The 518,460-nt window shown below is 42.1% G+C and overlaps 14 protein-coding genes and 2 long non-coding RNA genes across 26 annotated transcripts; 5 read left to right on the plus strand and 11 right to left on the minus strand.

Annotated features, from left to right (window-relative positions):
* Positions 1 to 20,248: 20,248 nt before the first annotated feature.
* tmem18 (transmembrane protein 18) lies at positions 20,249 to 21,346 on the minus strand. Its single transcript, XM_079572339.1, has 5 exons — positions 21,194 to 21,346; positions 20,960 to 21,077; positions 20,825 to 20,879; positions 20,654 to 20,747; positions 20,249 to 20,476 (listed from the first exon to the last, which is right to left on the minus strand). The coding sequence occupies exons 1-5, from the start codon at positions 21,287 to 21,289 to the stop codon at positions 20,378 to 20,380; spliced, it is 462 nt and encodes a 153-aa protein (XP_079428465.1). The 5' UTR covers positions 21,290 to 21,346; the 3' UTR covers positions 20,249 to 20,377.
* Positions 21,347 to 22,889: 1,543 nt separating this feature from the next.
* Positions 22,890 to 32,328, minus strand: LOC306974996 (structural maintenance of chromosomes protein 6). Of its 2 annotated transcripts, XM_079572405.1 has the most exons (27): positions 32,304 to 32,328; positions 31,864 to 32,019; positions 31,649 to 31,788; positions 31,437 to 31,562; positions 31,222 to 31,358; positions 31,081 to 31,142; positions 30,237 to 30,317; positions 30,059 to 30,160; positions 29,793 to 29,912; positions 29,598 to 29,696; positions 29,025 to 29,171; positions 28,844 to 28,932; positions 28,610 to 28,774; positions 28,320 to 28,498; positions 28,035 to 28,236; positions 27,670 to 27,784; positions 27,433 to 27,593; positions 27,226 to 27,361; positions 27,074 to 27,154; positions 26,697 to 26,867; positions 26,483 to 26,620; positions 26,261 to 26,406; positions 24,044 to 24,169; positions 23,863 to 23,968; positions 23,570 to 23,722; positions 23,404 to 23,501; positions 22,890 to 23,174 (listed from the first exon to the last, which is right to left on the minus strand). In XM_079572405.1, the coding sequence occupies exons 2-27, from the start codon at positions 32,002 to 32,004 to the stop codon at positions 23,075 to 23,077; spliced, it is 3,321 nt and encodes a 1,106-aa protein (XP_079428531.1). In that variant the 5' UTR covers positions 32,005 to 32,019; positions 32,304 to 32,328; the 3' UTR covers positions 22,890 to 23,074. The 2 variants fall into 2 exon arrangements, with proteins under 2 accessions (XP_079428531.1, XP_079428530.1); XM_079572404.1 differs by lacking the exons at positions 31,649 to 31,788; positions 31,864 to 32,019; positions 32,304 to 32,328 and having other exon boundaries at positions 28,850 to 28,932; positions 31,437 to 31,589.
* A 318-nt stretch (positions 32,329 to 32,646) lies between these two features.
* Positions 32,647 to 42,781, minus strand: ak9 (adenylate kinase 9; the record flags this gene model as incomplete). The annotated part of the gene is made up of 38 exons (XM_079572556.1): positions 42,741 to 42,781; positions 42,585 to 42,670; positions 42,449 to 42,512; positions 42,317 to 42,369; positions 42,152 to 42,248; positions 41,970 to 42,082; positions 41,702 to 41,848; positions 41,465 to 41,587; positions 41,314 to 41,388; positions 40,908 to 41,006; positions 40,285 to 40,424; positions 39,705 to 40,027; positions 39,603 to 39,617; positions 39,379 to 39,533; positions 39,161 to 39,311; positions 38,982 to 39,078; positions 38,280 to 38,284; positions 38,163 to 38,225; positions 38,035 to 38,088; positions 37,687 to 37,878; positions 37,468 to 37,601; positions 37,009 to 37,212; positions 36,652 to 36,921; positions 36,459 to 36,580; positions 36,005 to 36,224; positions 35,865 to 35,924; positions 35,585 to 35,806; positions 35,284 to 35,502; positions 34,978 to 35,194; positions 34,702 to 34,903; positions 34,452 to 34,598; positions 34,138 to 34,355; positions 33,871 to 34,067; positions 33,612 to 33,781; positions 33,449 to 33,547; positions 33,267 to 33,369; positions 32,931 to 33,045; positions 32,647 to 32,849 (listed from the first exon to the last, which is right to left on the minus strand). Exons 1-38 carry the CDS (start codon positions 42,760 to 42,762, stop codon positions 32,647 to 32,649), a joined length of 5,196 nt encoding a protein of 1,731 aa, XP_079428682.1. The 5' UTR covers positions 42,763 to 42,781.
* On the minus strand, positions 38,426 to 38,895 carry LOC306975022. The gene is made up of 4 exons (XR_013793689.1): positions 38,822 to 38,895; positions 38,667 to 38,729; positions 38,533 to 38,592; positions 38,426 to 38,463 (listed from the first exon to the last, which is right to left on the minus strand). It is a non-coding gene; the product is annotated as an uncharacterized lncRNA (long non-coding RNA).
* A 317-nt stretch (positions 42,782 to 43,098) lies between the features above and the next one.
* fig4a (FIG4 phosphoinositide 5-phosphatase a) lies at positions 43,099 to 79,815 on the plus strand. The gene is made up of 23 exons (XM_079571956.1): positions 43,099 to 43,448; positions 44,314 to 44,412; positions 44,866 to 44,989; positions 45,642 to 45,798; positions 45,929 to 45,979; positions 46,371 to 46,534; positions 47,070 to 47,198; positions 48,444 to 48,544; positions 49,046 to 49,208; positions 54,620 to 54,717; positions 56,545 to 56,678; positions 57,007 to 57,123; positions 58,011 to 58,056; positions 58,432 to 58,580; positions 58,664 to 58,830; positions 61,900 to 62,038; positions 62,423 to 62,481; positions 62,647 to 62,794; positions 62,907 to 62,990; positions 63,416 to 63,614; positions 72,392 to 72,477; positions 78,147 to 78,221; positions 79,051 to 79,815. Exons 1-23 carry the CDS (start codon positions 43,386 to 43,388, stop codon positions 79,226 to 79,228), a joined length of 2,730 nt encoding a protein of 909 aa, XP_079428082.1. The 5' UTR covers positions 43,099 to 43,385; the 3' UTR covers positions 79,229 to 79,815.
* A 2,144-nt stretch (positions 79,816 to 81,959) lies between these two features.
* On the plus strand, positions 81,960 to 84,136 carry gpr6 (G protein-coupled receptor 6). The gene is made up of 2 exons (XM_079571962.1): positions 81,960 to 82,200; positions 82,790 to 84,136. The coding sequence occupies exon 2, from the start codon at positions 82,815 to 82,817 to the stop codon at positions 83,820 to 83,822; it is 1,008 nt and encodes a 335-aa protein (XP_079428088.1). The 5' UTR covers positions 81,960 to 82,200; positions 82,790 to 82,814; the 3' UTR covers positions 83,823 to 84,136.
* A 4,958-nt stretch (positions 84,137 to 89,094) lies between these two features.
* ccdc167 (coiled-coil domain containing 167) lies at positions 89,095 to 90,155 on the minus strand. The gene is made up of 4 exons (XM_079572342.1): positions 90,027 to 90,155; positions 89,760 to 89,854; positions 89,618 to 89,670; positions 89,095 to 89,529 (listed from the first exon to the last, which is right to left on the minus strand). Exons 1-4 carry the CDS (start codon positions 90,075 to 90,077, stop codon positions 89,405 to 89,407), a joined length of 324 nt encoding a protein of 107 aa, XP_079428468.1. The 5' UTR covers positions 90,078 to 90,155; the 3' UTR covers positions 89,095 to 89,404.
* Positions 90,156 to 90,483: 328 nt separating this feature from the next.
* kif25 (kinesin family member 25) lies at positions 90,484 to 94,959 on the plus strand (the record flags this gene model as incomplete). Its single annotated transcript, XM_079572376.1, has 15 exons — positions 90,484 to 90,552; positions 90,666 to 90,731; positions 90,815 to 90,919; positions 90,993 to 91,116; positions 91,455 to 91,558; positions 91,661 to 91,746; positions 91,820 to 91,859; positions 91,938 to 92,005; positions 92,080 to 92,154; positions 92,758 to 92,904; positions 93,143 to 93,319; positions 93,431 to 93,585; positions 93,655 to 93,936; positions 94,114 to 94,269; positions 94,495 to 94,959. The coding sequence occupies 15 exons, from the start codon at positions 90,484 to 90,486 to the stop codon at positions 94,641 to 94,643; spliced, it is 1,803 nt and encodes a 600-aa protein (XP_079428502.1). The 3' UTR covers positions 94,644 to 94,959.
* A 3,124-nt stretch (positions 94,960 to 98,083) lies between these two features.
* On the minus strand, positions 98,084 to 205,002 carry LOC306974624. The gene is made up of 3 exons (XR_013793653.1): positions 204,989 to 205,002; positions 99,019 to 99,818; positions 98,084 to 98,098 (listed from the first exon to the last, which is right to left on the minus strand). It is a non-coding gene; the product is annotated as an uncharacterized lncRNA (long non-coding RNA).
* wasf1 (WASP family member 1) lies at positions 99,952 to 151,027 on the minus strand. 3 transcript variants are annotated; one of them, XM_079571959.1, is made up of 10 exons: positions 150,632 to 151,025; positions 129,176 to 129,330; positions 128,717 to 128,851; positions 118,960 to 119,113; positions 116,402 to 116,519; positions 107,157 to 107,213; positions 106,460 to 106,623; positions 102,797 to 102,973; positions 101,432 to 101,931; positions 99,952 to 101,133 (listed from the first exon to the last, which is right to left on the minus strand). In XM_079571959.1, the coding sequence occupies exons 2-10, from the start codon at positions 129,306 to 129,308 to the stop codon at positions 100,976 to 100,978; spliced, it is 1,596 nt and encodes a 531-aa protein (XP_079428085.1). In that variant the 5' UTR covers positions 129,309 to 129,330; positions 150,632 to 151,025; the 3' UTR covers positions 99,952 to 100,975. The 3 variants fall into 3 exon arrangements, with proteins under 3 accessions (XP_079428085.1, XP_079428087.1, XP_079428086.1); XM_079571961.1 differs by lacking the exon at positions 102,797 to 102,973 and having other exon boundaries at positions 150,632 to 151,027; XM_079571960.1 differs by lacking the exon at positions 107,157 to 107,213.
* On the plus strand, positions 151,528 to 163,863 carry cdc40 (cell division cycle 40 homolog). Its single transcript, XM_079571957.1, has 15 exons — positions 151,528 to 151,718; positions 152,005 to 152,091; positions 152,178 to 152,307; positions 152,397 to 152,483; positions 152,552 to 152,691; positions 152,802 to 152,898; positions 152,972 to 153,111; positions 153,603 to 153,677; positions 153,769 to 153,814; positions 156,561 to 156,662; positions 157,050 to 157,165; positions 157,587 to 157,720; positions 160,773 to 160,849; positions 162,899 to 163,043; positions 163,514 to 163,863. The coding sequence occupies exons 1-15, from the start codon at positions 151,536 to 151,538 to the stop codon at positions 163,689 to 163,691; spliced, it is 1,737 nt and encodes a 578-aa protein (XP_079428083.1). The 5' UTR covers positions 151,528 to 151,535; the 3' UTR covers positions 163,692 to 163,863.
* mettl24 (methyltransferase like 24) lies at positions 164,076 to 203,363 on the minus strand. 2 transcript variants are annotated; one of them, XM_079571966.1, is made up of 5 exons: positions 202,933 to 203,363; positions 178,533 to 178,631; positions 174,981 to 175,114; positions 169,498 to 169,723; positions 164,076 to 165,058 (listed from the first exon to the last, which is right to left on the minus strand). In XM_079571966.1, the coding sequence occupies exons 1-5, from the start codon at positions 203,143 to 203,145 to the stop codon at positions 164,744 to 164,746; spliced, it is 987 nt and encodes a 328-aa protein (XP_079428092.1). In that variant the 5' UTR covers positions 203,146 to 203,363; the 3' UTR covers positions 164,076 to 164,743. The 2 variants fall into 2 exon arrangements, with proteins under 2 accessions (XP_079428092.1, XP_079428091.1); XM_079571965.1 differs by having other exon boundaries at positions 178,533 to 178,634; positions 202,933 to 203,362.
* A 2,278-nt stretch (positions 205,003 to 207,280) lies between the features above and the next one.
* slc22a16 (solute carrier family 22 member 16) lies at positions 207,281 to 214,573 on the plus strand. The gene is made up of 8 exons (XM_079572377.1): positions 207,281 to 207,398; positions 209,770 to 210,240; positions 211,048 to 211,165; positions 212,166 to 212,724; positions 213,061 to 213,188; positions 213,793 to 213,902; positions 214,039 to 214,138; positions 214,235 to 214,573. Exons 1-8 carry the CDS (start codon positions 207,355 to 207,357, stop codon positions 214,418 to 214,420), a joined length of 1,716 nt encoding a protein of 571 aa, XP_079428503.1. The 5' UTR covers positions 207,281 to 207,354; the 3' UTR covers positions 214,421 to 214,573.
* A 3,914-nt stretch (positions 214,574 to 218,487) lies between these two features.
* usta (uronyl 2-sulfotransferase a) lies at positions 218,488 to 260,427 on the minus strand. 2 transcript variants are annotated; one of them, XM_079572167.1, is made up of 9 exons: positions 259,748 to 260,427; positions 246,731 to 246,847; positions 241,473 to 241,516; positions 235,966 to 236,121; positions 226,803 to 226,882; positions 226,569 to 226,722; positions 219,742 to 219,839; positions 219,508 to 219,665; positions 218,488 to 218,977 (listed from the first exon to the last, which is right to left on the minus strand). In XM_079572167.1, exons 1-9 carry the CDS (start codon positions 259,992 to 259,994, stop codon positions 218,685 to 218,687), a joined length of 1,347 nt encoding a protein of 448 aa, XP_079428293.1. In that variant the 5' UTR covers positions 259,995 to 260,427; the 3' UTR covers positions 218,488 to 218,684. The 2 variants fall into 2 exon arrangements, with proteins under 2 accessions (XP_079428293.1, XP_079428294.1); XM_079572168.1 differs by lacking the exon at positions 246,731 to 246,847 and having other exon boundaries at positions 259,748 to 260,422.
* A 4,475-nt stretch (positions 260,428 to 264,902) lies between these two features.
* sash1a (SAM and SH3 domain containing 1a) lies at positions 264,903 to 434,095 on the minus strand (the record flags this gene model as incomplete). 6 transcript variants are annotated; one of them, XM_079571940.1, is made up of 20 exons in its annotated part: positions 433,176 to 434,095; positions 302,677 to 302,805; positions 292,671 to 292,721; positions 291,864 to 291,913; positions 286,550 to 286,590; positions 286,313 to 286,402; positions 286,128 to 286,240; positions 283,879 to 283,977; positions 279,925 to 280,060; positions 278,863 to 279,827; positions 277,324 to 277,401; positions 277,079 to 277,222; positions 275,714 to 275,846; positions 274,299 to 274,468; positions 273,941 to 274,150; positions 270,798 to 270,948; positions 270,323 to 270,445; positions 267,596 to 268,560; positions 266,636 to 266,767; positions 264,903 to 265,157 (listed from the first exon to the last, which is right to left on the minus strand). In XM_079571940.1, exons 1-20 carry the CDS (start codon positions 433,704 to 433,706, stop codon positions 264,903 to 264,905), a joined length of 4,566 nt encoding a protein of 1,521 aa, XP_079428066.1. In that variant the 5' UTR covers positions 433,707 to 434,095. The 6 variants fall into 6 exon arrangements, with proteins under 6 accessions (XP_079428066.1, XP_079428069.1, XP_079428070.1 ...); XM_079571943.1 differs by having other exon boundaries at positions 279,409 to 279,827; positions 433,176 to 434,092; XM_079571944.1 differs by lacking the exon at positions 433,176 to 434,095 and adding an exon at positions 329,299 to 329,454.
* dytn (dystrotelin) lies at positions 314,672 to 316,406 on the minus strand (the record flags this gene model as incomplete). The annotated part of the gene is made up of 1 exon (XM_079571958.1): positions 314,672 to 316,406. The coding sequence occupies one exon, from the start codon at positions 316,404 to 316,406 to the stop codon at positions 314,715 to 314,717; it is 1,692 nt and encodes a 563-aa protein (XP_079428084.1). The 3' UTR covers positions 314,672 to 314,714.
* Positions 434,096 to 518,460: the final 84,365 nt, after the last annotated feature.

A 518,460-nucleotide genomic window follows, 5' to 3' on the forward strand; every position in this document is an offset into this window, starting at 1 on the left:
AAAGAGACTGAGATGGATGCATAGTGTCTCCTTTTGAGGTAACTCTGTCCACTCTACAGCAGGAAAGTTGGTCGTATGGGCCCTGTCCAGATCATTGTTGAGCTAAAATCATCCTTACATTCCGCAAAAAGGAGCGTAGCTCAATATCCAAAGAGCGTACGATGGCCTTCGAGAAGAGACATGCGCTTTGGTGCATTATTACGATGCCATGTTTCCCTGTTGCCCACATATATACAGTATCTAATTAAGTCTGCAGAAGAGCAACTCACCTGTCACTATATCGTGTGTCCCTTTTCCAGCAGTTTAACAGTTCTCTCTGTTGTTGTTTGTCATCTTAGTCAAGCCTATTGTGGCCATAATAACCTGTTAATAACCTGGAAAAGTAAATAACTTTATTGCCAGTGTGGGAAAAAAACAAAAACAAAACCCTGAACTAGAAAATCATGGGTGAGCATTCTAATCTCTGGTGTTTCTGGAACGTTTTGTCCAAAGCTTTGCATAAAACCCCTTGGCCATCGCTGTATAACTAAAATATTGTAAAAATGTGTATGTTTTATTAACACATCATATGTCAACATTAGTAGGTCTGAGACTGCACCACGGCGGTTGGTGGTCCATGCTTGGCCCTGTTCATTCTCCCTCAGGCCTGAGCTATACTGTGCCACATGAAAAACCACAATTTCAAGCTGCTGTATACGTACATGAGTGTCAGTGGACATTAGGGCTCCTCTTGTGAAAACGCCTTTGCTATAAATCTACACAAATAGCTGCAATGGCACATGCCCCCAGTGGAGAGAAGCAGCAACATTGTGGTCTGGTACAGCGTCATCACATTACGTCCTGTCGAGATGTGATGGAGCATATCCTCAAGCATAACATTGTCTTTTCGTGTATAGTTTGCCAGTTGAAGATTATGACTAAATAATTCAGGATCCACATTAAGCGCATGGTAAAGTAACTGCTATTGATCAATCGATTGATAGAGAACATCATAAAACTATTAAGAAGTTCAGTATTAATCGGAAAAGTAAATGATTGTTTGTAAATGTTTCACCTACCCCTGATCAGTGACAATCAGGCCATTATTGCTTATACAGTTGGCTGGTTGCAAGAGAAAACACCAAACAATCTTCTTATTAAACCTGTGACTGGTTTCTTTGGCAAAAACACTTGGATGTTGAATATGAGTCCTTTGGTATGTTTCATAATAGAGATTTTAAAATATCATCGACTGGACTGGGTTCTGTATGAGATTGCAGAGGCTACCGGGACCCTTTGTTTGTTTTTTGCTTTGGTTCCTTCATGTTCATGTCAGTGTTTGATTTACGTGTGAATTATACACAGTCAGTGGTCTGTACGTCATCTCGATAAATTTGACAATAGGAATTTCCTTCAGTCAGCTCCACAGAGACATATTGTAAAGCTTTACTAATGAGGGATGATATAACACTTGTTAGCTTGTTCACTTTGATCTAATGTGAAAATAATTCTTTGTTATATTGTAATTATTAGTTGCAAGGTGATGCATGTCTGTATATTCCACATATGAAATAGTTTAAAGGATGGCAAATCGTTGCAGCTCGAGTTTACTTGAGCTGCAACGACCTGTGACTCTTGATGATTTTGGCTTTGGAATTTTCCCACACACACACAGAGAAAACCTCTGACATTTTGTCTTCATCAATAATAATCTTTCTTGACAGTGGCTTGAAGGCACAATAACTGGAGAACATCAGCATCAATACCAAAGGCATCTTTAGAAAAGATCACTCCAACAATTAATCATTTGTCCAAAGTACAAACAATCGAACAGAGGTCGTCTGACAAGGCAGCTCTCATATACAGTGATAATGAACCACATATGAAGTACAGTGGTCTGTAAACAGTGAGAACAAAAAACATACAAATACTGTAAGCACCAGCAAAAGGCGACATTGATAGCATAATTTCAATAACCAATAATATCAACATAGCGCTCAGGTTAACAGGTTAAGAAATATTAACATAGGGATTTTGGCTCGTTGGCTGTACTAGATTGGACAGCTCAAAGTGAAAGAGTGAGGAGCAGTGAGAGATATTCAGCAAACTGTCAGAGCTGTGACTCTAACCCACGACGTTGAGGTTGGAACAGTGTTTATACGGGAATATTTGTGTGTTTCAGGAGCTGAAACCACGCGACCACAGCTCTGAGGGATTTGGATTTCAGATTTTGTCATTCCACAACGTAATTTGCATTTCTCCTGTTTTACATGGAAACAACAGTATTTGTACACCTGTGGGAAAACTTGAATAGCCGCTCAATACCTGCGGTCCTGGCAAACAGTTACATTTGACCATTAAATCAGGACTTATAATTACATTTACTAGTATAAACAAAAACATTTCAGTTCTTTTCTTTTTTTTCAGTTCTAAATTTTATATTTTTGCAATTTTTTACAAATTATGTAATTTCTAAATGTAAATAATATCAAAATTGACACAAATGCTTGCACTATGCGACCAGTGCAGGCATTTGTGTTTTAGAAATATATAGTTTCATTCAGACCAAACACCTTGATGACATTGCAATGTTTTTTGGTTTGTTGCGATATGTTCATTACGTCAATGTATCTTGTGAACAGTAATTTGGCAAACAGCTCTAATCATCTTGTTGATTTAGTTCAGCGCAGTGTCTTCATCCTGTTCATCTGCGCAGCCTTCAGGCCTTCATCAGGCCTTCATCAGGCCTTCATCAGATATATGTTGTTGTTTCTGACCACGTGTTGAACTTGAAAAGCCCACTTCTTGCCAAACGCCCAGCCTCAGGAGAATGATGGATAGTACGTGGCCCTCACAGCCCTTCCCTGCAGGGCGCCCAACAGTTCACACTCTTGACATGGGACCTCAAAACACTCAATGGACTGGGGCAAGATTGGAGCGGGCGGGAGAGAGAAAAATAAAATTGCGTCAGTGCTCTATTTGTAAATGTTTCAGACAGAGAGAGCTTTGTAATTGGAATTTCCCTTGAGCAAATAAATGTTACCGCTTATTGGATTATGTTAAGAAAGGGTTCTGCCTTTATTAACTGATGCGCTGCAATAAAATATAAATGTGGTGTATGCAGTAGCTATTCGGCCGCTATTACATATCGTATTAAACTAGAACGCTTTAGCAGACTGCTTCTCATAAATGCATGGATACTGTACATGCGAGAATTTCACCCGAACCGTGCTTCTCATTTCTCTGAGGAAACAGCACTCAGGCCAATCATTGTTTCTGGGGAAGGACGTTACATCAACAGCCATTATCTTTTGTTGCAAATGTTACATGGACTGGTTCTCCCAACAGTAGTGGACAAAATGAATAGGAACTTGAATACTTTTTATGTTTGTAGTTTCTAATTGGTTGGTACACAGTATACATACTGTATATACATATGGTTGGGGTTAGGATTGGGATTTGGGTTAGAACTGTGGTTATCCTATGCCTAAAATACTTTTTTCCCCATAAAACAAAAATCGCATCCAGGGAATAGAAGATTTTTTGACCTTTAATTTTACACTTCTATTTGTCTTCAGCACAATTGTACTGATTATTTTCTAATGAGAAATTAGTCTAACCTATGCACTTTAAAGTAAAAAGGGCCACATTACTGACCAGATCGGACTGACTTAATCCTCTGACAGTCTATAGCCGTAGCCATGTGACAAATGGATTGCTAACAGTTAAGATATTTGTGGCCTGGATTCAGAAGCTAAGTATGCACAGTTTCCCAATGCACAGGAAAGGGGATTTGGATTAATGTGTGAGTCCAGGTTCACAGTACGTCTAGAGCAAAAACAGTCACTGCCGTTAACGAAAGCACATACTTTCAGTTGAGATTTGTTCATTAAATTATAAACTTTATCGTAATATTCATAAAGGTTATTTAGTATGTAGAAGTAACCCCCTTATGTATTACTGTATATAACTTGCCTTAGAAAGACTTGCCTTAATTGCCATTAGAGCATTAATCCGCACTAGAGCAGCTATGGCAAATATACAATGTAATAGTCTCTTAATTCTCATATAAGTCTCTTAATTTATTCAAGAAACTTTTTTGTATTGTTCATCTTCCTATGTTCTTGCACTATATGCGCAAAGACAGACAACAACTACTTGCTGGCCCCACAACAGCCGGTTTCTTGCCTCTTAGCAAGAAGATCCAGGTCTGATTTTCTGGCTGGGTGAAGCCTCTCTGTGTGAATTCTTCATGTTCTCATTGTACACTGTACACTACCTCTGCAAACATGGACTCCCCTGAAAAAAACATTCTGAATCCTTGTGGGACTTTCCTGACTGAATAAAGGGAAATAAAACCTTTACGTGTATAAGTCTGTGCTATTTCAGATGACAGTTAACTTTATATTTATTACAGATCCATATTAGTTCACCTAAAGTTATATTTCCGCTGTGATGTGAAGGTGGGCACTGATATCCTTATTGTTTTGGGAACCCTTGTTCTTAGTCACAGGCCTGGGTTCATATTAGATCACACACAGCGCTGATGACGGAGCCAAGAGAAACCCAACCTCACACATGACACACAACATGCTGCCTCCGGTGATACACATTCACATTCACATTAGCACTCCATCCTTGTCCATATATGCAGACAAACTCTCTCTTTGAATGAATTATTTGACAGCACACTGCAATGGCCATTTGTAAGAGGACAAAAATGTAATGAGGGACTAAGAAATAACAACTGGGAGAAGAAAAATATTAAGGAAAACTGAAGATTAGGATCATTGATTTAGCTACACGATAGGAGCATTCCACAAGGAATGTACAAAGGTCAATATGTTCAATTTGCATGCATACACACATATGCTATCAAACATCCAAATGTTCAGGCTTACTTTTCATCTTTCTTTGTATATAAAGTAAGAGAAATGAAAGAGTCAAGTCATTGTTGTTGATAACACAGATTTTTGTGTCACATGTTACAAAAGTTTTTTTTTGTGCCAAACATGAGTTTAATTACATATTGTCACGGGGTATATAGAGCTTAGAGGCAAGAAAAAAACAAAACATCTTGATTTAACCCAAGATCTTGTCAGACTTCAGATTTAGAACAAACAAAAACTTCTTCTTTTTTACTCAATTACCTAAATTAAAGGCAAAATGGGTTGCTTGACATGGGACATTTTAAAGGTTTATTACCAACAGTTTTTGGCCAGTGGGCTTTTGGTCAATGGGCAGTGGGGCCTTAGACCCTAAACAAGTAAACAATCCAAAAGTACAAATAAACAACCCTATACTTGTGTATAGGCGACCAGGAGGCATCCGGAACAGATGCCCTAGCCACCTCAGCTGGTTCATGTTGATGTGAAGGAGCAGCGACTCTACTCCGAGCTCCTCCCGAGTAACTGAGCTCCTCACCCGATCTCGAAGGGTGCACCCAGCCACCCTGCGAAGGAAACTCATTTCGGCTGCTTGTATTCGCGATCTCATCCTTTCTGTCATTACCCAAATCTCATGGCCATAGGTGAGGGTGGGAACGTTGATTTCTCTGTAAATCGAGAGCTTTTCCACCGACTCAGCTCCCTCTTCACCACGACAGACCAATACAGCGACCGCATCACTGCTGACGCCGTACCGATCCGCCTATCAATCTCACGCTCCATCCGTCTCTCACTCGTCAACACGACCCCGAGAACTTCTCCATATGACGCAAGCACTCCCCACCGACCTGAGGAGGGGATGCCACCTTTTTCTCCGGTGGAGAACCATGGTCCTGATTTGATGAAGCCAACAGAACAACATCGTCTGCAAACAGCAGAGATGAGGTCCTCCACTGATTATTATCACTCATAACAATATTGAATAGAACATGTTTTTCTCATCTGGTTGCACAAATAGGTAATGTTTGTGAAATATACCTAAATATACCTTTCCTGTATTATTGCCCTTACTAGTAGTTAGCGCTCGTACTTCACAGCTAGAAGGTCCGGGGTTCGATTCCCGGATGGGGCCTTTTTGGGTTTGCATGCTGCGTTACTCCGGTTTCCTCTCTCACTAAAACATGTACAGTGGGTTAGTTCTCCAGCATTGTGATTCTCGGAGCGCCGGCCTGCGTGGGGGAGAACAGGAGCCCATATGTCTCTCGCCTGACATGCTACACTCATTGGCACATGCGCAGGATAAACAGTTGCCAAAGTGCACACCTCCCTGTTTAAAAGAAGATTGTCACGGTATCACGACTCCTTTGCATGCTTTTGTTTTTGTTTATTAACGAAAGTTAGATCCATATGGCTAATTTGCATACGCTCAGCCATAGAAACAAAAAGAATAGACCTTGCTGTGTGCAACACGGAAATTAATGGAAATGCACATATTGCCGTGTTCCAGTACTTGTTTATTTTTTATCATATAACTACAAACAGAGCTTTTGACATTCTCCTCAATATAGTTCATGTAGCCATTGTGTTTTCTCTCTGGACATTGCTGCCAGGGTTAAAGTGCATATGGCGGGTTTTAATGCTTGTAACATGTCGTATTTAGATGGATAACATCAGTTGCAAGTTCATCAGTTGCATGATTATCATTTTATTTCAGTGAAGCAGCAATTTTAATGAAAGAAAGAAAAGGTTTTTTTTATTTTGAATTTCCAAGCTGCTGACAGGAAGTGACATTGGAGAAGGTACGGTTCCATAGCAGCTTAAACGGCAACAGTTTAAAATGGTTGTCCTTAATCTATGTCACTTCCTGTCAGTCTCCAATAAGGAAGTGAAACTAAACATAAGAACACAACTAAAGAAAGCTGGCTACAATCTCTAGCAAAATCTAAAATCTAATTAGGTAGCACTTAATTTTACACTACTTTGATACATTATACCTAACAAATTTTAGTACAATGTTATCTGCTTTGTAACAATCTGTAATGACTCGTGTCTATGCAGTACATACACAATGGAATAATGTGTACTTTGCAAGTACATAATCTAATTAGGACTTAAGGTTAGTGTTAGAGTATGGCTCTTTTGTCTTATTACATTATGTACCTGCAAAGTACTAATACACATTATTCCATTGTGTATCCAACCCTTAGGTACAAGTTACTACACATTGTTACAAAGCCCATTACATACAAAATTTGGTAAGTACAATGTATCAAGGGTGGTGTAAAATAAAGTGTTAACGTCTGAGTGCTGCAGAAGCAGAACTGAGTGGGGGGTCAAGAGACTTGGGCCCCTGGAGAAAAAGAAAAAAAAAGATGCATAAATGTACAGACTTGAATACAATTGTCAAATTAACAGCTCACTTGACTTGACTTGACTTCCAAAAAGGTTTTAATCATAGAATCTGTAGCCCAAAAAGTACGACTCATTCTGCTTTCTGATTGGATAATTGTCAAGAGCGAACCCGAAACAGAAAAATGTAAATATAATCAACTTTTACCTCACACACATCATGTTTTTTGTCATTGAGAATAAATCAGTTGTTGAGTGAAACCAATATTTAAAGGGGCTAGATGCAAGTTGGTCATTTTATACTCACTACTGCCACCTCAGGTCGTGTGCATAACTGCAGCTTCTATATTAAGCTTGTGTATGGCACATTGGACCCGAATTAACAACATTTTGAGTGACAGTTCAGGATTTTAGAGGCAGTTGTGGTGAATAGCTCTGGGCTCATTCTACACATTAGGGCACGGCTGGAACATGTAGGGGGAGGAAAATACTTTAACATTTTTATACCCTTTAACTTGAATCTTAAATGTTTGTTGAAGTCCCTCAATGTCCTCTATTTTGAGACTACAAAGCGCTATGTTCTGTGAAGAACAGTGCAGGGCGGGGGTGCTCCTCTCTGCAGCAGATTCATGAGCCACACGTCATCTCATAAATTGACACAGCCCTGACGGTCTCAGTGGTTTCACAGGACGGCGCAGTGGCGGAGGTGTTCCATTCACGGCGCTTCAAAAGGCTGCATCGATCACTTAAGACAAAGTAATTATCCGAGGGAGATAACCAAAAGAAACACAATGACATGGAGGAATTTTTGGGGTGGGAGAGTGACTATTTATTTTGGTTGCTGTGGAATTGATGCAAAATGCCTCTCCGTTTTAGATCAACATTAGGAGAACTTTACAACTAGATGTGTTCTTTATTGCTACAACAGATTATCTTAAGTGTACAAATTTCAATCTACCCTTTTATTGTTAATCTCATACAGGTTTAAACACTCATTCTAGGGACGGACATTGCAAATTAGCCTTGGCTATAAATGTTGTAGTGTGGTACATGTTTATTGTTCACACATGTCCCTATCAAATAAATTTAAAAAATGCACTTGAGGCTTATTTTTTGTTGTTGGTGAAAGCACTGAGAATGTCTTGCCAAAGTTCTGCAACAGGATTTCATTAATTGCTATAGGTTTCTGCAGTAATGACAACGATGTCTTATGGCTATTAAAGTATACAATGAGGACGCCCATGTTATCTTTACTAAAACAGCCTGAAGCAGTTGCATTATGGGAATATTTAGTCAATGTCTGCATTATTCACTGAAATGTTGCCGAAGAAAATAGAAAAAAAAAATATACTTAAAGCTTAGAGGTGGGTAAAGTAGCTAGAATACACAATGAAACAATATAAAATAATATTATTTACGTCATAGTACAGTGTGGTCATCAAAAGGATTACTCAAGTAACAATGCATTTGGTGAAATTACTGCTTACTGCTTGAGTACTGAACAACGTGAACGTGTTTGGAGGTAATCTTATAGCTTATAACTAATTTGAAGAAAAGATTTTGTTTCATATGTTGACTTAAAGTGCATTTGACACATTAGACAATTGTTTTGCTTAAACATAGTTAACACACTTATATTTAAGAGTTTGCCAAAGATTGTTCCCAGTTTTCTTTAGTTTAGCCATTTTTGTGATGTTTATAGTTCCACTTCCTTATTGGACACCGACAGGAAGTGGCATAGAGGAAGGTAAACAAACTGTTGCCGTGCCGATCAATGGGAAATGAGTCAGACTGCTGTGGAGCTTTACCTCTATCTATGTCACTTCCTGTCAACAGCTTAAAAATCCCAAATTCCCAAGATTTCTTCATAATAATCGCTGTTTCACTGAAATAATAATGATAATTATGCAACTGATGTTACCCTTCTAAACAAGTCATATTTTCAAAATCATTAAAACCTGTCATATGCACTTTAAAGCTTGAACTTTAAAACTTAAATAGAGTAACCAAAACTTTCATCCAAGTATTGATCATTCCTACTGTAATTCTATTGCTCCGGTAGATGAACAAAGTAATAGTTGATAGACGTTTTAGAAGTATCTGAACAAAAATACTTAAATCTCGCTCTGACAAGTGGAAAGAGCACATTTTTTGAAGAATAGTCCACTCAAATACTCAATTGTCTCTATTACAATACGTTTAGTACCAAGGAAGTCAGGTGGCTAGCTGACTTTTTCCATTCAATCAAGTTCAGACAGATACAGAGAAGAGACGAGCTGCTGGTCTGACAAGCTGTTGCCTAATGCTCTCTATTACAAAGCCAACAGTCACATATTTCAGAATCATAACAATAAACATGTAGAGCTCTCAAAGATCTACACGCACATCCCTCAGTCTGAGCGGAGAGTTACGAGGTGAGAGGAGACGTAAGGCAGGGGTCTAAACCAGTCCAGAGGCTTACAGAGTATGACACAATCAATTAGGTGGTTATGTTTTTGATGCTTTAGAAAGACAGTAACAGAGGATACTAAAATAGGTGTAAGAAAAACAGAACAGAACCTAGCAACAACCAGTTATTTCAGAAATGTGAGAAACCATAAATCATCAGCTCAGATTTAAACAAACAAACAAACAAAAAATCCTCCTATCAAATCTAATGATGTAGTCAACTTATATTTTACGAGGTGACAGTGGTGCTTTGGGATAAGTGTTTGCTTATCCCAACTGGAGATTGGTTGGGTCAAACATTGTCCATCGGGTGCTCGACGTTTCATGGGAGTTCGCCCAACTTGTCCAGATGCTTTGTGGATCTGGACCTTCAGCACGCTCTGCGGCGGTTTGCACCCGAGTGTGAAGCGGGCGGGATGAAAATAAGCACCTCCACATGGCCATGGTTCTCCACCAGTGAAGACCCTCTCCAGGTCTCAGGGTTGTGTTCACGAGTGAGGGGCAGAGGAAGCATGAGATCGGCATATGGATCAGAGCGGAATCAATAGTATTGGACTGTTGAAGATGGAGCTGAGTCAGATTCTGATGAAGATTTGGCAGATTTGGCAGATTTGGGTAATGACAAGATCGCGGAGACAAGCAGTCAAAATAAGTTTCCTTCACAGGGTGGGTGCGAGTTAGATTGCGGAGTTCAGGTACCTAGGAGGAGCTCGGAGTAGAGCCACTGCTCATTTTTGCGGGGAGAGGTGGCTCGGACATATATTTTGGGTCCCTCCTGGTCGCCTCCTTGGAGAGGTGTTCCAGGTGCGGCCCCGGGAAAGACCTATGGACATACTGGAGCTGGCTTGGTGTTGCCTCGGGATTCCCCGCTCAGACTGCTGCCTCCACAACCCGGCCCTGGATAAAGCAGGAATCATAAAATACAAAAATTAGGTGTATGAGTGGCTCTTGGTTAAGGGTTAAGTCAAAGTAAAAAAAGTATTAAAAATAATAAAAATAGTATTAATTTTATCCACCTTAATGGTCTTTTCTTTCCTTGCGTTTATCTTTGGATCACGTTACAGTGATTGCCTCTCATTGCGCGTGAGTCATGTGACATTATAGTTTGACATTCTCTAACTACTCCACAATGTTTTATTTCATTAACAATGGCATTCTCCTGTCCCTGTTATCTATTTAATCAGAACAAATGCTGTTACTGTTAGAATTATATTATCTTTTGACTTTGATTTCCTTTTTAAATTGATGACTAAGAATATCAGGCATATGCTGCGAGTGCCCCAGACAGTCCTGTGTGCGGACCATTTGTCACTGTGTGTGTGTGTGATGAATGGTTATCTTTGGACTTAGACGTTATCTCATCATTGAATAGTGGGTCTTATTTTTCTTATGGGAAAAAACAATGTTGTGGTATTTTCCGTTTGGCCTTTTGGGTCGCAACATCCCTCTCGTTTCTCTCTACGTGACTTTCTGAAGCAGTGAACACCCTGATCCTTGTCTAGAGGTTACATCTCTGTTTGGAGAGTTTTATAGTTGGAAATTACCCTGATTGTTAAAATATCTCGGCAAAGAGAGTCCCTTCACCTCCTCCCGGGCAGAAACCCCCAGCAAACATGGACTGGTGACGGAGAGTTTGTTCATAAAAAATTCAGTAGAGGAGATAAACCTGTGGCTATAAGGATTGAAAGGCTAAACAAAGATCTCCCTTTACCCAGACGTGTGGGTGCGCCATCGTCCGTCTCAGGGCTGTGATGGACTGGCAAAGTGGCAAAGTTTAGACCTGCTTGATTGCAAAGCATGGATGGCTCTCAAAGATAAACTAACAACAAAGCACTTAGAAAAGCTGAGAGATTAGTACAGAGTTTCAGCCGTGAAATAACAAAAACTGTAAAAATCAATTCTACTTTACGTGTGAGTCAACGTGCTACTGTTGTTTGACCTTTATACTTTAACATCACCTCTTTTAATGGAAGCCAATAAAAAATATGCTGGTTTTATTTGTGTGATGATCATGTTACTGCCTCTTGGCCGGGACATTCTCCTTCATTTTATAACTCCAGTGATTTTTATTGACCCCTGTAAAATTAAGTGTGTTAAAAAGCACACAAATTGCTATTTGCTCATCAAGTATTTATGGCAGGCAAAAAATGCTAAAAGAATTTGGTTACAACCTGATTTTCTGATGACAACAATGTGTGTCTACAAGGTGGCCAGGGGAAGCACACGCCACCACTGGAATTTGATGGGCCATTTTTACTTAAATCACTTTAACTTTTATCACCAAACCACAGCAAACGTGACGAAATAGTTATAAATGTGAGGAAACAGTTTGCCCCAGGGTGTACTACAATGGTGAATTTGAAGTGTTAAAACCTCAGTTGAAGCACAGGTGAATCGGTCTTTTTCAGACACCTGATGGCGGCCGCTGCCATATTGATGCCAAGTCATGTAAAACTGATCAGTTGCACGGTAACTGGTGATTGACAGCAGCACCAGGATGGCGTCGCCCAGACGGCCAAGCAGGATTTGTTAATTTATTGGTTTGTTTGTGACGCCATTGGGGGGTTTCAAAAGCTGAAAACTGCTTTTGTATCTACAAATAGACTCAAACAGACAAAAATGCAAACAGTGATTAGGAAGATTTATTGACATGTATATAAGTTTTGGCCCCGGCAGTAGACATCGATGTATGAAAGTCAGTGTGGATGAACAGCTTAGAGTTCCCCCCGGAGCCTGGACACTGGTGGTGGTATAGGAGACCCGTGTAGATGCAGCAGGGAGAAGCCGTGGATGGAAGAGGCAGAGGTGGGGCGGAGGTGGGGCGGAGGTGGGTCGCAGCGCAGCCGGGAAGCGAACGAACCATGATGGCTGGGGTTTAAAAGCGGGACCGAGGGCGATGATTGGCTGCTACGGAGGTGCGGCTCTTGCGCTGATGGCTGAGGTGGAGGTGCGGTCCTCCCGGAAGCGATCATTGTCTGGAGGTAGGTGATGCTGAAATTAGTCTACCAGGTTGAGTTAACGCCTAGGCTTCATATGTTATAATTTAGATTATTATGGCTCAGCTTGTAAAAAAACCCAAATGAAAAATCTCATAAAATGTAAGCCATAATAATGAAAATTATAACAAATAAAGTAATGAGTAATGTATTGAATCTGTATCATACATTCATTGCACATTTTAAGTTGAATAACAGAAATAAATGAACTTTTGAACGATCCTAATTTTTTAAAGTCTTTTGTATCCCCCCCAATGGCATCAGAAATACACCAAAAATAAATAAATCCTGCTTAAATAAATAAATCCTATCATGTGTGAAAACAAAAATGATAAATTATTAAATGAAAAAGCTTGACTTGGGCCAGTGACACAGTGCCAACCCTGGGCCACCCGAGTGACACTTCTGTTGTGATATTGGGCTATACAAAACCATTAAACTTGAAACTTGAAACAAAAGTCTGCCGACGCCCCTGCTGTAGCCTGGACGCTGCCCTCTGTTTCACCAGAGCCCCACTGACAGGCACTCGTCGGTCCCAGCGTGGGTCCTCCTCTGCACCGGAGGCAGCTATAGGGTGCTGGACATCAGTCGGATCTGTGTAAGAGTTGTGTATTTTTTTTTTCATGCGCTGTTGTCCTAAATCTGCAGGACTCAAGGTGGACACTCCCCAGGGTGCCCAGAAAAGCACGCAGGAACTGAGTCTGACGCTATACTCTTCCCAAGGACTTGCGAGTGAACCTGCTCCAAAATATTCAACATGATTTATTTAGGCTGGCTATACATGATAGCGAAGTTTATGCTAATGCGCCGTAGTATTCCCTTTCCCTTTTCAGTTTTTCTTTTGAATATTTATATATAACATACCATGAGACTCCCCCATCTCAGTGTTTAAATTACAAGCCTAAAGCAAACAATATAAACCCCAATTAGGCCAGTCCCATTGGCCACTTATCAACTACCCTTATCAGTAAAGGATTTGTGCTTTAATGAGTTGAATAAGCATTTCTTTGTAAACAAACCTCTTTCAATATGCTATTTTTTCCCCCAAAACCCCCTCAAACATTTCATTTGTGAGTTTGTGTTTCGGGGTCAAGACAATTTAGACACATTTGATCTGTAAATGAAACTCGGCCATAAAGACAAACAACACTTGTGTTTATTTGTTTCCTGGGAAGATAAGTTCCCAAAACACGCTGGTAAAACTTTGAAACGAGGTGATTATTAGCTGTTGCTATCTGGCGATCCATCTAGCGTGACACAGTTCAGACATGATATATTGTACATGTCCATTGCTCACTTATCTCCAAGAGGGTGAGAGGAGGTCTGGAACCCCCCGCCCATGAGTGCCATTTTCCAAACACAGGCACTGCCACTTTTGTTTTCCAAGAAGAACTGACACCATCTGTTGCACAAAACAGGCCAATCATAAAAACTAATTGAAATGTGTTAAACATAAAAAAAAAAAGGGATGGAGTTTGAGCTATGTTTCGAAGTTTCCCGCAAGAAACTCCTAAGCAGTGAGAGTTCATTAATGCAGAATAGGGACTTGCTTTTGTCTATATGTGCCTGCTGGGGTGTGAGAAGTCTTGCAGATCCTTGACGTGACAAATTTGCATTCACGGCATGTCATACTGATGAGGACGGTGAGTCAGAACTTCACAAGAACAAAAAGAAATAGATCCATGTTTAAGGGCACATTTGACCCTCAGCTTCCATCCGTTTGTATCTCCCACTGTCCAGATGTGATCCGTTACAGCATAATCAGCCTCCCCAAACAACCTCTTTTAATCTTTCACAATTTCCACTTTTGTGAGAGTGTGTTCTTTGGCCCGTGCTGCAGATAAAAGCGGTTTAATGTTATTTGAACAATAGAAGATTTTGGATTGCGGCCACACAGCGCTCTCGGAGACACACCAAGTCTGGGAGCTTGTTTGCTTTTGCGCCAATAAACCTAATTATAATCCAATTGACTTGGTGATGAAAGAAATAACATTTTCACGCAAAAATGTCGAGCGAATAAATAATTTAACCAGAGATGGCTAACACTGTTGTTACCAAACAGAAAGTGTTTATTTACATGCCAAAATTGTCTTTCTTTCCCTTTCCTTTTTGGACTTTCCCTTTCAAAGCTGCCACAGAAAATCACCTGCCACAGTGGGATATGATCTGGTCTTGCCCTTCCACTTATCAGGATTTTGTAAATAAGTTCTCAAAGCTATTGCAAGAATCACGTTCACAGATAAGGATTTTTGTTTGTGTGCTAGCAGATGTGAGGATGTGTGAGTCAAATATTCAGCAAATCGGTTGTACTTTTTATCCACAGAGACCTTGTAACATCATCTTTTATCGTTTAGCTGCTATAGAACTTTTTCACAGATGTCCCACCGACTGTGATGCGGTAATTGAGTAGATATGAATTACTTCAAGAATAAATATATCAATAAAAGAATTAAATGTTCTGAACTTTCAACAGTCTTTCAAGATAATGGGAATGGTGCACCGTGAGATTGACATTATACGGGTTGTTAAAGGTGTCAAAGCAAAGTGGTCAGTGTAAGCAGTAGGTCACACTGCTCTAATGAGAGTCCTCACATGAAGCAGAGGGCACGAGTGACATTTCACATTACAGCACATGTCAGGGGCCAATATTGAAACAATACAGTCGACCTGCAGCACATCGTCTCTCTCCATGATCACTAATGAATCCCTGTGGGGACATAAAAGCTGCTCATTAACGTAGATGAACAAAATCCACTCTATATTTAGAAGAAAAAAAAATCCTAATCACACATATTTATTCTTAAAGAGGGATGGACATTTTCTTTTAAGACCCAAAAGAGAATCAAAAGCCTCAGAGTGACAAGGCTCTACCAGGGCTCACATTACTGCTATGATTCATGCCTTTCAGATGGAAGCTCCAAATTGGCATAAGTGACGATGGAGACAGTGTCTCTTGGGTGCGTTGTCCAGACAGGCAGATATGTGAGAGAATGGACATTAACAAGCTTATTTCATTCAGCAGCACCTCCATGCACCCACCATATTTTGAGTGCATCTTAATTCTTCTACTTTTTGGTTTAGCGAAAGTTCTGCCGTTTCCCCCGATGATAAACAACTCTTAATGACCTTAGATATTTTTTGCATGTTTACTCAAGTGTGTGCTTGTATCCACCCCAGTAGATTTATGACATTGCTTTGGGAGTCTTGGCAGCACAACCGTTTCAACAAACCAGCGATCTGCATGCGTGATTAACAGGAGGTGAACGAGGCCCTTTTGCTTGATAACCCTTAAATTCAAACTTTAACAACTTACATTTTTCAGATAACACGGGCTGGACTCAATCATGTTTCAATCGTTGTTTCACCGGGATTTCGACATTTCATTTGTGATGAACTCCCTCTTCTTCTCTCAGGTCGACTTGACTCTCCATCAGCACCACTTCAACACTTCAACTTTTTTCTTCTTGGCTCTGCCATGTTCTTCCTTCCCTCTTGTCAATTTTGGCAAAAGATTGACATGCTTTGGAGTTTCTCATCAAGATGTGAGTTCACTTCACTACCAAATAATAATATTTTGCCAAATTATGTTGGTACAATAAACAACTTGGTGAAGACAGGAAAAGAAAAAATAGAGAAATATGACAAATGACTCCAAAGGCAATATCCCATATCAGTGTGTTGATTGTATTTACAGGGCAACCCTGTTATGCCATCATTCCCCAAAGTAACCAGAGACAAAAGTCAATACAATGACGCTACATTATGCAAAAGTGGGATGGCAAGGTCAGCTTTGTATTAGACAGCCACACTGCATGATCTCACATATACAGACGATAACTGAAAACATTATCTGTATATAAGTCTTGCTTTCATAAACAAATAAAATTGTTGTGGCCAACAATATGTCATTCATAATGTTCTATTTATTGATCCAATATGAAAATTATTCAAGTAAAGGTTATTTTGTTCCAAAATGACTTTTAAGGAACAGGCCACCATTTTTGCATATTGAGATATGTTCTTACTGAGCTTAGACGAGTTGATGCGTACCTGTCTGGTCTTTGAGCATGCCGTGGAAGAGCGTGGTCGCTTCCAACTTCATCCCCGTTTGAAGCCATAGGAATATGCTGGGAGAGGCCAAATGCTAACAACATCTTTGGTCTTTGACAGGTACACATCAACTCATCTAAGCTCAGGCAAGAACATATCTCAGTATCGAAAAATGGTGGCCTGTTCTTTTAACCACTGAAGTGGAGATTCTACAAATGTTGTCATGTTTGTTTCTGTTTTCAGACGTATAGGCTACGGTGCACTGCACAGGCCTCTCACTTGTGTGTTACCAGTCTTACATCTGACCACAAGGACGAAAAGATGCTTCTTACTCTTGTGGTCAGATAGAAGCGAAACGTTCTCCACTCGGTCAACTTAACTCATATATTTGAAAATGCCTATTATGATGGAACATTCCCAGTTGCATGAAAGTCTACAGAAGCAGGTACCTAAACCAAAACCATGGAGTTTGGTATTAAGAACAAGTATAGGCCTATGTAGAAATGTTGGCACCGGATTATTTTTGTTACCTGTCATTCAAAAGATGTAGAAAGGAATTTAGTCCAAGGCAGATAAATCATGAATATATTTGATAAGGGCTTTGATTTTTCTGATTTTACAAATATAGCAGAAATCATGACTGAGTTGTTAAACCTGCAGGAATAGACTTGAATGATGATTCCTGGCCATCCCTTACTTTACCCATTACCTGTATGCTGAATATAACATCTATCCCATCTATATATTATAATAGTGTGCTGCGTGTGACTCATTCATTGCCAGTGACTCATCTGTCAGCTACTCCTGACCCCTCTCACCCCACGTCGCCCTCCTCTTCCTCCTCTTACACCTCATTGCATTACAGAGTCCAGTCATAGCCACTGACTCAAGATGCTACTGCTGTTATCAGACACCAGCGCAAGGTCAAGAGATGTTGCTTCCCAAACTAAATATTATGCCGATAGGATAGCTATAAAAGTGGAGATGATAACAGCAATCAGACGGGTTATCTCGTAGATTATTCATGGGGATTTTATACGATTTTGGGAATAAACTGAGAAGGAAATCTATTTGCATTCGTGGACTGTTGTCGGTACTAGAAAAGCACATCTGAAGCTTCTGAAAGATTTTGGATCTCATTAAATATTTATTATGGAGCAGTCTGATACATATTAAAAACATAAAGTGGTGGTTAGTGACATAAGTATGGCCCCAAAATAGCCTACAGTTCTTGCTCTCAACATTCATAAAACTTTGGATCTATGTTAAATTCCAGTCATTGCCTGTGCTGCATAAAGTTACAGCCTCTATAGAAGTATGAAAATCATTTTTGAACATTTTCAGTATCCGATTTCCACATAATAACATAGTTGGGAAAAAATGCACACATGATCTGAAATTGTCCCAATACAGTACAGGCATTTTTTTTTTTTTCTCTCTAAGTGATTTTACCAACCACAGATGTTTTGGACCTGAGATAAGAGCCAATGTAAACTGTGTAGAGAGTGAGAGTGAACTCGGTCATAGAAAAGCAAATAGACTGCCATATTGAAGATCCCCACTTCCTCCTAGCTGCTGCTGCTGCTGCTGCAGATGTAAACTCCAAGTAGGTCCAGTGACAACCTACACAACATCTGCTTGTTCTCATTCTTTCAAAAGCACATCAAAACACATTTCAGATTGGGCTCATACCGACATGCAACGCCCCAATCACAAACAGCTGCACTACGATATTAGGTTTATTTACATTTGAAGGAATGCTGCATACATAAAAAATTAGCTTGACTCATATTGTTTAGGTTTTTGGAAACAAGAGGCAAAGGTGAAGGTTGTTATTTGTGCAATTTTGGGTGAAATATACATGTTCAGGATGCTGCTAGAAGGATATGTTTAGTACATTTATACTCTCACACAAAACATTAAAAAACAAACAAATAGAAATTTCCCTTGATGAAGACTATAAAGAATAATACTCAGATCATTATAATAGTTTGTGACTTTTCGGACTTGGCCAGTGATGGAGAATCTTTTGAAGCTGTGTTCGGGTATTTGAAGTAATCCCTAAAAAGCGTGATAGTTTCTTGGCCAGTGTCTCTTGTATGTTCCACTTAAATTCATTAATCTTCCTCAAAGTGTTGGAAATCTTCTATGGATTACAACAGGTCAAAGTGGGTGCATTGTGAGAAAAACCTTTGGTGCATTTGGTGCATCGACTGTGCGTAACAATAAAAACGTTGTCCCATCGGCCTCTGTTAGTTTCCACGTGTGATAAATGCTGTTCAAGCTTCTTTGAAGTCACTGCTCTGCGCACGTACACGCTTCCCATCTGCTTCTGGTCCTCTGTAAAACAATATCGTCATCTTCTCAGACCTCTATCAGGTGTTCCTCTGACAAGCCAAAGTATTTCCACAATTTAGACCGCAGCTGTTTTGTCCCAACTTATTCCAAATGAAGAAATCATGATTTAAAAGCGTGATCTTAAGAATTTAGCAGATCTCCTAATTTAGATACATTCAAATTTAAATTCAAGTCAAGTTGTTTAAATAGGCTACTGAAGCATCTTATGTGTGTCTATTCCATATCACAGTACACTGCACATAGTTTACCTTTCTCATCTCGGAGTATAGTAGATATGTAAAAGGTTGCAATACAATGTAAATGGTCTGATTATGATCAGAACCACCGAGTCTATTGTGCCATCTAGTGGAACTAATAAGAAACACCCTATATTTGATAGAAGTTTGAAATTGAAAGATCACAAACAGAGCTCAATGCTTGAAATAATGGGCATATCATCTAATTATATGTTTACCAAATTGGCGTGTCATTTTAATTTCATATTTTACCTATTTTGGAATGTATGAAATTTTGTGGTGTAACTACTAGATATCACAAAATAACTTAACATGTGATTCGGGGTGCTTGAGGCATAATGTAATTTCCCCTTTCAGGCTGTGCACTGCGTGTACCGCAAAGATAGAGGAACGTGTAACACGCATGACAGACAGTGTCGGATCAATGTTCTGGATATTTTCCCACTGGGGGATAAATCTGACAAACTACCGGCCCCATAAGCTTCATAGTGACACACAGTGAGGTCTGAGGGAGTTAAGTGATCGACCAGCTTAAGCTGCTACAGACATTGGTACCTTCTGCAGACTGCCTTGTCCCCCTTAAGCCCTCCCAGCAGGTCTTAGGACTTGTAGGACCTCCGGGCTGTCTAACTGACTGGAAGTGGTCAGACACGTGTGCGAATTTGGGAATGTGAACTATTGCATTTTGTAATTAAACTTTGGCTGGCTCTGGCTGTTTCTAATGGGTTTATTTTCAACAAGAGCACAGTGTCAAACTCATGATCAGACCCACATTTTCATCATTCACTGCTTCCCTTTTACTGTTTGATCTTTTAGGGCTCCATGAGAAAGCCCTTTGGGGAAAAAGTGAAGATCATTAGACTTTATTTTTCAAGATGAGCACTCTAAAAACAGAATTGCAGGCTATAAATAAATTTGCCAAACACAAACAGGACCTTAATGTTTCCGGAATCCTTACTTGAGGCACTCTTATCAGTCTTTTTAAAATCACTGAAAAACACGTGCGCCGTTCCAACATTTGGGATTAGGATTTAGGATTCCTCTTGTTCCAAATCCATTTTAGGAAATAGTTTAGTCAGTCGGTCTTCTGACGATTCTCTTTGCGCATCTTCCTTTTTAGCTGCAGTGCTTTCAGCTCAGTCATTGTGGAAAATGTCCTACACACCCACACCATCTACGAAAACACAAGCAGAGGTCAAACACGTTATAATTTAGGCAACTCAATGTGTCTTACAACAACACCACAGATATATAGCATACAATATTTTAATAAAATGCAGTGAAAAAAAGACATATACAAATATAATAATATGCTGTCTGTACATATATTTCAATTATCAATTCTACTTACAACAATAATAACTGTGTTCATCAAAAGAGGAATGGAGAATACCAAGGAAATGAACATGCCCTTGGAATCGAAGTACTGGAAATTAGAAAAAGACCTGCAACAAGAAAATAATTAGTTTTTGAAGATGTTTTTATTTTTTATTCCCCAAGATGGGCTTAACTTGGACCTTACTTCCAGTTCATTGCAGCAAACTCGTTCAAATACTCAGCACTGTACACTAAGCTCACTAAAAATATACAAAGTAAATGTAAGTTACAATGTAATGAAAAATTAAAAAGAAAGAAGTGGTAGTTTATGAACACTTACCCATAAGCAAGAAGTGACAAATCTGAGCTTTGTAGTATCTGCAGGTCACCAGAGTCACACACAAACACACGACATGAAAACATATAAGCCCGATGAGCCAAGACTCCGACCACTGCACCTGATAACGAAGCCAACAACATGCTCATCTATTGTACAATGAGCATAAATTATAAAAAAGACTGTCGGTCGCATTTGTACATTTTCTCACAGCGACACCAAATTCAATGTACTTACAGACATAAGAAACGTCCATATTGATGTAATTCTTAGATTGCTAAAGCCATCAACTGGAATTGAGCTAATATTTTGCGCTTTTTGAGCAGCCATCATACAAAAGCAAATATAAAATTTTAGCTTGGCTGTGATGCTAAACTGTAAACAAGACGAATGCGGAAGAACCTGCGCGTCGCCCAAAAAATACGTCACTAAAAGCGCCGCCCATTTTCTGCGTCAGAGGATTAAATTACTCATTGGATCGAAACAGTCCAGTTTATTAGTCATTATCAGCCAAAGTTTTCAAATGTACAGCGTACAAACATGTTTTGAAACATTATGACAATTTCTTTATTTCTTTATGATACTGATCCAGGCGGTCATACATTGTCTTTTCTGTCATAAATCCCTGTTTCTATGTTGAAGTCTGAAACCAAGTCTGTCAAATATACACATTTATTTTCATCTTTTTTATGTCACCAGTTACTTTTTGCAGTGCACGTATCCGTAATTAAAGCCTTCAATGGACTCAATAGAAATGTTTCAGGACATTTGTGTGTTTTAATAATAATAGCATTTTTCCTTGTTTCCCAGACAGAGCAGTTGTAGACTCTTCATGGCTTTGGTCTTTGATGAAAATCAGGGGTAAAAGTAGTAGCCACAGACATGGGAGTGCAATATCCCAGAGCAAAATTGTACAAACCAAGCACCAGACACTTCCAGGTGCACTTCAGGGTTTTCCGCACATTCTGGAAAACAAGGGTTTGGCCATTTGTTTATTTTGATCAGTAGTCAATAATTATCTTCTCAAGACAACCTCACCAATTGTAAATTATTAGTACATAACAGATGTTGCATGACTAACATGTAAAAATGTATAATTTCAGCTCAAGCAGCTGCTGTGCTGGTCTCTAAATGATCCCGTTGTAAGGATGTGACAGAGAAAATGATACAATAATAAAACATCTGGCTCCAAATGGTCTAACTTTATATTAAACTTTGTTACTAAGTGTAGCATTTTAATCCACAAATACTTTGTGAAAGACAGGGACTTCTTCAAGGTAATAATTTTGAATAATTTCGTGGTAAGTTGTATCCATGTAGTACCAGAAGCTAACTTGTATTTGGCAGCACCTACATGCTGTTAACACAGAACTCACCTTTCTGACTTTTTTGTACTTTTCCTTCTTTCTTTTCTTCTTCTCAAGCTCATCATCATGCCCCATCAAAGGTTTGTACTTCTCAGGCAAAAGCGCAAAATGCATCTTCCTGTGGCCTTTGGAATCGGGAGTTGCATTTTCCGATATTGGCTGGCTGCCAGTGGAGGAGGAATCATCCATACTTTCAAAGTTCACATGCCGTTCATACTTAGCCCCAGAAATATTCTCGTATACTGCACTTCTTTCAAACATCCGTGAGGCAAGAGAATAGGTCTTCATGTTGCAATATCTAATGGTAAAAGAGATGTATTGCAACAGAGGTCAGGAAGGCTGTCAACAACTGTTTTGTGCTTGAATGGAAGTGCATTCAAGTGGACTGCGTTGTGAGGATTTGGAACAGAGTCTTTAAAGGTACAAATCCTTCCTTCTCACAAGACCACCATTAATGGGTTTTTGGCCTTTAATCTCAGGTCCTTTTAAAAGTCAAAGCAATTCAAAATGACTGTACTCCACTGAGCTAGAAAGAAAACATGATTACAAATACAAAACGCATTCACTAATGAACATGAAAAACTATTTATTATAAATATATTGCAGTTCTTCTTGAACAGAATGAATCGCTTGGTGCTTTTAAACAAATAGCTGAACTTCAGTGTAAACAAAGAACAAAGGAATGCATAACCCTTTCCCGTCGGCTGAAAATAAAGGCACCTGCAGCAGTCTATGCACAGGACAAAAAATGCTACTGGTTTTCATGGTTGGCGGGTCCCAGCGCAGTGTTCTGACCGCGTTCTGGATCCCTGAGGCGTAGAATGCGGATGATTTTACTGACTGGAAGTGATCTGGGGCAAAAAAACAACATAAATGTCACGGTTAATTGTAGATACATGAACTCGTGTCCTTTCCCACAGAATTTAAAGTATACATTTACAGGACCTTTCCTGAACCATAAACAACAGCGTCATTAATCAAAAGACATGTTACACAAGACCTAGAAACAATATAGCATCTATTCGGGTGGTCCATTTGCTTTGATGACAAAATCGAAATAAAGAATTAACTTAGTCTTACCCCATGTTTTGTGGAGTGAGGAAAATGAACTGTCGGTAAAGCTGACTGGCAGAAACCTTCAGCATCATGTCCATTGATATTCTCCTATTCACCATGTCCTAAACAATACATAAAAATGATAGAGGCCCAACAACAATAAATACTGAGATCATATTTCTATATTTACCATATAAACATCGAACTCGTCGAGACAGCGGAAAGGCGCCTCTGTGAAGGCCCAGAGAGAGAGAACAAAGCAGACGGTGGAGAAAGAGCGCTCGCCTCCGGACAGTGAGCGCATGTCACTCAGGTCAGCCTTGTTTCCTGGTCCCGGCTGCACCTACACATACACACAAACAACTGCTATTTCAGACAAGAGGATTATACATCAAAATGGAAACATAAACAGCTCATTTTGAATATTCATAGCTTTGAAAACCCTTTATTTTACCCCATAGTTGTTAAATCTTTAGTCCTTACAGAAATAGAGAGGGTTTCATTCTTGTGGTCGAAGATCATGCTTCCCGTGTAGCCTCTTTGAGCCAGCATGCTGTCAAAGTAGTATTTACAGCGAGCTGAAAGGAATCTGATGATGGGGGTAAAACAAAAAGATTAAAATGATTGAGGAAATTAAATAAGCAATGTCACTTCTTTGGCTTACCTCCTGAGCTCGGCGTAAGCCTGTAGTCGGCGATTCATGACATTATCAAGACTTTTTATGAAGCTGTTGAGGTTCTTCATCTGCTGAGCCATGTTTTTGTAATTCACCTGAGCCTCTAGGTATTGCCTGTACAGAATATTTGGATATTTGTACCAAGGAATAGAGGTCGACTGATATGGGTTTTTCAAAGGCCGATGCCGGTATGCACGGCCAATATTTTTGATCGTTTTTTTTGGCCGATTATTCAAAAATGTCTTGTCTATAATCCTGTATGTGAAGCCTCTAAACTGAAAAATGTGTTAAACTGTGACAACAGGGGGAGTGTCATTAGGGGCATAAGGCTGATTTATTAAAAACACTCCTGTCCAGGCTTTCACCGAGTGAAAAAGTGAAGCATCCTCTTTTCTCCAGTGTGGCATCAATACAGTCTTGTTTTCTTTTTTACATTAAGCAACGAGTACAGGACATTTCTACACCAAATATCCTTGGCTAGTTGACAGGCTTTTAGGTTGCATGAATATTAACAACTCAATGTGATCTGAGTAGTAAAAATATGTTACTATATATTAGGGCTGAAACAACTAATCGATTAATCGACAACTAATCGATTACTAAAATAGTTGTCAACTATTTCAGTAATCGATTAATCGTTTTCTAGTAAACACAGACTAAAATAGAGCAAAAAAGACATGACAATTATGTAATATGGATGAAAACCTACTTTGTTTTTTAAGTTGGGGTCTGCAGTGTTTTGTACATTGTAAATTTCATAAATATCTGTCTTTGTCTCGTCCAATCAGAAAGCAGAATTAGCACAAAGAGCCTCCCACAAACGTTTACTTTAAGTTTACTCCATCAACATGTCCTCAAGCGCCGCCACTTTAGCTCTATGTGATAAAATTTAAAAAAAAATACAATTTCCATGCACCTTTCACAGCCAAGCGATTAATCGATTAATCGTAAAAATAATCGGTAGATTAATCGATTACCGAAATAATCGTTAGTTGCAGCCCTACTATATATACACACTAGAACACATTTCATTACATGATCCAATTATAATTTCTGTCTCAGTCTTGACTAGCTGCCATTAGCATTAGCATGCTGCCGTTAGCATTAGCATGCTGCCGTTAGCATAAGCATGCTGCCGTTAGCATAAGCATGCTGCCGTTAGCATTAGCATGCTGTTGCTAGTCGTGGCATTTTGCGCGGTAATCAAAAACACAATTGCGGGGGTTAAAACCAATTCCCCAGGTTATGTGCTTCAAAATGACATACAGCATGTCCATATTGACTGAGGTTTAGTGAAACTTGTGTTTAACAAACTAGTAACCAATTTTCATTGCGATGTTTCTCAGGTTCCCTAAGGCTTAAGAAGCTCTGACTGGCCGTTTTTCCGTTCTGGAGATATTGGCGTTTATAAGCGTTAGACCGTTACCGAAAAATTTGATATCGGCGAATTCGATATTCGATAGGACGATGCCATGCCATTGATCCGACAACCCATTAGTCCAACATCTCATTATTCCGAAAATGTACCATTGAGCAGAGGTGCCATTAGTACTACATCTCTAACCCAGTTGTGGATTAGAAAGCCATATACAACCAGCGGACCCAAGCTTAAAAGGAACAGGCCACCGTTTTTACATTCTGAAATATGTTCTTACCTGAGCTTAGACGAGTTGATGTCTGGTCTTTGTGTGTGCCCTCAGTCACGTAAAATGACCAAATATGTTGTTAGCATTTGCCCTCTCCCAATGTATTCCTATACAGTAGTTCCAAACGGGGGTGAAGTTGGAAGCGACCACACTCTTCCACAGACAAGCACACAGACCAGACAAGTACGAATCAACTCGTCTAAGCTCAGGGAAGAACTTATCTCAGTATGGAAAAACGGTGGCCTGGTCAGTGGGCTCTTGCCTGAACCCTATTTTATTTTTCAACCCCGACTCAATGGGACATTTTCGGAATGATGAGACGTCGGACTAATGGGCTGACCCCCCAAGGACAGTGGGATGTGACATAAAAATTATCTCTGTGACAACCAGTTTGTGAGTGAGTGACAGGTGGATTTCACTCATCATTTCAATCATAATAAAGTATGGACTCTCTGAAGCAGCAGTTTGCTTCAGTTAAAGTGAGATGGTGTGCATGTGTGTTCATTTTAAATATTGTAAGATATACAATAGTGCTGACGTAAGTGCAGGCGGTCCGTACCTTACAACTTCCTCACGGTCACCTTGTTGCTCTTGTTGAGTGCTGATCTTGACTCTCAGGCGATTGATCTCGCTCTCCAAGCTGCGGGCTGTCCGACGCACCTCCAAACGCTCTGCACTAATCTCCGAGGCTTTGGTAATAGCATCCTGGAAAATGAAAGAAGCCTTGAATATGTAATACTCACGTAACAACCAAAACAATAAATGATAACGTGGCACGCACTTGCAGCTCTTTCTCTTTGCTGTTGAGATTATTTACAAGCGTTTGAATGTTCTGGAGATGGACCGCACGTTTATCATCATAGTGTTTTTTATGATGTCTGCACTTCGTCACTTCTTGGTCAGCTTTACTCAGCTCTTCCTGTAAAATAACGTGATTACATGCCTTCTTTTCAAAGTAGTGTTTGTTCGCTCTGAGCTGAAATACTGTGTTTTACTTTGATGGTTTCGGCTTCCTCTGCAATTGTGTTAATCCGATCTTTGTGCTGGTTGTATTCGCGCTCTGCTTTGTCATAAGACGCCTTCAGGTCAGCCATCTGAAGCTTCGCTTCTTCGTACTCTGTGCGTTTTGAGGCAATTTTGGAAACAATATCCTGATGGTCCTCCTCCTGCACGAGACAGACACAGTAGATATGTGCATTAATATTAACTTTCTATGTACATTATATCAAAACAGTAAGATAAACAATTGACTTGTTTTTATCAAATGCAAAGTCCTGAAATGATATCTTGAAATCTCGTGAAGTGATATATATGAATATCACAATTTCTCAAATCACGTGGACTTGGTTGTAATCAGTTCATCATACGTTACCAAAGGCATGAGATCTTCAGATTGAGGTTCTTCCACATTTTTCAGGTCCGTCAACTCAAGCTGCAATTTAGTGGCCTTGTCCTTAAAACCGGGAAAATACAGTTTAAGTATTTGGAGGGAAAAAAAAGGAAGTTTAAAGTAAAAAGGATTACTTTGGCATGTCTTTGCTCCCCCTGTGCTCTCCTCAGCAACACCTCGTTTTCTTTGATATCATCATCCAACTTCCTCAGCTGTTGGTTAAAGCGAGATTCCTGGCCCCTCTGGTTTTCCAGCTCTCTCTGCAAATGTCTGACAAACACATTTATTTACCAAAAAAGCCCCACATGAACTATATGTTAAAATACTGGCAAAGGACATACCTGATCTCTTCCTCCACATCTCCAGACAAGAAGTTGGCTCTAGTCTGGTCTGCAGAATATGTGCGGTTCGTAAAAACTTGATCTCCGTCTTTAGAAAAGGCCTGGATGCAGTTTTGGGGAGGGTTTCTGCCCTGCATCACTCTCCGCGCTTCTGTGCGATTCTGTAGACATCAGCAGCACAATACTGACCAATCTTCACTTTAAAGTGTGCGTCAGTGTCAACCAATTGCAGATTACCTTTATCAGAAGAATGCTTTCGATGCTCCTTTGGTCAATAAGGCAATTGGCAACAACTGGGTCTTCAATTTCCAGTGCTTGAAGCACAGAGGGATAGTCAGGATGATTCACACCTCTGTAAACAGGAGACATTAGGTCATCATTGTTTGGTTATATTACAGTTACAAGGTTCATTTAGTCAGACACTAGGATTAGAGATGTTAAAATCTTTTACCTTTATATGTTTAAGCTGCCAACTGCAGGCCTGAACCATGTAAAGGTAAAAGATTTCAACATCTCTAACCCTAAATGACCCTTGAATGTTACACTAGTAACACAACTAGACCCAATGAACGTTACTATGCAGTAGAGAAACGTGTCCATACCGCCTCCTGGTGTCGTGGACACGAGGCAGAAAGGAACTGGTAATAATGGTAGGCCTTCGTCCTGTTGGAAAAACTCTATTCATGAGCCCTTGCAGTACTTTTTCATCGTCGTAGTTATCACATGTGAAAGCAGACATGAGGGCCTTGAGACATAGCTCTATAGCTAAAGCTTGCTCTGGGTCCTTCAGACTGATTAGAAAACCTAAAAAAGAATAGGACGACACAATGATTTATAGTAATTTTATATATATTTACCAAAATATTCTAGTCTGTGGTGGATTATACCTAAAGGTCCACGAGGCATGTGTCTGAATTGCCCTCTCCGATGAGCCTCCTCTATGGCATTTCGAAGTGCAGGCATGTGTTCTCCAAAGCGGCGCAGTCGATTGGAACGACTACTCTCCAAAGTTTGTATATTTCTTTGGTTGGCTGCAATTGACTTGTGAAGGATATCAAGTTCTTTTCTGTGGGATACATGTTACTGCTTTTAAATTTATATAAGCTGTCTTTTAAGTTAAAAACAAAACAAAACACTACACATTTAAACACTTCTCGACTCACGCATGTCCAATTACCTCATCCTTGCTTTCTCCTCTCTGGTCCGGTTACAGGCGTGTTGGTACTGATCAATCTGCTGGTTTAGAGTGGAAATATGATGATTCAGATTTTCAATCTCAGATTCAATCTCTTGCACCCGCTCCGTCCTGGCCTGGCTCTCAGCTCCCGTTGTCTGGCTAATGCTACAACAAACAAAAAAGTAAGAACAAATGGACAAGTCTACGGTTATAAAACCAGTGAGCTGATCATACCTCAACCTCAGATCACTTATTCTTGTTGACAGCTGAGTTCTGTCCCTGTCCAGATCTTTAAGGTTTGTCCGACATCTGTGAACAGTGATCTACAGCAGAAACCCCGCCCCCACAGCTTTTAAAAAATGATTATATTCTTGATAATCATGCAGAACAAAACAGGCAAACTTGATTTTCAGACCTCGCTGGATTTCAGAAGAGTATTGCGTCTCTGGGCTTCTTCCTTCAGTGTAGCACATGTCGGCTGAAGTTCTTGGGCTTGCTGGGTAATCTGTTCCAACTGTTCTTGGATTGCTTTGTACTTTTTCTCTGCCTCCTCAGTCTTATTCTGTAAAACATTGAGTTTGAAATTCAATGTCTCATACAAAAACATGTGTTGTTACATTAGCCTGAATGATGTTATTTTGCTGCAGATCAGCTCTTCTTACTGTGGGGTCACAACTGGTAAATAGGGGAACTCCAGTTAGTTGCTCTCCAAGGACTTTTTACATACGCTTAAAGTCTCATTTTAGATGCAAAAATTTAGATAAATATAATAGAATGGAGAGGAAATTCATGGCATTGATTAAATAAATGCCATTGTGTTACATAAAAGTAGTTTACAGGGTAAAAAGCCTGGAGAATAAGAGCACTTTAGTATTAACACTAACTCCAGCTGTTTCATTTTAAAGTCTCCATTGGTTCATGACGATATAATCCTGGGCACAAAATGCCACATAAGATCGTTTACAGTAATGACATTGTACAAGCCCACCATCCACTCTTCCACTTTGTCGTCATATTTCTTTGTTGAATTCTTATCAGTGTTGAGTTTCTCCTGTAGCGGTTCCATCTCTCTCTCCATTTCCAACACCTGCCACATGAACAAACCACATTGTTGCTGTGCTTTGACATGAATGCAGTAGCAAAGATCGAGATTGAACAAGACAACTCCTGTAGTTTTTCTCACCAAAGCCCAAGCCATTTGTTTTTGTAGCTCAACCAGTTTTGTGTGCATTTCATCAACAGATCCCAGGCTTTTGTAGCGGTCCTCTTTTTCAAGGTATTTGCGCTTTAGATCTTTGAGGCACTGTCACAAAACATAAGTTTAACTTCAGATGCATTTTAGGGTGATATTATTCATATATTCATATATCCAAATAATGTAAATGATCTTATAATGAATATCTCTTGTAAAGGGGTGTATTTATACAAGGAAAAGGTTTGGACATTTACCTCACTGTGTTGTCCTACTTTCTCTTCTGTAATATTCTTTGTTTCTTTGATGTAGACATAGTCCTCTCTCATCTGCTCCAGCAGGGTAGCTTTCATGAAAAACTATACATGGTAAAAGAAAAGTTAAAAAGTAAAAAAATAAATAAAAAAATAAAAAAAACAAGTATAAAGAAATTACCCTGTACTTGTCCCCTTCTCCTTTGGAATGAAGGAAGTATTTGCTCATTTCTTGTGTGAGAATAGACACAGGGTTGTTCACCTGTGCAAAAAACACATTTTTACAACTTGCTGATAAATTGTTTTTGTTAAGACACGAATCACATCCACGCCTCAAATTAAACTCTGAAAAAAGTTGACTCTTGTCTTAGGTTTTATTTACTTCAAGAGCAAATATAATGTCATGCTTCTAAAATCAGTGAATGTTTCATTTAATATTTGCACACATTCCACCAAACAGGAATGAAAGGAAATATCAATAGACTGAAGAAAATGGGATACAACAGAGAAGCAACTTTCAAGAAAAAATAAATAAAAAACTGCTGTCCGATGTGTTTTAGGCCATATTTGTTTTGACAAATTTACTCAGTAAAAACTAAAAGTTGAGCAAGATTATTAAAGCTACTCCAAGTCATCCTGTTTCCTGTTACATTCCCATAAAGCGTCGCTAGATGTGCCACACTCGCATACAGCAGTGAACGTTATGCTGCGGAAAAAGACGCAACTTCCACCGCACCATGGAAACACAAACACATGAAAAAAAGATCGCAAATGTTTGAAGCAGCAGACGCGGCTAACAGTTTAGCATTATGGCAGAATTTTACAAAAAGATCCTGAACTGCTTAGCATCTGACCGAGCAGGGTTCACTACTCCACCTGCTGACGAAAAAAATTCAAAAACATCACTTAGGGCAGGTTCAATTAATGAATTCTAATACTTTTTAATGCCCCTTGTAAACTCTGTTTTAACCCAACTCTCCTTGTGTATGCAATGCACTGTGAACACAATTATCCAAATAGCTTACCTGGATATTAAAGTTGTCCAGGATACATAAGAGTTCCTCCTTTTTGGTTGAAACAATTTGACCTTTGAAAAAAAAAAATAATCTCAATGACTGAGTTAGTCAATGTATTACTCAGCTAGAGATGTAATATAATGGACCTACCCATTTTTGTCTTAAGTTTATAGGTTCTCAGCCCTTCACGTGTTATTCTCAGATCTACGGTGATAGATGATCCATATACTTCTGGTTTATAAGCATCTTTTCCTTTATTACGCAGGGTAATAGAAACATCTGCAGAACTAGGAAAAAGCCATGTAAAACTAGACAAAACTACACCCCTTTTAAAATACAGTGTGCAGTGGAAATTCTTGATTTACCTTTCACCTTCCTTGACAAAGCCCTTCAGTGATGAGCCTCTATTTGTTGCCTGTGCATTGCCACCTAAGGCAACAATTAGAGCGGTGAGAATAGCACTCTTCCCACCTGTCACAGAAAAAAATAATCTGATTATTCACTCAGCAAATCAAGAATTGTTTACATTTTTCATCCATAGTCTCTGGCCAAGATAAAAATCAATGATAGGCTATACTTGCTTCCATTGTTTCCAATAACAAAATTAACATTGGGTCCAAAAGCAAAAGGACCAAGGAGGGAGTGACACATGAAGTTCTTCAGTGTGATGCTTTCCACGATCCCTGCATCGCTCACCACATCACCAGCTGAAAGCGGCTGTAAGCGCAGACCATGTTAGTGTCAGTACATTTAAGACATCAAGATAAAACATCAGTGAACATTCCCACACACCTGTATGGTCAGAAGGGGGTCGTCTTGGTCTCTACCGTCAACATTTTCGTCCCCCTCCTCTTCTTCCTCATCCGCAGGTCGGACTCGTTTACCGGGGGTTTCATCAAGTAAGCTGCTTTTTCGTTTAGACATTTTCTGCATAAGGGCAAAACGAAACTGGAATAGTAATGTAAGCAAACACACACATGTAAAGTGAAAACGTAGCGCTATATGGGACGTCTTTCAGGGATAGACAAGAGAAGCAACATGTTGTTTATATTCTGCCTGTTAACCAACGTTAGCTAGCCTCGTATTTACTGGGCTAGCCGCGCGCGCTAAACACCGACGTACGAATAAAACGCTTGTACAAAATAAAAATATTTGACATATGTATATTTTACTCATACGTTGTCTTTGGAATTAATCTTTAAAGTGTGTTATTAAATCACGCAAAGCATTACCTCATTCGCGCCCTGCTTCTTTTTCTTCTTCTAGTGGATTTTTAGGGCAGTTGGCAAACTCCTTTACATTACCGCCACCTACTGGATCGACCAGGCAGGCGCTAAGCTACTCTCCAAAAAAACATTTTTAATTTAAATTAACACATTTATCATAACATATTTCATTTTCTTGCGTATTTATTATTTATATATATATTGTCATATATTATATATTAATTACAGTAGAACTGTTTAATTTGTCCTATATGTGTGGACAAAGGCGCAGTAAGGGTAATAGAATTGCTTTATTTCAGCATACTTGAATTGATTACAAAATTAAAGCAACAAAAAAGATGAAGCCAAGTTAAGTTGGGCAATTTTTCTTGCCCTCCAAAGCCAGAAACATGTTAAGTTTAAATTCAAAGTCCATTGGTTGTGCACTCGGAGGCTTGTAATCGCCCTGCATAGTAGACATCAAATAGGGGATGAGAGCACAGTTCTCTTCAAACACAGCCAACTTCTTCTTGTACTTCTGCCGAATATAGTCTGTGCTCCTGGGATTGAATGCTACAACACACAAAACATATCATAATTGAATTTATCTCAGTGTTGTAGTTGTACAAAAGTTAACTGTTTGATTTTGCTTACCCTTCAGATAGTAGGCAACATACAGAAGAGCAGACTTTTGTACACTGAGAAATGGATACTTTGGCTTGAGGCACCCTACAGCAGTCACAGCCTTGATAACGGATACAGCTACTCCCTGGAGAGGTAACAAAATCGCTTATTTTAAAGCTGAGGTACCTGCCTTTTTGTTGTTGTAGAGTAAATGTATTTTTGCCACCTCAGAGTATGTTTTAAACACAGCAAAAAAAACAGACCTTATTGCATTGTTTCCACCTAACATTTCAAGTTATTCACATAAATGTCCGTCTTGAGTAAAAGTAAGGTAGTTAGCTTCTATATGTTAGGATTGAGGGATACCTGTTCCAAATAGCCCAAGTTTGGAAAGGAGCTGAGAGGTACGGGTTCACAAAGAGGAGGGATTTTATCTGGAAGCTTCTGGTCCCAGTAAAATTCAGGAGTCCTATAGTGAAAATGGAATAGGAAATTATACACTCAAATAAGACATTCAATTTAGGTTAAGGTTAGAGAGATATAGTTACCTCAAAAACTTGTCCTGTTTCACCTTATTCTCAAATATGTATATCCGTTCTCGGTATTCAACAGCAAATTCCATCTTTCCCTGAACTAAAGCCTCATACCTACAAGCATTTTTTTTTATTACACGAGGAACATAAAATAAACAAACAAACAAAAAAGAACTACCTCTGTTTTCCATCAAGGTAGGTGACAGGACAGAACCCCCTCAAGTCTACTTGTTGTGGGAACTTGTTTTTCACTTGTATCCCCGTGAGTTTTTTGGGTCGAAGGTTAGGAGGTGGGAGCGCGTGAGAGCAGTCAGAAGATGCAAACTGCTCTGGAGTTTGCAGAAACAGCTAAAGTGACAAACAAGACAATCAAAACTTAAGTACTTTGCGACAATTTGTAATACATATAATTCAAAAGCTAAATTGGTGACACTGACCTTCAAATGCTTGTCTCCACACATTATGTAGAAGTACCCCCTGTACTCAGCAGCATGAGTCACGTCTGCAGTTTCCGAGCCGTCCACTAGGTAGTTGTCTAGGGCCAGACAGACTGGACAGAAATACCCAAAAGTCCCAATCTGATGTTCCAGTTCCTCTGGAGTGATACACATCCTATGTATACTGGCTGCTTGTCCTGGGAATTCAAAATATAAGAATATCATAATGTGAAAATAGTAAATATAGATAATAAGTGTATAGCCTACCACTGTGTGTCCTCTCAAGGTAGTTGTAAATATGTTTCACACTTTGACTAACTTCCTTTAAAATGTTATTCCAGATCCACCATTTGCTCTTTAATCCATCCAGTTGAATCCAGTTTTTGTGTTGTTTTTGGAAGTACTTTCTTATACATTCTGCTTCTTGCTTGAAACAAGAGGTTCGCATGTGGAAGATCTCAGCGCTGTCGTGCATCATGTATGGCCTGTCACAAAGTTATAATGTAATAATAAAATATAAAGTGATTGAATGTTGTTAAGCCATATATGAGACATTATACTGCATGTGCATGTTTTCTAACTTGTTAAGTTTCATCTTGTCTTCTACGCCTCTTTTTAAGACCTCCAACGTATCAAGCTGAAGCTCTGCAACAACCATAGGAATAATGCTCCGAGATGCCATCAGTTGTGCTTGCTTCAGGGTCACTGGAAACCCATCCAAGACATACCTACAAGTATAAAATCATGAAATGGACAGCTAATGGGGATCCCTAAGTGTTGTTTTGACATTAAGGGTAAAATGCATATAAAGGGATCTTAAAATATTCTTACCCTTGAACATTATAGACCGAGCACATTAACACAGCCTCCAAAGCTTGAACGGCCAGTTCATCAGGCACAACGTGGCCCTGGCTGAGGTGACTTTTTATCTGAACCCCGAGATCCGTGTCTTTGTGCGTTTCCAGGATCATACGAAGAGCACAGCCAATAGAAAGCCGAACAAAACCATATTTTTGGGCAAACATCTCTGCAACTGATGGAAAATGAAATCTAAAAACACGTGTAAGCTCTAAAAAACAGAAAAACAAAAAAAGGTTTAAAACTTACCTGTAGTCTTGCCAGATTTGGGAGGTCCGATGATCGCTAATCTGACAGGAAGAGAGGTGGTGGGCTTGGGCTGGCGAATGTACTTTAAAGGGTTAAGCATAAATATGTTTCGGCTTTCTTTCGATTCGAAGAAGTAGATGAAATGATTGAAGATTATTGGGTATGATTGATCAAAAGGCCATAGGGGAGGATGTATTATGTCTCTTTCTTCATACAGCTGCAGGAGAAAATGACAAAGCATGGTTTGTACAATGCAATTCACTTCTTTTTTTTTTTATTGTAAATTTCATGGGTATACAAACTCACCTGGACTGGATCCCAAAAGCCAAATGCACTATAATACTTGTAAGCAGAGGACAGTAGTTTATGGGCTTGGTGACATGAAATTGGCAGGCATTTTTGAAAGAGCGACTCTCGGTTGGTTAGAAGAGGCTCTACTTTGTTCAATAGCTGATGTTGCACTTTTTTGGGCTTGCCTCCTGCATTGATTGTCACTACTGGTATGTTTTGTTCACCCAGCAATTCCTGTCGAAACATGCAAAAATATTTCAGCTAAAACAACTATAGATTAGACTAACTTAATATATTATTGACTATTGTCTAGCACCATTATAACACTAATGATATTTTCATCTTTTCCAAATCGTCTGGCGATGTCCATCTGCAGCCGTTCAATGGCCATTTCCTCTGTCTCCTCACTATCCAGGTCATCATTGGAGTCCTCTGGGGGAAACTCCTCTTCAAGCATGATCTCAATTTCTTCCTCTGTGTCCTTCTCATCTTGCTCATCTTCCCCATATTCATCGTCATCTTCGATATGTTCTTTCGCCTGCGCACCAATGACAGTCAGCTTTCAAAAGACTGGGCATTAACATTGACAGTCTTACTTTTGTTTTTGCCAGCATATCCGCCATGAGTTCAGCCCTTCTTGCAGCAATGCTCTCTTCCTGTGAATACCAAAACATTGTGATAACTAATGTCTAAAACACAGTAAAAATAAAATAAAATATGAATTTCAAAAGCCTACCCGATTTTTCAGTCGGAGTTCCCGCAGCAGATTGACTTGAGCTTGCCGGTGGTCGCAGTGCTGTCTCCAGTTTTCGAGGTATTTTGGCAACAGACGCTCTTGTACGTCGCCAACATCCACCACCAATGTGACCACAGCATCGGGGAAGAGCTGTTGCTGTGCCAGGTAGTCCACCTCGTCATTATTAGAAGGGAATCCCTCCAAAATAAACCCTGTAGACCTGTGTAACAATATGGCAAGAAAAAGATAAAGAGTGCCACTTGGTAATTATATCTGCCCAGATAAAAGACACCAATGGAAACATTTGAATCCTACTAAAACCACTTCAACAAAGTCAATCGAAATATTATTGCTCAACACAGTTATCATAAGACTGCAGACTACTTCACTTCATATTTCATACTATCACAAGGCCCTAAATAACTTAAATGAATTTTCTTTAAAAGACACCTACTTATATGGGTCGTCTTTCCAAAAGGGGGTGAGGACCAGATCAAGTATATGTGGACTCAGTGGCTCGCTGTCCGACAGGTAGGCTACAATTTCTTTTTCGTCATCTGTCAGTTCTACTTCCTCCTGTTTGAAATCAAAATTAAACGGGGTGTCTAATATGCATCTTTATAGAAAAAAATACAACAAATACTCACTATTGCTTCTTCTACAAGGTCAGTGTCGACTTCAGTGTCCACCTCGCCCCTGGCTTCTTTGATCAGTGCATCCAAGTCTACAGCTGGCTCTTCAGAGGTGTCCTCTTCATCAGAATAGGCCACTGGCTTTTTGGTCTTTTCCATGATAAGCATCTGTAGGCTCTCCCTGAGGTCAATGTAAAACAGTCCAAGCTGACGTGCCAACCACTTCCCAGTGACAGTCTTTCCTGATCCCCGAGTGCCAAGTATAAAGACCCTTAATGCTGGTGGCTTGAAGAAAAAGAAAAAAAAGACAAATTAAAGATTTCTTATTATCATAACAGTTTTGACACAGTGCTAATCCGTCTTGCTGTATACCTTCAGCAGCTCAGTCTGTGCAACATATTGCTCAGGATTTTGGATGAAAAGGTCTCTTGCCTCCGGAGTGGAGCAATAGTAGATTCTCTCTCTGTACTTGGCAGCATTTTCATCATTACAGGGGAAAAGGACATTACTGGTTTTTAAGGCCACAGGGCAGAAGTGATAGGTGTCACCAAATAATCTTGTAACTGAGGTTTTCCCCTGAAACACAAGAATACAACCCCACACATTGCTCCTTCAAAAGAGTTTATATCGGGAAAAACAATCTTTCTACATGAAAATCAAGAGGCACTGAATGGATACAAGGGTAGTACTTGTGTCATCTGTTATACCACAAAATCAACTACAAATTCAGACTGCTGTTTTTTAAGCGTGGGAACCAGATCAGATAGATAGATAGATTCAGTTGTCAGTTCAGATCAAATCACTTTTGAGACAAAACATCTGTCATTTTACCTCTCCCTCCTCCTCTGCCTCGTCCTCCTCTTCATCATTATCACTTCCGTCTTCTGTCTGCAACTTGACCATGTCCTCTTCCTCCTCTTCCAGGTCGGGCCCTGTCAGCTCAGTGGCCACATATTTGAAGGGCTCTGTTATATAGAGAGAGACGGCACATTGTGTTGTTTCCACTGTAACCTTTCATAAATGTAAAGAATATTGATAGACTTCACTGACTTTCCATCTCAGTGACCACCTCTTCCAGGAGCTTCCCAGGCTCCTTTACACTTATCTCCAGGATGAAGTAGTTGACATTTGAAATAACCTGCATCTGATCCCATTCATGCATGAACTGTTTTAGATGCTTTTTGTACACGTTCATCTCCGGGCCATCAGGGTAACCCAGCTCCCAGTGGTCTGGCAACATAACTAGAGAAACACAAATGAATTGCTTTCAGAAATTAAAAAAGAATGTTTACTGGCTTAGACTTCACTGTGTTGATTATGCCATGTTAAAATTGAGCTGAATCATAAAATGTATTAATTTCAATTAAAACTATTGTTGAAATGTGACAACATAATAACCTTCTATTGTGTCAGGTGGGATTGAAGTGTTGGTTTCATTTTGATGAGAACTGTCTGCAAAGCATATCGTCAAAATCATACAATAAACAAGAATTATAGATATAATCATCATAAACAAACTTTCTTACCATGCTCTTGCACTTCCATACCTTCTACATGCACAGAACTGTCAGCACTGGGATGCTGAGAGACTTTGGAAAAAACAAAACAAGAAATCCCAATCAACCAGACAAACACAACTTTACTCATACTAATTTATACATTTATAGAAAAAAAAAAAAAAAAACTGTTCATAACCTTCTAAAATAAATATTTAAAGTGGATGGTTAACCTAAGCACCACAGTACATTAAAAAATATATTATGCATGTCTCACCTTCTGTTAATGCATGTGGTGCAGAATGGTCAGGCCCAGATTGTTCAGGTACATCTATAGAAAAAAAAGGTTTTACACCTAGTTTTGAATGCCAAGAAAATCAACACACAACACACAACACACCTTCCTCTTCAATTATTTCTTGAAGTGCATCTTGGCCTGCTTCAGATTTCTCTGGCATCTCTGCAACAGAAATCACGTGTATTTTCAAAACGGCTTTGATAAGCGCTCGCGACATGAAACACCTGATAGGATACCTTCCTGCTGGTCATTTATTTCTTGTGGTTCAGTGCTGCTGATTTCAGGATTCTCAGAATTTTCTATAAAACATAAAATACCTTATAAGCAAAAAATCTTAGGTATTAAAGAAATTATAAAAAAATAGGTAAAAGTGACAAAAGTGAAAACATACCGTTGGTTTCCACAGTAACACTCGGTGGTACTACCGCAAGTTTGGCTTTTTCCTCTGCTTCTATTTTACGTCTTCAAAGTTAAAAAAGACCAATGGTGAAGAACGACAAAAAGAAATTCCATAAAATCATCTCAAAATTAGTCACAGAAATTGTACTCACAAGGCCTCTTTATTCTTCTCCAGCTGTTCTTTTTGCAGCCTGATCTTCACTGCTTCATCCACACTGTTTTTGTCCTTCTCATATAGTCTTTTCAATACTAAGCAACATAAAAAAAGAACACTTTAAATTACAGAATATTTTAATTAGATACAGCCTAAAAGATAAACAAAGTTTCTTACTACACAGATTTTCTTCACCATCTTCAAGGCAAAACATGACATCTGGTAAGATTCCAGCCTGATGCAGGGCCTCAATCTCTGAAATGTTTCTGGGAAAGTTATCCAGGACCCAGCCCCTTCGGACATCTCCACCTGTCTCCATCTCTTCAATCTGAAAATAAAACTTCACTAGCAACATGTATGCTTTACAAAATGGGTTTTCAATAGTTTGTGCATACCTCTCTTATGCGTTTCTCCAAAACCAGTATATACATGTCAAGCTGAGATAAAGTGACCTGTCTGGCTTCTTCAAGGGCAGCATTCACCAAGGCCTGTACTTCTGGATTACCATCTGTCACTGACAACAGCATAATTGATAGTCTATTATGTGCTACTGTATACCCACATTTTAGGATTTCCTATATCAGACAGCATTATACAAGTATTGCACTTTTTGTGATACCTTGAACACTTCCCTCTGTTGGCAGAAGAAAGACACAATGTTTAATTTCACAACTCTACATTTTTTTTGAGAATAGTTACTCTAGCATTATGTTTTACTTGCCTGTAGTTTCCCCATCCTCTGTCAATGACATGGCCTGTATTTTTTCAATTGCTGCAGCTGTAGCCTCCTTTTTGATTCTCTTAAGCCTCTCCTGTTCAGCTTCTTTGAGCGATGTTTGAACCAATGTGTCCACATCTAACACCTCTGCATTGTAATGTTGGGCCACAAGATTGCACAGAGTGCTTTTTCCTGAGAGAGAGGGACCAATGATGGAAACTCTGCAAGGAGGTCTTGGCATTGGAGGAACTAAATATCTCCTGGGATTTACGGTAAACTTTACGTAGGCCTCTGCAGTGGAAAGGATGTACATTTTGTCCTGAAAGCTGCATAAAAGTTTGAGTTAATTTTAAACATACCATTCTTCTTGTTCAGGTGTATAATTTGGCGCAATTTTCACTTTCCAAAACCAAACTATTATATGATATTATATATATTATACTATGACTACTTACATTTACACTGTATGAATTAACAGTGCATTTTAATGGAAGTTTAGTCTATTCTTTCATAGAAAGGCAATTTCAATATTTTACACATTTTTTTTGATTAAAGCTTCTTACTCTTGCATACAGACCCTTACCCCACGCAAAAATCCGGGCTGCCCGGAACAAACTTTCCCTCTTTGAGAGCTACAGGACAGGCTCTTCCCCAGCGACTCTTTCTCCATCTAAAACCTGGGGCCACCACATTTGAGGATGACATCATTCTCATAAGGTCTTCCTGTGTGTTAAAAAATAAATATTTTTTTCAAAATAAATTATACAACAACTGGTTTACAACAAATTTGGTGTCTTAGTTTTGTGACCTGATTTAGAACTGTTTGATGTGTTTATTCCCAAAACTACATTTTGATCAATCAGGTCAATTGTTTTACTCCTTGGCCAAATTTTGAGTATTGTCTTTATAATGTGTTATGTCCTGGTGCCTGTCAGTCCACAATTAGGGGGAGACTGGGCTGGTTGTAACATCATTTGCATTTGTGCATATTTTGGTTCACAAAGTGTGTGCGTGGGTCACTTTTATGATTTAATACATAAGTTAACTTCTTAGAAAAATCCCCAGGACAAAAACCTGATACAGAAAAATGGATGTCATTTTCAAATTCTGCGTTGCAAAAATGTTCTAAACCAGTTTTAAATTTTTTAGACACCTCAAAATATTACTTATTAATATTAGTGATATATTTAAAGTAGGAAGTCAAACCGTTTCAATATCCTCTGGTAGATTATCATCCTCATTGCTGAGAAGAACAGGAAGTGAAGGATGATGAATTGCCATAGCTCCGAGACGAGACATTATACACTAGAAAACAGTAGACACATTATGGAAAAATGCAATAGTAGCATTAGTAGTAGTTGTAGTAGTAGTAGTAGTAGTAATAATAGTAGTAGTAGTAGTAGTGGTAGTGGTGGTGTTAGTAGTCAAGGGCGTAGATTTGGTGTTACTATTGGTGGGAACACTTTATCCCCATGGTCCCCACGGAAAAACACCCATGGTAGTAGTAGTAGTAGTAGTAGTAGTAGTGGTAGTAGTAAAACCTACGATTTTCATTTGTATGGACTGAGGACTGCGGTCCCCTTCAGGATAGATTATGTGATAAATTGCCTACCATGTGCAAATCCTCAAGTTTGTCATTTCCATCCAGCTCCAGTAGGTGTAGTGGATTGTGCTGTGTGATATAGTCCTGACAGGTACAAGAAACAAGTTATTTGCATACAAAACAAAGTAAGCTGAATAATATGAATTACTCTATTATGTACCTCTAAATGTTTGAGCATAGTATCTCTGTAGATGTTAATTCTATGCTCTACGTTGTCTTTTAGGTATTCTGGTCTCCACACCATCTTTTCAATCATCTCTTTTGTAAGCTCGTCTTCCACAACCTGCATAAAAGATCACATTTCAGCTTCAATTCAATTCGGGTCACGGTATTCTAAAGTGCAGTAAAAACTTAAAAAGTAAATGATAGTAATAATAAGTATTTTTCTCTGATCCACCTCCTCTTCTTCTTCTTCATCTGTGTTTTCCTTTTCCTTCTTTGGGCTGAAAAGATCACGCATCCACTCATCCTTGAGGTAAAAGTGCCCTGTCTCTGGGTACTGCCTCAGACCTGAAAGTCTCTCAGCCAAATCACTGTCTGGACACTAACAAGAACCATTTTTAAAACAATATTAGTAAAGAACAGCCAAGTATAATACAACATAACAATTCTGAAATCACAATATGTAGTACGACGTAACATAATAACTACTACATACAGCTTACCTTAATATTTATGATCAAATCAGGTGTTAACTTCAGGTTTTTGATTAACTCAACTTGTTCCTTAATCTTGAGACGCCGCTCAGACAAAAAGGGCAAACAGCTCAGCACATAACCTGTAACAAAAGTGGCTTTTTTACAATAATAACCACCTTGCATTAGTAAAGTAAGACTGACTGGTTTACCATAGTGTTCAACTTCAGGCGAGTTCAGTTTTTCCAGAATAAGTTGGAAAACAATTTCCTCTGGTATAGTTTTTCCATTATTTAGGATTTCCAAGAGCTGCAAGGAATGTAACAAAACATTATCAACATAATAATAGATTTACTTTCACTGAAGAATATACATACCTCTAAACCAGGCTTTGTTTTACGTGTAATATGATGATTGAGAATATCAGTGTCTAAAATGAAGTAATACATGAAATTAAGCATCACAACTGAGGAGGTTTTAATAGCTGCCTATTATTGATAATAACTTACCATCTACCACAATGCATTTCCAAGATTCTGCGATTTTCTTGGCCAAAGCAGACTTGCCAACACCCTGAAACACAGATTTGAATATAACAATATTAATAGGGTTGTATTTGCTTAATGCTATGTGTAGTTTACTTACCGGTTTCCCTATTATCAGGAAGCAAGTTGGTTTTGCAAGCAGAATCTTTCTTTCTGCCTCATCTTCAATCAAATTATCCGCTAAGTCTAAAATATAACGTTAAGTTAGTACGTACAAATTTCACAAGCATTTGGACACAATTGTCTGCTCACTCACCGTGTTTATTTTTTTGGAGCATGTTAATAGATTTTGGATGTAACTATGCCATCTGTTTTAGTTTTAGGTTGACCAATTAGGCTTTTTTTTGTAACTTCGGAACATATCTCGGAATGCTCGGAACCTATGATGCTCGGGACCTTTAACCGATGTCAACAAACACTGTAACCATGGCAACCAAAAAATTAGGAAATAAGGTGTTAGGAAATAACTAAACAAAAATATCTAAATTCATCATGAAAACGTAACTAATTTGTTTTAAAGTAATCTATAAAAAATACATATATTAAATGTTTTTTTTTTTTTACTCCAGCCACGCTCCCAACAGAGTTTTTGACTAAGTGAGCCACCGTACTAACGCTAGCTAACATGGCTAACAGAAGCTGACAGTCAGCTGACCACCACAACAAACCATATATTTCTGTGCTAGAGATAACCATTTTGTTACATTTCGGTTGAGGGTGTTGGGGATAATACTTGAAGTAAATTTTGCGCAAATGAAGCCGAGTATATTATTTACCTTTGGCGATTGTTAACTTGTCGGAAACTAGCATTTGTCATGTGATGGTGTGGGAGATGTGTTAATCTCTGTTTGTAGCTTTTGATAATTCTGTATCGTGAATCTGTCAATGTAAAAGAAGAAAAATGCCCCATTCAGCGGCTGTCATCAGTGGCATTCAACGAATGGTCCTGTATGAAACCAGAGCAGTGAGTTTGACATTTAACTATGTGACCAGTTTATGTTGCTCATTTTCTAGTTATATGATATTTTCTATTGTAATTTTTCCACTTAATGTAAGCCTTGCGTAATAATAATAATAATGCACGTCGTCTGGAAAAAGTCACAATTTTAGTATATAGCATATTTGCTTTCTGTTTTTATGGCACTAGATGGCACTATTAGAGAGCGCTTACAGTTTGAGCGCTTACAGGTTTTTTTTTGTATGAATCTTTGCTTCTCTTTTTTATTCCAGTTAATTTCATTTCATGTCATTGTTCCCTAAACAGTGATGTTCCAAATAATTGTTAACAGGCATTAATGCGGGGAGAAGAAATGGCAAGTTGGTCATGATGTGATAGAAAAGCACAAGCTGTCCACATGCAAATGTTGAATTAAAAAGTAAATTAGATGTAGTTCAACTACAGTGATTACTCATTCGAACTGCTTTTTGGTAATTGGTTAATTGTTAGTTATATCTCCAGATTTTAAATAGTGTTTCAGGCTTTGAAAACTTAACTTATTATGCATACTGTAAAGTATGTTTTTATCTGCCACTTTAAGCAATAGGAGCACAACACACAAGATAAAACCTCATTGCTTCGTGTAGAACAGGACCACATGCTTTAGTACAGGGCAGAAGAGTCCCATGTTCATCTGTCCGTTTACCTTTCTTGCAGCCTCCTTGGAAGGATTATGATCACTTTGAAACAGCCAAACTTAACTATTTGATCGCTTTTTCCAGGGGTTTGTTTGAGTAGTTTAGTGTTATACATGTTTATACTGTATGTTTGTTTATCTGCGATTGCACTGGTTCTTTAAAATGGTGAAAAATATTGTGTTATTTTATTGCAGAGGTATTTTCTGGTGGGAAGCAATCATGCACAGACGAGGCACAGAGTCTTGAAGATAGACAGAACTGAACCAAAGGACTTGGTCATAATTGATGATAAGGTGAGACCGGAGTTGCCATCAGAGCTGGAACACTGCTAATGCGAATGCAAATGCGTATGTAATACAGTTGAGAAATGTCTGCAGTAAATTGTCAAGTGTATTGTTGATAACAGTCCAACGCCATTTTGCATTGCTGCTTATTTCCAAGATCTATGCGTTATTGCTTTAGTGGTCTTGTTTGTGTTGTAGTTATTATTCACATAACATTGGTTCAGCATTAATCATAATTTCTTCCTCTTTAAGTTAATAGCATCCATTAAAACGGCTTACTAATTTGAAGTATATTATTATTGCATTTGAAAGAGTAGATTATGTACATTACTGCAATATCTTTATTATCACATAAACATTACTTTGATTCTGCAAAAAGAGTTAATGTTTCCAAAATGTGTAGCTCTTTATTGTAAATCAAAATTGCAGCTCTCTAAGGGTGTTGTTCTCTCTGACTTTTAGCATGTTTATAACCAGCAAGAGGTGCGGGAGTTGCTAGGAAGGCTGGACTTGGGGAACCGCACTAAGATTGGTCAGAAGGGTTCTTCTGGCCTGTCCAGGGCTGTCTCTGCATTTGGTATTGTAGGTAAGACAGTACTTTTGTGAAATACAGTAAATTGAGGAATCAGGAGTAATCAATTATTTATTTTTACTCATTGTTTATAGCCACCCCAAGCAAAAATAAACCCAACACTTTTGTCCCTCTAAAATTAGTGATATTTATTCCATTCACTTCACAGCCCTTTTGTGGTATTTACATAGTTGTTTGTGTTTTACATACTAATTTATCTTATGACTGGATACAATTAAACTCACTTGAGACGGTCACAATGACACAGACATTTTTAAAGTTGTCTGCTTAAATAAAGGAAATCAAATTGTCAGATTTTCCATTGCAGTGACGCTTACCTTCACAAACAGTAATTTATGATGTCAATGGGTCTCATGGTCTTGGAGAGTTTTGTCTGCTCTGAGATCACCTTCCTGCCTGACACCTTTTCTACAACCCAGTAATGATTACCATTATCCTAAGAATATTCTTATCCACTTTCATGTGTAAAGGCTCAGACTTTGTCAGGCTGACCCCTTTTTGACAGGGAGAGGTTAAATTAACTTTTTTCTTAATGGCACTGAGGGATGGCGCTCTGAATATAAAAGTCTCTTAAGACTGATTTTCGATTCACATGGATGCATTTCAACACTTCTAATACCTTTTTGTTTACCTGTCTTTTTCACAGGCTTCGTGCGATTCCTTGAGGGCTATTACATTGTCTTGATCACAAAGCGCAGAAAGATGGCTGACATTGGTGGCCACTCCATTTACAAAATTGAAGACACCAGTATGATCTATATCCCCAATGACTCTGTCAGGGTCACCCATCCTGATGAAGCAAGGTGCTGCTAACTCATGTCCACTACAATGCCTGCCTCAACTTAATATTATTCATTGATCTTTGATCAATAAAATCACTGTTAAGAAATGGATCATGTGCCACATAATCATTCATATCATCTTGTTTTGTAGATATGTGCGGATTTTCCAGAATGTGGATCTGTCAAGCAATTTCTACTTTAGGTAATCTCACAATATACAAATGTTGTTATTATAGCAAATAATGACAATTCTGTTAAAACATCTTCTATAATCTTGTTGACTAAGTTAAGTTTAAGAGTAAGGTAGACTTAATTTGTCCTATGAAAACATGCAATCGCCACTCAGAAAGAGCCACACAGTCAGGGAATCAAACTTCAGACCTTCTTGCTGTGAGGCAAGAGTGCCACACTTTTGTAACTTGAACATTTATTACTTCATTCATTCATTCAAACATCTAGGCCTTTAAAAAAGTGGCTTGATTAAAAGCTCATGTTCAGCCACGTGTCAGGCTGAATGAAGTTGCACCATTCCTTACTCCTGCTTTGTGAATCTTCACTGATCTCTGACAGTCACGTGTCCTGTATTCCTGCAGTTATAGTTATGACCTGAGCCACTCTCTACAGTATAATCTGACTTTACTGCAAAGACCCTATGAACTCTGGTCATCCGTGCCCATCTCCTCTAATGATGAGATACACAGAAAGAGCAAACAGGACTGCTTTGATATCTTTGAAGATGAAGGTCTGCCCACACAAGGTGAGTCCGAGTCGCATCCATGTAACTGCTCTGTCACATAGATTATGGATTGTGTGAATGATCTTGTAATCTTTTTTTTTTGGTTGTCATCTGTCTAATGCTCTCCCAGCTAAGCTGTTTATTGTCCACCATTCACAATCATGGCAGAACCTTGTCTTTTGAGACTGTTCTAGATGTTGATGTGTTATTTTGTATTGTATGTCAAACTATCACATGTTCCACACCTTCAGGCAAAGTGGGTAAGATGTTTTGCCTAAGGACATAATTACAGTCAGCACTTGTGGCAACAGGGATTCAAACTGTCAATCTGCTAGCTATAAGACGACTCTACCATCTGAGCCACTGTCTGGTCTCATGTTTAACCCATATTTCACAGACCGTTTCACCCACAATTGCTGGTCACATCTTTGTTTAAAAATTTGATCTTGTTCCACCGCTCACCTCCTCTTTCCATTACCATTACTTGTGACTAACTGAGCATGTTGACAGTTAACTAATCCATTGGTTTTAAGTGTGTCCTGTTCTTCCGCCACAGTGGTTTATGGCGTCCGGAACGAGCCGTACTACAAGTACGTCTGGAACGCCAAGCTTCTGGAGCGCGTCAAGGATATTGTACATCCGGACTGGCTCATGTACATAATTCACGGCTTCTGCGGCCAGTCCAGTATCCTTTTTACCAAAGTTGTTTGACATGCTTGAACATGCGGCATTTGCTCTTCAGGTTTTCTTATTTGCTGAAACATAGCTCAGTACATATCAGCATACTGTAATGCCGTACACTTGGACTAACTGTGTAATTGTTTTAGTTCTTTCAATCCCTACACACTACTGTGCTTACAATATACACACATTTAATATGTAAAGCATCAGAATATGCATTGCATTTTCTGTAGTGATGTATGTAAATTGGAGAACTGTTTCAAACCATGAACAATTTTGAACTGTAGGACCTATAAAATTGGTGTTTGTAGGTGCTACCTTTGTGGAAATAAGATGAGAAAATATTGAAGTTCACATGACGTCTTTGTGTTGCTGCCTGTGAAGCATCGTCAAACTGGAAATCTTTTATTTATCCCATTTTTTTTTTACCAGTATTATAGCAATTAAATTACTTGCAGCTAGAAAATAAACATTTCTAGATGTAAAGAGTATGTTAAACAAGCATCTGCTTCATGGTTTACATCTCTGCACTATGAGGCTGACTGCGATTCTCTGCACTAAAACATGTCATGACTTTTCACATGCACAAACCCTGGCACTTGCCTAGTTTTAGCATCTCTTATGTTGTACAATATATTATTCATTGATTATTTGTTTAGCGGATTGTGGGGTTGTTTTTACTTTGGAATAAAAATTATATAGTAATTTGGCTTTGTGCCAAGCATGCACTGCTGGCTCTATGCCTGATTTGCATGAATAATTAGTTTTTTGTCCTTGAAAAGGTTCATGCTGTTGATGGATGAGCTGCCACTGCATGACGCCTGAGGATTATTTATTAGAAGAGACTTGAATTGCTTACATTAGTTATTGATATTGACATTCACACTGAACAACATAAGCTTTTCTTAAATTCACTAAATTCATATAAATGCTGCACAGAGTTGTTTTATGGTTACTTGTTTTTTCTGTGAACAGCCAAACAACACTTCCAGTCAGCACAGCCCTCAGTGTTGTTGCTGCAGCTGAACCCACTGCGTGGGTGCTTTGATTTCAGAGGATTCCTGGAAACTGAGTTATATTCCTGCATAAAATCAGTGCCCAAGCAAGAAATGGACAGGGGCAAATGTGGCACTTAGTATGCTTTACACTCTTCCAAGTCATATTTAATGCACGTTTGGAAATCATCCAGCATTATGCATTTTCGTGCATCTTTGTATTTTTTGTATTCTTCCTTTACTTGCCACTCCAGAGCTTTTAATCTATGGTCATCCAGTTCACATCACCCTCATTGCCAGGCGTTCAAGTAAATTTGCCGGGACCCGTTTCCTGAAGAGAGGTGCCAATTGTGAGGTATAGTGGTTGTTGCCTCGGTAACAGAGGGACTAAGGGCCAGCTGCAGTAAAACCAGAGAGAGAGAGAGTGATAGAGCACGGTTTATTTTTTACACACAGCATCCTACCTATGTATGCATGGAGCTGGCCAGGTTGCAAGCTTTTTTGTTGCTTCAGCACGTTCCCAGAAATTTTCGTGTACAAATAGGCAACAAAAAATGAATAAATGGTAAATTGTCTTGAGGTTGTCTTGAACTATGAAGATAATAGTTCTTTTGCTCTTATAGAAAAAGTGGAGGCATTATTCAATCGAATCATGCCCCCTCTATCTTCTCTCTACTAATTTTAACTTTTGATTAAACAAAGGGATTTTACCCAAGAGGCCACTCTTGTAACCATTTCCTTTCATGACCCCTTCCGTACAAATTGATTGTGCCAATGTCAAACAAACAAATAAAGAAATCAAAATTGTATTAAATAAAAAAGTATTAATAATTCTGTCCATATTTTCCTCCTGCAGGGGGATGTTGCTAATGAGGTGGAGACGGAGCAGATTGTCCACGATGCCTCGGTCATGTCTTTTACTGCTGGAAGTTACTCCTCTTACGTGCAAGTACGGGGGTCTGTCCCCTTGTACTGGTCACAGGACATCTCCACCATGATGCCCAAGCCTCCTATACGATGTAAGACCACCCACCCATGTACACCATAATTACACTTTATCCACAGGATTTTCTCATTTGCTCTTGGTAATTGAAATTGTGTGGCTATATTCGTTTTGGTGACACACATGCCAAATGAGGTCTGCTGTCCATTGTGCATGATACCATATCACAGTTGGTGTTCAGCATATGCTGTGTACATGTCTGTGATACACAATACGATCATCTCTGTGATGCCCAAAATAACCTGGATGTAGCGATTAGATGTAAAATGGAAGTAGCATCTTTTCAAAACCTTTTAGCTCAATCCTTTGGAGAAAAAAAGAAAGTTGAAGGAAGGACAACCCCCTGCCTCTTCCTATCTCTGCGGCAGGATATCAACAGAAATGTTAGCCCTATGATAAACACAAGGGTTGTCTTTTAAGGTGTCCTCAGGTAGCATTTAGGGGACCTTGCCTCACCTTTTTACCTCTGACATTACTGCTAATTCTGACCTAACTTTTTTTTTTTTGAGAGCGCAGTACACATTTTTAAATATATGAACTGTAGTGGTTTACATACTGTCCATCAATTCTGCAGCAATTTGCACTTCCACAAAACAAATAGAGTTAGAGCCATACCACATAACACTTCACACCAACAACTAGAATAAAAGTCAAGTATTTATTTCTGTATTGATGTTTTTGTTGAGTGAAAGATGGTTCTAAAAGCTCCAAACCTTACTGGAAGGTTTCTTGGAGATGTCAAGAAGCCAAATATGAGATCAAATAGAAGAAAAATATTGAGAAAAATGTCTCTTGAGTAATCGAAAAACTGTAAAAACACAGGTGCTCTCAAGGATTAGGCCGAAAGTATACTAAAGCAGAAAAAAACTTGCTGAAACCATACCATGACTGTGGACGGCAGGAAAGCCAGAGATCCGAGGCACCCTGTATACAAAAAATAGTGGACTAAAAGTCCTTTATCATGATGGACCACGCCAATGTGTTTTGACTAGCTGCTCCCATCAGGGCAGTGAACAAACACCGGCCGACACCAGTTTAAAAAGATTGAGTGAGCCATGTGACACAAGTCACGTGACAAACAAGACTGTACATATTTGCACACTAAGTACAGCAGTATTCAGACAATTAAGGCTGTACAGAGAAATGCATTTACACACCATGTACATCAACAATTGTGACATAGTTGCATTGCAAAGGAATGATGCATCATGTTTACACATAGGTAAAAAACTTGGTCAATAATAATGATGACAGCTCCCACTGCAACAGCACTGCTAAAAGAAGCAACAGTGGCACAAAACAGTAAGTAAGACCATCATCACCAGGAGAAAAATATAAAAGGAGGCCATTGAAACCAAGGCCAATGAGATATTCCAGATGGGCACTGTTGTTAAAAAGGACACGATTATGCAAAGGGGAAAATCTATTTCCTCATTAAGACCAGGAATTAAATAGATTTGGTCCTTTCCCAAATGTTTCATTTTGATAATCCACTGAAAACATGTTTTCTAAATGCATTTCCAATGCAACACGCATAGTTAAGGCCGCTGTACCTCCGTAAATCTCAACACAGTAAACACATGTGTGACTCACATCTATGAACCCTCTCAGGAATAACTGCAGTAATAGCTCAGCTTTTATTTTCATGTTGTATCCAAGGCTAGATGTTTTGAGTGCAGTTCAGATCTTCTTGGAGGGGTTTGTTCAAGCTGTAGCCACAAATGTTATCCATGGCAGGCTTTGCTGCTCTTAACTGCTGTCAGTAAGGCAGTTTATAAGGCTAAAATCTAAAAGAAAATATCAGCTTTGCTCATCTGCATGAAATATGCTATTTTTGGATGTAGCGTTATAGTCAGTGGAGATGCGTAGTTTAACATGATTGTCACTAGCCAGAGGTCTCCAAGATGACGGCCATTGCAACAAAACAACAAAAGTCGCAACTGACATGTATTGGTTGCGTTTACACCATTCTTGAATTTAATGTAATCATTTTAGATGGTGGACCTACATAACTCTCTGGGCAATTCACTGTTTTTGAACAGTTAATATTATCAGTCACTGTTAAGTCCACAAATGTTCATTTGCTTTTAAGATTGAATTTGAATAACTCACTTACATACTTTTTCTATTAGAGCAAAACAGACTTATTTCAGTTTTCATAGCTCATCTTTATGTTAGGTTTTGTTTAATGTGGACAGTAATTACAACGATATTAAAGGGGCTGTACATATTTTTATACTTGTAGTAGAGAAGTTCATTCCCTTCATTGCAGTATATTATATTGGCAGAGAGAGACCATTTAAGTGCTTCTTATCACCATGCTCCCAAAAAGGTATTTAGAAAGTGCCTATATATTTGGTTTCAGGGTCGTTGAGACTCAAACTCAGGATGCTTAACAACCTGGAATAAAGAGGGTTGGGACTAGGACAAGCTAACCCCTCCCAGTGGTCTACATGTAGTCTGCCTGTGAGCTGAAAACCTTAGTGTCGCCAATGAAGCTTTTGGATGAGAGGCAGATGATAGCTCAAGAACCTTCATCAAGGACAACTTTACAAACATCTGCAACTCCAATATTAAACCAACACCTATTGTTGGCCCATTTTTGATGTATACAGAACACCGCTGAGCATGAGCTACAGTTTTGGAAATACTCTGACCTTGTTGGCCAGCAATTTATCTCCTTTCAAACTCATACAGACCTTGACCTGTCTGTAAGTGAATGCTTCTGTTACGACAAACTTGACCCTAATCACTGACTCACACCCAAGTTATGTTTTCTTGTTGTCCATGATCTATTTTCATGGACACGTATTGAAACGGGAGTATTATGGAAGACAGGATAGTTGTTAGAATAGTGAACAAAATAATGGCGGTTATATCATGAACTGACCCACTTTTCCGATTCGACCTCGCCTTCTTGAATTGGTTCAGTGCACCGCTGCAGGCAGGTGTGGGCGGTGCATGAGCGACAAATCAAAAGCCATATAAATTGGCTTGAAGGCATAAGTGTAGGCAGAATTTAAAGGATGAAGTTTTCATTCCATACGCTGGGGGTGGGCAAATTTGAGGAAAAAAAAACAAACAAACAAAAGTTCTCATCAGATTTACCCAGTTCACAATCCAGGCGCTGTCTTCCAAGTGTCCCGAAGTTCTCACATAGTTTGTTGTACAGAAATAGTGTTTGCTCAGTCCACTTCCAAGGCACAGCTGTAGCCTGTTATCGCCACTTCCATCAACTGCTCCAAAACAATCGCCCGCCGAAAACACTTGTAGTGGAATACACTTAGTTTTGTCCTTCATTGTATTGTAAAAGTAGATGTTTGTGGAAAAATAGAGGGATCTGTGTGCTGCCGCATCTAATTATGAAACCTTTTATCAGTCGTGAACCAGCAGGCTCGTTGCTTTTGTTTATATACCGTGACAGTAAAGTAAAGCGCTTATAAACTCAGTCCTGTGTAGAATTGGGAGGTTTGAAATACATTAAGAAAGTCAGGAATGAGTCAGAAGAAACTCTTAAGAAGGTAACATGTCCTTCATTTGTTGTTTTTAAATAAGTACTGAAGTATTTGCTGTAGTATTCACTTACAACTTATGACTACAAATTATTTTAAAGGCACACTGCGCAACATTTTGGTTTTCTGTTGCCAGCAATACAAAACATGCTCCTAATGACCAGCTAGACATAGACAATGTTATTTCTGCAGTGGGTAATCAGAGAATGGATTTGGATGAGGACCTAACTAGGGCTGAAACTATCGATTAATCGACAACTAATCGATTATTGGAATAGTCGACAACTATTTTAGCAATTGATTAATCGTTTGTTGGTTCACACAGACTCAAATAGAGCAAAAATGACATGAAGATTGTGTATTTTTTTTATGAAACCTACCAACTTGGTTTAAAGTTAGGGTCTGCAGTGTTTTGTACATTTAAAATTTCATAAATAGCGGTCTGTGTCTCATCCAATCAGAAGCAGAATTAGTGCCAAGAGCCTCCAACAAACATTCACTTTAAGTTTACTCAACATCAGTGTTGTTTTTGGCAGCCCTTTTAGTTTTAGTCTTAGTCTTAGTCTTTTGGACGAAAATGCTTTTAGGTTTAGTCACATTTTAGTCATTTCAAAATGTGATAGTTTTAGTCACGTTTTAGTCAGACGAAAATTAAAAAGGCTTTTGTCAAGTTTTCGTCTGTTTCATTATAAGAAGTTATAATTAATTTCGATAAGTCTTGGAAATTGGGATAAATAATAACTTCTATTGGCTTTCTATAGCTTTTGACAAACAGATTACACCACGATAGGTACTGGTAGAAGTGGTAGGCTGACTGTGAACAGTACTTTTCCCAAAAGCGCCCGCTCTCCTCGTCCTCTGATCGTCGCTTCAAGATTTTTAAAACATTTTTTTTACCAACAGCGCTGTCTGCACATACGTAGCCTATCTCAACGTGCTCTCTGCGTTCATACGCCACGGTATTGAAACTGTCCTGAGAAAAAAAAAAGTCCCTGTGACATGGATGTCAGACGCTCCGAGGAGGATGTACGCGAGCAGTGACCGCACGCCACGGGGAGAGAGAGAGAGAAAGAGGCGCCGCTGCCGCATCATGAGCAGCACGGCGCTGCTCCGGGTCACGTTTACCGGTGTGTTCTCTCACTCCGAGCACAAACTCTGTTTGTGAAAGATCTGACGAAAAACTTTCTCCCATTTTTGTCTCGTCTCATTGACGTAAGCTCGTAAACGTCTTGTCATGTTCTAGTCCCCAAAGAGCTAATTTTAGCTCGTCATCGTTATGTTATTGCCATTAAAAAAGGGGGCGTCAACGAAAATATTAACAAAAACAACACTGCTCAACATCAACATGTCCTCAAGTCATGCCAACATTTTCATACACCATTCACATCCAAGTGATTAATCAATTAATCATGAAAATAATCTCTAGATTAATCGATTACCAAATAATTGTTAGTTGCAACCCTAGACCAAACCTCTTTAAATCTCATATTTGGCTGTGTTTAGTCGACATCTCCATGGTGACGAGCTGGAGACGTACCCGCTCCCAGTAAAGTTAGTCAGGTCCTAGGAGAGGTGCTGCTCACATCAAACACAGGTTTATTTGTTCATATTTTAAGCATATATTTCAACAATAAAAGGTGTTTAATAAAAATAAATGCTTGTATTTTATTCTAGCTTTAAATATGAGTTGTAAACAATAACTTTGCAATTTCAAGGAGATCACAATCTCTGCTTTTAACAAGTCAGACAAGTAATTAATCTTGAGAAATACCTCCTGTTTATTTTTTTTACTAATAACATACAACTTAGAGTATAAGTACTTTAGTCTTTGCTTGCAAACATATATCCATAATTATTTTGTTGTTACATTTATATTGGCTCTTTATAATAACATTTTTCTTCACATTTCTTTCAGTGGACCAGGCAGACCCGTATGCCCATGTAGCTGGACTCCATTTCGACCAGATGCTGCAACGATTTGGTTCACCTATTATCATTCTCAACCTGGTTAAGGTAAAGCATACATTGCACGCACATGCATTACTGTTGGCAAAAATGTTGTATTTTTCAGCAGTGATTTAAAGTATGAGTAGATTCGCGCATTATTGAAGTGAATCATATTTTTGTGTGAACCTGATCTATATGCATCTTTTAATCTGTTACTTTTTCCCTCGGTTTTCTCGTCAGTGATCTAATTAAATATTGTTTTAGAAAAAAAAGAGAATGCTTGTTTGTTCCCTGACACTTTTATTCTTATCTACAAAATGAAAAGAATTACATTTCTGCAACTGCTCCCGTCCATAAACAGACACTGACGCACTTTGATGCTCAGCCATACACGCCGCAGCCTCGTTTCGACACTCACGTTGTCACTCACACGGCCGGCTCGGAGACTGGTAACCAATCCTGAACCTCAGAGGTCCGCACAAGCCCGGGCCATGTGATGTGGGGCCGACTCTGGGGAGGGGAAGGGAGGAGGGGACCCCCTGCGCAGTGTCGTTCTCAAACATCACATTTTCAACCCAACAGGAAGGGAATTAGCATTTGTGGCGAAATGATGTCTGGTCCATAGAGGTGCCCAGGGATCTATATAACATATTAACACCAGGGAAGTGGTGTGGTTTGGACATGTCAGAGTGTGCTTTTTGTTTTTCTATAGGGATACTAACCTTATGCACATGGGCAAGCACATGAATCTAGTGGCAAGTATCAAATGTAACTAAAACAACCATGAATGCATAGGATCATCTGTGAAAATACAGAGTAATTACTAGAAATTAGGGGCTGACCTCTGACCATCTCTCTTTTGTGCATCTACACCGTCTCCAGCATAATCATAATCATTTGTTCTTTGAATCATTCAGGGACTAAGGGTAGAGAAGCGTGTGTTTTATTTACAGATTTTGCCTTGGTTCTAAATATCGGCACATGTTACAACAAACCACTGTGCTGTTCTGTGGCGTTCGCATCACAGAATCGAAAGCACTCGGTTTATTTTTATTTGTTTCGTGCTTCCCACTTGAGTTGCACATGTGCTATTGTTGCTATATGACGTGCGTGTAACAAGTATCTTTCATGTGCCTCTCTAAAGTGTCCACAAGGCTGTATATATGTCTGTTTATGACCTGGCATTGGTTTGAAAATAGAGGATTACTTGGTCCTTTTCAGGTACCATCAACTAATGCTGTCAAACATCTCATTCAAGGGGAGTTTAATAATAGAAGGAGTGGATGGGAAACAGCATCATTTCAAGAGCACACAAGGTCACAAGAGGAACATCATGTGCTGTATTTTACAATTATTTTGTTATTGTTCAACTTCAGTGCATGTTTTTTTGTGCAATCTGTTTGTTTGCAAGATCTAAAACAGGATATAAAGTTTGTGCCACAAGCATTTATTTTACTACATATATTTTTATTGTTGAAACATACTAAAATCAGCAAACACATGCTTTTGCTTTGAGTTTAACTTTAACAGCATTTTTTGTATTGCTGGCAACGCAGTGTGCCTTTAAATGATCATAACCGCATAAACAAAATGTTGGTCGATTTCTAATGGTGTCAGATTTGCCACTGCAGATGCAAACCAAATGTTAACATTATTAGATTCAATTTACAACTGAGCTGTAAATGGTTTCTTTGACCTTTTCAGGTTGTTAGCAACTGCCCTAATTATTTTCCCAGGTCTGAATCGGACAGTTTGATGCTTCATGTTTGATGCTTATCATCTGTCCGCTGTCCTTTAAATTTCTTGCGGCGGCCTAGTAACCTTTTATTAATTAATGTTGGTGGCCCACATTTCATAATGCGATGACTTACAAACAGAATTGATATGTTCCAGAAACGTGAAAAAAGGAAACATGAGAAGATTCTGAGTGAAGAGCTCTACCCAGCTGTGATCAACCTGAACCAGTTCCTCCCGCCCGAGCACGGCATTGAATACATCGCGTGGGACATGGCACGCTACACCAAAAGGTTGCATGGGAGAAATGTCTTGGCTGTTTTAAATAGAAATAATAGCTTAAGTTACACATTACACTTTGACCATATCAGTCTCACATATCCCTTTATGTTTTACTTATGCTGAAGTCTGATGCTGAAATGTTCCACGTGTTTTATTTTGTAGAAACTGCAACATAGATAATTAGAAATAAGTAATTTTGAACTCTATATGTCTAGATGGTCTTGTCTGTCCCTGGTAAAGGGTGGCAGATCAGGAATGAGGCTGGTAGTAGGACAAAGGGGGAAGGCAGAATTGTGCATTTATCCATGTTACAACAAAGGCCCTCTTGTTCTGTTTCAGTAAGTTGTGCAACGTGTTAGATCGGCTGGGTATGATCGCAGAAAACGTGGTCAAAAGAACTGGTTTCTTCATCAATCGTTCCGAGTTCTACTGTCATACACTACGGCCTGACGACAGGTGAGGATTTACACTCATTCGACCAGTTCCTTTCCCGAAAATTTAATTACAATTACAATAAAGTCACACATGTTATTAATTGCCAAAATCTGTGTTATGGCCCATTATAAATAATCTGGAAAAACTTCAGAAGAATGGTTTTGGGAACAGACCACTGTTGAAGCCTGTTGGTCAATGCTCACAGAAAGACAGTACCAGAAAGTACAGGATTACACAGAAAGGCTGGTAACAGGTAGTATATTTTTGGTGATGGCTCCTATAGCGCCTCGTTTTTACATTCATCCATGACTTGCCAATCTGAAAATCCTCACAGAATGAATTCTTAATGCACATTATGCCGTTGCCGTATTGTGCTAATAGGTCGAGCAGATTGGTGCCCATGTGCCTAATGCCTGGCTCCTGCACTGTCTGCTTTGCTTAATAACATTCAGCCACTGTTTTCTCTCTGTTATGTAATATGACTGCCTCGCTTTGGCAAATATTTATTACTTTAATGTGCATTACCAAAAGCTTTCTGGCTTTATATGTGCAAATACACACACACAAACAAAATACAATCTTCATTTTAATCAATCTGGCCATATTGTTTTCCTCTGGGCTTTCATGTGCTCTTGAACTAAACAGCTGGCAAGACTTTGATAGATGTTTCATTAAAATGTATAATAATTAGCTTTTGTCTTACGTTGCAGTATTAAATGACGTGTCTGTTGGTCACAGAGTTTATATAACCCTGAAACATGTATAGTAGTTGACAACCCATTTGATCTTTTCTGTCTTCACATAACAATTGTGTTTTGCTTTCTCTTATTCTTTTGTTTTATATCCTGTCATGAAAACATTTCGAAGGTTCAGTTATTTTAGCATTTTCATATCATTTTTATGTTCAGGTGGGAAGATGCAGGTGGATATATCACAGCCAGTGGACGACTACAGGTAAGAGCATTGATGCTATTTTAAAAGTCACTCCTGCTGTTAACCTTCAGTGTAAATGTGGCGTATAATGATTCAAGAGTTATTTTTTATTTACTTGATAACCTTTAAGTTTGGACGTTAGGCCTGTACAAATCGTGTTTGTTCTGAAATAGAATTCTTGTATTAGTTTAGCTCTTCATATTTCAGTTTTCTGTCATATGTTAATGTGCTTGGACATGTTGACATGTGCTCTGTGAAATGGGTCTGTCCTTTAAAAGATAAATCAAACCATGTAGCCCTAATAAAAGGTATTGGAAGCAAGCAACACCTTTGGTCCTCCAAAGGTGCTGCTTGCGGCTGCATATTAATCAAGTGGTCACTCTGTTGTGTTTGTAGACAGGGGTGCTGAGGACAAACTGCGTGGACTGCCTGGATCGGACCAACACGGCCCAGTTCATGGTGGGAAAGTGCGCTCTGGCCTATCAGCTTTACGCACTAGGAATGATCGACAAACCCAAACTCCAGTTTGATACTGATTGTGTTCGGTAAAGACTTTTAGTCTTTTAGTATTTTTATTTCACTCTCTAATATTGACCCATTAACTCGTTTTTGTTTTGTGTGCCCCCAGGTTATTTGAGGAGTTGTACGAGGACCATGGAGACACTCTGTCTCTGCAGTACGGTGGGTCTCAGCTGGTTCACAGGGTCAAGACTTACCGCAAGATCGCCCCCTGGACTCAACACTCCAAGGACATCATGCAGACACTGTCGAGATACTACAGCAACGCTTTCTCAGGTAAACAAGAAAGAAAACTAGAAAATTAAAGTAGCCAAAAAAAAAAAAACAGAGGCAGAAAAAGACAAATTGAGGGTTACCTGAGGCATAGTCCTTTGTAAGTTTTCTTTTCTTTTCTTGAATTTATAAAGATTATTAGTCTCCAAGTTTAAAAACTAAAATAAATGCTTTGACATCACTCAGTGGCTTTAGAAGTTAGTGTTTTTTATTGGGTGCAGAGAAGGAAAATCAAACCACTCTCCTTGACCTAGAAACTCCATTACATATCTGTATTGATTTGTTTGTCTGTCCTTTCTTTACCCATAAACATCAAGGTTTTTTTGATTGCTCCAAATTTGAGATGCACAAAATGCAATCAAAAATACATCAAGTGTACTTGGTCCACAAAATCATAGTTCAACAAAGAAACAAGGACCAAACATGAAAACACAATAAAAGCGCACCAAACAATCTTCAAAGCTGCTTGACCTAAAAAGAAAAATCCTCTGTATCCTCTTGTCTCAATAATTTTAACTAGTTTTGTCAACCTGTCCTGAAAAAAGGTGCAGCCATTTTCATGTAATAACTGCTGAATTACATTTGGACAATGCCAGATTATAATCACTCTAAAAATGATGTCTAAATAAGTATCTAAATGTGTCAGCGGTTAAATCTATCTCAAGTCTGTTTTAAGTGCTGCTCTAAAGTGTGCAATTTTCTCAGATTTAATAATCAAGTCCAAAATGAACGCACCACAATGAGGGAATTTTACACATGCACGCACACACACACACGCAATCTTGTACTGCTATCTTAGTGAAGACACTCATAGAAATAATGTATTACCCAGACCCTAACCCTGAAGTCTAAGCCCCTAATCCTAACCCAACTCTAAAACCACATCTTGACCCTCAAACAAAAAAGCGAGGACCACCCTAAATGTCCTCACTTAACAAAAACAGTACAAGGACACACACACACACATAGGACACATTTTCTTATGGAGAAGTTATCTTTTCTTTTTCACCTTGATACACTGTTGTTGTGTAAGCTTTGCAGCCTTTAGAGCCCCTGCTTCTTCTGAGAGTTGACACTTCCCTGTGATTAGTTAAAGAGGGCTATTATGCTTTTTTCAATCACATAGCACCAGTCTATATCACACTACAATGATGACGAAACCTTCCGTTGGTCTGTAAATGCAGTAAATTTGAATAACTGCCTTGTATAAAATTGCTCTCTCAAAATGGCTGTAGCGAATGTCTTGAAATAGGCCTCTGTCTCTTTAAGAAACTCTGACCCTTTCCGACACGCCCCCTCCACACGCTGTCTGTGGCATCAGTGGGGAGGGGGTTCTGCTGAGGAGCAGTGGTTGGTTACTCGGCTGGTGATGAAAGCTCTGAGGCGTCTCCAGGAGGTGGGGGCGTTCCTAGGAGGACTCAGGCAAACCTATCCCTAAAATGGCCGCCATCAGAGTTTTTACAGATTACTCAAAAATACGTGAATGTGCCAAGGCAACACTTCAGGCATGTTTTTAATGAGGGAATGACATAATAACATGATGTAAAGCTTGAAAAAGTCGATTTTGCATAATACTCCCCCTTTAAATCTGTAAGTCAATCACGTGCGACAGAGGCTGACCAAAGTGGGCAGATTTAATAGAAGAGCACAGACAATGCACACTCCAGAGTTGGACATCACGATTCAATAATACATCACAGGCCAGTTTTATATTTTTGTCTCTGAAGATGACTAATTTCACCGCCATTGCTTAAACATTATACATGGCGACACAAGGTTTTTCTCATTCCACGTGCAGAGGCTGTGATTTTCCTGGGTGAAAGCATGTCTCTTCGTATTCAGCGACTCCTCTTAAAATTAGCCTCTATTACAGCGCAATCAGTCTGTAATCATCTAATTGGAGTGGTGGATCACGTGGCTTTACAGGGGCTGGATTAAACAAGGCAACATGAGAAACACGTGCCACTTGCTGATCACACAGAACCAGCTTATCTCCTCACGCTCGCTAAAACAAACAGCACGGCACCAGAGACTTTAGCCTACAACAACTGTGTGTGTGTGTAATGGACTTTGCTTATGCTTACCTACTCATTTAAGAAGAAAAGTTGACTTAAATTAGTAGAATTTACATTTTACTTTCTTTATTTATAATTTTTAAATTGTTAGTTGTGTCCAAACTCATTCCTATTCTTCCTAATCCTTTTCGAGGTTTATAAGCATGTTTCACTACTTTCAGAGTCGCTTCTCAGGGGTACTGTAGCAATAATGTTACATACAGTACATGAATTTATTAGATGCAGTGTCTTTTCACAAATGTCATCTTTTACAATTGACTGAAGGAGGACAAAACCACTTCAATTCCACTACCAGAAAAGGTACAGGACCTTTAAGCAAATGTGTAAAATAGTATTGAGAAGGGCTTACACTTGTGCTGTGCTTTAGTTTCTCAAAGCGTGACACTACTGTTCGACTGACGGAAGCCAGGCTTGTCAATCTGCACCATCAGCCCATCTGACCACCACTCACCCACACACTGCATTCATACACAGGTTCATAACACACAGCGTTATCACAGGAGCAATATCTAGCTGAAGGAAGTTTTAAAAAATGATTCACAGTTGTTTAGAGCGTTTCTAAAGTGCAATGCTTTCCAATGGAGAACTAGCTTGTTTTGCCGCCCCTATATGGAGGTACTACAGCAATGGCGAGCAATGGCGGCCCCTAGTGTCACGGTCATAAAGCAGTGCAACCATCGGCCATAGGCAGGAGCCGGGATTTGAACCACCAACTCCACTCACAAGTCAAACTGCTCGACTTTAAGCAAAAAAGTTAGTTTTCCACAATTGAAAGTTATTTTTTGCAAGGAATTGTCCTGGTTACAGAAGAGGCTGAACTTTACTGCAGAAAAGCAAAAGTACTTTTACTTCAATATTATAGTGGAGAAAATGTAATCAAGTTAAAAATAAAAGGTTTTCATCATAAAAATGTATGTAAAATTATTGCTTGTATGTTTTTTGAGAGCAGAGGGTGCTTTGCAAACGAACGTGACACTGGATCAATTTCTCTCCTCAGACGCAGACAGACAGGACTCCATCAATTTATTCCTTCAGGTGTACCAGCCGTCCGAGTCCAAGCCACACCTGTGGGAGCTGCCCACGGACTTCTACCTGCATCAGAGCAGCACCATGGCCCTGCCGCAGGAAAGACGCAGGTGCTTAAATTGTACTAAAATGAAATTTAAAAAAAACCCACATATTTTTTTCCTATTTTCCTGTCTGTGTTGTACCTTGTAAAATCCTTAAAAAACACATGTAATTTATTGCCATTTACGCTTTTGCATGTTTGAATGTACTTCATGGCATCTGGACCTTATTTTTCTTTCATTTTGAATACATTTACAAGCTGAATGTAGCACTTTTGCCATGTTCAAATCACACCCAAACCACAATAAGTCTGACCACTTGTTGGGACTGAATAAAAGCTGCTCAGGTGCTGCAAAGAAAGTGGCCCAGCAGCAATTTAAAAATGTAGGTCATTGCGAGTTGGTTTTGAATATGAGAGAGGTTACTGTGCATATGCTTGTCCTTTGATTTAGTTACACACTGTGGTGGACACATGGGATCCTGGCCTACCTTCCTGTTCCCTATGATGAAGGTAATGTCTGAAGTTGTCTCTATCCACAACAATTATATTTTCATCTCCTCATAATACAATTACAAGATTTGGATTTGATTGCAAAACATGACAATTAAGTGATTTTTTCCCCTCCAATAAACAATCCTATGGCAGTATTTAACCCTCACATGTGCGTGATTTCAGTGCCCTGTGAAGAAACCATGAAGAAAGTTGAGGCAAAGCGAGTGAACCGCTTTGACGAGAGCATTGACATCTACACGGAGTTCTTCAAACCGTACGAAATTACCTCGTTTGATGACACTTTCTGCATCGCGATGACTAATTCGGCGAGGTACATTAGAAACAAAAATAACACGGTGCCCGAGCGCCAAGCGATTATCCTGGACTCATCTCAAACTCCCTCTGCAGCGAGAGTGATCATTCTGTTTTCTGTGTCCTTAAAGAGAATTTATGCCTAAGACGGTTGGACTGGATCCGAGCCCGTTCACTGTTCGGAAGCCGGAGGAAACTGGGAAATCGGTCCTGCCGTGAGTGCAAAAGCATTTGTAATAAACATTATGAAAATAACACTGTGTCACTGAATCGTAATATCTATCTGACACTGGTTTTGTGACGGGAGAGTCATTGCCTTTTTCTTTTTCCAGTATATTTTGAGTCGGAATCACCTGGGTAACATTGCTCTTTAAAAATGGCTCAAATAAACTAAACAGAAAAGCCACAAAGGATCAAATAATAATTTTGGCCATTTTTTGTGTGAATGGAAATCAAATTCAGTACGTCTCTGTGGTTGTCTCAGCCTTCTGTTGTGCTTTGAATAGATTTTTTTTGAGTTAAGTGCCGTATTTTGAAGTTACAGTCCTATTTTATTATTTTATGTTACTTAAAAATGTAGCTCTTTTGATTTTATTTGATGTGTTGTTTACATGTTGCTGTTCTTTTTTTCCCCTGTTAGGAACAAGAGCAATAAGGAAGAGGCTGTGATCCAGAGGAAGACGGCAGCCAGCGCGCCCCCCGCCCCGAGTGAGGAGGCCATGTCCAGCTCCTCAGAGGATGACTCGGAAGAGGACCGGGACGACGACGCCTCTGTGTCCCAGCGATCTACTCCCATCAAACTGCTGACCGAGTCTGTGGACAGCACCCGCACACAAGAGGTACACAAGCAATTATCTTTGCATCCCCTACTTTTACTATGTGGTTATTGTTGTTTGGCAAATTCATCATTTTTATCTACCCTTTGGCACATCAAGATTCTCAGTTGTGCGCATGAGAAAAGTAGAACAGTATTCTTAGTGTTAAAGTCATTATATTAAGATAGTGTGGAGTGTTGATGTAAAAACGACTTGTTTTCTAAACTATACTGACAGCCTGAAACTGATCCATTTGAGCTCACATCCTCTGGTGTTTTGGTCCAATCCTGTGGCAGTATTGCCATGAGGGCCTCCTGAAGGTGCACACTGTCGCTGTGTCCTTTGGCAAGACACTTCACCCACCTTGCCTCCAGTTTCTGCGTACTCTGGTGTCTGAATCAGAGTGTGAATGGGTGAGTGGATCCTTGCTGCAAAGCGCTTTGAGAGCCTTATGTAGGTGGAAAAGCGCTATATATGTTGAGACCATTTACCATTTAAAGGATTATGGCCAATAGTCAATACACATAGTGGAACATAGCTTTGTCCTCGGAGTTATGGGTTCGAGTCCCGGCTCCGACAATATGCGGAATGTCTCTCCCTGGCCAATGTTTTAGAATAATTTAAAGACTAATTAGGTATCTTAGTATTGACTAAATGCCATGTGCTCTATGGCTGGAGCTGGGGGAAAAATGTAAATGTCTGACTGGGGAGCGTGGGGTCAAATGTTGTGGGGAAGGTTCGACAACACAGAAGACATTCATGTCCCAAGCCGTTTATCCTCGACTCGTAGTGTGCTTTGCTTGAGTGATAGAAGAAGTGGTGGATGGTCTGGTATTCAGAGATTGTTGTTCTCATGCTAGTCCCCCTTTTATCTGTAGGATCTATTAACGTTTCATGTAGAGCTTAGTGGTTATCAAGTTCAGCAATGACAACACTATGGTTTACTGTTAAAAAGGTTTCCTATGTGAAGGATACCCGTTTCATGTTTCAATCTTCTCACTTTGACTTTCGATTATGTTCATTTGGGACGTCTCAGAGGCACCATTGTACTTATTGCTTCCAGCTCTCAGAAGTGCTTTGGATTCCCATTTCAGTTTGTCACTTTTATTATGTTGGCCCTCTTTTCAGCTGTTTGCGTCATATAAAGATGTTGATGTAAATCACTCTCGTTAATGATCCTTTGAAAACGCTGGTTTGCTCAAATTGAAAGTGCTCCGCGAACATTGCTTCACCTACTTTTCCACGACCTGGTTTTCAATACATGCTTTTGATTGTACATTTTTTGTGCGTTTGCTGTTAGAAAATGTTTTTTTTTTAGAGCTGCTTTTATCCTACAAACTTACTTAACCCAAGTAACCCGCATTTCTTCATTATCGTCACATGAAGAGAAGCCTCGTCTTTATAAGCATTTTTCTGATCTTATCTTTCTTTTTGTTGGACTTAATGAGCAGAATTACTGAAGAAACAATTTAAGATTCCATAACAACTTAAAGGTTTTTATGAATTACAGCTCAAAAATTTTCAAGATGTAGATAAAGAACGAACATAAGAAGCTTCACTACTTTCAATACACAGAAATTGACTGTGTCTTTCTAAGGATTTTTGGCCTTAGTGGGTGAAAGGGAGTGAAGGGCAGGGAGAGACATTCCGCAAATTGTTGGAGCTAGGACTCGAAACCATGATGGTGGGATCGGAACAGTGTTCTGTGCACATGAAGTCAGCCCTTGTCTGTTTTTTTGTTTCTTGACTGCGAATTTTTATTCTTTTTAAAGTTATTCTCTTATTGATCAGGGCTTTGTCTCCGGCTCATGACCGTGTCCTCCAGGCTTAGGGCAGAGGACACGGTAAACCTACATATTTATATTAGAGTATTTTCCACACCACAGAATGAGCCGATTTTTTTTCCATTTGTCCCAGATTTCGAGGTGGTGGGTACATACATTTAAAAGAATTATGTCAGTGTGTCAGCTCCTCAAGAAAATGTCAAGAAAAAAGGCGTCTATGGCTAGCCTGGCTAACGCCAGACTAAAATCAGTGATATTTAGTCTGGGGACCACCAATTCATTTTCTCGTAGGAGAGGTGTGGTTTACAATCGTCCATAGCCGTGTATTGGGCGCTACGAATGTGTCATGCGTCTGCACGTAGCCACAGCCAATCGTATCATCGTATGAGATGACGTATGACGTACCCGCTGTAAACTTTCAAGCTAAACTATTTAGAACAAAAAATAGCGTTGCGTCTGTTACTGTCATGTTTGATCCGTAAATGTACTTTTTTTTTTTTATCCGTAAATAAACGACAAGCTTCCTCATATCGAATAGCGCGTCATCGTCTTGCCGTCCCTTCTTGTTCTGTGATTGGTTCCCAAATCCATGCGAACATTTCGGCCATGGTCCCCAGGCTGTTGTGCAGTTCGAAATGATCCGAGCAGCATGGCGTTAGCCAGGTTAGTCTATGGCATCAATTGTGGCAGCTTTTGTCTTCTCTTCATTTGCTGATCATTCTTGACGTGTGTCTTGACAGGCAAGCGAAGTGGGTCACCCATTACTGTATTGATGTTAAATGACCGCATTATATCTGCCTCTAAAGTTCATGTAAGAGGGCATTGAGGCGTTTGAGGAACAATGAGATCGCCAGTGTCAGACCTGCCTCTTGAGCTTTTAGGTTGAGAGGTTGGGAACTTTGAAGAAAACTATTCAGCTTTGGCACAGCCCATTTCTCAATTTCCACAAATTAGCTTTTTCCCCAAAAAGGAAAGCAAAAATACTAAGTACACTGGTTCATGGACCATGCCTTAATGATCATAGCTTCATATTACTGGGTGGACAAGTGCTTTTTTTATATATTATTTTGTTTATTGACAAGTCAGAACAACAAGTTACAACTAAGGTCAACAACAAAGGTCTTGATTTTTTTTTTTTCCCTTCCCCCCAACAAATACCCATAAACAAATGTGTATGTAGTAGTAAATCATCGGCGTACTTTGACAATGGTTCAATTATTAAGGCAAACAGAAGAGGGCTCAATGGGCAGCCTTGGCGTGTCCCTTTGCTCAAGCTGAAATAAGGTGAGTGGATCCCGTTAGTACTGGCTGCAGCCCTTGGTGCCGAGTATTCACCTTATTCCGGAAGTTCGCGTGGGCGCCGCCATGAATTGTGCCCGAGCCTTTTCTCCCATCTGTTAACATGGGGCTGGAGAAGTCCACATAAAATCAGTCACTACACGAAAACAAAGCCGTTTTTCGGCCGCGCAGAGAAACTGTGCAGTGTTGACATGTTGGTGCAAATGAACATTGGACATTTTACACAAATCAATCTACTAAACATCAGATTTGAGCGGAGAATATTTTCCCTCGTTCTCCGTTTAAATGAACGGGCTTTGCGCTCGACCGGAAGTGTCTGTACAACGGAGGGGCAAAGACAAAGCAAAAAGTGGCAAAAGTGGGCGGGGCAGACTAAGGTGAATAGCAGGCTTATCCACTGTCTATGCTTCGGACAAAAGTGGAACCTTTGCAAAACCTCCAGCATATACCTCCACTCCACCCGGTCAAACGCTTTCTCCGCATCCAAAGAGACAACTACTTCGGGTGTCTCTCTATTTGAGAAAAGGTGGCGGTTCTTTATGAAATTAGTTTGGTCAGTAGATATAATGTTTAGGATGACTTTTTCAAGACGTAGGGCTAAGGTTTTGGTTTTGGTAAGAATTTTGTAGTCTGTGTTAAGAAGGGAAATTGGGCGGTAAGAGGAAGATTAAATTCATCTTTGCCAAGTTTTATAATTAAAGTTACCCAGGCTACAGTCAGAGATTGAGGAAGAAATTCTTGGTGCAAACAGTCATTATACATTTTTAATAGAAGGGGAGATGATAAATTTGATTTTTTTTTTTAAATAAAATTCAATAGGATATCCATCAGGACCAGGTGTCTTACTGTTTTGCATCTGGGAAATTGCCTTATTTATTTCCACGATGGTCTGTGGTTGTTCAAGATTAAGACATTCACTATCAGAGATAGCTGGTATCGTTAACGAAGGACCGCATATCTGCATCCTCTTTGGGAGATTCTGATGTATACAGCTCCTTATAAAACTGAGTGAATGTTTCATTAATTACTGATGGAGTGGAGGTCACCACGTGAAGCAGTCTTAATACCTTTGATTTGACATGAAGTAGTTTGATTTTTCAGTTGATGCCATACCATACCATACCATACCATACCAACTTTATTTATAAAGCACTTTAAGAACTGTACAGTTGGCCAAAGTGCCGCACACAGAAACAGATACAAATATTTACAGTAAAAAATATGAGGAAAAAAGTACATGATGCGCCAAATATCGCCCAACCTTTTCATCGTGCTCATACTTTCTCTGTCTCATAAGTAAGCAGTAAATTATATTGTAGCTGCAAGTTTAATCTTTATTTCTCAAGTTCAGAGTTAGATGAATACCTTAATTTATTTTCAACTTTAATATCTCTCATGATTTGTTCTAATTTCTGTTTTCTTAATTTATTTTAATAAATTAAGAAATAATTTCTCCTCGCATTGCAGCTTTTAAGGTTTCCCAAAGGAGACATGAGTCAGAGTAGCTATTTACAAGAAATGTGTTAATAGCTTTGGTGATGGATATGCAAAATTGGTCATAATTGAGCAATAAGCAGTTCAATCTCCAAGGAGGGGTGATCACTGACAGTGTGAAAAAGAAAGGTCCATAAGTACTGGCGCATGGTCAGAGATCACTATACTTGAGTATTCAATATTTCTAACACAAGGCAAAATAGCTTTATCAATAAAAAGATAATCAATTCGGAACGTTTTATGGACTTGAGAGTAAAAAGAGAATTGCTTCTCGTTTGAGTGTTGGTGGTGCCATATCCCTCCCATTTGATCCATACAAGAGATGATGGATTTGGCCATTTTATTTGGAGAATGATATTTATAGGCTGACTTATCTGAACAATTCAAGTCACCTCCCAAAATAAAGTGGTGAGTGGTGAGGTCAGGGAGCAAAGATATTATCTTTTGAAAGAAATCAGCGTCATCCCAGTTCGGGGCATACAAATTAACATGGACTATTGTTACATTGCTAATAGAGCCTGTAATTTTTACAAACCGTCCCTGGGAGTCTGTGGTGATTTCTTGAGGGACAAAGTTTATTTTTTTATGGATCAGGATAGCTGTAGAATTAAATTTGGAGTGAAAGATTTGGCCGACCCAGGACGCCTTTAGTCTGTGATGACTGTCTGAACAGGTGAGTTTTGAGTTTGGATTTGAAGAGTGGCAGAGAGTCTATGGTACGGACGTCAGAGGGGAGAGAGTTCCAGAGCTGGGGAGAGAGTTCCAGAGCTGGGGAACAGAGCGGCTGAATTCTCTGTGCCCCATGGTGATGAGTTTGGCTGGTGGGACAGAGAGTTTGAGAGTGGAGGAGGAGCAGAGAGTGCGGGCAGGAGTTGCGATGTGGAGGAGGTCAGATATGTATGGAGGGGCCAGGTTATGAAGTGCTTTGAATGTGATGAGGAGTATTTTGAAGTTGATTCTTTGTTTTATGGGGAACCAGTGGAGTTGTTGTAGGACAGGGGTGATGAGAGGTAGGGGTCCGTGTGATGATTCGAGCTTTGGAGGAGCTGCAGTTTCTTGAGGGATTTGTTGGGAAAAATGCAATATCTGTTTTAAGGTGTTAAAGATTTGAAAGCATTTTGCCTAATGGTCCAGCCTTTCACTGGACCATTAAGTCCTTTAACATTCCAAGATACAAGTCTGACAGGAGGGGCACTGCTAGTCAAAATTAAAGTATGTTTATGACACATGGGATAGGTATAATAACAGATCTACAACAACAACAACTGGTATATAACCAATAGGCAAATAATTGGTAGGACCACATATCCCCCGGAAAGAAAAACAACAACAAAAAACACACAAAAAAACTAGTCCCCAGGAAAAAGATCAAAATAAAACAAAAAATCATATCCCCAGTCTTGTGCTTGTCCTTTACAAGCAGCAGATCCCTCAAAAAAAATACCTCTGTTAACTGGTGAAGCAAGAGCCTAACTTGAAAAAGGCTGTCAGACAGGAAGATAGAGGAGCTCCTATCTCCAAGTTTAGAGAAAAAGGAAAGAAACCCACTCAAAAAGAGTGGGTTTCTTGATTGTGGCAGACAATCAATCAGATATAGGCAATGAAGAAGGCTTTATTCTCCGTTTCAATAAGTTAATGAAGAGGCCCATTTAGCGACTTAACGATGATAATAATAATGAAAGTCTAGCTGCGCTGGCTTCCAAAGTCTCTCTCATAGTCTTGGCTAAGAGCTTCATCTTAATGGGTGGACAAGTTCTGTTTTGTTCTTAAATTTTGTTAGAAACAGAAAAAGTATTAGTCCGGTTCACTATGTTTAGATTTCCACTGTTGTGGGATTGTCATGGAGAGTATGAAAACTCTTTATTTTTGGAAACCTGGTATAAGCAGTGAGAAAAACAATGTTTCCATTTGCCCTTGTCATTTGGTAAAATTGTGCAATTACAGTATTCGAGTGATCGCGATGTCGTCAAATCCGGGGGCCGTGGTAGGCATTTTATGTTTTAAAAAAATGATAAGAATCCTCTGATCGGCAAAAAACAATGTTCATAAACAGGGCATTGCTTCTCTTGTTGTAACAGATCAATCATTTTATAAAACCGTGTTAGAGGCCTGGATGCATCAGCCTTTGCCTACCATTCACCAAAACATGCGGCGAAAATTGTGGAAGTAAACAATAACAGCGATCGCTCGTATACCATTTTTACATTAGAGTAAATGGGGAGTCCTGGTCATTGCTATGGTACCGCCATGAAACATTATGACAAGGGTTTCATTGATTTTTTGATTGGAACCAAATGGAAATTTCTGCCAAATTTCGTAAATTTCCCATAAACTCCCCATATGAATGTTCGTTCAACCTGTTATGGAACTTTTTTTTTCTTTTTTTTTTTACATATCAGAGTAAATGGAAACATTGTTTTTCTGAATTCTCATGGTCCACTGAACTTTAGGACATCCAGCTGCAGCACAATGTATTTTTTCAATGTTTTTGTTTTGCTTTTTGCTTAATGGTTTCTCAGGATATTTTTTTCAAACATATCTCACCTTGTACAATCAATGTTCAATAAAAACCGGTCTGACCTTTTTTCTTTTCTTTTTGCTGGCGTTACTGCTTGACTTAGATGAAAAGCCTTTTTTTTCTCCTGATGCTCAGTGCCACTCTTTGTGAGTGTAGACAGCAGGCAGGTCACTCCCTCAGCGCCGGGCTGTTATTAGGGGGTGAAAAAAACTCACACATTTTAAAAGCCCATCTCCCTTCACACGTCCACCTATTCTCTGTAATCCCTGTGGAGACTCGGGACACGTGGACGACATGCGGCCTGGACCAACTGTTAGTCAGACCTACAGGCTCGAACTCCCGACAGCTTGTTTGTATTGTGATATTTAATCTTAATCACTGGGAAACTTTTCATTTAAATCAGAAGGGGTTGGGGAAGTGCAATAACTAGAAAATATAATTGAAAGAAAAACAACAACTGATATCAGTAAAATCTGCATCTAATTTCCACATGTTTGATTCATAATACTTGCTTTAGAATCTGCATACTCCATCTTTAAATATTAGCTGTAATGAACACGGTGTACTTTTGTATCAATGTCCAGATCTTCACATATAATCCATATTAACTCCTCGCTGCTTTCTCTCATCCTTCAGCTGGAATCGCTCATGAATATTTGGAAGCGGGCGGTGCGGCCGGAGCTCACGTGTTGAGCACACGCTCCATTGCCTGTGTCTCGTGTCGCTGCCTTCAGCTTGTCCCTGAGAATAAATTGCCACAGCAGCAGCAAAACACAAACCTGTTGAAATATTTAAGCGAGAGATCATTAGCTCGTGCAGCATGTAATCACACACTTGTTTCATGAGCAGCCGAGGCGACGTGTGCGTGTGCAGTATGTATGGGCACATATTGAACACCGCCGACTGTACTGTATGTCTGTGTCAATAAACTGTGTAAAACACTGTAAACAGTTCTGAGACTATCCACACTGCTTAGCTCTGGTTTGTTGGATAATGTCTCTGATTGCAGTGATTAGTTTTGCACTCCCTACAGCGTGAATCAATACTAATGTTTAAAGTGTTGTGTTTATTGCAGCAATGTTAAAAAGCCATTGAAATAAACAATGTCCCTTTCGGAGCATGCTGTTACATAACAAGATGTGAAGCCAGGTCTCGTAAATCTCACAATAATAATACATTAATCATGGATTTCTTTAATACTGACTTGCATGCTGTGTTGCACAGAACTACTACATAATTTAGTGCATTTGACTAATCTCTGTACACCAACAATGGTTTACAGTATTACAATACAAACAATATGGTTCTAAAAAGGACTAGAAATGACAAAAGCGTAGTTGTTATTATGGACAAAAGTAGAAATAGTCGTCAGATTTATTGTTCTTCATCTTTCATAGGATGTGTTGTTCTTGCCAAGAGAGTTTGTTTTGAGATTGCTTTGTATTTATTGGGCCTCTTGGCTCATAATGTGTGAATAACTACAGGAGGGCAGTTTGTTGTAAGTCACAGATCCTTCGGAGGATCCCTCTCGCTCCATTGTGCTCCAAAGTTTGAAAGACATTTAAAAATTCTGTTCCAACAATCTCATCTTTAGTAGTTTTAAAGATGCTTATCTGCACAGAAATACAGTATTTCAGCTGATCGTCTTCATTGCAAGATGGCGATATACTGTATGCCACTTACACTTTCTATTGTTTCATTTTTAGGACATCCAGCAGCAGCACAATAAGGAACCATATGGACTTAACCTGTCTGAGTTTCTCGATGAGAAAGACCTTCTCATTTATGAAAGGTAAGAGGCATCATTATGCAAGATTCATTGTATTTTATTTTAAAGCTTGATTTGACAAATAAAATGTTTGCACTTTTGAACAAAAGTTCTAAGATTCTTCACAATTACATCATTAAAGTCTTTTTACAGTCACAATGAGCACATTAATTTGACATTATTGTTCCTCGCCTTACAGTAGCTATTGCATTTTAACCAATATCCTTCTGTCTGGGATCTAATGTTGATGACATATAACATTTACTGGCATTGTTATAAACAATTTAGGAATTCAAAGGCTGATATTTACTGTACATTTAGTCACTAAACTGACATTGGTTTTTGCTACTCCTTTAATGTCATTACTTTTCCATATCAGTCTTTTATTTTTATTGTCAGAATCATTGAATTAAAGAGCCCTAAAAATTGATGACGAAGATTTTCGTCTGAACCATAATAAACCTGATCAAATTTAATCACATTTCTGCTCTATTTAAAACAATTCATAACATTGCTTCTCCACCTTTGACAAAATTTGTGACAATGAGCTCAGAGAAAATCTCTCGAACCATGCAGTGTTTCAGATGCAGAACCACATTTGGTCAACTGTTGGTCAAATGATCTCTTGTACAAACCATGAATAGATTGTTTCTGAAGTGGGACTGGCTTTAAGTTGTGAGTGCAAAAAGGATTGTTTGTATGTGTTTGAATTTGTATAAAATTTTACATAGATAGTTTAACTATGGGTGGAAATTCGCTTTTTTTTTTTTTTTTGCTTTAACATGGCACATGGCATCTTTTCTCTTTTAGACGAATGTATTTTGTGCATATTCCCAGATTAAATAAATAAAAGATCATTCATTCAGTTCATTCATTCAAAGCTTGCTGTTGCTCACATGCCTTACTTTGTCACGTTGATGTAAACACCAGCAATTTGCAAGAGTTGCAATTTACTTTTCCACCTTTGCTCATCCCTCAGGCAAAATGGTGGTATTTTATTCTTCGTGAAAATGCACCCGGTGAGCCAGGATGTAGCAGCCACTGCCTCAGGCCTTTGTGCATGATTTGCAAACAGGAACATTGTCGACTCCACCCCGCTGCGTGCCAGTTCTGACCTCACAACTCCATGTCCACTTTGACATCTCTTCACCTCACGCAGTCATTTTCAATTTGCTCTTTCCATTTCATCTTGTTCTTTCCTCTATGTCTCCTCACAGCAACAGCAAAACCAGCTCACAACTGGCTGTACTCGTAGTCTGCTGTTGCGATGTGTGTTTGACAGGGGGTTCTTTCGCAAACAGGACAAACTTGGCCAGAATATTTTGTACCCTCATTTGAAAAATCGTGCCCCATAGAGACCGAAGCTGTGGTGATCTCCTCTAAAATCACGACGATAGTGGGGAAGCAGCTCATCGAGGCACATAATGAGCTTGTTTGTTTGTTTATTAAGATCCCCATTAGCCATTGCCCTTGACAATGGCTAGTCTTCCTGGGGTCCAGATTATAAAATCACATTTTCATACAATGACCACAGATCACAACAGCATAAAAATATAAATACACAATTACAACATATTACAATTGTTGCAGTGTGACAATAGAGTCTTTTTAAAAATGTTTATGTCTGCAATGTTAGAAATGTCTTTAGGCAGAGAGTTCCAGGATTTCATTCCTCTGAACATAACAGCCTTCTGTCCAGTCTGGGTTTGACATGATGGAAGAGTAAAATGACCATTTACTGCGTGTCTTGTGTTGAACCTATGTATAGAGCAGCTGAATACAAGTACATCATACAAAACCTTAGGGAGTTTTAACACAAGAATCTTTTTAAAGAAGCAAAGAAGAGCAAAGTGCAGTCTATTCTTCACCAATGTCCAGCCTAATGTTTGGTGCAACCTTTGAATATTTGTATATTTTGAGCACCGTAGCGCGAGACGTGCCGCCTTATTTTGCATTAACTGTAGCTTCTCAATATCTCTTTCGGAGGCACTGGACCAAACCACTGGGCAGTAATGTAAATGGGACAGAACAATGGTCTTGATCACTAGTGAAAGAACATTTTGGCTTAAATAATTTGAGCATCTTCTGATAACTGCCAATTCTCTTCCCATGACAGCAACAGTACGATCAATATGCTTGGACCACTTCAGTCTGCTGTCCATAATAACTCCCAGAAGTTTTGTTTCTTCTACTTGAGTGATCACTGTGCCATCGACTGAAAGTTCTAATTGTGGTTTTTCCTTTAGTTTCCAACTAGATCCCAGTATAATGCTTTTTGTTTTGGATGTATTCAACACTAGTTTGTTTGCATGAGCCCACCTTGCGACAGACTTTAGATCGCTGTCTAAGGAGCTCGACAGAACATCAGCTGATGAAGCAGGCAGGTATATCGTGGTATCATCTGCATACATCACAGCTTTAGCATGATCCAACACCAATGGCAGGTCGTTAGTGAAGATCGAAAAAAGTAAAGGCCCTAAACAGCTGCCCTGAGGTACACCACATTGCAATCGTTTTGAGAAAGAGAAACTACCGTTGTAAAAAACGCATTGTTTACGATGTGAAAGATAGCTGGAAAACCACCCAATAGCATGTAATGAAAATCCATAATACTTTAATTTTTCTAGTAACAACTCATGATCTAATAAATCAAAAGCTGAACTAAAATCTAATAAAACAGCTCCAACCAAATTGTTGTTGTCAATGGAGTGAAAGCAGTCATCTACCATCTGTGTCAGGGCAGTTGCGGTCGAGTGGCCCACACGATATGCATGTTGAAATTGTGTAAATAACTTATTATCCGTAAAGAATTGTTTTACTTGTTCAGTAACAATCTTTTCAAGAATTTTACTTAATATTGATAGCAGACTAATTGGTCTGCAGTTTGACCCATTCAAACTTTGCGTGGTATTTTTCGGAATTGGGATCACTTTAGCAGTTTTCCATGAAACCGGGAAAATGCTTTTATTTATACTTGTATTGAAAATATGGCAAGCAGGTCCAGCTATGTAATTGCCCACTATTTTCAGGAGTTTTCCATCCAAATCATCAATACCTCCCGGCTTGGTTATATCTATAGAGTTTAAATGCATTGTCACTTGCTTCGTGTTAATTTTTTTGAATTCAAAATTTATATCGGTTTTATCTGTAACAATTTGGCTGATCTCATGAGTTTTTCTTACAGAGTTATAAATTGGTATATTTATTCGGAGTTTGTCCACCTTATCAATAAATACATTATTAAAGTAATTTGCTATTTCACTAGGTTTAGTCAAAAATTTATTTTCTGTTTCAACAAAAGCAGGTGTTCGACTAGACTGTTTCCCCAATATATTGTTAATAGTTGCCCACAATTTCTTCCCATCCTTTAAATTTTCCCTTATATTCTGTTGAAAATGTTCCTTTTTCTTTTTCCTGTTCATACTGGTCACTCTATTTCGTAGTTTACAGTATGTTTCCCAGTCCTCTTTCAGACCTGTTCTATTTGCTGTTTGTTTAGCTGTATCTCTGTCTTTCATATGGCTGCGCAGTTCTGCATCTATCCAAGATGCTCTTTTCTTTCTCACTGTACATTTTATTATAGGAGCATGTTTGTTAATTATTGGATATAATAGATTTTCAAAAACTTGTAGTGCCTGGTCTGGGTGATCTTCCTTATACACATCAGCCCAACATATGTTTTCAATATCATTGCAGTATGTTCTCTGACAAAAGTTTTTATAAGATCTTTTATAGACAACAGTGGGTTTACCTTTTGGCACTTTTGTTTTCCTATTTATAGCCACCATATGATGGTCACTGAAACCAACAGAGACAGACAATCCTTTTGTGCACATGTCCTTTACATTAGTAAAAATAAGATCTATACAGGTAGATGTTCTTTTACCACAGCTGTTGTAATGTATTCTAGTTGGTTTGTCTACAACTTGTTCTAGGTTTCCTGCATCAGTGACATTTAAAAGTTGCTTCTTTAGGTGACAATCTGCTGACATCCAGTTTATATTAAAATCACCCAATAGGTAAATTTCATTTCCCAAATCACAGACATAGTCAACCATATGACACAATTCACTGAAGTAAGTAGCACTTGCACTTGGTGGTCTATAGCAGCATCCTACCAGCACTGGTTTAATATGTGGAAGGTGCACTTGCAACCAGAGAGCCTCCACACTGTCACGCATAAGATCTTTTCTCAATTTTACTGGTATATGATTCTGGATGTATATGGCAACCCCACCTCCGTGCTTATTTCGATCTTTCCGAAAGATATTATAGCCCTGAACCAAGACTGCATTATCAGAGAAAGATGAATCAAGATGTGTTTCTGTCAATGCTAAGATATGAAAATTATTGTTTTCTAAAATCTCAGATAATTCGGCAAGTTTATTTCTCACACTGCAAACGTTTAAGTGTGCAAGTTTTAACCCTTTTTTGGGCATTTGTACATGCATCACTTTTACCCAAAAACATCTGGGTAAAAGTGTTATTATGGGGGGGTGTTATTATCAGGTGTTGGAAAGTCTCCAAATGTGTTAGTTAGGGGAAGCCGGGGCTAATCAATGCATTCATATTAAAATCCTAAGCAACAGCCAGAGGGAACTCTTAACTCTTGATTATTATTGTCTTTGCGCCACAGAAATAACATTTGGGAAAGTTTCAGATTGGATGCCAAACACTGGGGAGACCTGAGGAAACCCAAATACCTCATGTAACCCCATTTTGCATTAACAATTAGACATTTACCTTATTGAAATTGATGGATTTTCTATAATGAGTTTTCCTGCTCGTGTGTTAGCACCAATTAATCCTAGTCGATTACTTCCTGTTTCAAATAAACATTTCCATGCATACTGAAAACATATTAAAATTCCTTTTAGTGTCAAAGAAAGCAAAATTAATCTTTCTTCTTTGGTGTGTATTGTTTTTTAGAGGTCGACAAATATATCAATATATCAACCGGCCGATATATTTTACAATATTAGCTATCGGCCGATATAATGCCGCCAAAATCTTCTGTTTTGGAATCTGATGATTTTGAAGTACCCACTGAAGCACCTACTGAACATAATAGGGCTGATTTATCATGCCCCTAATGAAGCGCCCCCTGCTGTCACAGTTCAGCACTGACACATTTTACAGTTTAGAAACTTCATACTCAGGATCGTAGACATTTGGAAAATTGACTGAAAATATCGTCCGTGCATATCGGCATCAACCAATAGCATGAACGAGCACTAACCACTGCGCCACTGGGCCGTTTAAATTCAAAGATTTGAGATCATTTTATTTATGCTTTGGTCATAGATGTAAGATTAGTATATGTAGTTCTATTTCAGACCCTGTTTAGATAACGTTTATACCTTGGACGATCAAATACAGACTGAGAACCACTGTATTATCAAATGAGTGAAAAAGACAGATAGGTAATACACTCATTTTGTATTTGTACATAAGCTACAGTATAGCCTATGTGGTTAATTTCTATCTCCAGTCCCTGCAGCACAGACAATAACAAAACCAACATACTGAAAACATAGACATGAGACAGTAATACACCGGTAACCTCTATTAATGTGCAGGTAAAAAATGATTGATGAAAGCTCAGTTCAACTGATATTTTCTCTCAAGGTCCTGACGCCAAATAAAATAGAAATCCAACAGTGAAAACACCTTTGATTTCCTTTGTTTTGCAGCTTTGCTCATCTGGGTGAGAACCAGCACCGGGTGGAGAAAAATGAAGACTTCAACCATTCAAACATCCTTGGCCTGTGAGTAATTCCATGCTCATCACCAACTAAAAGATTTGCGTCGATGAGAGATGTTTAGTCACGTGAGCTGCATTTAGAAGCACTTAACATCTGCCGAGGCCATGGGAAGGTTGAGTGCTTAAGTGCCCTCTGAGAAGTTTGGCTGTGCGCTGCTGGATCTTCTTTTCTTTTTACTCAACCGCTCTTTTCCTTGTTCTTGCCCTGGCTATTTCAGAGTCTGCTGTGTCCTCCTGCGCTCTGTTCGACTCGCTGGTCGCAGCTACACTCAGAGCCAGAGACACGTGGACCGGCAATGTGCCAATAGCCAATACAAGCATTCGCTGGTCATTTCTTTCTTTTTAGTCTTTTCTCTCTCTATCAGGCATCAAATGCAGCTCACAGTAGTGACTGAAATTAAAAGGTGTTTACAGAGAGATATGTTCAAATAACTGGGTCCCTCCCTCTTCTCAGTCTCTTTTATCACCTTGCCTCATGTTTGGGTCACAGGGGGCTACAGGTGAACCTGGCATTGTGCAACAGTGTTATTCTCAGACCTTGTTATATCATGTGCTTTTATTCCCTGGAGGCCTTGTGTCAATGGCTCCCTCGGTAAAGGTCCTCCTCTGACCAGTCAGGCAAACAAAAAGTCAACTTTAGATTCACAGTCACAAATGAGCACTCAGATATTGGTTTATGAAATCGGACGGTTTGAGCAACTTCTAATTTTTGCTGAGAATACATTTAGCTTTGACCGACAGGTTCTGGGAGACACGACATCCACGAGAACTCAGGCATTGAAATGAAATCAATATTTGTGTCAATCAAATGTTCTTGTGTGTTTGTGGCTCAGAGAGGCAGTGTCCAGTTTCCCAGAGGACAGCGTGTTCGAGGTGTTGGCGCCGCAGGTGGACACAGACAGTCGGGACGTGTTTGAGCGGCATGTGTTGACGGGGCAGGGCCAGCTGAGGGCGCTGTGTCGAGAGGACATGCTGATGTACCGCGAGTACGTCAAGAACAGATACATGTGAGAGAAGAAGAGCTGGTTTGACATGGACAGAACATCTTTCTTTTTATCTGGAATGCTTAAAAGCTAACAATGATATGTTGTGTTTTAACACTTTTACATTTATAGGGTACAAATAAGTTTTAGTAAAATGGTTGTTTTTAGTTTCATATTTATACTTTTTATCTTTTTTATTTATGTGCCTTTACCATTTCTGTTTCTTAGCTGCCAAAACCACTATACGATGATGTTCTGCACATTTAATTAAAGTAATGTGATAATACCTTAATGGCGTGTTGCCTATTGTTGTTCTTTCTGTTCTAATTATTGTAACGGATCTGATCAGCGCTTCTGTAATTGTTCCCCCTCTCTTTGTTCTTTCCATCCTGCGGCCATTATGCCTTTTTTTCCATCCCTTTTTCCTCTTTCCGCTCTCTTTCACTTACATGTTCACACCCTCTGTCTAATGCTCGAATTTCAAACCCCGGTGCTACACAAAACATCTATATCCACACAGTGGGACTGACAAGTGGTCTGGGCTCCAGTGCCTCGTGAGTCTGTTTACTCATGTTGCTTGTGCATGTGAGTAAAATATTGTGTACTGCCATGAGAAAGCTACTGTGTAGCCTGTGTAGCCTTCACAGCCTTAAAATGTTTTAGACCTTGAGTTGCAGATTTTCTTCTTCAAAGGAAAATGGTTTGCAGTGCGACCTCTCCACCTACATTTCTTTACAGTAAGTGCTCCCATTTGTATTGCACTGAACTAGCTGCTCAAAGCACTACACTGTGGCAGGAAGCTGTTGCAGTCACAGCTGCCCTGGGGTGCACAAGGAAGGCTGTAAATCAGCGCCATCTTGCTTAAGAACACGACAACAGTCTGCACCAACGGGAATCAGGATTTGATGCAGCAACTTTCCGATTATGAGACAGCCCACTCTACCATGTATTTCACTGTCGCCCTTTATATGGGGGTTTATATAACACACAGTGCATTAAATTGGCACAATGAGCTCTTGAATATTGTGCTGGACTTCTCTGCAGAGTGTACAGGCTCATGTGTCCAGAACTCACTGGCCGTTTGACAATAGAGTTCATCTCTGCTTATGAGGCAAACTGTTGGCTCTATATTGTTGTCAGCTTCCAACCTTTCACAATTTCCCCATGTAAATATTATCCAGACGATGACATAGAATATATAGGTTTGCTAAAAGAACCAAAGGTTTTATGCAACTTCTCACTTTTATTTTCTTGCCCCATGACCCACTGCCCCATTGGATATGTCAACCTTATGTTTTGTCATCATTTTAAATCTCTCTTGCATTGAAAGGGGCAGAACAACAACAGAGGCATCAGAAATCCAGGTCATGGTGACATTTGCCGCGCTGTGACTTCAGAAGGCCAGACACACTTGATATTATGTGAACTGCCCACTCTCCACCACGTGGGTGTGTTTGTGTGCTGTGAAGCCATATTTTGTGTATAGTTTAGTCCAGAATGTTCACAGCAGCTTGGATTTCTTCCAGGGTAAAAACACATGCTGTCGAGTTCACAAAGGCAACATCATAAAAGCTTGTATCATGTGTACATTAATAAAAAGCAAAATGCTGCTGTTCTGAAGTGTGTTTTTCTTCCTAAGAGCTGGTGTCTTGTTACTCAGAGCTCTCAGCAGCACGAGGTGTATGAATAAAGGGATTTTTACCAGGGTTATTTTTGGCCTGTGTTTCTCAGAAACATGCAAAATTTGTCCCACAATGGGGTACTAACTCTGATGAGACTCTGTTTTGAAAGGGAACATTCAGTTAGTCAATATGCATGGTGATAATGTCATGTATTTGATATTTGTTGTGAATGAATGCGACTCCACGGTTCAGCCAATAACAATACACGCTTCAACATACAGCACGCCTACCACGGTGGTCTGCAGGCAACTTGGTCTGAGATTTTTCCTATAGATTCCTAAAACATATGGGAAGATTGAATAACAATTTGAGAGGACGGACACTGATTAGTTGCACTATTGCCCCACAGACCAGATGGAGTCTTACATATTCTCCCTATGGTTTAAGTGAGTGCTATTCATTCCAGTAGCGGATTGTTTCCAGTCAGCTCCCAGCATGTTCTTTATCGAGCAACTTCAAGAGCTGGAGATGGGTTCTTGGGCGCTGCACAGTGTTCGCCTGCTGCCCCTTTCAAGAAAGGCCTATACTTCAGCAGCACAGAAGGAAGGATAAGAGAGAGAGTAAATTAAATATATTAGGGCACTGTTATGTTGAGATAGTTTGGACTTCATGTCCCTCATTCCCACGTGTAAAGCATCATGTTGACCACAATAAACATTTTGAGACCAGTGCATTCTATGTGTGGTTTTATTCACATAGAGAAAAGTGTATTTGAGCTGTTTCAAAGTGGCCTCACATATTGTAGCCATGTCTGAAGTTCTCCTGCAGCAAAACCATCGCACTTTTTAAGTAGGTTTGTACAGGCATGAGTTTTTAAACAAAGAAAGATAAATAAAAACGTTACAGAGCAGCTATGTATCATATCAAACTTTAGCAGCATTTTATTTCTTGCAGGAGAACGTAATAGGGTAGTTTCCCCAAAGCTAATTAGGCCTTCACTTCCATTCCATGCAAACAAAGTCTAACTGAAGACAATCATGTCGCAAACTGGATAATGCGCGTATTATCTCACATTTCATCCGTGCGTCTTGACGTCACCGGGTTTTAAAGCGCCTCGTGGCGTCTCGCTCGCTCTGTCTCTTCTCTCTCCTCCTCACATTCAATATCCTTTCCTCGAGCCGTGCAGCGGTCAATGCCTCTCTCCGTCCCAGCCCAGGCGGCTTGCCCCACGCACGGGGAGCACAGCAACAGCACGGGATTGACTCGAAGCCGTCTAAGAGGAGATACCTGTTGTTTTTCCTGATTCAGCTTCAGGTCCAGCACCGGAGAGCGCATCTCAAGTTTCCGAAAATCTCAGCGCATTAGTTTTGCCACGGAGGTGAGTGAACAAATCTGCAGAGGTGCAAAAGGGTGCACTGCGACCTCATATTCAAATGTTTGCACCCTCAGTTTGACATTTTCCAATACAGTTTAATGATGAGAATCTCGAGTTGCACTCTTTTGATAATCTAACAGTCAGTTTGTTCTGGAGCCGGCGCTTATGATGTGTGGGAGAGTGGCTGTAACAAGTGACTCAGTGTTAGTTCAGCACCATGGACAGCACCAGGCTTTCTACAAACGCACAAGAAAAAGTTCTATCAAACAAGACTCAAAATCACTATTAGAAACTGTGTTTGCTGACAGAGTGCAATTGTACATAAAAAACACAGGACACAGTGAAGGCACAGAATGTGAGGGCACAGTGAACACAAGTCTGCTGCATGATCTAATACACTAATACACACAAACATGTACAAAATTACTTAGATTTCAGTCACATTTTCCCAAAAGAATTTTTTAAAATAAAATAAAGGTTTTTTTCTTTATCGATGTTTGAACAATAAAATGATGTCTGATCTATTTCTGAGTCGACAATATGTCTCGCTGTGCAATCAAAGCTCATCCCATTCTTGATCCTTTCATTACAGGTGAAACCGAGGACCGCGTGGAGCGATGAACGAGTCGCTGATTGTCAACGACTCCTCTGCAGCTCCGGGGGCAGGCGAGGGGCTGTCCTGGCCCGAGGTGGACTCCCCTCAGCAGAACAGCAGCCTAGAGTTCTCCACCGCCCCCCTGGACTTCCCCATTAACCCATGGGACATCATGCTGTGCTTGTCCGGCACCGTCATCGCCTGTGAAAATGCCATAGTCGTCGCCATTATCTTTTACACCCCCACTCTGCGGACGCCCATGTTTGTGCTCATCGGTTCCCTGGCCACAGCCGATCTGCTCGCCGGCATGGGATTAATCCTGAACTTTGTCTTTCAGTACGTCGTCTCATCCGAAACCATAAGCCTGATCACTGTCGGCTTTCTGGTGGCTTCGTTCACTGCATCTATTAGCAGCCTTTTGGCCATCACTGTGGACCGGTATTTCTCCCTGTACAATGCCCTGACTTACTTCTCTGAAAAGACACTGCAGTACGTCCATCTAATGCTGGTGGGGACATGGGGGGTGTCTCTCTTTTTGGGCTTGCTTCCCGTTTTAGGTTGGAACTGCTTAGAAGAACCCACGACGTGCAGCATCGTCCGCCCCCTAACTAGGAGTAACCTTACACTTCTGGCAGTGTCATTCTTCTGCATTTTTATCCTCATGCTCACCCTGTACTTTAAAATCTGCAAGATCGTGTGCCACCACGCCCACCAGATAGCCCTCCAGCAGCACTTTTTCGCCACATCTCACTACGTTGCCACCAAAAAGGGGGTCTCCACGCTGGCCATTATACTCGGGACGTTTGGTGCCAGCTGGCTTCCCTTTGCCATCTACTGTCTGGTCGGGGAGCGGCACTACCCGGCCATCTACACCTATGCCACGTTACTGCCCGCCACGTACAACTCCATGATCAATCCCATCATATACGCCTACCGGAACGCAGAGATCCAACGCTCCATATACATGCTTCTCTGCGGCTGCTTTCAAGCCAACGGCGTGTACCGCTCCAGGTCGCCAAGTGAAGTCTGAGGTGCTGTTGCTTTTGTAAAATGTTGCACCGACAGAAAAACAAAACAAAAAACAAATGGACCATGAGGGTGCGATGCTACTTCTGTATCTCAGCACTTTATGTCAATGAGATTGTGAACACGCTGTGAACAATGAAACTATGTGAATGTTGAAATGGACAGTTTTGCACTTTATTTATTGTTTTGTTTATGGAAGGGCCAAAGCAGTATTGTATAGCCAATGTAGTGTTCAAAGTGTGCGAGTGCCATTTTCTATCCAGTACTGTATTGTCTTCTTTGCTGTACATTTTCTACAACAAAATAAAGACATGCACCCAAGCCTTAAGTTGATCACACGTTTTTTTTTCCTGTCCGCCCTTTCCCTGAGTGCTGCACCTGTGATTTGTTTGATGAGACTAATGGCTGTGAAAGCAACTGCCAGGTCTTGAAAATAGCTCCATTTAACACCAGACACACGTTCAGCTGCGAACACTGTGTGCGTGAGTCAGTCACCAGTGAGAAGCCTCGCGGCATGTGCCTGCCTTTCCTCTTTCCTCACTTTCAGAATTGTAGAACTGTACTGTAGAAAACAGCTATACACGTGCATCACCTGAAGGGAGGATGCAACGTGTAAAGACATCATTATAGTTCTGACTAAAGAACCGTGAAACAATGACAAAACACAACAACAAGACGTCAGCTGGATTGGGCTGTTGGAGGTGAAGTGAGGCAAAAATGTCCTTAACTCTTACAGCCAAGTCCGGTTGACGACTTAGAAAATCTCTACAACAATGGACAACTCCTATGGGCATGCACAAACAGTTGCTCTACGGAGACTATATAAGTGAAAAGAGCCTCATGAGAAATTTGAAACAGCAGAGGAATACATTGAGAAACTTACAAGAGGTTGATCTTTTAGCCAAAACAACTGTTGAGGAGGAGTAACCTTGCAAAATAATATTACTAGTACAAGTACAAGGTAAAAGTATTGACCTGAATAATGAGTAGAAAGACATTTGGTGAAAAACGTAAGTACTTACAGCCCAAAGGAACAAAGTAAACTTCCAATTTCCAAGGTTCTTACCAAATAATATACTTTGTGGGATAGAAAGATGACAAACACAATTTGCAAAAGCAGATATCTCCGTTTATTCCACGCAACAGATGCCACTTATGAAGCTAAAGTTGTGTGAATTTAATTAAGAACAAGTGACTTCATATTTTTATGGGACTGAATCAAATCTGGTAATGAAAAACACTGCTATGTAAAGAGAAATGTTGAAGCATACGTTGAGTTTTTTCAATGGCACATCTGTTTTTGCAAATGAACTCTATGTATTCTCTATGTGTTGTATGTGACAAAACTGTCCCCATTTCTTAACCAAGTGGATGGAACAGCCAAAGGTGGAAGCCAAGTGAAAACATTCAATTTTCCCTCAAGCTGCAGTAAGAGCAGCTTAAACTTACTTTCCTTCTCAGTCTCCAGAGATTGCATGTTTTTTTTTTATCAGATATCATTTCAGATGCTGCTGACAAGTGGAGGAAATGAAGCCCTACCGCCGCCTCGGTTCCCTTTTGGATGATTTTGGAGAGTGTGTGCAGATGGCGCTCGGCACGTGGAGGTGTGTGTGAGTTTGGTGAGAAGATAAGTCTGTCTGCAAACCTCAGCGCGCCGTGCCGACCGTGATGACTAAATGAATCTGGCAGCAGAAACGCGGCGCTTTATCAGGCAGCGCTGTTTGCACAGGTAGAGCTTCGCAGGAGGCCACAGAGGAGCAGAACCGCAGCTGGTGGGGCACATCAAAGTGCGGCGTCCACGCGAAACAGCAGTTATTACAGGAGTCAACATTTATGTTCATTTCACACACACAGGCCAATCCCAGCATGACATCATTTCAATTCAAATGAACTAAAGAGACACAGACAGATGAGGGAGGGGCAATGAAGAGACTACTGGATAGACATGCCTGCATCTCTGGACACTGAGGAGGCTTTTGGTTGTGCTGCTGCGGTGAAAAAGAGCATCATAAAGTCCTGTGTTTTAAAGGGCTTTGACACTATTTTCACTATTAGCGTGTCTCTCACTCTCCTGCACAAACACCACAGGGGCCTCCTCCCTGTAGTGGTCTGTGTGTCGAGCACTCACTGAGGTAAAAGGTGGCTCACTAATGGACTGCACACTGGCCTGTTTGTTCTCTGAGTATTTTTCTCCATGCGACAGATGTTGTCTGTGGTCACCGGCCCGAGACTTGTTTGTCCACGAGACCAATAAAACTGTCACAACTCTCCGGTGCCGTGCATTTTCACATCGGGGACTTTGAGGAACACTCCCTGTCCCGTTTTTAGAATTTCCTGGGATAATCAGTGCCGTTTCACGATATGATTATGTAACAAGTCTTTTGTAATTACTTGGAAACAGTTATATAAAACCACTAATCATTCTGCACTTTAGTGAACGTCATCATTATTCCACCTTATTGTAGGAGTTTGGCCAGTAAGTGTAACATTTTGTAGTAGTAGCCAAGAGACCACAAGGTGAGCTGGAACCAATGTATACTCGTAAAATAAAGATGACTTTATGTGTTGTGTTGGCAGTGCTGCTGAAGAATTACAAAAGTCCTGCTTATTTCATGTCCATTAGAGTATTCTTCAGAAATACATTGAGTTATGCAATTCTTGATAATGGGCGAGCTCTGCAGCTAAGTAAGCAATTACCAAAGTATGCAGCCATTCATTTATAATAATGACAGTGCATGGAGTCGCACACGCTGACTAGAGCGTTTGGTGTTGCTCAGCACAGATGGTATGTGTTGTCATTGTCAAAGACGTAATAAGTTGAGTAATAAGTTTAGTTTCTCATTTCAAGTCAAATGTCTAGAGCTAGAAATGTCCAGCTGTCTCTAAAAGTGAGGCAAAATGTTTTGGCACTAAAATAACCCAGTACTGATTATGGATTGAAAACATTTGTCTTAGAGCAGAATTACTTAAAAAATACTGGTTAAATGAAATGCTTAGACAATAAAATAAAGTGATTGTTTACTTGTACTTCGTCATCAGGTGCCTCTGACTTGGATTCTCCACAGACCAGGTTGATCAGACTGAGAAACAGGACTTTGGAAATGGGGGACTTGGCCAAAGCAAATCTAAAGCATACTGTAATTATTGACATATTATGCACATTATTTTGTTAAACTGCCAGTACATGATTTGTTTACGGTGTAAATCACCTCAGTCTGTTGCTGCCACTGTTTACCCATTTTAAACCTTTCAATCAAATGGCTCATTTAGAAAATGCATTTATTTAAATAAAACCACAACAGAAGCCAATGATAATGTCATGCCATCATATTTTTAGTGCTGGTCACCATGACCAAACATTTATTTTTACCTGCTTCATTGGAGATGCTGTTCCCAAAAAGACATTAAAAGTCTTAATACTTCCCAGAGTAAAATGGGGTTGCTTTGACCTTCAAGATAGTGAGTAGATTATGAGGACAAACTGCTCAAGCCGAGCATGTATGACTATTCATTCATGCTGCTGGAGACCTCTTCATGCGTTGTATTAGTTACTTTCTTTAGTTTAGACCCTTATTTCTGTTCATAAGAGGACGCACTTCATCAATTTTTCTATCACAAACCCAGAACTTATCATTCCGTGGCTATTATTGAGTTCTTTTTCATCCTGGGCTGCTGCCATTAAAAGCAGCAGCCCTCAGTCTTCCAACTCATTTTTCTAATTGTCCTGTTCATTTGTAAGAACACCTCCTACTTTATCCATTAGAAATGTGCCCCTTCAGTGACTCACGACAGCATCACGTGGAGTCCACCAACTTAAGATCTCTACAAAATGAGTACCCATGATGGTGACTCAACCCACTGTGTCGGATTAACAACATGAGACTATTCAGCCGTCATGCAGAACAGTAATTCCATTTAAATATACTCTTATTAATATAGTTTTTACATTCTTATGCAAATAGTCTTGGCTCTCATCAGGCTAGACTAGAAATCCAACTTGATGGGGTCTCACCCTCCAGTTCAAAAATATCAAATTGCAGCTCAATGCAATGTGACGTCTGGCATTTTGTTGTTCCCTCCCAAAATGTTTTCTGCAATTCTTCAAGGTCAGATGCTTTTAACACTAGGCTAATATTATGTTTCCTGCAAAATTTGTTATTGTGTTAAATATGACAGCAGCTTCGCACTAGATTTGCTCGAATTCAGTAGCAATACTTATGATCAAATAATTGCTCACATTTTCTGACCATAATCTTCTTCAGAGCTGTTGCATAATAAGCTTGGTTACATTTGTTTTACCAGAGTATTGTGCGGGCGGAACATGGCCTGTGTTTATGATAATGCTGAGTGGGAGGGATCACACACCAACAATTAGTGGGTGAGCTGTCCTGCCACGCGTCTCACTGAAAGGCCGCCAAAACAAAGGATCTCCCTGGTGACTCCACGGCAGAAAATAGTGGTATAATTGCAATGGGGGGGTTTAAATATGTGCAATATTCGTTCAACATAAGAACTGCAGTTACACAACACAGTAGTACAGTGTTTTTTTTTTTATTAAGGTCCATGCATTCAGATAAACTGGGTCAAGCACTGGTTACATCCACGCCTGAATGTCATAACCAGAGTAAGCAAAGTATACAAAATTAGCAGCATTTATTGATGTAAGTTATGTAAGCGTTACAAGTTCAGTCTGTGCGTTTCGGTGTGACAATGAAGCAACTATTGACAACACAAACACTAACACGATGGCTCTCCATGGACAAAATGTCAATTTGGTTATTCGTTACACATGAGTGGAGCCTGTCTCATGCAGTTACATTCTTGAGAGTGTAAACAAAACAAAATGAGCATGAAACGAATGACTTAAAGGCCCTATACCTGATATTTTTCTTCACTTTGCTTGCCTTCGTTGTTCGTATTTTCTCCAGCTGAGCGTTACCCAAATCTAAAAGGTTACAGCCTATAGGCCAGAGTAACGTTTCATTTGAAAGCTAAGACCTACAGAACTAATCTAGAAGGATCCTTTTCCTCGCGTTGTTGCTGCGTTGTCGTCACTTTGACATTTTGTTCTTTGTTGTGTTTTCGTCGTCACTTTTTCAATCACTTTTTTGTTGCACTTTTGTTCCATTTTCCGCTTCCGTTTTTGGTTTTTAGATTTGGGTAAAGTCAAACCGGAGAAAATGTGCTCGGTTCGGGTTGGGTTAAAAGATTAAATTGTCGCGTGTGTCCAAACTCGTTGCTTACTTTCTCCCATCACATCCCAATTCTTAACAAAACGAGGAACAACAACAAGCACAGGGCCTTCAATTATTCTAAGTGTTACCCATTAGTTTCATATCAGCACTTTTGGATTTTGTAAAGTAGAAAAACATGCATTGCATTTGCGTAATAAGTCTAAGTAATATTTCCCTTTGGCTGGTTCCCTCTTTTGGAGCAGGACAACTTCCATACGGTTTATGAAAGTTCAATGGTTAGCCAAAGACGCCCCCTGGAGGCAGAATGACGCATCACCCTTGCATACTCCCAAGAGAATCTGACACGGAGCTGTCCCCTTCAGTCCACGGAGGGTGTCCGCAGTTGGATACATCAGGATTGGTCTGACTCTTCACAGTAGACGAAAACATAATAGAAGAGAGCGCTCACGGCCAACAGAGCGACAGACAGCACCATGTTCCTCCGGTTCTCTCCTCTCAACACCTGCAGCTCCTGGTCTAGAAGAAAAGAAGTTCATTCAATCAAACCACAGGAGAAAACGTTGTTATATTTCCCCTTGTTTCATTTGGAGCACAGGCACACTACCTAATTTCTGCACTCTGTCGTTCATAATGGACATTTCTTCCTCCAGGTCCTGCCTAAGAAAGAAGCAAGAAGGGGAAGATTGTTACGTGGCGCAGTATTGCAGTTTAGATGGAAAGTACATAGCGAGTAAAGTCTCACAGACCTTTCCTTTTCGGACAGCGTCACCCGTCTGTGTCTGAACTCTGCCTGGTCCAGGTTATCTCGACACCGCGCGCGCCGCTCCTCCAGCCGGTCGATCTGAGCACGTTTTAAAGCAAATCTCTTACTATTCACTGGACATCGCTAATGCACCATAAAGCCAGCAACACAGTTCTCTCTTTTGTAGCATCATCAGGCAGTCAGATGTAAATGCAAAAAAAATAATAAAAAAAATAATAAAAGATAATATGGGAGGGTTTTGACATCTTACCTCAGAAGCGACACTGTAATTTTCTCGCTTTTTGTCTTTAAATTTGGGCATTTTGTTGCCAATTTTCCCTGTTCACTGAACAGTGCAGACAACAAGGAAGTGCTTTTCTTCTTCTGCTTTGTTTACTGGACACGTGACTCACGCGATGCTTTGCTGCCCCCTACGGGTAAAGTTCTATTACCGCAGAGTTTACCCAATTTAATATTCCAAACAAAACATGGATGTTGCTTTAATTATGCATCGAATTGCTGAGCTACTTTCAAGGGTGTGGTTGATAAAAAAAACAGATCTTAAAGACGTTTATGAGGCACATTTCGTGGTTTGCTGTAAGGATTGGCAGGGGAGAGTTGTCTTCTTAATCGGATTAAGCTACTTTAAAACGCACTTCTTGTTATCTGAGGAGGAAGCTGACAGTGCTATAGATAGGTCTCACAACGAGCCGCTTGAAAAGAAAAAAATGCCGCTTTTTGTGAACAGGGACCGAGTGTATGCGCATCAAGTGCATTTGCTGGAGCACAAACTGCGGGTAAGTCTCAAAAGAGATGTAGAGTATTACGCCGAAGGCCTCTTGTTGTGCACCTGTCAATTTATAGTTGCTGTGATATATTTAGCTTTTCTTTTTTTTCTCGTTCATCACAGAGTAAAGAGGAACGGATATTAGAATTGGAGACTAAGAATGCGATTCTTCATTTAAGGCTTGCAGAGGTAAGAAAGTCGTTGCACTAAACAGCAAATAAGAGTCAACATAAGAAAAAATATATAATCTGCCCCCCCCCAATTTATTTTAGTGCACTGGCAAACTTCAGAGTCAAGTGAAAGACGATACTGCTCTGAAGTATCCTGCACAAAATATAAACAAATCCAGCCTTACTAAGCTCCTTTGTGAAGTCCAGGTATAGTTTCACTAATGAATTATGTTTTCTAATAAGGTGTCACCAAAAAAAGAAGCTTTTTTCTTCTTTTCAGGATTTGAAACATGAATTAAGTGAGATTTTTGGAGTTTATGTCAGCTTTGCCTCTGATCTGGAGGAGCAGAGCAAGCAGCTTTTGGACAAAGTATCACAAGCCGGTGGAGGAGATGGAGTTCAAAGTAAGTGCTTCACATTACATCTTAGTGACAAGAGGAGACATAGGCCTCTTTGTTTTATTGAAACAAAGAATATATACTCATATATTTTGGCAGTGTTTCCATATCCCAAGGTTTGGTTCACTTACGTACATATATTCTCACTCCCTTTAAGGTGTGATTGTTTTTTGAGCTACTGCATAAATTTCCCCTAATCCTTTCCCTTGAGTTTAAAGTTGCCCAAAGCACTTTACTGGACCACAGCATTAAAACAAAAAACTCATATAAGCTAAAATATACTGCATGTTTTATTGGCTTGTGTTAATAAACATTGACTAACCTTACCTTGCTGCCTTGGTTAGTTTTGCAAGACAGAGTTTCAGCCCTAGAGCGCTCTCTAGAGGAGGAAAGGGAACGGTGCAAAACTGAAAGGCAAAGGAGAAAGGAGCTCCATAATACTCTTGTGGTAAGGTGTTATGCATGCTTTCAGTAAAGAGGCCTTTTTACATTATATTGTTGGTTCAGGTTCAAGTCTGGAAACGTTCTGACCCCCTTGTATTTGCTATAGGAGCTCAGAGGGAACATTCGAGTGCATTGTAGAGTGCGCCCTGTTCTACCCTTCGACCATCACCAGCCCTCCACATCTGGATCAGGGTGAGTCTTGCAGCTGTGATTCTGCAGCCTGGCACCCATCATGGAGTAATTATCTGTTTAACATTATCTCCAGGCACGCGCCAGTGGAGGAAGTCATCCATGCAGTTAGTGATGTGAGTGAAATACTAATAACTTCATGTGTCAAATCTCCTGTGATGTCTTTGGGCTTATGCCTGTGTTGATGGTTTAAGGACACCGTGATGGTAAACGGCATAAAAACAGGGATGACAGTGCAAAACAAGCTTTTTGAGTTTGAAAGGTAACAGGGAATAAAACATATAAATAAAAATGTATTACTCAGCATTTATCTGATAATTTTTTTTTCCTCCATAGAGTGCATGGGCCAGAAGATTCTCAAAATGCAATATTTGATGAACTCAAACCACTTCTTACATCTTTGTTGGATGGGTAAGTTTGGTCTTTGTAGATCAAAAAAACTCTTGGCAAAGAGAATTTCAGTTTAAAATGCACAGGCACAGCTAGAAAGTCCTGGGTTCGATTCCCACCTGGGCCTTTCTGTGTGGAGTTTGCATGTTCTCCCCGTGACTGCAAAGGTTTCCTCCGGGGGAACCTGGTTTCCCTTATCACTGAAAACATGTACAATGGGCCAGGATGAATGACGTGTGTGCGTGAATGCATGATGGCGGTTAGATGTGTGCAGTCGCGACAGCACTTCTGTCTCGCCCAGAGGAAACTGAACACCACCGAGTATGGAGTAAATGTAAAATTGTCTCATGTGAAGTGCTTTGTGACTATGTCTGTGAAAGGAGCTATATAATTAGAGTTTTTCTTGCTGTCTGGGGCTGGAAAAAGTCCTCAAAAATCTCAAGAATTGAACAAGTGTTCCACAATGTATACTAAAAATTGCCCTGCTACGCTACTCCGATGTTTTTCTTGTGACTAAAATTAGTAAACTTAACAAAAAGAGATTTTATATAATACCAAAAACGTTTACTATACTTGACAACTGTAGCTGATTATACCACTGTACCTTGCTGTTTTGGCCTGCAGATATAACGTGTGCATCATGGCGTACGGACAGACTGGCAGTGGAAAAACTCACACAATGCTGGGCTCAGAGCCTCTGGAGCTGCTCTCTGGGACACAGCAGGAGGCGCAGCAGGGAGTCATCCCCAAAGCAGCTGCAGAGCTGTTCCGGTGAGACCCGATCTAGCACTACACAAATATTAGGAGAGATTATGCTCACTTTTTATTTTTTACTGTAAGACTTTTGTTTGACGGAACAGGCAAAAAATATCGCCAGTCATTGCCTCCTTAATGTTCTTATACTGTCTTATTATGAAACACTCAAAGTAATAATGATTACCTTAATATATAATATGTTTAGTCGTTTGGGTGAAAATATTATGTACATGTCACTCACTTCTGTGTCCAGGTTGATTTCTGAAAAGCCATCAGAGAACCACACAGTGGAGGTGTCAGTGATGGAGGTCTACAACAATGAGGTATTTGACCTGCTGTCCCAGGACGAGCAAGGAAATAGAGTGGGACAGAGGCGCGAAGTTGTCACCAGTTCGACGGGAGAGAGTCATGTCCCTGGCCTCACAAATGAGTCAGTACAGCGCAGCAATAACACTTATTAGTGTAAATACTATTTTAGTAATTAGTCCGGGTAGTTTAAGCTCATTTATTGAAATTTCGCCCCATGTCTATTCTTTAACAGGCCTGTGAATAGTACTGCAGAGGTGATGCATTTTGTCAACAAAGTGTTGAAGCTCAGAGCCCACTGTTCCACTCTTATCCACGCAGACTCCTCTCGCTCTCACCTCATCGTCTCTCTCACCATTTCATCTAAAAGCCCCAATGCACTGGCTCTAGGTGAGGATAACCACTTCATGTTCTGTATTTCTGTTTTGTAGCACAAATATAATTTCTCCGATCTTTTAGCTCGTCGATTACAGAGTGCTAAAAAGGACAGGCTCAGCTCCAGCAAAAAGCAGTTATGGAGTCCTCAATGTCGTCGAGCTAACCCTGGTGCTCGTTATTCCCCTGATGAGCTTCTTTTGAGCCCAGCTTCCTCCCCTTGTCCCTCCCCTTGCCTCTCCCCCTGTCCTTCCCCCTGTCCCTCTCCGTCCCGCTCACCCCGTCTCTCCCCACATCACAGAATCACACAGGACACCTTCAGGACTAAACTGCAGCTGGTGGACCTGGCTGGGAGCGAGTGTGCTGGTAAGTTGGTGATTTCAAATGACTCAACTTGGCATAAGACATTGGATGGTAGAGCCTTTAAAATATTTTTTTAAGGGCGGTTAAATCATTTCAAATTACAAACAGATAATCTGTACTTTTCCCATTTTACAGTGGGCGTAAAGAGTATTTCAGTATAGCTTTTTCTTTATTCTGCAGGGATGTCTGGAGTGTCGGGCCCTGGCCTGTGGGAGGTGTCCTGTATAAACCGCTCCCTCTGTGCCCTGTCGGACGTCCTGGGAGCTCTGGCTGAACACAGGCCACACATACCCTACAGGAACAGCAAACTCACCCACCTCCTTCAGGATTCCATTGGTAATGCACTCTGTTAAGTTTGACAATAGGATAAAAACCTTCTTTGTAGCGTTAGGCGTAAACATGTCATGCACACTTTTTTTCTCTATAATACAGCCAAAGGTGTTACAGATAATATTACTCCAACTCCAGTCCCTAAAGTCCTGTTTTTTTCTAGTCTTGTTTTAATTTATTCAATTTAGTTTTTGATATTGTTCTCTTTGTTTGTCTCGTTCTAACCACCAGGAGGCGACGCTAAGATGCTCCTGATGCTGTGCGTGTCTCCAACTCCGGATTACCTCACGGAGTCCCTGCAGTCTCTGGGACTGGGGTCTCGCGCTCGTCAGATCCAGAAGTCTGTACCACGGAGGAAGAATGACACACTCCAGGTTTAGCAGATGTGTCTTTTCATGAGATACTGTCATTGAATAAGTTTAGCATTCCGACAGACTGTGAAATCTCTACCTAAATGAATAGAACTTAAGAGTAATGCCTGTCCTTTATTGAGTCATGTATGTCATAAATAGTGTAATAACAGGACGCACATACACACACACAGGCAGCCAAACATAAGGTTTAATATGTTTGGTCCGCTTCCAAATACTTTACATTGAAAACTCACTGTATTAGGTGCAGATAGACTGTGTTACGATCATGTTTGTTTACGTTTTGACTTTTATTGTGATGTTGCGACATAAACTGGGATGTTCCATTGTGTAGCTTTAATCATTAACAGTGCATTTAGCCTTTTTGTGTTGAGAAAAATTAAACAATTAAAACTTGCGTAAATTACTTCTTGAATAAACACACTCATTTACAGGCACCTTTTCTCTGCAGAACAGGCTCTGCTGGGTTAATGCCTTAAAAATATAAGAATAAAGTATTTAAACAAACTACATTTATTTAATGTGTCAACATGAAGCGTTTGCCACTTCAAGATTTACTGTGGAACCGGTAACTATCGTTTTTACTCATGTAAAAGTACAGATACTTCATATAATATTACTCAAGTAGAAAGAAAAAAGTACCATATTTTAAAACTACTCAAAGTGCAATAACTACAATTACTTCCAAAAGTAGCTGAGTACTACTCGCCTCTGCTGGCCAACATCATGTGAGCAACCGGCCAATCTGAAGTAGATGGACAGTGACTTTTGAGAATCTTTGCTGCTATGATTAAATATAGTGTACAGATTATCGTGTACCCTGATTGGTTACAATAAAGTATTTTATTACATTGAAGATTTTAGCAATGCATCAACAAATCAGCAATTACTTGATGTGCCTGTATATCCAAATTAGAGGGGTTAGGGTTATTATTGATAATAATAATATTAAAACATGAATAGGTGGATCCTCCAGCCAGGTGATTCTGACCATCAGCCTGGCTCCACATCTGGAGATGGCCCCCGGCGCTGCACTGCGGCTGCCCACTGCTCCTTACAGGTCGTTCCAGCGGCGTCGGAAGGATGGGTCAAATGCAGAGGACAAATTCCGTTGAACCGTTGTTGTATAACCACAAATGAAGCACCTTAACAAATGTAAAAAAATAGTTGCGCGTTTTTAGCTGCTTAAGAGCAACAAATCTTGTGCTGTGGTTTACCTGATCTGACAAATCCAAATAGGGCTTATTCAAAATCATTCAATTTAATTTAATTGTTGAAATTCACACGCAACACAGTAAGATATTGGTTAAAGTTGGTTGCGCCACAAAATGAAATAATAAATCCAAAGATTTATTTTGGTAGGAAATCATTTTGTCCAAGGGGGGGTGGCATTGCCCAACACTTATCTCTCGCTCTGTGGTGCACGTTTGACAAAGTAGAGCAGGTTCCCATGGAAAGATTCAAACTGGCTAAAATCAGCCCTTGGACGGCTGAGAAGATCCTGTTATAGTCTTCCATCTGAAATAGGCTTTTACGGAATACAATAATGATTGATCAGCAGGATCGCACACAAAGTTTTCCTTGAAATTTGACTAGAAAAGGAGGTATTTAGTCTTTTTCCCAACGTTTGTGCCTGGAGAGCAGGGCCAGGAGACCAGGAGCTCCAGGCTGACAGAGGAGAGAGCATTTCTTTTTGCACTTTTCTGAATATTCTGCAACATACTGATAATTATTATTTTGACTTCAAGCTGAATAGGTTTCATTTCTGTTGGAAGACACATTTACTAATATAGCCCAGTCAAAATAATACAATTTAGGCCATTGGTGCATCCTCACCAGCCTGGGCTAAAATAATAAGCCAAAAAGAAAACAATCTGGTTATTGTGGCCAACATAGCTGCATCATACAATCAATATTACTGAATTAGTAGGAAAACTGCTCTTTTCATGAGACACATTGTCACATTAGACATTAAGGTCATAACAAAACAGTATGTTGGTGTGCAATGGAAGCACGTGTCTGGGTGCCCCAGAGATGAAAAGGTTGGGAAACACCTATTTTCCGTATCAGATTTATCACATTCAAACTGACAGAGCACTTGTTAAAAGTGCGTGAGTGCTCCCCTCACACACACATTGATTAAAACATTTAATATAACTTAATATAACTTATAAATTATTGGGTTAGTTTTCATACTTGGTCCATTTTAGAGAGGCTGGATATTTTTCTTGGACCTGGCAACACTGCTCCCGTCGGAAAGTCTCCTCCCCACCATAGTTTCATTCAAATCTGCGGGAAACACTGCTGCATTCAGTGCAATATATTTTGGTGTATCTACCATTTGTTGGGCCTTCACTTCACTTTGACCCAGTATGGACTAGATTACAATATATATTTGATATACAGGAAACAAACAAGACCAAAAAAGGCAATAACTAGAACAAAATGTGATATGAACGGATCATGTGGTACTCATTTTTTTTCTCAAGGTTGGCAGGTGTGTGACACTGTTGTCTATGGAGCAGGAAAGGTCATGTAAATGTATGTCTTTAAATTCTGTGGGAAAGGACACGAGTTCATGTACCTACAATAAACTGTTGTTTGTTTTTGCCCCAGATCACTTCCAGTAAGTAAAATCATCCGCATTCTGCACCTCAGGGATCCAGAACACGGTCAGAACACTGCGCTGGGACCCGCCAACCATGAAAACCAGTCGCACACAGTCCTGTGTTTCAGCCAAAAGTTCTTTGTTCTTTGTTTACGTTCTTTGTTTTTGTTGTTGATTTTTTGTCAACTAATTGAAGTTAATAGTTTGTCATGTGCATTCGTGAACGTGTACGTTTGTATAATCATGTCTTTTTAGCTGAGTTGAGGACAGTCATTTTGAATTGCTTTGACTCAAAGGGACTATACAGAGTTTAAAAATGTTAAAATTAATTACATAAAGGTGTGTATTTGGGTCCGTCATGCGTTTAATATAGAACCTGCAGTTACACGCAAGACCTGAGGTGGCAGTAGTGAGCATAAAAATGACCAACTTGCCTCTAGTCTGTGTGTTTTTCATAAACATTTTGATTTATTTAAGTAACTAGCTTGCTTGGTGTTGTGGATGTTTTGCCTCTCACCGAAGAAGCTCCGACTAATGGTCTTCATTTGACAGCGGGACGAATAGCTGCTGACAAAGCTTCATGAGTCGAAACGTCCGCAACACAAGTCTAGATGAACATTTGTCTGCAATGGAAAACTCCTGTATGACTAAGACCTGTTGTAGCTGAAAGAAAATCACACTCTGAGTGTAGCTTTAATAAAGCCACTTGATTGTATAAGAGCTACACAATATATATAGCCCTTGCAAAATTAGGTGACTCAATATTCCTATCACAAGGAGCTACAGTTTATTCTTCCATCTGTCTGAGATTTACACTCACATTTTGCTCACAGCCTAAAACAAAAAGGCATAGTAACTTAAAAATGTGCAGTTGTGATTTTCCTAATTTTGGTCCATTGCCCTGATTTGGTATATAGATACAATTTGATGAAAACTCATCCCCCCAGAACAGCTGGAGGAGGTGTGTGTGGATCGGGAAGTTTGGGCATCTCTGCTGAGACTGCTGCCCCCGCGACCCGGCCCTGCATAAAGCGGAAGAAAATGGATGGATGGCAAACTCATATTGCATAAAAAACAAAATTATATCACAATGTTTAAAGGGGCTAGATGCAACTTAGCCATTTTATACTCACTACTGCCACCTCTGGTCATACATGTAACTGCACCTTCTGTATTAAGCCCGTGTATGACGGCAATTCGGACCCGCAGTAACACCTTTTTGAGTGACAGTGCAGGATTTTAAAGGCAGTTGTGGTGAACAGGTCTGGGCTCATTCTACACTTTAGGACATTGTTGGAACATGTAGGGGGAGGAAAATACATAATTGTAACATTTTTAAACTGTAGTCCCTTTAAGGCTTTAAAGGAGCTATCCTTGATTTTTTAATTTTCTGTTATTGGAATAACATTTGTTTTGTTCTTTAGTATACGGTAAAAGCAGACATTTATCCAAAAAATGCTGGTTTTAAAGCTTTTTAAACAGTCATAAAATGTCAGGCTAGTAGGCATATTTTACAGTGAAGTGACAGTTTTCCCCCTGAAAGTTGTGAAACCTGGTTTAAACTCAGACTCTGTGACAGATTTTTGATGTTGTAAATGCATAAGGAACGTTTGAGATGAGTTTGGACCAGAAAATAGCAATTTGAAATTTGAGTGACCCTGTTTCTTTGCACAATCAGGTATAGCTCCTTTAAGGCCAAAATCTTAAATCACTCAAATTTCATAAGATTTCTCATATTTTGGAGCCCTAAATCGCATTAGAGAAAATCAATGAAACAGGTAGACCGGGAGAGTTGAGAAGACTGGACATTAGTTTTTTTTTAATTCAAGCAAACTGTTACAGTCAACAGTTACATAAGTTACAGGGAATACAGTATTGAACTATTTTGTCTTTTTTGTTTAAACAATGGTTTCCGTCCTATACCAATTTTTCTCCCTCCCCCCCTGAACATAGAAACAGTAAGTCCATACAAGCGCAGGCAAGTAAGTAGTAACAGCACAATTACATTCGTCAACTCAACAATACGGACAATAAGGCAAGTAGAAGAAAGAACGAACAAGGTATGGCAGACATTTTTCTTTTGAAATGAGCCAGAACAAGGCAGGTTTATGTATCCGTTTCTTTTCACAGCCTTAAGGCAGTTTCACGCTGAAAGAACAGTTTATTTTTAGCCCAAACATGTGAAGTTTGGCGTGAGCGGGGGATATGAACGCACTAAAGGGGATCTGGGGAGGAGCTGCCTTTGGTACAGTTATCTTGTCATGGTCAGATTAGTTATGGACAAATTCAAGTCATCCGTTATCTCTGTATCAGACGCTAGTAGGCGGGAAATCAGATCCAGTATCTACAGCATCTTATCACTTCAGCGCTTCCTTCTGTAATAATGGCATTGAAGGATAAGGGCTCGGTAGACTAGAAAAAAAACAAGGCTCAGGATTAGTTTAATGAGAAGATTAGCGTCCCAGAAACCACCATCCCACGCAGACAAATGGACAATCTCTCTGCACATTACACCCGCAAATCTGAATAAGTCGGTAAACACTGTGAAAAGAAAAAGTTATTAAAATACAGGATGACTTGCTGAAATGCATCAACCTACATTTTATGATAATAGAAAGTGGAAAATCAAATATTCCCCAACATTCTAGAAATGGGTCATATCAAAATTAGAAGCACTTTGCAACGAGGTACATAAAATTGTCTTTTTCAAAACTTTGATTTAACGAGATTAAGATTCAGAAAGCATTTTTCTACTCATCAAGTTACAGTGATGTTACCATTTAATACAGCTTTGAATCTTGCAAAAATGATCATCTGTCATATTTGAATCACCTATTATTTTTTTGTGCATGTTCCAGCTCTTATGGTGTCTGTTTCCATAAAAATCAAGTACGTTTAAAGTGAAAAATTAGACAACTTAAATAACTGCACACTACAAGGCAGTTGATGAATACAAAAAAGAAGAGTGTATAATGTTGTTCATCACTTTTACACTGCGCCTCAACTTATTCAGAATCAGGTTTGTATGTTCCCCATGTGAACTGACCAGGGCGAAGGAATATTATGCACATGTATATGGCCACAGCAACCACAAAAATCTCAATTTTCAACCATACAACAGTAACATACCAACACAAGGACACGATCCTCTGCTTGTTTTCTTAGTGGCAAAGTCTGTCCTGATAACAAGCATGAAAACTCGGCCAGGAATACTCTTGGCTGGCCTTCGGATAAAGTGTTCATAAAGTTTGTGTAAATAACTGGCCCATTTCAACCATCGTCTGTAACTAAAAAAAGGGTAAAAACTTAAAACGGCACTCGTAACGCCATCGCGTGCCACAAGAGGGCAATGTGCTGTGAAAGGAAAGTTGCAACATGCTTTCAATTTTCAATATTTCTTTTAAATAAAGACACACAGACATGAAACCAAAACAAAAGGGCCTTCAAAACTAAATCTTCATGTATTTTATAGCCTCGGATAAAGTCGTGTGGTAGTGCAGAGATTATTTTTTGGACACCAAGGAGACAAAGGGCACAGGGAGTCTCCTAAACACAAACCACATCAAGATGAATGACGATAAAACGCTCCACAGAGGAGAACCAGCCGTCAACAGTGTGTCATTCCTGTCTGTACGTCAATGGACCCCAGACACTTAGGGGTCCTGTCAGGGGCGCCGGACTGTCCACAGTCCAGGACTACTGTCCCATCACGTTCACTACGGCTATCCCATCATCATTCCATCCAGTCCCCTTCATCAAACTCAGACTCATCCTCTGAGTCGGAATACTCCACTGCGATACGTCGAGAGAGAATAGTGGCCACATCATTTCCAACACGCTCGTGCTTAGCCTCCTGCTCTCGCTGCTCTTCCACTTTCCGAAGCTGAATACCTGTAAATAAAAACAAACATTTTCATTTCAGACTGGAGAATGTATTATAATGTGAATTACAACAGTCACATACCAACACAAGGACACAATGTGTATGTTACCAACACAAGGTAACATAACAACTGAATGTCAGGGGAACATTCAGGGGGAGATTTCTTGATGCCTACTATACGTATTACGTATACTATAAGTATCCAGCTTTATCCAACTGGATGCCTGAGAATTCCCGTTTAACTAAACAAGAATTTGGCAGTTTTGTTTTACACCTGTGCACTGGAGGCGAGTGTTGGAATCTCACCTTTTCTGATGGCTTCTAGCAGCACACTGCGTGCGTCGCTGATAGGGGGGAGGTTTGTGGGGTAATGCCTCTTGGGAACAACATCGTGGGTTGCCGCGTGGAGCTGTGGAGATGCCATGGCTCCTGGTACAGGACAGGGGGACGAGGTGCGAGCTCCAGGCTGAGGCAGAGGAGGCGGAGGAGGGGGTGGGGGAAGAACATCTGATTGGCCCAAATGTCCCTGCTGCAGACGGGCTGGGGAGGAGTGGAGCGGCGGTGCGACTGGTGGAGGTGCAGGGTGCAGGACCCCCGGGGCGATCTGAAGAGGTGCAGGTGGAGGCGGGATGGCAGGAGGCTGCTGCAGTGGCAGAGGAGGGATGGGGGGAGGAGTGCCCCGCAGACCAGCAGAGGGCAGGGGAGGAGGTGGAGGGGGCAACGGGGGCGGAGGTGGAGGGGTGTTGTTGAGACCCGCTGTCCGAGCTGGAGACTGAGGTCTGCTGTCTGAGAAACCTGAACCAGAACTGAGACAAAGACACAAAGAGCTATTATTCATTATTTATAATTTATAATTAATCATTATTATTAATGAACAGTTGAGCATATCAACATGAAGGACGAGAGTGGTGCTGATATATTTTTCCTTGTAGCTAATCATGCAAAACTGCAAAAAATCAACATGATCAGGTGAAGACCTTGATGATAAATTAATAAACTCCACTCTAACTGTCCATAATCCAAATATGGGTCACAACATTACATGATTTAAAACTATAGGTCACAGAAAGACTTCTTTATCATCACTTCCTGGAGCTTGCATAGGGTATAGCGCTCGTATAGGTTCTCCACAATGTTGCGGGGCCAGGGAAATAGTTTGAATAGAATAAAACAGGGCCAAACTGCACATAGTGTTTATGATAAGATGAAATGTATGTCTTGATTTGCTTGTTCTTTATTTGTCATAATACATTAAAGGAGGATCGCGAGGCAACACTTCTTGAGAACCACTGAGATAAAGCATGAGTCTTGATCTTATCTTATGGTACACAGCATCCACCAACACCAGCCTGTTACACAAGCCATGACTTCAAAGATAATTATACTGGATCACAAGTCCAATGTCAGAAGGGGGACTTCAAAGAGCGGAGGCAGACAAAGCTGTGATGGAAGGTTTGCAAAAAAAGAGGAGGAGGACGGACCAGAGAGGATTCGGCGAAAGTCAATGAAATACAGTATCTCTCTTTTTCTGGAGCGTTAAGGATTCTCTCAGATCTGCGCATGGCTTTAAACAGAATACTTCAGTTAAGTATCCAGTTACTGTGGAGCAATGGGATTAACCTGAATGTGGGCATTGAAATGTTTGCTCATAGCCACAGTTTGTCATCCCACCTGAGGACAGAGGGGGCCTTGATGTCCCCCATGGAGTGCATGGGAGGTGGGGGCGGGGCATCGTGGGGTCGTGACGTGTACATTCGGTCGCCTCTGTTGAGCAGCTCGTTCATCTGACTGTAGGGCAACGCCGCCAATGAGAATGTCCCGTCCATGTGCTCCATGTACACCTGACCCCTGTGGCACACATTAGACACGCAAAAGGTGAGGTGAAAGGGATTCCAACCAGTGCAGCATCCTTATTTTACATTCTGCTACATCTGGGAATAATTACCTTCCCAGTTCAAATGGAGTCATAGGTTTACTGTGAGTTTGTGGTCCATGTGTCAACTCTAAAACTAACCAACTATACCCAACCTACGTCCTGTGGCCTGCAGTGCATTCAGTAATGTCACTGTCCTCTTTACAACTACATTTTAAAATAGAAACAGGCAGCAGAACGAAAATCAATGTGCTGTATGTTGCCTCACCGTATCGAACAGTAGCTAAAAATTGATGTCAAGTTTATATTACAAATTCAAAAGTAAGCATTTGGCCTTTTCATGTAGGTTTATGAAGAGTTATTAGTTTGTTGATGAAAATGTAAGCAAATGCCTTAAATTAATGTGTTGTATGCCAGCCCAGTATTCATAATAATGCCTTACACTTGTATTGTGCTATACAAGCCTGTAATACCAAGTTTCTCAGAGCGCTACACTGTTGTCATTATTCATTCACGCCAGTGGTGGTAAGCTACTGTTGTAGCCACAGCTACCCAAGAGTAGACTGTAGACGGAAGCAAAGCTACCAGTCTATGCCATCGGCCACTCCAACCACCACCACCGCTCACTCACGACATTCACCCAGTTTTCCTCCCTCCCAAACGGTCTCCTATCCAAGTACTGACCAGGCCCTTCCTGCTTAGCTTCAGAGATCTGACGGGATCAGGCAGAGCAAAGGCGGTATGGCCCTAATAATGATGAAAATAATAACTATTAATTAACTGTGAATAATTGTGGTGAATGCAAATTTCCCAAGTGTGATTAATCTGATAAAAAACAGAAACTAGTTAATTGTCAGTTCCACAAGCTGGTATTCAGAGTATACAGTGCCTCTCGTAAGTATTCATACACCTTGAGCTTTTGCACATTTTGTCATGTTTACAACCCTAAACATAACGATTTTATTTTTATTTTTTACTGAACGTTCCCACACAAGTAACAGACAGCTGTGAAGTGAAAGCAAAATGATACATGATTCTGTTATTTTTCAAAAAATAGAAAAGTGAAAAGTGGGGCTTGCATATGTATTCATACAGCATTTTCTGAGTGCATTAAATTGCCTTTAAAACATTCCTAATGACTCCAGAATGTTCACACCTTGGCCTAACGGTTAAATAGAGGCCACCTGTGTGTAATCTACTCTCAGTATAATTTCAGCTGTTCTTTTAGGCCCTCAGAGCTGTGGTTGGAGTGTATCGGTCACTAAACAGCATCATGAAGGTCAAGGAGCACCAGAGAGGTCAGGGATAAAGTTCTGGAGAAGTTTAAAGCAGCATTGTTGTAGAAAGATTTCCCAAGATTTAAACATCTCCCGGAGCACTGTTCAATCCATCATTCGGAAATGGAAAGAGTATAGCACCACTGCCAACTTACCAAGACACGGCTGTTCACGTAAACTAACAAACTGAACAAGGAGAGCACTGGTCAGAAATACAACCTAGTGCCCCAAGATAACTCTGGAGGAGCTGTGAAGTCCTGCCGCTGAGCTGGGGGAATCTGTATATGGGACAACTATAAGTCGTACTCTACACAAATCTGGCCTTCATGAACGAGTGGAAGAAGAAAGCCATTATTGAAAGGAGGCCATAAGAAATCCCGTTTGAAGTTTGCTAGAAGTCATATGGAGGACACAGCTCCATGTGGAAGAAGGTGCTTTGGTCGGATGAGAGAAAAATGTAACTTTTTGGCCCAAATGCAAAACGTTATGTATGGAGCAAACCTGACACTGCTCATGGTCCTGAGTGCACCATCCCCAGTGTCAAATTTACGGGGGGGAGCATCATGCTGTGGGGCTGCTTTTCCTCAGCGGGGACTGGGGAGACTGTAAGAATAGTTGGGAAGATGGATGGAGCCAAATACAGAGACATTTTGGAGGAAAGCCTGCTGGAGTCAGCAAGAGAACTGAGGCTGGGGCGGAGATTCACCTTCCAGCAGGACAATGACCCGGAGCACAAAGCTAAATCTTCAATGGAATGGTTCAATAAAAACATATTAATGTGTTAGAATGGCCCAGTCAAAGTCCTGACCTAAATCCTATTAAAAATCTGTGGAATAATGTGAAAACTGCTGTTCACAAACGCTCTCGTTCTAATGTGACAGAGCTTGAGTTGTTTTTTAAAGATGAATGGGCTAAAATGTCAGTCTCTACAAATCTTGTAGAGTCAGACTCCAAAAGACTTGTGCTGTTATTACAGCAAAAGGGGGTTCCACAAAGTATTCATTCATGCTGTATAAATACTTATGCAAGCCCCACTTTTCACTTTTCTATTTTTTGAAAAATAATAGAATCATGTATCATTTCGCTTTCACTTCACAGTTGTCTGTTACTTGTGTGTGAACGTTCAGTAAAAAAATCAAAATAAAATCTTTATGTTTAGGGTTTTAAACATGACAAGATGTGCAAAAGTTCAAGGTGTATGAATACTTTCGAGAGGCACTGTATATTACAGAGCATAGGCTAATCTTGCGCCTAATTTCCTGTGTGCTTCTGGACATTTCCTGTCCCAATTTTTGGCGTTTAAGTGTCAAAAGTCTAGTGCCTTTGCGGGGGCTGGGGAGTGCCAGAGTTTGTGAATGGAAGTGTAAGCCAAGGGAGAGTGGGGAGGGAAGGGAGAGGGTTCAGCTTATTCAGCAAAGGCAAAACAAAGCAAAAATAATACCTCTAATTTTGGTAATATTGAGTACTATTCATGTTTAGCAAAGGAAAGACAAAATCACACACACACACAAAGAAAAATGTGGTAAAATCGGAGGTGTCCAATTTGAAATAATATTATTTTTAACATAAAAATACAATTAGGCTGCCATGGTCTGAATAAGATCACGCTGACATGCCCTTGTAAGGCTATAATTTGTATGAAATACATTTTTGATGAATGTTGACTGACATGAAAATGGCTGAACATGAGTGGCACTGGAGACTGGCTGCACAATAAATGTAATCATAAGTGTGGGGGATTCTAATCAGCGCCGCCGCGGCTGCATTTTCTCACCGCAAATGAAGTGTAAATTATAAGAAGCAATTGTTGGTGAAGTGGGACCAATTTATTTTCGGAGTGACTGATTACACCCTGCAAGCTAAAAGATATAGTAGCATTTTTTTAGGCTAAAAGTAGTAACAATTTATACAGCGCTTTCCTTGATTTCCATAGCAACCAAAGTTTCAGCTCTTTTGGGAATTCTGTTTTTTAGGAAGTTCGTTTATTATTTATTTATCCTAGGTGGTAGCATCATACACTGACCCAGGCATATCAAAATCCTCTCACTTACCCATTTGCTATCCCTAATATGCAGAAGAAGATGAAGAATGAAACATAAACAATGGAAATGTGTTTTATGTTGACGCTGTGCAGCCTCACAAACGCACCAGCGCCACACGCATTCAAAATGGGACTTTCCTGACCTGTTGTCGTGGTAACCCGCAGACCCGTTGGGTTCACTGTGCTTGTCGTCCGGGACGTCCTGGGCCAGCTCTGGGCCCAGGGCCAGTTTCTGCCACTCCTTCTTGCGGTCGTGTGGGGCTCGCGGCACCTTGTCTGGCTCGTGCGGCCGGTCTATGGCCTTCAGCTGTGGACATGGGGGGGCGATGAGGGACACACACAAGACGGAGACCAGTCAGGACAAACAAGATGGCGGATGAAGACAAGGAGGGAAAGACAATCAAAAGGTTAGGCACACATGACACTACATTACTGGAGTTATATTACGAGTAATAATACAATATTCTTTAAATATATAAATCAGCCCCCAACATTTTGTAAGGGTGGACTGACTAACTTTGAAAAGTAAATATAAGCGCCTTTTTTTTCTTTTTCATGTTGTAAGCAAAAAAAATTCTAGAAGCGAGAACTTTGGAAAAAAGTGGTGAAAATATAGTAAGGAAAGAAAAGAAAAGTTATACAGACAGGGTAAATTCTCCTCTAAGCCCTTACTAGAGCGGATTATAATATAAAAATGTACGGTAAACAAGAAAGGAGTACAAAAGTGAGATCTAATAAGCCAAATGTACTGTACAAACTACTACACAGTAAAAGGACAGACAGAGCAGAAGCAAAAAATCAAACACACTCTTAAAAAGCCATCTGTGTATTTCCACATACCTGCCCTGGAAGGTCTAAGTACCTATAGACCTGATCATACATGCGGGGATCCTGTAACTACAAAAACAAAAAGCACAAGAGAAGCACTGGGGTGAGGGGAGTAAAAAAAAGGTCAAAAACAGCCACAACAACAGCAGAGTGGGCGTTGACAGCGCGGGGGGTACGCCAACGGGAGAGGGGTGAGAAGGGGGGGGAAATAGCTTTAAAAAACAGGATGACAACAGCTGAGGGGAACGTCACAATACAGGTAGGGCCCAGCGCGCACAAAAACCAGAGGGCCAACACAATCCGGTTTAGAACGAGACAGAAGTGCACAGATCCACCTGGAATGAAAGGCCTACAGTAAAACATGCCGACACAAACACATGCACCACCCCCTAAATGTAAAGCAACACTACACACAACATACAAAAGGCAATACATTATAACGAAGCATCAAGATAATAAGATAAAAAGCATTCTGACAAACCTGATAAATATGAAAACAAGTCTCTAATTTGATTTATTGTAATGTCAGGCAAAAATGGGTTAGTGCAATGATGGCAAAGGATAGTACGGTATGTCGTTTTGTTTTTGTAATGTTCGTACTCTGTCTTTTTTGTTATCCGTCTAGAAACTACAGATGAAAACAAGCCTTATTGCTTTAATTTAAGGGTTGCAGATGTTCATCAATATACTCTGTCCCTGATGAGTACAAATAAATTAAGTAATAATAACATAAAACAGAGCAGCACTTCTTTATGTTCATTGACATAAAGAGAGATATTATGGGTAATATCTCAGGTATTACTGGTACTGATCAGATGAAACTAAACTGTTACAAAGCCAAATAACTCCTCTGTCAACACAAGTACACACAACATGTATCTATTTTTCCACAATAGCGTCAAAAAGTGGTGCCAATACTCTTCCACATGGACGAGTTTGGTGTTGGTTGAACAGATTTCATTCATAGGATTGATGTCGTTTGTGGGCCTAATCCCTAACAAATAATCTTCAACATTTGTGTTTGGATATTTCTTTCCAAAACAGTGACTCACACAGTTGGCCCGTCCCCTTCATTTGATGAGATATTACCATCATGAAAGTCTAGGAAGCGATCGCAGTCATTTCCATAATATTAATACACTGAGGCACTGAGAGGGAAAAAGGCTCGACTGCTGATTCAACACTGCTCTGGCTTCATAGCAAACGCCTGTCCTCCCTTGTATTAACCATGACCTGTTTGGCTCGTCCACGGCTTGGCCTCAGCGGAGGAGCAGGGGAATAATTCGGATGCTAATGCCTATTGATTAAGTTCTGATTCATCACGGCCCATTATCTGCGATGAGGCATTGGTCTGCAGACAGCGCCCGCCGCCGCATGCCTCCTCCGCACACTGCTCTCACGTTCATAAATCTAGGCCCACAAAGTCAATAGCGTCTAGTCCGCACACTGAAGATTCTGACATGACGTCTGTTCAAAAACACAGGCGAAAGGTCAAATTCTTTAGGGCACAAGCTTAAAAATCGGACTCAGTGCAAGGCCGGGACTCACCAATGCACCTAAATGAATGGATAGGGAAGTGCTTACATTAGATCTGCACATACAACTAACAACAAGCAAATTTAGGGCTCATAGTAGTTCTCCATTTCTTTCAAAGTAGCTCTGCCTAGACATTATATTGAGTCAAATAATGATCTAGAAAAACAACTCATTTTTATCAGGTTTAATTCCTGAATGGGCACCAGATGATTGAGTTGTGAACACACACAGTACTGTATACGGACATTTAGGTACATAAAACTAGTATTAAGAGCAAAAATCATGTCTTCCTAATCATAACAGCTGTTCAGAGTGTTGCCACTATACCCCATCCCATAGTTACTCAAATCTGTCAATCTAAAACAAAGCTCTACTCCTGTGTGTTTCTCATAAGCCTCATTTTAACAGACCGAAACTAATGCTAAAAATACAACAACAAATGAATCATAACGAGTCTAACAGAGCAAACAATTAGCGACAGGTTTCAGCAGCGTCTTTTCACGGGCAAAGCAGATCCAAGTGAGTGAGAGACGCCGCATCGGTACACATTTGTTGGGACTTTTATAAATGGAGCTAATTTCAGAAGCCATCGAGTTTACGGGGAGATCTCCATCCCTCATCCCTCCAGCCAACTATCCGACTGCGCGTGCCGCTTCAGAGTTATGGCCCGAGCAGAAGCCATTTTACAGCGTGTCAGCATGAGGTATGTGTGGAACCGGGGCTTGACGTTCCCGGTTTTGCTCAAACGTTCCTACTGAGCCACTTAATGTTTTGTTACAAGCCACAGTTTAATTGCTTGTGAAGTTATGAGTGATAATCTTAAAATAAAAGCTGATGGTTATAAAGGGAACGGTGGCTTTGGTTGTATATGCACAGGGGACAAGTCACACCACAGGATAACACTTTTCTTATCTCATTTATTCAGGTGTTGCACAAAACGTTGATAAAAGTGTGTAAATATCAGTTTCAAGTTTCAATTGACCAGTATTTGGATGTTGGTAAATGCAAATGTGTGTGGGTCTTCAGTGGGATAAACTTGGCAGAGAGTGCTTTTATTGGGTGAAAAAAGCCCAAAGGGGGGGGCCAATGGAGTACCCCTCTGCTGACAACAACAACGACATCTGGACTGCATCCCCTACAGCAGCAGAGTCATGCAATATTTACAAGATTTGATTTTACACAGCACAGTTGCCCAGTTGCGATAAATGTTATTCATAAATAAGTATGAGGTGATGTCAAGTGCAATAGGCTCAAACAATGGGTCCAATTGATGGTGAAATAGATGTTGTTTAAATAGAGCCAAACAAAAATAGCCAAACCTGAATTAAGACAAAATACTATCATTTCTGATTACGCAATTAAGTGTGGGAAAAGGACTGAATCAAGTGTATTCATCTAGTATTACTGACAACATAAGTAGGGTTAGGTATTTTATCTTAGTTAAATGCCAGTAAGTTGTGCAGCCCATAGGCTGGTGGTTAAGGCTGCGCATGTGTCGTGGGTTCGAGTCTCAGCTCTGACAGTTTTCCGTGTGCCTCTCTACTTTTACTCTGAACTGTCCTGTCTAATGGACAATGGCAGTAAGTTTAGACATATGTAAAGATCCCACAGGCTGCAGGTGTTCAGGCAAATATACAATGTTCTTTGTTAAGAAAATAATGTTGTCTCCATTTGATCTTATTTTGTATAAGAACCTGCTTTATAAACTACATGTATAGTTTAGACATTTACAAACATCTCAATTGACTCTGTGCATAACTTCAAATCATAACAACGCCGCCCAAGAAGTGACTTCCTGTTTCGATCCAGCATGTCAAAATAAAAGCACACAGCTCGTCTCATTGATTAGTTCAGCAGGTACTTGCCACATTAAAATAATGTAATTAAATACACACACTTGAAGTGTTTTGTCTGTTAATAGTTAGGCAGAAAGAAAGTTGAACTATTGACCTGCTGAACTAATGAATAAGATGGAGCTTTTATTTTGATGCGCTGGATCGAAACAGGAAGCCATTTCTTGGGCAGCATCGTTATGATTTGAAGTTATGCAGTCAATCGTCAATGCCCCTGTGGGTGTTGTAAATGTACACATAAATTAATCCAAATTTAAAATGAGAAAATCTAATCACAATTTCAAAACCGGAAAAAAAATAGCAACGAAAAAACCCAATATTTTAACAATATGAAAAAAAAAAAAAAAAAAGGGTTTTAAAAAATGTCTAACTCATCAAACAAGCTACCAAAACGATTATTAATAATTGTTATGAAGGCGATGCAATTCCAAGACAAAAATGATAAATATATAAGAGGTAAAACCGCATTCCCTCACACAGAAGTGCAGTTAGTACTGTGCTCCTAAATGCACTCTCGTCTCTCATGCCAACTTGAAATGCAAACTTTCTTGCGTGAGGGCAGTTAAAGGTGAAGTCCAGAGGCTGTTAGTGGGCGGTGAACGGGCTTGCTGGCACTACAGGGGGATGTACGGTCTTACCTCCGGGGGGTAGAGGAAAGGGGCAGGAGGGGGGTCATAGAGAAAGTCCTTGGGACACATGAGATAAGGCAGGTCCAGCTGTACGCAGTTGCCACAAAGTGCAGATTTGACATGAGGAGACAGAGCAAAAGGTGAGAATGACAGGGAAGAGTGATTCACTACCAGAGTAATACTGGTCTTGGCTGGAGCTGCTAATGGCTAACAGGAAGTCACCAGTTTCCATTTTAGTTGGTCAAGGATTGATGAAAGGACAGAATAGGAAGACTAAAACGAACTAGGCACTTAAACCCCCACTTGAAACGAGCACATTCTCTCCAGTTTGTCATTAATCAAATCTAAAAGCTTCTTGGAAAAAAGCGTAAAAAATTAGATAATAACAAGGATGAAAACGACAAAAAACTAAGAAGTGGGAAAAGTTACAAAAATGTGACAAAAACTTGATAGAAAAGCCACAAAAGAGAAACAAAAAAGTGATGAAGAAAGTGGTGAAAATGTGACAACAAAAAAATGACAAAAAAACAAATGGAAAAGTGCCAGAAATGTGACAAAATTGCCACAAAAGAACAAGAACTTTAACATTTGGGTAAAGTCTACCGGGAGAAAATGTGCACGGTTCAGGTGGGGGTTTAAGAGGCTAAGAGATAATTCAGTACAATTCCTAGATTTTTGCAACACAAGGAAATGCAGTCAAGCAACATGTTATGAATTCCCCGTAATTTCCCTGACATGGCTTTGATCTCATTGCAAGACTTAGATACAAATTTTATAAACACATTTGCAACAACATTTTTAGCTTTTAATTTTCAAAAGGCACCTGCAGACCGCTGATTTTTTTGTCCATCACATTCTCAAATCCAAACACTTCAGATATTATCCAAATAAATTAACATCTGTCATACGCAAGTCACGGTCATTGCTGCTACTTGGTGGCAACCTTGAACCGGTCTTGCCCTGAAACATCGGCACAAACAGCATCTGCCTCACGCTGCAGTCAAGGGGAAAGTGATCCGTCGCTGAAACAACATGAGGACACACTTATGGAATTGACTTTATTAGGTGTTTTCACAAGCTATAAGAGTTGGAAAAGGCATGTGTAAAAGTGCCTTCAGTTTATACTGTTGCTTTGTTTTTTGCAGCTGCATTAAAGAAGAACTAAGTAACTTGTTTACCTTAATAAATCCTTTTTGTAGTCCCTGGGGGTCTTTCATCTCCCCTGGTGTCTCTGGCCAGAAAACCACAACTGCAACTTCGCTGCCACTGGGTCGGAGGCCCCAATACACACTAATGGAATCACAAAGAAGCTAACAGGCTAACGGGCAAAGCTAACTGTGGGCTAGAGCCACTTAAACAGTATTTACAGCCATGTTTGAGTGAACAAAATAATCTCCATTGTGTAATTGGATGTACAATATCCCTCTCTCCCTTTGTCTTTTCTGTCAGCGTAGTATTTACTCTCACGGACAATTAATAAGTAAAAAAACACAACATGTTACGACACCTGCAGTGCCGCTTATGGCCTCTAGGGGCATGAGTTACTTAGTACTGCTTTAAAGGCCCTGTCATTTTTCACATTTTCAAACTGTGAAAAAAAGGTAGAAATGTATAACAACTCATCGGATTAAGAAAAAAGCTTGAAAGTATAATATTATACATTCACCGTTAGGACTTTTGTTCAATAACCCTTTACTACAGAAATGTGTCACCGAGCAGCAAAGTATAGCTTTACTTGTTTGAAAACCCTGACTAGCATGTGCGCAGGTTTTGACAAACACGGAGTCGAATCGTTATCCAGTTTTTAACCCGTGCCAGCTCTAATATAAATGTCAATGTATTCCATTAGGAGACAGTGAGAGGTGTAATCAAACAGCAGACAGAGAGAGAGGAGCCTGGGGGGAGTCGCTACTAATTCAGTTTGGTGCCGAGTGAGAATGAGACGCTTCCTTTCCTTATAACTGCGCTGCTCCTCTGTAACATCCACAGCACTTGAATAACACAGTCTCCCGGGTGAGGCCCGCTCTTAACTAGATTAGGACTCAGTGAGTTTCCTTTGCAATTCTTTTTTAAAATGTATCTAACTGCAAGTGCAAAGCGGGAAATGCGAGGCAGAGCTGACAATCGGGAGTGAAGATGCTGTTAATAAATATAAGGAAGCGTCTTTTATCCTTCAAACAATAACACTATTTCGTCAGTAAGTACTCGGTGAAGAAGTAAGATTGTAAAACGCAATACAAATCTAAACCATTACAATTTTTTGCTTTAACATCATGAAGTTAAAAATCTGTCTTTTTTATCTCCAGAACTGCTTTGTTATGACATACAGTGGCTCACCTGAAATAACTCTTGGGCCACTGTATACTTATTTTCATCATTGCTATTTACTACAAAGTCTATCATTGTAATGTTCAGAGCCAAAGTCATGATTACTTAGTCACTGTTCAAATATTTCTGGCCTTAAAAGTGCCCCAGTGACTAAAATGGAGGTGTGTTTTCAACCCAGGGTTTACACAAATACCTCCAGTGGTCCAATTTGAGCTGCGGGCTAAATAATATTATTGCTTTCCTGAAAGAAAAAAAAAGGTCCAGGTTTGTGCTTAGTGCAACTGCTTTTCATGGCAGCCATCCAGAGTGTCCTGTTCCGGTGGACTAGATTTATAATGTGGTGTATAAAAGGAAAAACTCAAGAACACGCAGTTCCTCTTTAGGCAGATTTATTCGAACGTCAGAGGATCCTTATCTCGAGAGCCTGCTCATTAATTACCTCGTGCATTAGACGGAAACACCGCACTTTCTCTTATATAAAGACTATAATGGCATTGCTTTATAAATTCACAACGCAAAGAGGCTGTCAACAATTAAAGCTCTGTAATGGTTTGTATCAGGAAAATTATCTTTTCATAGAAGATGCAAGTTTAGCACAGGCGAGTAAAGAAATTGTCTCTCTATATGGTTTGCGAAGCCATGCCGATATCATTTTAATGCTACCATGCGGTTTTGCTGTGATATCGAAGTAGTGCGAACTGCAAGGAGTAGATCAATGACAAGTAAATGATTATTGAGAATAATAGTATATGAGAAACGCTTGTATAAAAACGAGCTTGTAGGCCTTTTCCTCAAAAACAGCAATAACAGGCCCTGCTACAGCCCCTTGTGTGTATGCAATGGTTCATTAAAATCATTTATAAGCTGAAATCTTGTTAAGTCAATACAAAAACAAAATGCAAAGCCTGTTTCTTATGACAATTATCTATATGAATAAGCAGCTTTTTCAGAAGTGGATAGAGTAGCTAACATATCTGCTCAAGTACAAGCAAAAGGTGTGTGATAAAACTACTTGTAAAAGAGTATAACATCTTCTGTTTGATCATTTTATAACACCTCTTCTCAAAGATCCATATTTAGCCGTTTTCCCACTACATTGCGCGCACCGACATTGACATCCTTCCGGAGAGCAGTTCAGTGGGGTCTGTCTGTTTGCAAGCTAAGAAAGGAAATGAAGTGTTTTATACGAGCAAATCTCACCCTGAGGCTTTAATTACAACGAAATCACTCTCCATCCAAAGTCCCAGACACACAGTATAATGCAACAATAATGTCCATCGAAAAAGTTTAAAAGAATGAACTGAAAAACGCTCACATGAGGACACACACTTTTCTAATAATGGTCTTTGTAATTGATTAATCGCAATTAATCACATTTAAACCACGTTTCATTATGATGAGGGAACGTCACATCACAGACACACCTGCAGCAGTATTTCACTACAGTCACGCGGTTTTGAGCCGATACAAACTTATTAAAAAGATAATTTTCCAATGTCTTGGGTCAGGACAAAATAAATCAAACTGCTACACAGGCCTCACATCTCCACTTCAATTAAGTTAAAAAGTAGGAAAATACAAAGAAGCCTCTAAAATATACATCTAAAAAATACACTCAACCCCTAAATAAATCAAGTTTAAAGCCCAACAAAGTGAATTTTTGTCCACTTAAAGTCACGTTTCCAGTTGGATTCACTCCCTGGATTTCCAGCACAGACATGACGGTGCCAGGCTGAGATGGACTGTGAGCGGGCAGCGTATCTCGGCCTGCAAGCTGCTCCTCATTAGAGCCCATGGATCTGAGGGCGGGAAACCCCTCGACTCGACCGGGCCGGGCCTTTCTGAGGTGATTCCATTAATTTGTGTGTTTGTCGAGCCCAAGCAGAACGGCTCGAGAGGGGCCGAGAGGAGCAGATGCTGCCATTAATTAGACGTAATGATCACAGGAGCGCGAGGGTCGACCACAGGAGTGGTTGATTTATTCTGAGCGCCGACTAATTAAAGTGGATGGATTTGTGATGTAAAGCAGAGAAGCCAATGAGATACAATGAGTCAGATTAGGTATTATGTTGCAGCTGATTTCTTTCAATATTTATGATTAGTAATTACAGTGACAACAGAACAGTATTAATATTCACAATTAATATTTTATGCTTTGAATTGACTTTTATTGAAAGAATATTGTGCTTTTTAGATATTTACAATATAATTACAAACATGCCTCGCCCTTTTCACATGACACAAGTCACCCAAAGCGCTTCACACAGTTTAGGGGATTTGTCCTTAATTCACTCCACACACAGTGGTTGTAAACTATGTATGTAGCTACAGTTTCCCCTGCGCCAACAGTCCTTCTGACCAGGACCATTCATTCATGTGGATCATTCATCCTGGCCTATTGTACGTGTTTTTAGTGATGGGGGATCCAGAGTACCCGGAGGAAACCTACACAGACATAGGGAGAACATGGAAGCTCCACACAGAAAAGCCCTGTTTGCTTTGATAGAACCCGGGACCTTCTTGCTGTGACGCACAAGTGCTAACTGCTGTGCCACCATGCAGACACTTGACTTTACTTTCAGTTCAACATGGACCAATTATCCTGTCCCTTTAAGACCCCGCCACAGTTCTTCACCACGGGACATTCAAACATGCGTGAATGACAACTAGAAATGTTATTGATGAGGGAACAATGGTGGCATGGTACAAAACTATTTAAAAGTAGATTTAGCATTATCATACACTTCCCCAAAAACAAGTAATACTTAAGGAACTTGAAGTAGTAGTTGTACTTTTTTTTGTTCATCTAAATCAAAGGATATCAAATAGAACTTCTGTGAGAGTGTGAATAAACAAATGTGTGGGAGACTTGCATGCATTGCATGCATTAAGTCTTTCACGTTTTTTGTACCTTTTGTTTCCGCCGCTCTTTCCTCTTGTCCTCTGTGTCCTGAAGCATCTTCTCCCTCCACAGGTCGAAGAAGTACGAAGGATTGGTGTAGAACTTGAGACCCTCTTTACCATCGTCCCTGCACAACACAATTGGCAAAATGTTCACTTTTCTTTGCAGATGTTTAACCCACTGTGAAAATCAAATGTGAATGTAGAGTAAGTAATATGCATTTCCCTTTAGCAAAGTACCATGCTACCAATGAAAGGTTAATATTTGATTAGGAATTTCCTTCCCTGAGGGTTTCATTCTGGCTTCATCACTCAAAACAAAAAGAATCTTCAAAACATCTTCATATGTTTATTTAGATGCATGTCGTCAATGAAAGGGCTGAACTTCTGACAGCCGCAGGCTACAACATATGGAAGGTTTTTAAAACCATACAACTCGACATGGCGTCCACAAAAAAGGGATTAACAAATGAATAGTGCAACTTTAGGATAGGACCTCTTAGCCTAAATCAGTCCAAAATGAATTAAGTATTTCAGAGCCATCAAGCCTCAATTAAAATCTCTATTTGTGCATATTTGATAATGTATATTTCATCCGAGATATACTATGTATTATAACTGCAAAGACTTATGACTGGTGTGTCTAGTGGACTTAAAAGAGAACCCTAAATTAAACTTGAAACACTCTGTTGCTTTCACATTTTTCCTCTCTACATTTTGGGTGTAATTATTTGACGATGACACTGACAAGTGCGAAGAGAGTGAACATGAAAAGGAAGAGCTTCAAAAAGAAATGAGCACATAGTTTAATGATATGCAACACAACAAAGGCTGGGAGGGAATCAACAATATGATACAGAGCGACGAGTGGAAAGAGCAGTGGAAAGAGGCAAAAATAAATAAATAAATCCCCAAGCCCCACAATGCACCTGGGCTGAGTGAGAGTCAAGAGAAGACGAGGGAAATGTGGAGGAACACGATACAAAAACTTCAAAACAACAAATGTACAAATAAGTATAAAATATGAATCATTGTTTGCCTGGGGCTTTTCTCTTCAGGGGAGGAAAAGTCTATAAGAATTACTTTACAACCACAATTTATGCTTGAAAGTAAAAAAAAAAAAGCCTGCACTAGAACAGGGAAAATACAGAGGGAAAAAAGGAAAATATACTGAAATGCTTTTTTGTAACACTAAGATTTGCTGTCCCCGATGTGGTTTCATGTTGAAAATGACTGAACAGAAAAGTAGCACCCAAGGCAGTGGAAGATATGTGTGCAATTAAATCAAGTAAACCTGAAGATGACAAATGAGCATTTCTAGTCTGAAACCACTGCACGTCCTCACTCTGGTACCGCTCACGCTGACCTTCACTGCTGATTCACCGTCCCGGAACACGCTTAGAGCCAAACAAGCCTCCAAACCCAGGAAGCGCCAGCGTGGGAACTGACCTGGAGGCGGGCGATGGATTTTTAGTTACATTTAATTATCCCCGCGACCCCCTCACTCCTGCGAATAACAAAGTCTGCTCCAGCCTTGAGCGACTCTGAATCAAGACGAGGGGAGAAGAAGTCCTGGTCTTGGCTGCTTTCCCCGGTCGGTTAAGGCCATGTTCGAGCCTCGAGGTTAACCCGGCGCCATCGCTTTGGATTTAAATTACGCTGCATTCACCTGTGTCTCAGTCTAGACTTAGCAGAAAGTGAGAAAATCCCTTTATGGATTCTTCATGGCACGTGAAGAATCTGTAAACACGCCACAGCACTTGTGAGACTGTGGACCCCCAGGATTCATCTTACTGTTATGATCTGGAGCTGCTGCAGTTGGTCAGGTCTAGGTTCAAGCAAAGAATGAGATCAGCTGACTATATGAACACCCTGAATGACCCAGGTTATTTTATCAATGGATTTATTCTTCCCTGATGGCATATTCCAAGATTGTTCAAGATTTTACCACCAAGAGTTCAGATCTCAACCCTATTAACCTCTTACCTCGCATCATTTTCTCCAGTTCGGCTTTACCCAAATCTAAAAACAAAAACCTACCGTTTTTGTTGCTTTCTTCATCACATTTTTCCCCTTGTTTTTTGTTATGTTTTTGGTCACTTATTAGTTGCTTTTTTGCCTTTTTATCACATTCTAAATCGTGTTTGTGTCTCTTTTGTTACTTTTTTGGTCACTTTTGCATTTTCACCCCATTTTCTTCTCGTTCTCGTCGCAATTTTGAGGTGGGGGGTTAAGAGAATGCCTGGGATGTGCTGTAGAAGGCTTGGCGCGGTGATCACACTCTCCCATCGTCAGTACAGGATCTTGGTGAAAAATGAATGCGACACAGGATCGAAATAAATCCTCGCAGAAGATTACGGAATTAGTGTGACTTTTTGTTCAGTGAGCAGGCAGTGTACTTGTTACTACAGACACCTATGTGAAAGAAAGACTTTGCTTGATCACCGCAGACCCCCGGCACAAATAGTCCATTCCATCTTTCATTTCTTGTCCCTCTGTCATACTTCATTGTTCTGGCTGGTTGCTTGCAATAAATGCAGGGACATACAAAGGTGTTGTGATTCAGACCTGTACGAGGAGAGGATGTTGAGGGGCGGGGGCTCCTCACACGTCTCGTAGGTCTCCTGCATCGGGACGGGCAGCGAGGTGCGCTCAAACAGCTGCTGGTCCTGAATGGTGCAACTCCTGAAGGCCTTCCGCATGGTGATGTCCTGAAGTGACACTGTGCGGGAAGACAAAAAAACACACGTCAGTTTGTGTGATCCTACAACACGACTTGAGACCTGTGAAATGACTTTGGATACGCACTAGGAGGACATAGAGTCGAATTTTACAGATGATGAAAATATTTCAATTGTATTACAGCCTGCCACACGTGGAGGAGTGCGAAATGAATCATTTTCGAACCCACTCCGGAGCTGTCACATAGACTTTAATGTAATCATGTCATTTTCCATATCAACAGCCACACTCCACATTACGCTGCACATAAATACCATTACAACACACTCATCATCTTCACCAGCTAATTCCGCCACGCTACGCTAGCCGGCTCATTTCGGTTTTCCCTGAGAGCTAAGCCACGTCTGATCACGGAGATAACCGCGGCTAAGGTCATCTGTCAGAGGCCACACTCCCAAACAGATGACATTTTCTGCAAGGCCCGAGAATTACACGCGAAAATCAATGCTGCTTCAGATGGGGGCAGTAGGAGCGGCAAAAATGCTTGGAGCAGAAACAGAGAATAGAGTAAGCCCTGTTAGTCCGGGCTACAAATGTCTGTAGTGTTTAGGGGCCAGTGTGAATTATACACGAGAGGGTGACAAATGCGTTCACTAAACTGCTGCTCAGAGGGAAACTGACACAAAGTCACTTGTTTGGCTTATGTTTGTTGAGACAGAGCAACCATTTCACTGTTTTCTGTAGCGTTAAGTAGAAGGAAAATAAATAAGACTATTCACCACCACATTTTATTTACCTTTTTCTTTTGGGAAAATAGCATTCTGCAGAAGTCCGTTGTATGTGCACTTCTATCAGTTCTCTTACACAAGTGAATCTACACAAATCTTAAGTAAAGTTTGCCATTTCCTATGCATTATCTTTTATATATATTTCAGCGCTGCACAATGCATCGCGATATTAGGTGCTGCAATATCTGTATCGCAAGAACCCACGATATATCGCATCATCACTAAAGTCTTCATCGGACTGAGATCGACACATTTTTTTTGCAAACTCAGCCAAAAACAAACAATGCTTTGTGTAGTATAAATTTTGTGGTTTTTGTGTGTATAAATGTGTAGTAAAGCAGGGCGAGATAGGATAAAATCTCTATCACGATATAAAAATAAAAATATCACGATAACGGCATATTTGACGATATAATTGACAACGGACAAATTACTTCAACATTCCACCCTTACGCCCAGTGCTTAATTTGTAAATTTGTATTTTCAGGAACACTTTTGGTCTGATGTGATGAATTCGGGGAACAGGCCAAAACATTTGCCGGAACACTCTCATTAAACACCATTTTATCAGAACAAATCCGGATCCTCCTAAATATTTCCTGGATCCTTTCTCCTGAAAAAAACGGAAATTGGGGGAATGTGTTCCCCCAAACGGGGGATCAAATTAAGCACTGCTTACACCTATACGCCTCAGATTAATGCAAAGATATTTAATTCTATTTTTAATCGGCATACTAATTTCCTCACAAATATGATCCACTCAAGCAGTTTACATCTTTCACATAATTCTACTTTTTAAATATCGTGTCCAACACAGTAAGTGTTAATGCTACTCTGATGGAGCTGAGCGCAACAAATTAAATAGTGTCCACAGCGATATAAAAAATGATATCGCGATAACGATATGTGATACGATATGGCCCAACCCTAATGTGTAGATGTTCAGTTTTAGTTAAACATTGACTAACTTAGTTCAATTTTTGTCTTGTTTGGTCCTGATGCAGTGTTTGGCATCTTGTTTTGACACAATTTGCTGAAAAACTAGTTTCCTACATTTTGCGTTTCATTAGAATGGAACAGATGTTAAAATGGTTTAGTGAAATATCACAATAACATCATTATTGTGATATCGCAAGTTACTTCAATATCTAAACATATCCTAATATATTTAAAATCTATTTTCATGATATAATAGAAAACACCTGCATTTGTTTGTCTTCACTAAAACATAAATAATCATTCAAACAGTTAATGCAAGCAGTATTTTAATACATACCCATTTACTTTTACTTTTAGCTGTTTGACTGTCATGACTGTCAACTGATCTGTAATAGTAGTAGAATACTATTAGAAGTAATCTTATTAGTAGTAACTGCCCAATGCGAGCAATAGTAGTAGTAGTTTCATTTATCATATCACTGGGATGTGGTTTAAAGCAACATACTTCTTTTCCCTCTGGTGCACAAGCTCTCTGTTCTTCTTGGTAATGGATTCCACAGACTGTGGTAGAAAGCCATCTGCATTCAGGTCAGAACTCCTACTTTGCAATCATTTGTTTTGGTAAGCAGATATGGTGAAGGACACAAATGACACGTACTGGTAATGAAACTCCGTAGACTCAACTAGGGCACAGTAACGCAGAGAAAAGGCGATTAAACGAGACATCTGTGTTGAATAAAAGTGCGGGAAGGGCAATAAAGTGAACAAAGCGTAATGACCCAGAAGAAACAGTCAAAACATACAAAACACATTAGTCCGAGAGATCCATGTAAATGAGGTTTCCCACAGAGCAGTGGAGAGAGGGGACAGCACGCAACACGGTTAAATGTAGCGAAAATGGCGGATGGCGCATTGAGAAAGAAAAGCGTGGGTCGTAGGCAGGCTGTAAGATGAGATTGCATTTGAATGGCTGCAGTATCCGAATCCTACGGGTCTTATCTGCTAACACTGTAGGTTAGTCCTCTACAAGCGTGTAAATGCATGTGTCTTCTCCGAACGTCCTCTCCGAACGTCAATGCTCCAGGAGGTGTTTAAAACATGCACAGCAAACTGAATCTTGATTATCAAATAAAAAACACACATTAAAAAAACTTCACCCAATGCAACTTTCCCAAACATGAAAGGTAATGTTTGAAGGATGCGCTCTCTCAACTACGGCTGAACTTGGGTTTCCTTACGCATCAAATGAGGACACAAGCACAAGTGTGACTAAATGTGGACGTGTTATTCTTTATTTGAAAGCTAAGAACAGCTTGTATGCAGTAACTGAGCTTTAACCTATTAACCCCCGCCTTAACCGACTGCCTTTTCTCCAGTTCAGCTTTAAGGGTCAAAGGAGAAGAAGATGGTTGTGGAGCGGAGGGAGCTGCGTAGGAGGAGCCGACCAGTGCAGGACACCACGCTCTAAAACCGGGAGGATCAGAGGAGACTGAAGGCAGTCAGCCAGGTTCCCTCCGGGTGCTACAATTTCCCCGACCTCCAAAAACATGCTGGTGCGATTGTACGATGACAAATAAAGCACTTACTTACTGACCCAAATCTAAAAGCTTCTCGAATGGAGCTTACAGCCTATAGGCCTGTGTATTTGAAAGCTAAGACTTACAAAACTCTTCTAAGCTCTTCTAGCTGCTTCACGATCTTGTCCTTTTTGGTGTTGCTTGTTTCTTTTGGTCACATGTTTGTGGCTTGATCACAGTTACATTGCAAAAAACAAACCAAAAGGCTACAAAAAAGCATCAAAAACGTGACGAAAAGTGACAAAAATGCAACAAAAACAACTAAGACGTGATAGCAAATACCAGCAAGAAGCGTAGTTCTGTAGGTCTTAGCTTTCAAATGAGGTGTTACACTGGCCTAAAGGCTGTAAACTCTCTAGTGGAGAAGCTTCTAGATTTGGATAAAACTGGAGAAAATCTGCTCGATGTAGGTGGGGGTTAAGGGGTTAACTAGCAACAGGCCTATTCCATCTATTGCACTAATAGGGCTTTATTGGGGACAGGTGCTGGGGTTATGGAAGCAGAGAGTCCCGCCATGTTCCTTTCAAAACTGGTTTTAGCCACAGGAGCTGGAAACACATAGCTTTCTGTGTGCATATTCTACACACAGTCTCACAAACCCTAGCTTTAATTGGAAAACTCCGGCAATGATTTTTGATTTGTTCAGGAAACCCTTGTGACATTTTTATTGGACTTCACAGAAAAGGCAAACGCTGAAGGTCAACACTTTTCTTCAAGTCTTACCGCTTTTCTCTGGTTACTAATGGACAGAACAAAACCGACAGACTTTTTATTTTTTACAAATGAGGACCTGAAGATTATTAAAAGCCTCTGAATAACTCTGCAGCACATACTTTAACTCAATGCTTAAATGCCGCAGGCTTTTGTTACTTATCCATAGCGTTTTCGGATCACACCATTCAAAGCTATATCGCTTTGTACAGTGTTTCAGTGCGATGAGTGATATGGCGTAGGTGCAAAGCCTTTAATAAGCCAGTGGGAAGCAGTGACAGAGTGCGGTGTCAGAATGTGTTTAACGTAGTGCGTGAAAGTGTGTCGAGACTCTAATCGAGGCAGACAGCAGCACCAGTTGGTTATATATAGTAAAAAAAAAAAGAAAAAAAGGCAGATAAACACCGTAATTACAGCAGTTATCATTTATACGGCCGTAGTGATAGACATTCAGAAATGCTATGTTTATATTGCAAGTATGTCTTCTTTAGAGTTGTACCCTCCAGGGCTCTCCGGGTGAAATATCAAGATAAAATGTTATCTTAAAATCCAACGGGAAAAGCAAGACAAACTCATCAGTTGTTGGTAAAAAATATGAAACACTGAGACTGTATTTTCACATATGTAAGTTCCCGTGTGTTCATCCATCCCCGCTAGAAACGCTGCATATTCCCATAGGTCACGTCTTTTAACATGCAGTCCTCACTTCTTCAATGCAAATATCGTCCCATATTTCTATCTCGGGCCCCCGAAACCACACACGTGTCTCCATTTCCTTGCTCTTGTGGCTGATCCTCAACTATAAGCTTTTTTTTTTTTGCGCTGACAAGAGAATAGACAGACATGCACAGAAAGCCAAACATTGCAAAGGTGAAAAGAGTGTAAAAGCGGGGTTTGAGGTCGGGGGGGTAATCCGCCTAGTTCTGTGGCCTGTGAAAATGCTCTACGGTGCGGGCAACGCTGTAATGGTGCTATTAAAAGTGAGCTACAGGCCATTAGTTTGGCGCGCTACAGTGACAGGAGCAGAGCACGCAAATAGTATCCACACACACACACACACACACACACAAGATGAAGCAGGGCAGCAGATCAATCAAAAGTGGGTTGGGGAGGGGGTCAAGAGACGGTCTGTGCTAAAGGGCAAAGTGGGGGACGGTGGCCTAAGAGGGATAAAAAGGACAGTGTGGACAAGGTGAGATGATTGAAGGTGCTCAAAGCGGCTGTGACCTCAGCGAGCGCGGTGCCTTACATGATGAAGCATACATCATCCCTGTGCCCCGGTTGGACTGGACCATCTTCTTATGCAACGCTGCACAATATATTGCCAAAGTAGAACAAGTCTTTTGTATTTAAAGACGCCTACTGCATTGAAATGGTTGTTGAGTATAATATTGCAGTAATATCATGATTTTTTTCATTTCCTATAGTACAAAAAGTTATTAACTAGATTAGTTTAAATGTCTCAATTTGAGCATAATAATCAAAATTTCAGTTGTTTTGACTAGTTAAAGGGACTATACAGAGTGTTTTCCCCCTACATGTTCCAGCCATGTCCTAATGTGCATAATGAGCTCAGACCTGTTCACCACAACTGCCTCTAAAATCCTGCACTGTCATTCAAAACGTGAAAAAAAAATTGGGTCCTAAGTGCTGTCATGAATAATATAGAACCTGCAGTTACGCGTAAGACCTGAGGTGGCAGTAGTGAGTATAAAATGACCAACTTGCATCTAGTCTCGTTAAAGAAGATCTATACAAGTAATACAAGTGCTAATGGGATGATTGGGGGGTCTTTCATCTCCCTCGATGTCTCTGGCCAAAAAAACACAACTGCAACTTTCCCTGCCTCCGGGGCGCACACTAATGGATTCACAAAGGAAAAGCTAGCAAAGCTAACTGCGGTCTAGCACCACATAAACGGTATTCACAGCCAAGTTTGAGTGAAAAAATTATCGCCATTGTGTAATTGGATTTACAATATCCCTCTCTCCTTTTGTCTTTTCTGTCAGCGTAGAATTTACACTCACGGACAATTAATGAGCACAAAAAAAAAAACTTGCTACGACACCTGCAGTGGCGCTTATGGCCTCTAGGGGCATGAGCTACTTAGTTCTGCTTCAAGATGTAGTTGGGCCTTTGACCTAGACTATCTCACTTGTTTCTGACTCGTTTCAATACATTTCGTGTTTATTTCAGGTAATTTTTCACTTTCCTATTTCACTTTTTTCATTTTCTTACCTCAGAACTAGTCTGAAATGTCACCAAACTACAAAAGTAAACTTTGTCACATCAGAAAAAAAGTGAAAACCGTTCAAAACAAGATACCTTTCCTCAATTCAAGTAGAAAATTCCTATTCCTATCTCTTCATTAGACAAGTGTGCAGATTTTAAACGCACATCTGATTGATTCAACAATTTAGCTTAATTTATGTCTCAAAACAACATCGTTATTCCCTTAAATTGCAGCACAATCTGTCACTTTGTTGTAAATGGCTACATCGAGGTTCCGTGGTGAAGCCTGGAGACACTTTGGGCGGACAGTATCAGCTCGGCTCAGACCAACCCCCGTCCTCCCCCATCTTCCTCCCGTCTCCGTCCGTCCACAGTCCCTGATTTATGGGCCAACTCTGGATGCACTCACTCCCCTCTCCTCCTCAACGACCCAAAGACACCGCAATGGAAATTACAAAGCGAGTCGAGCGCCTGTGCTAAAAGGATATAGAGCGTGTTTTGTATACATTAAGTTTAAACATAATGGGACACGGGAATGTAAGGCAGAAACAAAGACTTGAAAATCTCTTACGTCTTGAAACTTAAAAGCTAATGCGTGTTTATGGTTTACGACAGGGGTCTTTAATGATTTTTATAAAGTGTCGCCACTTACGGAAAAAAAAAAAAGTTATGGAAACGTACAGTGATACACATTTTCCAATTATTTATTGACAATCCCCTTGTATAAATGTTGACGCAGACATTTTGCTGTGAAATTGTCGTATAAACATTTTTCGGGGTAATGTCTGGCTGCTTGAATGAAAGTTAATTCCTCCCACTGCTGGGGGTGGCCACGGGTGAAGAGCTCAAAGTTTCGACAATACATTCATAACGGCAGCCAAATGTTGACAAAATAGTTGAAATGATTGAAAAGGCTGCATTGAGGGCCATTCAAGGCTGGCCCAGAATACGCTGCGGTACAATCCCTTTCCAGTCCAGTGCGTTTGCTGCAGTGCCCCGTTAGACGCACTCATCCCTCTATCCTTCCTCCCTCTCCTCCTGCTCCTGCACCGAGCTGATCCTTATCAACCGTCTTTCCAGCCACGACTCGGGGCTATAAGGCGAAACTGGAATACATTATGAAGACTGATAACAAATGAGAACCACAGACACACATTCAATTGTCTACCTTAATAAAATACTCATTTTCAAGACTCCACCAAGGCATATTTAGTGATTTGTACACTGATGGATAAGAAATTGAACAGGCTGAGGACCTTTTAAAGATTCATGTTTGGCTCAGCTTAGTCCACATCGAGATGGAGACGTCCTACTAAAGCTACAAGTCAGGTCGCAGGAGATTTGAACCACTCCCAGCAAAGACACAGGTATTTTTCTATGACAACAACATTTTTATTTTTTTATTTTATTCTATTTATTGGGTGAAATGTTAAAGCAGAATTAAGTAACCCACGCTTCTAGAAGCCATAAGCGCCACTGCAGGTGTCGTAGCATGTTACAGTTTTTAACTCATTAATTGTCCGTGAGAGTAAATACTACACTGACAGAAAAGACAAAGGGAGAGAGGGATATTGCACATCCAATTACACAATGGAGATACATTTTTTCACTCGAACTTGGCTGTAAATACTGTTTAAGTGGCGCTAGCCCGCAGTTAACTTTGCCTGTTAGCCTGTTAGCTTCTTCTTCGTGATTCCACATTTGTGTATTGCGCCGCCAACCCGGTGTAGGGAAAGCTGCAAGTGTGGTTTTTTGGCCAGAGACACCGGGGGAGATGAAAGACCCCCCCAATCATCCCTTTTAGCACTTGTATTACCCCCAGAGGGACTACGGAAAGGATTTACTAAACAAGTTACATAGTACTGCTTTAAGTGGTGCGCTTTTAAGCATTTTATGTCCTGGCCGCTCTGTGCTCAAAACCTCTTCTACCGACAGCACCACAATGAGATGTAATCACTGTATAATTCTGAGCCTTTTCCCCTCCATTGAGCTGGTATTTGATCTGCACATTTTAAGATTCATGCCATGTGTTGATGCAATGATGACACTGTTAGAACTGTGCACTAGTTATCTACAGTGACTTAAAAATATTTTCTTATTCTCAAAGCATTTCTGCATTGGGAAAGAAACCCCCAAAACTTGTTATGGGATATTTTGGCCGAGCTGACTTTAGAAAATGTGCAAAACACACAGTTGCATTGCAAGCTCCAATTATAGACCTTGCCTTTGTGTGCGTTTGCCCTTCCACCTCAGCGGGACTGAGCAGCTGAGATGCGCACATGCTGCAAAACAGACTGCCACAATTCGATTAGACTCAATTATTTTGCCATTAGCGCAACATACGCAGGGTGTGGAGAAGCAGGGAAGCTACATAATCCGGTGTTACAAATGCGACGTCAGGTCAGGATAAAGATGGATTCAGTTTGTAAAATTATGCAAAAGTATGCAATGTTTGTGTGGCAATTATTTAGTAGCAAACTGTTAAACTGAAACTGAAAAATGTGATGTTGCTATAAAAATACAGTCCGTACTATTGCCGTACTATGTAGTGATGTAGCCTTCTCTTATTTATTATTTTTTATTTATTTATTTAGATCCCCATTAGCTACTAAATAAAGCAGCTACATATCTTATAAAGATATGTTCAACACAATTTGCACTACACTGTATATTGTGTAGAGTGTGAATCTTTTCTGGCCATTACACAACTCTAGAATGTAAAACACCACCTATTCATAATACCATTTACGTGCTGTATAGTATGTCCAAATCAACTCATTCTGGTGGTCAAGACACAGATGTGTGATTCTCCCAAAGCTAGTAAAGCCTCAGTGGCTTATAAAAAAGACACCCATCGACAGGCTGCTTGCTTGTATCCAGAGGCATTGTCAGGAGGGGTAGTGAATGTTTTAGTGTGTCTCCATGACAGGGAAGCCGTAAGACTCGCAGAGCCGTAAACACCCCAGTGGCTCATGGGAAATCGATACAGCGCCCGGGAGCGTGGCATTTCACCGCTGTGATTCCCTTCTACTTTGACTTTGCACACAGTTACCCTTCCCTCAGTCCGCACGCCCCCCGCGGGATTACCTGGGCTATACCTGACAGTACAGAGCATCACTCCTTTCTTCAATGTATCACTATGGATACGCTCTAACCCAAGATCCAATTTCCTCCAACAAAAAGAATAAAGCTAAAGTGAAACTCGGGCGAAATGTTTCTAATAGAGGCTGTGGTTTGTACTACGGGGATGAAAAATGACACCATCTCATAGCTGCCTGTTCCTCTAATAACAACCATTAACTCTGGAGGAGGGAGGCTAGCTGAGCCTCATCGCACACACTCACACACACACACTCACACACACACACACGGACAGTGCACGCATGAATCGCTTACGTTCTTCTTCTTTGGGGTCCAGCTGTGTGACGCTGATGGAGAGGCGGTCCACTCGCTCCTGCAGAGAGTTGACCCGGAATGAGAAGGAGTGGGCCTCGTTAAAGAGCTCTCCAAACAGGTCCTCTGCATATTTACCTGAGCAAACACAAGAGACAGAGTGTTGCTGGGTGAGGATTACGAGCACAATGAGAGAAGACTACAGCGTGGAAAGAAAAGAAAGAAGGCTTAAAAAAACATCAAATCAGAAACATCCGCAAAGAGTCAACACGTTGACTTATAAACAATAACAGCACATATCTGATCTTGAATAACTGAATTAGCAAATTAGCTTTTGCGACATAAAGCCTGCTTGTGTGCAATGATGTCAAGACGTATGTAATCGATCCAGATTCGATTGCCTGTATGTGCACTGTGCATTATGCAGAAAGCTGGTGTATAAAGAGCTTGTGTGTTACTGACTGAGACTGCTGAGCTGGCGGATGACGTTGGCCAGAGAGATGTTAGTCACACACTCCAGCTCATTCTTGATGTTTCTGGGCAGCACCGTGTGGCACAGGTGCCGGGGCTCAATGGTGCGCTTCACCAGCGGCATCCTTCTCCTGCCACACGACTACCTGGGAAAACAGAGATGGAAGAGAAATGGTTGATACACTTGTTTTAGCCGATAGGTTTGGAATGGTCTTTGTCAAGAAATAGAGCATACCTCCTTTCCGATATATTGTAACTTACATGACCTTATAGTTTACAAGAAGACTCCATAGGGGGACACTGTAGCTGGTTGTAGGTTAGCTGCCCACTCTATGTTGACTAATAAACACCTTTAAGAATTTGACACACCGTTGTCAGCTTGTGTGATTATGCCATCTACTCCCCAGACAGTACCTAATATGCCTTCACAAAACGACCCTGTTCAAATGATCACATCAAAAGCTACATACTCTCACTTTTCCCACTGAGGAAGCAGGGTACTTGGTAAAACAGTCATATGAAAATGTAGCTCAAATCAGCAGAAGTGAACATGAAACTCCCTCGGATGGCAGGAGATGCGCGACCATTTGACGTTGCAAACAAAACACATGCGGCCAAATAGCCACATGTGTTTTGCTGAGTTAGCGATGCCTTGTCTTTTTGCTCATGCACAGCCCTGGCTATCGTTCCTGCACACTTTGTCTGCCCACTCAGCCATGCTAATGCCATTAGGTCTGCAATGTGCACGTGTGATTTCACCACCACACACCAAACCAACGCTGACGATTGCAAACACGGCGCATTTATTCACAAAAAATAAAAACATTGTAAAGTTGTTTTTCAAATCGATCACATTTTATGTTACCAGTTGAACGATTTGTGCTGTTTTTCGATCATTTAGTACACAACTCTATATCCATTTGTACTTTGTTTAATCAACCAGAATCAATTATATTTACTATGTTTATAATCATCCAGTCTTGCAATATCACAATGCAATGGCGTTCCAGTCTACAACTGAATAAATGAAGAACGGCAGCTGAACCTGCCTCTGTGACAGTGAGGTTTTCATATTTGCGCCCGAGACAAGATCACATCTGGCAGTTAAGCTCCAGAGAGTAGTAGCGTCTTTTCTCTACGGTCCCATAAAACTGCTCACAACTAAAGCCGTGTTCAGAAGAAACGGAGATGATGGAATAGAAACAAGATGTCACATTAGAAAAAGTAGAGGCACATTGGAATGACTTGGGCACAAAGGAGAAATCAATGCATACTTAAGAAGGGGATGTAGGGGAATCTTTCTATTAGACACAGGCCACTCAAAGGGCTGAACAATTTCATTTACCGCATGCTTTATGGTGGTACGGCTTATCGGAGAAAGACAGCGCACACCAAACCACTCACACAGGCTGCCTGGTCATCCCTCACAGTCTCCCATGTCCCATCCAGTACTAACAACGCCCAACCTTACTTAGCCCCCCGAGATCTGACAAGATTGGCATTCAGAGAAGCGGCGTGGTGGTATTTGTCATAAGACCTCCTCGGTGCCCCGCTGATCCAAACAAAGGCTTTTCTGAGCTGGAAACAGAGAGAGCTGTTTAGGGACGCCAACGTGAGGAAAAGGGCAGAGCTGAAAAGTGGCATCTATTCTGCATGGTTTAAAGAAGTCTAGTTAAAATAGCCACTCAAATGAAGGCCCCATTGTCCATAGAAGGGCATAATAAGGACGTTCCCCTCTGAGCGGTTGTTATATGCAAGGTGTGGGCGACGTTGCTGCGACACGAACCTAAACACAAGTCTCACCTTTCAAATGACAGGGCTCTTTGCAGACTCCTTTTATTTATTTACCCCCCCCCCCTTCCAAACCACCCACACGCAAGTCAGTCAGGCCCTTCCTGATCGAGACCACCTCCTGACCCGATCCGTTCCGACAATCTCGACAGCTCACGGTAAAAGCGATAATGTAAGAATAAAAGGGAAAAAAAAAATGTACGGGGGCGGAACAACGGTACAAAGACATCAAGGGCGGCATAACAGAAATGTGCAAGAGGAGGGGAAAAAAAAAAAAGCATTGCTAGTCGAGAATGACATTTACAGAGAAGAGTTGAATGTATGAATTAACGAGGAAACGAATTGCATAAAAGTGTATACTAATATCCTTACTGGCCGAGTTAGCATACAGTGATAATATGTAATTGATCTACTGGGACAGACCCCTCCTCTCTCTTCAGGGGTCCCGCACTCTCTCGACTTTCAGGAATGTGCCGTCCTCCCTACAGCAGGCCGTAAAGAGGCGGCTCAAAACAGGAGCGGGACAGGGGCGTCTCCAGGGAGGGATAAAAACTTATGAAGAATTAACATTGATGGCAGATGGGGGAGGTGAAGCAGTATTATAGATTATAGCGACTTTAGATAGCAAGCAGCAGCATCGTTAATACTAGCATTTAGCGCTTGATATTTTATGTTCATGCTCTAACTGCTCTCAACTAAAACCACGTTCAAGAGATAAAATAGTTCAGGTAGACTACGCACTGTTTAAAGGAACTTGGTACAAAAGTTTGGTAGAGACATCAATTCTTATTTTGAATAATTGTCATATTTGTCAAAGACCTTCTTGGCGCCCCGCTGATCTGCACAAAGGCTTTTTTTTTTCTGAGCTGGAAGCGTAGGGGGCTGTTTAAGGACGCCCAAGTGATTTACCCCGACAACAATTCCCGGCGATTCAGCACAAAGGCCTGCTCTATAAAACGAAAAGGTTTCAGTGACACAATTGACAGGAGAAATGGATGGAAAATTACACTTTTCCATTTGCCGCTTTGTGAATAAAACCTGTCAGCTGTGAATAAGGAAGCCGTCTGCTCGTGCCTTTTTCTACCATTATGTTTCGAACAGCGCCGCAGAAACGCAAGAACAATCACGGACTGTGGCGTACTCCGAAACCACCAGGGCGCGAAAAAAGCCGTCGTACCTGCAGAGTCCACTTCTGATTTCTGAATTGGTCTCCATCCAATCTTCACAAAAGGCCCGGCCACTCTTCCCCTCTCTCTCCCTCTCTCTCCCTCTTGTCCTTGTTTGCAAAACCTTTCCTACTTTATAGCCCATTCATCTTGGGTGGTGCTTCCCACTGTCATCTATTGCCATGGCAACGGCTGCGCTGCGACGCCATTGGTCACTGTGCGACATCCCGAGAGAGACGGGCATAGGTGGAGGTTGGGGTGTTGAGTCAGGACAAGCGGTGGGAATTGAGTGGTGGTTACAATACGAAGGTGTGTTTTTCATGATTGTGTGTTACACGAAAAGGGGAGCGGCGCGTGCCGGTGCGGGGCAGGGGCTAAAGGGGGGGCCTCCACTGGTGCGGCTCGCTGCACTCAGGACAATATGCCCCAACTGCTGGCTTTAATGAATCCTAATGGAGCATTTACTCGCTTGTACTGATGCACAATGAAGTAACTAAGCCCCTACTACAGAGCGGGTCAAGGGCCCATTATGCCGGGGGCCAAATCGCTTGATACAGCATCTTCTGGCGCACAGTCACAAGACTAGGGCTGGGTACCCTTATATGTTTTCGATACCAGTAGATTAACGATACTTGGCTTTCGATACTGATAACTCAACGATACTTTTTCAGCACCAAATGCCAAATTATTTGTCATATAGAACCATAAAACAGATTCAAAATGTTGATTTATTCCTTTTCCTTCAATTGAATTTATTTTGCATTTGTATCATTTGTTTGAGGTGAAACGACCAAGAAACTTCCTTAAAGTTGCACTATGGAACTTTTCAAGTGAAAAAAAAAAATTCTTAAAGGGGGGTATTATGCAAAATCGACTTTTTCAAGCTTTACATCATGTTATTATGTCATTCCCTCATTAAAAACATGCCTGAAGTGTTGCCTTGGCACATTCACGTATTTTTGAGTAATCTGTAAAAACTCTGACGGCGGCCATTTTAGGGATAGGTTTGCCTGAGTCCTCCTAGGAACGCCCCCACCTCCTGGAGACGCCTCCGAGCTTTCGTCACCAGCCGAGGAACCAACCACTGCTCCTCAGCAGAACCCCCTCCCCACTGATGCCACAGACAGCGTGTGGAGGGGGCGTGTCGGAAAGGGTCAGAGGTTCTTAAAGAGACAGAGGCCTATTTCAAGACATTCGCTACAGCCATTTTGAGAGAGCAATTTTATACAAGGCAGTTATTTTAATTTATTGCATTTACAGACCAACAGAAGGTTTCGTCATCATTGTAGTGTGCTATAGACTGGTGCTATGTGATTGAAAAAAGCATAATACCCCCTCTTTAATATTTGTGCATGTTTGACCTTTTACTGGCTCAGGGACTTTACGTATGCAGCGTGGCACCTTTGCTTTCCCTCACAGTGGACTTTATGATGCTCCAGGATCAATTGTTTTTAGGGGTTCGTACAAGAAACTTGCCAGAAACCCCAAAACAATTGATTCTGGAGCATCATAGAGGCCACAGTGAGGGAAAGCAATGGCATCATGCAGCACCCATAAAGCAACTGAGGCACACACAAAAAACAAGTTTTATTTTTTCACATAAAAAGTTACATAGCGCACCTTTAAACTATAACAGAGCAGAAACACTTTCCACATTTTTCATATTTTCCCCCAAATTTTGTTTCCTAAATTTCTCGCATTTTTTCTGTTTTTTATTTTTATTTCCCCCCATTTTTTTTTTTTTTTTTACTTTTTCCCAAATTTTTTATTCTTTTTTTTCAAATTGCGTTTCACTTTTTTATTTGATGACCAACAGCGTCTAAACTTGAATATCCAGATTTTATATTTCTTTTCGGTACCTCCTTTCAATACTTCAATTTTTTTGTTACCAGTAGCACCTAAACCCGTTTTCTCGATCCCAGACTGGCATCGTTTAACGGTTCCCAGCACTACACAAGACAGGCCCAGGTGTGTTTGTATAAAAGACAAAACATATACAAATCTAGGTCAGAAGAATCATTATCCTAATGCATCTAGTTGTGATATTAGTTTTGCTAATTATGTTTTAACGCTCAGATTTCAGTTTTCAGTAAACATTTAAGAGAAGACTGCATTATGAGCTGCAAGAGCTGCATTATGAGCTGCTAAACTACAAGAAACTGATAAAGTTCAGACAATAACTTGTAAAGGCCTTAAGTTATAGCAGGACTATCAGACCTCAAGGACATTATGATTTGTAGCTTGCAAAGGACATGTACGGCTCAAATAGTTGCTGTATTATAATCTGCTAATTGCCGCCATTTAAAAAGCTACTTTGATTTGGCTGCGATTACTTGTGCTGCCCCATTTCACGCTCTCTTTAGGTTTTCTCTGTTCTTTTATGTAATTTGGAACAACGATACGCTTCACTTTGTCCATTGGCTAAGCATGTCGGATAACAAGATAACAAGGCAGGACACATCCAACCGAGCCATGTAAAGTCTCTGGCTTATCGTGAGGTCTGGAAAACAATAGCAGACAGTGAACGCAACAGGAGTAAAGCGGAATGAAATGTTTTTCTACAACAGGGCAGACCTCGTCATTCGGCAATGTAAAATTCAACACCCTACGGACACCTGAAGGTAAAAATGTAAAAGTCAGGAATAATGAAGTCAATCCGGCGGTGGAGAAAATCCCATTACATTTTACGTGTTCTTTTTGAAGCAACGAACAAACAAACAGAAACGGGAAGAAGACATCAGAGCTGCACAGCCCTCCAGCAGCTGCTCCAAATCTCAAGAGTTATCCGTGATGTGCAGGACAGTGGAGCTAATGGGGCCTCGTTCTCTACGGACAAGAGAAAAACAAGAGAAAAGCACACTCTGACCTCGCCAAGATGGCTGCCGCTTTTGGTGGCAAGTGCCTTTTTTTTGTCTCTCAGTTTGCGGAGAATAGGACGGAGAATGTTTTGCATCGGAAGATGAAATAAAGCTACGGGGGCAGATGCTTTCACTGTGACAGAAATTTACTGCGGGAATTTATAAGTCATCAGTGGCAGGGTTGATATGTTATTATACTGTTTTCTTCAAATTAAATTAGTGTCGCTCTTTGCCTCCAGTGCATTACTCAATATATTTCAATCTACCTTGAAAAATAGCATTTCATGTTGCAATTTAAGAATAATAGCAACATCTATTACAGGGGCTAGATGCAAGTTAGCCATTTTATACTCACTACTGCCACCTCAGGCCAAATGTGTAATTCGGACCCGAAGTAACACCGTTTTTAGTGACAGTGCAGGATTTTAGAGGCAGTTGTGGTGAACAGGTCTGGGCTCATTCTACACATTAGGACATGGCTGGAACATGTAGGGGGAGGAAAATACATTATTTTAACATTTTTGAACTCCCTATAGTCCCTTTAAAGCCAGTCCCTTGTAAATAAATAAAAGAATAAAAAAAGAGGACACTAGGCATAAGGTGAAAAGAGGCAACGGACAACTATAATTAGCATTCAGGCCTCAACTGCACTACAGTAAAAAATTTAAAACCAAAACATCTAGTGCTTTCTGACAGCAAAAGACAAAAGAGTTGATGATCAAAGTCTTATGCAAAACGAGGACGATTCCAGCAAAAAAATACAAACTCCAAGCAGCGATCCCCAGTCCACATCCTCGCTCATCATAACAATGTACCAGGGCTTGTGTGTCTTTGTGCCAATTAAAATTCAGCCGGCTCCCCCTTCTGCAGCGAGATGACACCTTTAGGGTCCAACTGGCAGCACTTAGACGCATACCTCCTGTTGTGAAATAAAAATACACCTCAAGTACAGGGCAAGGCAGTCGGAAAAAGCTATTGGGACTTCACGCTTGATTTGTTTGGTTAAGGAAACATCCTGCTTTTTGTATTTTCCCCGCTCACGACGGCGCACATGTGACCCGATGTATTCGTATTTCTGCTGCCGTTTAGCTCCACCAGTCAATAGTCAACACCAAAAAAAGAGAAATTCACAAAACAAACAAAAGTAACATTACATAAATGGAAATGAAAACGATGAAATGGCTAAAATCAAAAAAGACATGAAATCTCCATATCCATATTCTCATACTTTGAATAGTTTATATATTATTGTTTGTTTTCCATTGCCCTGACCGTTTTCTTGGTTTTCATGTCTTATCTCCTTAAGTTGCACATGCTAGAGTGCACTCTTCTCATCACGACTGTTATGCCTGACTGTTAAAAAATCCTGTGATATAGCAGCTAAGCTCTAATCATGCCAGTTTAAAAAGCCTGTGTGAAATGAATGCAGGCAGCCATTTAGCAGCGTGGTGTCCTGGCTCTCTTTGGACAGCCAGTGTTGGTCACGGTCCACCTGGCACAGCGAGCTCAGGTGGTGGAAACAGGTAACATCAAACTGGTGCAATATTTGGCTCCCTCTGGAGAATCCTGCGCCATCTATAAGCGTAGGAGTTCTTTCGAAGTCCAGTGTGTCACGTGCTGAGAGCTCACTCAAGGTGTGAAAGGATCAGACCACTGTTTTTTTATTTATTTTTTACTTAAGTTTATTTGAATAGGGACAAGCATGTCACATAAACTCATGTTACATACTGAGATATGTTCTTACCTGAGCTTAGACGAGTTGATGTGTACCTGTGTGGTCTTTACGTGTGCGCTCAGTCACGCAAAAAGACCAAAGATGTTGCTAGCATTTAGCCTCTCCTCCTCTCCTCTATGGGGCCAAACGGGGGTGAAGTTAGAAGTGACCAAGCTCTTCCATGTTTTCCCTATTTAAATACGGTTACGTGAGTAGTTACACGATCCAAGTCAATTTTCTAAGCAGACAAACAGTGGCCTGTTCCTTTAAAGTGAAAATACATTCGCAAAACCTACTGAAGTCCATTTACAGATAAACTTGATCCATGTATGGCAAGTAGTTCGAGCAGTTCCAGACCAGTCGTCACAGAACTGCTTGACAGAGCTGAGAACTATTTGTTTCTTTGTGCAAAACATCATGTCACACCAGATTGTAGCAAAGGGCAACTTTCCATCCTTTGTCCCACAAACACAAACACACTCTCACTCATCTTGGACTATACTTGTTTTCTGGGGTAGGAGAAACCAGAGCACGTGGAGAAAACCTACGCACAGGCATGGGGAGAACATGCAAGCTCCACACAGAAAGGCCCTATAGGTCAAGGATCAAACCTGGGTACTTATACTGTAGCTGTGAAGCACGAGCACAGCTGGCTGCGCCCCCGTTCTGCTTATGTCAAGCACTTCTATGATCCCAGCACATCTTCTCTAATAAATTCATAGAGGAAATGAGTGGGTGTTAAAAAATACAACACTGAAAAATACATAATGGCCTATCTCCGACTAAACTCTGGAGATTGTCTTTAATGATTTTATTTTTGTCTTGTAGGCTTTACAATACCTGGTCAGGGTGAAAAGAGGGTGAAGAGAGTGTTCCATGTACAGTATATGAGCACATCAACTATCAATTCTTATACATATCTATTGTAGCAATCTGCTGACACCACCAAAAAGATGAAAGACTGAGATGTTTATGCCCTGCTCAAATGTTCTCTTTTTCCATTTCAGTATTTTGTAGCAGAACATTTTCATTTGCTTTTGCAGTACTCCATATAATTAATTAAGATGCTAATTTTCTTTCAAAGCCATGAATGACGCACATTTTCTCCCACAAAAATAAGACCTCAACACAACAGCGCAGTGTTTACTATACAAGCAGCGACTGATCAATGATGAGCTTTATCCTCGGCCTGTGGCTACACACGCCACACATTGTATTCCTTTACTCAGATTAGATTATGTTAGACATCTGCTCAAAAGGAACACGCTTCATGTGCTTGCTCAATCCCTCGTCAAAGTCAATGGACGTCTGTGCGTTGCCATGAATGAGCCGAATGTGTGATGAACAAACAGAATTGGAAAACTTTATCTGCTGAGTGCACACAAACGCGCCGATATAAATAATGAAAGGCACAATGCTCAATAATACATGTCAGCATGGTAGCTCTGTGCAGCTGGGTTTATTTGGCCCGTGAGGGAAATTTCACAATAGGAGCTCCCAGTCATGGAGATGTAAAAGACTCTGTCCCAAATGGACCTCCACTGCAACCTACCCAACCCACAAGTAAAGCAACAGCGCTCTCGGCAAGATTACCAAATAGTCCATTCAACTTTTCACTGTGCATGGCTGCTTGTGGCACCTCTGAGGTTCTTCCTCATCATCCTCCCATCAACTTTTCTGCGAGATTCTATTTCTTAAAAAAACGTCTACTTCAATTGTGGTGTTTTCAAATCCTTATTCGTTTGTGAAGCTCCTTGATGCCTGAATCGTCTGGAATCAAATTATAGGGTAAAGTTAATCCAATGGCGAATTTAAAGATGCATTATGCAACTTTTTTGGGGGAAAACGTTGATATTCGCGTGTATTTGACCCAGGGCCTGTATGAGTGGTCAGAACGGCGTCTTCATTTTCTATCACAGTGGTCTCTAGGACTCTCCAGGGTCAACTGTTTTGTAGGTTTTCTGGTGAGAGGATCCATCAGCAGAGAAAACCTTCAAAACAATGGATCCTGGTGCGTCCAAGAGAACATTATGGTGAAGTAAGTTCTTCTTCTAGACACTTAAGAGGCACCAAAAGCCCCCCCACACCTGCAGCACAGTGGAGGCGTCACCAGAGGCAATACAGGAAATAAAAAACTTGAAGATGCTGAAAGACCGCGCAGGAGGAAGAGGAGGAACTGACCAGTGCAGGACACCACGCTCTGAAACACGGATAAACCCAGGAGGCGGTTTGGGCGCTTCAGGTTCCCCTACCTCCATAAACAACAGCGGCTCAGTCAACACCTGAACGCAGTCTCGCTGAACAATTGTACAATGACAAATGGGTCACTACAAGGTCAAATACACACAAATATCAACTTTTTTTCCCCACATAAAAAGTTGCATAATGCACCTTTAAAATGTAAAATAGTTATTACTTTATGGACATTTTTGTCCTTTACCAACAAAATGGCATAATGTCGAGTTATATAATGGATCACAAACTCTATTCATGAGCTTCCATCATGTTCCTTTTTCTTTTTCATTTGTTGTTATTTGTTTTCATAAAGATTCAGATTGTTTTTATCACTTGAGACCCATGGATAATGAAGAATCCCTGATGGTCGCCTTAGCTGGAGAAGTTGCAGGTTTTTGGCCAGCAAGGGTGTCTCTTGCTTTAGGGAAAGTGCACAAGAAAAATGAGGGAGAAAAATAGGGACGGCGGGAGCTTGGGGCATATTCAAAAATCTTGGTGTGGGTGGCACCGCACGAGACAAAGGAACAAGACCAGAGGCTCTGTTGATGTCAGGAAGACGGGAGCCAGAGTGAGGAAAAATATCACAGGGGAGGCGAAAAGGATTAAGGCACCTTGATAGAGGGAGAGTGTGAGAGTGCACTGTACACAGATTTGTAGTTTCACTTTGATCAGATGGTGTTAAATGTCCCAGAAGTGAACATGTCAAAAGCAATTACATTTTACAAGATGTGTCAGGAATGAGTCATCAAGTGCCCTCGCTCAGGTCACGTTTTACAGAGCCCACTTTAGACGAGAAAAACACACAATGTGACAACTTACTTGAATTCAACTGTTAGCAAATTAAAAAACAGGATATGAATTCCCCAAAGTCCTAAATACCAACAGGAATTCCAAACAATTTTAGGAAATGAATGAAGCAAATGACTAGTTTTACGGTTCAAAGAGGATTTCACAGTCGCTTCAAATCAGAATAAAATTTTAAAAACCTCATTATCGACTTTGGAAATGCGCAAATGCGAGTCGAAACCTGCCATGATGAGCCGCGCTAAGCTTCCCCACAGCAGTTCACAGCGTTGGGTTGGTGGCAGTTGGCACGGGCTGAGGGATGGATGTGCGGAGAACAGAGGCGGATTTGTGGGATAAATTGAAACGATCAGACAGAGCCCAGGGCAGCTGTGCAAACCTCTCATCGCCCGTCTCCTGAGAGCCAGAGCAGTGTCAACGAGTGCGGGAGAGAAGAGCGAGGCGGCGGCAACAGACCAGGAGGGGGCGCTCTCTGAAGGTGCCCTTGCTGCGAGTGGGGCCCAAGGCGCTGCCCCGCGGAGCAGAGCAGCAGGGGCGCTCCGACGGGGACACGCCACGTGATTTGATCAGGTCTTTGATTGCTTCAATTATCCTCCGTGATAACAAGCTCTGCAGATGGGGACTCGTGAGCCGGCAGATGTGGCTTTTTACGCAGTCACTCGCTGGAGTCCCAGAGATGGAGTGGTTGGCTTTGTCAGCTCACAGCAGGCGCGCCATTCCTTGACTTCAAGTATGGGCTTCAAGTAGGGGCTGCATAACACGAGAAAAAATGTGTGAAGCCTTACCAAACTCTGTTGAAATCCAAATTTGACACATTTATGGCTAAAGGAAGGCTTTACTGGAACTAAATTCACAAGATTATGTATGACTTGTTTGTTTGACTCTCAAAGGGACAAAAATGAGTAGATCTCAGCCAGATGGAAGACCTCTGTGCCCAAAGTTTCAGTGTTGTAAAATCTGGACAGTTCCCGTAGAAATAAGAATCTTCCGAATGGCCAAACTCAGAATATACGAAGCCCAAGCTCATAAACCTCTGCACAGAAATATGGCTCACATTTCTGGCGCGCATATACCAGGGCTGCAGATCATCTTGAGTTTGAGTTGCGTCTTGGATAATGTGTTAACGTTTCCATTAAAATTCGCTGGAAATTGCATTTGCTTTGAATTGCAAATGCCTTTTCGATCTTTGTGAGCACAGCTGTGTCCTACATATCCCAGCCTTTATTTAATTCTCAGCTTTTGTCAAGTTTTCCCATGTCTCTCCACACTTGGTCTCACACTTGCCATTCTCACATTAGCGAAATGAGCAGCAGTGTCTCCACGACCAGTAAAACCAGCGGTCGGTCAATCGCCTTGGGGACAAACTCCCATCTACAGGGAAAAAAAAAAAAACACGCTCTTCAGAGGTCACGAGGTCAGCTGCAGGCATCGTGTGACCTCTGTTGTATGACGTCATCCCCCCCACAATGTTATTCATCGCATGTAGTCGGTTTAATCGCGAGAGCTCTGCTATATTGTAGCCTGGCCAAGAAAAAATGAGTCGCAGCTTGCCTAATCCTCTCTGAGACACAATGGCTGTTAGTGACAGTGCAATTAACCCGTTAGAGGAATGCATAGTCCGTCCATGTCAAAAACAAACATGGCGGCTCATGCAAGTATGAAGAAAACGTTGAAGACTCGAGAAACGTCGCAGACTTTGGCAGAATCAACAGGTGAAGCTGGTAGAAGCTGGTAAACAGATGTGACGGAGTTATAAAGTTCACTCTGATGATTTGAGAGGAAACGTCTTCTGCATTTGTGATTGGACCTTCGCAAAATCTGACAGTGGAAACCATTCGTAACTGTGACTATAGTTCTTGAACTAAAACGTTTTTAACAACCCAAACTAATCCCTGTCTTTCTTATAAACATATTCCAACAAAGTAAAGGTACTCTTATAAAAATAGCAGTTGCACAACACTTGTGTGGCAGGCTTAGGTGTCACAGAGGTGAGATTGTTACACTTGCTTGTTATATAAAAGGTGCCAGCATGAACAGTACATTCCCAATTACAGCCTATCTCTTGGACTAAGAAGAATGTGGGTCAGACATTACACTACGGCTACTCGCGGGTAAAGAACGATTTTGATCATCGCCAAATTTTGTCGACTGCGTCACCTGTAAAAGGTTTGCTCCAGTCTGGATTTATGAAGTTGTAGCACAAGAAAAGAGCAGTGGAAGTCGAGGGTCACCAAAATCCAGCAGGTTGTCAAATCGGTTATGCTCTAAGCGCACAAATCTGAAACAATGCTTCAGCCTGTGTAGGTGATAAGGCCAACAAGGGGAAGAAAAGGTAGTGGACCCTTTCCTACTTTCTTCCAGACATCACCTGACATCTCGAGGCCTCTGTTCCTGTCTCAAATCGACACATCTCACAAAGAGAGCCATTTCAAAGCATCCTGCCGCGACAAAGCCTTTTCAGTGCCCCATTCTCTTTCCTCTCTTTTGGCTGCCTCTTATCAGTGGGCATATTTCAAGCCCCGGGCCTTGACTCCTCTTCAATATTGAGGGCTAGTGTGTGTGTGTTTCATTGTGTTTGCCTACACTCGTGGGCACAACGGTGCACCGAGAATCAAAGTGTTATCGTGGCTTGCTGGTTATCTCTCCGAGTCAGTCAGCGTTTGGCTTGTGCCTGGCAGGTTGCAGTTAGAGCAGCCGAGGTGTGTGCGAGAGAGTCTTCATGCCCTTGTCAATCACAGTCACCCCGCCGCCTATCTCCAAAGGGCTTTACCTGTTCCCCATTCGATAAAGTCAAGCCCTATCTCTGCCCTGCACAGTAAAGCTCTTCACCTCAGACTCATTTAAGTCACTCAGTTGGAACTGACTGAGATGGGCATGGTTTTAAAGGTAAATAGTAAAGCCTGGTTGGTACGGCTATCGGGCGCACACGTTTTGGACTTGCTAAGAGACAAACAAACACTGTGGCTGATGTAATAGTTACTCTATCAAAAAGCACACTGGAACACCATTAATTCAGTAGGAAAGATCCATCCTATTCATTTACCATCTTCTTATCTTACCTTTGTTTGAACTGTGAGGAAGATTTACATAAAGGCGTTACAGCAAAGATGTTAATTACTTTTCACAGCAAACATGGCAGCTGATGAAAAGCTTTTCACAACGCCGAAACAGCACACATGTATCTGCTGAGAAATGTATAAAGTTATTATCTAAAGATGGCACTTTGTTCATATGAAAGAATCCCGTGGTTTAACAAGCTTGTACTGTACCAAGGGAGACTCAAGTCAAGGTCTGCGAGGTTGGCCGACTTCACCACTCGACTGAATAATGCTAAGCCATCTCAGTGGAGTTTCCAAAGAACTGTATGTGACATTGTTGGAATATGATTTCGACTGAAGTTTAACTGTGGTGGAACACGCTCTTGCGACCAAATTAAAAATGGCTGTGTGGATCATGTGCCTTACCCTGATGAGGCATGTCTAAAAGTAACGATTTGTTAATCTGTAAACAAGGCACTCGCGAGGCCACGCTGAGCTCTTGATGCAAAGTTCACAAACAAAGAAGATAATGGGATAGGAACGAAGATCTTTCCCATATGAGTGAGCTGCTCTGCGTGTTCTCCAAGTCTGACTCACCCTATTCATTCGCTCCTTTACGCTGCAGCCTTCATGGAAAACAATGAGGAAGAGTAAAATCAGCTTCTGCAGCAGGAGTCCCATCTGTGTGTGCACTTCCGTCTGTCAGCAGCGCCCATCGCTCTCCCTATCCCGCTCCATGCAAACAAGCTCCAGCCTCGAGTCACTGGGAGAACCTCTACAGTATTATTTATGACTTCTGACCTTTTTCCCCGTACTGTTGCTTTTTGACGTTGTGGCACGATGGTTTTATCTTCCGGCGCTTCACAACAAGCACACACTTGACACTAGGCTGGCATTTAGCTGCGTCAACAACAGCACGACAAGCAGGATGTTGTAAATGACATGGGTTTATCCACGCAACGCCTGACCTATCGACATCCAACGGGTCAAAGCACTTGACAGAAGAAATTGATGTGTAAATATAATGGATATTCTTTGAAGTATATGTTTGGAAAGCAGCATAAAACACAAAAAAACACTTGAATATTTGGAGTTTGCTTCACTGCTTGCTCTGAGATGAAGGTGATTTGCCACGCTGCGTCTTAAAGGACAAGCTGGACGGACAGAGGAAGCAATAATTACGTTGAGTATGCTGTAACATGATTATTAAAGTTTTCTGACCGTCACGCTGACTGACAAACTTCTATTTGATTTAAAGGCCTGTTCATTATTTCCAAAATCGATGCATGTCAGTCACCTTTCCGATCATTCAGTTCTTGTGATGAACACCATGTCAATGAAAACAGTTTGATGATTTGCGAGTCGGGCTGGGTTACATTTGTTTCAATGCTTCAGCGATACTTGGTTTCCGATGCCAATACCTGGACGGCACGTTTTTTGATACCTATTCACCTTATTCCGCCCCGTCCACTTTTGCCTCTTTTTGCCACGGATCGTCACTTCCTTCGTATTGACACTTCTGGTCGAGCGCAAAGTCCGTTCATTAAGCAGAGAACGAGGGAAAATATTCTTCTCTGAAATTTAGTAGATCGATTTGTATAAAATGTCCAATGTTCATTTGCACCAACAAGTCAACACTGCACCGTGTTTCTCTGCATATTCGTGTAGTAACTGATTTTATCTGGACTTCTCCAGTCCTATGGAAACTAATAGGAGTGAAGGGGGCGGGAACAATTCATGGCGCCGCCCACGGGAACTTCCGGAATAAGGATGGTACTAAAATATGTCTTAAAATCTGAAAACAGAACAATAATCATTGTTTCTGCAGGGCATTAAGGGTCATTAAATAAATTATGTCATAATTAAAGGGCTTAAAAGGCAATAGATTGGATTCAGCTTCAGTTTTGATGAATTTGGCTTCGCAATTTGGCTTTGAACATCAACACTTCCCCTCATTCCTCTGTTTGATCACATTTTTACAAATTATACAAAATGAAAAGATTATTGGGATTTGTGGAATCAAAATACTGGCATTAAAAAGCATTAGATTTAAAAATAGATAAAAGACTATTTCTTTCAAATTGTATTCAAATTGTATCATTAATTTGAGCTGGAACCAAAACTTGGTCCCTAAAGATATGAAATTTTTTCTTTCGATACTTTTGATACTTTTGATACTTTTGATACCAGTAGTACCTAAACTTTTCGTTCAATACCATACTGGTATAATTGAACGGGGCCCAGGCCTTGATGCAATAACAAAAATGATAACATAAAATCCATTTGTCGGTAGGCCTGTCACGATAACACATTTGAAGTTCGATATATTGAGGCAGGAAAGTATCGCGATAAACGATATTATTGGCTCTAACGATACTAGATACTGTCAACTCTCAGGCATAAAAATGACAGTAAACCTTTGCTCTAAAAGTGCATCATCACATGTTAAAATACCACACAAGCTGCAATAAACCTGAAATATAATGAAACTCAATTTGCTTCAGTTAGAAATCAGAAAAAGTTTTACAAAAGGAAAAATGGGGGGGAAATGCTAATGAATGTACAGACGATAAATATCGAGCCCATAAATGTATCTTTTATCTGTTATTTATTGAGGTGATACAGTAATTGTCGTGACAGCCCTATTTGTCAGCAAAGTAGTTTATTTTTTCTCTGTGAATAATGTAGGTATAATAAACAGGAAATTGTCCCGAATAAAAAACTAAGAGCTTGGCGAATATAGACTTCTTCATATTCACGGTCACAGTGTGAACGTGAGGTTGCGGTTACTGATTGCAGGTTTGCTATATGGCTCATTGGTTTGGACCCTCCAGGCAACATCTTAAAGCAAACTCCACATCGTATGAAAGGGTTAAGTATCTTTATTGTGCCCTATACTTTGATGCATAGAATGCGATTGTCATCATCCTCTTATGCAGCAGCTGTGTGACCCTTTTAAGCTCCAGGCGTATTACTATAAAAGAAATACAGCTATCCCAGTCAGGGTTATGCTCAAACTGCTGCCCATTACTTCATCCAGTCGCCAATACTGCTCAGCTTTATTAGTAGACTGTGGACTGTGGTGTGTAAAGAGATTTCTGGGGAGCCTTCACTGAAAATCCATTACTCCTCTAGCCTGTGAGAAATTTGTAGCTTCACCAATGATTTTTCAAACACACCGGCTATGCTCATTTATGATAATCAGAGATGAAGAGGCTTTTATTTGGACACTGTTAGGACTCTAATCTCCCTTGTTGAAACTTGAAGTGAGTTTGTCATTTCCTGCCAGCTATCAGCCGCGACAACAGCAAACTTCAATGTGGGATGGCGAAGATGCAGAATATCAAGGGCTGGGGGAAAGCTGGGAAAGCAGCCAGCCAACGCGAATAAAGACAGGTTGTTTTTTTTTTTTTATGTTGGGGACTGGTGCGGATCGGCGGTGCGCAGCAGGACTCTCTCGCTGCGGGCCTTCAGTGAACACAGCAAATATTGGCTCTTAATTGAGGGCCGTACTTGTCTGTCAGCATGAGGGGCATGCTGAGATGTAAAGAACAAGCACACCAGGAGGTTAAAAGGCTAATTTCCCCATCACCCTACTTTTAAAGGTATTGAGATAATAACAAATGAACCACCATTTTTGAATGTCTAGTCTCTAATGAATAACTTGTTTTCCAAACTTCCATCTTTCAACTCATTTTCTCCAAGCTTTTAGCAAATCGCCCACAGCCGCTTTGCCCCTGTATTCATATTACTGTCCTTTTCTGCAGCTGCAAAAGAAAAAAATGATCATTTAGAAAATTCCTAATGAAAGCTGTAATAGAACAATTAAGCCAGAATCCAGCTGCAGGACTGGAAAAATAGCCGTCAACACGGATTACAGCAGAAACCTCCATCAATCAAAGCACTGGGGGCGAGGGGGGCATGTGGCGTTCCAGCCCAATGAAAGCCCATCAGAGAGGTAGAGGCGACGGGAAGTGAGGAGAGAGGAAGATGGAGAGCAGGACATGCACAGGGAGGGAAAACTCAATTCAGTCAGAATCTAGGAAGAGCGCTAGATTTGCTTAGCTTTGCATATTCAAAACTCAACGCACCTGTGGAGATATTTTTATTCCGCAGAGGATGCTGACACACTAAAGTAACTTTGTGGGCTTATTTTAATAATACATCTTAATATCAGAAATTATTGTAACTTAAAGGTGCACTATGCAGCTTTTTAAGTGAAAAAAGATCTTAATATTTGTGCATGTTTAAGTGACTCAGTGGCGTTATGGGTGCAGCCTGGCACCTTTGCTTTCCCTCACAGTGGCTTTCATAACAATCTATTATCAATTGTTTTAAAGGGGTTTGTACCAGGAAGTGGCCAGAAACCCCAAAAACAATTGATTCTGGAGCATCACGGAGGCCGAGGTGAGGGAAGGCAAAGGTGCCATGCTGCACCTATAACGCCACTGAGTCACTATATGGTCAAATATGCACAAATTGGTTACACAGGTTACATAGTGCACCTTTAAAAGAAAAGATCACTAGTCAGACAAAACAAATTGGACTTATTAAAAAAAAAAATCAACAACCATTTCACACCTGGCCTCATACAGGTCAAAAGTCAGAAATGCATGAAACAAAATTTTGTGTTAACTCAGCGTTATCCAGAACCCTGTAAACAACTTTTCAAAATCTATACCCGTGAATACCTGACCTTATAGTCTTCAAGTTAAACGCTATTGTATAATCCATATACCGTTCAATATCTGGCAGGCAAAGCTGTTGTTCTGAAATACAGTATCGCACTACATTGGCCATCCGAGCGTACACACGACACCAGGGAGTGGTGGTGCAAACAGCCCACAGCTGACTCCGGCTTTGAGATGAATGGGATAGAGCCAGATCGGACACGGGATACTCCAGTGTTGTGATCTCGGGAAAAAAAAGGGAAAGTCCTTTAAATAATACAGTGCATTTAAAGGGAAAAGGTTATTTTAATCTTATTGGCAACGCAAAAACAACATCCTCTGCACGTGACAGACCAGAGGGCAGGAGTCAGTCAAGTAGCCACATCTTCCTTCTATTCTTTGCAAATACATTGTCTGATCATTTGCCTGTCGGATTATGTCACAAAACGCTTGTTTGAGTAAATATTTTTGCTACTCTCCACGCCTCTGTCTAGCTGTAGCACACGGCTATAGCTCAAGAGAAACAAAACACATCTTTATGGATCAGAGGCTAGAATTATGTGGTGAGTGACAGGACGCCATGACGGCAGCTGCAGTGGGAGCGATTGGCAGGAGAGCGGTGGAATTACAGTGAATACGACCTGCTGTTTTTAAGATGATTCAAACCGATAGAGACAGATTGGGAGAGAAGTGTTGCAGTCGATAAGAATTTGTAAAAGTCTCCACTCATAACTTTATCGTTAGGGATTATAAAACAAATAGCACGCAATGTTAGAGAAAAGAAAGTCTATTTTGTTTTCCACGCTGACCGATACATGGAGCACTGTTATATTTGTTGGTACTGGTGAGATACAAGAAGCTCCAGTCAGGCACGCTATAAGCCGTGGTGCCCCCTTGTCAGCCCTGTGCAGCCCGGACAGAGGCAGTATTATGAAGCCATGAGCCCGGCCAAGACTCGAACAATGGTCCCAGTGTGCCAGAGCCAGTGGAGCATCCAAACAGCTGGGAGATATGCGCACTGTCATGGGCTCCCCTAAACACATTTCCCACAATCCTTTGCCCACCTTCTTGTCATGCCAGGCTCGCGCAAGCATCACTGACTTTTACTCTCGTATTTATAATGTCACTTCCCCTCGCTCTACCTCCGCTGAGACCAAGGGGGAGAGAAGAGAAACTTCCCCGCGATTGTGCAGAAAGAGCGAAAAAGATCAAGAGTAAAAGTCAATATGTAATAAGAGGTCCAAAAAGCCAGCGCAGTGGGAGGTTGCGTGAAAGCGCTTGATTTAAAAGGGTCCCTCTGAAAGACGAGACAAAACACAGTGCAAACAAGGGAGGCCGTGCAATGTCACTATACTTAAAACAAAGTAAAGCAGCAACTTCCAATTTGAGGTGGGCTATAATCTGTACACGAAGCGGTGGCGCGATCTAAAAGCATAGAGAACGGCTATCAAATCTCATTTAACTACATTTGATTAACAGAGGAAGGATGATACAGTTTGCTAGTTTATTTTGAATGTTACAACGGCATGACTGGTGGCTGAAAGAATGAAGCACTTTAGGTATTTTGCATCTGGGTCAATAACTAATTGGCATTACTGGCACGTCGTCAGGATGACTGCATGCAAAAAAGATGCATTTAATACAACATAACATGTATTGTCATGTATTGATGAGCTTCTGGTTCTGTTGAAACCAACTCGCCTTACCTGATTGAACCAGGAACTCCTCTAAAGTCTGTGTAAATGTAAACAGTGCAGCACTTCTTCATGTGGTAGTAAGCAGTTCCTCTGTGCAGTTATGAACCCCGGTTTCCACTCAACCATGTGATAGTTGGATGCCACTGCTGCAGAATGATAAATCTAACAGCTGCAAGAGGTCTCCGCATATTTTGCTCTAATAAACTCTGCTGCCTTTGCACACTGTGGGCGACAACAACTCTCAGCGTTGGCATTCAACAAAAAAAACACAGTCTTTTGCTGAGGAGTAATACGTACTTTCATGCCTGTAAGTTGATTCTCTAACTACTGTACGCAGTAAAGGTATGCTGCTAACCTGGGTTCTTTTTGAGTTCACCCCCTCCAGCCAAACGGAAACATGTGTATTGAATTTGAAAAGTGTTTTAATAAGCTGGAGTACAGTTCACCAAGAACAGGCAGGCAGCAAATCTAATGTATCATGTAATGTATCTGTTAAGCAACTATAGAGAGCGCGTTTCTAGGACTGTCATCAAGAAGGCAAGAAGCGTGAGAAGGAATTTTATAGCATCCTCTGAGGTCTCGGGTCTAACGGGATTTCAAGAATGAGTGTATAGTCCATTAGAGGAATATGCATCCATAACCCACTGCACTGAAATGCCCATCTTGTCACCAGATGTCAAGAGCACATCACCACCATCCAAACCACTTTTTAATGGTCGCACAGTATACTTTCAGGAGTAGTACAAAGACGGTTTCAAATTTCACAAAGCATGATTTTCACTGGGCTTCAAGGCTACCATCCCCCATGACTGCTGCAAAACCATAGCTTGCTGCTGGAGGAATAGACCCTATATATCCCCCTTTTCCTGAGAGGCAAAGTCAGTGCATTCTTAATGGGGGAAATTAAATCACGTCGGCGGCAATGCCCGGGGTTTGGCTAATCACACCAGAGCACACTCGGAATCGCAAGACAACAGCAAGAAGCATCTTTTTTTTTTTTTTACACCAAAACATCACTATTTGTGTGCAGATTTTTCAGCAGCACGATGACTCCTTCCTGTCAAGATGCAGCAGCAGCAGCAGCAGCAGCAGCAGAGGGAAGAAGCACATGTCTTTTTGCACTCTGGCACATTTTGGGCAGATTTCAAAATGAAGCTTTAGTTGGGAATAAAACAAAAGGGGGTTTCTTTGATTGACTAACGTGTTCATTTAATTGCCAGCGTTTCTACGTGAGTTCACCTGTGCCCTGAGTGAGAGCGGTAAGGTTACACTCAGTGATGGCCAGACAGTGTAGAATTACATGGCCATTATTAGTCATCCCCAGTCAGCTCTAGTTTAAGTTACGACACGGTGGCTCCATACTGACAGAGGAGGACCTTTAAAGATGCCCCACATAACGCTGTAGTGAGAAGAAAATGATGCGTTTGAGTTTTTTGATCAAACTCAAACACTGAAATTGCCCCAAGAATGTTACCTGATATGCGTCTTGTCTTTTATATCCTCTCCATCGCTACAGAGCCGCAGAGCAGTCCACTGTGTCAAAGCGCGTATTTTCCTTGGTCGAGTCCATACTGTCTCCTGTAGATCACTGTTGAATAAACGCACTCCTGCTGAAGAGGCGGCGGCGGTGGGGAAGAACCTGGCACTTTTCAGAAGGGATATTCCCGGGGAAAAATCCTCAAATGTGGATAGAACTTGATGCGATCAGGTTAAAGACCAATTTCGGAACCAAATATTGCCAGCTAGCATTGCCTGCGCGAAAGAAACGGGCTTTTTGCGCATAAAAGACCGGCAACCGAGTCTGTTTTCAACGCACTGTCCCCAGTACAGTCAATGATAGTGGTACGTACCGCTCTATTGTTGGAGCGAGCGTCCCATGCTACTGCACTCCCCTCCTCTCTCCGGTAGGTAGGCTACAGGCAGCCTGTCCACAGCTAAACACAAAAACGTGCTGCTATGAGTGCAATGGACAATTCACGAATATATATATAGCATTTTTTTTAATGTTATATATTAGCATCAGAATCTAATTGATTTCAAATACTAAAGTTATGTATTATTTTATTCGCTTACCTAATGATTGTTTTTGTTTTACACAGGTTGCAGTGATAATAAATGCTCTATTTTCTAAGAGTGCATCTGTTGTGTTATATTTAAGCAGCGTGTGTTGCTGAGAAAATAATTCTGTATAAATAAGTTAATTAATTCAAAATCGTATTCCTTTACATTAATTATTATTTTTGATGTAGAAAAAAAAATTAAGATTGAATAAATATTTTTTTAAGATAATGAGAGACAATGTAGAAAACACAAAAATACATTTCGTTTTAATACGGAAGTCCCGCCCTTCTGCTTCCGCTGTATTCACAACATTCAAGATGTCTGCCGCCATCACTTCCCTCGCTTCTTACGGCAGCGATTCCGATTCTGAAAATGAGTCAGAATCTAACGCTGCTGCTGAAACAAACGACCCGGACGCCACGGCCCATCTTAAACCATTACAAGCCGCACAAGTGACGGCTTTATCGGTCCTCAACTCTGCTCCTGAGGTCGCTGTGAAGGTACGACAGCCAAATGTAGCCTAGCAAGCTAACGTAATTGCTAACGCTAATGCGCACTAACTATTCTGTCTTTAAGCCATATGCATATTATACTTTTAGTCCTTGTACATTAAATCTTGGTCTATTTTGATGAGTGTTATGTGACTTATTAGGTGGTAGATTGTATTTTTTGAGAGATATTTTACCGGGCTCATAATAATATAATGCGGTTACGTATAATACTAAAATTGAGTACTACTTGAAAATCGTATGATATTTATGCTATTCTCTCTTGTAATTCATACAGGAGTCTGTTGAAACTGGCATCCATCTAGACCCTACCTTGAAAGAAGTTACTTTTAACCCCTCCTTTGAAACCATGTTCGCTCCTGAGGTAAGATTTTATAGGTTACACACTGACTGCAAAACTGCAACCGTTCTTTCCATGCTGTTGTTCACATATGTTTGTCTCCACCGTAGTTCGGCCCAGATAACCCGTTCAGAACACAGCAGATGGCTGCCCCAAGAAACACGCTATCGGGTTATGCAGAACCTGCTCATGTCAACGACTTCATGTTTGAACAGCAGCGAAGGACATTTTCTACATTTGGTATGTTCTGTACTGTACTGTTTTTTTTTTTTTTTTACTTCACCAGATCCTTATTGTCGTTTTTAAATTCACCAATCACATTTTTTCAGGCTATGCTTTGGATCCATCTGTTGACATAAGTCAGGTTTCCTCTGCCAGCTATATTGGAGCTGTTGAAGAAGCTGAAAAAAGTAAAGGTAAGTGTACTGAGTGAAGGCTTTAGGTCAGAATACCTTTATGAATATTAATCATCTATTATGTACAGGTGTTACTGTGTTTGAGAGTGGGCACAAGAAACCAGATAAGAGAAAAAAGGTTAAAGGTGGTGATGCCGGTGAGATAGATAACTTCCTTGGACCTTGGGCTAAATATATTGATGAGAAAAATGTGGCAAAACCATCGGAGGTAAGAATTCTGAGGCTCATCTATCTATATAAAGTTTCTATGAACATAAATAATGTTGACCAAATCCTTTGAAAGCAATGTTTTCAGTGCGTTTATTTTTTGTTTCGAAGGATGAGAAGAAATACCTTGAAGAATATCTTGCAAAGAGGCAAAAGAGGGGGAGAGTTGAGGAAGAAGCTCCAGCTGAAGAGAAGACTATTCTCCATGGTATGAATGAGGATACCAATTCTTTACATACTTTTCTTTACCAATTTAATACTAACAAAAAGTTTCTCCACAGTTAAAGACATGTTTGACTACCAGGGCAGGTCTTACCTCCATGTTCCCCAAGATGTGGGCGTTAACTTGCGCTCCACAGAGCCACCTGAGAAGTGTTACCTTCCCAAGAAACAGATTCATGTCTGGTCCGGACACACCAAGGTCAGTGTGGGAAAAGAGATTTGTCATTGTAGTTGCTAATTAGGGCTTACAAACAACATAAAGAAGTGACTTGCTCTCGGGAAAAGTTTACTGTATTTCAAGACGGATGGCTTTCGTGCTGTCTGCATTAGTGCCAGTCCGCTTCTACTTAGTATGAAAGTGGTAAGGTTTAAATTGGGCTTTGTAACGAAAGTTACAGCCTTCAGAATCTAATTTGAAATACAAAGAGGTTTTGAAGAGATAATAAGCATGGGAAGTGCTTATCCCGAGATAATAGATGGCCTCTCCTGTCTCACACAAAAGCTTGTGTGAATATTTTAATATCTTATTTGAGAGAAAGTTTGAAGGAACTCCCCTGACTCTGCTAAAGAAGCAATTCTTTAATGCAATAGTTCAGTTCAAAGTGAAAAGTTTAAGCCAATTACAAGTGTCTGTGTGATAAGAAGCATATGGATTATAAAGCTATTAACTTGGGTCTTTATGTATTCTAGGGAGTCAGTGCTATACGGCTGTTTCCTGCCTCGGGTCATTTGCTTTTATCCTCTTCAATGGACTGTAAGATTAAGGTAATATTCAATTTCTTGGTGCCATACTTGTAGATTATTTACTCTTTATTAATTTTTGTGTATGATTTTTTATTCATTATGCATTTTTCAGTTATGGGAAGTGTATGGTGACAGAAGATGTATACGAACCTTTATTGGTAAGTAGGCCAACTAGCATGTCATTTATTTTCATCAACATCGATAAGATTTCCCATCACATACTGTAAGGTGGCAAGACAATGAACCATGTTTTGACATGTCAAGGCAAAAATGCTTTGAGCCCTGTGGGAAATGAGCAGCCATGACAGCCCACTCTGCATTATTGAACACTGAATAACATGCCTGCTGACCAATGAAGACGCGTACGCTCTTTAAAATGGAGAAAGGTCCAAGGAGGCTAGACTAAATGCATGCAGGTCACTCTCATAGCTCAGCTCACTGTCAGAATAGAGATTGTTTGCAGCCTGCGTTCTGCTTGTCAGCTCCTTCACAGATTATGCATAATTCAGCAGCGCTGGCGGGCTGTGGGAAAAGGGGGGCAAGGGGAGGCACCCGCCGGCACACACAGGCAAACGGGGCAGAGGCACAGCTGAGCAGCACAAATAAACAGGAGAAGAGAAAGTGACTCGGGGGGGGCTTGTGAGTTTCAAACTGTAGGTGGTTATTTGCTTGCATGCGCTGACACTTTTTGTCATTTTTAAGTTAACTTTTTTAAAGGTAGTGAATATAAGGCTGCAGAATGGTAAATGCCATGGAAATGGTAAATGTCAAAATATCTCGTTTCCAAAGAGCCTGTACAAAACCTCATAACATCTTCAAACATGCTCTATAACGTACGTGACTTCTGTGTTGGTTTAGTAGTTCATATGCCCAAATTTAAAACATAAATAACAAATCTATTTGCAACCACAATGCGAATGGAACATACTGCTTTGTTTTTTAGGTAGAGATTGAAGCTGTGCCCAGAATGCCAGCCACGTCTCTGCCAGTCTGTCTCAGGGCAGCCGTATCCAGAGCTTGTCACGAGTTAACTAATTTAGCGCCCTTTAAAGTTTTGTTTAGTTTAGTTTATTGGTTTATTTGGTAGGGACAGTGCATGTTAATGAACAAGCCACACTGGATTGTAGCCTGAGGATAATTTGCATCCGTTGTCCCACACTCGCAAGTAATAGAAGGGCTCTAAAATATTTACACGGATTTCTATCTTTTTTTTTATTTCATTGAAGATGTTTGAGTGTCAAGACCGTCAGGGACATACGCACTCCCTGTTATTGGAAGTTTGTGTAGTTTCTGTGCTGCTGTAGTCGTCTCCTGAGTTTGGAGTGAGATGGCATATGCTCAGCCTCAATAGTCACTCTTATCAGTGCTGAAACAGTCTTCTCCTGAGCCTGAAGAGACAAACGGTCTGGGGGAGCCTCGCTTCACCTTAATGTTACAAGAAAAACCCTAAGGCAGGGGTGCCCAAACTTCTTTACTCTTTGGGCCAAAATGGAACATTTTTAATGGGCTGAGGGCAGAATGCAACAACGGTTTGCATGTAATGAGGATATGCAAAGAGAATTCATGTCTTTGTTTATTGTCTATTAAGAGAGGGCAGCAGTGGTGTTTTCATCAACAAAGATGTCGGAATCATTTCGTTGACCACCTGTTTTTTACGACGATGAGGAAAAAATAGCTCTTTGGGGACTAAAACATGACATTTATGAGTTCACGTCAATGATATGAGACAAAAGTGGTTTGTCAGACCGTTTGGGAAACAGAGCTTGTGCGTGGAGCGAGACAACACACCCGCTACACGTGACACGGAGCGGCACCGTCAGCGCACGTGGAATCGCATGCGGCAGCTTGCGCCTCTCTCTCCCCTCTCTCTCCCCTCTCTCCCCGTACGTCCTCCATGGAGAGCCTCTGACAGCGATGTCACCAGGACTTTCTTTTCTCAGGACAGTTTTAAAGTTTTATCTCGAAGCAATGATCAGAGGACCAGGAAGGCGGGCGCTTTTGGGAATGTTCACAATAACACTTCTGTCAGTGCCTATTGTGGTGTTATATGTTTGTCAAAAGCAATTATTTAAAGCCAAGAGATTCTTATTATTTATAATAATAATGCATCGGTTTTATATAGCGCTTTTCTGGACACTCAAAGACGCTTTACATTGCACTATTCATTCACTCCATACTCGGTTGTGGTAAGCTACTATTGTAGCCACAGCTGCCCTGGGGTAGACTGACAGAAGCGAGGCAACCAGTCTGCGCCATCAGCCCTTCCGACCACCACCAACCACTCACTCACTCACTACATTCGCTAGGCTTCCTGGTGTTACCAAACGGTCTCCCATCCAAGTACCGACCAGGCCCTTCCCTGCTTAGCTTCCAAGGTCTGACGGGATTGGGCAGAGCAAAGGCGGTATTTATCCCAATTTCCTATATTTAATCAAAATTAATTATTAGTTTTATTAATGAAACTTTACTTAAAGGGCTAGTTTTCGTCTGACTTAATCATGACTAAAACATCATATTTAGAAATTACTAAAATGGGACTAAAACTAAAAGCCTTTTTTATCCAAAAGACTAAAACTAAAAGAGCTGCCAAAAACAACATTGGAGGACAGAATGGTTTGGTCTCCTGACGAATTATTGACAGTCTACTCAGCGCAGAACTGAATCAAAGTTGATACTCTCTGCACCGCCATGTTTGCCCGAAGCCCCATTTTGGCCACCTTTGACCTCAGGGGTAACATGGTTTGGGACAAGACCGTCATAACCAAGAATGTTCTTCTTTGCATATTTGTTCCTACTAAAATCATGCCTCCTATTTTAACACTATTTTTTTAGACTGTGTGAAAGGCGTTTCCAATCAATCTAAAATCTTGATATAAAATTGATTGGATCTTTTCATTTCCATAGGTCACAGTAAAGCAGTGCGAGACATCTGCTTTAATAACGTTGGGACACAGTTTCTTAGTGCCGGATACGACCGGTACCTGAAACTCTGGGATACTGAAACAGGTAAAACATCGCAGCTTCTTTTTTGTGTGTCTCTCACCCTGACTCCTGACTGCCAACTATAGTTTTGTTTTATGAAGATCAGCACAAACTAAAAACTAATATTGGATTGAGCATTTTACTATTTTAACTGGTATTTTTTGTAGTGATTAATAAATGCCCCCGCTGCACTTTTTTGCCAGTCCAGCAGAGGGCAGACAAGAGTTAAAACCTCTGTCCAAAACATACAACAGCATAATGTTATCTGAAGATGCCAAGAAAAAAAAAAACTTTCAATTTGAATAGTTGGATGATGAGCATTTTCTTACCGCACAAATACTACTCACTTTTATGGAAAGCTGCAGCGGATTATTCTGGGGCTCTGACTTTTCCATGTCCTTTCTTTCACAGGCCAATGTATCTCTCGCTTCACCAACAGAAAGGTCCCTTACTGTGTCAAATTCAATCCCGACGAGGACAAGCAGAACCTTTTCGTTGCTGGCATGTCTGACAAGAAAATTGTCCAGGTGAGGTTTGCGTGTGCTGCGTTTCAAAGCAGCTCTGACATGGCGGGTATTTCACATCTTTGTTTGCACTCTATAGTTGTACAGCTTTTTAAAAATAGTCTTATCCTTCAGCGGTATGCTGCTGTGTATCACAAGAGGTAAAGGGGCTGACAGGAATAGAGCAAGCCATTAATCACTGGCTGCATTAGTGCTAAGGAGAGGCAAAGGTGAGGACAAAGTGTGAACAAAATCACAAGTGCTAAATCTGACACCATAGCTTTAAATAAGGATGAATTACAGAAGACATGACCACAGAATTATCATTGCTTTAACTGACAAAGGCTTATGTTTTAATTGACCTCTACTCTGACCTACTCCCGTTGGCTGTTTACCTTTCATGCCTTGTTATAATTAGCTTTCCCCCTGTTGTTCTTTCGGGCAGTGGGACGTCCGGACAGGGGAGGTGGTCCAGGAGTACGACCGTCACTTAGGCGCTGTCAACACCATCACTTTTGTGGACGAGAACCGGCGCTTCGTCAGCACGTCCGATGACAAGAGTCTCAGAGTGTGGGAGTGGTAAGTGAACGCTAAAGAAAATCGTGAAAACGCACTGAGCCACTAAAGATGCTCTTCCACTGGCAGACACTACTCAGCCCACAACTCAGTGCCTCGACTGCCGAGGCTAGGGCCAAACCGGTCTGACCAGGTATACGTTTTGGCACCGGCCTCTGGCTAAACCATGACTAATGTGATGTGAACAGACTCTGATTGGCAAATGGATTTAATATTTCACAACATCATACCGCTGTTCTAAAATGGCATTTTGCTGATATTAGCATTTAGCCGCCTCGGGGTCCCCCCAGAACAGCTGGAGGAGGTGTGCATGGATTGGGAAGTTTGTTTAGTTTAGTTTATTTATTTATTTATTTGAGCAGGGACAGTGTACAATATACATTAACCTCAAAGGGAGAGATGCATTGTACCAGGTTATAGCACTGTAGTCTGGGCATCTCTGCTGAGACTGCTGCCCCCGCGACCCAGCCCCGGATAAAGCGGCAGAAAATGGATGGATGAAAGGATGGATGGATAGCATTTAGCCGCTATTAGCACAACTTTAGCTGGGGTTAGCATAACATTTGCAAGTTGCTTACCTTCATAGTTGTCTTTTAGCTGCTTATTTCCTTGAGTATTAGCCTTGGCACCTCTGAATGATTCCATTACCCCCACCAGAAGACAGCATTTGTCTACATTTCTTCTCATCGCGGCTCAAAAAACTGTTAATGACGTTCTGTACAGCGTGCTCCTGTGTGAGGGCACCTCCCACAATAACTATAGTTATGTTGTGTAGCGGAAACACAAGCGTGTACTGGGTAGAGTCGGCGTGATAATGCGAGTACATAGATTGTGGCGTGCGCGGTAGAGCCGTGTTCGGTGGAAAGACAACTTAAGTCGTCGGGCTGTTTTCTTCATTAGTGCTCGGGCTGCAGGTGACCTCCGGTTGACCCTCCTTTGGCTCCTCCAGCGGTGCTGCTCAAATGCCTCACAGCTTACTGATTTTGGATTCAGCGGTTGCTTTATGTTTTTTTTTCACTCTGTGCAACCACAAGTCTGTCCAAACCATGTGCCAATTGCATATTTTAAATACATTTGCATTTTAGAAAGGACATTTAAAGGGGGGTGTTATGCAAAATTGTCTTTTTTTGAGCTTTTTACCATGTTACAGTGTCTGTCCCTCAAATCAAAGACAGCTCTGTTTCGACTCACTCGTGCATCTTTGTGTAATCTTTGAATTTTTTCAAGTGGCTATTCTTGGCACCGTGGTAGCAGCTCCCCAAAAGCTCCTACTGTTCCCGAAAAGAGATTGAGATTATTCCCAAATACCTGCAAAAAGCATAATCCCCCACATTACAATTTGAGCACATTAAACTGTATCTTTTTTAAATAGTAAGTATTATTGCTGCTCATATTAAATAAAAAACACATCGTAGCATAAGTTCTGTTTGGTAAAAGTCGGTACAATACAGTAAAACAGCACGGAGTCAACTTGAATTTGTTTTTGCTCTTGAAGTCTGAGTTCAAGCAAAGCGCTACACACTTATGTCAACAGAAACAAAAAACCCTACACAGTCCCTTGAGAGGGTTGAGTGCTCAGAGCGTGAGAGCAAAGAGAAAGCAATTCCTCGCAGTGTGTTCTTTTTGTTTAGGCGCTGTAGCAAGCTAACTGTGGCTCACGTCTGCGACACTTTTTTTACTCATTTACGCAGACTTTTGAGAATAGAAACGTAGAAGCAGCTGGAGGGAATTGCGAAATGATGACGCAGCAGAATAGTCATTGTCTAAACATGCTCAGCTAAATACAGCCTTAATTGCAATTTCGCATATGGCTCGGGAACACGGTGTTAATCGAGTTTCGCTGTCAGGTTTGCTGCTCATTTTGCAGATGGTGGAAATTTGACACATTTATATGAATATTCTCAGATGTGGATATGTAAAACAAGAAAATGCAGACTTTGAACTGTTTTATCATGATGCAAAAGTGGTGCGCAGTTTTATTTATCAAGTTGTGCGTGGAATAAGACTAAAATAAAGTAAATTAGGAAAACCATGATTAAACCATGTCATATTTAAGACCTCAATGTGATATACAGAATCTTGGCTTCTGGGTTTGCTCAATATCGTGTTGTAATTTAGCAATAAATAATGCAGCCCCTGTAAAAAGCCTTAGGGTCATGATTTTGTTTGTTTGTTTGTAAATGTACCAACATTTAAATGCAGCAAATCCATGGTAGAAACAGTGCTTTCGAAAGTTCTCATAAAATATAGAGTTTGTTGTGTTTTTGCCATTTCTCTTGCTTTAACTGCGGCACATGGCAGAGAAACGGCCGTCCATTTCTTATGCACAAGTCCCTCTTGTGCGCTGAATAATGTGTTATGCGTTCTCTTCCCTATCGCACTCAAAAACACAGGTGGAAACATTTATTTCTGGAGTGCGACACATACTTTCTTACACGGCTATGGTTCAGTCTGGCTCAGAAACCCAGCGGCCCTTAATATTTTACTGTCTCTGCTGCTCCCCTGTATCTGTTTCCAAGGGTTTGCATTTTTCATTAAGCCAAATCTGCTTCTTTAAGTTGAACAAGTTCACTCCAGCTGCTGGGCATCACTGTGGGAAAGCTTGACACTCTTAGTTAATGCGGGTTGTGAGGGAAAACCTACTGCCCAGGGAGTTCCCGTTATATTACAAAGAGAATAGCAAATAGCTTTTTTGTATATCGTTATGTTGCAATGAAAAATACATAATGGTAATAATACTTCAGGTCATGGTTTTCTCCACAAACTCGTAATAGAAACGTGTAGAGAGTTCACTGTTCGGTTTGTCATCTTTTATGCTGGCATGGGACTGGCTGAAAGGCAGGTGGCCGCTTCGTAATTTGTGTATTTCTCGCCGTATCAAAAATAAAGTTGAGCGTTTCCCAGCCAGGTTAATTAAGCTGCATTGCTTAATTACGCCAACCACGACTACGAGATTTTCTTCATTTTCTGCCTGTATTACATGCTGTAGTAATTTCTTCTCTGTTGTGTCTCGTTTTCATAAAAGCTGACAGTTGAATTTCCTTTTTCGCCTCAGGGACATCCCGGTGGACTTCAAATACATCGCAGAGCCTAGTATGCACTCCATGCCAGCTGTTACGCTCTCTCCCAACGGTGAGTTGTCCAAAACGCTGCGGGGACACTGGCCGCCTCCAGGGAAATCATCTCAACTTTACCACATACTGTTGCCGCCTTTCAAAACGCCAAAAGCCTTAACTTTAGTGAATTGTCATGATGAGGAAGTTGACAAGCGTCTCCGACATCGCTATGAGCCGATGATACATTTCTAATCATTTGGGATGCTCACCAGCTGTCACTTCACCTCAGTGTTCTCCATTAAAACAAGCAGAATGTGTCTTAATGCGCGACGCGCTGCGGCGCTCACAGCAGACAGCACTTTGGAGTAATGACATGTCGCTGTGCATCGGGAGGAAACAAGAGCAGCTACTCAGAGATAAATATTTGTCCAGGGACTACCCACTTGATTGAGAAAAAAAGCGTGACTGCTTTCTAACAGGAAGTCTATGTTGCCTTGTCAACGCAGTAGTTACATCGAAAACAAACCTACATCTAGCTACCTTTATATACTGTATCACAACTGTGCATTTTCATGAATAGTAGAACCAGACAGCGCTCACCTTCACTTACTCGTGCCAAACCCAAGCCTGGATTTATTGAATAAATTGCACGATTTTGGAAAATTGAGATTATTCTGATTTAGATTTTAAAATCAAGATTATGTTTTTGTGTGCGTTTTAAACATGTTCAGAACAGCCTTAACCTTTGAGAGAAGACTGAAAATTAAGCCATATTATAGTTAATATGAGATGTAGAGATCTAAACTACAGGGTTAGCAAGTTTTATACCTGATTAATCCCGAAAGAGAGTGAGCACATTCCAGAACCACAATAATTGCAGCCTTTGCGATTTGCTAACTCCGACTATTGACATTGCAATAGCGATTAATACTCTACACCATACCGTATAGCAAGTCATGAAGCTGTATATTGTGTTATTGTATCATTAGTCAAGTAATTATTGCACACGTTGCTTTCCAAACATTTAAATTGACGGCGCAAAAATCCCTAAAACATTGGGATAATGTTACATTTGCAACATGATGTCCAGAGCTGTGAGATTCTTGTCATATTTTGTCTCTGTGGCGTGTATTTAAGAATCCATTCTCTGTGGGAAAGCATTGTCAGCTAAATGGCACACAGTCCCTTCTGGCACTACATCCCCAGCATCTGTTTCCATCATTGTCCCGCCTTTTAATACTGAGCAAGTCTGCCAATGTCCCGCTTTTCTCCAGTCAGTGTTTCGACATCTGTGCACCGTGTTGTTTTCTTTTCTCTATTGTCTGTCTGTTTTGTTTTTTACTACAAGCCACGTTTGATGAAACCAGACTGAACTGTGTCAAATTTATATTGGCACATTTTTATGATGTTTCCTTCGAGATTAGCCGTGAATCGTGTTATGGCTTGACACGAAGGGCTTTCTATTTTTTCTGACCATGATGCTTTTTTACTGAGTACTTTTCAAGTGAGCAGCCTTGGATAGAAATCATCTTATTTGGCTAATCTCGTCTATTCAATAAGTGGAAATGAAAAGACAAATTTGCTCCCAATTTTTGCCGGGGGCAGATGGGCCTTGCGGCTCTTCCGTTAATTATCTCAAATCTCTTGTTAAAATACTTGGCTCCCGCGATGAAGGCCCGCCCCGCACTACACCGGAGCGTCTACCGTGCCAGGCTGGCTGCTTGTTAATGGCAGAACAAATATTTCAGGGGCAGGTGGGACTGCGCAAAGAAGATGAGACACCAGTGGCGGCGTGTTCAGCAAAAAGGGGCTAATGATAACTGCTGATTTAATGATACCTCTTACTTGTTTTGATAACAGCTACAGCATGTAAAAATGGTGCCAGTTTGGATAGCTGTTTAAGAGAGCTGCATTTTTCTAAGTTTATTAGTAGAACTCCATGCAGGGCTTCACGCTGAGTTCAATCAGAAAGGAAAAACAGCTTGTACACACATAGACATTCACCATAGAGAACATGAACGGTCTTGTCAAATTACAGACAAATACACCAGTTTATAAATGCTTGTACAGGAATATTAAATCATGAGCTGTATTTAAAGATGTGGATTGTCATTTCTCTGCGTAGGTAAGTGGCTGGCGTGTCAGTCCATGGACAACCAGATCCTTATCTTCGGCGCGCAGAACCGCTTCAGGCTGAACAAGAAGAAGATCTTCAAAGGGCACATGGTGGCCGGTTATGCCTGCCAAGTGGGCTTCTCTCCAGATATGAGGTACGTTTGAGGTCCTGGCTATGTACACAGCAATCAATAAAACATGGACAAGTGGGATTAGTTCAATTCAAAAAAGGGAAGCACTGATTCAGTTTGTCGCATATGCTGGACCTTAAGGCATGTTTGCCCTTCTATGTACATGTGCCACTTCTCAGCGCGTAGGATGATGGTATTTGTCAGACAGCAAATATTCATTACTGTTCTAAGGGATCTTATTTGTAATGAGAAAATAGAGAAAGATAAAATAAAACCGTAAAAACATAATGTGGTGAATGTATTTTCACAGTTGATTATTTTTAGAGGCATGAATTGAACTGTCTGCTCATGTTGATTTCTGCAAATACACCCATTAAGATCCGTCTCACCTCACTCCCTTTTCTCGGAGCAGGTGGCTCTGTAACCATGGCAGCGTAGAAGCCTCAGAAGTTATTGCAAAAACAAACTTCAGCATCTTTTCCTGTCTTCTACAGCTACGTTGTGTCAGGGGACGCAGATGGGAAACTCAACGTTTGGGATTGGAAGACCACCAAGCTGTACCACCGGTTCAAAGCGCATGACAAAGTGTGCATCAGCGCCCTGTGGCACCCTCACGAGACCTCCAAAGTCATCACCTGCGGCTGGGACGGTCAGATCAAACTCTGGGACTAAAACGAGGGCGGGTTCTGTGCTCTCAAGCAGGACTGAAAGAAATGTATTTTGTGAAAGCCACACGGCTGGTATCCAGTCTGTCGCAATGTATTTTTATTATTCTCGCAGGAAGTGTTGTCTTTAAAAGTTGCTTCTGTTGAAAAGGCGTCCTTAATAATGGAGTGGCTTCGCTCACATCTTTTTAATACTTTAATTTTTTAATGTTGATGTTGCAAGAAAACATTTGTGAACCTTGCGAACGCTTCCAACTTTCAGTTATTACCAACTATTTGTGGAAATAAACATTGTGTACATTTTACTTCCTGTTTCTTTCATCCGTCAACTACAGAGTTTAAACAAGAACACACAAGACAAAAGTCACTCAGAATAAATGTTCCATTTATTGGACTTAGTGGTTCACGTTATTCAAGTTTATAGATACCGGCACTGATTCATATCCACAGATGAAAAATAAATTTACTTTTCAATTGGCAACACAAACGTATTTTTTCTTCAATGGCTTTTTTCTTGGTCCAGAAGCAGCTTATTGTCTTCTACTCCACCTTCCGAGTCTCATATTACTGTTTTAAACATGAGTAATAGATCCACTTTGACTTTACCAGAGACACGATCATCTTTGTGTCCATACATGTATTTACAAGGCATTTCAACATCGTACCTTTTTAAACAGCACTGCATTTACACTGATTGCTTCAGATGTTCCCACAGATATCCGCTTTCTTACTTGGTCTCTCATTACGCACCTTTTAACAGAATGTATCTGGTTCCTACGGCGTGATTCATCCCTGTTTGATGCGGTGCCAAGCCCACACAGCAGTAATGTGTGCAGGAACAGACGGCAGAATGAGGCTGGGGGGGCTATAGGCGACGGTGACTCAAGCTGACCCGCAGCCTAACACCTTCGCGCTGTGGTCGTGAACTATCTGCTACGGCAATTACTCCGTCGGGCCGCAACAAGACTGGGGTCACTGCGAGGGCAAGAGAGGAAGATAACAGTTTTTAGCATTGCACGAAAAGGTCAGTAAGAGGGGAGAGGAGAAGTGCGGTCTAATTCAGAGCCACTGCGTGTTCACCCAGCTCAAGGTATAGGCGCTGCTGGCGTTAAACACATCCCTGTGCAAAAAGACCCGCGGTTTGCTCGGGTCACTGTACACGTGGAAGAGGAGGAAGCCCGCCCGCTGCAGTTCCCGGAGCAGACTGAACCAATAGCGCACCACGGAGGGCTCGTCTCCCGGGACCTCGAAGCCGGCCCAGTGCAGGTGGACCTCCAAAAGCAGCTGTCCCACGGAGGCCAGAACTCCCTCCAAGATCAAGTTCTCCAGAATCTTCCACTCCGCGCTCTCCATGTCGGCCTTCAGCACGTCCACCTGGAACAGACGTTAAAACAGCTTTTATTTTTCCAAGGTAATCATCAGCGTGGGCCATTGGTCGTGTGCCAATTTGGAGAGGACATGAAAGCCTGTTTAAATACTTTGAGAAGCTTTGCAGCCGGTGGAGTGAGTTGATGGATGGTGCGGGGGGGAAGGTGTGACAAGGCATGGCACAAGAAGCAAAACTCATAATATGAACCGTTAAGTCGGCTACAGGTTGCATAGGGGTGGGCAATGTGTCTAAAAATTGTCGCATTTTCTTCTAGATCTCAATTTTATGATGATTTAGGTGGTGCTCGTACTTAAATTCACACTTCAATGTGGTTGGTTCAATCCACTGGGAAACGAAACGGCATAAAACAGAAAACCGCTGAACATAACAATCTCTTTAAATTGAGAAATCACAATCCAATATGTCACAATCTCAGTCTTCATTTTAGCATCAGAATGCGTGGGGCTCAAAGCTTACAAGCCAACATACAGTGATTCAGTGATATTTACTGTGTGGGGTGAGATGGACACAGATTGTTGTGTCCATCTCAGCCAACATACAGTGATTCAGTGATATTTACCGTGTGGGGTGAGATGGACACAGATTGTTGTGTCTGTGGTGAGAGATAAAGCAGGTCACGGTGCCCCATAATCAGTTTTAGCCGCTGAGCGAGGTCATGGTTGTTCAGAGAGTACACGCACTTAAACGTGAGAGATACAATCATTTTTAGCGGTATACTTTAAGCAGGTCGGCCTTTATCAGAGGTCAGTGTTTGACTATTGCATCAAATTTGTCATGCACCATCATTGTTCCTTTGGTGCAGGGGTCGGCAAGTTTGCTCGGTGGAGGGCCGGTTTTCTTCGTCGTCAAAAGACAAAGGGCCAGACCCGCCAATTGAAGTAATTGAGGTAAAGCATCACTTTCTACATATGCCAGTGTTGTACATCATATATGTCCATCTTAAATTTGTAAAATTAAATAGAAAATCAAATAGAAATCCCACTGGAAATCAGACAAATTGATTTTTACTGTAAAAAACATTTCTTTTTCACTTGAAATTATACAAAATAATCTGAATTAAGAAAAAACTTGAAAAAAACGTGCTTGTTCCATTGGCCAGAATAGGTTTTATCTGCTCTAAGGCCAGACCAAATCTACTCAAACTTTAGATTTAATCTCTTAATTCAAGTAGATTTAAGTCATTTCTTCCTTTAGATGATAATTCTTTTAGGATTAGGGCCTTAAAGGGTGCTCTGCTAAGACATTTTAAGGAATTGACAGTATTTTTCACATTTCTAGAGTACTTTAACAGGCATTCGATCTCTGATTTGTGTCATAATATTTCTCAAAATCATCTTGAGGGCCAGAGTTTGATGATGGAGGGCCGGTTTTGGCCCCCGGGCCTGACGTTGCCTACCCTGCTTTAGTGGTTTGACAAAGGATATACATTTTGTATACCTGAAATGCCTATGGGACACATAGCACATTGTCAGCCCTATGACCAGCCCCTGCATTCATTTGAATATATTTTCCCTTCCTATTTGTTTCTTATTTTTTGCCATTTACTGCCGAGCATTTAATTGTTTGTTTACCTTATTGTCTGAATGTTATTCTTCCCGCGCAAGGCAATCTGAGGATTTGGTTATCGCATCCGCAGACTTTAATTAAAAGAGCTTTTGTTTGCATTTCCGATTGTTTCCCACAGCCGCCTTCTTCAAATGAATAGGCAGCCTCTCTCAGCGCGCACCTTGCCATTATAAAAGACACGCTACATAGAATATGCCACAGAAATCTTCACCGTATTTTCCCCATATGTGAAGTCCCACTCCAAACACGCAAGCATTAAATTGCACTTTCTCAATCTCTGTCTCGCTGATCAATTACCATCTCAATCAATGCACTGTTAAATCTATATGTTCTCTCTTCAGCGGTGAGACAGCAGCACAGGCCTCCCTCATGAGCGCACTTACTTATCACCACGATGTGTTTTCGCAAATTCATATTTCAACCTTTACTGGTGATTCACTTTCTGCTGCGGAGCCTGGACGGAAAACCTTTGAGGAGCGTCTTGCTGCTGCTGCTGCTGCTGCTCCCCCGGCACAGTGTGTACTCACATTAAAATCTCATTACAAAGACGTGGCATTTAAAGCAGGTCGGTTTGTTATCTACCGTAACAGTACGAATCCACCCACGTCAGTGTCTTTCACTCCTATAAGTGTTGTCCTCCTATTTGTCGGGCGGTGTTTTGAATTTTTCAAACGGGAGTTGGGGAAGCATTTGGTTTTTCTGCCCCTTGTCTGAATTAAACATTGTTAAAACCTCAAGGGTTACACAATCTCGATGATGAAAAAATTGCAAAAATTGTGCAGCGAGGAAAGCTAATCTGAAGTCTCATGTTGGTTAGGCTCAGTAATTGATAGCAAATGGTGTGTGTGAATAGTTTCATAATCTATTCATATGCTGGCCCTGATTCTGTAACAGCGTAATAGAAATGCCTCACATCTAGTGCACCCAGTTAAAGTGAAATGATTTGCTCGAGGACACGGTCAGGCATCATTCAAGTATTCAGTTACCCATAGTGGTAACACTTTACATTACGGCCGGTACTTACTAGTAACAAGATAAGATAAGATAAACCTTTATTGATCTCACAAAGGAGAAATTCACTTGTTACAGTCGGCGTTACTTCACAGTAACAATGTAATGACAGTGGTACTTATTGTGACACTAAAAGTGGTAATTACTTGTAATGACAGTGGTACTTATTGTGGCACTAAAAGTGGTAATTACTAGTAATTGGGGTTAGGGTTAGAGAGTCACAGCGTTACCACTGTATCTCATTACTAAGAGATACAGGGGTAACTCTTAGTCGTAATGAACTCGTAATGAAGATTGTACTTCTATCTACTATGTTACTTACTGGTAATTCAAGGATACTACAGCAGCAATTCATAGGTAGTAAATGAGGTACTTCTACAAACAGAAGTAATTTCTAGGATTGTGTAACTATAAAACAACATAAAACAGCATTAGGGAAAACAAGAAGTACATCCTTCATTACTAAGAGTTACCACTGTTTCTAGAAGTACATACTTTGTAATTCTCACTATAGTATCCTTTAAGTACCACAATAAGTACCTAGAATTACCACTGTAAGTACCACAATAAGCACCACTGTAAGTACCACTATAATTACTAGTATTTACCACTGTAAGTACCACCATAAGCACCACTGTAAGTACCACAATAAGTACCTAGAAGTACCCCTGTTATATCTAGTATTTAGCACTGTAAGTACCACCATAAGTATCTAGAATTACCACTGTAAGTACCAAGGAGTTACCGGCCCGTAATGTAAAGTGTTACCCAAATGGTGGATAGTAATGACAACAAGGAAGTGGCAAGATGGCAGAATATAAAGTCCAATATGACTATAATATGAAATCGGACATTCATCCACTGATGATGACAAGAATGACAATTGTTATGATAACTAACAATAATAATAATAATAATAATAATAATAATAATACTAATTACATTTATTACTATTTTTTATTAGCATGCTGTGTTAATGATATGAAATGGTAAAACCTCCTTGTTTGCCAGGGCTGTAAAAGTCTGTTGATTGTATGTTGACAGTTGTAACAACAGTAGGATAAAACTTAACTCACAAATACATATAGGTATACATTTGTGCTCTGAAACTGATATAGAATACTCCGAAAGGATTGTATTTTGTTTATTTAGTGTAAATGTAAAAGTAATGTATAACTGTAGCATCATGAATTGCAAAAGTAATGTACATGAACAAGGGGTCGGCACTTATAAGCTTTTGCTTCGGTCGACTCCCTTTGAGCTTCCATTAACTGTATGATTGTGAAACTCTGGAGAAAGAGAAAATGTTAATTGCTCAAATAAACTACACAAACAAACAAAACAGTGTAGCCTATTTGTTGACTGGTTTCTTCCAATTCTGTAATATTGCCTATTGATGATGCCTTTTTTCCAGTCTCACCTCCACTGTATAACGGCACACAGTGTGTATACCTCCTCGCCTTTCAATTAGGCAAACAATCCATGCGCTCATTGCAATTGCCAATTCAATAGAAGGGAGCAGAATGATGCCTGCTGCGATTCGATTATGAGAGCATCCCTGACCTTTGTTTCCCAATCATTGTGCTTCCCGAACGAGCAGCTCTCCGTGTACTGAATGCGCAGGTGTATCCGCCTTGGCCTGTGTGTATATACGTGTAGGTGAAATTGATCACGCACAATGCTATCTGATAATTGCAAACCTTATGGGAGCTTTGGAGGTAATGTACTGCATCCTTTTTGTTAAGAAGAAGAAAAAAGATGCTTCAGGGGATGCGAGGGGCGGCTGCTGTTAATGCTGCAACTTCTTTTCATGCATAACGTTATGTATAATCGAACGCAACTCTACCTGTCTGTGGCCAAAGTCGTTGAGAATAGTGGCGAGTTTCTTGGTGTTGGCGTGCTGCTGCTGGGCCACTATGGCGGGGTTGGGATCTCTCCAGTCCACAGATAAACGGTGGAGCCACATTTGGGCTTTCTGCTGATGGGCCTGTTTCAGACTCGGGTCGAAGCAGTGCACGTCACACCCTGATGAGGCCAGAGACTGTTCCAGGGACCGGTCGTCTGCGCCGAGACTGCAATACAGAATTTATGCTGATGAAGTGCCACATTGACAGTACCACCATGAAGCTTCTTTTCTTAAAATGCAGACTGAATTAGCCTCGTCTACAGCGCCTCTAGATAATATATGTTTGTCATATATCGTTATCAAATAGGCAGCAACAACAAGCGAGTATAGACGGCACTTTTGTCAAGTGGTTTGAAAGCTGTCTGTTTCTTTGTTTATGTGTGAACCAGTGGTGATGAAACTCAAATGATAGGTTTGTGCCAAATAACATCCACTGTCTGGTCAAAAAGAAAAGTCACCACGTATATTTAAGTAACTGTTATGATCTGGGGCGTCTACAACTGGTTCAGCAACACTATGTGCCCAAAGAATGAGATCAGCTGAACATCGTGAATGACCAGGTTATTCTATCAATGGATTTCTTCTTCCCTGATGGCACAGGCTTAGTCCAAGATGACAATACCAGGATTCATCGCGCTCACATTGTGAAAGACTGGTTCAGGGAGCATGGGACTGGATTGGCCGCCACAGAGTCCAGATCGTAACCCCTTTGAGAATTTTTGGGATGTGCCGGACAAGGCTTTGCACAGTGGTCGCACTTTCCCATCATCAATGCAAGATCTTGGTGGAGAATGAATGCGACACTGCGTCTTTTGACATTGCAGAAGCTTATGGAAACAATGTCACAGCGAGTGTGTGAACCGACTTTTTTTCAGTGTTTATTTTTTGTGGCAACTTTTTAGGGGAGTCAGGCTTTGTATGTTTGTGATTTTAACTTGGGACTCCACAAAGAAGCAAGAAACGTTTTCAAAAAGTAGTATTCTGGACCTGGTTGATTTCTAAAACAACCCAATACATATGAATACTTTAAATCAGCCACATTAAGTTACAAAATACACAAAATCACAGACTTCACTTATTTTCTAAAGGGAGTAAAAAGACTTGTTGAATTCATCAGTTATCCTACAAGCAATCAATTAGTAGCCTCTCATATTGCCTAACTTATATTTTCTTAACTGTAGCAGCAAAACTAACAACCTCTTGGCCTCATAGTTCACAGTAAGCTACAGTAATAACACTGTACATACCATAGAGCTTAAATCAAGTTGCTCTGTTTTTTCATCACCCCACAGTCCCTTAGCCTATTAATTTCAAATGTAATGTTTCCACCCCTCTTTTCTCCACTGCTGTCTCTGCATCCCCCTGTGTCTTGTTAACGCTGTATTGTTCTCTCAGGAGCACATTTCTCACTGCACATTTCCACGGATGAGACGCCGTTTATACTGCGCCAATGAAGAATGATCATAATTGAGCCGCAAGCCGACGTCTCTTTCTTACGCCTTTATCTTGAATAGTGAACTTGGGTTTTAGTTGGGGTTCTCTCACTTTCTTTTTGACCCTGAATCTCTGCTGTGAAGCTCAGAGAGACAAAGAAGCCAGCGGTACTAGAGCTTGAAGTTTTTATAGTTGTCAGCGGTAATATTCTTTCCTCAAGAGACCGCAAAGTGCAAAGATGAGGAGGATAAATTACCTGCTTGAATGCATGCGTGTGAGGTAATCCTATCTCAAACATGTGGGTAATGGAGAGCTTACGGGGAGATCCCTGCTGACCAGAGCCATGGCAACCAGATGTGGAAAAGCTTTGGAAATCTGACGAGCAATTCCTCTTTAGTATCAGGATGTCTGAAATCTATAAAAGTAGTTAATTGTTTTGTAGTATAATTACTCAGACTCCGCTCAAATACTCATGTTTGTTTATGCAGTCTTTTTCATCGTAAACAAAGATTCTCAAGCTGCTATCTGCATTATACCTGTATTGTTTTAAGTTTTGTCAGCAACTAAGGCAGCAGACTGAATTCATAGACAGGTAACAAGTGAATCCATACCTATCTACCGTATGTTCTGCACGATAAGTTGATCTGGAGCATAAGTCGCACCAGCCTTGGCAACTACCAGGGCATGGAGGCGTAACTGCTCTGTTTTACAAGCCTCTCCCGGCATCACGTTGTTCACGTTCTCATTTGCGAACTCGTTCCTCTAGTTTTTAGCACTCGATTAGCTTTTTTTGTTTTCTTCATTGCAGTAAGAGTAACCTCTGCTTTTCGCCAGTCCCTCACAAGTTTCTTGTTCACTCCAAACTTTCTCTCTGGTGCTCGATTACTGTTTTTTAAATCTTCAGTGGTTCTGGAGTAGCAGATACTGGTACACAAGCCTAGAGCGCCCTCTAGCGGCTGTCAGTGTGAAAACAACAAACATGTGAAATTTTATATGTTGATGTATTAGTCGCACCTGAGTATAAGTCGCACCCCGAGTCAAACTATGAAAAAAAATATGGTACTATATCGGTGTAAATCCACCATGAATGACGTTTCTGACAAAGCCTCAAGAAGTGAGAGGAAATTTGAATTTAATTTGGTGTTTAAACAAAAATCGCAAATCTAATCATTGAATGCGTCCAAGAAATTGCAGTTACATACTTTCCAGACGCCCTGCAATGCTCTCGAGCCGCTCACGAACAGCAAATGGTTAACATCAACATGGCTGCCGTTCCTCACGCACTCTTGCACACCATAATGCAGTGTGACTTACAGATATTCTTGTTCACAGCTGTGTTATAATTTAATAGGTTTACAGTCAGGTCCGATGATCTCGTCACAAGACTGAGGTCAGAGATCTGGGTGGATGAAACCGCCCTCCTACGCCGTTTTTGGATATTTGTAACGAGCTGGTTTTGACAACACTGAAGACGTCTCTAAAGGGACATTCTGACATAGGACAATAAGGGAATTTAGACAGGGGGCGCTTAAGTAAATGTGGTGAACGAAGCGCACTTCTCACTCCAGTCACAAGGGGTCAGTAAAAACACTTAACAGCTCATTAAAAGTCGCCATTTGGCATGTTATCATTGGTAGCTTGTGTTTTGGTAGTGTTTCTTTTAAACTGCACTTATAGAACGGGGAAAAGCTACATGACCTTTCAAATTTAATTACAATAACGTCTCTGCTTAAATGAGGTCAAGAACTTGTGGGTTTTTTGTTGTTGTGGTAAAGGCCAATGTTCTTGCAGTCAGAATAACTAGAAAAATATTAATATCCAATCCCTCAGTCCATCATTCCAGTATTGTTTATGAAAGCACTGTACATATGGCAATAGTGTGATAATGTTTCACTATACAAAATTAAAGGCTAATTAGGTTGCAGACATTTTTCTTTTCCCGGCTTTACTGTATAATCACCTCCGAAACGCTTGCTCCTACTGACAAGACCTCGCCTTTTGTGAAAGCATGTGACTCATCCATTTGTCCCTGATCTGGCAATAAGAGTACACATGGCAGAGAGCTTGTCTTTGATCTCAGGATGAATACAAGGAAACATGAGACTGAGTGGGAGAGTGTTGGGGCGGGTGATTGGTCTTTCATATGTAAAACCCACGCCATGCGGTCCGCCCACCATGTGATGAACCATGCAGAGAATATAATCCTGTTCTGTTCACATTTAGATGAACATCATAAACCAAATACAGTTTCTCCATTAATCTACCCCATACCGTATCATTGTATCATAATGACACTCTGTAAACATGCTAAGAGTGTGCCATTATCTGAGCCTCTGAGTGCAAGTTAATGCTTTTAAGAGTCTTTTTTACAGTGAATCTCCAGAGAATCAATACTCTGCATACCTGTCAGTTAAGTCAACATGACCAGGAGGAAGTGGGCCTCATAAAAGAACCAATGGCAACTGGCTGCTCTGCTTTGACACTAGGGGCCGCCATTGCTGTAGTACCTCCATATAGCCGCTAGTGCCCCATTGCACTTTAGACATATTAAAAACAACTTTAAAGCCTAGTTTCAAATTTCTTAAACGTCTACTGCTAGATATTCCTCCTGTAATAATGCTGGGTTAGTTACAATTAAAGAAATCAGGCTGGTTTTAGTAAGAACATTTTTAGAAATCTCATATTAATGAGGGCCGGACTGTTAGCATTCGAGCTGCGCGAACTACACGTCATGCAAGGGCCGAGTCTACAGTGAAGATCTCGCCCTTATGCCCTTCTAGGAACATGCTTCGTCAGAGCTGGGGAGTCTGTAAATCTGCCATGATTTCCTCCTTGAACGTGGCCCTTGTGGTAAACGGGGAGGAGTGAGGAATGACGGTCAATTAATAATATGTCTATGGTAAGAACACCGCTATATACATTTATAATACTTTATATTGTCTAATTTTTTATAGGCCAACTAATTTTCATTTCCATAAAAATTGATGATGCCTTCTTGAAGTTGGTTTTGTAAAACCCTTAGAGGCCATAAGCTCCACTGCAGATCTCGTAGCATGTTGCGTTTTTTTACTCATTAATTGTCCGTGAGAGTAAATACTACACTGACAGAAAAGACAAAGGGAGAGAGGGATATTGCACATCCAATTACACAATGGAGATCATATTTGTCACTCAAACTTGGCTGTAAATACTGTTTAAGTGGTGCTAGCCCGCAGTTAGCTTTTCCCGTTAGCCTGTTAGCTTCTTCTTCGTGATTCCATTAGCGTGAATTGCGGCCGGAAAGTTTGTGTGGTTTTCTGGCCAGAGGAAAATGTTGTAACTGGGTTGGTGATATGCGCGACTACCCTATCTTTCATCAGTTTGTTATGAAGCCACTTTGCCTCGCCGAATAACAGCATCAAAAGCCCTGCATCGTGGTCTGGCTGAACAGGATAAGTCAAAAATACTCAGCAGCAGATGCAGTGTGTAGTTGTAAAATATCAAAGGCAACCAGAGCTGTGGAGACGTTTCACTTCAGTTCTTCCTTAAATGCAGTCATGTCGACGAATAAAACAGATTGAGAGTCTTCAGAATTACCATGAGCGCGGCGACACAACAGTTCTGCTATGATTGGTAATGTCACACAAGCCGCCACAGAACAGCTGCTGTGAATAGGATTATCACATTTGCAAACACCTCAATGCTCCAGAAATGACACAACCATAAATCTGATGCTTTTGGAGTTACGCCGTGACAAACATTAGAAAAATAAATAATCGCTTTTGCAATGGTTCTAAGGTTTGCATAAAAGTTAAAAAAAATCTATAAGCAAAAGAGAAATCCTCCTCATCCAAGTTCATCCATAGTTTAACAGAATACAGATGGTGTTTGGCGTGCGGCATTTCGTTCTCTGCAGAGGATGTTGCATAAAGCACTGCAGCCCTTGGAATTTTGTGATCGGTTTGATTGCGATGAATTGTGCACTTTGTCTAAATGCGATAGTTACCCACCCAAACGAGTAGACCCTGCAGTGTTTCTCCTGCATCCTGTGAGCCAGGCTGTACTGTGGGTCCAAGCACGCCGCCCAGGCTCCTTTAGCGTCTGTCAGCATCGCTCCATCTCTCCCCTCTGAGAGACAGGACACCTACACCGCACAAGAGGCCAAAATTAATGCTTTTACCATGATTATTGCAAACACTGTGCAGCTCAGTCCAGGAATCAAACCCGAGACTGTCTTTCTGTGAGGCCCCTGATTGTCGTCATTGGTGCATTTATAGCTCTGTGCACACTGTGAGGCTGTGAATAGGCGTAATCAACACACAGGCAAAGAATGAGCAGACGTGTCCAGTGTAACGTTACTGTGCCACCCTCTTCAATCTGACTATAGCCATATATCTGCGTCAGTATTTCTCTCATTAAGTCTTAATAAATATAGTGTCAGATGTTAACAAACAACCGCACACTCCGCCTTCAGCTTAAAGGGACGATGCGGAGTTTAAAAATGCCTCATGCACAAGCTTAATATAGAAGGTGCACTTACACGCATGACCTGAGGTGGCAGTAGTGAGTATAAAATGGCCAACTTGCATCTAGCCCATTTAAAAGCACGTTTAAGTTGAACCTATTTCCCTCCACCTTAACCGAGTGCATTTTCTCCAGTTCGGCTTCACCCAAATCCGAACGCTTCTCGACTGGCGCTTACAGCCTACAGCCCAGTGCAGAGCCTCATTTGAAAGCAAACACCGACAAAAGTCATCTAAGCCTCATCCTTGTTGTGATTGTCACGTTTTTGTAGCTTTTTTGGGACATATTTTGGTCACATTTTTATGGCTTGATCGCAGTTATATTACTAGTAAAACAACGAAATTCGGCCAAAACGCTACAAAAAAAGAAAAGAAAATCTGAAAAAAACACAACAATAATGCCACAAAATGCCCCCAAAACGAAATGTGACAAAAAAGTGTCAAAAAAAGCAATGCAAAGGTGATTAATATGACTAAAGTGTGATAAGAAAAACAAGGAAGAAGCTTAGAAGAGTTTTTAGGCGTTATAGATGTTATACTGGCCTAGAGAAGCTTTTAGATTTGGGTACAACCGGAGAAAATGTGCCTGGTTGAGGGGTTTAATGATTCCTGTCATATACACTGTATGAGCGAATAGATCGAATAAATGCTGTGAGATCAGATCAGGAAAAAGAAGACCAGCCATGTCAAGTACTATGCCACACCTTTAGAAAGTAACCGTGATGAATTACTGGGATACATTACATTTTCTTACTGAGACCATGAAAGACAAGGTTGGTAGCTATATTTATAAAACTTTTAAATGATGGTCCTAAAACATGGCCAAGTCAAATTAATATTAAACAGTAAACTACACCTTTCCGCATATCAATGGCTGTCTTATATGTGTGCCATCATGGTGTAAAACAGAAGCCTACATTGATTTAAGAATGTTGTCGTGGTTACGTCTCCCAGACTAACAGCTCCACCAGGGCCTGTCTAACTGAGCGTTAAAGCTTCCTCGTCCGCCCCTGCTCCTGCCCCTGACAGACACCGCTATAATCGTTCTCTCCCTGTCTGCCTTTGTGAGAGACAAAGTATGCGCACAACGCAGAGCTAATTCCTCATAAGTTCAAAGACCGCCCTGTCAGACTGTTCAAAGTTTTCACCACTTGAAGTGACATGTCGAATGAGATTACACTGTTGCTCTGTCAGCAGAGGTTTCGTTGCAATACAATACGTATCACGATGCACAGGGTCATTTAGGATTAAAGCAATATTTATTCTTATTATTTATATTACAGAAAGTAATCAGTAAGGATCCACACATTGCTAATATGCATGAAAAGAAAGCACAAGTTGAATTTCCTGAAGTTATAAAACATGTGTTCCTGTTTGTTTCAGAATAAAAGAAAACGGAGTAGTTCCTCGGCTCAGTTTTCTATGTTTTGTTTCTCTTTTTTTTTTAAATAAGACCATGTTTGCTAGTACCCTCTAAAATGGCAGCTTACTTGGTTGCATTACATTCAGAACAATCGATCCCAAGAGTTATTTGACAGCAGCTTCAGAGTCCCAAACAGACGAACCAAAAGATGACCCTGACCCTCCTGAGGTAGAGTTGAAGTAACTGATTAAGAGGAGTCTTCTGCGGAGTTCAAAGCCACCACTGATGATGTTCAAGTTGTGGAGGATAACACTGCCCTGCTCCAGAATGACAGCCAGAGTGACTACAGCAACACAGCAGCTACAGAACAGAAACAGAAACAGAAGATCCAAAACACTTTACGCCAACACTGAGGGCCAAGTCTTTTAATTATGGAGGACCAGAGTACACACCAGCACCAGATGTACAGGGGAATGAGGACCAGTCCATGAAATTACAACAGAGGCTGAGGCGGCCGGCACTGCTAATTGGCAGATTGACCAGAAAGATGGATCATGTAGCTCATTCACAAATGCTGCTTTGGAGTGCCTGTAGACACTAAGGTGTTTTTTAAACATGGAGGATGTGATGAATGAGGTTCAGGACTGTAATGAGGCTTCAGGGGACGCCATAACAACACCTGCAAATGGAAGAAAAAAGCAGGCAAACAAGCACGCTTCTGAAGTAACAGATACACAGGAGTCTACTGCGGAGCCCCAAGACACAGATAAAGATGCTCAAACCAGGAGAATCACACTGCAATGCTCCAGTCTGAGGACCAGGGTAACTGCAGCACCTCTGCTGCTTCAGAGTCCCAAAACGATGCTCCAAAAGATGAAGACACCATTGATGAGGACCATGGTGTTTTAAACATGGAGGACCAGACAACAGAGATCCTGCCAGAGACACTGCCTACCAACAGCACAAAGAAGGACAAGAAAAAGAAGCGACAAAACAAGCAGGGAGACTTAAAACGGCTAGATGCTAGTTAGCCATTTTATACTCACTACTGCCACCTCAGGTCATACATGTAACTGCACCTTCTATATTAAGTTTGTGCATGACGGCACCTCGGACCCGAATTAACACCTTTCTAAATGACAGAGCAGGATTTTAGAGGCAGTTGTGGTGAATAGGTCTGAGCTCATTCTACACATTAGGACATGGCTGGAACATATAGGGGGAGGAAAATGCTTATAATTTAACATTGTTAAACTCCATATAGTCCCTTTAATGTTCAGGCCCAGGAACGATTATTCCTCCAGCCTCTCAGCAGAGAAGAAAGTGTCTACAAAGACCAATGCCGAAGCTCAGAAACACAACAAACAAAGCACCAAACCCGAGAGGAGGAAAGGTAGGAGACAAAACGATTTTGAGTTTGGCCAGGATTCAGAGGATGACGACTATTTTAACTACCAGATCACGAACAAGACCAAGACGAGAAGGAGAAACAAGCATTAAAAGGCCAGCATTTCCAAGGGCGCGACACTCAAAGTGCCTTGCCTTCTGACGAGCCTCCTGCATTTTCAAAATTGCAAATAAAGAAATAAGCATCATATTATTATTATTCTTTTTTTTAATTGTTATATGTTGCTCAGATTTGTATTTTACAAAGCAGTGGTGCAGGAGCGACTCACTTGAGGCGTTGTGATGTATTTAAGGAACCTCCTGGCTTCATCCTCCAGAGAGCGACTCTCACTGGCCCAGGGCTCCATGTCGATGTGCCACCGAGGGGCCTGCTGACACAAAAACAAAACACGTATTCAAAAGAAAGTTGTGGGTTCCCAAACATCAAAGTGAGCTGCTTGCTGTTAACCCACTGCGAGGACTAGACCTCTTTAGTTTTTCACTTGTCGTGTACCATTTGTTTCGAAGCATACGGTGGAAGTAGGTCACTGTGTTCCCAGGTTTTTCTTCATCCCTCTTTGTGTTCGTAACAAGTGTGCTAAAGATCATTTTCGTCCTCATTTCATTCTAATGTGCCTACAGTCAAACCATTCTAGCCTGTCTGAACACTCGGCTCCTCCTTTAGACGGCTGCATTGAGTGCAGTTTTGTAAATGCATTCCTTGAGACTGGCAGAGCAATGCTTTCAGTCTGCTTCATCTCAACTGGAATGTCTGTTTATGATTACAGAGGCCTCGACTCACACAGAGGAGGGGAGAAGAGGCTGTGGTTTAGTTAGAGCTCCAATCCAATACATCCCCTACCATTCTCTCTTTTTTGCTGTTTTCTTAGACCTTGTTTTTTGTCCTAAGCAGGTCTTCTAGAATATAATGTGAAGCCAAATCGTTATTTTTATGTAGACAAAACTATATAATAAGAAGTGAATGGTGAAATTTCATATTCCAGACAGGCCGTGGCAATGGCATTACCGCGGCAGCGTGAGCCCATATTGCCTGATTCGTCCCACTTCTCCTCTGTGTACTGTGTGTTAATACAATACATTATGTGTGACTGTGGGCTGGCCTCGTGATTCCCTCCTCCACTGATCCAGGACCGTTCCCACAGACTAGAAGACAATCCGCCGTCTTCTTTTAATCGATGCCAGGCTGAGCCCACACTCTGCTGTCGCTCAGCGTTCGGCATCCGACCCGTCATCGATTTGTGTGTGTCAAAATATCCGAATTCCGTAAGAGCGTCTCCGAGCCGCATGTCGTCTTCTCGCATCGCTCAGGCAGCGTTTCTCCATCATTGTATTTCTTCAGAATCGTATCTTGAGTTTCAAATCGTTCTCGACTGTTAAAACAAAATATCCTTCACACATAAGGTCCGGTTTAATATGTGGTGATGTGTTTCCACTGTTGTGCAGCTTAATAAGAGGCTAAACCTTCAAGATGTAAAATGTTAGCCTTAGTGGTCAGCACTGCACTGGAGGTTTGGTCCTAATGTTATCACTTTCTGCATCTTTGTCCTAACAACAATTTGCCTAATCTGTAGATGCACTCACAGCACAATCCACCTGCTTAAATCTCCCAATTTCCTTCTTCTAACAAGCAATTGGAAGACCTCATGTGTCACGATGAAGAGAACACAGATAGAGGACCCCAAATAGTCGATATTACCGATCAATACCTGTGTGGTCCGAGGCACATAGTAATCACGAGTAAACAAAGTGTCTGAAATAACGAGCAGGAGAGAGCCACAGGTGAACTGAACGCCTTTTCTTTCCAAAAAAAACCCCCACCAAGATAACCAACCAAGATTAGTTTTGTAGGTCTTAGCTTTCAAATGAGGCGCTACGTTTAGATTTGGGTTAAGCTGAACTGGAGAAAATGCACTCGGTTAAGAGGTGAAAACAGGACTAAGGCTCAAACCCAGAGGCACATTATGATGCTGTGTTTGGTCTGTACCATTTCACAAAAGATGTTTCATTGCTGTAATCACTACATAAGCATTAAAGGGACTATATGGAGTTTAAAAATGTTAAAATTATGTATTTTCCTCCCCCTACAGGTTCCAACAATGTCCTAATGTGTAGAATGAGCCCAGATCTATTCACCACAACTGCCTCTAAAATCCTGCACCGTCACTCAAACTGGTTGTTGACTTTCTGGCCCCTTGTTTGTCATTCTTTAGTCACTTGTATGTTGTTGTTTTCATCGGTTTTGAACACACACTTTAAAGGTGCATTATGCAACTTTTTATGTGGAGAAAAAAGTTGATATTTGTGTGTGTTTGACCTCGCAGTGACCCCGTGGTTGTATCAGTGGTCAGCATGACGTCTTTACTTTCCATCACAGTGGTCTCTAGAACGCTCCAGGATCAACTGTTTGGAGGGTTTTCACCGCTCTCACCAGAGAAACCTACAAAACGATTGATCCCGGAGTGTTGTAGAGACCACCGTCATCGAAAGTAAAGGGGTCATGCTGACCAGTACCACGGGGTCACTGCGAGGTCAAACACACACAAATATCAACTTTTTTCTCCACATAAAAAGTTGCATAATGCACCTTTAAGTTTCTAAAAACATTAATCATTGTTCTAAAAGTCAGCCTGTGCACGTGATATATACTTCTAGGCTCAGTTTTCAAAGTTTCTTTTTATTCTCTCCCCGTGCCCTGCATGCCTTCAGCAGCAGAAGGTGTCAGTGAATCTGAGCCCCCTTGGCGTGGGTGCGAGAGAGGTGTGAGCCGCCCGGTCAAACGTGAACACTCCACAGAGGAGAGAGGGATGCACGGATGAACACCAGATAAAAAAAGAGTCAAAAACAAAAGGAAGTCGGTGTAAAACTATTGTCAGTGTAGCCCAGTGGGTAAACAAATAATGCTTGCAGCGTTATCAAGAGAAAGTGAATCAATGGGACAGTTTTGGTGATACATTTTCCCCCCAAAATTGAAATTAAGTTGCAAATTTGTCCAGAGTAGGATTGCGCCACAGGCTGACTCAAGACTCAAAACGCTACATTAGGTTGCTATATGAAAGGCTGTGTATAGATTACATGTAACAGAAGGTGTTGGCCTTATACAGAGATATAAATCAGAACTGTCTACATTATGATCACTTAATTTAAAAAAAAAAAAGAAAAGAGAAGCAACACTGATTTATATAGCTGCTACTTTTATTATTTATAGTTTTTCATGTACTGTCAAAATCCTGTGTAAGTGTATCCCTTCTGGCGCATTGAGTTGCCTTTTGTGCGAAATGCGCGGCATAAATAAAGTTGCCTTGCCTTGCCTCTGCTGTGGGGCCCCCCCTCCTCGCACTGAGGAGACAGGCTCCAGACAACTCTTCAGACTAAACTTTCGGGAGTTTGGGTTGCTTTTAAACCGGGCAGATTCAGAGGACCAGATCAGAGGAAATACTTTGTGAAAAAGCATTTGGTCCAACAGTCCACTGAATACTTTTAGGCAGAAATGTGAGAAATTCCAAAGCGTTCACATACTCCCACTGTATAATATATCGTAGCTAATCTCCATTGGTGATGATCAATTTTACATTTTTTTTACATTTTTGTTAAATTTTCTGGGAGACCTACAGTATCTATCACACTCAAAGAAAGTCAAGACAAAATTGGATCTGTATGGATGCTTTGATGCAGAAATTGTCCCGTAGAAGTGGAAAAATCAGCACTCGGAGCAAGTGTTAGCATGAAGCATGAAGCTAACATTACAAATATGGTTGGTAGGTTATTCTCCATTATTATTGTTATTATTTATGTATTTTTTGTTGAACCACTTTGCTCCTCTCTTAGTCTTTGTATCATTGTTCAGTACAAGTATTCATAATTCGGCATTTGTTATGTAGTTTGGAGTAGGCTAATGGATGAAAGAGTAGCTTTGACTGATAAGTTTTTACCGATGTCAATGACATTGATAATCGCTGAATGAGACTATGGGTGGGCTCTGTCAGAAGAATCAGTGACGTGTTGAAAGATAAAACAGACATGTAGGGAGGGAGGTCAACAGTTTCAGACAAATATTATGGGCTATAGGGCTTGGCTGGTTCAAATAAGACATCCGGGTAATAAGATGCCTGAGGCGAAGGCAGGAGAGGTTGGAGCGGCCTGAAGACTCATCTCCAGATGTGGAGCAAGGCTGATGGTCAGAATCACCTGGCTGGAGGATTAACCTATTGTTCATGTTTTTAGTTGATGGGGGAACTGAAGTACCTGGAGGAAACCCATCCAGCCACGGGGAGAGAAACATGCAAACTCCATACAGAAAGGCCCAAATGATCCGGAAATCAAACCTTGGACCTTCTTGCAGTGAGGCGAGAGCGCTAACCCTTCAGCCACCATACCGCCGCTATTAATGTGATCTATGAAGCAAGGGGAAGATGAAATTATCTCCAAAAGGCATGAAGTTACAGATAAGACATTTCCAATAACATTAAAGGTGATATTTGCATCCTTTACATTTTTTCAATAACTTATAATGAAAAAAGGCCACAGAAAAAGCCTGGGCCCTGCAGAGTTCATAGTAGTCTACCAATATGGCAAGCATCACTGCTTTTAACACTTTTCTAGGCAGCCAAGAGTATTTCAGTTCTAGAAGGGAATGAGAGGGCACTTGCCAATTTGCTAATACAATTTTTTTTGGTATTGTTGTAAAAGAAAACCTACCGATGAATTATATTTGCAAATTCAGCACCTTCTCGTTGTCTGCTAGAACTGAAAGATTCTTGGTTGTCGAGAAAAGGGTGTAAAGCTGTGATACTTCATACTATATTGGTGGACTATTAGGTATTAACTCTGTAGTGTGCCCAAGCATTAGGTGTGGGCTTTTTTTCCTTAATGTTAAAAGATGAAATTACAATCTGGTGGGTTTTGTGATGTTATGGGACAGTCTCATCTGTGACGTCATGCCTTTTGGAGATAATTTCATCTTCATAATTGCTGAGCAAGGACCTTCGACCTAACTTGTCGTTGTTCCAAAGGGATTTTGGAAAAGTGCTCATGCATAGTGGTGACCTCAACATCTCAAAGTTGAACTTGTCTGATATCTTACTAACTGAATTTGGTGACAGGCTAATGGACTCTTTTACAAGTTAGCCTTCTTCTTATTCCAAAAGGATGTTGCTGGGCTGCTGTCGTGACTTTGCAACCAGGAAAGGGGCGCACGCAGTGTGGTGACCTCAACATCCGAACTGTTTGTCTGAAGTATTTCCGTTCTCAGTTGTATCCTTGTGCTTGTCTGAGATGCACCTAATCAATGTTGGTTCTTGTACCAGCCGTATACAAGTGGTCCTTCTCCTCACTCCAGAGGGATTTTGCCAGGCTGTAGTTGTGCCTTCACAACCTGGAAAGGGCTTGAGCAATGTGGTTACAGCAACATTGGAAGATTGTTGGTTTGCTGTCTTTCCGTTCTTTGATGTGTCGCCCTCTGAGATCCCATTAATTGATGTTGGCACGCTAATACTTGCATTACTGGAATCCTGGGCCAGTTTTATACACTGGATATGCTTTCTGCTTTCTACTGACTCCTCCTCTGTTAATCTGACAGACATTTGGGGACTTTTACCCTGAGATGGAGAATTACTTATGCATGTTTCAGACTCCTCATTTGTTGTTAACAAATTGCTTTTGGGTGATATCTTCAATGATTGTAAGGCCTGGCTTTTACTATGATGACCAGCTGGTTTGAGGCTTTCTGCTGCTTGGTTATCCACTTTTAATCTGAATGGGTCTTCTGAATTTCTGCTCAGTGTTGGAGAATGCCTGACGACTCCTTCAGACTCCCCAGACCCTGTCTCTGGCGTCCCGTTGATTGTTGTCATATTTAAGCCTGTTGTTGTTTCCTCTGGAGATTCTACGACTTGACAATCATGCTGGGCATTGGCAGGTTGTACTGTGACTGGGCTGTTTGGTCTTTGATGCTCCTCTATTGATCTGATGGACAAAGCTGCTTGTCCATCACTCCGTTTAGACCGGCTGCTTGCAAAATCAGACTCTTCACTAGCATCTTCTGGTGTCTCTTCAGTCCCTTGGGTGCTTGTAGATGGCACATCTGTTCTTGAGCTCATTGTGATAAATGGATGAGCTAGAGCTTCCGCTGGGGTAATCCTTTTGTGAGGGTCCAAATGAAACATTTTCTGGAGCAAATCTAGAAAAATCCTGTCTTCACTGTCTGGTCCCGACTGGTGGCCTTTTAGAAAGACGTCCTCAAGATCCTTGAATACCTCGAGAGGAGACCAGTTCCTTTCAGGAGTCACGCCTGTTGTCTGCTCGTATTCAGTCTCCTCTTTGAGTCTCCACTCGGTTCCCTCTTGGATAAAGTAATCATTTCCATACATAGCTTGTTTTATAAGCTCACCATCAGGCACTCCCATTAAATGAGTGATCATCTCAATGTGGTTATAGGGGGACAAGCAGGGAAAAGGAGGCATTGAGAGATGCCATTCTGAGAGGCAGCAGGCCAGACTCCACATGTCAACTGACTCTGTCAGTGGGAGCCCCAAGGTTACTTCTGGTGCACGATATATTAACGGCTGCACAATCGTTCCAACCTGTGCTCGGGCTGTTGGCATAGCCACCCCAAAGTCAATTAACTTGACCCGGAAGGGCTTGTTTTCGTGGTCTACGTACATGATATTGTCATGCTTGACATCTGTATGCATGACTCCAATATTTTTCAGCGCCTTCAAGGAAATTAGAAGGTCCTTGGCCATTGGTCTGATTTCGTTTAAGGTAAATTTAGCCCGTCGCCTTTTCATGAGATTGGCAACACTGAAATCGAGCAGTTCAAACTCCATAAAGTGTTGTTTGTATGTAGATTTGAAATATCTATTGAATCGGATAATGTTGTCAGAGTCTGGGTCCAAAGCACTCACTTTATCCAGCATGTATAGCTCCGTGGCCACCACATAATCTACATTTGAATGCATCTTGATAACTTTCACAGCCACAATTTCATCTGTTTCCTTATTAAAGCATTTCATGACGTGACCAAAGCACCCTTCACCCATAAACTCCAGCTGATCGTATATATCATCTGGATCATCGATATCGACTGGATATTGAGACATGAATGACATAATCTCCTCAACTGAGTTGTAGTTTGAGGGCTCACTGATGGGCTTAACTGAGTCTATCGTTTCTGAGCCCTCCTCAGTAGATCTTTCTAAATTTTCTGGACCTCTCATTTGTGAGGACTGTTTGATGGAACTTTCAGACTCCTCATTAGCCTTCTCTGGTGTTTCTTCAGTCCCTTGGGTGCTTGTAGATGGTACATCTGCTCTTGAGTTCATTGTGATAAATGGATGAGCTAGAGCTTCAGCTGGGGTAATCCTTTTGTGAGGGTCCAAATGAAACATTTTCTGGAGCAAATCTAGAAAAATCCTGTCTTCGCTGTCTGGTCCCGACTGGTGGCCTTTTAGAAAGACGTCCTCAAGATCCTTGAATACCTCGAGAGGAGACCAGTTCCTTTCAGGAGTCACGCCTGTTGTCTGCTCGTATTCAGTCTCCTCTTTGAGTCTCCACTCGGTTCCCTCTTGGATAAAGTAATCATTTCCATACATAGCTTGTTTTATAAGCTCACCATCAGGCACTCCCATTAAATGAGTGATCATCTCAATGTGGTTATAGGGGGACAAGCAGGGAAAAGGAGGCATTGAGAGATGCCATTCTGAGAGGCAGCAGGCCAGACTCCACATGTCAACTGACTCTGTCAGTGGGAGCCCCAAGGTTACTTCTGGTGCACGATATATTAACGGCTGCACAATCGTTCCAACCTGTGCTCGGGCTGTTGGCATAGCCACCCCAAAGTCAATTAACTTGACCCGAAAAGGCTTGTTTTCGTGGTCTACGTACATGATATTGTCATGCTTGACGTCTGTATGCATGACTCCAATATTTTTCAGCGCCTTCAAGGAAATTAGAAGGTCCTTGGCCATTGGTCTGATCTCGTTTAAGGTAAATTTCGCCTGTCGCCTTTTCATGAGATTGGCAACACTGCAATCGAGCAGTTCAAACTCCATAAAGTGTTGTTTGTATGTAGATTTGAAATATCTATTGAACCGGATAATGTTGTCAGAGTCTGGGTCCAAAGCACTCACTTTATCCAGCATGTATAGCTCTCTGGCCACAACATAATCTACATTTGAATGCATCTTGATAACTTTCACAGCCACAATTTCATCTGTTTCCTTATTAAGGCATTTCATGACGTGACCGAAGCACCCTTCACCCATAAACTCCAGCTGATCGTATATATCATCTGGATCATCGATATCGACCGGATATTCAGACATGAATGACATAATCTCCTCAACTGAGTCGTAGTTTGAGGGCTCACTGATGGGCTTAACTGAGTTTAGCGTTTCTGAGCCCTCCTCAGTAGATCTTTCTACATTTTCTGGACCTCTCATTTGTGAGGACTGTTTGATGGAACTTTCAGACTCCTCATTAGCCTTCTCTGGTGTTTCTTCTGTCCCTTGGGTGCTTGTAGATGGTACATCTGCTCTTGAGTTCATTGTGATAAATGGATGAGCTAGAGCTTCAGCTGGAGTAATCCTTTTGTGAGGGTCCAAATGAAACATTTTCTGGAGCAAATCTAGAAAAATCCTGTCTTCGCTGTCTGGTCCCGACTGGTGGCCTTTTAGAATGACATCCTCAAGATCCTTGAATACCTCGAGAGGAGACCAGTTCCTTTCAGGAGTCACGCCTGTTGTCTGCTCGTATTCATTCTCCTCTTTGAGTCTCCACTCGGTTCCCTCTTGGATAAAGTAATCATTTCCATACATAGCTTGTTTTATAAGCTCACCATCAGGCACTCCCATTAAATGAGTGATCATCTCAATGTGGTTATAGGGGGACAAGCAGGGAAAAGGAGGCATTGAGAGATGCCATTCTGAGAGGCAGCAGGCCAGACTCCACATGTCAACTGACTCTGTCAGTGGGAGCCCCAAGGTTACTTCTGGTGCACGATATATTAACGGCTGCACAATCGTTCCAACCTGTGCTCGCGCTGTTGGCATAGCCACCCCAAAGTCAATTAACTTGACCCGGAAGGGCTTGTTTTCGTGGTCTACGTACATGATATTGTCATGCTTGACATCTGTATGCATGACTCCAATATTTTTCAGCGCCTTCAAAGAAATTAGAAGGTCCTTGGCCATTGGTCTGATCTCATTTAAGGTAAATTTAGCCCGTCGCCTTTTCATGAGATTGGCAACGCTGAAATCGAGCAGTTCAAACTCCATAAAGTGTTGTTGGTATGTAGATTTGAAATATCTATTGAACCGGATAATGTTGTCAGAGTCTGGGTCCAAAGCACTCACTTTATCCAGCATGTATAGCTCTCTAGCCACAACATAATCTACATTTGAATGGATCTTGATAACTTTCACAGCCACAATTTCATCTGTTTCCTTATTAAGGCATTTCATGACGTGCCCAAAGCAGCCTTCACCCATAAACTCCAGCTGATCGTATATATCATCTGGATCATCGATATCGACCGGATATTCAGACATGAATGACATAATCTCCTTAACTGAGTTGTAGTTTGAGGGCTTATTGACTGAACTTGAAACAGTACTTAAGCTTTGAGTTGGAGAAGCAAAGTTGGGATTAGCCGCTGAATTTTCCTTGAAGACTGGTTCAACCATCCTGTTTACTTCATTAACCTCCTCCATTTGGCGCTGAGCTGTGGCTGTGTCCTGTGCCCTGAGAAGCGAATGCAGATGTGTTATCACTGCTTCCAAACTCTGTATTTTGATTTTGGCTTCTTCAAAAGCCCTACTTTTTTCAAAGAGAGCTGATCTTAGCATCGTCACTTCAAGCTTAAGTGACATTGGGCTCATTGATTCGACCATGGGCGTCTCAACACGGCTTGGAGCAGGCTTCGTGACATGTGGTTCACAGACAGATGTATTTGCTCTGTTTTCTTTCTGCTGCGTCTGCGCTGACGGTTCGTTTTCAACTGAATCCATCGCACTCCAGTTAGGTTTGGTGAACTGGTCTGGATCTGTCTTTTCGTTCATCTTGCCTGCGTGTTAAGTCAGGAGCTAAGTCAATATGGCTTTGCGAAGTTGTTGAGTCGTTCTCACGTCGTTCGCACGTCACTGGAAATACTGTCTTGTGAGTTCTGTCTCTTAGCAACACCTCAGACGGCCTGTATGACATCACTGAACAGAACCGTCAGGTAACATATAGGTTCTGTTGCTATGGCGATATGTAGGTTCTGGAATGTGATGATGGAATCGCCCATATATGGTCATGTTTGAAAACAGTTAAGGGGGAAAACAATTTTGAAAAAAAATCTAAACTTTCTCTAATTATCCAAAAACTACTTTAACAAATGCTGAATTATGAATCTAGTTTCTACTAAATAAAGATACAAAGACATGGAGAGGAGCAAAGTGGTTCAACAGCCCATAAATACATTAAAAAAAACTGAGAATGCTAACATGATGCTACATGTTAGCATCGGGCTAATGCTAACGGTTAGCTAGTGCTAGCTACAACTGCCTTTTTTTTCACTTCTACAGAACAATCTGCTGTGAGAAAATATCCATATGGACCCGATTGACACTTGACTTTGTATGTGATAAATAAGTTCATATTCCACCAGAAAATTGCTAAAAAGAGTGAAAAATTGTGTTTCCCAAAAGATTGCATTTTCCCTCTCGGCGAAGCCACGCCCCCTTCAATGACGAGATACCGTCTGTATCTATAATCACCTATTTGAGATTTTTGCATTAAAACTCTCTGACATTACGGAGTCTCATAGATGTAACTTCCCAGTAGTGACTCAGCAAACCAAGTTGTTTCGCAGCTTTTTATTGGGATGGGCCGAGGTCTCGCGAGATCAAATTGCCACGAGATCTCTCGTCACAGTGTGAAGTGATCTCGTAATACAATTACAATTTAATCTGTACTGCAAATCTTTAAAAGTTATGACATTTAAAAAAGCAATGGAGCTTCTAAGTCAAATATAACATTAGAAATTAACTGACCCTTAAACCCTTAAGATGTATATATATATAACTTTATTTATTATTTTATTATTATTTCTTTGAGTTGATGTTGTTGATTTTTTTATGTAGATTTTTTACACTTGCCTTAATTATGCAATTTTCTACTCATCCGAATATGCCTTGACATGCTGTGAACTGTTATGTGCCTTATAGTTTGTAATTGTTGAATAAAAATAAATAAATACATTGTTTTTTCTTCTTTTATTTTTATTATAGGCTGATATTTAGATATAGACTTTCTTCCTGTACACTACAGCACTCAAGGGAATATTTAAGCAATAGTTTCCTAATAATGTGCACTATATTGATAGGCACTTTAAAAAGTTTTTAAAGGGGGGGTGTTATGCAAAATCGACTTTTTCAAGCTTTACATCATGTTATTATGTCATTCCCTCATTAAAAAACATGCCTGAAGTGTTGCCTTGGCACATTCACGTATTTTTGAGTAATCTGTAAAAACTCTGATGGCGGCCATTAGGTTTGCCTGAGTCCTCCTAGGAACGCCCCCAGCTCCCGGAGACGCCTCCGAGCTTTCGTCACCAGCCAAGTAACCAACCACTGCTCCTCAGAAGAACCCCCTCCCCACTGATGCCACAGACAGCGTGTGGAGGGGGCGTGTTGGAAAGGGTCAGAGGTTCTTAAAGAGACAGTGGCCTATTTCAATACCTGCCTGTTTAAATACTAATATCTAGCCTAGTCTAGTGTTGAAAAAATTGAAACCAGGCGTTAAAGTTGTTTTTAAGGCGTCTAAACTCCAATGCTTTTCAATGGGGCACTAGCGGCGATATGGAGGTACTACAGCAATGGCGGCCCCAGTGTCGTTGTCAAAAAGCAGGGCAGCCAGCGGCCATTGATCTAAACCCGTATCCTCCTCCTGAAATCAACTTTTAAGTTTCAAATTATATTTAATGACAAAAGAGCCAAATGTATTGTTCTAATATTAAACTGTATGCCCACAGCCTGATGATATTGGTAAAAATATGTTCCCATCCTTACTAGTTTGTTCATTTTGTTACAAACAATACAATACAATACAATACAATGGCTCCATACAAAGGAAACATTATTTCAAAATATTATTTATTAGGCTACATGGAAATTATGTCAAATCTCATCTCGTCTCGTTCTCGTGGGATTTGTATCTCGGCCCACCACTACTTTTTTCTAATGTTAGTCTATGGAAAATATATGCCATCAGCCACACACATGGGGGATATCCATGATAACAGTTTCCCAACTCTATTAACTGCATTGCACTTTCACAAGCAGTATCTAAAAAGAAAATGTATGAATTACAAAATGTATCATTAATATCATTGACTGGGTTCATGATCTTTCTGTACAACAACAAAAAACAATCAAAGTTATAGGCCTTTAGAACGCTGTGATTTATAATGAACAAGTTTATGATTAACTCAAGTTTGGAAACAAAATATCTATAAAGTACATCGAAGACCAAAATAACAAAAGAATTTGAAGCTACACTGCTGCATAACATTTCACTTAAAAAACAGAAATATTCTGCGATCATTTAATACTTTTGTCAGGTTTTATTGGGAGCGGGACGTCCCCCGCTCGTCTCCATGGAGATGATGCTCCTTTGGTTAAAATGCATTTTCTGTGTCTGGCAGTCTCATTTGAAAGCTAAGACTTAAAAGTGATTGTAACTTTTTTGTCACGTTGTCGCCATGTTTTGTCACATTTTTGAAACTTTTTGTTGTGCTTCCTGATTTTTTTCTTCACTTTTTCAATGTTTTTGTTGTTTTATGTTGCATTTTTGTTTTGTTTTTGCCACGTCATTTTTTTGTCCTGTTTTTGTCACGCCTCTGTTGTCCTTTTTTGGTCACATTTTTGTTGCACTTTCATCTTTGTTTTTGTTGCTATTTTGACGCTTTTTTAAGCATTTAGATTTGGGTAAAGCCACACTGGAGAAAATATGCTCAATTCAGGTGGGGTCTAAGAGATTAAGTTAAAGCTGGGGTACATGTTTTTTTCTGTTCAAAATGTTTTCATTTCTACCTCTGCACACTCCCTTCTGCACATCCATATTGTTCAAGAAATGTCTTACATGCATGTTTCACACCGTGTACAGCATCGCTCAATAAAGGTTTGGGTGAAGACAATGCAACAAGGTCTGTTTTTTGCTGCGTTTAGAACACAGAATAAATGTACTCTTCAACAACAAAAAGTCAGGTTTGTATTTTTCTGCTTGATACTAAGAAGTCATACTCATAATGCTAATTAGTCCACAAAAAGCCATTGTCTAAGCTTATTCTAATCTCATATTGTATATTTTAGCAATGGCTTTAGGTTTGTGTACACATAAGATCTGGGATAAACCTATCCTTTCTAGGGCCTTTCTAAGCTCCAAGTCTCTCTCTTATCTGGGAGATTTGCAGAGTGGCAGCCAGTGTAAAGCCAGCTGTCTTCAAGTCCTGCTGCGCCATATATCACGCTGGCTTTAGGGCCAATCCCAGCTCAGTGCCTCGGTACAGTGAAAATAAGTGAATTTAAGCGAGGATTACACTGATCTTTTTTAATAAAGACAGTAATCTCACTTGAGTTTAGCCCCCTGGTCTCAAAGGAAGGTGACATGAAGGAGGATGCCGCTGGTGGAGGAGGAGGAGGCAGTGGGTTGTTAAAATGCGTGGCTTATAAACTATGATGTTGCGAAGAGCTGCAGTATTTTTCACGTTGCCTGCTCCAGTTTTTGTTGCAATATAATTCATAAACCACGACAAGGCTTCTGCGGAATGACACTTAAAATGCAATTTGCTACCATGGAAGTCTTGTCTGCCCCGACCTCTGTGTCTATGCCTTTGAAAATGTCTGGATTTCACAAGAACACAACCTATTGTTTGGGGGAAGACACTCCAATCACAGCCTGTCAGAACTGGAATATCTCAGACTCCTTCACCATTGTGGTTTTGGGGAGAGCATTGAGCCCTTTTCCAATGTTTTTAATGGACAGTGCATTCCTCAGACAGGGCCTATGCTATAACTCTTCTTGTCTTTTGGTTTTTTTCGTGCATTATAAAACTTCCTTATTCAGATTCTACATTCGCCTCAGCATCAGTTCCACCTGCCCACGTGCTGTACATCAGAGCCCATCACACTCAACACTTTCTGTCGTCGCCGGAGGTGCAAAACAGCTACATTTCCTGTCCCTCTTACTTGTCTGCTTGAATATAAATAGGCTGGTACATGCTTTCTGTTGTATAAGGCCTATAATTTACCTGTTCTCAAGAAGACCGTCAATTACTGTATTTACCTCAGTCTTCACTATATAATAGACAGGAGGTACTTTTTGAAAAGCAGTTATCATTGGTGGGTTAAGATGGTGAGAGCAAATGTTATTTATCATTTCAAAATGTTATTTGTTTCACACTATTGATAATGTTTTTTGTTTTAAATCCAGTGAAGGTACCCACAAAGATGTCATTTTCATTTTACGTCTTAACCATGTTATTTTTGTCTCATTGCTCTTCAATCACAGAGCGACAGGTAAAGAAGGAAGTCATGGAGCTTCTGCTTTAGACTAGTAAACTCCGGTCAATTATAATTTCCCTACATGTACGTCTGGGCTTGATCTCAGTGGCTGCGTTTACATCGGTTGACTTCCTACCTACCATTCAGCGAGCAGGGGAGGCGGGTGTATAGGTGACGTCAAGCGCCGATTTGCGAAAGTAATGGAAACTCTTCAATCCGTCCTGGCTCGGCTCCAAATATCCAGAAATTAAAATTGAAGCCTTGAAGTGTGCAAGGAATGCCCCCAAGAGCAGAGTTGATAGCTGCTTCACTCACTCGGGCGCATTACATACGTCACGACCATAGATACAGACGGCATCTCGTCATAGAAGGGGGCGTGGCCTCGCCAAGGGGGAAAACAGAATATTTTGGGAAACACCGTTTTTCACTCTTTTTAGCCATTTTCTAAGATAAGATAAACCTTTCTGGTGAAATAAAAACATATTTATCACATACAAATAAAGTTAAGTCTAAATCGGGTCTATATGGATGTTTCTTCACAGCAGATTGTTGAGTAGAAGCGAAATTATAGAGGATTATAGAGGCAGTTGTGGTGAACAGGTCTGGGCTCATTCTACACCTTAGGAACATGTAGTGGGAGGAAAATACTTAATTTTAACATTTTTAATCTGTTTAGTCCCTCTAAAAACAAACTAAAATATGTAATGTATATATTTTAAATCACACAATTGATGCTTGTAAAAGGTTGAAAAAATGTCCATACATATTATCTGAAGCAGCGTCATGTGTGTCCCAGTTCCTCTGAGTCGTGGTGGGTCATGGTGGACCATGACAGATGTGGACAGGACTGTGGTAGATCTATTTTTACTTTGGAGAAAATATTTACTATAGTAACTGTTGAAGAAGTGAAACTCATGAGCTTCTTCTGTAACATCTGTCCACATCAGTCCTGCTGCACCACGACTCAGAGGAACTGGGACAAACATGTTTTTTTTTTGTGTGTGTGTGTATGTAGAATGAGAGTAGTTGATTATTATCTGACATTTTAATCACATAAATTCAGAATTTTTACACCTATTATTAAGGAATACTTTAATCTTTTATTGTTACATTCAGCAGAAGTGTAATGTTCTAACTCAGAATCTCCATGACTTCCTTCTTCACTTCTCAGTCTGTGAAAGACAGAAGAGCAATAAGGCCTCACCCTGTTTATAAAGAGCACACTGTATTTAATGTCATGTTACTGTCACTCATGGTGTCTGACCTAAAGTCTAACTCTGAAGAAAGTCAATTCACATTTACACTGAGAAGGTTGGACGGGTCACCTTACATACAAATGCCCGGACCATAACAGCGGGTCCTTTACGGGCTCAGGTATTCTAAGGAGTTAAAGGCCCTGCTGTACAATAATATTACTTTTGCTCCTCTGACAGTTTACTCCCTGAAAGCCAAGCAATTACAGAGACATCTTCAATAAGGCAGTTGAGAAGCAGATTTAGAGTTCCATATTCCTTGGCTGCCTCACTGTGAGCGCTTTATGGCGTTCCGTATTGATGTGGTTCAAAGGTGGTTTGAGCTACTGTATCTGCGCTTACGGCAAATATAAGCAACTAGGACTAAGCAACTGCAACAACTAAATTGGTCATTAGTTGTGAAAAAAAAAGCATCTTCAAAGTCATATTGATATCGCCGTTCCTTTTGGGCCCATGTGTGTCTCTAGGACCAGCGGTTGTATAAAGGCTTTGTGTTTACCCGTCTTTCATATAAACCTTTGCACTTCCATCTGTGATAACCCTGAGCTGCTCTTACCATTCACACACGGACACACGCGCGTAAAGGAATCCACGTGCATTACGTAGATTCTTTGGGGGGCCTTTGATTTGTTGTGGCACGAGCCGTCAACGTAAATCTCGGTGGAATTGGCCGTTGCCTTGGAAACAGACCTCATAGCTGTAACTTCACTCATGCTGGCGTTCATGAATACGAGATGTTCACACGAGATCTGACACGTGAAGGGAGAAAGGGGCTGTTGCGCGAGTCTGGATTTGGACATGCGGTTGGATTAGCAGCTTTTCATGGGAACGTGAATGTTCTGGATCTGATCCTTTCGAAAAGCGGCTCAAGAGACGGATTCATTTATATGGTAAACGGTAAATGGTCTCAACTTACATAGCGCTTTTCTACCTTCATCAGGTGCAAAAAGTGCTTTACATCAAGGAACCAGTCACCCATTGACACTCTCATTCATACACCAGTGTACGCAGACTCTGGAGGCAAGGTGGGTGAAGTGTCTTGCCCAAGGACACAACGGCAGTGGGCATCTTCAGGAGCTGGGATTCAGACCCCCCGACCTTCTGATCATGAGACGACCCATATCCTGATTTCCCCTACAAACATACCTTTGCTTCATTCCAGCAGGATTGAGTGATGCTGTAATTTTACATATATTTCCTGCAAGTCCATAAAACATCTTATTATGTTACCTATTCTGAGCCATTCAGCACTCAAACTGTGCCATTGATTTGTTAGCATGCAGTTAGCCAAAATTGCGGCTTGCTGTTTTTATCATTGTTATTCTCCCTGCTGCCAGAGGAGGGTGCTCCATGCACCATCTGAGATCACAACAAGAGCCCCTTTACTTGTTAAAACTTGTATTTCCACTTGAAGAAGCCAGACTTATATATATATATATGCTCTCATAATGAACTGGATTCAGAGACATGACCTTTTTGTCTGTTATGGCGGCCATTTTGAAAAGCTTTTGCCTTTGAAAAGATACAATATTTCAAATGCATTTATGAAAACACGCCTTGTCTTTTCTCACTTTGAATAACCAAGAGGCTGATGCTCAAAACTTACTGGATTTTACCATTTGTAAAGTAAAAAAAGCTGCCAACATTATTAAAGAGGGGGTATTATGCTTTTTTCAATCACATAGCACCAGTCTATAGCACACTACAATGATGACGAAACCTTCTGTTGGTCTGTAAATGCAGTAAATTAGAATAACTGCCTTGTTTAAAACTGCTCCTCAAAATGGCTGTAGCGAATGTCTTGAAATAGGCCTCTGTCTCTTTAAGAACCTCTGACCCTTTCCGACACGCCCCCTCCACACGCTGTCTGTGGCATCAGTGGGGAGGGGGTTCTGCTGAGGAGCAGTGGTTGGTTACTCGGCTGGTGACGAAAGCTCGGAGGCGTTTCCAGGAGGTGGGGGCGTTCCTAGGAGGACTCAGGCAAACCTATCCCTAAAATGGCTGCCATCAGAGTTTTGACAGATTACTCAAAAATACGTGAATGTGCCAAGGCAACACTTCTGGCATGTTTTTAATGAGGGAATGACATAATAACATGATGTAAAGCTTGAAAAAGTCGATTTGGCATAACACCCCCCCTTTAAGTCTTTCATTGGTGGCCTGCTTCTGTTTCTGATCCGTCTCTTTTCACAAATGAGATAAACTGTTCGAAGCGGCCGTTGCAAGATCCCATTTGGTTCTGAACGCCGAGTCACGACTTCAGTCTGTGTTGACTGTAGCATCTCTGCGAGGCTGATGGGGGACCTGGTGTTCGTGTGTGAGAGCCCCTGGACACGATCCCAGATTCAGGATTTGTGTCTGAAGTCTTTGGGGGGCAGTTGGAGCACACTGAACACAAAACTGAATATGACTCTTATTTCGAGAGACAGAGCTGTGACAACACACACAATGTGAACTTCGGGAGAACAAGGCAGGCAATTTGTTTGTTGGGGCCTAACTCTTCCGCCTCTAACGTCGAATGTATCTTTTTCAGCTCAAAGTAATACCTTTAAGTCATACAGGAAGCATTAAACCTCATATGATGGTGGCAAAGCTGCTTCATTTACAGCAAACATTGTGCTCTCAAAGCTGTGCGGAGGTTTTGTGGTGGAGAAAGGGTGCGCCGCGCTCCCATCTCAGAGGTCAATGCTTTCATTCACGTCGGTGGCAGAACGGAGGCCGAGATCTCTGTGGAATGTTCCGGACAAGGCCTCTGCGTCTGAGGGGAGCATTGTCCGATCAAGAGACATTTTGACACTGACTTTTTACCCTCCATTGAGTGGCTTTGAGCAGTCATATTGAACACACAGAGCCAGTGTAAAGGAGGCTACACTTTCCTCAAGTTTGTTTTGTATTCGTGATTGAACAAGATTTGTCAGAAGGGGAATTTGTAGGTCAGCGTGGCGACAGAGTTTACAGCGGTGGTGGTTCATTATGTTCATTATGATTGAATGGATTCTTTGTGCATGGACTTAAACTTGGTACATATTTTGGGATTTATTGAATTTCTTGGACTGAATGCTAATCAAGAACTCTTCAAGAAGGTCATCATGTGCATAAGGAATGAAGACAAAGATTCTTAATCCGTTTTCTCTACTTTGTTTTAGTGATATGGACTCAACAGGCTTCGTCAGCAACAACTTTCAGCAGCAGATTTGTTATGGCTTGGCAGTTTTAGATACAATTAACATCTTGTGGCAAGGAGAGCCAATAACAAGGAAAACTCTGTGTACATACAGGTATATTCAGCCTGCTGCTAAACACCCTTAGTAGTTGACGAAGCCTCGTGAGTTCCTCAGCATTTAAGCAACCCAGTACAGATGATGGATTAAGAACCTTTTGTTTCTGATCAGTAGAATCAGTAGTAAAACAGGTTGTCAGCAGAGGGCGTATACAGAGAAGACCTTTAAATGAGGCTAAAAACAACCTGCCAGCTGAGCAGTGAGGGCAATATGAGTGTTGAAATGAGCAAGTGAAAGTGGCTGAACTTTCAAGAGAAAAAGAGATGGGTTTCATGAAGTTTACCTACACCTCTAACAAAAATCCAAGCTTCTGCACTTTTGCTACTTGTCACCGTACGCCTAAGGCCAGTTACAAATGAATCTAATATAATCTATTACATTGGATCTGTGTCAGACAGAGCAGCATCGTAAATCCCATCCTTTAATGTTGTAACTTGCATGTTCCTTGGGGCCTGTACTGTATGTTAGATCAAGCATTCACTGTAAGTCCCTGTAGCCGGGTGAGTCGGTTCATCAAGTTGACACTGGAGTCAAGGGAAATGTCGGGTGTTTTTTTTTTTTTGGGTCAGGGCCAGGGAGGACAGCGTGACCCAGGGAGCGCGTCACCTTGTGTGCGGCTGATTTCATGTGACTTATCCCCACTTGTCTCGGCTGGGGGTTAAAGAAGTCAGGCCACTCTCTCCACGCAGTCACACCTTTGGGATTACACAAGTACACCCAGCAGCGCTTTTATTCTTTCGACATGGTTTCTCTCTTTGGTGAGGTGCTTTTGTCCCCCGAGACATACTACGGTCAGTAGGTATTCTGGACTAAAATATACTGCTGGATACATTGGTGCGCACCTGTCTGGTCTTTGTGCCTGCTTATGGAAGAGCGTGGTAGCTTCCAACTTCACCTCGTTTGGAGCTATAGGAATATGCTGAGAGAGGCCAAATGCTAACAACATCTTTGGTCGTTTTGCGTGACTGAGGGCACACAGTTCTTCCATACTATGATATGTTCTTACCTGAGCTTAGACGAGTTGATGCGTACCTTTCTGGTCTTTGTGGGTGCCCGTGGATGAGTGTGGTAGCTTCCAACTTCACCCTCATTTGGAGCTATAGGAATATGCTGAGAGAGGCCAAATGCTAACAACATCTTTGGCCAGATGAGTACGCATCAACTCGTCTAAGTTCAGGTAAGAACATGTCTCAGTATGTTAAAACGGTGTTCCTTTAACACATGAGAACACAGAATAAGATCTGCTAAGGTACTTTTTTAGTTGTCTTAGGTACAGTATTAGCAGGTTTTATACAAGATAAAAACCCACATGGATAAGACATGTTGGTAATGTCAAAACCAGTAAAGAATGTGTGTCTGCCTTATGTTTTAGAGGCTCAAAAGTCCCCATTCATCTTTTACAGGAAAAAGAAAGTCACCTCCTCGAATACTATCACCACTAAAGTCTGCTTAAGATAATAAATGTTGTTCATGTGAAACGCCCTTTAGCAGTTTTCATATTGTATTTGTGGAGTCCCACTTTGTGTCCTGAAACATGTTCATAAACTTATCTCCAGGACGTAGCAGGATGTTTAACATGCCAGGAATGTTAGGAATCAGTCACAATTAATAACAATATCTGAAAGTTGCACCCCGATTGCACTGGTAAATAATGTGATAGACAGAAAAAGAGTCTGAGAGTGTTATGCTAAAGGGGTATGAGTCTTTAAAACACAACATGAAAACAACATTCACAATTTCAAGCCCAAGCGTCTGAGTGCTCCATCTTTGTCTGCTCAGGACAGGAGGAAATGAAAGCCTTGGAGGTCATTGCTGGGTACATTTTTCATTTAACAGAGGGTGCACACATTATATATATTTAAAAAGACGGTTCAAGTGAAACCATTCGGCTCGCAGCTAGCCTAAATATTTCACTTGTACAAGACTGCTTTGATATCCACAACACAAGCGCCTAGGGTCTAGAGTCTGGTAATAGTACAAGAGTTGTCAACATTGATTCAAGTAATATCAAAACAACTCAAGTAAAGGTTTCTAATCACTTCTGTTGAAAATGACAAATATGATTACACTGCTCACTGATGCTGATAAAGACAAGTTGATTTGGATCTGCGTATATTGAGTTGTGTTTTTTCCCCCCTGTGTGTTAAACATTACCCACAGTTCGATTTGTCACAGATTGAGAAAGCAGCAGATGCATAATGAGAAAAATGAATCTTCCTCAGTGCAGCGACACGCCATGCCTCACACAAATATTTGTTAACTGGAGCCGATGAAGGAAACGCTCCGTGTTTTCACATCCGCAGCTGCTCAGAAACAGATTATAGTTTCTGTCTGAAGCGTCTCCACCATGTGCTGGCACTGAACACGTCCAGACATCCGCTAAGTTCTATCGCGCCAATACGCCTGCTGGCCCAGATGCCTGCACCAACAAACCCAGTGAATTAACTTCAATCAGGTTAATCACTATGGATGACATAGATCTGTCTGCTACGATTTACAACAACTAACGGTATTTGCTAACATGTCCGGCACTTCCACAACATCCTAGCAACAGCTGTGCATTCAACTTTTAAGTCTGAACCCCGGGAACTGTATGAGAAGCATTGTTCAATGTGGCCATCAGGCTTTAACATGACGTCTGCACAGTGCATTTTCTGATACCAACGGTTTAGAAATAATAAAAATAATAATTTGCTTGTGTCTGTCATTGCTCGTAAATGGTTGGTTGCACATCCCTGCAATTGTGGCGGCGTGATGAGTGGTTAGTGCTCTCGTCTCACAACAAAGTCCAGTGTGGCCCAGGTTTTTTCTGTGAGAGTTTACACGGACTCTGTGGGTTTCCTCCACGTGCTCTGTAGTTTTCAAAACACGCACGAAAACTGGTTGAACCTCGAAATAGCTAATCCTGATCCAGACCCTGACTGAAGGGAGATGATAAGGACAGGTTGACTATTTACATAGCAAAGCTGATAAATTAATAAATAATTTTGCCATTTTAATTCAGTGCTATTAATATTGTTTGAATAATTGTAATCCAGCCTTAGATATTAAGTATATTGAGAGGATGAAAAGGCTTTGAGATCCGCACTATAGCCTCTTGAGGTCCGGATCTGGACCCAGGTCCACCAGTTGGGGACCCCTGTATTATAGGCTGTCTTTGATGGCGATTTCATGTCAGATAGTGAAGGATTGAACCATCAGTAACCACTCTTTCACTCTGCACCTTTCAGAAATTAGTGTTTTGTGAGGAATAGTTCTGGTGCTTTGTTAGGATTGTAATTTTGCCACAAAAAGCCAAACACATCCTATTCACTTCTAACCCCCACAGTTGTAAATGTCCATACATTTTACACAAAGGTCACTGTAGACGCCCTTGTCATGTTCATTTCTTTGCACAGCAGCACAACAGCAGCAGCAGCAGCAGCAGCACTGCCCATTATTGCCTCTCCTCTGCAGTCCATGAATATGTTAAGAGTGCTGCCAGAGAGCAGCTCCTCAGAGAGACCCTCAAAAGCAAAAGGGAAATGAGAAAGATAGTTTAAAATGAAGAAAGACTACACTAAAACAGTTGGATGACTTTACAAGAGAACGTCCAGTGCAAGAGGGAAACAAGAGGAGGGTTTAGCCACATTGAGGAAGAGCTAAGTGGCACCAGCGCATGACACACAGTCTCTGTCAGGGCCTCCCCTCAGGGCAATGCATGTGACAAATGTTGTGTTGAGAAGCACAGAAAGAGAGGAGCATATGGCGGCGTGTAATATTAATGGTGAGCAAAGTGGCCAATCTCTCGGTGTGGCACAGTGGCCCCGCAGTTTCAGAGCATTTAAAAATCACTGCTGTTGCTGCGGCTCAGTCTCATCCATTAAAGATTCATACCCCAATGAGCTGAAGAGGCATAACAATGAATAAAAAGAGCGATATGATACGACATAGAGAACAGGGAAGACAAAACACATGTACTCGGATTTTGTCACAAAGTACATTAACCTTAGCTAGAGTGGAAGTGAAAACAGTGACACAACTGCACTCAAAAAAGATATTGACTTTATATTGTCATGTTTCTCCACTTACTTGTTGCATGTTACATGGAAGCAAGGGTTAAAAAAAAAGGTCACATATGATATGTGAGCCAGCTCACAGTAAAGACTCTTGTTTTCTGAAGGCTTTTTCACCAATTAAAGCATCTGTTATGAAATTACTAACAGATGCTTTAGTCTTTAGTCTGCTCCGTTTAGTCTTTTTTGGTTGACATGACATAATATATTGCCTCCCCCCTTTTCTTCTTCTGAAGCACTTAAGAGGCACCAAGAGCCCCCCACACCTCTAGCACCATGGAGGCGTAACAAGAGGTGCTCCAGGAAACAAAAAAAGGGACAAACGAGGAGGCATCCGGGCAAGCCGCACAGCTAAGCCACCTTCCATTGTTCTGGCTAATGGACGTTTACTGGAGAATAAAACAGATTAACTGCCAAGCTCTTCCCAGATGACGGCGAAAGACTGTTGTGGAGCGGAGGGAGCTGCGCAGGAGGAAGAGGAAGGAGGAGGAGCTGACCAGCGCAGGACACCACGCTCTGAAACAGGGACAAACCCAGGAGGCGCTGCCTCGTTTCAGAGGAGGCTGAAGGCGGCCAGCGAGGTTTCCTCTGGGTGTTTCCCCGACCTCCAAAAACATGCTGGTCAACGTGGCCCACAAGTCAGTCGCAGCGGCTCAGGACTAACACCTGAAGACAGTTTTGCACTTACTGAGATTACAGCGGCTGGATAACATTTAGTAGGAGTAGTTATTACTATAGACACCCAGTCAAATCATATTATTATTACTATTACTTATTCTATCCCACTATGAGTCTATAGTGAATGCATATCTGAGGGTAAGAAGCATTCTGATGTGGGCCTGTTTTGAGGACGTGGCTGCCAAGAGAACAATAACACATAGCTGGATGGCAGATCATGTGTCTTGAAATGAAAGCAGGGCACCCGCATAGTCAATAGGTGCACCGAAAAAAAAGCGCTCACCGGGGGAGTGGGAGTTTTGTTAAGCTGCTTCTTAAACACACCCTCCATGGGCCAAAGGTCAAGTCTCCCGGATTGTGCGCGCGTTAGCCCCTGGATGAATGGCCGTGTTTGCTCTCATAGACACACTGAACACCCCTTGTTTGCCGCTGGAGCTGCGAGGCCGATGTTTCAGCTTGCATTTCCGCAAAATAGAAACAACTGCTTTGTATTACTCAAAACTCTCAGTGACAGATCGTCCTTTTTAACTTCAAAGTGTTCATTGAATGTGCATCGATTGTGCTGTCTGTTCCCTCCTTCATCACTGTCCAGGGATTACACAGCTTAAGCTAGTGACTCAGAGGGATGCGGGGGGAATGCTTCATGTTCAACTGGCCCTGCTGCACTGAAGTGGGATCTGACAACTCTGCCAAGAGCTGCAAGCCCACCCACCCCTCCCCTCCTCTCAAAACAGAAGAAATTTGGGCTGCACATAATGTTATTTAGGTCATATTGTTTTTTTTAAATCTGCAGACAACAAAATGCCAACCCTGGATCTGATCACATTTGCAGTGCTCTCCAGAAAAAAAGCTCAAGTCATACCTTTCTGTTGTGAATGGGATGTGTCTTGCTGTCCTCTGTGCCCCCCTCCGCAGACTTCTGTTGGGTTTGGCTCCTGTTGGATGGACCGGTCAGGGATGCAGCCTGATTCCTCCAGCTCTTCTCCAGGTAGACGTGCACGCACAGCCCCACAGCACAGAGCACAAAGCCCAGACGCAGCAGCAGTGGTCCCCGGCACTGTCTCTGCAGGCCCATGTCCACTCCCGGCTCGGTCTGGCTTCTTACAAACTCACCCCGTCCCTCTGGATCCAGTCACGGACACATCTCCAGGCACAGTCCTCTGACCCATTTCTCGTTCCCGGAGTCTTCCTATTGCACCTTCAGTGATAAACCCAACCACGTGTCAGCATGCATCCCAGACTGTGTGCAAACAGCTCAGCCAGTACAATGTTGTGCCACCCTCTCTTTGAAAACTTTGGCAACTCCCACCCTCATGCTCTCAAGTTGCCCTCAAACACACACACGCCCCTTTCACTCCTTGCTCTTTTTTGTCGGCTCTCATTGCATCCGAAATCCTATCCTGGGGCGGGACACTGCTCCACCAGAAGTCTGCAGGTCTCTATCAGCCTCTACTTGTTGAGCATGGACAGCATCATGTGGACAATCGCCTTTGGGGGACTCGAACTCACTGATTATGCAGTCATTTCATTTTTTTTTTTGGTCGAAAGATTTGAAACTTTCTTTCACGCTGCACTTTTCTATCAAATAAAGCCTGTATAAGCACAAAAAGTTAAAAAGAAAAGTTTCTTCTCAGCTTTAGAAGGCCTATTAAGTGTTTCAATATTAAGGCATCATCAACATTATTCTACCTATTTACACACTGATAGATCTAAGCTAAATGTCAGAAAACAACAGGCTCAAGCTTATGCTCAGACAGCAGCTGGAGAACATCTGCAAAGCATTAGGCTTCCACACAGCCCTTTACTGCCCTCTTTAGTTGATTTTGACTATTGTTTTGCCTTAGATTGATAAAGATCACACACAAGCACATTCAAGCATATGCTCTAAAGGTATTTGTGAACATATGTAAATGTTCTATTGGTAATGTCAAAGGTCTACTTTATACAACCGGTTAGTGGTTTCAGAGAAATTATCAGCAGAGATGAATATTCTGTACTGCCATCTAGTGGAAGATCGTGGCCATCTGCATATGGACTGAATTAATGTGGTCCTTAGTTTCTGTTATTAATTAAATGGACTGTTTATTCATCTGGTGATGGAAACAATGAGGCAATTACTGAAGAATGTGTATTTTCTTCTACAGCACTCATCCCACAATCCACATTGTCAGTACAAAGATTTTAGAGCATGTTTTGTCCCTCTTTTGGTTGTGCTGCAAAGCCATTCAGGCTTGGATTGAGATGAAGTCCCACTTTTTTATCGGTGTCCTGAGTAATTTGTGTCAAATATATGTGTAGTCTTGCCTCTTGCTCTCACTCTCAGTAGTGCATTTTGATTCAAAATGTGTTGGTGACAGAGAGCAAATGAAATGAGGTAGAAGTGGTAATGGCAGTGGAGATTATCGAGAATACTTTAGAGATGAGTCTGGAAACAGATTTTATTTACCTTTTTTCAATGTTTGCAGCTCCCAGGGGCGACTGAAGACAGTGCAGTGTTCCTCTCCATAATCTGGGAGGTCACACCCTGCGTCTGCTGAAAGACTTTTAACATGAATGCATTTAAAGCCAAACTATGTAACATTTCACCAGCAAAAAAACCTGCGTCTTTTCTGTGAGCAGACTCTCCTCAAACCTGACCCGTAACTTCGCTGGGAGTGGGACGCTCGTCTCCATGGAGATGTTGCTGTTTTGGTTTATTGGTCCTCCTCCAAATGGTCGATAAAGATAAGCCACTGCAAAGCATCGTCGATGTCTACCTGAGCCTTTGGAGCATGTTGGGGAAACAAAGGCGTCTTTTTTAATGTTTGAGTTGTCCGACAGTTTAGGTGCTCTGATATAGCAACATATAACCTGGAAAGCTCTGCAGTGTGGCTTTAAAATTTAGCCTAACCCACTTCTGCTTCTGTGATGGGGCTAACAAGTGAAATACAGGAGTGGTGTCTTCAAATGTTTGTTTTTTTAACGCATTTCATTGTATTTTTTATTGTGTTGTGGTGTTGCTGAGTGACACATTGACTTGTCATGGACATAACAATGTGCCATACAAATAAACTTGCCTAAAGCAAACTGTCTTTTGAGCGCACCGTTTGTTGCACATGGATGGAATGGATACGTAGTTTACTTTTGTAGAATGCATTTAAAGATACAAATAGTTCAGTCCTTGCTAGTGCAAATTGTACTCTGGTGTGTACAAGAAATGATAGTACACTTGGTACATTTGACATTACTCTTTATACATCGTACCTGCCAAATTAAGTACAATGTAATGTGCTTTGTAACAATGTGTAATAACTTATACTCATGGGTTACTTAAACGATGGAGTAATATGTATTTGTAGTTTGGAGGTACATAATGTAATAAGATGTAATAAGAGAATGTAATGTACTGCATAGGTACAAGTTATTATTGTTACAAAGCACATAACATTGCACTAAATATATTTAGGGACAATGTAGGTAGTGTAAAATCTCATTTGTCAAAATCAGACTAAACCAGGATCAAAAGAAGATTCTTAAACATGATAACAGAGAATATTCATAAATAACTTCCGGGAGCTTTTATCAGGACAACAATATGACATTGTATTGATAGTAATTTGAACGTGAAAGCACTTCAAGATAAGGCATTTTATCCTGTAATAAGCTATGTGTAATAATTAATGCGGTGCTCTTTGTGTGGTGGCCAGAACAGCTGATACAAACAGGACTGAACTGGACTGCAGGGTCAGTCCACAGTTTTATTGAACTCTGTGTTATCAATGTCTCGTCCAGTGGGAATGTAACAGTTGTGACAAAAGCAGGTGAAGGTCGAGTGTGTGTTGAATGCTGCCCAATAATACTACACAATGTAATGAGCAATAACAGACACAGGCTACAGGGACTATTAATGACATTCTCAAAAGTAAAAGTTGAAGCTGGCGAAGGGGCAGAGTATTCATTTGCCGGTGCAGCTATAAGCTACCCACTGAGCATAGTTGAAATGCCAGTGGTCACTAGAGCCCTGCTAAATACAGCATGTTTTAGAAATACCTTCTGAAAACATCGAAACAGTCAACAAACACGGAAAGGTACTTCATTAGATTCCTGAAAATACACATTTCATGACCGGCAATCTTACAAGGGTGTTTGTACAGAGTGGCAGAATCCCAAATAGGCATGAGTGCAGCCTCACTTTGCTACTTTTATGAGTTATTTTTAAACTTCCTGATGGAGTTTACAGCCTTCTTTTTAATACTTAAGGCAAGTGTTTAGCCAATAGCATATGGTGTGTAAACAAAGTACGCCTGCTGCTTGTTTGCTCAATAATACCTCATTCCAGCCCCATAAATAATCCATCCACAACAATAAATGGACAATAAATCCATCACCAGATTACATGAGGGTTTTGGAAAACATGGGGGGGGGGGTCAGGATTTTGCGCTTCACTTGCCCCCCCCAATCCACACCAAACCCCATATAGGTGTAGTGTTTTAATAGTTTCCCATTGAAAGGCCGGCAGATGGTGGCCCAACGAGAGCGCAAAGCAAACAGAGCGCAGTTTGTAGAGACCTGCTGGGTCCAGCTGAGGCGAGATGCAGAAAAGTAAACACTGCCACAAGTTCTGCATACACCTCTTCCTCCGAGTGGACTTCGCTCGGGAAGCATAGCATAAGGAGGTTTTTGTCCAGCTTTGGAGGGAACGTTTTTTTTTTTATTAGCTGCACTAATCTAACCCAGGTCCACCCGCAGAATGCATGGAAACATGAGATGCTTTGATGCATTTTAGCCCATGTGAAGTCACTTAAATGTGTGTTTATGTTGTGTGTTTATAACCCAATGGAATTAATTAAGGTGTTGTTGATTTACCAATGGGAAAATCCATAGGCTGCTCTCTTTTATTGCAGAGGTTATGCGTGTGATGTCATGACATAAGCAAAAGAGAACTGAGTGGTGTCTGCAATGTCATTCTTACATGCCATCCTTTGATATTCCCATTTATTTGATAGTAAACAACAAACCCCGTGGTTGTTTCACCCGCAGGACGCCGTCGCTACGGGTTGAACCAGGTTACGGGGCCGCTCACGCCTCTGAGCCGCAGAGCCATAGGCAGAGCGCACTCTAAAAAAAAAATAGTGAGTCCAGAGAAACTACTGTTGCTGCTGATCCTGCGCGCGCGTCTCTGATAGAGCAGCAGCAGCCCACGTGAGCGCGCCTCGGTGTGAGATCCCGTTACCTCGTCCGCGTGTGCGCCTATACCCGCGGGTTCACAGTCACCGGGAACCTCGTCCAACCCCGTCGTCCGAAAATGACCGTGGAGAAGATCTTTGACGAGCTTGGGCATTTTAAAAGGTAACGATAGTTTATTCACTTTTTTTTTTTTTTTTTTTTTTTTTTTTTTTCGTCTTCTTGAGTTGCGCGCCGGGCTCGCTTCCATGTGTATTTTGGGCAACTTTTTATTGCACATAAGCCTCGTTGTAGCGCATTGGAGAGCATATATGCACACTCTATTTCTATTTAAATCTGCATAGAAAATCTAAATCTCAAATGCACATGGGCAAGTTAAGCCTATGGGACCACAAATGGAGGGAAACACATCAGAGAATAGCATTGCAGGAACAGCCACTAAATTTCCTTTTGCCATGTCATGACGTCACACGCTTAAACTGTTGCATTTGTCTGAAGATAAAACAGGCTAAGCTCACTTGTAGTGACCTCCTGCGCTCCCACTTCCTTTCTGCATTTGAGTCAGACTCGCAGAGGGGACACTGCTATCTTCAGGTTATGCGTTTATAATGAACTGCAACAAAGTTATAGGCTGCTATAAGGCCATGGTGCAAGCGTTATTTATTTATTTATTTTTGATGAATTGAAGCAATGTATTCATTTCATTTAATTTATTTTTCATTTATTTATTCATTTGAGCAGAAAAAAGTATGTCAACATTTTACAGAAAGAAAAAAAAATACAAAACAAGACTTTGTGCTCAAAAGGAGTAAGAAGAAGTTCAAGAACTTATAGTAAACCTACCCCTTATCTCTCATTCAAGTAATCTTCACATAAACTTTCCGCTAGACTCATGCAAGAAACCGATGCATGAGTCTGTGCTTACATATTGATATAAATCGTTTATGATCGTACAAAATGTCAAAGAATTTCATCATTTACAGTCAAAAATGAAAATAAAGGAAATAAATCAATAAATAAATACACCATATGGTACATAAGAGTTATACCAAGGCACAACTCTCTTTCGTTCTGATCACACAAAAATATATATAATATCGCTCAGCCCTGCTATACCATCTATACCCAAATGTACAAGCTCCGTATAACCATGTAGAAATAGAAACTATCTGTCCATAGTCATTCACTTAAGATTGACAGGGAAAGGGAAAGAAAAAAGACCTGTATACATCACATTGGTATGTAATCCATGAACATATTGAAAACATGTGTTTTGTGCTGACCTCACTTTGAGTTCACACAAAATGATTTCCAAACGCACAAAAACTTACTGTTGTCAATGCAAAATAATGCTTTAGGGTCTTAACTTTCTTTTTATTTTGACCACACACAAAAACGCAAGTGTCTGCCTGTCTAAGAATGTAATAGTAATTATGATACTTCGCTAGCATACTTTTTAAAGATAATGTCTTTACATGTTCTTTTAAAGTGTCCGAGTGTTTTTCTCCGTTTAGCCTCTTTGTCGAACTCATTCCACAGTGTTATTCCTGCATGGGAGATACACATACTTTTAAAGGTGGTGTGAACACAACATTTTCTCATCACAAATTCTCCTCTTAAATTATAATGCCCTTCTCTACTGTTGAACAATTTTTGGATGTTTCTAGGGAGAAGATTTCGGCTTGCTTTATACATTGCAACGAGAGTTTTAAATGTAATTAAGTCTTCAATTTTCATTACATGAGACGTTGAAAACAGCACATTTGTATGGTCCCTATTACAAGGTTAAGTGTTTACCCAGAACCCACTAATCCAAAAGTTGATGGGATCGATCCCAGTCACTGCCTAGTACTGGCATTGTGTCCTTGTGCAAGACACTTCACCTGTCGCCTACTACTTCCAGTGTCCACTCAGGCCTATGTGTGTGTGAATGAGCGTTTGTGAAAGTTGACTGCAGTGAAACAAGGGAATAAAGTTGGCCCACTAACAATACAACGTAAACCAGCTGTATCTCACCCAGCTGTTTTTTTCTATTCGGCCAGTGGATCTTTCATGTATGTGAGGATATCTAGAACAATTCAACTGGAGTTATGAGGCATGAAATAGAAACTGCTCCACCGTTTTTCCATACTGAGATATGTTCTTACCTGAGCTTAGACGAGTTGATGCGTACCTGTCGGGTCTCTGTGCGTGCCTGTGGAAGAGCGTGGTAGCTTCTGACTTCACCCCCGTTTGGAGCTATAGAAATACATTGGGAGAGGCCAAATGCTAGCAACATCTTTGGTTGTTTTGACTGAGGGCACATACAAAGACCAGACAGGTACACATCAACTCGTCTAAGGTCAGGTAAGAACATATCTCAGTATGTAAAAAACAGTGGTCTGTTCCTTTAAGTTAATGATCAGTGGGACCCAGAGACTACAGCTCTCTTGACATTGAGGTTTTACCGTTCAATTCAGGCCACACTTTCATTATCGGTCTTTATTATTATCATTATTGACCTTTTCTGATGATTACTAACAGCCTGTATTTCTAGATTTCAGGCATGTCTCTATTTCGCCGCTGTGTTCCAAGCTGTGGCCTGTGGAATCCACTACCTGGCCTCTGTCTTCCTGGTGGAGACTCCAAACTTTGTCTGCAGCATACCTGACAACATCACAGAGATTCTCTTCGGCAACCTCACGGTCTCTAGCTTTGCAGACATCTTGCCGGAGTATAATGGGAAGACGCCGCTGGTGGTGAAGACCGACTGGGGAGAGCAGTGGGAGCTGGGCCGATGCCAGCGTTCTCTTCGCGACAACCCGGTTGACTTTACCTATGAATTCTCTGGAAATAAGACCGTTGTAGCCTGTGACCGCTTCATCTATGACCACAGTGAAATCCGTAGTAGCATAGTGACTGAATGGGACCTGGTGTGTCAGAGAGGATGGCTGGCCAAACTGTGCCAGCCCACCTTCATGCTGGGAGTGCTGATTGGAGCGCTGGTGTTTGGAGACCTCGCTGACAGGTAAACAAGCCCTGAGCAATGGGGGGGAGGGCGGGATAGTGTTTCTCACAGTGGGATTCAACAGACAGGGGCTTGGACACATGTTCTGGAGGCTCCATAAGGAAGCTCTTGTCTCCACAGAGAAGCACTGACTCTGAAATGAGATTACCTTCTGTGTGGCACATGGTGCAGAGGAGTGGCTGTAACCTTGTTTATGGTCAAATAGAGGAGAGTTTCTTAAACCTGTTACTGTAGGGTTAGGGTCAGGGGTCAGGGGTTATGACTAGGGTCAGGGACGGTAAATGTCATGTGCTTCACTCACACTTACACATATTTTTAGGAACTAAAAATAATATTTAACTAAAAATAATATTTTTAGGAACTAAAAATATGTGCTACCTCATTAGCTTTCAAACAAGGTAGCACACTGGCATAATAGCTGTCAGCACTCTTGTCCAGTTGGAAATTTGGATATGCATGATTGGCAGAAATAACTCTAAACCTGACCTAAATTAGTGACTCAAATAATTACAACATAAAATAATGTAAAAAATCTTGATGTTAGCAAAGAATAATCCCTAAAATTTGATCAAACAATTCATTCTTAAGAAGAGATACATCTGTCAACAGTAACCAACTGTTTTACTGAGGTAAGTGTACAAATACTTCAAAATAAAGTGAGAAGTAAGTAGCAAGTAGAAGTAAAACGTACATTAAGTTAAAAAAGTACATGCACTTAAGTAAATGTAGCGTAATGAGTACTACTTGTCTTTGTTAGTTGTAAATATTTGTCCAAGATACTTATACTTTCTCTGCTTGTTTTTTTAGGATTGGACGAGTAAAGGTTATGATGTTCGCCAGCCTCTGCCAGTTTGGGTTCGGAGTGGCTGTGGCTTTTTCTCCAAACTACTACGTCTTTGTGGTGCTCCGTTTCATCCTGGCCATGGTGAATATTCACTGTAGTTAAAGAAAACTAGAGTGAATTAATGAGTGAATGAATAAATGTTTATTCGGACCATGAACATAACATAAAAACACAAACTTATGTGAACTCAAAATACAACCTGCCATGATTGAGGCAGTTGTGAGCTCAACATCAAATGTGCAGCTCAATACATTTACAGCTTAGGACAAGCAATTGTGTTTTATCTTTTGCACATTTTGGATTAGGCTGCCCAAAATGGAGTGGAGGGGATGTAAACACTTATTTAGTCCCACCTCTATTAAGTACTCTCAGTATCTTGTTCCGTTTTCCTTATTAGGCTTCCTTATGACAATCATTTAAGCACTGGGATCTAAATCCAAGTTTTGCATGTTTTACTCTGAAATGTTTTCCTTCCATTTAAAAATATCCACAGAGCTCTCGTTTGTAAATGCTAATAGAACGGACTTACCGATTGGGCTTTTTTTGCCCATTGCTCAACACTCTTTTTCCGTCCTCCCCTCCCCCAGCCCTGTACTACAGCTGTTCACAAAGAACCAGACTCGGAGATTCCATACTCTGGTCTGCTCTCTGCGCTGACTCGACCCTTAGCTGACTTGGAGTGTCTGGTTACTGCCAGATGTTTACCTCTTTGATTTAGCTCTCACTATTGCCTCTTTTCCACTGACACGTCCTGCCCAGCGGTTACTGTACCCGTGTAGTCTAGTGTTTTCATGGGAAAGACCAGGGTCAAGGAGTGTCAGCCAGGTACATGTTGTGGTTCTGTGTTCGACCCCTGGCCAAAGCGCGCTGAACTGATACTAATGTGACGCAGCAGACTGCTGGCCTCTGATTTGCCAGCACACACACCCCCACACACACCCACACACACCCACGCACACACACACCCACACCACAACTCTACATCATTATCAATCACTTTAAATGTACTAATACAATAAACATGATTGTTATTAGATAAGTTGTATGACCTGCCCTATCTGCCTGCTCTGTTGTCGTGCAGGTGTCCAGTGGCTACTTGGTGGTGGTGTTTGTGTATGTGACTGAGTTCACTGGCATTAAGTGGCGCACATGGACCTCCATGCACGTGCACGCTGCCTTCGCTGTGGGCATCATGATGGTGGCTCTGGTTGGGTACCTAGTGCGAGAGTGGTGGATCTATCAGATCATCCTGTCTACGTGCACAGCACCCTTCCTCCTCTTCTGCTGGAAGTTTCCTGAGACCCTCTTCTATTTGCTGGCAAAAGGTCGATACAAAGAGGCCCAGAAGCTGCTGGAGACTATGGCTCGGGTGAATGGGATGGAGTGCAGGCTGAGAGCAGAGAACATCCTGGAGGAGCCAGAGATGAAGAACGGCTCAGCCCAGCTGTCAAAAGATGCAGAGTCAGCACCAAAAGCCCAAAAGAAGCTCTCCATTCTGGACCTGTTTGGCAGCTGGAGGATGGCAGCACGGACATGCACTGTGTGGGCCATCTGGTTTATCGGCAGTCTGGGCTACTACGTCTTCTCTCTGGGCTCAGTTTCCTTGGGAGGCAACCAGTATGTGAACCTGTGTCTCGTTGGTAAGTAATCAAGCAACAAAACCTAGAAATGTTTTTCTGTGTCGTTGCACTTTGTTTTATTTAGTTGGGTTTTATTTAGTTGTCATGTAAACAGTTAACAGCATAAAGTACCACACGTGTGTCATTTAATACAAGAACATTACTGGAGAGCACAGAACACATGAGAAATGAAGTGTCATGTCTTCTAGGTATTGCTTGTCAACAGATGATAGACTGTGACACACAGAGCCATGTGAAGTGCAGTTTAGAAATGTCTGAGCTATTTAAAACTTGGTCCAGTATTGGCCAGTGAGCCTGGGCGGACGCTCACCAGAATCCTCTGCTGTGATGTTGTAGGTGTAGTGGAGCTTCCCGCGTATGTGATTGGCTGTTTTGCGATGGACCGGATTGGGAGGAAGAAGACTTGTGGCCCAGCTCTGCTCCTGGCTTCTGTTGCCTGCATACTTATCATCGTAGTGCCTGATGTATGTAAACTATCCCTGAGGGGCTTATGTGTAATGTAGATAAAACACTGGGAAAGTCCTGAACTCTGACCTCAAAGAGCCTCCTAATCAATGGATCAGGGGTCATGAACATGGACACAGCATGTGCTCTCACAGGTTTGATCTGTTTGGTGCTTTAGCAGCCTCTTCAGGGCTGCAAAGGAACTCTCTAAGGATCTTCCTACTTAAACATTCCCACTTTTATGACTTTACACTTATACATTTGTATTTCATTATTTAGATGATCTTGAATATATTGTTTATATACAGTGTAAAATGCAGTATATTTTTCTTATATTAATGTTGAGCTAAAGAAGTTACTGTATAAAAAGCACACCAATGCTGAACAAGATCTAGATAGAAGACAGACGGTCATGGGTTCAATTCAAGGCAGGCTTTTGAAAAAGATGAGTTTGGGACTTTCCTGGTTAACTTTTTTTTTTTTATCCTGGTGTTCACATTTTGCATAAAAAGCTATTTTCTCTTCCAAAAGCTCTCATGTCCACAGCATGGTTATTTTTCAGTGTCTATTGGGGTGGCTTGTTTTTGTATTGAAATGTTTGATTTCTTTATCTGCTGTTTACAGAATATCCAAAGCCTGACCATCGCTTTGAGCATGATCGGGAAATTCTCCGTATCAATTGCCTTTGGCCTTATCTACCTGTACAGCTGTGAGCTTTACCCCACAGTCATCAGGTACAGAAGATCAGAATCAGATCAAGTACCGCTATACTGAATGTTAGAGTGTTTTTATCTTAATCTAAGACAAATGTAACCGTATGCTCTGATATCGATTTACTTATTAAGGTGTCGTTGATGTGAATATTTGCAGATCTCTGGCTGTAGGCAGTGGCAGTATGATGTGTCGCGCGGGGAGTGTAGTGGCTCCATTCTGTGTGTATCTGGCCGACATATGGCAGTATTTACCACAGGTGCTCACATGAATTTGTTTGCATGTTCAGCACATTTGTAATCACACCACTTCCTTTTAAAATTCTGAAAATGACTCACCTTTTTCTCTGGAGCAGTTAATCGTCGGAATCCTGGCCTTTGTCATTGGAGTGCTGACGTTTCTGCTGCCGGAGACACTCGGAGAGCCCCTGACATCCACTATAGAGGAGGCGGAGGCCCTGGGACGTAAGCCCAGAAGGATATTAGCGCGGGACAGTAATCACCCTGAGGAGACGATGGAGATGTACCAACAGGATGCCTGAGCTTGGCACCTGTGGACTTTGGACTCAAAACTCCATCCATCATTGTTCTGCGGCTGATCCGAGGCCTTTTACATTTATTACAGTGTGACCAACAGCCTGCACGGCCTTTACAGTATTGTTATCAGTGTCTTAACACATGATGTATGCAGTAGAGTGAGAGATGCCTTGTTTTTGTCATTTATGAAATTTGTATTTACCTTCAAAAGCACCTACCAAGATTGTTACAGACGTACAGTAGTCGCCTAAAGGCAAACAATACAAATATTCAGTAATGTACAGCTCAGGGCATGTTTTCAATGTACTGTGAAGATGTCTTGAGAATAAGCTCGACATAACTAGTTGGATTTTGTTTACCACATCTCGGCGGGACTTTTGCGCTTTTAAAAATGTTCTTGTGCCTTACTAGTTGTATGTTGTAAGTACTGCTATGTTTGAAGTAAGTGTGATTCATAGGCTTTAGGACCAAAGGCAATGAGTGAAGATTGTGGACTGGTTTGCTAGGTTCAACCTTTTGGTATAATCAGACTCTATGACTTTATGAGGAGCAATAACTCAGGGACGCGGACACCAACAACCTCTGAATATAATGCTTTTATAAAAGCGCTTTCAACATTTTAAAGATAGTTACTTTCTATCTGAATCCATTGAGTCGATCTGACTTGGAAAAGCTCTTCTTAAATGGGACACACAGACTTGTTCTCATCGTGACAATCGTGACTTGACCTCAACTCTAGGCATAGCAAAGTCATCCAATCATGACCATTGTGCTGAAGTCGGTGACAGTGTATTCTTCTGTGCCATGTTTTTTCTTTTTTTTTAATGAATATCTTTATTGATAGTAATGAAATAAATTGGTTGGCATTACTATTTACATTTCAATCATAGTCTGTTTTGACACTCAGCATGAAAACTGTTTGTTCCGTGTTTTTAGGCAGCTCTGACTGAATGAATGACTCCTTTTGCTTGGATTTATTTTCCATTTTCTGTGATTTGTGGGAGTAGTCGTATAAATGAAGTCTGACCTGCAGATCCTTAGAGCTTTCCATTTGCTGTTGGAGAGGAGGTGACCCACTGCACGCCCACATCACCGCCCAGCACCAGAACAAGCCCTCTTTGTTCAAATTTGGCGGTAAAAATGCCATGTGTTGCAACATCAGGGTGTCACCGGGCACCAATTACTCTAATGTAGTGTCCGTGTTGTTCCATCGATAGTTTTCTGATTATGTTTATTTCTTATGCCAGAAAGTGCAGACTGATGTCACTTAATGATTCAGTTACTGCCTGGTGCTGTTCCAGAAAGTTCAGTGTTTCTTAAGTGTCTTATTCATAATTCATTCATAGCACATTATGTCAGTATAACTCATAAGAGTAAGGTAAACATCTCCCAGAGAGGTCGCTTATTTGCAAAAGCAACGGTTAATATTTTTGTCAGGGAATAAAATATTCAGTTTTTAGATCATGATCATCAAAAGGCCTCGTCATGCTGTTACATGCACCTCAACACACTTAAAAAAATGCTACATAACATTTTTTTTTAAAGAAAATAATGAATAAATTAATCAGTGTCTCCAGATATGATGCAGACATGTTCTCTCTTCCACAATCAGTAAAACATATTCATGATTTTTATGTGTTCATGTTGTGGTTCTCAAGACGATTATCCAATCAGAAGGGTTGCCAGATACAGAACATGAAGGAACTCTCTCTTCCTATAACAATCCCAGAACCTCCTGGCCCCAAACGAGTTCTACTGAGTGCTAGTGCAGACCTCCAGTAGTTAAAGCTCAAGGACTGAACTATGGAGGTTCTTGGCTTTTCAAAGAGGAATTATAGCGATTCATATATAGTTAAACTTGTCCCCGTGTGCAGATTTAGGCAGCTTAAGTTCAAATGTAGTGTGCCTTTTTTACATGTCACATTACCTAAAGTGTGATCGATCACTGAAAATGGACGACGTATTTATGCAAGCACAAAATGTATTGGGGATTGAAAGAAACAAGCATGTGCAATTGTTTCAATAATCATTACTTCGCTATCTGCTTGGACATTATATTTGCCTGGATTCACCTGAACTTTAAATTGTCATATTTATTGTTCTGTTTTATTGCCTTAAAGATTGGTGCAGCCCTGTGAGGCAACTTCTGTTGTGATATTGGGCTATACAAAACCATTAAACTTAAACTTAAACTTACTCGGGGAACAAGTGCAGACTCAAAAATGTAGGACGTGTTTTATCCAGAACGTTTAAATATGTTTGTATCTTAGAGCTCACTTTTAGTGGCTCAAAGGTGTGTTGTATTTTCTCAAATGTGAACAAATTAGACTCTAGTGGCAACACATTTGCAGGTATTTGGAATCCCTTCAGAATGTTTCTGTTAAAGATTTTATTATTTCTCCTCGGCTTTATGATTGGGACCTCTTTGCAACCTCAGTTTTTCCTTTTACGTTTCCTAATTGGGTACTTACAGGGGCAGAGTGTGTTTTGTTAAAAGTAATATTTTGTCTATTCATGGCCTTATTTAATCACAAATTGTAAAATTCATAAATGAAGTTTGAAAAAAAAATATCAATTGGCCTACTCACTGATAATAGCCTCAACTACTTTCCCTCTGATGCAAAAGGAGCACTGTATTACTTAAAAAAAATAAAATAAAATCTGATATAAGATGAGAAAACTTCACCTAACGTGAATCTTCCATTTGATTCACCTCCAATACAAATGAGCTGAATAGGACAGTGACAAGGGACTCCAAATCCAAGACCGCCAGGGCATTCACAACCACGAGGTCTCCCAGAGCTCAATGTTATACCTGTGCATCTGTCATAATAGGTTTTATCTCAATGATTTTCTTTTGGCAAGGCTCAAAGACTCAAACCATGTGGCTGGTATTTTTATTTTTACTGTTCTGTTTCCCCCCCATGCCTACTATACTGTTAAACTGTCAGAGCATAATTTTACAGTAGAGATACTAAATTCTAAGTTCAGGCAACATGGACTTAAGTTAAAGCCGAGAAAAAACAATAATAAAAAGCTACAGACAGGTCCTGGTAGAAAAGTCACTAAACTTTGAGTAAATTACTGCTCTCTCCACTGGAGGGCAGTGTTGCACAGTGGGTCACTAGATCTTTACATTGACTTAATTATGATGCTATTATTGAAGCATGATTATAGTTCGACAATATCGTCATCAACTATTTAAATGATTAAAAGGGCATTCATTTCCTTAAAATATCGAAGTTTGTCAGTTTGAAAGCGGGCGTTGGGATTGCCCATGTGTCGACTGGGAGGAAAAGTTTGGAAACCACTGCTGTTACTATAAACATGGCACTGTGAGAAAAATGGAAACAAGTGTAAAGCAGAAAAATAGATGACATTTATTTTAAAATTGCTGAGAGGAGATTTGCATTTATCTGTTGTTCAGATTCTTTACAACAGGTCACGAATATGTCAATGATCATCTTTCTTACTGTAGCCATCGAAGAACAAACTTATTTTTATTCAAATATTATAGTATTTTTTTTCCTGAGAATCTTCTGTGGAATGTGAATACAAAATAATAAATTAAAATGGCATAAAACACGTAGCAAAACAGTAAATGTACAGGTAAAAGTTGTGAAGTCACTTAGCTTATGGTTTTACATGAAAAGCTGATGGAATAATTGTGTTACTCCAGTCCCTAGCTTTGTCCTGCATTTCTATAATAAAAAGTAGCAACGGTTTTGGGTGTTGTATGTTTTATGAGGCTAGGAGCCACTTTCAAAAGCGTGGCCAGTTCACGTGTGTTTGTATTTGGCAAACTTCAAATTTAAAACATCCGGTTGACATTTTCATATGCCAATAATAAAAACAAATAAACAGCTAATTTACAAACCAGTCATGTACCACACACACATATACACATAGTTTGAATTCTCTGAATTCATAAGTGAGTGCTGTTGATAACCCTCATTTGTACCTAATATTATTTAAAGATACCAAAATAATGGAGCAGATGTTTGGGAATTTAGACTTCTTGGAACAACCGATATCCTCTCATCCACGGCAGGTATTTCAGTTATACGTCCATCAGTCCGTCAGTCCGTCAGTCCTCTCCTGTCCACACCCAATCTGATCTCTCCTGGAGATTTACGGACTTCACACCAACAACCTTGAGCTTGACCGTTTTGCGCCCTTTGCGAGGTGTCAATGTCTTGTTAAAGAGTCACAAGTGCTCATAAAAACACAATCCTTTCAGTGAGATGGGCATTTTCCCCACAACAGTTCTCACATCTGGATGGGCCAGCTGTTGGCGTCCTCTAAGGCAGTGTCCACCTCCTCGTCTTCCTCCAGGGGCTCTGGCGTGCGAATGGCCAGCTCATGTAGGAACTCCGGGGTGAAGGCCGGAGGTCTGGCCTGTGACTTTAGGCCAATTTTCCTCTTCGTAAGGTGGAACTGGTCCCGGATGAAGTTGTAGAACTCATACTCATAGCTCATGCGGTGATACAGCACCTGCAGGGCCTCCAGAGTGGGGGTGTATTTACGCACCGTGCTGGTCAGTTTCCCCATCTTCATATAGTCTGCGCAGAGAGAAGAGACGACACTGACACCACTGGTCAACTACAGAGGGAGTGGTATTCAGTTACTTTTACTGTACATGCAGTTACTACAACAAGTAAGTCACACTCTAACAACAACACTATAAAAACAGTTAGTTAAATCCAGATGGCACCCTTTTTGTTTGGTCCGGAAGTGTTGAAATAACACTTACTTCAGTAAAACATTTGGTTGCTCTTCCCACTATTTGCAAATAACAAAAGCTTGTCATATAAAAAAGTTGAATCATTTAAATTATACATATATATTAACACTACAATGTAAACCAGACTTAAGGAATCAGCTGAGGGCTTACTACTTTTTATCTCTATATGAGAAAAATAATTATAAAGTAACCGTACTCTTGTTGGAGCAAATATTTTAACCACATGGAACAAAAACTGTTTTCAATCCCACAAAACTAATCTCTCTTAATCAGTCTGTTCCGAGGGCAAAGAGGCTAAAAGTACCAGGACTGTTGTTATTGCTACGAGATGTAGAATTGAATTGCTACCTGGACCCTTGTAGATATCGAGAGCCCCTGAGAAATACTGTGGTAAGAGCCGTTCTAAAAGAAGCAGGACGTCTTCCAGTTCCTCCAGTATCCCTACGAGAAGGTAGTTTTCTATGACGTTCTGCTTGGCCCTCTCCAAAGCCCACACTCCCGGCTCCCTGAATCACAAAGGCACAAGTTGATCACGCATTACTTTGCAACGAAAAATAGTTTCAGCAACAGGTGTTAGGTTACCTGCACTTTGGGTGCTGTCCGCAGAAATACGGAATGATGTAGAAGATCCGGGGGTTGGAGCACTCGGGGTAATTCTCCAGGATGCACACGTTGATGTCCTACGAACAGAAAAGGGACACACAGGCATTTGTAGTGGTGTGTTCTGCCACTAGAGGGAGGGCTTTGCAAACATTTCCCTGCTTGTATTGACTGGCACAGTTTCAAACAGGTATTTTATTATACAAGAGTTTAACTAATACTATTTTTAAGTACCCCTAAATTCATTCAAGAATTTCATCCATTCGATCCATATGACAAAATAGTAATAATAGTAATACTCCTTTGTCTTTACTAGTCTTCTTGTAATAATGAAATGATTAGAAACACACACACGAGTGGAGCGGGCCAAACGCTGAGAACTGTGGAACCTGCATCCAAATCCACGTCAGCTGATGTAATCCCTAAATACAGCAACGGGCCCGGAGCAACCAAAACAACACTCATACAGTAGCCTATGCATACACACGCAGACAACACGTAAAGGGGACTAAAAAACAACAACCTGCTATAGGAGCTTTAGCATGAGATGTATGCTCTGATAATGTCCGAATTGAACAGAATCATTTATCACCATCAGAAGGGCCCTCATGGACTGTTCCACTGTGACAGAGATGAAGTGCTTCCCTAAACCTTGGGACACAGCAGCGGTGGCTGAACAAAAGAGCAGGCCGGCAGTATGCCACACTATTTGGAAATAATGTATTGGTAGGGCTGTTATATTAGGGTGATTTATCGAGCAATTTTTTAATGAAAGAGTGGAAAACTGTCTTCTTACTGTTTACATACATACAAAGTCTTCAAATATGCTTCCAAAAGAAAAACAAGAACATGAAAATAGATACAAATAACAAATAAGAGTCTAAAAGAAGCGGTATATGGGCAGTGAAAGTTGATGGGAATTCTACCTCTACTAATTCTACTAACCCAGAGCAGCTTTGAGGTTTGCTGAGCCCCATATGTTTATTGGTTTTACTCTAGCTTTGTCGTTCGAGAAAATAAATGATCTCATGTCCTTTCATGTGCTGCACAGGTTAGCATAAATGTAGCAACAAGTCGGCACGATTACATCCAAAAACAATGACCTTTGAAACCAGGGTCTACACTAAAACATGACCTAATCCTGGTCCCATTAAAGTTAAGCGCAATATCCGCAGACAGGATATTGAACTGTGGGCACCTCTCGCACTCATTCATGTTTTTTATCACCGTCACATCATTGTAAGGAACTCCCCATTCACAAAAACACATTCACCAGACTACCGGTAACACGAAATTGCCTAACACTGCGTTACTCACGATAGTTTTTGTCCAACAGTAACCTCTTTAGTTTTGCTTAGACATAAATAAAAAATGACACAAATGATCAGTCTGCTGTTCCTGCCCGAGGCAGAATTCTGCGGCACAATTATGCACAATTAAATTTTATATCTTTTTCTTGTGTTGTAAAGTGCGTCTGTCTGCTACTGCTGCGGCTGGAGGAGGCCTTTTTGGAGATCAGTGAAGCAAGCGGACCAGTGGGAGCTTTTCAAAGACGCACAGCTAAACCCGGAGGTACCTTTGGTCTCAAACAAGGGACCTTTGTACCGCTTTGTTGTGCAGTGCTGAACGGTCTGGGAAAGTGTTTGATACACTAACTTTGTCTTTTGTCAGATGCAACAGGATGTGCTTTATTTCATATAGCAGAATATAAATAAATATAAAGTCTCCTCAGACAAAAAGCAAGAGCAGCCGCCACAATTGTGAATCTGCACATGGACACACATTATCCATTTCAGCTATGTTCATTTTGTCATCCATCTTGATGCACAATGCTCTTCCAGTCTGACAATAAGATTTGAGATGTTTGGCTGCGGGTAAGGATGGGACGATAAACAATAATATCAATCATCGCAATTAAAAAATAAGATAAGATAAGATAATCCTTTATTGATCTCACAAAGGAGAAATTCACTTGTTACAGTCGGCGTTCAAGAAGATCACTCAGAGTTAATAAAGTGCAGCTGATACAGAGATTATTGCACATGTTACTTTACATTGGGCAATGAATCATTCATCAATCAATCATCATCAATGAATCAATCGCCACATTTTTTGATTATCGCTAAATCCATCAGACAACCAGTGCCGTAGCTTGGGTACATCTCCATGGAGATGTGACTAAAGTCAGCAGTGCTTAAGTATCCGTGGGTTAGTTCCTCATCCAAATCCATTCTTTCATTACCCACTGCAGAAGTAGCATTTTCTGTGTTGAGCTGCTCATTAGTTACATGTTTTGTATTGATGACAACAGTATAGTCCAAAATGTTACACAGTGTGCCTTTAAATTCTTACTTTAGGACAATGAAGAGAAATATTTAATAATTGCCCATCATTTCTGCAGTGACAGTGATTTTTTTAAACAAATATTGTGATAATATCGTTAATCGCAATTATTTTGGCCAAGCTGATCGTGACCCCAAATTTTATTATCGTCCCATCCCTAGCTACGGGTGCAACTTATACTCAGGTGTGACGTATATATATATCAAAATATATACTTTCACATCTTTGTTATTTTCACACTGTCAGCCGCTAGAGGGCGCTCAAGGCTTATGGACCAGTATCTGCTACTCCTGTACCACTGAAAATTTTAAAAACGGTAAAAAAGAAAGAATGTTTGGAGTGAGCGGGAAACTTGTGAGGGACTGGAGAACAGTGGTGGTTACTCTTATTGCAATGAAGAAAACTAAATAGGTAAATGCGGGTTAAAAGCTAAATGGCCACAGCTCGAGGAATGAATTTGCAAATAGGTGCTTGAACAACGTGCTGCCGGGAGAGGCTTGTCAACGGTGCAGCTACACCCAGGTAGTTGCCCAGGCTGGTGCGACTTATACTCTGGAGCGACTTATTGTCTGGAAAATACGGTATGTAAGGCAAAGTCTAATTGAACCTAGTGACTTATTCTGTCACTGTATACACTTTAAGGAGGGCACGCATGCGATATAATGTTCTGCAGTAAGTGGATGCTAAGCCGTGCCATCTTTTTCCTTTTTGATGACAACATATTCACCTTGGTGCTACCTTGAGCTATGGGCCCTTGACACTGTTTTGATATCTGTGTGAACACATTCAATTGAAATAGGAAGTACCCGCTCGATTCCCTCGCAAACATGGCTTCCCTCCAAAAGTCCCCCCTTCGGGACAATGCGGAGTGCCCTTGTGTACCAACATTTAGGGCACTCCCGGGAACACTGCCACCGCACAATCAACCGGTTCACAAAACACACTCTTTAGCCCCCGAAATTTGCATTTTAGTGAGAGCCCCAGCGTGCGCACTCGCTCGCATTGTCCCCACACCCAGGGTGGATTACGCCAACGGAGCAGCCAAAGAAAAGCGCCAGAAAAAAAAGGGTCTTAAATCAAACTGAATGGACTCCACTGAGAATTGAATTAGCGCTAACTGATGATTTAAAGGTTTCCCATAGGATGATTGTAACATTCGCACAGGGAGAGCGTGGGAGAGCTGCACCTGGGTCAAATCCTTGTTACAATTAGATCAGCCTTCAAACAGGTTGGTGCACTGCTCATAAGCCGTTCACACCAGAACACATCTCTGAAATATTTGAAATTGAAACTGTATTGCAAATATACTGAGGATTATCACTTAAATCTCAACCTGTGGGAGGCCCCGGTGCTGATCCCAGTGCTGCAAGCTAAGCCAGAACTAAACAAGGACTGAAACCTCTTGATTTTTAATACAAGAGGCTAAAATGTAGCTCTAAATCCGAGAGACACGGAAGAAAATTAGACAAAAAAAGACAATGCAAGGAGTAAATGAGATTGAGAGAAAGCTTGGGTTGAACCAGGACCCTAACATCAACATTTCATGGTTGGATTTCGAACCAGATACAAACAACTACCTGAGAACCGCTGTCTTGGAGCTTGAAAAAGGGACACGTAAACTGCTAAAATTGCATCTGCTGCGCTGTTACCTGAGGGCAATCCTTCAGTATGGATAATGTTAAAAATGAGAGGACACGTTTCAACTCGCCCGGTGCCGACAAACTCCTCCCATACGATGTTAACCGTCAGAAGGTGTTTGTGTCAGACAGGTCTAACTCTAAATAGTTTAACTCACCTGTTGACAGAAACACTATAAAGCTGAGAATAAAGGATACTTCCAGTGCAGTTTATTGAAAGTAACATGTACTTGCCTTGCATGTGACGTCAGGAGATCTGCACGAGCACATAGTTCAAGAGGGGTTTTCCTGTTATGGGATAGCCCGTTCGTGTGCCTGAGGAGACCAGTCTAGCCAAACCAACTTTATTACAGGTCATACTAACATTTCAAAAGATGATTTATGTCTGTGTGTTCTTCTTCATGTATGTTTCATCTGTGTGTGTGGCACCATGTACACTCACTCACGCTGAATTATTAACTTATGTGTAAAATGACAAAAAAAAGACAGTTTTTCACGTTAAGCCTTGTGAAAATGCAATTGAATGAAAATGAAAGTGGGTCTATATATAGTTACAGTATGATTGCAGGTTTTGTTCCTAGGCCTATGTTTACAGTGGGCTGGAGTGCTTAAGAAGCAGAATGAGCTCTGGCGGAAACTCGGAAACTGTAATATGTATGTCCCCCATTGATCAGGGTCAAGAACTCTCCTCACTGTTCTTTCACTCACACCTCACATACATACAGAGTGCCTACAGTCCAGTAGACTGGCACCGGGGCAGCCGGGCTAATGCACTCCAGGCGTTTAGGATTTATTTAGCTCATAGCAACTCCCCAGGGCGCAGAACTGTGAAACTGATCCTCTGTGGATACAAAGCCAAACATGTGACCCCCATTAGGACCGACTTCAGGAAGTAACACTAACTGACTTTACTTTGAAATCGAATTACTCTAATTACAATCTGTGTTGGTCTGTCTGCAGGTAGCTGGGCGATGACTGTGCCCTGTCGTCCTTCTCACGCTGATATGTGTCTCTTTGGAAGGTGTGAGCCAACATTTGAAGTAACCAACAAAGTGCTGCTCTAGAATATTAATACGTGATGTAAGACGACTTATAGAGGGTCTTATTACTTTATAGCTACTACTGCTACTGTTACAATGCAAAGACCCGTAGCTCATGCCTTACTAAAAATAGAAAAAGACAGATGCTGCTACTACAACTAATTTTCATATTAGAAGCTTAATCCAGTTGACCATGCTGACTTTATGTATTTGAAGCCGGATTGTAGCTCATTTAATTTGTACCTCATGTTCACAAACACACTCTAGGAAACCAGACTTGGGGAGAACGTGCAAAATCCACACAGAAATGCCCCATCGGCCCTAGGAATCAAACCAGGGATCTATTGTCTATCAGGCAAGAGTCGCTGTGTCACCGTGTCGTCCATCTAGCGGCAACTGGCTTCCACTTTACACCACTCACTGTAAATATGTGGAGGTGAGTCAGCCAGTTTGCATGAACACAGTCATGCCCTGTGAGTGCATGAGGGGGCCTCTGTGGTCTGCATACTTTATTAACTCAACTCACATGCTCTAAACTCCAGGGAAAACAGTGCAATACTTAATTACAGCCAGTCAAACTCAAAGCAGAGTGACACCGGCTCCTCCTGCTGGCCTCCTGCTACGGCCCGGTTTAAAGTGCACTATAGGCCAGGTCTGTGCACTAATTGGATCAAAATACAGTAGATTTGATCAAAGGTATGGAAAAGGAATGACTCTAATCTCCAATTAAAGCCATTAGGATCAGGTTAGACACTTAAGGGATCCCCCATGGCTCAGGCTTAGGGCCTCTTAGCTTTGTAACATAAGAGATGGAATATTTACACAGAATCGGTAATTATCCAAGTTTACAGTCAGCTATGGCGCCCACTGAACACATTTTAATGTTTCTGCATTTTAATTTCAATTCAAAGCAACACTGGAATCTTTCTGTTTCCAAAAAATCTGTACTCCAGACAATTATCTTCTGCCGACTTCAATTTCATACAGCAATGGAAACAAAACTTGTGCAACTCCTGTAAATGTATTGGATTGATCATCATATTTGTTGGCAGATATTAGATAATAGAACAAAAATAACTACAAAAATATGGATGTGCTAATACGAGTTTCCATCCGTATTGAACATGATTTCCATATTATAATAGGTTTTCCCCCAAATGTCCTTCCTCTCACGGTCATTTGCATGTACCCTGGCTTTGGACAATTAAAAAGACACCATATATGATTTCCGTTTCATGACTGCATTCTGAAACCACTCTTACAACAATTTGGATACCATGAAGTGTCCACTGTCATGATTAAAAGGCGAGGAAATGAACCCGGTCCATTTGAAGAGGAAAAAAAAGTCGAGAATGAATGAATAAATAGACTTCTTGGCATTGTCATTGTGGAAATACTGACTCTATGGGAACTTTCCTCCTCTCAGTAGCATCATCTTTAAGTCTTAATGAGGAGTGAAGTGGCCGTAAACATGAAGCTTCAACTGAGTGGTGACAAGTATGATTCTAGTAAGAATCCAGCTTGAATCTTATGCTCTAGTTTTCTATTTATGTAATGTGTTTATGTGAAGTGAACTTTACAAGCCCAGTCCATGTGCTTTTGTGTTTTATTTGTTGCCAATGGGTGGAGAGAAGCTTTTATGTGTTAATGTTAATAAAGAGTAATTCATCTAACAGTTATGTCACATCATTATGGCGCAAATAAAAACAACCACGTCAGATTTTGAGTTGTGATTTATAGTGCCGCGTTTCACTGTCAGATTGTCTTGACGACTGTTTGTTTTTCTTACCAAGTATCGTTCCTCATCCTTCATGTTGGGCGTTCGTAAGAGGTGGAACTGCTCTCCTCTGAAGTCTCCGAACCGCCTGAAGAAGTAGTTCGACAGAAAGCGGTTGATCGGGTCTCGGATTATGTTGAAGTAAACTGGTTGCTCTATTTTGAAACTGTGAAAGAAAACACAGACAGATCTTTGAAAAAAAACAGTCCGCGGTTTCTTTTAAATGCTGCGTGTGTCTTGCTGTACCTTGTGAAGTTGAGAAAGTGCACGTGTCGTGTGTAGAGGAATGGCTCTGGGATAGAAGTGATGTTCTTCATGAGTGCTATCTGTGAACACACACATACACAAACGTTAGGTTCAAAGGAATACTGTGCTCATTGTCTATATGCAACGGGGTGCAAAATGACTCCGTGGTTCGCATATTATATTAGTTTCTTGCTTATAAACCCTGCTAGACCTCCAAAGATGCTCTGAAACTACTTTTTTTTTTTTAGTTTGCATTTCAGTCTGTCTTTCAAAGGTTAATATTTTTAGACAAGCTAAAAGTGTGCACAGTGAACTTCATCTTGACAGTCGCAAATCTAACATTTCGCTCCCGGCAGGTTGAGATGTTACAGCTGTAATGAAGGGAGTGAGGGGAGTGTGATTTATAAGGCACAATATTATATTCACCTTAAACGATAAAGCCACCGTCCAAGATCTTTCCCCCACTAATATTCCATTTTATTATCATTCATCTCCATTAATCCATTTTTCCAGCAGTCAAGTCGAACACAGGAAATCCAACACATTTAAAGAAGGTTTTCCACATTCCTTCCTCATCAGAGAGAGAGAGAGAATGATCAGCCAAAGAGGTTCATTGAGAGAAACTGACGGTCGCCAAAACAAACCTGTCGGATCACAGAAATATTACGTCTATGGACTCCATCACTTCTTGTTATTTCAAACCATTCTGTTCCATATGACGAGGCAACAGCCGGTCAAATATTAGTAACTCCTTGTTTGAAAGACACAGCCAGCAATTTTTCAGCACATTAGTGATTAATTTGTTATGTCTTCTTGTATTAGTAAGAGTGAAAGCAAATATTAAGAATTTTTTCATACTGGCCCACAAACGCATAAGGCAGTGTAAGTGGTGTAATAGGAAAATATGATTATGATCAACTGCAACTGTATATGCTCTATGAATAAGACTTGAACATTGTTTATGCATTTTAATGTTGTAACAAATAGGGCTGGGTATTGTTAAACGATATCAGTTTGGTATAGAGAAAAAAACAGTACCCACACAGCCCTAGTAACAACAACAGAAATGAGAAAGAAGATAGATTGGGTAAGGGTTCTCATAAAATCACAAAATTCAAGCCTGAAAGTGAAGATCCTGCTGCCAACTGAGGATCAACATAAATCAGTCATAGAAATGAGCCATTTTAGGAAGAATCTGCAACATAGTCCTTAGACTTGTTTAACATGAGCAAAAGCAAAAGTAGAGAAAAAAACGAGCAGCTGAGTGACGACTGGACTGTAAAACACTGTAGTGTCCTTTTGTGTGAACCATAATTACAGTATTTTACATTGTAAAATCATCTTTGATATATTGTTATGGTTTTATGGTTTATATCTTTGTAACTACAGCCAACACAACCAAGTCTGTGGCTCCTGCTGCCGCCGCTGCCCCTACACTGCCTGAACAAAGACAAAGCTGACACGAAAAAGGCCACAACTGATCGATTGATTGTTTATTCCGAGTTCAATGTACCTGACATATACACATGATATATATTTTTTCTGCATTACCATGTGCAGCTTTTACAACACATACCTTCAGACATATATACATAATACTGTAAATAAACTCGAAAAGGAGTGAGAGGAACTATAACATATAAGTTCCCACCCCAGTATCAAAATTTCATGATCACCTTATCCTTATCCTTGTCCTTATTAATGTTGTTGGAGCCAATAACAGGGCAATGTTCAACAATAAAGCTCCAATAGCCTTGATTTCAGCACACATTTGCTGTGGCATTGTTTCAATAAGCTTCTGCGATGTCAAAAGATCCAGTGTTGCGTAGATTTTTCACCAAGAATTCTATAGACGATGGGAGAGTGTGACCACTGTGCAAAGCCCTCTCCAGCACATCACAAAGATTCTCAACGGGGTTAAGCTCTGGACTCTGTGGCTGATCCATCTGTCTCTGAACCACTCTTAGAATAAGCCCCTGCCATCAGGGAAGAAAAATTGATGGAATAACCTGGTCATTCAGGATGTTCACCTGATCTCATTCTTTGGGCTCACAGTTGGTGAACCTAGACCTGACCAACAGCAGGTGGCCACCTTTAATGGTCAGAAAGTGGATTATACTTGTGAGCCATTCTTAAACGTGTTTTTATAAACAAAATCAAGGCTGTTCTGAAGCAAATCCTTTTTATGTATAACTACTGCATCAATGAAAAAGCCATGTACGTCACTCTACTTCATTTCACATAAACTCAGTGGTTGTTGAAAACTCATTTTACTTGCCTTGTAGTCATTTTCCTTTCACTCTCCTTTATCCCCATAATATTATAGAAGATAAAAATCCCCCCGTATCCCCACATTAGCCTACAGAATATGAGTTGGAAAAAAAAACCCAACACAATTTTCCCAAACAGCCCGCGGGTGTGTATAGAAGTAATGTTTTTGTGCGTCAGAGTGCAGGAGCGAATGCCTGTGACTTTACACAGCCCCTGGTGCAGCGTTAGCCTTTGAAATGTGTCAGAACTTTTTCTTTTCCATCGCTTTCCACGCTGCACGGCATAGCGAGAGGTCTGCACACAGGGCCTATAACGCGGGCTTATGAACACTGAGCATATGGCTATACAAGTAAAAACAATAACAGCCAAAGCACTTTATGGCCGTAACAACCCCACTCCCTCTCGACATAATCATTTCTGGCCTCGCGGAGTTTAAGCTAAGAGTCAGGCTGCCTAAACATAGAGGGAATAACACTTAAGTTCCTTCGAGAATAAGCCTGGAAATGAGAAAATGATACAACTGCTACATTTTCATCGCGATCAGTTGTAATTTATTTATTTTTAGGTCAAAACTCAGTGCACACAACCTGTTAACACCTGCTAAAGCGAAAACCACATGCATTTTCACACCGATAAGAGATCAACTTCCTGTTTCCATAGCATATGTCCATTCTGGAAGAGCACAGAAGGGCCACTGGCTCTTGGGCCACCGGTCTGGCCTTTCCATTTTCTCCTGTTATCCCCCGCCTTAACCGAGCTTTACCTAAATCTAAAAGCTTAAAAGAAAATAATCAAAATAGCGACGAAAATGAGGACGAAAACGGAACGAAAATGTGCCAGAAGCAAAGCAACATAAACCCACAAAAACATGACAAAAAAGAGACGAGAACACAACAAAGCAATGGAAAAAAGCAACAAAAAAGCGACAGAAACACAATACGAAAGTGACACAAACGTGACGAAAACACAACGAATGCGCGACAAAAAAGTGATGAAAAAGCGACAAAAACATGACAAAAATGTGGCGACAACGTGAGAAAAAGTTTCAATCACTTTTGTAAGTCTTAGCTTTCAAATCAGGCATTACACTGTTGCCGCACTGGAGAAAATGCACTCGGTTAAGGGTTAAATATGTATTTGTGGAAGTGTTGCATTTACGCTAGTTTGGGCCAGGCTGGTCCAGAGTCCAGGGCCCGTCTTTCAGTCCCAGTCCGCCCCTGACAGCAAGTGTGCCGTCAATGTCTATTCATGGGACTTATACAAAAAGAGAGAGAGGAAAAAGAAACTTGTGACATAAAACAACCCGGTGGAGCAAATCCTATGGACTAAACGTATTGATCTTCGGAGCTGAACAGCCCACACATATCATCTGACCAAACAGAGAGGCGCTCCGACAGCACCATCTTTATTACTGCAGCTGGTCACAGTAATGCGTTTCATCGCCGATACCTCATCTGTGAAGCCGGGCCAGCTCGATGAAACTAATCCGTCTGTGTTTGGATACAGTGACAGAGCGCAAATAGACAAAATAGCGTCTGTCCCCCCGCTGCTCATTTTATTTCATAGATTTTTTTTTCTTTTTTTTCTTTTTTTTACGGATCTTAACAAGCTTGAATGTCCCGCACTCATAGAAGGCGCGCGTGTTACGTCACATAGCTGGATGTGACAGTTAATATGTGTACTTGTTTATGTACACACGGCGAGCCTAAATCTGAGGCCCCAGTCACGCCGCCATCTCTCCGCAAACTCAGTACATTTCCACTCTGCGCCTTTTCTTTTTTATATACGTGCCCCATAAAAGCCCCAAACGTGATTAGCGCCGCAGGTTGCTATTGACTGCTCCGACTTTATAAATCATTCACGACGGCAAGTTTATTCTCCAGACCAATTATTCAAGAACTGTAGTTTTACAGCCCATCTCAGCGCACTGGCAACAGGACGGATAAACCCGAGCAGATGTTTGGGCTCTGCAAAAAAATATTGTTTGCAAAATGTTTTATTTTAAACCAGACCAGAGCCTGACAAGACACGTCACTGTAACATCGTGCGATCAACTCTGAGGAAGATCAGAGCAACTGTCAGGTATAAAAACAACAACAACACACTGGTCTGATTTAAAGCCACACCGCGCAAGATTTCAGACAGTACATACATTAAAATACAAGCATCTTTTTGTTATTGAAAAATCCCTAAAAAAAAAGAACAAACATATGCCTGACTGTAACTTTACTGGGGGCGGGACGTCTCCAGCTCGTCGCCATGGAGATGTTGACTGAAGGCAGCAAAAAATGATATCTAAAGAGATTAGGTCCTTAATCCATTCATTGATAAAACTCTGCAAAATGTGCCTTTTCAACAGTATAATCCATAATGTGCCTTTAACCCCTTAACCCTCACCAAGCACATTTTCTCCAGTTTTACCCAAATCTAAAAGCTACTCGATTGGAGAGTTTACAGTCCATAGGCCAGTGTAACGCCTCTTGCTTTATTGTCACGTTTTCATTGCCTTTTTTGTGTGTTTTGGCTACATTTTTTTCTTTTTTGTGTGTGTAATGCAGCTGTGATCAAGCCACAAAAATGTGACCTAAACATTTTTTTTTTTTTAAAGCAAGAAAAACGTGATGAAACACAACGTGACAATCATAAGTAGAAAGAAGCTTCATGTGTTTTGTGGGTCTTAGCTTTCAAATGAGGCACTACCCTGGCCTATAGGCGTAAGAGAAGAGATTTGGGTAAAGCACGAGCTTAATATAGAAGGTGCAGTTACACGTATGGCCTGAGGTGGCAGTAGTGAGTATAAAAATGAAAACTTGAATCTAGTCCCTTTAAATATGCCCAGGGAAGACATAAGAATCACATGCATATCAGAGCATCCTTGTAGAGATCTAAGCTGTTTTCCACGCAAGATGTCCTGCCTACATTTTTTTCAAAAAGTAAAACATTCACGAGTTAAAAACATTAAAAACAAAAACAACCGCTTGTTTTGCCCAGACAGTGTTGATTGAGATCTTTGCTTTCACATTTAATGCACAACCTAAACGTCTGGACAATGTATAAAACTAATCCATCCCTGAGTACTGAGCAGCTTGTATCGCTATTGGCAACGTGTTTTGTAGTGAACGCAATTTGAGCACTGAAATGAGAGTGACTGAAATGCTGGATCGTGCTCAAAAACAAGTATAAGTAGTCAAATACGAGACAGATGGCTAACAATTGTTTGCGGAAAAGAACGACTCCCACTGCTTTCTTGGGGGGGCCCCTTAAACGCTCGCCTCGCCCCCCCCCGCGCACGCCGGACACATTCTGGCCCGTGTGAGCGCACGGTGGCCCGTCTCTGGCCACATCCCTCTCATTACGTGAAGAGAGCTGGAGGCAGAGTGAGTGAAAGTGTAGGACAGTCAGAGATTCCTGACATACCTGTCCCACTACCCCCCCCTCCCCCCCCCCCCCCCCCCCCCCTTAAACCAAACCACCACCAGCTCTTTCCCTATAGCCCTCTGCGTGCCCTCATATACCGCCCCGGACCGCGGAAAGCTACTGTTGACCTGCCTCAATTCATCCACACTGCCTCACAGTTTGTCGAAGAAATGGAAGTCATTAGCGCTTACCACAGGCTTTTTTTTTTTCTGACGTAAAAGCTATGGGGGAAAAAAATCCCCAAAACGGGCCAACCTTTTTCTTAATTTAGTCTGTAAACTACATATTTTGGGTTGCCATAACACAAACCCATGGCACAGAAATGTTTTCAAAATCAACTAAAGGCAACTCATGCAAAGTAGTCACAGTGTCCACAGGTTAATGAAAATATTCACAGCATTATGACGCTCTTATGTAACGCTTTTAGACTTGCAAAACGAACATAACAAAATGCATTTAGTCAGAGGTGGAAATGGACTTCACAAGGCTGCACCATGACTTATGTTTTAGAGAGAATTTGGAAAATGAACAGCTAAACTGACACTAGCATCACTTCGTTTCATTATAACATATTTAGCACTGCCTTAAATAATACAGGCCTTTGTGTTGTGCCAAATGACTTTGATTAAAGGTTTTTTTTGAAGAGCACAAAATCAGCCGCCTCGCTCACTCCGATGGCAAAATGAAAGTGTTGAGAGAGGAGCTTGGCGTGACTGGGGGATAAGTATTCACAGTCTTTGCTTGTTCCAGGGCCAGATACTTTTCCCTGTTTGTATCTTTGGCTCAGGAGATGCAGAAACGCAGGTCAGGCCAGTGCAGTGGCCGTCTGCTGCGAAACCTGTAAAAAGACAGAGATCGACTGGAAAAGATGTCGCTGATCTTTTCCTGGATGTTCAAAGGGGGAAATTTCTATAACTTTCCATGAGTGTTGTTCCTACCTTTTGGACAGATGAACTTGTACATGTCGACAGTGCAGCGGCCTTCCAGAGTTCAATTAGAAATGGTGATGAAAATGCGACAGTGGCAGTGTGACCAATAGTAGGGGTCACAGAATCCATATTACTTGAAGGTATTCCATTTGACAGACATTTACACATTTTTTGCTATTCAATCAATCAATTATTTAAGTGGGGAATTTTTTTTTGTATCACGGTGGGAGAAAAAAGATTCATCCTGATCGTTGAGCACGTTTAATCTGCAACTACAGGAAACATCTGGATGAACCAGCTATTGAGTCTAAAGGTGTACTCACTTATTCCTCACTGTCCTGTGAATGTTTATATGTTAGTGTAATGGTTCTCAGTGGAACCGCTGATTAATGAGTGAGTAAACAAGGCACTGTTTCAATAATATCATTATTTGCATTAAATCTTCCAGTCATGGTGTTTTGTAATTAGCTCAGGCATGTTTCGACTGATGCTTTGGAGCCTCCCGAAAATGTATAGGGAAATGAAGCCTTTGGCATATGACAATATGAGGCGTTGTAAAGTTATTGCTGCCAAAGGAGGGTCAACCAGCTATTGATTCTAAAGGTGTACTCACTTATTCCTCGCTGTCCTGTGGATGATTGCATGTTTTGGCCAATAAAAATATGATAAGATGTAATTGTTTGGGTGGTATTAGTTTAAGCAGACACTGTTTATCATTCTTGTGATCTACTTAAAGATCAGACCACATTTTATGAGCAATCTAGGCAGAAATGTAAGAAATTCCAAAGGGTTCATACACTTTTTCCTCCCACTGTATACAGTTTTGGGGGCAACGTATTACAAAAGTAACGAGTTACAAAAAATATTAGTTTCTTCAGTAACTAAGGAATATATTAGTCATTACATTTCAAGTAACTTGAGTTACAAGTGCATTTAAATGTATGAAGGGAAAAAAACTCCCCCCAAATAACAGACACTGGTGTATAAGATGTGCAGATGCGTTTAGCTAACGTTGTCAAAAGAAAACAGAGAGAATGGGGGAAAGAGACGGAAAAGGAAATCTTTGACTGCAGTTTTGCTTAACGTAGTGTAACTCAGCTACATTTTTGAAACAGTAATGTGTAATACAAACATTTTTATAGGTGTACCTACTAATATAGAATATATTACAGTTTTAAAGTAACTTGCTCAACACTGACACTGAAAGTGTAATGTTAACTAGTACTTTTTTAAATTCCTTACATTGTCGCCTTCTCTCGCTCTTTGGGCAACTATCATGAAATGTTGTGGGAAAGTGCACAGAACAGCAACACCAAGTCACTACCACGACTGGCGTCTAAATTTAGCTCTTTTTAATCTGCATAAGTCAACAGACACAAGTTCACGTGTTGCCTGGACTCCGCTGGTTCACATAGACACTGCATTTATTCGGACAGCAACATAATGAGTGTAATGGTTCTCAGTGGAACCGCAGCTTGATGAATGAGTAAACAAGGCACTGCTTCAATATTGGCACGTAATTTGCATGAAATCTTCCAGTCAAGGTGTTTTGTATTTAGCTCGGGCATGTGTCGACTGGTGCTATGGTGCCTCCCGAAAATGTATAGGGAAATGAAGCCACTGCCTTTGACATATACAATATGACGCATTGTAAAAGCATTACCGCAAACGTTACTCATGAGAGTGGCATATGAGCAAATACTGACAATGCGGATGCAGCGGTTTGGCAACTCATACGTACACTAGTGTCCTCTTTTCTTCATTATTGGGTAACGTCTTTCACACGAGAAATGAAGGAGTTACTTAAATCAGTAGCAATAACTATCACGTTAATCTCTTAAACCTTTCCCATTGTACAGTATTAATGGATCGCCAAAAACAAAACATAGCCTCCTAGCATTTATTTTAAACCCTATCAGTGACAACCTGTTGGCGGCCTTGCTGTGAAGAATTCAATAAAAAGAAATCAATACATGTACTGTATCTAGACTTGAGCGTAAACACAGTAGACACAAAGGCCCGGAGTCACCTGGTCACAGGGACAGAGAGCTGCCAAAAATGTGGCTTGTGTTGGAAGCCATTTCGGAGCAAAGTGCACAGTGGCCCATTATTCCCAACTCCTAAACTGCTGGAAAAAAACAACATATTTACATTTTTGTTTTGTTTGATTTTAGGTAAACACATTATTAAAGATGGAACAAGTTCAAATGCTCATCATCGAGCTCAAAATTCCGAACCTTTTCTCTTACAGACGTGGTTTCAAAACTAACACGACTTTTCCTGTGCGATGCCAGCTTCTGTCCTCAAGTTATTCCAGGAAATAATAAAATGATTCTCATTTTCCCCTTGTCCTTGTTCCATGAATGCAACCCAGACGCACATGGCAGCCTTTGAAGCCACACAGCGGAGGGCACAAAACCACACATGTCCTCGGATAATTCAATCGATTTTTGTTGTTGTTGTTGTTGTCTTTTTAGAATATTTTTGGCAAAATCAATTGCAGTTAATTCTAATGTGGAACTGCCCTGTATGAGCGAATGACTCACCTGTTCGTGCTTCGAGAGGCGCGTCTTGTTGTGGATCTCGGAGGAAACCAGGTTGAAGTGATGCCTTTCTGCCAGTAACTTCAGCAGCATGACCACCGTCCGACTGCCGCACTTCCCCACGCGGTTATACACCACCTGAGAGGGGAACGTGAGCACCTGCACACACAGACACGCACAGACCATTAGCTGAGGAAAAACGTTACATATCTTACATATACGTTTCATTTGATACCATTTAACATTAGTCCTTTAGTCCCACAGAGAGTCAGAGTTTCTGTTTCAGGTGAGGTGTGCTGTGAAAATGCCTTTGTTTCTTAGACAGACGGTGCCCTCCATTATTCTGCTACACAGCCGTGTCATTTTCATCCTATTTTAGCATAATTCTCCCGTCAGATCTTGTTATCAGTGAGTCGGACCTGGCCTAACCTTGTGCAAAGTGAAACATGAATAATCGCACACAGTCGGCTCATGAGTCACTGTCGGGAGAGGAAGCGGTTCCCTCTTTTTTTCTTGATTTAACCATTTTCTTTGGTAAAATACAGGCTTGTTACGATGAATCACGTAATGTGTCTTTCGAAAGAAAAAGGCCCATAGAGGTATCCCTTTTCTTTCAAAAGACATGTTTCTGAAGAAGTCACAGAAGCTAATGTTTAGTTGACCACTGGCAGGTGTTTTTTTCTCAGATGAGTCAATGCTTACCTGAACATAACACATAAATCAATTAAAGGTGCATTATGCAACTTTCTAAGCGGAAAAAAGGGTTGATATTTGTGCGTTGCAGTGAAGCAGCGTCTGCATGAGTTGTCAGCACGGCGCCTTTACTTTCCATCACAGTGGTCTCTGGGATGCTCCAAGATTAATTGTTTGGAAGGTTTTCCACCAGAAAACCTTCTGTGACTTCTTAAGAACCATGTCTTTCGAAAGACACATTTTCCCAAAACCGTGATTCATCATAATCAAATATGCACAAATATAAACTTTTTTTTCACGTAAAAAGTTGCATAATTCACCTTTAATATCCAACTTATTTTCATAGCATAGTCATTGCATGGAAAGTATTTACATTCATCTAGACTGAGTGCAATGTTAAGAAAGTAATTGTAATTGGGATATGTGTGACAAAGATAGTGAGTTATAGTAGAGCAACAGAGCCCCGATATTTCTTAATAATGTGCAAAAACAGCCCATGATAAAGCGATAATGGTAAACTTTGCACATTTCGCCTTTACTTCACTTCACTGGTGTGTGTTTTGGTGTTTTCCTGGCGAAGTGCAGGAGACATCAGGAAATCAGATCATGTGTGTTTTGCCATGAACAACACAAGTCTGACAAAGCCTTTCCTCTAAATCACGGCTACATTCTTGTGCCCGTTCCCAGTCTCAGGATGTGTTCTGCTGCTACAACAGGACGTCTGCTAGCTCGGTTCTCCTCCGCCGTGTCATACAATATCACTCAAAAATATTGTTACAACTCCGTGCAGCAGTTACACAATACACACTGCGTGATGTAGGCGAAGAGCAACAGTCCCGCCCAGGCTCTAAAAACAATCAGACGTCTCGTGATTTGATGTCTCTCCAATAAATCTAACAACATAACGCTCGCATCTAATCCAGCTAACTGTTTTTGACAAGAAACAAATTACACTGATTTATGCTATGCACTAAAAATGAACACAAAATTGCGTTTGGAGACAGAGGTAGACATAGTTTTCAAATAATTACGCAAAGAGCAGTTGGATTTGGATCAGAAAGAAGAACATAGGGTTTGATCTAGGGCGATGGTCCAACATTCCTCCAGACTCCAGCCTCCCGAGCTTATCTCAATAATGAGGCTGACAGACTTGCGCCATCCAGGAGTTTCTATTCCCACGGCGACGACAAGACGGCCGTGCGACTGAGCAGTAAAAATGTTTAGTGCGGAGGGCTGTGAACCACATTGTCAATAAGGAAACACTAAACAATATTTAAAGCAGTACTAAGTGACTCATGCCCCTAGAGGCCATAAGCGCCACTGCAGGTGTCGTAGCATTTTGCGTTTTTTTACTCATTAATTGTCCGTGAGAGTAAATACTACGCTGACAAAAAAGTCAAAGGGAGAGAGGGATATTGTACATTCAATTATACAATGGAGATAGTTTTTTTTCCACACAAACATGGCTGTAAATACTGTTAAAGTGGTGCTAGCCCCCAGTTAGCTTTGCCTGTTAGCCTGTTAGCTTCTTTTCCGTGATTCTATTAGTGTGCATTGGGGCCTCCAACCCGGTGCAGCGAAGTTGCAATTAAGGTTTTCTGGCTAGAGACACCAGAGGGAGATGAAAGACCCCCCAATCATCCCAGTAACACTGGTATTACCCCCAGAGGGACTGTGAAACTGATTTATTAAGGTAAACAAGTTACTTAAAACTGTCTTTAGTCATCACCTAATAGCTAATTTTCCGTTCTTGCACCTTGAAAACTCTTAAATATCTATATATTTTTGGACAGTCTAGAGATAAAATCTGTCAGTCAGGAGCTGTAACATCTGGAACAGAATCCTGCTCCCCAAGTCCCACGTTTACCAACTTCAAGAATACACTGGAAAACTGGCTCAAATCAACATTGCTCTCATTAAAACCTACAGGTTTCCTGATGTGTCGGGATCATCTTAACTGCTGCACTTCAGTGACAAGAGGTGATAACTTGAGTGTAGTAACTGTATGTGTTTATCTTCATTCACTCAAGGTCTCTCCATTTTGAGCTGGACAAGTCAAAACGCCAATGTGTTTTTTGCATTATGTTGTGAACTAATGCTTTGCTATGTGTGTGTATATGAAGCCTTGACTTTTATACTTTTCTAAATGTAGGCAATTTTGTAATTGTTGTTGGCATTATACAACAGTTGAAGACTAGCTCTACAGCTAATACTGACAGAGTTACAGAAATGTTCATTAATGTGTATTGTCTGTCAAATAAAGTAATAAATAAAACAATAAAATGAATGGAGATTGTACTTTGGGAATTGGGGCTTGAGTTTGGCTGAACTGTTGACCTCCAAATCTTTTACAAATCAACAACAACAAGGCTTCAAAACAAAGCTTTAAAAAATATTCATATATGAACTGCTCTTTTGCACCATTGGAGCATAGAATTAACTTATGTTGGCTCGCTGAGTGTCTGAATGTTAGGAAAACTCACTGAAACAGAGGACTTTTTTCACTTCACTTTTCTTCACATTCCAATACTTTATGCAGTACATACAGTTATAGGCACAGCTGGCTTGATACATGTTCCTCTTTTGCTGTCATCTTGCCAATACCGTCTCATAAAAGCTTCCAACACTTCTGTCAGCTCCTACGCACTCTTCCACTTCCGTGACCTGACTCTAACCCTCTGCTTTCTCCTCTTTCTCCTCCATCCTTCAAGCTGCCACTCTCAATCACACTACTGCAACTTCCACCGTGGCCCCTTCTCATCCATCTCACCCTTGCACATTATTTCCAGGAAACTAGGGAACAAAGCACAGGCCTGCTCACCTGCAAGTGCACCATATAGCTCTGCGCTGTCATCCAATCAGGACGTCCCACAGAGAAGAGAGCAGAGAGTAACTATAGAGTTTCTAAAACTACTTTCTATTACTGATCCCTCTATTCATTAACGCTCCATCACAGAGCGAGGGAGGTCGACAGCTTCAAGTGTGTTTAAAAGAGAATTTATGTGAAGTAGATCAGGAGCCAGAAAGACATGAGGATCGATAGATTATCTAGAACTTCAATCAAAATGTCTCAAGTAGATGTAAAAGTAGCCATGCGATAGATGACACTTTGTTTGAGGAACATGGTGGTAGGATTGAGGAACTTGGTGGTCGGGCTGTCTCTTGGTGGTCGAGCTGGTAATATGGTCATGTTTATATGACAGTTTTCTGCCTCTATTGAGTCCTCAAAAAGATTTACATCTAGGAACCATTCGCAGACACCGGAGCCCCGATGAGTGAAGTCTCTTGCCCAGACACAATGTCATCACAACAAGAAGCCGGGATAGATCCACCTTTGACCTTTGGAGTGGTACCAACTGAGCTAATGCCGCCCAACACCCATTACAGACAATGGATGTAATGACAATTATAAAATGAAAACAAAATAGCTGTGCACCAACCTCCAGTCTGTCCCTACCTGCTGCCACACAGGCTCTCAAGGAGTAAATTGTAACTTCTGAGCTAAATATCTAGTGCTGTCACTGCTACTCTGAATATGATAGCTGCTGCTACTATAATAACCACTGGAGTCAAACCAAACCTCATTCAGAGTTTGGAAAAGAGCGATGGAGAAGCAAACGCCTTGTGCTGTTCTCTATACTCCTACAGTAAGTTGTATTAGTTAGACGCTCGTGCCTGCCTGCACTCGAGTCACTTTCACTGTTCGGATCAGCGGGGTCGTAATGAGAGAGGAGGAGGAGGAGGAGGAGGATGTAGGCCAGATCACAGAGCTGTATTTAGTCCCGTCTGCAGATGAGATGACAGACGACACGGATCAGTCAAAGTAACCAGCCTCTGTATAATTACTGCCATCTGCGGGTTCCCCTGACTGCCTTAGAGTGCATGCCCAGAGCAAGGGGGGGGGGAAGCGGCAGGCAAATGGTGGGGTGAAGATGCCAAGGCTTCGGGGACAGACTGATTCTAATAGTCACTTGGTTGTCTTGTCTTTGCAATTTATTATAATATACAGTTAGGTTAATTGTGGCCAACATGCAATTATAGATTACTTTTGCTTTGTATGGTCTACAATGGGTTTTAGGTGGGGTATACCCTTAGCAATTGTTAGTACGAGGGCTGACACCGAGGCATTGAATCAACTAAATGGGATCCAGGGAACCACAATTAGAAGCCGGGCGCTGAATATCCTGACTATGTTCAGTTTTCACATGGCGCACTTACGGGCCCTGAACGGTTGGAAATCACTTCTTTATTTTATCAGCTCCATTTGGGATTAGCCAGGATCGCCTGCTAAGTAAACACTCTCATGAAAACATCACATTGTACCACAGTGGTCGTTGGTATTGTGGTTTCATGCACAACTTGCTCACAAGCCACCAATAGCTTCTCATTATAAACAATGTGGTTTTGGGTTTTTTTACACGCGATTCGTCCGACTGACAGAACCGAGGGATCGTAACAGTGTGAAATAAGGTGAAAATTGGGTGACGAGAGCTTTAAGATCTGCTCTGACCGTGGACGCAGAGAGATGCAGCTCGGGGGGGAGAGATAGTCTGCAGCTGCTGGAACACAAGGCCCTAGTGTGTGTGTGTTTGTGAGCATTACTGTAGCCACCATCTAGTTGGTATGTTGAGTGGGGTTTGCACGAAAAACTGCCTCCGCACAGACCAAAGCCTTATTCGCGCCGGTGCAGGATGGGCTCAGGACTCCAGCCGAGACGTGGGGGGAAAGTTCGACCGCGTATAGGAGAGGGGTGGAGGGTACAGTAGAGGAGCGAATGAGAAAAGTGATGCTAAAATGAGAGGAGAGAGGAGACTTACTCTGGGAGCAAATGACTGGTGGTCATCCTGAAATGTCGAGTCACCTGCAAAGGCATAAGCATAACATCAGGTGGTTGGTCGGGGTTGATCATAATAATAAAGCTCAGGCGCAACGAACACTTTACTTCACAAAAAGATCATTCTGAAAACAATTCTTTGTGTCCACAATCCGCCTAACATGTTTAAAATGACGTATGAATAACTGAAACACAGTAGAGACATTGACTCATTAAGTGATGGCATTGCGCAAGTGGAAATGTTTTTTTTTGTAAGCAATCGTGTGTCATATGTCATCAAAAGCTCCGAGTACATGCAAATCGTTGCATAACTTAATGAATCATAACACACTCATAATGAATGTTTCAAAGCCCTCCGGAGTTCCTCACGGCTCTGTTTTAGCTCCTGCCCCATTTTCAAGTTTCCCCTTTAATGCGGAGTCAGCACTGTAAGACCGCCACCCGTTTTATATTCTCGTTTTGTGTGGGAATGCTATTATACGCGACAGAAATCAATGTGAACTATAGTCACTTGGTTAAGTCCTATACAAAAGTGCATGTAGGGGTATAGTGAATGGAGAGTGACCATTTTAGTCATTCCCTGGTAATCTGTGCCCTGAATGTTGACTGTCCATCATAAACTATTCTCAAGCATTCAGAAAGGAAGCAAGAAAGTGACAAAATGCAGAGTAGGCGACAAATGCAGACAAAAGAGGAAATACTGTATTACGTAATAGAGCAATCTGTCTTTCTTGGCTCCGAAAATGCAATCTGAGGCAACACCGTGAGGAAAATGTATAAATTTAGTCGACAAAAACTTCTCCACAAAGTGTTGTGTCATTGCTTCACATGTCGGAAACGGTGCTATACTTGTGACTGTCGTGGGAAAAGCGTCATTGCAGCGGAAAAGCGCAAAGTTACAATTACTATTATTCATAACCACCGTAGCGCTATTTTAGGGAAGAAGTGATTTCCGCCAGTTTAACACAAAACATTTCCATTATGATTCCTCCAACACTGTCTCGGGTGCTGTCACTGCCCCACGTTTGCCGGTAATGCTGATACACATTGCTCACAGACTGAACATGTAGAGAGAATCTTCCCATAAAAAAAGCATCATGTGTATTTTTCTGCATCTTTCCAATGTTTTTTGGTGGAATTCGCAGAGCAAAAGTTCAAATCTTCACCATGTTGTCGCAGTGGACATCTCTGACCCTCTTCCCGCCGTATGTACTTCTCATTAGCCTTTTGGATGGGGGATTGGAACTAATTTCTTCCAGGGCAATAGGCTCATAAAAAAACCTCAACTTTTGCCCTCCATCCACACACCACCTACTGAGTCAGGAGAACCACTGTACCCATCAACCCCGCTGTCCCATGATGCCAAACAATTGTGTTCTGACGCTAATAATCCTTCACAGTGCCTTGATTCCATTACAAGTTGTCGTTTGTATAAGTAGGCTCTGTAGCACAAACAAATGGGCACCGTTTCGAAACGCGTCTCACTCTAAATGGCAAATGGGATTACGGCGTCACAAGATCCACAATCCAGTTACAGGCTAAAAAAGCTGCAGCAACTTCCTCTCCGAGTGGCAATTACCCAAATGAATATCGCGTGGATCACATCAATTGGCAGCAACGTCCTTTCAAGTTGTATTAAGTGCAAGAGTAAAGCCGGGGCTGTAGCTGAGGAAGAACAAACAATAGCAGAAAAGAAGTTGGATGTGTTCAATCGGAAAAAGTCAGGGAAATGCTCTTCCTTTAATGAGGCAAACAAAACTGAAGCTTGCAGATGTAGTTTAAGTACAAAAAAATAATGGACAGCTAAGCACAAGGATAAGATTATTTAATCAATGTGATGAGTATCCTCTGTCTGAATGAAAGTGTCGTAAGTGCACATACTCTATATTAACAAATGATGTTTTAAAAAGCTGATGGAAATATTAATGGCCTTTCTAGCTAATCTATCTATTTGATATTTAATGTTCACAGAGTAGGGTCGAGATTCACTCTGATCACGCAAGGTATGCTGAAATCCATCATGAAATATAGCTCAAAATGAATGAAATATAACAATCTCACAATAGCAAACAAAAGCACAAAACAACAACTCCCTCTTTCTCTGGAATGTTCCTCCCAGTGTCGGACGGCTGCAGGAATGCTACCGGCCACTACAGGGGAATTTCATAAACATGTATTTAGAGCAAAGACCATTTCATTTACTCTGTCGAACTGGCGAGCAGAGGACAGAGCAGGTCCCAGAATAGTCTGAGGAAACCACACAGGAACATGCTGGAAAGATGAAGGCCGCCGGGGCGAAAAGGTTGGAGAATGTTCACATTACAAATTCAAAAAACGCAACCACTTTTTCGGCAAAATGGGAGAAAATAGGATTCATGGGAAATATTGCTGCATTTATTGGAGGACGTGGCTTCAGTATCGAACAGTGCAACCCTGGGTCTACTGTACAAACCATGTCAAGCTTTAGTGCCAGCGCCAAGCCTGGAGAAAAGTACAAATGCCAGCCTGTTGTTGATGTTCTTTTCTCTCTATTTTATTTGTCGTGTCTCCTTGTATACAAGTACAGTCCTCTACAATCAACATCGAAAGCGCGATACTTTGTAGCTACTGTAATTCATCTGGTTCTGTACTGTGCAACTAGGGCTGTCACAAAAAATACTATATCGACTTATCGCTCAATAAAGAACAGATAAACGATACATTTTTGGGCTCGATATCTATCGTCTGTACATTTATTAGCATTTACCCTCATTCTTTTTTGTAAAACTTTGATTTTTAACAGAAGCAAATTGAGTTTCATTATGAAAAACAGAAAAAAGTGAGTCCAAAAAAGTAGGCGCAGGTGCTCTTCAGAGATCAGGTATAAAACTTGATGAGCAGAGGAGAAAAATGATCTGAGGCACTCAGTTAAAAGTCCTTTATTAAATGGACATGAAAATCATGAATCATGTCCATTTAATAAAGGACTTTTTACTGAGTCAGAGTGCCACAGATCATTTTTCTGAGTATTATATTTCATGTTTTTCACAGCTTGTGTGGTATTCTAGGATATGATGATGCACTTTTAAAAAAAAGGATTACTCTTATTTTCTGCCTGAGAGTTGACAGTATCGTATCGCTAGAGTCAATAATATCGTTTATCGCGATACTTTTCCTAGTATATCGATATATCGAACTTCAAATGTGTTCGTGCCAGGCCTATACTGAACCAACACCCAAGTATGTGCGTCTTTACACATTGATTTACTCCTTGCTTTCACTAGAGTAGGATACTTTGATCATTGCAGCAGGTACTGTATGACGCAAATACTTGCAGTCCTACTTGGGACTAGTACACATGCAATTTCGATTCCAGTTGTAATGAATTGCCCAGCCATTGCTTGCACACAGGCCAATGTGCTCTTGCATAACCCTATAGCTATCAAAATGCATGTCCTCACTGAACCTTTGATTGAATCCATGTGTAGATTGAATGGTTACAAGCGTGTTTCTAGGAATGGGCAGAGGCGTGTGGTGAGGCCCGGTCTTTGAACGCGCAGTGGGAGTGGCTCCACATTAGGAGTCATTGGCCATAATGACAGAGCAGGGAAACAGGCAGGGTCAGGGTCTCCTCCTACTCCACCTCACTCTCCCCGCAGCCGACAATCGCACAGCCCTCAGATATAAATATGTAGCACTAGCCGGGCCTGTGTTATTGCAGGTGTCCAGAGGCTAAGGCGAGCTCGCGGAGAGGAGCGGAGGACCCTGAAATTTTGGGTGACTGAAATGGGCGACATGAAATGCACGGGTAAACAGATACAATGGAAGATAGCATTAGTGGCATTAGCGGGCGGCGCACTGTTTTAACAGATGTAAAAGTGTGATACAGGAGCGCTATAACATTAAAGTAAATATGTGTATTTCTTCTATGCATATAAGCCAACATTCATTCAGTCAGTGGGTGGCTGAAACCTTGCCTCGCAGCTTTGAATGTGAAGTTCATTTTGAATGGATGCCTTATATACTGATTACATAAGGTCACTATGTTACTATACTATTAACTATAAATTTAGTGTACACGGTAAAATATTAATGTGCAGGCCTGTAAGAAGTCAATTGTAGCATTAGCATCTAGTTTAGCAATAGCAATGTTCTCTCCTCTGTCTAGCAACCATTCACGAAAGACTCAACTATGCTTGCAATGTTTTGACATTAAAATTGTAATGTAAAACACAGTCATGATGCCAGACAAACAAGCTTTCACTGCAGCTTCAAATTCACAATTTAAAAGGGACTATAGAGCGGAGAACAGAGCGTTGTCGAATTCTGGAGATATGTATGTTTTTTAATTCATGCAGTCCTTATATTTGAAGAGTTTTGTGGTGCTAGGCTAGTGCTAGGCTAGTGCATGTCTATGGTAACTAGTAGCTTGCATTAAAAACCTCCATATCTGATTTGCAGAAAGCTCCTTTGTGAATTCCACGTGTAGTAATGCCGGCCGCAGGTAAACAAACTACTGTAGATCCGGTAAGCTAGCAGATCACTCCGGCGCTGCGTAGCTTACAACCAGAAAGCTGATGCTGCTCAAATATAAGTTCTTTTAAATGCAAAATGGTTATATTAAAAAAAAAAAATCCGTTCACAGTCATTCATATTGGTAGTCTGGTGTTATAAGTGATTTGCCTCAGGTGCACAGTGCTTGGGTCAGACTGTTTTTAATGCAGGCTACTAGTTACCATAGACGTGCACTAGCCTAGCATCACTAAACTCTTCAAATATAAGGACTGCGTGAATAAAAAAATAAATTAAAATCCAGAAAGAAACACTCTGGATAACGAGGAAATGAGGCCCTATGCCAAAAATCCTGCATTATCCCTTTGAACATGTCCAAGGAAACAAAAGAAAACAATTTTGTAAAGCTTCACTGATCCAAGTAACACTTTAGACAAACAATTGCTCATTTACTCCATTCTTGATGTGGTCGCCTAGCACTAGCTCACACACCACTCTCTCAAGCTACCTGGTATTCCAACAGTTCATCCTCTTACTATCCAGGCACAACCCGGCCTCTTATCAAGTCTGGTCTTGTGACGCTTGATCCAATCCATCGAGACACTAGTCCATAAAAGCAGATCCCCTCAAATCACTTAGAAATGAGCAAATGAGGCGTGAGGGAGTCCAAATCCCCTGAGGCGCCTTGAACAAGTGCAGGAAGTCATGTGTGATTAGACTCAATGGGACAGAACAACATTGGGTACGTACCTTTGTTTGCCTTGTGGGTATGTGGACATGAACCCAGGTGTCTCTCTAGCCTGTCCTTACGGCTATAGGGCCTGCTGCCGCCCATTGTGACTGACCAGAGATACTTTCCACTCATCCCTACAAAAGAAGTGGATGGGGAGCTTTTAAGTGTCTACAATACAGAAAAGAGTGTCCAGTGGGGGGCAGGTGAGGGTGGGGGGGGGGGGGGAAATCAAATCACAAGATACAGCAGAAGAAGGCAGGTTATGATGTCAATGAAAGCCAAGTCTAAAACACATTCCGGAAACTACACGTGTTCAAAACTAAATCTCAATCTTCTAATATGAAAATAAAAAAAATGGGAATCTGCTATATCAATGTGGAACGACTGCTTGCGTTGAAGAATGTTTCTCATGTACATATTGATGAGCAAGCAGATCTGTTGAGCATTATGCTATAAGGACTAGACGTAAAGTATGTCATTTCTACTTTCTATAAAACAGCACAGGAAGAGAGCTTTCTTGTTTGGTCCTGTAGTCTGCGAGACTAAATGTATTCTGACTGGAGCATTCAAGACACGGACTTACAGCTGCACTGGACCCAGGCCTAAAACTGGTTCACTGCTTTTATTGTTCATGCTCTGATAAAGGACAGTAACAGTGACCTATTGAACGGAGGCGTTTGACAGGACACAATCTCAGTCACAATCCTAAAGCGTTCCCAAACACTGAATGGCAAACACAGTCGTGATCAACTGGACAATTAATCACAGTCAAATCAAATTTGAATGAATAAAAGCTTGCCCTGTTCTGTTGTTTAAACTTCTGCGTGATCTGAAATGCATGTGATTCTTGTATTTGTTAAGGCGTAAGTTCGTCCAGATGTTCATCATCCAAGTAGCAGCTACTACATCCTGGACATGTTTGAAAAAAATGTCAAATACTGTTATATTAGACAAAAATAATAACAAAACTGTTCATCTATGTTGTTCTGTATATCTCTGAATCCCCTTAATACACGAGGATCAAAGCAAGTTACGCAAAACACAGATGAAAAAGATTCGCATCCCGTGGCAAAGCACTTTATCTTCCACTCAAGGCGCCGTGACGCAACAAACCGTTAAACTAGTTCACCTAAAATCATTTCTAAAAAGGTTCTCGAGCAAGTTCTGTGACGTCAAACCAAAAAAAAAAAAAAAAATGAGAACATCTAGTTTCAGTGTTTTGCATTTTTCCACCGCAGACGTTCAGAAAAAGCCTCATTCCCCCGCGCTCGCATGTTTTATTGATGCCAAAAGAGCCATGCTAAATAGTGCAAAGGGATCGCCCAACGCGGCCTGTGAAAAAAACTACAGTCGGCTTAAGTAGTGCGGAGAATTCCTCAGAGGTGATCATGTGACGCAAGTATCCGGGGGAGAAAGCGGGATAGAAACAGAGACCGAAAGTTGGGAGAAGAAAAGCCAGGAGATGGATCGGTCCCTGTGACAGCTCTGAAATGTCTTCGGCAGATGTGAATGTGATGATTTGACCACAGATTTATGCTTAAGGGGGTGGGACTGCGCCTTGTGCCTATGGTGGTGTCGCTTTCTTTTTTCTTTTTTTTTGAAACGTGGTGTCAATTAAAACAAAATGACGCCTCTGGCTGTCACAACGAGGCATATGCAATTCATACGACCTTCTGGCAAATGTCAAACGCTTAATAACTCAAATATGCTTCCACGTGTGATTAGTCAGCAGTGATTGTCTAATATATTCACAAACAGCGGGCTGGGGAAGTGAACTGCGAACGTGGCAAGCTCAGAGCATATTTAGTAGTCGCTGTATTTTATTTATACTTAAGTACTTCGTGACCCCATTCCAACTAACTTAAAGCGTTGAATCGTGAAACATTTGGTCCTAAAATAGCTTTAGAGACCTTTTATAGGCAATATAAAGCGTCCACGTGTGCATGTTTTGAGATTAAATACTGTAGAAAGGGTGACTAAGAAGGTGAAGTCATTGTGATAAGGAATTTTTGACTTATCGCCACCCCTATTTTGGGCCAAAGGAAACATCCATCATTACTCTTAGCCGCTTTCTCTTTTCATATTCATCATAAACCATTGGCACATTTTCGTAGGACGTTGCAGCATTATCAATCTCTACCTCCAATCACTCCCAAAAGAACATACCCCTTCTCTTGGCTTAACCTGTGTCTGTCCCAAACCATGTAAAAACCACAAAAGTGCGAAAGCCACGCCCTGGTCTTTCTCAGTTACTCCAGCATATGTTCATAATGTGTGCAGAAGAACACGCAACCTATCGGTGAATGTTTAAAAAGTGCAAGGACATTTGTCCGCGGCCCAGACCACAGGAAGTCTGTCTGCAAAGGACCACCTTGTACCCAATGACATCACAGGAGCGAAAAAAAAAAAAAAAAAATCCATATATGAAATGCACACCACACAATAGCCTTTTTTATCCTGGACCTATGTGGTAAATGAGGTTCGGACCATGTGCTGAGCATATGAGAGAGCGAATGAAGTCGTATAAACTGGAGGTGGGAAAGTTCTCCTCTGTAAAAGAATTGTTGAATTATAATACAAATTGTTGATTTTATTCTATGTTCTCTTACTGAACCCGTGTCTCAGTCTGCCCATTTAGCCAAAGGTCATGCACTTACTTACTAAACTACAAACTTATTCAAGTATTATAAGCAATAAGAAAAAAACGACACCGCAGTCCTGAAAAGCAAACAAATCATCTCCTTATGGTTTCTATTCCTGCGACATAAAATGTGTCCAGTCCGAGGAAGTGAGTTGGGCAGGCTGGCCACACCAGATCCTGGCAAAGAGGCATGGAACACAGAAGTGGCATGTTTAATCCACAGCAGTACACAGGGTTTACGGAAATATAGGCAAAACCTGGAAATAGAGTATGGCTGAAAAACAGTCAGATATTCGGATGTGCCACCCCAAAGAACTGCAAGTTTCTGAAGCCACTGAAGCACATAAACTTAGTGACTTCTTTCAATTTGTGCGGAGGAAAAGCTGGGACTGTTTTGTGGCATAACAAGACACATGGGTCGGGTTTGTGTAAATCCTTTATTTAGAGCAAACCGCTGAGATCCACTACTTTTATTTATTTATAGACCTGTGTTCCAGAGGCATTAGCGGATTTGGGGTTTTGCCGTTCTTTGATATTTAGAGGTGGGGACCTCCTGCGCATACAACACTTTACATGTACCGCAAATGTTGGACCATGCAACATGATTTTCACTACAGCGTGAGCTAAAGTGCAAGACTTCTAAATCTAGCTGTTTTTATGTTTGAATCGAAAAAAACAAAACAAAACCATCTCTCTATCTATCTACATCTGAGGAACCCCAAGATCTCAAATATAGCACTTAAAGCTCATATTTTCTTGTAGTAGAGTACACTTCATTTGGCACCATAGATCTACATTGTAAACGCGACATTTGTGAAAGAAAAGCCCGAATCTAGCACATTTTCCTCCAGCGCCAACCATTAAGTCAGAGGCATTGTTCACATCTAAACTCTGTGTCGCTATGAACTCCGACTGAGACGAGCTTCTAATCAACCCGAGTGAACAATCGGGATGTGAGGGAGTGTCTGTGAGAGCTAGAAACACATTTAGGCAACAGCTGACAGATTTTACTTTACTACGACTCCCATGTTTGATAACGGAGTAATTCAAGTGCGAGACACTGCAGGTTAATAGGGAACATTTTTCTATTTAATGATATCAATTCGAAGCTTTTACTGTAGATTACTGACATAAATATGAGAAAGAAATGAATTGCAAGTTTTCAGTCATTTTATGTTTTCATATAAAAGTAAAGTGTTTTATGCCTAAAAATGGCCACAATTTCCCATCTTTCCGGATTGAATAACATATTGAGCCAGATTCCAGTTCATGGTTTCATTTTGTTGACATACAAGTTACAAAGACTTTTTTTTTTGTTTAGTTTTAAAATAAGCTGTTATTTTAGTTAAATCAGGCAAGGAATTAGATATGAAAAAATTCCTCTGAGAAAATATTGTTCAGTTCAAGGCTGTAAAGTTTGAAGTCTGTAGGAGCTCCTGACGTGGAGATATTGTCGCACCGATGTGAGAAAAAGGCATTTAGAGAGAATGGCCCTTGAAATTACAATTTTCTATATAAATCTATAGAGAAACATTGAATCAGTGCAATAGTTAAACATGTTATTGTGTTCAGTAGGTGTAGTTTTTGTTTCCAGGTACTTAAAATAAAAAAATAGAAATCTCTGCTGGCATTTTACTAATTAACAGGGTCAGCAAAAAAAAAAAAAATGACAACACTTAATCAAGACGCTGTATTTCCCGCTACAAATGTGTCCAATTTCAGATTTCCCTTCCCTTTTTTTTTCTTTTGACGAAACAGCTGATTGCGCAAAGATGAAATCACAGACACAGTCACAACACGGAGCAAGTGGCCCATGGGTGGATCCAGGAGACATGCTTTTGAAATCCTGTGGTTGCGTTGGGATACATGCAGTGATTATAGACCGGGAGCTTCCAGCTGGCATCGCTCTGCGCCCAGTGGCACAAACGCGCACGCCAAAAAAACCCATTCACATCTGGAGCTGCTCGGTCTATCTGCCTGACTGTTGATTTAGTTTGAGTACTTCAAGTAATTCCACGATGAGCACGCACTTCGAAGTGTCTTGCCCGAGGACACGACGACAACCATGGTTTGTCACCATTGGATGCATTAAGCTAGTAGGCTCTAATGTATCCTTATGGAGACAGATGTTTTTCCATCACTAACAAATAATGAATGGACAGTGTGTTTTACTGTATGTCAAAAAGTGCAAAACGCCAAACTCTCAATTACCTCAGTTTGAGCAAATCAGGCCATTAATGATTTATGGGAACTGGCTCAAACTCAGAACGGTTCTGCGAAGAAGTGGTGCCCAGGCCCTGGCCCTGGCTCCGATGGAAATACTTTACGCAGGCGGGACAGGAGCCAAAGCACCGGCACCTTTCTGATGGCTTTTCAAGGACACAACCACAACGGTGTGTTAAAAAATATCTGTCTGGGGTCGTCCGGGGTCCCATTTTGACCTCCGACCCCATCCTGAAGGTTCATACCAGGCCATCGTGGAAGCTTACATTCCCGAGCCGTGATTTAATTGGTAACACAAACAACGGGTTTTTGACTGTAGCACTGCTGACCATGAATGGAAACAAGTTGGTTGGGGCTGAATAATGTCAGATTGATATTTTAGCAGTACCTTTGAGAAGATTAAGAAGTGGTCCAAATGGAGATGAATCAAAAATGTCAAGAAGTTAGTCAGACAGTAGGGTTCCAGGACAAGCACTTCGTCTACACTGTAAATTTAAATCTCATAAGTGGTTTGTTTGATGTGTCATACTCCTCCGGCATCACTTCTTCTGACTTCTTCATTAAATGGTGGCAGTTTGGAGCGATTATTCCTCTTTTGCATCACTTTTCACGCAGGCCCTGAGAGAAAGTCCGAGCACAGCGCAGCGAGATGGTAAGAAAGAGTTACTTCTGAAACACAGGTGTCAAAAGTGCCCTGTTTACTTTCCCCAGAGAACAACCACATTCCATCTGAGCATTAAAAAATGTCGGCACCTTACGACTTTTACCATGAACACATGAAGCCGAGAGGAGATGAACAGCTGAGCAAAAGAGGAAAGTTCCACGACAATATTTAACTTGGTATATTCCATTTCAAAAACATAAACATTCGTATTGTGTCTTCTTCGAGTTTGGCTGGGACTTCCTAATCACAACAGCCGACAGCATAAAAATCATTAGCAGTGCTTTAATTTAAGAAAAAAACAACAAAAAGAAAATTCAAATGCACTGAGCGTTCAATTTGTGGTGTGTTCAGGCGCCCTCAGACAACTACTACCAAACAGAAACATGAACACATTAAACACGACAACAGAAAGCATTCGTTATGCTTATGTTAAGTCAGGTTTAGATATTGTATGGCAGGCGTATTTAATTCAAGCTTAGTTTATTTTTATAATGTTTTTCACTGGGATTACTTGGTATTATAATTATCCATTTATTTAGACTTGGGATCACAATAGAAAGTATTGTGATCCCAAGTCAGTAAGTGCTTCATTTGTCAATGAAATACTGTTTAGCTGTTAGTCCTGAGCCGCTGCCACTGAGCCACACCGTCATTGTGGGCCAACCTGACCTGTATGTTTTTGGAGGTAGGAGAAACCGGAACACCTGGAGGAAACCTGGCTGGCTGCCTTCAGTCTCCTCTGATCCTCTGAAACGGTGCAGCGCCTCCTGGGTTGTCCCTGTTTCAGAGCGTGGTGTCCTGCACTGGTCAGCTCCACCTCCTCCTTCCTCCTGCGCAGCTCCCTCCGCTCCACAACAGTCTTTCACCATCTTAGCTAGCATGTTTTATTCTCCAGTGAACATCCATTAGCCAGAACAATCGAAGGCATGTGTGGCTTAGCTGCGAGTCTTGCCCGGATACCTCCTCGTTTGTCCCTTTTTGTTTCCTGTGTTCCTCTTGTGACGCCTCCACTGTGCTGCAGGTGTGGGAGGGCTCTTGGATCCTCCTCAGTGTTTCAGAAGAAGAAATGTAAAGGTCTCAAATGTCTTTAGCTCGTAAGCTAGCTGTTTGTTTACTTTTAAAAAGCTGCTTTCTTCAGGACCATTACGGACTTAGTGAAGTAAAAAAAATCCACTGACGGCAAAGACGCACAAAAGTATCCAGTGAAACAGTGTGGAGCAAAGAAACCACAAAAGCAAAAAAACGCAGCTGCACCAAGGGAGAGGGAGGCTGCTGCTTCTTTATGCGTCGCCACTGGCTTGTGTACAATTTAGCTCCACGTTGATTTGCATGTAGTTCAGTGGTGGTAACGGAGAGCCCGCAGTAACACGGTAAGTGAACAGTGTAATTGTCGATGCAACATTCCTGTAGTGCTGACCTGATAGAAAATCACCAGCTATCTTGGATAAATTGCTTGTTTCCAGAAAACTGTTGGTCTCAGCTGAAGCCAAAGAGGGCATCTGTCTAAATAAAACTTAAAGTGCATGGCTCTGCATGGGCCAAACCAGCGCTCGGGTTTTAACAACATGGGCCGGGCACGGCACACTATCTGACCCGCTGTATATTTAAGGGTGCTATTTCAGACGGCTATATATTTTTTCAATGCTGTGAAATGAGAAAAACACGCAGAGTTGTGACCACATGCCTCAGAGTGTCTTGAACAAGGTAAGTCATCGACCGCAACAGTTTTTCTCTAACAAACCCTGTAACGACCAATGACATGCTCTGGGGATACGCTCTCGCCCCCCCATGGGCTCTGGGGAAGGTCCTCTTGTATTAAATTGGAGAATAATTGGACGACTCTGGTGACCACGCTGACCTGCTGTTTGATGACAAGTGTCTCAGTGGCCGGCGAACGGAAACGAGCGCTTTACATGTTGGGTGTTCTGTGGCTATAAACGCAGGAATGCGGAGTACTTTCGGCTCTCCAGTCTGAGTAAACAAAGAAACACCCCAAACGGGCAAACACCACAGGGCTAAGATATGAAGACCACGCACCAAAGCAAGAATACAGCCACCAAGGACATCAAGCAATAAGTTTTATAGCTAAGGTGCAATGGGTAAAAATGTCAAGAATGTACCTAAAAGTTTGCATGTTCTCCTCATGTCTGCGTAGGTGTCTGTACAAATCTAAGTCTAAAGAAGGCACTAAATTGGCAGAACGAAGTCACAGCCAATAACCTAATTCTAATATAGGCTTTTCCCAATATACTGCAAACCCACCCTTGCAATGCAATTAGACAGCTCTGTCATATCGCGCTGATGTGGATTAGAGGTCCCATACCTTCAAAGCAGCTGATTAAGGCAAGAGCAGCCCATTTGTTTTACATAAGTGGAGGTCTTCTCTTCTTTTTTTTTCACGGGGACCTCTATTTATCCTGGCTCAGACTTTTTAAATTATGGGATACACAAAGCAACATGAGCCCGAGTCCCACCCAGCAACTGTGGGCATTCATCCGCCCCCCTCCCCACCGCCACCGCCACAAAAATAAGAATACTCCACAAACAAACAGCATTCAAATATGTGCGTGGGCATACTTTCACTTCACAGCAAAGATTTTTTTGTTTTAAAAGGAGGTTTTAAGGTTTCTATATGAAGATGTGTGACCAGCAACAATCTGCTCTTATGCGCCACAACTCCAACTGAAGAATACTGCACAGCTCAGCTAATAGGCTACATATTCAAAGATCCATTTCGTGCATTTAGAAATATGTTGGGCAGCATTTTAATCTTATGATGGCTAGCATATATAGAGGCTAATGATGACTAACTGCTCCCACTAATACGTGGCCTACTGAAGCACATATATAGCAACAAGCAGGCCATTACTCTTATCTGGAGGTTACGGCTGCAATTATTCTGCATTAGCAGTGTTGGCATGCTCTTGCTTTTCCATTGGTTCTATTTAATGCAGTAATAGAACATAATTAGCCTGTTGTTTAGTGTTGTTTACGTCACTGGAAAAGGCCAGGAAAGCACATTGCTAATAACTGCTACAGCTAGTCTGGACTATTATGTAAGAACAAGGTCAAGCTATCATTAAAATAACTGTCAACATGAATTAGCCTATTCTTTTAAACCACCATTCAAGTGCATAAACAAATGTTCCTGTTCCTGTACTTTGGCTACTTACTCATGGTATTGTCTGAATATTATAGGCCCAATAAATCGAACACAGTCTGAAATGAAAGTCCCATGAGCTGCAGAGCCCAGAGTTCACTATGAGGTGGATGCACCAGTGCCAGTGGAGCGGCGAGTAGACTCTAAAAGTCACACCTGCACGTCGGGAAGTCAACAAGGCCTTTAGCTCAAGGATGAAGATGGGCATTGTCGCCCGATTGAACGAAACACAGTAAAAATGTCGACCGATGCTACATATTTCAATGGGAAGAATGCAGGATAAATACCCTGACCCTGGGTTCTTCTAATCCTGGCCTGGGAAAGTTGATCATCGAGAGAATTATATCATTTTGTATGTATGGTTCACTCCACATTGTCGCCAATAGAAGACATGATATGGCTTACTCAAGAGATTATTTCTGGTTTATTATTTACTTGAATATTGTGGCCATGTTTGGAGAATCATTGTGCAGGTTTTTGAAAGTTGATGAGTTGAGATTGTTTTGCGTTTCATCTGAAAGGCTTCTTCTCACTCATCAATCTGAGTAATCAAGCTGGTTGTTATGAGCCATACTCCTTGAATACATTAATTGTAAATTCAGTTTGAACAGATGAGCGTTAAGAAGCCTCTGAGAAGATAACTTAAACGTGCACCAGTCCAGTCAGCCACTTTTAAAAACCTCTGTAATGGAAAGCTCCTTGATAACTCGAAGCCCGCACAATACATACATACATATTTGGAGAACATTCTTTAAACCAAATTTCATCTAACGACCAAAACAATCCTAATTTGAATTGCTCATCACAGCTTTGACATTGACACTCAGTCATACAGATCCATTTGGCTTTGTTGAAACCCCACACTTGAACAGGTGACCCCAGGCGGGGAGCGCACCGTGGAGAGGTGGAAGCACAAGCTGTAAATCCAGGTCTAAAGGTCTGCACGGCGCTTTAGCTGCAGCGCTACTTGTTGAGTGACACCCTCCACCTCGAGGCTCAGGCGCCCGGGACAGAACAAAACCCCTTCTGTTCCCCCTCAGCTTAGAGGGCCCGGGAGTGCAGGAATCGGGCCTTTATTCTGTGTGGTGCATGCCCTCTCCTGCTCTGACCGCATCACGGATCAGCACCTTCATCTGAGCACTACGCAGCCAAAAGCAACACACTTTAGCTCTGGGCAATAAATCTGACAGGCACAAACTGGACGGTTATGGGAGAAGTCATAGCGTTCAGCCACAACCGGACACAACAACGCACTGTGCTCTTCAGTGACAAGTGACACTGGGGACGGCTCTTTTTTGTCCCTTGCATGACAATACACAACATACATGACAATACACAACATACATGACAATACACAACATACATGACAATACACAACATACATGACATAACAAAACAAACATGACACTGGAAAGCATTCTGCTGAGGTGTGGTGTATGTGCAGTGTGCGTGCGACGCGTGCACACATTTGGGAGTATAAGATGATACACGTGATACAGTACAGGCCTCTTGATGGATTGTGAATGGTACATTAGAGCGGTCGGGTAGTTGAGACAAAATAACATTTATAACATAAATGAATGAATAAATAATCAAAACAAAAAGACAGATACAAAAAGATAAGCAGACCTTTAAAGTAATTATTTAAATTACAATATCTGCCTTGTTGAAACAGTTTAATCATTTATTTTCATTCATGCAGTGTATTACGAAAAGCGTCCAACTTGAAAAGGTATATTTTATCATTTTAAATATTTAAGTGTTTTTTATAGAATCATAGTATAATCAGATTACTTAAAAAAAAAGTTTTTAAACTAAATATAAGTGTGATAAAGTCTAACATAAGTTAGGAGCCAAAGTAAGCACAGTAACTTACAGGTACAACAATACTTACTACAGTTCCACTTTATTTTACACTACCCTGACACATTACACCTAACCAAATTTGCTTGGTAACAATCTGTAATAACTGTACCTCTGTACTACATACACAATGGAATAACGTGTATTAGTAATATGGAGGTACAAGACATAAGGTCTTAGGGTTAGTGTTAAGGTGAGGGTTAGAGTTAGGATTCTATATTACATTATGTACCTCCAAACTACACACACACAATATTCCACTGTGTAGGTAACCCATATGTACAAGTTTTTACACATTGTTGCAGCACATCACAAAATAAAGAGTTACCCCCCAACCAGGGGTACAGGGGGTACTTGGAATGAACTCAGATTAAAATGAAGAAGGTGAATTTCAATATAACTTTAAAAAATCATATTTTTCAATAAAATGTTTGAGAATATTTTAGCTAAATTTTGACCATAAGACTCTACTAAATACTGGATAATCTATGTTAAGTTGCTCACTTTGTTAAAGTTTTGGCAGGATCCTCGAGTCAGAGGATAGAGTCGGAGTATAAATGAATGACTCAAGGGGTACGTGGGACAAAGAAGGAAGAAAACCACTGACCCTTACTACTACTCAATGGTTATTCTGTCCTTGTTGCCAATAATACTATTCTTATTTTACAACTACGACAATCGACTTTTCTCCTAATATAACGCTTGTTAACTTGCAATGTCATGGAGGTCCTAATGAATTCTCCATAAATGTAGATGTATAAGTGTGGGAACATCTAGAGGACTCAGTCAGGAAGAGCTGACTTGAACAAAATAGCCTGCGCTGTCCGCTCACTTAAGCAACTCTACAGAGATAAGTGTTTCTGTTACGTGTCATTAATGTCTTTGTGGAGCGGAGCCTCTCAGTGCGTGCCCTGATGACTTGATGAATGGAGAGGATTACTCATGCGTGGCCCTGTGTTTCTGTGTCACTCTTACATAAGCAGCAGACCCCCCCCCCTCTCAGCCCCCTGTGCTGAAGTCAAACCTGTGCCTTTACACATTTCATGAAGAAAAAAAAAAACATCACCCAAGACTCCTCCGGTACCGCGATCCCTCTCCTTTCCTTTGAATGTTTAATGCATTCACCCAAATGTGTACAATGGCTTTGAAAGTGACATGTTAGACTGCGCTCCATGTTTAAAGTGCACTTTATCTCGTCCAACAAGGGCCAGTGACGTCCCACAAGTGTATTACATGAATGTATGAGACTGAAAATAACCAAGCTCACTGCACCAAAGAGCATTTCATTCATGTTTGCCACACTGTGCACACAGACTATTGAGTATCAAGTCAATTACACAAATATGGTGTTTGGATAGAAGTACAAGTGTCTGCCGGCTGGAAGAGTCGTCTTTTATAATACGGGTTACTCAAGAAATGAAAGTTGCACTGAAAGTACTTGGAAAATATAAATCGGGGAAAGGTTGTGGGGTAAAACTGATCCTAGTGTGTTAGACCGTAGGTGTGCGGGAAAGCATTGTGACTTTCGGGTCTATGGCAGTAACTTTGTAACTTTGGTGAGTGAGTCTCCTGCTGTTCCAGATGTTTATCGGGTCACAGGGGCCTCAGCTAACACACAAGAGCACAGAGCAGAGAGATTATCTGTCCCTCCCTCTAAGGTGACAACTACAACACAGAGCTGCCAGATTTCCTTTCAGAACAAATTTGAACGAGATTTTCCTCCCCTTTCCTTTTGGTCTTTTTAATATTTAGCGTATTATGAACTGGGAAGAATGTCTTAGATGTCTCATGAAACTGCTTCCTTTTTAAGCCAATTTCTTCTTTCTTGACTGTGTTCAGATAATGAGCAAAGATGTAGGTCTAATGAGGTGCCCAAACTTGACACAAACTTTTCTTTTTCAGAAAATCAAAACTTTGCGCATAGTTTACGCGCTGTGCCGCTTAATGAACACAATAAAACCATTGGTGCCATTTGGAAAGTCACGGCCGCGCGTCACTTTGGTCGAGCAGGCTGTGCGTATGGCGCGCGGTGCTTTTGGCCCGAGCTCAGCAGCTTGCAGCGTGAGACAGGCTTTTAGTCATCATCAAACATGCGCGATCAAATGGGCCCATATCACTGCTGACAGGCCGTGGTAACCATAACACAACAGGAACGTGCACAGACAAGTGAAAGGCCAGGAATGCTTTGGAGTGGTTTAATGTCATATTTAGCTCAATGATGTTTTATGTTTCCGAGTCCATCAGGGTTATGAATGAACAGAGGGACCCCGTTAAAACTCTTTTCCATGCAGTGAATTTGCTGTTGGAAAAAAAAAAAAGAAGGGGCTTCTGGCCAGACCTGAGCCACATGCAAAGTTCATCAGAGCTTGTTTTGGTCAACACATGTCTTTATAGGTGACGTGTGACTGTGGCAGATGTGTGTGTGTGTGTGAGGGGGGGAAAAAAAGGAGAAGAAAGAGAAACCAATATGGAAAAGTTCTTACCGAGATACTGCCGGATGTCTAGCAGGATCTGCGGGGGTCCTCCGTTGAGCTGGTAAAAAAGCGATCCGAGGCAGAAGACGAACAGCGCGCCCATGCAGAAACCATACCCTCGCAGGGAGACCCGGAGGAGCCCGCCGCCGCCGCCGCCGCCGCCGCCGCTGGGGCACTTTCTCCCGTTTCGCTCTCGGATGTGGTTCGGAGTCTGCCCGTTGTTGAGGAGGCTGCTGCCGCTGTGATTCTTCATCATCTCCTCCTCACAAAGCGCCCCCAAAAGTCACCCATTCGCCTTTGAGAAGTAACACGCGTCCTTTTAGGTTCATTTGAGGCACACAGGCTCCCCTTTCCTGCGCTCCTCCGCTATTTTTGCCTCTTTCTCTTTTTTTTTTCTTTCTTTTTTTTTTTTTTTTTTACGCACACACCATACGTCCAACTTCTGCTTTCGTCTGCCGCTCACTGCTCCTTCCGTCCGTCCTACCAGCGCAGTTAAAAGTCCATCCTTCTTCAGACTTTCGGGTGTCAGATTACTCCGAAACGTGGAAAGCCGGGAGAAAACTTCCACTTATTCGCTCAGGATGTTCGTTTGAAGCGATGCGTAAAACAGCGACGTCAAGTGGCCGCTCGTGTAACGCCGCGCGCGCAGTGGAGAGAGTCTGATATGTGACAGGCCGCGGGGGAACAGCGACTCGGGCTTAGTCAAGTGTTTGAAGGGGCATCAGAATTTCAATGTGGGAGTCCCAGTGAAGCATGCATTGATTATTCTGTGAAGGAGTTGGCGTTTAATTTAATCAACGTAAGCGGCGGCAGACAGGGCCGATACTTTCATACCCTTCACTGTAGTAAACTTTATTTTACCCCAAGGCCAGCTGTAACACTAACAACATATCAATCACGATCCTCACTGCAGTGTATTCTCTGACGTGCTTAAACCCATCCCTCAGAGAAATCTAAGGATATTATAAATGCATAGGGCCTTTAGGGAACAAAACGTAAACATAGACAACATTCTGTGTACAGCATGCATCATTTTGTAATTGTGAATACATTAACATGACATTACAATCTTCAATGAAGGTTCTTGAGTCATCTTCTGTACTCTGTAGTAGTGTAGAAAGTTTCACCTCTCAAGGGCGTAACGTTTGGTAAAATATTGGGGGGGTCGAAAGGCCATCCCTTTCAGGGGGTCTCATGAGTTAGTTAGGTTTGAATATTGGGGGGCCCCAACGCCCATGCCTCTCATCCAAAAGGCTCAACCCGCAGACTAGACATAGACCACTGGGCTAAGCTGGGCTAAAACCCTCCCCTCTATTGATGGCTACTCTCACCTGGGGTAAACGTCTTTGAAGTTCTAAGTCTTTGTAGTTCTAAGTCCTAACAACCTAACTCACACCTGAGTTTCAGTCTGAACGGCTCTACTCTCAGCTGATCACTGCTGATCACCGGCCTATTGATCTGTCCTGGGCTGAGTTCTCTAGGCTGCTGTACAGCGGGGACAGGTGGAATCGAAGACCACCATTCCTGTTTACGGAGGGATTTTGTTTCTTCACAAACATTTTGTGAAACAAAACAAAAGGACTTAGAACTACAAAGATGTTTACCCACAGGTGAGAGTACTTTTGATAAAGGGGAGGGACTAAGCCAAGCTAAACTCCTCCCAGTGGTCTATATATAGTCTGCTGGCTGAGCCAAAACTTTAGTGTTACTGACAAAGCCTTTTGGATGAGGTGAAATGTTCTATACTTCAACAGAGTACAGAAGACGACTCAAGAACCTTCACTGAAGATGAACAACTCCTGTATGACTGAGAGCCTACACAGACATGACATTACAATCATTATTACAATCATTTAATGTGAACTTTATAAAAGGACATCCATGGCCAGAGCAGCTGACTGATCCTAAACCAGGTCCTCTGTGACTGAATGAATGAGACATAAAAGGTTTGTTAACATCATCAACCACCTGTAACAGGCCATATAGAAAATATTGCTCTTTATTATTGTATATCTTTATTTAACCAGGAAAGTTTCACTGAGATTAAGAATTAAGATCACTCACGGAGTATTCTGGAGGAAACGTACGCAGACACAAGAACATGCAAACTCTGCACAGAAAGGCTCCAGCTGACACGGGATTCGTACTCGGGACCTTCTTGCTGTGAGGCCACCGTGCTTCTCGATTCATTCTACTCTGAAGACACTGCTGAATCTTTGGGTACAGTTGACTCTGTCCTCAGCCAAAGCCTTGGTATTACTAAAGAAAAAATTCTTTTAGGGTATTCAGCATTGCTGTTTTTTTTTTTTTTTCATTTTCATCCAGAAAAACAGGATAAATCGAGCCACTGGGTAAAACAATTCATCTTCTTTTTATTGTTTTGGTCATATAAAATAGTTATTATTCCTGTATAGTTTCACTGCTGTTTTTGTAAATTGAAATTAATCATTGTACAATGTTTTAAAATGTTTTAATATATTCAGGAATTTTTCTGATCAAAATGATGACCACCACCGTGTGTGGAGAGAATGTTAATGGTTGTGTACACACAGAGTCCTTCCTTCCTGTATTTGTATAACGGAAGCATCACAGAGATAAACTGTGCAGCGATTAAAGATTAGACAGTATGTAGATAATACAAATGTGAGGGAAACATCTTATGGCAAGAAACATTTTATTATATTTTAGAATGACAAATAGTTATGGACATTACCTTTAGTCGGTTTTCAATACACACGCTAATCTGTATGGACAATCATTAGGTAAATGGAAAACCAAATAAAATAGTAGTTTGTACATATATCTTACAATACTGTAGAGTTCCTTACTGGCTAAAGCAATATGCATTATGCAGAAAGGTATTGCTATCCATATAATACAGCTACTTACAGTCGATATGGAAAACAAAAAGCAACACAAAATAAGTTATTTAAATATTAATTACATATACAGAATGTGCAATGAGCATTTCATATATGTAATTAAGAATGAAGCAACTGAAATGGATTAGCTTGTGAATGTTCATCGAATTCACTGTTGGGAAGGTAATACTAAAACACCAGCATAACCCAGTTTACTTTACCTGATGACACGGGGGCCAATTGTAGCCAAATTCATGAAGAAAACAGCTAGGATTACCTTCTAAAGTGCATTTACAGTGTCAGTATCTCAGTTACTAAACACACATGGTTTAAGACGTGGACCCTCAACTCTCTCTCACTTAGAGCACCGTTTTGATTGAAGCAACAAAAACAGAAAAAAAAAGGCAACAAATATCTATCTAAGTGCCCACTGCAAACAGTCTTGAAATGTTGCAAAAAACACTTACACTTGGTAACTTTTCACGGAGTATACAGTGCTGTGCAGAAGCCTTAGGTTTAGGAAACAGACTGTAACAATGTACAAAAAAACAAAGAATACAGACCTCGAATGAGACACTAGTCATAATCACTGGCAGAAGATAAGTGGTTCTAAACTGGTGATGCCTCAGGACCCACCTACAACCTATCATGACAAGCCATGACCTCCCCCAACCTATGTGAGAGACATAGACATTCATGGTAAAAGTTTTGCCCATTGACAGCACTGCAGTCTATAACAGTTTGTTTATTTTGTTCATTCAAGCATTGATCATAAAGTGAGCTTCTTGCTTCTGCCTGGGGTTTCCATTGCTGTAAAAGCATGAAATGTCATTTTAAAGTGATAGTCTGTAATTTTAAATATTTCTCAAATTGAATAGATTGTGCATAATTGACCGCCTGGGTCTGAAATTTCGGTAACATGAGTAATATTTAATAATAATATTGTTTCTAAAGTCCCCCCCTTTGCTGATTTCAGCAACTAATCAGAATCCGCGGGATACCACTTTGACCAATGAGACGAGCTTTCCCTGTGAACCGGCCTGTCAGGTCCAATCAAGAGAGAGGGGGGAGGAGCTTGTCTGTTTACTTTTGAAAATTCTGTTCCTGCGCTCCTCATTTTGCAGACGAGGGAGGGCTTTTTAGTTAAAGAGGGGAGGAATTTGATTGTTTACTTTCAAATGTTACTCTATCTCTCCCCACTTTGCAAATTTACAGACTATCACTTTAAGCATGGTTATGTGACCCGCTGAATATGGTTATGCAACCCACCAGTTGAGAACCACTGCTCTAAAGGGTGCAAGATCCATTTAAATGCCTCCGTTTCTCACATTTTTGCATTATTTTTCATTTATCCTCTAAACCTTTGCACAGAACTATATTACTGTTTCCATCGGAATGTTTGGTATAGCCCGAATGATAAAAAGGGCTTTAGAATAAGGATTTAAGTGTTATGGCCCATCTCGTCTCCCTGGATAATTAGTGGGTGTGCCAAAGATTACAAGCCGTCCTGATATGGCACATCTTTGACCCTTCAGCCGTCCAAATATGAATCATTTTGTAAAGTCATTAAACAGCCAACCATGCCACGGTCTTTGTGCCTTAGAAACATCCCTGCAACATTATGGTCACTCTAAAACATGTTTCTGACACTTGGAAGAAACGAAAGGACAGGGCATGTACAGGGAATGTCTTTTAAGAGCGTCAAAGCTTAAGATTTAGGAAGCAGGCGAGTGTAAATGTCTAAATGAAGAATACAAAAGTGTAAGTCGTTTTAGCTTAAAAATGACTGGCATCGAAAAACGAGGCGGCAACATTACAAAAGGCAAACAGAAAATCAAAAACACTCATTTAAATTGTGTTATAATATACAGAAGCGTGATACAAGATAAGCCGTTTTCCAATCTCCAAACAAGCAGGGATGTAATTCTTCAATGGCGCGTTGATGCGAAGTCCAGATATTGAGAAGCTATTAAGGAGCCCATTAACTCAAATTCCTTTGGCCGAGCTACATCCGTTGACAGACTAAGATGGTGCCATGCCGCAAGCACTTATGAAATATGCAGGAAATAAAAAAAGTCTTTAAAAAAGTCAAAAAACAGTGTGCTTTCGTCCTCAAAGGCAGATCCAAGTCTATTTTAAGACTTTCTTTAGTTGAAAAGGCATCTGTTATGTTGTCCGTAAACATTTGCAAGAGTCAAAGGTGGCTTGGGGGCAGTACTGGACGTCTCGGTGTCCATTGCAAAATACTGACCTTTCAAGTCCATTACGTGTTTTATAGCACTTGTGGGGACAGTCCCGAATGGTTAGGAACCCCCGTTTGTGCTGACCAGGCGCGCCTCACTGACCAGTCTCCGCACATGCCTCTCGTCCCGGATCCCGGCCTCCCACGCGCTGCTGTCCGTCAGCGAGGAGACGTGGGGCAAAGAGAGGATGCCCGCGGCGGCCAACGGGGAGACGTACATGGGCAGGCCGATGGAGACCAGCCAATCAGAGACGGAGCTGATGTGGCCCACGGGGAGGGGCTTACGGGACATCTCGGTCTGACCCCCGGATGGGATCTGAGGGACAAAACAACATTTAACAAGATAAGTAAATAAAGCATTGTTCTATGAGCATTGTGTATATAATGTTGTATTTTTGAAAGTTAAAGGCACACTGCGTAACATTTTGGACTATACTGTTGTCCCTGCTCCGAGTAAAGTGACATGTCAGGTCTTGGGAGAGGTGAACCGCTCACAGCAAAGACATATGTCATTTTTTAGGTGCTTTTCAACAATAAAAATGGAAAAAATGTACAAATATAAATGTATTCTATTGTATTCTATTCTATCTACTGGCTGAAATGTTACACTGTGAGGCTTTAAAGCAGGGGAGGCCAAACTTTTTTCATCGAAGGCTAACTGTGTGGAGTGCCACTGATTGGTACCATACCATACCAACTTTATTTATAAAGCACTTTAAGAACTGTACAGTTGGCAAAAGTGCCGCACACAGAAACAGATACAAATATTTACAGTAAAAAAAATATGAGGAAAAAGTACAACAACAACCTCAATTTGCATTAAACGCCAGAGAAAAAAGGTGCGTTTTTAGGAGAGATTTAAAAACAGGTCGGGACTGGGCCTGTCTAATCTCTAATGGCAGCTGGTTCCACAGCCGCGGGCCGGCAACAGAGAAGGCCCGATCTCCCCGAAGTTTGCGCTTGGTTTTTGGAACAACCAGTTGCAGCTGATCCGCTGACCTGAGAGCACGAGAGGGGGCGTAAGGCTGGATCAGGTCAGACAGATAGGAGGGGGCGAGGCCATTCAGACTTTTAAAAGTAAAGAGAAGAATTTTGAAATCAACTCTAAATCTGACTGGGAGCCAATGGAGCGAAGCTAAAACCGGTGAGATATGGTCATGTTTCCGTGTCCCTGTTAAAAGCCGAGCTGCAGCGTTTTGAACGAGCTGCAGTTGGGAGAGAGCACCCTGGCTCACACCAGCATAAAGGCCGTTACAGTAATCCAACCTGGTCGTTACAAAGGCATGTATTACAGTCTCAAAATGCTGCCTTGATAAAATGGACTTCAATTTTGACAGTTTTCTTAAGTGGAAAAAACTGGACTTAACGACTGCGTTGATTTGTTTCTCGATTGGTGAACAAAATTTGAACTGAGTTTTAACCTTTGTTTAGGCTTGGAACCTGAGATCTTTCCCACAATGAAATGTTACCTTTTGAGATAAAATTGAGTAGAAATATGAAACTTATCGTAAAATGTTCTATCTCTCACGATCTGTGCCAATTTAACAAGAAGCTTGAGGGCCACCAAAAATTGCTCTGAGGCCTGCCTTCGGCTCCCGGGCCACACTTCGGGGCACCTCTGCTTTAAAGGAACGGCAATAAAAAATGCTTTTCAAACAACGTCTAGTTTTATGAAGCTGATGGATAATAAACCAGCCACAAATGCTAAAAAACGTACTTCTCAGCGCCTGAAAAAACATCGGTAAAGCTGGCTTCCATGCTGTGAGTTGCTGCGTATGGAGATGGTTTACTCACAGCCATGCGGTGCTGTTTGCGCAGCTCTCTGACCCGGAGCTGGTCAAGGGTAGAGGCCACGTCCTTCAGCGTCTGCTCTGCCTCCTCGGAGTAACGCTGCACCAGGAGCGGAGGAATGCCACAGCGGCCGTGCTAAAGCAAAAACAATAATGGAGAAGTGTCAATTTTGCAGACATATTTACATTTTAATCAGCTTTGGTCTCGTTTTAGTTGACGAAAGTCTCATGTAAACCCAGCTACAACTCAAATCTACCACTAAATCTAAAGTATATGTAGTTAAACTTACACATAACAAAGTACAGACTGCTCCAAATTAGTAGCTCTGTGCTTCTTGTAACCTGATCCCATGGTATAGCCTTTGTTATTATCTATTATAAATACAGCCGCAACACTGCAAACAATGCTTCTAATAAGCCCCTCTAGAGCTGGCTGAAGCCTATAACACGGCTCACACCTCACCACTGGTTGCCTGAGTGTGTGTTTTGTGAGTGTGTGTGCCTTGTTTTGTTGCCAGTGTGGGGGGATGCGCTGCTTTGACGGGGCCCAGTCTGGGGTAAGGGTTATAACAAAGTCTAGGATCCAGCCTGTAAACTTAACAGACTCCACCACATCATAAGACCGTTGTTCCCCACCACTCCGGGCAGTTTATTTCATGCACACCCTCACACACACTATATTTATACTCTCACTGCGAATGTACATGTGTCAGCCCAAGCGGCACATAAGCAATTGCATATTCATATCAAATTAGTTCCCGCTCAATAGGGTGTAAGAGGCGCTCATGTGTCCATTAAACGAGGCCAAGTTTATGCGTGTTGAGATGCAGAGCCAAATAAGCTTATAGGAGGGATTATGTGACACGATCCGGGACTGATTTCTAGTTATCATGGGAGAAATGATGAGCTCATGTGTTAAATAGCACTTCTCAATTCATTTCATTATTATACTGCGTACACCCACCTTATCCGAATAGGGCTCCTCAGTCAGATCAATCCCCTCCGCCTGCAGCCGCTGCTCCAGGACGGTCAGCAGATCTGGGCCCATCTTCGAATGGGACGCCTTCCTCGCCACCGCCACCTTACCCCCCAGGTCGGCGAGCCAAGGCGGGTGAACCGAGTTGCCCGGCTCGTCCCCCGCCGAGGACGCCGAGGAGGAGTAGCAGGGGCTGGCCGGGGTGCTGCTGGGCGGGGTCTTGATCGGGAGAGGCGGAGGGGGGGGTCCCGGGCTGCTGTTGGTGCTCCGGATGACTGGGCTGCTCGGGTGGGAGCGGTTTAGCGAGTGGGTGGGGGAGGGCGAGGAGGGGAGGGAGAGGGGAGCGTGGCGGAGGCCGTTGGCGAGGCGCTCCCTGGACCTCTTCGCCGGGACGGGCGGCGGCACTGGGGGCTTTTTGGGATGGATCTTCGGGGTGATCCTTTCTCCGGTGGACTCTGGTGGACTTGTAGGGGGGCTGGATAGAGGCTCTGGAGCGATTGGTGAGTGCGGGGCGGGGCAGGAGGGTCTAAGGTGCAGCTGAGAGGGCACTGGTGGTCTCGACTTTGGACTGACCGCAGTTCCGTTTTGCTTTTTGGGGCTTTCCGATTTCGCCTTCTCCAACGTCGCTTTGAATTCTGCGCTCGATTGCTCGAACTGGATATCCCCTAGTGAATGGGACCTCTTCCATGGGCCAGGGTGTGGGAACGGCCCGTCTAAATCTTCACAGCTGCGACTCGCCGGGAAAGCGGAGCGTCTTTGGGATTTGCGCAGTCCGAGGAGGTTGAACCCTTTCAGGGAGGGCTTCGAGAAGAAGTTCTTGGTGAATTTTGTGCGTTGGTTTTTGCCGTTTTGCTGCAGAGTCTCATTGGAGATGGTCATGGGAAGCGTGGGGTAGTCCGGAGATTGGAGTCCACCTGATGAACGGCTGGAACGGGACGTCTTTCTGCTTTTGCCTATGAGAAAAAAAACAAAGTTGTTGGGGAAATGACTTTCGCAACCATGTGTAACAACGTGTAGTTTTCCATTTTTAGCCAAGGATTGAGGGTCTACTGTTCTCAAAACTGTTAATTAGACTGCTTTAATTTGCATTGAGAAAGGTTACCACAATTACATAGTTTTATAATAGGGTGGGGTGGCACGGAGTTTACTATATCAAAGCGGAGCCATAGTAACGTCTACAAATAAAGAAAATGTTCATATGAAAGACAAAGAGAAAATGCAGAAACTTACCATGGGTCCTCACAGAATAGAGAATGGATGGGTGAAATGTGAGACTCGTTTGAACAGAGTGAGCGGAGGACTAGGCGACTGAGAGACGGAGATGCGGTGACATGTAAATAGGCTGTGTTAAGAAGTGATTAGAACAAAGAAAGTCTGCACATCTCTACATGGGAAAGGAGAGCAGAAATAGACAATGTACTGAGCCAACAAACTATTATCAATCTTGCTTCATGTCCTTTTAACCCCTATTACTTTTGTTTGGAGCCTACACGAGTAACAGTGGTCAATGACATCATAAGAAATGAAATAAGGATGTTAAGGAAAATGTTATTTTAAACAGAAAGCACTTTCAGGGCTCGGTTGTCTTCACACAGAATTGTTTTGGCATTCGTCAATCAGGGAGATCATCGAACTGCAGAGCCCTGAAAGTACCAGAAAAGCCGGGATGCTAAAACTAATGTTATACAGCTAATAGTAATCAGTGTTTAGCAGCGTGAGAAACAGAGGATACAGAGAGGAGGCGGAACATAAAAAAAAAAAATGAAACAGGATGTACCAGAAAGTCCTTTATTTAAAAGGAGTGGGATTTTTTTTTTTTTCTCTCTCTCCACAACGTTAATCTCTAATGTGGCAGATTGCACGCTTACTGAACATCTGAACCAGAACAACACAGACACTGGGCCAACATTAACAGAAAGAGGAGCTTATTGAGCTGTGAATCATAGGCTTTCAAATCAATTTCAGTCGCAAGATGAGGGACATAAAACTTAAAAATAAAACACAACAAATTTCAAGAAAAAAAAAACATAACTTCTTTTCTACACTTAAGTCTAAAAATATCTTCATCCGTTTAGTTTAGGCACATACTGTATGAATGCGTGTGCAACATTGAAATGGTGTGAAAAGCAGTTGTGATCTTACATCAAACAGTCTACTCGATTCACCACTGCAGAGAAGACAATTTGAGCACCATTATGCTAGTCTACTGAGTGAACATATTCAACAGAAGTATTCCCTCAATCCATTTTCATCTTCTGTATATCCTCCTATGGCGCCAAGCACCGGGGCTGCAGGAAAATCGAGTCCACGACTGGGCAGCGACCTGACTCTCATCAGAGCGGCGCTTTGCATTGGGAAGGGTCTATTCCTGTTTGCGTGGGCGCCCGTCATTCTGGGTTGGGCTAGGCTCAAGGGTCTGGGGGCAGGCTGGATCGCCCGTACAAGTGGAGTTTGGCACTTGTGACAGAGAAGGCCTAAAGAATGAAAAGAAGTGAAGAAAGTGTGGAAAAAGCGGACAGTAAAAAAAAAATGTACAGGAGGCTTAAGGAATGGCGGGTGTCGGATTTGGCGGGTCCACAGAGGCGGGATGTTAGAGAGCAGAAGCATGGCGGAGGATTGGGGATGAGCTACAAGAAGTCACTCGGGAGGGTCAGCTACAGCGGGCTACATGGTGCTAGTCCATGGGTGTGCGAGGCTAACTGTAGCTGTCATTACCATTCTCCAGGTTCTCAGTGCTCTCGTAGCAGCCGGAGTCCCGCGGGGAATCTCCCACCAGGCCCTCGGACAGCAGCTTCTCCTGGGACCCGCACATCCCGCCGCGCTCCGGATCGCTGCTGCCTGCCAGCGCACAAACACACACACACACACACACACGACGCGGTTCAGTCAAGTTTATCTGGCGCTTTGTGACCTGCTTTGACATCATCCCGTGTGCGTGCTAAAATTCAGAGGTTCCCGTCAGTACATATTCAGAAAGTGAGGTCGATTCTTGGTATTCGCACAAAAATATGGCAAATACAACATGGTTCAAGATACGAAAAATGTCACATTGCGTCGTATTATTATGTGCTACGCAATACATTTATGCTAGAGTAAGAATCTGGAGCTGCAAAAGCCACATACGGAGCACGGTGTATGTTACAGTAAAGGTCTAGGCTTTGGTATATATTTGATCTCGTCGTGCACTCACTGTCGTACTCCTGCAGCAGCTCCACGGCGGTCAGCAGCACCGCTCTGTGCTGGGGGTCTCTGATGTTCAGCTCGTCCAGGTCCTCCTCCTCCAGCAGCTTGAATGTGTCGAGGTCTTCATACCCGTTAAACAGGAAGGTGGGCATGTGCTCCTGTCACACAGACAATACAAACAAATCAAGGACTTAATCTGGATTTTACGCTCCAGCACTACCAATATATGGACCACACTACAAAAAGTAATCTAGAAAGAAGTACATTTGTTCTTGATTTGAGCAACTAATTCGCTTTACTCAGGATAGTCATCATTATTAATCATTAGTGTCAAGTAAATTAAGATTACTAATTTTGATCAGATATTTTTTCTTAAAGCACTAAGTAACTCATGCCCCTAGAGGCCATAAGCGCCACTGCATGTGTCGTAGCATGTTGCAGTTTTTTACTCATTTATTGTCCGTGAGAGTAAATACTACGCTGACAGAAAAGACAAAGGGAGAGAGGGATATTGTTCATCCAATTACACTTAAACTTTGCTGTAACACTGTTTAAGTGACGTTAGCCCGCAGTTAGCTTTGCCCGTTAGCCTGTTAGCTTCTTGTTGGTGATTCCATTAGTGTGTATTGGTGACGCCTACTCGGTGGCAGTGAAGTTGCAATTGAGGTTTTCTGGCCAGAGACACCGGGGGGGATGAAAGACCCTCCAATCATCCCATTAACACTTGTATTACCCCCAGAGGGACTACGAAAAGGATTTATTAAGGTAAACAAGTTACTTAGTACTGCTTTCATCAAAGTGTAAAAAACTTGCCCCATTGACAGATTTCTTGAAATTAGTTACTCAATGAAATTTTACAGAGGTTTTGATGACTTTTTGCAGTGTTCCTTCTTGCTTCTTCCTTCTTCTTCTTCAGTGCACTGCAAACCTCTATCTTTGTGTAAAAGGCTTTACCGCAGATGCCCCGCTTGAAGAAAACCATTAATCTGAGCCCAGGACTGGCAGAACAATTTTCCTCGCTGCTGACTCCCTGGCCAACCGCAGGTAACTTTGTATGTGTAACTTTTTTCCTGCTGTATCTGCCTTCTCCTTAACCATGTTCTTACAGTCCAGCTTCAGTGAACATTGAGAAAAAAAAAAAAGCTAAAATAATTCAATGACAATGACATTAAAGTGGTGAGAGTTGCGGGATTAGTGTCAGCAACTGCGTACAATAGCTCCAATACAAGCGCTTGTCATCTGCTCGTGATTTCCCTCACACACGGTTTATTTTTAACCAACTGGTGAGCCAAGACCTAAACTGTGACTTCAGCTTCAAACCGGGCATGTAATCACGTTAGACAACAGTCAACACACTGGTGGAGCGCCCTAGACAGGCAGAAGAGGCGCATTAAGTAAATGTTAGCAAGTTCGGAGCCCAGCGCTATCCTAACTGTAACCAAAACGGTGCACCCCGCCAGAGTTAAGTGGAACAAGCAGCCCGGTGGGTGGAGACAAGCAACATCAAAGCCACCCCACCGCCACACCAAAGCCAGTGGCTAAACCGCCGCGCTATCGAGAGACAAGAGGGGAAGGAACGCCCTTTTCGTTTCAAAAAAAAAATAATCAAATCAGCTGACTTCACCGCGCTGGTGTGAGTGCACCGGGCTTGTTTGCGTGTTGTAGACTGTGTGTCACCACCTAGACCGTCAATTACGATGGAAGAGTCGCGCTGAGGAGAGCAGTGTGTTTTTTTTTTTTTTTTTTTTTCATGCTATTTCTGCCGACTGACGGGGGACTAAACAAGAGGACCACCAACGAACTCGGCCAACGCGGTCATCTGGTGCGGCTCTCTCACTGCTGTCTTTGTTCGGGATCATTTCACGAGGCATACAGAGTCAGAATGTGCGAACGAGGGATGAGAGCATAGATACAAAGGCTAACAAGCGCTCATGGATAACTCAAGCACTGACTAATGTAGCAGGAATTGTGGTGCAAACATTACAGATTATGCCTTTAATGTGTCAAAGTGCATTTTAAGTTACGTCCTGTACTTTTGAGTGTCCTTAAGTAAATGACAGTGCATGTTGCTTAATCCGCGAGGCCCGTCAGTCTGTTCAGAGTGACAGGGCTGATGCCTGTGCGCAGACTGGTGGGAGGAGAAGACTCCGCGCTTTGGGGCTGTGTGGGTTTATGATTAAAGATTAGAGGCATTTGTCCGTGAGAAAGTGGGTGTTAGTGTTTGTACACCAATGCCGCTTCAAAGGGCTCACGCTGCGTGCCCCATAATCACATCACTTTACATCGTACATCACTGTCTGAAATGTACAACAATTCAAGTGACAATGCTAACAGAGAATGTAATGTGTTTTAAATACAATGGGACTGATGTGACCATTGCATACCGAGTGACCTCCTGTTTTAATCAAATAAACCGCGTTAAGACATTTGGAACGCTGGGTAAGTGTAACTTTAACGGGATATTTCATGATTTTTGACATAGAGCCTCATTTCCTAGTTATCCAGAATGTTGTTGATGTCTGGACATATTTTTTTTTAATTCATGCAGTCCTTATAGGCCTATTTGAAGAGTTTAGTGGTGCTAGGCTAGTGCTAGGCTAGCGCATGTCTATGGTAACTAGTAGCCTGCATTAAAAACCTGTTCAAAATCATGGGGTAGTCCTCCAAACGTTGCCATATCTGATTTGCAGAAAGCTCCTTTGTGAATTCCACCTGTAGTAATGCCAGTCTCGGGTAAACAAACTACTGTAGATCAGGTAACCGAGCAGATCACTCCGCTGCTGTGTAGCTACAACCAGGAAGCTGATGCTGCTCAAATAAAAGTGATTTTAAATGCAAAATGGTTATATTTTTTAAATTCTTCAGTCGACACAGACGTTTATATCAGTAGTCTGGTGTTATAAGTGATTTGCCTCAGGTGCACTGTGCCTGGGTCAGACTGTTTTTAATGCAGGCTACGAGTTACCATAGACATGCACTAGCCTAGCACTAGCCTAGCACCACTAAACTCTTCAAATATAAGGACTGCATGAATAAAAAATAGAAAAAAACTCCAGAAATCAACAACACTCTGGATAACTAGGAAACGAGGCCCTGTGTCAAAAATCCTGAAATATCTCTTTAACACTGTCGTGAGTAGTGAGCTGGTACCTTGAGATTGATCCTCTCCAGCAGCTCCTCCACTGATGTGGGTTTAGGCGCTCTGCCCTTCCTCCTCCTCCGCACGGGCCGTTTGGGCTTCTCCTCTTCCTCGGTCAGGACGTCCACGTAGATGAACTTGAAGGTGCCCACTTTGTTGTTGAGCAGGCCCATCCACGTCCCCATCGGCGGCTTACTGATGATGTCAATCACATCACCGCGCTGCAGGACACAGGCGACAGGTGAGGGAAAGTGAATACATTTCTTTTCTTTTTTTACTTTAGTTTTCAGTTTATTCTGTGTGTGTACAACAGGTAAAAAAAACAGCAATATAGTGTTCACACTGTTTAAAATGAGGAGTATTGTGTACCTTGAGTTTGAGTGAGTCGGAGTCGTAGGGGCTGGGGGTGAAGTCCGTGTGAACCCGGGCTCTGCCACAGAACGGCCCTCTGTACGGCGGCTCCTCGTCGTCTCCGTCCTCAGACTTTACACTCTCCCTGTTACTGGCCGAGGAGTCTGTGGTGCTCACTGTCTGACCACCTGCAAAATGATACAAGTTAAAGGCATCTGTGTTGATCAATGTTAAAGGCAATAGTGTATTTATGAGGTACTCGTGTGTCATGTGCGACTGTATCTGACCCAGCAAGCAACTCACAATGTCAAATAGCTTTGGCTACAACCCAGATGTTTTGTGGATAAAAACACTAACTTCTTATATGCATCATCTCTTTTTAAAATTCAATATAACACAAAGCAAAACGAAGCAGGCACAAATCTTTCATTGGGGGCTGTAGGTGGAGCATTTACTGGCCCCTACATCAGAATACCTGAGGTCAGAGGTCAGTTAGTATCAGGGGTGACCCTTGGCTGACATGAGTCATTAGGGACAAATCAGAATCACCAGTTTTCCAAATAATTACGAGCACCTTCCTTTTTATCAGAGGTTGCATTGCAAACCATTTAGCCATAATGCAATCCAAGCCGTAAACACGCGCCACTTCTTTCCAAAAGCCCCTGGGTTATCTCACTTTGTTTTACTGTATTTTCAAATCAACTGAAAGCACAACTTCCAACTAAAGTTTCACAATCCCCCACGGTACTATGACTGAGACTTTAAGCCATACATTTGCTTTCCAGTGCGTGTATCAGAGGTGAAGGCTGTTGAAATCATCCCAAGCAGGCAGGGCTTCCTCAGCTAATGGTTCCCGCATGTTTGTCTGTCTGCCAGCGTGTTTTCATGTCCCGGTGACTCTAACACACTGCAGTGTACACTCGCCTGGTCTTTAATTCACCTTTGCTTAGCGCTGCAGACGGTAATTTAAACTCACGCACACGTAATAGAAACAGCAGGTTTGGCAGATCCGGGATAGCAATTAGATGAGCAGAACAGGGAACTTGAAAAACTATGGTGCATGACGCAGCTGGCTGTTGTTACCACTTTCCCTACGAGATCCGAGGATTACAGACAGACTGACGGTAAACATGCAAGAGAGGGGACGACAAATACAAGCCGGGAGCGCCATCTAGTGTTATGTGATTTCAAACACAACTTTTGCAATGTTGAGGTTCTGAATGACAAGGTCTGAGCGCGTGACAAAAGGTTAAAATATACAAACTGAAACCACTACTAGTAAATAATAGGCACGACTAATTCAGAACTAAATGAATGCTACCTTGGGGACCTATCATGGACCTGTCTTAGATCTGGTCACACACAGGGACACAGTCTTCTTTGCCTTAGGTGGCACCTCAGAACTACAGCCTTAAAGAATATACTGTTCTTACTCATTGAGCTCTGTCCGCTGAGTGAACTGCGTAGGCTTTCCACCGATCCTCCCGCCTTCAGCTTGGGCTTCTCCAGAGAGTCCGTGTCCGGCTGAGGAGACTGCGGGGAGCTGGGCGTACCATCCGGACTGGACTGAGGAGGCGCAGAGGCAGAGGGTAAAACGGATAATTAAATCACAAGGGGAATGAATACGAATATGAAGAAGAAGGAAGATTATATGAATGGAAAATACCTTCCTTTTGGCTAGTAGATAAAAGAATGGAAACCAATTACATGAAAATGTTGTATTTTTGATGAAAACCTAGTTTGTTTTTATAGTTAGGGTCTGTGATGTTTTGTACATTGTAAATTTCATGACTATCTGTCAGAAGAATCCAGTCAGAAGCAGAATTAGCGCCTCCAGCAAACGTTCACTTTAAGTTTACTCCATCAACATGTCCTCAAGAGGTGCCACTTTAGGTTTATGTATAAAAAAAATTGAAAAAGCCAAATGTTCCTACACCACTCAAAGCCAAGCGATTAATCGATTACAAAATAATCGTTAGTTGCAGCCCTGAGCTCAAGCAATGTGGAGTAAAATGGCAGTATTTACATAATCGTACTCTAAATCACTAAAGGCGATTGGAGCAGGAAAGAGCAATCTATAACATTGACAAAGTGACTGAAAAAAGTCACAAAAAAAAGCCTATAACCTACTTTAAATGCAGTCCAGAGGAAATAAGGAGTTTTCATAAAGTGTTTAGATGTTGGGCACTAGGGGGCAGTGTTGTGTTAAAAATAACCAGCTTCTCAAGCAAGAAAAAGCAGGCATGCCAAGGCTCACATCGGGCAGAGTGAGTGATAATACATTCACAGTCACAACCAAATTAGCTTAAGTATTATTACCGCAGTCATGGTCCGGTACAACCGTAATCAATGAAGCTACACGTGACCCGTCGTTACAAAGTCTCCCGGGTTTTTAATGACCCGACCTGGGGGAGACTTGCATCAGCGCATGATCTCAGCACGAAACGGACCCCACCCAGCGCTTAAGCCCCAGAGCCAGCAGTCCAGCAGATGAAATATAAAGTCAATGTGTGTTTATCCTGTAACTAACACAAACACCACCCACCCACCCACTCACAGCCGCCGGACGCAACATGTGGCTTTACACGGCTCAACATCCCCCCCGAAAACATGTGGAGAACAGGGAAAAGATCAGCGGGAATGGAGTAAGCTTCTACTAAAATAAACTTGACTCAATATACAATGTTAAAACAGTCGCAAAACCATTCAGTCAATAATAACAATATACAGTACTGAGTTTCAGACCGCCACATGGAAATTAAAATTAAAATAAGTCTAAAAACTTTCTGAGTTATTACCTGCTCAGACAGTGAACTGCTATACTTCTTCGACATGCGCTTCCTCATCGTCTCCTTGACCGACTTGACCTTCTTGCCCAGCGAAATGCGAGACGTCGTGGGGGACTTCACCACTTCCCTGTAAATGGCCTCCTGGTCCTTATTCTGCAGGGGCGAGACATTTTGGTTTAAGTTAGCAGGGACAGACGCGACGGCGGACGAGCTGAACCGCTTGCCCTCTTTCTCATTGGCCGAGCTTCACTCACGTTGCCATCTGAGCCTCCGTTGTTGACCACATGGAGCGAGCGGTTGGACAGGTCGAAGCCTCCGAAGCTGCATGTTCTCTGCGGGTGAGGAGCCGGGACACAATAGAAAACATCTGTCAGTCGCTGTAAGGTCGCGTTAGCATAAACCACCCCTCGTTCGCACCCGTTGAGGTTCAACGCACAATGATCCATGCTTGACACAACACGACAACACTTGTTATACACAAAACTAATGTACATGGGTAAATGATTGTGGGCAGGAGAGTGGACAGAGAGGGAGTGTGTTGTCACAAACAGGGCCAGAAACGACTGACTAATGCCACATCGATGAAAGAAAGAGCTTCTTTTCAAACTGATGTATCTGTATGTATGTAGTATTAACAATGTGACTATAGCTGTAGCATAAGTTATGGATGGCTCTGAATCTTTGCTAATAGAAACACTAAAATATCATTGAATATTATTTGGCCTTCATCTAAAATGGCCAAATAACACATGGGTTACGGACATAAGGATGTACAGTTTTTAATGAGACAAAGGAGCTAGACCAGCAGCATTAAGCCACACAGACAGGATTACACAGACATGCATTCACACATCTGGCATAAAGCATAAAGAATACAGAGCATTAGGCTGCAGTGCCAGAGCGCGGACAACCACAGTTTCTGGACCCGACAGCAGTACACCATCAGCCATTATTTCCAAGTGGAAAGCATTGCACACAGAGGCTGCGTCCTTCATACAGTAAAAGATGTCCACAGCTGCTCCCCACATGTCGGCTTCCCAGGACGAGACATGTTTTCAAATCATAGAGGTGTTTCGGGTGTTGTAAGAAGTCAATGGAATGGGCATGCAAAAATGTATTTCAAAAAGTGCTTATAAACTAAAAATCATAGCGGCGTGGGCCAAAAATAACCAAAAGTGAGAACAGAAAAAGTGGCTTTGAGGATCTTTTTGATGACACTCCGGTGACGGCACTACTACACGATGGGCTCAGGTGCACTCAAAGCTGCCGGATAGCTCCCTCACTACCAACACTCCTCTGTATTTTCAACACAATACAGGAGGAGGGCCCACCCTGTCCTCTTCAAGCTACGAGGGTGTTGAAGTTGACAAGGTCACTGTTCTGTGGATCTTAAAGGATGAGCTTGTCGTTAACAGCCAGCAGAGCATATGCTCTTAGGGATGTGACATTTATTAAAGCCGTTAAATCTATGCCGTTACTTTCAAAATTGCACCCCAGTGGCTCACAAGCATTTAATAATCCTTTTATATTCAGAGGAAGTAGAAAAGTTTGAAAGCTTAAGGCATTCACTTAAAGGTCAAACATGATGAAATTCCACCAAGGGTTCTTAAGTCTTTAAGACTATTACTACTTCACAGCAGTCTGAGAGTTTATATATAAGAGTAACAGTATTTCATACTAATATCATCATTGGCATATCTCTATAGGATATTTAGATATGTGAGCTATTCTGCAGCATTGAAGCACTCCCTCCCACACGAGGCGGTCGACTTGAACTTGATCGTCTGACTCACAGACTTCTGCTGGATGCGTAAGAGCACGCGCTTGGTGCAGCGGTCCACGCTGGCCGCCCACTTCCTGTCGGCCTCGCGGTCCTCGTCTAGCAGGCAGCGGCGCTCGGCGCGACTCAGGGTGACGGGTCGCACCAGCTGGGCCCAGTTTAGGTGTCCGTACAGACTTCGCTCCACTACATAGGTGATGTTGAGCTCACTGACCGCTGTACGGCCACGCAGCCTGCGAGAGGGGAACACCCAGCCCCCTGTCCCGCAGCTAAAGCCTTTGGACTTGGTGACTTCACAGCGGGCAGGCGAGGATGGGGTCACTGGCAGGGGTGAGATGGGGTTCTTGTTGTTGCGTGAGCGTTGGTACAGAAGGTGCTTGGTAGAGTAGGCATAATTTGGGTCTGGTTTCCGATGTGTCCAGCTGCCATGTTTAGGTTGGTGTTTGGGACTGCTCTGAGGGCTGTTGTCCAGGGAGATGAGGAGGCGGGATTGGGGGTGGGGTTTGGGGCGGGGCTTGGTCAGGCCATAGTAGGCGTACAGGGCCTCATTGGTACTTACCCCATGGGAGATGGAGCTGATCGCTTTCCTCATCTCGCCGTCTGTGGTAGAGCGCGACAGCTTCCCCTCGTCGTCCAGTCCACAGCCATCCAGCTCCGAGACGGACGAACCACTGCCCCCCACACCCGAGATGGAGCCCAGGCCCCCAGAGCCCAGCGGCGTCCTCCTGGGGGGCCGGATGAGCCCGTGGGTGCTGGAAGACTTACTAAAGGTCTTAACTAGCCTATGTCCTGACCAGGTGTCCAGGCTGCTGGACGACGGGGAAGTTGTCAAACTGTCTGTGTCCCCATCTAAGGACAGCTGGTCATGTAGGAGCGAGGGCAGCGAGGCCTCTTGGGGCAGCGGGGGCTTCTTTAGGACCCCTGTGTAAAGGGCTGTGTTGTCCTCACAAGTGGGCGTCGGCTCGAGACTCAGGAAATCTGAAAAGCAGCACAGGGAAGAAAACAATGTGTCAGAAGAGAACAACCAGCAACTGCACATCCGGAATATTAACACTTGTTTTAAGAATGCACCGACCGTCAGAACCATGTTTCTTGCCGTCTTCCACTTTGATGAGCTTTTTCCTGACTCGGCGCGTGGAATTAACGAGCTTGTGAAGCCGTTTGAACTTCACCGAGTCCTCTGACTGCTCATCATCGGACTGCTCTCGAGACTGGAGGGAGAGAGGGAGTGTAGAAAGACGTGTGAAGTAAAAAAAAAAAAAAAAGGGCCTGACCATACACTTACAGGAACTTACAAGTGTGACCAAACGATCAAAGCAAAACACACACTGTGGAGACATGGGGCATGGTTTAGGACGGGGCTGAAGTTAGTGAGGTGAGAAGTGAATGATGGGGATAGTGAATGCAAAACCAGGCGGGGGGAAAAGAAAACATTCATTGGTTTTCTGCAATCCTAACTTGAAATTGCTCTTCAACTCATCAAGTGGAAAATAGACGGAATAATTAAGTTGCCATTTTTTCTTCTTCTTCTCTCTCACAATGCTATCACACACAGCAGAAAGTCCCAGAGCACAGCAGTTCATGTGGCGTCTCCATGGCCGATGACAATGTCTGGCCCCGGAGCGCGTCTGGAACACACTACTGTCATTATCACGAAAAGCCTGAATAACTCGGGAGTTTGTTTCTCCCCCCCCCCGTTGCCCCGGCGACCCGGCCTTCCTCCGCCGCACATTGGCAGCGCCGTCTTGTTTGCGGCTGATGGAGTATATTTTTCCAGTTAATACGCCGCGCTCCTTTCCCTAGGTCAAGTTCAGAGTGCAGTTTCAAGCTGAGGTGAGGCCGCGGCGCTGGCACGAGAGCCGCTGACACTACAGTGCGGGCGATGTCAACTGCGGCCCGGGCTAATACGTGTGGACTCGCCACCTTACGGCACAGGCGCAGCTCTCGCCAACTTGGTGCTCGTCTAGATGAGGAAAGAAGACGTTCATCAAACCGGGACCTCGTGGGATCACTCCATCACGTATCTCATTTGTCAACTTAAATTACTGTGCACGCAGATTTTTCCCCTTTTCCACTGACGAAACATGACCATATATTAAGGTCACTGTTACAGACACGGACAAGTATGTAGCTTTGTTTGGGTACGTAGCAGCAAATGTGTCTGTCAAGGCAACCATTACTTTCTAGGTCTCCAAAAAATGAAAGAGGTAGTGGGTGAGTTACATAGTTAGCTGTGGTTAGTGGTGGACACAATTCTAACATCTCAGTTCTTCAGAAAGATGAGTTCAAAAGCACTTTCACAACTATAAGGGAGCAAAGTGTCAAAAAAAAAAGAGAAAAGAAATTAGATTCTTCTAACCCAGGGGTCTCCAAATCAATATATCAAAAATATATCGGGAGTACTGTATATTGCCGGGGTCCATAGTCTAAAGCTCCAGTAGAATATGTTTCAAGTGTGAATATTCTATTGAAGAAACTTTTTCAATAGGTGAATAATAATGATCTGGATTGTAGCTTCATAAAAAAATGGCTTACACTTAACAAGCCTGTGTCACACGTTTCTGCGAGTCATTAGTTATTCTCTTCACACTCGGTGGGGGAAACTAATGTGGCCACAGCCGCCCTGGGGCAGATTTACCATATGGTTATAATGTGTTGTTTATATCCTGATTGTTTATCAGCGCCCTCTGCTGGACACGTGTGGAATTCTTTACTTTCTTTATTCAAGCTGCCCCCTAGTGGCTGGTGTGAGCATTCTGGTTATTTCTTTAACAATTCATAACTCTGCACAGGAATGGGCTAGAGACCGATTCTTTTTATGGACATACTCCGGAACTTGTGCTCTATAAATCAGGGGCCAGATTGAATCATCTCATGGGCCGGGTTTGGCACGTGGACCGCCTGTTGGAGACCCTTGCTCTAACCTAACTACAGACGCACTTTCTTCAATTTGGCATTACCTAAATCTAAAAGCTTCTTCAACAAAAGACGCAAGTGAGGATAAAAACACAACAAAAAAGGCATTAAAAGTGATGAAAAAGCAACAAAAAATACGCAAACAAAAATACAACAAAAAAGTTACTAAAACGCAGTCAAAATATGAAAAAAGCGGTAAAAAAGTATCAAATTATGACAAAAGAGTGACCACAGAGCAGTGACAACGCGAGGAAAAATCTTAGATGAGTTTTGTAGGTCTTAGCTTTCAAATGAGGCGTTACACTGGCCTATAACTCCGGTCAAAAAGCTTTAAGATTTGGGTAAAGCTGAACTGGAGATATATTTCTACTTCTATTATAACATCAACTTTAATATTACACTTTACTTTCAAAGCCAGGTTTTTATGTTGATATTTGTATGAAGTTCACATGGTCATGTCGCTCCCAAGATGTCCAAATATTTCAATGAGCCAATGTATATGCCTTGACATTTCATCAAGTTAGCACAGTCAAAGTACTTGTATGGGACAGGAAAACAACTATAGTACATCAATCTCCATAAAAAATGCATCTAACACAGGGGACTTTGTTTTGTTTTGACTTAGCTCCTCCCCCTGAGACACAGACTGAAGTAGTGGGTGGGAAGGTAAAGGGAAAGTGATTTATCAGCCGTGTCAAGGGCCAGAGCGAAGCGTCCATGCAAACGTCCGCATTACTGCAGCGCTCACGCACACACAAAACAGCAAAAACGCCATCCATCAAACCGAGCTAAAACCACAGAAAATCATTTACCGTCACAATCAGGCTCCTTTCACAAACCGACATCTATTGACAAGAAGCTACTTACATTTTTGAACTGACCGGGCTCATCAACATCCAAAAGAACCCCCCCCCTCCGTCAAAACTCAGCTAACCCATACAATGTGATAATCCACCGCCGACTTATGCATGCCTGCTGCCGAGTCAGATGCCCTTGTCCCGATGCGAGATGCCTGCAGCCCGTCGTGCGCTTTCAGTTCTGAGGAATGAGAGGCAGAGTGTGGAGGTGCCGTGCCGCCGGGCCAGCGGAGAATAGGCGTGTTGTGCCTGATGAACAATCCCCACATTTGAGCCCCGTGACCCCTTCGTGGCCCCAACAACGCTAATAGCCGATGGAGGAATGCACAGAGAGAGAGAGAGGGACGCAGAGCAGACACAGCGACAGGCCTGTATACTGTACGTCTGCTTATAGGATGCATACAATGACGGACGAACCCTATTCGAACAAAGCGAGGCAGTATGGAGGAGCACCATGAAGGCATATTTTTAGGGCTTGTCCTGAGGCTAAGGATGGGGTCTCAGTCTCCCTTGTATCCTCTTTTGCATGCGCGGCGGTCTCCGAAGGCCAAACTATGCGCTTCCCTTCAACAATACGGCTACAGTAGCTTTCCCGACGAGGGGGGGGGGGGAGCCTCAAGTGATCAATCGTTCATCGCCAACAACAGGAAGTGGGAGAAACCGGCTGAATCAAACGCCTCCGCGATAACGCAACGTGAAAAGGAGGACGTTGGATTGAAGTTTTTGCATGAGATAATGAATGTAATTTCCACATCAATAAAAACCAGCGTAGAGAAAGATTGATTCGGTAACACTGTGAAGTAAAGAGTTAGTGGTTTACGACTTTACGTATCTCAAATTAGCAGCATGTATTTGCGGCACGCTTGGAATCTCTGTGTTTGGATAAAGTCGCTTCCTGTGAAGAAAGAAGTGGGTCAGTCCATGGGATAGTGTGTTATTATTGCAAGCGTTTCCCACGTGATGCCATACAGTGTAGCGCCGGGTCAATGACAAATGTAAGTGAATGCGGCTCGACCTACATTAAAGCACGGGGGGAGAAAAAAAACACATATTGAAAGAGATCCGGTGTAAAAACTTTCTGAAACCTATAGAGAATTATACAAGTTCTCTGATGTTTTCCCTTTTACACACATCCATCCACACAACACTCTTGAGTCGTGCCTCCTCGTACACTGCAGGTGAGAGTGGTTGGTGACAGGCATGAGGTAGCGCTTGGCGGGTTGGGTGGGTGGTGGGGGTGGGCGGGCTGTACTTACGTCACACGTGGAGGAGTGGTTTAGAGCAGGTGCGGGTCCGTCAGTCCCCTCGGCAGTGTCAGTGCCGCCGGACTGTTTGTTGCGCTCATACTCCTTCAGCTACAGGAGAAGAAGAGTTTAGACTGAGGTAGAGGAACGCCGCCGGACCACCACTCTCACCAAAAAAAGCAAACCGCGGGAAACGAGCAGGATCGGCGTGTGCCTAGTTTCGACACAAAAGAGGCGCCGGAGCCATGGATGTGGTGGCGCTGTGTTCTCAAATGGACTTTGTAATGGCGTTCGTCATTAGTTTTCAATGTTTGATGGTAGTCGTTTGTGTGAATGATCGGTGTTGATTCTGTTGCACTGTGATGATATGAATACACATAAAGCATATCTGGCATCTACGAGCAAACTTATGAAGTCTATTTACTAAGTGCTATTTGATGAATGACATGACGTTAGCTCAGACCTACTCGTTTGAAATGTTATGACGATGGGGAAAAAAAGCCAAATTTGCTTGTCTTTAACCTCTTGCACTTGGTTAAGATGGGGGTTCCATCTTAACCAAGTGCATTTTCTCCAGTCTAAATCATAGGCTGGAGTGCAATAATCTCTGTCTCTGCGCCACTTTATTCCCTGTACCAGCGCCACTTATTGACAAACTGCAACAGGGCTGTAAACTTTGCACCTCGATATTGTACTTTTTATAGTCTGTTCTAATTTTTATTCTATTTTTATTTATACTTATTATTTCCCAGGATTTTTTGTTTTACTTATTGTACATAAGATACCTCTTTTTTTCTACTATTTACCTGTTTGCACACTTCCTGTCTAATTTGCAGACCCTGAGTGATCTTATTGAATGCCCAATGTAACAAGTGAATTTCTCCGTTGTGAGATCAATAAAGGATTATCTTATCTTATCTTGAGTAATCCCTTATTTGAAAGTTAAGACCTACAAAATCTTTTTCCTCATGTTGTTGCCGCCTTGTCCCTTTTTTGACTTTTTTCATTGTCTCACTTTTTGGTCCCTGTTTTATGTCTTTTTTGTTGCGTTTTCATATTCGTTTATATTTTCATGGCTTTTTTTTGCCACTTTTTCATCACTTTTTCATCACTTTTTTGTCATGTTTTTACCACTTTTTGGTCATATTTATTTAATAATATTTATTTATTTTATACATTTATATTTATTTATTTATTATTTATTTATTATTTATTTATTATTTTTTTATTATTTATTTATTTGGTCATATATATTTGACATTTTTTTCATTGTTTTTTTTCCTCATGTTTTTGTCGCTCTATTGTTGCATTTTCATCCTTTTGACTTAATTCCAGCCAAACTGGAGACAATGTACTGGGTTCAGGTGGTAGCTAAGAGGTTTAGTCACTTCATTGTATTATCTATTTATCTATTTATTTTTTTCGACACAGTACAGTATAATGTGACATCAAAATGATTGACAAACTCTCTTTTTAAGACCTTAATATCCCAGCAGACAAACACCAATAAAATAAAAAACTGTGACAACACACATAGCTATCCACAAGAGCTGATCTTTGATTGTATAGTTTGAGCCAAAGAATAGAGCCAATAGGAGACTGACTTCTACGTAAAAACAAAGAGGAATAAATAGATCGGCATTGTGGAGAGCAAAAAAACCCAGCGCTGCGAACACCCAGCACAAAGATACGACGACTCACAGAAAGCCAAAAGAAAGAAAAAAACAAAACCTCATTCATTCTACATCAAATGAATGACAGACAGAAATTAAAAGTGCACAAAAGCCAAATAAGATCCATTCCATCGTCTATGAAGAAAAGACCAGTTACGCCCAGGAACACATGTGTCTCACCACATGGAGATTTTTTTTCTTTTCTTTTTTTCTCAACAAATCAAAGACAAATGACTTGAAGCAACACACCCACACACAGACTCGCAAATCCCCCAAATCCTCTAAACCTACAAGCTCTATTCAGCCGGAGATGTTTGCATTTAGGAAGACAATGCATGTGAAACGGAATGACCTTGTTGTTAGTGAGAGTCAGTCGTTTTAGTAAGCAGGAAAAAATGGGAAAGTATGATTGGGATACAGTATATAGTAGTTGTTAAAGGGCCCATATGATGCTCACATGTTTGTTTTCCATTCATATGTCATTATAGCGGGTGAAAAAACTGAATGAAGCATCACATGGGTCCTTTAAATTAGCGGTAAGGTAGAACATGGCTATTACATCAGTGCGAAAAAGCAGGAAACACTTACCCGAGCGAGCGCTTCCTCTACAGTGATCATCTTCTCCTTCACCATCATCATGAGCTGGATGCGCTCCTCGTCGCTCATGGTGATCTCGCTCGCCACGTAGCCAATGTCCTCCCCTGCAAGGCGACAGTGAGGTCAGAAGATCGGCGGGGCAGGCGCGAATCGAAACGCGCCGTGTAAAGGTTTACCTTTAGACGTCTGACGGGCGACCGGTTTGTGCTGCGACTTGCGGAAGTTCTGCCAAAAAGATTTGTTCTTCTTCTTGTTGTCCCATTTGCCTGGAGAAAATTCGCAGAACAGATGATTATTTCAGGGCTCTCAGATTCGAAAGACACCATAGCCTTATTGTTTTGTTTATAAGTCATCAGCATATCAATAGTTGCTGATGTTTCGAGTCCTACAATTAGGTTATATAACATGATTACCTCCAGATCCATCTTCTGAACTGGACTTGTGCAGTGGCATCCTAAAAAAACAGAAAAAGAGAAAGACATGATTCATTTCCCCCATTGTTTTTGATGTATAAAAAGTGCACTTCCTTGCTTCCACCACTTGGGGTCAGTGGTGGCACTTTAATCACATCTGTGCAGGCTCCAGAGGCTTGAGAGGGAGAAGGTGAAGAAGTGAGAGATGGGCCAGACAGTGACCTCTTCTTGCTACAATTTAAGACTAAAGACAAGCAATCGGTAATATTAAGTAAATATTGCAAAAGTTTAACGAGTTGGGGGGCGAGGGAGTGGGCCGGTGTTATGTGCGAAAAGAGATGAGATGAGCAGAATTTGTCGGGTATAAGTGGGCGGAGGAACCACTGTGCGGACTCAGCCAATTTGAGTTTCCACTTGAGCTGACAGAAAGACAGTAACGGAGGGGGAGAAATTATGGCCCAGTTGAAAATAGGACTGTTGAAACATGTGAATTCTATAACAAGAATGGCACGGCGTTCAATCACAAAGTAATGCACGAACAAGCCCGGTCTATATTCTTTCAGAGCTTGGATGAGACCAGAATAACTTCAATAGCTGTCTGGCCACATATAAAAAAAAAATACAGAGATGGAGTAAGCTTCAGTGGTTTCATCTTCAAAGAAAGATTTATTGTGAAGAACTTTGGAAATTGGAAGAAAAATATAACCCAGAGCTTTTTTTTTCTTTTTGAGAGAGAGACTATTTGAAAGACTTTCTTTGATTAAGACAGATCAGTACACATGTATATCTTCATTCACTCGTGTTAACTATTAGGGGGGAACTCACAGTAGCAAAGCAAGAAAGTCCCAGGTTCGATTCTGGGCAGTCCAAACATCTGTAATCGTTGGCAAAGCGATCTATTGTGAGTAACTTTCATGGCTTGTGTGGGTCACCGTGACATGTACAGGAATCCACGCATGGGCTTCTTAAAGATCACAGTCCACTGGGGAAATGTTGGTGCGCTTGAAGCCCCGCTGCCATGGCAACATAATGAGATGCTAATTGAATGTAGGCCTGTATATGGTTCGCCCCTGCGCTCCTCTTTTTTCCCCTCCCTCCCCGATAGGCTAGGGGGACAAGCTAAGGCTCAATGAAACTCAATGGAGGCAGATGAAATGCCTCCCCCCCCCCCCCCCCCCCTTTACATCTATCTTCCCTTCCCTCCATGCCCTATAAATTACACTCACGCACGGACTCTCGCATAGACACAGTGTAAATGTCGTTCAAAGAGAGTGTCAGTCTGGGCATTGTGCAGCAGCCCGGCAACTTAATTGGTTTAACCTTAAAATCTGCAGCTTCTTTCTCACTTCCCCCTGTCTGAGGACCGTTAAACCATTAAAAAAAAAATCTCATCTGCATAAGAGGCTGACTGTTAATGTTAGGGATAATGTGGAAAGTTACATTTTACCTTTGGTTGAACTCATGTACGGGAGTTGAAAGTATATTGGAACTCTGGCAGCGTTCTGGAGTCAGTACTCCTACGAGATTTTCAAACTCGATTATGTTTACAATAAGAGTACATGATATCCCAGTGCACTGACAATGTAGAAAATAAAGTATATATCACATCAAATAATAAGGTACCCTGTGATTGTTAGCTCTAATACTTAAAGCAGAACTAAGTAACTTTAAGTAAACTTTAGTTAACCTTAGCAAATCCTTTTTGTAGTCCTTCTTGAGATAATACAAGTGTTAATGGGATGATTGGGGGCTCTTTCATCTCCCCCTGGTGTCTCTGTCCAGAAAACCACCCTTGCAACGTCCCTGCCTTCGGGTCGGAGGTGCAATACACACAAACAGAATCACAAAGAAGAAGATAGCAGGCTAACAGGCAAAGCTAACTGCGGGCTAGCGCCACTTAAACAGTATTTACAGCCAAGCTTGAGTGACAAAAATGATCTCCATTGTGTAATTGGGTTGTGGCACCATGTACAATATCCCTCTCTCCCTTTGACTTTTGTGTCAGAGTAGTATTTACTCTCACGGACATTTAGTAAAAAGACTAAAAAGAAAAAAAAACCACGACACCTGCAGTGGCGCGTATGGCCTCTAGGGGAATGAGTTACTTACTTCTGCGTTAAGTCGCTGGCATCAAAGCATGCAAGTACAAAATGTGTCTTTCTATTAGAAATGGTTTTATATTGTAAAAATAGCTTAAATATCCCATGCTGTCATCATTTTTAAAAGCTGATGCTGTTAAAATACTAAAACATGAATCACCAGCAGATCATCTTCATGTGACAAAATGACTGTCCAGGAAACCTGACGAACCACGTGTGGACAAATATATATCTGGGCTATGACAGCTGTTTCTGGTCTATCGTAGACAGAAGAGAGAAGTTTAGTGGGAGGTTAAGTCTGTGATTCTAGTTCATGCTGAACAGCTGGACTGAGGTGACGTCCTGTACGTGAACAGACAATATGAGCCAGTGACCTTGCGACAATGTAGTGCTCACAGGAACGGCGGAGGGACGACCTGTTCTGAGGTTAGGGAGCTGTCACATGAGCGGGAAGACACTCATCACGACACAGGGGGAGGAAACTTCATACAGTAAACTTGGTTAAGATAAGAATTCACACAACACATCATCTTAGTTTACGAGAAGATGCTTGACCTATAATACTTGCTCTGTTCCTGACACAGGCCAAAAAGCTTCTTCACTCTAAATAACAACACACTAACTATCTATCTAGGTCACTGAAACAAATCATTTCCCATTAAACGAACCTCGACCCACTGTGTTGCCTCTCCGAGCTGTTGGAAGCTTCCTAGACCGAACAGGCTCCGCTCTCTCAAGCGCCCGCAATCAACCTCTTCTATTATCCTTTCATCAAGACCCATTTACTTGTGTTGGTAACTACACTGATAAGCCCGGCAACAATACCCCACCAATCAATCATTCTCCAAAACAGGAAGCCCCCCCAGTTTGAACCCTAAGTGCACTCCGTCGGCACCGAGCACGTAGCAACACAGCTATGCCCACTTTCTGCCAATGAGCGAACAAAGACTGGCTGGCAGTACCAAGATGGAGGGTTCTATAGGTCCTCCGGGTGCTGTTGTCCACGGGCGAGGTGGTGATGGGGGGGGGGGGGGGATCCCGTGCGTAGGAGGCATACTGAGGGATGTTTCAGGGGACTTGTCTATCAGTCTGGTTGCACATGATAAATCACTATACCTGCAGCTCTTTCACGGAGCAGACAATAGCAGTGAATACGGCGGACGAGAAAAGGAGGTAGTGAAAGATGAACTGAAAAAGGGGGGGGGGGATGGGAGATGTAGTCCTCGGGCATTAAATCGGAGCACATAAATTTTAAAAGAAGTGTCACATAAAAATGGCCTTTGAGAAGAGGCTCGTAAAAAAAAAAAAAAAAAAAAGAAGTGGGAGAAGGACGACAGGGGTGCGGTTCCATTACAGAAAGAGGGGATTCATTTTAGGATAGATATATAGAGGCCTTTTTTTTTTTATACTTGTTTCAGTTAAAGACAACGCTGACTTAGCTTAATTTAATTAGAAATATGACAGTAAATTCCGCAGTGTCCGTGATGTGCGGTGCTTTTAAACATATAACGCCTACACTTGCTGGCAGAATCTCTGCGATTTAAAGCTACACCGCGTAGAATTTTACCCAAAAAGTAAAACTGAAATACAAGCTTTTATTTGATGACAGATATTTTCAGCATTGAAGAACATCTCAAACAAACATGTGATTTTGCTGTGAGCGGTTCAGCTCTCCTAAGATATGACATAACTTTTACCGGGAGTGGGTACGTCTCCAGCTCGTTTCCATGGAGATGTCGACTAAAGTCAGCAGAATTTGAGATCTAAACAGGTTAGGTTCCCATCCAAATCCACTCTTTGATTTCTCACTGCAGAAATAGCATTTTCCATCAAGCTGGTCATTAGGAGCAAGTTTTGTACGGATGGCAACAGTATAGTCCAAAAATGTTACGCAGTGTACCTTTAAAACAAGAGAAATCAGAAGCTCCCATCTCCAGATTCTGCACTAGGGCATTGGTGAGAAAAACCAGGAGCAAGATTAATCTGGCCTATTGCCCATGTGTGTTCCCTGTTGCAATACTTGGAAAATAGTTTAATTTCATTTTATAGTCATATGTCTGAAGTATCTTCTAGCACTCAGAGGCTGGTGTTATCATAAGGCATCTTCCATCCTGCAGCGCCAAGAATAGAGCATGAAAGGCATGTGCATAGTTTTTGAGGCGAGCCCATAACAGGGAATCATACTGTTGTTGGATTTTCTTTCTTTCCTTCTTCTCTCTGGGCCCCTCTCCTCTCCTCTTCTCTTTCTCAAGCAGCAGACGTCATCCCAAATGTGGCATCTGTTTCGCATCACCCTCAGCGTTTGTCTGTGCAGCACACGCGCAGCCATGGGAGAAGAGTTCACTTCTGAGGTATGCGCTTCCTCCCCTGCACGTGACCATCGCTCTCTCCGGAGGTGGCGAGCGGTGCGACGATCGGGGAAAGGGGGCAAGGATATCATCGTTTTTTGCATAAAACTTTGTGGGATTCGACATTTAATTCTCCTCGACGGCGGGTCATTTTCAAAAGCAACGGCGACGAGTTGAGAAGCCGAGGGATTTTTGAGCCATGACCTCACTGCGGGGAATTACATCCACATAAAACAAAAGGCAGCAAAGAAAAAAAAAAAGCGTGTGAGAAGGACCTCCACCCAACCATCTCGCATTCGCTTCTTGGCTCTAATCATTGGGACATCAGAACCCCCACCCCCCCCTCCTTCTCTCTCTCGCCTGGACTGGACAAAGGCAGGAAGGAAGCCCAGAGAACGGGCTGACGGCTGAGCAGGTCGGCCCAAGGAAGTGGCCGGCGGTTTTCCTTTATAGGAGTGGGAGCATGGGAGACCACCTACTGCATGAGTCAGAGTGAATAAAGTCCCGAAACTAAAAAGAATAAGATACTTTTTGGATTCAAACAGGTAGCAGGAGACTCTACCGGTGACCTTTCAGTAACACGGCAGTAAAAAAGAGTAACCCGTCTCTCAACCCAGTGCCACATAAACCTGCACACACTGACACGCTCCTCTCTCGATCCTCAACGGCAGACCTGTAAAATTAGAATTATGAATCACATGCCCCGACCTCTATGGATGTCCGGACTTTCCAGACACTCCTGCTCTAACTCTGCGTGATGCTTGGACTCGCTACGGACACGCACGTAAATCCATCCCTGTATTTCACTGTCCCGGGTCGGTCACAGTCACATGACGCAGTAGAGGAGAGAGTGAAGGAGGTACGTACTTTCGGTCGGTTTCTGGAGTGGAGACTTGACTGCTGAAGCCCAAAGATTCCTGCAGAAAGAGGAGAAAAAATGTAATTATTATGGCATGTGTTTTAGGCTGGACTAAATATCCAGGCTTGGGACTGCCACAAATACTGACATGCAGTCGATTCAAAAGCTTGATCTTTAAGGCTTTAAGACTGTCTGGTGTCGGGAGGTGCGTTAAAACCTCTTGCCACCCCGCTTTAACCGAGTGCATGTTTTCCTGTTCGGTTTTACCCAAATCTAAAAGCTTACAGCCTATAGGCCAGTGTCGCGCCTCATTTGAAAGCTAAGACCCACAAAACTGATCTAAACTGATCTTTTTCTTTGTGATGTTTGGTTGCGTTTTCGTCACTTTTTTCACGTTCCTTTTCATCAAATTGTTGCCACTTTTTTGTTGAGTTTTGTCACATTTCTGCAGATTTTTAAATTATTTTTTGTAGATTTTTCTTTGTCACTTTTTTGCCACATTTTTGCCACCTTTCTTGCAGAGTTTTCGTCACATTGTGGCTTTTTTGGTCACTTTTTGATACTTTTCGTTATCCTCATTTTCTTCTTGCTCTTGTCGCTATTTTGATGCTTTTTTTTCAAGAAGCATTTTAGATTTGGGTAAAGCCTGGAGATATTGTGCTCAATCAGCCATGCATAGATGACTCGAAAGACAACTTGAGGCATCATCTCATCTAACTAGTTTGACACATACTAAGTCATCATTATGATGGATGGATAGATATTTGCTCAAACATGGTGGCCTTCTCGAGGATAACAAAAGGGGCTTTGCTTACTTGGATCTCAGAGCGTAGCTGCAGGGAAGTGGTGCTTGAATCCTGCTTCTCCTAAAATACAAGAAGGTAGGTGTTAGTGTTTAACGTTGAGCAACAATGGGATACATTCACAGCAAACTGCGGCGGCCAATGATAACAATAACGGAGGAGGGCTGTAAAACAAGAATAGTGCGCGGATGAGTTTAGAAACAGTATATGGCGCCTCCAACAATGGGCTGATGTGGGAAAAGACCTCAGGTGAGGTTGGAGCCGACACGCCTGCTCGAGTGAAAACAAACTTTAACACGTGCGAAAGGACATCGCTCAACAAGCCTGTGCCTGTATCTAAACCGGCCGTACCTGTCCCGGCTGCTAATGAAGCCACTGTGCAGTAGCATTGCATAAAAATACAGCTTTTCTCTTGCCAGACAAAAGAGATAGTTCTGAAAGTAATTGACGGATCGGATTTCAACTTTCATGTTCGTCTTCTCACAGCAGCAACACCTGTCTTTCTTTGTGTCTAGGATTACAGCCTTGTGGTGGCATGGCTTCAAGTCAGGGTTTTGCGTTACTTTCAGATCTACAAAGAGTTTTTTTAGGAAGATATCAGTTTAATTGTTCAATGTGTTATTATGTTCCTTCCGCTCTTTGGTGTCTTTGCTTAGGGAAGTAAGACTGGCCAAGCAACAAACTTGAAAGCTACCGAGACAGACTTGAATTGGAGCAAAACGCCGCTGAGGAAAGTGGGAAAATTTACAACTCTGTGTGACCTCTCCCGTCTCAACCCTTTGCAAATGTCCGTGGCGTTCGCTCAAGCATTGGCGGGACAGATGGGGTCAGCGTGCTCCCGAGGGCCACGGGCAAAAATACTAAGCAGACGCTGACGGACAGGGAGCTCTGACCTCAGGGTGCCCCGAAGTCACTGGGGGCTAATTTGTCAACGGGCATTTTCACATACTTCAACAGTGAGACGTATTTCACACTCCTTTATCTGTTTGAAAACCTACAACAAGGTTCAGCTGTTTGGATATTTGAAAATGTTGTATGTGCAAATGCGGAGAGGAAACGACTAAATAAGAAAACCCATTGAAATAAGATACACCTTTACATACACACTGTTTTAGAACCAAAAATGTGCATGGGTTTTCAGATGTTTGGGAAATTGCAATGTGTTCATTTATTGTAAAGTCAAAAAGTCTGATCATAAATTTGTGAAACACCATAATATCCTTGAGGAATTCCCCATGTGATTATCAAATAGAAAGAAGAAAGTCATTCACACAGACATGACCCCGGATCTTGTGAGGAAGTGAGATTTGTTTTGTGGAAATACCCACTGATAGGTTCCCAATTCCACTTTCTATCTTAGTATTCAAACAAAATCAAATCATTTTTTCCAGAAAGGTTCAGACACAATAGGAGACGTTAAACAGCATTGGCTCAACTATAGTCACTTGTACCAGCACAATTAATCACAATCTAATCGAACTGGCAAAACTTGAAGTTTAGATCTTATCAAACGTGTTCTGAAATGCACATCATTCTTGTATTGGTGCAGCACTTCAGTTTTCTCTCAAATGTTATTGGCCAAGCCTGTTAGATGGGATTAAAATGAGCACTGCAAACTGAATCAAACATAAATTACAACTATAATTGCAACACGTATCAGGAAAATTATTCTTTTATTATAATTTTTTACAAAAGATTGGGCAGCCTTACGTGTGGTCTTCTATGTGCTAATGCCATTTAGTAGGAATTTATTACCTGTCACTTTTCCCAAACCAGCTGACGTGATGAAGGAAATGACTTACGCTGCAGTACATTTCTGTATAACACGATAACAGTCATCACAATGTGACCTATGCTTTAACCTTTCATTACCCAGACAATGCCACCACACCCAAAGAAATGACCACTAATAGTTAAGACTTAGTCAGAGGTGACACAACATCCTTCAGGCGCCCTTTTAGACCTGGAGGGTCACATGATCAGAGGAGGTGGAGTGCTGAGGCGGCTAACCACCCCCAAATGAACACTAGCCCCTATACTTATCCCTGCCGTAATCAGGCCTACTGGAAACACAGGAGAGACGCTCTGGCTGGTTTTATCTTTAGGTTTAACTAGGACAGTGGGAGGCCTGTACCTGGCTTGTTTATCTATTTGTCTGTTATGGTCATTACGGCAGAGATCCGGCGTTTAAAGCGGGAATGCTGCTGGAAAAGATCTAAATCTCTTCGTCCGTTGCTGGGAATACGGTGATTCCCATAAGTCGGACAGCAGGAACCAGTCAGCAGTATTTTTAATTTTGCATGTGACCAGGATGTGAGGGACGTGACAGCCAGGAGGTCTGAGCTTGTAAAATATACTATATGTTTCATTTGTTTTAATCTTGTATTTGACCTAATGTACTCTCTAAAACAAATCTGACATTTTATTGTATCACAGAGGGATTGATTCAAGTCTAGAAACTGCATCTAAAGTAATGAATCGTGTAATATTATGGCTTATTTCCCTATTAATTCTTGTGATACATACCACATGTAAACCATTGCTCCCTGATTTTATTCACTTCACACATTTATCTCAGCTTTTCTGAAATTGTGTGAAAAAGCCACCCGCCCAGAGACCCGTCGTGGGCAGGATATAAATCTGCATTTTCCTGCCAGATCTGAAATAGACAGAGAGAAGAAAAAGAAAAAAAACGCTTTGTGCACTGGCATCAGCTGTGTTTACAAAGGGTGGGTGGAAGGGAAAACCGCACATAAAAGAAGTCCCAAGTCGGCCCCGTCGTCGGAGTGCATAAAACGCATACTTGCGCGGAGGTAGTGGCAAATTGGCTTCACAATCTGATCCTCTTTGATCGCACCCCGACAGTGACAGCGGAGATATCACTGGGCACGCTGCCGACTGCCAGTAAGGGTGACTTAGAACGAGCGCACACACTCGCCATAGACAAAGTACTTACTTGCAGCAGCACTACAACTATGGCAATGTAACCATATCCAGGTATCACAAGGAATTAAGACATAGACCTAAAGATATTCCAACTAAGGGGTCAATATGAACAAATAGGGCATTAAAGAGGGGGTATTAATCTAAAACAGTCCAGTAGTTTCACTCCTTGATTTTCACACAATCTCCCCGTAAGCACCTCCCACTCCTCTTTCCCTTTGCTGTGCAGCTGTTTCGATAAAGAAACGTGTGGCTGGAGTGAAGCTATCGCAGCCGATACTGGAAACAATACAATATCGGGAAATAGGTACAATTATCCTATACTGAACTGATGCCTGTTTTGGCTCTCACTGCTTTGAAAACACAACTTTCACCAACTAAATCTAAGTGAACATGGGCATGCTGTGTGTCATTTTGAAGCTAAGAACCTGGAGAATCAGTGGCCTAATAAAATAAAATCAACTGGAGTGGTCAAGTGTTTGCATTTTAGTTCATGAAATGCTGTTAAAGAATAACTGATATAAGATATTTACAATACACAAGTGGTGATGATCAGATCAATTTCTGTGAGCTGTTTATATATTAATAAAGCCCAAGGATAGTGTTGAGAATCCAGTGATCCTTGTTAAATGTTTTTTCCATTAGTCTAGTTTATTAATAAATATAATTGACAAGAAAACATAAAACTTTATTGATCTCACAATGGAGATAAGAGAAATATTCACTTTTTCACTAAGAGAAAGACAAAGTCTCTTGGTATCGGTTAATATCAGAAACTCAAACCCCCAGTATCGGTATCGGTAGCAAAAAAGCAGGATCGGTGCATCTCTAAAAAGGTAAGCTAAGCAAGAGCTCGAGAGGTGAGGAAGGTATTTACTGGATATGTAGGACTTCAGGAGGAGCTTTTTAGGAGCCGCCACCGATCTGCTCAGAATAGCCAGAAGATAAGATTCAGAGATTACTCAAAGATGTGTGAATTGGTCGAAACACGGTTCCAGGTATGTTTTTGTAGTAGTTTGTTTCCCTTTAAACAAAATCACATCTGAATCAAACTCGTTATTGAATGGTTAATTTAGTTCATCACTTATGAATAAACTTCTGGATGTGTCTAGGATGTGAAGTGAACAGAACAAAAAAAAAAAAGACTCAATTAGGTTCATGCAGAATTGTGCAGCTCAACTTTCAAAGACATAGCGCACAAAGCAGCTCTGTGCACGGCCCCGTCTCCGTCTGTGGGTGCCATTTCTCACAAGGAGGATCAGTGTGAAACAAACACAACCTACGTGCCGGTCCAATTTGTCACAGCGCGGATATTTAGCAGAGATGGAATTTAGACTTTTACTCACTTTGATTGGAGAATATGCACTTTCTGATAAACATTTACATACTTTTTCACCCCGCACAAACAAAAGTACTTGTAGAGGAACGAACAGCAAAGCAGCATCAGACACACAAAAAAATGCAGTAATCATCAAAATTCCTCCTAAGATACATTTATGAACCGAAATGTGCGAAACTGCTGGTGCATCTGACACAATTTTTATTTTTTTTGTTGAAAGAGAATTTCAAATCAATGGCTTCCAAGCGTCTGGATTAGGGCTTAGATCTCACTGCACACTCCCAGAGGGGCCCGCTATCCTTTGCATGAACCCGGCCTGAGATACCGAGAGATACTGAGGGATACTGAGGGGATACTGAGGGGATACTGGGGGATACTGGCCTACTTTCCAGCCCCTCGATGAAGTCAATATCTAGAGGGCTGTTTGGGAGATGGGTGCCGGCAAAGCAGACCCTGATTGCTTAAGCGTGACTGGATCGAGTTAGATATGAGAGCGACCGGGTTAATGAGGAGCACAATGTCAGCTATGTGAAAACGCGGAGGAGCATCAAACGCCTTGTGAGAGCTGTTTATGACATAGGAATGCTGCTGCGTATTAAGTCTTAACAGAGAAGTAGGATTTTGAATAGGAGATATGGAAGTGTTGTTCATATTATCATCAGAATGTATATAAGGAAACCCCGTGCGTCATGTAGGGAAAAGGCGGATATGTGGCCAATGCAGCCAAACCAGCGGAGCCAGGTAGCTATGGGATGGATTGCCAACTGGCGTGACTTGGGGCGAGCCTGGGTGGGCGCGCCGCAGGAAGGGCAGACACCAACTGGAAATCCTGGTGCGGATCCAAGAACGACACACGCCACTACCGGCAAGACCTGAGCGCAGGGCCTGCAAAACTCGCTCATCTGGATAACTCATAGCCGCGTACACAAAAACAGACAGAAAAGCATGTTTATCCATTAGCATAGACCGAATCTGTGTTTCCCATTGCAGATTGATTTATAAGGAGGAATGCTGTCTCTACATACAGGTGGCAAAGTGGATTGTGTTACTGTAGTAGTGGTTGCAGACATAGCAGTGGTGGGAGAATTAAAAGTAGCAGTTGTGACAGTAAGCGTGGTATAGATTTAAATGAGCATTTGTAGATCATTTGTCTTTAACACTCACTGAAAACTGACAACTTCAAACTTTAATTTCTGCCATGTTAGTTACAATAACACAATACAGTACCATACCTTTTATAGTTTGCAGTAACAGTAAATGAATGCAACCTAACAGCCTGCATAAAAGCCCAATATACTTAATCTTCGACAGGTTTATAAGTGTCAGAAAGCGACACATCTCAGCCTTCAAGAATGTGTCTCATGCGGCACATTCCTGAGCTTCCTCGGCTCATTTTTGTTTGGGCACTTCCACCATAATACCAAGGTTATTACACATTCCAATGACAGATCTGTCACACCAATAAATCCCACTGAAAACACCACCAATATACATCCAAGATTGTTCAAAAGGGTTACACCAATATCAGGCACCATTTGAAAAACATCTAAGAACAACAACGGGAGAAGTATAGTAAATAAAGAAAGGGCTTGAGCGAGGTTTATCTTGGTTTAACGCTGTAGCTTTAACTTCGGTTGCACTGACCCACTTTGATGAATGCGTTTGACGGAGGCATTAGTCTATCTACCACACTGCTCCTTTAGCTCGTGGCCAAACACAACGCACAAGTCTGAACCGGCGCCCTGACCTTCTACTGTCAAGCCTCTATACTGGGAAACCATTACACTGCATTCCTAAGGCTACGAGATCAATCTAGTGTTGTGTCAAAAATGTCTTCGTTTTGACGGCTACAGATTTCAGATAACATGTCAAAGTGGGCCTTGTCAAGGTTGCCTTGTTTACAACTTTCACAAAGCAGTTGCATTGTGCTCGCTAAGGTGGGATAATTCACTGCAAGGAGAATTGTAAATCGCTATCAAAACAGACTGATTCATGCTTCTCTTTCATGTAGCTATAAATAACTGTGTACAGTAGTTTAATGATATTTTACCTTTGGGCTACACATACAGTAACTTCATTCATCATGATAATGTCCACATTTTAGCAAGTTGTAACAAGAAACCTGAGCTTCAAAGACCCAACATACTTTGATTTAATATAAAACCTTTTGGCCAGGCCAGTGCTGAAAGGCCTTCAGCTATTGTATCAAAAGTCAGCTTTTCTAGTACATAATATCATGAATTAAGTATTTATGTTTTTATCAGTATTAAAGGGGCTAGACGCAAGTACGTCATTTTATACTCACTACTGCCACTCCAGGTCTTATGTGTAACTGCAGATTCTATATTAAAGCAGTACTAAGTAGTGTGTTTACCTTAGTAAATTATTTTTGTAGTCCCTGTGGGGGTAATAACAGTGTTTATGGGATGATTGGAGGGTATTTAATCTCCCCCTGGTGTCTCTGGCCAGAAAACCATGTTTGCAACTTGACTGCCACCGGACTGGAGCAACCAATACACACTAATGGAATCACGAAGAAGAAGCTAACATGCTAACGGGCAAAGCTAACTGCGGGCTAACGTCACTTTAAACAGTATTTACAGCCAAGTTTGAGTGAAAAAAAATATTTCCATAGTATAATTGGATGTACAATATCCCTTCGCCTTTCCTGTCAGTGTAGTATTTACTCTCCAAGACAATTAATAGGTTAAAAAATCGTAACTTGCTACGACACCTGAGGTTGCGCTTATGGCCTCTAGGGGCAAGAGTTACTTAGTACTGCTTTAAACTCGTGCATGACGGCACTTCGGACCCGAATTAACACCTTTTTGAGTGACAGTGCAGGATTTTAGAGGCAGTTGTGGTGAACAGGTCTGAGCTCATTCTACACATTAGGACATTGCTGGAACATGTAGGGGGAGGAAAACACATAATTTAAACATTTTGAAACTCTGTATAGTCCCTTTAAGTTTAGATTAGACTTTCAAATTTGTAGTGATCGCCACTTAAACTTCCACTGACCCATTTTAAAGAATGGTAACTTTCCAATGACTACAGCCACTGGAAGAAAAGAAAACCAATGTTCTTTTGTCCTATTCTATGGTAAAGCTTAGCGCTCACAACTATTTTAGGCACTTTCCGCTGTAACCCCTGTATCATCGAATCATCTACCACCCAAGCGGCCTACTAATGTACACGGTTTAGGAGCGCTGAGAAAGTGCACCGGTCACATATAGGGAAAGAAAGGAAGTTTGTTTAACCCATTTGTCGTGCTTCGCATTGAACAAACACAAAGATGCACAAGAACAACCAGCGCAGAGCCGGACAGGAAGAGGTCCAGCAACAGCCATATCACGGAGAGAGCCTCCATCAGCAGCCCTGTAATGTTGCCACAATGGGGCTGGAGCTACTGCTTTGTTAGCGTTGAGGCAGGGGGAAAATGTCTGCAAAAATAATGAAAACAAAGTCCATCGATGGCCAGGCAGGGAACGCGGTCCGAGCGCCTCGCCTTATTTGGACTGTCGCGGGAAAACGGTGAGTTGTTTTTAGGGTTAAATTCCCTTAGAGGAGTGTAATTTCAAAAAACATGTGGCTTTTCATGCCCCGAAAGTAGTGTTAGCTTTGCAACTATTTTGTGTGAACCCCAGAAGAGGTCAATGAGTCCAACCACCTTTGCTCTAGTGTGCGATATACAGTGGGAGGATAATGTATGTGAGCGCTTTGGAATTTTTCACATTTCTGCCCAAATTGATCAAAAAAATGTGGTCTGATCCTCAACAAAATCATAAGAATGAGTAAACAGGGTTTGCTTAAGCTAATACCACCCAAACATTTACATTTTATGATATTTCTATTGGCCATAACATGCAAACATTCACAGGACAGGGAGGAAAAAGTTATCTTTCTGAACTTCGACCATTCTTCTTTACAAAGCTGTTGCAGTTCGGCGAGATTTAGTGGGTGTACTCACTTTTTCCTCCCTGTCCTGTGAATGTTTACATGCTATGGCCAATAAAAATATGATAAAATGTAAATGTATGGGTGGTATTAGTTTAAGCAGACCCTGTTTACTCATTCTTATGATTTATATGAAGATCGGACCACATGTTATGACCAATATAGGCAGAAATGTGAGAAATTCCAAAGCGTCCACATACGTTTTTCGTCCCACTGTATGCTATAATTGAGTGAAAGTAAATAGTAATTATCATCAGAAAAGGTATTTTGGCGGTCAGTCAATTGAGTCTACTCCAAGACAATAGGCGGACGGAGCGGGCATTGTGAGGTAGTTATTGCATCACTACTGTCCCGTACCCTTTTATAGCACTTAGCCTTTTCGCTAAAGGTCAGATCTCTCCGTTACGCTTGTGGGTAAATGTCGCCCATTCGTATGACCTTCCTTGAGCGTCTGCTAATGACCCCCAGGGCTGAGGACATTACCCACCCAAACCATAGGCCAATTTCACTCAATGCTGCAAGGATTATCGAGATCGGGATTGAAACTCAACTTGGTGCGGTGTGAAAGAACTTTGTCGAAGGTGTTGTCTGACCCACATTCCCTCCCACTAGTTCTGTTGTGCTTTATTCACTGCCAGAGTTTGCTGAGCGACAGGACAGCTGCAGGCTCCCTTCTCCCAGCTCTCATCCGCACATCCTGCTCCTCCGCTCTCCTCTTTTAAACATGAAGCGCACAAAGCCCTCTCTGCCCTGATAGCTTCCTCTTCCTCTGTTTTATCTCTCCGTGGATGAGCCAGCAACAAACTCCCGAAGTAGGATGCATACTTTTTTTTTTTTTTAATACATGCATCATGAGCAGGTATGTGGTACAGCGAGTGAAGTGGCGTTGGGGCGAAAGTTTCAGCGATATGTTAATACTTTTTGTTATAAGAACTGCTTTGAATAATCCTGACGGGAAGGTCTCAACAAAGGTCAGTCAGGATAGGAGAGACGGCGTGTCACTATTTGGGGGGAAAACAATGAGTAAAGTTCCAAACTCCTCTGCCCCAGACTTCTGTAAATCAGCGCTCCATCATAGCCGTACCTGCCAACTCAACCAGAACCACATGGCCACGCTGTTGAGAAGAGGTCATCTTATTAAACCGGGAAATGACAGTCAAAGATTTATAGGCAGACGTCTTTAGACAGGGGCTATAATAGGGAAAGCTTATGGTAATGCCTTACACGTGTAAAGGGATTAGATGCAAAGAATCATTTTTTCAAGTTATCAGGCTGTTTCTGGAGTGACAGCCCGGTGACTGATGTAGTTAATGAGGTGAGCAAGAGAAAAGCCATTTTAGAGATGTCAGTTTTCTCAACACCTGATGCACAATAACACGGAGGAGGAGGAGGAGGTGTGGATTACTCATGCCCTAAAACTGAACCCTCAACCTCCTTGCAACCTCCTTTTACAAAAACACCATTACACAATCACCACGCAGGCGATAGCATAACACTTGTTTATTCGAGGACCTACCGGGTGGCTTCTTCTCTGTTGCAACATTCCTACATAGCTTTCCCCGCAACTTGGCAACAGAAGGGGTACCCCAGTGCCCTACATCCTAGTGAAAAGGGCTCCCGGACTTCCAAGTGGACTTTAGAAAGACCACATGGACAAAGGCTCAAACCTTGGCAACATTTTCACTTCACCGCCTGCTTTATTTCCCGAACACATTTGTGAACCGCGTTATTTCAGAGCTATATTTTTGCTGGGTTATAGGCATGAAGGTTTCGACTCACCATGTCTAGTTCCTGTGAAACCCTCCGCTTCCGTAGCTCTTCCATGCGGTCGCTGACGTCGCTGAAGCAAGTGTTGTAGTACTCGGCGTACTCTTGAGCGAGGTCATCTATGTTGCCCAGTGAACCATCCTATAGAGACACGAGATTAAGAGATATTTAGTCCCAAAATATCAGAAAATACAGCGAGGCAAGGTCACAAAATATGCAAACTATACTCCACACATAGACACATCAGTTCTTTGCAAGTTCTCAACATCGGCCATTGGAAATTACTCCGTGCCAGGGGTCGACAACCCTCTGGAGCGAATGCTTTCCGAAAATACGAGGTTGTCAGTGCCAGAACTATGCAGTGCACCTGTGCCCTCTAAGAGATTCAGTTTTAGAGTTGAACACAGCTGCTTTACTTTCCCTATTTCCAGCTTTACAAAACCCAATATCACAAACACTTACAATTAGTGGCTTCGTGTCAGGAATGTGCTTGGGGTCAAACTGCATAATTGCGCACATATTGCCATTCTGAAATAGCTACTGATCCAATTAAGGGCGTGTGGTAAAATACCAGATGTACAGTGCAGGCAGGATTTGCGAGATATGTGTTAGTCAGCGATTCTGAAGTGGTATTGCGGATGAACTGTGTGACAAAACTGACTGTGCACGCTCGATTCTTAAAGTCGTAAGTGCAGTCCCGGTCTTTGTGCGTGGATGAAGGCCTCAAAAGCAACAAAGATGCAATAACCCAAACAAGTTCTTATCTAAACGAAAGAATGTTCAATGGCATCAGTCTTTCACTTACAGATTATGAATACAGCTACTTAATTACAGTGCAATATCTGTAATAATGATATTGCATTACTAATTCATTGCAACACCTATTCGTATGTGTTTTGTGCAAATCCAGCAGCTGAATATTCAATGGTGTTGACCTAATCTGTGCCAGGCAAACAGGGAGCATTGAGTCAGTGTGAGAGCCCTGAACAGTCTCCCTCAGTCGAAGTCTTTGTGGACGGGACGCTCCTCTTCCTTTAGGTGCCAGGCCTCGGATGAATGGGGCCCTGTGAGCGCAACACCACAGACTATGTAGTAAACAAGCCGCACCGGGCCAAAGGGATGGCCGTCTGGCGTTAAGGAAGACCCATTAGAATGCGCCACCGAAGCACAGGAAATGTCTCCGGCAAAACACCAAAACAAACAAACAGGAAGAAGACGCAGCGTTATGAAATGAAGATTGCAGATAAGCGCGGATAAAGCAGTCCCGATCCTGTTATATTGCTAAACAAATCATCAATACGAGGCTTGTGCAAACGGTTTCCATGTTGCAGAATTTCACAAGATCCCGGAGACCACTATTGCAATTGCTCTGGTAAACACGCTGCTGGAATGCGAGGTTCAAGAAGTGTTTATTGCCAAACCGTTAACCTTGCGTTTAATTTCAGAGACCAAACACTAAGTGGCAAGTTATGACTCGGACCATTTAACTTTTTCGATGTGTAAGATATCTCAAGACTGGTTTGAACAGATTAGCCTTGCGCAAATGCTCCAGTCGTCTCCTTCGTCATTCGCAATCATGTTTCAAGATGTCTGAGATTCCCAGCGGGAGCCTACACAAGGTTTTGCATTTGAATCCAAATCCCTATTGACAACCGCAGGATGTTTTCACCGATGCTGATAGAGATTGGACGTTTTTGCAATGTTCGGTTATGCAACATCCATATCGCAATCTCTGAGATTTACCAAAATTCAGCCTAAAACAAACACAGCTTAGAAATGGCAGCAAGTTCTAGTTTTAGTACTGACTTTTCTTATTAAGTTCCATCGTGGTCTTGTTTCGGTGCCCGGTGGTATACAACATTTTACGGCATCAAAAAGACACCAATGTCCTAAGATTTAGACTGCAAGTCCCCTCAGCTGATAAAGTAGGGCATGCAGAGACAAGCAGCACGTGTTTCGCTGTTTTCGGATCGGGCGCGTGCGGATCGACACATGCGCGCGCACATAGCTGGGATTCCTCCGATTCTCCAGTGGCATGAGCTCACTGGGGTACGAGGCAGCTGACCCCCTTCCACAGTGTAAAGTGAGATCCATGCCGTCTGTTATGCGCGGAGGAATCATGAGAATGCACGGGAAGCCCAGAGTACAGCGCATCAGGGAAAGTGGGAACGAGACACTTTTACCGAAGTACTTTGTGGGTATAGGCAGCAAATGCACTCTCTATACGGGACTTTTAAGTAGTAAATCTCTGAATAAGAAGTGTCTAATTTGTTCAATCCAGAAGCAGGAGATTTCAGGGGAAGGTCATCTAAGCAGGAAAGGGGTCGCTTAGAGCAGGGGTTCTCAAAGTTGTCAGGACGGGCCCCGGAAAATCCTTCAAACAACAACTCGAGACTAAAATCTGGTTTAATTATGTTACTTTGGATACTGTACTTTGATATTTGGCTTAATGTCACCGAAATATGCTGTTTTAAATAAAAAAGACATCAAATTAAATGTACAAAATAATCAAGAAACCACCACTGGCATAGAGGACTTATTTCTAATACTTAAAAGGAATAATCATGCACATTTTACTTTTTTCCATGTACATAGAAATTTAAAACAAAAAATATCAATGTTAGCCTCAGTTATGTGATATGTCCATTTGAACCAAATCCAACATCTCTGAAACAAGATAGTTAATAACAGTAAGGCCACATACTGAGTTCAATCATGGGTGACAAGCAGAGCGTTTTGTGAAACCCCGTAGGAGTATGTATGGTCACAGGAGTTACTAAGAAAATAAATTGCCATTGTGTTCCAACATCTAGAGACTAATAGAACGGACTTATGATGTAAGGGCTTCTCCACCCTGGACCAGACCGCAGCCAACTCCCCACTCTGACTGGAACAATAGCAACAATAGCCACAGAGAAACACCCATGTTCAGATGAGTTTGTATTTACTGTAAAGCTCCTCAAAGCCACTTTACAGCCAGACCTTTCAAGATGGCGCCTCCCCCCCCAAAGCGGAGGACAGAACAAAGTGTCAGTTCTGTCCCGGAGACTTTGCGCAATTGACAAACAGAGGGATGATTGAGGAAACATTATGGGCTCGAAAAACACTTGTGATGAGTGCTCGTCTTTGACCAAATTAAGTGGCTGCTTTATAGTGTGACAATACGGTATTTGGACCACAACAGCTGGGCTATTTACGGAAGGAATCAGGCTACAAAGACTTCCACAACTATTTTTTTATGTTAACACATCAACATCACTCCATTTATTGTTGTATTGCAATAGGAATCAATGCAGCAGAACCAGTTTAACCACACACTTACTGACCAAAAGCCAGATATATATATATAAAGGCTAGCAAATGTCATACTGTTACTCATTTCAATAATCCGAAGTCTAAATGTGATTCTTGTTGTGTTATTGGCGTCCCGGGGCCACCAGGTCGTCTCACTAATCGCACGTTCTCCATGGCCCGAAAAGTAAATATTTCATTTCAAGCTGGAAAAAGCACATTCCGACTGTTTAAAAGGCAATTCGTGGTGGGCGTTTCAGCGCGGGTCCATGGCTGGCCCTCGCACTGGGTTCTTTCGCTCTTGGGATTGTGGTATACATGGCGTTGTCCATTGTTCCCGGGGTCTCGCCTTGTGACTGCGCGTTCTCATGGGGAAAGAACAATGACGGCAGTTTACAATAGCTCCGCGGCATCTGATGTAATGTTAGAGCCGCAGGGGAGGGATACCTTTCACTGGCTGCACAGCGCTGGGACAAAGGAGGCAGGTTGGAGAGCACAGTGTTTTGGCAAAGCATTGAGTCGCAAATGGAGAAGTCATCGTTGGATGGAAAAGAAAGAGTGTCCGAAAGAGTGCACAAATGTTTGTCGTAGTCGCGGTCAGCCTGGAAAAAACAAGCGGCCAATGTATCATTGAACCAGGATTGCCTGTGCCATAACTGTAATGATCTGGAGGATAAGTGGAATATGACGTGATGGGAAAAGCAGGCGTCCCGAAAGCCGAGACAACACCGCTGGCATTTTGGCCGCACTGTCAAATTACGTTTTCGAATACGTGAAGACATGAAACAGTAGAGCATTTCCATTATGCTAAGTCCACCTTTGCTCAAAAGCTGGGGGAGACTATCGAGGAAGTTGAGACCAGGGTTCAGACACCACCCCTTTGTGAGCTCTTCCTCAGGATATCCCGGGGCCGAGAGGGGCAGAGCGGGCTGGCACTGTCCCACATGAGGATGCCTGCCAGATCTCCGAGTGACCTCAATAATGAGAAGAGTCGTGCGGGGCAAGGGAGGTGATCCGCACTCTAAAAAGTGATATTAAGCTCCGACAGATTGACTATACCACCGGCAGAAGAACTTGGCATGAGATAATTGAGGCATGCGGAGCTGAAGTTGTTGTAGGAGGAACGAGGCATATGTTTCCAAGACACGATCGATAATCTCGTCTCACTTGTATATTCTTAGCTCAAAAGATGGGCTATATACCAACGTCCACGGCATAGGCCTAATCGTTGTTGTTTTTCAAAATCCCAGTGGATGAACGCCCACCTGCAGCCGCACTATGAAACAGAGAGGAGGAGGCAGAATATTTCCACAAGGCCTTGGCTCAAGACGACCTCTGAAGAAGAAACGCAAGATGCAAGAGTTGTTTTTTTGGAAGAGAGCGTTCCAAGTAGGAGGTAAGGTCCTTGAGGTAGAGATGAAGCAATGCCAAGATTTTGAATTCTGCCATCTTTGGAGAGCGGTCCAAAGAAACGGATCGATCGGAACACAAAGCAAACCCTCTCAGCTGGTTACACATAGCTTGTCGGCTTTTTGTGTGTGTGACAAAGCCGAGTTGAGATTTCCGACTAAAGTGCACAATCTCAACATGTCCAAAAGCACTGACATGAGGGAAGAACTAAACTGGGACGTCAGCTTGATTGCGATTCATCTTGATCGTTATATTGGTGTAGAAGATCTCAATGTTGAGTAGCAGGGAATTCGATTGTGCTTCAATATCACCCCCTTAAGCGTTGCCACCATTTAATAACTATAAGCCACATCTGAGAAATAGCTTTAGCCTAGAAACGCAGCACCAAATCTCTCTTCAGACGTCAGTAAATCCAGCCACAGCTCGAGCTGAGTAATGTCCCGACTGCCTTTAACTCTTAATTAGCCCAAGAGCTATTTACACAACGCCAACCGCAAATAAATGACTAACTTGTGCAAGCGTTCTTATTAACACATTCCGGGACAGGTCGCGCGGTGCATTGTTTAACCCTCTGGACGTGAACCTGAGCAGGCGGAGAGAAAAGGGCCAGACGGGATTCCTCCTCTGAGATTTACAGTCAAAACAATGGAGGACCTTTATTTTGAAAGTGCACAGTCAAGAGAGGCATGAGGGCTGTCTTTGGTTTGGCAAGTGCAGTTGGAAATGTAGTCAGCAGATCATTACAACACCGTATCAAGATTGATGGCTATCTTACAGGAGTAACTGTCAAAAGCGGTTGAGCTGGAAGAGCAAAGCTGGGAATTGGAAAATGAAATTGTAACGAAAAATAACCGTGACGATAATAGCTGCCGTGGTTAGTTTCATTATTGCAAGTTGAATCAGTTTCAGATTCCTTAGGGATATGAAAGTCTGAAAATCTGTATTTTTGTCTCAGTAAGAGCAATATGTACTGTAAGTCTGAAGTAACTTACAGTCGGTACTCGATGTTTCCCCCCCAAATGTACTCCAAATCATTGTTCATTGTACTACACTTGTATAGCAAACATGACTGCTATTCCACATGTCTCCAAAGTGCTCGAAGTGTGTTGTGTTTTACTGGGATGTTGGTCATTTAAAAACTTGCGGGTGTTTCTTAGTGGGCCGACTAATGAGAGCATGGCACCGTGTTTATTAGCAGAATGGGTAGCTACTTAACTTTACTGTTCCACACTACAAAGCCCGCCGATATCACTAAAAATCTTATAAAGGGACACCGGTCTATTTATAATCTTAATTAACTTTGAATTGCACAATCGACGTATAAAAGACATCAAAGCCCCAAATAAAGTTAAGATAATGATGGACCTAAATCTAGCCTTAAAAACAAACCATTTGAAACAGTTGATGTAGGTGTTTGAGGAAGCGCGACTATCAGCTCGACCAATGGGAGGAGAGCATTGGCACAGTGCCACACTATCCCAGCACTTGCACCTACCTACCATCTCCAGCGCTAGACCAAACCAAATTAACACCTCACTGTCTAAACGCTGGAAGTGTCCCCACTCACGACTGTCCACATCAATGGCCTGCAGAAACCGAGCCCGCCTCGACGCACAAAAGAGCTGTGTGCCGGAGGCAAGTGGCAAAAGCATGAAAGAACAAAGTCAAGGGCACTCTGTAAACAACAACAACACAGTCAGTTAATCTTACATTATTTAAGCATTGGACACTTTCACTACAAGGCAAAACTCAGGATGAAACCGGATGCACTTTGTAAACATACAACCCCACACTTGGATACAGTTAAATGATACCAGTATTGTATGGGGTAAAAAAGGTTTGGTTGGTCCAGAGACTGCATAAGGAGGTGACTGGGTTGTTTCCACTCAAATAAATGATATACATTTAAAAGAAAGAGTCTTGAATATGGAATAAACTAACATTATTGTTCTGTTTTCTGGTGCTACGACCTATTTTTTGGTATAGGTATCGGAAAAAAGTATTGTTCCGGTATCAGTGTCAAAAAACAAGTATCGTTTAAGTTATTGATTAAATGTCATGGTGCCCAGACATACTGAGGTGTAGTCTTTAGTTTGGAAAGTATAACCGTGTGGATATGGAATAAATATGACTTGACATCTGAAAGCAGGGGTGTCCAAAGTGCGGCCCGAGGGCCAAATGCGGCCCTCAGACCAATTTTTGGTGGCCCTCGGCCTTCTTGCTGAATCGGGACACATCATCAGAGATAGTCCTTTTTATTTGAAATGTAATAATTCTACACAATTCTAACCAAACAACTAACCTTTTACTGTGAGACAGAGCTGGCATGAAGGGTTTGAGCATAGATAAAGGTGTGGGGCGCAATTTAAACCTCTGCTAGTCAAAGGTTTTGCGGCACTAACCACCGATCTATGGCCCTTCACCCTGTGTACGCTTCAGTATGCGGCCCCCCATGAAAAAAGTTTGGACACCCCTGTCTTAAAGAGATGGTGGGCCACCATGCCATATTATTATAAACCACAGATTTATATTGAATCTACATAATATCAATATATCAGACATTAGTACTGAATCTGGACGGCTGGATTACGACTCAATCTTTGTTAAAACTGGAAAACTGTGGGGGGGAAAATAACTAAAAAACGAACAATACTCATGCAACGTGTTGAGAATCACTCGGCATAATGGAAGGACAAAAAGTGTCATGCATGGAGGGCCTATACAAGTAGCCTAGTAACGATGGTACTACGCATACAGAGGTGGGCCACGCAACAAACTACTATTTACGCACACGCAGCGCCATATACGTAGCTGAGAATTCCAAGCATCCATACATGCCGTGGTCCAGACCAATCGCGTTTGCATGTAAAATACCTTCACAAGCCCATTGGCATTGACCAGTATCACCAGTAAGGTACGCCTGACCTACAAGTCTGACCCTCACAGCACAATGGCCTACACGCCGCTTGCTTTTAACCGCTTCACGGGCCTGCTCGTGGTTGCATTAGTTGAGGTGCAGGCGATGCGTCGTTCACACGTAATTACAACTTGGGAACACATCACCAAAGCAACCACGAAGAACAAACGGTGACAGTTCTTTTGCAGTTCACCCCGTTCTCCCCCATCCCCCTATATGACAACAAACCACTCACCAGCATCCCCATAACGTCCGTCCAGAGCTGCGAAAAAGTGTCGGGCGCAGCCGCAGAGGTGCCGTCATTTTGGGGTTCCTCTGTTGGAGTCGCGGTCTCCGGCTCACCCTCCATTGTGGCCGCAATCAATAACTTTTTAAAGTACAACCGCTTGTGTGCGTTTAATCCACGCGTTAAGACGCAGAGAAGCGTGACGTCGGTGCCAGCGCTGGTCTCTTAGAGAAAGTTGCCCCTGTCACGCCGGGTTAATTCTCCAAAAAGGTTGCACGAGACTGGTTGAAGCTCAGCGCGTAAAATGAGTTCAGGCATATTTGCGCTGTCCCCAAAAGAGGTCACGCGTAAAGCTTTGAAAATCAGCAACAGGTCTCCACTTTTCTCTGCAAACTTCTTCTGTTCTTTGCGCAGCAGCGAGTGAGCTTTTCCCGGGTCCAAACCAAAAGTGAGACGGGGGGGTCGGGTCTCGTCAGGAGGACACGAGTTTTTGTAAAGCTTCAAAATGCCACAACAACAGCGCGGTTCAAAGTGCTCCGAGCCATAGGCGAGACTTGTTAAAGCCCGTTTTGATAGAGAACAAGCGAAAGAGGTTGTGAAAAGTTGCTGCCCAGCGGCCAAACTGTGCGCCTTCCCCCGCCTCGATCTGTGCTCTCACACACTCCTCCCTCCCAAAAACATGACACCAGCAAACACACGCACATGTCGCCGCCGCACAATGGTCATGCAACCCAGATAAATGCCCTCTGTTGGCCAAAGATTAGCAACAACTGGATTCAGATTAAATAAACATGAGCAAATGCATACAGCCATCACAGGACTCTTACTAACTGTGGAACTGTGATTTTAACTGCACTAAAATAATCTACAATAGATAGAGTATTAACCTTCTATTTTATGTTTGATTAAATGTTTACTGTGGCTGCATCATGTGTTTTTATACTTGGATTTACAGCAACAATACACACAGAAACTACATGTCAAAAACTTATCTTGTGCTGACACTGCCCTCCACCAATGTGTCTCTTGTGCACGACACGGCTTCAATAGAAAGAGTGAACAAAGCACATTCTCCACACAATTGTGTGAGAAACAAAAAAGCACGTGGGAAAAATGTTTTGGAGCGCTGCTTAAATGTACCATAAATCATTCTAAAGTGAAAACAGGCCAATAAAGCAAGACAGCGTTAGATAAATAGTATAATAAGTGCAACAAATTGTCCCCAAAACAAAAAACAAACAACACAGTAGCAAATAGGCCTAAGAACTGCAGATTTGATTTAGTGAAAGTGAAAGGCGTTATGTCTGAGCGTGAAATTGCACGGTTATCCTTTGTTATGCTCCTCCAGTGAGCAGCTGTATTGTAAATATGGAGATGTGAAACTCCTCTCGTTGTTGCATGTGGAATTTTATTTTCTCCGAGCGCAAACAGCTGCTCGGTCTCATGACAGATGCCGTAGATGGAGCGAGAAGGAGAGCGGGGAAAGAGTATAGGCTCAACATTTAGATCAGTATTCCCCTCTCTCCTCCATGGTTAACAAGATGATTAGACTAGCCATCACGAGCAGAAATATAACTAACACAGCCAAGCAGGCCACACACACGCGTGTGCATTCCACACTGGTAACAAACTATGTAAAAGATCATGTGTGACATGGTGAGCCCCCTGGATATTGTTACGCCATCGTCATTTTACATAAAAGGCCATGTGTTACATCAATAAAGATACTGTTTACATGCAGTCATAATGATTTTGTTTGATTAAATATATAAATGCAATTAGACGTAGACTATTTGTCATGAACCCAAGTTTTGCCATAAACTTTTATTACATGGGGGATTGCTCAGGAAAGAATATGAGAAAAACATGAAATATAAATGTAAATGATATGTAGCAGACAGTGCATTTTAGGTTCTTCTTTACTTAAATACCATGATAAGATTATTCTCAGTTCAATCCTATGACACATAAATGAGTGACATTTACAAGGTCCGGCTGAGTGACAGCTGCTCACCAGTCCTCTGCTTACAGTCTAAACACACAGGCCTCTGAAACTACACGGGTGACCTGCCACTGGTGTGTATGCAATTACATCATCACACTGAATCATGAGCTGTTTTTTGTATACTGTCTTTTCTTTTTTCTATTCTTCCCATGATTCTTTAAGCAGTTGCATTTTCCATTTTGCCTTTCAGAAAAGAAAGGAAAACATGAACTAGTTTGTGTTTGACCATCTATCTCTATTTTATGTCAGTCTTCAAATGCTACAACTGTTGCAGTTTCTTTTTAGGTGTGTTGCTCATCTGTAAAAACACGATTGTCACTGTTGCCTTTTATCAACAATTCGAATGCACCACATCAGTTTATTCATACATTTGGTCATCTTGTAGCTCTCAAAAAAGGTTTGTGTATAGGTATATGATCAAAAGCAATATTCAAAGAGATGATTATGAAGAAGGCAAGTTTTGATTTCTATAATGGAAAATTTCATGTAAGGCAATGATATTCAATTGTATAGTTTTATGTGGCCAAGCATCAAGTATCTATAGCATCATGGGTTATACACTTTTCCCCTCACTATATACCATATACCAATACAGTATCTGATCCACGTCAAAGCTTGTTCACTCCATAAATTTGCCATGGAGGACGCCCACTGACTGTTATCACTGATCGGACACTCATCAGCTCTGTTTGCCGTGAATCCTGCCAGACAAAGGGAAACACAAGCTGCTTAACATACCATACATGCTAATCACCCACTTTGTTCATGTTTGGACCGCTGATTGGAATTTTCATGGGAACATTCGGTCTAAAATGATGGTGTCTGATGAGGGAATGCCTGCAGTCGTCTTCAAATCAGTCACTTTTATGTGTGACAATAAATATTATGTAAGATTTATAGTTTTAACAACACGCATCTCATCTGCATTTATGAAATTCAGTCAACGCACCTGATTAGAAAACATTTAAAAATGTTTATTTCTGCTGCACATTTTATTAATCAAAATAAAACAATTAGCATAACATTAGCATAGGATGTAATTGGTATGCTAATAGCCTACTTGTATGCTGCTGAAGAAGTTGCTGCATGAATACATTTTCTTACTAAATCTCAACTAGGACCTCTGATGTATGTAAAACGTCTCCAAAAATAGGGCACAAGGCTTTCCGAAATGTACCCTATAGAAGTCTTTTACGACGAGACGTGCTCTTGGAATGGTGTCAAAAAGCCGCAGGACTAAATCATCTCAGCATGTCAGGTATAAAAATTATTTTGACACTTCCACTTTTATCTTTTTCCTTTCATCTGACTTATAAAATATTCAAGCTTCCATTTGATTGTAATGGTTTTTCTTTCTCTCTGAAGACGATAATGGAATCCATCAGGAGTGAGAGGCTTCAAAGATGTTCTACTTTCTGTCATTGTGTGACATTAAGCTCATCAAATGTACTGTGGGTACATTATCAAAGAGACAGGTGTATAGAGTCACACAGTTAAACTAACTTAAAGTATTCAAGGTCACTGGAAAAGAATGTAGGATATTAAGAATAGGATTTGAATACTGTATGGCTTTGTGTCTTCCTGCCTGTGTTATGTATTATCACCAAGTTTGATTGATAAATTACAATGTATGAATATTCTGAGGTGGAAACATGCCTCTACTGCCCTCACAACCGTAACAGCAGACATAACATTTCGCACATGCCTCAAACTTACAGCTAACCCAGCATGTCATTTGTGACTGGAGATGACTCAGCCTGATAAAAACAAATGCGGTTAAAATGGCAGAGAGATAGAGGAAGAATGCAGATAATGTGAGCGAGGCGACCTGGACACCCCCTGATAGTGAGACTGACCCTTTCTGGAGGGCAGTGACCTGCGCCTTTTAAAAATAGCCCCCGGGGGGAGCCACGGAGCACGCTGGCAGACTGATTAACAACATGGTGGCAAGACATCAAGGGCACCACCAACAAAGAAGAGGAATGCTGCACACGAGAGAAGATCAGATCAACAGGCTCAAAGCAAGCCCCAGGCATTTTTTTAAACATTATTTTGCTAGTGTATTCATTGTTTCATTAACAATTTCACAGATTACAGTATTGCTAGATTTAGTGTTTAGGAAAGCAAACACATTCTTGGCAGTTTTATCGAAGTTTGTTTAATAGTCAGAGCATATCAAAAGCACAGGGAAAATCGTCTTTTCAAACAAGAGCGTCCACCAGCTGATGGATCTCCTCTGCCACCTCATCTGCCGCCTCCAGAAGCTCCTCCCACTTCTTATCACTGCCCTGCTCCGTTTTGTTCCACGTGTCTCTCTCCAAAGCCAACTTCAGTCCCTGTACAGCATCCAACAGCTTCTCCTCTGGCTCTGAACTACATGACCCACAATCCTCTGCTTCCTGCTGCTGCTGTTCCTGTACAGGTGGAGGGGGACTGGAGCACAGCCCTGGCTCCTCCTCCTCCACATACAAGTTATGTGACAACGCTGACCCGCAGAGGACCGTCGGGGGCGGGGTCACGTCGTCTTCGTCGGCTTCTAGAAGTTTTAGCTCCTCCTCCTCTTCTTCCTCCGTTTCCTCATTGTCTTCTTCCTCCTCCAGTTCATCTTCCGTCGTGTCGTTGGTGCGTTGGCTTTCGATCTTCTCCAAGGCTTGCGTCACAAAGCTTTCCAGCATCGAGTGGTGGCGACGGAGCGTTTCCACGGTGACCTCCACCTGGGAGTACTTGTCTTCCAAAACGCTGTGCTCTGATTGGACGGTTTGCCTCAGCGCCTCGAGCTGTTCCTCCAGTATGCATTTGTCTTGCTGTAACGTCCGCAGCTCATCCTTCAGCGCCTCTCTTTCTGACAGGTCAACGGCCCAGTCCGTTTGCTGGGCGGAGTCTGATCTCTCCAGAGCCGGCGACTGGTCGGTTTGCTGGGATGGCGAAACTGGTGCATTGTGGGCTACGTCCAAGCGATCCTCGGTTGAAGATCGAGGGTTTTGCTGTGATTCCATTGCCAGCTGCCTCCGCCTCCTCCTGCTTTGTTTGAATCTGAGCGCATGCCTCGCGTTTTGGACCAGCGAAGACACCGATTCCTTAAACGTGGGCGTGCCGCAGAACTCCATCATCGGGTGGTGCTGCTTGTGCTTCCTGGAACTGCGGTTTGTGAAAAAACACGTCTGGCAAAGCTGCACCCCGACACACTTCTCACAGCGGAACCTCAGTCCCGTAAAGGGGCGGGACTTGCAGCAGTGACAGCGGACGTCGTGAGTGATATTTTGACTGACGTTCAGGCGGTACATCGTGGGCAACCACAGCGTCAGGCGGGGTTCGGCGTGAAGCCATGAGATCACGTGATCGCGGGAAACGGACGGCGACAAAATGCTTTTAAAACAAGACTTGACGGCTGCCTCCACCGAACCGAAAACTCCCTCTTCTTGCACCAGTTTTGGAAGCATACTGAGGTTATGGAGCAAAGTCCGGAGAGACGACCTGTTGACCGAACCTGGGATGGGAGAAGTTCCTGAGGCAGCGAGCGACACCAGCGCCAAGTACTTCTCCGAGAGCGAATCCGCGCACATCGCCACAAGAAACGTCTGTAGCGAGTCGACATCCACGGTGCCGTCTTTGTCGAAGAGCGTAAAGATGGCGCTGCTCATTTCCTCCGGAGCTTCCACACTTACATGCCCGGGCATTTCCTGCGACACGCTGACGAACATCCTGTTTAAGAGCTGGACGACTTCCTGCTTGCCGATGTCTCTGGCTCCGCCTATCGAGCGCAGGGTCGCGGCCACGTGACGCACCGACACCACATGGAGGTGCGTGAGCCTCTGGACAGACTGCAGTTTGAGCGCCGCTCTGTAGACCGACGTCTGCACCTCATTTAAGGCTTCGATGCTGTCGAGATCCATAGCCAAAAGAGGAGAAAAAGCAATCTTGAAAAGTATGCAGTAACCCACAGACAGCAGCGCGTAGACCGAGGCTGCACAATGACGGGACAATAGTGGAGCAGAGAGCGGACCTGAAGTCGATAAATGATGAATGAGCCGTCGTTGCCACTTCTCGCCTGTCACCTGTTCAACCTGCTGTTCCCCAGCCAATCACAGGCCGCGACACTGATCATGTGACACACTCCAGCGAGGGAGGGGACTGTGTGCACCCTATAGATTTCTAATGACTTTCAATAACAATAAAACAATTCTGAATACATTTTATGGATGGATAGTGGATGATTGAGAGCTTACACAAACATATAAAAACCTGTCTTATTTTTCTATCTATAGATATTGGTATTTTTTGACTGTATCACCATTAAAGGAATAGGCCACCGTTTTTACATACTGAGATATTTTCTTACCTTATCTTTGACGAGTTCTTTAGGACCTGTCTGATCTTCACCCGTGCCTTCAGTCACGTAAACACAGCGCAGACGGCGTTAGCATTTAGCCTCTCCCCCTCTCCACTATAGCTCCAAAACAGGTCAAGATAGAAGCTACAAAGCTCTTCCACGTTTTCGCTATTTAAATATGGTTACGTGAAGTGTTCCACTACAAAGTATAATTACACAAAATTAAACAATGTGGATTTTCTAAGCGGATAAAAGGGGGGACTATATTGTAAGGCGTAATAATACCAGGAGTAATTTACTGCGCGGATTTCGAACTACTCCTGGTATTATTATGCCTTACAATATAGTCCCCCCTTTTATCCGCTTAGAAAATCCACATTGTTTAATTTTGTGTAATTATACTTTGTAGTGTAACACTTCACGTAACCATATTTAAATAGGGAAAACGTGGAAGAGCTTGGTAGCTTTTATCTTGACCTGTTTTGGAGCCATAGAGGAGAGAGGGAGAGGCTAAATGCTAACGCCGTCTGCGCTGTGTTTACGTGATAGAAGGCACGGGTGAAGATCAGACAGGTCCTAAAGAACTCGTCAAAGCTAAGGTAAGAACATATCTCAGTATGTAAAAACAGTGGCCTATTCCTTTTTAATGCCAGTGTTTTCTATACACACATTGGGATGTAGAGTTCAGCACTAATTGGCTTCAGTGGATTGGTCAAAGGCCTGGCGTCCCTTGGCGTTTCGTTTGAAAGCATCGGGATTAGAGTGGATTTATGTTTATGCTGTACGTTCTTCCATGCCCGTGTGTGTATACGGTGAGTGGGCAGCTATAGGGCAAACAAGCCGGCGCACTTTCCACGCCGCTCCGATCGCGCGTGGGCGTTTTCACACGAGCCAATTAGCAGCACAACTCATTAATGTTTCATCCCTCAACATGACAAGAAAAAAAGAGCCAAGGTAGATTCGGCGTGTCAAGGGCAGGTCGTCAGTTTCGGTCTCAGACAAATCGAGCAGGAATGCGGCGGAATGCTAAATCAGTAATACAATACAATGTAATATCCTGTAGATGTTTCAAATTTGATGCAAGAATTCGGGAAGTCAAGGGAAAATAAAGAAGCACAAGCAAAGATCAGGTTCAAAAGCCTCCAAGCTTCTTTATCTCATATCAGATGTTGATTTATAATATAAATGTGGAAGTAACAGATGTCAAAGATGTTAGTGTGGTAACAGAGGATTGAAAATTATAAGCATTAGACATTTTTAAATTGATAATAGTGATAATAGTTTAGTAAAATGTGTGTTCCAGTAGCATAATAGTCCAAGTCTTGTGTTGTCTCTTTACATACCTTTAGACATTTCATGCAATTTAAGAATATATTGATAATGTATTGCGATTTCAACACTATTGTGAAGAAAATCTAGTTCTGAGAGATTTTTATTTATTTATTTTTACACTAAACTGGGCCACACATTTTGGGAAGTTGTTTCATTCTTCACATTTGATCAAAGCGGTAATATGTATTTCCCACATACACACAACTCTCCTGCCTTCTTTTATGTCTTGTTAAGAGGCAAAAGCAAACCTAAAACCAAAGCATACTTGTGTTAATCCCTGGCTTCCCAAATTCTTCATGCCCTCCACGCCTCTCCGGCCATGTGCTCCCTGATAATGTTACACCGTTGTGAGTGTGAGAGAGATTCCTGGGTGTTTCCAGAAAACGACAGATGTTGTTTTTGATTAAAGTGAGCCTGCAAAGGTACGAAAAGCAGTGTTTTAAAGGCATGCCAGTCTTTTGGCATGAAGGCGTGTCAAAGAAACATGGGAAATTTGGACAAAAAGGCGTCAGAAATGTGGCTGTGATGAAGATTGTGGGAACGGAGTGTCCTTGCAAAGTCCTTGAACAGATCTTGTCTAGATCACAACCTAGATCATCAAAGGTTGTGATCTAAGTTGTTCAACTTAGATCACAACCTTTACAAAATGTAAAATCTATCATGTTTTAAGGCGTTCAAAGTAAAAAACAAACAAATTGAGCCATTTCATTTGAAACAGTATACATGAAGAGAAGCGGGCTTATGGTGAAATAGTGTTAATGTAAACTTCACATACCCACTGTATAACTGTGTTTACATTTTCAACATGTTTCTGCCATGTTACATGCAGTAAAGTGCACAGCGGTGCCCCCTGCTGTTTGCCATCAAAGGCCTCCGATTATCACAGTAATGTCGCATGGAATCACACGGCAAGTCCAAGTGCATTTACATAATCCCAACCCTAACCTGATAATTAAAACCTATTTTTATTGTACTTTATTATTCATTATGTATTCGTGTCTTTTATGTGCAGTATATGTGCACATTCAAGGTGGAGCTGTTCAACATTTCCAACACTCATGAGCTAACAAGACAGTAGCCGCTGGGCCTGGCATATTTTACAAGGCTCTTTACTCCAAACCACTCTCACCTGTTACAGAGCGCTTAAGGCGACTGCAGTGGGCACCCATCCAATATACTCCACTCTCTTAGATTTTGGCACAGATTTTGTTGGTTGCTTTTAGAAGAATTACCCAATATAAACATGGATTTCGGTTTTTGTATTTATATTTATGTGAGTGCTCGCAGCACTCTGACATGTAGTGATGAATTGGACATTATAATAAGTTGTTCTTGACAGGCTCGAGGCCACTCTGTGGTACAGCCCACAGTAATTACTGTCAGCATACACAGACATCATATATTTACTACACAACCAACATGACATGTGAGCTGTTGCCCAGCGCAAATAAAGTGGATGTGCTTTGACATGCAAGAGCTAAACTCCAGTGCATAAGCAGAATCTTAATTCGTTTTTCCATGTTTATCTTAATACTTTGGAACATTAGCATAATGTTGTTATGCCCCCCGTAAATCTTTATAGCTTAGTTTGACATTAATATTGATGTTTTGCCACCAAACAGGTTCTTCAGGGCTGGGTTGATGACAGTGGTTCTTCTTCAGATGTCACCACTCATCTTTGTGCTAACCACAGTCACCAACAACCCAGCCCTGAACTGTGAGGAGGCAAGAAGTCAGCTTTAAATCAAGAAACCAGATGCTTTTAAATGGCAACTACAAAATATAATATATGGAAACAAGTTATAATTCTCAAAAAAACAAAGTGGTTACAAACTAGAACTTCATACTGCAAGGATTAACCCTTCGTAGGAAAAACTGAAATCAACAAACAACAAAATCCTACAGCCCACAAGTCTTCCCGCCGCCTCCTTCCTCACCGCACAGACCTGCTTATGTGATTAGGAAAATATACAAGTGTTATTTTGGAGGATGCTTTTGCGGCTTATGTTGCCTTGAGTTCATATTTTGCTGGGGTAAGCAGCGCCATGGTCTGGACTGAACTGGGGAAATTCCTCCAAGAGTGGAAGTTCGGCTGCTGCTGCGGAGGGGTGAAGTGAGTTTGCTTGGGTCATGTTCGCAATTTTTTAAAATCTGTGTGTTGTTTTTTGTAGACTTTACTGTCCGCATAGGGCAAAGTGTCATCTGCATTTGACACAGCACTATCTTCTTTCAGACAACCTAGCCAGAGCCCATTGTGCATGTTTTAGATTGATGGAGGCTCAAACAGATTAAAGAAATACAAAAAAATACCCCTTTTTATACACACTGCGCAATAACACTGGTCCCAAAAAGTTTCCAGAGTATATTCCTCATAAGCAGAGGTGAAGGCCGCTCCCGTCCTGTTTGTGGATATGCACCATAGATCATTACGGGGCAGTGGTGCGCTCGGAGCCTGCCCTAAATCTCTGTCCCAGACGCTCGCTCAACAACAAATCAACCCACCTACAAGCAGCGCGTGAGTCACTGCGGTCAACAGCGCACAAACAACAAAGATGGCCACCGACTGAGAGCCTAGGTACAGCATATCTCACACTACTGCGCCGAATCCTCCAAAAAACGTTAGTGGGGGTGAAAAGGGTTTGTATCATTGCCTGGTTGGATAACATTAGCCAATCAGCACAAGCACAAAGGTGAGGTGATTGACATTTCTTTGAACATGGGAACGTGACAGACGGCAAAAAGTACATTAGGAATCACAAAAAACGTATTACAAAAGCTCTGGGGCTGCTCAGAACGTTCTTCCTTTTCCTTTTTTGTCAAATTGAGGAATACATCGCCTGACAGCTGTGGGAAATCTGCACGGGATGATCTCACAGAAGAAAGAAGTCCAGCGCATATGGCTTGTAAAGCACACATTCCGGGGATTAAACAGTTTAAAGCTCCCCATATCTCATGTGAAAGGGAAAACCCAAATTCTGCTTTCTCCCTGTCTGCAGTGCCTGTGTGTGTGTGTGTGTGTGTGTGTGTGTGTGTGTGTGTGTGTGTGTGTGTGTGTGTGTGTGTGTGTGTGTGTGTGTGTGTGTGTGTGCGTGTGTGTGTGTGTGTGTGTGTGTGTGTGTGTGTGTTTTGGTGGAGGGCATTTGGCTAAGATCTGGCGCAGGTCCCGCAGTCTGGAGGAGGTGTGGGATGGAGAAATATGTAACCATGACAACCACCGACACCAACACCTGATGTAGGCTGGGATATGCACGGCGTTGGGTTCGTTTCTGCTTACAAAATATCTCAGGCGACATTTCACACATAGGACGGGAACAAGGTGCAAGCATAAATGTGATGTTAAATGCATGCATGTAAAAAAAAAAAAAAAAAAGGTTTGTGATAGCTAGAAACAAGCTGGGTCCGAAACTAACTGTTTAAAGGTACGCTGTGTAACATTTTGGATTCTACCGTTGCCAGCAATACAAAACATGCTCCTTAACGTCCAGCTCGACACAAGAGAATGCAATGTTGTTTTGCAGTGGTTAATCAAAGAATGGATTTGGTGAAGGACTATTCAATTCTCATATCTGGCTGCCTTTTGTCAACATCTCCATGGAGACGAGCTGGAGACGTCCCGCTCCCAGTAAAGTTACAGTCACGTCTTAGGAGAGGTGAACCGCTTACAGCAAAGACACATGTTTGAAGCATATTTCAACGATATCTGTGCTTAAATAAATGCTTGTATTTTATTCAATTTTTGGGGTGAAATGTTACACGGAGTAGCTTTAAATTGAAGATCCTCCTCCTGCTGCCTTGTAATACACCGGATAATGATGTACAGGCATGCAGCCCAACACGTGGCGCACTGAGTCACCTTTTCTCACTCCGACTTCATCAAGGAATCAAGAACGTGAAGTGGGGCTGCGGTTTTGCCACACACGGCGTCTGCTTCTAAATGAACTCCGCCACGACCTCAGCCAGGCTCAACTCGCTGTCTCTGAACGTGGGCCATGGAGCCGTACATTTGGGATTTCTGTTTCGATGAAAGAAAGTTCGACATGTTGGAGTGGTTACAAAACAGAGCGGCAGGAAGAAAAGGAGGAGTTACGAGAGGTTAGCTGTGTCAGGGGGCAGGACAGGCCGGGCCGGGATGAGGGCGAACAGGCAGCTCAGAGGCAAGGCAACAGCTCCCCCTGGGGCGAGGTACAAAGAATACACATAGCCACAAGCAAGATCTGTTGAATGAAAATGGAGCAATGAGACTATAACATGTTGATTTGATCTAATACTATAGAATTTGACATCATTTGACCTCATTCAAATGGAAACTGTAATTGAAGGGTTGATGGGAAATCACAAGGACTGGTGTTATTTAGGCATGTACTTAAATATATTAAAAAAAAAACTGTTTTCATGGGGTCTTGCTATGAATAAAAATAATAAACTGTTGTTTAGACCTCTACAAATATCTTCTGAAATAGGATTCTTCAGTTAGTTTAGGAGATCAGATTTCATATCTTCTCTCAAACATACTTTCTTGTCCGGAAAAATTAATGAATTAGAACAATTGAGCAGAACCTAATTATAACCGTGAATGTAGATGATGCTTGGTTTTTTCTTGGATCCACATGACAAGCATAAAAACATACCGTAATTATTACAGTGATTTGTAATGAAATACATACATACATGTTTTTTTGTTTTCTCTGTTCGGTGTGTACTGAATCTTTGTTTAACACCATTATAGGTACCAACCTGTGTGCCGTTTGGAATTCAGACCTCCAGAGAAATAACACACAGATGTGACCCCATAACATTATAAAAACATTTTCTCAAACGTTTTTTATCCCTCCAGCGCCTTTATGTGTTTACCAAGCTCCACTTTTACAACACCCATTAACCAGGGACCTTTGGGTGCGGATCGACTCCGGGGCAGAAAAATACTACGCACCGCTGATTCATTACCGTAAGTCTCGGTCCCTTAGCACCTCGTAACCGTTCACAACATACACAGCAGAAGACCAGACGCAATCTTGGGCATAGGCTCGACACAAGAACATTCCTGATCGCTGTTCCGTGGATGTGGTTCCACCTCTGTCATTATTTCTCCATTTGTGGCCAGGGCTGCAGCTGTCCCACGCGCCGCAAGCATTCATTTAAGGCTGCACTGCGGGTCGGATTAAGGAAAAGGTTGATGAGCTTTAAACAGAAGCTACTTTTCCTAAATAAATAGGAAAAGGGAACCCTCTATTGTGCAGATGAAGCTGAAGCGGAGTTGTTTGTAAGCAATGAGAACGAATGTGACAGAAAAATCTTTATGTCATGGATGTGCTGGAGCCAAAACCTCAAGCTGGATCTGAAGAGCACAGACCGCACAGTTACAGGAAATACACCCTTCTGGGAAGACAGTTCACCCAGACCCAAGGACATTTTTGGCTCGTGCTGTCAGTGTCGGTAAAGGTAAAAGACATGGATCTGTAGTTGGAGCTGCAATCTGGTATATCGACAGTAAATGCTTCCCATCTACTGACCAGCATGTTTTTGTAGGTAGGGGAAACCGGAGTACTGACTTCAGCGCTCTTTTGATCCCAGGAAATGGTGCACTGTCTCCTGAGCTCGCCCCTGTTTCCTGCACTGGTCAGCTCCTCCACCTCCTCCTTCCTCCTGCGCAGCTACCTCCGCTCCACAATAGTCTTTCACCACCTTCTCCTCATTTGTCCCTTCCTTGTTTCTTAAAGCACCTCTTGTGACGCCTCTTGTGTGCTGCAGGTGTGGGGGGCTGTTGGTGCCTCTTCAGTGTTTCAGACATTTGCAGGTCTCAAATGTGTTTAATACATTAGCTCAATACATAGCGCATAAGCTAGCTTTTTGTTCACTTTTAAAACGCTGCTTTCTTCAGGACCACCACCCCTGAACCTCCACAAAACGCGGCAGACGTACAAAAGCATCCAGCAAACAGTGTGGGGCACAGAGAGCACTAATGCAGTTCGCAGAGAAAAGGCAAAAACGCAGCTGTACCAAGAGAGAGGAAGTAGCTGCTTCTTTACACGTCGCCATGACATATTTAAACATACAATGACCTAGCATGCATGGTGTGAGAAAACAGTCTTGCCACATTTGGTCAGTAGGTTGCCAGAGCCATCTTGCCCATGCATAATTTGTAATTTCAAGCTAGCTAAGGTCCATTCATCCATACATACTGTTTTGGCAGTCGCAGAAACCTCTGTTGCCAAAATTCACACAATGCGTAAATATTGATGTCTTATTTAGGGCAATTTACAGTTCATTTAGCAGCAAATTCAATTCATGCCAAAGGGGAGGGGGGGTTGATGGGAGGTGGCGTGACAGTGGGGGGTAGAGCAGATAGGGGAGTGTGAGAAAGTGTCTGGCCGCTGCTGATACGACTCCAGTGAGACCTCTCGGGGCTGAGGTCATCCCCTGCTCCTCTGCGCCCCGTGCATCACATGCCTGGCATCGCCTCAACATCACCGGAGCGTCGTCACGGGCGCAGACGCTAAACAGGAAATCCCACTGTGTGAATGAGGGTTGCAGAAAAAGACACCAGGCAGTTTTTCGAGTGACTTTCCAACCCCTCACGCGTCAAAAATGCACATCAAATCCTCCAAACGATGACTTCAGTGCGCTCGCAGCTTAGCGTAATCACGTGGCTCTCTCGCGGCTTTGTAAAAATCAACAAACACAAATAATGGATTGAAACAGAGCCATAGAAATCGAGGCATTAATAATTGTCTGTGATATGTTTGTTTCCGTGTTGCCCGTGTTGGTGGCTGAGTGTTTCCTGACCCCCGCTGTGCCAGTGTGTGCCTCTCCAGAGCTGAAAGGGGCGCCGGTGCCAACAGCAATCACAGCTCTTTGTATCCGCACCAACACCAACACAAAAAGAAGCAGGCCCTCAATCAGGGAGCGCTTATTCTCCACCAATATGAGAGCAAGTCATCTCCAACAAGACATGATACAAACAGGCTAAACCACCGTATGTATATTCAGATAAAGAAAGGAAGTATGTTGCCGTTTGTATAGGGAATAGATCAATGTATTCGGCAAGTGATGTTTCTACTTTATGTCAAGACACTTTGGATGTTTTTTTGTCGAAGCCAAACCACCAAATGCCTCTCTGATCAAAACCAAATGCAGCGTGAATGTTGTGGGCATCCAAGTGCATCCAGTTGTTGACAGCGATGCCATAAACTGAAACTGCACAAACACAAAATAGACGGGAATACATTCTCTGCTCGCTTGCTTTGTCCACTCCATCCTGACCCGCGGCGAACCGACTTTGACTGATGCCGGAGTCAAAGGAGAGGTGTCTGTTTGTCAAGATAAGAGCCGCGACATGAAACGCACAAGATCAAAACGGAAAGAAAAAAGGGCGCATCTGCTTTCACCCAAAAGTGGTACAAAATAAACACAACAGAATAGCGACAGTTTACCGATGTACGTCAATACGTCTGTGGAAATAACTTGGGTCTTTGTGGCCTAGATTAGAATTGAAAATATAACCCTCTACCACTCTATGACATCCTTTCTCGCAGCTGTGGTCACCTCTGTGCTCTCCCTTGTGTGCAGTACAGTATAAGTCATTGTTGGAAACGGAGTGTTGACATCATTGCTGAGTTAATGTTTTCGCCCGAGCCTAAACAGACCACAGCTCTGTCACAAACTGGATCAGAACTATCTCTTCTCTAGTGCCAAGCGTATAGGCATAGTCACAGCTGTAATGCCAACATGAGCGTTGGATCACGGATGAGGTCAGAGGTAGACGCTAACTAGAATGATGTCGAGACTGGACAATGGACTATGGAACCAGAACACATGGGTCAGGAAACAAACAGTACATGCAGTTTCCATGTGGACAAGAAATAACAAATTGGGTTCATGGTTGTAATGCTCACAATAGTGCCAGAAATGACCAACAGAGTATGGCACATTTGGTAATAGCCACTAAAGCCTTTCAGGAACTGAAAGCGTATGAAATAGCAAACTTAATTAACTTTAGCAAAAATGTGGAGCTTGTTTAAAGCAGTACTAAGTGACTTGTTTACCTTAAATCAATCCTTTCCATGGTCCCTCTGGGGGTAAGACAAGTGTTAATGGGATGATTGGGGGGGGGTCTTTCATCTCCCCCTGGTGTCTCTGGCCAGAAAACCACAATTGCAACTTTGCTGCCTATTAGTGCAACACGGACTAATAGAATCACGAAGGAGAAGCTAACAGGCTAACGGACAAAGCTAACTGCGGCCTAGCGCAGTATTTACAGCCAAGTTTGAGTGACAAAAAATATTTCTATTGTGTAATTGGATGTACAATATCTCTCTCTCCCTTTGTCTTTTCTGTCAGAGCAGTATTTACTCTCACAGACAATTAATGAGTAAAAAAACGCAACATGCTACGACACCTGCAGTGGCGCTTATGGCCTCTAGGGGCAAGAGTTACTTAGTACTGCTTTAATGTTGAATGACACAACAGGATTCAGAATAGATAACACTAGCTTAAAACAATAGAGCCACTCTGTTTGCAGCCAGTTCGTACTAAATCTAACATACTGTAGCGTCCAAATGATGAAACACAAAATTGTGTTTTATAAGATTACTTATTAAAATCGCCATTGTTTTATCATCATGGAATGTAAAAAGAATCCCAGAACACTAAGAGGCTTTGACAACACAATTTCTAACGATTACCAGAAAGGCTAAAGGCTAAATAAGCTGTTTCAAAGTTTAGAATGCTAAGGGGAACAAGAGTGTACTAAAATGACAGGAGGAAATGAATTTCTTTTCAGCCAAATTTTAACATCTACGAGATCTATTTTGGTTGTTTCTTTTCCAACATATTACCCACGTTTCTTGCCTCAGCTTTGGCTCTTTAGTCTGTCAATTGTGCCAGTCCACCCGTTGGTCTTGGCCCCCAACTCGATTTGGCCTTTGCAAGTCTTGCCTCAACAGAATTACGCAAACCATTGACATTATTATTAAGTGTCAAAGAACCCATTGCCACATTCATCATCATTGCAGCTCGGCTAGTTAAGCTCATAACAAACACAGACAAACCAAGAAGAGGGGGGGGAAAAAAGCCGTTGCGCATTTAGCAGCTGGACTCCCATTGAAATCGCATATGGCTGAAAACCAAACAACTGTTCTCTCATCTCCGTTCCCATCACAAGGACCTCAGCAGCAGCGGCAGATGTGAGGCGGACTCTGTGATGGTTAGCCTCGACGCTAATGATGTCAACATCCACCTGTTGCTATGGCGCTGGTCCCTGCCCGGCTACACTCGGAGAAGTGGCATCTCAGCTCACAGCGAAGCAAATTAAAAGGTACAGAGTTCACTTGATCCGATCCAGTCCGAGTGGGTCTTCGTAGTGTATCTCAGCTTTTCATTATGGTTTGTGCAAGAGAGGGCCTTGTCAAATAAATGCCACTAATGGGCTGAGAGAGGAGTGAGAGGAGACAGGAGCTCTGACAGCAAGGCAAAGTCGTTTTAGAGAAAGTGGTTTAATCCAGTCTGGCAAAGAAGCTAAATAGTACTAGGACGCATAAATTACTTTGTGATTCAGATGCATGTATTTGCATGTGTTATGTCCAAAGTCAATGGGGCTGTGTCACATTCCATAAATATATCAAATATGTGGAATAATTTGAGCAAAATGCATTTCAAATTTGGGTTACATTAGAAAATGGTCTAACTCATGTAGATTGTTCATACTCTTCTTCAGCCTTTTGAAGTTTCACAGAAAAAAAACAGAAAAAAACAGCATTTTCCATTTTAAATCAACAGAATGAAAAAGCATCAAGTCCGAAAATAGGAATTCGCAGGCAGAATTAACCACAGAATATATATGGCAGTGATTCTTAAACTGTGGTACTTGTGTCACTGGTGGCACAATATGTGGGCAGCTTGATTTAGATTGAATTCATCGTGTTTTTGGCCGATTTCGTCTGAGCTCTTATTAAGTACTTTAGTCATGGTTTAGTCTTGATTGAAACCGGTTTGTTTAATTCGCAACCTGGCATTGTCCTGTCATAGACTTGGTTTGGATCTGATGATACTCCCTGAAATGTGGAAAACATCCCCAGGTACCTCGAGTTTGACAACCACTGAGCAATCACTACATGATTTGCAGATCAGACATCCCAAATTTTGAGTCCCAGCGACTTGGCTACGGACAAGTCCCTTTGAAACATGAAAGAAACCGCTCATGACCTAATCCCACAACACAAGCTGGCAGCTGCGTCGATGTGAATATCGTCCAAGGTTGTACGAGTTTAAATTTGTCCATTCATCTGTACAAAGGACCACTTCCTGCCTGTGCTCCCTACATATCATCCGTTCACAATAACAGTGTTAAGAGCTACCCTTCCTGCCCCTCGGACCCAAGAACCCTCGCCTTACACCCTTTCCTCTCAGTCCTGCCCCTCCTCTCTAGCGCCTTCCGCTCGCTTGTTCCTTGTCAGCTGCTGTGGAGATCCAGATGTGACTTGGACAGGAAAAACCGAGAGGAGATCCGCACCTCCCCAGTGACAGAATTCATTGTGCAAGACCTTTGGACGAGGATTTTAGACGCAAACGCGCAAATAGTTATGCATCACGGACAAAGGGGTCCCTCTAGACAACAAGGCGCAATTGTCCAAGCCCAGTGTGTGTTTGCATATCTGTGCACAAAGCAAATCAATGGACAACATCTTGCAATGTAAGTGTTGATATTTCGCTGGCGTATTTACAAACGGGACTTAGCCAAGCCTATTGTTCGAGACTGGCGACACAAATACGATCAATGTGAAAGATGAACGACACTGCGGCAAGTTTCCAACAAGACTCTTGGCAAAATATCAACAGTTTGCGAACAAGCAGAAGCTCAGCAATTACTTCCGTACAAAAGGTAATCATTGTAAACCATTTTGGACAATGAGAAACAGATGCACAGTCGCACACCCACTTTGCCATGTGGGATACGGCGCAGAAAAAAAGTGAGTCAGCAAAACATGGAAAGTTGGAGTAACGGAGAAAGTTGAAGTGTTGAAGCGCTAAACATTAATACAAGTAACGTACGTATATAATCTTGAGGATTAAGTGACAATCAACAAATCCAATCAATGACATTTTTCTTTTTTCTTTTGAGTACTTACCCGGAGCTGGCACAATGCTTCAGAAAACACCCAATCAAGCTGTTTTACGACAAAAAAGCTTTCGTCTAAGAATGGCAGCAACACGTCGCGTACAGTGGAGAACAATGCATGACCGGTGAAGCACAGCGCACAGTAAGACACACAGAGGTCCAGTCATTGGGCTCGGGCTCACATGGGACGTCCAGAGGAAAAGAGGAGAGAGGGAGGGAGCAGGGGGGGCTGGACTCAGGATAGACTACAGAACTGGGATAGAAGGAGGAGAGTTTGGGTAATCCACTACTCTATATTCTCACTTTGGTGCTCGGCCCACTTTCCACAATAAACCTATTCTGTTATGTCTATTAAAGTAATTACGTATAGAGGACTAAGAATTATATGAAACATGACTTTTCCCATAATTTCTGGTTGGTTACTTAATGCCGGGAATCATAAAGACAGAGAATAAGATTTTCCACAAAGCAGTGTCCAAAACTGTACTATATATTACTTTATACTTTTATGTCTTTGTCCTAACACAAGGAAAAGTGTATGTGTAGTGTTCTTCTGCTAAAGTTTTTTTTTTTTTCTTTAAATACCGATATCCCGAATCTCCCATGACCTCTGGAATTCCTTGGGACCTGGCATGTTCCAAATAGGGACAGTTTTCTCCTCTTCTTCCCCTCTTTGTCCCGACTTAACATTGAAGCTTATACTGCGGAGAGTGACTCATTCAAATAATTGTTGCTTTTAGCCGCATCAGGTTACCCATTCTCCAAATCATCCCTTCGCCCTGGTTCGGTACAGTATCTGGGACACTTGTGAATTAAGGCTTTTGAGAGAGGAGAGAGCAGAGTGAGGGGGGGGGGGGGAGGAGTCTATCCCGAAGTGGAGTAGCCCTGTAATTTTGTGCTCTGATTGCATGTGTGACCTCGCAGACAAATAACCTAAAAGGATATTGTCTATACACTTTATTCAGCCAACATTTATTTGACCAAACGTTTAGTCTCGGCGCACGTTGGCAGGTGCGGCTGAAAATGACAAAGATGTGCTATGGAAATTGGCTTAACTGACGCTAACAGTGGTGAACATCTGGTAACAAGGCAAATAGAGTTTTTACTGGAAGGCTTTCAGTTTAGTCGGCACCTTTGACATTACTCATCTCATCCAACGGGTTCTTAATATTTGATGTTCATTTACTGCAATAAACCATATACACAGTATATTAAAACAGTACAAAGTAACACATGCCCCTAGAGGCCAAAAGCGCCACTTCAGGTGTTGTAGCATGTTGCGATTTTTTACTCATTAATTGTCCGTGAAAATAAATACTACACTGACAAAAAACAAAACAAAGGGAGAGAGGGATATTGTACATCCAATCACACAATAGGGATATTTTTTTTCACTCAAACTTGGCTGTAAATACGGTTCAAGTGGTGCTAGCCTGCAGTTAGCGTTGCCCGTTTGCATGTTAGCTTCTTCTTTGCGATTATATTAGTGTGTATTGGGGCCTCCGACTCATAGGCAGCAAAGTTTTTCTGGCCAGAGACACCAGGAGGAGATGAAAGACCCCCCAATCATCCCATTAACACTTGTATTATCCCCAGAGGGACTACGGAAAGGATGTATTAAGGTAAACAAGTTACTTAGTACTGCTTTAATGCAGTACTATTCTTTGAAGTGGTGCACCGCCTCCTGTGTTTGTTTCAGAGCGTGGTGTCCTGCACTGGTCAGCTCCTCCACCTCCTCCTTCCTCTTCCTCCTGTGCAGTTCCCTTCGCTCCACAACATCTTCTGCGAAGGGTGTAGCAGACGAATATAGCCTATATGGTAATACATCCATCTGATTCTCAAATGAACAAACACTAGCTAGAACAATAGTAGGGATAGAGCGCTTGTGTGGCTTAGCTGCGAGCCTTTCCCGGATACCTCCACGTTTGTCCTTTTTTTTGTTTCCTATAGCGCCTCTTGTTACGCCTAGGTCTCAAATGTCTTCAGCTAGTTTGTTTGCTTTTAAAAACACGGGTCCTTCAAGGGTAGTACAGACTCTCTTGAGTAAAAAAAAGAACACTGAACCTCACAAAAACACAGCAAAGATGTACAAAAGAAGCCAGTAAAACAATGTGGAACACAGAAACTACGAATACAGTTTGCAAAAATAGACCCAAAAAAAAGAACAGCTGTACCAAGACAGAGGGAGGTTGCTGCTTGTTTACACGTCACCATCAATCCCTTTCTCATTGTTTTTGGGCGGGTTCAGTTAATATAAGTTATCGTGCTTTTCTGGACAGTCTGAGGTGCTTTTACATAGCATTATTCATTCACTCCAGTGGTGGTGAGCTCCTATTGTAGCCACAGCTGCCTTAGGATAGACTCACTGGTGGATGAAGTCTGAAGCCCAAGCACATGGCGACAGTCAACCTTCCAGTTTGAAGACATTCTGCTCTTCTGTCTGAGCCCCTGGTTTCGAATAAGCTACTCTGAAGCAAAACATTTTATGAGGCGGGACATGGCCTAAAAAGTCCAGTCTGGAATATATTGGCTTGTACAGTCGCAGAGTGTACAGAAAATGTTCTTAGCATAAATTAGACATTTTAGAGACCATAAGGCGGTCTAAATGTCCAACTAAAACAATTGCAGATGCGCCAGCAAAACAAACTCTTTGATCACTGACTATAATGGACCACTGAGAGCCCAGCTTTCTGCCCGTGGAAATATCAAACTAATTCTCGTGGATTGATGAAGCGCAGAGGTCAGCATCGTAGCATCATTGAACAATGGATTCCTGCCAGGAAATAGACTTAGCATCTTAGTTTATTTATCAGTTGCCAGAACGGATAAAAAGCAGATGCATATACAGTACACACACTAATACATTTCAATTTAAAGTTACCAATGACGGTTGTATTGAAGCCATTTCCAGATTTATAAATCATCTCTCAGTGTCCCTATTGGCAAACAACTGTGACTAGAGATAGACTAAAAGTAGTACAGTAACTATCCTGCTTTACCACTTGTATATTTGTGATTCGTGAACATTAATCTTTGTCACTATGGGTTAAACTGTTGAGATGATGGGATCGACCCGTAGTGACACTGCGATCATCCTGTGTTTCTCCTCCATGAACCAGTTCTGTCGGAGAAAAGCATCCTGTTTAGAGCATCAGTCACAACATTTAGAGAAGGAAACGTGGTGCAGAGGTTAGCGTAAACAGGCCGAGGAGGAATTACAAAGAGGGACTTTCTAAGATGAGCGCTTTGGCCAAAATATATAAACAACAGTGTACAGGCATGTGCTGGAATATAGACGAGGAGAAATGCGGTCAACATTCCTCGCTCAAGTGGTCGGTTTGGACATTTCCTGTGAGCGAGGGAGAAGGGTTTTAGGAGGATTTGTCATGCTAATGATGCCATAACTGCACTTTTCAATAAAGCAGACACAGCATCCAAAAGCAGTTGAAGAATAAAAAACAAATGGCATGCTGTGTAAAAGACACTGCTGCTATTCTTTAGTCTTAACGTACAAACACCTAGGCTACATTGACTGCACAAATCTTTTTACTGAAACTCCCAGAGCATATTAAAAAACACTTGGATTTGTGCAACATTGTGGTTACAGAAACGGACTCAATCAAGTGCCATTTTGTGAAAACCCATCATCAAGACTATATTGTCATTTACAAATATTCCCCGTCGTTTCCCTATCTCATTCCCCTCTTTTATGCTCACGCAGAAAAACTCATCAGAACCCTTGGAATCAATTAGTGGAATGTAAATGGGCCATTCAATTACCGTGGGCCGCCGTGCTGTACTTGTTCCTCCCGAGGCAAACAATCAGGACGCAAATTAACAGTGAACAAGAGCGCTTCGTCTAAACCGGGATCGCCCACCAGCAGCACGGCTACGACGCCGGGGAGGGACGGGAAAGGGCACGGACGGCAGGTACTCCATGTAAATGTATCCATGCACTTTAATCCAAGTCATACTGCAAGAATGAAGAATCAGTCGACAAGAAACACGCGTGACTGCAGTTGGTATTGCGTATGTGTGGTGTTTATCTCATACAGTTGAGTATCAATATTTTGGGATGGAATGAGTATAATGGAGCAAGACCTTTCCACAGAATGGTTACTTTTCTATATATTCTCTGCATAAAGCGTTGACAAATTCACTTTTCCAATCGCGAAGATCTCTCCGATGCTATATTGCATTAGACCTCCAGTCATTTCCAACGATTTAAACGAGGTCCCTTTGTCCTTAAGCAGGGTGACAGGCTAACAAGGGCCCGCTGACTGCACACTGACTCAGAATACTGATCATCTCTGTGCATAAGTGCGCTTCCTATACACACAGCAGAGTACCGAGGCATATGTACAGGGACAAGTCAGCAATCACCATCTGTTAGCCACAAGCCGCTAATGAGCACAAGTGCAACACGGAAATAAACAAGAAAGACAGACACGCTTTAGACAAATGAACGTGAGCTTAGGCAGAAAAACAAACAAAAAACAAAGCAATATTCTGGAGAGTCTGAAGGATTATGTTGATTTACATCATTTTTAACAGCAAAACACTTGAACCTATGGCTGCACAAGCTCTCTGACCCCACTGACTCGTGGCCCCACTAGATGGCAGCACAGTTTTGGTCTCTCAGTGGCACACACGCACAAATACACACACGTGGAGGAGGAGACGTGCCTGAATGGGGAGCGAACGTGATGAAAGACCGCAGTAAAAAGCAGACAAGCAGACTCAACCACAAAGCACGTATGGCTGAGGGCTAGACACAAGCCGGGCCAAGGTCTCTTACACACAAACTATCAATGTCAAACTTCTCTGCTCCAAAAGGAAGAGAGCCAGCGCATTTAGCTCCAAAGAGGTTACCAAGGCCACTAGATCAGGCAGGATTTGTGAGGAAGTGCTCTCGTCCTCTGTGAGTGGCACCGGGCAAGCTCTGGTGAAATAAAAATGAACAAGCTATGATTCAAGGTTTGTTTCGCTACAGCTACATCCCACAATGGTAATTATGTAGCGTACAAGCCCAATTTGGAGTAAATCAGAGCAGGCCAAGGATAAATGTATGATCAAATGAGAAATATAAAATGAACAAAGGCAGAATGGGCAACTTGTACTTGAATATTCATACAACATTCACCTGAAAACACACCCTTGTTGGAAAAATAACATCCAGAATATTGTCAAAAAGTATTTTTCCTGTCATCACCGAACGCATCTAGCTCCAAGAAGTTATTATTCTCATCAAGGTTACTCTATCTGAGCAGATTTGCTGATAAGTCTTCCTGAGTGGCACCGGGCGAGCTTTCGTGAGTGAAATAAAATGAACAAGCGCTGTGTATTCAGTGTTTGTTTTAGCACCGCGGGGCACGTCGATGCTGCTTGAGTGTTGATGAAGGCAGACAAGCGAGCTGGTGGAAGCACAACTATTAGATTTAGCCTTGAGCAGTGTAAAGAAGTACACAATGCTTGGCACATACAGCTTTGTGTGGACATCTAAAGCACAAACAGGGAGAGCTGCCAGCGTCCCGTCCCCACCAGAGTCAAGTCGCACCATAGTTACAGCGGAAAATCGGAGTAATAATCTTGACTTCACTTAATGTTATGAGAGCGCTTTTGACTTTATGGAAATGTATGCAGCATTAGCCCAGTAAATGCAAAGGTGTCTGCTGATGTGCGTGGCATTTATGGAGAAACATGAGACGAAATGCAAAAGCAGAGCATAAAGTGGGATTCTGAAATGGCTAGATAGTTGCGAGTGGTGGGTCACGGCGGTCCATGCGGTTTGGTTCTCTCGATCTACCAATAAAAAGGTTAAGTTACAAGAGAAACATTTGCTTAAAAGTTATGTAGCTTTAATACTGTACTTTGGCGCATGTACTTACAGACTGCAATATGAGTGGATGATATATTTGGAGTTTGTTAGCCATTAAGATCAGTGGGAAAGGTCACGTTTATTGGCTCACCTTACCACAAACACATAGCTCAGTATCTGGAGGTGGGTCCTTGTGTGCTGCACAGTAACTGCCCACCTACAACTGGCAGACTGACCCAACTACACTGAAGGACATGTCGAATGCAGTGGACCAATTTACCAACAGGAACAAAAACTAAAAGCACCTTTTCAATGTCTTTTTTCTTCAGCGTAACGAGATTTACGATGAGCCAAGAAACACCTGAACATCTGAATGGCTAACATCTTACTTTTGATCTAAAATCCCATTCAGTTCCATGGACATAACCAGGATAAATAAAGCATATCTTATATTAGTCTTCTCAAACCTTAAATTACATTTGGTTGGCTGTCTGTATTAATACAGTAGTCAGCATATTATCCAATCCTACCTCATGCATAAAGCTTTCTCTTATTTCTAAAAGTAATGGTGATATAGGACACCCCTGCCTCACACCCTCAGATGGTTTCATACCTAAATCCTGCCCTTGTCACTGTAAATCACACCTTCCACACAGAACAGTCTCCGTGTCTCCAGTGACCCCTAAAGGTAAAAGCGCAAATTGAATGAGTGATATAAAACCGCTATGCATGTTCAATCTTCTCCTTGTATTGTCATTCCCCTCGTGTGTCGTCTTTTGTCTCCATCTACCTCGCAGCTCTAAAAATGGCAGGTTCACGGGTCATGGTGCATTTCGGCGCGCTGTGGTGATTGCCTGTGATTACGCTCGGAATTGTACCCCTCTCTATCCACTGAGCGCCTCCTTCGGGCTCATCTGGCCGGGGCTGGAGGTTTTCCACGCTCGAGTCATTAACTGGAGAGAGCTGAAGAGAGAGATAGAGAGGAAGGGGGGTGGAAAAACTCACTGGGGAACCACTGACACATTTCCTTCAACCTTGACATTGCCCGGAGGTGAGCCCGTTCATTCTGCATGGTTGTGGGATGCTACAGTCGTGTGAATTATAGCTTCTGGGGGCATAAAGGTTATTCGGTGTGTGAGGGATTCTTGTTCCCGGGACGTGCTCTGAAGTGTAAGGTTGCAGCGATGGGAGGTTAAGTGTGGTGGAGCGAGTTATGTGTGAGAATATTAAAAACTTAAAAATAATCACAATAGCTTTGACAGAAGTTTCACTCAATTGTGGATCAAATAATGAATACATGTAAACAAAGACTAAGGCACACGATTGACGTTTTTGTTAATCATTATTTCAAATACTTAATAAAGGCTTTTTATACGCTATCCTGTTTAAAAGCTTATCCCGTATATCCAATGAGGAGCATCCACTTGATATCTTACGGTACATAGATTTTTTTTGTGCATGTATGACAATTTTAGCATATTCACATTATGATTCACATTCACAGCATTTTGACATTTTTCTAAAGAAATGGCAAACATGTGTCTGTATTTGAGCTAAAGCTAAGTTTTTTTTAATTATCACATATATTCTTGCCACTTATCCAAAATTTGTCCTGCTTCAGATATTGTCAAATACAAGTATATCCTTACATGTACCATGATGATATTGTGCATGCTGTTTCCAGACAATGCCTGAACAGTATAAGGGTGGTTTGAGTTTTGAACCAACAGAGTGAGGACATTTTTGGAAAGTGAGGACATTTTGGGTGGTCCTCACTTATTTGAAGGACTGTTTGAGGGTCAAGATGTGGTTTTAGGGTTAGGGTTAGAATTGGGTTAAGATTAGGGTTAGGATTAAGGTTAGGAGGCTTAGGGTTCAGAGTTAGGGTCTGTGTAATACATTATGTCCTCACTAAGATAGCATTACAAACATGTGTGCATGCGTGCGTGTGTGTGCGTGACCACACAGGCCATCTTGACAGAAACTCAAAAGTTTATTCCAGTGTTCTGACACCCAGCGATGTGGGATAAGTCCATCAAAGCAGATATAACCTGACAGAGTATCAGCCTCCGCCTGTCAGTTCTAAACCCTGATGGGGGGTTGGACAAGTTTGACAAGAAAACGCGACGACTGACAGTCAGACAAATTTTTATCTGGGAGGTTGTTTACAGCAGAGTTCATGTTTTTAATTTGGGTAACCTCAACGTCAAGCAAACCCAGGTGCGGCCAAGAATGACAGATAAGAAGAACAGACAATGTTTATGATTTGTGAAGCTTTTTCCAGAAGTTACGACACTGTTAAAGGGGAGTAAGAATGCATTTAATAGTAAATAAATAAAGCTTCTGTAAAATGAGGTAGTAAATAAAGCATTTGGAATAGGCCCTAATATATAAAAGATACGTGTTCTTGAGTTTTTTCACCAGTAGTGGAATAATGCTTGGTAAATTATTAATCTACAGCATCGATTGGGTGAAATATGCAGTATGGCGCTTGTCAACAAGTTCAATACCTCAACAGTTGCTTTCACCGCATACCAGTGTACTGCCGAAGAATCTGACACCCATCTGTAGCTCATGTAACTACAGCTGCCGCGTTACCGCTCCGTCTGCCCCGAGCTTTGCCTGCAGGCTCCTCTCTCTGTGCGTCTCTGGGCTGTTTATATTGGGTATAATAGCCCTGTGCCAGTGGAGTGATGGCTGATCCTGATGTATGCTACCTCTGATCCCCGGGGGAGATTGGAGCGCAGCCAGCCGGAGCGTAATTAAAAAGGCATAAAGACAGATCAAGCCCTCTGCCGCTCGCTTTGTTCAGGGGGGGCGCCTCCGGGCTGGGTCCGCCGCGCGTCCTCCCCTGTCAAGCCACGGGGAGCTCATTTATTAAAGGGCTCAATAGCTTTATTCTTGATGTTGATGAGAAAGTCCAGGATGGAAGAATAAGCGCTCATTGGACTGACACGGAAGGTGATAGAACACTAATTAAATGGCGCTTTGAATTTATGGTTTATGAGAGACATAAAAGATTTTCATGGCTTTCCACGGAAATAGTTAACCAACACTTCGCCAAAACTTACCTAGTTTCTTATGTGCTGGGTGGGAATCCATTCAAAATACTTGATTTGCCTACTGATGTTTTGGTTAAAAGAGGCAAGTAACAAGATTGGTTGGTCACAATCTTTTTAAAGCATTTTCAACATTCATTCAACCTGATCTGTGGTAGATGGATGGAAATATGGCTGACAATCCCTTATTTACTCATACACCATTATCAGAGTCTTGCCCAAGAACACAATGATAGTATGGACTGGTCGGACATGGGATAAAACTACTAAATTCTTTAATATTAAAGGAACAGGCCACCATTTTTACATACTGAGATATATTCTTAATTGAGCTTAGACAAATTGATGCGTACCTGTCTGGTCTTTGTGTGTGCCCTGGGCCACGCAAAACGACCAAAGATGTTGCTAGCATTTGGCCTCTCCCAATGTATTCCTATAGCTCCAAACGGGGGTGAAGTTGGAAGCGACCACACTCTTCCACGGGCACGCCCAAAGACCAGACAGGTACGTATCAACTCGTCTAATCTCAAGAAAGAGCGCATCCCAGTATGTAAAAACGGTGGCCTGTTCCTTTAACCCCTGAACTTAATGAGGAGATCTAACCGTGTGCAGACAGTTAGCAAGTCAGCTACTCCGGGAAACTTTTTAGAGTCTGTTCAATGTCTTTTTTCCTATAGCCATTAGCCATCAAACATCGCGAATAATGAAAGATCCAGATGTTTTCTGTAGTCAACCCATCATCATTACTATTGATAAAAATTAGCGCATACAAGTGGCCACTGAGCTAAATGCTAAATCAAATTCTGTTGAGTTTCTGCTTTATGTGGGGTCCGATACACATCCAATGATAAATAAACCACATACAATATGTAAATGCCATGAAAAGGACATGTCACACCGCGCCATACTGTAATATTGGGCCTGGCTTCAATACTCTCCATACGGTGAAAGAACGCTCAATTCAAACGGGCTCGGGAAGCCAATAGCTAACAGAATGTGTGCATTTGTAGGAGCAGGCTTTGGATAATTAAAGGCATTTCTGCGATTTCAATGCCAGTAACTAACCACAATCTAAATCGAAAAGCAATTTTTAAAAATCCCCAGGCAAGGGTTAAAAAGTCAACCCATTCATCGCGTCCGAGCATCGTACTGTATGTTTAGCGACACAAAGAAGGGATAAGCCTCCCCTGCCAGATGCTTGCCTCTGTTGCAAATAACTAATTCAGTTTCCTTTGGGTGCACTGCAGATACATGCTGCTTATCAGACCTATAATGCGCAAGTTCAAAAATTCAATTCTCACCTCCTCTGACTGGCTGCTTTTCTCATCACAAATCGGATTATTTACACCCACAGCGAGCGCGCGTCAGAATGATCAACACGGTGGAAAATACATCGGTACAACTGCAAAAGCTCCACTACTGCCACGCAAAGTTGAGGGAAAGGTAAAGCAAAGTTCACGCCGCTGACTTTCTACTGTAAAATTGGATTTGAGAGCACAAGGCTCTCCTACAAAGAAGAGTACACCCAAGCCACCAAAGCCAAGACCACTGGCGCACTGTAGGCTTTGCAGTGATTGTTGATTGGTGAAAATTGCGGTTTGGAAGAGCACATAAATAATACAGAAGGAGAAGACGGTGGTTGGGGTCGTTCTGGGTTGACTTACATCTTGTTTTTTGTCAATGAACTGTGGTCGGGCTGATGATACAACAGGGCAGAGTGATTATGGTTTCTGGCTGGGTTTTGCGTGGTTTGATGTCATATAATAAAGACATTGTCCTAATTGGAGTAGTCGAGCTAGCGGAATAATACGTTTTTTTTTCCCGAGGGGTCATCAAGTTCGTAGTCTCTTTAGGGATTCGCTGCATAGATGCACAAATAAAACAATACAGTGCAATTTTTTTGACTTTCCTATCTGTTTCACACTTAAGCTCTCAAAGGTCATGCCCTTGTGAATCAAACATCCCCTTATATGAACTTTAAAAAGGATCTCTCATGCAAAATACAACTTCGGGCTTGGAAACATGCTTTAGGCCACCTCTGCATAGATAGTTCATGTTGATTCTCCAGGATCCGTTGTTTTGAGAGTTTCTGGTAGGTTTTAGCTGATGGACCCTCTCATCAGAAAACCTACAACACAATAGATCCTGCAGCGTTGTAGTGGCCAATGTGAGGGAAAGTGAAAGCACCATGCTAAGCCATGCAGCTGCTGGGTCACAAAAAGGTCAGTTATGCAGTTATTTTTTTTCACATAAAAAGTGACATAATGCATCTTTAAAGGGAAATACAAGCTTTCAGATCACTAACACATTGGTCGGGCCTTAAAGTAATTGTAAGTTTAAAAGTTTCACAAATGTAATAGATTGCATATAAATAACCGCGTGGGCCTGCAATTGGACGTCACACAACATAAATAATTTTAAATAATCCTATATTTTCAAAAGTCCCTCTCTTTGCTGATTTCCGCAACTTGTCAGAAACCCTGGGCTATCACTTTGACCAATGAGATGAGCTTCCCTGTGAACCGGCATGTCAGGTCCAATCAGGGGAGAAGGGGGAGGGAGCATGATTTTTGCTTTAAAAAATCTGTTCCCGCTCTCCTCATTTTACAAACTCGGAGGGGCTTTCTGGTCCAATCAAGGGGAAACATTAAATTCTCACTCTCTCCCCACTTTGCAATCTCACATACTATCACTTAAATGAGAGCATTTTGAGTGCAGAACTGCATAAAAAGGTCTGGTTTTAGAGATGTGAAAACGTAGGGGACACTTATGAGTTGCCATCTATTGTGTGACAAAATCACGACAACTATTACTCAGAGTTCTGCAGATGGCAGTTCTTGCGAAACTATGTGACAGTGTGAGAGAGTTCAGTTCGGAGGTGCAGAAGAATGATTTTTTCTTTCTTTACGGGATAAAACTAATACGGGAAGAGGGCGGAAGAGGGGCAGTATTTTCCCGGCTAAAAGGAGACACTTGACAGCTATGCCTGGATAGAATTTTTGCCCTTCCATAATGCACCCATCTGCATTTCTCATGGGCTTGGCTCCAGCATATACATTGGTCTCTTGTTACCCTTAAGGCTGTATTGATACAGTTGCACACGTGTCCCCTGATAAAGAGCCTTTGGGGGATAAACAAGAATTCATTTTCATTCAGTATGCTTTATTAACCTCTAATGGGGTGGCATTTTTCAAAACTAAATCGAAGGATATCAAGCTAAGGATGTGTAATCAATGTATATTTATGAGTGTAACGCGGCGGCCATTTAAAATAATCAATATTAAGCGCCCGGGCGATTACCAGGGCTGTTTGTTTGTGGCAGCAGAGGTATGCCCTTGAGGCTCCATCGAAAGACCAGTGTCCTCATACATCACCGCACACAACTGGCAAACATGCACTTTTCTCCTCCTACGCCCCCCAGCGCTGATGGACCAAGCAAAAACGTATACAACAGAGTAATGGCAGGTTTCTTTAGTAGTCCCGTTGAAATAGACAGCAGATTATATGTTTTTTTTCTCCTCCGAAATTATATCCTGCCAGACATTTGTCGCATCTTCGCTTATTTTGATAGAATCCTTCAAACGCCGCAAACTAACGCCTCTATGTTTCCAAACAACAACATGCAATTGAGCTGCAACAAGTAGACTTCATGACAGTCAGCCATTTTGACGAGGAAAATACTTCTCATAATTCGATTAGGGATTTAGAATGGGAAAAAAACAACATAAAAGAATGAGGCTGAAGGGGAATATTAAAGCAGAACTAAGTAACTTGTGTTGATTTCATCTACCCCTGGTGTCTCTGGCCAGAAAACCACGCTTGCAACTTTCCCTGCCCCGACCCGGAGGCGCAATACACACTAATGAAATCACGAAGAAGAGGCTAACAGGCAACGCTAACAGTGGGCTAGTGCCACCTTACTAGTATTTACAGCCAAATTTAAGTGTAAAAAAAAAATCTCCATCGTCTTTTCTGTCAGCGTACACTGAAAAAAGTACCATGTTGATTTAACACAATTTAATTGTGGACATTGGTTCCACACGTGTAGTTTGTGTAGATGCTACATGATGCAAATTGTGTTGCATCAACATGAAGTAATTCTGAAGAATTGACACTATAGATTTATGTTCAATATGCAGAACTAAAATGTGTTAAAACTACTCAATTTCAGATGGTTAAATCATGTTACCCTTACATAATTCGAATCATGTTGTTCTTACTTGATATTAATCATGTTGTTCTTACTTGATATTAATCATGTTGTTCTTACTTGATATTAATCATGTGACTTTTACATGATTCTAATCATGTGACTTTAACAAGATACCTCAAATCTATCACACATCCTGTATTCTCATTAACCTTAACTGAAGTAAAATGCAATTTACAATAAATGAAGGATGACAATGCAAATGAGATGCATACAAAATGAGAAACAATTTCAATACTTTTTTCACCTTTATTTGATATAAATGTGAAAGAAACATAGTGCCAACAATTGAGCATAAAACTGCACTTATGTACGCTGTAAAATCAGTGTCAGTGAACACACAAAAACATATTAGCTGTAGGAAGTTGAACAGGAAGCTCTGAAAGTTCCTTGCTGTAGTGACATTTCCATCCCTCAGTTGAAGTTAGATTGAAAACGCGTTTGTCTTACCATATGCTATATTGTCCCATTATTCCCCCTTTTGCTATTTTTACTTCTCTATTCAAAATATAGGAGCGAACAGCAAAAGTCCAGCCAGACTGCATAAACCAGGTTCAGTGAGCCCTGCTGAACACTATGGGGGAGGCCACACAGACTTATTTCATTGCTATAATACATGTATACAATACAATATGTTTGGAGTCAGGCTGAAGCTAAGCCCCACCCCCTCAGTCCAAAAAACACAACTCCCACAAATGCATCAAAAGATACAAATAATTGCCAATATAAAACAATGTCTAACCTATTACTACCGTATTGTAGATAAACATTCTGACCATATCCATGAGTGCTTTAGGAATTTAGATTCAAACTTTTTTTTTTGAATAGATGTACCATAGATTTCTCCCTCATCTCCTTACTGTCAAAAACAAGTCAGTCAAGACTTAGTCAAATGACTGTTTTCAGTTAACAATAATTCAATACACAATTAGTCCCACATGGACAAAGCTCAGACCTGTTGCTTTGAGTGAATTTAAATCATATGAAGTCCACATAATTTTAGTCCCTTTTACTTTTTAGTTTTTGAGTCATTTTTGGTCTTATTTTAGTCAGCAAGAATATTACTGACAAATACAATAGAATTTTAGAAGACAAAACTAACGCTGAAGCATTGGCCAAAGTTTAAATGCTATACAATGTTGACAACAACACAATACTGAATCACAACTAATATCCCTCCAGGAGCCCAAAAAGACAAATGTTCATTTACATTTTCTAGACAGCAGGGTTGGCTCCAACTCCATGACGAGTTTATTCTCACTTCAAGGGCCACATTGTCCGGGTCATGGGGGACGACCTCACCTCAACACATCAGAATACTCCAACTTTGGATCTTGCCTGGTGGATCCTCACAGTGGTGGCCTATTCTGAGCTTCATGTCCATGTTCTAGTGGGAATAAAAATAATAATAATTAAAATGAAACATGTTAATTTACAATGTTAGAAATTCATAATATATCTTGCATAAATATTGGACAATAATCCGTCTTGGGCCATTTTAATCGGTCATTCATTAATCTCTCGTTGATGTGAGCGTGCATCATGTTGGAACCATCAACCATAAAAGACGGTTTAGTTTACATATGAAATGCAAAGTGAAACTGCGTGCTGTTCCACAGTGATGTAGCTTTAGAGCAGTGCTGCTCTAAGTTTATGACATAAAATAATTTTCTGCTAAAATGTCGACAGAACAAAGGAACACGAGCGGGTTTTGAGGTAGCCTTATGACTACGCAATAAAACAGCACAACAGATCACTGAAATCCACTGACTCCACTAAGTACTTACAGGCATTTTAGCAGCTTGGTCTTTGAGCTTTATTCCATGCAGGCTGGAGAGCTTCCTGGACACCTTCAGAAGATTTGGAATCCAATAGTCCAGTAGTGACAGGACTCTTGTTGTACACGTGAACTCTGCATTTATCTGCAAATATACAATATCACACATTTCAACAGCTGAAATTACAATAAGAAGAATAAAAAAGCCTCCAAACATTTACCTGAAATGCACTGCACATGTATCCCATCGCTGAGCGCCTCAGTGGCCGAGCTGCTTCACAGGGAGCAGGTGAGAAGAGGCTGCAGCCCTTCCTCGTTCTCTGTAATGAAGATATTTCACAGCCATGAAGGGGATACAGAACACAGAACTATTTCAAAAGGGGTTTTCGTTGACTGGCTGATGTAGCAGTGATCAACTCCAAATGAATCACTAAATATATATTTTCTAAAATGTAAAGCTTAGAATTGTGGAAACTATTACACAATATTGCATAACTATATTGTTCCAGCACCATGGGCTGACTCTACAAACTACAGCACAATAAATCAAAATGTAAATGATAGCATACAATGGACTAAATATTAAAATATTGTTATTTATACTTACATAAATGAGGGCATGGCCTGACTCCATCTCCAGTCATCACATGTTGTATCAAACTACAATAAAATAAAAACAAACTTGAGGACAAAACATGACAAATGTAGAGGTTATTGCCTATTCCAACTATACTCCTATACCACATTTTATAAACATGAGATTACAAAGTGCAGTGAAAATAATAAAAGCTGGAGGAAGCTGCTTGGATCGTCAGGTTCAGACTGCAGCCTCCAAAAACCAACCCAAGACAAAGCTCAAGACAATTAATGGTAAAACCACAAATATTTCTTACCACAAAACCTGAGGGAGAGCCATGTTGAGTCAACTTGAGTTGAGCCGCGTGTCACAATCTGCAACAACAAAATTGTCATCGTTCACAAAGCAAGTATCAAACTTTAGGTATAGTTTTTAACTTGTGTTGCCTATGGACAGTAGCTACTGCTTTGCACCAGACACATCACAGATTTCCATTCTTTCCCAAACTCAGTTCGATATGTAGGAAAGCTAACAAGCTAACATAACAAAGGACACCAGGAGTAAAGAACTTGACAAAAAAGCGCTTCAAATCCTCTTCGTCCTGATGCATGTCTTTGCGTGGCTGGAGCGAAGCCGCGTCGCGAGCCTCCAGTCGGAGCGGGGATGCAGCACGGGGCTCCGCCCGGAGCGGGGATGCAGCACGGGGCTCCGCCCGGAGCGGGGAGGCAGCACGGGGCTCCACCCGGAGCGGGGAGGCAACGCGGGGCTCCCCCCGGGGCGGGGATGCAGCACGGGGCTCCGCCCGGAGCGTGGAGGCAACGCGGAGCTCCGGGCAGTGCCCCGCTCCAGCTGGGGATGCGACCCCGCGGGGCTGCAGTATGGGGCGGCTAGTGGCGAGCGCGGAGCGGGCAGGGAAAGCGAGAGCCAGCAGGAGAGGGGAAACGCTTCTAAAAACAGTGACAATACGTTCTTGTAAACGCGTGTAAACTCCACAGAGGCGAGGCCAGCGCTCTGTCTAGCTAACATTAGCACTGCTGAAACAGCGGCAGAAAAAGACGTTGCCCCCCCAAAAAAGACGTTGTCCCCCCCCCCCACAAAAAAAAAAACGTTGGTCACTGAGACACGAATGTAACAGGCCATTTCCACAATTATGGATATACTTAAGTACACGTACACACAGAGGTCAGTTTATCTGTAAGGAGTAACTTTTTAAAAAAGGGTAATGACCACAAACGAAGAAAATGTTAATATGAAATTTTCATTTCAAAATTTGGAGTAATGGCGTATGATGAGTATCATTGGCAGAAGCCACTTTTTCCGGCCGAACGCTTCTTTGACATTAATAATAATAATACAAAAAATACAACATTCCTTTATCTACTAAAAACAAAATTATGTAGCTCTCATAAATGTGTACTTACCAACTTTTGATAGTTATTATTCCTATTTTTTGCTGCTGCTGATTGTCAAGACCGCAGTCTCCGGCTGTCTTCTTCCCATGATGCATTGCAAAAGCCCGCCTCTGTAGTCTTCGGCGGGAAAATGAATTGCGTTACTGTAACATGGACTGTTCATGTTGAGCTGACACGTATCTAAGGTGTATGCGCATTTTATCGCCCTTTGTGTCGGTTCAACACAAAACTAACGTGCTGAAACACAGAACATGTTACAATAGAGTAGACGTAGCAAAATAAAATTTGGTCAATTTAACAGACGGCCTTTCCCATTTCTTTCAGTGTAGTATTTACTCTCACGACAATTATCGATTCAAAAAAAAAAAATGCAACATGCTACGACACCTGCAGTGGCGCTTATGGCCTGTAGGGGCATTGGAATTCCATGTGTTCCTCGACAGCTCCAGACTCTGTTACATGGCAGTGGGGACAAAAGGCCTTCAGTCCTTTAATGTGTGGATTTAAACCGTGGACAGGAAATCAGTTCTGCTGTGTAAGCTAACATAACCCGGGCCACCTAAAGCTAACCCGCGCTTACATCCGCACCAGCCTTTACCCTTTCATTCATTCTGCACATAGAAGCGCTATAGCTACCATCTCCCCCACCCTCAGTAAAGGAACTGATCTAAGCTTTTTTCCCAATGCCATTAAATATGCATTAGCCGCACCCTTTCATGTGGGCGCCGCGCCGTGTTTTGTGCAAAAAAAAAAAAAAGTCCGGGGGATATTTTCTGATACTTGCTGCGCACCAATTTTTATCTTCATCTTTTAATTAAGCGGGAGAATGGGGGCCTGTGAAAAGAGAGCTAATCTTTATTAAATGGAGTTTCTGGGCCACTGCGTCGCTTCGGGGCTGGTTAGGAAACAAACCAACGCCAACAAGCATGCCGAATCTCTGCCTCCGTCTCTCTTGATCTGGGATTTTTTTCATCAATTAACCTTGAAAAGTCACATTAGCGGCTCAAAGGAAGCGCGCACATGGGGTAACACAGGCATAACATGAACAACAAAAGAGTAATGGATTCACCTGCTATGTCATGTCTGCTCGGTGTAACGTGGCGGAACGGTCTGGCACACTTTGGAGAATGAAGTAGCTGAAAAATTGGCTATCTCGGGAGATTCTGTTGTGTCGAAGAAATGTGTTATCTTGAAACATGATGTGGGTAAAAATGATGGGAGAATGATGCAGCAAAATAACTTCATATCGTGACTTGACCCTATAATGATCCGTCTAGCTGCAGAGACCATCATATGTTTGGTGCTTTCCCTCTCTATGCTCTTACACCCGCAGTCCTCTCCCTCCATTAAAATTTAAAGCACTGATGTTTCTGACTTATTACACATATTCGAGTTGATTTAATTTGCAGTTGTCATTAAATAAAAATGCTTTACTGTACATGTAACACAGCAGGTGCCTATTACCCTCCTTTGTTCTCAGTAGAGAGCTGTACAAAGCAGTTGTAAGGCTTTTCGCCCCCAGCCTGGTTCCGTCTTGTATTGGGAGCTTGGAATCAATCATTTCTTGACAGTCTGTATAGGAGGTCTGCACGGGGATACCCCACACAGCTATAGCTGCACCTTTCAACACCAGACCATTTCTGTGTTCCCCCTAGTGGCCAGACTGCCCCACTGTCTGTAATTAAAACCAGCCATGGGAAACTGAGATAGATCAAAAGGGGATTGACAGAGCTGAGGTACAGCTCTCCTGACTGCCCAAGAGCTCCCTCTAATGAACACACTGGGAACACGGTTTCTGTATATGGGCAGTGTCCGCTTTATTTATTTTTTTCCTGACATTTTTAGGGCACTGGCTATGAAAACAGTCTCTCAAAGCTTCATACAAATCATGAAGGCACAGATTGGATTGATATGGGAAAAATGGCATATTCTGTCCATTCAGTCATTGGTCTGGACGCAAGATGCAGTCACAACAAAGGCCAAAAGGGGGCAGTCTGCTAATGTTGGACAGAAACATGAAAGTGCAACTTGAAGCAGAAGTAACTCATGCCCCTAGAGGCCATAAGCGCTACTGCAGGTGTCGTAGCATGTTGCTACTGTCAACTCATTGTCCGTGAGAGTAAATACTATGCTGACAGAAAAGAAAAAGGGAGAGAGGGATATTGTACATTGTGTAAAAAAAAAAAAATCACTCAAACTTGGCTGTAAACACTGCTAATGTGGCACTAGCCCGCAATTAGCTTTGCCCGTTATCCTGTTAGCTTGTTAGCCAGAGACACCAGGGGGAGATGAAAAAAACCCTAATCATCTCATTTACAGGGACTACAAAAAGGATTTATTAAGGTACACAAGTTACTTAGTTCTTCTTTAATATTAAAGCGATGCAATGATACTGAAAAGCAACACTTTTGAGACTTATGTGAAATGTGTGTTGAGTTGGTGGAGTTTAAACATTGTTGGCTGTGATGTTAGCAATACCTAGACCGACACATACAGTATTCAATATGCACTTTCTCCACATGTTTGTAGTCTAGACATTTCTCCTATTAGATGTGTGTATGTATTGATGTCTCCTACACCATTTTATGAACAGTTTTAGGCTAGTTTTAGTTTGTTTTAGACTGTATGTTCTCATTGGCTTTTGGTTTGGTTCAGAATTGTTGAGGCGAACCAGCCGAGTCAGAGCTCACCAGCTTCACAGAGGAAGCAGATTTTCCTGGAAGTGAACCAGGATTCGCTTCAAATAAACCAACTGCGAACACAACGGCCTCAAATAAAGTCCAACCATTCAAAATGAAAGCACTGGACACTGGCTAGTACATAACAGTTCCAAAAAAGGCTTTTCCAAATCGTGATGGCGTAGGTCAGGACTGATAGAGGAAAATCAACTAAAGTCTACCCATGATCATTTTCCAAAGACATATTCTTATAAGGCCTTTGCCACAGAGCCTCACTCCCATGATGCCATGTAAACCAGAGCTGTTCATTTGCATGTTCTCACCCTGTCTCCCGGTTTCTCAGGCTTCCACCCACAACACACTATTACCGAGTAACTAGTGGTAATAAATTGCCAGTAGGTGTGAATGGCAGTCAGTGTCCATACGTCAGCGTTATGGTGACCTCTCAACCAGACCATGTACAAGCCGCCCCCAGGCCCCGCCGACCTGCTGCTGATGAGTAATTACATTAAAAAAAAAAGGCCTGTGCAATTCCTGTCATTGTCAATCACTAACAATGAGGGAAATCTACTCCACCCAACTAAATGGGTAAGTGTCAGCAACTCTACTGACTTATGGCTTTGCAGAAATGTTTAAAAGATAATTTAGCCCACATGAACAGGAGAATAAGCAGTGTAAAGAGAGAGAGAACATTTCAGATAACTGTCAGAGCAAGGAACCGTCACTGTGACCAAACCCCTAAGCAAACCTGCACCACGCTAAAGAACTTTCTATCACAGAACTCAACACACAAGGTTTGAACTGCCGACCTCTTCATGCACGTCACTCTGAAGTTGCTTCACATTGGCCTGTCTTGCTAGCCCACATGTGTCAAGGCCAAGGCCCACGGGCCACATTTGGCCCATGAGATGATGTAATGTGGCCCTTTGAGGACCATGAATTCCTGAGCATGTCACACAAAAAAAGGAAGTCTCTATCCACTTTCTGTGCGTTATTATGGATTTTTAACAATATAATCAGTTTGCTCACTCCAGCCACCAGGGGGCGGCTTCAATTAAAAAAAGGAAAGAATTCCACACGTGTCCAGCAGAGGGCACTGACCTACTAAGAGATCGGGATATAAACAGCATATTATACAATTGTAACTTAACTGTCATCGAGTGTGGATTGACTGAATAATGACTGTGTAGCACTCCATGGCGAAAGGACAAAAGTGACTTCATTTTGTTCTGGAGCTCAGGGTGCAAGAACAAGAAGTTCTTGCGTCTTGTGAAGTATGAATGAGCCTTAAGCCGTTATTTATGAGGCCACAGTCCTTTACAATATATGCGGCCCGCGACCCGCTGTAGGGGCTGAATTTCGGCCCTCCACCCAAACAACTTCGACACCCCTCTGCTAGCCAGTCTCACTTTCTTTTTGACTACAGAAGTGTCTGGAATCGTGCTCAGTGATTTCCGTCATCCAATAAAATCACTCAAATGTGGTAGACTGGCTGGCATGGCTAATTCTACTCTACATACTGTACTTTAAGGAGGTTTGTGGTGTGCCTAAATGCCTGACAGTCCACCAAGCAACTTCCCCCTTCCACTGTACTGTTCCATCTACTAACAGCCAAACGCCACAGATCCAAACGTTACAGATCTTATCAGAACGAAACTCAGCAGAAACTCAGCAGAATCTAGCCATATGGAGACTGGGAAGGTCAAAGCCTGGGGACATCCGCACCACAGAGGCCCCTCCAGCAGGTGGCACTCCTCTCTGGGGGCTATAAAAGACCAAAGAACAGCTGTTAAACCTCTGCACAGTCGGATTTGCTGGGTTCTCCCAAAGCCACAGCGGAGCCTCCTCCAGAGAGCCACTAACTTCATTTCCGATGCATCAAGTGGCACGCAGAAAAAAAAAAAAAAAATCAGAGTGAGAGGACTCCACAAGCAGCGTGCCCTTCATGTGATTAAGAGAGAGCAAACAACCAGCGCTGTAAGTATGTTGTGGGGCGTCTGGGTGGGGTTTGGCTTGTCAAAATTTTGGGGGGAAATGCAAACAGTCCTTCCCAGAGCTTTAGATCCCTCTCTGACTTATTAGTCCAAATATCTACCAGTCGACAGTTCACCACCATCTCACGAGACAAAGGATTATATCAAGACCCAGTTCCTTCACATGTCCTTCCCCCTCATGCCAATTATTTCAAAATAGAAAACTCATTAACATGGTACATACAATGACCCCATTTATTCGAGACTGACTTGATATTAAAGATCGTCTATAGGGTTAGACGAAGGACAAAATGATGAGCGCATTGCTATTTCATGCTTTGGAACATGCTTTTGGCTTTGTCTTGTATACTGGTACTAAGGGGAGTTAAGCAGATGGGCTGAATATGTAGAATTACTTACACATGCGCGAGTGAAACAGGTATGTTTTCATGAGAGAGGAACATGATGCATGGTTAAAATCCAAGTCCGACAGGGGTATTGCACTCCAGAGTCTAGACCATACATTATTTTGAACCCCATAAACCTTTCAAGGCTGAGGTGCATAACATACAATAGGACCGTGTTTGTTCTTATGCACAGTGCGGATTAACAAGGATACGTTACTGTATCTAGTTGCGCGTGGACAGTGTAGGTCCATAATGAGAGTGTGGGTAGGAGAGTCGTGCTGGGTGCGCTGTATTGATCCGCTGCACCGCTGGGACGAAAAGAGCTGGATAATGATGGCTATCTGTGATCTTTCAGTCCTGGCCGTGGCCGTCTGCTGCCTGTGCGACAGAGAGATCCAGGAACACATTTAATGGCCAAGATCTGAGCCGTCGGTTGGTGTAACACAACAGATAATGAGCATGTTTGGAGGCTAATGGGTTTATGAACGAGATCACTTTTCGTCATATTGTGGTTGTTAGGTGGCATGTTCGACAACTAATTCTCAAGTCCAATTAAAAGAACAGTAGTAAAGGGATATTTGTTGCACCATTTTGGAAGGTTTTTTAAATTTTCATTTGCCAACTGCCAATCTGTCTGTAAGTCCTTGGCTTTTTTATTCATTTATTTTTATTCATTAAGATAAAGACAGGTGTTAAAACCATTAAAGAGATAAAACCTTGTTAATTAGTTGTGAATGACTTCTAAAATCTGTAAAAAGGCTGGTACAAAATCTATCAAAAATGATATCGCATATCTTTGAATGGCCGCACTTGTGGAAACTGTTAACGTCTCCCTCAGAAATTCTTCTTGCATTTACATCTTTTCTCCACAGTGAAGCAGAGCCCGTCCTGACAAAGTACTGATGGCTGGATCCTTCTCTAAAGCCTTTCTTTTTTTCTTTTTTTCAAAGTGCCAGACAGCTTTTATGTCCCCATCACTCCGGCTACTGGAAGAGCTTTATACTCTCCCAAAGCAGCCAACCAGCCCCTATTTTAAATGTCTCCTCGCTTCTCTTTTCACTCAGACCTACTCATGCACGTCAAAGGATCTCAATCAGAAACAACGCCAAAGCAAACGTGAGGGACTCGGAAGAACTCAATGTCCAAATTTGACCTACTTTGTAAACAATAGAGATGCTCTGGATCTATGTTGCAATCATCTTTTTACAATTGCATCACAGCTTCAAGGCATTTACGGATCCCATACATCTGACACTAATGGATGTAAATCAACATCTAATTGAAATTCTTGTGGACATTTTCTAAGCTAATATTGCGACACATGCACCTCTTAACCCCTTCCTGAACCAAGCACATTTTCTCCAGCTTGGCTTTATCCAAATGTAAAATGACCCGTCAACGAGACAAAAATGAGACAATGATGTGATAAAAATGTGTTGAAAAAACAACAAAAAATTTATTCAAAAAGTGATGGAAACAGTGACAAAAATGTCCCGAAAAATTTGACGAAAAAGTGACAAAAAAGACAAATAAATTGACAAAAATGCACAAAAATGTGTTGAAAAAAACAACAACAAAAAATGTATTTAAAAAAGTGACAAAAACTGGACAAAAATCGACAAAAGTGCGACAAAAAGTGGTCACGAAATATTTGACGAAAAAGTGACAAAAAAAGACAAATAAATTGACAAAAATGTTCGAAAAAACTGAAAAAAGTGACAAGAATGTGGCAAAAAATTGACAAAAATGTGACGAAAAAGCGAAAAGTGATAAAAAATTTGGTTTTGTAGGTCTTAGCTTTCAAATCAGACGTTACACTGGCCTTTAGGTTGTGTGACCTTTTAGATTTGGGTAAAGCTGAACTTGAGAAAATGCACTCCTTTAAAAAAAAAAAAGTGAATTGTCCATCACTATGTCATTTCCACCCAATGATCAGTGTGTAAGTGCGTGTAAATCATTTCCCTCACATTCATGTTACGGGGCGGGGACTTAACAAAGACACATAGACGGGAGCCCTGACCCACATCCACAGATGAAAGGCAATCACGGCCAGAGACAGCTGAAGGTAACCAATCAATCTAAAGACTTATCGACCTGCTGCTTTAATCAATGAAGCTTCAGACAATTCCCACCTAAATCCAAACGCTGCCTTTAAGGGTGCGTTTTCCCATCACACACACAGACAGACGGACGTGTGACTTTTTCCAGTCGTTTATCTTCCAGGTGGTGAAAGCCTGTTGACGACATGCTCACACAGCGCCTGCACCCCAGCCATCCACTGACTGCTGTCGAACATCCACATCATGTCCGCGTCATGCTCGGATGCATCACTTATTAATTGCCGGGCCTTTAAAAAAAAAAAAAAAACGATGGAGAGAATGATGATTGCAGCGAGTCATCAATAAGTGGGAATGACACACGCACAGATGTTGGCATAGGTCATGTGATTTACGCTACGCTTGAATTCCAGCGCCCTTTTCCCAACCACCCCCTTTGTGCCTCGAAGCATAGATAGTAAAAGTTTGTCAAAGCAAAGAAAAGCAGTAGCCCAAGACGATGACTGACAACAACAACCACAAGCAGTGATTTAAAACCGCAAATAGAATAAACTACATGCCTTCAATCACTTTGGATTGAAAACTAAAAAGCCCAGAAGAAATGATGTGTCTTCCGTTCACTTCCTCTTGATGGTTTGATTCACAGATGTAAAGCCCGTGTAAAAACACACAGCAGTGGTCGCAGACTGCGGTGCCCATAAGTGGTCTGGTCGTTATGGCGATAGCAGATGTCCAATAGGAAGTCAGCGCTAAGCTAAAATATCAACATATGTTTAACCTCTTACTGTAAGTACATAATGTAGTGGTGGGTCACATACAGTATAGCAAAGTCTCACTAGATTAGGATTCTACTTTTGAATACATTTTTAATAGTAACTTCCTGGCGTAGGGAATAAGCCTAACATAGTACTATATTGCGCAACACGGCAAGCAAATTAAAATTACAGTGAAAAAAACAAAAAAGGGCAGTAAAAAGTAGTAATAACATTAAAATGGGATGCATAAATCTCACCCAATATTCCAGAGGACACGTTTTTTAATACCATCGCCACAATTAAAAGCTTATTCTCAAACTTAACCATGCAGGACTTTCAGGGCCGGTGTGCACTTGGGCAGAAAATGGCAAATTAAAAGTGAACATTTTCATGCTAATGCATAAATAATCTACCTGGGCGTGCGCGTGTGTCGCCGCGTCTTTAAGCGTATGTGTGAGTGTACATCCTGCTGTACGCCCTTGGGGAGCGGAGGCGTGTTATTGCATGAAATAATCCCATGAGGGGTTGGAATATTCATGAGCAGCGATGGCCTTAAAACAAAGCCCTTCGGAGAGAGCCACATACACAAGAGCCCTCCTCCGAAAGGGTATAGAAATGTAGTCGGCCGCTGGATGAAAAGAAAGAAATAGCATGCATAAACATTAGGGAGCGTGTGAATGTCAAGAGAAGTAATTGATTTTGAATTGAGACTGTCGCCAAATAGAATGAAATGGTTGTCTAGCCTCGGCGTGGAAAGTGGACTGGGTATTGAATATGTAATCTCAGCTAAATGAAATGCAATACAAAAAAAATTAATAAAGTACCGCTTTAGGATGGAAGCTGGAGACGCAGCGAGCAATAAGAAGCAATATGACTTGGGAGATTTCACATAGGCTTGAGTGGCGGGAGCTCAGAAAGCATATATAAACTGGTAAAGGGTTCGTCCATGGATCTAAAAGTGGGCGGTCCAAACCCAGCGACGACAATCCGGCGTGCCGTGCAAACTTTACATGTATGTGTCTCATGTCTGTTCAGTACAATATGCACTGTTCCCGCCAAATAAACCAATAATGCAGGCATTGTGACCCCCTGTTTACGTAGTTTCTGTTACTACGACAACGTACTGCTTTTGTAAATCAATTATGGCCCCTTCCGAAACGAGCAGATTGGTAAGAGGTCTTACGCCATGATAAGAAGCATCCGAATTGGGCTGTCAGTTAGGAAGGAGTTAGGAAAAGAAGCCTCAATGCTAACTATCATAGCCGCTATAGCATAGGGACCTGTGAGGCTAACTAACCGGTGATTAGGAGCGATGTGCCATCCTATAAGCCACCAGACCAAAACAGCTGTTAGTGATGTCACTTCCCCTTCCCCTGGGTAAGGACGGTCGAATGGGCAAACAGCTCTGAAGCTCTAGTTCACTAACTGCATAGAGATCTAACAGTTGACCCCATGAAAGGTTAAGGATTAGTTGCTAGTGTTAGTACTTAGAGGTTATAATTTGTTGGTTTCAGACGCAGCCAAAAATATCTCGGTGACAGGAAGACCTCACGAGAGTTTTGAAGATGTGGAACTTTAAAGCTGTTGGGTATGGGAAGGAAAAGACGAAAAGGGAAATGCATGATGTTGCAGAGATTTGGACTTTTAAATAAAGCCGTGAAGCAGGTACAGCTAAATATACAGTACACATCATTATCCCATACAGGAAGTCGCATCTCGGTCGAAATTGTTCATGTTTTTCTCCCCAAATCTTATCTCCTCTTTTCTTACCATCTCCACCTCAGACAAACACAGCCAACGGACTACGGCAATTACCCCTGAAATAACCTCGCTTGATTGATATCTCAATTACCCACAATGCCACGTTATCTAGTAGTCCCTCGCACGCTCACCATTCTGCACTTTTCAATAGGCGCAATGGGGTGACCTTGTTGTCTGGCATCTTTCCCCGCAGCCCCTTTGTCTATCAGTGTTATCCGATGGAGATCTAATCAAACTCTACTTTCATCTCTGTAATTGCAGGGATTTTTTTCTTTCTTTTTTTGAAGCACATTTTGAGAAATTGTGGGGTTTTTTTGGTCTTACCTGAAGATTCGTCATCGCAGCCGCAGCCGAAGACAAAGCATGGAAGAGAGAGAGAAAGAAAAAAAAGAATTTGTTAGCATACGGCCGCGTTAAGACAATTAAGCAAGCATTACCCAGGCATTAACAATTAAGGCTGTTTTGAATAAGGAATGGTCTCGGCTGGTGGGAAGTATAGGCAGCTAACGATGCAGAGGATCGCTAATTGATTTAAACAAATTGAAGTCATTATTCTCAAGAGTCAAGAGTGTCAATAGTCCTGGCTGAGAGGGGGAGTTCAGCCACAGTTCAGGGTGAGGTGAGCTGGTTCGGTCTATAGGGTGATGGAATAGCATTTTTGAATAGATTATAACAAAGCAACAAAGACAGAGCAGAATGATGAAATGAACACCTACAATTGTGTCAGTTTACATAGATCGCAGACAATTGGAGATGGCAACTGTACTACAGACAGCAGAAACAATGACAATTCAATAGTATATTTATCTTCTAGAAGATTTTTGCAGAACTTAGTGCAAAATTTGGTTTACAAATACATTCTACTACAGACAGGGAAATGAGGGCCTGGGTTAGAGTCTGGAACCCTGTGGGGCTGTGGGGCTTTCTCTCTAGTTTGTCTGGCTGGGTTTCCTCCCAATTCTCCAGATTCCTCATCATCCTGCCATACCGCCTTTTGCTCTGCCCGATCCCGTCAGACCTTGGAGGCGAAGCAGGGAAGGGCCTGGTCGGTACTTGGATGGGAGACCATTTGGGAACCAGGCCAGGGTGGGCCAACCAGCCCGGGTGACTGTGGTGAGTGAGTGAGTGGTTGGTGGTGGTCGGAGGGGGCCGATGGCACAGACTGGTTGCCTCGCTTCTGTCAGTCTACCCCAGGGCAGCTGTGGCTACAACAGTATGGAGTGAATGAACAATGAAATGTAAAGCGTCTTTGAGTGTCCAGAAAAGCGCTATATAAAAACGATTGCATTATTATTTTCATCCCAAGACATGCACAATAACCTAGGTACCCCTGAACATGAATCTGGAACAAGATTTGGAGCAGTGTCCCAGATGCAGTACTGGTGTTGCAAACTGTCATTGAGGGACAGTTCAAAAGAGGAGGAGGATGAAGTAAATCCTAAAACTTAAAAGTGACCACGAATGCCACTTTTTTTCAATGGCTATAAAAATCAGAGAACATATCAAATAAAGGTTCCTAAGTTGTCATCTGTACCGGTTACGACTAGGCAAAAGAGTTTCTCAAAAATGGCAGAAGTGCCCTGGGGAAGACTGGGAGACACATTTACCGTAGATGCAATTTCATGCTATCAAAGCAGCAAAAAACCCTGTCAAATCCACAGTAACACACAACCTCTCATTGCATGGGCTTAATTGCATTCATACGCGCTGTGTGCAACAATTCACCAGTGCCTAATTACATTGAAAACATGCAGCGGGGTGAAAAATGTGACAATCGTTTGGAGAAGATTTAGCATTTTAGCTCCACACACACAGTCAAATGTATTTCTACAGTATCTGCTTCATCTTTAACCCTACCCCCAACACAGACCCAGTGTCCTGCTCTGCCGCTAACTATGTGCTTTTCGCTGACGGCTGCAGAACAAGAAAAATCGCAGCCACTTTTTCCCCCTCCGTCATCTCGCTCCGACACATAAATATCCTCAGTTCCAGTGGCCCCTCAGGCCCGTTCATAAATCCGGTGACATTAACATATCATCAGATCACGGGGTCAACTGTTCATGCCCGTCTCCGCACCAACACACTCTTACCTGAACCCCAACCAAACATTATACTAATATTCCTATTTAAATGCATGGGCTGCTGTTTTGCTAAAGGCATGTGTGGGAGCTGCAGAGTGGACAGACTTGAGGATGTTTGCCCACCTCCATCTTGATTTTCATTACAGACTGAATAATACATCACTGGTAAGAAAACAGTAAGTGCTTATAATAATAGTATTCTGATTTAGTACCACATGTCATGCTCCGAACATGAACATGCTTAATTGCGGCGTATATAAACACTGTTTGGGTACCTCTGCATTTATGTTTCATGATTGAATATGATAGGGGAAAAAACAATGAGGGGTGAGAGACTGGGCTGGTCAGGATTTTTAAATGGCCTGGAGCATCCTTCTCGGCAGCAGTATGAACAAAAATGGTGTTGAAAACAAGCTTTCAGTTTGAGCTAACGGCAATGCTAGCAAATCTATGGCACCACGATGAACACACTTTGAGCTCAGAAACGGCCAGAACGGGTGATGGGGTGCTTCTTTAGTCTGTAAAAAGAGCTCATTTTTTGGGTTTAAATTTGTAAAGCATGTGATGTTCCCAAAGAAATAAAACAATCGAAGGCACACGGTTATATAGACTTTTTCTTTTATTAAACCCTTCATTGCAGCACGGCATGGTAAAGCAGCATTTAAGGTTTGTATTGCACTGATTAGGAGGGACCTTTGGGGTGCCTCCTTTCCTTTTGAGCTACTCCAGGTATGTTTTTGATGAGGGAACAAATAATGTTATAGCTGAACTAAATAGGAAAGGAACTGGCAAGGAAATTTTGCATTATATGTCTCCTTTAAGATAAATTTGCTCAGAAAATAAATCAGTAGCCGAATAACCCAGAGGTTGGCAGTTCAATTATCACTATCACAGCATTGCACCGTCATTGCGCAGTACAGTTTGATAAGGTGCTAAACAAAACACCTTAAATGCCTTGGATTGCGCTATAGAAGCTACACAATACGTCCCCGCCTCCCAGACACTGCATTTCATCACCGAGCCACCAGGAAGCGTTAGGAAAACAGCAGGGAAACTCAAACCAACCGCGGGAGAGGTCAGAGATCACGGGCATCCATCAGCGCAGTTTGTTTACCCCGGCCGCGTTGGAAATAACAGCGCCATAAACTACAGCGGGCGCGGGACAGCCAGTGTTTAACAATAGTGACTGTCCTCAGCTCGGCGGGTCGCCACTGTTGTCTGTCCTATATTCCAGACAGGAAGCCGGGTCGAACCAGCGGGGAGCACGAGCAGCCGAGTCTCCGGGCACACCCTGTCATCCCGTGCCGCGCTGTCATGCTAAGCAGGCGGCGATTTTTACAGTCCGATATTGTGGCTTTTTTGATACTTGGACGAGCCTTGGATCGTCTTTGCCCGTCGGACGATTGCAGTTCCCAAAAAATTATATCTCGCTGCAGGGAGTGCTGGGGCTCGTCGGACGCGGGGAAAGCGAACGCCGGGGATGCCGCGAACTTTGCCCCTGGCTGGATGGATAAACATATGGCGGCGCCGCGATGGGCCAATGGGGTGTAAGCGGGGAAAGGGCAGCGTCAAGCGGAGTGTGACTGGGTTCGCACTGGGTTGTTGATGGTTGGCGGGAGAGAGAGGCGGAGGGGGGGGGTGTGTGCCGTATAATAGGGGAAAGTCTGTCAACGTGACCTTCACACCTTCGCTCAGAGTCGCCACAGCAAAACATGCGACCGCTCCAAACAGGGCCGTTTCAAGGACTGCGGAGGGAAGAGATGCGAGATGTAAGTTTGAACAATTCGTAAAGTTCAATGATGTCTCGATTCCATAACAAAGCAGCCTCCACCCTGACATTTTGAGTTTTATAAGACGTTTAAGTGTGTCCATTAACCTGTAGATCACGCAGCACACCTATATATGTATATTAGCATACACTGATCCACACACAAGCTTGTACTTCCTCTTCTACAGCCACCGTCCTGCAAATGGCACCCTATCCATCATCATCTCCGTCAGACATTGAGCTGTGACAAGTGATGGATGTGCCGGGCGAGGACGCAGCCTCACCGTGAATGTAAATGCAGCCGTATACGCAGTACGTACGCACGGGCTGTCAAACAAAAGAGGATGCTCTATCATGGTTTATCCTTTTATGTTGCTAACAATTTTTTCACTTATTCAAGGTCTACTGTCTGGAGGGTTTAAAAAGGGGAAGAAAAAAAAAAAAAAAGCTAGCCGTGTAAACAAACAATTACGCTCATCCCAAGGTTACCCCTCACAACTGTCACAACACGGGATGTCTTCTGAAAATAAAAGCAAGGCTAATCCCACGGAAAGAGCGGCGCATCTGGGGCGATAGAACGGCCGATTTTGACTTATTAGGCCGATACTTCAATGCTTCTGCAGCGGGGTTGAGATAATTAATCGCGAGCTGGAGATGAACTAAATGCAAGGCTAGTGGTGTCAAGTCGGAAACACTGGCCACACCCAGTAAATGTTGGAATAAAACTGTCACAGACCACATGCTAAGATGACCTCTGCACATGACAGAGTTGTAAAAAAAAAACCAAAGAGCTGGATTCCCCCCCCCCCAAATGGTTACTTTGTCTGATTAAGAGAGGAAATGTCTTAAAATAGCTTTAACCGTTGCACCCGAACAAAGGATCTGAGCAAAAATTACGATCAACAACGACGGCGGCGGCGGAGGAGTGCGGCAGAGCTGTTTCAAACACATTCTGGAGTTTGTACATTCTCCAATATCTTCTCCAAAAGACTAACAAAACTGCAACATTGCATTTAAAAAAAAAGAAATTGCCAAGCTTTGCGATATACACACAAGCAAAAGCAGCACAAGCCAATGGACAGAATTCTGGACGAGTGACAGGCCAATTGGCAGTTTTTGAGCTCCAGCACTTTGTTCAGAGCCTGGATCCAGCCAAGGCCCAAACCGCACCGATCGATACGCTGCGTCTCTGGGGGAAGCTTGTAACCGACCTTTCATCACATTATCAAAGCGGTGAATAATCGGGAAAGGATCGCACCCATGAGGTAAAGACAGCAGCCAGAATCAAGTCGGTGCAGAGGGTGAACCTTTATGCATGTATGGGCAGAGCTTCAAAGACTTGATTTACTGTCAGCGTATAGAGGACTGGTTATTGCAAAGTCAACAACACATTCCGTTAATGCGGCTGGCGATAGACTGGCTTACCACACGGCACCAAGGTGTGAGGAACACAGGGCAAAAGTGCAAGGTAAGATGTGTCTCGTTGAGACAAGTCACTCAAAGCTGAGAAAGTCTATGTTGCCCCAAACCATCAAATGTAATGTATGCTTATTCAAGTTTAGAGGTAGAGGAGGAGGCGTAAGGATGGTGTGGATATTTTCTCTTCCCCCGAGTGGATGAATATGAGAGATATTTTGTGGCCCATATTTGCTGTGGATTGCAGCCACTAAATACAAGATCTATTAATGAGGTTTCTACACAATACTTGTCGACGATTGTAGATGGTTTATAGAAGTGCTACAACCCGGCTCAGCTCGGGAAGTAACAGAAAACAAGATGTAAAATGGATAAATAAAGTCATAACTCAACAAAAGGTGTTAAAGCAGTACTAAGTAACTCTTCCCCCTAAAGGCCATAAGAGCAACTGCAGGTGTAGTAGCAAGTTACGATTTTTTTAACTTATTAATTGTCTTGGAGAGTAAATACTACACTGACAGGAAAGGCGAAGGGAGAGAGGGATATTGTACATCCAATTATACAACGGAATTTATTTTTTTTCACTCAAACTTGGCTGTAAATACTGTTTAAAGTGACGTTAGCCCGCAGTTAGCTTTGCCCGTTAGCATGTTAGCTTCTTCTTCGTGATTCCATTAGTGTGTATTGCTTTCTCCGGACCGGTGGCAGTCAAGTTGCAAACATGGTTTTCTGGCCAGAGACACCAGGGGGAGATGAAAGACCCTCCAATCATCCCATAAACACTTGTACTACCCCCACAGGGACTACGAAAAGGATTTATTAAGGTAAACACGTTACTTAGTACTGCTTTAAACGGTGAACAAAAGGAATATTTACAAATGTACAAGTGCAAAAGAAACCAATAAGCAAAGGTTGCAAACTAAAGCAACAAAATCAAAGTACACAAAAGTAAACAAGTGTACCAAACGGAGGGAAGCTTGAAGGAGTAAAGTGAGCAAATGTTAAAGCAGAACTACGTAACTCATGCCCCTAGAGGCCATAAGCGCCACTGCATGTGTCGTAGCATTGTCTGTGTAAATACTACGCTGACAGAAAAGACAAAGGGAGAGAGGGATATTGTACATTGTGCCACAACCCAATTACACAATGGAGATAATTTTTTTCACTCAAACTTGGCTGTAAATGCTGTTTAAGTGGCGCTAGCCCGCAGTTAGCTTTGCCCGTCAGCCTGTTAGTTTCCTCTTCGTGATTCTATTAGTGTGTATTGGGTCTCCGGGTCGGGGCAGGCATGGTTTTCTGGCCAGAGACACCAGGGGGACATGAATCATCCCATAAACACTTGTATTACCCTGAGAGGGACAAGGATTAATTAAGGTAAACAAGTTACTGAGTTCTGCTTTAATAAGCAGTTCATTTAAGATTTGTCAAGGTTTTAATGAGACATTTAAAATGCATTCAGTTAGCGAACCAAGTATGTTTTGGGATAACTTATTTAAAAACAGCTCACGATGATATACTAACAAAATCTGGACTTGCATTAGCACTGGCTGTAAGAGTGTTATTTCATGCTACAGTGTGTTCTCTCCGGCTCGATATTCACTATTGAGAGGAACACGAGCGGCGACGCACCGGCCCAGTCGTTACTACTCTATTTAGGCCTGCACTCCAAACGCCACGTCCACTTACTTTGGAGAATCGATGCAATCCCGTTCCATTAGTGGGGCAATTACACACAGTTTGATTCATGCGATGCTCCCGATGTTTGTCTGCGAGCCTGTAAAGTTGGAGTTTGCGACAGAAACCAAAAAATGCGGGAGGACGATCGATATTTGCAAGTGCGAGACAGACAGACAGACAGGCGGTGTAATTAATTGGCACGTGTGAGTGGAGAATTTGCCTGCTTGAGCAAGTTTGTTTGCTTTGTTGAGAAGATTGGGTTAATGACAGTGGTTAGTGGCTTGCCAGAGCGCTGGAGGTCTAAATAGCAGTGTGCGCGGTTCTGTGTTATTCTGTAATTGAGTGCAATAAACACAGTGTTGGAACTTTTTAAACAATAGCTCGCCGTAAAAAAAGATGGACTGTGCCTCGGAAAAGCATTTGGTGTAAAGCCTTAAGTCACGGACCACCCAATGTAGTGTGAAACTAGACTGTAACAATGTGTGCTGCAATCAAGACCAGGGTGAAAGAGCACTCTACATGCATCGCATAAGTAAACCATAATATTATTCACAAATGCGCCGCATGAAACACCAGCTCCCTCCTATTTCAGGATGACCCACATAACATGTCAAGGCAGAGTAAATCTTCTGAGGCAACTTGCAAAATTCATTTACATCGCCGCTAAACTGAGGGAAAAAAAGTCTGATTTCCCACACTTCCAATCTCCTCACTCCCGTGTCCCGATAAATATTTCAGCGGCGATTCCTCCTCGCTCTGCAAAGCTCTGATCTTTTGGCACCAGACGATGATGACGACTAAAGATCGGGCTCTGAAGAGGAAAACGAGAACGAAAGAGTCCACAAAGGGAATGGCTGATTACTCAGAATGACAAATCCACATGGAAGACGTGTAAATAATAACATTACCATTAATCTATTTGTCTATATCTGCTCGCTGTTAAAGATTGTCAAACGTCAACGGCAACAGCACAGAAATGGACTTGCTCCTATCATGCAATGCTGAAGATAAAGTGCTGAGCTGTAGCACATGGCAATAGACAAGCTACTAGCCAGTTAACAAGCAGATACCAGATCAGAGTGAACAAGGGAGGAGCGGATGTGCAGCATAAGCCATTAACAGAGTGAAAGTTTAAGTTATCAAGAGGGTGTTGCTGATCCTCCCCCACCTGAGCAGAACGTAGCCTAGTTTGCATACAGTTGAGCCAGTTGAACAAACAGGAACAGATGACAACTTTTGAAAAGGCTTGCCACAATGGAAACCTCTTTTACGAGTTTTGAGAGCTTCCGTTCAAGAATTAATTTTCATTCCAATAATAAAACATGCACTTAAAGCTGGGGTACCTGACTTTTTGTTGTTGTAGATGAAAATTCATTTTTGCCACCCCAGAGTAGGTTGTAAATACACCAAACAACAGATCTTGTTGCATCGTCCTCATCTGAATATTTATTGAGCGATGGAAGATAGAGGTAGAGTCAAAGTGAGGGCAATTTATTGGCTCTCAAAGCTGTACACGGGCGTGAAACATGCATGTAATTAATTTTCTTAAACAATTCTGATGCGCCGTAGGGTTTGTGAGAGCTAGAAACGGGTTTGGGCACAAACAACTATTGAACCTGGATAGACTCAAACAGACAAAAGCAGCGATTGGGAAGATTTGTTGACATGTATATTAGTTTTGGCGATCAGACCCCGGCGGTAACATCGATGTATGTATGAAAGTCAGTGTGGATGAACAGCTTGGAATTAGGGATGTCTCCCCGGAGCCTGGACACTGGTGGTGGTATAGGAGACCCGTGAAGGATGCAGCAGGGAGAAGCCGTGGATGGAAGAGGTGGAGACGGGGCGGAGGTGGGTCGCAGCACAGCAGGGAAGCGAACGAACTGCTACGGAGGTGCGGGAAGCGATCATTGGCTGGTAGTGATGCTGGAATCAGTCTACCAGGTTGAATTAACACCTAGGCTTCATATGTCACAGCTTGAACAGGTAAAATCAAGCACCCCAGCTTTATTATTGCTCTTTTGGTAAGCTAAGTTTGAATACTACAATATCAAACGACCACTGTGGTTCTGAGCATCTAACTCACAGGATTAAAAAAAGTAGTACATGCATTAATATTTTACCTCACTATAAAACTGTGGTCAGTGAACATTTCCATCAATCCATTTACCTACTCAATATAATTAAACAACAGGATGTTCTAAGTAAGAGATCTATGTTTGTTAAGTGGTAAATCACATCAAAGACATTATCGGCGCTGTTTACTTTGATTTCCATCTGGATCAGGACCAAGAGGGAGGCGCATTCCAGAGATCAATCCAGCTTTTCTCCCCGTGCCCCCTGGGTAAGCTACAGACTGAGATTTGTGTTTACTGTGTCAAGGATGAACATATTCATTTATCTGGTGAAATGAATAAGTACATATAGTTAACCAATGGGCTTAAATGTGTTTTGGAGAGCAATTTTAAAAGCAATGCATGGATCAAATCATGCTGATAATCCGTCATCAATATCAAAAGATCAAAGTTTTTCTTTTTTTTTTACAATAGGTCGTGCATAGGTGTGACAAGCTGCAACAGAAAATATGATGAGTTCTTCCTCTTATCCGCACAAATCATTCGAACCTTGGAGCATTCTTCGCATTCTATGTAATGATAGCGAGAGCGCTACAATCAGTGTCACTGCCAGCTTCGTGTCTGCCAAATGGTTGGCAAGTTTGTCATACATTTTTGCCGGATGTCTGGGCATGTCTTTGGCTTATGCAGAGAGGTTTTTTTTTTTTGGAAGACTAACATTTTCCAACACATTTAAGCGTCTGTCCTATTCCTCATTTCTTGTTCAAAGTTGGCTGGTGAAGCCGATCTAAACAAGCGCCGTATAGTGCTATATCATGAACGACGGGTGAAAGGGAGAGGTGAAAGAGAAGCTGAAGTGGCTGTTGGTGCTGCTGCAGGAGAGATGGAGTGGAGGCGGGTTGCTTCACTCTACTGAAATGATCAACTCAAAACAACAGCCCATACTCCGGTGTACGTCACACGGAGATTTTAAGCGTGTCTGCCTGTATCTTTTTGTCAAGCTTCGTTTTCCGTAGTTATACAAACCTGAATAAAGCAGAGGAAAAGGTCTGTGATTGGCTCGCAATAACAGACAGCGTCCCGATTACAACTTGGGACTCAAATCTGCTTGAGTCTATCCATGCATTTGCCCACAGCCAACGCATCTGCTCTGCCATCACAAGCAAATACGCACAAAAAAAGAAAGAAAGCTCTCACTCAATTTCCCCGCTGTTTAAATAAGTGACGGCCAAAATCATGGTCTGTCAAAAGCGTACAGGCGCAGGTGGCCATCTATCATTACACGAGCGCTCCCGGGGACGGCGCCATCTGCCGCTGTGACCTGCCCTCCCCTCGGCCTGTTACATACGCAGATAAGACACTTGAAACAAGTTATTTCTTTAACAACACACTCACCTGCCGCCTTCATTGGACTTTGTAATGCAGAGCCAAAATGTCGAGACAAGATTTTTCTATTTCAAAGACATTTAAAGCAACACACAAAAAAGAGAATGAATATATAAAGAATTGGGTTAGCTTGAACTGTGCCTGGAGCAGTTTCGGGTGGAATTCTGTGGAGGGCACTTTGTCATGGAGTCAAGTGAATGATTTTACAGTGCGACAGACAAGCAACGTGTTCATAACAGCTTTTATTTACTGTTTTACAACATTAGCCGTCCATAGAGTGTGGCCATTATTGCCCTCATGAATAATTAGGGGATCTAGTGACTGTATATTGGTCATGGCTGGTCGCTAAACTCATTAAACCCGAAAAGCATGGGCTCATATGGGGCTAACTTTACAGCCTGGAACACACTATCGGATTATGTGCCATATTTAGGTCCCAATAAGAAGTCATGGAGGCCTGACACAGAGTTTGGCTCCTCCCGATTAGTTTTCATCTCCTGGCGTTCCACGTGTAGAATACAAAGAGTTCAGGTGTGGGTTTCAAGGCATAACTAGCTTCTAATGTGTGGAAACAAAAACCTAATAGAGTATTTTAGCGTTGAGTAGTTGTAAGAGAAAACTAGGCTGAAGCAGTCCTGACGTGAGTGCCCTTTTACGCTGTAACTTTGTTAAATCATTTGCTGTAACTTCTCCGTAAACAAGCCCATCAAACAATTACCCCATCTTATGAGTGCATTTGGACTAACAAATATGGTGCCGCTGTGCTGCAAAATCTGTTTCCAATGTCTTGTTCAGTAGAGATGATGCCAGAAAGGAGAGGTTAGTATATGTTCACCTCTTACCCCTGCCTTAACTGAGCGTATTTTCTCCAGTTCAGTTTTACCCAAATCTAAAAGCTTCTAGACTGGAGGTAACAGCCTATAGGCCAGTGTGACGCCTCATTTGAAAGCTAAGACCTATAAAACTGATCCTAAGTTTTGGTTTTTCATCGCCTTTCTGTCACTTTTTTGTGGTTCTTTTGCAGCATTTTTGTTGCTTTGAACCCTTTTTTCGTTGCTTTTTTAAATGTATTTTCGTCTCTTTTACATCGTATTTGTGTCGCTCTTCTGTGGTTTTACACGACTTCGCAAATGCCGAAAAGCATCCGTTTACAATATGCCAAACAGCACAGAGACAAGACCCAACATTTCTGAAACAATGTCATTTGGAGTGATGAAACCAAAAATTGAACTTTTTTGCTTTTTCATCACTCTTTAGTCCTGTTTTTGACGCTTTTTTTTAAAATTGTGTCATTGTTGCTTTTCAGTTATTTTTTTGTCACTATTTTGACGTTTTTAGATTTGGGCGATGCCAGACGAAGAAAAATGTGCTCGGTTCAGGTGGGGGTTGAACCATGTTTTGTAAAAAGGTTTGAAATACACAATCATACAATGAGAAAAAAAACAATCCAAACAGTTACAGTTCACCAGAGCCCTTCTAATAATACATACACACTTCATCACACAGGCATTTTGAGCGCTCAACCTTGGGGTAAAGGTGGCAAATATGGGCATGTACCTTAACACATTTGACTTCCCAAAGGAGCACCTGACTACGCTTGAATAGAGTTTGTCCACACGAGGGACAAGAGAAACAAACTTCTGAGTAATTGTTGTGACACTGGCCAACCCCAATATTGATCACACAAACAATTCCATACTTTTGTAGCTCACAGCAAACCAGTCACTTGCACCCACTCTATGCGTGTGAACATTAATTGCTTTGGAAGTCTGCGCATCACTTGAAGTGTGAACTCCCACGCACCCACACACTGGAAAAGATGTACTGTGACGTATTGACAATTTCCCATCCTTTTTACACCTGTAATTTTCGGCTCGCAATTTGCGCCATCATCTGCCTCCACTTTCATACAAAAAAGCCTTTTCTAGGTCAAACAGGACATATGAAGCATGGTGCTCTATTACAACTTTTAAGTTATCAACGAAATGCCTATCCCTTTTCTCAATCTACGCCGCGGTTCCACGTCTAAATCCGTGACAATAATGCGGTTTCCTTTACCTCGACTATGTAACGTATGAATATCTCATAAACGTCTCCATATCTGCTGCATAATGAAGCAGGGGAGGGGAACACCGTGGCATCCATAGTTGTCTTTGGTCATATTTAATTCATCTGCTCGAGCTCACTTCCATAATGCGACATTTAGTGGAAGCGTTTCAAAGGGATTTACATACTGAGAGGAACACAGGGGCGGTTTAGCTGTCACACTCACCGAGACCGAGCAGGGCCGTTTATAGCTCTGCTGAGGACCTGGGTAAAGTGCTGCTTGGGGGTCCCCGCATGTGCAGTCATAAACTTAGATAAAATATTGCTATGTGTGTTATCTGTAGAGACTTGTGGTGAACAACTTCATCACTGGCAGGACATGGAAATGAATTAAAAAGGCACATTTTATGGTAAAACCTTGAATTTGAAGAGCCTTTCTCAAAGTTATTTTACTTAAGGGCTGTGGTCAGTTAGCCATGTTAGCGACATACAAGCACGCACTCATTTAATAAAGTCATTTCTAAATAACCACTCACCGCTCAGCTTTTATGATCATTATGTTAGAATTCTACTGACTTTTAGCACGGAATACAAAACACACACATAACCTTGACTTGAGTTTTTTTTTTTTCCAGTTCTAAAATGTTTCTAAATTAAATAAAAAAAATCCTCCTATTCAAACTTGGAATGAAAAATCCCAGTGTGGAGTCTCCATTCAATGTCTTTGTTGTGAAATAAATGGTTTTGACGAGACTCCCCCCCCCCCACCAAACCTTTCATGGCACCGACTGTTGGAAAAGCTCGCATTATGGAGGAGCCGCGATAACCGCCTCTGTCGGCACAATAAGTACAGCTTTTTCTGCAGCAAATAAAAGAAAACAACCTTGGTCTGACTTTTTGTCCAAATGAGAGGTGCTTGTATGGCATCCTGGAAAAGTTGGATTTCCACACCTAAGGGAAATTGAATCTCTGGTAAAAAAAACAAAACAAATGTTTTCAGGGAAGACGCTTAATACAACCATATAGTAACGGTAGCCTGGATTCAGAGGGATGCCCAGTGTCACGTGCCCCGTCTAGACCGCTGTAATGATGTCACGTATTCAGAAAATAACCATGAGCCGTCCATTCGACATCTGGGACATGTTAAAGAGCAGATGCTACTGGAGATCAAGACATTATATCACTATTAAGAGGTTTTTTTCTTTTATCCTAAGGCAATCAAATGCGCATGAGAGTAACTACAGTATTTGTCATTGGATTGTATTAATAACATTTTAATTTGAAGGATGGCGTGGACAGTGAGATGACCTCATGTTTGGCACAGGGAAGTTGTACGATATGACAAACACTGGCTTATTGGTGAGGTGACTTTTCACATTTTCATTCAAAATTGAGTTAAAAGCCTTTTGCCACCCTGTATGAGTTTGCAGACATTTGAGAAAACATCATAAATATCCACCACAAACCAGGAAGTAGCACTGATAAGCTAAGAAATCTTGCTTATAAAGACATCCTCGCAATGTAAGGATTAGAAGGAGTTTAGAAGCAGGAACAGCATCTTTCATCATTCAACAGATGCAGTTTGCGGAACACCACTGGGGGCGCTGTTGTGTTTGTTGTCGTCTGTACACGATGACTTCAGAGCAGTGCGGATCAATGGCGGCCTTTGCTGACGGACGTGTTGTTCCATCAGAGAGACGCCGATGTGTCGATACGGCTCAGCTTTGCTCCGGACAGGGATTAAGCGCTTTACAAGTTCTTTTACTTAAGGTCATCTCCTCTTCTTTCAGCATTCAGCGTGAGATAAAATATGGCTTTAGCTAATCACTTCCACTATATGGACCTTTGACAGGGTAAACAGGCATTGATAAAATTCAGTCCAAATGAGTGTGTTTTCAATCCTCTTAGTCCTCAATCTTGATCTAGGCCTGGTGCTTTATCAAACAGTATCAGTGGACAAGGCCATCAAGAAAGGTCTGCTTTTTCTAAATCCAACTAGAGAAAAAGACACAAACAGAGTACATATTTCAACCAAATGTTAACTAAATCCCATCCCGAGTTATATATCGAGGGCAGAATGCTTCAATACGCCGGACTCTGAACCATTACAGGGTCAAGGCAGAACACGGGAAATGTAGTTTGTCCCCTGCCCTGGGCTTTCACTCCCTTCCACCTCACGCCATTGTTCTTGGGGGCCTGAAAATGGATAGTGGGGAATTGCTTTTCAGATATTTTCTCGCCACAAGTGTCAAAAGATACTGCTACACGGAAGCCCGCCATTTGGCCGTTTTATTGATTGATTTTCACTCACAATGGAAGCAATTTCAGGTAGCGCTGCGGGTCGAGAAGAGGGGTTTAAAGTTTCCATAGAAATGTACTTGACTGGAACATATGCTATAGATTAGACAGTGCGCTCTTGGCGAGGCTTTGTAGAGATATTGTTTGGTAAGATGGAAGAAGCGCCACAGAAATCAGAATTATAGGGGAAAAGGAAAGTCGTCCAAGTCACAACAATCATCTTGTTACATAAACGCCGTCCCTTTAATGGTCAATTCAACTCTGATTTATGACACTTTAGATTTTCAAATGTACTATTTACGAACTAGTGATTGTGAGAAAATGTCCAATTTCTAGTTTTCAACAATTGAAACGGAAAAACAATTTAAAGTTGATTCAACAATAGTGACGCGACAAGTATTTTCAAAAATCATGGAAACAATAGAATCAAGCCCATGAGAAGTAGTTCACGCTTAGATTCTGAAAACTACTCCTTTATAACTTAACCACATTTAAAGCAATACTAAGAAACTTGTTTACCTTAACCCCTTAACTCCCGCCTGAACCGAGCACATTTTCTCCAGTTTGGCTTTGCCCCAGTCAAAAAGCTTCCTGAAAAAAGCTGTGAAAATAGCAGCAAAACTGAGACGAAAACGATGATGGAAATGTGGCAAAAATGTCACAAGAAATTGACAAGAAATTGACGAAAAATTACAAAAATGTGACAAAAAATTACAAAAATGTGACAAAATGTTGCCAAAAAAATACAAAAATATGATAAAAAATTGACCAAAATAATGACAAAAAATGACAAAAAAAATGACAAAAATGTGACAAAAATGTGATAAAAAATGACCAAAAAAATGACAAAAAAGTTACAAAAATGAGTTGACTATCCAACAAAAAAATGATGGCGTGAGGAAAAAGATCCTCTCGGTTCAGGCGGGAGTTAAGCGGTTAATAAATCCTTTTCGTTGTCCCTCGAGGTGGTAATACAAGTGTTAATGGGATGATTGAAGGGTCTTTCATCTCCCCCCGGTGTCTCTGGCCAGAAGCCACAATTGCAACTTGACTGCCACCGGACCGGAGGCCCCAATACGCACTAATGGAATCACGACGAAGAAGCTAACAGGCTAAAGGGCAAAGCTGACAGCGGGCTAGCGCCACTTTAAACACTATTTACAGCCAAGTTTGAGTGTAAAAAATGATCTCCATTGTGTAATTGGATGTACAATATCCCTCTCCCCCTTTGTCTTTCCTGTCAGGGTAGTATTTACTCTCACGGACAATTAATAAGTAAAAAAAAATCGCAACTTGCTACGACACCTGCAGTTGCGCTTATGGCCTCAAGGGGAGAATCTACTGACTTTCCACCACAGCACTTGCAATAAAAACAAAGGTAATGTTTCAGTGGAATGATTGTACAGCATTACTCGAATAACAAGATATTTTTGGAACCACTCTCAATCCAATGAAGGCCTTACTGCATGGATTTATTCAGAATATGATGTGGAACAATAGCATTGTACAAAATGAATAAAAAACAAAGCATGATTCTATGTCATGTTTTTAGAGATGGGCAAAGTTGAACAAAATATTTACTCAAAAGTAGCGTTGCATTTATAATGTAGAGACCGAAAGATATGTTTTAAAGATACCCTTATTCAAAGATACGTCAGATAGAACTACAGTTACTTCATAAAGTTACTTGATTAAACGTAAATACCCACCTCTGCATGGGAGAATGAAGACCTTTGTGTGGCAGAGCAATACCAAATACATTCCCCATGTGCTTTGCAGTAATAGTATAAGTACAATGATCCAGTGATAACCCCCAAATCCCCACAGAGATTTACCAGATGACATTTGATGAAAAACTCGCTTTCATTTAGCAAAGAGCCATTGTCCAATCTTTTAATAAATGCCATATTATCTGCTATTTTAAACCATGCAAAAGCCTTTATTAGGCCAAATACAACCGTAAAAGTGATGAGACTGCACTGAATGAGGTACTAATAACAACTTTTACTGCGTTTCAGGAAATTTAGTGGCGGCTATCTTTCGCACAACCGCATCTCTCCCCTTTCACTCGGCCTGGCAAAGCGAGCACCATATAAAATCGGTTTTGAGGGCCCAGCGCCTCTCTTTTGCTCCTTTATGGCTTCTCCAGCTGCCAGCGTCTGATAACAAAAGCCATTGGACGCTGAAGAGCCCTCTCGGATGTTTTCAGCCAATCACTGTCATGCGACGCGTCACATCATTTGCATCACAAAGGCATGTTTATCAACCAAGATTGTCATTACCGCTCCAATAGCTCATTCTCCGGCGCACCCTTCAACTAAAAACAGGCTTCGGGGCTAGTCGCGGTTTAATATTTACATACCTTAGGGCTTGGAAATGATAGGTATGACAGTTTGGACAGGTGTAAGAAATGCAAATGGCCCCTCTGGTAGCGATGATGGTTTTCACTTAAGTCACATCAAACGATCTCTGAGGATTATGTTCTCCCAGCGCGCGGACGGACAAGAAGTTATTTTTATCGGCGCGTGACAAGTAACCGAATGATATTACATGGTTACTAGGGCGTGAGCGCTATCTGTGCTCAAAGAAATGCAGAAAAGAAGGAAGCGAGAGGGGGGGGGGGGGGGGGGGGCTTTTCCAAGAAGGCAGGCTAGCTTTAACACGTTGGTGGTCGGTAATGTTACATGTTGTGACAGGCGGCCCATATGCAACAGAATGTGATGTATGTGTATTGTGACATATGCGTAAACAGCTTTACCAACTAGGCCTAACGCTACTTCCCTTCTCTGTTCACTGTTTGATGCACAATCGCCAGGGGCAACCCAGAAGAGTTGTTACTGTACAGTTATTTTAACCTCTTAACCCCCCGCCTTAACCGAGCGCATTTTCTCCAGTTCGGCATTACCTGAATCTTAAGGTTTGTCACATTTTGCAGCCCTTTTGTCATTTTTTTTGTTGCTTTTTTATCGCTCTTTTTCCAGCATGTTTTTGTCATGCATTTTTGTCACTTTGTTGTCACATTTTTAACACATTGTAGCACCACAGCGTGTCCTATAGCTATGGACTCATGCTGTGGCTCGTTTGAAAGACAAAACTCTAAGCTCTCCGTAGGTGAAAACAGTTTAATTCTACGTGCCTCGGTTCCTGAGAAATCCGAAGCTAAACAGAGGCTAATTTTGATTTCTAGAATCTGAGATAATTAGTGTTTTATCAAACACTCTCCTTTCTGATGAACTCCTCTCTCCTCCTCTCTCCTCCTCCTCTCTCCTCCTCCTCTCTCCTCCTCTCTCCTCCTCTCTCCTCCTCTCTCCTCCTCCTCTCTCCTCCTCTCTCCTCCTCTCTCCTCCTCTCTCCTCCTCCTCTCTCCTCCTCTCTCCTCCTCCTCTCCTCCTCCTCTCTCCTCCTCTCTCCTCTCTGTACAGGCACTAACGTTATGTGAAGAGGCAAATGCCTAAATGTGTTAGTTTCAAGTAAGTTTTCAAGGACAACATTGTTGACACGATTTGAAACACTGCGTGTTATCGATCACTTTCGCTCATTATCGGTTCTCAGATTGAAGAATCTAACAGGATGTTTCTCAGACGTCCTTGGACCGATTTTAACAATTTAAAAACTCAGAGAAATGTTAAAATCTCAACTGTTTTGATCTATCCATGGGAAGCCGCTCTGCTTTGTCAAGCGCGCTCCAGAGAGCGAGAGGGACGTGTCGGGTTTACAGCTGTTCGCTACGCAACACCACACCCCCCGGACTAAAAAAAAAAAGGAAAAGAAACACAATAATATAAATGAAATGTCCAGATCGTTTTTGATCGTCATTTATTTCACTTCTGTTCATCACAGAGCTACCAAAATCACAAATAAGGTGTGATTAGAGTGGCTAGTATCGCAATTCACTCTTTTTTTGCATGTTCGTCACTTTTTTGTCTCTTTTTTATTGTGTTATTGTTGCTTTTCCGGCATATTTTTGACACTCTTTTGTTGCTTCTTTGCAGCTTTTTTGTTGCTTTTTAGTCATGCTTTTGTCACTTTTTTGTCTCTTTTCGGTCGCGTTTCTATCCTCGCTTTCGTTTCTTCTTTTCTCAAGAAGCTTTTAGATTTGGATAAAGCCAAACAGGAGCGAATGTGCGTGATAAAGACGGGTTTGCTAATCACTTCATTTGACCTATTTTCGAACCACCAACACAAAGGACAAACACTTACTTGCTGTAAAGAATTTCGATGCTGACACTGTATTATGTCACGCCTGATATTTGTGGAGAATGTCTACAATTACCAGCTGTTACTTCAGGCTCTTTTCACCGTCTCTTCCTGCCAATTCAACAATGACGTCAACAGCTACTGCTTACTAGAGAACAGAACAGCGCAAAGGTGCTGCATATGAAGTTATTTCTGTCCATGCAAAGAAACCAAATGACATTACATGGTTACTTGGGCATGAATGGAGCGGTGGGGGATTATTATAAGAACACTTTGACATGTTTTCCAAGCAGACAGCTCACATTTAGCCCAAGTAGGTAAAATGAATCGATCAACCGCACGTCTATAGGGAATCGGCCGTGCCAACCCCGTTTCAACCACGGCTGCTGAGACTTCCCCGCAGTGCCAAACCGAGATGGGCAACGGCTCCGAGCGAACATCCACTCCACAAGCACACGAGTGGTTTTTGTGAGGCTTGTGTGACTGTTTTTGGCGATGGCTAGAGAGAGAGTCCGCACATGCCAGGCCCAATCCAAACCATGTGTGACCAAAGCTGATGGTTATGGTTTTTGGAGATAGGATACAAGATCACATGCTGAGAGGCTCACACACGCACAGAGACGTATAACTGTTACAAACAAGGCGAGATTCATCTATAATAAAGATCGCTATTATGTAGGTTTTTATGTCATATCAAAGGGACTAAAGATCTAATGGGGTCTTGGAATCTAAATAAACCTCCTTACCCTGTAGCTTAGTTGATACATCAGACTTCTCACAAATGTTTATGCTAATGTGCATGTTTACAGAGAATTCTCTAAACCGACTCTTAAAAGATAAGTCAGAAAATGTAATCTTGAATTTCTTAAATGTTTTCCTACCATTGAGCAACGCTGGATTAAAGCAGCAAAAAGTGATATTGACTCATTTGAGCCGTTAGAGAAGAAGTGTTCTTGTCACTCTCTGTTACGTTGCCCCAGGCCAGTAGTGGCTTGGTTCGTAAGTGTACGCTTTTCTTTTTTAGATATAGATACAGACAACATCTTTGAAAATATCCTTATATGGTCATGCTCGACGCAGCCTGAGGGGGAAAACAAAGACAAGAATTTTTCTCCCAACAAATGCTGGCTTATGAATGTATTTTTCTACTAAACAAAGATACAGAGAAATGGAGAGGAGCAAAGTACTTCACCAGCCCATAAATCGGTCAAAAAAAACAACACGTCGCCATTGTGGAGGGAGCCGATATTAGCCTATCGATACACACGATCGATACCTCGCTATAGCAATCGTGTGTGTGTTGATAGGCTAATATCGGCTTCCTTCACAATGTCGTAGTTTTTTTGACCAATACAATGCTAACCAATCAGCTAAAGTTAACTTCATGCTACATGTGCTAATGTTAGCAACAAGTGCAGTTTTTTGCCTCTACTGAACAATTTGCTGTGAAAAAACATCCATCCATTGACCCGATTGGCTTGATTTTACAGTGTGAGATAAATATACAGTATAGTTCACTGGAAAATGAGGGAAAAAATGTTGAGGTTTTCTTCCCCCTCAGTTAGGCCACGCCCCTTGTATGACAGACAAGACTGGGATTATAATTATATAACGCACCTCACGTTTTACCCGTTCCTTCGTCTCCAAAACCTTCCCTGCCTGTGCTTCTTTTTCCATATCTCACTGCAGACTCAATACACACTTGGATGCTTTTTTTTCAGGCAGGTAAACAAAGACTTCACAACGAGCTCTCATTCATAATAGATGACGCTATATGCCCTTCACGTGAAGCCGTCTATATCCCCCATATGGTTATAAGCAAAGCGCTTACACAAAGCAGCAAACGAAGACAATGAAAAAAAATACTGTAAATAATTAACAGCTATAAACCGGGCCTGAGCATTATGCACTGTGATTTTGCACTTTCCAATTACGCCACTGAAAATGTATGCTGGCTGAGCAAATACTGGACCATTCTTTTTGTGGCTACATGTTGTATAAAACGGCATATTTGCAAACCCAATGTGATAAGGTTCAACATTTGAGGATTTCTACTCGTAATTTTGTTCACACACAGTGAATTGCCCGTGGAGTTACTGTATATAGGCCCCTGCCCAGACATCAGATTGTAAAACATCGTGAATGCAAGAAGGACATGCCGGTCACGAATCATATGGTGCTGAGGATCACCGCTTCATTTTCTACCTAAAATGACCTTCACGCCGGCACTAGAGGCATTAGACTGGAGTTCAGGGGTGACGTGTGCATTACCGCTACAGTGTTAATGTGATTGGCTGCCGGATGGAGGGATGCAGATCCCAGGGCCTGCTTCCTGCTACTGATAATGTCAAAACAACACAGTGGTGGCTGAGGGATGGCTTAAGAGGCTTAGCAAACTGTCATGTCAGCTCCCGGCCATAGAGAGGTAATGCAACCACTGCTCATATTCACCACTGCAGGGATTTGCCTTCAGCCAAGTATCCAGGCCAACACCGGACAGGCCCAGCATTCGGGATGTAATATTGCTCTTGACTATTGAAATTGACTGGGAACAAGAGATGCTGCTTGAATGTAATGACTCACATTTCTGTACACGCTTTCTACAAGAACAAGAGTGTACATAGAATTGATAGACATGACCATTACTGTGCCTAGTACTCAGAACCAGAAATCTTCATAGTAATGCTTTAATTACAAAGTCCAATGTGAAAAATGCAGTTCGAGTACAAGACTGGCCTGGCAGATGATTTAGTCTGAGTCTGTGTGGTATTTTCATGCAGTGTTTTCGGTTTGGTAAGCAGGGAGTGCACCGGAGCTAATTTGGGACACATGGACTCTCACTATGTGCAGCAGCGAAGCACGCAACATGTGTGAAAGACTGTGTACATAGCCCAAATCATATTACCCACGGGCGGGATCACTGGCAACTCATTACACATCCACATGGATCGAGAATACAGATGCAAACATAAGACACAAAATCAGTTTCCCCCAATTTCAATCCGCTGTATTTTACTTTTGAATCAATAACGCTAATTGAAATATGCAAATCGATCTCGCGCAGTAAAGGTTAATTGTTTTTGCCTGAACTTGTTGATATTTTCAGCACCTGCACAAATGAAAGGGCCAATCATTCAAATGAACTCTTTTCATCCGCAGAATCAAAGCGGTCGGGTTGAAATCCTGACCTTCATCAGAAACCATTTTTCGAGCTGGTGAAGATAAGCTCTTCTAAAACAGCATTAGCATGATTATGCTGTTTGCTGCAGAAATTCTCTGGGTATTGAATCAAACTAATATTGTTAAGATTCTAGTTGGGGATTTCTGACTGCAATTTGTTTGCAAGACTAAAAATATCTCTGTTAGTTGTCAACAACTTTGGATTTCGTCTAAATTGATTTTCTCGTGGATACAAGCTACAGGATTGGTAACGTTTCAACCTCTCGTCATCGAAAACCATGATAATAATATTCATAAATACCTTCCTTTGACTTAAACCAGACGTTTCAGGAAAAAAAAAAAAAAGCCTGAAATGATGTCGTCCCTGCTGTGCTCCCATTCGCGTTTCAAAATGCCCCACAATCCACATCTACCGTAATACACTTAAAAGGCAGAACCTTGAACAACCCCACCAGCTTTACGTCTCCATCAAATCAGCATCAATCATACAATTACCAAGAAAAAAAACAGAGCAAATCCACTCACGGTCGACCGCAAGTCAGACTTTGAACTCAATCAAAGAGCGTAAAACAAAGTAGTGGAAATGTTCATTCGGCGCGGGCCGCACATAATTGATTCCATGGTTCTGTGGTTCCCCGCTGCCTCTGATCAAATATGTATCGAAGCCTTTTAAACATTTACGCCGTTTGTTGGAGGCTTTGCCGTTGCGTGCGCGCCGCAGGGGGGGCTAACAGATGCAGGGCCACGAACGCGCACCGCTATGTCCACACCGTGACCTTTTCAAATCAACAGGACATGAGTGGTTTTGTGTCGCTCTCTCCCCTTCACCGCTGCTCCGTGTTGTACCTGCTATGGCTTTTGTCGGATTGTCCCCGGAGAGCACTGCGGGGGCATTTCCGTGCAGAGTAAATACTCCCGCAATACACTGGCTCTCTGGCTTTTGCAGACTATTGTTATATATACTGTATTTTTTACATGCAGTTTCAATCTTCCCAATTGTGGTTGTAAGCTTTTGTGTGGGTGGGGGTCAAGATGTCTATATTAAGTGAATGAGAGCCACTGAGCTCCTGGATGTGATCAGTGGAGCTGTAGGGAGGAGCAGCTGTCAGGAACATACCTTTAGCATCACATATGTTGTGTGACAAGGCAAATCCAATCTGACAAAAGCTTATGGCTCTGAGGCCAATCACCGACAGCGGTTTAATGACTGGCCTCAAGGCGCGGCAGGAGCTGCTGCTTGACCCTTAAACGGCATCTCATTGACAGGCAAAACATGAGGTCTAAAATACATACATTTATAATATTATATCAATACAGGCTCCCTCCTACTGTTTTAGCTCTATGCCTCTCTGAAACCAGACACACTCAAAGTAATGACTTGAACGATCGCATAATTAGCTTATGGTTTGGTCTCTTAAAGTCTCTCTTGGTCTTGGCAGGTTGTTCAAATCATTACACAATCTTTATTCATGTAGCCTGATCGCAGAGACACCAGCTGTGCAGTCACTTTGCACGGGCTTTTGGATAAAGGACAATCCCAGGAGAGGAGTTATTAGTGTTTCTGTTGTGTAAGGAAGAAGTAAATACAGCACATTGCTGAGTAAATGTACAGTGTACTGCATGCTCCTGCTTTACTGATAATGAGGTACTGTGTTTGTAGCTGAAAACTGCACATTAAAAGCGCTGAAAACACATACTGCAACAGCACACATGCTTTTTGTCGGAGATAGAAATATCACAATGCGGTACAACAAAAGACAGGCAGTGTTATATGTATGTGGCTGGGCAGCAGACCATTCAGCCAGTCTGCCTATATTAGGGAGAGGCGCAGCAGCAACGTCCTCTTTTTGAAAAATGGCTTTGTGTTTGAAATGATTGCAGACTCACCACCCCACAGCCTCACACCCCTCTGCAGTAGGCTAACACAGCCACTTACCTGCAAGACAGAAGAGACAGAAAAATCAATGAGCACACTCTCAATTATATCACAACTTACAACGCACTCCCTTTGTTTCGGCTGCGCTCTGAACGTAGACAATGTGGAAGTGCACAATGCAGAGCAAGAATGATGGGGAAAGAAAAGTACAGCATATTGCATTGTTTTAAAAAGAAGGAAAATGAAGCTGTACTTATATGGATCCATCATCACCGGGGCGACGGTGGCGCAGATGGTAGAGCAGGTCGTCTCATGATCGGAAGATCAGGGGTTCGATTCCCACCTCCTGAAAGTGCACACTGTCGTTGTGTCCTTGGGCAAGACACTTCACCCACATTGCCCCCAGTGTCTGCGTACATTGGTGTATGAATGGGTGAGTGGATCCTTGCTGTAAAGCGCTTTGAGTGCCTAATGTAGGTGGAAAAGCGCTATATAAGTTGAGACCATTTACCATTTACCATCATATACCATAGTTGTCAGTGTGGCTAATGGTCCAAGACGTTTTGGCCCTGAAGCGACAAAAGCTATTTTTGCTATACTCATAAGTAAAACATCCACAAAGGAAATTTAAAAAAAAAATACTTGTTTGACTAATAAGAATCAACAGTTGTTTAGTGTAATAAACACACATGATACGGCAATTTTCAACTACAATTGTACAGAAGTGGAAGAATTGAGAGTACAAATACCTTCATGCAGCTACTACAATGCAATTACTACGACAACTCCTGTCACTACCACTGTGGCCGACTACAACCTCTACAGTTTGTCTACGATGATGGAAATTTACCTGAAATCTTAGAAATCTTAGTGGTTTTGATGACACAATTCAGACCTCTATAGCATCATGTAAAAAAGCTCATAAAAGGAACTATGTATGTTACAAATAAAGGTCAAAGGTAAAGACTTTAATCAACAGAGACTCCAACATTATTATACCTATGAAAGACTTTTTGCGTGACTGAGCGCACACGTAAAGACCAGAGAGGTACGCATCAACTCATCTAAGCTCAGGCAAAAACATATCTCAGTATGGAAAAACGGTGGCCTGTTCCTTTCACCAGACCGCCGTCCTCGACAACAGCCGTGTTTATTGCGAGTCAATCCATTAGCAGCTACTAAAGGGCGCTAACAACGTGCACGCTGGACTTACAGATCAAACTAAACACATACCCCAGTACCTTTAATACTAGTGTATGTGCAGACGCCCTTCTCTGGGAGTGACTTATCTCCAAACAGCTGATCAATAATTAAAGGTTGATTTCTCAGTAGACGGACGGCGCTAATGCAGAGGAGACGATAAGGCCCCGGCGAGTGGAGACTTCTCTTCATTAGCACCAGGCGATTAGCACGTGTCAACAGGCTGATTACCGCACTCGCTCAACGACACTTAGCCACATGTGTTCTCAAATAAATCTTTTAGCGCTTAATGGTTCCCAACATGTGGCGCCGCGTCTCTCCACTGAGATAATAGGCGCAATAAGCAAGATGGGGAAGATGGCATTGATGTCGTAGCAAGTGAAGGCTAAAAGTGTGTACATTTACAACATGCATAATTCTTTTCACTACTTTTGAAGGATTGCATGTTCCGGTCCAGGCCAGTTTCCCGGATAAGGTTATATACTGTATCTCAAAAGCAAAAATACACAATGAAACATGGCACGTAACTACTGTGACTCGCTCGTTCCTCCAGCTCCGTTATCTCCTTGATGCAACCTGCTGTAAAGAGCCGGTCCGCCCCCTCCATCCCCCCCCTCCCCCCTGGCTCACCATGCAGCCCATCGATACGTCTCCAGATGCGCTATGACATGAGCGGTAAGGAGCATTTCTGAGACCATCCATCAGCGGGACGCCCCTCGCCCGGCCTCCTCGTCTCGCCCCCCCAATCACCGTCCCCAATCCGCGAGACAGGGTGTAATAGGTCCTATTAATCAAGCACGCTCATCGAGACAAAAGCCAGACTGTAATTCTGCACGGGAGATACTTAGCCTATGCGAGGACGTTCTCCCGCAATCGCAGCGTAGCACATTTCAACACGGACAAATCAAGATGTGGACAATTGGATTGGCTTTTGATTAATACTCGGTAGACGCGATGAAGACACAAAATAATGCAACAGTGGCAGGTGATGAATGCTCGGCTAGAGAGATGTTAATGACCCGACACAGAGGAAAAACGCAGATAATTTTTCGTTTCGGCATCCCACAAGGCTCTATATTAGGTCTATTTAATTTGGGCATTTACCAAAATAGCCAGAGCCATTAGAGGACATTTACAGCTTGGCATATTGTTTGTCTTCATTTGTAGGAAGGGTTGAGGTAGCGTCACAGCATAGCGACAGCGCGGCAACGGACGCAAAACGAGTGTCAGTTGTAACAAAAAAGTGAATATACCTCATTGCAAATATCCAAGATGTGCGGAAGCCAGCTTTACTCGTCTGAAGGAATGACTCAATCAATCGATACAAAGATGCTGTGACTTCAGGGTCAGAACAAAATATAACCGGAGTATGCAGTAGCGCACAAAACCCTTGAGTTGATCTTGAGTGAAAATAATCTTCCGTACACTCACTGCGCGGCCAAGAAGCCCTCTGTTTTCTGGAGATACCTCAGGCTTTTCCAGGGCCATCTGCTGCTCCCATACCTTCTCACAATGGAGCTGACTGTGGGCCAGTTGGCAGCGATTCTGACAACCTCCAAACTCGGGAGATGGATGGCAAGAAAAACAAATGCACAAACTTATAGCAGCCAAACAAAGAACAGGTCTCCCCTGAAAGATGGAAAAGATTTCTTCTCTTTTTTCAGGAGATTCAAACCGGTTGGCTATCGATGCAGGTGCGAAAGATCATTTTTCAAAGATTTCTCCCCCTTCAAAAATGTGCACTTTTTCCACTCCGCAGCATCTGCCAATAGAGGTATTTTTTACTGGCCTTCACCTTGGGTTGAACCTGTTTCAGGGCTACGGTAGAAGCAAAATGAGGCGGTGCTGTGCAAAAGTCTTAAACACGTTTCACCATGAAACAGGTATAATGATGCGCAGAAACTTCTATAGTAGATGCACAAAAAGAAAATTGGATCGATGCAAGTCTAATCTATATCCTGTAGCTCAGGAGTATGGGCTCTTTTGAAACAGGTCTTTACAAAACCCAATATGTCCCTTTTTCCCATCAGTCTGTAGACATTCTCTAAATAATAAAATAATAAACAGTAGCAAACACTTGAACACATGGCACAATAAATGCTCCAATAAATCAAAGAGGAAAATTAACCTTTAATTTCCAACTAAAATAGAATTACTGTGCCCACGTGCCGGTGTCATGCATAAACAACAACAGCAGCGGAGTACATCTGTCATGCAGCGAACTCCCAGAGGAAATGCGTATAAAGACAGCCGGTTAGGCCATCAATAATTAAAACAGATGTAATTCCCATTAGCCATCGGACTCGCTCATAAATAGTTAATATGCTCCTTGTGTCCCGACCAACAGTTCCTCTCGCGTCCCTGAGTTACTCTCATCTTTCATGCGCCTCCTTCGCCGTTACTTCAGAGCCCCGCAGACACACGACTGTACTGATTATACTGGTCCCAAAGGCGGGGCTGCAGGGGGGGGTGTGACGGAGAGCAAAGGAGAGGAGAAAGGGGCAACCGGGGGCGGGTGGACGGGGCTACGATTTACGCCCGGCGTCCTGGGACTAGTTAGCCGGAGCGGGGAGGCACTTGAGCCTGCACTTGCACTTTGGACAGACAACGGAGAATAACCGCCAAGGCCAATATTGGGTTACAAAGAGGAGACGCAAACTGTGACGCTTTGAAGCTTTTACAAGTCGGTTCAATGTTCTGCAGCACAACTCTTACAATTTACAGCACGTTTAAATACAGACGAGAGAAAGACAAAAGGTCTGCCACCTCAAAAGGCTTTGTCAGCAACTAATTATCTTTTGGCAGCAGGGTGGCTATATACCAACCCAGTAGGAAGGGTTTACCTTGCTATTGGTGCAATCTTTATTCCAAAAAAATCAGTCAGTCTCATTTTGTTCACATCAAGCGAATCCTAAAAGCAAGCTCCCGCGACTTCAGCGGATAAAAATGCAAACTGGAGCATGGATTGCGCCGGGAGACACTTGTTCCTGATGAATACCAGCGGCATGTAGAGTGGGAGTCTGAAATTGAAACAGCCGTGTTCTGATGTCGGCCCATCAGTCACGGGACGCCCCTCATTAATCCCGGCACTCCTCTCCTGTCCAACGGCCTATCCATCTAGACCCCTCCCTGTGTCCCCCCCAAACACACACACACACACACACACACACACACACACACACACCGTCCTCCCAATACTGGCTGGGACGGTCCTGTTGGAAGCACTGCCTGTGGAACTGTCGAGCCAGTCCTTCTGCCCAGGCACCGTCCATCCATCTACTCGGTGACACCGGGCCTAATGGGCACAACACAGGCCCGGGGCAGTGGAGTCGTACGCCAAAGTGTAAAACACAAAACAACGAGAACGAAACCTGAGTCTTTTCACAGTCAGTACAAACAGAACCCTCAATATTCTGGACGGTGTCAAAATGGACCAGAACAAATTTCAAAACGAATTGTCGGTATTCTTCTGTTTTTAATGTTTTTACTATAACCACATTTTGTTTGTTTGCTTTGTTAAATGTGTTTTATGCTTTGTACTGCTTTCTATTGCACCTTGGCCATGTCATCGTACAAAAATGGACTTGCCTAGTAAAATAAAGAATTCTTTAGGGTTCTGTTATTGTACTCTGCATGTCCTCTGTGTAAAAAATGTACCGTATTTTCCGGACTGTAAGTCGCTCCGGGGCATAAGTCACACCAGCCAAAAAATGCTAAATGAAGAAGAAAAAAACATATATAAGTCGCTCCTGAGTGTAAGTCGCACCAGCTTTGGCACCTAATAGGGCAAAAGGCGAAACTTGACAAGCCGTTGACAAGCCTCTCCCGGCAGCACGCTGTTCAAACACCCATTCGCGAACTTGTTCCTCCACTTCTGGCCATTTCGCTTTTAGCTCGCGATTAGCTTTTTTTTGTTTTCTTCATTGCAGTAAGAGTAACCTCTGCTTTCCGCCAATCCCTCACAAGTGTCTCGCTCACTTTTGTTTTTAATTTTCAGTGGTACAGTAAGTAAGTGCTTTATTTGTCAATGTAGTGGCAGATACTCAGATACTCAGTGTAAAAATAACAAACATGAAATTATACATTATATTATGTTGATATATAAGTCGCATCTGCGCGTAAGTCGCACTCCCAGACAAATTATGAAAAAAGTATGACTTATTGTACGGAAAATACAGTAAAACTGGTCTTGCAAATCTCTTTTAATTCAAATCTGGACATCCAGCAATAATCCAAGCATGAGGTGGCACTTTTTCTTGTTGTGTGAGTGCAACTTGCTAAAATGTTGTAATAATAAGCCATTTGACACAAAGTTGCCATCGTACAAGGTAAAAAGATGAATTCAGAAACCGAAATGTACTCACAAAAATCACTAAGCAGTGTAAACATAATGACAAAATTATAAAGAAAGAAGAGACAAGCAAATACAAAACCACTAAAAATAGTCATAAAAAGAAGAAATAAGTCAATTAGCTGCTTTTGCAAAAGGTAAACATATATGTCATGAATTTTCTTCTGACCTACATCGTCAGCAGCAGGGGCACTTCATCACACCATGTTAATCAAACTCACATCACAGGGAGCCCTGACGTCCGACCGAGACCAGCTCCACTGTATTATAATGCATTCCACTCAAGGGTTTCTTACGTTGCTGCTGTATTAAAAGCTGCTGCGTCAATCGGACCCCCTACCGCAGCAGCTCAGAGGTTATCTAAATGAAGATAGGGGGATAGTTTAGTTACACATCAGGCTTGGATGAATGGACCAGGGTGAGTGGGACCACCAGCAGTTAGGGGGGCGAGGCGCGCGCCGATTCAGACGGGCAACTGTCAAAGTAAATGAACGCAGCAAATCATGCACAGCAGAAGAAAAGCATGGAAGCTTAAATGCTGTATTTTGAATCTTCGTCCAAACGGGGGGTCGGAATAACCATAAAAGGGAAAGATGAGGCGAGTTTGAAAATCCATACAGGAACAGTGGTGGCCTTTGCTGCTGAATGGTTGTCAATAAGTTGCCACAAAAAGGCCACTTGTGAGTTATTACTCGTCAAACGGGGCATTTATCTTCATTGAACTGTCTTTGATGGTTCGATGGCCATACATGCATTGTACTTGGTTTAAAGGAGGTGCACCTGTCCTTGTGCACATTTGTGAATTCATGACAAATGTACATGTTGCAAGCCTGATCAAATCATTCCGAAAGGCTTACCTCTGTTGGCTGCAATGCATTTGAAAAGCTGCTTGACTTCCACTATGCCCTCACTGGGGATCGTGCAACGCATGAGGCTCACTCCCTGGAGGAGGCTTGGCAGCTCTCTAAACAACACACAAACTCATTCATCACGTCTGCTCAGAGCGAGCCCTGCATCTGTCTGTCTGTCAGCGGCCTCCACAGCGCCTCGGATCGGCACATTCCCCGCCAGATTTCAGCCCTTTCTTCTCGCTCATTGTATTGCTAAGAAGGTCTGGAGGAGTGGAGGACCGCGGAGGTTAAGTAAAAGGTAAAAAAATGGGGTGTTTGGAAGCCGGGAGCCTAGGAGCGGCTTCTCGAGGGCTGAGGTTTAGCTAAATATTTGTCATGTCATTCGCTCATGTTATGTCATCGTCATGCAAGGTAGTCAACATCGCTAATGGCGTTACATCAACAACGGCTACACAGCGGCCGGGGCGGCTGAGCTGTTGAGCGCTAACAGTACCGAGGTTCAACTTCCAGACTGTTGGACTTTCTGTTTTTGGAGTTTGCTTGTTTGTCTTATGCCTCCGGGTACACTACGCTTACTCTGAACTACTCAAGACATGCACAACAGACTAAAACATCCAGCCAGATGGCCCCGACCAGCACAAGATCTGGAGATGGGTCCCTGTGAGCCCAGTGGGAGGTTGTGGTACACATTTCATGCTGCATACAGTTCCGTTCAACAAAACTTTTGAACTAAACAATAAAGACAGTAGAAGTCCCAAAACGTACATCAGTGTCTGGCTAACCACTCGTCCCACATGCAGTATTTCAAGTATTTAGTTTCTTCTAATACATAACAACGCAGCTACAGTAAGTGGTTCATTAGATTTGAGCTAACAGACCAGAACGCCGTGGCTCTCCACTCCATCCGTCAAACTGCATCGGACTGATTTGACCTTTTATTTCCCCCACTCCGGTTTTCCTAATAGTGCTCATGGCTGAAGGTTGGTTGGTGTTGCATATTACAGCCCCTCCTGCTTACAGGGCATCAGGTTTTTGCTGACCTGGCATCCCACTGTGAGCATCAATATAATGGGCTCTGGATTTCACTGCCTCGCCTTGTACGTATTTACTGCCACTACGGTTCAGCAAGGCGGGGGCGCAGGGCTGGTTAAGAGGCCGAGACAGACAACAGAGCCTCATCTGTCAGACGGTCTTCAAGCTCAACGCGGATCACACGTCCAGTGGACAGACATGACACAGAGAGACAGCTATTCTATATGATGTGTCAGCAAGAGGGCTCTCTGAGTGATCTGAGGGAGTCTTTGTGAAGAGATGAATGCCGTACGAACTGGCCAATATCGGTCAATATGATGAGCGTTTTTTCATTGTGCTGTATATAGAGTATGGAAAGATAAAATAGACAAATGACTGTGAGTTTAACTTGAAATAGGGTTGTGATGGCTGAGCAACATCACGATGGAGAGCCACCATCGTGATGCCACGCCCCCTCCTGTCAGAAACACGCACTGGTCTTCTGTAGGCCTCGTAAACCTACAAACTTTGCCGGGATTGCACTGTAAATTAAATCACGGATATAACTAATATGCGCGCTAGTTTCTGTAGCCTGCCAGAAGCCATGATGTGTTAGTCGTAATTATTAAAGCAAAGACGCAGCGCTGCTCTATTTCTGAGGCGCGGAGCTCTCTCTCTGCAGCTCAGAGTTTAACAGCGCGTGGTTTTGCTTTGCTTTGCTGCGTACGGAAACTTAAACCGTTTTAAAATGACGAAATAGCTCTCACATCGGAGCTAGCATGGGCACGCATGGGTTTAGATTATTCTCACGAAGAACTGACAGAGGAGAGAGAGAGGAGAGAGAGAGGCGGTGCAGGAGGTACGAAGTTACGAGCTCACGGAGCAGCGCGTGGAGCAGCTTCAAAAACGTAAGCTACGACGCAAACGTGAACATATTGTCCCGTTCACCCACTGTTTCTTAAACATTACGTTAAAATTGAGCAAATGCAAATAATAAGCTACAATTTACATTTGTATTAGTGTGATAAGAGTCTTGGTATTGAGGAGCCGATGACGTTCTCCTCTCAGACTTTACGCACGAGTTTGAACACATTTCTGTTGCAAAAGTCGTGTTCCATGACTGTGTTCAAATGCAATCTCACATTTTCCTAACATAAATAGTCATATGCAGCATATATATAGGCTATGTAAATGTCTTATGCTTATAATGAGAAATGGACGATATCATCGTCCATCACGATGGTTCACTGTAAACATCGTCAACGGCCAATTAAGGGAACATCGCCCAACCCTAACTTGAAACTTATATTGAATAATTATTCTGAGAGAAACAGTAAAAATGAATGCTTCACCTGGTAGAGAAGTTTCAGAAAGGCAAGAAGAGAGGATTTTCAGTTGTCATTATGCACAGAACTGTTTTTGAACTACAGATTTAAAGGAATAGGCCACCGTTTTTACATACTGAGATATGTTCTTACCTCACTTTAGTCGAGTTAATATATCCCCGTCTGGTCTTTGTCCGTGCGCTCTGCCAGGCAAACGGAGCACATACGCAGCCTCTCCCATATGTGACATAGCTCCAAAAAAGCTCACGATAGAAGCTACCAAGCTCTTCCACGTGTTCCCTATTTAAATAAAGTTACGTGAAGTGTTTTCAAGCGAAGTATATTTACACAGAAATGTAGCATGTCGATTTTATAAGCAGATAAAAAGGGGGACTATATTGTGAGGCGTAATGATACGAGGAGCAAAACGTCCGCGCAGTAACTCCTAAAGGTTAATGACGGAAGTGAGCGGGGGAAGTCTTTAGGAGTTACTGCGCGGACGTTTTGCTCCTCGTATCAGGCTGCGTATGTGCTCCGTTTGCGTGACAGAGCGCACGGACAAAGACCAGACGGGGATATATTAACTCGACTAAAGTGAGGTAAGAACATATCTCAGTATGTAAAAACGGTGGCCTATTCCTTTAAATCTGTATCAAGGTTGAGGCCTCATATCATCAGGAAGATCATTCCAGATTTTAGCAGCACACAACTCAAACAAAACCTCACTGTGATTAATCCTGATTCTGGGAACCAGCATGACGGTGCAGAGACCCGAGCACTGGACTAATAGAGCTGTATTTCCCGGTTATAGACAAGACTTTTGGATACGTTTTGGATGTGCTGTCCTAAGCTTCTGGAAAGCTATGGCTGTATAGAATGATGAATGAATAACGGACAATGAAACAACTATTGCAAAGAGAAATGCAGGGCTACTCCCCAATAGAAAGCACAGCGGGTAAATGTAAATTGCATTGCACCTTGTGGTTCCTCCAGACACATCCAACAACAGCGTGGATCGTAAGTGTAACACAGCTCGCGGCCAAATGTGTAGCACCTCTGCTCTCAGACGTCCCCAGCGCACTTCCCTCTTGTCTGCCTGTCAGACGGAGCCACTGATTCACACTCCCTGAAGGAGCGCACACCAATCATATCTGTGACACCGCTGAATCCGAATGGCAGAATTAAGGCCGGGGCACGCTTCACACCCTGCGCCTCTCACTCTCCCACTCGCTCTCCCCCGCTGCTGGCCAGGTTGATGGAGGACCCCGTGGTGACGTGTGATTTGTGTGGGCCACAGCTCCCTTCTGTCTGAAAGCCTCTGACAGTGCAAAGAGAGGGGGGAGGAGATAAGCAGACAAGGCCAGGTTGAGGTTTGTATAATGGGACTTTTATGGATTTGTACTTCTAATGATTTCTGCTTTCTATGACCGTTGCCAAAGCTATTGATGAAATGGTCTATCATTTGAATGGTTGTCAAAAGTCAAATATGACCACACCCCAAAGATTAAAGGAATAGGCCACCGTTTTTACATACTGAGATATGTTCTTACCTCACTTTAGCCGAGTTAATATATCCCCGTCTGGTCTTTGTCCGTGCGCTCTGTCACTCAAACGGAGCACATACACAGCCTCTCCCACATGTCACATAGCTCCAAAAAAGCTCACGATAGAAGCTACCAAGCTCTTCCACGTGTTCCCTATTTAAATAAAGTTACGTGAAGTGTTTTCATGCGAAGTATATTTACACAGAAATGTAGCATGTCGATTTTATAAGCAAATAAAAAGGGGGACTATATTGTGAGGCGTAATTATACGAGGAGCAAAACGTCCGCACAGTAACTCCTAAAGACTTCCCCCGCTCACTTCCGTCAATAACCTTTAGGCTAGGAATTAGATATTAAGAAATCCCTCTGAAAAAAACTCCAAAATATTGTTAGGTCTCAGACTGGAAAGTATGGAGTCTGTGGGAGCTTCTATAAGGGCTCAGGCTCTGCCCGAGTGCGGCTTCTCTCATTCAGAGAAAACCAGCCCTGAAGTTTTGTAGCGACTGCGCATGCGCGGCCCGTACTTTTCCGCCCCAGGCCTGACCAGGCCTCTCGTTGGAGGAATAATACCATATTTGGGTGATAGCGTCATCACGGGGACCCTTCGCAGCACACGTGGATGTAAAATCTGTCAATATTTATGAATGGATACCCGCGTGAAAGACGGACTTTCTACGCGGCGCAGCAGCTACTTCCGAGTTGCCCCCACCTCGCAGGCGGACTAAACATCATAAAATAAACATCATGCGGGGTGAGTTTTGTCATTTTTATACTCTGACATGAAAACTAAGATGTAAAGGGAGGAAAATAGATAAAAATCTCCACTTCGACCACTACGTGAAAAATCAATACTTTCACCTGCCGTGTCTCGCCTTAATAGGAGAAAAGTCTATACTAGCTCCATAATGTTCCAGCAAATCAATGACATACAGAAATAACAACAAGCAAACTCCTCAAAGCCTTCAGTCAAACAAGCTATTTTATAATATGGTATACACTCTATTTCACCAAAGGTATTTTAATTCACCTTAATATAAGCAGAAGTGATGTGTTTAAGTCATAGTATGTAGTATACCTACTGTGAACAGGCAGGGCTATACTAACAGAAAGAATCAGACCGGGACTTTTGGCTCAGTAGCTGCGTGTTGTTTCTGTTGAATTCAATCACTCATGGCACTCACGACTTTAATTTGTCGCTTACAACTTGTTGCAACATTTGTGAAATGACAAAATAATGTGCGTTGCGTTAATGGGGTTCCTCTCGCGACTGCAACACAAATAAACTTCACAAAACCAACCAAATGTTGCACGCAGTAGATTTAGGTAATGAAATGGTAAAACTCACTGCGGAGTTTGGGAGGTGTGGAGTGAAAACAGAAGTCCCAAAAAAAGGCAAAAACATCGTAAATCATTTCAGTGGTATCGGATCGTGGCAAATGTGGCCCTAATAAAAACAGAGGTCTGAGTTTCTGTGGGTCCTGGAGGGTGTTGCTATAAACTCTTTTCAATTATGTTGGCAAATATGATGAGGGGCAGGAGTAATGAAATATCAGAGAGGCCCATTGCTCATTATATATCAGATTATCTGGGAACCATAAGGTCTCAGTGTGAGTAGTCTGTTTCTATTGTGGGCCGGTGTAGTGCAATATGGGCTTGTTCTGTCATCTGGCCAGTCCAGTCCTTTGCACCAGTGACATTATGACTAAGGAATGTTGACATTTTCTATTTGGTGCTTGCTTTTCTTGTTGTTTTTTTTATTTTTGTCAGACTGTACTTATACTTTTGGTCAGTTTTTGAGCACGTCTTCCACCTCTGCAGCCGAACCCCGACTCAGCAAGACGACGCTCCAGTAAAACGCCGGCCTATTTTCTCCATGTTGACTGAAGAGTAACAGGCTATTAAAATAATGGCTTCCCAGCGCCGCCTTTGATTCCACAGGACAAATAAAAGAGGATACAGCGGGGAGGATGTAGCAGGAAGCAAATCCACTGGGATACAGCGAACAATAAAAATACCTTCCTGGCAGTGCCCGCTGGAGTGGCCCATTTTTAATTGTGCCTGCGCTAATCTCACCCATTGTAAAAAAAAAAAAAAAAAAGAAAAAGATGCGCAGCGAAAGCAGGCAGTTCCTCTGTGGATGTGGGCTCATTGTGTGGGAGTGGGAGGTCCGGAGCATCAGCAGTAATATTGTTTTTAGTGGCACTCAAAAAGAGCTTAGAGAGACATGCACGTTCCCAGACAGACATCAAACCAAACCAGGGACGGAGCTGACGTGAACTGGATGAAACTAGTTTATTAAGACAGAAGGTAAACAGAATCTTTTATAGTTTTAAACTGAGATGGTGGAAAACAAAATAAAAGGATGAGCGACTGAATAGTGAGCCAAGTGATCTTTGTGTAATTTCTTTTGTTCCCCCCAGAGATTTCATCATGCTAATAGCTAACCCAACGATTCAGACTTAGCCATGCCGCTGTGATTAAACAACACACCACACTTACTGGGTTTCCCCACTAAATCCAGGGCACAAAGGCCTGATTCCATAATACACGTCCCACCTCTGACCTCACAGAAATATAGCACCCGATACACAACGACGCCGCAGGTTGGCACTGACATTTGGCACCTCGCATTTATCCGAGCAAAGGTCACGCAACGAAGCGGGTCCTGCAATGATTCATGCGCACACGGGCCGGATCAAAGAACGCACCGATGGTTCAGAGTTCAAACGCCAGGGCACGGACGGCCCCGGGGCAGGCTCTTACTCATCAATGCAGCCGGGCCGGGAAAGAGAATGAAATGTGTGGCGTTATTGAGCATGTTTGAATTAATCATATGCGAAAGTGTGTCAGCACCTTGTCGTTTAGAATATAGTGGTACTTCAGAAAACTGTGCTTGTTTAGTGTAGATTGTGTGTGTGTGTGTATAAAAAAACAAAGTTTGAAACTTAGATCTGGTTTCGATCTCTGACTAACAGCACAAATGCCAGCACAACTTCAACAACACTCCTTCAACTAATTTTCCTAATCAAACATGTGTAAAGAGTTGCATAACTTTGCGATTTGAAAGGAAATCCTGTGAGGTGAGTGACCCCCTGACAACCTACGCCCCGATCTTTCTCCTCACATTCTGACATCTCGGTTTTCTCCCACCTTTAAAGCTGTTGCTTAAGCTCACGTGTTGACATATTGCTCGAATATACCTTAAAGCTACACTGTACAAGAAGCATCTCATCACTTAGCCCAGTGAAAGTTACCTGAAGCCGTGCCAGAAATCTGTAGTAATTGTTCACACACTCTGACTTGCCCCGTGTTCTAAGCCAAGACATAAATCCCTGCCGCTAATCTTCGACAAAAAAACAGCGGAGCGTGTTCGGACACAGAAACAAGTGTAACGCAGTTCATAATCTGGGCTGTTTTTTTTAACAGTGAGGCCACTTGGCTGGTGTCCCGCTCGCCCCGCTGCTCCACGTCTTGGGAAATAGATAAGAGATAAAGAGAGGTCTAGGCTACAAGCTCCTACAAGGCTGATAAGGTCCAGGCTTGTGTGAGTCTCGGTGTGGACAAAGATGAACCGGCTGCAGAACAACAGGTCCTGGTGGAAAGATAAGCGAACTCACATCCTTGGAAAGAGCGAGCAGCGGATGGGGGGCAGATAAGGGGAGCTAAAAGCTAAGTTGAGCTTTGGAAATGGGACAGGATAAGTCTGGGAGTAGAGGGTTCTGATTGATTATGCCTTGCGCCTGTCTAAAACCTGGGTGATGCATTTGGATGTAAAAAATGTGCTGCATGGTTCCAGTGTGATTGATTTGGAATATTGTATGCTGTTAATCTTCTTAATCTGTAGCTTTTATCATCATTGGGGCATGTGATATAAATACATGAAGCTTCAGCGCAAATTCAACCTAGAAGACCTTCCTGCACCTTCATTATCCAATCATCCAATCACAGCCCATCTGGAGCCGCACCTTCAAGTCAGCCAATCACCGCAGCCACTCATCCTGCTTCAGCCATTCATCGCCCAGGATCCCCTTCTTAAGCTCCCCGGTCAATCACTCAGCCGTTTCCCAGCCGTGCTGCGACCCTCCTCTGCCCCTCCTCCTCCGCCGGGCCTCTCCTCGGCTCTGCTCGTCGTGCTGACTGGCCACCCCAGGTCCTCTTCCTACCACCACTAGTGTCCGGGCTCCGGGGGAAGATTCTGGCTATCATCCATCATCACCATGTATTCAATATCATTCAATCAAATCTTTCGCCGGAGTCTGAGCCCCAGTCATGATTCAGGTTCAATAAAACCTCCTAACACATTCTGTCTCTGTGAGTCTTTTCAGCTTAGATTGTGTTCACCAGAGCTCCTGATTGAATACAGTACAGGCCAAAAGTTTGGAAACGTGTTTTTTATGTGTTCGTTTTTCCTTTCAGTTTAAAACTCACCGAAGAATCTCACCAAGAATGGAGAAAATGCCAAAAATAAAGGGCGTCATTTTTTAAGAATTTAGAATATAAAACATATTTGGAGTAATTTCACCTGTTTGTGTTTCCTTCATAATCCCATGTGTTCATTCATAGTTAAACGCCTTCAAGTTAAAGTGTTAATAATGTTGAAAATAAAGAAAAGACATAAAAAGTGTGTCCAAACTTTTGGCCTGTATTGTATACATATGTTGTATATACATAAAACTCTACCACAAAGCCACGTTTTTGGGGGGAACCAGAAAACATCGTCCATTGACCAACAATAGCTAAAAACAATATCTAAAACTCGAGAAAAGACCTGGGAAAAACAGCTTGGTCACTCCTGGTTCGTGCATCTAACCCGCTGTAGTGTCCAAATACATTTATGTGAACAATAACTCCACTGAACACTGATTTTTCTCCACTGGTATTTAATTTTTATATGTTGGGTTGGAAAAACAGACTTAAGATTATTTTTTTGTGATCAATGCCACATGGATTGAAGGTAAGACAGTGAATAGTCAAATGTTGTTACAATATCTTAAAAACTAAAATATGTATTCAATTGATTTCGTTCCTCATTCATTTTTAACAGAACAACCTTGGAACATAATCAATTTGGTAAAACCAAATATTGTTTTTGAGCTTTCGTTCGCACACAGACTCCAGAGTGTCTGAAATGGTCTTTGCTGCAGTGGACTGAAGCCTTACGCGAGAATCCCCCCCGGTGAAGGCGATCTGATCTCATGAAGGGTTGTTGCAGCGCTGTTCTTTACCTCGCCAAACAAGCAGCGCCTGTGATTTCTGCCGTGTGTGTATTTATAGAGGAGTCTGGTGGGACCGCGTTCAGAAACATCTCATCTGAGGAGACCAAATCTGTCAGCCAGACTGTGAGCCGTCCTGCTGAGATCCAGTATGTCTCTGCTACAGACAACGGCGTTTGTATTTAAAGAAGAAGAACTGCAACTGTATTTTAGCTGTACGAAGGCAGCAAAGTCTTGAAACGAAACTCAAAACAGGACGTGCTTCTATAACCTGTGTCCGTTTTCCCCCAGTCATAATCCCAGCAGTAGCAGCAGCTGTCCAGGGCAAACCAATACGCTTAACAATCATCAAGTGCGTCTCATTGGAAAAGCTAAATTGGCTCATTCAGATATAGCAGCAGGTCACCCACCACTCGAGGTGTTGAAATGCAAAGGTATGTCGAGGTCAGGGTTGATTTTTCTACGGCACAGCGTCAAGGCCATGAAGCAGATGGTGTGAAACACAATTCAGTTTCTTTTTTTTTCCTTTTTTTCCTTACATACATGAGGAAACATGGCATCATATAATTGGAATTCTATTCAAATGTAGCGTATATAATTGCAGCCCCTCTTGACAAAGAACAATTCATGGCCTATTACGGATCGCTTACTGAAATCAGGTTGGCAAAGCATGAAGAGGTGCCAAGAGTGCACACTAAAGCTTTGTAATTAGTGGGTGTGATATTTTCATGCTTATCCGCAATGTGGGAACGCTTTAATGTGTCATTAGTATACGATCAGATGTGCGTTATAAGATTCCTTCCACCATATTTGAGAAAGAGCATATTCAGTTTTAGAATTAGATTTATTTTATCAACCCCTTAACTCCCACCTGAACCGAGCACATTTTCTCCAGTTTGGCTTTACCCCAGTCCAAAAGCTTCTGAAAAAAAGCTGTGAAAAAGCAACAAAACTGAGACGAAAACAATGATGGAAATGTGACATAAAAGTGAGAAAACATTGACAAAGAAGTGACGAAAAATGGATGAAAAAGTGGCAAAAATGTCACAAAAATGTCACAAGAAATTGACAAAAAATGGACGACAAAAAATGACCAAAAAATGACCAAAAAATGACCAAAAAATGACAAAAATGTGACAAAAAATGACCAAAAAAATGACAAAAATTTGATTTAAAAATGGAAAAAAAAAAGAAAAAAGATTTGACCAAAAAAATGCACACAAAAAAAGAAAAAAATGTGAGAAAAAAATGACAAAAAAGTTACAAAAATGAGTTGAATACCCAACAAAAAAATGATGGAAAAAAATCTGATAACGTGAGGAAAAAGATCCTCTCGGTTCAGGCGGGAGATAAGAGGTTAACTGCTAAATCACTATAAAACCATTGATTTCATCTGATGTGGGATCTTATGCCACTCATACAGTACATCTGTATGTGTTTACAATAGTTTTCATGACAGCAGAAGCTTGTTTTTACTTTCTGTGTGCACGTTCTCCTGCTGAGTCTGAACTTCCTGTGGCTGTTCCAGTTCCCTACCAACCAAAAATATGCAAAATAGGCCAAAACCTCCTGCTAGGTACTCTTGACTAAAATGCTGGCTCAAAATCTGTGCTGTGCTGTGCTGCTGTCTCCAACCACTAGTTTTTGGTCCACGAATATAAATAATTGCAAGGTGCATTTATTCAAACAGATTAAGACCAATTTTAGAGCAAACGCTGAACATCAAATCTTGGAATCCACGCGCTGATTCTTTGTGCACAAAGCTGGCACCCCTCCGCTCTGCTCCCACCAGCGTCAGCCGCTCTGTGCCTGTGCATCTGTGGAGTCCCGCGGGCAGATGTTTGAGCGCAGAGAGGCAGCAGGCAGACAGACCCCCCTCCGGTCACCCCTCTCTCTCTCTACCCCTCTCTCTCTCTCTCCACCAATCCCACCGCCGATGCCCCGGCGCACAGTGCTGCTCACCACAGCGCGACCTCTCCTCTCCGCTGCCCAGTGTGCCAGCTCCACTGACCCTCAGCTCCAAACAATTAAGAGAGGATAACAAGAGGCATGGGGCACAGGAGCCGAGGCGCGTGCATAAAACTGGCTGCGAGGCAGGCGAGAAGAAGTGATGCGCTGTGCAAATTTGGGATAAAGATAATGGAGTTGTAAAATCTCCTGAATTGTAACCATGGGTGTAGGAAAATACAGTAGGAACACTTCGCAATCTTTTATAGAGATACTAAAAGCTAACTATGCAGAAATATTGTTGGCATATTGCAGAGTGTCCTGGTAACGCAGTGTCATTCAGCTGTGCCGGTTCTGACGATAAAGATATTCTTCACAGGATTGTATGTGGTGACGGAATATGAAACAATGAAGATAAATACATGCATGAATCATATTTTTAATGGTAAGCTGATGATATGCTACATACAAATAACAGAGCTCGTGCTAACACACTGCCCAAATAGCACTTCCGCTCATTAAGCCATTTCTAATATGAACAGAACGAGCTTTCAGGTGCGCTGGGACCCGCGCCAGACCGGGGCTAAGCAGAGAGAAACCTCTTAGTGGGCTTCTGGGGGGCGGAGCTCTGGACGGCGGCCATATTTGGCGGCTGTTAGGAGGAGGAATAATGATGAATGCGGAAGGTGCCATTAATCTTGCTCAGGTGATGTGCGTGAGGGCCGGCTGTGTGCGTCTGATTTCACGGAGCGAACTCCCCCCCCCCATGCAGCAGGTGGTGACCAGACAGTGCAAGGTCAGGGGGAAAGGGCAGAGGTCAGCGAGAGGCGGAGAGCGACAATAGGATGCACACGCATACAGTCACGTCGGATCACACGGTGCATTAATCAGAAATGACGGGATTCCTGGAGTATTGGATTTACAAAGGATCATGTGGGGGCACCCAATAGTCAATATCATATACAAAATGCTAAGTGTGATTTTTGTTGAGGAAGTAATAAAGTATAAACTGAGAATACACTGAAAAATGAAAATATGAAACGTTTTTGAGGAGGTTACAGCAACATGATAAGACGGGTTAATGCACAAGACCCAGGAAATGTGGTATCTTTAAACGAAATAGATGCAGCCAGTTTACAAATGAATTGCTAACCGCAGCCATTGAAATTATGATTTCAAATAGACAGCATTTAATCTTGTGGCCGTACTTTGGCTGGTCACAAACAGGACACTAATGATCTTTTGTATTGAAGCCTAGGCGTAAATTCGACCCTGGAGACTCATTTTAGCATCACCTAACTCCAGCCAATGATCATTTCCATGAGGGTCAAACCTCCACCTCAGCCCATCAGAGCCGCACCTTGATAGCAGCCAATCGGTCCTGCTTTTAAGCCTCCGGCCATCATGTTTTGTTTGCTTGCTTGTTGTGCTGCGACCCACCTCCACCCCTTCACCGCCTCTTCTATCCACAGCTTCACCCTGTTTCATCCTTCGGTGGTCTCCCATACCACCACCAGTGTCCAGTCTCCGGGGGAAGACATCCCTAACTCCAACCTGCCCATCCACACTGACTTTAATTCATATATCAATGTCTACTGCCGGGTCCGATCGCCAAAAATAATATACACAGTACATGTCAATAAATATTCCTAATCCCTGCTGCTTAGTCTATCCAGGTTGAATCCCCCTAGGTCTTTAAAACCCAACATAGCAGCAACACAACTTGTTTTATTTGGCAAGTTCGGTGTATCTACCGATTGGAGAAAAATGCACTCAAAACCAAACAGAATGTATAGGCCTTTTCATATTAGCCACTGCAACATACTTCCAAATGAAAATCAAGCCCTGGAAAGCCAAACAGAAGCAGGTCTAGTGTGGTACGAGAACTGTTAAACTGTCTTTATCCTGACAAGTGTATTCTTCAGCTGCACAGCATGACAGCACAGGCGTCCTGCAGCGCTCCCGATCTTCTGCTAATAATTGAGTTGTTAAAGGCTGGCGCCAGTTGGCCAGTGCTGACAGAAATGACTCAGAAAGGCACACTTTTCCTTTGCAGTCATGTTTGCCAGGCATTTAGGCTAACCGGCTAAGGCTCTAATCCCGCAAAATGTCCGACGCACAACGTGACAACATGAGTCAAACACGATTTGACATTTGTGTATTGATCTCCGGGGCGACAGAAAGGACACACTTCGCAGTTAAGTGGAGTATAAATTGCGGTATTGACGCTAAACCCGCAGCTGGACGTGTCAAGTATCGGGTGTCGCTGTGAAAAGCTTTTCGTTCCGACCCATCTGCTGCAAACCTGCGGGCACGGTTTGTCAGAATGTACACCCACTCGCGGAACAGCAACGCACTCGGGTGCTTTGGCAAATCGGCACGGACACCGATGCAGCTAAAAAAAAAAAAAGAAGAAAAATCAATGCGCCGACAGCACCAGCGATTCCACTCGCTTTTTGCATGGCATTACCGTGATCCTCTTCCTCACTACTCGTTCCTATCCTGTCTCAATTTCAAAAAAGACTCATAATTCTCAGAGCTCAAGCTATAAGCCTCGCAGCTAAATCTTGAAATGAACTCCAGATCACCTCCAAACACGGCCGAAAGGGAACAAAGTAGCGCTTTAAAAGGGGGGGAAGAAGCTATGGAGGCATGCCAAGTGCCCACCCAGCCAATCGCCGGTGAGGTTTTTTTTGCGGTGAGGGCTGTCTTCGGGACTGAGATGAAGAAGGGCCCATAGGGGGATGATGCCCTGGTTTGAAATACATGGCTATCAGCGATAAAGATGGCGACAATATATGCGGCAGGCTTGGGAATGTAAGATTGGCACAGGATTTGAATTATGCATTTATTCATGCTGCCCCCATTTACTGTCAAGTGTTGTGGGTGGTAAAGTCTAACCCAACAGCTACTGGCCTTAAGTAGCTTAGTCATGGGGATGACACAGAGACATAGATTCAGGGTTATAGTACAGTTGTTGTCCCCATGGAGAAAATTGTCCTCTGACTTTGACTCATTCTTCAAAGCCAGGACTTGAACCACCGATCATTTCAACTCACTCATTTGACCAAACGTGTCTTTTGCAGGAACAGGCAAAATCAAATTCCATAAAAAGGCAAACTGTGACGTACAGCAGTTTAAACTCCAGTGCCAAGCAGCTACTGTACGGCACACCGCGAAACCCCACTGCCGCACGCGCGCCAACATTGCATTACACGCGGCCCACTTTGCACTTCACGACTATATCTCTGAACGCTATAACTTGAAATCCAATTTAATGCTCAAGTTCGATTTCTATTCGAGCATCTGCCGCGAGATGGCTGATGAAACCCAAGGCAATCACCATCACCGATATAATAATGGACAAAAGTTGGAGAGCGGTAGTCCGTGATGAAACAGTCTTCGCCCGTTGGAACTCTTTTTGATTCCAGGCACACTCTTCTTTCTCTCTTTTTTTTTTTTTTCAAACTTTGCCCCCAGTGAGAAAAATTAAAACTCGGCGTCCCAGCACCACCTGCTTCCGTGTGCTCCGAATGCAAATCAGCCACGTACACAAACGGAATAACAAATGTAACAGAGCTAAGCGAGTCTTTTTTTTTAAGGAAGGCAATCTGGACAAAGTAGCGTCGTCAGTTTACGAAGAAAGATAGACCGTACTTCAGAAACGAACACAAGTGCAGTCGAGTTCAGTCTTTACAATTCATCGTGCACTGACGAACAAATCCGTTCTCCAGAAATGTCCATGACCAAAAGTATGACCCAAGTCTTTACAAAACAGACCAACTTCTCTCCGGTATCTGCCAATCCAGTTTCTTTCCAATACACCGTCCTTCCTGTGGCTTCATCAACAGAATCGCCGTTACCTTGGCGCATATTCCAGCTCATTTGGCTTCCTGCTCCCTCTCAAGGCCGAAATCTCCAAAACTAGCTTCTACGGCCTTCACGGAGACAACACCGATGCGTTGATGAGTGGTCGGCCTCGCTGCCTCTTCCACCAAGGTGTTCTTGACCACAGCGGGGGCCCGCATTTGCCCAAAACACAGTCCATTACGCCCAAATGGACCCCTATCAAAAAGCATCTAAGAGCTTATTAAGGGAGTGATTTAAGCTTCGGCCTCGCGCACGTACTGTTATTTTCCTTATGTTGATCTCATTTCGGGGCTAACATGCGAGACGTGCGCTGTGTACAGAAACACCCAGGCTCAATTTATTTTTTACGGTCGGCTTGGCGGCAGCTGGCGGTACGGCGCGGCAATCAAACCTGCATCTGGAGGAAACTGGAAGATGCAAATCAAGCCTTGTTCTTTTCAATAACGCTGTTCTTCTATGGTCCACGAGCCAATTCCAGAATGAAACAGAACGCGGCGCATAGGAATTCAGAGCAATGGCTTTAAGAATGTGGTTGACATGTTGCCTCGGCATCACTGTACGGTTCTCTGCGCCCGATGTCAATTCAAAATGAGTGTAAGGGCAGGGAAATATGGCAAACGACAACATCATAGCGATACATCTCAAATAAAGGAAAAGGGTGAAGGTTATGAGCATGATTGTAGAAATGATGGTTTCAGTTTTAACAAAAAGGGTGCATCTCTGTTTCAACTTATCCGTGTGAGTCACTTCCATTTGCTTCCCTTCCCCTTCCATTTGCTTTAGCTTGCTCATGTGTTTAAATAAACCCGAGCTTTGCCTTGTTTCCCAGCCTACTCTCACTTTCCACTATCGGCTGCGTTTTGACAGGTATTTCTGGGTAAAATGTGTCAGCACGTCCAGTAGGTCAGAGCTGTGGTGGACCACTCTCGGGGAGACTGTCAGAGGTGTAAGTCTGGGCTGATGGGTGTGAACAAAATGCTCTAATGCTGAAAGGGAGAGCAGAGAGAGGCACTGGCATTTGTACGGGGCATTTATACGTGAGCATTTTTAGTATCTGAGATGAATATTGATCCGAAACAAAAGCCAAAGTGGTGCGAATTGAAGATGATTGGTTCTCCGTCCGCAACCCGTGCATGAAATTACTCCCTAGAGCAGAAGGAAGATTTTTTTTTTAATACAGCTTTCTGTTACTGACTTTAGTTTCTCCATGATGACAGCAGTAACAGAACAAAAATTGTGTGTTCAAAATTGTGTTTCACTCCTAAAACGAAAGCCTCCATTAAGAATTGATCACATAATGGTAACAACATAGAGCTGGGAACTTGACTTGGATCAGGATTTGTCTAGATGAGAGTAAATGCTCTGTGTGAACCACATACTACAATGACAAAGAATCAGTTTACGATATAATGTTCACACTAACCCCTGAATCTGTAATTAATTATTGGACCAATACATTGCAACAACAAATCTGTCTATGGGTGCTACTTGCACGCGCAGCACACAAATTAAAAATCCTTTGCATACAACACAATATCTTATCTCTGTTGGGACTAAAGAATAAATGTACTGTTAAAAAAATTTGAACTGGATGTGACACTTGCTTCTCTAAAATAAAATATTCACTGTGAACTGAATCTTGCTTTTAAAATATGAAAAGTAACTCATTGTTAATGCAGACAATGGCCAGAAAATGAAAATTACAGTTTTACAAAACCATGCAGCCCTAAAAATCCACACATCATCTTGAAAGGCCAATAGGAACACCATGCAATAGCTACAAATAAGTCATGAACAACTGCTTTATTCATACAGTGTTAGTGAGACCATTTCTATAGCTTATTGTCCACTACGCGGGGAATAAGTAATGAGACCGAAATGAATAGCTCTGAAAGTCCCCGGAGCAGGTTGATGTACTGCAGCCTGTGAGCACAGACAGTGGGTTCAAAGGTACAAGTTAAACGGCTCATTAATGAATATCTATGGCCTCATCTGTCATGTTTGGCTGGTGTTCAGCGCAGTTTGTGTGTGTGATCAGCATGTTACATACACAGCCACGCCAGGCCGACGCAAAAGCGGACATCAACAGGGTTTTTCCTATTCATTTTGACCAGATAAAAATACGTCTAACACAGTATGTTTGTCAAAATGTCAATTATAATAATAACAAGTTCACTTTTAAGGCAAACTGTTTGTCTTTCTTTGCAAGCCAACTGGGCTGTTTGCTAATAGCTATACTAGCAATCAATACACTTTCTAACGTTTCTTCCCAGTCTTCTTGGTTGATTGATTATTGATTATTTTCCTTTATAGAAAATGGATTGCAGTCTACTCATTTAGCATAGACGCTCGTTCAAAACAGCTTACCTTTACACCTGACTTTGTGCTTTGACGCTACAAATATGCACAGTAGTAGAACCTCATCGATCGGCATCATCGTGTTAGCATTGCAGATAGCCGCCGCGTGAAAGCTATACAGCGGAAATCAATTAGGGCCCGTGCACGGCTATCTCTGGAGATTCCAGAGGGATCAGTCGGCTCAAAGACGGCGTTACGACCTGGGATTCGGGGACTCCAGAGCTTTCCATGTCACTATATTGATTTAGAAATAATTACCCAGGCTGCTTTGTAATTCCTGACATGTTTGCCTGTGTTCTGCAGCGATTTCTCCTTGCATTTCACGGCAATCTTAGCAGCTCTTATTAGGTGTAGCCAAAATAATCTTTCTGTTTGGGCTACAGCTGCGCACGCGGTCGCCCTCCCGCTGCGAAGACTTTAACGGAGACGCTGGTGAGTAATTAGCTTCAAAGCTGCTAGGTTAGCATGTAAAGTATGAGTGACAGCCACGAGCCATTTCGCCGCTGATTAAATACAAATCAAGGAGATGCGAGATTAACAAGCTGGTGAGCGTTTCAACTTAAATGTTTTCCGAGCCACGCTGTCACATCAAATGAGTGACACACATAATATACAAATGGTGCACACACATATGCACACACACACACGCAGTCACACAGACATCGGACGCTAGCTACTGCACAAATCATACATTGCTGTTTAAAGGTCAGCAAAACATCAGAAAAGGACACAGTGTAGCGTTTTGTTAAAAAATTATATACTGTAACTAGGGTCTCCCATCAATTTTCCACAATTTTTTGCAATTTTCTCCCATTTTTACCTAAATTATTCACAAATTATTCACAAATTTGCCACAATTTGTCCCAATTTTTTCCAAATTCTCTCCAATTTTTCCACACATTTCTTGACATGGCGACAGGTAAACAACCAGCAGCCTCCCTCTCTCTTGGTACAGCTGAGTTTTTTGTCTTATTCCGCAAACTGCATTTGTGGTGTCTGTATTCTGCATTGTTTTACTGGATGCTTTTGTACGTCTGCCGTGTTTTTGGGTTCAGTGGATTTTTTTTTTACTGCAGAGAGTCCATAATGATCCTCAAGAAAGCAGCTTTTCAAAAGTAAACAAACAGCTAGCTTACGAGCTAAAGACGTTTCAGACCTACACATTTCTTCTTCTGAAACACTGAAGAGGCACCAAGAACACAAGTGGAGGCTTCACAAGAGACGCTGCAGGAAACAAAAAAGGGACAAATGAGGAGGTATCCGGGCAAGACTCACAGCTAAGCCACACATGCCTTCTATCCCTATTATTGTTCTGGCTAATGTACGTTCTCTAGAAAATAAAACAGATTAACTGCAAAGCTTTTCCCAGAAGATGGTGAATGACTGTTGTGGAGCGGAGGGAGCTGCACAGGAGGAAGAGGAAGGAGGCGGTGGAGATGACCAGTGCAGGACACCATGCTCTGAAACAGGGACAAACCCAGGAGGTGCTAAAGCTAAAGTACTGATATTGAAACAAATGTAACGGTACCCAGCCCAACTCGGAACTGAAAAGTGGCATCGAGGAGCCTCTAAATACATGCCTTTTGTTTGCAATGGGCCACGTGTTCAGGCACACATCTGCGCCAAAGAGACCCAAATCCATGATCGGGGACACATGCAGACTTTAAGTGCTCTAAATGGCCCTAGATCATACAGCCCATTGATACAGGTCGGCCTGTAATAGGCTAATTATGAGCCGAAGCTGCTTCTCCCTTTGCAGCCCCCAATCCATTTCTCATGCTATGTGCTGCGTTAGCGGCCAAATTACATATTGAACACTGTGTAATGTGCAAAACGAAGTGGAGACATACCGGCAAAAGATGATGTTCGCATTTGTTTTCGAATGCTTTGCCATGATTCAAGCAGAAAGCACAGTGAGCTGGTAACACTTGCCTCACACCTACACTCGGTAATGGAGCACAATGTAACAAGCAGAATAAAGGGTCGCTCTTCTCCCCCGGCTAAAACATTATGATACAAGTGGGCCCCGGATACCACTTTGAAAACCCACAAGGGCTCCTCTCTTTTATGCAATTTCCAAAATGTTTTCACCCACCATCAAAAAATATACAAAGTAAGACAGAAAGGAAAGGGGAATTTCACAGCACACAGTAGTTGCACAGTAGTAGTTGTAAATGTAGCAATAATTGTTGGGACGCTGAAATAGCAAAATTAGGGTGTCTGTTTGTGTAGACTTTATTGTCCTCTTTAAACCAGTAGCAAAGGGTACAATGTTCGGAAAAATAGGCAATTGTTGTGCTGTGCTTGGAAACCCATCTCGTGGTCTATAGTACTTAGGATTAGCTTCCTGAGCATGTTTTGGGATAATGGGTGAAACCGGAATGGCCTAATGAAAACCCACCCATCAGGTGCCACACAGAAAGGTCCCACAACGTCTGGAAGTCAGTGGTGTTACTTTAAGAGCAATCTTGACTAGAAAGGCCAATAATTCTAAACTAGTATAAAGATAACATAGCTCAGCAACAGATCCCTGGGGCTGGCATTGTATTCTCACGGAGGTCTATGGTTCAACTTTCATTTAGCATATTCTGCATTTAAAGTAATCTAACACAAAGCTGTTCTCTCAGACCGAGAGGAATTGTCCGGAAATTTCAAAACAAGGCCCTTTATTGACACTGAACCTCTTGTTATGTGTAATTATGCTGCATTTACCATAACTATCCCATTAAACCGCTGTGAAACTCAATTTGGTGAGAACAACATTGTGGTTATTCAGCCTCTGCCAACCGCTCTGGCACGGCTAAGGAACTACTTTTCTCCACTGTCTGATACTGAATCTGTGTGTTTTTTTTCTGGAATGAGCTTCCTGTTGCTACGTCGGTTCTACCCACCGATAAGTTTGCCCTAATCTTGAACTTTAAACTTACTCAGAACTTAACTCAGGGACTCCGGATCTGGAGAACACATCAATGTTTCTTCTCGCGTTGCTTCCCCTTTTCAATTCTGCTGGTTCCTTGGGACTTGCTACCTAATGGAAACTATTTTCAAACTTTTTTTTATACGCCATGAACTTCCTGGAAATCTACAGACTCACTGGCTTGACAGATTTGACTTTTCTTGAACCCTTGGAGGAGGTTAAGCAGTTTGGACAGATATCTTCCTTCACCTTTGATCATGATTGACTTTGCAGGAAACGGTCGGTGGGAATCCAACCATTAACTATACAAACATGTAATTAAACTCGCCCCTACACCTTGCTTTTTTTTTTTTTTTTTTTTTTAGGCCCAATCAATGTTCAATTATTGGCAATGAAAAAGCATTTTATCACACTTTGGCCTTCCAGTGACCTGTAGGGTGAATATATTAACCCGCTTGCAGACACTGACCTGACCTGGTTATAGGAGTTACATGGGAGGTCGATGCGTGCCACAAACAATCAACATGATGGTCATCCGAGTGCATTTTCCCCAGTTCAGCTGTACCCAAATCTAAAAGCTTCTCGACTGGAGTGTACAGCCTATGCCAGAGTAACGCCTCATTTGAAAGCTAAGACTGACAAAACTGATCTTTTATTGGGTTTTCCAGCAATTGTTGACATGAGGCCACACACTGACTGCACAATCTTTCAACATATTCAGACATTCGGGTGTTATTATGTCTTTAGCTCATTATAAAGTTTCTGCAGCACTGTACATTGACCACTTCCTGCTTCCATCCGAGCATTACTTCAGCCGACTCCGCTAATTACCAGCTTAATTATTTCAACAGAGTAACTGCTGGTCGTAAAAACACACTAAGTACGTGATTGTGGTTGATACTATCTTTAAGTCCGGGTTTCAGAGTGGGCCCAGTTCCTAATAAAAAGTCAGCAAACCAACTTTCATGTAATGTTAATAGTGTTTTAGTGCATTGGATATCATTAGTTCTCGATCGAGAGGACCCTGGCTGCATTAAGTCAACGAGCCGGAGGTGCATATCATGTTTCTTTAAAAAGTTTTACTCTTGGAATAATGATTAGGTGTGCTCAATGATACTGAATATTGTTAAAAGGCCTATTATTTTTGCATACAGTTCTAATCCACCCACGGCGCTGAATTAAAACGCCATCTAATATCCATATTTTTTTTTCCATCCTGCAAATGTTTAAACGTCTACCACTACTTTGAAAAAAAGAAAAAGAAAGAAAGAAAGTGTCTTTCCGTGCACAAAGAGAAAGAGAGAGAGAGAGAGAGGGGAGGGGGAGAGCCGTCAGGTGAATTTAGGATTATGGGAGTCTGGTCTGTGCGATCAGGAAGCAGAGACAAGAAGCAGGCAGGAAGCAGGCTCCGCGCTGTAGACCCCTGTAGCATTTGGAGGTCTGTTGTCACATTGTAATTCATTTATTCTCCGCAGGGATTTCAATTACAGCTGATTAAAAGCAAAACGAAAAAAACTCTTTGCTATTCCTTTTTAGAAGGTGCGGGGGCTGGATTTGCAAATGTAGATGGGAAGCAGGTCTAACAGGTTTCATGTAAGTAAACGGTATCAGCAAATCCTGTACAGCTACATGCAGGGGATTGGTTGACTATGCCTTTGGATTGTTAGTAAAGAATGTGTATATACAGAGTCATGACTATAAGCCCTACACTCTGCCGCTGCCTCTCAGAATTGCTCTTTTCTCTCTGGTAGCGACTTCTCTAAAAGGCGTTGCAATAGAAATGAGCGCACTGCGACGATCTGAACCTTGTAAATCTGACTCACACAGGAAAAGTATTTTTGAATCAATGTCACGTTATGTGAAACAGCTAGCCTTGGCCTAACCCTGATGAAAGAGACATGCAGCAAACGATGTACACTTTCAACAAGTCCATTGTATTACAGGAGACACATCACACAAAATCAACTTCATTTTTGGAACTTTTAACCTTGTATATAACATTGTTCTCTTGTCAGAAACATAACTGGAGTAGTATTCTTCTCAGTTTATGCTGTTTTAGGTAATCCTGTTTACTTTTCTTGGATTTTGTTCAGTCATACAAAGAACCTGAAAGTGTTCTCTGTGTGTCTAAAGCCCCAACATCTGATCTACGCAGTTTTGCTGTACAATTGTATAATGACAAATAAAGTTCTTCATTCATAAACCATCACCAGATCCGGTCTGAACTGCTCCACTCTCAAATTAAGTTTAACATGGAGCCATCCGTTTGTCAGCATGCCATTAGTTAAAACTGATGGCTTGTATGTTGTTTTTAGTCATGTGTAATTCCTCTTACTGCCTGCAGAGGGGTCTCCAGCGATATAGGAAAGCCTTAAAAGACCACTTTTACAAATCTGGTGTATTTTTCAGGCACACACATTCATCTAAATTATAAACCGTGAAATATCAATGCTGAGGTGCCCAAATATGTGCGATACAACCACTTTAAAATCCCCGCACCAGTGATAATCTCCTGTTTTCTCCACCGATATTACATGTATTTAAATAAGCATCCGAGTCAGAGTAAGCTCCTCGGACAGGTCCAGCCAGCCCTGCGTTCAGTTTGTCGTGACCTCTCATGCCCTCGGAGGTGTGCGCTGTCACCTCCTTTAGCATCACTGGCTTCTTCAGCTCCTCTGTGCATAGATTTGCATTAAACATCCCCGCGCATGGCCTTTTGCAAATCAATACTGACGCCTGTGGTGCTTCGCTACAAGAATCCTACCTGTAATTCCACAATCCGCTAAGCAAACATGGACCATAACCGCAGTAATAGCATTTCAATTCACTGCGGGGCAACGGAACTAAACTGGGCACTATAGGCGGCAGTGAGGGGTGGGGGGGCTTTGTTTTCCTTTTACAAATGCAACCGTGATGGATTTGAAATAGAGAGGCGCTGTCAGACTGTGATAGGGACATGCCAGGTACGGCTGCTTTGTTTTTCTTTGACCCCGCCGCTGCAACAAGAGATTCCTCCAGAGAAACAGGAAATCCAATCAGATTATGGTTTGTCATCTGAAGGCGGGGAAAAGGACACGCCGAAAGCTCACGACGACGCCACAGCAGCAAGTTTGTTTGAATCAGCAGGGACGGGTAAAGTATCCACAATATTTACTCAGTGTCTGGATAATTACTCAGGTAAAAGTGATGAAAAATGTATGATTTGGTGGAGCAGCATTTTGTTTCCCTGTCTGAACTTACTTTGAGAGATGCCACCATGTATTTACGCAATGAATTAATGAAGTACCAATATTTGTCATTGCAAATCCGTCCTTTTGGATTCCTACCAGAGGACACGCGCTCAACACCTGTGAATAAACCAAAATAAACAGAAAGTGTTTGGCCGATGTGACGCGAGCAGCAACATCTGCAGCCTCTTCAATGACAATGGTCTCAATGGCTGAGCTGAAAAGCCACACTCAAGTTCTGGGTTTTCCGTCCATTGCGGAAATGCTATCCATTACGGCAAAGGTTAAAGATTTTAGCATGCAACTATGAGCCTTTGACAGGGCACGGACAGAACAATGATCATTTAGCTACAGGGATAATGAAGAGGCTTTCATTGGCATAAGATTTGCCACATTTGTTCACAGAAGGAAGGGCTGCTCGATTATTGAAAAAATAATAATCACGATTATTTTTGTCATAATTGAAATCACGATTATTCAAACGATTATTTGTTCCCTATAAAAAAGGTATATTTATTTTATTTATATATTTATTAATAAAAAAAACTATGCTGAATATTTTCTGTTTTCTGAGCAGTCATAAAAGTACAAATGATTTCAAGTTTGCCTCCATTAAGGAGAGGTCTCTGTTTCACACCTGCCCCCTGCTGGCCAGCCCTCACACCTGCCCCCTGCTGGCCAGCCCTCACACCTGCACAAGTAAACTGAGCAGTGCGGCCTGATGACATCATCACACAGCGCTGTTTGTTTTTATGTCAGACAAAAGCATGAGCCGTGGCACGTGAAAAGCGAAGGGAAAATAATCCCAGCGCCAGGAAATAACGCAAGTCTGCTTTGCAAAAAAAAATTATAATCATTTTTTTATCTTTTTTTTTTTTCCGATTATGCTATTTTTGTAATCGTTTAGTGGAATAATCGAAATTGTAATCGAATTTCGAGTAATTGCACAGCCCTAACAGAAGGGACAATTATGTTCTCCAATTTCAATGGTTAAGACTGCTTACCACTCTGCCAATGTCTACTTTCTAACCATGAATAAAGTTGGGCAGTATAGGAGCTGTAAAAAAAGGTCTTCAGAAAAATGTGTGGGAATGTTCCTCCTGAGTCCAGAGATGGGCGGGCGTTGGTTGAGCTCACTTCCCTCTCACATCCCATTTAACCCAGATTTTCTCTCACAAAGACATCAATTTGTCAAAAGAGGCTCGGAGATAGTAGTTTAGGAGATTCCTGACTGCATCCCGAGCCATCTAAATGCCAGCCAGACAGTGGGCATTCATGGAGAAAAATGTGCCAAGGTCGGCCGAAAGCTTTCGAAAACAAACATTGCAGTATGGAGCCAAAGTAGTGGCTCATTCACAAGATACCGCGCTCAAAAACGGTCATCACAGACATCTCTTGTATTGCATTCATTTCCCACAAGCCACCACGCACAGACACGCCGGGGGGTTGCCAGGGTCAGAGGTGGGTTCACCGGCGAGGTCGTAGGTGGATTTAAGCGGCAGTATGTAAATGACCTTCCTTATAGGATTTCAATGAGCACTAATCTGCCCTCTGTGACCCAGTCGGTGCAACATCACACCCATGTTAACAAAGAGGCTCTTTCACTCCTACGGCCAGACAGACACCGAAAGCACAATGGGAGGACACGGAAGAGATGAAAAGCAGTGCCCGGCATAAAGAGAATAAAGGGAGGGGCAAAAGTCAGGTTTCAAAAGATGTGAATGAAAATTTTGAGACATGCTGTGAACAGATTTTCTGCTATATCCAAAATGCGTATATTTTCACACCAGTCTAAAACCTGACCCAGATGTTTCCTGATTTCTTTGATAAAGTGTCCATGAACAAGCTACTACATAAAGTATGCACAAAGAGACACAATGATAGAACATCTCCTCACACATCTCCTCGTAACGCTCTAGAAACAGGCCTGTGGCTGGTTCGTGTCACAGTGACCCACATTGGATTTGGCAGCTCATCATATGCTTCTGGGTGTCCGTATTTACAGTATGGGGATAAACAGAGAGAGGGGAACAGGAGGGGGGAGGTGGAATATCAGATCTGGCAACCCGCCACAGAATTAAGGTCATGAGAGTCTGGCACCCTCATTAACACCATGGTCCGCGGTTACAACGAGCACTTATCAGCCAATAGTCAGTATGTAACCGATTAAGCATCTGGGTACAATGTGTTAGGTTCTGTTTATGGCAGCACAATATGAGAAAAAGATGTGATATTCCAAAACTGGAGATAATGTGGTTCATTCATTTTAAACCAAAAACAAACTCTTTTCCTCATATTACGTCACTTTAAAAATACAAAATCAGTAGACTGGAGTAATCTGACCATACAGTACTTTTTAGTTTTAGGCTGGGTTTGCAAAGAAATTAAAGAGAATATTGAATTAACAATAATGTGGTCATACACAGTGGGAGTGAAAATGTTTGTGAACGCTTTGGAACTTCTCACATTTCTGCCTAAATTGGTCATAACATGTGGTTTTAATCAGAATCATAGGAGTGAATAAAAGTGTCTTAAAATAATACCACCCAAACATTTACATGTTGGGGGAGCTGGACGATATGGACTAAAAGTCATATCCCAGTCATATATTCCGGTTGATTTTGGTTGATATACAATATACATCCCGATGTTTTTTTCTGCAAAGTGAGAGCTGTGAAATGAAATGTTAAATCAAAGTCAAAGCCAAATACGAGTAATTTTATTGAAAACCCACTATTCACCTTATTCCGGACGTTCGCGGGGGCGCCGCCATGAATTGTGCCCGCCCCTTTTCTCCTATGTGTTAACATGGGACTGGAGAAGTCCACATAAAATCAGTCACTCCATGAAAACAAAGCCGTTTTCAGGCCACACAGAGAAACGGTGCAGTGGAAAACGAGGTGCCGAGACAACGCAAAAAGTGGCAAAAGTGGGCGGGGCGGAATAAGGTGAATAAAATGTAAACATAAACACTGTATAACAAAGCTCCATAAGGCGCATGTAAATAAAAAAATATCTTAAATAAAAATACGCAAGAAAATAAAATAGGTCAGTCTTTTTCTGAGGGCAGCGTTTATATTTAAAGAGATAACAAAATAAAGTGCTCAGTTTAAGATAAACCTTTTAAAAATAGGCTTGATTACCTGTTTCTTTTTGGTAACTTAACAGCTTAACAGCTGTGAAAGGCGCTATATAAATAAAGATCTTGTTCTTCTTCTTCTTATCGGAATTTGAAATATCCCAATATATGCCAGATAATTCCATATCTGATTTAAATATATATATATCGATATATCTTAAATATTGATATATCACCCAGCCCTACATGTTGTCATGTTGTTGTTGTTGTTGTTATTGGCCATAACATGTAAACATTCACAGGACAGGGAGAAAAAAGTAAGTGAACCCAGGAATCTCGCTGAGCTGCAACAGTTTTGTTAAGAGAAATGGTTGAAGATTGATCCTGATCATTGTGCAAAGCGTTCACAAACCTGTATTGTGCAGCCCTTAGAGACTGAAGAATTGAGCATTACAAACAGTAATTTTATTAATTCATTTGATTTGACAGCATTTCAATTTGACGCAAACCATTTCAGGATTTTAAAAAGTGCAGTGGACCAGAACAGCTATTTCCGTTTGTCATAGTTGTTAAGGGATTTAGCCCCTGGCCATTCCTACAGACTACTTTTTGCCGAGCATTTTACACAATGTGAAATTGGTGCTTTATGCCTCCGTGACGCCGGTGCACCATTTCTCGATCCAGAAAATAAATCCCTCCAAAACTGTGGCACTTCCCCTCTCCCTCTCGCTCCCTGCTTTAGCGCTTCGATGTAAGACAAGCTTGTTCCACCTCATCCTCCTGTCACCACATGAAAGTGGAGTAACGACCCCTTGCTTTATAACCGGAGCCACCCACCTGCCCCGCTCCCAAACCCTCGAGGGCTGCCAACACCGCCAAAACGCACACGCCACGCTTCCCCCCTTTTTCTGGATACCGGATGAGCGATCCTACTTGACCTTTGACCCTGAGCGAGGGGTGTTTGGATACGGCAGCCCATTAGCAGCTGAGCGCCGGAGGGCATGGCCCGTGTTGGCTGCTGCGTCAGGACCTTTTCTGCGGGACACGCCTGCTGTCAAGAGCCTCAGGGATTGAATGACCAAGGGATGTATCTATAGAGAGGCATTCCGATGAGGGCAAGGGCTTATGGGAGCGAGCGCAGCGCTGTTAGTCAGCCACTTCAGGCTTTTTCAATGCACACTGACCTACTTCTCGGAAACTGGCTCCGGCACCACCTTTCCACTGCCGAGGTGCGAGACTAGAAAGCAAGCAGCAAGAAACGTTTATATATGTGTTAAGAAGCTAATTTTTGCTAATTTATAAAGCTGTCTTGTCATTAAATGGTCCCTAAAGCTGGGATCCTTTTTTCAAAGAGACAGACTCGAAACTGTTTTGCAATGTTCCCAGCTCTCACAATACCCTCGCACTTCCTTATCCTTCCTTATCTTATTTTGGGTGTGTCTGCAGCATTATTTTAATGCAATGCAGGGCAAACTATTTCAACCATCACATACAGAGGTCGACCGATACAGGGCCGATAAAAGCCGATATCTCCTGAACCGACATCACGTTTTTTGCATTGGAAAGAGCGAAGTCAGGGCTAACAACTTCCTAAGCCACAGGGGAACAGAGAAACTTTGCATCAAATATTGGTTAGCTACAAGTTTGTTAAATAGTTCAAGTTTCACTAAACCTCAGTCAATGGACCTGCTGTGTCATTTTGAAGCACAGAACCTGGAGACTCAACCGCTGAGTTAGCTTTAAGCTCCAATCCAAGTGTATTTTTGATTGCCGCACAATGCCGCAGCTTGCAACTGTATGCTAGTGCTAACGGCAGTATGCTCAATGCTAACGGCAGTATGCTAATGCTAGTGGAGCTATGCTAGTGCTAATGGAAGTATGCTAATGCTAGTGGCGGTATGTTAATAGCAGCTAATCAAAGCTGGGACAGAAACTATGATTGAATCACATAAAGTAATAAAATAAAATCAGCCACTGCTAGAGTGGTCAAGTATTTATGTTTGTACAGGATTAAAGACCAGACTTTTAGAAAAATCGGTCAAAAACAGTGGCATATCGACATCGGCCAATAAAACTCCCCTAAAAATCGGTATTGGCATCGGCCTTGTAAAAACCCATGTTGATCGACCTCTAATCACAAAGCACAGCAAACTGTAAAGCAACTTTGTCTACACAGTTATAAAAGTGACAATGATCAATAAATAAAGTGAGAATTATATTTATGATTAGCCTTTTCTTTTCTTTTCATCAAATGTCCGGCAAAACTAGCTTACTATCCGTTACAATCCAGAAATGCCACACAGCGCTCTGTTTCAATCTTACGTAATCCTCTTATATCTACAAAAGAGTGAGCGTGGGTGGCTTTGCTTTGACTAAAATTTAGCGTGTTTTAAATTGTGCCTAATCACAATGTGGATCATTCTCGCCACTGTAAAGCGACGCACAAATCATACTGTATCATTACACTAGCTGATGATATGACTCCAAAAGGAAGTAATGTCAGGGTTCACGATGCTTCCTTCGAGTGCATTTCCTTCCCGGTTCGACACGATCCAATACTATTCATGTCCTGCATCTCAAACTGCCACCTCCGAAAAGCCCTGTGTTTGTTTACAGGCCACGGGGACACAAGCCGGGCACATCTCCGCCAGTCAGCATCCTGCCTGAGGGGTAAACGCCATGTAAAACTCAACCAGCAGTGTGACAAAGCACTTTTCCCTGGGGGGGGGGGCAGTTTGTATCCTGCCATGCTCCGGTCCTTCCCATATACAGTCCACACAGACGCCCACACATTAACACCCCTCCAGTGCCATAAACAAGTGCTCGATTTTGTAACTGTTAAGTCTTTTCAATATCGCTGACAGCTTCTCTTTTGGCTATTCTATTGGCTGGTGAAAAGCAACCCCACAGCCCCCCCCCGCTGAACCCCCATTATGGCCCTCCCATTACGGGGTATCAAGTCTAGCACCCCCCCACACTTTCCCGCAATGGCCATTTTTTCTTTCTTTTTTTAGGAAATGGGTTACCATGACAACCTGTAACAGCACGGAACAGGTTTTCCTTTTTTTTTTTCTTCTCCCCCTCGGATTGGCCTCTGATTCATCTTTGAACAAAAACCTGGTGCGTCTGTTTGCTGAGGATGTTATAACACAGCAGCGGGATCCGGATTCGCGCTTGGAACGTCATCCGTGATTTCAAAGGTGCACGGGGAAAAAAAAAGAGTCAAAGGTTAGGTACAGTGAAGCGCAAGTGATTCAACGCTGAACAGCCTCATGTCGAAAAATGAGCAATAACTCTTATGCTGGAATAATAACAAACTGCTCTTCAAGTATATTCTCCAAATTGAAGACTTTCTCTGTCCTATAACTGTGTAACAACCTTACAAACAATAACCAGCAAAGGTGTAACAGTGTATACAAGGACATAAAGGCATTCGACAACAAAAGCCTGCTCGTCCTGGTCCCGGTGAAGAGGGCTGATCCTGATTAGGATTACTGCAGAAGCCTCCGACTAATCAACAGCGAGGACCCTTCAGACCAGCGCGCTCTGTTGTGATTCACACAGTAATGATCGGTGGAAGGAGAGAGGCTTTGATTTCAAGACAAACATATTTAAAGGAATCAGACGCCGCCAGCGCCCTACATTTAGAGGCTGAGGAGGGCAGGAGTGCACTCGCTGTTGTCTCTTCGATTACACACACAATAAACGTTATAAACTCTCCACAAGCAGGGCCGTTGTGTAATCAAATGTAAATTAATAACACCAAGCCTCACACACACTTTTCCCCTCATAATTGATGTTTTTGATTATGCACATACAATCAGATCATGGACAGTTTTGAGTCAAAGGTGAGAGAAGTTGTAGATTTCACTCGGAAAGGTAAACAGTGCGTTTGAGTGATGCGTCACAAATAAACGCTTGTGAGTGGATCGATGTATAACTGAGAAATGATTTGGTGTCTGCAAGTCCCAAACGCTCATCTTCAGAATAGAAAGTAGAGGCTGGCTCCCGAGCTAATGGATGAGATACTTTCCTCTCTGTATTATGGTTTTGGGATGAGCACAAAACACACAGTGGTAAATGGCCTCATCTTATAGTGCGGTTTTCCACCTTGCATTATAAGCACTCTGCAGCTTGTGTTTTTTATGTTCGTGCTTGACTTTTTGCCAAAAGGTTTCCAACTAATTAGTTATTATTGCACACTCTTCCAGCCTCGCATCGTCACATTCACTAAATTGTTGCGACCTTTGGATTCAGTTGAAAAAATATTTAATATGTTCTATATATATATGTATATGTATTTCACTCCCATTTACATTTCAGTATAAAAGTCTGTCAGGCCTTGTGCACTTGGACAAACCCACTTCTCAACACAGACAATAAAATATGAGTGGGTGCTTTACATAACAATGGCTAGGGGAATCTTGCATGACAATGGAAATAGCCATTACAGTCTACTTCCCATACAACTATGTCTGCCGCTAATACCTCTGTCCATCTTTAGCTTAAGTAGTCCTGACAATAAACTTAGCTTGAGGACTGTGGGACTGAAGGATGCCAGCTGGCTCACATTCCTGGATTCAAAGTTAAGGATTGTGACTGTGCATCGGCACATCTACAGCTACAACAGTCATACTTTCCTTTTGCTTTGAATGTGATGCTTTCTTAAGCCCGTGCATTTTGAGAAAACTAGAGCCGGGTTAAGCAAGTTCCATAAACGGTCAGGAGCCGAGGCTGCTGGGAGGCAAAAAAGCCGCGGGCCCCATTGTCCTGTTCGTCCCGGGACAGCGCCATATAGGAGGGGAGGAGGGGTTGGGGCGAAAATAATTTTCTCTTCGGGGCTATGGTCAGAGCTAAGTGGCCATGACAAAGGCACATACCACGATACAGTGTGTCTGTGGGGGCACGCGAGGCTAAGCTTTCCCAAGCCAACGCAGCTGCTGTGTGAGAGAAGGCGGGAGGGGGCGACGCACAGGTCGGTCAAGAGATATGCACTGACTATATTGGATTATACACTAGGCACGGTGGAATTCAACACTGATAAGTTGTCCCTGTGTGTCCCAATTATTTTACAAGTGCTCGCCGGTTGCCGTTAGAAAATTTGCCTTAAATAGTTCTGTGATTGAAGTGTTTATTTCTTTGTCATCTCTCTAAACTGCCTCCACACTGACTTGCCCACCAGGCATTATGTAATAGCTTTTGTTTCCCCAGAATGTTCTCTCTGACAAGTCTCTCTCCATCCTCTCCTCCGCGGGCTTGTCCTGTCTGTCCAACTGTCCTCCCTCATCTCCCCTGACAGCTCACGGTCCTGTACGTCTCCGTGTGTTTGGCTCAGTGTCTGCAGGAAGTGAGACGAAGGTGACGCGGGGTGATTCGGAGTCGGGACGCACGAGCCGGGGATGGAGAGAGGCCGTCAGACCGGACACCACAGTGTGAAGCCTCCCCCCCGGGACCAATTATAACGCCACTGATTCGGTTTTTATATGTTTCATTGGATTTCCACTGCATCGTAACAAGGACGTCCTACAACAAACACGTCCTCAAAAGACTTCCCGTAAAGCTGATTTCTTTCAATGAGAAGTTCTCATAAGCAGACTTTTCGGGGAGAACCTAAACAACCTCATGTAATACAGCCACCTTTGTATTTTGAAATGATATCGCCGACCCTGTTTAAGCTCCCATGAGCCGTCTGCCATTGTAATACTTCTTCAAAGGCTCCTATGATGAAATAAATATGGACTTTGGTTAATCCTCTTTATACAAATCTCAGTGTTAGTGTTAGTCATTTGACTGGTTACATAAAAAGGAAAAGTCACACTGTCCAAGTTGGAGAAGTGCTGGATGATTATAGGCTAACTTTATTAGGCAAAGTCTTTGGTGAGATTCTTTACCTATTAAATCAAGCCGCTATATTCATACAGGCTGGGATTGGCACGCTCTGAAATAGCAGAGTCAAGGCGCCAAACCCAAAGGCCAAATTTTCTTTTATAAAAAACTACATGGAGGAAAAAGTTGAAGCGCTTCCAACCCTTCCCCACAGTGAATTCCCAAGGGTTATTAGAGTAAACAAGGCACTGGTTTGGCACTACAGCGGATGAAAGATTTGCTGACATGTAGACAGTGGTTTGGTGGTTTTTTCGAAACGCAGCAGATGAAGTCGAACCGAGTCCACACAAGCATGAGCGTCGGATAGGAACATGTCCCGAAATACTGCATACTAGAGTCTACTTATTACTTTCATTCAGAAACCTCCACTGAAAATGCCCAAAAAGCACAAGATTCCTCATGCTTGTGTGAGCTGCACGGGTACGTAAGGAGGCAGCTTTGGGTACATTTCAAACATGTTTCAGTTTCGGGCTAAAGGACTCGCAGTCTCTGAGTTATTTCATCCTGTGAGCTACTTTGAAGTGACAAAATGGCAACACAAAACAAACTAGTTTTGCCCAAATCTAAAAAGCTTCAACAGCAAAAAAGTATCGAAATCGCGACGAAAACAAGGATGAAAAAGCGACAAAAACAAAAAAAACAAAAATAGTGAAAAAATGTGCCAGAAAAAGCAACAAAAACACAGAAAAAGAGCGACAAAAACTTACTGAAAAAGCAACAAAAATGCGGCAAAAAAGTAAAGAAAAAAAGCCATAAAGAGAAGATATTAAAGAAGTACTAAGTAACTTGTTTAGCTTAATAAATCCTTTTGTCTCTGGCCAGAAAACCACACTTGCAACTTTCCTGATTACGGGTCGGCGGCCCCAAAACACACTAATGGAATCACAAAGAAGAAGCTAACAGGCTAACAGGCAAAGCTAACTGCGGGCTAGCACCACTTACACAGTATTTACAGCCAAGTTTGAGCGACAAATATGATCTCCATTGTGTAATTGGATGTACAATATCCCTCTCTCCCTTTGTACTTTCTGCCAGCGTAGTATTTACTCTCACGCACAATTAATGAGTAAAAAACCACAACATGCTATGACACCTGCAGTGGTGTGTATGGCCTCTAGGGGCATGAGATACTTAGTTCTGCTCCTCATAGTGATAAATGATCCACTTAGGAATATAGTGTTTTACTGTATGGGTGAGTATTCAACAACACAAAAACAAGAGAACAGAAAAGTTGATCCGACTACTGCAGTTTGTGGATCGTAGCTTCTGAAGGCGCGGTGACTCTGAAGTCCCCAATTATTCTCACATGAAGAACTGCAGTAAGTGAGTAACCCGTAATGAATAGAACAATTAACTCCGACGTGCACTGGGGTCAAAAAGCAGCAATTAGCGATTTGAACTCTCGCCTCTCACACTGAGCACGTCGACTTTCATCCACTAATGACTAGCGAGACTGGGCCGGCAGCGAGGCCTCTCATTTTCACACGGGTCAGCTTGGCATGCGTTTAAAATGCACGGAAACATGCAAGAAATACCACAGGAATGTCATCCTTTTTTACAATCCGGAGTGGAGTGGTGGCACGCTCCGGCACCGCAATTACAGTGACAAGATCAAGACTAATTGGTTGTCATTTTAACGAGGGGAACTACGGGTAAACAGCTTCATTTGTCTGTGACAGGTGTTTGCGGTGTTAGCGGTGTTAGCGGTGAACCACAGCCATTATGTTATTAAGGAAACATGCAGATTTGCAAAATTAGTATGGATTCAGGGCAAAAGCAAAAAAAAGCAGAGCAACTCCAGAACAAAAACACACACTGACTGATTACAGTTAAGCTCTTAACCCCCGCCTTGACCGAGCTCATTTTCTCAACTTAATTTGAAAGCTAAGACCTACAAAACGGATCTAAATTGAGCTTTTTCCTTGTGTCGTCGCCATGTTGTCATAACTTTTTTGCCATCTTTTTGGGTTTTTTTGTGACTTTTTTTGGTCACTTTTAGTTGCTCTTTTGTTGCTGTTTTTTTGGGTCAGATTTCCGTAATATTTTTTGCCGCGTTGTAGTTATCATTTTTGTTGTTGTTTTTTTGGCTTTTTTTGTTGTGTTTTTGTCACATTTTTTGTCACTTTTTTGCTGTTGTTTTTTCGTTATATTTTTGCCACGTTTTTAACGATTTTGTCACATTTTTTTTGCTCTTCTGTCACTTTTTAGTCACTCTTATATTAAGGTTTTTGGTCTTTTTTTGCCCGATTTTCGTAATTTTTCTGTGTTTTTTGTCACACATTTTTGTCACATTTTCATTGCTTTTTGTCACTTTTTTGTTGTTGTTTTTCGTAACATTTTAGCCACGTTTGAATGATTTTGTCCCCTTTTTTTGCCCTTTTCTAGTTTTTTGGGGGGGTTTTCATCACATTTTTGCCACATTTTTCTTGCTTTTTGTCACTTTATGGTTGTGTTTTTGTCACTCTTGCTTTTCTGCCTTTTTTGTTGTTGTGTAACACTATCATCGCCTTTAGTCGCTTTTTTGTTGCGTTTTCATCCCCGTTTTTGTCTAACTTTTGTTGCTATTTTCACACTTTTTTCCAAGAAGCTTTTAGATTCGGGCAAAGCCAAACTGGAGTAAAACGTGCTCGGTTCAGGTGGGGGTTTAGATGCTAAAAGGTGAATAAATACTTCATAATTCCATACATGACACATTAACACTCAATAGACACAAAAGGTGAAGTTGACAGAAAGCGATAAGGATTTGTCAATGTTATAACAATTAGCGATGGGAAGCCACTGTATGAAAAGTCCGTCGGCCATGCCCAGCCTGTGTGTGTGTGTGAGAGGAATGCACTAACTACAGTAATTATGGCGCGGGTTAAGGTATGCGGCGGCGCTGCAGGGAGGACAGCGGCAGACAGATACTTGGGTTTGAGAATATAGGTTAATCCCCTGCCAGGCAAAAAACCACTACACACAGGCACAGCGGAGAGAGCAGACAGGTAGGAACGCATTGACACCCGTGTGGTCCCACGATCAAAGCTTCACCGGCCACGCCCTCACGCCTGGAAATGAACCAATTACAGCCCAAAAGAAAAAAAAAAAATCATTGGGAAGCGCATTTCGTGAAAGTAATGGGTAAATAGTAACTCCGCCACTCTCCTGCGGTGGTCACTCCTGAACAATCCCTGGACTGAACCTGCAGCAGAAACGCCAGCCACCAACACCATCACACTGATTTATGGGGCATGTCTGATCCCTGTGCTTAGCAGGGAGAGCTGTCACTGTTCATTTTTATCTTTTTTCTTTTTTTTTTAACAGGAGGAGTTTTCACTTGAGAGACGGTTACTTCACCCAGCAGCGCTCCGGGGAAAAATGTGCTTTGTCATGTTTTTTTTTTTTGAAGAGATTAGTGCTTAGGACTGTCAGATTTAGCCAGGTCTTGTTCTATGGGAGGAACTGCTGACTCGAGGCAAAGCTCTACCGCAAAATGATAGCCGGTCTTGAAATGACATAATAAAATAAAGCGCAAAACGGTTAGACGTTTCTACACTGTCATTGACGGCTTTCGGCTTCCAAGTAAGCCATTGGAGATTATTACAGGGCATGTTTTTTATTAGGTAACTCGAAATTAGAGAGAAAATTAGGTTTTGTTTTGATGCAATAAAGGGTGAGAACAAGGAAATGCATTGTCTATGTCTAAGTGATACAAATTCAGATGAGAATATTTAACTCACTAAAGCAATATAGTGCCAGACAAGAAGAAACAATCAGATAGTAAATGAATGTGCTGTATATTTTAAGAGTAATGTCTCAATAATCCCTTTCTACATGGCATTATAACTGATTACTTCTTTCACCCTTGAATTCTTATGAAAGCCAAGAGTATAGTGTCTAAACCAGGCTAGGAGAGACTTATCTATGCATTAGTCTCCAGTGGGTTAGTCTATTGTAACTGCCTGCTCATAAGCATCTCTAAATGAGCTGTAAGACGGCAGCAGTACAACTCCTGTCCTGACAAGAACCAGGAAATACATCCGATTAGTCCACAAGCCGAAACACAAAGATTATTCATCTAATAAGCACAATAATTCACTTCTGTTCTGTGTGGGGATAACACTCACACACACATCCAGTTTCCATGATGACTGCAATGTGACACACTCTACAGGTCTAATCTTAAATGACCCGCCTCTGCGTCTCCATGGCAGCCGGAGCAGTGATCACCCATACAACTGGACTCCAGGTCACTCGTATTAGGCCGCGTCTGTACAGCCTCAGTCAGTGAGCTGTTTGCCATTACAGAATAATGACAGGGTGAGCTCTGCTCTTTGTTCACACACGCCTCTCATTTGTAACACTCTGCAGGGGACTGGACATGTCTGATACACTCACACTGTACTGGAAATAGGTACTGTACTCCCCGGAGGTGCCAAATGGAAAAAGCAACAGTTTTTTTGGTCAAGATTTTTTTTTTTTTTTTACAAGCATAGGAGCAAGCAAAAAGACCTTATCAACTTTGTCATAGGGGACCACAAATAGCGACTCAGATTTACAAAACTTTAGACTAAAATTATCGATTTGGCGATAAGATACAATACGATACATTACACACCATCATACTGCATAGAGCTAGATGTAAAGCAGTCCAGATTTGCAAGTCCTGGACTCAGACTTGTTAACCAAGTTATTCAGGGAGTCTTGACTCGATTCAAACGTCAAACTGAGAATTTTAGGGCTTGACTCGCACTTGTTTTAACTCAACTTGAGGCTCAGACTAAAGGACTCAGACTTGATATATTTAGCTCTTGAGTCCTTGGCACAACTGACCTCTGAAAATGCTGTATGAACAATGGCCTTAAGTCCAAAGATATTGGATTTCTATTGAGTAATACATTTAATAGACACTAAAAATGCTTTAAAATAGATCCGAAAACTCATTCAGGTTAAATGAAGACGTTAACCAGTGGCACAACCCTGACACAGCTGTACATTAAAACAATGGACCATTATATATTTACAGTGTGGAACTATATGAACAGCTGAGAAAGAGGTGAAGAATGACGTCTTGATTTAAACTTCAAACAGATGTTGACGGAGGCAGATGTTGGGCCCTGTTCCCCTGTCGCGTTCATCCTGTGGGGCCACTTGATCTCTTCATTCCTAGAGCTATGAAATCCATTTAAACTACTCCTACGCCTACCGGTAAACAGATCTGGATTGTGCTTCATATGGGCCTAAAAACACAATAAGGGGCGTGTACAGACTTTTCTACTTCTTCTAGTGGCGACAGTGTGTTAAGGTGGCACCAGAGCAGGCTCAAAAAGTCCACTTAGCATCATGCAGGCCTTTCCAATACAAGAATAGATGCTGATAGTGGTTTTCTTTATGTTACAGTGGGTCGTACAAAGTGAAGCAAAGCGAGAAATGCCCAGCTGCTGCTTTGTTTGTGCCGGATCGACAGACAGTGTGAGAGAAGCGGCGAAGAAAACGTGTCGAAAACAAACATGTTTACAACCCACTGCCAGATTTTAATATTTCCTCGTGCCTTCTGTGCAAAAAGTGGAATGTTCAGCTTTTCACATCCGAAAATATTGAAATGAGGGCGGCTGCTTTGTTAAGTAAAAAAAAAACTTATTGAATCAATCGTTTGCTCCGACTCTGGGCGAGATGCTGGAGGAAAGAATGAGTGTGGTCCATGGTGTTAAGTTACAATCATTTTGAACCACATCGATGCTCATATACTCTTTTACCTTCATCAGCTAAGGACATGACACACAGCATCATGTTATGAAAAGGAGTCTGGTTAGCTTAGCCACCAACTCATAGTGCTCAAGACAGAGCGAAATAGTGCTCAAGACAGAGCGAGTCCAAACAAGACTTAAAAATAGTGCTCAAGACAGAGCGAAATAGTGCTCAAGACAGAGCGAGTCCAAACAAGACTTAAAAATAGTGCTCAAGACAGAGCGAAATAATGCTCAAGACAGAGCGAATCTAAACAAGACTTAAAAATGCATATAACTGAAAGTATTTTATCTACACTCTTGCCTCTTACTGTAATTGATTAGTTTTATGTTGGTGTTTTTATTGACACCAACATAAAAACACCAGCATAAATACAACTGCTTCACAGTTGTATTTATGCAACTGTGAAGCACTTTGAATTGCCATGTGTATGAATTGTGCTCTACAAATAAACTTGCCTTGCCTTGCCTAGTCCAAAGAAAGCCACATTGTCTACAAATATCTATAGCACTATCGTAGCCTGAAGCTAATCATAGTCTGCAGCAGGTGACCAGACTCTCTGCCGTTTGTCTCTGAAACCTCGGAGGACGAGAATAGCGCCGATATCTGTCATGCGCGTGCGTCCGTGGGGGGAAGTCACCGTGAGAACTGAAATGAATCTGATGTATTTGCACGCAGTATCACCAATTGTGCAACATTACAATCACATTGCTCAACAGTTTACAGTTCATGCGATGAATACATGAAAGCTATGAAGTGATGTCGAGTGGTCAAATGACAGATGCGTTAGAATCAGTCTTCAAATCCGGCGCACGCGTCCTCAAAAAAAAAACGAAAATAAAACAGAATTTGACCATCTGAGAGAGATCAGCTTTAGCCTTGTGTGGCCGTAGACTGAGAGACAGAGGAGGAGGAGGAGGAGGAGGAGGAGGAGGAGGCAGCTGCATTGAGTTCCCACATTCACACACCCTCCCCGGAGACGAGGGCTTCAGGGCTCTCTGACAGACACACTGACAACCAAAACTCCCCAAGTCGCCGCGCTCAAGTGCAGAAACAGGCCGGAATACACTGGCTATTCTTCAGCTCGTGTTGCTTTTGGGCGTCGTGGAAGGATTTTAATCTAATACTTTCAAATAAACGTGTCTCCGTTTTGAGACAGATTACGCAACACTTTTCATTTAGAATTGTTTATATTGTTCCATTTAGTCCGATTTGCCTTAGCCATTGGGTGGTAACCTGGGTGTCTTCATCTGCTCTCAAAGTGCACATCAAAGTCCCCTATAACACTCCAAAGGGTCAAATCGTCCTGGGTCATAGGTCACCCAGACCGGGATCAGCACAGACCACTCACAGATGCTTTCCACTGGTCGGTCTCTCTCTCTCTCTCTCCCAGTTTATGCTTTACAAATGGGCCATAAATGCGAAACGTTTACAAAAGAAGCACTTAGCAAACATGCGTATAATACAATTTGGTTGTCCCATCTTCACAAGGGCCCACTCACTTTGCTAAATGACTTTCTCTGTCCGGTTCGAACAATAGTGTGGTCGGCGCTGCACTCCTTTACGACTTCCCCTTTATGGGCCCGGGGGTTGATTATGCCTTTAAGCAGCCCTTAATAAAGACTAAGCAAACAGTCCTCTCAGCAGAAGCGCATGGAAAACTTCAGGCCTTTGTGGGAAGGCTTCACTTCTCCATATGGCACAACGCCCCGGCCGTATAGTGAGGGGTAAGGATGAGGACATGCAAATGAAAAGACTTTTGTGGACGGGGGACGGAGAAGGAAATGACAAAGTTCCTTTTTGGGGAAAGTAGTAAGGTGTAGGAGTAATTTCGCCAAAGTGTGGGAACCTGGGTCTTATGGTGGCTCGTTCACGGGTAGTTTATCTACAGTATGAGGGCTTGGAAAATGTAAGGGTCGTTTCCAGCTACTTTGGGCCCTAGACAAGCTCACCCAGACTGCAACACAAGAAAAAACTTGACAAATTATTTTAAGTGGGAGTCAAAATGCTAACATCCCACTTGCAATTGTCACATTCTTAACTTCATTCATTCATCTGCAAAGTCACTCTTAACCATTGTTGAATAAAGCGTCATTCTCAAGAGATATGAGATCACTGTAAGCCATCTTTAAACAGAACCTCATTTCCTGGTGGTGAGAGTGGCAGGATATTAACCACGATTATAGACAGGAAGAGAGGTAAGAGTGAAGCTTGGAAGCCTGGTCCTGAACTTCCCTTTTCGTGGGCCAAGGCTAAGCGCTAACATTTTTTATTTAGCTATTCCTTTTGTTCCACTACAATGGACAGCTGCCTTAACACCTCTGGGTGCATTGCTTACATTCTCTTTCTTTAAGTCTCTGATGTCCCCCCACCCATGGGATTTACTCAGCTGCTGCAACCCAATAAGTGAAAGGCCTTGACCTGCGGAATCCCTTTGCCCAATAAACCAATAGGCGATACCGAAAAGTCCCCCAATAAATAAAACCTATTTACGATCCACCCCCTGTCGTTGGCACGACACTCCAGTGGTTGCAGCCGGGCCACCCGTCGGCACAATGCTGGACACTTGCCTCCGCGCTCTCCTTTCAATGCACGGAAATTGGGAATAGAAAACAGTGCGTGGCAAATAGGACGTGCGGCTCCATCAGACAATAGAGAATCTCCCAGTGTTTAGCGAGCGCTTCCTCCCGACACACAAGCGCTAACAATGCGGCGCTATTATGACTGACCGGGCCTGTTGTTTTAGAGTTTAACATGCCAACGGGGGACAAGCGTGGCTCGTCTCTCGGATTGGGTTGTGCTGGGATCTGGTCATTGTTTCGAATTGGCACCACAGAAACACATTACGGGTTAACTATTCTAGATGCACTTAAAAACGATATTTCTACGGTGGCTTAGATGTTAAAATAGATACAGACGGCATCTCTGGGGAATTGCCCATATATGGTCAGTTGAGGGGGAAAACAATAAGAGACAAATCTAAACTTTCTAAAGAGTTCGGGAATGTGATGTATATGGCTAAGCATTATGGGATTAGCAGCAATTGTAAACTAATGGAGATTTAACCTCTTAACTCCCGCCTGAACCGAGAGCATTTTCTCCAGTTCAGCTTTGCCCAAATCCGGTAGGCCAGCGTAACACCTCATTTGAAAGCTAAGATCTACAAAACTCATCTAAATGGATCTTTTTCCTCACGTCATCAAATTTTTTTCCATCTTTTTTTTGGGGAGGTATTCAACTCATTTTGTAACTTTTTTGTCATTTTTTTTTAATCAATTTTTTTCAGTCTTTTTTTTGGGGTAATTTTTTTGTCACATTTTTTGTCTTTTTTGTCATTTTTTGGCCCATTTTTGTCATTTTTGCGTCACTTTTTTGTCACATCTTCATCATTGTTTTAGTCTCAGTTCTGTCGCTATTTTCACACCTTTTTTCCAGAAGCTTTTGGATTGGGGTAAAGCCAAACTGGAGAAAATGTGCTCGGTTCAGGTGGGAGTTAAGGGGTTAAAAAGTTAAAACACTGGAGTTATTGTTCACATAAAAACACTTGAACACCACAGCTTGTTCCACAGCTTTTTTCTCCACTTTTTATACTGTTTTTAGCTAATGTTAGTCAATGGAAATGTAAGCTAACAGCTGCAAAGATGGCGGATCTCCGTGGTAACTGTGGATTATCTCGAACTCCAGTTACTCCGAAACGTAAACAAACACTGAATTATCAATATAGCCTAGTTTTCTACCCTATAAATATACAAAGACATGGAGAGGAGCAAAGCGTTTCAACAGCCCATAATTACATAAATAGCGGGGAATGCTAACATGCTTCATCATGTTTAGCATCATGCTAAATGCTAACGCTAGCTACGACTTCCGCTTTTTTGCTTCTACTGAACAAAAAAAAGTGTGCAAAAAAACATCTATATGGGCCCAATTTAGACATGACTTCATGTGTGTGATAAATAGGTTTATGACAGGGGTGTCCAAAGTGCGGCCCGAGGGCCAAATGCGGCCCTCATACCAATTTTGGGTGGCCCACAGCCTTCTTGTTTTATTGCCACACATTCCCATAGATGGTCATTTTACTCCAATTTGAATAATTCCACGCAAATAAAACCTCAAAAATGAACATTTATTGTGGGACTGAGCTGGCATTATGGTTCTAAGTGTGTGGAATGGTTTAAACCTCTCTTAAATACATGCAGTTGAACGTTTGAATGCATTGATCTGTGGCCCTCTATGCCTTATACATGTCTATATACGGCTCTCGGTGAGAAAAGTTTGGACACCCCTGGTTTATGATAAATCCTTCTATGTCTCCCTGACATTGATTAGCATTTTGAGATTTCCTTCAATTATTGAGTTATTACCTTTTGAAATAACATTTACAACGTCACACAATTTGGCCAGTTTAAAAAAAGAAAAAAAAGGGAAAAAGCCAACAGAAAAGGGCTCGCTATCAATAAAACCGCCAAAAAGCCGTATCAGCGTCACAGCGGAGCGGCAATAATGACTTCAGGGATAAATGGCACTTGACAGATTACTTGAAACCAGCGAGACGCATATCATAAAAAACCCTCCTCATTCATCTCCCGCGGCCGTTTCCTTATTATATCCTGTGATTTAAGCCAAAGACAGCAACGACCGACAGTGCAGTCGACTACTCTCCTCGCTATTGTTCCCCAATGAGAGATCCTGCAAAGAAAGGGGTTTGTTTACATCAGAAGGAATCATCTCATCGCGGGGTAAGGGGTCTCGGCGGGCCTCTGCCAAAGGATTGTGGGGGTATTTATCGAGCCCGGCTGAGTGTTTAAAAGAAAATGTTTGGTAAATGCTTGTTGACAAAAACCCATTAGGTGACGATTTGCGCAGATATTGTGACACTGGCAAACTGTTGACAGATTACACTGTATAACCCTGTCTGAAAAAAACTGGATTTTATCACCATGGCTTTTTGCAACATACAAGTCAAAATGTTTATGTAGTTGTAGGGTATATATTTTTTCTTTTTCTCAAAGAGCCCTGGTTGCTGTGGATCGCTCCAGCATGTGCCGTACAATTTCCCTGAATCAGTCTCCATTGGGGGTGGCATCTCCTCTCAAGGACGGGGAGCACAAACCAATCATTCCACACTTACCCGCATCACCTGCTCACACCTCTTATTCAAAAAGCGCTGGGATGGAGCCGTTTCAAACGCTACAAGGGGGACCCACTCGTATGAAGAGGCGGGGGGGAGACCTTGACCAGCCCTTTTCCCGTTTTATAACCAAAGCACCAAATAAACAGCCAAGATCAAGGTTTTTTTTTTCCTTCCTGTCAAAACAAGCCATGTTATATTTTCCAAGTCTTACCTACGCACATTTATGGAATGGGGGTTGAATTAATCTTTGTTTAAAAAAAACCTCACAAATCTAGGTTAGCTACTGTCCAGTGCGTGGGCGTGCGGTTCCCTTTGCACTTTTTTTTGCATTAAGCCGAGTATCTCTAAATTCCAATCCGCTCCTTTCATATCTCGTAAATGAGCTTAAACCATTGCTACCCCGCTGCAGCACTTTGGAAAGGCCTTTTTTGTCTTTGCCACTTTGCCTATCTGTGAATCCCACTGAGATTCATTGAGGGATTTGCGAGGGATTATGTGTCAGCCCCGTACTAAAACAAAGTGTTAGTTCTGCAGGGTTAAGCTCTCTCTTGGCTGTATTTATATGTGCAGCTTTGGTTTCAGAGGGGAATGGGACGGTCAAGGGCTCACTCTATCTTTCTCTGTCTCTCAGTCTCTCTCTCTCTCTCTCGTTTTCACTGGGTTAGAGTGCGCTTTAAGGATAAAATTGTATGTTTATAGCATGCTAAATCCGCCCTGACGCTAATTCCACATCATTAGAAAATGCTAAATAACAGAAGCTTAGGCGAGCTTCACCTTTTCCACATGAAATCAAGGATGCATTTCTTCAATTGTTCCTGTTGGTCCTGACACTGATCTTTCACACCCTTTTCCATTGACGTGGAGGTAATTAAAGGAACAGGCCACCGTTTCTAGAGCCTGAGATATGTTCTTGCCTGAGCTTAGACGAGTTGATGCGTACCTGTCTGGTCTTTGTGCGTGCCCTCAGTCACGCACAACAATCAAAGATGTTGCTAGCATTTGGCCTCTCACAATGTATTTCTATGGCTCCAAACGAGGGTGAAGTTGGAAGCTACCACGTTCTTCCACGGACAAGCACAAAGACCAGACGGGTACGCATCAACTCGTCTAAGCTCAGGTAAGAACATATCACAGTATGGAAGAACTGTGTGCCGTAAGTCACGCAAAAAGACCAAAGATGTTGCTAGCATTTGGCCTCTCACAATGTATTCCTATAGCTCCAAACGGGGGTGAAGTTGGAAGCTACCACTTTCTTCCACGGGCACGCACAAAGACCAGACGGGTACGCATCAACTAGTTTAAGCTCAGGTAAGAACATACAGTATCTCAGTGTGGAAAAACGGTGGCCTGTTCCTTTAAACTTGACAATAATCCAAAACCTACAAAGATCTCCAAAATCGAGCCGTTCTTATCATTGCGTTCTCACTCGTCCCACGGCACGCCCTCGGCTTCATCCTCCGCGGCAGCAGAATAATCCGCCACCTCAGCCTAACAGATCAGACCCATTACTGACGCTGCCTGCCAGCTGCCAATGTCCAGGCTGTAAAGTTTATCCATTAACTACCCGCCTGCATTTGCCAGTGTCTGTCTCTCGGAGTTGTATCATACAGCACTTACAGCTGAAGAGACCGAGCGCTTTGACGGCTTTTAGTCACAGATGCGGCTGACATAACAGAGAAGCTGCGAAACAGTAAAACAAACTTTCAGTCAAGTCAGAGGTTGCACTACTTCATACTGTACGCGTAATGACTTTGATAGGAAAAGACTTCACACCATATTTAATCACGGGTAACACCAAGTATTTTTAAGCGGTGATGCTCCTGGAGTATATTTCACCACAGATTTTCACCTCTGCTGCACACAACCACCAATTTTCACTACTTCCATATTTTCACAAAGCTTGCCTTAGTTTTCCACACAAGATAAATCAATATAGACAGTTCTTGGGTATAAGCGTGCAACCGTGGGGCAATAAAGGTAACCTATACCTCTCAAATTACAGTCCCAAACACAGAGTAACTGAATAAATAGCTAACTTTTTTCTTTTTTTTTTCACTTATTAACCTCCTCTATGCTTCAAATGCAATTTACAATCTTAACTCTGACATTGGCTCTAAATACAGCTTTCATTTCAGACCTCATGCCAAACCAAAACAGAACCTGACCTTTGACCCTTAAAGTGCTGGCGACACCTCCCTCACCACCCCCCAGTATGTAAACAACAGCCTGCACAATAACGGCAGTCAAGAGAGGTCACAGACGTGTGAAAACAGTAGTAGTAGTAGTAGTAGTAGAAGTAGTTGTACTGTTCGAGCAAAAGATCAGCGGTTGTTGTAACTGCTACACCAGAAATACTTCTTCAGTCATATATTAGTATTGGCGTAGGGATACATTTGTTTTGCACTTTAAAGCTTGAGTTGACGCAGTTTCAACACAATACTCAATATTCATTCTCTCTATAATCTAGTGGTGGTAAGCTATCGTTTTAGCCACAGCTGCCCTGGGGTAGAATGATGTGTGTGGGGCTGAAAATCTGCTCCATCGGCCCCTTCGAACCCCACCTACCGAGCTGAGATTCGAACCACTGACATGTAGATCTGTGGACGTACGCTGTGACCAACTCTTGAAGTAGTCACAGTAACGGTAATGGAAGAACTGAAAACAATTGCGCAAAGATCAGTTGCAGTAACAGCAGTACTGCAGTTCAAAGTACCGTATAGTGACACCCATTCATCAAACTGAAGAACACAGGTTTATTTACTCACACAAGAGCCGGCCACAAGTCCAGAGCAGATTAATAACGCGGGCCTAAATCTTCTTTATTCTCCTCAGCCGATCGATCCGCAGCCACTCCCAGCGCATCATTCAACCTGGGCCAGCCACGAGCCTCGAAAAACAGCCGTTTACCTACATTTACCTATAACGGCAGCGTGTGCGGTTCCTCGCCACCTATTTTGATCCGGAGTGAGACATGCCCTTTAGAAGCGGCGTGTTGTGAGTGACAGAGTGTTTTAGGGAGAATGATGGATGAAGCGGAGGTGCTGACAGATGCTTTTGATGCCAGACAAACCACCGCTGGCACTTTACCAATACGCCCCCACCGTCAAAAAAATCAGTCAGAGCAAACCTTAAAATGTGGAAGTGAATATCAATCTTTTATGGAGCCATAAAAGCAGTCGGTTCCTGTACAACGGCGTGAAGGGGGAAAAAAAATCAATGGTCAGGTTTGGAGAGAAAAGGCCGCTCAACTTAAGCAAAAAAAGATCTATTTGCTAACATTGTCAACCGTTATCCCTTATCATATGTTATTCAAAACTTCATCTGCTTCATGGATGTGCACCTGTAACAAAGGCCTTTTACTTCACAGGCAAAAAGAAGTAAAATGAGCCTTTAATGCAATACCCTTTAACAACAGAAAGACCAGGGAGCCCAGAGAGAAAACTCGATTAGCGGGGAAATAAAAAAGCAGTCCATTTCAGGTCTGACACAGATTAGTCTCCGAACAGAAACCTAATGCAATAAAGCAATTACAAACAGTAGCTCTGCCTCACTCAGCCATAATGAACCCTTAGGACCTATATTTACATGTGATGTCATCCTTATGTCACTGGTGGAGCAACAAAGGTGGATCTTCCTTCCCCTCCACATCAAATGAATGAGAAGCGTGCGTTCCAAGCTGTCTCTTCCTGTCAGACTTGCAGTGACACGCCACATTGTTGACCCCAGTGCCCCCCCTCCTTCCCTCAAAAAGGTGCCCCCTTACCTTGTTGGAGTACGGGGGCCTGGCCAGGTTAACGCCGTCCCTGATGAGTTTATCCCTGATCATGATTTTGAGCTTGAGTTTCGGGTACACCACCGCGTCCCTCCGGTTGCCCAGGGTGAGGTTCCTCTGCGCGCCCATCACGTACCCCCCGTTCCTCCGCTCCGCGCGCTCCCCGTGGGGCTGGTCGGTCCACGACTTGGAGCTCCGGAGTTTGGACTCGTACTGGCTGACCATGTGGCTGGTGTAGATGTCGGCGGCGGCGGCGGAGGAGGAGGGGGGCATCATCGGCTCCAGGGTGAAGTAGAGCCCGCTGGCGGTCTCCTTCGCCTCATCCTTCAGCCGGCGCACGGCTTCGTGGACGCGCTGCCGGTGGTGCGGGACGTACACGCCGATGGCATCCAGGTCCGGGTCGCCGATCTGCTTGCACACCTCCAGGTCGTCGTAGCCGTTGTCCACGAACGCCTCGACGTACTGCGCGAGCTGCAGCGTTTTGAGCCACTCGTACACGATGACAGGTCCATTGCTCGTCATTTTTGGGGCGCTCCAACTTATTCCTTACTCAGAGGACGCGTACTTTGCCACGATAAGGCATTGTAGAGTAAAAAAAAAAAGGTTTGTTTTTGGGGGCTAAAGCACCCTCATGTCGGGATCGAGCATGTGTCAGTTTCCCATTCAAAGGCGCGCCACGCAAATCCAGTAAGCCGTAGTCCAAATTAAAGTAACAACTGTTGTCATCGAGGCTGACTGAACCCCAGCTCTCCGGACAACTCGGTTCTCCTTATATCCAGTCGCTGCGCAACCCCCAAACGTCCACTTTTTACTTCAAGAGTCCCGGCGCGTCACCATCACTGCCAGCATACGGTGGTACAGCGCGTGGAACCGGAGCCAAGAGCCAACACGCTCCTCCACAACCGCCGCTGCTGCTGCTGCTGCTCCTGCCCGCGGTCCACGCCCCCCTCCCTCTCCAAAACAACCCTTCAAAAAAATCAGCCCCTCCGTTTAAAAATAGTTCCTCCTCGAGCCCCGGCGCGTCACGGTTACGGGTTCGGGCGCGCACTTTATTCGCCACAAACTTGTTCCACCAAAAAAAAAAAAGAAGGCGAAAAAAAAGCGCACGCAGCCAGCAGCTTGTGTGCGATCTCTCCACGCTGCCGCTTTTGTGACACGCCGTTGTGTGGTGCCTGCCTGCTTGCTTTCCCCCCCCCTTCCTGGCCACGAGTCTGCGCCTCTCTCGCTTCACACACACACGCGCGCTCACCCATTCAGCATTTCTTTTTCTTTTTTTTTTTTTTTTTCGTCCAGCGCGTTTCTCAGGAGCGCCCTCTATGTCGCAGCGCTGGAAGTTTTTTGGGGGGGATCGGAGATACTGTCAATGCGCTCATCCATCCGAGTCAAGTGGTTACAATGTCACTCGAGAGACAGATGGGGAGGAGGGGGGGAAAAATAAAAAAAAATAACACACACACAACTGGATAAGTGTCCTTTCTGCCCAAATGGGAAGCCGAGTTGGAGATGATGCATGCTCTGTGAAATGCGAGCTGACATCTTGTTAGGGGCCAGTTTGATACGATCACTATCTGGGAGCCCGGGCTGGAAGTCATTTGCCTCGGCCCATTATGACGCGCAGCGGGGCTGGAGAGGACGGACAGAAGAGCGAGAGAGCGGAGAGTGAATATCAAACAGGCGGATTTTTTTTTTTTTTTTTGGTGCCGGTGCTTTTGTATTGTGTTCCAATCGGGGCTGAGTGCGCTGACACCTTATGAGATTTACCTGTCGGGCCGCTGGCAGGGTAATTACTGTGAAACGCTCCATTGTGATGAATTCTGGGTAAACACTTTACAGTGAAGAGAGCGCCTAAGTTATTAATATGCATGACAACTGGGGGGAGAATAAAGAAAATATTGTAGAAACGCAATTAGCATGTTCACGGAGAGCATTGGTCTCCAATAACACAAGAAGTAGCCTATACTGTACCTCCATGTTTTCTGATGTACCGATAGACGTAACTCACCTTGGGCCCACATGTGATCTCCTTCAAAGGGCACAGGTTCAGTCGCCTTTCCGTGTAGGATTTGGATTCCCCCCCCCCCCCCCCCCCCCCCCCCCGTGTCTGTTGGCTTTCTCCAGGTGCAAGAGCTATAGGACTCACCTGCGAGAAAAACAGATTCTTAATCTCACTTTCATTCACAACAGGGATTTAAAAATGCATTGAGGATCAATTTTTACGTGGCCCTAAGGTAGATGCATGGAAAATCTGTGAAAAAGATATCACTCCTTCCTTGCGGAGGCACATTAATTGCCGTTGTGGAAGGAGCATTGAATAACATTGGTCTGCAAAGGCTTTTTATTCCCTTATAGTCTCTATATCTTTTGTTAATACGCTTATATGATCTTTATAGGTGTTGAAAACGGGCAATTGGATGTTACAGCCTTCTGCCTCAGCATACCCTCGCCCCGCAGCCCCACAACTGCTCCACATCAATAATCTCTGTAAGCATCTTCTGCTGTGGGCAAAGCTTTCTTTTTTCTTTTAGTATACTACGCTGCATTACTGTCATTGAAAAGCATATTAGTGATATAAGTTATTGTACCTAATAAAGTTGCCAGGGAGTGAGGAAGAGCGCGCAGACAATGACAGGCTCACTGACAGGCACACTTTCTCCATGGTAATGTACATTCTGACAGGCCAGGCGTGCGGTAAACACGAGCCTCGGCGGGATTGGTTAAAACGCCGGCGTCCGCTCGGCTTCTCTGGGTCGGACCCCTCAAGACCTCAATTTGAAAGTGCTTTGAAGCAGAGAATGGCTTCTGTCCACCTAGAAAGCACTGCACCCTGAAGGTCAACTGAAGGGGGGCGTGAGGTCGAGGATTGGAAGGGCGGCTATCTGTCAGACACGGATAGATATGTAGAGCTGTGCGGACTGCAATGCCAGCAGTGGGGAGGGTAAATAACGGTGTTCGGAGTATGAAGAGGAAACAGGGTAAGGCATGAATGTGGGTAAAGTGCTTGTTGACGGCGGGAAATAGTTGGATCGAACTCCCCCGGTGGTCCACTGTGACCCGTGACATTGACATTGGTAAGTCGGTAACTAAACATTGAGGAAAAATGAAAATGTCTTCTTGTATTTCAGTAGGGCTGGGTAATGAGACTTTGATTTGATTTTTTTTTTTTTATATTACCCCTTTAATGTTACTCCCTACACCCTTTTTTGTATTTTCTAAGCTTTCTTTTTGTTTTGTTTTTCTAGATGGACCTCTTAGTTACCTGCCTTAAACCAGTCCAAACCTGATCTAAACTTGGTCAAAACCAATCGAAACCTCCTCTAAACCAGTAAAAAAAAAAAAACAGCTCTAAACCTGTCAAAACCAGCATAAACCAGTCCAAACCTGGTCTAAACCAGTCTTAAACTGCTCAAAACCGGTCCAAACCAGTCCAAAACTGCTCTAAACCGGTACAATCTAGTTCGGAACCGGCCCAAACCTGCTCTAAACCAGCATAAACCAGTCCAAACTAGTCCGACCCCAACCTATGCTAGTCCAAACTGGATGTTTTGAGTATTACAAACTTGAACTTGAACGATAGGCAGAATTAGAAACGACACATGGTTCGAGAAAGTGTGCACTACCAAACGGTTGAGCAAACTGTTAAAGGGATAAAAACAAATGCAACTTTTACTATCATGAACATTTTATACATTTATTTCAATAAACCCCAACTCAAACCAATACACATACTTAATATTTCCATCTCCAGTGCCATTTAACACTCTAATCTTCCATTGTACCCCCTCAAACTCCAAAATCCAACACTGTTGCTGCCAAAGTATTGACGGTACACCTGATAATTAAAAATCCCTGTGATTATTGAGATAAAAAAATAAATTAAAAATTCAGGGTTTTTTTCAGGTTTTGGGACAAATCGGTCTGAGCATATGAGCTTTTACCTGGGAACAAAAAACATACCTAATCATCACAATACCATGTTTAAATATTGCACTGATTCAATGTTACTCCATAGATTTATATAGTGTATATACAGTATATATTGTAATTTCAAGGGCCGTTTTCTCTCAATGCTTTTTTCTCACATTGTGGCGACAATTTACAGACTTCTCCACCAAAAACAAATATTTTAAAGATATAAGAGATGTTCCTCACATTTTTGTCACCTTTTTTGTTGCTTCTTCATCGCTCTTTCGTCGTGTGCTTCTGTTGCTTTTTTTTATCGTGTGATTGTAACTTTTCCGACATACGTTTTTGTCGATTCTTTGCCACTTTTTTTGCTTTTCGATTTGGTTAATGCCAAACTGGAGAACATGTGCTCGGTTAAGGCAGGTGTTAACAGGTTATTATTCTGAACTGTCTTAACAATAATCACAAGTTACTGACCTGCCTCTATAACTATGTAACGCTAAATTTGAAGCTAGATATTTGAGCAATGGTGTTTAAATTCCACAGATAATTTACACCGCACAAACCCATAAATTAACCTAACTGCAGACCTTTAGGTGACCCGGGGTGATTACACCACACTTGTATAACACGGTAAAGTTATACAGGGAGCAGCAACAACCACACATGCTATTTGTGTGTTCATGCATTTTTTAACAGCCCAAACATATAATTTGTCTGAAATAATTGTTGTTATATATGATATTAACAATTAACATGACTTAATTTAATTGCGAATGCAGTAGCAAGCAAAGTTTTAATATTAACATGATATGTGTTCACTGAGCCAGACTTTACATGCTAGACCCCCTTTGTTTATTGTCTGGGGATGCAATTAAGAGCAAAAAATCTGGACCGGTTATTTTTGCTAGCTTTAAAAATGAACTCCTCTCTCGGGGTTTCTTGCTTGTGGATTCCCTTACTGTCTTATGCTATGTTGCGCAGGTCGTTGTGCATTGCTTTTAATTACAAATGTCTGACCGGTCTGCAGGTGACAGGTCTCCAGGGGGGCAGAGGTGAAGTGGAGCACCCGTACCAGCTGTTGTTTGGCTTGATGCTGCTAATCGAGCCCAAACATCCCTGAATCCTGTGGGAGACCGTCAGGGGTTAAGGCGAGGGGTGCATGTCTCAGCATATCATTCAAAGACACCTGTCGTTTTCCCCGTTTGCCGCGTGTCAGTGAAGGCAGCAGGCTGGTCCAGGTCAGTGCTTCCCCCGTGGTCCAATAAGCGACATGCCAGTCAATCAACCGGAACATCTTCTTCCATAGCGTCGGGTTCAATGAGACGCTTCAGTTTGCTGCAGCATCGACCCTGGAATGAGTGGAGACTAATTTCACTAAAAATGATCTGACACAACTCTTTATTACATACTCGACGTTGAACATTATGCATTTGGCTTGTGGTGGAATCCCCATACAGCCTCCTTATTAACAGCAGTGTTATGTTCATCGCCACGAGGAACGATGCACGAGACCAAAATTATAAAGTCTGAACAGCGAAAATATAATTAAGACAATGCTAATTAAAACGGCTCTGGAGACACTCAGCATTTAGAATTAATTGCATTTAGTTTTATGAGTCTTGGACTCTTTCAGACAGGTTAGTGCGCTAAACACACAGGAGAGACACAAAGCTTTAGTCTACTAACTCTAAATACTGATGTATAAAGATGTATTGTGATTCATTCTACTGCTACTACTACTAAATCAGTGTATTTGACAGAAAACGTCAGAGAAAAGCAGAATGAGTAGTAGCTCAGGGACAGTAAGATGGGTTCTCCAGATCAGCGGCTCCCAACCTTTTTGCACCGTTGTAGTCTGGCCACAAGCCCTGTTTAAACCTCACAAATGTATCAAAACAAAACAATAATTGCTAATAAGCATTAGTCTCAAACAAATACACTGAAATAGGAGTATTTTATGCACCTATACTCCTTTGTCAGTCATATTTGATGATTTTTAACCAATAATCCTCCAGCCAGGTGATTCTGACCATCAGTCTGGCTCCACATCTGGAGATGGATCCCCTGGTGTGTCACTGCTGTTGCCCACTGCTGCTTACGGGTCGTCCCAGCGGCATCAAAGGATGGGTCAAATGCAGAGGACAAATTTCCCTACAGGGACAATAAGTAAACAAACAAACACTTGCTAAAACAATTTCACTTATGACCTGACTCTCTGACCAGACCTAGTTTTGAGCCTCCCCTGCAATCAGGTTGGGAACCACTGCTCTAGATGGGTCGATATAGACCACAATGCATTGCACGAGTCAGAGCTAACGTCGGCAGGTCTTTGAACCGGACACAACAGGACTAAATGAAGACGATCAGAAACACTAGTTTAATAGCCTGTTGTGTCACAATGAACAAACCATCTACATATAAGCTACACATTGGCCTCACACATCTGATGAATATTCATTCTTAAATACTAATGGTATCTGGATTTTTTTAAATTTTATTTTTAAGAGTCACATGAACTGTGGCGAGGAGAAAGTAGTGAGCTGTGTGTCCGAACACACCAGTGCACTAGTCGGCTTTATATCATGTGGCACTAATAGTGATTATGGGGTTAGGGTTTAGCATGGGCTTTTCAACATAGCCTATCTCATTCCTTCCTCTCCCCATTTTGAACCAAGCTCAATATTTTTATCTTCTCTCACTGGGTACTGCGAGAAATCCTCTCCTCAGCTAAACAAATATACTTCACCTTCGTTGCACTGCAGAAGTCACTTCCCAATGGGGCTTAAGTGACAAAGTTCAACAACATGAATTTGCCTGTCTCCAAAATGTTATAAACTTGCTGACTACAAACTAAAAAACGACTAAAATAGAGAAGGATAAACTGCTTTCATCGAAATAGGTCAGGCTGCCTTCTGACACTTTTTTTTTTTTTTCCAGACTCACAAACAAACTCCCCCAAACCAGTTTTGAAATCCTGCCCCTGCTTTGTAGTCCCGAGCTGTTATCATGGTAACCCAGACGTCAGCACAGAGCGCATTATCAGCTGCCATGACTCCAGTTATTGCCTTCAGCAGCCCTTTAATAAGTCAGGCTCACCTACTGACCCGGCCTCACTGCGGCAGAGGGGGTGCAGAGCTAGATCTGGTGACTCTGGGGGTTTAAGGGCACGTCCTCCGGGGCTGCCACTCACTACCCGTTCACTTTCGCTGGCACGGGCCCCAGAGTCCTTATGTAATTAGTATGGTCGACCAGGCATGGACCAGCACAGCAGCTGTAAGTGGATTACTGTATGTATATATGGACATGTATTTTAACATGGCCACTGGCAATCTGAGACAGGAATGCACAGTATTTAGAGCACATGCAAATATAGTAGGATTGACTTACTGTTACTGGAAGCAAAGGCACTTAAGCGAGCAAGCATGTACATTATCGAAAATAAGATAGTTATTAAAACATTTCACTCTCATATGATTCATCAAACAAAGGTGAAGGTGGATATATCATGCCATAGGGAGGCAAGCCGCTTAAATAAAGATACAAGCTGCTATTTCTGTCCAACGGCTTGCTAACAAATCGATGGCACTGTGATAAACTGTGTGCCAAACGGCTTTGTTGATGTATTATTGGCTTTTAGAATATGGAGGACACTTGGATTCGATCTGTAACGCAGTGAAATCCAAGAATTACAGATCGGAGCGCTTTAGTATGAGAAGAAATGGCCAAATGAAACTGCATGAACCAAATTACATAGGCTATTTTCAAGGTAAGACTTAACTGTCCCAAGACGCGTTTGTCCTGCATTTCATCCATTCACTTCGAAGGACGACGGCAACACAGTCCCCTGGGGTCCTGTTTGAGAATCCGAGGTCACGAGTACCAAAATACGGCGTCTTTGATGGCATGCTGAAAATATTTATTGCAGTTGTGTTGTGTATCGCAGCGTCGTCATAGTAAACAAAGAGAGTGGACAAATTTACCCACGTTATCACATAATGTTACGGTTTCCAGATAAACTCTCAACACAGTTTAATTACAGACTGTATTGCGAGGAAGATGCTTTAATCTATTACTGTCCAGGTATCGCCTCTCCTTTTTTTCTGATGGCCACACTGGCACACGTCTGCTCCACTTCAAGCCCATCTCACCTTTAATTAAACCCGGACAGATAATCTACTGGGGTCAGAGATAGACACAGACAGACATTCCTGGGTATTGATTACTCACAATATTAGCCAATCAGTTCGGGTATATGCTCTCATGCTGTATCACATCTCAAAGGGCAGCAAAAGGCCTGGTCATTTGGAGGAACTGTTCGTAAACATCCCATTGCTCTTTCTAAAATGTTGTCGCGGAGGATGAGTTTATGGAGTAATGAAATGAAGTGACAAGGTGACAGCGGATGGATGTGAGTGCTGGGCGACGGTCCCCAGTGCGAGGGCAATAGCTCTATATGCTGAAGGGAGCGCTCCAGCTGCTGATAAATGAAGAGGACAGAATGTTTTATAACTGCTCCCTCAGCAGAGCAGCGGTGCAGAAAGAACAATTAATAAAGATTAGGCCTCTCCCTCACACGCCACATGTGCGTTCATAATTAAAACAAGAAAACAGGGAGTGGTTTTGATTGAAGTCAGGGATTTTTTTTTTTTTTTTCCTTCTTTTCTTTTTTTTATCCACCATTGTTTGCGGCACTTGCTTTAGTTATGAAGCCAGATAGAAATGTGGGTCTGGTTGTATCTCGAAGGACTCGATTCAAGCTGCAAGGTTATTTTATGCAGCAGAATTTGTACACAAGGCAGTTCAAAGTGCAGCTTGTTTTGCGTATACTGTACTGGACGACTCAAAATGAATAAAGAGGCATCGTGACATGTTACAAGTGCTACAAACATCTGGGATTTTCTAGTTCAGGGGTAAATGCGTTTACGACTGTATAAAGCATTTGGTACAAACTAGGGCTTAATTTAATCGATAATTTAACACTTTTGGACTGGTGGTGTGAACTGGGAGAACCGGACAGAAATGACACATACACTTAAACAGATTACATCAACATTACATAAAGAATTTAAAGAGGGGGTATTATGCTTTTTTCAATCACATAGCACCAGTCTATATCACACTACAATGATGACGAAACCTTCTGTTGGTCTGTAAATGCAGTAAATTAGAATAACTGCCTTGTATAAAATTGGTCTCTCAAAATGGCTGTAGTGAATGTCTTGAAATAGGCCTCTGTCTCTTTAAGAACCTCTGACCCTTTCAGACACGCCCCGTCCACACGCTGTCTGGGGCATCAGTGGGGAGGGGGTTCTGCTGAGGAGCAGTGGTTGGTTACTCAGCTGGTGACGAAAGCTCGGAGGCGTCTCCAGGAGGTGGGGGCGTTCCTAGGAGGACTCAGGCAAACCTATCCCTAAAATGGCCGCCATCAGAGTTTTTACAGATTACTCAAAAATATATGAATGTGCCAAGGCAACACTTCAGGCATGTTTTTAATGAGGGAATAACATAATAACATAATAACATAATAAAAGTCGATTTTGCATAATACCCCCCTTTAAAAATCTGTGCTCTGATGTTGCAGTGAGGCACACAGAGTTGCATTTTGTATGAAATGCAAATACAATTGGCTTGCCATGATATCAACTTACATATACAACGAGTCCCACCAGGGACGGGGCCTTTCTGTGTGGAGTTTGCATGTTCTCCCCGTGTCTGCGTAGGTTTCCTCTGGGTACTCCGGTTTGAATGAATTGCCCTACGGGAATATACCTTAACCTTGACCTTATTTCCTTAATCCTTTACCTCCTGTTTCTAATATTTAGAAGGTAATGGTGCATTAAAACCTCTTAATCCACACCTTAAAGGGATATTTCAGGATTTTTGATATAGGGCCTCTTGTTGTTTTTTTCTAGAGATTTTGTTTTTTAATTAATGCAGTCCTTATATTTGAAGAGTTTAGTGATGCTAGGCTAGTGCTAGGCTAGTGCATGTCTATGCTAACTAGTAGCCTGCATTAAAAACAGTCTGACCCAAGCACAGTGCACCTGAGGCAAATCACATAACACCACATAACACCAGACTTCTGTGTTGACTGAATATTTTTTTGAAATGTAACCATTTTGCATTTAAAAGAACTTATATTTGAGCAGCATCAGCTTCCTTGCTGAAAGCTACGCAGCGGTGGAGTGATCTGCTCGGTTACCGGATCTACAGTAGTTTGTTTACCTGCGGCCGGCATTGCTACAAATAGAATTCACAAAGGAGCTTTCTACAAATCAGATATGGCAACGTTTGGAGGACTAGCCCATGATTTTGAAGCGTTTTTTAATGCATGCTACTAGTTACCATAGACATGCACTAGCACTAGCCTAGCACCACTAAAGTCTTCAAATATAAGGACTACATGAATTTAAAAAAAATATATCTCCAGAAATCAACAACACTCTGGATGAGGCCCTATGTCAAAAATCCTGAAATATCCCTTTAAGACCTCTTAACCTCACCTTAACCGAACACATTTTCAGCTTTACCAAAACAAAAACACTTCCTGAAGATCTCATTTGAAAGCTAATAACTGATCTAAACTATTTTTGTTGCATCGTCGCCATGTTTATGTCACTTTTTTTTTTTTTTTAAGACCTGTGTGAGTAAAACACAACTTACAGGTGACGGGCGGTGGTTAAATTGCAAATTGTTTTATTTCCTTGCCTCTTGTGGAGTCTGTTTAATCCGTGTGATTAATAATTCGCCAACGCTTTTTTATTTATTTATTTATTTCCTCTGCAGTTGGCAACAAAACTGTTACAGCAAAAATGGCAGAAAACAAAGAAACAAACTCACCGATAAACCCAGACATCTGTACTTATTTGCGTGTTGCCCACTCCGGATTCCGCTGGAAACAACAACCTCACGTGACATTTAACTAAAGCGCTAGTTAGCAAGCGCCGGGTCGCCCGTGTGCCCGTGTCTGTACCTCGGGAGGACCGGAGACAAAAAAGCAATTAGAAACAGCAGCCACACGGTCTCACTGCAATAAATCTAGTCTCAAGCAGATGGGGAGAAGATGGCCCCCGGCCCAGTTTTGTAACTTTAATGAATTTGTATTTAGAGTTTAACCTCCAAATCACACGACAAATAACAGTTTTCGGAGGTGTGAGAATCTTAATGGTGCGAGGTACATCCGGTCTGAAAATGAGATGCAGATATAGCAAAATGTTTCAGAGTTTGGCATCGATTCAGATTGAAAAGACTATAACAGAGGCCTGGCTAATATTTTATAGTTATTGTTTAGTTATTAACCATTTTAAATAACTTGAGTTAATGATAGAAGACTCTTTATCTAGCTAATAAAGGAAGCAAAAGATATAACAGTAGATATCCATATTTAACATCATGTTGTTTTTTTACTGCCCCAGCCCCATGAAAGAGAGAGAGTGAAGTACGACGCAACGTAAATGGGATATCGAACAGCGGGTTCAATGGCTGTATTAATCTGTGCGGCGACACAAAAGAGCGATGAAAATAATGAGGCTCCATTTGTCTCCAGAGGTCATTAGAGGTGACAGCGGCGGCGGCAGAGCAGGAGAATTCTATCATAACCTGAATGATTCCTCAACAGGGAAACGACAAACCCATCACCTCTCATGTGTGAGTACGAGCATGGCCTCAGGTGCGCCGCCTCCATTGTGGTACAGTCATTTTTTAACTGAGAACATTGCTTTTTTATATTCAAACAAAGCACTCTATACAATTACAAAGTCCAAGGGATTAGTTTAATATGTAGAGCTTAAGAGAGTTACTGGATTTCTTGTGCTGGTTCTGAGCCTGGATGAATGAAGATCACCAAGATAATCACTGTTTCATCTTTCTCTAACTTGTTTGTTAAGGGTCAGGTCAACTCCAACCAACCATTTTGTCGCATCTTTAATCGTTGACGGTAATACATCTTCCAAATTAGATCTGTCTGACTGTTCATTCACTAACAACGCCGCTGAAATTTTAGGGAAGCTTGCGTTCTACAAGAATCCAAGAGAAAATACACATAAAGATTCCAGTGTGCTAGGAGACGTTCAAAATGCACCCATGAGATTTTGCTTTAAAGTAATAAGCACATAATGTGTGAGTATTGGGCTTAGAGCACTTATTAGGGGCACAGCAGGAGACACTCTTCTGCAGAGGTCTATAAAAAGCTAGTGTTTAAAATGCCATAATGGTCGATGGTGTATAATGAATCACTGATACAATCTCCAAACATTGCTCCCCTGCTCCACTCCAGCGATCATCTACCAGTGAGGAAGTGTTTCCCATTCAATCTCAAGTATAACCTTCTCCGAGCATGCTGTGCAATTATATGACAGAGTGAGGCCTCTTCATTTGATGGGAGATCTCATGGAGCGTCACTCTGAGTTCACGTACGTTCCACATAGTGGTACGTCAGTGCGTGTCTGCCCACAGGGGAGTGTGGTGGGGCCAATGCTGTTTGATCTCAGTCAGGTGCTCCTTTTCAAAGCTTGTTTTGGACGCAGCTCAGAACGTATGAAGTGCTCGGATTCCTGATCTCAGAGAGTTGTTTTTGTGGCTAAATATGGCGTAAGACTTTGCTACTAAAAACTTTCTGGTAAAACACTGCCAATTATACATGTTTTAGTCAATAGCCAAGTTCATGCTGGATAGGAAGTTATATGAGGACCCAAAACTTAACCAATAATGGACAAACTTTTTTTTTAACACATTACAATCAAAATGAGTGAAGAGTTTGTTTGGGCCCTATCTTTGAAAAGTGAAAGGAAGCCCCCAATCAATAAAACCAGGGAAATGTGTTCTGGAGGAAGTGGTAGAAAACTGAAGAGAGCACACTGTTCTGTTGTCAAGAACGCAACTACGTTTCTGTATGGCATTCTTTATAGACTCTCCACTTTTATTCTTCCACACTGCCGTAATTTATTCAAACAGTTTATTCAAAGGCTGACATTTCTTCAGCAGCACATTTCCAGACCTGACAACTTTAGTGCCTGATCTCCACAGAGCAGGATGAGCCAGAGATGGGTGTGAGAGAAAAGGCTGCACTCGCTCTCAGCACCTTCAGACCAATTACAGCGTCTTCAAACCCTCCTCCACCTACAGGCTAATGCTCAGCGGCACGTGAAGACCAGACAGCCCTATCGACAGGTACGCTCGATCCATCACTGTAATAATAATCCTATTTAAATGCATGAAGAAATACTGGAGTGCCATCGTATGTATGTTTATATGGAGCGGTTTGTTTGGTGATTGCCAGGCAGATTTTTCTTCACAATCAACAGTCTACGCAATCATAGGCGCCATTTGAATTGACGGGGAACAATGCCATGTATAGGTACTACTGTGTACATAAACGAGTCGCCGCAGTGAAGGGCAGATGAAAAGGTTCTCGGTGGAGGTTTGACTTGAAGACTAAACAATTTATTGGCACGGCTTTAAAAAGTGAAGCATAACACATCACTTCAAGTAAAAGCTTTAGCCAAGAAAAACACAAGGCATTTTGATAGCCTCCAGATTCAAAAGACGAGTCACTGGAGGTCTGGTGTAAAACAAATATTTCAGGTTAAGAAGCTGACAAAACAAGACAAGGTGTGACAACTGTAAGATGCTGCATTGTGATGATGCAAGGATTTTTTTTTTCTTTTAACCCTTTTTTTATGAGGTGTAAAGTTTAGTCAAAGGTGTTATTCACTCAAGCATGGAGAAATGGATCAATATATGCACACACATATCAGACTGTGATTATCAACGGAAACTTGGTCAAGTTTTTGCATATTACCCTCCCTAATCGCTCCCCACAGTGTGTTTCATGAGTCTTACCTCTTGCACTGACTTTTCACTCCTCTACAGCTGTGTTTGTGCAAAGCGTCTGGCCGTGTTTTGTGAGGGCCGTGTTTAAACTCAGTCCAGCACACTGAGTACAAGTCCTGTTGCCGTGGAGCTGTGAATATTGGTGCAATTGCAGCTTTGATGGGAATTTGGTGGGAAGAGAATGTGGGTAAGACAAGTAGCACTATTTCTTAACAATTGCGTAAGAAGATCAGCTTTCTTGCTATGGTGAGAGAATGCAGGGGTGGCTAACATATGCAGAGTCACACAGCTGTAAATCCCGGTCTCTGGGGGGCAGATTAAAGAAGGGAAATAGATGTGTTCTTCAGATTTACAAGGATGTGCTCAAGGCTTAGCGTGCTGCTCACATGTTTGCTTCCACAGCATAAGTCAACTATGAGCATGTGTAAAAGCCGTACAGCAGAAACCCACCCTGTGACTGCTGGAATGTCAGCTACTCAGCTTAGCAAGGAGGATTCTACCTTTTCTTAAGTTGTTAAGTTTTAAGGAAAATTGCAACAGAAGCATGAGGTCCTGGGCTTAATCAGTATTTGGAGAAAGAAGTGCAATTTGATGAGTATTGTAGTAGAGCAGTTGTAAAAGCAAATTAAGTAAAATAAGTCAACAAAGTATAGCAGTGGTATTTGTAGAATTAATGAAAGTATGAAAGGATTAATTATTTCAGTAAGATAAGCAGTTAAAGTAAACCCGAAGGTATAGGTGTACAACAGGTTAATCCTCCAGCCAGGTGATTCTGACCATCAGCCTGGCTCCACATCTGAAGATGGGTCCCCAGGCTCTGCACTTCAGTCGCTCACGGCTCCTTACGGGCAGACGAAGGATGGGTCAAATGCAGAAGACAATTTTCCCTACAAGGACAATAAAGTACACCTTAACCTACACCATTGCCACCAGCTGCCTTTCCACAGGCAGGCGCGTATCAGCCCTGCTCAACCCCGTTTGGCGAGCTTTTCCTTAGTGGTGGCCAGGGTCGCTGAATCGTACTAACGTGACGTGAACAGACTGCTGGCTGCTGCTAGGCAAGAGAGTGAACAACCCTCACTAAAACAGGCAGGTAATACGGATTTAGTATTTCATCATACAACATCACACCGCTGTTCTAAAAAGGGGATTTTGCCGATATTAGCATTTAGCCACTGTTAGCGCAAATTTAGCTGATGTTAGCATCACATTTGCAAGTAGCTTTCCTTCACCGTTCATGTTTTAGCTGTTGCATTTCTGTTTTATTAGCCTTGGCACCTCTGAATGATTCCATAACTCCTTCCAGAAGCACAAGTATTTGTCCACATTTGTTCTCATTGTGGCTTACAAAACTTTTAATGATGATTTGTACAGCTTGCACATCCGTGGGGACGTCTCCCATAACAACTGCGGGTGTGTTGTCTTGTGGAAACAGAAGCGTGTTCTGGGTAGAGTCAATATGTGCACGCAGATAGCGGCGTGCGCGCTCGAGAGTGTGAAAGTGTGAATGGTTCCATGATGTAAAGAGCTTTGAGTCCCTAATGTAGGTGGAAAAGAGCTATATCATACCATAAGCAAGAAAATTCAATTCCGAGGCTGGGTGGGGTTTGCAGGTTCCATCAACCTAAAAAGTGAAAAACAAAACTACTGTAAGGTACTCCTGACCAAGATCCGGGCTCAAGATCTTGAGATGCTCCCACTGCTCCTGACAGGGGGTGTCCTGAGGCACTGGTTCCAGCACAAATTTAGGACAATTTTATGTCACTAAAAAAAACATTACCGCCCAAAGCATCATGCACATTCTACTCCGGGCCAATAAACCTATGACAATAAGCAGCGATGAGTTCCCCAGAGGAACGGCTCATAAAAACAACACACCAACACTTCATTCAGACTGGGGTTAGGCTCACACTGACCTTGGGAAAATAAAAAGGCAATTTACATGCAAATGATAGCGCTGGCATTTGGGGTAATTGCCAATCGTGGTGTTTGTGTAATTTTGTACAACAGCACTATATTAAAATTGCAAAAATAAGCACAAGACAATGAGATACATTTCAGAACCAGCGTTCAATAGTTTCAAACTGGATTAAGCGTTCTGGCATTTACGATTGTTCGTAATTCATCACTTTGAACTTGTTTATTTGGATGAGTCGTGTAGATTCAATGGTGCTATTCTGAGCGCTCATCCCAAGTGGAAGCAGCCGAGATTGTTAAGACTGTAAATTTGGAGCAGAAATTATTCTCATCACAAGCTTTCCAAAAACACACCAAAAATAACACTCTGGTCCTCCGCGGATGTGTGAGGGAGATGAAAGATTTCGTAGGATTTGGAGAGAGAAGTCCCGTTGCTTTCATCTTTTACAAACACTGCACGCAACAACTTTGAAACAGCAACCTCCAACTCCCACATGGACAATGATTCAAGAGCGTATAGTTTCAGTCAAGTCTTAATTTTCAGATGCGATGAGCTCTTTGTCCATGTAAGGCCATCAGGTTTGCAAACGAACACAGGCTTAGGCAGTGTTTCTCACACATTATTTTGGTTAAGACTGCTGGGCGGATGATTTCTCTTGACAGGCGGATACTCACCACATTCAAATCACAGAAGGAATGGAAACATAAAAGTCTTCCCCAGCTGAAATGATGAGGCAGATAATAAGAAAACAACTGGACTTTTATGTTGTCAATTATGTCAAGCGTAACAGGGATGTTTACACCTAAAGTTGGATGAAACTTTGAACCATTATGTTGTATCTGCTCTCACCTGAACTGCTGAAAGGCCAAAAAAAAAAAAAAAACACACACTGTCTGCTATCGACCGCTTGATTGATTCACCGCGACTTACTTCTCATTATTTTGTTGTGTTTGTTGTGAGTCGGCTGCAGCGTTGGGAGCGCCACTGTCCCCGGTGACATGGTTAGCTGAAGTCTAGCGGAACAACCGACCGGCCGAGGGTTAGACGCGCCAGTGCAATAAACAGAAGAAATGCCAATTCTAATGAGCAGCTCAGGGAGTCTACCTTCATGTACAGAGACGTAAAGACAAGAGGGCTCACCAGAAAAACTGGACTTTGTCACGTTTGGGTCTAACCAACCAGAAAAGGGACTGACAAAATCAATTTGTAACATCTCTTAATAAGTAAAAGTATTTTGTGCTTATGGATAAGTGCAATAATATAGTAGCAACGTAGATGTAAACATAAAAGTAGTTGCCAGCGTTAGCAGTGAGTGAAAGTGGTCCTATTATAGCAATTGTAACTTAATTTTATGATTTTGTTGAGTTGTTTCTCTTCAACTAATATTAAAGGGATATTTCAGGGCCTCATATAGGGCCTCATTTCAGCGTTGTTGATTTCTGGAGATATAAATATTTTTTTTAATTTCATGCAGTCCTTATATTTGATGAATCTAGTGGTGCTAGGCTAGTGCATGTCTATGGTAACTAGTAGCCTGCATTAAAAACCTCTTCAAAATCATGGGTTCGTCCTCCAAACGTTGCCATATCTGATCTGTAGAAAGCTCTTTTGTGAATTCCACGTGTAGTAATGCCGGCCGCAGGTAAACAAACTACTGTAGATCCGGTAAGATAGCAGATCACTCCACCGCTTCGTAGCTTACAACCAGGAAGCTGATGCTGCTCAAATGTAAGTTCTTTTAAATGAAAATTGATTATATTTCAAACATTATTCTATCGACAGACATTTATATGGGTAGTTTGGCGTTATAAGTGGTTTGCCTCAGGTGCACTGTGCTTGGGTCAGACTGTTTCTAATGCAGGCTACTAGTTACCATAGACTTTCACTAGCCTAGCCCTAGCATAGCACCGCTAAACTCTTCAAATATAAGGACTGCATGAATTTTAAACAATAAAATAAAACAACAGTCGGGAGAACTAGGAAATGAGTCCCTATGTCAAAAATCCTGAAATATCCCTTTAATTTGGTCTACAAGATGAAGTATTTGAAGATGGTAGTAAGAAAAGCTCCTTTCATCTTTCAATGATAAAATGGATATACAAACAGCATAGAGAATGTGACTTCCAACTCCCAAATGAACAATAAAGCACGATTTGTTTTGAGTAATTTCGTGAAGTACAACATCATTTCGGTCAAAACATTTCCCATGACTTCACGTCTACATATCCGCAACTTAAATCGCAAGCTTCAAATCAATGAAAGTATCAATGTACTTGATTACCATAACAAAGTCGAGACTCCAGCGAACCAGAACAACTGACAGGTACAGGCTGAGCGCGCTGCATGCTTCCTCGCATCTTTGGGCTCCCACACAGGTCCCACCGCTGCCGGGCTCAGATTGAAGTCAGACCGAGGCAGAATGTCTTATGAGCACCATGAATAATGCATGTGTTTAGACCACTTTATTTGCTCAGCTTGTTTTTGGAGGCCATGAGGAAAGACTGACTTTGATTTAATCTGTTGCAAAGCAAGAAAAAGGACAGCGCCCAATTTGTAATCCACAGGCAGGAAAAATGAAAGCATTTACTTAGGGACATGCAGTACTAGACGGTTTCATGAGAAAAAGGATGTCTCTGCGTAGTCGAATAACCTAAATTCAGTTGTGGTATGAAGGTGAGATGAAAAAGGGGGGATGTAGTGGGGAATGCATCGCACTTGAAGCTTGTGCACATGCTTTGCCTCTGGCTTTCAAAGGATGCATCCATCAAAGACTTCTTATTGAAACACAAAGATCCTCGCTTTTTACTCTTAGTTCTGAGATCTGTTGAACATTTCCTCATGAATGGATGTAGAGCCATGCAGTGGAGGAAAAAACTGGGAATTACAGTCATCGATGGATCTCAGCTGGTGGTCTGGACTAGGGCGGAACGATATGGACAAAATATCATATCTCAATATTCACGCCAGATATCTCGATAGCGATACGATATAACTATGGGTTAGGTGAAAACCAAGCATTTTTCAGAAAGATAAAAACAAAATAATAAAGAACGCACTTTTGTTGATGAAAATCTATTGTTTTTATCTCGCTCTTTTTGATTTGAATGTTCGTATCTCGACATCAACACGATAACGATATATTGTTGCTTGTTCGATATTTATATCTTGAATGCTCATATCTCGATATCGATACAATAACAATATATCTTTCGGCCCTAGTCTGGACCAAGAAGTCTTCAATCTTTTTAGGGCTGCACAATACATCTCAAGAAATATTGTATCGCAATATTATGTGATGCTATATCCGCATCGCAAGAAGCCACAATATATATCGCAACACCACTTAAGTCAGAGTTTTTAGTTTTGTTTTGGTCCCCATGTAGTGTTTATTTTAAGTCTTGTTTTGACACAATTTGCTGAAAAACTAGTTACTTACAATTTGTGTTTAATTAGAATGGAACATATCGTGTTGAAATGGTTCAGTGAAATATCGCAATAATAACGTTATCGCGATATTGCACAGCCGTATCGCATATCGAGTGACGAAGCCTTGTCAATTCTCTTTGATGGTCGTGATTAGTCCGGTCTCAGCCGCCAATCCGCCACTTATTTACCGTGTATGTCAAGACCCACCTTCTTTTGCACAGAAAAGAAGCGGGTGTGGTTTACCAGACCACACCCACGAAAGTTACTTCAATATCGTTCAGCCCCTTTGACGTGCTTCACAGCTCGAAGGTCCTAGGTTCGATCCCCACACGGGGCCATTCTGTGTGGAGTTTGCATGTTCTCCCCCGTGTCTGGTTTCCTCCGGGTACTCCAGTTTCCCCTACCACTAAAAACATGTACAATAAATGAATCCTCCAGCCTGGTGTTCCTGACCAGCCTGGCTTCAACATCTGGAGATGACCTGTGTGTACAAAGAGAGACTACTTCAAATATCTGACCTTATCCCTTTGCCCATTGCTTTATAAATAGAGTAGTATCTGAAGGTCGTCGTAGAGGGTTAAGCGTTTGCTCACCTACCCGAGGGTCTGCGGTTTGAACCTCGCTTGAGTGCATACACTGTTACTGTGTCTCCGGGCAAGACACTGACTATAACAGTGATAGTATGTGACTGGTTGTTGTGACAGTACGGGCATATGCCAAGCTAAAGCTGCCACATAAAAACATGGAATTTCGAATGATAAACACAGTATGGAATAAGCCAATAAAACAAATCTTTCTTATGAGCCGGTTCAATAGGTGAGTGGCACGCACAACAGCCATCGAGCGATTGTGTTATCTTAGTAAAGGGCCTCCGCTGTCTTCATCCCAGCATGTCTTATGGTCAATTATTGATTAAGTTACTGTGGAGATAAGCCGGTCCGGATGGGAAGATGGGCCTCACGCAGAGCTGCCTGTCCACATGCCATCCCAATGAGTGTCCTCAGCCTGATGTCCACGTAATTCCACCATTAAAAGCAAAGTGAGCCAAATGAAAGCGATGCCGTCGATTGAGACGTCAACCCACTGTTTGTTTGAATTGTCCCTGAAAGTGTAAAGATTGGAAATTACACGTGACAGGGCACACAGGCAGGCAGGATGAAGCTAAAGTTTACCTGGCAGCACAGACAAACACAGTGACGTGACAGCGGGCCCCTCCAGCTCCATCGCTGTAACCGAAGTGACAAGTGTGTGGGGGGGGGGGGGGGGGGGGGCTTAAGAAAACAAACACAATACAGCCAGGGTATAGGGTGCAAGGGCACGTTTGCACTGGAGCTGAATCTAGGCAAAAGATCTATTTGATTTAAATCGAGTTACTGTACGAATGTGAGTGCTGTGTTGATGAGAAGAAGGACCTGAGTCAAAAGACAAAGCTCTCGATTAACAATTCAGTCTGTTCCTGCCCTAAACTATGCCTGTGACTGAAAGGACAAGATCTCGGATACACACAATGAGTTTCCTCCACAGGTGGCTGGGTGCTCCCCTCGAGACAGGATAAAGAGCTCAGTCACCCAGGAGCAGAACCCCTGCTCCTCTAGTCTCAGAGGAGTCAGCTGAGGTGGCTCGGGTATTTGTTATAAATTCTTCCTGGACATCTCCCTGGGCGAGGTGTTCCATAGGTAAGTCCCTATAGTAGAGGCCCTGGGGAATACCTAGGCACACTGGAGGGACTATGTCTCACGGGAGGCCTTAGGCGCCTTTAGAGGACATGTTGAAGTAGAGGTGGCAATCAGAGCATCTAAGATAGATACATGACAGAAAATAGATGGATGAATGGATCATTGGAATAGGGACAAAATATAAGAACTGCAAAGAACATTCACTGGAGAAGATACAAAGATGACCACTTTGTAACATAGTAAAAGCTCTAAAAAGTCAAATTTGCATGATACCCCCTCCCTTTAAGGTATGCTAGACAGTAATGTTTATACAGATATGGTCGCACTCTAAACAATGTTCAACTGCCTGAACAGAAATGCATGCACAGTGCAATAAAACACTGACAATAACCTTGAACAAGATCACCACTCTCAAAAGTCACCCTCGTTTTCATTGAGCTGGTTAAGCCCAGAAAAGCCTAGTCTCTACAGCCCTTGAAAGCTCCGGATTACCCCAATAGCTCTAATTTAGTCGTAGCCTCAAGCAGCGAACAAGCTAATTTCCCGGCATGTCAAAATTAATGAAGAAGATAATTTGATACAATGGAAAAAAAGAGCCCACACGGCACCTATACGTACGCAGACAATCCACCAGCACAGTAAAAATCCCAAACTATCCTTTCTATGAACCCAAGAAGTGAGTGGAGGTTTAGAGCCTTTGGAAAGTAGGTTAGCAGAATTCAAACAGACGAATACTTTGCACAGAGGGAAATGGTAACCAGAACAAGAAAACAGCAGCAGTGCATTCAACACGAGCCTGCATTCCCTATACATTTACCCCAGGCAGATAAGGCACACGGCAAGGAAATATTGTCCCTTTATCGTGATGGAATCTCTTGTGTATGAGCTGATTGATTTTGCTGTCTGCTGTTTGACATTAAGGGGATTTTGATTAAAATTCTTCTTCTGGATATGACAAAACTGAGATGTGGCAGAAAATGCTTATAACACTGTCCCGACCATGATGGGGAGATTTCTCCCAACAAGTATTGGGCAAAACACAATTTCAAATCCGATTAGTTGGTTAACTACTTTTTTTTTATTGAATATGATGGAATATGAGGAATCCTTGGGAAAAAACATCAATAAGCAAAACAATAGAGTCCTTGGTGAAAGGTCTCTCATTATTTCAGTTTGCTTTGGTATGCTTTGGACCAACACTGCTTTTTTATAGTGAATCACCTCCTTCAAATGTAATTGATTACTTTTCCCTCTCTTGAATCTAATCGCAATGATTGGTGAATAAGACACGTCTAACAACTACAACAATCTATTAGTTGCCTCTGGGAGGTAAACATTGGGACGCAGCAATTACTCTTATGGTCAGATCAGGCTTGCTTTGAACTAAACGCATCACAGTGATCTGGGACAGCATTAGCCATCATGGACTGATAAAAGATGCAACAGATATTGATAGTCAAACTGCTTACAGATTACATTTTCACACCGAGTGACACAAATGTACGTATTTTTGATTGTGCCGGAGACTAAGAATAAGAAGCCAAAGCACTTGTCAGATTGCGGTATCCCCCCTCTATGGATGTGCATCTGTTCCACTGAGAGGCAGCTGTTCCTATGGGGACAGGCAGCAGGCAGACGCAACCCCACCGCTATGTGCTCCACACCTCCTCACTCCCCATATTCATCCCATCATCTATCCATCCACCAGATATCACTCTATCCCCCTGTACCCTAACCTGCTCTCTTCACAACATTAACCAGTGTTCTGGTAGAGAAATTCTTCCTCTCAATGCCAGCCCCACGTGCACTTTCATTCCTCACCTCATTACCAGAATACAGTGTGACAACAGTGACTTCTACAGGTTTTACTCAGAAAATGTGAGACACGACGTGGGCTATACCTTTTGAAATAAGTGAAAACTCACTGCCCTGTAATATTAACAGGCAATGATCCAAAGATTCATTTCCAATAATGATGATAATGCCACATGAGGGCTTAAAAATAACATTAATACAGTAATTACATTCATCTTGTACTTGCAACTGGAACAGTTTGACAGGCCTGGTCTCCCAGATCTGGGCGTTGCCATCAGTGCAACATGGGTTTGTTCAGTCTGCTCTCCATTCTGTACTTGACTTGGCATTTCTGTGTCGCCTTGCAATGGGGCAGAGAATGATACAGCTCTTTGCACAGACACAGGACACACAGAGCAGTCAACACACATTCCTTCTATACTCAGTGGTGGCAAACTACTGTATACACAGTATGTAGCCACAGCTACCCCTGGGCAGCGGATAGGCGGCCACCAATCTGCACCATCAGACACTCCAACCACTGTCTCTCCAGTATATGTGCATTCATTTACAAATCATATTCTCTGAGGTTTTTTTCTGTTTTTACTGCATGCTGTCATGCCATTAAATTTATTAAAAGGTGAATAAAACCCTATGAAACCCCATTCGCACCTTTCGCTGGACTGCCTGGGACGGCACAGACAGGGCAGTGGGACACAAGGTCACATGATCTCACTGGTGGTCAATGTGGCTTACACGCATCATTGAACAAAGCCACGTCAAACTGTGTTTTTCAGCGTCAGGCCATCTGGATATAACCACAGGCAGATCTGTGCTCTCTGACATCAAGTGGCTTTTACCAACACTGCCGTGCACAGTGACGGACAGGCGGCTCAACCATTTCATCAGCCGCACCCAAACGATAGTCTGAAGAGGCTCGGCGTAAAGCACAATGCTATCCAAGGTGCAGTATTCCCTAACATTGACAGTCTCACACCATCTCTCTGCAGCTCTTAAATGATGCATCACTAGCACTGGCTATATTCTCCACAGGCAGCACAAGCACCATATCCTCTGGTCATTGGCTTTGGGATGTTTATGCCCTCATTAAAAGGAATTGCTTTATTGGTTTTATATAAGCGCTAAGCCTGTGTCCCCATTCACCGTCCCCTTAGTGTTGAAACCATCTTGTCACCTTTCGTTGGCAGTCACAAACTGATGGCACAGAATATCAAAATTCCTACAAACTTAAATGCTTCAGTCACGCCTAAATCGATGACATCCACAGCCTGTCCATCCTCCCACTCCCTTCACCTTCGCCTTATCCCCCACTGATTAGGTGGGTCAAAGTTTGCTTCCTGCCTGCCCCGGGAAATCCTCTGTGGAAGTCAACTCTACACTTTTCCTCCAGACTTACAAGAAAGTTCAGCACGCCGAGGATCAGATGTACAAGGCCTGTAAGATACACATCATGATCGGGTGTGTGCAAGGGTAACACTCTCTCTGGGAGCAACAAAAGTCCACGAACAAGAACAGCTTGAGAAAATAGCGATTGAAAAAAATGTTGTCAAGTTGAGGGAGACACTGTGCAAACACTACAGACGCGGCATCGAAGAACACAGGTAAGAAAAACAAAGGCTTTACAAGAAGTGGTTCACGCTTCGCCGACTGTGACGGGAGTTTGTTTAAGGTAGCGTAGAGCCGTGTGAATGTGTAGTTTGCGTACATGGCTGGGCAGAGACGGTGGCAATGTTCTGGCCTTTTCTGCAAGAGACAGCTAGTTAGGAGTGCTGAATGGGAGACTAGAAGAGAAGGCAGGTAATAAGGCACGTATTTATGAGGTTCACCAAAGTCATAACCTATTCATGAGAGCGGTGATGGAGCCGCCGTTATACCCCTCGCCGATCGCGCAGGTGACAAAGAGGGACGGCGGGCTGTGTCTGTACAGAATGGTAATGAAGATGAAAAAAGGACGGGAAGCTTCACAAACCAGACAAAGTGGGATCAGGAAAAACATATCTGTATCTGGGTCTATTGTAAGACAGGATCAGTGTGGAGGCAGACAGAGGAAGGACATGGAACAAGAGATTGAGAGACACGGAGTAAAGAAGCGAGGACGGATCGAGGTAGCGTAAAGCCTGGAGCCTGGAGCGAGATGGATTATAGAAGTGTTGTACAATGATGCAAGAAAGCTCACGACTTTTCCAGGCAGACATGAAAAAAAGTTTCACATCTGTGTTCTTAAACTTACAATAGCAATGATTTCAAGCAGAACTAAATAACTCATGCCATTAGAGGCCATTAGCGCCCCTGCAGGTGTAGCATGTTGTGTTTTTTTACTCATTAATTGTCCGTGAGAGTAAATACTACGCTGACAGAAAAGATAAAGCGAGAGAGGGATATTGTACATACAATTACACAATGGAGATCATTTTTTTCAGTCAAACTTGGCTGTAAATACTGTTTAAGTGGTGCTAGCCCGCAGCTAGCTTTGCCCGTTAGCCTGTTAGCTTCTTCTTCGTGATTCCATTTGTGTGTACTGCACCTCCGAGACACCAGGGGGAGATGAAAGACCCCCAATCGTCCCATCAACACTTGTATCACCCCAGAGGGACTACGAAAAGGATTTATTGGCTTGTTGAACAATGTGGCTAAGCTAGTTCCTCTGAGTTGAAGTTGTAGGCGCTAGTACTTCCTGTTCGTATTAATTTCCATTAAGATTAGCTTAGACCCGTCCGAATCATTGTATTTCCTAAAGATTCTGTGGTGGACAGTGAGTTCCTGTTAGATGTTCACTTCCTGCAGGTAAACGAGTTGCTGTACAGTGTAAATATTTCCGTAGAGGAGACAGTGAGTTTGTCTTGAAGCTAAAGGCTAACATTAATTTCATGCATTATACAATTTGAAATGGTGCCTTTTACTACATTTTTTTAATAGCATGTTAGCCTTTAGCTTCAAGACAAACTATCAATCCTTTATGATCACACGTGTCTCCGATCTGAACTTGTTGCATTCAACATCAAGATTTGAACACACAGTAAATGATCATCTACCGGGAACTCACTGCCCACAACATAATTTAGAAAATATGATTATTATTCCAGGAAAAGAATACAGACAGGAAGTACTGGCGCTCACAACTTCAGGTCAGAGGAACTAGCATAGCCATACCGTGCAACAAGCCATTTAAGGTAAACAAGTTACTTAGTTCTTCTTTAATATCCACATATCAAATTTGTCCAGGTGCATTTTTTTTTGTTTTCAAATCTTTGTTGCTATGATTTGGCGTCCAGAAAGGTGCCGTCAAACTAAGGCCTTTGTACAATATGTACGGCGAGCTATTGTGAAAGTAATTCTTCAGCAGTGACATGACACTGCAGTGTAAATTATCTGCACCAGAACCTCAACTATGCTTCCTTTCCAATCTTACAGGTGACACGGAGGGACAGCGGGCTGTGTCTGTTCAGAATGATAATGAAGATGAAAACGCAAAAGGAAGCTACGCGAGACAAAGCAGAAAAAAATTTGGTACAACCAGAGAGGATGGAGCCAGTGGCGAGGGAGCGGACACGAGATGAGACCGAAAGACACAGTGCAGGGGAGCGAAGCCGAGAGAGGAAAAGAGGGGAAACAGCGTGAATGCAGAGGCTAAGAGCGGAGAGCAATTACCGGGAGAATGAGGAGAGTATTTCAATAAACCTGTACATGTCGATTCTGCCCTGCACATCCGCTGCTCGTGGCCCGCACTCTGCATACCAATGAATCCAGACATGGTAGAGCTAGAATTCACGATCTATACAGACAGCCAGGGCAGCGGCATTAACCATTCCTGAGGAGCACAAAGGGGAGGGCGAAGGGGGCCCAGGCCGGAGTGACAGCAGACGGTTACATGTTGCCTTGGTTCAAGCAGACACACTTGACAAGGGTGGCGTTTTAACCCCCGGACAGCTTTTCTTCACTTGTCAAATGCAATGTAAAAAAAGGCTATGTTGATGTGAAATGCAGCCATTTCGCAACTGTAAAAGGTGACATTATGGTATTGGAAGTGACAACTGGATATCAGGATAGTATAGCTTTGGTTGGTGGTCCATGCTCCACCCACGCATTGACAGATCCTTCAAAAAAAAAAAAAAACATATCTTTGCAACACTCCAGCACCATTTGTATGCATTGAGTCCCCCATGCTTTGCTCGACCTTGAGGCCCCCCTGATAAGTACATTAACACTAATAATGGCTTATTGATCATAACAAATCTGCTAGCTCTGCTAGTCCTGCTGAGGAACGGGGAGCTGGACGGCCGAACCCCCTGTGTGTGTATATGGTCTTCCCAGTACAGCAGACACAGCAGTGGCCCTGGGCATTAGCCTGTGTCGAGGTGATGAATGGCCAGTGGAGTGGAAGCACGGAGACCTGCGCGTTAGGCCTGAGATCAGCGAGTGCGGGCAAAGGCCACCATGCTAGAGAGGCAGTGATTAAAGTGAGCCACGAGAGGTTAAGGCGATAGAGGGGACACAGTAGAGAGGGCTGGCTAAGGAGAATTAGGTGAATGTGATTACCAGGTAAGACATGCACACACTGGCCTGCTGCACTGAGGAGATTAGCAAGGTCAAGCTAAACAACAAAACAAAGGGGTCGAATGGAAGTAAAAGCACTGTTGTGTTTATCTTACTGTAGGGGAGACTGGGGCTATTTGTCATATGGGCTGCTGTATGCTGACACTGATATGTGTGTGTACTAATATATGTGTATTCCTCTTTGTCTTCTCTTCCAATAATCATTTTCTCATTTGGACTGAAGACATGAGGAGAGGACAACTTTGAATTTTTTTTATGCCTTTTCCAAAACTTCAATGTCTAGGTTATTTTGGTAGTGAGAGCTTTCCCTTTGTCAGTGCCATAAACCAAAGACACTGCTCCTAAAGACGGAGATGCTAGCTTTCAGCTGTTTTAGAGCTAACATATTAAAGCCATTTGTTAGCTAGCTTACATTAACACTCGGGGTTATTTGTCACCTGGGGTATAAATGTTGGGATTTTTTTCTTTTCTTTTGTGTCTAATATGTTTTTATGATCACTTTATCTTAAGATTAGCTTTTATAGAGGCTGTATGTTTGGGTTATTTAGTGAATTTGTACATTTTACAAATAAAAATCAACAGTTAGTTAAAATTTGTGTAATGAACTCATCTGGCATTGCGACTGTTTTAAAACATATTCTGCCTTAGATCTCAAAAAGCAAAAAAGGTTTATCAACTTTCATGTTAGCATCAGAAACTCCATTAAAAACAATAGTGACAATCAATGTCACGCATTGTGACAACCTGCCCCGCACATGGGGCACATTGTCACAGTCGATTTTATTGTGTCTGACGGTTAATAACTATTTATCGCAACATTATAGAAAAAAACGAAGCGCGGTCTACTTCAAGTCACGGGTTCAAGATTTCATTTAATGCAGGTCTGACTTTTGTGGGATTTTCTGTTGATAAGCAGCGAACTCTAGAAAAAATAGTGTGACAAATAGCCCCGGTCTCCCCTATTCATCTTATCATATCCTCTTTCCCTTCCACAACTCTAAATGTATCTCGTTATTAATGCTGGGATTTATTCTCTATAACATCTGTGTCATTGACCACAGCAAAGCTTTTGACTCTGTAGATTGTGCGAAGTTGTGGAAATGCATGACAAACTTGGACGTTACCAGAACATCTAATTGTCGTTGTGAAGAATCTTTGCACTGGACATGAGGCCACAGAACAGAACAAGAATTTGGAAATCAAATACAAGGAAAAACATATCTGACGAACATAATAGAGAGGAACGCGCTGTCTGTCTTTGTACATGTGGTCGGAGCAGACAACGGTTTGGACAAAGTCTTCATGCAAGGGGCCATGGAGAGAAAGAGAAGGCAGAGGAAGAGCTAAAACAAGACGGCTGGACAATGTGCTGGAGAAACTGAGAATGACTCTGAAAGGGCAAGAGACAGGACGATATGAAGATGCCTTGTCAATTTGGTCATGAACATCCGATTGTCCCCTTGTCTTTGAGCCCTTTGAATTCAAGAAAAAGCCAAGGTGAATTGTCTCTGTCTCGATTTCAGAGACTCGTGGCTTGTGCACAATCCCCCCTTTGTTCAAATATGTGCGTTGCATGAACATAGGTTTCCAAAACATCTTATTCCTGCAGCAAGGAGAGTGTCTGATTCTTCCCCTGCCGTTTCCTACTGCTATTCGAAAACCCAAAGACTCATTTTCACTTGTGGTCTGGCTATTGACAGGACCCTGGCGGCGAATGCACCGCCGCGTCTGCTTGAGTCAGCACACTGGCTCCTGGTTAGGTCTCCAAATCATGCTCTGACATCCCTGATGACAGTAAATAAATGGGGAGCTGCTTGTTGTCTTGTCTTTTTCTGCAAAACATAGCAATATCCTCAACCCGCAGTTTGCAAAAAAAAAAACGTCCAAATTAAGAGAAATCCGATTCGGCCAAAGTGGCGGTAGAACGGTTTTGCTTGCTTTAACACATTCCTCAGCTGTCCCACCCTGTTATTAATAGAAAACCATGCCCGCTATAGAAAAGAATGGGGTTCCTTCACCACGATTGCCCACTGTACTTAATCTCTGTCCTTAGGCTGTCACGCTCCACTTAGCATACAAGGAAAAGCGTTATTAGGCATGTGGGGATGATTTTGAAGAAGAGAAAGCCATTCCACAGAATTGGTAAACCATTGAACTTGGCTGTCCGAAATGTCTTGTCTGAGGGGTAGCTTTCCAGAACAGCAAAAAGAAATTGCAACCAGAAAGTATAACTCGGAGATGGAGATGGACGTGCTGTGATGTAGACGCAAGAGGGATCCTTCTCTTGTCTTTGGGGGCCCAGAAAGAAACCGCATTTACAATACCATCATCAACACACTTTTGTTTCAATGCACTGCCATTGCAACACTTGCCAGCGATCTGCACAACACAACACTCCCTGTTTGAATCCCCCACAGCACAAGGCATCCATTCGGACAATGGAAAACAGCGAAAGTGAGAATGTTGTGGAGGAAGCATAAAGCCAAGATTACTGCTCAGGTAATGGCTGTAGCTGAGTGCGCTGCTTGATGAGTGAGAGAGCGATAAAGCCGGCACGCACCAGAGCATGACAAATAGAGGTTAGCAAACAAGGAAAATGCGCAGGGAATGGGCAATTATTCCCCAATCAATACCGTAATGGAATGGACGCAGAGATGCTAAACCCCAACATCCCGGATTTAAGAGCTGGACCCCCACTGGGAATGCATATGCTTCTTCTGTTGATCGGCACGCAACACAAACAAGTTTACAGTGTTTGTTTGAACCAAACCTTTGAGAAGCTTATTGAACCCCTAATGCAAGTGTAGTTTGGTATGTGCAAGGAATAGATTGATTTGTTTTTGTTTTATTTAAGTTGCAGCAAGTGCCAAAAAATGTCATGAGCTTGATGAGACAACGGGGGGGTGAAGAACGGACCAACTGGGAGCTAAAGCGCCCGCTGAGAGGAATCACTCTGGACAGGTGATCTGAATGAAGATAAACCTGCGCCTCTCTCATCTTAATTACTACGTACACTGGCTAATTGTATCGACATCCACCGTCTGCAGGGCCCGCCGTACAAACCAGCAGCAAAACACTTAGAGACAACCTGAGGGGCCATATGTTCGGGAACTGTCGGCTTTCATTCTGCTATTCTCTTGTTTACGTTAGGATAGCTATGCAAGCACTACTAGTACTAGACAGGCCTTTGTGTGTGAGCAAGTGATAGGGACACATTCTTATCTTAGTTCTGTTTGAGTAGTGGTAGTTGCAGTTGGTATGTTAGTACTTTGAATCTGTTGTGAATTGATGAACACTGTAGCTGCAAAGGCTCATGGGATGGATTTTGCATAGGACAATTTACAGAGAGGTTCCGTAATGGGCAGCTGTGGCCTCATCTGGCAGATACGCAGCTTCTAAATGTGTCAATTTACTCTAGTTGACGAGTAAATATGCAGTTTTAGTTTGAAGGATTTAAAACCCCAGACCTGGGGTAATGCTGAGATTATAACAGCTCTAATTAAATGTAATAAAATATATGAATATATCTATAGAGATTATTTTATACTTGCTGTTTGGCTTACCATGATGTGATCCTTCTGAAAAAGAATTCAATCATTTATTCTTGCACAGAATAAATACCAAAATGTTCTAATAGCTAGTTTTTTTTTGCCAACCATATTTTACAGTCATTCTCTGTTGACCAAAGTGGCCAGTAAACCCACAGCCTCTCTCTCACACTAATGTACCAGCGCTGATCTGTCGTTAATGAATCCACACAGTTCCACTGCAGCCTGTGAGAGCGTTATTACTGACCGCCAGCTGGATTACAGGGTGAACCAATTACCAATAAGAGGATGGCCCCGAGTCCAGAGTCAATCCCAATCTGCAGCAGAGCCGCCTGAGAGCTGCTAATCTCCCAACAGGTCAGCACCTCCAACACTACTGCAGCATGAGCGCAGGGAAGTCGGAGGATTATACAGCAAAGCATTGAGAATGTTAAGTAATCATTACAGTTTATATGTCACATATACTAGGAAGGAGTACAAACCCCCAAAAATATATGTTTTGGTGGACTTCTGGGTTGTTATGCTCTTTGCAGGTCCCCTTTTTGGTAGGGCTGGGACTAAATATCAGATGGGATCAGATTGCAGTACTTTGTGCGGAAATACCAAGTATCGATACTTTATCAGGAATCACAATACTTGCGTTTGGAGACATTTTTATTCTGCACTCCTTTGTTTTCCAGTGACAGTTACACAGCACTTTGTTACATTTGTTTCAATGCACTTTTCAATTTTAACACTTCATTAAATGACAAATGGCATTAACTTTCCATGAATAGGATCTACGAGTGTGACAGATGGTAACAATGAAAGCTCTGGAGGTGAATTTGGGTCATCTTCGCTGATTCGCACCTGTTGCTTCTAAAGGGACGACTTTAACATATGGTTCTGTGAGGCTTACTGTATTGCTTTGATTAGTGATAAAACACAAGTGCTACTTAAAGTTAGCATTAGTGTCAACATGTAACCGCTACTAAACGTGCTGTCTCTGTGGTGTATGTCAAAATCAGACTTGATGTATAATTGTTTTGTTATTGTATTGTAAAAGCTATTCTAATGAGGAACATTGAAAATTAGTCCTGGCTATAAATGCCCAAGAGTGATAGAAGTCATTCACATCCCAGTGTTGCGGATATATTATAGATACAACAAGTCTTGCCTCAGTTTGACCTTTATGATGTACAGGCAAAGGAAAGTAAACTTTGTGTGAAAACTCCAGGCATTATCTTGTTCAATTCAGCGTTGCCCCACTATCTTTAGATCCGTCCTTTTTTTCCAATACCTTTGCAGCCTGACACAAAAACAGGAAAATACAATAAATTCTAGTCTTATCTGTCAAATACGATGCGAGTCGAAGAGTCTAACATATGGCTGTGCATACAAAACAAGAGCATACGGGACTAACTGAATAATGTGGGAGTGAGCTGCGCATCTAAACTATAGGAGATCAAGAGTGAATTCAAGCAGATATAACTAAAACTACTTTAGTGCAAGTAACCGTTACTGGCAAAGGGTATTTTACACATAATATACAAGAACTCGCTCTACATACAACCGACATCCTGGTTTACTGCAGTGGAGTTTATATTTCGTACGATTTCGTGACAGGAGTTGTGATGGCATGATGCTAACTGTGTCATCCCAAAGCCTAAACCCCGGTGCTAAATGGCACGCACTTCGCTGTCAGATTAACGCTCATTTAGTCCCAGCGGGGTCTTCAATTACCAGTGTTTAACATCCTCCACTCCAGTTCACTTTTAACGGGAACGGCAACATGCGGAGAAGGCGACACGTAGACAAGGCGGGTGACAGAATAACCGATTCAAGGTCAAACTATTGAATGATAAGAGCTGAAGAGGTAAAGGGGACTTTGTATAAAACTCATCCCTGTGACTCCCAGCCACAAATGGCATGAGTTGAAAGAAGAAGCTCTTAGATACAACTTACCCTCTGTGTACAGTGGCCTTGTCTGTCCCCATGTTGAGACCAAAACATCAAGGGAAGCATCAGGACAACAAGCAGACACCAGGTCAAAATAAAGGCTACTAAACAAGCAGAGAATCCAATTAACAATGAGGCGATGACAAAAAAACACGAGGTATGCTGCAACACATAAAACAAACAAACATAACTAAACGTTGAATGAATTTGCGGTGTTTTTCCCCCCGATCCAATCAGCTGCAAATGCTGCTCCAAATGTGCAACTTCTCCCTAAAACGATTCCAGCCGGCGAGGTCCCAGATAGATGTCAGTGCAAATGTTATTGGCACCGTAATATCAATCTGGCTCTTGCTAGGTAAGGGTTGGAAACCTCCTTACAAGAACAGTATACCATAAAAGCATAACCAAAACATAATTCATTTGGTATAATAGTAGTAGTTGGTGATTTACTCAGTTAGCATTGATCTTTCCAAAGTTAGACAGATTGTCATGCTGCTTATTTGAATGATTCAGTTCCATTGTGTTGTAAAGTGAGGCCATTTGCCGACAGCGGTGCAGGAGAAGACAGTGGAAACCAGATAAAGACGCGCAGTCACTCTATTGAATCAGACGACATTGTCATGATTTAATTTGTCGTCAGAGAAAACACAGACCTGCCTCTGCCTGCACCTGCTGCACACAGGCTCTGTAAGCCTAAGCAAGCTACTTTTTCCCAGTATCACCTGATTTGGAGGTAATAACTTCCAACCGGGCCAAGAAAATGCACAAATTCCGTTTTATCTTTGTGGGATCGTGGGGTCAGACAGCCTCCAAAACAACAACAACACAAAGTCATCTGCAATATCACAGTTATTTTTCATACAAACAAGTCAGGGACACTACATTCGCTTTTCCAGATCCTGCTCTAATCTACATTTTTCAGTGGCAACATAGTGAACCATCCAATACCGTAACACATCATTTCACCTTTCATTTGTCAACATGGCACAACACTTTTGTCGTGGTTCGAGTCGCCATCCGTACTAGTTTGTTTATGAAAAGAAACAATTCCAAGCAGCGACTCATTCACAGTCACCCGGCGTGTAAACTGTTTGCTTTGTTGCAATGAAAGCGACAGTGGAGGCTTGTCTTGTTGTCGCGGAGCATTTGCATTTACAGGCTTTGAAGTGGGGAGAGTGGGGACAGGTAGTCGGCTGGCACATATGTCGCTCAGCCCTGTACAGTATTCACACACACAGACTTGGGCTTACCCGCACCAGCTTGCTGCTTATCTGGGTGTGACTCTGTAGGGGAGGATTTAAGGGGCACCAATGATCATGTTCATAGGAGCGTTGAGGAGAAAAATAGAATGTGTGGGAGCACATACAGTTTGAGGCCCCACTGTCGCATATAGGGCTCCTAAGCCTGACTGCACAGCTTAAGCTTCTTGGAGTGTGCTTGCTGCTCCGAGCCAACCTTCAAGGGAGGGGGAGCGAACGAGAGCGCCACCTTCAGGCTTTAAGGGAGAACTTTATAAAAAGGCGCTATATAAATAAAGTTCTTCTTCTTAAATTGAACTGTATGTTTCATGATGGCAAGTGTAAATCAGCATTATGCAAAAACACTAAACCAGGGTTCACAGAGGGCTGGTGCCGTTAAACATTACCAGTAGGGTATCGAAAAAAGAAGTTTAGGAACTATTAGTAGCCTATTGAAGGCAGGTATGGAAAAAATATATCTTTAGAGACCAAGTTTTAATGCCTGTTGGTCCAGGGACAGCATTAAATGAAGTTACATGGTTGTTTCAGCCCAAATTAAAGGTTGACCAATAAGGATTTTCTAAGGCCAAAGCCAATTTTTGGGGGGATTTTTATTGGCTGATGGCGATAAGCTTGGCCAATACTTTTGGCCGATTTCTCCAAATGTCTGGTCTATAATCCAGTAAAAACACAAATACCTGGCCACTCCAGCAGAGGCCAATTTTATTTTATTGTCTTATGTGATCCAATCATGGTTTCTGTCTCAGCTTTGATTAGTTGCCGTTAACATTAGCATGCTGCCGTTAGCATTAGCATAGATGGCATCTCTGGATATATATGGTCAGTCATGTTTGAAAACAGTCAGGGGAAAAACAATTTGGAGAAAAATCGAAACTTTCTCTAATTATAAAAAAAAATACTTGCTGAAAAAAAATGCTGAATTATGAATATAGTTTTCTACTAAATAAAGATACAAAGATATGGGGAGGAGCAAAGTGGTTCAACAGCCCATAAATACATAAATAACGGAGAACGCTAACATGATGCTACATGTTAGCACCATGCTAATGCTAACGCTAGCTACGACTGCCGTTTTCTACTGAACAATCTGCTGTGAATAAACATCCATATTTAGACTTTACTTTATTTGTATGTGATGAATAAGTTAAAGGGGCTGGATGCAAGTTGGCCATTTTATGCTCACTACTGCCACCTCAGGCCATATGTGTAACTGCACCTTCTAAATTAAGCTCGTGCATGACGGCAATTCGGACCTGAAGTGACACCTTTTTAAGTGACAGTGCAGGATTTTAGAGGCAGTTTTGGTGAACAGGTCTGAGCTCATTCTACACATTAGGACATGGCTGGAACATGTAGGGGGAGAAAAAACATAATTGTAACATTTTTAAACTCCCTATAGTCCCTTTAATATTTCACCAGAAAATGGCTAAAAATGTGAAAAACTGTGTTCCACAGAAGATTCTATTTTCCCCCTCGGCGAAGCCACGCCCCCTTCTATGACGCGATGCCGTCTGTATCTATATCGTTGCTCTCTATCTCGATAGCCGACCTCTAGCCCAAATAAATGATACAAATGAAAAAATAATAGTCTTTTATGGAATATATTAACATCATTGTTCTGTTTTCTGATTCATGATGACACATATTTTAGTATAGATATCAGAGAGTATCGTTCAGGTATCTGTATCGTAAACCTAGTATCGTTAAAGTACCGGCATCAAGCTGACCGGTTTTGGATTTTGTGAGTTCTGCTGTCGTTAATACAGTCAGTTGTTTACCAGAGCTTTGGATGGTCTTGCAAGGGGATTGGTTTGCTCCTTGGGCCAACGAAGGATCAAGCCATTTCTTCCAGCTGAATTTACAACAAGATAGATCTCCCTCTGTCTAGCCCGTCTAAGGGAAAGGCACCAGTCATCCAAAACACCTTACGGGAAATAGCGGGAATTATTATGGTGAATCTATTTTTCATACCCAAGACAGGTGTTTATGAACTTCTTAAATCACTTCTTGCTCCCTCCTGTTAGCCGAGTATGTAATCTGTGATTTGACTTTTAAATAAGACATCTATCACTTTTAAATTAAGATGAATGGCGCGATGTATCAAAGTAAGTCAATTTCCATCATAAATCAGGCCTCACTAGACTCTGTTGACTGGTTCCACTGAGGGTTACGCACTCACTCAGCCCCCCTCCCGTCAAAGCCGTGATGTTTTTCTAATTACTCTGAAAAATGGCGTCTCTCGTTTCTCCACCCGAGTGTGTCGCCAACCAGCCAGCGCCGCAGCCGGGTGCCAGGGCATACATCAGTCTAATTGGCTCAAATGGCTCTAATATATGCCACCGTGTTGCCTTCATGGATCAGCAACATCGTCTTTTGAAAATCAATACGGGGACAGAGAGGATGCTGCGCTCAATAAGCAGACCGACGACTTTGGTATTTGAGCGTTAATCTTTTCGGAAACTCGCCACGGCGGAGAAAACGGTAATTGGCAGTAATTGCAGAAACATTAAGGCGTGAGTTGGAGACAGGAAGCTTGAGATATAGTGCAGAACGTGCGCGGGGGTGTATTAGGCGAGACAGCCCGATGCAAAATACGGCCTCGTGATGTGTCGAGTGGGAGGTTCATCCACATGGACACTTGGTTTATCATTAAGATGGGACTTTGTGGAAGAAATGCATTGGGTAGAGTGCAAAATGTTGTGAAACTGACATGTCAGATGGTCTGTGGTCTGAAATGAGCAGCAATTGGCAAGGGGCGACCAGTTGAATACCTGGTTAGGAATTGGATAATCTATTCCAATTGCATGTTATGCTGACAGGCCAGATGGTCTAATCTGGTGGTCAGGTTTTTAATCAGAGAAATATTTGCTTCCAGACATGTCACATAATTTGGTGGGCAATATTGGGACAACAGTGGCTCGGTGTGTTCGCCCATAAACACGAGCCTTGGCATTTCGATCCCAGCTCCAACTTGTGCCTTCTGTTGTTGTGGCCTTTGGAAACACACCTCATGCGTACTCATAGACTGTAAATTAAGAATGGACTATTCATGGGCTCCTTCTTCCTGAAGCCGTGGGGAAACGAGGGCTGGCTCCGGAAGTTCCTTGCTCTAATGGACTTTAATAATAATAATGCATCGGTTTTATATAGCGCTTTTCTGGACACTCAAAGACGCTTTACATTGCACTATTCATTCACTCCATACCCGGTGGTGGTAAGCTACTATTGTAGCCACAGCTGCCCTGGAGTAGACTGACGGAAGCGAGGCAACCAGTCTGCGCCATCGGCCCCTCCGACCACCACCAACCACTCACTCACGCACTACATTCGCTAGGCTTCCTGGTGTTACTAAACAGTCTCCCATCCAAGTACCGACCAGGCCCTTCCCTGCTTAGCTTCCAAGGTCTGACGGGATTGGGCATCGCAAAGGCGGTATGGCCACTTTCTATTCTGTACTTCTTTGTCCCTCTTCATGTCAGTATTGAACACAAGCTTGCCATTCTGACCTCCACATGCAGAACTAAGTGACTCATGCCCCTAGAGGCCATAGGCGCCACTGCAGGAGTCGTAGCATGTTGCATTTACTCATTAATTGAGAGTAAATACTACGCTGACAGAAAAGACAAAGGGAGAGAGGGATATTGTACATCCAATTACACAATAGAGATAATTTTTTTCACTCAAACTTGGCTGTAAATACTGTTTAAGTGGCGCTAGCCCACAGTTAGCTTTGCCTGTTAGCATGTTAGCTTCTTCTTCGCGATTCCATTAGTGTGTGTTGGTGACACCTACCCGGGGGCAATGAAGTTGCAATTGTGGTTTTCTGGTTTTCTGGTCAGACACACCAGGGGAGATGAAAGACCCCCCAATCATCTCTTTAACACTTGTATTACCCCCAGAGGGACTACGAAAAGGATTTATTAAGGAAAACAAGTTACTTAGTACTGCTTTAACAATCACACCATCCTATTTTTTTCCCTTTCACATTTTTTGTTTTTGGCTCACAAACCCTGCCAAACTGCTTGCATGAACAGGCCTCAGGCCAGTCTTACTTAGTCCATTCTTAATTTACAGTATGCATACACCTTTCATATCATGACCATACGATGCCACCGAAGGATGGGTCAAAAACAGAAGACAATTTTCCCTATGGGCATAAGAAACTTTAAATCAAACACTTTTCTTTCTACTGTGTTATATTTGCAGCATTAACACGCATGATCATCTGTGTTTATCTGAAATGGAAGCTAAAACATTAAAACGCACCCCCTCATCTTGTTTTCTCTTAGTTTCCAAACAACCTGACAGTTTTGATCAGCCCACACGCCGCAGGTGTTTCATCTGCATGAGAATATCCTCAAAGACACATCAAAGTCACGTTTTATATCAGTCGCACTGGCGCAGAAAGGTTAGGAGATAAAAATAAACCAGTTATGCGATTCAAATGGATTCAGCACAATTATCTCCGGAGGAGGGAAAGAGTCATATTTGGTTGTCATGGAAATGAACTTAGAATAAATGTGTTGTGCAAATAAGGGCAAAATTAGACAAACAATTAATATCTGGACAATACATCTAAAAGAGTGCATTCTCAGTTCATCCTCACATGCTTTTATGTATATTTGATTAACTATTAATTGTTTGATTATTCCAGGTTATATGTTTATGTGTCAGCAGCAGCTAAGCAGAATCAAAGGATAAACATACATGTCAGCGATACCAAATGTGCGAGAGAAGGCTTATTTTGTACAGCTTTTTTAAATAAAAGCATTTGAAAGAGGATTCATGTTGATTCCAGTTCAAGCGCTAATTACATCTGAACTGGAGATTTTCCTTAAAACCATCCAATTTAGGTCCACTTAATATTGATGCTTGAATTGGCAGCAGTGTGTCAGTAGTATATATTGATACAAATTAGCTCCAGACAAGCCATTCACAGTCCTCTGCTGCGTCCATACTTCCCGTTTGAATCCAGGCCAGTGCGACAGCCTGATCCAATGATATACCGGGGCTGCTGCAGAACGTCCTTGATAAAGCACATGAGTGGGGTCTTCTCATCACTCCCTCAACCGAGGGGTTTTCTATCTCTATGGTCTATCAGAGATTAAAAGACAGGGGGAGGAAAAAGTATATTGCCCACCCGGCCACATAGATCACTGTCACAGCCCTGGAAATTGAGGATGGTCTTGCACAGAGGACACTTTTGCCAGGAAATATCCTTCTTCTCCTTCCTCTGCATTGCCTGACTCTTGTCCCGATGTCCTATACGATAAACCTCTGCAGATATTGTCAGTGGTCTTTACAGAGACTATAAAGTACTCGGAGTAGTAGACAGGAGCAGAGAGCCAGTCCGTAACACTAAAATGAAAAGCCTGTAGCCTTTGGGTATAGTGCGTTCTTATCACTGAGTTACAGCTGCTGTCGCACACACTGGCTCATCTGCCATACTCCACACGTGATAGAGCGGATGTCTAAATCATTTCACTAAACGGGACACTAGAGGTGGGAAAGACAAGTCAGTGGCTGCCATATGGTCTTTGTCTGGGATGTGTGACAATATTTTTTATCATTTTTGAATAAGGCGTAAAGCTAACATTTAAAACAGATAAGTAATCTTCTCGCAAGGTAGAAACAGCAATCAAGAAAAAAAATGTGTAGCTTGATACCATAGATATAGTATGCAGGAGATCGATGATTATCTATTAACCCCTATTCATTGTAATGGTCCCGAGTGGTCTGTGAAATGAACATGGCTGCTCAATCTCCGCCTACGAAGCCTGTTCCTGAAAAGGGCATAAAGGCAGACCAGCTACGAGCCTCCACAGTTTTTAGTGCTGATGTACAAAAACAAGCGTGGTTAAAAATATGACTCCCACCTCAGCATTGTCAGATCATAGTGATTTTTTTGGAGCCAGCCTTTTAGTGCTAGGTCAAAGTGCTCATGAGACCGCTGGTTAATAAGTGTCTTTTGGAGTGGCTCCTGGCCACCAGGGGGTGGCATTACAGCAATGTGAGCTCCCAGCCATGAGGACCACAGAGAAGCATGTTCCTCACCTTGTGGAGTTTGCATTTCACCCAAGTCTGGGCCGGTTTCCTCTTGGTGTTCTTTCTCCCTGCAACCCAAAACATGTGCAATAGGCTAAACCTTCAGCCGGGTATTATCCAAGGCACTGGTTGATGCACAGGGTAAATGCAGAAGATAGATGCATTTCTCGACAACCAGTTTGACCTCCAACTTGAGGAAAACAGGAGATTGGCAGCTTTGTCGCATCAACTGCATGTGAAATATTTGTGTTTCTGGAAATTAAATAAAGTCACAATAAGCATAGGTCTAAATTAAGGCTCAAAACAGATCATTACTCAGAGCTGCCAGCACACAAAGACAAGAACTAAATACATGGACACAAAACATAAACTAAGGCCCATAAAAGTTTATGGGCGGTTCCATTTAAGTCCAAGTTTTATATTCCAAAATGATGTCAGCAGCGCACTTCTTCTTTACAGCACTGCGCTGTGTGTCATTTGCGGGCCGCTGTGGGCAAACAAAGCCATGTTTTAAGCAATAGTTTCTTCCTTTAGATGCAGAGGAGCAAATGTCAAATCTGTGCTATTTTGACGCCAAAAGCTACAGTATATATTTTTGAAAGAGCTGTGACAGGCGTGGCCTAAATTTGCCCTTAGTTGAGTTCAGCAGCCCCTATGCATTCCAGGATGTCACCATAAACACTGGAGCAGACAGTGGCTGTATACAGGGGAGATAGCAGAGTGCTGAGTGATGCAAACTTCAGTGCAAGGACAGGCCACACACAAAACACCTATATATACAGTACACTACTCATAAGAAAAAGTGCTGTAAATAGGCATGTAGAAACAAACCTCATTGGAATCATTGGAAGTTTACAAGGGTTGAGTTCTTCGTCTGCAGTAGATAAACCAAAGCCTGAACAATGAGGATAATGGTCATTAAATGCTGCGCTGTATAACCTTACCCCGGGCCTGTGTCTGTCTGATGTAATAAGGCGAGTCAGGAGGAGCCGCAGTGAGCTGATGACTGCTCAGTGGTGTGCACGAGAACCCATCGGGGCTCACTTAATAAAATGCCAGTTACGGTCGCCATGTTATATTTGGACCCGCGAGTAAATAAACCAGCAACCCGGGGGACGACGAATGGTGGGAGACAACGGAGCGTGCATGCATACAGGGGTTAGAGACACGGCGCGCGATCAGCCGCATGCATCATTTATGAGAGAGACAGGACAGTCGTGTACCTCGTGCAGCTGGACCGTCTCCACCGGTTGCGCTGTAAACCAGAAAAGGGCATCAGGAGAGACAGTCCAAGACACGGCTAAATAAACACAGACAGACTGCAACACTCACCATAAATGCTGTATATTCATGGGTCAAAAGTGATTAAAAGTGAGTTACTGTTAGTATTTTACAGGATCAAACTCATAACTCTAAACCTAATACTAATTCTTCTACCTTCAATCCAGAGGGGAGGAGTCAAGATGGCCACACCTGAAGATAGAAGTGAAACCTCCTAGTTCCTGGACGACTGCGAGTCAATACTAACCTAGCTTTAACCTTAATCTGTCTTAACAAGACTGCAAACCCTTTGCTTTTAAAGGAATAGGCCACTGTTTTTACATACTGAGATGTGTTCTTACCTTAGCTTTGACGAGTTCTTTAGGACCTGTCTGATCTTCACCCGTGCCTTCAGTCACGTAAACACAGCGCAGACGGCGTTAGCATTTAGCCTCTCCCTCTCTCCTCTATAGCTCCAAAACAGGTCAAGATAGAAGCTACCAAGCACTTCCACGTTTTCCCTATTTAAATATGGTTACGTGAAGTGTTACACTACAAAGTATAATTACACAAAATTAAACAATGTGGATTTTCTATGCGGATAAAAGGGGGGACTAAAATGTAAGGCGTAATAATAATAGTAGTTCGAAATCCGCGCAGTAATCTTCACTTTACTGCGCAGTAATCTTCACTTTACTGTGCGGATGCCAAATTACTCCTGGTACTATTACGCCTTACAATAGTTCCCCCTTTTATCCGCTTAGAAAATCCACATTGTTTAATTTTGTGTAATTATACTTTGTAGTGTAACACTTCATGTAACCATATTTAAATAGGGAAAACGTGGAAGAGCTTGGTAGCTTCTATCTTGACCTGTTTTGGAGCTATAGAGGAGAGAGGGAGAGGCTAAATGCTAACGCCGTCTGCGCTGTGTTTATGTGACTGAAGGCACGGGTGAAGATCAGACAGGTCCTAAAGAACTCGTCAAAGCTAAGGTAAGAACATATCTCAGTATGTAAAAACGGTGGCCTAATCCTTTAAAGAGACTTATTTGCATTCAGCGAAAAGTTGCAAGACTTTATGTGAGGCACCTTAGGGACCGCCAGCGATCGCGGCAAATATTCACTGCCTTAATTGGTGGCGACAAATTAAACTTGTAGCTTTGTGTGGAAGTCTGGGAATTCCTGTTGGAACAAGCGAACGGACAGACAGACAAAGAGAGAAACCTCAGTCGGGAACGCGTTGGCTAAATAATGAGGAGGGAGATGATGCCAAAGCTACAGAGCGCTATTAGTCTAACTACCTACAAACAGTGGCCCCAAAGTCAGCGTCTGAAATGCAGCCAGTGGAAACAAGGACCTTTTTTTTTGTTTTTGTTCTTTTTTGTTGCTGAACTAAATGATTTGGATGTGTTTATTTTGCTGCCAAATAACAAGCTTTTACTGAGACCACACATTGTTTCAGAACGGGCAAACAAAAGCGGCCACGGTTTAGAAAGTGCAGTGAGGGACAGCAGGCAACCGACCACGAGCTCAGTCACACGGAGTGGAGGTTAATTGGGAGCAGACACATCCCATTTCCGCCACAGTAAAACAAGGATTCATATTTCGCCGTATGGAATAGACAATGGCGCTGTCAAACAGTCATCTTGTTTTCATTTGGCGTTACAAAGAAATATGTGGATATGCTAATGTGGGGCTTGGAGTGGGCCACAATTAATAATGTAGGTATTAAAAAAAGGGTCAAAAGTCAGAGCTAATCTCAAAACACATTGACAGACAGCTATAAGATGAAAAGAGAAGACAATGGAGACTAAAACGTAAACAAATCTGGGTCTAACTGTCAAGAATGATTACAGTATATGTCACACAAGCCGAAAAAAACCTAGGGCAATATAATAGCACGTTGCCGCCACAGATGTGCAGGTGTCTGGTTGAATACACAACTGCCTCCTCTATGACTGTCATCTCATGTGCAACTCCTAAAATAATAGCTGGCTTCACGACAGTTGGATATATTAGCTGAACTTTTCAACTTTCACATCTGCCTCGGCCCATGGTTAGTGCATACCAGTGATCTGCTGCGGAAGATGCGTTTGTGGGGAAACGACACTAAAAGCTTCGGACAAGACGAGGTCAGGGGAAGGGGTTATCTGAGTAATGTTCGGAGGATGTGAGCGCTCAGGCCAAACCCAGAGCCCTGACCCCTAAACATCTTTACGGCCATGCAAAACAAGCCAATGTCGCACACTCGTCGCACACTTGTGCAGCTGCAAGGAGTTCAGGAGTTCTACAGCACAAAAACACGAACAGAAGCAATCAGAATGGGGGATGCACGAAGAAGAAAGAAGTAAGAAGTAAAGATGAGGAGATTAAAAAAGGTAGGTTTGTAATGGAAAACAGTGTGTAGTAAGATAAAATTAGCTTCCTTTTGGTAATTTTCAATTCTTTGAAACCTCCAGATCAATCCAGTGCGGCACCCACCTGCGTAAACAAAGCTATTCCTAGTCTTTGAACCTGATTTCATGGATTTTAATGGATTTTCAATTAGAAGTCCATTAAAAACATCACTTTGTAGACAAATCCATTTGAAAACAATTAAGGAACCACTGCAATTAAAACAAGTGACTACTGATAGAAAACGAAATATTCTTTGATAATCCATGGAGGTGTTTTACAGGCAGGAAGAACAGAAATAAAGTTCCAGTAGTTCTCAGGATCCAAAAGTCGATTGCAGGTCCTTTTTCTGCAGGTTGTAGGCGCCTTTGCTGAAAAAGTACCTGTTGTTCTCATCTTAAAAGTCAACCTTGTAGTCAATGCTGAAGTAAAGATGCAAAATGTTTAGTAACTTGATATTACAATCTCCAGCGGCTCCCGGTTCATCATGACAGGTTGAAGGATCCCAAAGTTGCACCAGTTGAGGACCAACTACTGCTTTATACTTTGCATCTCTAACCATGACATCACACAAACCACAGGGCCCAGTTCAGCCGAGGACACAACTCTTCAAAGAACCACCAGAACCACAACGTCAGAGCCAGTCTTATTTATCACAATCGGCTTGTCACAATAAATCAAACACACAAACTCTTTCCTTATTAGGCAGAGAAACTCAAGTCGACCAGAGCGTCCTGCGTTTGGCATTACCGTTGAATGCAATTTCATGCTTTCTAAACAGAGGTGCAGCTGCTGCGTCAAAAATCTCTTTAAATGACAAAGTGTGCGGTCTCGCTCAAGTATGTTTATGCATAGCTTATTTATGGGCCGCTTTAAAAAGGGTAAGCCATAGGACGACCCGATAAGTCCTGAGAGGCGCGCAGGAAACACGTGGTCCTATTGGAAAATAGCGGGGTAGTAAATCTGACTCGTTCTTAAGTCAGCGAAAGTTAACAGCCAGCTGCAATTTATTCAACAGAATGGATTTAGGATGTGCTAATAGTGACTCTTGCAGAACATTATGAAGTTTTTATAAAATAGCTGATGAAGAACAGCTTTATCCAGCACTCTCTCCCCTACCTCTCTCTTCCTCTGCTTCCACTGGTGATTTTGTCTGCACTTTGATACCTTTATGGACCAATGTTACTGTCTAAAGTGTAGTTCCACACGAAAAGTGGTCTGATTTTTTCCTAATTAAAATTCTATGGTACATTTAATGCTTTAATAAGGCCAGTACTGAAGCAACAGACCGAAACCAGATTGAAATGAATAGAAAATTAAAGTCAGGAAACAAAAGGGATAGATACGGTAATTGCAGTAGGAAAAAAAAAAAAAACTACTCAATCGAAAGAGACACAACCAGCAGAAGCACATCCTCAACAATGGATTGACTGTATTCAGTGCAGGAAAATGAGGAAAATCAATGCTGTTATAGTCCAGTAGGTCAATATAAAGCGGGCAAAGGCTCTTATTGTTATAGTTCGAGGCGCTGTTGATGTTGTTAACAGGAAAGAGGCTGTGGCGTCAAAACCATAGCTGCTCATTTGACCTCGACCGTCTCTGGCATTTGCTGTAGCCCCTGGGTTTTAGAGCCTGGTCTGGGTTTGAATAAATTAAGTTAATGTGCGTTTGATATGATTAGCTACACAGGAAAAAGTAGACCACAGTTTGAGAGAAGTCCGGCCGCTGGTGTGTGACCCATTACGGGGAAATTTCAATTGAATTGTAGTTGAAAGTGTTCTGTTTCGTCAGGGGCCGGTTTGCTGCATCATTAGTCAGCTTTATTGTTCGGATGTTCTTCGAAACAACTCTGCCCTAAATTGAATTTATAAACAATAGACCACATTCATTGAATTACGTGATGAGTTGGAAGGATTAAAATGTATTTCATTTCCCCATTCATCCGCTGCATTTTCCCCATCCTTCAAGACAAGTGCTTCAGGTCAACCCCGATAAGGCTGGGCAGTCATGCAAAAGCCAGAACGAGTCAGGCTGATACAGATTTGCATCATGGAACAGGTGCAGTGAAGGTTTCTGACACTCACACACTAGAAATTGCTTGTAGATGGGGTTTGCTCATTTGCCCCTTTGTCTCTGACGTACCGTCTGAATGAGAGAGTTTGTACCAAGGACCATCTAAACACATACCCACCCAGGGCATGCTGAGGCTGCTTTTCGCTTGAATTAAACGCATATCCAATCATGCGTGGAAAGAAACTCACACTGCGCCACAAAAAATCTTGTTACTGGAGTATGAGAAACATGCAGCAGCACTAATCAGAGTGTATTTATGGCATGTAGCTAGCTGTCTGCAGACCAAGAAATAGCTGCGTATGTAGGAATCCATTTCATTTTCAAAACAACTTGAACTGAGAGAACCCAATGCAGGAAAGTACTGTGCCTAATGTGTTTTGGTCTCACGCGCAGTGGTGCCATTTCGCCACCCCGTCTCGCCGAAAACCTACAGCTATATTTCTTTGTTCTTGGATGCACTCGACAAAATCGCTCACAAAAAGCTTTTCGAGACCCCTGCGCATGAACCCAGCTAAAATGCATTCTTCTCAAAATGATAGCCAAGGAGTTCTTTTCTTTCTCCTAATCCATCTCCATGTGGAATACGCTCCAATGCCTCTCCTCTTTCTCTCATGGGCTTGATCTCTTTATCTCACTTGTTCTACCTGTCATCAGTCTTTCCCTTGTCCTTGAGTCGCGGGTCAGAAAGGTGCTCTTCCTCAAGGCTAAATGCTGACTGGAGGGATGTTGGTGGCAATGCATCTGCTGCCCGACACTTTGGAGTTGAGCAAATGGGTGACAAAGATGTAGAGATCAACCTACGCTCAGCACTTCCTCCAACTCTAAAGCACATGAGACAGTGCAAGGTGTCTCTGTCCTCCTGGTAATTGGGGTTACATTTTCTTAGAAGGTGATATTTCAGAAACCTGGTGTGCAACTATAGGTCTTTGTCAGCAAGTATAGCAACCAGATAGATCCTGTCCTATATTATGCTAAATGGGGATTTTAGCCATATCATATTTTGGATCAAAAACCAAACCTAACCAATATTGAATTTTCCAAAGAACAAAGTGTAAGACAGCGATTACCATTTGTACCTGCAAAAAGCTAAACATCCTCTTATAAAACATCAAACAATCAAGAGTATGGTGTCAAAGGTCCTATAACATCAGTAGGGAGGTGTCATGGGTTGGCAGAGGGATTCATTTCTGGGTTTGATCGCTTTTGATCAGCTTTCACAATCTTTATTCATGGGATTCAAGTGCACGCCTTAATAATTTCACAAACTACAAGTTACTGCTCGACTGTATCACCTTGATCAGTTCTATGAATTCTCCGGAACTTTGTAAAAAAAAAATAATGACTTGTGAAAAGAGCAGCTGAAGAGGATGTTTTATCACCGCTTATGTAACTGTACACAGTGTGTTCTCACGGTCAAATATAGCCTCCGATGTGCGAAAATCAGCGCTGCTTTTCACACATGAGCTGTGATGGGAGAGAGGTGCGCGATTGTGGGACAGGCACTGGAGCATGACACACTTGACATGGCAACGTTTGGCGAATGCTAAATCATTCAGCTACTGCTCCACATGCACTGTGAGGGAAATGTTCAAATGAATAATTATTGAAGAACATAAAGGAGAGACTGAGATTATGAGACCGATGAGACCACGCATCCATCAATCCATCAATCTATCTACCGATCCATCCATCCATCCATCCATCCATTTTCTTCCACTTTTCCGTTGCCGGGTCGTGGGGGCAGCAGTTGGAGCTGCCCATATCACATTGCACCACGCCCCTATGGCTCCTCCTGCAGGTGGTGGGTCCACAGAAAGACGGCCTCATGGTTCAAACCGGGCCTGTTGGTCTCTCATGAGGGGCTTCTGAACCGCTCTTTGTCTGACCCGTCACATAGGACCTGTTTGCCATGGTGAGACCCTACCAGGGGCACCAAGCCCCCGACAACAGAGCTCCATCCATCCATTCATCCATCAATCCATCAATCTATTAATCTATCTATCGATCTAGCCATCCATCCATCCATCCATCCATCCATCCATCCGTCTATCCATCCATCCATCTATCAATCTATCGATCTATCAATCTATCGATCTATTAATCTATCGATCAAGCCATCCATCCACCAATCAATCAATCAATCTATCGGTCTAGCCATCCATCCATCCATCCATCCATCCATCCGTCTATCCATCCATCAATCTATCAGTCTATCGATCTATTAATCTATCAATCAAGCCATCCATTCATCCATCAATCCATCAATCTATTAATCTATCTATCGATCTAGCATCCATCCATCCATCCGTCTATCCATCCATCAATCTATCCATCTATCAATCTATCTATCAATCTATCGATCTATTAATCTATTGATCAAGTCATCCATCCATCCATCCATCCATCCATCCATCCATCCATCCATCTATATCATCCATCTATACATTTATCCATCCATCCATCCATCCAACCATCCATCCATCCATCCATCCATCCATCCATCCATCCATCCATCCATCCATCCATCCATCCATCCATCCATCCATCCATCCATCCATCCATCCAACCATCCATCCATCCATTTAATGTATTTACTATAAGCAATATATAATAACACTGGAACATACAGTATCACTATATTACTGGGGTCAATGGGTAATAAATGCTCCTCTGACTGAAGCTATAATATTAGGCTTGAGTTTAATGCAGAGAGAGCTCAAGGCGTCAGAATGAAGGATCTAAGCTGCAAACTTTGGCAAAACAAACAAATAAATATCTTCCTGGTCCAATCATTTATAAGTATTCTATAAGATATTTCTAACAATTTGGCTGTTGGCCTGATTTAGAAACGACGTGATTTCAGCTGAAATTGGCGGACAAAGGCCACAAAGGGTCTGCACAGTTAATCAGTTGTATTCACAATAATGGGTCATTGTAAAAACATTAAAAAATACCTTTTGTCAATACTGCTCTTAGGCTTGGTTAACCTGGCGATGACCTCTTGGTAATCTTCTGTTTTCCCGCTATTGAACGGTGTGCCCTACTTTCCGTTACATTTTACACGCCCCTCATTAGCAACAAGATAGTACCACAATATAATGAGCAGACTTATAATTAACAATTACTCGGAGGCGAAGACTTAGGGATTACACTCGAGAAAGCCACAAGCGGTTATTACAAAACGGCAAGACGCGAACAGCCTATCCGCCACTTATTTTCGCTTAATTATTGAAATCATCAGCAGATCACACTGAGAATCCATCTGCGCAAATTCAAGCAGGTACAAATAGTCTGCAACGGGGGGAGAAAAAAAAACACCTCCATGTGTATCCCCACTGCCTCCTCATCAGTGACAACAGCCATTTCCCACCCTAATAACTGCCTCCTAAATGGATCATGCAAATCGAGCGATGAATTAGCGGAAGGGGTGGCGGTGACGGAGATGATGTGCCATCCATCTGTGGCATTGCGCAGTCCCTGGTATCGAGGCCCTAATTGACGATCACTGTCATTGTACTGCATTTCAAAACGGGCCCCAGTCGCATAAATTAAGACGTGTGCTGTTAACTAATTGCTCTTATTAGCATGAGCGCGATGGCAACTAAATCAGAAGGAAACGCGCCTGGGACACAAGAGAAGATGGTGAAATGTCAGGGAGGCCGGAAAAAAACAATACATGAGATTGTGTAAATAATAAATTCTCAGATTTCTCAACACTTTTCAGCCTGGAACACTCCCCCACCCCCCCAGGCTAGATCTGCTGGTTATTAGCCGTCCTTCACACTTTCTGCAAAGATACGCCCTCCTCTGCCCTGGCCAGGCCTGCAACGATCAGTCAACCCGAATGACAGTCCTCCATCTTTTTCAACACCAGAGTTTACTCGGCTCCAACGAAAGACTCCGGAACACACTGACCAGCTCTGTATTGTCTAGTACCGTCCATTCTTGTCAAATAAACATTTGCTTAAACCGTCACACGGAAAACAGATAGAAGAGATAATTCTGTCACAACTTTCTTGAGAGACAGATTAGCATGCAGTCAGTCTGCTTGTGCGTCTGCCGTCCTTTATCTGAAAACTGCTCATTCGGATCTACAGTGAGCGATGGGCCGCGTCAGGGATGAAAACGAGACTAAGGATGGAAATTTATGTTTATGCGACTTACGTGATTCTGGTGTTCAAGTGAAATAATGTCCATGGTTTAGTATTCAGTGTGACACACATGTAGCAGTGATGGGTCTCATTTAATTGTCAATATAATTAGGACATTTCTTTATGCCACAAAACTGAAATCAATGCTCCAATAACTTGATCCCCCACATGGAAAACGTGGCTTTTACAGGTGAAGTATTGTGATGCGCAGAAGGGTTTGTGAGAGCTAGAAATGAGTTGACAGTAAGGTTTGCAAAACGAGGCTAATCGAGACTGTGAATTGGCATGGAGCTCCCTCTGCAGGCTGTAGCGGGAATGACAGGCTACAAAACTGTGAAAAACAAGCTTTCACCTTCGGTTAACGGCATGCTTGCCCATTTATGGTGGCGTGACGAACACACGCACCTGATTTAATAAGCCAGGCGCTAAATTGCAAACACCTAAAATTAGAAAATGCACTTGATTTATCATTTGAAACTGTCACGAATATACATTTACAGATCTACAGTATGAATAGGTTTGTGCTTATCGTGTTTAAGAAAAACAGCCCTGGACTCTGACCAGCCTGGCCCAAATTAGCGCAATTGTGTACTTCCACAAATACATATATTAACCTCTTACCACCCGCCTTAACATTAACGAGTGCATTTTCCCCAGTTCGACTTTTTATTATTATTTTTTTGATTGGCATCAGCAAAAAGAACAGGAAAGGTGGTCATAGAAACAGAAGCAAGATCATTAATATAAATAATAATGGTCCCAAAATTGAACCTTGTGGCACACCATACTCCACGGAATTCCTTTTAGATTCATGTTTTTTTTATACTGGGCTTTACCCCAAATCTAAAAGCTTCTCGACTGGAGAGCAACAATGTAACGCCTCATTTGAAAGCTAAGACCTACAAAAGTGATGGAAACTTTTCGTCACATCGCCACAATTTTGTCATATTTTTGTTGTTTTTTTAAATTATTTTTTCTATCATTTTTTTTGTGTTTTTTTTAGCTTTTAGCTTTGGGTAAAGCTCGGTTGAGGCGGGACTGGTGGCCCTAGAGCCAGTGGCCCTTCTGTGCTCTTCCAGAATGGACATATGGCCAGTTCGCCCCTGGTTCAGAGCCTGTTACCAGAATAAAAAGAAATGACCAAAGAGAACAGAATACAAAACTGTGTGAAAGAAGCCAAGCACCATATGTTTTATGGCGAGCGATTATGTTATAACGTGATTTAAAAACATTGAAACCTTGTGGACGTTCCCTCCTGCAGGCTGCAAAGACCATGAACTGGTCATGGGCAGAGCCGGCACAGCCATATCCTGATCGGCGGACGCCCCAGTGTCTCTAAATGCTTGTTAATACCCGGCTCTCTTACAGTGGGAGAGAACTCATGCGTGGCTTCGGTAATTGATTCTCTCCATCGGTTGTAGACACAGGGAAGTGCTGATAAGACACTAAAACAGGCAGCCAGAGCGATCCGGGAATAGGGGCGACACAAGTAGGGTGTCTTCTTCTAGCCCGGGATGATGGATAACCATTCATAACTACATTGGCAGGCTGGGAGCGGATCAGCTAGCATAGCGGGCTAATGAAGCAAGCAGCGTGACAGATGAAGAATAAAGTCACGAGGGGGAGAAGCTTTTTTGGGTGAAGTGTTCAGTGACTAGAAATGATCCAACAGGACTTGACAAACCGCACCTAATATTTCACACGGTGCACTTTCCAGAACTAACCGTGAGAGTTTGATTCCAAATCTTCCATGGAAGCATTAGCGTGATCTGGAAATATGTTAATGCTTTTCATGTCATTTTTATAGACTTGTGGACGAATTTGTTTTAAAGTTGCCCGGCTTGATTCCTCAGTGCATCCGCCACAGCACAAACTACACTGTGGAGTAATGAATTAAACATAGTTGCTCTTGAATTTGAATGTGAAAATTGAGCGCTGTGTTGACATTGAAAGGGGAATGTCAAATACCGTTGCCTCCGACTAACATAAAAATCAATCTTAACATTGGTGCTAAGAGGCATAATCAACCTTGAAAAATCCCCCTCCCCTGATGTCAGTTCGCACTCATCAAAAGTCTCTGATCGAACGTGTCACGCCAAGGCTGGATATGAATAGACACATTTCCGGACGCGGATGGGGAACACTTGACATTTCTTCTGACAAAGGACAACAACCTTGCAGTAACCCTAGCAAACATTTCTGAACACCAAATGTGATTGAAAACAAGTTGAAGTTTTATAATGCAGCAACACAGACTACTCCGATCATATTCGAGTTTACAAGTGAGTTTACATCGAACTCTGCATTATACTTCAAAATCAAAATCACAAAGGGAGCTTTTGCTTGTTAGTTTCTTCTTTCATTTGTGTGCAGCAGATCCTGGTCTGCCCTCTGCTGGCAGTTTGTCAAGCATTTACTATAACTTAGTCCTGACTACTTTGTAGGCATGAATCCAAGTTTTCAAAGTACAAGTTTTCCAAGAACAAGAAATATCAAGGCTAAAATGTACGGTATGGACATCTTAGTCATGCTACTGACAAACATAATGAACACTGTCACAGCTTTGGACAGAGCGAATCAGATTTGTGCATAATAGGATCGTTCTGTATGTATTGTCAGCAGTAACAGCTGTTGGGACATTTGTGTTTCAAATCTGCCATAAAAAAAAAATCTCCGTCACACCATGCAGTGTTATCAAAGAACAACATGCTGCGGGCACTTCTGTTACTGCATAAGGCGGTTCATGTGTTCAGACGTTAACAGCAAAATGTGCATCACACAATGAGTTGAGTCTCAAATCAAAAATATAGAAAGATCTGTAAAATAAAAAAGGCAGCAAAAGGAGAAGGGAAAAGTTGAGGCTCAAAAAATGGTTCTCCTGAAGCAGTGATCAAAATGTGATTATTCTTATCAGACGGCAGAGCTGTTTTCGCCCCACACCAGGACATTTGCAGCTCAACAAGTGTCATGTGGTCCATATTGTATCTGAAATGACAAATCCTACAGACATTTTAAAAGTAATACCAGCTAAAACCACAAACATGCTCTTTCAAAAGCTACAATTCCACCCAAGACACAAGAAAACAATGAAATAAATGATTTTAGTGGATGTTGTGTTTTCAAAGTGAGCTCTACCATTTGAAATAAAAGGTTGAAATACCACTCTCCGACATTAGTGACAGATTAGCAGACAAAAATGTTCTCGGGTGTTCTCTTCGGCTTTTACCTGCAGTCTGCTTGTGTTATACTTGCTTTTTAGTTGTGTTTTTACTTGTGTTATACTTGCTTTTTCACATCTCTAATACTTTCAAGGTGATTGAAGACAGTTCAAAGAAACAGTTTGTTGTGAGTCACTAGCAATTCTTCCATCAGTATTGATGATAAACCGCCTTTTATCATCTTGAGAAGTCGCATAATAACACAGTCAAATGATTCAGTGAGAAATAGCTTGAAGGAATTCTCAAAGTCGTACCTACATCTTTAAAATGCACCATGACGTGACTATTGCCTTTGTAGGAATTTCACTTCTCTTTATACATAATGCTATTATGTACATTCTCCACGCCATATTTTTAACTCACAAGGTCAATGTGGTGGCTTTTTGTCTAAACAATGGAGAGTTCAGCTGTAGATTTAGCCCTTTTTGAACCCTGAAACCCAATCCGTCTTTCCTCCATGAATAGCAGTGGTGCTTTCTGTCTGCATTTGTGCTGAGCTAAGCAGACAGCCTCTCCTCCTCCAGAGGCAGCAGCATTAGACATCCACGAGGGAGGAAGTCGTCAAAGCTCATGCTGAGACACCGTCTCACACTCAAAACCCTCTCATTCATAACAGCAGTCTCTCCAGGGAGCCAGTTTAGAGTAACAGATAGCTATTTATTACAGAACGCGGCGCAGCTTTTGGGGGATTTGTGTATCTAACTCTCTGGATGTGTGCCCTGGCAAAGCGATTACATTACCTGCCCCCCTCCCCAGCTGGGTCCTTTGTAGTGCGGGCCGCTTTGTCCTGTGTAAAATGGAGGGGTGCTCAGAGTGCGGTTAGTGTCGGACTCGGTGATGGGACAGAAATAGCTTTTGGATGACAAGAAGAAAAGTGGCCCGCGGTGACGGCCAGTGGATCGCCATGACAACTGAACAATGGCATTATTTTTGCGGCGAACCGTGGAATATCAGTGTTACTTCACCAACAAGCAAATGGAGACACTTCAGAGACCAAAGCTGAAACAATTTCTGTCAGATTTACGCAGACAGCCAGGTGCATTCTCACTCTCTCTCCACTCTCTTCTTCACAACTGCACAGCTATGAAGCCAAACGGGTGCAGCAGCAGAACAACCAGCCTCCTAAACCTCTCTCAAGCTCCCTCTTCACCACAGAGAGACACTGTGGGACGTTTTTTGTTGATTCTTTGTTGATTATGTCGATGCATTGTCTACAGAAGGGGTCCCCGACGCCTCCTTACATTACAAAACACCACCACAGCTCCAAGCGTTGAACAATCCATGTTTTGGTTGGGTTCACACGCTCATAATTTGTCGATTGAACCGATTCCGAGGACGGTTTTGACGGCAAACGGAGCGGAGGATGACATCTCCCTACATTAGCTGCGACGCCGGTGGTGAACATCAGTCTATTTACCACCCCCCCTCTCTCCCCCCGCCACAGTCATCACAGAAACCAGCTCCAAGCACCACTCTTAATAATGGAATACTGACAAGTACAAGGCGAATGCAAATGAATGTGCCTCAGCGGGGTGAAGACTTAATAGGAGCTTATGATTGACCCACATTTAACGCAAAGTCTCGTGGGTAAAAAAAAAAAGAAAAAGGAAAAAAATGTATCAGAGTGGAGGAGCTGTTCTTTTCTCTCTCTCTCTCTCTCTCTCTCTCTCTTTTTTTCTTTTTTTTTTCCCCCCAACTCTGACAGTCACCATTCAAATCCGCTTTTCCCAATCACACAGTTACCATGACAACCTCAGGCACTGGTTTTGAAAATTCCCAAATGAAGCGCCGGGATGTGTGCAAATTCCAGCGGGGGCACCATCCTCAGCTAAAAAAACAAAAGACAGCGATGCGAGATGTACAAGCATACGAGCAGTTTAAGCGTTGGCATTGTGTCAATATCTGCCTTTTCATGAGGTGAACAGAGTCGAATCAAAGGATAGGAAAAGTCACGCGGAACGCCAAATAGACCCAGTTCATTATTTTTGCGCTATTCGATTGCAAAATGTCTCCCCCGCACACTCGACTGGGCAGCTGAGTTTGTTTCGCCACACAGATCGTAACTGCTGTCGGGCGGCGGAGGGCAGTTCGTTGGGCAGACATGTTAATTGGACCCTCCAGTCAGATGGAGCGAGCTCTGTGTCCCACTGTGTCCCACTGTGGGCAAACATGTTAAGGGGCTGCGGATCAGGGTCACCCGTCTGTGTCGAATAACAGCTGCAAAATACTGCACTAGATATTACATGCTTACTTAGAGAAATGTAATGTTATTGTAATGTAATGGTTTTGTGCCAGTTATGTTGTAGGCCCTTAATCAGTTTACCAAAAAGAAAAAAAGCATTTGTTGATTCACTATTCAGCCCTAGATGTGTATTGTCTTCAACTTAATGTGTACTATTTCAAGCCCAATTTTCCCATTTTAAACTCCCATTCACCAATTTGTGACTTCTTGGGAAAGGAATGGCCTCTGACAACATTAGACAACATCCCCATGTCACTGGTGTGCTGCTGTGAGTCTTCACACAAAAGGGAGCAGTAGCCAAATGAGAAAAAAAAGAAACTTTCTGATGCACAGTACTCACTAAGCATTTTGTTCTCCCACGTGTTACACAATCGTTTTATCACGGTTTGCTTTTTTAAAACACTGTCCACTGTTACTTCCTCCCACAGGTTCACCTTAGTGCATTACTCACTCGGCTGTGTCCAGACCATCAGTAAATGGCTGCAGTTAACTCCCCCTGCTCTGTGCAATACAAACAGAAGGTCACTCCTCCATAAAGAGCATCTCAAAAAGCTTTCATCCTCCACACTGCCACTGTAATGAATGCACCAGACATTCTTACATTATACTCTGCTGTCTTAATGCAGTGGCTCTCTTGGGTATTATAATGGAAAGTGACTACACACTTTCCCTCTTGTTATTTAGTTGAAAGTAAAGCTTATAAAAAATAAACCAATCTTTTATTTGTCATAGTATAATGAAATTGTGTTCGGGTGTCTGGTTCGTCCTGAGCAGCTGCAACTGAGTGCGGCACCATTGTGGGCCTACCTGTTTTTGGAGGTAGGGGGAACTGTAGTACACAGAGGAAACCTGGCTGGCTGCCTTCAGTCTCCTCTGATCCTCTGAAACGGTGCAGCGCCTCCTGGGTTTGTTCCTGTTTCAGGGAGTGTGGTGTCCTGCACTGTTCAGCTCCACCTCCTCCTTCCTCTATGGTGCCTAAGTGTTACAGAAGAAGAAATTTGTAGGTCTCAAATGTCTTTAGCCCATGAGCTAGCTGTTTGTTTATACTTTTAAAAAGCTGCTTTCTTCCGGACCATTATGGACTCTCTGCAGTAAAAAAAAAAAATCTGCCAAACCCCACAAAAACACGGCAAAGACGCACAAAAGCATCCAGTAAACCAGTGTGGAGCACAGAAATTGAAGTTCACAATTAAAGCAGTACTAAGTCACTCTTGCCCCACAAGGCCATAAGCGCAACTGCAGGTGTCGTAGCAAGTTGCGATTTTTTAACTTGTCTTGGAAGTTAAAGTTGGAAGTTGTCTTGGTCTACACTGACAGGAAAGGCGAAGGGAGAGAGGGATATTGTACATCCAATTACACAATGGGAATATTTTTTTTCACTCAAACTTGGCTGTAAATACGGTTTAAAGTGACGTTAGCCCGCAGTTCGCTTTGCCCGTTAGCATGTTAGCTTCTTCTTTGTGATTCCATTAGTGTGTATTGGTGGCTCCGGTCCGGTGGCAGTCAAGTTGCACACATGGTTTTCTGGCCAGAGACACCAGGGGGAGATGAAAGACCCGCCAATCATCCCATAAACACTTGTATTGCCCCCACAGGGACTACGGAAAGGATTTATTAAGGTAAACACGTTACTTAGTACTGCTTTAAGGCAACTCTGCTGTACCAAAGGCAGAGGGAGTTGCTGCTTGTTTACTCACCATGACGCCATAATTATCTTGCTAAATTAACGCAGACTCGACTGAGGCGTGATGCACGAGACATCATTTTCACACAAGGATTGGTGTAGATCTTACCCCCATTGAGAATCTTTGGGATGTGCCGGAAAAGGCTTTACGCAGTGGTCACTCTCCCATCATCAATACAAGTTTTTGATGACTTACTAATGCACTTTTTTAGTAATTTGACATTACAGAAGCGTATTGAAACAATGCCACAGAGAATCCAGGGTTTAAAGGTAATAGCAGCTCCAAATCAATATTAAAGCAACAATGGTTAAATGATTTGTTGTTTTTGAGTCGTATAAGCTAGTGCATATTGGGGCAGCTGTCTTTTTTTTATTTCAAGAGAATTATAATTGTTTTACTACAACACTTAATTCAGTGGTCACAGCCTTTCTTAACACTATAGTGGACCTGCCTTGCACCTGTAAATATAAGTTCCTTCAAAATGTACCATTCAAATACATTATCTAAAAGTCCACTCAGCAGTTTCTTCCTAAGGAGGGGATACGTAAATCACCACCTTTAAATCCCTGTCCCATAAATTGCTGTGTACAAAGTAAATATAACTCTCATCTTGTCAGTGGCAGCAGACCACACCTAGAGGAAGCCGAGCGTGTCTCCACATAACAGCCCGGGACTCTGCGCTGCGCTCTTGAGTTACTGCTTACACTCGTCCTCCGCAGGAAAAGCAAACGCTGCACTAATTACAAGTCCCACTGACCTCACAAACCGCCGCTCGCCCAGTCCAAATTTGGAGCGCATGTCCTTGGGCAGACAAATTAAGACAATGAACGGTTTGCTGATTTACTTTATGTAAATTTCTTGAAAAACAACCACAGTCAACCTCTTTTTTTTTTCTTCACATTTACAATCTGGGTAAATCACTGTCTCTGCTCCCCCTCTATCCACAGATTTCTCATGTGGATAGAGGAAGCTGTTGAGAAAATTGGCAGAGAGATGATAACCCCTCCGCTCCTCAAACAAGGGATCAAGGTGGAGAAGATAGGGATCATGACAACTACTCCCACGAGAGCCCTCCACTGCGGCACTTGTGGATTTGGACGTCTCCGGGATATTGGGCAAATATTGGTGAGATGGTTTGGAGTGTTTGATACTGAAGCTCTGAAAATAAAAACGATCCTTACACGAGTTTATATCCTATGAATGATGGTCTTGTGCTATGGGTGGAATAAATAGAAGTCTGCTATTCAGTGAGGATGTTCTCTGACATTTACTGTTGAATTTGCAAATCCATCCATCTCCTAATTACGCAAAATGCAGCACTTTACTATTCTTATGAACACCTAACTGGATTGTAGAGCTGGGCGATTTCCCCCCCTTAAAAAATCTTCTTTTGTCGAGGAAATTTGCCATTTTACAAGCAACATCTAATCGGTTGTTCTGTCCATATCACAGAGAAATGTAAGCAGTTTTGACAACACAATCTCGAGTTCTATTGAAATCGGCAAGGAAATTTGACCACTTGTATAAAGCTGCAACCAATGATTTCAATAAGGCCACTCGTATTCTCTCAACAAAATCAATTCATAAAGTCTTACAGTAATGTTTGTCTATATAAGCATTACTAAGTAACATGTTAACCTTAATAAATCCCTTTCGTTGTTCCTCTGGGGGTAATACAAGTGTTAATGGGATGATTGGGCGGGTCTTTCATCTCCCCCTGGAGTCTCTGGGCAGAAAACCACAATTGCAACTTCGCTGCGTCGGAGCCACCAATAGACTCTAATGGAATCACGAAGAAGAAGCTAACAGGCTAACAGGCATGGCTAACTGTGGGCTAGCGCCATTCAAACAGTATTTACAGCCAAGTTTGAATGAAAAAAATTATATCCATTGTCTAATTGGATCTACAATATCCCGCTCTCCTTCTTTTCTGTCAGCGTAGTATTTACTCTCACGGATAATTAATAAGTAAAAAATTGAAACATGCTATGATACCTGCAGTGGCGCTTATGGCCTCTAGGGGCATGAGTTACTTAGTACTGCTTTAAACTATCAAGCAACTCATTCATGTGGCAAATTATTGGATTTTAAAGTGGTTTCAGCCATTTCTAAATGTATAGAAATTATGGTTGGGCCATCATTTTTTATACCGTTGTGGCCACGATATAATTTAGGCTACGCTCAGCCCCATCAGAGCAGCTTAAAGACTGACTCTAAAACACGGGGGCAGGTGCTCAAAAAGTAAAATTAAATGAAGGATGTAAACTGCTTGAGTAGAGCATGTTTGCGAGGAAATTTGTGTGCTGTTAAAAAAACGAGGGGTACGAGCGGAGGGATGGTCGCCGAGGCGGGTGGGGGGTACGGAGGGGGAGCCGAGGCCTAGCTGCTCTGGCCTCTGGGCCTCGTCTTCACTTTTACGCAAATAAAAAAAGAATAAAACACTGAATTAATCTTCCCAATAGGTGTAGGCTTGGATTCTGAAGTAATTTGTCCATTGATGGTATACCGTCAAATATATCGTTATCGTGATATTTCTTTTTTATATCGTGAGATAGATTTTAGGCCATATCTCAATGCCCTAATAGAAATAGTAAACGCCATGCCAACCTATACCATGAAAACATTTGCAATGATACTTTTACCGCCTCCATTCTTTGCCCATCTCTGCGGATACACAAATGCATTTTAGACACAGAATCTCAGTCCCATCCAAGCGCATGACATCATCACTCTATAGAAACAAAACAGAGTGTACCATCATGTGCAAACCGCGGCGATGAAGTCCCTGGTTGCTACAAAGGACACATAAACAGACACCGTACTGGGACTGTTAATAATTAATGCACTGCCATTCCAAAATGAGATCGTCCAGTGTGATCAAATATACATTATGGCACACACTGTACGGTTTCTTCATGGTAACCAGGACACAGGGAAGTGGTAGCAGCTGGGCTATTGAGGCAGAGATAGAGAGACTTTCTGCTTTGACATCAAGGATTTCCATCTATGTGCTTCATACAGGATGTGATCCACTATAAAGTGATCCATATTGAATCATAACACAGCCAAGGTAGTAATTAAAATAGGAGTGGTATAAAATTAATTGCATATGATTAAAACTTTGGATGAGCTTATGATGGACTCTCACAGTCAATCTATCTGGTGCAATCCTCGGCGGTGCGGGCAGCTTTCAACCCAGTCATTAAAGTTTCATTCATTTTATGCTAAACGTGGCAGGGCTTGCATACAGATCATGAGCAGAGGAGACAAGCCACACTTTACCAAATAGCTAAATAACAAGACTAATTAAAGCCGCAAGCGGCATTTAGAGGCCCTCGCGAGCAGCGTTGGCCGGTTGGCGCACGCCGTCGCACGCCACCGCAATAACCGGGGGGCGCTAACGCGCCCTACGTTGTTAAAATGACGCTACCACCCTCGATTGAGTTAATAAAAGAGCAAAGGAAAGAAACGGCGCCTTCGGCGCCAGATCACGCGATATTTCCCAAAATGGCCGACTTAGTGTGGGTTGCCTAGCAACCACGTAATGTACTTTTTTGTTCGGAAAGTCATGACGAAGGTGTGTACCAATTTTGGTTTGGCTACGCCAAACTTGATATCGGGTTGTTGCCATGGCAACACGCTGGGAAAATGGGCGTGGCCATCATTGACTTTTTTGATCAGGGTCACCTGACGGACGTCTGTGCCAAATTTTATTTGTCTACGACAAAGTTTACTTTTTTTCCTCCATTCATTTTTATTTGGTGCTCTGCAGGGGGCGCTGTCGCGCCCATTTTCAAAATTCCCATATCAAAACATCCGGGGCCGACGACTCGACCAACGATTCAAGTTTCACTAAAATCGGCCAAAGTATGTGCGAGTTATGACTCTTCGAAGGTGACGGCGAACGCCAAAAACGTACGCCAAATTCATGGCGTTGCCATGACAAAACCGGAAATCCTATTAGAAAGTTTTTAATAACTTTTAATGCCCCACATGTGTAGATGATCTGGAGCGACCGGGGAGTCACTGCGTTCAACGCCCTAGGACGAGTTCGTTCAAATGCGAGGGCATGAAATGGCGCCTTTGGCGCCACGTCGCTCTTCTGGCCAAAATGGCCGCCATACAGTTGGTTGCCTAGCAACCGCGTAATATGTTTTTTTGTTTGGCTTCACGTGACCAATCACTGTGCCGAATTTTTTTCGTCTACGACGAACTAACATTTTCGGGGTTTTCGGGTCTTTCCATAGGGCGCAATGTAAACTTGATTTTCTAGGGGGCGCTGACGCGCCATCTTTTTGAATTTTTTAATTTCGGAGATGTGAAGTATTTTCTTTTCACCAAATTGAATTTTGGGCAAAAATTCAGGACTTTTCGTCAGTGGGAAAGTGGATTTCTAGGGGAGAGGAAAAATAATAAGAATTAAAGCCGCAAGCGGCATTTAGAGGCCCTCGCGAGCAGCGTTGGCCGGTTGGCGCACGCCGTCGCACGCCACCGCAATAACCGGGGGGCGCTAACGCGCCCTATGTGGTTATGCTGTCGCTACCACCCTCGGTCAAGTTTATGAAAGAACAAAGGCAAGAAACGGCGCCTTCGGCGCAAGATCACGCGATATTTCCCAAAATGGACGACTTTGTGTGGGTTGCCTAGCAACCACGTAATGTACTTTTTTGTTTGGACAGTCATGACGAAGGTGTGTACCAATTTTGGTTTGGCTACGCCAAACTTTATTTCGGGTCGTTGCCATGGCAACACGGTGGAAAAATGGGCGTGGCCATAATTTATTTTTTGATCGGGGTCACGTGACGGATGTCTGTGCCAAATTTTTTTTGTCTACGACAAAGTTTACTTTTTTTCTCCATTCATTTTTATTTGGTGCTCTGCAGGGGGCGCTATTGCGCCCATTTTCAAAATTCCTATATCAAAACATCCGGGGCCGAGGACTCGACCAACGATTCAAGTTTCACTCAAATCGGCCACAGTTTGTGCGAGTTATGACTCTCCGAAGGCGACGGCGAACGCCAAAAACGAACGCCAAATTCATGGCGTTGCCATGACAAAACCGGAAATCCTATTAGAAAGTTTTTAATAACTTTTAATGCCCCACATGTGTAGATGATCTGGAGCGACCGGGGAGTCGCTGCGTTCAACGCCCTAGGACGAGTTCGTTCAAATGCGAGGGCACGAAAAGGCGCCTTCGGCGCCAGGTCGCTCTTCTGGCCAATATGGCCGCCATACAGATGGTTGCCTAGCAACCGCGCAATATGTTTTTTTTTTTGGTTCCATGTGACCAATCACTGTGCCGAATTTTTTTCGTCTACGACGAACTAAAATTTTTGGCGTTTTCGGGATTTTGGGGGGTCTGGCCATAGGCCGCAATGTTAACGTCGTTTTTCCAGGGGGCGCTGACGCGCCATTTTTTTGAATTTTTTAAATTTGGAGATGTGAAAGTTTTTTTTTTCACCTAATTGAATTTTGGGCAAAAATTCAGGACTTTTCATCAGTGGGAAGTGGCCGAAACGGCCTCCGGGGGGGGAGAAGAAAAAAAATAATAATAATAATAATAATAATTAAAGCCGCAAGCGGCATTTAGAGGCCCTCGCGAGCAGCGTTGGCCGGTTGGCGCACGCCGTCGCACGCCACCGCAATAACCGGGGGGCGCTGCCGCGCCTTATGTGGTTAAAATGACGCTGCCACCCTTGGTCGAGTTTCTAAAAGAGCAAAGGCAAGAAATGCGCCTTCGGCGCCAGATCACGCGATATTTCCCAAAATGGCCGACTTTGTGTGGGTTGCCTAGCAACCCCGTTATGTACTTTTTTGTTCGGAAAGTCATGACGAAGGTGTGTACCAATTTTGGTTTGGCTACGCCAAACTTGATGTCGGGTCGTTGCCATGGCAACACGATGGTAAAATGGGCGTGGCCATCATTGACTTTTTTGATCGGGGTCACGTGACGGATGTCTGTGCCAAATTTTATTTGTCTACGACAAAGTTTACTTTTTTTCTCCATTCGTTTTTATTCGGTGCTCTGCAGGGGGCGCTATCGCGCCCATTTTAAAAATTCCTATATCAAAACATCCGGGGCCGACGACTCAACCAACGATTCAAGTTATGCTAAAATCGGCCACAGTATGTGCGAGTTATGACTCTTCGAAGGCGACGGCGAACGCCGAAAACGAACGCCAAATTCATGGCGTTGCCATGACAAAACCGGAAATCCTATTAGAAAGTTTTTAATAACTTTTAATGCCCCACATGTGTAGATGATCTGGAGCGACCGGGGAGTCGCTGCGTTCAACGCCCTAGGACGAGTTCGTTCAAATGCGAGGGCACGAAAAGGCGCCTTTGGCGCCAGGTTGCTCTTCTGGCCAAGATGGCCGCCATACTGTTGGTTGCCTAGCAACCGCGTAATATCTTTTTTTTTTTGGTTCCATGTGACCAATCACTGTGCCGAATTTTTTTCGTCTACGACAAACTAAAATTTTCGGGGTTTTCGGGATTTTGGGGGGTCTGGCCATAGGCCGCAATGTTAACGCCGTTTTTCCAGGGGGCGCTGACGCGCCATTTTTGTGAATTTTTGAAATTTGGAGATGTGAAGTTTTTTCTTTTCACCAAATTGAATTTTGGGCAAAAATTCAGGACTTTTCGTCGGTGGGAAAGTGGATTTCTGGGGGAGAGGAAAAATAATAAGAAGAAGAAGAATAATTAAAGCCGCAAGCGGCATTTAGAGGCCCTCGCGAGCAGCGTTGGCCGGTTGGCGCACGCCGTCGCACGCCACCGCAATAACCGGGGGGCGCTGCCGCGCCGTACGTCGTTATGCCGTCCCTGCCACCCTCGGTTGAGTTTATAAAAGAGCAAAGGCAAGAAATGCGCCTTCGGCGCCAGATCACGCGATATTTCCCAAAATGGCCGACTTTGTGTGGGTTGCCTAGCAACCACGTAATGTACTTTTTTGTTCAGACAGTCATGACGAAGGTGTGTACCAATTTTGGTTTGGCTACGCCAAACTTTATTTCGGGTCGTTGCCATGGCAACACGGTGGGAAAATGGGCGTGGCCATAATTTACTTTTTGATCGGGGTCACGTGACGGATGTTTGTGCCAAATTTTTTTTGTCTACGACAAAGTTTACTTTTTTTCTCCATTCATTTTTATTCGGTGCTCTGCAGGGGGCGCTATCGCGCCCATTTTCAAAATTCCTATATCAAAACATCCGGGGCCGACGACTCGACCAACGATTCAAGTTTCACTAAAATCGGCCACAGTATGTGCGAGTTATGACTCTTCGAAGGCGACGGCGAACGCCGAAAACGAACGCCAAATTCATGGCGTTGCCATGACAAAACCGGAAATCCTATTAGAAAGTTTTTAATAACTTTTAATGCCCCACATGTGTAGATGATCTGGAGCGACCGGGGAGTCGCTGCGTTCAACGCCCTAGGACGAGTTCGTTCAAATGCGAGGACATGAAAAGGCGCCTTCGGCGCCACGTCCCTCTTCTGGCCAATATGGCCGCCATACTGTTGGTTGCCTAGCAACCGCGTAATATCTTTTTTTTTTTGGTTCCATGTGACCAATCACTGTGCCGAATTTTTTTCGTCTACGACGAACTAAAATTTTCGGGGTTTTCGGGATTTTGGGGGGTCTGGCCATAGGCCGCAATGTTAACGTGGTTTTTCCAGGGGGCGCTGACGCGCCATTTTTGTGAATTTTTGAAATTTGGAGATGTGAAGTTTTTTCTTTTTACCAAATTGAATTTTGGGCAAAAATTCAGGACTTTTCGTCGGTGGGAAAGTGGATTTCTGGGGGAGAGGAAAAATAATAAGAAGAAGAAGAATAATTAAAGCCGCAAGCGGCATTTAGAGGCCCTCGCGAGCGGCGTTGGCCGGTTGGCGCACGCCGTCGCACGCCACCGCAACAACCGGGGGGCGCTGCCGCGCCCTACGTGGTTATGCCGTCCTTGCCACCCTCGGTTGAGTTTATAAAAGAGCAAAGGCAAGAAATGCGCCTTCGGCGCCAGATCACGCAATATTTCCCAAAATGGCCGACCTCCTGTTGGTTGCCTAGCAACCACGTAATGTACTTTTTTGTTCGGAAGGTCATGACGAAGGTGTGTACCAATTTTGGTTTGGCTACGCCAAACTTTATTTCGAGTCGTTGCCATGGCAACACGGTGGAAAAATGGGCGTGGCCATAATTTACTTTTTGATCGGGGTCACGTGACGGATGTCTGTGCCAAATTTTTTTTGTCTACGACAAAGTTTACTTTTTTTCCCCATTCATTTTTATTCGGTGCTCTGCAGGGGGCGCTGTCGCGCCCATTTTCAAAATTCACATATCAAAACATCCGGGGTCGGGGACTGTAGCAACTAATAATTCAAGTTAACTTTTTGCTTTTGCTTTTTGCCCACTGAACTTCTGATCAAAGCAAGTACAATATAGATCTTGTGCAAATTTGTTGCTAATAAAATGGCGCTGTCGCGCCTCTTGGAGTTTTGTGCCACTTTTTTATTTTTAGTCCTAATGCCACTGTTTTTTCCCAGCTTGATGGCATTTCCGTTTCAGACCATTCACTCATAGACCCATAGTTACGGAAAGTAACTGAGCACATGCGTCAGGGCCAGTGGCCACACCCATTTATTTTTGTGTAAAGTCAGATATTTGCTCCACTGACACTAAGTCTTTGTATCAGATGTTGGACTCACAGGTGAGTTACACCATTTCTGTGAAAGTGACTCTGACAAGTGACCCTGCAGTGAAATGCAGCTGTGAACTCACCCCTGTGAAGAATCAGGATGCTACAAATATGTTATGTGTTTAATATGTTATTAAATATGAACCACATATAATGGCCTCCTCTTCCATTATTGTAAAAAATATTGGGTACTGTGGCTTTAAGGCACCACGGTGTAAACAAGGAGACCACGCGGAGGATTGTCACGAACAGAGCTCTGCACGCGGAGAGAGAGGGAGAGAGAGAGAGAGAGAGAGAGAGAGAGAGAGAGAGAGAGAGAGAGAGAGAGAGAGAGAGAGAGAGAGAGAGAGACGCACAGTTGAATCAAACGTGATTACGTATGTTTTTATATGGTTTGACCTTTCAGCCTATCAGCACTATGAAACGTGAGTGACGTCACGCGTTTGGACCGGTATATAAACTCCGCGGACCCGCCCCTCTTTGGAAGTTTTCAGTTCTTCGAGAGCCGATAACTTTCTCCCTCTGCGTCTCTGAGCCTAATCCTTTTTGGACCAAGCCCCGAGAAGCCCTTTTCAGCCCTTTCTGAGCCTTTTTCCTGTGGATTACTTTGCTGTTTCTGAGTTGATTCTTTTTTGGATTCTTCTCTGAAAACGTCTTAAGGTAAGAACTGTTTTTTCTTCTCTGTGATAGCTCTGGTTTAAGCTAAACGCTGCATTAAAGCAGTAGCCACACATGTATGCTCTGCCCGGGGCTGTAATAAGTATATTTTCTGTATATTCGAGCGTTATTAAGCGTACATATTGAGCTCTATCGTGGTGACCGTGGGGAAAGCTTGGTTTTGTGCGCTGCTGCCACAGCCAGGCTGATGTAATGTCTGAAATGGTGGAAATGAAATGGTTTCTTTGAGCTGCTCGTGTTATTTAAGTCCGTGGCTTGAGAGCATGTGTTTAGATGTGTGTGCCTGTGGTGGTTTTAGTCACATAAGGTGATTATTAGTTTTATTTTATTTGGTTTTTATGGGTAAAAAGAAAGCTAAATACTGAAAAGTCCCGGAGAGTGTGTGCGGGAGATGGTGCCGCGCGCTCATTGGCTGTGTGTGCGCGGGAAGCTTGGGGGACAGCCAATGAGTGGCGCCGTTGCTATGCCGTTGCCATGCCGTTGCTATGCCGTTGCCATGCTGTTGCTGAGAGCAGGGGGAGAGACTCAGAGGAGCAGGTATACTGTGTAAGGCAGGACTTTTCTGTTGGAGTTCTGGGTTAGACCAAGTCTTTCACTATTAGACCTCATGTAGTCCTGGTTTGGTTCTGGTTCTAACTTGTTAAAGCTAATTATGACTTGTTTCTGGTAGAAGTGGCCATTGCATGTGCAGCACAGTTGCTATGTCAGTGTACAGTGAGAGCTTAGAGCCAATCAGAGGAGCTGAGGGTGGAGTCAGCCAATGAACTTGTTCCTCTGTCCAGCAGCGCCACTTTTGAAGTTCTGTTGCCGTGGTGACGTGTATAGACTGTAGGGGCAGGAAAAATATTTGAAAAATGCACCTGAGGAGGCGTTTCCTAGAGGAGCTGGGACAGGCGGGGGAGGGGGGTGTTAATGTGTGAATGAGGCTGACGTCACAGCAGAGCCAATGATTCCAAATTAAAACAAAGTATATTTAAAAAGTATATTTAAAAGTATATTTTTAACCATAAGAGAGAGTTTCAGGTTAAGACAAATACTCACTGAAGTGCCAAAATAATGACACATGTACACAGTACTGTTAAACACTCATTGTACACAGTACTATTAAACACTCATTGTACACAGTACTATTAAACACTCATTTATACAGTTTATGAGCCCAAAAACATTGATTTGGTCATTTACATAGATTATATCTTTGCTTACATTTTTCTACAAGTAAAACATGTTAAATGTTTTATGTTAAATGTTTTCTCATATTTCAGATGCCTCGTGGAAAGTCTTTCCGTCGTTCCCAGGCAGCTAGGGAGAGGTTGGCAGAGCGGACCCCCGCTCCTGTGCAGCCTCCCACAGCTGATGATGCGGAACTTTACCGTAAGTGTTACTCATTTGTGTCACTATCTTAAGTGTAAACTGTACAGTCATATAAAATAAATACATGTACAATATAAAGATTAATAATTGAATTATTTGTTTCTTTTCTTATTAGCGAAAGGAACAGGATTCCGCCATAAGGTCCGCCGATGGCCAATGTCTAAGCTGACGGGAAAGCAGCACAAATTGGCCATCCCTCCTCCGAGCCCCAGCAAGAAGGTTTGCCTTTTTTTATTATTAAAGAAAAACATTACAATAATCCTTATGAACTGAAATGACTGTGCATTGTGATATTATAGGTCTAACTGATTTTCCTCTATTTTAAGTGTAAACAATTGTACTCAATTGGCAGATGATTTTACCTATCTACTCAAATCTATGTTACATCGTATTATTTAAAGAAAATTGGACTTGGTTTAGTAACTTTTCATGTTATTAACTGCCATTATTGTGCTGTGTTTTTCCAGTTTGTTCTGATTGTTGGGGCCAGCCATCTGCGCCACTTCGTAGATGGCTATGTCAAAATACCTGGCAACAAGGTATCGTTTGGCATCAGCTGCACCCCTGGAGCGAGCGCCGCGCAGCTCGAGGTCGAGCTCGCGAACGACAGCCGCCATCCATCGCTCATGGATCGCAGGCCATCGCTCGTGGTCGTGACCGCTCCCTCCAACAACCTCAAGTCCAGCCGTACCATCTCTGAGGCTGGTGTGGACTTTGGCCACTACCTGGCAGCTGTCTGCAGCCGCTGGCCTGAGGTCTGTGTCCTGGACTTTCCACCTCGCGGTGATAGTCCAGTGTATCTCCAAGAGCACCTGCGGCAGGAGTACCACCGTGTCGCGGCACGCATGGGTGAGTATTATAGGGATACATTTAACTATAGAGTCTGATCACTATATATGTTTAATTATATTTGAGCTTTCATAGACATTAATACTATGTTTGTATTTTTATGTTCAAGGTATCAAGTTCTACCCTGCGGCTGAGTACTTCCCGCTGAAAGAACAGCACTTGCGGTGCCATGACGGTGTAAGTTCTCTGATATAGTTTGAATCAGATGCAAGTTCATCTGCATTACAAGTCTAGTAGAAATAATTAACTCAGTAAAATGGTGCCCAGAATAACTGTTTTTCTCCCATATCTTTCACAGGTCCATCTGAGCGACACTGATGGGGGGATGAAGCTGTACGCTGACCTGCTGTTCCAAGTGTCCTACATCCACATGGAGACACATCCCAGTCCACCCCCTGTGTCTCCACCACCCCCCCCACCAGTCATCAGTGATCCAACGCCGGATCCTGATGCCTTTACCCTGGTGGAAAGGAGACGGAGGAACAAGGTGAGACTTGCCTCTACTTTCAAAGCTTCAGCTCCATCAGTGCATGTTATTAAGACTGTGGATACTGTCCTTACAGAGGAGCCAGCTGGGGAGCCCCGCGCACTCCCAAAGGGGTCCCAAGAGGCGGCTGGTTCAGCAGGAGGTTTGTAATATTTCTGAACCATTTGGCATCTTTGTATTATTGAATTGTTATATATTAATGATTGTGTTTATTTTTATTCTTTTAAGGTGGAGTCTGTCTTCTCCATCCCGCTTTCCCCCGTTCTCTTCAGCAGAGCCATGCTAAAGAAGATGGACAAGCTTGTCCCTTCTGGCTCTGAGGAGTGCAAGGTGAGCTCTTGTGCTTTGCAACACAATGTTGAAATAATTGAAGTAAAAGTGGATGATTTGCCTTGTATACAAATATGAAGTATTTATGTTTTTTTTTTTGTTCTTTAATTATTAGGCGTCACGTGCAAGACGTCAGAAAGCTGCTGCCTCAAAGCCAAGCCAACCCCAGCGGAAGGTTTGTACCTTTTTCTGCTTGATATATTGTATATTTAACCTCTTAACCCCCACCTTGACTGAGCACATTTATTCCAGTGCACCTTTACCCAAATCTAAAAGCTTCTTGGCCAGTGTAACAGCTCATTTAAAAGCTAAGATCTGCAAAAGTGATCATAACTTTTTTGTCACATTTTTACCCCGTTTTTTTAAGCGCTTTTGCTGTGTTTTCATTGTGTTTTTATGATTTTTCACAGCTTTTTGTCATTTTCATTGTATTTTTGTGGCTTCTTTGTTTCATTGTCATGACTCTTTAGTCGCCTTTTCAGGCCTTTTTTATAGTGTTACTGTTGCTTTTCCGGCATGTTTTTTCCAGTCTTTTGCAGTTTTTTTGAACACTTTTTTTTGGTTGCGTTTTCATTCTCGTTTTTATCTCCATTTTGACACTTTGGTCAAGAAGCTTTTAGATTTGGGTAAATGTGCTCAGTTCAGGTGGGGGTAAAGAGATTAAAGACTGAATATTTAAATACATTTCAGGTGAAGGCAGCAAAGGCAGTGAAGGTGAAAGCCAGTTCACCTCCCACTCCTACAGCACCTGCGGTGCCAGACCTGGTAAGTGTTTTAGAATGTAAACAATGTGCATGTAATCATTACAAAGCCTTTCAGACGTGAACCACAACATTCTTTTCATTTTGTCATTTCTTAAGCGGCCCCCCGCCGAGGTCGTGGTGGTGACACCTGCTCCGTCACCCACCGGTGCTGCGAAGATCCTGGACTTGAAGCTGAAGGACCGGGTAGGTGTCTTTAGTGTGGGCTTACATTATTAGTATATAAGTATTTGTCTCATCGTATTTTGTTTATTTACTGTCCAGGCGGTGCCAGCTGTGGAGGTGACGCCTGGAAGGTCATCTACCAGTGCTGATGTGACCGCCGTTTCCCCTGCTGTGATGGAGAAGGACCAGGTTGGTGTCTTTAGTGTGAACTTATTTTATTACTATCTAATACTGATGCGCAGGTCGACCCGACACCCGCAGTGTTTTGTTGAACGTTTAGTTTTATGGGGTAAATGTATCATTAGTGTTTTTGTTTAGATGTCACCTGGCCTATCACTTCTGTATAACTTTGATCACCACTACAAATGCGGCACATTAGCAGTGCCCAAGCACATATGGGAAACACACATGTGATTAAAATAATGCATCAACAAGACACAAGGTTAGACTAAAATAAAAAAGACACAGCATCTTGTTAACCTGAGGAGAGCAACACCTTGTAGCGTCAGGTAAAGGCTGCTCCACTTTAGTTCAAACTCTGTTTAGTTTGACGGAAAGAGATGTTCATAACGTGATAGAAGTAAAGCCTCATGATAGTTTCTGCTCCTTGTTTCATGATAAGCGATTTCAAAGGTTCCTCAGCGGTGCAGTAGCAAAACAAAGCATCAAGTGTTAATTCTCCACTGACGCGCTCCTGTTTAAAGGAATAGGCCACCGTTTTTACATACTGAGATATGTTCTTACCTTAGCTTTGACGAGTTCTTTAGGACCTGTCTGGTCTTCACCCGTGCCTTCAGTCACGTAAACACAGCTCAGACGGCGTTAGCATTTAGCCTCTCTCCCCCTCTCCTCTATAGCTCCAAAACTGGTCAAGATAGAAGCTGCCAAGTTCCCAAGGGGAACTATATTGTAAGGCGTAATAATACCAGGAGTAGTTTGGCATCCGCGCAGTAAAGTGAAGATTACTGCGCGGATTTCGAACTACTCCTGGTATTATTACGCCTTACAATATAGTTCCCCCTTTTATCCGCTTAGAAAATCCACATTGTTTAATTTTGTGTAATTATACTTTGTAGTGGAACACTTCACGTAACCATAATTAAATAGGGAAAACGTGGAAGAGCTTGGTAGCTTCTATCTTGACCTGTTTTGGAGCTATAGAGGAGAGAGGCAGAGGCTAAATGCTAACGCCGTCTGCGCTGTGTTTACGTGACTGAAGGCACGGGTGAAGATCAGACAGGTCCTAAAGAACTCGTCAAAGCTCAAGTAAGAACATATCTCAGTATGTAAAAACGGTGGCCTATTCCTTTAAGTCAGAGCAGCTGCAACGTGACTCATGTTGCAGTTTTTCAATGTGTGCGGGTTCGGGTTGGGTTGGCAAACTCTTTTTTTTCGGGTCGGGTGGGTCAGGTTTGATTTACAGTGGGTCAGGAAAGAAAACGACCCGTACTATCTAAATATTTGTCTCATTGTGTTTTATTCATTTACTGTCCAGGCGGTGCCAGCTGTGGAGGTGACACCCGGAGCGTCATCTACCAGTGCTGATGTGGGCGCCGTTTCTCCTGATGCGATGAAGGACCAGGTTAGTGTCTCCAGCATGACCTTTATCCTCTTAACCCCTGCATTAACCGGGCACATTCTCTCCAGTTCAACTTTACCCAAATGTAAAAGCTTCTTGAAGAAAACATATCTTAATAGTGACAAAAACACAGCATAACAGGTGACAAAAAAGTCACGGGTTATGTCCACAACACAGCGGCGGTTGTGTCCACATTGGGAACATTTTAGAGCAGTTTTGTAGGTCTTTGCTTTCAAATGAGGCATTACACTGGCCTACAAGCTGTGAACTCTCCAATCAAGAAGCTTTTAGATTTGGGTAAAGCTGAACTGGAAAAAATGTGCTTGGTTAAAGGAATAGGCCACCGTTTTTCCACACTGAGATATCTTCTTACCTGAGCTTAGGAGTTCTTTTGTAGCTGTCTGGTCTTTATGTGCGCTCAGTCACGTAAACAGAGCACAGATGGCATTAGCATTTAGCCTCTTCTACGGGACCAAACAGGAGTGAAGTTAGAAGCGACCAAAATCTTCCAGGTTTCCCCTTATTTACATACGGTTACATGAGCCTTTACACAATCCAAGTATAGTTACACAAAATTAAACATGACGATTTTGTAAGCGAATAAAAAGGGAACTATATTGCAAGGCGTGGTGATATTACTACGCCTTGCAATATAGTTTATATATCTTTTTATCCGCTCAGAATATGCACATGTTTAATTTTGTGTAACTATACTTGGATTGTGTAAAGGCTCATGTAACCGTTTGTAAATAGGGGAAACGTGGAAGAGCTTGGTCGCTTCTAACTTGACCTTCTTTGGAGCTATAGAGGAGAGGGGGAGAGGCTAAATGCTAACGCCGTCCGTGCTCTGTGAAGCACCTGCACCTGTGAAGACCAGACGGCTACAAAAGAACTCCTAAGCTCAGGTATGAAGATATCTCAGTATGGAAAAACGGTGGCCTATTCCTTTAAGCCAGGGGTGGGCAGTTCATTTTCATAAGGGGCCACATGAGGAGCCTGAATTGAGTTGGAGGGCCGCACCAACAATAACTCAAATTTATATCGGGATATAAGTATAATATATCGGGAGTGTATCGCCGGGGTCCATGAACAAAAGCTCCAAAATAAAAAAAAATGTTTTGATTGGGAAAATACATTGAGGACTTTTTTTCAATAAATCTATAATGATGAGCCTGGCAGGACTGTAGCCTCATAAAAACGGCTTACACTTTACAAGCCTGTGTCACAAGTCTCTGCTACATTGTAGTCAATATTCATTCACTCCGCACTCCGTGATAGTAAGCTACTATTGTAGCCACAGCTGCCCAGGGGCAGACTGTCCATATCCCACTTGCAAGTCACACAATGTGTTGTTTATATCCTTATATCTTATTATGCCAGTGCCCTTTGCTGGACACCTGTGGAATTCTTTACTTTTATTCTTATTTAATCTGCCCCCTAGTGGCTGGAGTGAGCATTCTGGTAATAATAAAAAAAAAAATCATAACTCCGCACAGGAATGAGCTAGAGACTTACTTTTTTTTTTGACATGCTTATGAATTTATGCCCTACAAGTTATGGGCCGGACTGAATCATCTCGCGGGCCAGATGTGGCCCGCGGGCCGTACTTTGCCCAGGTCTGCTTTAAGCTTATGCTTGCCTATATTATGGTAAAAATCTGTTTTCATTAACAAAACTTCCAGCATCTGTACATGCAATGTGATTTAACCTCTTAACCCCCAACATAACCGAGCACATTTTCTCCAGTTCGGCTTTACCTAAATCTAAGCTTCTGTACAGTAGAGCAACAGTGTTACGCCTCATTTGAAAGCCAAGGCCTACAAAACTGATCCTGTTTTTGTTGTGTTATCGTTGCATTTTTGTTACGCTCTTTTGTCATGTTTTTGTTGCATTATTGTTTCTTTTCTGGCACGTTTTTGTCGCTCTTTTTCTCACTTACTTCCTTAGCTTTTGTCACTTTTTCATGGTCTTTCTTTTTTGTGTGTCCTTTTTCTTATGTTTTCATCGCTCTTTTGTCACATTTTCATCCTCGTTTTTGTTGCTATAACTTTTCCCAAAAGCTTTTAGATTTGGGTAAAGCTGGAGAAAATGTGCTCAGTTCAGGTGGGGGTTAAGAGGTTAAAGCCTGATGTACTAAACTGAAATCTAAAGTCTGTCACATTCGTTTATCAAATTTGCACAAGTAATATAAAAAGGTTTCTACTGATGAATAGCTTGTACCATTCTGTGAAATGTCCCTGTTTCAGTTTGAAGTAGTGCTTGCTATTAACCTCCTGCATTAGTAAATCATCTTTTGTATTAGTAGAGGTTAATTCACTGTTAATACAGTATTAGTTATTTTGTAGTATATTCTCAACCAAACATAAACTTTCAGGCCTTTGCCATGAAGGAAGCCTGGTTCCCCTCTCAAGTTTTTCCCATAGCATTATGAATAAACCAAGTATTGTTTTTTTCCCTATTACACATTGCTGTATCATTATGCTTTGCCCTATATCTTTTATAGGGCAGGAAGAAGAGGAGGAAGGGTCACAACCGCGGTCCAAGGAAACTCCTTGTTAGGACCAAGAGTGACCAGTCACCCACTGATGACCTGAAGATCCTGGACTCGTTGCTGGAGGACCTGGTCGGTGTCTTTGATGTGAACTTATTTTATTACTATATATTAATACTATGCTCATTGTGTTTTATTCATTTACTGTCCAGGCGGTGCCAGCTGTGAAGGTGACCCCTGGAGCATCACCTGCCAGTGCTGATGTGGGCGGTGTTTCTCCTGCTGTGATGGAGAAGGACCAGGTTGGTGTCTCTAACTTTAAAAGCATACTTTACATGCATAACCTGTCTGTGTTCCCAAGTCTGTTTAAAGCAAATATAGGCTTTACTGATGACTATTGTGATATTATTTACAATTACAAAAACACTCTACACGCTAATGTTTTACATATACTTTTTTTTAAGCCCTTAAAGACATTTATTCAATTGTAGTTCACAATAAGCCCAATCAAGCCCTAATTAGTGCTAGTGCAGCCGAGAGTTGAAGCTCAGTGAGTGAATTCTGGAGGTTATTGTTTTGGTTAATTATATGACTTTATTTACCACATAGACGGAGCCCGGAGCTGGGCCACTTGGAACACCGCCTGCCAACGACGCTGATGTTCTGGTGAAAGGCCAGGTTGGTATTGGAGTGTTCATTTGAGTATTATCATTATAGGTATTATAAGTCAAAAAGTGTTATTCTTGATGAACGTAAAAAGGGTCTGTATAGTGTGAATGTTCTGTGACTTTACCTGATAGCCAAGTGCATTTTCTACAGTTTGACTTTACCCAATTATAAAAGCATCTGTACTGGAGAGCAACAGTGTTACACTTCATTTGAAAGCTAAGACCTACAAAACTGATCCCAACTGCTTTGTCGTATAGCCGCATTTTTTTACACTCTTTTCACTATTTGTGTTATTTTTGCTTTTTTGGCATGTTTTTGTTGCTCATTTATTGCTTCTTTGTCTCTTTTTTGGCACATATTTGCTTCATTTTTGTCTTTGTGTGGCCTTTTATTTGTAGCTTTTTAGTTTCTGCTTTTGCTGTCGCATTTGTTATATTTTTGTGAACGTTTAATCATTTTTTCGTTGTATTTCTGTCACTTTTTTGTCATATTATTGTCGCTCTTCTGTAACATTTTTGTTCCATTTTCATCCACTTTTTTGTTCTATTTTGACACCTTTTCCAAAAAGCTTTTAGATTTGGGTAAAGTCAAACTGGAGAAATGTGCTCAGTTCAGGTGGGGGTTAAGAGGTTAAAGCCTGATGTACTAAACTGAAATCTAAAGTTCAGGTGCCGTTGTCTGTCACACTCGTTTATCAGATTTGTGCAATTAATAATATAAAACAGTTTGTAGTGAGAAATCACTTCAAACTTACTATAAAATGACATGTTCTAGATTTAGTTTGAAGTAGTGCTTTACCACCTTATTTGGAGGTAATTCCCTGTTAAAACAGAATTAGTTATTTTTACTATATTCTCAGTCCAACAAACCTTTGTGATGAAGGAAACCTGGTTCCCCCACATTATTATCTCATAGCTTTATAAATATAAATCAAGTATTGATTTTTTCTTTGTATTATACATTGCTCAAGCATATTTATTGTCTTTTTTACAGAAGAGGAAGAAGAACAGGAAGCGTCACATCCGCAGTCCAAGGAAGGCCGATGGAAGGACCAAGAAGACCAGGAGTGATGTTGTTGATGTAGATGATGGTGATGTTGAGATTGTTGGTTTTGGTCTTGATGTACCGGTTAAAGCAGGTTGTAGAAGAAAAGAAGACTGCCCCGGTGTTTCTGAGGTAAGTCAAGGTGAGTCGGTGCCGGTCACTCTTCCACGGAACATCCGTGGCTCCTTTCACCAGGGGAGTAATCGGTTCGCGTTTGCTGGCTCTCAGTGTATGGGGATTGCACTGATGAGTCTTGCTAAGCACACTGTGGGTCGTGTGTCGTTGTGGCAGAAGCAGGACTTGGACCGGACTCTTGTTTTGGGTGATGAGTTGTATAGATACTGCAAAGTTAGTGGCAGGATTGCTCCCAGGTCAAGTATGTTGTTGGTCCCAGAGCTCCCACATGAGTGGGACATTGAGGGACAAAAGGTTTGTTTTGAGTTTACTGAAGGTCTTCCCGGTGTAGTTGGTGTTGACAGTGGGGAGTTTATTGATAACATGATCATTGTGAGCCTGCGCAGTGGTTTAGAAAGAATGTTGGCACTGTATGACACCTGCCTGTTCACCATGTGTGGCAGCACTTGTGCCATCATTCATGATAATGGTGTGTACGCTGTGGTTGACTCTCACTCTCGGAGTGTGACTGGGATGGTCGATGCTTATGGCAAAAGTGTTGTGGTGTTCTTTAGGTCTATTGAAGATCTGTATGGGCACTTTTGTCGTTTAGCCCGTTGTTATAAGCGTGCGGAGAAACAGTTTGAGTTGACTGGTGTTGTTGTAACTGTTGCATCTGAGGATGTTGCCATCGTCGAGGATGTTGCCGTCGTCGAGGATGTTGCCGTCGTCGAGGATGTTGCCATCGTCGAGGATGTTGGCATCGTCGAGGATGTTGGCATCGTCGAGGATGTTGCCATCGTCGAGGATGTTGCCATCGTCGAGGATGTTGCCATCGTCGAGGATGTTGCCATCGTCGAGGATGTTGGCATCGTCGAGGATGTTGCCATCGTCGAGGATGTTGCCATCGTCGAGGATGTTGCCATCGTCGAGGATGTTGGCATCAGCGAGGATGTTAACATTAGCGAGCAGATGCAGTCAGTTGGTTGTAGTGTGCCTAAGGTTGAAGCAAAGCCTCTAAACTCCAAAGGCGTTCACAGATCAAAGAAATCTAAAACTATCCTCTCTAAAAAGGTTGATGCAGGTTTAGAGTTTATTAGCCACACTCAGAGAACTAGATATTTCACCCCCCTAGATAAGGATATTTGCCAGTCTTTGTGTAGGAAGTTAGAAATACAGTTTGAACATATTAATATACCACAAACTACCACCAGTAGGTCATTAGGCGCCCCATGCAAAAATGAGTCCATTGTTGCTGATGGGAATTGTTTTTTCCGTGCAATCTCCCTTGCAGTAAGTGGAACTCAAAAGAATCATAGACGAATTAGGATTTCGGTTGTAAAAGAACTAGAAAAGAATCCTTTAAAATATAAAAGTTTATGGTGTCACTATTCCCCCTCTGTATTTGAGTATATCCAAACAAAAAGAATGAAATATGTAGGTAGTTGGGCCACAGAGGTAGAGATACAGGTAACGGCCGACATTTTAGGGGTAGGTATATTTACATTCTTTGATGGGAATTGGCTTGAGTACACATGTAAGGGTAAAGCACAGTCAAGTCAATCTATATACTTAGAAAACTGCAATCAAAATCATTACGAGGTAGTTAAATGTGTTAAAGATTCTGGGGGGCAGGGTTGTTGTGGTATTTGTCAAAATAATAACAATAACACAGGGCGTAGTTTGAGATCTAGCACAATCTCAGCAACACATGATGCACAAGCACAAAAAGTAAGCGGTGATTTCGAAGTAAATAGGAAAGTGAGTAAATTTGTACTTAGACGTCGAGAGACAATGAAAGAGTATTTTAGAACGAAATATGAGCAGGCCCAATACAAACTGAAAGTTAATACTCTTCAGAGAGTAACATATCGACATAACACTGCCCATAGACAGAAAATAAGGCAAATGAACAGACAGAAGTACTGGAAACAACTTTCGTTAAGAAACATGTTGAAAAAAAGAAGTATAGAGTTGTATAAAGAAAATATGCTGCACAGGGATAAAGTTAAAGCAATGAGCATTCAAAAATATAGGAGGGATAAGCTGCACCAGGAAAGCGTTAAAGCTTACAGCACAGAAAAATATAGTAGGGATATGCTGCACCAAGAAAGCGTTAAAGCTTACAGCACAGAAAAATATAGTAGGGATATGCTGCACCAAGAAAGCGTTAAAGCTCACAGCAAAATAAAATATACTACAGATAAGTTGCATAGAGATAAAAAGAAAGCACTTAGTAAGGAGAAATATAGTAGGGATTTGCTGCATCAAGAAAGCGTTAAAGCTCACAGCAAAGTAAAATATAGTACAGATAAGTTGCATAGAGATGAGAAGAAAGCACTTAGTAAGGAAAAATATAGGATAAGTTTATCACATCGGGAGAAATCAAAAGCAGCCAGTAAAAGAAAGTATGAAAATCCCATTTTTAGAGAAGATAAAATAATAAGTAGTAAAACTAGATATCATACTAGTGAAAATAAAAAGCATATTCAAGAGACTTCGAAAAAAGAGCATAAACTTAAATTAAAAGACTTTGATTATGTAGCACAGTGTTTCTTAGCGAAAGTTGAAAAAGGGCCAGAATACATCTGTTCTGTTTGCCATAGGTTATTCTTTGAAAAATCTGTAAAACCCTGTAGCTTAAATAACTATAGAAAGAATGACAGAGTTTTAGATGTAGCTAATAAGTGCATTAAAGACACATATTTACATAAATGTAGTAAAGCCTGTGCCCGCCCATGTTCAGTTAAGAAAACAGCTAGAGGTAAGTTGTGGATTTGTTTCACCTGTCATCGTAAGATTCTTAGGGGTTGCATTCCACCAGAAAGTTCTTTTAACAACCTAGAACTTGATCCCATCCCAGAAGAATTGGCATTTTTAAACGATGTGGAAGAACTTTTGGTCTCGCCCAATGTAGCTTTGATGAAGATGGTAGCTTTACCTAAGGGAGGCCAAAGGGGAATCCACGGGCCAGTCACCTGTGTCCCTTCAAATATAGCAGAAACAGCCAAGTTATTGCCCCGTTCAGATTTGGGTGGTGTTGTGTTGCCAATTAAACTTAAGCGTAAACTCACATATAAAGGCCATTATAAATATAGGTTTGTCAACACAATGCGTATTAAGTTAGCAATTCAGCGTTTAAAGAGAATTAATAAGTATTTTTCTGATATTAATTTTGATGAAGCGTGGATTAATGAATTTTCTAGAGAAGATCAGGATGATCAGGATCCGGACATTGAAGAAATGGATGTTACTTTAGATGAAGGTAAGGACAAGTCATCAAATTCACATCAAGAGGATGGAAAACCTCCTGATGTGAACCTTGATGACGAAGTCCTGCATGACCAACAGCGATACTGCATCTTTCAGGATACTTGTTCTTTGCCCGTGAATTTAGGCCAACACATATTAGATCAGTACTTGGATGGTGTTTTAAATTTAGCTCCTACTGAAGGTAACAACCCTATCAAATTACTTTCAGATAAGGGAAATGAAGCCAAATGCTTTCCTTGCTTATTTCCACTAGGCCGCGGTACATTTCTTGACAGAAGACTGATTCGTATAACTTTATATCGTTATTTAAACAATCGTATAATGCATGCCGATGGACGATTCGCGCGGTGTTTATCGTTCATTTTCTATGCATATTATTTATCGGTTCTTCAGCAAGTGGTCTCTAGTGTATCCATCGCACTTCGGAAGGGTGATACTAATCCTAACCGACCTCACGATCGCGGCAGCAATGATTCGGATCTAAAAGAATCACTTAAGAAGATGGTAGAGCGCGATTGTGGCTATCGTTTTCTTAGGCCGATTAGAGGCTCTCCACCATATTGGGGCGGTGGTAAGAGACACATGATGGCATTGCTGCACAAGCGCGAAAACCCAACCTGGTTCTGTTCTTTTTCCAGCGCAGATATGCGCTGGAAAAACTTAATTAACACCGTTCTTAGACAGGATGGCCGAGATCAAACTGTAGAGGACTTAGAGTGGGCAGAACGTTGTGAACTCTTGCAGCGTAATCCAGCTACCGCGGCTAGGATGTTTGATTATCGCTGGCGCATATTTCTCAAGGACGTTTTAATGTCCCCAGCACATCCTATAGGAGAAATAGATGACTATTTTTACCGCGTTGAGTTCCAACAGCGAGGCTCCCCACATGTCCATATACTTCTGTGGGTGCGAGGAGCACCTAAATTAGATGTAAACACAGATGAAGAGGTGATTGCGTTTATAGATAAATACGTCACCTGTGAGCTGCCACCAGAGGACGATGCGTTACACGAAATCGTCACCTCTGTGCAGAAACATTCAGAGAACCACTCCAAATCATGTAGGAAAAACAAAACTGTTTGTCGTTTTAATTTCCCCCGCCCCCCGTCTGCGCGCACTTTTATAAAACGATCAAGCAAACCTAAATGCCCAAAGTGTCACAAAGACAATAAAGATAACCCCCAGGATGAAGCCCGAGAAGTGCCATGTATATGCCATAGGACCATAAATGCTGAACGAGCTGCAGCGCTTGTGGCTGCCGTCAAAAAAGCTAGTTCTGCCAAAGACTGCGCATATGTCCTCCCCGAAGATCTGTTTGATTCTCTGGGGTTTAATCAGGAAGTTTTTGAAATTGCTTATTGTTCTTTGGGTGGTCGTACACATATTGTTTTGATGAGGAAAGTCAACGCGATTTGGATTAATAATTTCAGTAGGGGGATCGCCAAATTATGGAATGCAAATTTTGATATTCAATATGTTTGCAATCCCTATGCTTGCATTGTGTACGTAATATCATATATGGGCAAATCTGAACGGGAGATAGGATTATTATTGGCTAACTCTCAAAAGGAAGCACAGAAAGGGAATCTAGACGCCAAGGAGGCATTGAAAAAAGTGGGTACAGTTTTCCTCCATAATAGAGAAGTATCTGCTCAGGAGGCCATATATTTATTAACGGGGATGCATTTGATGGAGTCTTCCAGGAAACTTGTTTTTATTCCAACGGGAGAAAACATAGTTAGAATGAGCAAACCATTAAGCACCATTGAGGAAACAGATCGCGAGGAGGACATATGGATGCTCAACATTGTGGACCGGTATAAGAACCGTCCCGACGATGGCGTGTTTAATGATATGTGTATTGCGACGTTTGCGTCAGAGTATCGCGTCCTTTCAAACAGCCAAAGATCTAAGAAGTCCATTCAACTTCAAAATGATTGCGGATATATTGTTAAACGAACGAGATCTGAAGCTGCCGTAATCGATCATATGCGTCCTTCAAAAACCAAAAATCCAGAACTGTACTATAGGGTCCTGATTGAACTGTATGTGCCCTATCGTACAGAATTGAAACCGGATACTTGCGAGACGTTTTTGCTGTTTTATAAAAATGGCAGGATTGAGTTCTCCGACGGTTCAATACATAGTGTACATTCAATAGTTAAATTGAATAGGAGCAAATTTGATGTCATAAAAGAAGACATCGAAAAGCTCCAGGAGGAAGTCGTCTGTGACGAAGTCCTAGAGAGCGGATGGGCTTCGTTGTGTCCCGAGCAGGAATCTGAACGTTTAGACTGCATCGAGGAAATAGAACAGCAACGAGCCCAATACCCTGAAGAAGAGGAGCCTCTTCCCATTCCTGAGTTGGCCGTACGCCACGAGGAAATAGCCCACATAGAAAGACAAAATAATATCCTTAGTAGGCAAGAGGGTTTAGCTTTAGTCCGTTCATTAAATGAACAGCAAATGGCCATTTTTTACAAAATCCGGGCATGGTGTTTGAACAAAGTAGCGGGTAACAAACCAGAGCCATTTCATGTATTTATTACGGGTGGGGCGGGAACCGGGAAGAGTCACCTGATTAGAGCAATACAGTATGAAGCTACCAGGTTGCTGGCACCTTTGTGCCGGGATCCTGATGGCATCAGCATCCTACTTACCGCACCAACAGGGGTAGCAGCATACAATTTAAAAGCAGCTACTATCCATAATACTCTTCACATACCAGTCCCCCCAACAAAGCCAGTCAAAACATTATTAGAAGACAAGGCAAATACTGTCCGTGTCAGATTTAGGGATTTACAGATTTTGATTATTGATGAGATTTCCATGGTCGGCCATAATTTAATGCTATATATTGACAGTAGACTGACACAAATCAAACAATCAGGTGACTCTTCCAGGTTTGGTAATATTTGTGTAATAGCTGTAGGGGATTTTTATCAGTTAAGGCCAATTAAAGATACAGCCCTGTATAGAGATGGAGACAGTTCAGACTTGTGGGCAAAATTCTCATTTGTGGAATTGACGACGATCATGCGTCAGAAAGATGAGGATTTTGCCCAATTGCTGAACCGTTTGAGAACGCGATCCAGGACTACATCCCTGCTAAATTCAGATATTGAATTGTTAAAACTTTGTGAAACCGGGGAAGAGTCTGATGCTTTGCATATTTATTCCAGAAATAGGCAAGTTGACGACTTTAATCACCATAGACTTTGTGAAACCTGCCCGGATTTTGTAACGATAGTTGCGAAGGATTATAGTCGTAATAAGAAAACAGGGAAATTGGAGGATAGAATGACCCCTCTGTTAAATACCGAGCATACATGCTTGCCAGAGGAGGTATTTTTGGGTAACGGAGCACGCATTATGCTATGTAAAAATATAGACGTTAATGATGGCCTTGTTAATGGCATATGCGGCACAATTACAGACATTATTTGGTCAGGTAGAACATTCCCAGTAGCAGTTTACATTTTATTTGATGATAGCGTTGCTGGTTCTCAAAAAAGGCAACGTTATCGACACCCGTCCCCTCATCTAGCTGGATGTACACGTATTGAACCGGAGGAGGAACGTGCAAACAATCAAGGTGGCATTCGGCGTCAGTTTCCACTTAGACTTGCGTGGGCCTGTACTGTTCATAAGGTCCAAGGCATTTCTGTCGATAACGCAGTTGTGTCTCTTGATCAGATAGATTCTGCTGGTCAAGCATACGTTGCATTAAGTAGAGTAAGAACCCTGTCTGGTCTCATCATCCAAGACTTCAAAGAAAAGGCCATTTATTGCAATGATCAGGTTAAATTTGCTCTACATTTTATGCCTCCCTTCTTGACAGAAAGTGTGTCTCGGCCCATCTACAATGAACCCTTTTTTGTGTTGTTTTTGATGAATGTTCAAGGTTTAAGTAGGCATGTGTCTGATTTGACACAGTGCACACAGCTTTGGCGGCCTAACTGCATTGCTGTGACAGAGACATGGCTAAGTGCTGACTCGTGTTTAGACACGGTGCAAATTAATAATTTCCTATTTCATAGTCGGTCCCGTAGTGATAGTTACAATAGTAGCACCAATCCAGCACTTGTAGAGTTATGTGGCCAACAACATGGGGGAGTTGGCGTGTACTGTGATGTAAATGGGGCTTATGATGTCACAGTACCTCATTTTGATTTGGAATGTATAGCATATAATAATCAGGCTTTCAATATTTTAGTTGTTGTGATTTACCGTCCCCCATCTTATGCCATGTCTTTGTTCATCAAAAACCTGAAGAGGCTATTTAATTGGCTGCAGTCTAAGAGCGGAACCATTGTTATTGTAGGAGACTTTAATGAGGACATACTGAAATCTTCCAAATTGTCCAAATTGATGCTTGATAGAGGCTATATTCAGTATGTTGACTCTCCTACAACCGAGAGAGGGACCCTAATTGACCATATATATGTCAAAACAACACAGTTTGAAGTTCAATCTGTGGTTGTGCCAACATATTTCTCTGATCACGAAGGGATTGCCTGTTCTTTTAAGTATTTGACTGATTAGATTATGTGTTGCTGTCGGTCATGCAAGATCATGTTTAAGTTGTAGATATTGATTACATAATCATGTTAATACATAATCATGTTTATACATTATCATGTTTATACATTATCATGCATGATCATGTTTGAGTAGTATGTACTGATTACATTAACATGTCTAAAAGCTCATTCATACTTCACAAGACGCAAGAACCTTTTCTTGCACTCTGAGCTGCAGAACTAAGTGAAGTCACTTTTGCCTTTTAACCATGGAAGCGTTTTTTAACTGAGGACAGTTCCATGGTTAAGGCAATAATGACTTCATTTTGTTCTGCAGCTCAGGGTGCAAGAACAAGAAGTTCTTGCATCTTGTGAAGTATGAATGAGCCTTAGTACATTATCATGTTTATACATTGTCATGCATGATCATGTTTGATTAGTAGATACTGATTACATTATCATGTTTATTCATAATCATGTTTATACATTGTCATGCATGATCATGTTTGATTAGTAGATACTGATACATTATCATGTCTAAGGGCTCATTCATACTTCACAACACACATGAACTTCTTGTTCTTGCGCTCTGAGCTGTAGAACAAAATGAAGTCACTTTTGCCTTGCAACCATGGAAATGTTTTCTAACTGAGGACAGTTCCATGGCAACAAGGCAATAATGACTTCATTTTGTTCTGCAGCTCAGGGTGCAAGAACAAGAAGTTCTTGCATCTTAAGTATGAATGAGCCTTAATATATTATCTTGTTTATATATTATCATGCATGATCATCTTTGAGTAGTAGATAGTGATATCATGTTTATACATTATCATGCATGATCATGTTAGATTAGTAGGTACTGATTACATAATCATGTTTATTCATTATCATGTTTATTTATTATTATGTTTATACATTATCATGCGTGATCATGTTTGAGTAGTAGATACTGATACATTATCATGTGTAGAGGCTCATTCATACTTCACAAGGCGCAAGAACTTCTTGTTCTTGCACTCAGAGCTGCAGAACAAAATCAAGTCACTTTTGCCTTGAAACCATGGAAGCGTTTTCTAACTGAGGACAGTTCCATGGCATTTTGTTCTGCAGCTCAGGGTGCAAGAACAAGAAGTTCTTGCGTCTTGTTAAGTATGAATGAGCCTTAATGGATTATCTTGTTTATACATTATCATGCATGATCATGTTTGAGTAGTAGATAGTGATTACATTATCATGTTTATTCATTATCATGTTTATAATTATCATGTTTATATATACCATCATTTTTATACCTTATCATGTGAATG

This window comes from Gobius niger, assembly GCF_951799975.1.
Source record: "Gobius niger genome assembly, chromosome: 15".
NCBI classification, from domain to species: Eukaryota; Metazoa; Chordata; class Actinopteri; order Gobiiformes; family Gobiidae; genus Gobius; species Gobius niger.

Excerpts from the sequence above, each read along its gene's own strand:
- fig4a (XM_079571956.1), top strand. The coding sequence starts at position 43,386 with ATGCCCCATTCAGCGGCTGTCATCAGTGGCATTCAACGAATGGTCCTG. Across the intron at positions 46,535-47,069 it reads TGAAGGTCTGCCCACACAAG|TGGTTTATGGCGTCCGGAAC; the intron begins GTGAGTCCGAGT and ends CTTCCGCCACAG. Across the intron at positions 63,615-72,391 it reads ACAGCACCCGCACACAAGAG|GACATCCAGCAGCAGCACAA; the intron begins GTACACAAGCAA and ends TTTCATTTTTAG.
- LOC306974996 (XM_079572405.1), bottom strand. The coding sequence starts at position 32,004 with ATGCAGAAAATGTCTAAACGAAAAAGCAGCTTACTTGATGAAACCCCC. Across the intron at positions 29,172-29,597 it reads ACAAAGTGGAAGAGTGGATG|AATAAGACTGAGGAGGCAGA; the intron begins GTGGGCTTGTAC and ends AATGTTTTACAG. Across the intron at positions 23,502-23,569 it reads ACGAGTTCGATGTTTATATG|GACATGGTGAATAGGAGAAT; the intron begins GTAAATATAGAA and ends TGTATTGTTTAG.
- usta (XM_079572167.1), bottom strand. The coding sequence starts at position 259,994 with ATGATGAAGAATCACAGCGGCAGCAGCCTCCTCAACAACGGGCAGACT. Across the intron at positions 226,883-235,965 it reads GCCTCTCGAAGCACGAACAG|ATAGCACTCATGAAGAACAT; the intron begins GTGAGTCATTCG and ends GTGTGTTCACAG. Across the intron at positions 226,723-226,802 it reads CACTTTCTCAACTTCACAAG|TTTCAAAATAGAGCAACCAG; the intron begins GTACAGCAAGAC and ends TTTCTTTCACAG.
- mettl24 (XM_079571965.1), bottom strand. The coding sequence starts at position 203,145 with ATGGGCCTGCAGAGACAGTGCCGGGGACCACTGCTGCTGCGTCTGGGC. Across the intron at positions 175,115-178,532 it reads AATACATCACAACGCCTCAA|GTGTCCTGTCTCTCAGAGGG; the intron begins GTGAGTCGCTCC and ends TGTGCGGTGTAG. Across the intron at positions 165,059-169,497 it reads ACGACTTTGGCCACAGACAG|GTGGACGTGCTGAAGGCCGA; the intron begins GTAGAGTTGCGT and ends CGTCTGTTCCAG.
- ccdc167 (XM_079572342.1), bottom strand. The coding sequence starts at position 90,077 with ATGCCCAAATTTAAAGACAAAAAGCGAGAAAATTACAGTGTCGCTTCT. Across the intron at positions 89,671-89,759 it reads ACGCTGTCCGAAAAGGAAAG|GCAGGACCTGGAGGAAGAAA; the intron begins GTCTGTGAGACT and ends CTTCTTTCTTAG. Across the intron at positions 89,530-89,617 it reads CGACAGAGTGCAGAAATTAG|ACCAGGAGCTGCAGGTGTTG; the intron begins GTAGTGTGCCTG and ends CTTTTCTTCTAG.
- tmem18 (XM_079572339.1), bottom strand. The coding sequence starts at position 21,289 with ATGATGGCTGCTCAAAAAGCGCAAAATATTAGCTCAATTCCAGTTGAT. Across the intron at positions 20,748-20,824 it reads TTTGCTGCAATGAACTGGAA|GTCTTTTTCTAATTTCCAGT; the intron begins GTAAGGTCCAAG and ends TTCTTGTTGCAG. Across the intron at positions 20,477-20,653 it reads TGAACACAGTTATTATTGTT|ATGGTGTGGGTGTGTAGGAC; the intron begins GTAAGTAGAATT and ends GTGTTTTCGTAG.
- cdc40 (XM_079571957.1), top strand. The coding sequence starts at position 151,536 with ATGTCTGCCGCCATCACTTCCCTCGCTTCTTACGGCAGCGATTCCGAT. Across the intron at positions 153,112-153,602 it reads TCTGGTCCGGACACACCAAG|GGAGTCAGTGCTATACGGCT; the intron begins GTCAGTGTGGGA and ends TATGTATTCTAG. Across the intron at positions 157,721-160,772 it reads AGTCTCAGAGTGTGGGAGTG|GGACATCCCGGTGGACTTCA; the intron begins GTAAGTGAACGC and ends TTTTCGCCTCAG.
- gpr6 (XM_079571962.1), top strand. The coding sequence starts at position 82,815 with ATGAACGAGTCGCTGATTGTCAACGACTCCTCTGCAGCTCCGGGGGCA.
- slc22a16 (XM_079572377.1), top strand. The coding sequence starts at position 207,355 with ATGACCGTGGAGAAGATCTTTGACGAGCTTGGGCATTTTAAAAG. Across the intron at positions 212,725-213,060 it reads TGTGAACCTGTGTCTCGTTG|GTGTAGTGGAGCTTCCCGCG; the intron begins GTAAGTAATCAA and ends GTGATGTTGTAG. Across the intron at positions 213,903-214,038 it reads CTTTACCCCACAGTCATCAG|ATCTCTGGCTGTAGGCAGTG; the intron begins GTACAGAAGATC and ends GAATATTTGCAG.
- wasf1 (XM_079571959.1), bottom strand. The coding sequence starts at position 129,308 with ATGCCGCTGGTGAAGCGCACCATTGAGCCCCGGCACCTGTGCCACACG. Across the intron at positions 116,520-118,959 it reads AACATCCTCTCCTCGTACAG|GGACGATGGTAAAGAGGGTC; the intron begins GTCTGAATCACA and ends TGTGTTGTGCAG. Across the intron at positions 102,974-106,459 it reads GCGGGTTACCACGACAACAG|GGGTCAGGTGTACATGGAGC; the intron begins GTCAGGAAAGTC and ends TGTGTGCCACAG.